This window comes from Gopherus flavomarginatus, chromosome 24 (assembly GCF_025201925.1).
Source record: "Gopherus flavomarginatus isolate rGopFla2 chromosome 24, rGopFla2.mat.asm, whole genome shotgun sequence".
Lineage (NCBI taxonomy): Eukaryota > Metazoa > Chordata > Testudines > Testudinidae > Gopherus > Gopherus flavomarginatus.
In genome coordinates this window covers 172,248-748,963 of record NC_066640.1, presented here as the reverse complement: position 1 = coordinate 748,963, position 576,716 = coordinate 172,248, and the positions used below count along the sequence as shown (strand labels likewise).

General features: G+C 47.6%; 7 protein-coding genes, 1 long non-coding RNA gene and 1 pseudogene across 16 annotated transcripts; 3 read left to right on the top strand and 6 right to left on the bottom strand.

Annotated features, from left to right (window-relative positions):
- Positions 1-33,490: 33,490 nt before the first annotated feature.
- On the top strand, positions 33,491-37,853 carry RPL36 (ribosomal protein L36). 2 transcript variants are annotated; one of them, XM_050933848.1, is made up of 4 exons: positions 33,491-33,597; positions 34,394-34,488; positions 36,306-36,440; positions 37,722-37,853. In XM_050933848.1, exons 2-4 carry the CDS (start codon positions 34,396-34,398, stop codon positions 37,809-37,811), a joined length of 318 nt encoding a protein of 105 aa, XP_050789805.1. In that variant the 5' UTR covers positions 33,491-33,597; positions 34,394-34,395; the 3' UTR covers positions 37,812-37,853. The 2 variants fall into 2 exon arrangements, with proteins under 2 accessions (XP_050789805.1, XP_050789806.1); XM_050933849.1 differs by lacking the exon at positions 33,491-33,597 and adding an exon at positions 33,621-33,640.
- Positions 37,854-39,012: 1,159 nt separating this feature from the next.
- Positions 39,013-85,717, bottom strand: LONP1 (lon peptidase 1, mitochondrial). Of its 2 annotated transcripts, none has more exons than XM_050933711.1 (18): positions 85,525-85,717; positions 76,902-76,990; positions 68,551-68,670; positions 67,235-67,469; positions 65,833-65,894; positions 64,867-64,996; positions 63,921-64,004; positions 62,748-62,968; positions 56,896-57,034; positions 54,083-54,261; positions 50,074-50,161; positions 48,948-49,070; positions 48,137-48,253; positions 47,686-47,826; positions 46,467-46,632; positions 45,514-45,722; positions 40,859-41,023; positions 39,013-39,388 (listed from the first exon to the last, which is right to left on the bottom strand). In XM_050933711.1, the coding sequence occupies exons 1-18, from the start codon at positions 85,627-85,629 to the stop codon at positions 39,224-39,226; spliced, it is 2,538 nt and encodes an 845-aa protein (XP_050789668.1). In that variant the 5' UTR covers positions 85,630-85,717; the 3' UTR covers positions 39,013-39,223. The 2 variants fall into 2 exon arrangements, with proteins under 2 accessions (XP_050789668.1, XP_050789669.1); XM_050933712.1 differs by lacking the exon at positions 85,525-85,717 and adding an exon at positions 75,564-76,234.
- A 23,733-nt stretch (positions 85,718-109,450) lies between these two features.
- LOC127040023 (excitatory amino acid transporter 1-like) lies at positions 109,451-367,352 on the bottom strand. 4 transcript variants are annotated; one of them, XM_050933758.1, is made up of 12 exons: positions 367,177-367,352; positions 194,804-194,975; positions 166,442-166,551; positions 156,853-157,113; positions 154,431-154,568; positions 151,764-151,968; positions 143,047-143,089; positions 141,316-141,659; positions 119,074-119,307; positions 116,504-116,698; positions 114,168-114,302; positions 109,454-110,807 (listed from the first exon to the last, which is right to left on the bottom strand). In XM_050933758.1, the coding sequence occupies exons 4-12, from the start codon at positions 157,067-157,069 to the stop codon at positions 110,612-110,614; spliced, it is 1,707 nt and encodes a 568-aa protein (XP_050789715.1). In that variant the 5' UTR covers positions 157,070-157,113; positions 166,442-166,551; positions 194,804-194,975; positions 367,177-367,352; the 3' UTR covers positions 109,454-110,611. The 4 variants fall into 4 exon arrangements, with proteins under 4 accessions (XP_050789716.1, XP_050789715.1, XP_050789713.1 ...); XM_050933756.1 differs by lacking the exon at positions 367,177-367,352 and having other exon boundaries at positions 194,804-195,017; XM_050933757.1 differs by lacking the exons at positions 166,442-166,551; positions 367,177-367,352 and having other exon boundaries at positions 194,804-195,017.
- On the top strand, positions 288,720-520,994 carry RANBP3 (RAN binding protein 3). Of its 4 annotated transcripts, none has more exons than XM_050933753.1 (18): positions 288,720-288,811; positions 320,823-320,878; positions 349,642-349,842; positions 371,687-371,723; positions 371,818-371,904; positions 387,027-387,098; positions 415,701-415,766; positions 418,176-418,268; positions 419,856-419,965; positions 461,278-461,397; positions 469,748-469,851; positions 473,151-473,229; positions 474,220-474,322; positions 475,478-475,587; positions 477,417-477,537; positions 481,808-481,950; positions 513,096-513,279; positions 518,416-520,994. In XM_050933753.1, exons 1-18 carry the CDS (start codon positions 288,790-288,792, stop codon positions 518,457-518,459), a joined length of 1,752 nt encoding a protein of 583 aa, XP_050789710.1. In that variant the 5' UTR covers positions 288,720-288,789; the 3' UTR covers positions 518,460-520,994. The 4 variants fall into 4 exon arrangements, with proteins under 4 accessions (XP_050789710.1, XP_050789709.1, XP_050789712.1 ...); XM_050933752.1 differs by having other exon boundaries at positions 288,721-288,811; positions 475,463-475,587; XM_050933755.1 differs by lacking the exon at positions 349,642-349,842 and having other exon boundaries at positions 288,721-288,811; positions 475,463-475,587.
- On the bottom strand, positions 468,694-468,790 carry LOC127040412 (uncharacterized; annotated as a pseudogene).
- A 5,717-nt stretch (positions 520,995-526,711) lies between the features above and the next one.
- Positions 526,712-534,691, bottom strand: CAPS (calcyphosine). Its single transcript, XM_050933835.1, has 5 exons — positions 534,614-534,691; positions 533,958-534,093; positions 531,160-531,337; positions 530,316-530,525; positions 526,712-526,813 (listed from the first exon to the last, which is right to left on the bottom strand). The coding sequence occupies exons 2-5, from the start codon at positions 534,062-534,064 to the stop codon at positions 526,712-526,714; spliced, it is 597 nt and encodes a 198-aa protein (XP_050789792.1). The 5' UTR covers positions 534,065-534,093; positions 534,614-534,691.
- Positions 534,692-556,820: 22,129 nt separating this feature from the next.
- Positions 556,821-561,557, bottom strand: VMAC (vimentin type intermediate filament associated coiled-coil protein). The gene is made up of 2 exons (XM_050933838.1): positions 561,126-561,557; positions 556,821-557,541 (listed from the first exon to the last, which is right to left on the bottom strand). Exons 1-2 carry the CDS (start codon positions 561,314-561,316, stop codon positions 557,184-557,186), a joined length of 549 nt encoding a protein of 182 aa, XP_050789795.1. The 5' UTR covers positions 561,317-561,557; the 3' UTR covers positions 556,821-557,183.
- Positions 561,558-563,563: 2,006 nt separating this feature from the next.
- Positions 563,564-565,656, bottom strand: LOC127040091 (uncharacterized). Its single transcript, XR_007771358.1, has 2 exons — positions 564,584-565,656; positions 563,564-564,407 (listed from the first exon to the last, which is right to left on the bottom strand). It is a non-coding gene; the product is annotated as an uncharacterized LOC127040091 (long non-coding RNA).
- A 367-nt stretch (positions 565,657-566,023) lies between these two features.
- On the top strand, positions 566,024-575,407 carry NDUFA11 (NADH:ubiquinone oxidoreductase subunit A11). Its single transcript, XM_050933841.1, has 4 exons — positions 566,024-566,175; positions 568,852-568,944; positions 573,713-573,835; positions 575,220-575,407. Exons 1-4 carry the CDS (start codon positions 566,094-566,096, stop codon positions 575,330-575,332), a joined length of 411 nt encoding a protein of 136 aa, XP_050789798.1. The 5' UTR covers positions 566,024-566,093; the 3' UTR covers positions 575,333-575,407.
- The last annotated feature ends 1,309 nt before the right edge of the window (positions 575,408-576,716 follow it).

The window sequence follows — 576,716 nt, the reverse complement described above, 5'->3', positions numbered from 1 at the left end:
GCAGTGTTATTATTCCAGGTATATGGGCCTGCACTGCACCAAATGCCCTGTCCATTTTATTTGCAATTTCCTTTATTGCCACTTGTACAACAGTTCTTAGAAACAACGGTTTAACTGCCTGATATAATTAAAATTCTGCCATAGTCTGAACTCTACCATCACTATTACTCCCTCACGAGCAGAACCCTGCACGGTACAACATTTGTATCTGCATCTGATCTGTGGTCCACAAACATGGTCCATGGAGATCCGCAGATTTTCAGGGCTCTGTTCAGAGTACCAGCCCAGTAGGGCAGCAGATAGAGTTAAGAACTGGTTAGGCCCACAGCACGTAGTGAGGGATACACATAGTTGGACTCGTCATGCTGATACTACTTCCCTGCTGCCTTGATACCCTCTGTTGACTGCATCATTTCACTCCTAGAGATCAAGCTGGGAAAAAGTGAGTTTAAAATATGAGATAGCCACTAATTATTATATCTTGGTTTGAAGACTCAAGACCCAGTCTTCCTCCATCAGTGTAAGAGAGTCACTGGAAAAATCTGTTATCTACAGACCGTGGGGTTTTCCTTGCAATGAACACAAGCATTGTGTTTTATAAAGTAAAAATAGATGGTGTCTGCATCCTAAAAATCCACCAGATTAGCTGGCCACTGTTTTGACATTCTCACCAGAGGCCAGAAATGGAATGGGCCATGGGATGTGAACTCCTCTCAGTCCTAGAGGTGGTCTCTCTGGAGCTGGGATGAGGCACATTTGCAGAGGCGAGATGGATGGATGTGACTTGCACTGCCTCTTTTTCTCAAAACCTGCTCTGTGGCTAAATAAAGAGCATCTCTGGGGCCATCTGTCACCAGTATGAAATTCACCAAAACAAATTAAAAAGAAAAGGTGGGTATGGGAAAACATGCCAGGCCTCCTGCAGAAAGGAAGCCTGTTTCTGCCAATGACCTGGTGAGCTTGCTTGAGAACAGATTTATTGAAAAAAATATTACCCAGCCTTCTGGAAGGCTTCTGCCAAGATTGGAGAGCCTGTGAGACCAAAGCTTCCCCCACTGGTGTCAGTGGGAAAGTGCCATTTACTTCAGTGGGAGCAGAGTTATGCCTGTTATTTGGCAGGGAACTGGCTGCTCCATAAGCAGCCTCAGGGAGTTTGACTTGTTTACCCCTAGCTTTGTGACAGGACTCTGAGGTTCAGCCTTCACTGCGAAGTGGGTTTGTTCTTACAGCAAGGTAGTGAACTCAGGACAAGCCCAGCTAGTCTTTACCTTGATGTAGCTAGTTGAGGTAACCCCATGGGGGAGGTATAAGGTTGATCTCGAGTAGCTACATCAAGGTAAAAAGTAGCTGGGCCTTGTCTCCACCAGGATCTCTTGAGTTACTGTGATGCAAAAACACAGAGAAGACATAGTCTAAGGCCCGTTATAACAGCTTATTCCACCATAGCTCTTCCAGGCATTTCCTCATGTAGACAAGCCCTAAGTGCAGGATCAGTAACAGACAATTGTTTGTTTATTCATGCCTCTTCCTTGACGTGGAGGGCTCCATTATCTGGCAGAGTCTTTGGAAGAGGCTCATTACATGGCTTATCCCAGCTTGTTCTCATATGCAGCATAAGCGTCTTTGGGGAGGGTTTTTGTCATCCGTTGTCATCGGTGAAAGTGCTGGAGGTCCCCCCCTCTCCCACATAGGAGACATTGTTTAGTTCTGCATCGCTTGGCAGGCTAGTTTGGGGAGACAGCGGTGCCAAGGCAGCCTGCGTAGAATGCTCTAGCCCAGCACAATGCAGTGCATGTGGCCCATCCCTGGGTGACCTAGGACAGGTTAAACTCTCACTGGGCCAGGAGGAGGAGCCTATTTGGCCTGGTGGGAGCTGCTGGTAGCTGTGGCTTGTTCAGCAGCTGTGAGGAAGAACTGAGAGCTGGGCACCCTGAAGGGGACACCAGTACACAGAAGGAAGCAGGAAGCAAGGAATGGAGGGGAGCTGCTCTCCATTTTCTCCTGACCCAGGTGGATCCTGAAAGAGATGTGGCCTTGGGATGGAATTCCTGAGGGCTAAAAAGGACCATATTGTGTGGTACAAGCCACTAGAAATACAGCAAGACAGTTCCTGTGTATGGATACATAAATGTGGCGATGGAAGCTGCCCTACAACTGTGTCATTTTCCCCCAACTCTGAGATTCTATCTCATCCTTCTCCCCCTGCCAGTTGTCTGCCTTCAAGTGCCTGTGAGCCCAAGTGGAGATGGCTGGTGCCAAGTTACCTGTGTCATTGAAGGGGAGGGATAACTGGCTTTGAGTTATATTTTCTCTTAACCCTGGTGATGATAGGTTACCCATGAGGCTGACAAACTAAAAGGGCTGGAGGAGAGCCAGGCAAAACACAGGCATTCCTGCAGCAGCTGACAATACAGCAATAACAACGAGTGAACACACAGCAGGCCACTAGTGTTATACAGACAAAACTATACGGGATCTTTTCAGGGGGCAAGATAAAGATGCCACATTTATTATGACAACAATTTGATTTATGACCAATAACTAATATCTTAATCCTTATACACACACATTATACCTAATACCTATACACACACACACACACACACACACACACACACACATTCACACACACACATCCATCAGATGTTCTGCAGCTGCTGCATAGTTACCAGTCCTGGACACAGCTTGATTTCATGGCTTGAGTTTGCAGTTTGGGTTTGTAGCTTGTGGCGGTAACTGGCCAGGAAAGCTGGGCGCAAGGATGAGCTGGGTCTCTCTTGGGCCTGCACCGATGCCCTTCCATGTTGGCAGCAGAATGTTACCCTCCAAAGTCTCCAATCTCACCCATCCTTTTTGTAGGCTTTAGTTTGAATCCAGAGTCTATAGGTCTTGCTGTGTCAGGCTGCCTCTGGGTTTGCTGATTGATCACCCGTCAATTGCAGGTGTGACTTTCAGCCTGGGACCTGGCTTTGATCTTCCTTCTATTCTACCTTTTCTTTTTAGGGCGGACTCTTCTTACTTTGTTAGAGCTCTTGTCTGCATCTTCAGCGGGTGGGGTTTGAACTCTGTTTCATCAGGACAAGCTGGGGCTGGAGATTGATTCCATCATCCATACATACCTCAGTCACACATCTAAACTAAACTAATAAGAGTACCGCAGGATTTGCAAAAATGAAGGTTGGAGGAAGCTTTTACAAAATGGAGTGAGTGTTTTAAAATGGGGTTTGAATTACTATAGGACAAACAGTGAACAGAAGTTACAATATAGACAAGCGTAGTGTCTGGCAAACATAAACAGAAGTTACAATGCAGGCAAGTGTAATAAATGGTGAATAGAAGTTACAGTAGTGAAACAGTGCAAGTCTCAGTGATTTAAGCAGGAATTGGACTGATAGTGAAACTTACCAAGGCAGCTAACTGAACAGCTATGGCTCTTAACAAGCATTTTTATTGTCAATTAGCCAGTTATTGGGGTAATCAGTTTTATCAATGAACATTGTTTCATTCATAAAACTTTACTTATGAAGTTACATTAATAAAGTGAACAATTAAAAACAGTTTCATTCCGAACACACAACAGGCCACCAGGACCTGTTGAAACAGATGTTGCTGCCCTGGATCGTGCTCATCAGCTAATCAAGCTGTGACTAGATAAGAGTCTGGAGGCCTTTCTGGTAACCTTTGGAAGTGTAGCTTCAGCTTCACAGTGGCCCAAAGCAATGGACTCCCTCGATCTTGAATGGTGAAGCACAAACAGGTTGCAGTGGACTACAGCCAGCTGGACGTGGCCATCACTGAGGGGTGACCAGTGGCTCTTCCAGTGGGACGTTCCCCTGGGGGTAGCCCCAGACTCTTGCACAATGATTGCCCAGGCTCTGCTGAGAGAGAGTGAAACCAGAGATCAGCTACAATGTAAACAGATCCATCCAACTGGCCATGAGATTGGGTCTTTGGGCATCACACCAAATGGGGGAGATCAATGTAGTGCAGCTCCTAGAAAACGACATGGTGGCTGAAGTCATCCCCAAGATTGATGGCACTGGGACCACGCTTCCCCAAGGGGAAAACTCCATCCTTGTGGAAGCTGCAGGGAGACTGGGGTACTAGCAGTCAAGCAAGTCAGTAGGTGGGTGTGTTGTACCCAGAGGTACCCCCACAAGACACTTCACCCAGGGCTAGAAACACAGACTGAATGGTGCTCCCCTCTAGAGACCTCTGGTTTTTCTTCTCTTGTAGGTGATGAGGCATATTAGCTGCAAGTGCCCTGGGTGAAGTGTGGCTTTACCCAGTCCCATGCCTCACAGAGCAGCAGGGCTCTGAAGTACCCGCTCCTTCTTTGACCAAGGGGCAGAAGCTGAAGAACTGGTGGATGTGGGGCGTAGCCAAACCCTGGTGTGGCAGCAGGCCACATCGAGCCTCAGCCCTCGTCCAGACTAACCCGCGGCATCGGCGGGTTAAAATCGATTGCTCGGGGATCGATATATCGCGTCTAGTCTGGACGCGGTGTATCGATCCCCGAGCGCGCTTACATCAATTCCGGAACTCCATCAATCCGAACGGAGTTCCGGAATCGACGCGGAGAGCCGCGGACATCGATGCCGCGCCGTCCAGACTGGTGAGTACCTCGATTTTAGAAATTCGACTTCAGCTACGTTATTCACGTAGCTGAAGTTGCGTATCTAAAATCGATTTTAATTCCTAGTCTGGACGTGGCCTCAGACTTGCGGCTGTAATGCATCTGTGGCGGTGTAAGGACTTACCCCATGACTTGAGTGAAACTGTCAGAACAGATAGTTGGCCGGATTTTAAAGGTATTTAGGTGCCTAAAAATGTAGACTGGTGCCTAAATACCTCTAAACACCCGGTCTTGTGTGCTTAGCAGTTGGGGTTGCAGAGATGCGCCCATGCCCAGTGGCTCAATACCCCAAAGTTGCTTAGAGAGGCCCCCCCATATTTAATCATTGGAACAGTTTACCAAGGATAAATCCTGGGGGATTCTCCATCACTGACAATTCTCAAATCAAGACTGGATGTTTTTCTAAAAGCTCTGCTCTAGAATCAGGGATGGGTCTCTGGCCTGTGTGATACAGGAGACCAGACTGATCACAATGGGCCCTTCCATTCTTAGAATCCATGGCACTATGATGGGTTTCTCTGTTGCAGGGGTGGCGAGTTGTATGGGCCTGTGGTGTCTGTTTTCCAGGAATATTCAGGGTCCGGAGGCCCAGCTCCACCAATGTTCAGGCCTGGTTCTCCCCCCCGGCCCTGCCTGAAATCTCCACATGCCTCCCCCAGAGTGTTTTCTGGCCCCACCTGCTACCCCACCTGCTGCCCCACCTGCTGAGGGGCAGCAGCAGGGGAGGAGGTGCACAAGTGATGGAAGCCCTCCCCCTCCCCAGCACTCACCACAGGGGAGGGGAGGGGGCTTCCTTGACCTAAGAGGAACCCTAGGAGCACACTGGTGCGAGGTGACTGTGCTGCCGGGGTGGGGAGAGGGCTGGAGGGACTCCTCTCTGACCCCAGCCCTGGGGCAGCCTGCCTGCACTCCAATTCATCCCCAGCCCTGCCCGACCCCAGAGCCTGCCCCCCAGCTGGAGCCCTCACTTCCCCGCACCCCAACCCTCTGCCCCAGCCCTGAGCCTCTTCAATGCCCAAACCCCTCATCCCCAGTCCCACTGCACAGCCCTCACCCCTGCACTCCCTCCCATCCCCAAATTCCCTCCCAGAGCCTGCACCCCCTCCCCCTTCTTCACCCCCGCCCCCAGCCCAGAGCCTGCCCCCAAACTCCCTCCGGAGCCTGCACCCCTCACCCCCTCCTGCACCCCCACCCCTTGGCCCAGTCCAGAGCCTACACGCAAACTCCATTCCTGAGCCTGCACTCCTCACCCCCTCCTGCACCCCCACCCCCTGCCCTAGCCCAGACCCTGCAACCAGCACCCAAACTCCATCTCAGAGCCTGCACCCCAGACCCCCTTCCCCACCCAAACTCCCTCCCAGAGCCCAACCTCTCAGCATCCAAACTCCCTCCCAGAGCCTGCACCCCTCCTGCACCTCAATCCCCTGCCCCAGCCCAGGGCCTGCACCTCAGACCTCCTCCCCCCATCTAAACTCCCTCCCAAAGCCTTAGGCAGGTGGGTGGCAGAGTTTGGGGGGGGGGGCACCACCAACATTTCTACAAACCTGTCACCCCTCGGGGGAGGGTCTGCCCCCGAGTGAGTGCCCCATCTTACAATCAATTCTGAGCTATTGCCCCATGCCAGCAGCCTGCCAGGCAGGGGCAGTACAAGTACAATTGCTGGTATCAAGGCCTTACCATCGAGAGATGTGAGGCTGACCAAAGTCCATGCGTGCACTGCTCATTTCAGGGGAAAAGAGAACCCAAATCAGGTTAATGGCCCTGTTTTTCTGGCCAAGACTACAGGAAGTGGCTGACTGCTGTGTGGTTTGTCACACCATGGACAGCTTGTACCTCCCCATACTGGGGGCACAATCTAAAGAGGAGGACACATGACAGCCCCACATGTCTCCTCTGCCCAGCGACCCCCCCCTGCCCAGTGCTCAGTCTAGAGCCCCCACGCTTTCCCCACCCCACCTTACCCGGGGTGGGCGTTTTTGTCCCTCTACGCCTTCCCCCCACTCTCCCTGGCAGCCAGGCCTGGGCGGGGAGCAGGACAAACCTGCTTCTCACTGCTCAAGCCGGCCACGCCAGGTCGCTGCTCTGTGCAGCACAGAGGCTGCCTGAGAGAGCCTAGCTGAGGAGACGGCGGCACCCCACTCCCTGCCCGGCCTCAGCTGCTGAGGACAGGGGCCAAGCATGCCAGGAGGTGGGGGCGCTCCAGCTGGCTTGGCCCCTGTCTCCAGGAGCCTGGCCCAGGCCACTGGTGGGCTGCTGCTGCCTTCCCATCCTGGTCCTCTCAGGCAGCTGCTGCGCTGCACAGAGCAGCGAGGCAACGGCCAGACGTGAGAAGCTGCTGGTCTTTCCCCTTCTGCTTCCCGCCCAGCCCAGCTGCCAGGGACAGGAGCCAAGCATGCCGAGGGCAGGTGCAATGGGAGGACAGAACCCCTCTCCCTCCTCCCAGCAGGACAATCCACATGCCTCCCTTATGCATTGCCTCTGGGCCATACCTTCCCTGCATTCTCTCATCTGGCATGGCACAATGTGTGACAGTAGCTAGACCTATTCCCCTCCTGATGTTCAGCTAATCCACCTAGCTTCCAACCCTTTCCCTGCCAAGGTGTCAGACCTCCAGCTCACTCACAGAAGTTCTGTGCCTCCCAGGGTATCCACATTCCAAAATAAACATAAAGAAACAAACTCCTCCACCCATTCTGGGCTCAGTCTTCAGCACATTCTGCTCCCCTCCCAGGCCTGGCAGAGCACCAGGAAAGCAAATCCTTCCATCTCACCCGGGCTCACTCAGTCACTGGCAGCCAATCATCTCATAGCCAAAGCCAGAAGGGACACTATGATCCCATCATCTGACCTCCTGAGTAACGCAGGCTAGAGAATATTTCACAGGTAACTGCTTTTGAACTAGAACAGATTTTTTTATTATTTTTTTAAATCCAGTCTTGATTTTAAAATTGCCAGTGATGAAAAACTCACCACAGCCCTGGGTGAGCTGCTCACAGGGTTAACGGCCCTCACTGTTAAAAATGTACACCTCATTTCTAGTCTGCTAGATTGTAGAGACATTATCAGAAGTTTGTTCTCCTTGCCCTGCATCTTGGCGGGGATTAGACTAGATGGTCCTTGGGGTTCTATGATTCTATGTACTGTAACCCTTCTGCAAGATGGAGCCAGCAGTGAACAGGCCCAGGTTCAGTATCTAGGGTTCCTTTTCAAAAAAACAACACAAAACCGGCTCAAGCCCCCACCCAGTAACCTGGGAAAATTACACACCACCTCTGAGAGGCAATACTTCCCCATCGCAGGCACAGAGTCTGAATGTAGAAAATAAACTTTTAATGAAAGGAGGGAAGTCATCCAACTTTAGTTAGGGAAAATGCTGCAAGTGGGATTCATAATCATAACACTGTGAGCAGGTGCCCCACCCCACAGAGCGTGAGGCGGAGCCTTCTGCCCCATGTTTCCGAGTCCTACAACCAAAAGTTCATTTTCGGTGCTCCCTCTGCTCCCTCACCAGATCCCACTCACAGTGATTGTCCTTGGTCAATGAAGATCCAAGGTTCAGAGTTCACCTCCCACCTGGGGAAGAAGCCACCTTCCTTTGAGGATGAAGACTGATAGGTTGGACATAGAGTGATTGCTTTGTGAAAAGCGTTTACTCCCAGGGGAAGGGTGTGTTTTTGTCTTTTATAATTTTCCTGTGTGAATTTGTTTGAGTGTATGGTGATTGTCTGGTTTCACCCGCACAGTTGTTGTTGGGCCATTTTGTGCACTGGATGAGATACATCACACATTGTGATAGGCATGTGTAGGACCCAGGGATCTGGAAAGGTGTGTTGTGGAGGGGTGCTGATCATTGTGGCAGTGGAGATACGTTTGCAAGTTTTGCATCTGTTGTTCTGGTACAGTCTGGTGCTGCTTTGAGTTGTATATCCAGGTATAGCAAAGCAAGCACCCCGATCCAGAGAGAATAGGGTGACCAGATGTCCCGATTTTACAGAGACAGTTCCAATTTTGGGGTCTTTTTCTTATATAGACTCCTACTGCCCCCCACCCCATGTCCCGATTTTTCACACTTGCGGAAAGAGTGAAATGGGTTAAAACCAGCTCTGGGAAAGGGCTGCCCCGAGGAGCCAATCAGGGGAAGGCAGTGTCACAGAATGTGGGGGCGTCAGGGTCCTGCACCCTTCTCCCTGTGATTCACTGTGACTCTTAGCCAGCCAGTAAAACAGGTTTGTTAGATGGCAGGAACACAGTCCCAAGCAGGGCTTGTAGGTACAACCAAGACCCCTCAGTCAAGTCCTTCTGGGGGGTTGGGGAACAGGGAGCTTAGACCCCAGGTTTGGGGCTCCCTCTGTTTCACCACCCAGCCCAAAACTGAAAGCCAAACCCCCCTCTAGCCATCTCTCTCCCTCTTCCTCCAGCTCCTCCCCTCCCTTTGTCCAGTTTCCCAGGGCAAAGGTGTCATCTGGCCCCACCCCCCTCCTCATTCAGGTTACAGGCTCAGGTAACCCTCAAGTAAAATCATCCCCTGCTATCCCATTCCCATGCAGTCCCAGTAAAACTAGAGGACATTCCCAGGTCAATCTGCCCCGCTCCCTACTGCATCACAGGCAGGTAGCAGCCAATCCGGGCCCGGGAGGACTGGTATAAAAAGGGCTGTGAGCTAGGAGCAGGCAGTCTCACTCCAGCCTTGGGGGGAAGGATGGGGCTGCCTGGGAGCACAGGGTACCTTTGATAGAGCAGTGCTGGGGAAGGGGAAGGCTGAGCTGTGGAGCTCAGGCCTGGTGACCTTCTATGCTGAGGCCTGACAGGAAGGCCTAAGGAGGTACTAGGGCTGCAGGGAAAGGCAGCAGGTCCAACCCCCTAGCCAATGATGAGTGGCCACTTCAGACTGCAGTTTGCCCCTGAGGGACAGGGCTAGATGAAGACTGGCAGTGGGTCACTGAGGTGAGGTGGGCTTGGGGGAGTGGGGTTCCCTGGGTGAGGGGCAGCACCCCAAGGTAAGGGGCACCATAGTCTGGGAGGGACCTGGGGGAGATAAAGGGACTGCAGAAGAATAGGTAACAGGGGGTGAGACACTGGCCCATAGAGGGTGCTCCAGGGCTGAGAGAGCTAATTTGTGGATGACCAGCAGGAGGTGCCATGCTGGTGAGTCCGTGATCTACTACACATGGTGGAGAATGTGGGCATACGTGGTGTTCCCTCCAACCCCCTGATACACCAAGGCTAAGAGAGCTAATTTGTGGATGACCAGCAGGAGGTGCCGTGCTGGTGAGTCCGTGATCTACTACACATGGTGGAGAATGTGGGCATACGCGGTGTTCCTGCCCCCCCGCCCCGATACAAGGGGAAGAGAGAGGACTGGGTGGATTGTGCTGCATAGAAAGAATTAAGAGACCAAGGGTGGAGAAGATGGACTTTTACTGGAGGGCCTGTGTGGCCCAGATTGCTGAGCAGCAATGGGGACTGTTCTGGCTGCTGTGGGGGTGGGCACATGGACCTCATGAGGCACGAAGGGCAAGAAGACCTGTTTTGCGTGTGAGTGACTGGGATACTTTAGAAGGAAGTGCCTCTACCGGGTTGGGGCACAGAGGCCCCACCCAGAGAAGGAAAGAACTGGGAGCATGCCCCCTGTGAGGGAAATGGGGGGGAGGTTTTTTGGGCCTGTGGGAAACTGGGGCACAGAAAGAAGGAGTGCCCTCAGGGGACTTGCAGGGCTCAGGCTAGCCCTGAAGGAAGGGCTAAGCCAGGGACAGACTGGGGGAGGGCTGTGGCAAAGGGAAGGCACAGGAGGTGCTTCCACTGCCACAACAAAGGCAATTTGAAAAGGCACTGCCGCCAGAGAAGGAGGGGGAGGCCAGAGAACTGGGCTTGATCTGAGACTGCCCCGAATGAGGGGGTGGTGAGGATCAAGCCCCTAAAAGGGAGACTATCTGGGCCAGAGAGGCCCCAGATAGATAAGGGAATCCATGCAGTGGTGAGACAGGCTATGGTAGAGACTCAAGCAGAGAGGGAAACCCATGCGGGAACTGAGAGGGCTACGGTGGGGACCCAAACAGTGGAAGAAGGGAGCAGGCTGCTCCAGATAGTGGAGAGTCTGTGGCAGGAGAGGGATTCCCTGTGGGCCCAGCTGCAGGAGAGCCTGGGGAGATAAGAATGCTCATGGAGGAGGGAATCCCTAAGTGGGAGGGTGTGTAGAGAAAACGGGCTGGAATAGGCCAGAAAGGCTGTACAGACTGGCAGCCTGTCAGCAAAGGCCTGTGGAGAGCCCATTATGGCAAAGAAAGAGGCAGCCAATCAGGGCCAGGCTGGACCGTATATAAAGGCTGCCTAGCAAAGGAGAGGGTAGTCTATCCCTGACTAGCAAGGGAGAAGGACTGGCTCCTGAGGTAAGGAGGTAACACCTTGGATAGAGCAGTGCTGCACAGGCTTGGGGGAGCAGAGAAAGGGCTCCCACCTGTGACCTGCCAAGCTGTGGCCCCTGACTAGATGGGCTGAGAAGGTGCAAGGGGCCAAAGGAGAAGTGGCCCAGGGAAGATAGGTGGACAAGGGGAGAGAAGGAGGGCAGAGAGAGGCTGCTGCTAGAGAGTCCCTGGGTCAGGACCCAGAGTAGCGGGAGGCCTGGGTCCCCCTCCCCCTTGCACTGTGCCTGGCCATGGAGGAATGAGGCCGATATAGATTGCAACTTGCCCTGAGGTGAGGGGCTAGATTTTGGGTTGAGGTTGGCCACTGAGGCAGGTGCAGACAAGGGACTTCTGTTACCCATCAGAGGGGGAGAGAACCAAGTGGGGCACAGCTGGAGGGCTTTACCCAGAAGAGGATGCTGCAAGCCAGGGAGCAATGCGGGTCCCAGACAGCAGGCAATAGGCAGGACACCACCTGCTAAGGGTGCTCCAGAGCTAGGACCGAGCTAATTCCTGGAGCAACCAGCAGGAAGCACCATGGAGATAAGTCTGCACCCCATCACACCAGGTCTGTGGGGAGCTTGGAGACAGGGGTTCTGGAAGGCCAGATGTGGGGGTTCAGGACAGCTTTCTTCTGGGATGGGGTCCCCATCGAGTATGGGTTGTAGTTGTTTGATACCCTGTATCCAGTGGTGGGGGAGGTTATTTCTGGTTCAACCTGCTTTAGCCAAACAAGTTATTAGGCTCAGTACAGGGGCAAGGGGGTGAAATTTAATAGCATGTGATATGCAGGAGGTCAGACTAGATCAAATGATCTCTCTTCTGGCCTTATGAAACAAAAATACCCTCATCTCTACCACTGCCCCACTGCAGTTTACAGGTCTCAGGAAGCAGTGGGGCAAGCCACTTGTATCGAGAAGGAATACTTCACTCTGCACTTGTCTGTGTCCTTCATAGCGAAGATGAGATGGGGCAAATCTTCCCCACTTCATCAAAATTATTTGCAGCCTGTGGCCAGAGGCAGATTAAGATTTATTGGGAGCCGGGGCACACAGAACATTTGGGGGTTCCCCACACCATCCCTTACCAGGGCACCCTGCTCCTCCCCTGCTTCCCCCTGAGGCTCTGCACCCCAGCCAGACCAGAAGCCAGAGCCAGGCCATGGTAAGAGCTGTTCTTGGAGCCCAGTGGCTTCTGCCAAGGCTCAGGGGGAGCACCCAGGTTTGGGAATTCAGCCCTGCAGCTTCTGCCAGGAAGGGGGTTCAGTTCTCCTGTTGCTCTGCCTCCTCCATCCCTGGGCTGCTTCTCTCTTCTTAGCTCTGCCCACTCTGGCTCTGGCATCTCCAGCTCTCATGGATGATGGGGCCCCTGGGCTCCTGATTCCCTTATTGGCCTGCCTGCCCTGTCAATCCAGCTGACTTGGAGCGTTGCTCTCTCCCCATTAGCCCTGGGGACTGTCAGCCTCAGGATCCTGACTCTTCTTTGGCCTTTCTCCTGGTAATGGGCAAGGGCCAACCAACCCACCCCTCCTGCCAACTAAGTTTCAATAAGGGGCCAACAGATGCTTTGCACAAGCACAACATAACTCAGACTCAGGAAAACACCCAGCCGTATTTATAAACGTACAGCGAGCACCACACACTTCCTAGCAGTACTCAATGCTCCGAGCCCAGAGAACAGCCCAGCACAGAACACTATTGTGGCTGATGGTTAAAATGTCTTTCAAAGCCTCCCTCAACCACAGAGCTCCACACGGGGCTCTTGTAATGGTTCTTGTGTCTGGCTGTTCAAACTCAGCACACAGCTGCCCTGCTGGCAACTTTTCCCCACAGATGTTCTGCAGGACACAACAGGCAGTTAGAACCATTGGGATATTTTTCTCACTGAGATCCAGTCTGGTGAGTAAACACCACCAGTGCGTCTTCAATTTACAAACAGCACATTTCACTGTCCTTCTGAACCTGCTGGGCCAACAGCTGAATCCTCCGTTGGTGCTGCTGTTCATGAGTCAGGGGAGCAAGGGGAGGCTGGGTCACCCAGAATCACTATTGACATTTTCACTCTGTCAGCTGTAATTCACCAGTTGGGAAAGAACGTCCCTGCTTGCAGCTTTCTGAGCAGTCCTGTGCTCTTAAAGATGTATCATGCCTCTGACCAGCCCACGCTGATATTGGTGATCCACCAATGCTTGCACAACTGTGGAAAAGTCACCCTTTCCATTGATGTTCTGTGGCGAGGTGGGCTTGTGCCAAAACGGGTGTGTTTGGTGTCTATCGAGCTACAACGGTTTGGGACCCCTGTCGGTGCACATCCATCCGCCATGTCCTGCTCATTGCCTAGAGTCACAGTGCTGTGTAGTAAGAGAGGGTTAGTGGCCTTGCACACTTGCATGACAACAGCCCCCTGTGGCATTTCCAATTGTGAAATGATTTCCTACTGACCAGTAGCCACTCACTTCTCCACTGTCAGTGCAGATTTCACCCGGGTGTCCTTACACTGGCGGGCTGGGGTGAGCTCAGGACATAGATCCAGGAACGTGGCCGTGCGCATCTGAAAGTTCTGTAGCTCCTGCTCATCATCCCAAACCTGCACTACATTGCAATACAACCAGTCAGTGCCCATTTCTGAGGCCCAGAAGCAATGCTCCATTATCTGTAGCTGCTCCGTGAACATCAACAACCTTGAATTGGTTTTCACTATGTCCCTCAGCAAACTGTCCTCCAAGAAATCCTCATGTCTTGTTATGTTAATTTAAATCAGTTGTGCCCCCTTTACCAGTAATGGAATCTGTCCCTGCCCCATCACTGCACAGCCAAGGCTTCCTCAGCAGTAGGGCTTGGGCTGAAGGAGGAGCTGAGAGAGAAACGAGGGCTGGGATTGGAGCTATCACTGGGGGCAGAGCGGGAATGAGGGGCAGAACCTGGATGGGCCAGAGCAGGGCATGGAGTGGAGCTGCAGCTGGTCTGGGGGCGGAGCAGGGGGCAGAGTGGGACTGGGGGTGGAGTGGGGATGGGGAAGGAGGGGGAATGAGGGTGGAGCCGGGCTGGTGGTGGAGCAGGTGTGGAATGGAGCTGGAGCTGGGGCTAGGGAAGGAGAGGGAATGAGGGTGGAGCCCAGTTGAGGCTGGAACAGGGGGTGATGTGGGGCTGGGGGTGGAGCAGGGGGAGGAGCTGGAGCTGGTGGCAGAGAGGGAATGAGGGCAGTGTCTCAAATAGGTTTGTGATCAGTGCAGTCCCCAGTGCTTCTCTGCACAACAGGTGCAATCCCCTTTGTATTAGAAAATTGTTCATCTATAATTTTTAGAAAATGTTTTACCATTGCATACATGAGACCTCTAAGAGATATGGAACAGATATGCCTTGAATGATTAATAACTACTGATTCCTTCTGGCCTTTACAATTAGAAATGCCATCCGTCTCTGTTTATCCCCAAATAGGATGCACCTTGGAAGTAAAGACAATGGTTCACGTCACGTGAGATGCTTTGTTTAAAGACCCACAGATCAGCCAAGGTCAGCAGTTCCACTCCCCAAGAATATAAACCAAACTGGTTAAATGAGGGTATTGTTAATCACCTAGGCAAGACTCTCTCATAATCTGCATAAGAATTAAACCTCTTTGTCCCTCCCAACCTAACTAAAAAGAACTCCAAGTTACCAGGGAAGGGTCACACACCCCTTTCCTGTGCAAAGTGGCCCCTTGCACGTTGCGTGGATCAAGACATGGATGGGGAAGCTGCAAGAAATTTCAGGCCTTAAAACTGGAGGTCAAATTGGGCAAACTGCCTGTTACCCCAAGAAATCCAAGCCATGTGCTTTCACCCCAAATTATACATTGTTTTCCTTGTAAATCAAGTATACTGGGGAAATCTGTCTTTCACCCCAAAGTAGAAGTTGCATATTCTTTTGCCTTATGAGTCAGATCTACATCCTTATCTGTGTGGGTAACATCTCTTGTAAGTCCTAAATAATGTGAAATGCTGATGTACACTCAAAGAATGTGCCTTGTTGTAACCACTTGGTCATGGAACCTTATGCACAGCAGGGGTACAGGATATGGTGCTTACAAGGGGACCAGCAGCTGGGCCACCACTATTACGGAGGAGCCTGGAGCTGGACTGATATTAGATCAGTGGGACTCTTTAAAAAAAAATTTTCTTAAGGCAGACGTACGTGTGTGTGTGTGTATGTGTGCATGTGTATGTACGTGTGTGTGAACCCGTGTGTGTGGGTAGGTAGGGTTGTAGTTATTCATTCCATCCCCCTAGTGTTGTGCTGGCAAATTGTGACGAAGTGGAGGGTTTTTTGAGGGAGGGGAACTCAGTATCCCTGGGTGTTACTGGTTTAACGAGGTGAGGGGAAAGGGAGTTTGTTGTTACAGAGGACTGGAGAGGGAACTCGGGACCCCGGTCGATGGCCTGGAGGATGGAGACCCCAGCTACTTGTGACCTGGTGACCCAGAGACCCAGCTCAGGAGACACAGCCGGTTCTGGCCAGCGGAAGGACAATGGGCTGCGAAGAGAGGACCCCGGTGACCTGACCAGCCGGTTCCAGCCAGAGGAGGGCTGAGAAGAGAGGAGACCCAGGTCACCCTGTTTACCTGGAAAGGAGACAATGGACAGAGGCAGGGCTTGGGGGCCAGGGATATTGGAGGCCCAGTTGGGAAGCAGGAGGGGTCTGGGCTGGAGAGGGGGAGCAGGCAGAGCCCACCTGGCTGCAGGGAGACTGAGATATGCTGTGCTGAGGGAGGCCAGGCCTGAGGCCCTGAGAGTTTCCTGTGCTGTGTTCAACTCTCAATAAACCCTCCTGTTTTATGCTGGCTGAGAGTCACTCCGGTCTAGAGAACAGGGTTGCCCAAGGCGAGAAACAGGCGTGCTAAGGCTCAGAGAGAGGTGCGGCTCCAGGAGGTGGAGGGGCCTGACCCCAAGAGAGAGTGGACCCCCGAGAAGGGATGTCGCACTGAAAGGGGCACCCCCCACAGACCACATGGGGCCACGAGTGAGCACGATCTGTGAGTCCGTGACACAAATACACAGCTCTGATCTACTTTATGTTGGCAGCTGCTGGGAGCACGGGGTGTGTGTCCAGGGCTCTTGTAGAGGATGTACTGGCTATGTGTGTACTTCGGATGCTCAGACAGAGACTTGTGGGGGAGATCTCTCAGAGGCTGTTTGGGAGAGAGGTCTCTCTGAGGTGTGTGTGGGATTTCTGAGGAGAGGGCGTTCAGGGGGTCCTTCAGAAGGGGGATGGGGTCTGTGAGAGGGGCATGTGCGTGTGCTGGAGGATCTCTGAGGACTGGAGGTATAGCATCCATACAGGGCCGACACTTCCATTTAGGCGACCTAGATGGTTGCCTAGGGTGCCAGGATTTGGGAGGGCGGCATTTTGCGGCCCTCAAGGGGGTCCTTCTGAGCTCCGGGTCTTCAGCGGCAATTCTGTGGTGGATCCTTCACTCGCTCCGGGACCCGCCACTGAAGTGCCCCGAAGACCAGGAGCGCGGAAGGACCCCCCCGCCACCGAATTGCCGCCAACTGGGAGCGTGGAAGGACTCCCGCCTAGGGCGCCAAAAACCCTGGCGCCACTCCTGCATCCATAATTCGGGTTACCATATTTCAAGTTCCCAAAAAGAGGACACTGCTGGGAGCTGGAGCACAGTTGGGGGTGCAGGAGGGAATACTCATTGGGGATGGGGGCCACTGTCGCTCTCTGCTATGGTGGCAGGGCGGCTGGTGTAAACTCAGGACACAGCGATAGCTGTTAGCACCCCTCCCTGTGGGACTTCCTCCTAGGGCTGGGAGCCAAGGCCTAGGTAGGCAGGATCTGCCAGCTGTGACTGCAGGGGAATGGACCAGTCAGCTGTGAATGCAGGAGAGGGACAAATCAGGAAGTGGACAAGTCAGGGCTCTTTCTGAGCTACAGCATCTGCTCTGCAATAACCCAGGACATTTCCTGTTTGAAAAATCTGCCAGGACAGAAGCTCAAAAAAGAGCTGATGTCCTGGAAAACCAGGATGTGTGGTAACCTGACAGAAGGCCAGATTTGTACTTATTGGTGCCCTGTCCCTTTAAGGATTGCAACTCTGCTGAAGAAATCAAAGCGGACACAGCTGGTAAACAGGAGAGTTTGGGGTGCTTTGGAGAGACTCTGAAGGAGGGCTTGTGCAAGCTGTACATGTGTTTATGGGGATACTATGTGTAATATGGCCCCAATTTTAAAACCTGCCCCGGTCCAGGAGTCAAGAGGCAGATCCAGAACTGAATCTCCATCTCTGCTGACCTGCCTCCCTCTAACCTGTGAGTGCAAAGTGAAATGACGAACAGGACATGCAGCACCAGCCAGGCAAAACTGTTTGTTTGATTTTTAAAACTATTTCAGCTTTAATGACCTCAGACCCTACTTAGTTGTGAATTGATCACACTGTTTGTGCCTTCAAACCACTAGTAAGACAAAGACAGCATATTATGTTTCAATAATATTCATTTTTTTTATACTGGCAGGGTCCATTGAAAGTACACGAAGGCAGTGCTAATGAAAGGCTCAAGGCAACCTGGCTCTCTTTTCTGTCTGGTTACACAGGGCAGGCAATAGGGAAAAGCCAGTTCTCACTGTCCCTGAGTAGCAGTGGTGTAGTGGTAAAGAAAAGAAGTGGGTACACTAATCTAAACTAAACTCCATATTCCCCACACAAGACATGGGTAAACTCCATTTACCTGTGTTTACTGTCAACTGCGCCACTTCTGAGTAGCCACAAAGCTGTGCCCCTCCCTTGTTCAATAACATCACCCCCTCTCCCATCTCACTCTGCACTTGGTCTCCTGACCCCACGTCTGTGTTTCCTTTATGTTGTGTAGCAATAGGGGGTATCCTGTTGTGGAATTCCTCCATAGCCCTTGTGGAGTTTCCCTGCCCTGATGGCCCCACATTGCAGCCCGTGGGATGCTCTTGGGAACCATCAGTGGATCACTATGGACCTTGAGTCCCTGCCAATATGGAGAATGAAAGACCAGGACAAGGACTCATACTCAGGGCAGGCATTTGGTCCATAGGCGGCAGGTTATATGGGCTCGAGGTGCTCAGGCTCCAGGAATATTCAGGACTGGGGGCCCTGCTCCAGCAATATTTGGAGCTGGGTCTCTTCCCCAGCCCTGCCTGGATCGGGTCCTGGCCCCGGCCCCTGCGGGTCTCCCGCCACTGCCCTGCCCCGCCGCGTCCCTGCCTGGAGCGGGTCCCGGTCTCTGCCTTCCACCCCTCCCCCTGCGTCCCCCCTCTGCCGCGTCCCTGCCTGCTCGTGCTGCCAGAGAACGGCTCCTGGCAGAACTGCTGTCTGCTGCCCCAGGGTCCTAGCGCCTGCCGTCCACTAATGGCAAGGCAGGCTGCCCTTACCCTGCTCTTCTGCCCTAGCCCCGAGCCTCTCCAACGTCCCAAACCCCTCATCCCCAGCCAGAGCCCTCATCCCTCTGCACCCTAATCCTCATCCCCAGCCAGAGCCCTCATCCCTCTGCACTCTAATCCTCATCCCCAGCCAGAGCCCTCATCCCCCTGCACCCTAATCCTCATCCCCAGCCAGAGCCCTCATCCCCCTGCACCCTAATCCTCTGCCCCAGCCCTGAGCCCCCGCCGCAGCATGAACCCCCCATCCTCAGCGCCAACCCTCATTCCCCTGCAGCCTGATCCTCTGCCCCAGCGTGCACCACCTTCCCCTTCCTACACCCCCACCCCCAGCCGAGCCTGCACCCAAACTCCGTCCCAAAGCCTGCACCCCTCACCCCCTCCGGCACACCCACCCCCTGCCCCAGCCCAGAGCCTACATCCAGCACCCAAACTCCCTCCCAGAGCCTGCACCCCTCACCCCTTCCTACACCCCCACCACCAGCCCAGAGCCTGCACCCCTCCCTACACCTCCACCACCAGCCCAGAGCCTGCACCCAAACTCTGTCCCAAAGCCTGAAGCCTTCACCCCCTCCTGCACACCCACCCCCTGCCCCAGCCCAGAGCCTGCACCCAGCACCCAAACTCCTTCCCAAAACCAGCACCCCTCCTGCACCCTAATCCCCAGCCCAGGACCTGCACCCCAGACCTCCCCCCTGAAACCCCGCCCAGAGCCTTAGGCAGGTGGAGGCGGAGTTTGAGGGGGGAGAGTTGGAGGGGCGGGTTCTGGGCACCACCAAAATTTCTACAAACTTATCTCCCATGATTTGGTCCCATGGGTCAGCGCTACCTCTATGCTAAGGGAGGTGTGGGAGACTTGCCCCATCACAGGGAGGGCTAAATGTGCTACTATGCCACTGGAAAAGCCAGGTCAGAGCAGGTGGATGTCACCCCTTTTCGGTGTGACGCAAGAAGCCATGTGATAAGCAATGAGCCTTGTCCAGCAGGGTAATTCCAGGAAAACTGTTCTGCCCAGTTCAGCGGCCAAACATGGCTCCCAGCACTGTGGTAAGGCTGTTTAAATCATTCCCTTCCTTAGGGCTGCCCTGTAAGTGCCCTGCACCATGTGTCATCGTTTGCACAGATACTTGTGAATGCCCTTTCTGGGGCGTAGGACGAGCAATTCATTCCTGTTTATGTTGTGAGGCTCAGCGACGACTACAACGCTGAATGTCGCAGACGTGCCCCTGAGGACATGAATTGTTCCATGCTGAATGCAGGCTTTGGGTGACAGCAGTAAATAAGTCAGGGGCCACACATTGAATGATGAGGACAAAAATGAATATTGAACAGCTGCTTCCTTCCCTGAACACCGGCCATCCTTGTGTACTGTGGAAAATAGTCTGTGATTGTAAAATTAAAGAGTGTATTAAAGTGGAGCCAAATTAAGGTAACACAGGCACTCGCAAGCTGGGCATTGCTCACTGTGGCTGCAATCTTTCTAACATTTCCTTCAACTTCTATCTTCTGTATGGGATACTCCTCCTGATTGCCCTTCTGCAACAGAACTATTTACACTGAAATCCTGCCCTCTAGTGGAGAACAGGAGCATACGTGCTTGGCTCCTCGGCCATCAAAGGCCAGACATTGCAGGGCTGCCAGAATACAAAGAACCCAGACAACTTCCTTAGGGCACATAGGCCACCTCTGGATCCCAGGAGAGTGCTCCCGGGTGTTCACTTCCTAGTGCACAGTGCAGCTGGAAATGTACACAAACCCTCTGGCCCAATTGACAATTTTTAAAATTGTCACCCTGGGGAAGGTGTAAACTTCAGGATCTGGACAGATATGGTCAGTGGCATGAGTGGTCAGTGAGGGCCCTGGGGATGGGTGTTCAGTTGAGGCCCAGGGGTGCATGGTCAATGAGGGCTCTGGAGCATGTGAGGGGAACAACCATGTAAAAATAGGGGGAGCCAAATACTAGCAAATGACTGAGGAGGGAGGGATCCTTCCTCTGGAAACCCTTGAGATTACTGCTGCAGGTCCAGGCTTGAGGCACTTCAGAAGAAAGGCCAGTCTGCTCCACCTGGGGAGCTGAACGTTAGGCTCCTAGGGGGAGATCTTCCAAGACACAAATGGCAGATGAGGCCTAACTCCCTGTGCAAGTGAACTGGGCCTAGCTGCCATTTGTGCCATAGAAAATCTACCCTCAGGTCCATATTTAGCCACCTAACTCAGTAGCTGATTTGCGGTAGTGCTGAGCTCCCACAGTGTCTCAGGAGGTCAGTGGCCGAAGGAGCTGAGGGTACATCACTCCTCTGAAAATGAAGCTTATCTGGGTGCCTACTGGCTGTAGGTGGTGACTTGAGGTTCCTGAGTCTGAACACGCTGGCCAGAGATGTAGGCCTGGTTTCTAGATGTACCAAGCACTCATGACTGCTGCTCCGTTCAGTGATGCTGTGGAAATCGGATGCATCACGTGCTGGAAGTCAGCATTTTCCTATGGGAGTCTCTGCTGGAAGAACTTGCCCAAAGCAGGTTACAAGCTATTTGAACACCCAAACACCCCTCCTCCCACAGCTTCCTAAATCCGGGCCTTAAGAGTATCTTCCGTCAGCAACAAGGAGGAAGGGTGGGCAAGGAAACGGAGGGGGCTGCCAGCTGCGTCACTGGCAGAGGGGCAGAAGGAACAGGATAGGAAGTGAGAGCCCAAACACAGGCCAGGCAGAGGGAGTTGGTTCACTAGCCAGAGGAGCCAGGGGAGGGAAGTGCTGTCATCTCAGGCCAAGGAGATAGCACAGACCTGCCAAGTGTCAGACCTCTTGCATGGCACTGATGCATCTGGGGCCTATCACACATCCCTGCACAACTTGTGAGGTATCAGGACTTGGGGAGAGAGACCAAGAGCTTCCCTCCCCTTGAACAATGTGTCACCTTAGGGGAAGGTGCACTGAGGGCGGTTGCTTAAGTGGGGGAGGTGTTTGGCATGGCCCTGCTAGGCAGGCCTCAATCAGCTCCTGCCACCCCAACCCCAGTCAGAGAAAATGGATTGGGGCTGGGTAAATAGGCTAGGTTTGCCTAATGACTGACTGCACCTGCCAGCCTCATTAGGCAGGAGCTATTAGGCTGGGAGGAAGGGAGTGAAAAGAGGGGTGGAGACCAGGAGGGAAGGGAGGCCAAGGGACAGGTAGGAGCCTGCTACTCTGTTGTTGACAAGGCCTGTGTTAGGCCAAGCCATTGTAAATAGCCTGTATTTAGTAGGAAACAGGCAGTGGGAAACAGACACAAATAAAGAGCAAAGGAGTTACACCTGCTTGAAGTGTCCCTGAGTCTGTGAGAAGCAGGGAAAAGGGGCTGGATATTCAGGGGTGCAATGGGCACCCTGTTACAGAAGGGCAACCTAGTGACAGATGATGTGGAAAAAGCTGAAGTACTCAATGACTTTTTTTGCCTCTGTCCTCACAAACAAGGTCAGCTCCTAGACTGCTGCATTTGGCAGCACAGTATAGGGAGGAGGTGAGCAGCCCTCAGTGGTGAAAGACCAGGTTAAGGACTATTTAGAAAAGCTTGACATGCACAAGCCCATGGGGCTGGATGCACTGCATGCGAGGGTGCTGAGGGAGTTGGCTGATGTGACTGCAGAGCCCTTGGCCATTATCTTTGAAAACTCCTGGCGATCAGGGGAGGTCCAGGATGATTGGAAAAAAGCTAATGTAGTGCCCATCTTTAAAAGAGGGAAGAAGGAGAATCCAGGGAACTACAGACGGGTCAGCCTCACCTCAGTCCCTGGAAAAATCATGGAGCAGGTCCTCAAGGAATCAATTTTGAAGCACTTGGAGGAGGGGAAGGTGATCAGGAACAGTCAGCATGGATTCACCCAGGGGAAGTCATGCCTCATTGTAACAGAGCCCTTCTGACTCCTCCACAAAACTCAGTCGGAGACTACTCAAAGTGTATGCACCAGTGCTCTTTTATTTTTGTGTATATTTTGTATATATTTTCGGTCGCCCACCTAGCTGCTCACCATTTTTGTCCGGCAGGGGAGCCGGTGGGTCTGTGCCTTGCCCGGCCGCCTGGGGCCTCAGGTGTAGTTACCCAGCCCAGGGCGGTCTGACTGTCCCTGCCTGGAGGTTCCCACTCCAGGCATTCCCTGGGCCCCTCCCACATCTCGTCCTCGGGTCTCTTTCCTTGGGTTCTACAATGGGATGCTCCCTTGGTCCCTCACCCTCTCCTGCTTTCCCCTCTTCACTCTGGCTTTGTTGTCTAGAGATTTTCTCTGTTGTCCCCTGGGGACTTAGGTCCTTCCCCTCACTGGGGTTGGGGGGCGTAGGGGCTTCCCTTCCTTTCAGGGGATCTCTGTCCTTTTTCTGCTGGTGCATCCCCTGCTATGGCCGATTTTCCCCTTTAGGAAGAGGCCCCAATCTGTTCCTAGTATCACCCCTACCCATTGCCAAGCAACTGGCTCCCAGCCTCCAGGGGCACCTGAGCCACCAGGCAGGGCCTCCAATCCCCATGGATGCACTTAAGCATCATTCTTGCTCTGGGGATCAACCACTGAGGCTTCACCACCCTCCTTTGAATGAGGGAGTGGGCCGAGGCCGTGTCCACTAAGCCCTCTGGGGCTTCCTCCCAACCCGCACAGGGATGATGGCCAGTCCTTGCCCCTGCTTCCTCCCTCCACCATTCGTGCAGCCACAGAATTTGGCTAGCCCACACTCCATTTCTGCGCAATCTAGGCTTTTGTGTCCTGGCTGCCCATGTCACCAGCAGACCAATTGGCCCGAGCAACCAGGGGCTCCCTTAGCCTCCTCCTTCTTTTTCTCTAGGTTCCTTTGAGGGTGGGGGGGGTCTCAGAATTTCTTCCCCGAGTCCAGGTCCCGGCCTGTCCACCCATCCCTTCGAGGAAAGTCCGCCTCGGTGTATTCGTCGGTCAGTTTAATCACGGCCTCCACTGTACTCGGCTGGTGCCGCCGGACTCAGACTCACATGTTTTCTGGGAAGCCTTGCACAAATTGCTCCAGAATCCCCTGGTCCCTAATCTCTCCTATCGTCTGAGTGTCTGACCTTAACCACCGCGTGGCCCGGTCTGTAAATTTTTGGGCAAAAGCTCGGGGCGAAACTTTTGCCTGTTCTTCTCCACAGACAGTCCCATCCAGTCCAGGACAGCTGCCTTCACCACCTTGTAATCTTCGGCCTGTTCATTACTCAGGGCCATGTAGGCTGCCTATGCCTCTCTGTCCAGATAGGGGACCAGTCTTAGGGCCCAGGTTGCCTTGTCTCATCTGGTGTCCATGGCTACCCATTCAAAAGTGCACAAGAAGGCATCGGGGTCGTTGTCAGGGCCCACTTTACAGAGTCCCAGCCCTGGCACACGGCTGCCAACACCTCCCGGGGGACTCACCCATCGGTGCAGGAGCTGCTGCTGTACACTGACCTGCTCCCGGATGAATTCCTGGAAGGTCTGTCTCTCCGACTGGTGGGACTGCTGGAAGGCCTGCAGGGTCTTCTGCAGCTCCTCCTACTGCTTAGCAAGCCACTGCACGGTGCCCTACATTCTTGAGTTGCCACTCCCTGGTGGTGGCTTCAGAACCTGGATGAGCTCCCACCAACAATCCACACAAAGATGGACTACAAGCCGTCAGGAACAGTATCCCCGATAATGTCACGGCACATCCAGTGGCTGAGCTTTGTGACTTTGTCCTTGCCAACAACTATTTCAGATTTGGGGACAATTTATACCTTCAAGTCAGTGGCACTGCTATGGGTACCCGCATGGCCCCATAGTATGCCAACATTTTTATGGCTGACTTAGAACAACACTTCTAAGGGAGGGAGGAATAGCACAGTGGTTTGAGCATTGGCCTGCTAAACCCAGGGTTGTGAGTTCAGTCCTTGAGGGGGCCATTTAGGGAACTGGTGTAAAAATCTGTCTGGGGATTGTCCTGCTTTGAGCAGGGGGTTGGACTAGATGATCTTCTGAGGTCCTTTCCAACCGTAATCTTCTATGATTCCTCCGCTTTCGTCCTCTAGCACCCCTACTCTACTTGCGCTACACTGATGACATCTCCATCATCTGGACTGATGGGAAGGAGGTCCTTGAGGAACTCCACCAGGATTTCAACAATTTCCACCCCACCATCAACCTCAGCCTGGACCAGTCCACATAAGAGATCCACTTCCTGGACACTACAGTACAAATAAGCGATGGTCACATAAACACCACTCTATATCAAAAACCTACTGACCACTATACTTACCTACATGCGTCCAGCTTTCATCCAGGATACATCATATAATCTACTGACTACAGCCAAGCCCTAAGATACAACCGCATTTGCTCCAATCCCTCAGACAGAGACAAACACCTGCAGGATCTCTATCAAGCATTCTAAAACTACAATACTCTGTCCACATATCTAGTTAAGGGATACCATCATAAGCTCTAATCACATCAGCCACACCATCAGGGACTCATTCACCTGCACATCTACCAATGAGATATGTGCCAGCAATGCCCTTCTCCCATGTATAGTGGCCAAACCAGACAGTATCTATGCAAAAGAATAAATGGACACAAATCAGAGCACTTCAGTCTCTCTGGACACTCAATAACAAGACTTAAAAGTGGCCATTCTTCAACAAAAAAAACTTCAAAAACAGACTTAAATGAGAAACTGCAGAACTTTGCAAACTTGACACCATAAAATTAAGCCAGAATGAAAACTGGGAGTGGCTGGGTCACTACAAAAAATAGTATCAGAGGGGTAGCTGTGTTAGTGGATCCGACAAAGTGGGTATTCACCCACGAAAGCTCATGCTCCAATATGTTTGTTAGTCTATAAGGTGCCACAGGACACTGCTGATTTTACAAAAAATAGTTTTCCCTCTGTTGATACTCACACCTTCTTGTCAATTGTTGGGAATGGGCCATGTCCACCCTAACTGAACTGGCCTCGTTAGCACTGACCCCTCCTCCCCCCCCACTTGCAGACGTCAGCCTGGGCTGTCTCCAGTCAGACTCTGGGACAGGAACACAGGGCATTTCCCTTAACAAGCAGTGTTCCTTTCCCAGTTACATTGTGTAAGATTCTCCCAGCTACTCCAGTGAGTAGGACCAGCCTGCTCAGTTAGGGCTCAATCCTGTGAGATGCTAAGGTCGTCCAAACCGACTGTGAACAAAGAAAGTAGAGGAAATCGGCACCTTCCAGGATAAGGTCCATAGGAGCATTTGAACCTGTCAGGGCCTGGTCCTCTGCTCCAGCTCCTTGGGACACAAATGCCTAGGCTGGCTGCTGCCGTGTCTGCTTATTTTGGGATCTGGTTAGATGAAAGTTGACACACTCCTCCCTGATAGTCCCAACAGTTCTACTCCTTTCCCCACTGCCCCAGCAGTCTCATGGGGGTGGGGGTGGGGGGGCGGCATCAGCAAGGAAGGCAGTGATCCCACTTGTCTGGTGCTCCCGGGGCTGGATATTCTCTGTGGCCTTGCAACAGTCAGGCTCCAGATGGCTCAAACTCCAGTGTTGCCAACAATGTTAGAAACACCAGGCTCTGGCTCCTCTTTTCTCTCGAGCCAAGCATCTTTCAAGCCCAGCTGAATGTTTGGCCTCTAGATGAAGTGACTGCAGTGGGAGAACTAGCAGGAATGTGTGTGTCCCGCTCTGCCCAGCTGCCCAGGGTTCAACTCCCTGTCTGCAGCTGGCCTTCAGGCAGGGGACTGAAATCCATTCTAACATAAAAGCCTAGAGAACGTTCGAGTCCCAGTATTTCCTGTAGGTGTCGGCTTCTTGAGGGTGTCCCCAAAACTGAGGTCAATTGGGGCCCGGACCATCTGGCACAGATCGTTGCAAGCCAGCCTCTTCCTAGCCACCTCAGCAGTGGTCAGGCACCATCCCAGGGGAAAGCGGCGGAGGCAGGTCGAATGAGCGAAGCAATTCAGCCATCTCAGCCTCATGGAGACTGTCTTAATGCCAGGTGTTCCCTGAGGTTCCCATGGGATATTGCAGGATGTGGGCACCCCAGGCCCATCATTGAGGCTGACCGGCCCTTGGGCGACGCAGGAAGTGCTCGCTGAAGCTGGCCGAGCAGCTCCCATGCTGGGATTGGAGGGACACAGTTTGGCTTTCCACACGGCTTTTCTCTGGGCACACGAGGGGCTGCTGGTGGCCCTGAGGCTAAGTTGGCATGAAGGAGGCTTTTCATCCTGACCCAGGCAATGAAAGGTTGCAGACTGGCTCCCTCAGATGGGGCAGGTCTTCATGAGCTGTGCCACCTAGTCACTCCAAAAGATCAGCTGTTGGTGCTGCTGCCCAGCTTCCCAGAGATTCTTGCTCTTGCACAGGGCCATCCTGTAGCGCTCCAGGCTAACCGAGTGACTGATGCTGCCGATGTAGCAGATGATGTGCTTTGTCTGCTTGTGCAGCTCCATGCCCATGAAGGACTTTCTCAGCCATCTCTAAAACACTGGACATGGGCCTGCTAGCTCCCACTGCTGGTCCTGAATCCTGAGGGGCATGCCTGCTAGGCCCATGTTGCCGGGTGCAGAGGGCAGGCTGGAGGGCTCAGGCTGTGGGTCTTGCAGGCCTGTGAAGCAGTGCAGGCCAGGGTGCTTCTGCTGCAAGCACTGCCATGCCCTGGGGCACAGGGGCTGCCACCGGCCGTGCTGCCAGTAGGCCACCTCCTCCCTGCAGGGCACCCACTGCTGTGTGGTCCCTGGGCTTCCTGCGGGCTGGCACAGGGACCCAGCCTCCCTGTTGGGCCTCTCCACAGCGGTTCCTGTAAGGCAGGAGTGGGCAGGGGCGACCTGGGGGAGGGGGGGGCCTGCTGCCCAGGGGGCACAGGGAGATGCGGTCTGGCATGAAGCCAGCCATGGGCAGGGGACACCACTCACAAACTGGGCCTGGCCTCCTCTGGAGCCTGTTCTGCAGCTGCTCTACCTCTTGAGGGCTCCACTCTTGGCTGCTCAATGCTGGTGGTCAGTAAGCTGGGCAGAATGCTGTGCTAGCCCTGCACGCTGTGTGGACACCGCAGGGTCCTGGACGTGCCCCTGTGCTACATGGGGAGATCTTGTGTCCAGGCCACGCAGCCCTTGGCAGCCCCAGGGGAGGGCAGGGTGAAGCTCACTCTGGGCCTGAGCTGCACAGAGGAGCCTCCTGGCCCAGGATGAACGACTTGCTTTCCCAGGCTCCAGAGCCTGAGCACCCGCCCCAGCCCAGCATCAAACTCGCTAGCCAGCAGTTTGCACCAACTCCAGCAGAGAGTATGCCAGGGCTGCCACAGGCTGTGGTACCTCAGGCTGCTTCCCATGACTTCTGGCAGTGAAGCAGGGCCTACCAAGGGCTTAGATCCCTAGGGAGTCTTGGCTTGCTAGAGCAGAGCGCTGCATGGGAGGTGCTGCAGCACCGGCCGTGGACAGGTGGAGGTCCCTCCAGCTCGGGGAGCAATCCTTCCCCTCTTCCCCTTCAGCCTTCCTCCTGCAGCAGGCTCTGGTGCCTCTCCTAGGTTGACCCCCGCCCCAGCAGAGTCACCCACAGTGCACAAGGCACAGGCCATGCTGGAAGACTCAGACCTGCCCTGAAGAGCTGAAGTGCGTGCACTGATCCCAGTGCTAGTGTAGTAATGGCTTTGACTGTCCGCTGTTTGGAGCGGGGACTGGCTTTTATTACGTATATGTACACCACCTCGTACAATGGGACCTCAACTGGGGGTGCTAGGTCCTACCGCAGTTCACATCAATACATTTTCAACCCCAGGTGCTATGCTAATACAAATCCCAGTCTGACAGGCACACACCTAACCTGAGAGACTGGAGGTCTTAGCTGAACCCATGTTCCTCTTCTTTCTCCAGTCTTTTTCTGCTCTTCATTACCTGCACCCATGATGCTGCATCTAGACTGAGGCCCTAAGAGGGCAATCAGAGCCATGTGAGAAGATCCTGGGCCCAGCTCCATCTAACGCCCAAATTTAGGCTTTGCTGTGACCAGACTCCTGCTCAGCTGTCCCCCCCCCCACACCCCTGTAAGCACTTAAACATTCAGGGTCAAGCACCCCCCCGGGGACTTAGGAATTCAGTGCCTCTGCTCTCCTCACTTTGATGCAAGGGAAGACTGGGATAATGTGGCCCCCCCAGGTGTGAGGGCTCCCTGCTGTTTGGTGTCTGTTTCAGTTGGGCCCCCCCAGACATAAAAGGATATTTGAAAGGCTAAGTCTCTCCTAGAAAGCACGAACCTTCAGGGCTCTTTTGTGATTTCTTATTTTTTATAGCCTGTCTTCCACTGTCACCTAAAGGGGTGATGCCCTCTGTCATGTTCCTGTACCATATATGAATGGGCTGCAGAACTCTCATACACACCCACTGCATTCATCATCAGCAAGGCTACAATTGTGTCACAGAGGTCACGGTGTCCCTAGCCTCTGTTAGAGGGTGGAGATGGATGGCAGGAGAGAGATCACTTGATCATTACCTGTTAGCTTCACTCCCTCTGGGGCACCTGGCACTGGCCACTGGCAGTAGACAGGATACTGGGCTGGATGGACCTTTGGTCTGACCCGGTACGGCCATTCTTATGTTCTTGTTCTTAATCTGTGACTTCCAGAGACCTCTGTGACATTTTCTGCCACGGGGCTGGAGCTCCCAGCCAGCTCCCACACAGTGCCCAGCCCGACCCTGATGGAGGAACTCCGCAGCTCCCAGCTGCAGCAGGTGGCAGGGGACTCCCCTGCAACTGCCCAGCTACAGCAGGCAGTGGGTCCCTGCAGCTTTGAGACACTACATTGGGTGAGGGGACCCTGTAGCAGCCGAGCTGCCACAGATGGCAGGGAAGTTCCCAGAGCTGCTCAGCCACTGCATGGGGTAGTTGGGGGCCAGCGCTCCCGCTCACTGCAGCAGTGGGGGACCCTGGGGCCCTGGCAGCACTGGGTGCTGAACCCACCTCCCCATTTTGTCAGGGATGTTTTTAGTGAAAGTCTGGGACAGGTGGAGGAACTTCTGTGAATTTTTGTTTATTGCCTGTAACCTGTCCATGTTTTTACTAAAACTATCCATGACAAAAATCTTACCCCTAATCATCAGCTCCTTTAATGCTCTGACAGGTATAGCTGAGGTTAGCTTAACTAAGGTATGTATCAAGTATCAGGGGGTAGCTGTGTTAGTCTGTAACCACAAAAACAACAAGAGTCCGGTGCCACCTTAAAGACTAACAGATTTATTTGGGCATAAGCTTTCGTGGGTAAAAAACCCACTTCTTCAGATATGTATGTTACAGACAGTGCCACCTACTGGCTGAACAGTACAATAAATTTAGCATTGCATTACATCACCTATAAATTCTACGTTCCTACCACTTACAATATTTACACTATCACTATCTTTGAAATTCAATATGTAACGGTCTGTTGACTGTCTCTGAATCATACTGGTTTCTAATTACATGACCTGAAGATGTAACAACTTGTTCATTTGGCTGTCCATTAGTTGCAACGACTGGCTGTAGCTGGTTTGGAATCCCTGAGTCATCTTCTTGTTCTGCACCTACCCTCTGTAGAGTTTGCTCTCTTGATTATTCTTTCTGAGGAAAACACTGTAAATGTCAATGGTTTCTGTTGAACTCTCCACTGTCAGCCTGTTACATACATATGATTTGGGGGCTGAATTCTTAGTCTTTAGGAGTTTATCCATCCTTTTTCGCCATCCAATTTGACATGAACATGGTTTCCAAGTTCTAGACCTGGCAGTTGTCTGAGTCATGTCTGTTGTAAAAATGTTCATAAAATCTTTTTGCCTTTGTATCTGATTTAGCTACTCTCTTCATGTCTGGCCACCTTGGAGATAGATTTTTTTTTCCAAAGTTGGAACAGTAGTTTTGCGTTGTCTCCCCAACAGGAGGAGTGCTGGACTGTATCTAGTCACTGCTACTGGTGTTGATCTGTAGCTCAGAAGAGCAAGGAATGGATCTTGCTGCTGTAGGTTTTTCTTGACTGTCTGTACAGCTCTTTCAGCCTATCACTAGCGGATAATGGTGGCTCCTAGTGTCCCTGTAAGCAGAATCAGGATGAACTCTACCCTGACATCTGGTGGTGAATAATGGGAAGTGTGGAAAGAATTTCAGAAAGTGTGGAATCTCTGGTATTTGCATGGGCATGCCCAGCATAGCCCAAGGCAGCCTGGGATGGTTATTTTGACAGCTCTAGGATCCCCAATTTCTTTGTTATTGGGGTAGGATAAATAAAATGTTGCCACCCGATTATGTGAATGAGGAACTACGAGACTGCTTTATGACAGAGATGTCTCAATATAAATTAAGTGACACTTTCTAGACAAGGGACATGGGTTCTAAAACCCAGTGCAGGGAGAGAGGTTGGAGACTGGTTTGTGTACCTGATTGTATGGGTGTCTTTTGAGGGCCTGGAACACCAATTGCACATTCTTCTCTCTCCACTGTTGAAAAGCAGAGCTAATTTTGATTCCATTAGGAGTCCATCAAAAGGCTGCTGAATTGAATTCATGTTGGACCAATGGTGCACCAGCACCAGGACTCCCCTACTATGGGCTGAACTCGCTAAAAGTTGAAATCACTAAAGGGCTGGAATTACTGAGCTGAGAGCACTGAGTGCTGTGCTAACTAGTGGGGGAACCTGAAGAACTATCACTAAGCAGCTGGCTGAGTGGAGCAGTTTGCAGCATGTTGGAGCAGCCCATAGAACAATGAGCGGAGTGGAGCGGTTTGCGGGGACGGCTGGAGTGGCTCATGGGTCAGCTGGAGGAGCTGCACAGCTGCTGAGGTGGAGCTGGTCGTGATGAAGGCTGCAGCAGAACTCGAGCTGGTCGTGGTGAAGGCTGCAGCAGAACTCCACGGAAAGGTGGAGCAGTTGGCCTTGGCCCACGTAAGGTGCCCCTTACCACTCTGTGTGGGCCCCCCCCATTTCCACCCAGGCTGAGGGGGGGTAAAACTCTGCAGATAAACTTTTGAGCTCTGGGGTGGCACTGACCAGAGACTTTTGGGTTGTTGGACTTTGGGGTGATTGGACTTAAGACCCTAAGGGGGAAAGGACATTGCCAAACATACTTGGAGGTGAGATTTTTGCTTAGAGTTTGTGTTATAATCCTGTTTGTTGTGTTTCTCCAATGTGATGCTGCATTGTTTCCCTCCTTTATTAAAAGAATTTTGCTACACTCAGACTCCGTGCTTGCGAGAGGGGAAGTATTGCCTCCTAGAGGTGCCCAGGGGGTGGTATGTAAGTGTCCCAGGTCACTGGGTGGGGGCTCAAGCCGATTATGCATTGTGTTATTGAAATGAAACCCCTGGATACTGAACCTGGCCCTTGTTGCTGCCAACTCAGAGGGGCAGAAGGGTTACATCCCTACGCCTCTGACTGTCAGATGCTGGGACTGGACAACAGGGAATGGATCACTTGATAATTGCCCTGTTCTGTTCATTCCCCCTGAAGCATCTGGTACTGGTGCCTGTTGGAAGACAGGATATTGGACTTGGACCACCTGTCTGACCTAATATGGCCATTCTTATGTAATATGATCAAATCATATTTTGTTCAGAATGACTTAAATTCTGCTGCAGTGAATTGTGGTCTGTTGTCCATCACTAATTATTCTGGAATACAGAAGTGAGCAAAAGTGCATTCCAGTTTACTCATAACATTGTGACATGTTATGTCTTTCAAGTATATTATTTCTGTGTACCTGGAAAAAAAGCTCACGATGACCAGGTAATGATGTCTTCTGAATCTGCATAAATCTGCAGCTAGTCTCTTCCAAGGTCGCTCCGGTAGGGGTGTTGGTAAACTGTATGGTTCAGCATTGTTCATCTTGAACACTGCATGCAGTTCTGGTTGCCCCATCTCAAAAAAGATATATTAGAATTGGAAAAGGTAAAGGCAAAGAAAATGATTAGGGATCTAGAACAGCTTCCTTATGAGGAGAGATTAAAAAGACCGGGTGTTGAGTTTAGAAAAGTAATGACTAAGGAGGGATATGAGAGAGGAGGGGGTGCTGTAGTTTTATGCAGAAGAATGCACTCACTGCAGGGGCAGCAGAAGCTTCCTAAAAGCGTGGGGGGGGCCTGCCCCCACACCACCCCTTCCTTCGAGGCCTTGCCCCCGCATCACTGTTCTCCCTGAGGCCCCGCCCCCACACTGTCCCTTCTCCCCGAGGCCCCACCCTCATGCTGCCCCTTCCCTGAGGCCCTGCTCCTGGACCGCCTCTTCCCCATGAAACCCCACCCCCCCCTTGCTCTTTTTGGCTTCTCACCCACTCATGGCTGACCTCCCCATTCTGGTGCCCCTAGCTCACTGGAGTGCTTGTTTGTACCCATCAATTGTTATTTAGAGAGACAGGGATTTTCTAGAGGTTCAGTTCAGCGTCCTCCTTGCTAGAAGGCAGTTGTCTGTAGTTTTCCTGTTCCTGGTTAACACGAAGTAAAGGAGTTCATGGCTGCCACTGTCCAGGAGTGATTACACGTGTTCCTCACCACACAAACACAACTGCTGTGGAGAAGGGGACGAGGGAAGTGTTGTGTACCCACTCACACAACACAGAAACAAGTCCCCAGCTGACAGGACTCGGCAGCGCAGTCTGGCTTCGTGCGGCGCAGGGCCATGCTGCAGGACCCCGCTGGCGTGTTCTGAACTCAGGCCCTTCCGGAGCACCGCTCCTCGACGGCTCCTGGCCACCCGCGCTCTGGGGTCCCTGGCCTGTGACTGCCCGGGGCTGGCAGCGGCGCAGAGGAAGGGGAGCCTGCGGGCAGCCGGGCCATGGGTCAGACCCCGCGCGGGGGGAGCCTGCCCAGGGCCTGGCCCCCGCGCTCCGGGAGTGGGGCCAAGGCCACCGCACGGGCCTGGGACCGCGGGGGGGGGCAGGAACCTCTGCAAGGCAAAGACCCGAAATCTGCCCCCCCCCGGCTCGGGCCGCCGGCCCGGCTCTCGCCCAGCCCCGTGAGCGCTGCGGCGCGCGGCTGCGGGGACAGAACCCGCCGCGCTGCCACCCGGGCCCGGCGCCTCCGGCCGCTCGCAGCTCGACTCTATGGTCACCCAGCGGGGTAGAGAGCCCATTGGCAGCCCGCCCCCCGCGCTGTCGCCCTCTCCTCAGCAGAGGAGGACCGGAAGGAGCGGTCGCTATCCCAGAGTTCCGCGCGGCCTCACTCCTTCTCCTTCCGGTGTGGCGCCGCTCGGCTGCGGGCAGGTGAAGTTGGTGCCAGGCGGCCGGGAGAATCCGCGTCCATCCTGTGCGGGGAGGCGCCGGGGGGTCCCTGGGTGGGAGGGTCGAGGGGTGGGGAGCCAGAGGTGCTGGCTGGGGCCGCGGAAAGGGGGGCGGCTCGGGGAGGGCTGGTGTGGGGGCAGCTGGAGGGGGGCGGCTGGGGGGGGCTCGGGGGAGGGGGAGCTGGAGGGGGCTCGGGGGAGGGGGAGCTGGGGGGAAGCTTGAGGGGTGGCTCGGGGGAGGAGGCTCAGGAGGGGAAGCTGGAGGGGGTGGCTCAGGGGAGGGGGTGGCTCAGGGGAGGGGGGGCTCGGGGGGGAAGCTGGAGGGGGCAGCTCGGGGCAGGGGAGCTGGAGGGGGTGGCTCAGGGGAGGGGGGGCTCGGGGGGGAAGCTGGAGGGGGCAGCTCGGGGCAGGGGAGCTGGAGGGGGTGGCTCGGGGAGGGGGACTCGGGGGAGCTGGAGGAGGGGGGCTCGGGGAAGCTGGAGGGGGCAGCTCGGGGAGGGGAGCTGGAGGGGGTGGCTCGGGGGAGGAGGGGCTGGGGGGAAGCTTGAGGGGTGGCTCGGGGGGGAGCTGGAGGAGGGGGGCTCAGGAAAGCTGGAGGGGGCAGCTCGAGGGAGGGGAGCTGGAGGGGGCTCGGGGGGGAAGCTGGAGGGGGGTGGTTAGGAGGGGGAAGTTGGAGGCAGGGCAGAGCTGGGGAAGTTGGGCCGGGGATCCGGAGATTGGCTGGGGCCGGGGAGCTGTGCCGGGTACCGCCAGGGCTGACTCTGCCATTCTCCCCACAGACATGGCGATCCGCTACCCCATGGCCGTGGGGCTCAGTAAGGGCCACAAGGTGACGAAGAACGTGTCGAAGCCCCGGCAGTGCCGCCGTAGAGGGGTGAGTGAGTGGCGGGCAGGCATCTTGGAGCCTGTGGCCTGACCTAGCACTACTGCGTCCGCGGACTGTCTGAGCTGCCTGGGATGCTGTGCCCACGGCTAGCCACGTGCCTGACTGCTAGAGCTGAGCTGGGCAGTACTGAACCCTTTGGAGGTAGCTGGGCCAGGCTTCCAGGGGAGCAATGGCTGGCTGGGACCATGGCCCGTGCGTGGGAAGTACAGGCTGGCCTTAGACTTTCTGCAGGCTGATGTTTGGTGGGGAGCTATGCCAGGGCCAGGAAACCCTAGACAGTGGCTTGAAGCTGTTGAGACAGGCAGGAAGTTACTATTTGCCTTGAGCAGTTGCTGCACAGACCCATGCAGGTTTAATACACGGAAGGCCTGACTCAGTTGGCAATGCAGAGCTCTACTGGCTAAGTCCTGGTAAGTTCTGCTGATCACTGTCCTCGTAGCAGAGCCCCCACTGGTGCACAGCTTTAGAATGGGAGGGTTTCTGTGAATTCTGAAATGTATGGCGTGAAATGAGCATTTTAACAAGTCAGTGCACATTCTTTGCCATTCCATCGTGGGTTATTTGTCTGGTGTTTAAGGTATGCTAAGCACATGACAAAACAAATGGAGGCAAGATATCTGCCCTGCTCTTTTCCATAAAACAGTAGATGGGAGGAGAGCATAGTGAGATAGGATGTAATATAGAATCGTAGGACTGGAACGGTCTATAAAATCATGACTGATGTGGAGAAAGTAAATAAGGAAGTGTTATTCCAGAAAGAACTAGGTAAGTTCATTGAGGATAGGTCCATCAATGGCTATTAGCCAGGATGGGCAGGGATAGTGTCCCCAGCCTCTGTCTGCCAGAAGCTGGGAATGGGTGACAGGGGATGGATCACTTGATGATTCCCTGCTCTGTTCATTCCCTCTGAAGGATCTGGCACTGGCCACTGTCAGAAGACAGGATATTGGGCTAGATGTACCATTGGTCTGACTCAGTGTGGCCCTTTTTATGTTCTCATGGGGCCTTAGCAGCCACCTCTGTCCTGCTTTTCTTAGCCAGGGGAAGGGGACATTAACAAACTCTGGATTTAAGTGTAAATTGTGTATCTGGGTTAACCTGTGATTTATTTTTTTGTATTCTTGTCGCACATACAATGCATGAGGCACTGTCCATGCAGGACTGCCTAGTTACACAGACCTTTGCTTACATACATGACATCCTTCTCAAACCTTATGTCTTACTCTTGATTTGTTCCTACATCTGGCTCTGTTCTAGTTTGCCAGATGTATCTGAAATGTCATCTTGTTGCAGCTGTAACAAATGGGAAATGAACAATTTTCCAAGGAGATCCTGTTTTCCTTTAGAAGCTGGAATATCCTAGCTTGAATGTGCAGTATCTGTGGAGGGAGGACTAGCCAGCTGGCTCTGTGTGCGGCAGATGACTGACATTCAAGTGGCAGTTTCTTGGGTTGGTAAAGTTCAGGTATTTACCATGTCAGGCAAGAATACACAGTGCAGAGCCCAGGGGCTTACAAGTGACATGGAAATTACAGAGTAAAACCTGGGCAGTCTCCTGGGGTCTGCCTAGAGCGTCTGGTAAACAGTTAAGTCCTTCTTTCCAAACTGAGTGCAAGTCTTGCTGGGTGTGTGAAGGATGCTTCAGGTGTGTCACCAGTACCAGAATCACTGCAGTTCTGGCTCTTCAACAGATTCCAGTTGCATGCAACATATGGCCCAATCACTAACTTAGCAAGGCTTTAGGCAAAGAACATTTTCCCTAGCCTTTTACACACTGCTCACACTGAATCATTGTTTCTCTGCAGCGCCTGACCAAACACACTAAGTTTGTGCGAGACATGATCAGAGAGGTCTGTGGCTTTGCCCCCTATGAGAAACGTGCTATGGAATTGCTGAAAGTTTCCAAGGACAAACGTGCTCTGAAGTTCATAAAGAAAAGGGTAAGTGAATTTAACATCTTTGGGTGTCTACACTTAAGAGTTTTTGCGCTGTCAGTTTCACTGGTGAAAGTAAAGCACTGATTTGTGTACTCATTCAGTTCCTCAGGTGTCTGACGTGTTTACACTACCAGCACTTCACCCCTGATGAGAGCTGCGGTGTAGTGCAGCTCCCTTGATAGGTCTTGTGGGAGGGTGGGGTGAGCGGAAGGCATTCTGGGTCCCTGCACAGTGCCTCATGCTGCCTTGCTTCATGTCTCAGGAGCCCCATTACTTCCTTTTTTCTTTTCTGGCATTTTTTTAAAACCCTCCCGTTGTCTGGCTGCTTTCCCTGCCACATCTACAAGCAAAGGGAGCTTCACACTTCCTGGGGCTTACAGGGGGAGGGGCGGATGTCCCTTTACCGGGCGTCAGAGCAGCGGAGATGCTGGCCAGAGTGGTTGCTTTTGGAAATGGGATATTCTACGGAGGCCAAAAGGTGTTTACGGTGGTAGAAAGTGTCACTTTCAAAACAGCGCAAAAACAACAGTGGTAAGAGCTGTATGCCTCTTGTGAAGGTGGTTTTCTTTTTGCAGTGAAACTGAGTTTCATTGCAAAAAGTCATTAACAAGTGGAGACGCTCCTGTGATTTTAGTGAAAAAAGGGACCTTTTGGGCTTTAAGTGGTAAGTGTAGACATAGCCTTACTTCAGAGGGAGTCCAGCTTTGCTAGTTCCTCTCCCCCCTCACCAGGTCAGAGGATCTCACCCATGAGGGCAGGGGACTGGACTCGATGACCTCTCGAGGTCCCTTCCAGTCCTAGAGTCTGAGTCTATAGCAGAGTGGGCTCTGCCCTTATTCAGTGCTTTGAGCAATCAGGAGCCTGGTGGAGGCATGGTATAGGAGAGCAGTAACAGCCATGCCTCTCCTAAGTCTAGCTCAGTGGTAGAGAGACCGTAGAGGCTCTCCCTTGAAGCAGAGGCCCTGAAGGGTGATCCAGAACTTGCTTTGCAAAGCTGATGGGAATGAGACTGAGCTGGATTCATCCAGCTAATCCAGTGACTTGGACCAGCAGGAAGTAAAACTCAAAATTGCTCTGAGCATGCAACAGCTACTGGCATTTGGGTGGGGAGAGGAGCCGGCTGGGGTTGTTCCATCAAACAGAAGGAGCCCCTGTTCTTCAAGCTGCGAACATGCATTTGCTTTGTCTCCCAAAACAGCCTGGCCCATGTTAGGCAGAATAAGAGAGACAGCATTTCATGCTGATGCTGTAACGGCTCACTGTGCTGTTTTCTTTCATACACAGGTTGGTACTCACATTCGGGCCAAGCGAAAACGTGAAGAGCTCAGCAATGTTCTGGCAGCCATGAGGAAGGCTGCTGCCAAGAAGGATTAAGCTGCAAAAGCTCTTGTAATTCATTAAAGTGTGTTCAGAGAATCCAGCAGTGTGGTGGTGTTACTAGCAACTTGACAACTGGAGACCACTTGCTGGGGGGAATGGACAATGCCAAAATACCTTCAGGAGTAACAAGGGGTTAAACTGGGCCTGTCTCTTGCTTTGGATTAATGTTAATTTTACATTTGAGAGACAAGGTGGGTGAGGTAACATCTTTTATTAGACTAATTTTTTGGATCTAGACCTGAAGAAGAGGTGTGAAGGCTTGTCTCTCACCGAGAGAAGTCGGTCCAATAAAATATTACCTCACACACCTTTTCTCTCTGCTGGGACCAACATGGCTAGAACAACAGTGTAAACTGTTACATTTGTCTGGTTGAAGAACCAGTGTCATTATCCTAGACAGGTGAGTGGCGTATTAGAGTGAGGAAGGGGTAGTGAGGTTGTATGTTCAATGCTTCTCAACCTTGTAGGATTTAATGCTCCTTAATTAAAGGGGCAGGCTTGTCAAACTGACCTTAGGGGGAGGGCTGAATTACTCCTAACCCCCATGCTCCCCTTGAAATATTAAGAGTTGTACTAGCAAGAGTCAGCTGCGAGTCTCATCCATCTGCTGCGGAACTCTTGAAGAAGTAGATGGATGTGAGCCACTTAACCAGGCTTGGAAAACAGCCCCAGAGACAGGAGTGCAGTGGCCTGTCCTCCTTCAAGACAAGGAACTCCTGCTGCGTCCCAGCTGCCTTTGTGTAGGGCAAGCTGGGACCTATGTTCCCCAGCCCTTTAATTAAGAATGACAGCTATAAGTCTCAGTAGGTTTTGGGGAGGGCTCTTCCCGTAGAAAGCAGGAGCTAAGGTTGGCTGCATTAAAGAATCACTTCCGCTCTAGGGCACAGGTGGTTAGCGTAAAGGACTCATCTGCATCAAGCTAAAAAAAGGGCTGCAGCTACCACCTAGAATGAAGTGAAAAGCAAAGCCAGGATCTAGCCCTGTTACTCTTTACAGAGCTTTCTCTAAGCTGCCATAACCCCTTGACTATGTACATGCCTATTTCAGTGGGGAATAAACTGCTACCGTTATTCCTAGCTTCATAGGGAAACTTGGGATTCAGACTGATGTATAAGTGATTAAAAACCATCTTCAGTAGATGAGGCAGGACAGGCTAGCTCCATGGCTAGTGCAATGAAAGTCCCAGACCCACATCTTACTAGAAATATTTTAATCAGGTCATAATTCAAATCTGTTTGTAAACAAGTGGGAAATGCCTCACACTAACCAAGGCAGTACTAAATTAAGCCATAATTCATTTCAGTGGCTGCGCAGCAGCAATATTTATGCTCCAGACCATCTTGCTTTTAGGGTAACGTAGAGCAGTCAAGGACAGACCCCTTTTCAGTACGAACGGTTCATGTCAGTCATCCTCCTGGGGTATCAAGTTCTGGAAACACTATGTCAAATATTTTGTTGTAGTGCTCAACAAAATGCACTTCTAGTCCCTCTGTAATGAAGTCAGCAAGGTCATAGTAATCCTTCTTGTTCTCTGATGGGAGAATTATACAGGTAACACCAGCTCGCTTGGCCTAGGAAGGAAAGAACACAGTTATAGGAAGTGTATTTAGCAAAGGAAAATCTGTAACATGTCTTTGGCTAGAAGAAGTAGGTCCCCTTAATTTCGCATAGTCCTGGATTTTACAGATTAAGTCCTCTATCTTAATCTTTGTCACTATCCAAAAATTTTCCTCCACATTAAGAGATGCCAGGGACAATTGAAATGGACAGTATCTAAGGCTGCCGTGTTTGGTCTTAGCCAGGAAACTCTTTAGCAGACCTGAAGTAAAAAAAAAAAATTTTTTTTTTGCTTGGGTAGTTTAAACAAGGTCTACCTAGTCTGCAGGATTTTAAAACCTTGCTCTAAACAAGGTCAGGTTGTACAGTTTAGAAACAATGCACTGGTTGGCAAAGGCTAAGCAGGCTACACTTTGCCCACTATCAGCAGAAGTTACCAATGCTTCCTTCAGAGATGCAAACCTACAATTGGCCCCTCAATCTTCCAGAAGCCATTCAAGCTAGATAATCTTCCATTACCAGCCTCCCTCTACCTTCCTATTCCTGGGCAAAAACCATATGCTGCCACCATGCAAGATTGGGTAGGCAAACTACAGCCCATAGGATCACCACTCCCCACGGTGCCATGGGCCCCACGTCCCTTGTGGGTGGGACCCGAGGGCTCTGCACTGCCCTTGCCTGCAGGCACCACCCCCCACAGCTCCCATTGGCTGGGAACGGAACCGCGACCAACGCAAGCTTCAGGGGAGGTACCCACAGGCAAGGGAAGTGCACAGAGTCTTCTGCCCCTGTTCCCCAGGGGCACGGGGCCAGAGCAGGCAGAGAGCCTGCCGCATGCTGTTGCCCCATAAACAGCTCTGGGCCAGAGCCTGCACCCTGAACCCCCGCCACACCCCCTCCTGCACCTCAACCTCCTGGCCACAGCCCCATCACACCCCCTTGCCCTGAGCCCGTTCCTGCACACCACACCCCCTCCCACACCCTGCACTCTCTTGCACCCCAACCCTACATTCATGGCCCTGCACACAATTTCCCCACCCAGATGTGGCCCTTGGGCCAAAAAATTTACCCACCTCTGTGCTAGATAACAGCACAGGGACAGTGCTGGTGCCAATAAAAGCTGACCTTGTGGCCACAGGCAAGATCTCCGTGCTCACACTGCCTGTTTGCAGTGTTGTTGGAGCCATGATAGTCCCAGCCTATTAGAGAGACAAGGTGGGTGAGGGAATATCGTTTACTGGGCCAACTTCTTTTGAGGAAAGAGACAGCCCTGAAGAAGAGCTCAGTGTAGCTCGAAAGCTTGTCTCTTTCCCCGATAGAAGTTAGTCCCATAAAAGGTTTTCCCTCCCCCACCTTGTCTCCACTGTTAACACCCAGGAGTAAGTGGTCCAGCACTACAGTGCCACCAATCATAGCAAGCACTCTAGGGCCATCCGCATTGTCATGCACCAGCAGATGATCATACACAAGGGGAAAGTGCTTACAGCAATAGTCTTCTCCTTGATTCCACCAACAGGAAGAATCTTTCCAGTTAATGACACCTCTCCAGTCATGGCCATGTTTTGCCTCACTGGACGATTCATGGCCAATGACAGTAAGGCCGTTACTATGGTACATCCTGCACTTGGTCCGTCCTTTGGAGTTGCTCCCTGGAGAGAGAAAAAGCCACATTGTGACAGTCATTCAAACCAAATCAGAGCTTGTGTGAAATACTGACTACCATCATGATGCTACACAGATCTGCAGCAGAGCCCACTCCCACACCTGTCATCGCCAGCTTAGTATGGCCAGGGGAATAGAAGCCCAGTTCCAGACTTCAGCAGGTCTTCAAATTTGCTGTCTGATGTTGCAACATTTGATTTATTGAAAGGATGTTTGGCTGAAATGTCACTGGTTGAATCTTGGATGCAGCCCTGCTCAAACATCACAACTGTCGACACAGCTCTAATATCAGCTTCAGTTCTCTCAGCCTGTGCTTTTCTACCTGTGGTCAACGGACCCGGGGGGACGTCTTAGATTTCTAAAGGGATCCTCCACCTCCATTTGAAATTTAGAGGTCCACAAATTAAAAAAGGTTGAAAACCTCTGTGCTAAGCCATAGGACACTAGGATTAAAGATACCACAGATTCTGGGTGCACTTACAGGTGAAGAGTAATCTAGAAACTCAAAGAGATGTAAGCACCTCCTGAAGCACTTTCTTGTATCCTACATGACATGCCTAAACACCTGTTTTCCCACTCACCCTGCTCAGGAGGTGGGGATAGGCCAGGTCAGGGGCTTTACAACCTGTGTGACTACTTACCAGAGAGGGAATAAAGAAGAGCCTTGAGATTGCAAGGCTAGTCCTCAATAGCATTTAGCAGAGGTACAGTGCCAGGAGAGAGAAAGTTACTGTAACTCTGGTTCTTCCAAATGTGTATTCCAGGTAGGCGTGCGTGTATGCCAGTGACTTTTGCCTAGCAGTACCTGTAGAGGGGCAGCACTCGCACCTCATGTCTAGTCCCTCCTTTATGGAGTTGCCCCGACCCCCACGTTCCTTCACATCAGGGAAGACTCCAGTGCAGAAGGGATGGAGAGTGGATTATGGAATACACATCTGCAACATCTCTCAAAGAACCACAGTTACAGTAAGTAACCGTTGCTGCTTTGAGGAGATGCAGACACGTGTTCCAAGTAGGTGACTCATGAGAAGTTCCCTTGTAGAGGTGGGGCTCGGTGTCTATCAGAGTAACGATCGCAGGACCACTCTTCCACAGTAGCATCCTCTCTGGAAGATGCAGTGATAGCATACTGGTCCGTAAAACGTACCTATGGATGACCATGTGGCTGCCCTGTAAATGTATATGGAAATATCATTAAGGAAGGCTACTGACGTTGCCTGTGCTCTCGTCGAATGGGCCCATATCTGCTGAGGAGACGTTTCCAATGCTATCTCATACGCAGTCCTGATACAAGATGTTATCCCTCTAGAGAGATGGTCTGTGCAGAGAACACATATCCCTTCATGTGGTCTGCATAGGATATGCACAGGTGAGGTGAAGCATGAAACAGTTCAGTCCTGTTCAGATAAAAGGCTAGACACCATCTAACATATGGAGGCACAGCTCCGCTGTCGAGGAATGTGGCTTAGGAAAGAAAACAGGCAAACATACAGCCTCGTTCAGATGAAACTGGGAGACCACTTTGGGTGCGGCCAAAGCATTACCTTACCTCTGGAGAACTGTGTGTAAGGAGGCCACACCATAAGGGCCTGGCAAGGGTGGGCTATCAAGAATGTAGTTTTCTGAGATGAGAGTCAGTGGACAGGAAGCAGGAGGCTCAAATGGAGACCCCATCAGAGCTGTTAAAATCATGTCCAGGCCCCACAAGGGGACAGGCTCTCGGACCAGAGGATGCAGGTGAAGAAATCCTTTCAGAAATTTCATTACCATAGCATTGGAGAACACTGATTTCCCTTGGATAGGGGGATGAAACGCTGATATTGCTGCCAAGTTCCAACGCTGATTTCTGAAGGTGCAGCAGATACTCTAAGATGTCCTGGATGGAAGTCCCTATCGGACAGATTCTGAATCACACCAAAAACCTCTTCCACTTCACTAAATAGGCCGTCCTAGTGAAAGACTTCCTGCTGTTAAGTAGGACCTGTTGGATAGCCTCTGAACTATGCTCTTCCTCCTCGTTCAGCCACACCAGAAGGTGAACAGAGCTGATCACCAGATGTACCTGTGGTCTGTGTGAGGTCATCGGGATGGAGAGGAAGTGGCAAGGAGGCTGGACTGACAGAGCAAGGAGATCTGAGAACCAGCACTGTCTCAGTCATGCCGGGACAACTGGGATGAGTCTGGCTTGATCTGCCTTAAGCTTGGCGATGACCTGGGGAATGTCTGGAACAGGAATACAGCATTCGACTGTCAACTACAGTGGGAGGTGTTGGAGAGGGAGCCTGGGCTGAGTCCCAGCCCAAGAGCAGAACAGGCAACACTTCCAGTTTTCCCTTGCCGCAAATAGGTCTATTGTGGGGGTGCCCCACACTGTGAAAATAATCTGAAGGATACAAACTTTCAGGGGCCATTTGTGGTTCAAGGAGAAGATCCTTCTGAGATGGTTCTGCACCCCTGGTAAGTGGACAGCTACTGGGGTGATGTCTTCTTCAATGCAGAACTGCCACAGGTTGATTGCCTCTAGGCAGAGTGACCGGGAGTGGGCTCCCCTTGTTCACATAGTACACCATGGTGGTATTGTCAGTGAGTATGTGAACCACTGAATGCCTGATATGGTCCTGGAAGGCACAACATATGCTGTGGATGGCCTGGAGCTCTAACACATTGATATGGAGTGAAGCTTCCTTTACCAGACACAGGCCCTGCACCCTCAACAAGTCCAAATGTGCCGCCAAACCCAGAAAGGAAGAGTTGGTAACCTCCAACTTGATTGGCACACTTGATTGGGACTCCTTGGCACACACTGGGTGGGTGGGGACTCCCACCAACGCAAGGAATCCAGAACTGGTGGAGGAAGGCGAATCTACCTTTACAGAGAATGCGGGGCAGAGGGGTAAACTGTTCTGAGTCACATCTGAAGAAGGAGAAAGGGCAAACTGGACCACCTGGGTGCAAGTGGACATGTGACCCAACAGGCTCAGACACACGTGGACTGTCATACGGCGGGCTGAGACTGCAGAAGAGGTACGCCTGTTGAATTGCCTGCAAGTGGTCAGTTGGCAGGTTGGGGGTAGGGGGTGGGGCTGGGTTGCTTCAAGGCTAGAAGAAGGGGTTCAGGAAAGATTTCTCTCACGATGCAGTCCCCATCAAGTATGGGCTGTAACTGATGACATTCTGTATGGGTTAAAGTGGGAGTGGCAAGTGGTGAGCAGTCAGTGGGGTTTTTTTCCTGTACTGAAGCAAGTTCTCTCAGGTATTTGAGTGTCCTTGTGTGACACTCTCCTCCGAATAATCAGACCCATGAGCCACTGTGTTCTCTCTCTGACTTAGCAAGACAGCTTTACTGGAGCCTTGACTGTGAGACAGCTCCCAGCCACAACAGTCTGTCTGCCTCACCAGCCAGCTCCTCAAGACTGCCAGCACAAATCTTGCCTTGCACTCAGCAAACCGCAGTCCCCGAGTTCATCAGACCCATCTCTCTGCAGTGTCTAGTCCCTCTCACTGGATACTCACAGGTGTTAAGTTCACTGCCTCCAAAGAGACAGTGCACACCTTGTCCCTGGGTTAAATCTGGCAGTTTGCAAGCAGAATTCAGGGTCTGAGGATAGCACAAGTATCTGCTCTCTCAAGCACGGTCCATTACCATAGTATCTGTGCGCCTCATGCTATCTTCACCGCCTGCCTCGGAGGTAGAAAGTGCTATTATCCCCACTGTGCAGACTGGGAGCGAGACACAGGGTAACACTAAGGGCACATTTACACAGCCTGTGGCCTGGGTCACCAGTCTCTGCCCAGGACGGCTTGTGCAAACACACTAAAACCAGCTGAGTAGAAGGCACTCTGAGGTTCTAGGTCAGGCTGGAACTGGGGCTCTGCAGCCGATCCCCTTGTCTGCACTCTGGTCTGTGCTGCAACATCTACACAGACAGTTCCAGGCCAGCTAGCATGAGTCCCACAAGCCTGAGTCCGTCACCCAGGCAGGGAGGCTCACTGCTACGGGAAGTGTACACATACCTGGTGTGAGTTAGAGGCCTGTGAAGATGGAAGTTTTACCAATGTGACCTTTCCCAGCTCACTTTCCCAGGGACTCTGACGGAGCAGGGAACTGAACCCAGGTCTTCTAGTTTTCAGGCTACTGTTTATTCAAAGGGCAAGTCATTTCACCTCTGTGCCTGGCTTTCCCCCATCTACCCAACGGGGCAATACTGCCCCCAAAAGTGATCCGGGCTAAAGAGCAGTGTGAATAGTATCACCTCACCATGTGCTTGCTGAGGAAAGGAGCTGACAGCAAAGCTCATGTGAATATCTTCAGGAGTTGCCAGGGAAAATGCCGTCTTTTAATTTACTCAGGTATTGCTGCTGAAAGCAGGTTTTCTACCCAGTGCATGCAACTGGGCTAAAATAGTCTCTACCTCTACGTGCCAGCTCTAGCTGTCTAGATCCTTATACAGCCCCTATGGACCCAGGGTCTCTTTACCTCTGGCACGTGCAAATGGATGTGGGAGGTCACCAGAAAGTCAATGGTGGGTTCCTTCTGCATCAGGAAAGCTCGTGCAAATGTGTAAGCTATTTTGGCACTCTCTTTCATCACATCTCCCAGTTGTCCTGTTATTTCAAGGGACCCATCCTTGTTTTCCTTGTCTTTGGGTCGCCGCAGGGATGTTTCAATAAATAGCGTGGAACCTCCTATGAGAAATGAATACAGGAATCTTTAGAAGATCCAATAAGAACCAGACTAGAAGCAGCTTGTGCCAATCACTCCATATTCATTTTGGTGAATATCTTCCCCTGCACATAACCAAGCGCTCTGGGTTATCAGGAGCCCCTCTGACAGAACACTGCTGTACAGCAGCAGTCTTTAGATGAGGCAAGAGGGCCACCCCATGCTTCTTGCACTCAAAGAAGGAAGCAAGGTCTCTGGTGAGACACAGTCCATACGCCATAGTGCACAATGTTTGTGTACCTAGGTCGCACATCGTGCTGCTGGAAGATAACGGGTTCATGCATGCATGCTACAAAAATCTTGACATTCAGAATTAGTCCCTCCCACAACATGAAGCCTTGGAGAAGCAGCACACTGGCTTGAAGCCAAGAGGGGTCGGATATGAGGGAAGAAATGAGTATCCGCTTTCAGCAGAGAACAAGTCAGGAGCTAAAGTAGCCACAGGAGGAAGTTTCAGTAATGCTAATAAGGCTTCCCCACTGGACCAAGGGGGGACATATTACTTCCTCTCCCGCACAGCTGCTTTCAGAAAAAAGGCATGGAAACTTCAGAGGAGCAGTAATTCAGCTCCCCAGCTGCTGCTCACCATTCAGCACCAGTAACTCTAACTGGCGAAAAGGAAGTGAGTTTCTCCTGGAAGCATGACCACCCATGACAAATGCCCACCTTGCTAATCCCCCAATGACTTTGCTGCAGCTGCATCTTACCCATAGCTGTCCAGGCCAGGCCCATCACCACTCCAGGAGGAGTGAGGTCATACATCCGATCCACAGTGAAGATGGGCTTGCCAACAAAGTCCTGCAAGTTTTCAGGGGTTACCTCAACTGTTTCCGCTTCTCCACTGACAATCTTATAGGCAGATTTCCTTAATACCTGTTGTCATAAACAGATAAGTAAGAGTTAATAGAACAGAAGTACTTCATATCTCTTTTGCCTGTAAAGGGTTAACAAGATTAGTGAGTCGGGCTGTCACCTGACCAGAGGACCAATCAGGGGACAGGATACTTTCAAATCTTGAGGGATGGAAGTTTGTGTGTGTGCTGTTAGTGTTTGGTGGTTGTTCACTCTGGGGGCTCAGAGGGACCAGATGTGCAACCAGGTTTCTCTCCAATCTCTCTGATACAGGCTCTTATAAGTTCAAAAATAGTAAGTACTAGGTGATAAGGTGAGTTAGGCTTATGTTTGTTTTCTTTATTTGCAAATGTGTATTTGGCTGGAAGGATTTTAATTTGTACTTGTATACTTAGGCTGGGAGGGTATTCCCAGTGTCTATAGCTGAAAGACCCTGTAACATATTCCATCTTAAATTTACAAAGATAGTTTTTACTGTTTTTCTTCCTTTAATTAAAAGCTTTTCTTGTTTAAGAACCTGATCGTTTTTTTATTCTGGTGAGACCCCAGGGGACTGGGTCTGGATCCACCAGGGAATTGGTGGGGAGAAAGCAGGGAAGGGGGAGAGAAAGGTTAATTTTCTCTCTGTGTTAGGATTACTTTCTCTCTCAGGGAGAGGCTGGGAGGGGGGAAGGTGGATTTTCATCTCTGTCTTAAGATTCAAGGAGTTTGAATCACAGTGATCTTCCAGGGTAACCCAGGGAAGGGAAGCCTGGGAGAGGCAACGGTGAGGGAAAGGGTTTACTTTCCTTGTGTTAAGATCCAGAGGGTCTGGGTCTTGGGGGTCCCCGGGCAAGGTTTTGGGGGAACCAGAGTGTACCTGGCACTGGAATTCCTGGTTGGTGGCAGTACTACAAGTACTAAGCTGGTAATTGAGCTTAGAGGAATTCATGCTGGTACCCCATCTTTTGGACGCTAAGGTTCAGAGTGGGGAATTATACCATGACACCTGTGCAAGAGAGTGATTAGTTACTGCAGAAAGCTGCCAAGGCAGAAAGCACACAGAGGACAACTTGACATTCACAGCACCCTCACCTTCTCCACCTGCTTCTGCAGGTTCCTCACTCCACTCTCCCTGCAGTACTGCTTGATGAGAACAGTCAGCACATCTGATGAGATCTTGGTCTTGTTTTCATCCAAACCACTCAGGACACGTGCTTGAGGGACCAAGTACCTCTGAAAGAAATCAGCCACCATGTGTTCCTGTTAGTCCCCACAAATGAATGCTTGGTCATCCCATTTCACCCAACTTCATTCTGCTCAATGAATACTTTCTAGACATGCCTAAGACTTGTCTTGACTGGAAATCCAGTATTCTCCAGTTGGGAGTACAGGTCTGTTTTGGACCTGTTCTACATGGCAGTGTTCCCTTGAACACTGTACTCAAGGTGACTGGTTGTGCAGAGCAGACGCTTAGGCTTTTTGTCATTTGATGCAGTCTGTGCAGAGCAGCACCTAACGGTTCATTAATGAGATAGCTTCTCACCTCTGCAATTGCAAGTTTCTCTTGTGCGACATATCCTGACACATTGATCATTTCCATTCTGTCCCGCAGCGGCTCTGGGATGGTGTCTGTCACATTGGCAGTACAAATAAAGAGCACCTGGATATGACAAGATAAGCCTGGTTAGGTGTTTCTCGTGGGCACGCTGCTTCACTTCACTCTATCCTCGAGTTCTAGCCCCCTACTGTTGGGAAGTCAGATTCCAGAGCAAGCTGTTCTCTGCCCCCAAGTCAATTAATCACACAGCACGCAGTGGGAAGTCAGAACGCTCTGATGGGAGCATGGAGAAGCGGCATTTGCCACTGTAACGAGAGAACAGGGACCCCGGCAGCAGCATGTGGAAGAAACCAAGATGAACATCCACTCTGAAAGTCTCCCTTGCAGCAGTTCGGAAAGCAATTATACAGGCAGGGCACTGGCATCCTGTCCCTGACAGCAAGCCCCGCTTTGGCCAGTTAGAAGTGGAAGAGGAGGCCCCGTGCTCACTAACTGGCAGATGATGCTGTGACAGCAGTGTACAGCTGGCTCCCAGTCCAAGGCTCAGGCACCCACAGGACTGGGAGGTACCTAGTTAGATAGAACATTTTCAGTACGGTGTGTACAGGTTTGGACCCACAATCAACTCCAGTCAAAAAGACTTATGTGGAACCCCTGTGTCTCAGTTACATCTCCCTTGGCCCAGAGAGTGTATTCTATCCTACCACCTTGTTCACTGAATCCTCAGCAGTTTTAATGGCTGGGGCATCTCAATATATTTGTAAACTTCCATTTTAAACATCCAAGTGAACGATACCTTTGATAAATCTACAGGAACATCAAGGTAATGATCCAAGAAGTTAGAGTTCTGTTCTGGGTCCAGCAGCTCTAGAAGGGCTGAGGATGGGTCACCTTGAAAGCCTCGCCCAATTTTATCCACCTACAAGTGACAGAAGAACTTAAGAAAATGTAGTAGCATGAAAAGCTTCATACCATGATTCATTTTTACTGCAAAGATTTGAGTGCATTTGTTCATGACGAGCAGCTGTTCCAAACCCTTGCTCCACCAGACTGTGCTTCTTCACAAAGACCACCTTACTCAGGTGCACCCAGGTGGCAGCACCCTGTCCCCATGGCCTCTAGGAACTAGCATGCTTGGCAAGAAATGGGGTGGTTGTTAGTACTCACAGGAAAAAAGTTGTACAGAAGTGACCCACGGGGACTTCTAAAATGTCAGGGGGAACAAAAATGTGTGGTAGCAGCACATCAAGAGTGGCCACTTACAGTAGTCCCAATTCTTTCTTTGAAAGTGGTGTCTGCTCTGATGGACTAATGCAACATCACACTGCCAAATGCAAGACTTGTCATCAACTCCATTTGAAACTGCGTTAGGGTCTGTGAGGGTTTATCTTGACTATTATACTGCAACTTTATACACTGTTTGCCTTCTTGAAACATTTTTTAATGCTAGTGGAAAGTGTTGGGTTGACAACCAGGAGACCTATAACTGCCTGTGAATCAGGATCAGCACAGATGCTGACAAGGTAAGCTTCTTACCCCTCATGCCACTGCTTTAAATCCAACCTAGAAGAATTTCCTCCCCACCTCCCTAGGGCCAGAAGAAAAATTGGAGTTTTGTGCCCATTCACTCCCTTCACCACCTATGCTGAGTCTGCCATTGACAGTGTGTGTATGTGGGTGCTGGCTAATTACACTGGGTGTTCAAAGGCTCAGAGAGCAGTAGCAAGCCAGACTTTGATCTGAAAGGCCTTAACACAGCAATCTTAATTGACATGTGTATGATAGGAGACTAAACATTTGGGTTAACTGTCTCAGTGCCGTAGGAGCCCAAACCCCACTGAAAGTCAACGGGACTTTGGAGATTTGGAAAAAAGTTACCCTGTAGCCTGGGGAAGAGCTAGGAGAAAGATCAGATACATCACCTCATCTATCAGGATCAGGGGGTTTTCTGTCTTGGTCTTTTTTAGGCACTGGATTATTTTCCCTGGCATTGCTCCAACATACGTCCTCCTGTTTTATGAGAGACCATATTCAGGGGAGAGAGATAGGGTCGTGCACATATCAGACAACATATCATACAGGTGAGGGAATAATGTGCTTAAGAGGTAGCGCTTCATTTTTTTACCCCTGTCAAGAATATTCTCAATGACTGCTCAATAGCATCCCCATCAAAAACCCATCTTGCCTAGTTCCAAAAGTGGTCACGGCTAGATACATGTTTGGAGAAATTGCCTGGACTGCAGTTTTACTTCTTCAGTTTGTTTTGTATTTTGGGACAACTGGTTTTCATTCCATTGTATTTTGTGGAGAATCTCAAGGCATTTTTTATACCTGGAGCAGAGAGGGCAGAGCAGTGGATTTCTTTATACCCTGAGTTGGGGGATCAACCTACACCCCACACAGTGAGCTGGCCCTTTATGAGAGTTTGGGCTCAGTGTCACATGGCTCCAGTTTGCCTCCCAGAGAGCATGTGACTGAGAGACAGACTTGCTGGGAATTAGACAGCGCAGCCTGTTCTCACTATGAGCACTACTGTCTTGGGATGCTCTCCAGGGACCATGCTCTGGGGAAGGCAGGATCAGTGAAGGCTTCCTGGCTGCATGTATACACAGACAGGGAAGAAGACACCATAGGAAGTGGCCCTGGGAAGCAGTGGACCAGAACGGTTTTGAGTTTGAGGATGGTGGCCCATGGTTGAGGTTAAGATTCTGTCACAGTTATTTTTAGTAAAAGTCAGGGACAGGTTGCAGGCAGTAAACACAAATTCACAGAAGCCCCTGACCTGCTCCTGACTCTTACGAAAAATACCAGGGGGTGGAGGATGGGACGGGACACACTAACATCAGTGTGCTGCCAGGGGCTAACTGCCTCTAGCTGCTCCAGCCTTGCTGCCACTTCTGTGGCAGGGGCTTACTGCCACTGTTCTAAACCCAGGGGGGCTGACCCAACCCCGACCACTCCTTCACCCTGGGGCCGCTGCTTTGGTGGCCCTGGGGCTGACAGCTACTCCAGCCCTGCCACTGTCAAACAAGTCCCAGAAAATCCCAGAATCCATGACTTCCGTGACAGAATCATACCCTTACCCATGGTAGAGGGTCCAAAGCCAGAGGGCTCACAGTGGAGAGGGGGTACAAATCCACTGAGAGAAGCGGGGCAGAAACCCCTGCAACAAAGGGAAGAAGAACTATTTAGAGCTAAGCAGTGCGCTCAGGTCCAGATGCAGCTAGAGTGCTCAGGAGGGGGCAAGAGATCATTTTGTTTAGCTGGGACTTTTGTTTTAATCCTCAAAGGACTGGATGTCTCAATCGGATTACAGGGCTAAATCACATTAGAATAACTGGCACTCTCAGCAAGACGGAGCTAGTATCCATGAAGAAGCAGAGGCTTCAAATGAGGGGTAACTGAGGCATCAGTGCTGGATGGAAGGAACCACTCGTGCACAGCAGGATTAAGAACCTTTGAAATATGTTTACTTCTTTCTCCCTCTGTATCTTGTGGCAGGGAGTTTCACAAGTAAATTTTACTCTGCAGGAGTTGCCCTTTGGTTTGCTATTTTAAAAATGTTGCCCTCAGTTCCGTATTACAGGAGAAGGGGAACACATGCCGGGCTGGTGCACTCACTTATTGGGTTATTTGGAATCTTCTTGTTCTTGTCCTCCCCAAGCTGACTCGTCCTCATCTTAAAATCATTCCTTAGACAGGAGCCCTGAGCATACCAACACCAACACATCCAAATGGCATCACTCACCTCACCATCATTCAGTGGTGTCAGCAGTTAGGTTGGGGAGCTTTCTAGCTCCACTGCAAATAGGGCTGAGGTCTCTGAGGTTTCATTTTAGATGCATTTCTAAATAGGTTAGCATGTTTAAAAATTTAAATTCCTGGATTTGGATACACTTATGAAATGGAGATGGCTTTGTGTGGTATGTTCAAATATCACTTACTAAGAAATAGTACTGAAGGCACGTGCGTACGTTATTAATACTATATGGCTAGTGTCTAAGCACTGTTAGCCAATACACACATATTACGCACAGGTATTATGTGCATGGTATTAATATATATTTTATATATTATAGGTTTTGGGAAGTTACATTAACTGAATGTTCCCACAATCCTTTTCACCCACGGCAAGTATCCCGTAACACTTTGCAAAGCTCAAGTCAGCTTTGGCATTGGAAGATAGGAAGCCTGTCAAAGCCAAGATACATGAATGCTGCATCCTAGCACTGGTTGGACTGTATCTCTATACCCAACTGGATTGGAGTGTAGAGTTCAAAACCAAGATAAGAGAAGTACATAACAAAACAACAAGTTAAGGAATTATTATGAACTGGTGAGTTGGATTTTAGTGGCTGGTATAAATACTGCTAATTGAAATGTGTATCTATGAAGCAGGGTAGGTGAGGAAATCTCTTACTGGTCCAACCTCTATTGGTGAGAGATACAAGGTTTCAGAAGTTGGTCCAATAAAAGATATTACCTCACCCGTATATCCTTGAAGCACACCTTCTGTGGAAAAGTGAACACACTGCAAGAATTTGCTTCCCAAGAGAGGGTCTATGTGTCTCCATTTTGAATTGTTCTGCTTTGTCTTTACGCAATACATTTGGCTACGTTTCGTTACTTGGTCTTGAACATTTTTAAGAATGAACTGCAAATGTAGTCAAAGAATCGGCTACATCCTTTAATCAACAGCACTTACATAGAGTAACTGGAAAAGTATTTGGGGCAAAGTTAAAGAACAGCCAGAGAGGAGCAGATAGCATGATGTACTTTTTTAAAAGAAAAATCTTTTTTCATTGATGTTTGTTTATTTTAAAATCCTACCGAGGTCATCACTTTAATCACTTTCCAAAGACAAATCATCTGCTATATCCATAGGATCCCTCTCTTGACTATGGGCAGGGGTGGTGAGTTGTATGGGCCCGTGGTGTCTTTGCTCCAGCAATATTCAGGGCCCAGGGTCCTGGCTCCACGAATGTTCGGGGCCAGGTCTCTCCCCTGGCCCCGCCGGCCACCCCTGCATGCCTTCCCCGAGCATCCCTGCCTGTGCCCTGGGCGTTCTGCTCTGCTGGCTCCCAGCATCAACTGCAGCCGCAGGGTCCTAGCACTCTCCAACCATTAGTGCCAGGTCAGGCTGACCCTGACCCTGCCCTTCTGCCTTGGACAGATGGACCCTTCCCTCTTCTGGCGGTAACCTCCACCAACACAGGTCCCCCACCCACAGTCACTGTTTCTGCCCCACGCTGGGCAAGGGGCAGCTCCATCCCCCACCCCCAGTGAGGGGCAGCAACAGGGGAGGAGGCGCACATATGATGGCAACCCTCTCGGCACCCACCACAAGGGAGGCGAAGGGGCTTCCTGGACCTGAGAGGGGTCCTAGGAGCATGTACAGTGACAGTGGTGCGAGGTGAGTGTGCTGCTGGGGGAGGGAGGGGGGCCCCTTCCCTGGAGCTCGCTGCTGCCAGTGTGGGGAGGGCTGGAGGGAGTCCTCCTCTCTGGCCCCAACCGGGGGCAGTCTGCACCTCAAGCTCCTCATCCTTGGCCCCGCCCCATCCTAGAGCCTGCACCCCCAGCCAGTCCTCACTCCCCCGCACCCCAACCCTCTGCCCCAGCCCTGAGCCCACTCTTCCACCGTGAACCCTCATCGCCAGCCACACCCCCACAGCCTAACTCTCTGCCTGAGCCCCTCCTACACCCCACCCCAGAGCCCTCACATTTTTACATTATTTTAAAAATAAATATTGGCTTACAAGGCAGGTGTGGGGAGGAGGGACTTGGACCCATTCTTGGCACCACCAAAAATTATACAAACCTGTTGCCCCTGACTATGGGAATTTAAATTACATGCACATTTCATCATCAACTAGGTCACTGTAAAGGTTGATAAAAACTCACTGGGGTGAGAAATTCTTGAGTTAAACTGACCTGTGCCCTTTGATTTCTGCCACATCAGTCATTCCTCCAACACTGAAGCGGAAATACTCTCGGTTTAAGGCTCTAGCGATGGAGCGGGCAATGCTGGTCTTGCCAACCCCTGGAGGGCCATAAAAACAAAGAATCTTCCCTTGGGTTGATCCTCGCAGTTGGCTGACTGCTATGAATTCCTGATGAACAGAAAATGCATTACAGGCAAGTACTGGGCAGCCCCACATTCAACCAGGACAAAAAGAACATCACAGTTACCGTGAGGAAGTTTTTCAGTAATGCGGGGCTGGAGGACTTTACCTGATACCATTTATGCCCAAGGAGATAGATAAGAAATAGCTCCTCAGATTAACCTTGAAGGAGAGGGCTGGTAAAGATCCTATGGCACATCCTCTCCTGGCTGGGGGCAAGGAGCTGACAGCTATATATGGAGCCCCGTCATTCCACTGTCTGCTGGGATGGAGCCACTTATCCCCTACGGCTTAGGGAGTGGGATTCTATGCCTCCCTCCTACCCTCACTGGTTCTTACCTGCCTCTCCCAGTCAGTGTGCACTCCGCTCCTACTGTTCAGTGTTCCTGAACTACTCCCCATTGTTAGAGAGAGAGAGAGAAAAATGTCTTGCCTCTGCTACAAAATGAAACTGGACCAATACTTGCACGTTTCACTCTGCAGGACATAGCTCTTTTCAGTTTCACTCAGTTGCAGAAGCATGGTTCTCTGGTTCTAGCAAGTTGCTGTAACAGATGGTGGCTGCACAGAGTGTGGGCCTGTGTGTCCACAACACACTGGAGCAGCATGCCTCCAAGCGGTTTGAGGTCATCTGAGCATAGGGTACCCCAGATAGTTAAGGTATATACCATCCTTGCCCTACAATCTGAACTCTGTCCTCTGAATGAAACCTCAACTGCCCTGGCAGACGTGGTAACATTATTCTTTCCGATGAGGAGGAGCACTGTGAGGATGCAGTACAAGAAATGGTCAGACTGTGTCCTCACAAAGGCAAAAGTCTCATTTAGGGCAGGCTTAGCCCTCGTCCAGACTAACCCGCGGCATCGGCGGGTTAAAATCGATTGCTCGGGGATCGATATATCGCGTCTAGTCTGGACGCGGTGTATCGATCCCCGAGCGCGCTTACATCGATTCCGGAACTCCATCAATCCGAACGGAGTTCCGGAATCGACGCGGAGAGCCGCGGACATCGATGCCGCGCCGTCCAGACTGGTGAGTACCTCGATTTTAGAAATTCGACTTCAGCTACGTTATTCTCGTAGCTGAAGTTGCGTATCTAAAATCGATTTTAATTCCTAGTCTGGACGTGGCCTTAGAGAACACCAGCTGGCTGCTCCCTGCTTATGCCCAGCCACTTCAACCTGCTCTGCACAGCCCACCCCACAGTTACCCTTTGTCCCAGAGGGAGTCCTTAAGAAAAGTGTTCACCCATGCCCTTCAGTGCTGTGTCATGCATGTTACCAGTGTGCTACCATGGCAAAAATAGCCACTGTGTTCCTCTGCTTGCACAACCCACATAACTCAGTGCAGAAACAACGTGTCTGCTGTGTCTGGGTGCGGATGCACCTATCCTCATATCACAGTGTGAGCTGTGGCTACCTGATGCAAGTGGCCCCTGTGCCAATCAATACAGCCACCCTAATACTGTGCAGTGCAGTTGGAGTGCATGCAGACGAATGACAATGCCATTCTGTGGGACACAGCACAACACAAAAAATGGTACGTTTACATAGTTTTCTCTCATGTCTGCTTATTATAGGGCAGCCTTGCAGCAACATACTTGCAATATATCCACAGTAGCTTTTTCCAGCTGCAGGAGGTAGCTAAGGTGGAAGGGCAGCCTGGTGTGCACCTTAAGCTCTGTTTCTCCTGGATTTTAGAGGGTTAAATATAGATGCACTCTACATTCTGGAAAGGCATGAGGCATGGCTGGTAAACCTGACCTCTGCATTAATGATGTTTCTGGGCAGTGAATAAATGTTAATCAGGAAACTATTTCCCTACAGTGTTTTCTCATTTGCTCAGCCCCACCCAGTGGCAAAATGGTACACAGCGGTTTGAAATCAGAACAACAATCTTTTAGGTCAGTGGTTCTCAATCTTTTCCAGTTGCCGCCACCGCTGCTCCCCACCCCCCTTATCAGTAACGGAATCTGTCCACGCCCCCCTTCCATTACTGCACAGCCAAGGCTTCCTTAGCAGCGGAGCCTGGGCTGAAGGCTGAGCTGGGGATGGAACTGGGGATGTGGGAGGAGCTGGTCTGGGTGTGGAGAGAGGATGAGGGCAGAGCCGGAGTGAAGCTGCGACTGGGGTCGGAGCTGGTTTGGGGACAGAGACGGAGTGAGGGTGGAGTTGGGCCTGGAGATGGAGTAGGACTAGGGCCTGAATGAGGTTGGAAGCAGAGCTTGTCTGGGGGCACAGCAGGGCTGGAAGTGTGGCACTCCTTTCCCACTCCCTATGAGGACTGGCTCCGGCCTGGCCACATGCCCCCCTGAATATTCCTCTGCGCCCCTCCCCCCAAGGGAATGTGCCCCACACATTGAGAGCCACTGTTTTAGATGTCAATGACAATTCAACAGAGGGGGAACAAAAATCTTGGGCTCTAGTTTGAGATCACTGAACAGTCATAAGCAAACTACCCTTGCTACCCTTAAACAGACAGAGCCACTAAAATATGCCGCTACCCACCCTACACCAGCAAGGCTCATGCATCTCCCCCATTAGACACATGAGGAAACAAACTGTACAGAGAGCCATGAGCCAAGCTGCACAATGCCACCTAGAATGGCATACGCTGCCTTACCAGAATTCGCTTCTTGACGTCATCCATTCCATAGTGATCCTCCTCCAGAACTGCCTGAGCTCTGGTTAGCTCCAGGTTCTCCTCGCTGCATTTACCCCATGGGATGGACGTCAGCCAATCCAAGTAGTTCCGGGTAACACTGGCAGCAGCACACAATCAAAACAGTCAATATTGCAAAAACCCAACACACCAGTGAAAGAGAGAGTTTCATTAAGATGAGTGGGATATAAACTGTACTCATGGGGGGCGTATAGGAAGTGTCTTCTCTTTGTCACCTGAAATTCTGTTCTGTTCAGTTTGGCTGAAACAAACTGTTAAAAACTGCCCCCCTCTTCTGTCTGCATCGTGCAGGGAGATTTTGGCAGCCTCCCCCAATAACGACGGCACATGAACATTCTGAGGTTGGGCCACTGGAGCAGCAGCAGATGGCACTGTACCAGCTGCCAAGGCAGATTCAGAGGGAATGGGGAAAAGTTTCCAGGCTGGCTTCTCCTGACCAAGCACCCGTAGCTACTGGGGAGCAGAGAGAAAGTCACAGCACCTCCCCCCACTGCTCCCCTCACCCCGGCTCCTGTCTCCCATGGCCCACCTCACTCCCTCTGGGATAAGAGCCTCCTCCTGCTGCCAGTTAATGCAGTCAGTCCTGTAGCTCAAGTGGTAGCTGTCTGTGCTTCTGCATGGACTGACGATTTACAGTTCAAACCTGGCTGACAATGCATGATGGGGGGTGAGAGCTGTTACAGTGGTAAGTAAGTTTGGGTTCTTCCCCCCCCCACCCAAGAATACACACACAGAAAATTATAAAATATGTTTAAAAATACATTATTTAGATGGCAAAGGCAAGTTCTCAAAAGTTAGGAAACCAGATTTACTCTGGCCCCTGCAACATTAAATCTGAGCCCTTGTGGTATGCCCCATACAGTTTAACTACATGGTATCATACTATTTTTTTTCCATAGGACCCCTGCCTCATTCAGCAAGTCGGACAGAATCACAAGAGGCAGAATTAAAGTTGCACAAGCAAACGTGAGTCTGCCATTTCCTAATTTTAAGGTGCTTGATTCTGCAACCTGAAGAACATTCATTGAACAGTTGTAACAGTTTCTATATTAATGTTCCATATGTTTTCTTACAGGTGGGATGGGCAGCACCACCTATTAAGTTTGCCTGACCCTTCCCATTAAAAGACGCTTTACCCTTGCTTATAATGTTGCAAACCTTAACCTTTCAGACTGAAGTTTTACATGTTGGGTATCTGTCTCAGGCTGAATTTTTCAACCAACAGGTTCAGCCATTTCTGAGAACACACATTGTTTCATCTATGTGAAGAATTTTAGCAACCTCTTCTTTTAAAAGCTCTAGTACCCACATGCTCTGAAGCAGGGACTTGAGGCAGACAAGATTGGATGAGGAGTTACGATTGGTGAGGGAGGACTGGGACTAGCTGGGCAAGGAGATTAGGACTGAACCAGCAAGGTGGGGAAAGGAAATGTGGTGGGGACGGTAAGGGAGACAGATCTAATGAGGAACTGGAATACAAGGGTAGAACTGTAATTCGCTGGGCAAAGAGACTGTGAGAAAGATTTGGAAGGTTCAAGGGAGAAGAGATGAGACACTGAGTTTGGAGGAGGCACCTGAGACCAAGATTGGGAGCCAATGGGAAATAGGTGACTGGAGGCCAGGGTGAGGGACAGAGATCGGCTGAGAAACTGATGGGGGATTGGGACTGGCTAGGCAAGGAGACAGAGTGGAAGAAGACTAGGTCTTGCTGGGCAAGGAAACTGGAACCACGATGAGAAGACAGGAGTGGGGAAGAGATAGGACTGGACAGAAGGGTTCACACTTTTAAGGGCAACTGGCAGCAGCAAAGTCTATGCCCACTAGGGCATACGCTACTCCAGAGCCTGGAACGGAATGCACGGTTTCTGAATCTTGTCATTCCCCTGCTGACAGCAAACATCTGTGAAACTAATGATCAAAGTGCATCTCTTTCCCCTCTAGAGCTGGTCCACACAGAGGATACCAGCTTACTACTGCTATCAGTTGCTCCATCAGCACAAGTGGAAGAGGTCTGTGTGGCAGATCTGATGGTTCCAACCCTGCTGATGACCCATGTGGATTATCAGTATAATGCTACAAGATGGAATTTGCTTTTTTAGTTTACTTTTTTTAAAACTAGGAAACTGCACACAAACAGAACTACATGAAAAGAACATTATTAAGGTTGTAAAGTCAAGCGCAGTGCTCACAGTCCAGATACCAAGATACTGGGGCTGGAAATCTAAGATGCGTTTCCAGCATGGCAAGGCAGAGAATTCTTTCTATGCCAGCAAAAATATTTAGTATATTTTAGATACAAAGAGATGTTCTGGCATTCACTGTGTGACAACTACACAAAATGCTGCTTTGCATTAATGCAGCCCTGGTCACAGTGAAATCCCAAAAGCTTGGGTACAGGTTGATCTATGCTAGTGTTTTCCAAATGATGGCTCCTGACTCTCCTAACTGGCCCCTGGACCCCTGCTGAACGTTGCCCCTACACTGAAACCTGAAATGGCACCCCAGGGAGCAGAGGAAGAGTGTATATTTGTGTGCATGCACATGAACACACACTGTTTGTATAAAATGGTGAGTCTCCAAAGAGACCAAATATAGTTGATGGGTCCCCTTTAGTAAAAAGTGTGGAATCACTGCTCTATGCTCCTGAAAGCCCACATCAATGAGTAACAGATTATGTTGCAAGAGTGATTCAGCCCTTTGCAATTCCCATCCTGCCCAAGCATTTTCAATCAATTAACAAGAGTTATGTTGCTGATCCACGGTCATGTGACAGATTAGCCTCTTGTTTCTCATGAAATCTAGAGCCCTCTTTTGAGAGCCAAAGCCGAGCTGCTTAGGGAGTGAGCAAGAGAGCACTGTGTGAGCCTTGTACTGAGGACTAGGGGAGGGGACTACATAACCCTTGCTCACCCCATTAGGTTGTAAGAAATGGATTTCTAGAACTCCCAAAGGAAACAGTTGAAAGTAAATCGACACAGTGAAAACAGAAATCAACAGAACAATTATTTACAGGAACTACAGTAAGTCCACAGGGGAGAGCCAAGTTACCCTTTCATTTCTGGATACTGATTCTACACCAGGGGTCCACAACCTTTCAGAAGAGCTGTGCCGAGTCTTCATTTATTCACTCTGATTTAAGGTTTTGCGTGCCGGTAATACATTTTAACATTTTTAGAAGGTCTAAGTCTATAATATATAACTAAACTATTGTTGTATGTAAAGTTAATAAGGTTTCAAAATGTTTACAAAGCTTCATTTAAAATTAAATTAAAATGCAGAGCCCTCTGGACCGGTAGCCATGACCCAGGCAGTGTAAGTGCCACTGAAAATCAGCTCGCATGCCGCCTTCAGCACCTGTGCCATAGGTTGCCTACCCCTGTTCTACACAATGCGAAGAGAACAATACTATGGAGCAAAGAGAGCAATCCCCACACTGTAGGTCAGTGTTTCCCAAGCGAGGTGTCCTAACCAACCAAAGGGTTGTGGGAAGGGTCTACCACTACCATCACGAGCCCATCTCAGACCCACACCACCCATACGAACATAAGAACAGCCATACTGGGTCAGACCAAAGATCCATCTTCCGACAGTGGCCAATACCCAGATCCATCTTCCGACAGGTGCCCCAGAGGGAATGAATAGATCAGGTACTCATCAAGTGATCCATCCCGTCGCCCATTCCCAGCTTCTGGCAAACAGAGGCTAGGGGACACCATCCCTGTCCATCCTGGCTAATAGTCATTGATGGACCTGTCCTCCATGAACTTATCTAGTTCTTTTTTGAACCCTGTTATAGTCTTGGCCTTCACAACATCCTCTGGCAAACAGTTCCACAGGTTGACTGCGTTGTGTGAAAAAATACTTCCTTTTGTTTGTTTTAAATCTGCTTTCTACTAACTTCATTTGGTGACCCCTAGTTCTTGAGTTATGAGAAGGTGTAAATAACACTTCCTTATTTACTTTCTCTACACCAGTCATGATTTTATAGACCTCTATCACATCCTCCTTAGTCATCTCTTTTCAATTGAAAAGTCCCAGTCTTATTAATCTCTCCTCACATGGCAGCTGTTCCATACCCCTAACCATTTTTGCTGGCTTTTTATGAACCTTTTCCAATTCCAATATATCTTTTTTGAGATGGCATGACTCCATCTGCATGCAGTATTCCAGATGTGGGCATACCATGGATTTATATAGAGGCAATATGATATTTTCTGTCATATTACCTATCTCTTTCTTAATGATTCCCAACATTCTGTTCACTTTTTTGACTGTCACTGCACATTGAGTGGATGTTTTCAGAGAGCTATCTATCCACAGTGACTCCAAGATCTTTTCCTTGAGTGGTAACAGCTAATTTATGCCCCATCTTTTATATGTATAGTTGGGATTACGTCTTCCAATGGCCATTACTTTGCATTTATCAACACTGAATTTCATCTGCCATTTTGTTGCCCAGTCACCCAGTTTTGTGAGATCCTTTTATATTCTTAAGTATCTTGAGTAATTTTGTATCATCTGCTAATTTTGCCACCTCACTGTTTAGCCCTTTTTCCAGATCATTTATGAATATATTGAATATGACTGGTCCCAGTACAGACCCCTGGGGGACACCCCTATTTACCTCTCTCCATTCTGAAAACTGACCATTTATTCCTATCCTTTGTTTCCTATCTTTTAACCAGTTACCAGTCCATAAGAGGATCTTCCCTATTATCCCATGACATCTTACATTGTTTAAGAGCCTTTGGCGAAGGACCTTGTCAAAGGGTTTCTGAAAATCTAATTACACTATATCTACTGGGTCCCCCTTGACCATGTGTGCATTTGACCCCCTCAAAGAATTCTAGTAGATTGGTGAGGCATGATTTCCCTTTACAAAAAACATGTTGACTCTTCCTCAACAAATTATGTTCATCTATATGTCTGACAAATCTGTTCTTTGCTATAGTTTTCCTGCCCTACACATGCCCCAGAAATGATCTTGAGTACAGTGCTCTGAGTGGACCCCCCCCCCAGGGTGTTTCACAGAGCTCTGCCCTCACTGGGAAGCCCTGACTGGCCTGCAGTGCTCTCAGTCACCACAGCTCTGGGTTTAAGGAGGATTCTCCCATGCACCTGGGGCAGCGGTGCCAATCCAGGTGAGCAGGGCACCTGAAGGGGGTGAGGAATCCCTTCCATGTGCCACCACCCCTCTGCAGGCAGGAGCCATGGACAGCCACAGACCCCAGAAACAGCTGCTGATCAGCCAGTACCCGCTGGCGGCTGGGATGTCAAGAAGGGCAAGGGGAGTCAGGCCCCTTCATGACTCTGGAGGTAGCAGGGGGAAGCTCATTGAAACATGGAGCAGAGTGCGATTAGGGGAGGGGCAGCTGCCAGGTATGGTTAGGGGTGCCCGATGCTGCCAGGTGACTTGGGGTGAGTATAGGGCTGGGGGAATTACTGGATGGTATAGCAAATAATCACAACAAACGCTTCCAAAATGCATTTTTTGAAGGTTAAAATCTAAAAAGCTGTCTAAGAGCTGTCCGAAGTGGCTGCTGGACTCCCACTGAAAGGTGTCCCCTCCCCACCACCGAAATGGCATCCCTAGGAGCAGAGGAGAAGGAAGTGGGGGAGAGGTGCACGCACACACACTCTATTGGTGAGTCACAATAAGAGACAAAAGGCAGTTGGAGGATCCCTTTGTAAGAACGTTGGGAACCACTGCTCTAGGTGCCCTGTGGCACTGCACACATTTCGAACACAGCTCTAATTAATCCTCATTGCACAGAGCACTTGTGGGCACTCACTTGAATTCTGAAGAGTGATTGTCCAGCAAACCAAGTTTGTTCAGCTCTTCATCAATCACTTCCATGACATGTTTTGGCACTACCAGATCCTTGAGCCGCTCTCGGAATTTCTCCTCTATGGCATCTTTGTCCTCCTTCTCTAGGCCCAGCTCTTTTTTGATAATCTTCAGTTGCTCTTGGAGAAGATACTTGCGATGAGTCTGCTTGATCTTCTCCTCAACCTAGACACGAGTACAGTAACTTTAACCTGTTACAACTAACCCCCTTGCTCCCCGACCCAACATCATATGCCTCCAACCACTTTCCAGAGAGATCTGAATGAACTGGGAATTCCCCAGCAAGAGAAGATGCACATACCCCTTGGAAAGCACTTGCAGTGTAGCTCTACTCTAAGGCTCTAAGAAGTGACCAAGGGTAGCATTGTGGAGTCTCACATTTATTGCATTTCAATTATTTCTTTGTCACATGCGCTCAAGTTTACAAACAAAGGTGGCTCCAGCAACTTAACAAGGCATCATCTATTTCCCAGCTCTTGGAACTAGAACCGAGGCCCTTTCAAAGCTCCAATATCTAGATCACATCCCTTTCGTACCCTTCGTGCATGTTTTGTAAAAGTCAGTCACATATAACTCACTTTAACAGGAAATGGCACACATACTGGCTTTGTTGCTCAGGTATTAAATATAAGATTTTTTTTTTAACACAATAACTGAAGTCACATTGCTTTAATGTCATTTAATTTTTAAAAAAGAGCATTAGGAATCATTAGGATTCCTCCCTTGAGTGTATATTATTATAAAAAACAATGGTATTGTTTTCAGTGTGTGTACACAATTCTTCATTGAAATTGAAGCCATAGAACATTTACATGTGCAATATGAGGTTTTTGTAAATTAAAAGTGACGTATACCTATCAAACGGATACATAAAGTACCACACTTCCTTCAATTTCTGTCCACTTTCTCCTAATCTACAATGCATACCCAAGTCATTAATGCAAATTAGTGAGGTTTCTACTTCACAAGACTAAATACAGATGACATTGTTCAGCTGAGAGACATGAGATGCCGCCACATAACTGCTATTACCTTAGTGTTCATTTATATTGCAGCAATGAGTGCAGTATAAGAACTTGTAAGACAGGGTATGTGCCCTGTTCCTTTAGAGCCTCACCTCCCGGCCAAGACGCTGCTGGAGTTTACTCAGCTCATATTCTTTCTTCAGGAGAGAGAGGGCCTTATAAAGCCGTTTGGGAATCTGAAAAAAAAACACAACCCAGCAACAAACTATGTCTTCAGATTTATCACAGGCCTGTCAGCACTTGGCGAGAAAGGTTACTGCCTAATGACAAAGGCACAAACGGAGGCTGATGAGCTGTCACAATGTTCTTCCATGAACCTACAACTCTCCAGTATCCACAGTTCTGCTGAGACTGGTGCAAAATAACTTCTCCACTCACAGGCTGAAGACAAGCATGTACAGAAGCACATCCAATGACTTCAACACATAAGGGACAACGTAGCATGATCAGTCTGGACAGCCAACATCTAGCAATGTGGAACTGATGGGAAAACTCAGTTGTTTACCATCAAACAAGCCACCTCTCACCAATTCTCCTGTCATTCAAATGCAGGAAAGACGATAAAGATTTGGTTTAACTCTCAAAGGATAACTCAGGCTGATAACAAGGGATGCATTTTCAAGGAAGAGACAGAGCTAATGCCCTCCTGCAGTGCTCTACCCCTCCCGCAAGGATACAATGTGATAAAAAGGACTAGCTCCTTAACGCTTTAACACTTGGCAAAGGAGCTGCATTTTTGTGAGACCACTGGATTATTCCAGTCTACGATCCATTTTAAACAGATTTTGTTTCTTTTACCTAATACAATAAGTGTCATGAGATGCCCACTTCCCATTACCATTTCAATTTAGCTCACAATGGAAATCATACACACACACAGATTTAATTGTCCATTGAAATCAACCCATAACCAAATGCAGAGCTAATGTGGCCTCAGTATAGAGGACACTAGAGAAGTCATGACAAGTAATGATGTATCTGCTTTGAAAGAGGCAGCTATATGAGGTGATTTATCAGTTAAAAGTTTCTTCATCTTACATTGGTTTCTTCCAGGATATCCTGCAGCTCGTGCGACTCTGCCCCTGTTAACGCTGCACCCATGTCACTCAGATAGATTGGATTATCTACCACTCGTTGCCCTGCTTGCATCATCTGAAGCACAGACTCTCTGAAAGGTCAATTGGAAACAAGAATCAAAATGTCTAATAAAAAGTAAATGGTTTCTTTGATTTAATATTCTAAGAATACAGTACTCTCCCATTTTCCCACATGGCCCAGGGAGCAGCTGAAACTTTTGGATAATTGGGCCTTTGGCTAACAGGCAAGCTATTTTAATGCTTCAGATGCAACACAGGGCTACATGGGGACACTATGGATTCAGATAACTAGGGTTTTCAGATAATTGGAATTATACCATATAAGAAATTCCTCAATACAGCCAACAAGACAAGTGCGACGAAACAGCAGTTCAGCATTTCAGAGTGAAATAACGTCATTTTTCAGTCCAGCTCAACCAGCGCTCATGGGGTGACTAAAGCGAGGAATTATTGGTGGCTAACCCCAGCCTTAACGCAGGCAAGATCTATGGAAGTGTCCCCCACCCAGCTCTGTAGCACCTCTGCATCTCAGGAATCCTAAGCCTAGCTTGGCAGCTGCGGCAAGCTTTTGTTGTAACATGTCTTAGGTTAAGACTCACGTCAGGTGACTAAGCTACATTTGAATCCAGGTCACCAGTTAAGCTTAGTGTTTTTAGCCCATGCATTCGTGAGCCTACCCTCCTAGACATTTAAGTTTCATATCATTCCCTTTATTATCATCTTGTTCATTAAATCTACTTCCATCCTGAAGCTAAATCCTAGGTAGGAAACTCTCCAGTTACTGCTGTCCTTTGATTAGGCTACAGCACACAGACATTTACTGAGTCTAGAAAGAATGGCTTCAAAGTACTGAACATGCCTGAAAACTGCTGAAAGCCAGAGGTAGAACAGGACAGGGTAAAAGTACCTGTAGAGAGGGTTCAAGGCAATGATGTCCCGGATTGTTTTGACAATTTCTGCAGTAAGCGCCTATTAAACAAAGCAACAGAGTCTGAAACCCACAAGTCTTGAGTGAAAATGCAAGCACAGAATTGCTTCTTCCTCCCATGTCAGGGCCCAGAAACACCAGTAAGATGGGCAAAAGACCCTGCTGCATGTGTCCATTTAACTCTGGTTGTTGTTAAGGAAGCTTGCCCTCCTCCATTTCTCACTGTTCTGGGAGGGAGGGAGGGCCTGGAGACTGGGCTCTTGCATGGCAGCTTGGCAGCTCTAGCTTGGCAGTTGTGGCAAGCTTTTGTTGTCACATGTCTTAGGCCAGTGGTCCCCAACGCGGTGCCCACAGGCGCCATGGCACCTGCCGGGGCATTTATGTGCGCCCACCTAGTGCCCAGCAGGGGAGAGAAGCCGTGGCCCAGCACCTGCTGGGGAGAGAGAACTCCAGGGCTGCAGGCTTCATTCTATGTTAAAGAAAGAATAATAAACCAACTGCTGGTCCAAATATATTTTACTTTTTTAAAATAAATAAGCTGAAAACTGTTTATGATATTTATTTTGTAAAAACTCCTTAATTTTTCTTACAGGTAGATAAAAAGAGCAAATTCACATGGTAAGATGAAAGAGTAATTGCCAAATAATTTAATTAATAACTTTTGCATGTAAAATTATCCTTTTTATCTTATGGATTCATATATTATGTAATATTAAAGATGTTTTTCGTATTATTTATTGTACAAATACAAAATAAGTCTTGAAAAATTGCTGGCGCCCGCCACACTCTTCTGAAAACATGAATGTGCTACTGGCCACAAAAAGGTTGGGGACCACTGTCCTAGGCTAAGATCCATGTCAGGTGACCAAGCTACATTTGAACCCAGGTCACCAGTTAAGCTTAGTGTTTTTAGCCCATGCACTCGTAAGCCTACCCTCCTAGACATTTAAGTTTCACATCATGCCCTTTATTATCATCTTGTTCATTAAACCGACACTCTCAAGTTGGCCCTTCAGACATCACCCTTGAAAGAAGTTACAATCATGCTTTAGCCAAGCTAGTTAAAATAAATGCCCAACAGGATACAAGCTATTACATGAGATGCATGCACAGCACAATCCATTCTTACAGTGATGTTAATTAGGGGCCAGGCATCCTGAGCAATAGAGCTGTTGCACTGAGAAGGGTCATTGTAATGGGATTAACATGCAGACACGAATATTAGGACTATGAAAAGCAGGCACCTTCCATGGGGTGAGATTAAACGAATGGACAGTATAACAGACCTGTAAACAGCACGTGCAGGACATCCCCAATAGCTCAGGCACAGATCTGGATACACACACTTGCTGCACTAGGCTTGTGTGATTTCTTCACTTACCTTAACTTCTTCTGTGATCTGAAAATCTTCATGGACAACATTGTCCACTTCTACCATGAGCACTTCTTCTGGCGAGGCAGCCACAGGTTCTAGCACCAGCTCCACAGTTTGGTCCTTTGGTCCCTCCTCTTCTTCAGCCTCTCTCTTGGAGCGCTTCAGCTTCCTTCTTGCTTTCTGTTTGTTCTCAGACTCTGATTCCTCAGGCTCAACCTCTAGTTGCTTGTTTATACGAATTCTGAAGACCAAGAGAAGAGAAGTGTAGCCAGCACTGCAAGTCTAACATTGGTGTATGTGACCACCCTACTAGAACGGGGAGGGGCAGAGTTACTTGTAGTCTCTGGATTAAATATTATGCTTAGGTGTCACCCTTTCTAAGGTCTCTATCAGAAACACTGAGGATTGATTTAGCATAACGAAGAATCAGGCAGCTGTAAACCCCCATGGGATTTGCAAACCAAATACTAAAAAGAATAAACTGAAGCATGAAAGACAGAAACTGGCTGCTGAGTTAGCTCCTTTGTATTTCTGCCCTACATCAAAGTGTAACTAGATTTTAACATTTTGTTTTGAAGAACCAACCCTTTAAAGAAAACACATGCTTTATCAGTAAGCAAAACAACTGAATTTGAATCTGTGACCCTTGGCTCCCTCATCACATCCTGGTCTAAGTATAAGGATGGACACACTTAGACTGAAATCTTTTCATTTGAGGGACCATCTCTGCTATATGTCTTTGCAGAGCTCAGCACAATGGAGCGAGTGCCTTCACAATGCAAATTAGTAAACAAGTAACTTTAGATCTGAAAGACCCAAAGGCTTTTCCAACCTGGTTGTCTATTTTACTAAGCTCTTCTGAGCAGGAGCTTGTCTAGCATTTCTCTCAAGTGCCACACATACTTATAGCACTAAAACAATAACAGCTGTTATACGAGTGGGATTATCCCCCTGGATTAGTCAGGCCATTACCCTTGCCAGAGATTATCACCCAGACTGTGCTTCCTCAGACACTAACCCTATCTGTTAGATCAGAAACTTCCAAACCCGGAGTGGGAGATCTTCTGGAGATGTGTACCCCCATTCTATCAGGAATAGAGTGGGGCAAAGTGCAGCACAGATTGTAAATATAAGATTTCAATTTTGAGCGAACACTTAGCTGACAATAGCAAGCCCCCCAAAGAGACCTCAGATAGCACCCCATGACCCTCTTTTCCTCATTACAAGTACAGTAACATATGTGCAGTGGCGAGAGCTGAAGGATGTGCCTGCCCACCAAGAATGGCAGACACATGCCTGGGCTCTGTAGCAGATGCAGTTACCTTCGGTGCCCCATGACAATCATGCGCAGCTTGTCTCCAAGGTCCTGCATTTCATGGATCTGGACAAAAGTTCCTGTCTGGTAGATTTCATTCAGGTTTTCCACCACGTCAGATTCATTGCTGATAAAATTTAAAGGTAAACATTACATAAATGTGAGACAGACAAGGTAGGTGAGGTCATATTTTTTGGACCAATTTCTGTTGGTGGTAGGTACAAGCTCTGGAGCTACAAAGAGCTCTTCAGGTGTGGGGAAGGAAGCAGTGTGCTGAGTTAAATACATGTTGGAACAGACAAGCTGAAGGGGTAACATGTTAGATTGTTACGCATAAAGGGTTTGAGTGGGCAATTAAGGGTAACAGAGTGTGGCATGTTGCAAACAGCTGTAATGAGCCATAAAACCCTGTTAAATCCATGGCTTTTGGTTCTAGCAAAATTATGAATTTAGGTTCCCAGGCTCATCTTTTTTTTTTAATAATAGGAGATATACCTATCTCCTAGAACTGGAAGGGACCTTGAAAGGGCATTGAATCCAGCCCCCTCTAACAGGACCAAGTACTGATTTTTGCCCCCTCAAGGACTGAACTCACAACCCTGGGTTTAGCAGGCCAATGCTCAAATCACTGAGCTATCCCTTCCCCCATCTTTTGGGGATGTTGCGCAGGTTTCCCTTGAGGACAAGTATTGAAAAATCAGATATGGGGTGATTGCTTTGTGAACACCATTTGCCCAAAGGTGATACGGTGTTTTTGACAACTCCCTCCCTGAACCCAGCCCCCAGCCCCTATGTATTCTGTTGTGGGGGGGGGAGAGGGGGTGGGTTTTTTTGGGGGGGGGGTGTCCCCTAACCTAAAGCATCAGAGATGGCCACATATGGAGATGGGACACTGGATGGGGAGGGCCAGGCCTTTGAGGTGGCACTGAGCATTCTCTCTCTCAGATGCTGGCTGGCTGGCTGATGCTCACATGCTCAGGTCTCACTGATTGCCATATGCCTCAGAACAAATAGGCAGTTTTTCACTTTCTTCTGAGGCATGGAGCACAGGCCACACTTGCTGGCATTATCTAGGTACATCTCACTTAAGCGCTGCCATTGCAGAGATCTTGGACTCTGGGGCACCTCGGTCCTGACTATTCTTGGCTAGTGGCATGCAACAGCTTAGTCTTCTGTGGGATGTAACATTTGCATCTAATTTTAGATACAGGTTTAGTGTGTGGGTGCTGGTGGCCTGTGAAATACATGAGGTCAGACAAGAGGATCCAGTAGTCCTTCCAGGCCTCAACCTCTACTGCTATCTTTACTCTGGTGCACACACTTGTGTATTTACCTATTCATATGCTCAGGCATATATCCCCCTATGCTGTGCTGGACACAGGTAAAAGCTATGACACTGCACCCCACATTCTTCATAGTGATATTATGACATGATTGTAGCATAATTATTTCATGCAAGGTAAGTTATTGAGGTGTTATTGGACAAGTAATCTGCTGAATATGATTATCCTATTTGTTATGTATGTATCATTTTTGTATCTGAAGTTATAAATACTGACTATGTATCTGTACTTCAAATATAGTTACACCTGGGTAACACCCACTAGACAAGATGCTTTCAGTCTAGATAGTGGGTGGAAAAGAGCCTATTCAGGACAATGGGCCATTAGAAAGAACAGTAGGGCCTTAGGAGAAGCTTATCTCCCACCTGGTAAGCCTGAGAACGCTACAGATGTCTACGAGTGTTGGCTGCAATGACTCTACAGAGACATATGACCAGGCCACATGACTCTGCACTCTATTTCGGGGTGTCTATTTTTCCCCACACACTGGTCTAGGAATTGATTTTGGAACAAAGGGTTCCTGCCATACACTAAAGCTATATAAGGCAGGGAGTGACATCATCTAGACTTCTTCACTCCCCACACACAAAGACTTCTGGAAACATCTGAGGAACAAAGACCGAACTGGAGATTTCTAGCCCGTGTATGAAACACCTGGGGATTCCAAGCCGTAAAGCAAGTGTAGCTTTTGCCTTAAGAATCTACACATGTGCCTGTACCATCAGTTAGGGTGAGAATCTGCTAATTCATATCCAGTCTATTTAGTATATTAAGCTTAGTTTGCATTTTTTATTTGCTAGGTAATCCACTTTGATCTGCTTGCTATCACTTATAATCTATCTTTTGTAGTTAATAAACTTCTTTTTGTTTTAAACCAGTGAGCTTTGACTAGAGTGCTTGAGGAAAATATCTGCTTTGTTACCACAAGGGTGCATTGCTTTCTTCACATTCAGGGAGAGGTGGATCGGGTATTAAACCCATATACTGGCCAGATTTAATCAGAGCAGGACAGTACTACTCCGGGGTCCCAGGCTGGGAAGCTGATGGTTAGAGAACCTGCATGAAACTGCAGCTGGGTGTCCCTACCTGTGTGAATGCTGATAAAAGTGAAAGCTGGAGGGCTTTGCAGCTTGTCACAGGCTGGTGGGCCAGGGGGCTCAGTGGTACCCCAGTTCCAGGTGATACCCTGGGGAGAACCTATCACACAAGCATACTTGCGTCCACTCTGCCACCTTTTTGCTACATACCTTTAGCATTAGAATTTCAGGAGTGGTAACCCAGAGTTATGTGCATCACAAGAAAACTCTCCCTGCAGTGTGTTATTGGTCCTGTCCGCTACTTTCACACATTTGTTGATGTCAGTGCCCACCTACCCTTTTCTCCTGGCCAACTCAGAAGAAGACATGGAGCAAGTGACTGACAATAGATTTCTGCTCCTGCTCCTTTTTTCAGGACAAACATGTGCATTGCAGCATGCACCTGGTAAGAATCTTAGATGAATGTACTCAATCCTCTCACACATACCAAAGATAGGTGACCGGGAAGGTGACTGATGCACTGTCACCCTGTGAGGCAAAGAAGCAAGAAATTGCCAGTGTTGTGACTGTAAGTCCATGGGTGGACTACCGCCTCTGGACCAGAACCACCAGCGAAGTGTGGTGGGATCATATTGTCTTGAAAACTTGGGATCATGACCAGTGGCTGCAGAACTTCAGCATGAGGAAGCAGATGTTCATGGAGCCATGTGAGAGCTGGCCCCAATCCTACAGTGGCAGAACTCTTTGATCCAGAGAGCCATACTGAAGCAGAAGCAAGTGCCAGCTTCCAGAGAGCAATAGTCAATGCTGGATAGCTACCAGTCAAACACAAAACACTTCAGAGTAGGGAAGTCCACTGTCAGGCTTGTGGTAGTGCAGATTTGGGTAGCTATCAACACTCTCAAACCCATGGCCAGAAGTTATAGCTGGGGTCCAGAGAATGGGGTTTCTGAACAGCATGGAGGCCATCAACTGTACTCAAATCCCCAAACTTTGTCCACTGAAAGGAGTGAGAGATTGTCAGTTGAAAAGATTACTATTCCGGCATTCTTCAAGGCTTAGTAGATCACCAAGGCAGGTTTGTGAACACTAATGTCAGACATACAGGAAAGGTTCATGATGCCAAGGTGTTGAGGAGACTGGGATTGCACTTGAAGGGGTACGAAGGGACTTTATTTCCCAGAAATGACATGGGTCTATATAGTGTCTTCATGCCCAGAGTTATTTGGGGGACCCTGCATACTGCTCCTACACTGACTAATGAAACCCTACCCTAACCAATCCAGTTGAATTCAACTTCAAACTAAGCAGCCACAGGATGATAGAGTGCACCTTTGGGCGGCTGAAGACTTCTTAGCTATACCTACATAACCAATTGGATACCAATGTTGTCAGTGCCATCTGCATTATGTGGCCAGCTGTGCGCTTCTTAACATTTCTGAGAATAAAGGAGAGTACTTTAGGACAGAGTGCACAGGACAGGACTGGTGTGCAAAGCCTTTACAGACAGCATGATCCAGTCAATGTTCGTGCTGGTGCTGGATCACAGGAGGCCAGGGAAATCCAGGATGCAATTCATGCCTATATCTTGGAACAGCAGGCAGACAGGGGGTGAGTCACCTCAGCCTGGTCCCAAACTAAGCACCAGGTGCAGTAAAAAAGGCAACCAGGAACATTCCCATTCACCCGTGTTTCAATTACCAGTTTAGTTCCCCTCCTGCTGATGGTCATTAGCCTGTCATTTAGATAACGACTTGTTATGGATAGTTGGGCAGGGCACCTCCACAGTTATAAGATCTGCTTTGTTACTGTTCTGTGATGGGGGTCTGCCAGTTAAATTGCATTCTTAGTTTTTTCATTTTGTGTTAATGGTCACAACTGTTAGCCAAACCAGAGGTTTTTTTTGTTCATTTTATTTTTTTTAAAGGGGGGGAGAGGGGATTACTCAATGCTTGTAGGACCTGGAGAATTGCTGAAGGCAGCGTTGGGAAGGGCTTTTACAACTGGCATCTGTGAGGTGTGCAGGGATAAGGGCACTTACAGGCTGTTAACTAATCAGTAACCCCATGGTTCAGAGTGGTCATAGTTCTGGTGGGTGAGAGCTGAGGGGCCATTTTAGCACTGTTCTGTAAGCAGTGGCAGTTACTCCACTTTGCTTTTCCTGTTCTGTTTTGTCAAACCCATAGGAAACTTTATCCACTCTTTCCTCCTCCTTCCCCAGTTAATAAAGTTACGTTATTTCTGTGCACATTGCACTTTCCAACTGTCTCTGGCTTATTACATTATAGTCTCATACCTGGATAGAGAGGAGGGGACAAGTTTGGAGGGAGAGAGAGGACCTGGCAGTTTTTTGCCCTGGGGAGTTATGTAACTCAAGGTACGAAATGGTAGGGCCCAAGCCAAAAGGGGGTGGAGGGAGACAAATGTTACCCTTCCATCACAGCCTGAATGAAGGGTCCACACATATGTAAAGGAAAACAACATTTATTGAAACTAGTACATGTAGCATAACTCTGAACAGTTTTTCAAAAGGAACTATGAAAGACAGCAGAATGGATCAGACTCCCAAGAACATTAAACTTCAAAGCATATGATATGGTGTCTTTGGCTTTGATCTCCCCACTCCTGCAGACAAGCGGGACAAATAGGAACAACTCCTGCACAAGGTTTAAAAGCCAATATATGCTGGCCTTCAGGCACAGTCTTGGGCTTATAGTTTGCTTCCTGCATGGTCACAATGCTCCCCCGGGAAGGGTTTTGGTGCAGCATGCTGTCCCTGAAGTCCTTCAGCCTCCCCCTTGTCATTGGGGGGGAAAGGGGAGGCTGTTTGGATCCTCTGCCTGAGCAACACCTTGGCCTGCAGGAGAAGTAGCAGCTGGGAGATGAGAAGGAAGGGGCCAATTCCTGGACCCCGGCAGTGGCTATTGCGGTAGGTGGGACCTAAATCCTTTCCACACTATTTGTGCCAGGAACTGCAACAGGACATGCTCCTGGTCCCTTCAGGAAAGCTCCTGCTCCTGGTATTTCTGACTCTGGAAAGAGTGTTCCTGCTGCTCAACACCCTGTTCCTTCTTTTCCCTCAGTTAAACTGCTCCTGGCTTCTTCTGTTGATGACAATGAGCAGTGCTCTTCATCTGCCCCTACTGTGCCTGAGCTGCTGCTGCTCCTGGCCCCCAGGAGGAATGGGTTCATGCTCCTCAGCCGAAGAACCTGCCAAGTCAATCAAAAGACCAGCGTTCTATCATTTTCTTTCCTTTTGAAGTGTGAAACCCCCTCTACATAATACAACTTTGCTGTTGAAGGTCACAATATAGATACCGTTCAGCATTTCAGGAAGGATTGTTTCATTACTTTTCTTTCTCAGACAACTTTTACAGCCCCCTAGAAAAGAGCACCCGCTGAAAGCGGTAGGTAGCATGAAATAGGAGTTTTTAAAAATTTACTGTCTTTAAATGTGTGATTGGGATGGTGGATGCATTTATTTCAGAATGAATGTTAACCATTTCAAGGTCTTCTTTCAAGGCTGGTCATCATTTGGATGAAACAGGTTTGACTGTAACCAGACTGAAAAAGGGAGGTGCCTTTCCAGTTCCATGGTGGAGACCTAGCAATCTATGCCAGAGAGATGTTTGTGCTGCTTCTCAACTCTCTACGTGTCACTGAATGGAAGGGATGGTGAGCTGGAAAGGTCGGCCAAGCACATTTGCGCTGCCACTGAACTTTAAGAACCAGCCAGAGTTTCTGCCACACCAGAAATGTGCAGATGTAAGCTTACGAGACTTGGAAGGAAATCAGAATGGAAACAGACTATATTCTAAGATAGCTGATGGAGCCTGTGTGGAGGGGAAGAAGAAAACCACTGCAAATGCCTAGCCACCACCAACTGAGCCCCTGGGCCCCTTTGTTCAGCGAAGAGCAAAGACAGGAATAGGGAAAGGGGGAAAAAAAAAAAACAAAAAGAAAGAAGCCACCACAGCAACTGTACTTTGTTCCATGAACATTCCAGTCAAGACCACAAGTCACTCTCCTCCCCACTGCAAAGGGACACAGTATTGTGTCTTTGCAGCCACCACACTGGAACCCCCACTGCCCCCCTTCCTCCGGCTTGCGAAGCCCGGCTCCAAGCAAGGAGACCCCAGACACCAGGACAGATTACCGTTGTCCCATTCCTCGGAGAAGCAATGGTTCCCCTTCCTTCTCCTTCTTGTACTTAACTCACCATCCCTGATACTAAACACCCTGCTCCACCCCCGGTATGGTTCCTGTTTGTAGAGGGAGGGATGTTACTCTAAGGGAAGTCTGAGATCTTGAAAGACAAAACAGTTGCAACTTTGAAGAACCTTTATTCTTGTACAAATGCCCTGTCCTCCACCTTGACCTTTTTACCCTCACCCTTGCTGTCAGCCAGTTGGCTGATGAACTCTTGGACCCAGGGGCAATACAATAGTTTGCTGACAATCTGTTCAATAACTTTTGCCATAAACTTTATGGTGATTCATGGTAATTCAATAAAATGTTGAATGCCTTGGTCAGGGACCATTTGAGTAGGGGAAGGGAGGGAAGGGAGTAGTCTTCCAGTCCTGCATAGCCCTGGAGAAAGAGGGAGGGGATATTGGCGGGGTGGGTGGGATTTAACTTACCAGCCTTGGGTTCTGGTTCCTAGTGAGCCTTGGGGTCCTCCTCTGGCTCATCCAGATGGGCTTGCTCAGCTGGTTCCTCAGGCAGAGGTGCAGGATAAATTGCTCCTCTTCCTCTGGGTCTACTGAGGCTGCCACCTCCACAATCCTCATTGCCTCCTCACCCTGGGTTTAGATGCGGACACCCATGCACCTGTATCCAGTTGCCAGTGTAGACGTGGCTATCAGATGATGAGGCCCACAGGGTTCAGAGTCACCTCAGGCTCTGTACTGGGGCCCTGGAAAGCACTAGGTCCAACTCCTTGAAGATGGGGCATGTTGGAGAACTCCTTCTGGAGTGACTGCTGGAGTCTTTTGCCTTTCAGTTCCACAGCCTGACATATTTTACCTGTTCCTGGCACTGAGCCAGTTTGGTGAATACCCACCTGCACCAGCCTCTCTGAACCTTCCTGATAAAGATGGATGTTCTTGGTGCTGTGGGAGAAGCTGTGGACAGTGAATTCTGACCACACATTGAGTGGGTGTGCTCAGCTGACCATGTGGTAACTCTTAGAGCAGATTCCATGTTCGCTTATAGTGGTGAAAAAGAGTTCAGTGGGAAAAAAAACTGTTCTGTAGTGGTCAGCACAGCTCACTACTGGTGATAAAGGTGGGGGATCAGGACCATTATAGATCTAGGTAAAGGTCAAGCAGGAAAGGGTCAGTGCATTGTGGGAATGGGAATGGAGGACTAGGATCCGATACACACCCCTTACCCCTACAAATTGACATGGGTACTGGGCTGTGCCACAGCTCATGGTGTGCTCATACTCATCACGCTAGTATTCTTGCCCCATGCACACCTCAAAAGCCGTTTCTCTTTAGTTTAGATGTGGCTGGCAGGGGGTTCTGACACAACCATGCATATAAAGCCCTGTCCAGTCTAGGACATTCAGGATCTGACTCTGAGATATTCAGTCTGGAAAATGTGGTACTGGGGAACACTGACTCCTTAGACTCCTTGTCCCTAGAGTCTGATACTAATTGTTTTGTTCACGCCATTGTGCATATGGTCTCCACTCAAAGTTCTAATGAATACTTGGAACCTCTTACTGTTGATCAACGGTTAAGGCCTTTTCTACAGAAGGAAAGAGCCAAGACCCACAATTCTCTCCTAGCAGTAGCAACGGTGGAAGATGTAGCAGTGGTAAACAAAGGTAACAGACAAGGTTCAGCCCTTTTTACCACCATGCTACATCTTCCACCATAGTAACCACTGAGAGAATTAAGGGACTCCGCTTTCCTAGTGCACTCTCAGCATAATCATTAGTATATTTACATATAGAAAGAGATAACACTTACTTGTCATCTTTCTTCAAAAAGACACCAGCATAAGGCTGGGCAAGGCGAACTTTTCTCCTCAGCAGCTCCACTAGCTTCTTATTTTTCACCTAGGATAGCAATGAATTTTAAGGAAAAATTCAGAGTAGGCTTCCCAGAAGCTTTCAGCTCCTGTCACACAGGAAGGATGGGCTTGTGGTTACAGACCAGGACTGAGTTAGGAAATCTAATCTGGGCTACCTTCCCAACTCTGGTACAGACCTCCTGGGACTTTCAGCAAGCCACTCCAGTCCTTTCTGACCCACCAAAGTCACACACACAGCTGTGAAACATGGCTGTTGGGTAACACTGTGGTAAACTAGTTTTTCTTGCCTGTACTGACATCCTAAACAAGCAAGAAAAGCATGTTAGAGAACCTTGGGAGGCTTCTAAACTAACATGGTTACAACATGGGTTCCAGTTTCCTGTAAAACAGGGAATCAAGAGTAAGAGTAAGTGGTCAATATTCCCCATGACTAAAGATGAACAGTGGGTTCTACATAGCTCCATACTAGGTCCAGGCTTGTTTAACATCTACTGAAAATCTGGAAAACAGGGGATGAGCAGCAAGGCAGCAAAATTTGCAGATGCACAGAATTATTGAAGTTAGATCATCAGAAAGACTTAACTAAGCTGGGTGACTGGGCATCACAATGGTAGATGAAATGGCAAGTGCAAAGTAACTCACTGAGCTTTCTTAGGACCCAGTCCAAGGCTGTGGAACGAACTCCCTCAGGAACTATTGGCCATCAAAAACCTCTCCCAGTGCACTTCTTTGACCTGCCTTCTCTAACACATACATAGCAGCATGTACACATGCAAATTTTAAAATCAACATACTTCCTTCACACACTTCTCCCTCTGGGAAGAGGATGAGAACAAACATGTGACATGTTAATTACATTGCTTAACACATTACTGAATGGTGCTCAAATACTACACTGATAAGCACAGTACAAGAACCTATAGAGAACAGAACAGACACCTTCAAGGCAAATTTGTTCAGTTGGCTATTTGGAACAAATCTGCCTGTTTGCCTTCTCTATACAACACACAACTTTAACATTCACTGCAGAACAAGTGCTACTTTTAGGTATATATCCATATAGGTATATTTTCATATATATCTCATAGAACTGGAAAGGACCCTAAAGGCTATTGAGTCCAGCCCCCTGCCTTCACTAGCAGGACCAAGTACTGATTCTGCCCCAGATCCCTAAGTGGCCCCCTCAAGGATTGAACTCACAACCCTGGGTTTAGCAGGCCAATGCTCAAGCCACTGAGCTATCCCTGCCCCTCAAATCTTGCCCTATAGTGCTCCTGAATTTGAAGTGTTGTGCAAATGCTACAATGAGCAACAAACTCTTGGTTATTTAAGGCAGCCCCTGTTTTGACTTGCTGCTGCTATTTCTGTTAATCACTTAGTATACTGTCCTGCTATTGATGCCAGTGTAGGAAGTTTGTGGGACTAAAGGGTTACAAAACCAACAAGAAAAATAAAAACCAGTCTACAGAGAGCTTGAGTTTCAGAAAGATCAAGGCCAAAATCCCATCCTTGCCTGTAAAGGACATTGAGCTGTTTAAGTGAAATATAGCCATGGAAAGGGAAGCTTCAACCACCCTCCATGCTATTTCACTCCAGATTTGTTCAGAATGGCAAACGTATAGTTTACAGCAGGTGCAGTCAATAGGGAGGCCAAATCCAGACCAGACACTTTTTAATGGACTGCATGGACTGAAGGAGAGCAGAAGCAGGCAGAAAGAATGTTGCACAGGCATCCTAAATATTGGCATTTAACTTTTAAGTACTTGAATTTGCAATGTAAATAGCTTTCTTCTAACAGTTATGATTCGGGCTCCATGTCTGTCAGAGATTGCAGAATTCACAGATTCCATGACTCTCTCTGACTTCTGCGGCAGGAGCAGCTGCAGCTTAGTGGTCCCTGCAGCAGCCACAGTGGTGGCTGGATCAGCAGCAGGGGGACCAGAGCAGGTGCTGCTCAGCGGCCCTTGATGGTGCTGCCCACCCCAAGCAGCAGCCCCAGGGTTTCCCCCCACAGCAGCGACAGTGCTCCCCTGCCGGGGCAGTGGCTTCCCCCGCAATCTGAGCAGCAGTGCTCCCTCCAGGTTCCCCCCAGGAATGGCAGCTCCACCCTCCAGCTAAGATTTAGTCAGGGGTATTTATAGTACAAGTCATGGATAGGTCACAGGCCGTGAATTTTTATTTATTGCCCATGACTTGTCCATGACTTATTAAAAATATCCATGTCTAAATTGTAGCCTTAATTATGACACTTTTGTTTTTTTGACAAGACCCCCTTATTCAGTGAAAAGATGGAACATGCCTTGGGAATTAAAATCAACTCTGTATAATGACTGAGGCTGTTCATGGGATCTCAGTCTCATTTGCTCTAGAAGTTGAAAGGTTTATACTAGGGCTGTTAATTAATTGGAGGTAACTCATGTGATCACGATTAATTTTTTTGAGTTAATTGCATGGTTAAACAATAGAATACCAACTGAAATTTATTAAATATTTCTAATTTTTTCTACATTTTCAAATATGTTGTACTGTTGTACACTTTGATTTCTATTACAGTGCTCATTTTATATTATTTTTATTACAAATATTTGCACTGTAAACAAAAGAAAGTATTTTTCAATTCACCTCATACAAGTACTGTAGTGCAATCTCTACCATGAAAGTGTAATTTACAAATGTAGAATTTTTTTTGTTACATAATAGCACTCAATGTAAAACTTTACAGCCTAGGAGTCCATTTAGTCCTACTTCTTACTCAGTCAATTGCTAAGACAAAATAAGTTTGTTTACATTTATGGGAGATACTGCTGACTGGTTCTTATTTACAAAGTCACCTGAAAGTGAGAACACGCATTTGCATGGCACTGTTGTAGCCAGCATCGCAAGATATTTACATGCTAGATATGCTAAACTTTCATATGGCCCTTCATGCTTCGTCCACCATTCCAGAGGACATGATTCCATGCTGATGATGCTCATTAAAAAAAAAAATGCATTAATTAAATTTGTGACTGAACTCTTTAAGGGAGAACTGTTCTGTTTTACCTACATTCTGCCATATATTTTATGTTATAGCCGTCTTGGATAATGACCCAGCACATGTTCATTTTAAGAACACTTTCACAGTAGATTGACAAAATGCAAAGAAGGTACCAATGTGAGATTTAAGGAAACATACAGCACCAGACTCAAGGGTTAAGAATCTGAAGCGTCTTCTAAAATCTAAGAGATGAGGTGTGGAGCATGCTTTCAGATGTCTTAAGAGAGCAACACACTGATGCGGACAATACAGAACCCAAACCACCAAAAGAGAAAAATCAACCTTCTGCTAGTGGCATCTGACCCAGATGATGAAAGTGAATATGCGTCAGTCTGCTCTGGATCATTATCGAGCAGAACCTGTCACCAGCATGGATACATGTCTTCTGGAATGGCTGAAGCATGAAGGAACATATGAATCTTTAGCACATCTGGCATGTAAATATCTTGCTATGCTAGCTACAACAGTGCCATGCAAATGCCTATTCTCACTTTCAGGTGACACTGTAACCAAGACATGGGCAGCATTATCTCCTGCAAATTGTAACCAAACTTGTTTATCTGAGGGATTGGCTGAAGTGAGTGGACTGATAGGCCCTAAAATTTTAGATTTTATTTTTGAATGCAGGTTTTTTTGTACATAATTCTACATTTGTAAGTTCAACTTTCATTATAAAGAGATTGCACTACTTGAAATATATGATTTCTTTTTTTTTTTTTTACGGTGTAAATATTTGTAATAAAAAATATGAAGTGAGCACTGTACACTTTGTATTCTGTGTTGCAACTGAAATCAATACATTTGAAAATGTAGGAAACATCCAAAAATGTGAATAATATTCTATTATTGTTCAGTTGCGTGATGTGCAATTGGTTTTTTAGTAATTGCGCAATCAATCACGCAATTATTTTTTTTAATCACTTTACAGCTCTAGTTTATACAGAACAAAGCAAGGGACTACATAAAGAGAAAGGATGGTCCAGCAGTTAAGCAGGTGAATGTCACACAAGAGAACTCAACTTTATCCCTGTCACAGAATTCTTATGTGATGTAGACTCATAGACTCATAGGTCAGAAGGGACCAATCTGGTCATCTAGTCTGACCTCCTGCACAAGGCAGGCCACAGAACCCTACCCATCCAATGTGTTTAAGTCACTTAAGTCAAACTTTTCACTGGTCACTAACTGTGTTCTTCATTTTCTGGGTGCCCAACCTGTGACGCCAGGGGCCAGTTTTGCAGAAGCACTGAGCACACAATTGCAACAGAAGTTGTTTAGACCTGTGGCTGCTCAGTGCTTCTGACAGTAAGGTAGTGTGGTCAGCACACAGCTGGGAATCAGTAGGCCCCTATTCCAGCTCTGTCACTGACATTGTGTGGTCTCAGGCATCTGTTGCAGTTTCCCAGCTGTAAAATGGGAATATAATACTAATGTGTCTCCAGTGCCAAGTAAGAGTATTTGTAAGGCACCCAGCTACTACAGTGATGAGCACCTCAGAAGAGACAATGAGGAAATGAATTACATTTTCAGAGTAGGGTTCGACTTGTGGCAGTAAATAGTTTGAAGCTACACACACTGAATGTTGAGATGAGAACAGAAGGAATACTTAACAGATGCCTCATCCCCAAAGCACCATCCATCCAGTGCACTGAATGAATGAGGTGGGAGAATATGGAACCTAGTATAGCAACATATAATTAAAGGCTACCATTAATGTATACACAGAGGCTTATCAGATCTTGATTTTTTTTTAAATAATTTTGAGAAATAAGACAAGACTTTTTTTCTATTTCTATCTATGTCAATATTCACAGCTACACAAATTATGGGTTAAGTGTTTATACACAAATTTTCATAGCTGTGGGAAATTATGGACGAATCAGACAATCAGGGAGTCAGAAAATTATTTAATGATAGTAGACACTGAACTTTTTAACCATTAAAACACAAACTGTCATGATGCATTAAAATATACAAAGTAAACATCCTTAAGTCAAATTAGTAAGTTCTCAAGCAACAATTTTACTGCTTTTTCTATCTGTAAATTTCTATCATCATCATCACCCATGTAATTAGTTTCTCATAGATTTGAGTTTATGTATGGTGAAATAGACGTTTACCAACACTTATTAATAAAAATCTAATCCTTCCAAGCCTATCTGCATACAGGGGGGCAGAATGAATGTTGCACAAGAAACTCAAATTTTGGCATTACCTAATATTTGAGTGTTTGACTTTGAAACCCAAACATTTTAATATAGTATTTATGAACATAATTATGATAAATAACCACACAGGAATTAAAAGTTACATTGCTCTCACTTTTGATATTTTCACTCTAAGATCAGCGACAATAAAACTGTCAATACAGCACTACTAGGTGCTAAGAATAAATATTTACATATTCCAAATGCTTAATATCCACAAAATAAAGTTCATCCATCCTCCTGACTCATACGGCATATTCAGTTTCAGATTTAGATGTGCTGTTAAATACCTGCAAATTGTATGATAAGGGTTCCAAACCATACAGCTGTACAACAAAGCAGGACATATTCCAAAGTGAACATGGCCAGGCATATAACTAAAAAGGTCACTATCAAGCTCAGCATGCCCCAAAATGTGACACACTCTGAGGTTTCTTTGGTGTTTTGACTGAAAGATGCTACCATAAAAAGTATGTAATAAACTATGGAAATAAGACTCATCACTGCCACTTTAAGGACATCAGGAATACATCATGTTCACATATATCTGAACACAGGCAACCAAGGCTGAATCAAGGACACAATCACTATGGTAATAAAAACACTGACATTCAAGGGCAACCTAAAATTTACTTGGTAAGTCTAGCTGCAGTGCAATCTCCGACTACCACAAGTTAGTTTTACATAGTGGTAAACAAGATGAACAGCTGGAACTGGGAAGAGATAAAAAACTCTTAACTATGCAAGGTCTCTGTGTCTGGGTCCAAGAGGCTAAGCAAAGCTCTCTCTGGACTCCTGTTTTTGTGCCCTGCCTAGTCACATGGTCTCTGCATACCCCTCTCCTTCCTATCTACCAAGACAAAGGTGAGAGGTGATGTCAGTAAAACAACTGGCCTCCAGTAGTAATAATACTTTAACCTTCTTGTGACTTACTCAAGACCACATTATAGCTCTGCCACAGACTTGCTAACAGAATCCAAGAATCCTGGCTCCCTGTCCCCACTAACGCGTCCAGCTTGGACTTGTCTACAGACAAAAGTTGTTCTGCTTTAACTATATATAGTATAGCAAATAAGCTATGCCAGCCTCTATGACGACCCATTACCCCAGTATAACTACAAACATACTAGGAGTTTGTACCAGTATAAGAATCACACCCCTGACAAAACAGCGAAGAGTCCTGTGGCACCTTATAGACTAACAGACATTTTGGAGCATGAGCTTTCGTGGGTGAATACCCACTTCGTCGGATGCATGTAGTGGAAATTTCCAGGGGCAGGTATATATATGCAGGCAAGCTAGAGATAATGAGGTAGTTCAATCAGGGAGGATGAGGCCCTGTTCTAGCAGTTGAGGTGTGAAAACCAAGGGAGGAGAAACTGGTTCTGTAATTGGCAAGCCATTCACAGTCTTTGTTTAATCCTGAGGTCTGCTATAGTTAAAACTCAACAAAAACAGGAGTCCAGAGAGACCTGGCATATGATGGCGTATATTACATTGGTGGACGTGCAGGTGAATGAACCGATGATGGTGTGGCTGATCTGGTTAGGTCCTGTGATGGTGTTGCTGGTGTAGATATGTGGGCAGAGCTGGCATCGAGGTTTGTTGCATGGATTGGTTCCTGAGCTAGAGTTCCTATGGTGCGGTGTGCAGTTACTGGTGAGAATATGTTTCAGGTTGGCAGGTTGCCTGTGGGCGAGGACTGGCCTGCCACCCAAGGCCTGTGAAGGTGTGGGATCATTGTCCAGGATGGGTTGTAGGTCCCTGACGATGCGTTGGAGAGGTTTTAGCTGGGAACTGTATGTGATGGCCAGTATGTGTTGGTTTCTTTCTTGGGTTTGTCTTGCAGTAGGAGACTTCTGGGTACACGTCTGGCTCTGTTGATCTGTTTCATTATTTCCTCATGTGGGTATTGTAGTTTTGAGAATGCTTGGTGGAGATTTTGTAGGTGTTGGTCGTATGGAGTGGAAATCCATCAACCTCATGAAGAAACTTCTCCAACGCATCATATATACACCAGCAACACCATCACAGGACCTAACCAGATCAGCCACACCATCACCGGTTCATTCACCTGCACGTCCACCAATGTAATATACTCCATCATATGCCAACAATGCCCCTCTGCTATGTACATCGGCCAAACTGGACAGTTGCTACGGAAAAGGAAAAACGGACACAAATCAGATATTAGGAATGGCAATATACAAAAACCTGTAGGAGAACACTTCAACCTCCCTGGCCACACTATAGCAGACCTTAAGGTGGCCATCCTGCAGCAAAAAAACTTCAGGACCAGACTTCAAAGAGAAACTGCTGAGCTTCAGTTCATCTGCAAATTTGACACCATCAGCTCAGGATTAAACAAAGACTGTGAATGGCTTGTCAATTACAGAACCAGTTTCTCCTCCCTTGGTTTTCACACCTCAACTGCTAGAACAGAGCCTCAATCTCCCTGATTGAACTAACCTCATTATCTCTAGCTTGCTTGCATATATATACACACCTGCCCCTGGAAATTTCCACTACATGCATCTGACGAAGTGGGTATTCACCCACGAAAGCTCATGCTCCAAAACGTCTGTTAGTCCATAAGGTGCCACAGGATTCTTTGCTGCTTTTACAGATCCAGACTAACAGGGCTACCCCTCTGATACTTGACACCCCTGACAGTTACTCTACTACCAAATCTGTGCACAGATCAGGGAGCAGCATCGACTGCAATAGGTGGAACTCCTAGAGAGGCACGCTCATCTTCTGCATGACTGGATGCAGCTAGGGCTGGGTTTTAATATTACTTTGCCAGTCAACATCTCTCTCTTCTAGGCTGGCAGAGAGCTCCTCTCCCTCAGTGTGGGTCTAGAAGCTTTAGCTCAGGTTGCAGGGGCACAGGCTTCAGGGCCAGACAGTCTCTGTCCTCCCAGAGCTGGCAGGATGTAAAGGAAGTGGGAGGGTCTGTGGCCCCGCAACACGACCCCTTTATCTCGATGCATTAGGCAAAGAGAGGAGCTAGGGCCAGCCCACGGGGAGGGGGGTGTCTGTGTCTAAGCCGGGAAAGAGGAGCAGAGCCCGGCCCTGGGAAAGGAGAAAGGGTCGCGACTACTGTGATGAACTGGAGAACGGGGCTGCAGACGGTGAGCTCCCCGGCAGGGCACACGGAATGGCGTCCCGGCCCCAAGGCACGCAGTGGGCGCCCTGCGGGAGAAGCGGGTAGGGATAAGGGATGTGGGGAAGCCGGCCTGGCCAATCGGGCGGCAGGGAGCGTGGCGGCTGCCGGCCCGGAGGGGGGAATCCCGGGCTGCCCGGCCCCGTTACCTCGAGGATCTTGATGAAGCGCGGGAAGACGGGGTTGCGCGTCACGGCGATGAGCGGCACGTTGGGGAAGCGCTCAGGGATGAGCAGCGGGGTCAGCGCCGTCATGGCCGGGGGGCCCCCGGCGGGATCGGCTCCACTAGCGCCCCCATCCTCGGCTCCGCCGCTCTCGAGCCCGTCCCCAGCGCCCAGGCTGCCCGGGCCGCGCAGGTGCCGCCGGGGGCCGGCGCTGAGAGCGGCCAGGGGCGCTGGGGGTGGGGCCGGGCCCCGCGGAGCCCACAGCGCCCACGGGGAGGCGGAGGAGCAAGCCGCGTACACCCGCCGACGAGCCGGACCGAGCGGGGCGAGGCCCCCGGCCAGCCCCGGCCGCCAGCAGCGCCACAGCCGGAGGTAGCGGGCCGCCGCCATTCCGCCGGCCTGCGCTCGCTGCGACGCCCCCGCCTCGTCTCCCGGCGGTCGCACACATATGACGAATGTGCACAGCGACCACAGGGCATCCCTGCGCGTGCGCGGAAATGCCAACGCGGGTGATGGCGTCAGTGCGCAAGCGCAGGGAGGTAGGCGGCGTGCGCGTGTGGTGCGATGGTCCCGTGCCCGTCACATGATCCGTCCGCTGTCGCACAGTCACAGCTTTGGGCCAAGAGAGGGCGGGGCACCGCATGGGCGTCAGTCCCTGGCGCGCGCTCAGGCCTCGGCCCAACGTCTTCGGGTGACGCCTCGGCCTGGCCCCGCCCCCTAGCAGCCCGGCCCCGCCCCGCCCCGCCCCCAGGCTGGTAGAAGGGCGGGGTTGGAGGGGCCTGGGCGGGGCCTAGTCCAGCGCCCTGCTCAGAGCAGGCCCAGTGCTGATGTTGGGGGGTTTCTCCTAGAGGCGCCTGTTACTCCCCACCCCCATCCTGACTGTTCACACTTGCTGTGCGCTCGCCCAGCTGACTCATCCCGGCCAGGGCTCTGTGCCGCCTGACGTAACCCTCCAAGGGAGGAGCTCCCACCACCTCGCTGGGGAACCCATCCCCCTGCTTCCCCACCCTGCTAGTGAAACGGTGTTTGCTAATGTCCACCCCAGAGCTCCCCCTCCTCATCTCCGCTGAGCAGCCACATCTCTCCTCTGCCTGCTGCCCAGTGCTTCCCCACCCTGCTAGTGAAACGGTGTTTGCTAATGTCCACCCCAGAGCTCCCCCTCCTCCGCTGAGCCACATCTCCTCTCCTCTGCCTGCCGCCCAGTGCTTCCCCACCCTCCTAATGAAACGGTGTTTGCTAATATCCAACCCAGAGCTCCCCCTCCTCCGCTGAGCAGCCACATCTCCTCTCCTCTGCCTCCTGCCCAGTGCTTCCCCACCCTCCTAGTGAAACGGTGTTTGCTAATATCCAACCCAGAGCTCCCCCCTCCTCCGCTGAGCAGCCACATCTCCTCTCCTCTGCCTGCCGCCCAGTGCTTCCCCACCCTCCTAGTGAAACGGTGTTTGCTAATCTCCACCCCAGAGCTCCCCCCTCCTCCGCTGAGCAGCCACATCTCCTCTCCTCTGCCTCCTGCCCAGTGCTTCCCCACCCTCCTAGTGAAACGGTGTTTGCTAATCTCCACCCCAGAGCTCCCCCCTCCTCCGCTGAGCAGCCACATCTCCTCTCCTCTGCCTCCTGCCCAGTGCTTCCCCACCCTGCTAGTGAAACAGTGTTTGCTAATATCCACCCCAGAGCTCCCCCACCTCATCTCCGCTGAGCAGCCACATCTCCTCTCCTCTGCCTGCCGCCCAGTGCTTCACCACCCTCCTAGTGAAACGGTGTTTGCTAATATCCACCCCAGAGCTCCCCCTCCTCCACTGAGCAGCCACATCTCCTCTCCTCTGCCTGTCGCCCAGTGCTTGCCGCTGCCAAAGAGCTGTGGCTGTTAAGGTTAGGCAGGGAGAGGGAGGGGCAGGTGGGGATTTGGGGAAGGAATTGGAATGGGGGCTAGTTGGGGCGGGACTTTGGGGAAGGGGTTGAATTGGGGGTGGGAAGGATGGGGCAGGGGTGGAGCCGGGGCAGGGGCAGGGCCAGGGACGGAGGGGGGTCGAGCACCCTCCAGTGCCAATAGAAGTCAGCGCCTGTGCTCTACGGAACTAGGAAGCTCTATGAAGGCTGCTATCAAATCTCCCCTCACTCTTCTCTTCTGTAGGTTAAATAATCCAGTTCCCTCAGCCTCCCCTTGTAAATATGTGCCCCAGCCACCTAATCATTTTTGTTCCCCTCCACTGGACTCTCTCCAATTTGAGGGAGGGGGTCCAAAACTGAACATAACATAACACTCCAAATGTGGCCCCACCAGTGCCAAATAGCACCCTGAGGTCCTGCTCTACCCAGGCTCACCATCCATAGCACCTCAGGGACCCCCGAGGAAACCAGTTCTGACCTGCCCAGCAACCCCATAAGGCCCTTAGGCCCTGCTTTGCCAGCACCCCCGCCCCGCCCCATAGTGCCCTCAGGCACGTCCAAGCCCCACCTCCATAGTGCCCTTCGGCCCCTTCCAGTCCCACCACTATAGCACCCTCAGGCCATGCCCTGCTGAAACCCCCTATAATGCCCTCAGGACCCTCCCAGACTCACCCTCATGGTGCTCTCAGGCCCCGCCTGACCCAGTTTTGCAATACCAACAAGAACATGGAAATCAACATAAGTGGTCACAGGAGGAATGCTACTCTGCACTACCAATGTTGTTTTGCAGTGAAACAGAAGGCACTGGTTGCACCTGTGTTCACTGTACCTGCATCCTCTCTCTCTATTCATTCAGCAGCTTCCCCTCTCTCTGCATTTGGTGCAGCCTAGTCTTCCACTCTAAGGTGTGTGTGGGGTGGGGGGTTGAACTGGGGTGGGAAAGATGTTGGGGGTGAGCCTGACATACACCTAAAGATAGATCACAGTCCCAACCTGCAGCCTCTTGCTGTTGAAGATGCACCACAGACCGGACTCCCAAGTCTCCTAGTATTAGCCCCCCCAGTCACTGCTCAGAAACTTCGTTTATACAGGATTGAATTTCCGTGGCAATGCCTCATCCCCTTCCAGAGTGTCACATGCACACATTTAAACCTCTACAAATAGGAAATAAAGAGATACGGTCAAACAAACTGGAAATCAGGAACTCCAGATCTAAGGTACACACCTTCTCTGCACCACAACCTGAACTGTGGCCATGAAGCTGTCAATAGCCTCTAAATATGGTTCAGTGAGAGCTGCTTCAAAATGAGCAAACATGAAGAATGACTGACAGCACCTCTGTGCCTTCCAGCTGCCCATACTGTGTTAGGGTAGCTCTGTTGACTGGTGTGTGTCTTACTTATGGCAGGTTGCCCCAGCTCACAGTATGCTATGAGAAGAGGAGAAGAAGGATTAGGAGGCCCTCATTTCTGCACTGACCTATGTGAGTTGGTCAAGCAGAGAAGCAGGGGGGATTTGTAGCAGGCTGGCAGCAGACATAACAGTGCAAGGGATGTCCCAATTAGAATCCTTAGAGCAGTGATCTCCAACCTTTTTATGCTCAAGATCACTTTATGAATTTAAGGGCAACCCAGGATCTACCCTGCCCCTTCCCGAGGCCCTGCCCCTTCTCCAAAACCCTGCCCCACTCTCTCCATTCCCACACCCCGTCACTCACTCACCTTCACCCTCACTCACTTTCACCTGGCTGGGGTAGAGGGTTGGGGTTCGGGAGGGGGTGCAGGCTCTGGGAGGGGGCTCCAGGCTGGGTCAGGGGGTTGGGGTGGAAGAGAGGATATTGAGTGCTGGCTCTGGGAGGAGGCTCTGGGCTAGGGCAGAGTGTTGGGATGCAGGAAGGTGTACAGCATGCTGGCTCTGGTAGAGGGTCAGGGCTGGGGGAGGGGCTTGGGTGCAGGAGGGGATGAGGGGTGTCAGGACTGGGGTTGAGGTGCAGGAGGGGATTGGGCAGGAGGGGATATGGGGTGCTGGCTCCGGGAAGGGGCTTAGTGCTGGGGTTTGGGATGCGGCCTCTCACCGGACAGCATTTACTGCTAAGGTAGGCTCCCTGCCTACCCCGACCCCAAGCCGCTCCTGGAAGGGGACAATGCGCCCCTGTGGCCTCTAGGGGTGGGATGGGCATCACATGGCTCCGTGCGCTGCCCCTATCTGCAAGCACTGCCCCCGCAGCTCCCATTGGCCACAGCTCCCCGTTCCTGGCCAATGGAAGCTGAGGGGGTGGTGCTTGCAGGCAGGAGCAGCACGCAATGGGAAACCTCTGCCCCCCGCCCGTAGGGCTGTGCTGGCTGCTTCCGAGAGCGGCGTATGGGAGGGGCAGGCAGGGAGCCTGTCTTAGCAGCAGCCCTGCTGTGCGACTGGAGATCATGATCAACCAGTTGGTGACCATTGCCTTAAAGCAACAGACAAGGGGTGGTAACATCTGGTCAGTGGGGGGAGGGGGGGGATGCAGAGTAGTTGAAGTAGCTGAGTTTAGGCGGGAGCAGCCAGCTGGTGTTCAGGAGCCTGCCCTAAATGAAACTTTTGCCTTTGTGAGGACTCAGTCTCTTCCTGTGCCCATGTTCTGTGTCTGCAGTGTGCCGTCTCATCAGAAGGGTAGAGTGGCACAAAGTCTGGCAGGGGCAGGGGCACTGAGTTGTATGGGCCCATGGTGCCTGGGCTCCAGCAATATTCAGGGCCCAGGGGTCTGGTTCCACCAATATTCTGGGCCAGGTCTCTCCCTCAGCCCCACCTGCCGCCCCTGCATGCCTCCCCTGAGCATCCCTGCCTGTGCCCTGCTGCTCTCTGCTTTGCCGGCTCCCAGCATCAACTGCCGCTGCAGGGTCCTAGCACCCCCCAACCACTAGTGCCAGGGCAGGCTGACCCTGCCCCTGCCCCTGCCCTTCTGCCTTGGACAGATGGACCCTTCCCTTTTCCGGCGGTACCCTCTGTGACGGTGCACCCCATAAGGCTTCATGGATATATAAGATATAACTGGAATATGTTTTATGCTACATATGCCATGTAACATAGCTCTGTAAAGGTTATTATCTACTGAATCTATTAATCCTATCTGTATGCATGTATCATTTTTGTATTCAAAGTTATGAATATTGGCTGGGCACCGGCTTGATTTTTAATTAGCCTTTGTAAAGCATTTGGTCAGCTTCTTGGGGAAGGAATGTGCAAATTAAGTGCCCAATCAAGAAGCACTTAAAGCATAATGGATCTTGGGTGGCTCCAATCCACATAAGAAGTCTACATGAGGACTGTGGCAGGGCTAGGTAAACCCCTGGAATGCCCTGCTAAAATGTTGGCTAAGCCCTGCTTTCTGGTAGGGAAGCCAGGTGCAGGGGCCCGGGCAGCCAGCAGAGAGCCCAGCTGCAGGCCCTAACGAGGGTCAGCTCACAGCAATGACTTGAGCTAAGTAGAGACAGCTGGGCTGAGGAAGGGAAGGGCTATAAAAGACCTGGACAAAGCTCAGTCAGGAGCTAGCCTGGGAGGGGGTAGGAGGCCTATATCTTTGTCTCCTCACCAAAGGCAAGGCATGGTATCTCACAAGCCAGGAGACCCTGGGAAGGATTTGCCTGGGGATAGCTGTTGTACTGTAAATAAAAAACACAAGTGTGAAGCACTGAAGAATGTGGGAGGACTCTTTATTTAACTAGCCAACACAGGGCAGAGACCTGGTGTGGATCTTGTGACAAGGATGTTCGAGGGAGCAGGTAAGCAATGGCTGCTGCCTGTAAAAACAGTCATGCGTGGACATGGGACTTGCCCATGTGACTCCAAAACTCCATCTTGGAGCTGAGTATTAGGGAGTAGCCACGTTAGTCTGCATCCACAAAAACAACAAGGAGTCTGGTGGCACCTTAAAGACTAACAGATTTATTTGGGCATAAGCTTTTATGGGTAAAAAACCTTGCTGCTTCTTCAGATGCATCTGGTTGTCTATCCACAAAAGCTTATGCCCAAATAAATCTGTTAGTCTTTAAGGTGCATCTTGGAGCTGGACTTTGCATAGGGGAAAGGAAGAGAGAATCTATTTAAATCCCTGGGAGGCCTCTCCATTTTGCCTTCAGGTGTCTTAAGGATTCCTGAAAGAAACTGGAACAAAGGACAATAACTACGGGGGGGGGGTGAGTGATTGCTGGATCCAGACTAGAAGGAGACTAGTCTGTAAAAGGAAGCTTACTGGAACTGGAGTGGTGTTATCTATATTCAGTTTTCTTAGTTAGAGGCTGGCATGTTCTATTTTATTTTACCTGATGGTTCACTTTGTTCTGTCTGCTGCTTCTTGGAACCACTTAAATCTTACTTTCTGTATTTAATAAAATCACTTTTTACTTATAAATTAACCTAGAGTATGTATTAATATTGGAGGTGGGGGGGAACAACTGTGCCTATCCCTCCAGCAGTGTTATAGAAGGCGAACAATTTGAGTTTACATTTTACCCTGTATAAGCCTTATACAAGGTAAAATGGATTTAATTGGGTTTAGACCCCATTGGGAGTTGGGCATCTCAGTGTTAAAGGCCGGAACACTTCTGTAAGTTGCTTTCAGTTAAGTTTGCACCTTTGGGGCAGGTGGTTCAGAGCCTGGGACTGTGCTGGAGCAGCTGGGAGTGTCTGGCTCAACAAGACAGAGTGCTGGGGTCCCAGGCTGGCAGGGAAAGCAGGGGTAGAAGTAGTCTTGGCACATCAGTTGGCAGTTCCCAAGGGGGTTTCTGTGATCCAACCCATCACACCCTGCACCAACACAGGGCCCCCTCACCTGCAGTCACCACTCCTGCCCCATGCTGGGCATGAGGCAGCCCCACCCTCAGTGAGGGACAGCAGCAGGGGAGGAGGTGCACACATGATGGCAGTGCCCCCAGCACCCACCACAAGGGAGGCAAAGGGGCTTCCTGGACCTGAGGGGTCCTAGGCACACATGCAGTGTCAGTGGTGTGAGGTGAATGTGCTGCTGGGGGCGAGGAGGGGGCTGAACAGAGTGGAATAATCACTTCCCTTGATCTGCTGGAAATGCTCCTACTAAGGCGATATGCTGATGGTCTTCTTGATGACAAAGGCACACTGGTGACTCATATCCAGCTTCTCGTCCACTGTAATCCCCAGCTACTTTTCTGCAGAACTGCTGCTTAGCCCTTCGGTCCCCATCCTGTAGCGGTGCATGGGATTCTTCCTTCCTAAGTACAGGGATCTGCACTTGTCCTTGTTGAACCTCATCAGATTTCTTTTGGCCCAATCCTCCCATTTGTCTAGGTCACTCTGGACCCTCTCCCTACCCTCCAGCATATCTACCTCTCCCCACAGCTTAGTGTCATCTGCGAACTTGCTGAGAGTGCAATGCATCCCATCATTCAGGTCATTAATAAAGATGTTGAACAAAACCAGCCCCAGGACCGATGCCTGGGGCACTCTGCTTGATACCAGCTGCCAACTAGACATGGAGCTGTTGATCACTACCTGCTGAGCCCGACAATCTAGCCAGCTTTCTATCCACCTTATAGTCCATCCATCCAATCCATGCTTTTTTAACTTGCTGGCAAGAATACTGTGGAAGACAGTATCAAAATATTTGCTAAAGTCAAGGTATATCACATCCACTGCTTTCCCCATGTCCACAGAGCCAGTTATCTCATCATAGAAGGTAATTAGGTTAGTCGGGCACCTAACCTTGGTGAATCCATGCTGACTGTTCCTGATCATCTTCCTTTCCTCCAAGTGCTTCAAAATGGATTCCTTGACAACCTGCTCCATGATTTTGCCAGGGACTGAGGTGAGGCTCAGCAGTCTGCAGTTCCCTGGATTCTCCTCCTTCCCTTTTTTGAAGATGGGCACTATATTTGCCTTTTTCCAATCGTCTGGGACCTCCCCCAATCACCACAAGTTTTCAAAGATAGTGGCCAATGGCTCTGCAATCACATCAGCCAACTCCCTCAGCACTCTCAGATGCGTTACATCTGAACCCATGGACTTGTGCATGTCCAGCTTTTCTAAATAGACCTTAACCTGTTCTTTCACCATGGATGGCTGCTCACCTCCTCACCATACTGTATTGCCCAGTGCAGCAGTCTGGGAGCTGACCCTTGTCTGTAAAGACAAGGCAAAGAAAGCATTGTATACTTTAGCTTTTTCCACATCATCTGTCACTAGGTTGCCTCCCCCATTCGGTAAGGGTCCCACACTTTCCCTGACCACCTTCTTGTTGCTAACATACCTGTAAAACCCTTCTTGTCACCCTTCACATCCCTTGCTGCTGCAACTCCAATTGTGCTTTGGGTTTCCTGATTACACCCCTGCATGCTCTAGCAATATTTTTATACTCCTCCCTAGTCATTTGTCCAAATTTCCACTTCTTGTAAGCTTCCTTTTTGAGTTTAAGCTCATTGAAGAGTTCAGCATTAAGCCAAGCTGGTCACCTGCCATATTTGCTATTCTTTCTGCACTTCGGGATGGTTTGTTCCTGCGCCCTCAATAAGGCTTCTTTAAAATACAGCCAGCTCTCCTGGACTCCTTGCCCCCTCATATTAGCCTCCCAGGGGATCCTGCCCATCAGTTCCCTAAGGGAGTCTAAGTCTGCTTTTCTGAAGTCCAGGGTCCGTATTTTGCTACTCTCCTTTCTTTCTGTTGTCAAGATCTTGAACTCAACTATCTCATGGTCACTGCTGCTCAGGTTGCCACCCACTTCTACTGCCCCTACCAATTCGTCCCAGTTTGTAAGCAGCAGGTAAAGAGGAGCATGACCCCTGGTTGGTTCCTCCAGCACTTGTACCAGGAAGTTGTCCCCAACAATCTCCAAAAACTTCCTGGATTGTCTGTGCACTGCTGTATTCCTCTCCCAGCAGCTGTCAGGGTGATTGAAGTCCCCATTAAACCAGAGCCTGTGAGCTAGAAACTTCAGTTACTTGTCCGAAGAAAGCCTCGTCTACCTCAGCCTTCTGGTCTGGTGGTCTATAGCACATGCTCACCACAACATCGCTCGTTACTCTCACCTCTAAACTTAACCTAAAGACTCTCAATGGCTTTTCTCCAGTTTCATAGTGGAGCTCTGAGCAGTCATACTGCTCTCTTACATACAGTGCAACTCCTCCACCTTTCCTCCTCTGCCTGTCCTTCCTGAACAATTATACCCATCCATGACAGTGCGCCAGTTATGTGAGCTACCCCACCAAGTCTCTGTTATTCTGATCACATCATAGTTCCTTGACTGTGCCAGGACTTCCAATTCTTCCTGCTTGTTTCCCAGGCTTCTTGTGTTTGTGTACAGGCACCTACGATAACTAGCCAGTATGACTTAGGAGGCTTCCTGTCTTGCACCTTCCTCCCCATGCACAAGATGTTCTCACACCATGTGCATAGGGAGACTAATTTGAATGTTAAAGTAAGCTATTTATTGGGAGGCCGTATCTAAGGAACTCCTTGACCAAACAACCTTAAACTTCTACCGCTAGTTCCTCCCTTGGCTCTGATGAGGCGTACAGTCAATCTGAGTATACATGTGGATGCCAGAACACTGAAATAACAGCTCTTAAAACTTCCCAAAGGAATAGTAGTGCACACAGCAGCAGGCATTCTCAGCACCTATCTGCCAAGGGCAAGAATTGAACTCGCCATCCTTGAGTATTGCTCAAGGTCAAGGGGTTGAGCCTTTTGCCCTGAGTGCTCCGATAATGCTGAGAGCAATCAATCTCTGTGCACATTTTCCATTGCATGTGTGTAAATCACTCCCTGCTGCATGTTGGCCAGATGCTAGTTTGTAGTGCTAACTTTAAGTGTTTTATTGCTCCCTTGGAAGGGCAGCGGGCGCTAGGCATGAGCTCAGGTCAAATCCCATTGAGAGCAGTTTGGGGAGGCCAAGTACTAGAGCTGGAGAATGCAGGTATATGCAAGAAAACATTCTAAGAACTGGAGAATGTAATGGTCATATTTTAGGGGCACTTTATCTTTAAAATTGCTCAAATGACCTTATCTTGGACCAGTAACTTCCCCCATGCCCTGCTGAGGCGTGGTTATCAATTGGTGTGAGCATGTGGATTTTACTGCACTGGAAAAGTCAGCTGTTAAACAGTAAGTTAGTCTCAGCCTGAACTCTAGTGGTGCTACCACCCAGTGATACTCAACACAAGGGATTGATGTTACACTACGAAATGATGTTGATTTTATAGAAATCGATTATATACAGTCGATTGTGTATGTTTCCACTAAGCGCATTAAGTCGGCAGAGTGCGTCCTCACTACTGTGGCTAGCAGTGACTCATGAAGCAGTGCACCGTGGGTAGCTATCTCACAGTTCCCGCAGTCTCCGCTGGAATTCTAGGTTAAGCTCCCAATGCCTGATGGAGCAAAAACACTGTCGTGGGTGGTTTTGGGTACATGTTGTCACTCTCCCCTCCCTCCCTCCGTGAAAGCAACTGCAGACAATCATTTCATGCCTTTTTTCCTGGGTTACCTGTGCAGACGCCATAGCACAGCAAGCACGGAGCCTGCTCAGTTCACCGCTGCTATTGCGAGCATTGTAAACACCTTGCGCATTATACTGCAGTATGTGCAGAACCTGGCTAAGAGACAGCAGCACGAGGTTGACTGTGATGAGGACATGGACACAGACGTTCCTGAAAGCACAGGCTGTGGCAATTGGGACATCATGGCGGCAGTGGGCCTGGTTGATACAGTGGAACACCGATTCTGGGCCCAGCAAACAAGCACAGACTGGTGGGACCACATAATGTTGCAGGTATGGGATGATTCCTAGTGGCTACAAAACTTTTGCATGCGTAACACCACTTTCCTGGAATTCTGTGAGTTGCTTTCCCCAACCCAGAAGCACAGGAATACCAAGATGAGAGCTGCCCTGACTGTTGAGAAGCGAGTTCCAATAGCCTTGTGGAAGCTTGCAGCACCTGACTGCTACTAGTCAGTGAGAAATCAGTTTGGAGTGGGCAAATCTACTGTGGCAACTGCTGTGATCCAAGTAGCCAATGCAATCACTGATGTTCTGCTATCAAGGGTAGTGATTCTGGGAAATGTGCAGGTCATAGTGGATGGCTTTGCTGCAATGGGTTTCCCTAGTTGTGGTGGGGTGATAGACGGAACGCATATCCCTATCTTGGCACCAGATCACCTTGCCAACCAGTACATAAACTGCTCGGGGTACTTCTCAATGGTGCTGCAAGCACTGGTGGATCACAAGGCACATTTCACCAACATCAACGTGGGATGGCCGGGAAAGGTGCATGATGCTCGCATCTTTAGGAACTCTGGGCTGTTTGAGCAGCTGCAAGAAGGGGCTTACTTCCCAGAACAGAAAATTACTGCTGGGGATGTTGAAATGCCTGTAGTTATCTTTGGAGACCCAGCCTACCCCTTGCTTCGATGGCTCATGAAGTCTTACACAGGCAGCCTGGACAGTAGTAAGGACCAGTTCAACTATAGGCTGAGCAAGTGCAGAATGGTGGCAGAATGTGCCTTTGGATGTTTAAAAGCACGCTGGCACTATTTGCTGACTAGGGTAGACCTCAGCGCAACCAATATTCCCATTGTTATTACTGCTTGCTGTGTGTTCTGTAATCTCTGTGAGAGTAAGGGGGAGACGTTTATGGCGGGGTGGGAGGTTGAGGCAAATCTCCTGGCTGCCAATTTTGAGCAGTGGTAGCAACACAATTTACTGCATTCCCATCCCTATGCAGAGTTTGCCAAAATATGTTACGGTCCCCAGAGATGCCTCTCAATGGTGCTCGCAGCTTAGAATGGGCTGGGTCAGGTAGGTTAGCGACATGGAACCCCTTCCTGCTGCTGGTGTCCTGTTCTGCAGAATCACAGCATTTGCTCTATCTCTATAGAAAGGCTCTAGCTGTCACAGCTGCAAAGCAAACCTTCAGCACACGAACTGAATGTGGCATCTGCCTGAGTCTGCAAGGGAGCCTGCACCAGGAGATGTTATGAGGAACTGCCCCTGGCATTAGCTTAGATGCCCAACGATGATACTTTAGTCTTGGATTTTTCAAACAAACCTAAGGGAGTTAGATACTGAAGTGTCAATGGAAATTAGGTGCCTAACTCCTTTAGCCCTTTTGAAAATCCAACCCCTCCATGCCAGCATTGTTGTTTGTTTTATTGCTGCTCAAAGCATTTCAGGAGAAGGCTGATCACAGATCAGTGCAATGGTTTGTAGTAAATTGTATTTATAACTGCACGTCTGTTCAGATTGTCCTGTCAGGAATGCAGGGAAAGGAGCCCCACAGCCCTGTTTATCCATTGGCAACCTGCTGTAGCTGTAAGCTTCCTGAGCTGGCTGTGTGATCTCTGCCAGCAGGCAGCAAGGATCAATAGTGCTGCTCATGCACAGTGAAGGTTGGCGGGAGGGCTGATTTGGTGTCCTGGCTGGTGCAGAGAGAAGGGCAGGTTTGATTAAGGAGAGGTGAGGTACTTCTGGATTCCCAGTGCCTGTTGCTGTCCCCACAAGGATAGCATGAAGGATGTGTGGCTGTGCTGTGTGGGAAGTGTCACCTGAACTCTGCATTTCCTCATTTGCTAATCTTTGTGTTTATTCTTTTCTTGTAATGCCAATATTCTTTTGGGGCCTGAACTACAAATTTCCTGGTGCTCCAACACTTGACTTTGGGGAATTAAACTCTCCCATTGTGGAAGGGCACGAGGAGCACAGCGCAATTATAATTCTTGATGAGGCCTCCCAGGAAATGATTGTGGCCAATAAGCAGGAGTTCCAGTGCCAACAACTGGAGAGGCCAGTAAGTGACAGTCAGAGTGACAACAGGGGAATAGACACTATGCACCCCAGGGGAGTGCCCTGTAACCCCCATATTCCTCATTTGTATATCATTGTGATATTGCATATAAAGCAGGCCGTGTGAGGTATCAGGGGACAGGTTGTGATGTGCCAAAAGTCATTTTTCTATCTAAATATGTATCTTATTAATGCATATGAAGTAACGAGACTGCGTTGTATGGTTGTCACTAAAGTATGCTGTGGGTTTGGGAAGCACCCAGATACTAGGTCCCCAAAGACAATAACCAGGGGGATAACCAATGCCTGGGCAGGTGTCAAAAAACCCTCAACAGCCATTGTCCAGCAAGGGAACTACAATGCAATGACTCACTTTCACAAGGCCAAACCCGGGGAATTGCTCAGCCTGGTGAGTGACTCAGCAATGCCCACCAGACTTGTGCTCTCCAAGCCCATGGACTGAGAGTATAAAACAGAACCCGGGCCCCAACAAGGATGCTCAGAATACCGACGATTTCAATAGAGAAAACTGACTCAGGTTTAAAGGAGAAACCTGTATATTAAGGACTGTAAGCTCCAGTGGGGTGAGAACATTGCTTGATCTAAATACTGTTTAGATTCATAGACGGTTACGGTTTAGACTGTGAGCTTATATTTTATTTTATTAACCACTCTGACTTTTTGCCTATCACTTAAAATCTATCTGTTGTAATCAATAAACTTGTTTTACTGTTTAGCTTTACCAGTGAGTTTGCCCGAAGTGCTTGGTAGATCTGCTCAAGTTTACAAAGGCTGGTATATATCCACTTTCCACTGATGAAGTGGTGAACTAATTAATAAACTTGCATTGCTCAAGAAAGGGTCTTGAGCAGTGCAAGGTGGTACATTCCTGAGGTACAAGGCTGGGAGCTAGGGGGATTTGGCTGGTCCTCTCTCTGTGTGATACTCGAGTGGCTCTGGGAGCATTCATGCATCTAGCTGGGTGTGGGGCTCCACATGTGGTTGTGCTGAGTGATAACAGCGCCAGTTTGCTGCTTCTTACTAGCAAAGCTTGTGAGAGACAGCCCAGGCTGGAGAGTTAAGGGGGCAAAGCAGTCCCACAGTCCCATGTCACAAGTCTAATAAGAGACTATTAGGAAAACAAGCAGGAAGGAAACAGAATGGTTCAAGATAAGCCATCTTTCAGCAAACATGGTGGTTGTTAGGAGACAAGGGCATTATGGGAAAAGGCCTGGGAACCAGATCCAAAAGACGATAGTTTAAAAAGGGACTCTCAGGAGAGGGGTTACCGCTCCAGGGGCAGTTGCCTGAAGAAGCTAGGCCTGCCTAGCACACCATGAGGGGGATGCTGGGCTTCAGTAAGAGAGAGATTTGTGTAGACCTTTTATTTTAAAAAAATCCTTTTTCTGGATTGAGTTATTTCTGCTGTTAAAGTAACACTACTCCAGTCTAAGCAGGTTACCTGGTCACTATATACATCACTGGCCCCAGATGTCTGCGGGTGTCCAAACTGAGTCAGACCTGGTGGATAAGCACCTTTGATGCACAGGGTGCTGCAGCCCTAGGCCAGCTCAAAGAGTGGGGGAACGGTGGAATTCCACCCCGGGAGAGATGAGGGCCTGAGGCCTGACACCGGGGTGGGGGTGCATTTGAAGGGACCAGTAAGTGGGCCTGTAACTGTGATAGGGTCACATTAGTAAATTTTTCAGCAATTTGCTGACACACATAAAGGCAGCAGAGTTGCAAAGTCTACCCCCATGGTCCTCCTGAGCTGAGGAAACTAGGAATGTACAGGAGCATGTCATCTTACATTATCAAAGAAAAGGTAAGTTCCTAGTTCTTTTTCTTGCAAAGAGCCTTGAAAATGTAAACCTATGTACACCTATCGCTAGGGCTTGCAATTTTGGGCACCTGAGAGTCAAGGTTCCCAGTCTAAAGCTTTTCTCTGCAATCAGGAGGATTAGAAGCTTACTTTTTCTTTTAAATGAAAACTGAGATTCTGACAATCATATGGCTCCAGGAGCTGGGCCTTTAAGAAAAACACCAGCTATATCTCAAAACTTACAATTAAATTGTGAGAGTTTGCAATGCTGACTCTTGCAATAGGAGGCTGAGCCACACACACACACACACACACACTTTTCATGCAAAATGAGTCAGTTAAATTTGAGGCACAGGCCAACGAATTGTCTCCCTGACCTGCCTTGAAATCTGAATGATCAGGATGGACAGGAGTCTTTTAGGTTTTGAGGTGAACAGAGAGTTGAGCCATTGGTTCACAGGCCCACCTCAAAATGCTCTGACTCTATATTATGGTACTGGGACATGTCTTTTCATAGGGGAGGGTGGACACTAAACAGGTACTCCCTCCGAACACTTTCATCCTCCATCCAGTAAGTGGAGCTAAGCACAAGCTATTTCTTGGACAAGGTTTGTAGAGATGGAAAGAATATACTTGGCACCTGAGTGCAAGGAAGACAGTTTGTAACTACTTGTAATGAGGAATTTAGCAAGGTCTAGAGGTCAGGTGAAAGCTTCAGGGGAGAGGCTTGCTGGTGAGGATTTACATCTAGCGCAGGTCCCCACGACATGGACAAGTGAACACCATGAGCTGTAATGAATGATGCCAGAGGCATTGTCTCTAATTTCAGACACTGAAGCTTGTCAGATCATGCTTCCAAGGCAGGACTCATGGAAAATGTTTCCTTTTATTTTTCAAATACACAAAATCTCCACCATTAAAATCTCTGAAACTCAAAGCATGAAGAAGCAGCCCTCAAGCATAAACACAGCCAACTTGTGAGCACACTATGAACACACTATCAAGCAATGGTTTTCAGTTGTCAATTTCTTCCATCCCTATGTGCAGCCATGGACAGACAGGCCATTGTTCCAGAAGTGGATCCACTGGGCAAAATTTTGGCGCCTGGAACAAACTGCCCATTTTACACTTTTTGGCTCCTGTGTGTAAACTTGCTTTCACCACTTCAAAATGTTGCCTTTGTCCTGGAAATTCTGTGTTTCTCCATTTTAACAAGATGTGTTTTGGCTAAGCAGTTCTTTACATATTTAAAGCAGTGAACAAACTCCTTGTTCAAGCCTACACATCACACACCCAATAGTTAGAAACAAGACTGCACTGCAGTCACATGGATGCAGACACATGACTTGTTTAAAATACAAAAACAATTGGAAGGTCCTTATAGGAAGAAGCATCACTTAGTTAACAGAGACAGACCCTCAGGTACCTCTTGACAATAGAATTTTAAACACAAACACTTTCAATATCAAATTTTCAAGGACTGGGGCAAAGCTAAATCTTCGGGTTTGGAAGGTGTTGTTCAAAATCCTATGGTTTGTTAGCTGGAGAGCCTTAGTCTAGCCCACTCAGTGTAACAAAAACAAACACAACAGGAGTGTGGGATGTAACTAGGCATCCCTATTCCCAGTAAAGAATGTTCCACCCTCTCCATATGTTGCAAAATCCTAGAGATGCCACCCGCTGACATGACATAAACAGAATATATGTACGGTGCTCCTTCCTAGCAAGGCTGGTCTTGGGCATCCAAGTGTCAATACGACTTCCAGAAAGTGTCTTTTTAAGGAGGGAGTTGCTTGGTTAATTGAGTCGAGCACCAGAATGGAGTGTGCAGTCTTACAGAAAGGGAGCTCTGTATTTCCAGCCTAGAGTCATAAAGGTGCTTAGGTGCCTAAGGCTGGGTGTAGGTGCCTATATCCCAGTTTTAGGCACCATTGCGATTCACAAAACTCCCACTGAACTAACTCTGTAGATGCCTAAATTCACTCAGTGTCTAAGTTTTTGCAGTAAAAAGTTCCCTTGGTGCCTGTGTTTGTTCTTCAAGTCATGTGCACTGCTGCCTCCTTCTAGGTGCTGTGACAAAGTTCCTCCTCTACCTTGGTGGGTCCTGCACTTATTGGCAGATTTGCTCACCTCAGTGATCTTCCCCACAGTCGGGTCAACTCCTCCTGTCTCTGATTAGGAGTTGGGAGGTTTGGGGGGAACCCCGAGCCCGCCCTGTACTCCGGGTTCCAGCCCAGGGCCCTGTGGATTGCAGCTGTCTATAGTGCCTCTTGTAACAGCTGCATGACGGCTACAAGTCCCTGGGCTACTTCCCCATGGCCTCCTCCAAACACCTTCTTTATCCTCACCACAGGACCTTCCTCCTGGTGTCTGATAACACTTGTACTCCTCAGTCCTCCAGTAGCACAGCCTCTCACTCTTAGCTCCTTGTGCCTCTTGCTCCCAGCTCCTCACACGCACTTCCTCTCTTCTGGCTCCCCCATCCCCAACTGGAGTGAGCTCCTTTTTAAACCCAGGTGCCCTGATTAGCCTGCCTTGACTGGCTGCAAGTGTTCTAATCAGCCTGTCTGCCTTAATTGGTTCTAGCAGGTTCCTGATTACTCTAGTGCAGCCCCTGCTCTGGTCACTCAGGGAACAGAAAACTACTCATCCAGTGACCAGGATATTTGCCCTCTACCAGACTCCTGTACCCCACTGGCCTGGGTCTGTCACAGTGCCCAGGCACCTACCTACTGCCTAACCCTCCGAGTGATTCACAAACTAAGGCAGACCGGCATTTGCCCACCTAACTCACATGTGGGGCCCAATCTGATCAGCATCACAACACATAAATATCTTTGTAAATCTGCACCTCCCTTCATTCTGGAAATAGCAGCAAAAAAATGTAAGCGAGCAAGTGAGAGAGAAAGATGTACACACCTTTCCGACAATCTTTTACCCTTTGGATAGTGTAAACATAAAGACCTACAATCTCAACCATGTAATTAGCTGGGAAGCTGAAGAAAAATGCCAGGGTTGGGGCAAGAAGGTATCAAGGTAAAAAGATCTTTCTTCAGCTTGAGTTTTGAAATCCCCCCCGGTGAGCCAGGTTTACACTAGCTGACTGCAGGCCACCGCGCAGCTGCTGTTCCTTCCCGAGTCTCCTTCACAAAGGAGGCAACTGCAAGAGGCAAGGCTTTAGGCACACTGCTCTGTGGGAGCCTTGCCTGTCAGGCTGTATCAATGCAATGGGGTGCAGGTCTCACTCAGCACAAGACACATTTAAGTACCTGCTAACAACAACTGAGCATTTACTGCGGGTTCTGCCAGGAGGCCTGCCCTGTGGATGCCATCGTGGAGGGCCCCAACTTCGAGTTCTCCACCGAGACGCACGAGGAGCTGCTGTGCAACAAGGAGAAACTGCTCAACAACGGGGACAAGTGGGAGGCCGAGATCGCGGCCAACATCAAGGCCGACTACCTGTACTGGTGATGGCTGGGCCCCCTACGCTGCCCAGCCTGCTTCCTAGACCCTCCCTCCTCCAATAAAGGGCCTACATCCAGGTCAAAACAAAAAACAAAAACAACAACAACAACTGGGCAGATGAGATCCATAGCAGGTTTTACCTTTTGCCTCTGAAGCAACACTATCTTTGGGAAAATGAGAAGAATTTACTTTTTTATATGCTCTGAATAAAAGGACCTTCTTATTAAGAAAGCACATGCAGTGCCTTGGTTACCCTCATCACCTCCTGGAAGCCATCCTCAGCAGAGTACATTACTCCCTGTACTACAGATGTGAGAAATATTAGGGGTAGGAAAAAGCTGCCTGGCCCCAACTTCCTGCCCGCTCAGAGCCGCATGGTAAGGGAGTGGGGCTGCGAGCTCCAGTGGGGCCTGAGCTCCCTCCACTCGGCCTGGGGCTCGCAGCCCCACCCCATTACCACCCGGCTCTGAGCGGGGAGGAGCGCAGGCCCCGCTGGAGCCACGCTGCAGCGCTGTTCTGGGACGCTCCTGGATGGCTGAGGCTCCGGGAGAGGGGCGGAGGTGGGGTCGGGAGCCTTAGCCATTCTTGAGGGGGCCCCTGCAGAGCCCGGGGCAAATTGCCCCACTTGCCCCCCCCCCCCCCCCGGGCGGCCCTGGTTAAAAGTCCCATTGGCGGTGCTTTCCGGCTGAGATAGGCTAGTCTCTACCTGTTCTGACGCTGCGCTCCAGAGGCGGCCAGCCGGGCTGGGAGGGCACGGGGCTCTGTGCACTGCCTCCCCCCCAAGCATCGCCTCCAAACTCCCATTGGCCGGGAACCGACCAATGGGAACTGGGGGGGTGCCTGTGGGCGAGAGCTGTGCAGAGCTGCTTGTGCATTGGATCTGCTGCTGGCCACTTCTGGGGTGCTGTGCAGTCTGGGGTGCCAGGCCAGGCAGGAAGCCTGCCTTAGCACCCCCTCTGCACTGCTGACCGGGAGCCGCCCAAGGTAAGCCTGTGCCCCAATCTCCTGCTCCAGCCTGAGCCCCCTCATACCTGAAGCCCCTTCCTGCACCCAACCCCCTCATCCCTGGCCCTACCCCAGAGCCTGCACCCCCAGCCTAGAGCCTGGAACCCTTCCCACACCCCAACTCCCTGTCCCAGCCGAGCCCCCTCCTGCACCTCAAACCCCTTGTCCTGGCCCCACCCCACAGCCCTCACCCTCACACTCCAACCCACTGCCCCAGCCTGAGCCCCTCTCACACCTCAAACCCTCCATCCCCAGTTCTGTTGGGTCATGGGCATGAACAATTTTCTTCAACTGGGTCGCCAGAAAAAAAGTTTGAAAATCACTGACAACCCCCTGCACAAAGCAGGCCAACCCCAACTAAATCATCCCAGCCAGGCTTTGTCAAGCCAGGCCATAAAAACCTCGAAGGAGTGTCATAACTATAAAGGGAAGGGTAACAACCCTCCTATATACAATTCTATAAAATCCCTCCTGACACCAAAATCCTTTTACCTGTAAAGGGTTAAGAAGCTCAGGTAACCTGGCTGACACCTGACCCAAAGGACTAATAAGGGGACAAGAGACCTTTAAATCTTGGGGGGGGGGGGGGAGCAGAGGGAAGGCTTTTGTTGGGACTAAGAGGGACCGGACATCAATCCATGTTCTCCAAATCTTTCTGCACAAGTCTCTCATATTTCAACCTTGTTAGTAACAGCCAGGCAAGGCGTGTTAGTTTTAGCTTTGTTTTCTCAACTTGTAAATGTTCCTTTGCTAGAGGGAGGTTTACCCCTGTTTTGCTGTAACTTCGAAACTAAGGCTAGAGGGGGTTCCTCTGGGCTCTTCGAATCTGATCACCCTGTAAAGTTATTTCCATCCTGATTTCACAGAGATGAACTTTAACTTTTCTTTTAATAAAATTCTTCTTTTAAGAACCTAATTGATTTGTCACTGTTTTAAGATCCAAGGGTTTTGGATCTGTGTTCACCAGGACTACTTGGTGAGGGTATACTCTCAAGCCTGCCCAGGAAAAGGGGTGTAAGGACTTTGGGGGGGAGGAATTAGTCTCAAATCTGCCCAGGAAAGGGGGGGTTAGGGACTTGGGAAATATTTGGGGGAAGGCAGAGTTCCAAGTGGCTCTCCCCTAAGATTTGGACCACGCTTGGTGGTGGCAGCTTACAGTTAACCTAAGCTGGTAAATAAGCTTAGGGGGTCTTTCATGCAGGTCCCCACATCTGTACCCTAAAGTTCAGAGTGGGGAAGGAACCATGACTGATGGAGATTCCAATTCTGATAGCTGTCTGCCTTTCCATAGTTAAGGCTGCAGCTAAGTTTCTGTGTGAAATTGAATTTTACTCCTCTCTAAAATGAGTGATTGTTACATAGCACTTTCTATCTGCACTTCTCAAGTGCTTTACCCAGGTGGGTCAAAATCAGAATCATTTTTCAAATGGGAAGACTGAGACAAAGGGGAAGGTGACGTGTCCAAGGACATGCAGCAGGTCAGTTGCAGATCTAGTTTGGTACTCTGTCCTCAACCCACATGCATGATCAATCTACCCTCTGGGTGGGGACATTATGAAGGGGATGTTACTGTAACTCCTACTTTCCTCACTCCCTGGGCTTGTCAGACTGTGGCTTTGTTAGAGCCTGGGGTGTGTTACATTCTAGTTTCCTTAGCTTAGGTCTTTACTGTATTAAATGGCAGTTCCACTAGGAGATGGCTCAGCTAGGGGTGTTCACGCTACCACACTGTGTAAATAGTAAAGGTGTGTAATGCACCGGATTCTCGGACACAGTTTTTCTGAGCTCTCCTTATTTAGGCACTGATTTAAAAGATGGAGAAGAAGCCCTACAGCCTGCACTGTGCCAGTCTATCACTGTCACGAGGGACCGGTCTGCAGTGGGAATCCCTCCAGCAGGACATGAATCAAGTTACTGGCAAGGGAGCAGCAGCCTGCTTTCAAATGATAGAATTGTGCAGATATTTCACTTACAAAAATAAATCAGAAAAATAAGACCCAACTGTCTGAAGCTGTCAATGCTTCCAAGCTTTGCCCAAGGTGCTGATTGCCCAGCTCCCATGAAAGGCAGTGTGCTGGCTCTGCAGACCAGGGGGCTACAAATCCTGTCAGCCCCCTCCTCACCACACATCCCCTTACTCCTGGCCAGGTAAGGGGAAAGACCCTCAACCAGAAGTGGCCAGGCTTTGTTTAGGAGGGGGAGCTGCATGGCAGCAGGGAGCTGGAGAGAAGCCCAGGGAACTGTGGAATGCTGCGCGTGGAACAGGCTGTGACTGCCGGACGACACAGGTGGGTGCAGGTCTGTGTGGGACGTATGTGGGAGCGGCAGTGGCTGGGCAGGGAGCTAGCGTAGAGAGGCCTCAGTGAGAGACACTAACTGAGCCTGGCCTGGAAACCTGCAAGCTCCAGTTTGCTGGAGAAGAGACTGGACTGGAGAGGGCACCCTAAGCAGTGGGTGGCCAGGGACCCCAACAGGAACCTCTATTACACACCTTGAACTGTAACTGCTTAAGCCTCTGTACCTAGGGTATCTGCATCCCTAGTAAAACTACCCCTTCACTCAGCCATGTGTCTGAGTGGTTATTGGGACCCACAGTCTGGAAGCAGGGCCTGCAGCTGACCCAGTCTCCGGCAACCTCATGAGTGCAGCTGGCCTGTAGTAGGCTGCCTGTCTGTCTACACCGCTGGATTGGTGGGAGAAGTTAGTAGACTGGCTCTTATGCCCAGCAGAAGCAGCAGCAGTTCAGCAGCTACTCAAAGCATTCGCCTACAGCTGCAACAGCTCTTGTGCCTGCTATTCCCAGCCTTGTCTCGCTCCAGGTACTGAAGCTCTGACCCTGGGCTGCGATTCCTCCCTACCAACCATTAGGCCCTAATCCTGCTCCCATCACTAAGCCCAACCACCCACGCTCTGGTCTCTGACAGCCCAATATAAACAATAGGAGAATTAGAGCTGAGGCAGAGAGTGCAGAACCCACAATGGCCAATATCTCTCTAACAGAGCTAGCCAGAGTCCTACAGACCGTGCCGGCTCAGGGTGCTGCCCTGCAGGCACAGAATGCAGTCCTTCAAGCTCCAGCCACGCTGCCTTCAGCTCTGACCCCTGTTCCCTGTGAGTCTAAGCTCCCCCATCTGATAAATTCAATGGCCATCACAATAAATTTCATGAGTTCCTTAATCAATGTTGGCTCCTATTTCTGATACGCTCAGAGATATGGGTTGGACTAGGTGACCTCCTGAGGTCTCTTCCAACCCTATGATTCTATGAACCCCGCTGACCAACCTGGAGTGGGACAGATTATCAGCCTGTTTACTGGGGAGGACCTAGCTTGGCATCTCCAATCCTGAAGCCATTCTGGGACAATATAAGGACTTCATTCAAGCTATGGCAGTGATCTTCGAGTGTGCAGCTGAAACTGCACTTCAGGTGTTAGCAGGGATGCTAGAGTGCCAACGCTTGGCAGCAAACAATGAGTGGAATGAGGCTGACCAGAATTATCATTTCCAGCCTGGCCTAAAACAATGCTATTAAAGATGATCTGACATGGGTGGGATCACCATCCCACCATGGGTTAGTCGACCTATGCATCAAGATCAACGGACTGCCTGACCAAATTCTGCCAAGGAAAAATATAGTCCTCCCAGCGTCCACCAGTCCTGCTGGCTCCAGCCCCCTCCTCCAGTCCTTTCTCCAGTGCCCAAACCCATCAAATTGATCAGGTCTGGCCCTGCCTCTCCAGTGTGGAGAACAACTGAGTTCCATAAAGACACAGTGGAATTCTTGGGATATATCGTCTCGCACGAGAGACTCACCATGGACCCATGTCAGGTGGCAGCAATAGCCAACTGGGCTGTGCCCAAGCAGGTAACAGCATGCTGCAATTCCCCGGGTTCGCCAGTTTCTACAGGCAATTTATTAAAGGATTCTCTAGCCTGGCGGCATGATTAATGGTGCTCATGTAAAAGGGAGCCCCGGTTTGCCTGGTGCAGAGGCTCAGTCGGCCTTTGATCCACAGAAGTTCACCTCAGCACTCATCCTGATTCACCCAGATTCCATTAAACCATTTACAATGGAGGCCTACACCTCAAACTTTGCCATAGGTCAACATGCCCCCCACCTCTATCCCACCCTTGTGCCTTTTATTCTCAGAAGCTAATCCTGGCAGAAAAAAGCTATGATAGTCAGGACAAGGAGCTACTGGCTATCAAGGCAACTTTCAAGGAGTGGCACAACCTCCTAGAAGGAGCCTGATTTCCCATCCAAGTCCTGATGGGCCACAAGAACCCGGAGTACCTACAGACTGCTAGATGCTTTAACCAATGTCAATCAATTCTTTGTCTGTGTTCGTGTGCCCACCTCTAGCAGCTTTTCAGATGAACAGAAGTCATTCAACCCTTTCCTGGTTCTGCCAGCCTGGCCCATATTCACAGGTAACGATATTTTGTCCCAAACTAAAGCAGAGCCACCCAGAGGATTCTGGGGGCCTGGAGTCTTCGGTGGCGGGAGGCCCCCCACTTCAGTGGTAATTCGGTGGCAGGGGGTCCTTCCACTCTGGGACCCTCCGCCGAACTGCCCCGAAGACCCGCAGTGGGAACCCCCACCGCCGAATTACCGCCAAAGTGGGACCCATCGCCAAAGTGCAGCCAGATCTTCGGCGGTAATTTGGCGGTGGGGCGCCCCCACAGCGGGTGTTCGGGGCACTTCGGCAGCAGGTCCCGGAATGGAAGGACCCCCCCGCCATCGAACTGCCGCCGAAGACCCAGCTGCACTTTGGCAGTGGGTCTTACTTTGGCAGTAATTTGGTGGCGTGGGGTCCTTCCACCCCGGAGCGGAAGGACCCTCCACCGGTGAAGACCGGGAGTGGAAGACGCTCTGGAGGCCCGGGCCTGTAAGAGTTTTCCGGGGCCCCCAGAGTGAGTGAAGGACCCCGCTCCAGGGGCCCGAAAAACTCTCGTGGGGGCCCCTGTGGGGCCCAGGGCCTGGGGCAAAGTGCCTCACTTGCCCCCACCAGGAGGCCCTGAACTAAAGAGTAAAAGAAAAGTCAGAATGTCCATACTGTCCACAGTCTCCCAGCCCCGTGAAAGCCATGCAGCCCCGAGAGCTGCCTGTAACATAGTAGCCAGGATACTGCATGAGACAGGCCCTCAGGAACCCTAGGATGCTGAGATGTCACTGCTACTATTCTGATATAAATCTAATTGCCACTTGAGAAGTTGAGGAGTTCTTCTGGGGGCTCCTCACTGATTCCTTGTGTGCCCCTTGCTAACATAAACCGGGTTCCCAGTGGTGATCCTCAGACCCGTGGAGCCTGACCAGCTGTTTGACTCTGCATCTCTGCAAGAGGACAAGCCATTAAGAATTTTGTGACAATGCTTCTGTGCAGCCAGAGTGACAATCAAATCACTGATCTAGCTCCAGTTACTGGTTGGGTAGTGCTTTAGCTGAGAACCAGGGGAGTTGCTAGGCCAACTCTACCTTTGATTGTAACATACTCAGGCCCGATTCCTGGATCACACTAGAAACTAGAAAGCCAGGACTTCATAAGAAAAATGCTGCTCTATAGTGATAGGGACGTACCATGGAAGCAACCAGATCCTAGTTGGTTACTGCAAAATACCAACTAATTCTGGGAGCCAGTTGCTGCCTATTGTCTTGGTTCTTAACCCTTCACATGCCAAGCGTACAAAGAAAGGCAGATAAAAATGTGAAGAAAGACGCTAATGAAACACATGGTGCCTCAGACAATGTCTAGAAATGGGAGACAGAGGCTGCTCCAGCTTTCTGCCTCAACATGCAGAGGAGAAACAGTTACTAATCTAAATACTATCATCCTCCCACTCCTAGTCTAGTCCAGGGTGGGGCCACAAAGCCAGGATCTCTCAGTCCTGCTTCTCTAATAGGAGGGTCACAATGAACATCCAACTCTCTAGGTGAGGAAAGGGTTAAGTCTTTGTTTTCTCTGTAGCTTAGGTTTAAAAGAGGCTGTGTGGGGAAATGAGGGGGAGGAGAGTTTGCTTCTGCTTGGCTCTTTCTCTATCCCCCGCTGCTGAGAGGTTTGTCTTCCAGTCCTGACCTTTTTAAAGGCTCAATATGAACCCTGCTCCCTGGCGTCACATGATTGTCTCGCTGCTGCGGTGCTTGTGGGTGTTCGCCTGGTAGATCAGGTGGTAGGGCTTCTCATTCTCCTCAATCACAGAATTCCCAAGCTCACTGTCCTGTGCATCCAGCTCATGCCGAGACAGGTGCTCCACAATCCCGGCTCCCAGGGAGTCCCCTAGCACATTGGTGGTGGTTCTCAGACGGTCCCTGGAAAACAGCAGAGAAGAGTGACCAGGAAAAACAGAATGAGTCTTTCAGGGAAATGTCATCACTGTTTGGTACTAGAGCAGGGTGAAAAATCTCTGAATTTCAACAAAAAAAGGGACACATTTTCCACAAACATTTTCAGGGAAAAGTTCCCCTTTTTTCAAGCAGCTCTAGTGCCTGGTGCTTTAGACAAAGGATCAAAAAGAATTTTGTGCTGAAAATCTTCCTAAGGCAGATCTAGGCAACTGCAAAATGGCCCCCTTGACTTGGGATACCTGACGTTCAATTTGACTCAGAGAAGAGATTTTAAACTGATTCCTTCTTATTCAGCTGATCCGCTCCCTCCTCTCACTTACGCCCGACACTTCCCTGGAATGTCAATAGGACCAGTATAGTTCCACTGGTTTCAAAGGAATTGCTCTCAGTTTACAACTGGTGAGAGACGAAAATCAGGCTCTGTGTATCGCTCTCAGTTTTGCTGCCTTTAGTGTCTCAAATAAATTGTTTTCATTTGGCAGAGCCAGCTGGGCTGAGAGAGAGTGAACTCTACTCTGGCATTGACAGGACTTCCCATCACTTCACACTTGTGCAACCCTGCTCCCAGCTGTGGGGCTGCACAGCTCTCCTGGAGGGGTAATTTGGCCTGCAGAACCTTTTCTACTGGTGATGGTGCATTGGAGCCTGACTCACAGGGCCCAGGGCTGGCAACTGGCTTTGGATTTGGACTCACTGAAAGACAAACAAGGACACCCCCTAGCCAAGCTGTTTCTGAGCAGAACTGTGCCTTAAAACGAGCCTGAACAAAACCAACCAAACAAACTGCCCCCACCAAGAGTTTGACATAATCTGATTAAAAATCATTTCCCACCAAATGGCTCTGGTTTCTTTGCTGGGCGCTGTTATGTCATCATTCTACTACTTATTTACACACCCACAAAAAGGTCATTGTGAAATAGTCAAGGTGGCCACGCACAAAACTCACCTGACACAAAACCACGGAGTGAGGAATGAAGCCACTGACCGGTGCACTCCCTCTACACCCACTGGCAGACCTATGACTGCCACATCTACCCAGAATCTTAATGCTGCCTTCAGGGACAGCAACCGCCTACCCCACGTGCACTGTTGCCAGTAGGCCCTGCTTCTTCACCTTGAGCTTCCAGAGCTCACCAGAGTGTACAAAGGTTTACTCCTCCAGCTCGGCTGACTGTGGGAGGCACATCTACGCGGAAGTCACTTGTCCCTGAACTTGCTCTGCTCACTTGTAATTCTTATGACCCCAAACAAACCCCCTTCTTGGCCTCTGTGTTGGTGACGATCAGATTGTCCCTGCTAATGCTGGTGGGTACCTGTGTGTGCTTTACGATTACACATTGTGTATAATGCTCAGCTATCCTAGCATCAGTTCGGGAATGAAAACTGACAAGCAGAGGCCCAACTGGCAGATCGAGCCTGTGTCATGTTCTGACTTGACTACACTTTGCTATAGAGACGACGCTCTGTATGTTACACATGTTGAAAAATGTGGGGGTACAAGGCTGGAATCTTTTTGGGGACATTTAAGGCTGTGCCATGTGGCGTATGGTAATTGTGGTAGTGAAAAGGTGTGTGTCTGTGGATGGAGTAGAGGGCACATACTGCTAGGTGCTTTAACTTTTCATTTCCTTGCCTTTGTGGTTTATCAGGTAACTTGCATGTGTGGCAGGTGGAACTGCTTCCCAACAGAGGGGTTTGTGTGCAAATTGCCTCGGATTTGGAATGTTTAAGCATCTGCATGACATGAGTGGGCCCAGCACTGTGTGAGGGCAGGGGTTTAGAGGGGACAGGGAAGGGTGCTGGGCCTGTGCATATAGGAAGGGGGGATGGAGCTTTGCTGGGGGATGACCCCCGAACTGTGCTATCACAGCTCTGAGTGCCCGCTACAGACACCCTAGCACCAGCGTACACCCTCTCTTGCTCTAACCCATCCCTGTGAAGCCGTGAGCAGAAAACACTGTAGTATCAGTTAACTGACGAAGTTACTAAAGGGTCCCAAGGAAAGGAACAGAGGCTGGCTGCTGCAGCATGACCTCTGGCCAGGAGGGGGTGCTCACACACGGTGCAATCATTTAAATACAAAAGCCAACATCATTTCACCAGCTCCCTATTTTCCTTCGCCTTCCTCAGCCAACTCCAGGCCTGAGACCCTTAGCCAGCCTCCATCCCCTGCTCTGTGTTGCAGCGGTGCACTTTCTGGCACTCACCCACTGTCATCTGCCTGCAGCCCTGGTCAATTTCCTTCTTACCAACACAGTCTTGGACTTGGGAGCTGCTTGTTCAGTCTATTCATTTGTTAATTTTTAATGCTCACAGTTGTCTATATCACAACGAATGCAGAATACACAAATATTGCTGCTGTCTGCCATGGCCATATGCCAGCCCCGGCGGAACCTTCCCAAAAGTAGGGGAGCAGGAGCCCTGCTCCTACCATGGTCCTGCTCCCGGCCAAGCCAGAACTCAGAGCAGGCCAGGAGTTGCAGATCCTCCACCCTGCCCAGGGTGAGGGGGCCAAGAACAGCCTCTGGCCCATGTTCCTGCCTTGTGGGCCTCCGCCCACAGCAAGTGGAGGGTTTGTGGCTCCTCACCGCTGCCCGCACGGCTCTTACCCTGACCCGGCTCCTGCCAGGGGCTGGGGCCTCGGAGCTGCAGCCCAGCCATTGGCCAGGCAGCTATGAGGAGCTGCGGACCCTCCAACGGCCCTGGGCAGGGGGCCCAGGAATGGGGACATGGGCCTGGGGCTTCTCTTGGCTCCCCCCACCCTGGGTTCCAGCTGCCAGCCTGGCCTGGGGGAGGGAGGCCCTCGGGGGGGAAGAACAGGGGCAGGGTTGGAGGCAGGGGTGGGGCTAACCTGTCCACTTTCAAAAAGTGGGAGGGCCATGGCCCCCTGGTCCTCCCTATTCCGACACCACACTCCTGTCTCTGAGGGGCCCTTTGCCTCCTTGAGACACAATCCCTCCCCATGCTCCCTGGGTGCAGTACTGCCCCAACGCAAGCCTATGCCTTTTGGGGACAACCTGGCCCTGAAGCTCTAGGAAGTCTTTAGGACTTGGCCAGTTTAGAGCAAGTGGAGCCTACTCTGCTCAGTGACCTGGCTGCTCTGAGCATGGTCACTGGTGCCTGGAGTCTCTGGGATATGTGCTGAGGAGCCCTGGCTGGACCTCACATGTACAGGAGTAGACTGTAAGCCTAGTGATACAGGTGGTCCTAGAGACTTCACTGCGCTGCTCGGAACAAGGGCTGAGTACAGCAAACTCCCGTGCGCAGCAGGGAGGAACAGGCTCTGCAGCTGGAGCAGTGCTTGCCACTGTGCAGGGAACTTACAGAAACCAGTCCACCGCAATGATTAGTGTGATGTCCTCAGTTGGCAGCCCCACTGATGTCAGCACAATCATCATGGTCACCAGGCCTGCCTGGGGGATGCCTGCCGCTCCAATGCTGGCTGCAGTGGCAGTGATGCTGGGGAGACAGGAAAGCACAGTGATCAACAGGAGAAAGAAAAGTGGAGGCCACGCCCTGCAAAGGGGCAGGTCTGCATTTAATCAGTGCCCACTTCTGCTCCCACTGAACCACCGAGATCTTTGTCTGTGGCATCAATGGAGCAGGTTCAAGCCCCAGATTTGGTTCCACACTTATTTTCCTTTTATTCTATTTTTTAATTGCACACACACACAAAAACTATATTAAAATGTTAAGGTTGCAAAGTCACACACTGCAAAGGTAGGAAATGGCAGATCTTTGGTGGCCTGCGCAAGCCTAGCGCTGCCCTCTTGTGTCTAGGCATTACGGTACATTCCTTAATTCCATAACCACACACTACGTTTCCACAGGATTGCACCTCATTCAGTGCAAAGGATGGACAATGCTCAGTGAAGGAGGCAGCTTGTCCAGTACTCCTCAGTCAGTGTGTAGCCCCTGCCTTATTTACTGCCACCATCCAAACCCTGCACTGCATGTGTGGTGAGGAGTCTGTAAGTACTTCTGTGGGAAGAAAATATATAATACTAGAGGGCTCTTCAACCTAGTGGACAAAGGTAGAAAATAATCCAGTGGCTGGAAGTTGCAGCTAGATACATTCAAACTGGAAATAAGGAACAATTTTTAATAATGAGAACAACTTACCAAGGAACAACTTACTTACCAAGGAACATAGTAGATTAGCTGTTACTTGCAGTCTTTAATCCAGACTGGATATCTTTCTAAATTAAAAGATCTGCTCTAGTTCTCCCAGAAGCTATGGCGAGAGTTATGGAGGAGGTCAGAACTGATGATCAGAATGGACCTCTCTGACTTTCTGTCTGTGAATCTATAAGGTTAACAAGCTCTCGGCTATCAGAAATCCTCTCACGGGGTATGAACACACAGACTGTGATCAAGGCACCTCAATAAGCTAAGTATATTGAGCTTCTTCATGCTCTCACTGCAAGGCAGGTTCTCCAGACCTTGAATCATTCTTGTGACTCTGCTCTGAGCCCTCTCTAATTTTTCAACATCCTTTTTGAGGCATGGAGGCCAGAACTGGACACAGTATCCAGTAAAGGTTTCATTCAGAACATAAGAACGGCCATACTGGGTCAGACCTAAAGTAGGGTGGATGACGCACAAGGGTGCCCAGCCCCAGAGTGCTAGGAGGGCAGGTGGGCAGCCCCCCAGCCCTGGCTGGAGCACAGGGAGACTGGAGGAGCCGCACACTGCGTGGCACTGAACAGGAGAGGAGAGGGCCTGGGGAGGGCAGAGCATCGGCAGGTCCACGCCTGGCTGTTTGGGGAGGCACAGCCTCCCCAGCCTATGGGGTGCATGGGCTGGATGAAATTAAGCAACGGGCCGGATCCGGCCCACAGGCCATAGGTTCCCCACCCGTTCTATGGCATGGGGCAACCACATGGTACAGAGTTCAAACTCCACAAAGTGCAGGACTGTTCAGATCCTGGTGCTATTTCATCCCTTTCTACAAACAAGAGCCATAGCACAATCCACCCCAGTCCCTGGCGTGGGGTAAAGAACTCTCCTGTAAACGTTGAGAGAGGCAGGAGTTCTCCTATGCGCCGATCTAGTCCAGCGCCGGTGCACAGAGCCAGAGTCACCCAAAGAGGCAGGTAGTGCGAGTAATAAATTTAGTGTATCACAAAGGTGCTCAAATCCCATCAGCCGCAGTTTCAACAGCTCTCTCGCCTCGATCACTAAGCAGGTGCCTGCCATCCCCATGGGCAGTGACTGGTCAGGCATGCAGCACAGTGCACACTTGCAGTGGCCATGAACCTAGGCTGCTTCCTGCATCCATACTCTGGTCTACTGTGTCCCAGCAGCAGCATGTACCCTCCCCTGCACTCACCCATTTCAAAGGGAGATTTCAGGGCTCTGAGGGATGGGGCAGCAAGCTCCTCCCCTCTGCTCATCTCCAGACAATCAGGGCACTTCACTACTATAGGGACTGCATTAGGAACATGGTGGAGATGGACAGAATGGGGAAAGAGATGAGGTGGGTGGGGTCTCTGTGGTGGGGCCCTCTCTAGACTGAATTTGTTGTTTCCCCCTTGTCTCAGTTCCTTTTGGAAGCAGAACAGGTGCCTGATCCCTTTGGGGTCAGCCGTCAAGCCCTGCCTGGGAGTCCCCCAGTGCCAGACTCCCTCTCAGCAGCACAGGTTCTCGGGTCCAGTCACCTGATTGTGATGATTTGCCCGAAGTCAAGCTCGTAGTTGTTGACTTGTGCAATGAAGATGGCTGCTAGGGCCTCGTATAGAGCTGTACCATCCATGTTAATGGTCGCGCCTACGGGCAGAACGAACCTGGTGATGCGTCTGTCCACCCCGTTGTTTTCTTCCAAGCACCTGAACGTAATGGGGAGCGTGGCCGAGCTGAAAGGAAACCCCAAACACCATGAAAGAGCCACACCAAACCTCTGCACTAGGGAGTGGGCCCTGGCTGGAGGCGTTTTGTGACCCCCACTCCCTCAGGAATAGGCCCTGAAGGCTACTGGAGCCTATGCTGGGGGAAGGACCAAGGACTTGGCCCTGGTATGGTGCCTCCAAGAACCTCTGTATTGTAGAGTGAGGCACAAAAGTGGAAAGGGACTTGTTCAAGGTGACATGCAGAGTTAAGCTCAGAGCCAAGAGCAGAACCCAGACTTCTTGACTCCCAGAGCTCTAACCACTAAACCATGCTGCCTTCCTCTAGGAAATAGCAAAGGCCATGCACTCCAGCATGCTTGGCCCTTCCTTGGTTTGTTATTATCCCAGAGCCCTGCTTTCTTGCCCTGTAAGGTGTAGAGGAGGAGGTCAGAAGTGGCTGCTGGGATGGGGTGCAGGCTGAGTGGGTCCCTTGATGGTATAGTGCACTTTGCAGCTGCCTGAAAGTGTCAGGACTCCCAGCCCTGCTGCTGGCTGAGAGTGACAGTGTCAGGCCAGGAGCAGGCCTAGTAGCGGGTTCCACAGAAAGCTGTTTGTTCTGCAGGAGGGTGGCACCATCCTGAGCTTCTGTGTACCAGTCTTAGACAATGGTCTTGAGGACCTTCTCCCCAATCACTGAGAAAGACTAGACAGCCTTGTCTGAGTGTATATATGTGAGGGTGTGAGAGCACATGTGAGAGCGTGTGCGTGAGTGTGTGTATGAGAGCATGTGTGAGTGCATGAGTGTGTGTGTGAATGTATGTGAGTGTGTATGCCTGAGAACACATGCGAGTGTGCGAGAGTGAGAACATGTGTGAGTGCATGTGTGTGTGAGAGCATGTGTGAATGCATGTGTGAGTGCGTATGAGTATGTATGAGTGTGAGTGCATGCATGTGAGCATGTGTGTGAGCGTGAGTGCACGTGTGATTGCGTGAAAGCGAGTGAGAGTGCGTGAGCATGTGTGTGAGTGCATGTGTGTGACAGCATGTACGTGAGGCCACATGTATGTGAGCATCTGTGTGTTATTGCATGTCTGTGTGTGTGTGAGCACATGTAAGTGTGTGCCCGAGTGTGTGTGTGTGAGTGGCATGCTGAGCAGTCTCCCCTAGGCCAGGCCAGTGCTATGTGAGTTTGGGCCCAGAGCTCAGGTGTGCAGTCCAGGGCCAGCAGCTAAGTCGTCACCACTCTCCTTCCCAGACAGGTATGTAAGCCCCCTTAGAGGGCTGGGACATTCACTAATGCACGTAGATGGAGGCAGCCTGCTCTCATGATCACAGCCCCAATCCAAGGCCCAAGGAAGGCCATGGGACTTTGCTGGGCTTGGGACTGGGTTCTAGGGCAAGAAGCTGGGACTCCCACACCATGGCCTGGTGGCGGCAAGAGTTCAGCACCCACTGAGAATAATGGGAGCTTCTGAGCATGTGTCCCATGAGGTCTAATGAGCTCCCCAGCCCTCCCTCATGGGTAGGGTTGCCAACTTTCTAATTGCACAAAACCGAACACTCTTGCCATGCGCCTGCCCTGCCCCTCCCCCGAGGGCCTGCCCATTCTGAGGCACTGCCTCCCACTCAATCCAGCCCCCCTTCCTCCATTGCTCACTCTCCCCCACCCTCACTCACTTTCACTGGGCTGTGGCAAGGAGTTGGACTGTGGGAGGAGGTATGGGCTCTGGGCTGGGGGTGTGGGCTCCAGGGTGGGGCCAGAAATGATGGGCCCAGGGTGTGGGAGGGGGCTCTGGGCTGGGTAGGGGGTTGGGGTGCAGGAGGGGGTGTGGGGTGCAGACTCCAGGAGGGAGGGTGTGGGAGAGGGTTCCGAGCTGGGGCAGAGGGTTCGGGCTCCAGCGGGGCAGCACTTACTTCAGATGGCTCCCAGTCAGTGGCGCAGTGGGGCTAAGGCAGGCTCCCTGCCTGCCATGGCTCCATGCTGCTCCCAGAAGCGGCCGGCATATCTGGCCCCTACGTGGAAATGAAGCCAGGCGGCTCTGCACAGTATGCGCTGCCCGCATCCACAGGTGCCACCCCTGCAGCTCCCATCGGTGTGGTTCCTGGCCAACAGGAGCTGCGGAGCTGGTGCTCGGGGCAAGGGAAGTGCATGGAGCTTCCCTTATCACCCCTGTGCCTAGGGGGTGCAGGGACATGCCAGCTGCTTCCGGGAGCTGCGCGGAGCCTGTCTTAGCCCTGCTGTGCCATTGACCAGAGTTTTAACAGCCCAGGCTGCAATGCTGACCGGAGCCACCAGGGTCCCTTTTCGACCAGGAATTCCGGTTGAAAACTGGATGCCTGGCAACCCTACCCACGGGCTACAGTGCCCCTGCCCAGCACAGTCTGCCTGGGAAGCAGCATACCTTGAGGAGGTGCCCAGTGCTGTGATGAGGGCCTGCAGAAGACCTGCGATGAACACCCATGGGTTCTTGTGGGTGACGATGAAGTACAGCAGCGGCAGGACACACAGGGAGTGTATGAGCAGCCCCACGATGACGGTGAGCGTGTACATTCCCAGCTGGCCCCCCATCACTGCTAAGTCGTCCATCTCCAGAATCTTGCCAGCGATTAAGAATAGGATCCCGACTGGGGCATACCTGTCACAGGACACAGGGACTAGGGCTTAGAACTCCAGACTCGCACATAATTGCTTCAGCTCCCCCGCACTGGACAGAGTTACAGGAGGTTGGGGCATCCAAAGACACAGGCCACTCATGGAGTTGCCAGATAGGGCTATGGCTGCCCCCTCCTCGAAGCTGCAGGGAGAGCAGAGAGTTGCCTGTGGATCCAAATGACCAAGCAATGTCTGTTTGTCAGTGGCCTCAGTTCCCTGCAGACTCCACAGGCTGGGGCACTGGGTGGCATTGCTGCTCCACTGAAATCCAGCCCTCCCTGATGGCATGGGCCTCTGTATGACAGGCTCCTCAAATCCTTTTCTGTCCTCTCCCAGCCAGGCCCCTCCACCCTGAAGGTAGCATTAACTCGGGGGGAGATGCAGGCAGGCACATCATGGAAACACTGGCTATGGAGATATTTTCATGTAAACACTTCTTGAAATATCAGTGGGACTTAGAGGAGCAAATGTTGCTAGTGATGCTGAACTCGGGTCCAAGCAGAGAAGTAAAAGGAGGGACTGGTCAGGAAACATTTTGTCTGCATTATGTTTGCATCAGCCTTTACATCCTCTCCTGTGTTGGGACCTGCCCTCTCTACTCCTCCATTCCCGTCTCACCCCACAGTGCTTCCTAGCTAGGGCTCCCAGCCCCGATCCCATCCCACGAGCACAGAGCTCCCAGGTCTCATCCCATTCTGGCAGCGCAGGGCTCCCATCTTATGAGCGCAGGTCTCCTGGCTCCCATCCCATCCCGCAAGCGCTGGGCTCTCGGATCCAATCCTGTGAGTGCAGGACGCCCAGCTCCCATCCCATCCCGTGGGCACAGGGCTTCTGGCTCCAATCCCATCCCACAAACGCAGGGCTCCCAGCTCTGATCCCATTCCATGAGCGCAGGGCTCCCAGTTCCCATCCCATCCCACAGGAGCAGGATTCCTGACTCCCATCTGAACCCTTGAGCACAGGGCTCCTGGCTCCCATCCCACAGGTGTGGGGCTCCCGGTTTCCATCCCATCCCATGGGTGCAGGATTCCTGACTCCCATCTGAACCCTTGAGCATGGGGCTCCTGGCTCCCATCCCGCGGGCGCGGGGCTCCCGGTTCCCATCCCATCCCGTGGGTGCAGGATTCCTGACTCCCATCTGAACCCTTGAGTGCGGGGCTCCTGGCTCCCATCCCGCGGGCGTGGGGCTCCCCGTTCCCATCTCATCCCATGGGTGCAGGATTCCTGACTCCCATCTGAACCCTTGAGCGCGGGTCTCCCGGCTCCCATCTCGCGGGTGCAGGGCTCCCGGTTTCCATCCCATCCCGTGGGTGCAGGATTCCTGACTCCCATCTGAACCCTTGAGCGCGGGTCTCCCGGCTCCCATCCCGCGGGGGCAGGGCTCCCGGTTCCCATCCCATCCCATGGGTGCAGGATTCCTGACTCCCATCTGAACCCTTGAGCGCGGGGCTCCTGGCTCCCATCCCGCGGGTGCAGGGCTCCCGGTTTCCATCCCATCCCGTGGGTGCAGGATTCCTGACTCCCATCTGAACCCTTGAGCACGGGGCTCCTGGCTCCCATCCCGCGGGTGCGGGGCTCCCGGTTTCCATCCCATCCCGTGGGTGCAGGATTCCTGACTCCCATCTGAATCCTTGAGCACGGGGCTCCTGGCTCCCATCCCGTGGGTGCAGAACTCCCGGTTCCCATCCCATCCCGCGGGTGCAGGACTCCTGGCTCTGATGCATCCTGTGAATGCAGGACTGCCTGCCAGTGGGAGGCGCCTTAGTCCTGAGATGGAGGAGATCACAGGAAGGTGAAGTTAGGGAAAGATATTAGATAAAAGAGAACCATGGTTCTATTGACACACCCTTCACATTCTCAGGGTCCCTCTCAGGACTCCTGGCTCCCATTCAGAGCTCAGACTGTGGCTTTCAGGCTTACACTTATGGCTCACATCCATGGCTCAGCGCTCACCCCAGGGACTTCCATTCAAGCGTTCACAGTCAGGAGGCTCAGGGCTCACACTCAGCCATGTGGGAAGTTTGTAAAAGTTCAGGTATCTTGCTTTCCTCTGCCTCTCTGGCATCAGCGTGAAAGCACCTTCCTAGCAGGAGGCAGCAGTTAGGACTCCCTGGAGGAAGCCTGTCCTTGGGAGATTTTGACCTGATTTGGATTATGTGCCATAGTGTTAGGGGCTTGCCTGCCCCAATGCCCCTTGGCAGCTCCCTTCGCCATAGCTCTCCCCAACTCACCCTGGCCCTTGCGTAGTAGAAATCTCCTGCAACTCAGGTTGCAGTCATTGAATGTGCTCTTTCTTTCAGCTGGGCATGCATGAAAACAAAGCATTTCGAAGCCAAATTACTTTGCTGTCCGTGATCAGAGGAGGGAGTTATTGGCTCTAGCCCTGCATGAGACAGGAACAGGAAGAATGGGCTCCTCACAAGTTGCATGCACTAGCCTGACTTGGTGCGTTCCTGTTTAAGGAGGTGGCTCAGTTTGCAGGTGCTGCAAGCAGCCTTCCCTTCTGAATCACTGTGATGGTCCCAATGCAGTGGACAAGTGGCCATTTCCCAGCAAACACCATCAGACAAAATAGTCTCAGCAGAGAGACCAGGCCTGCCAGTCCAGCACATTCCATTAATCCATGGGAAAGGGAAAACCCCACCACCCACCTGTGAAAGGAAACACTGTGCTCTTAATGCTTCCATGCAAAGCCGTCACAGCACTGAACAGATGGTCAAACTGAGCCACACAGAGGTTATGTGATTTGCCCAGCATCACAGAGTGACCTGGTTGCTGAGAGGAAGATAAGAACCAGTCCTGACTCCAGAGCTGGCTTATAGCAACATTTTTGGTGGGTCCATGAGTTTGGGGTCCTGAATTTTGTAGAACAGTCCTGCCTCCTTCAATCTCCATTCTTCAACAGTCTGAGGGTCCCTTCCCCACAAAATACCCACCAGCCAAGGTGCCCTGAGCTAGGAGCCAGGAGTGCCAGGAGTTCAAGGCTCAGAATCTCCAGTCAATGCTGTTACCTATTGACAGCTTCCAAGGCCAGAAGAGACCATTGTGATCATCTAGTCTGATTTCATGTAGAGCACAGGCCAGAGAACAGCCCCAGGAGAACTCCTAGAGCAGACCCCTTAGAAAAAACCCAATCTTGATTTTAAAATTGTTTATGATAGAGAATCCACCACGCCCCATAGTAAATTGTTCCAATGGTTAACTACTCTCACCATTAAAAATGTGTGCCCTATTTTCAATCTGAATGGGGATATCTTCAATGTTCAGCCATTGGATAGTGTTAGACCTTGTGTGCTCAACTAACCATTATCAAATATTTGTTCCCTGTGTAGGTATTTAGAGTGTAATCAAGTTGCCCCGTAACCTTTTCTTTGTTATAATAGACTGAGCTCTTTGAGTCTATCACTACAAGGCAGGTTTTCTTATCCATTAATCATTCTAATGACACAGGATTCCAGCAGCAGTCACACCTGGGCCAATACAGAGGTAAAATAACCTCTCTACTCCTACTCAAGATTTCTGTTGCTTATGCACCTAAGGATTGCATTAGATCTTTGGAGCACAGTGTCACACTGGGAGCTCATGTTCAGCTGACTGTCCACCTCTACCATGACCCCCAACCCTTGTTCAGAGTCACTGCTTCCCAGGATAGTGTTCTCCATCCTGGAAGAATGGCCTCCATTCTTTGTTTCCAGATGTACACATACACATTTTGCTGTATTAAAAGTATATTTTGCTTGCATCCAGCTTCCCAAGCAATCCAGATCTGACCTCTTCAGCATTTACCACTCCCCCAATTTTTGCGTCATTTGCAAACTTTATCATCGATGATTTTATATCTTCTTTCAAGTTATTGATAAGAATGTTAAGTAGCGTAGGGCCAAGAACTGATCCCTGTGGACCCCCACTAGAAATGCACCTAATCGATGATTCCTCATTTACAATGACATTTTGAGACCCATCAGTTTTTAATCCATTTAATGTGTACTGTGTTCATTTTACAACTATCTCAATTTTTAATAAAAATGTCCTTTGTTAACCAATATGGCCTCTTCCTTGATTGGGGGATTGTGCCTTTTGGGGCAACTACGGCTATGTTTACACTAGCACTTTTGTCAGTAAAACTTTGAGTCGGGGTATGAAAAAACACCCCCTGACAGACATAAGTTTCACAGACAAAAGCGCCAGTGTGGGCAGTGCTATATTGGCGGGAGACACTCTCCTGCTGACAGAGCTACTGCTGTTCGTTGGGGTGGTTTAATTATGCCAGTGGGAGAGCAGCCACATGGGAGACCTTACAGCGGTGGCGCTGCAGTGTTAGGGCTCTGCCCCTGTAAGGTCTGTAGTACAGACATAGCCTGGTAAAGTGGCCTTAATTCACAGACATTCACTTTGTTCTGATTCAATCCTTCCTCCCATCTGACTTGGCTCATAATTGTTTTCAGCTTTGTGAAACTGGCCCTTTTAAAGCACCAACTATTGATATCACTGGTCTGAACTCCATTCTGTTTGCACATTATAAATGTGGTAAGTCATGATCACTTGTGCCTAAGCTACCATTCATTTTTAGTTCTGTGCTCAGTTCCTCTTTAGCTGTCAAGACAAAGTCTAATATAGACTTCCCCCATGTTGGATGCATCACTTTTTGAGTTCACAGCCCTTTTCACTGAGCAAGGCTTCAGACCCTTGCCTTAGGGAGACCAGTATCATCCCCCGATTTTACAGCTAACAGGACTCCTGGCAATTAGGAACAGATGCCAGATGTCTAATATCCAGATCCCAGATTCAGTTACTCATCCTTTCAATTAGAGTCTGCTGAACCTATGCACTTGGCTCTCTTGGCTGTAACAACTGCTCTAACCACTCCTGTTCCAGGCTCAGAAACAGAACCCAGGAGTCCTGATACCCAACATTCTACTGCTGTGTGGCAAGCAATGTATTGTCCACTGATAAAACGTGTGTAACACACCTCTCTATTGGCTGATCCTTGTGGAGGATAACTGCCTACTACTGCTACCAGCAACACTTTTAGCTCAAGGGGCGAATATACATTAAGTGCTCCAGAACTTCACTAATGCAGAGTTAAAGTTGCCCAGTGATGCTTCCTGCCCTTCCAAAATGTGGACAGTGGCTAAACCTAAACCTCTGAAAATCACAAAATACAAAGTTAAGATACATGCCAACCGTGCAAATGCAACCTTAACTGTGGCCACTGCCAGAGCTGGTAACAGTCACTGGCAATGGGTTAAAGGTTAACAAACTACCAAGGGAAGTGGTGGACTCTTCACCTCTTGATCTCCTCAAATCCAGACTGGACACCGTTCTGGAGGGTGCCATAGTCAATCACAAATTATTAGTCTCAGTACAGGAGTATCTGGATAAAAAGGCCAGGGCATTGACACAGGGTGATCTAGATTGCTTGGGAAGCTGGGCACAGGCAAACAATACACACTTTTTAAGTACCTACACGGGAACAGAAATTTGATACCAGAGGGCTCTGCACTCTAGCAGAGAAAGGTCTAACATGACCCAATGGCTGGAAGCTGAAGCCAGATAAATTCAGACTAGCAATAAGGCACACATCTTTAATAGTGAGGGTAATTAACTGTTGGAACAAATTAACGAGGGTTGTGGCATGTATCTTAACTTTGTATTTCCTAGTTTTCAGAGGTTTCTGTTTAGTCTCTCTCCACAATCTAGAAGGACATAGGGCACTGCTGGCCAATTGTAACACTGCATTAAGGTTTTTGAGCATTTAATTTCTTTGCTTTTAAAAAAAGACAGTTACTCTTCTTTTATAGCTGTTGTTCTTCGAGATGTGTTGCTCATATCCATTCCAGTTAGGTGTGCGTGCGCCACGTGCACGTTCATTGGAAGATTTTTACCCTAGCAACACTCGGTGGGTCGGCTGAGGTGCCCCCTGGAGTGGCGCCGCCATGGCACCAGATATATGCTCCTGCCAACCCATCGCCCCCTCAGTTCCTTCTTGCCGGCTACTCCGACAGAGGGGAAGGAGGGCGGGTTTGGAATGGATATGAGCAACACATCTCGAAGAACAACAGTTACAAAGGTGAGGAACCGTCTTTTCTTCTTCAACTGCTTGCTCATATCGATTCCAATTAGGTGATTCCCAAGCCTTACCTAGGCGGTGGGGTCAGAGTGAGATGTCGCGGAGTGAAGGATCGCTGAACCAAATGCTGCATCCTCTCTGGACTGCTGTACTAATGCATAGTGGGAAGCAAAGGTGTGCATGGATGACCAAGTCGTTGCCCTACAGATCTCCTGGATGGGTACATGGGCCAGAAAGGCGGCGGACGAAGCTTGAGCCCAAGTGGAATGGGCAGTGAGATGGCTAGTGGAAACGTGAGCCAAGTCATAGCATGCATGGATGCATGACGTGACCCAAGATGAAATTCGCTGCAAGGAGACCGGTAGGCCCTTCATCCAGTCTGCCACTGCTATGAACAGCTGGAGCATCTTTCTAAAAGGCTTTGTTCGCTCGATGTAAAAGGTGAGAGCCCTACGAACATCTAGAGAACGCAGCTGCTGCTCTCGTCACGAAGCGTGCGGCTTTGGAAAGAAGACCGGGAGGAAGATGTCCTGGTTGACGTGAAAGGCAGATACCACCTTAGGAAGGAAGGCGGGGTGTGGTCGCAGCTGTACCTTATCCTTATGAAATACCGTATACGGTGAGTCCACTGTGAGGGCCCGAAGTTCCGACACACGCCTTGTCGATGTAATAGCGATGAGCAAAGCTGTCTTCCAGGAGAGGTACAGAAGTGAGCAGGTAGCCGTCGGCTCAAAGGGGGCACCCATGAGCCTGGATAGGACCAGACTGAGGTCCCACGTAGGGACTGGATGACGAACTTGCAGGTACAAACGCTCCAAACCCTTGAAGAACCTGCTGACCATAGGATTAGAGAAGACTGAGCACCCGTTCTCGCCGGGGTGGAAGGCTGAAATTGCTGCTAGGTGTAACTTGATGGATGAGACCACTAGGCCGTGCTGCTTCAGGGACCAGAGATATTCTAGGATAGTTGGAACTGGCACCTGCAGGGGGACAGCATAATTCTGGGCACATTAGCAGGAAAAGTGCTTCCATTTGGCCTGGTATGTGGATCTAGTGGAGGGCTTCCTGCTACCCAAGAGTACTTGCTGCACTGAGCGGAAGCAATGCAGCTCGGACCAAGTTAACCATGCCACATCCATGCTGTGAGATGGAAGGACTGTAGGTCTGGATGGCGTAGTCTGCCGTGTTCCTGAGTTATCAGGTCTGGCCACAGTGGTAGAGGAATTGGTTTGGTCACCGACAGGTCGAGGAGTGTGGTGTGTGGGCCACGCTGGAGCAATCAGGATTAAGCGGGCTTTGTCCCTGCATAGCTTGAGAAGGACCTTGTGGACCAGTAGGAAAGGAGGAAAGGCATAGAGCAAGTGGTCTTTCCAAGTTATCAGGATTGTGTCCAACAGGGAGCCCGGGCAGCGTCCCTGGAGAGAGCAGAACACCTGGCACTTCCGATTGTCACGAGAGGTGAAGGGGTCTATGTGGGGAAACCCCCACTTCTGGAAAACAGAATGGAAAACATCCAGGTGAATCAACCACTCGTAAGCTAGGAAGGACCTACTGAGGTGATCTACCAAGGTGTTCTGGACTCCTGGGAGAAACAACGCCACTAGGTCGATTGGGTGGGCTATGCAAAATTCCCAGAGATGTATGGCTTCCTGACAAAGGAGGGAGAACTGCGATCCACCTTGCTTGTTGATGTAAAACATGGTCGTTGTGTTGTCTATAAAGACTGTGACACAATGGCCCTGCAGGTGTTCACGGAATACCTGACACATGAGCCATACTGCTCTCAGTTCCCTTATGTTGATGTGTAGGGTTATATCCTGTGCAGATCAAAGACCTTGTGTGCGAAGTCCTGCAAGGCGAGCACCCCAGCCCAGAGATGACATGTCCGTGGTCAGGGCTAGCGAAGGCTGTGGGGCATGGAATGGCATCCCCCTGCACACCAGGATGGGGTTCAGCCACCAACCCAGAGAGGCTAAGATCTCCGTTGGCACACTGAGAATTGTGTCCAAGCTGTCTCGGCCAGGATGGTACACTGACAAGAGCCAGGTCTGAAGTGGACGAAGGCGTAATCTGGCATGTCTGGTCATGAAAGTGCATGAGGCCATGTGGCCCAGAAGACCAAGGCACGTGCGTGCAGTGAAGGTCGGGAAGCTTCTGAGGCCCTGAATAATGGCCATCATGGCCTGAAAGTGGGCCTGCAGTACGCACGCCCTGGCGAGACTGAAGTCTATTCTCTGTGTAGGTTCCAGAGTGGACATTTCGGTGCTGAGCAGCAGGCTGAGTTGTTCGAACTATCCCATGACGAAACGAACATGAGACTGCACCTGTGTCTCGGAGGAACCTCAAATGAGCCAGTCGTCGAGGTATGGAAAGACTTCTATCCGATGTCGGCGAAGTGAGGCCGCTACAACAGTCATACGTTTTGTGAAGACTCTTGGCGCTGTGGACAGGCCAAAGGGAAGAACAGTAAATTGGAAGTGATGCTGGCTGACCACAAAGCGAAGGAATCTCCTGTGTGACAGGTAAATCACTATGTAGAAGTACGCGTCCTTCATCTCGAGGGTGGCGTACCAGTCTCCCGGATCCAGGGAAGGGATAATGGTTCCCAGGGATACCATGCGGAACTTCAACTTTACCATGAATTTGTTGAGCCTGCGTAGGTCCAGGATGGGTCGTAGACCCCCCCTTTGCCTTGGGGATTAGGAAGTAACGGGAGTAAAATCCCCTGCCCCTCAGGTCCTTTGGGACCTCTTCTATCGCTACGATGGCCAGGAGCGCCTGTACCTCCTGTAAGAGGATTTGCTCATGAGAGAGGTCCCTGAAGAGGGACGGGGAAGGAGGTTGGGGAGGGGGGTTGAAACAAACTGAAGATGGTATCCAGTTTCCACCGTGTGTAGGACCCAAGGATCTGAGGTTATGCAGGACTATGCAGGGAGGAAATAGGAGAGACGGTTGCAGAAAGGCGGAAAAGGATCCGGCAAGGAGACTGGTGCGCCATCCTTGAGCGCACCTTCAAAAGTTTTGTTTGGACCCCGCTGATGGCTTTGGGGCTTTGATTCTGGCCTGCTTGAGGACGAGACTGTCTCCTGCTATTACCTTGGCCACACCTTCTGGTGAAGCCTTGCCGTGGCCAAGGGTTAGGGTAGGTGCGCTGAGGCTGGAGCCAGAAGGGTCTGCGTTGCATCACTGGGGTATGCATGCCCGGTGTGCGCATGATGGCCCAGTTGTCCTTCAGGCTCTGAAGCCTGGGTTCCATTTTTTCAGAGAACAGCCCTTGGCCATCAAAGGGCAGGTCTTGGATAGTCTGTTGCAGCTCTGGTGGAAGGTCAGATACTTGCAGCCATGAGATGCGGCGCATGGCCATGCACGAGGCTAGAGTTCTAGCTGCCGAGTCCACTGCATCTAAAGACACCTGCAGGGATGCCCTCACCACTTTCTTCCCTTCCTCGAGCAAGGCCGCAAACTCTTGCCTGGACTCCTGGGGGACCAACTCTTTGAATTTTCCCATCGAGGTCCAGATGTTATAGTTATAACAGCTCAGGAGAGCTTGCTGGTTAGCTATTCTGAGCTGTAGACCACCAGCTGAATAAATCTTGCGCCGAATAAATCCATGCGCCTAGCGTCCTTGGACTTAGGAGCAGGCGCTTGCTGGCCATGTCACTCTCTCTCGTTCACCGACTGCACCATAAGGGAGCAAGGGTGAGGGTGAACATAGAGATATTCGTAGCCCCTGGAGGGCACCATATATTTCCTCTCCACCCCGTCCTAATGAAAGGCAGGGCGATCACATGTGGGTGCATCTGCTGATAAAATGTCAACCACTGGATCTTCCACTTCCATCACCTTCTCCACCTGCAGGTTCATGTTTTGTGCCACCCTGCGCAGCAGATCTTGGTGAGTCCGAAGATCTATAGGCGGTGGCCCAGAAGAGGACATGACCGCCACTGCTTCATCAAGCGAGGAGGAAGAGGAAACCCCGAGGACCAGTGGATCCTGGGGAAGTTCTGGTTGTGGAGAGTCCTGGTGTCCAAGGTCCACTAAAGTGATGGCCTGGGCTTGGTCTAGCGGAATAACAGCTGCATCCGAGTCTACTGGGGGAGGGCAGCTTACAGTGACCTCAGGCATCCGATGGTCCGAATGAGCTGACTGAGAGGCACCTGAGGGGGTGCCTTGAGCTTGGTGGTAAGCCCAAGGCATCCAGAAGGACCATTGTGGTGGTCCCTGATCAGGGTCTTGACCTTCAAATTAGCCTTGACTAGCACCCTTGGAGTCATGGCCCTGGGTGTGGTAGCCACTCCCCGCCTGGGGGGATGACGAATTCGGTTGTAAAGGCCAAGGAGGGGCCAAACGCCCATGCGACATTGCACCATCCCGCTCTGTCAGTTCACGCCTTGGAGCTGGAGACCGGAGCCAGGATCTTCGGTGGTACCGCGATCAGGATGGGGACCGACGGTCATAACAGTACCGGGAGGCCAATCCAGATCTCAGTGAGGATCTACGGTGTCGGGATCGGCTGCGAGGCAACCAGCGCCGGGACTGGTGCCTGGACCCGGATCGGTACAGAGCATACCGGGAGGGAGACCTGAGTGAAGTGGAGCGGCCCCGCAAGTACAACCGGCACCGAGATGGAGATCGGTGCCAGGACTGCAAGTGGTGCAGGGTCCGGGACCGTTGGTGGGATTGGGACCGCGACCTGGACCAGGACCGAGATCGGTGCCTGGCTGTCACATTCAGTGAGGAAGGTTGTGTCAAGGCAGGTTTGCCTATAGTTTGGATAGCCCGCACCAGCGGTGCCGGGGGCTGAGGCGGTCTGAGCTCCATCAGCACGCTTAGGTCGCGAGCAGTGAAGAAGGTCTCCGGAGTGGGCAGTAGGCCGAGCTCAATCATGGTGTGCACTGGGGAGCTTGTGTGCACCGGACTCAACGGCCCTTGTGAAGCCGGAATTGACGGTGCCAAAGTTGGCAGTGCTGGAGCTGGAGTCTTAGTGGGATGGTCCGGTCTGGGATGTTACTCCAATGGTGGCACAGGCAGTGCCGGAGCAGCAGGTAGTTTGTGCTGCTTCTTAAGCCGCAGAGACAGCGAACGATGCCGCGACTGCACCAGTTGGTGGAGACTGCCGGCGCCGAGATTCTTTGCTGGTGCCGGGTCGTTCCGGTGCCGAAGGAGCACTTCGGACTGATGGTGTCTGTTCTGTGCACAGTACCAAAGGCACCGGGCTAAGTGCCGCTTCCATTAGGAGCTGTTTCAAACAAAAGTCCCACTCTTTCATTGTTCGAGGCTTGAAAGCCTTACAGATGTGACACTTGTCTGGTTGATGGGATTCTCCCAGGCACTTCAAGCAGGAGCCATGGGGGTCTCCCATTGGCGTTGGCTTGAGGCACGCCGAGCAAGGTTTGAAGCCCGGTGACCTGGGCATGGGCTCTGGTACCGGGGAGGAGGGAAGGGGATGAACCCTGCACCCTCCAAGTACTATCTACAATATATATACAACTTACTATTAACGAAACTATAACTGCTAAAACTATTAAAACTATTAACAACTACTATCTACAGAACAACGAGTAAAGCTAGGGAGGTGGAGATCAGCTATGCTGCGCTCTGCAGTTCCAACGACTGTCACAGGCGGTAAGAAGGAACTGAAGGGGCACTGAGTCGGCAGGGGCCTATATCCAGCACCATGGCGGTGCCACTCCAGGGGGAGCCTCAGTCAACCCTCCAAGTGTTGCTAGGGTAAAAATCTTCCGACGAATGTGCACGTGGCGCACACACACCTAATTGGAATCGATATGAGCAAGCACTCGAAGAATATTCTCTCTGCACCCCCATGTACTCCCACCCTCTTCACTGTCTCTGACTCCTTGGCAATGATTATCCTGGCCACTGAATATGCTGCTCCATATTAGTCCCTTCACGGCCCCTGTATCACCTCCTGTCTCTGCCTCTCCAGCACACCCTGCTTTGCCCTCCTTCGCAAAAAGAGGCAGGTGTCAGCACAGGACCCACATTGAGGAGCTGTGGGTGCAGGAGTAAGGATGCAGCAGCAGTGCAGGGACTAGCATGGAGTCAGTGGGGACTTTTTTTGAAGAGGTGGATAAATTTAGGGGGGAATGGATGAGAGAGTTTTGGGAGACTGACAAAACCTACCCAGCATCCCTTTCTGCACAGCTCTGACTCCCTCCTTTTCTCCCCACACTTCCACGCACTGTTCTAATACCCTGACAACTCCAAAACCCCACATTCCCTGCAATTGTTCAGACTCCCCCGCACTGCTCTGATGCCGCTCCATATCCAACATTCTCTGCACTATGCCCATTGCAATCTGACATCCCCTGCTGCTCTGAGCCCACCCACTGCTCCGGACACTACCCACCAGCGCCACTCTCCTTCTCCCCACTTCATGCCCTGGTAAGCTTGGAGGGCCTATGAGAAAGGAGGAAAGAAGCTGGGGGGGTAGGGGAGGTTGAGAGGAGTGCATGAACCAGCTGGAGGCAGAAGATTGGAGATGCAGAGTCCCTGCCCCAAATCTGATCTTAGTGTTTGGGGAAGAGGCTCAGCACATCAACCTGCAGCACAGATGGCTGAGAGGCGTGAAGTGGCCCATTCATCCAAAGAAACGTTCTTGGAGACTAGCTGGAGCAGCCAGGAGGACATTAAGCTAGCAACACGGATACTAAGAAGGCAAATGTGGTACAAACTCAAATGCAGTACGCTGGGAATAAATTGAACTGATGTGGCAAAGAATGAGAAGAGAAGAAATTTTTCAGTTGTTTTAATGCCAAAGCTAAGAGTCTGGGTACCAAGCAAGAGGAACTGGAAATTCTCATTGATAGAGAAGAAATTCGATCTGATTGGTATTATTGAAACTTGGCGGGACAATTCACATGACTGGAATGTTAAAATCACTGCTTATAACCTGTTTAGGAAGATCTCAGTGGGCAGAAGATGCCATTACCCGTGTTAGAGGTATCGACAGCTCAGACCCAAGGATCTTGTATGCCTATGGATCAAAGTGCTATTAGCAAAGCCCAGACCACTGAATCAGAGAACAGCATGAGTTACTTCTGTCCGTAATGTGTGTTCAGAAAAATTGTGTTGTTATGAGAGACTTCAATCTGGGAGACATACACTGGAGGTTGCATTCAGCCAGCAGTAAAACATTGTTAGAGTTCTAAAAAATATAGATAATTTTCTAACACAAAAGGTATTGCATCAAACATGAAGGAATGCTATACTGGATACAGATTAATTAATCACAGGGCTGGGAGCTGGTGATTGTCTAATGACCAGTGATCATGACCCGGTTACATTCAATACAGGTAAACAGAGGACAGGCCCAGCCAGTAATATACATACTTCAAAGGGCCTAATTCCCCAACACTGAGGAAAATGTCTGAGCAAAATTGACTGTGAGGAAAAATGTAGACAGAACAATGTGGATTACAATGGTGAGTTCTCCAAGAAGTGTTAATTAGATGCCCCAAAGCCACAATTCCACACGAAAGAGGACAACTTTGGCCAAAAGGCCCAGAGCCGCCCAGAGGATTCAGGGGACCTGGGGTCTTCGGTGGCAGGGGGACCCCGCTTCAGCGGTAATTAATCGGCGGGGGGTCCTTCTGCTCCAGGACCTGCCACCAAAGTGCCCCGAAGACCCGCAGCGGAGGCCTCCGCCACCAAAATGCCGCTGAAGACCCAGCACTTCGGCGGTGGGTCCTGGGGTGGAAGGACCCCCCGCCAAGGGTCTTCGGGGCACTTCAGCGGCGGGTCCCGGGGCAGAAGTACCCCCCGCCATGGGTCTTTGAGGCACTTCGGTGGCAGGTCCCAGGGTGGAAGGACCCCCTACCGCGGGTCTTCGGGGCAAGTCGGCGGCGGGTCCCGGGGCGGAAGGACCCCCCGCCGCCGAATTGCCACTGAAGAAGCTCCGGGGGTCTGGGCCCCATAAGAGTTTTCCGGGGATCCCGGAGCGAGTGAAGGATCCCACTCCGGGAGCCCCAAAAAACTCTCGTGGGGGCCCCTGCGGGATCTGGGGCAAATTGCCCCACTTGCCCCCCCTCGGACGGCACTAAAAAGGCCATCCATGGTTCAGTGGGGAAGTGAAGACAGCAATTAGAAACAGAAAAGCATAATAGAACAACTGGAAAAAAGGAGAATAGATAAATACAACAAAGAGTACAAAATTAATAAGGAAATGTAGCGAGGCGCCCTGGCTCCCCGCTGCGCCTGAGAAGGATGAGCCAGAACAGGTGCCGAGGTGGGCGGAGCCACCGCTGCCAGTCCCCGCCCCCAGAAGTTAAGAGTCGGGACAGGAAGTATAAAGGCCTGGCCCCAGCGCTCAGTTAGGCGCAGGCCGCCGGAGGGGACAGATGCTGGTGCTTGAGCTCCCACCGGGCCCAGCCTGCCCTGAGCTCGGTATCCAGAGGAGCTGCCTGAGCTTCCCCGCGCCCGGTACCCAGAGGAGCGGCCTGAGCTTCCCCGCGCCCGGTACCCGGAGGAGCGGCCTGAGCTTCCCCGCGCCCGGTACCCAGAGGAGCTGCCTGAGCTTCCCTACGCCCGGTACCCAGAGGAGCGGCCTGAGCTCCCCTGCGCCCGGTACCCAGAGGAGCTGCCTGAGCTCCCCCGCGCCCGGTACCCAGAGGAGCGGCCTGAGCTTCCCCGCGCCCGGTACCCGGAGGAGCTGCCTGAGCTTCCCCACGCCCGGTACCCAGAGGAGCTGCCTGAGCTTCCCCGCGCCCGGTACCCAGAGGAGCGGCCTGAGCTCCCCCGCGCCCGGTACCCAGAGGAGCTGCCTGAGCTTCCCCGCGTCCGGTATCCAGAGGAGTCGCCTGAGCTTCCCTGCGCCCGGTACCCACAGGAGCTGCCTGAGCTCCCCCGCGCCCGGTACCCGGAGGAGCTGCCTGAGCTCCCCCGCGCCCGGTACCCAGAGGAGCTGCCTGAGCTCCCCTATGCCCGGTACCCAGAGGAGCTGCCTGAGCTCCCCTATGCCCGGTACCCAGAGGAGCTGCTTGAGCTTCCCTACGCCCGGTATCCGGAGGAGCTGCCTGAGCTTCCCTACGCCCGGTACCCGGAGGAGCTGCCTGAGCTCCCCCGCGCCCGGTACCCAGAGGAGCTGCCTGAGCTTCCCCGCGCCCGGTACCCGGAGGAGCTGCCTGAGCTTCCCCGCGCCCGGTACCCACAGGAGCTGCCTGAGCTCCCCTGCGCCCGGTACCCGGAGGAGCTGCCTGAGCTCCCCCGCGCCCGGTACCCAGAGGAGCTGCCTGAGCTTCCCCGCGCCCGGTACCCAGAGGAGCTGCCTGAGCTTCCCCGCGCCCGGTACCCACAGGAGCTGCCTGAGCTCCCCCGCGCCCGGTACCCGGAGGAGCTGCCTGAGCTCCCCCGCGCCCGGTACCCGGAGGAGATGCCTGAGCTCCCCCGCGCCCGGTACCCAGAGGAACTGCCTGAGCTCCCCTATGCCCGGTACCCAGAGGAGCTGCCTGAGCTCCCCTATGCCCGGTACCCAGAGGAGCTGCCTGAGCTTCCCTACGCCCGGTATCCGGAGGAGCTGCTTGAGCTTCCCTACGCCCGGTATCCGGAGGAGCTGCCTGAGCTTCCCTACGCCCGGTACCCGGAGGAGCTGCCTGAGCTCCCCCGCGCCCGGTACCCAGAGGAGCTGCCTGAGCTTCCCCGCGCCCGGTATCCAGAGGAGCTGCCTGAGCTTCCCCGCGCCCGGTATCCAGAGGAGCTGCCTGAGCTTCCCCGCGCCCGGTACCCGGAGGAGCTGCCTGAGCTTCCCCGCGCCCGGTACCCGGAGGAGCTGCCTGAGCTTCCCCGCGCCCGGTATCCGGAGGAGCTGCCTGAGCTTCCCCGCGCCCGGTACCCAGAGGAGCTGCCTGAGCTTCCCCGCGCCCGGTACCCGGAGGAGCTGCCTGAGCTTCCCCGCGCCCGGTACCCGGAGGAGCTGCCTGAGCTCCCCCGCGCCCGGTACCCGGAGGAGCTGCCTGAGCTCCCCCGCGCCCGGTACCCAGAGGAGCTGCCTGAGCTTCCCCGCGCCCGGTACCCAGAGGAGCGGCCTGAGCTTCCCTGCGCCCGGTACCCGGAGGAGCTGCCTGAGCTTCCCCGCGCCCGGTATCCGGAGGAGCTGCCTGAGCTTCCCCGCGCCCGGTACCCACAGGAGCTGCCTGAGCTCCCCTGCGCCCGGTACCCAGAGGAGCTGCCTGAGCTTCCCCCCGCCCGGTACCCGGAGGAGCTGCCTGAGCTTCCCCGCGCCCGGTACCCACAGGAGCTGCCTGAGCTCCCCTGCGCCCGGTACCCAGAGGAGCTGCCTGAGCTTCCCCCCGCCCGGTACCCAGAGGAGCTGCCTGAGCTCCCCTGCGCCCGGTATCCAGAGGAGCTGCCTGAGCTCCCCTATGCCCGGTACCCAGAGGAGCTGCCTGAGCTCCCCTGCGCCCGGTATCCAGAGGAGCTGCCTGAGCTTCCCTGCGCCCGGTATCCAGAGGAGCTGCCTGAGCTTCCCCACGCCCGGTACCCAGAGGAGCTGCCTGAGCTCCCCTGCGCCCGGTATCCAGAGGAGCTGCCTGAGCTTCCCCGCGCCCGGTACCCAGAGGAGCTGCCTGAGCTTCCCTGCGCCCGGTATCCAGAGGAGCTGCCTGAGCTTCCCCGCGCCCGGTACCCAGAGGAGCTGCCTGAGCTTCCCTGCGCCCGGTATCCAGAGGAGTGGCCTGAGCTCTCCTATGGCCGGTATCCAGAGGAGCTGCCTGAGCTCCCCTGTGGCCGGTATCCAGAGGAGCTGCCTGAGCTTCCCCGCGCCCGGTACCCGGAGGAGCTGCCTGAGCTTCCCCCCGCCCGGTACCCGGAGGAGCTGCCTGAGCTTCCCTGCGCCCGGTACCCGGAGGAGCTGCCTGAGCTTCCCCCCGCCCGGTACCCGGAGGAGCTGCCTGAGCTTCCCTGCGCCCGGTATCCAGAGGAGCTGCCTGAGCTTCCCCGCGCCCGGTATCCGGAGGAGCTGCCTGAGCTTCCCCGCGCCCGGTACCCGGAGGAGCTGCCTGAGCTTCCCCGCGCCCGGTACCCAGAGGAGCTGCCTGAGCTTCCCCGCGCCCGGTACCCAGAGGAGCCGCCTGAGCTTCCCCGCGCCCGGTACCCAGAGGAGCGGCCTGAGCTTCCCTGCGCCCGGTATCCAGAGGAACCCATGGTCTAGGACCCACCAGACGAACCCGGCGAGAGACAGGTACCTAGAGAGGGGGAGACTGGAAGTGGCCCGGGGGAAGCCGACCCCAGTCTGGCTCCAGGGGACCCTGAACCCATGTCAGTGTGTTGCGGCCAGGATCCCCACTGACTGCAGCGAATCTTTGCCGCTGCCAGGGCCCCAGGCCAGGACGCCGTGGAGTGGGAGGGCCTGCGTCTCCCCTGCCACCCTTCCAAGGGTGGCAGACTCCCCCTCCCCCTGGCCTGAGGAAGCCTTCTGTACTTTTTAACTCGCTGTTCAGCCCCTGCCTGAGGGTCTGACCCTTACCGATGTTTGTTGCCCCGCTCTGCTCCAGGGCCGGGCTTAGAGACTCTGTATTTGCTCAGCCCTGCTGAAAGGCCTGAGCCCGAACTGTTTGTTGCCTCACCCTGCCCCAGGGCCGGGCTTAGAGACTCTGCTTCAGGGCCGGCCTTACAGACTCTGTGTCCGCCCAGCCCCTGTTGAAGGGCCGGGACTCTGATTTGCTTAGAAACTGTTTGTTTGCTCAGCCCCGCTGAAGGGTCTGAGCCCTGGACAGATTGCTGCTGTGTAGCGAGGCGCCCTGGCTCCCCGCCGCGCCTGAGAGGGACGAGCCCCAGCATTGGACCCTTACAGGAAAGTAAAGACATCAGGATAAAATCCATGGCTGGCAGGGCTAAGGACAATCACGGGGGTCACTGGACAATCGAGGTGCTAAAGGAGCACTGAAGAAAGATAAGGCCATTGCGGAGACGCTAAATGAATTCTTTGTATCGGTCTTCACTGTGAAGATGGTAGGGAGATTCCCACACCTGAGCCATTCTTATTAGGTGACATATCTGAGGAACTGTGGCAGATTGCGGTGTCAGTAGAGAAGGTTTTGGATCAAATTGTTAAATTAACCAGTAATAAGTTACCAGGTCCAGATGGTATTCACCCAAGAGTTCTGAAGGAACTCAAATGTGAAATTGCAGAACTCTAGTATGTAATCTATTGCTTAAATTAGCCTCTACCAGATGTCTGGAGGGTAGCTAATGTGACGCATTTTTTGAAAACGCTCCAGGGGTGCTCCTGACAAATACAGGTTGGTAAACCTAACTTCAGTACCAGGCAAATTAGTTGAAACTACAGTAAAGAACGGAATTATCAGACACATAAAATAACACAATTTGTTGAGCAAGAGTCAACATGGAACCAACAAGGAACCAATTCCTGTAACAAACCTCGTTGCCTACTCTGTCCCCATATCCACTCTAGCGACACCATCAAAGGACCCAACCACATCAGCCACACCATCAAGGGCTCATTCACCTACACGTCTACTAATGTTATATAGGCCATCATATGCCAGCAATGCCCTTGTACCATGTACATTGGCCAAAACGGACAGTCTCTATGTAAAAGAATAAATCAACACAAATTGGACATCAGGAATGGTAACAAAGAAAAGCCAGTAGGAGAACACTTCAATCTCCCTGGACATTCTATAACAGATTTAAAAGTAGCTATACTTGAACAAAAACACTTCAGAAACAGACTTCAAAGAGAAACTGAAGAACTACAATTCATTTGCAAATTTAACATCATTAATTTGGGCTTGAATAGGGACTGGTAGTGGCTGGCTCATTACAAAAGCAGCTTTGCCTCTCTTGGAATTGACACCTCCTCATTTATTATTGCAAGTGGACTACATCCACCCTGATCAAATTGGCCTTGTAAAAACTGGTTCTCCACTAGTGAGGGAACTCCTTTCTCTTCATGTGTCATTATATAATGCCTGCATCTGTAATCTTCACTCTATGCATCTGAAGAAGTGAGGTTTTTTACCCACCAAATAAATCTGTTAGACTTTAAGGTGCCACTGGACTCCTTGTTGTTTTTGTGGATACAGACTAACACAGCTACCCCCAATACTTGACAACATGGTTTTTGTAAAAGGAAATTGTGCCTCATCAATCTCTGAGAATTGTTTGAGGGAGTCAACAAGCATGTGGACAAGGGTGATCCAGTGCACAGAGTGCACTTTGACTTTCAGAAAGCCTTTGACAAGGTCCCTCCCCAAAGTTCTTAAACAGAGTAAGCTGTCATGGAGTAAGAAGGAAAGTTCTCTCATGGATCAATAACTGGTTAAAAGATAGGAAACAAAGGATAGGAATATATGGTTTTCAGAACGAAGAGGTAAATAGCAGTGTGCCCCAGGAATCTGTACTGGGACCAGAGTTGTTCAACATATTCATAATTGATCTGGAAAAGCGGGTAAACAGGTAAGTGGCAAAATTTGCAGACAATACAAAATTACTCAAAATAGTTAAGCCCAAAGGTGACTGTGAAGCGTTACAAAGGGATCTCACAAAACTGGGTGATTGGGTAACAAAATGGCAGATAAAATCAATGTTGATAAATGCAAAGTGATGCACACTGGAAAATCTAATCCCAACTATACATATAAAATTATGAGGTCTAAATTAGCTGTTACCACTCAAGAAAGAGATCTTGGAGTCATTGTGAATAGTTCTCTGAAAACATTCACTCAATATGCAGTGGCAGTCAAAAAATCTAACAGAATGTTAGGAACTACGAGGAAAGGGATAGATAAAAAAGTCAGAAAATATCACATTGCCACTATACAAATCCATGATAGGCCATCACCTTGAATGCAGTTCTGGTTGCCCCATTTCAAAAAAGATATATTGGAATTGGAAAAGATACACAGAAGGGCAATAAAAATGATTAAAGGCTGGAACAACTTCCATATGAGGAGGGATTAAAATTACTGGAACTGTTCAGCTTGGAAATGAGACCACTAAGGAGGGATACAGTAGGAGTCTAAAAAAATCATGACTGGTGTAGTGAAAGTGGATAAGGAAGCTTTATTTATCCCTTCACATAACACAAGAACCTCATGCTCTGAGTGTCCCTAAGCCTCTGACTGCCAGAAGCTGGGACTGGACAACAGGGGATGGATCACTCAATAAGGCCCTGTTCTGTTCCTTCCCTTTGAAGCATCTGGCATTGGCCACAGTCAGAAGACGAGATCCAGGGCTAGATGGACTATTGGTCTGACTCAGTATTGCTGTTCTTATGTTAAGAAGAAATTTAAATATATTAGGTAAAAAATCACTCCAAGTAATGGTATAGGCCCATTACTAGATGGACATGGTAAACATGTTAATAATGATACACAAAGGCAGAAGGATTCAGTACGGAAGCTTGCTGTGAATGGGCGTGCAGCAGATGGATAGTAGGGGGAGTGAGATTGAGCTACTGAGAATTGGTGGGGGGATGGATGAGAGAGGGGCAGCTGGCAACAGGCTGGGAAAGGGTGTCCCAGCAGTTCCTACTGGCATTACTACAACAGTTCCTTGGCAGCTGGTGCCCAGTGCCCTGTGCTCCTCCCATCTCTCACCCTACTCTGACAGCTGGCACATATGTTCCTGCCCCTCTCTGGGCCAAGTGTCCCCACCAGGACCCACAGTGGCTGGAAGGCAGACACAGGACTGGTGTTCCTACCTGCTCCTTGTGGCTGATCTGATCTCATAGAATGTTCCAGCCCCTCCTCCCAATCCCACTGTCATTTCCATGAGATATTGTGGGGGAAAACACTAGAAGGGACATACATACATACATACATACATAAGCCCCTCCCCCAAAATATTTCCCTTGAGGGAGCTCTAGTCCCCTACACCCATTGCTCTGCTGCTCCGGTTCAATAAGTATTTCTATTCTGTATTTGGAAAGAGGCAGGATGATGTACTCATATCACACAGGGATGATGAAGTGCTTTCAACCTGATTAGTAAATTAGGAGGATGTTAATATCTACCAGAGATAAATATTTTTAAATTAGCAGGCTCAGTTAACTTGAACCCAAGAGTGCTTAAAGAGCTGGCTGAGGATATTTCTGGCCTGCTGATGTTACTGATGGAAGAGTGCTAATGCTCTGCCAATATTCAAAAAAGGCAAGTGGGATGACCTGGGTAACTACTGGCCAGTTAGCCTTACATGAAGGCAAAATAATGGAAAAACTGATACAGGATTCAATCAACAAAGAATCCAAGAATAGGAATACAATTAATTCCAGTCAACATAGTTTTATGGAAAATACATCTTGTCAAATAAAACTGATTTCATTCTCTGAAGTGATTACAAGGTTGGTTGATAAAAATAACTGCATAGATATAATATACTTAAACTTTGGTAAGACATTTGAGTTAGTATCACATGATATTCTAATTAAAAATTAGCACTATACGATCTGAACAGAGCACATGTTCAATTGATTAAAAACTGGTTAATGGGCAGATCTCAAAAAGTAATTGTCAGTGGGGATTCACTGAATGGGATGTTTCTAGTGGGGTTCCACAGGGTTTGGTACTTGGCCCAATACCATTCAACATTAACTAAAGCTCCTGGAAAACAGCTGGGAGGAAATCTCTGTGTGTGCCACACTCGCAGCCTGGCCCTTTAGGTAATGGCTTAGCGACCCCCCACTCCAGCTCTCTAGTCCTCCAAGGAGCCCTCAAGCAGCATTAAGGAGGTCATGTCCTGGCATCCCTGATATATCTATGATAAAAACAACAAACAAAATCCAACACACGCTTGTGAATGAAAATCCCATCCAGGCTTCTCCCTCCAGCACTAAGGAGCAAAATGGGGCCCATACACATTTGTTTTTCCCCATGCATGTCACCTTTAAAATTACCCCCATCTCTCATCAGGTCTCCTTGCCCCACCCACCCTGCTCCTCACCAGATGATAATGGCCACCAGCCTCATGATGGCTTCGTTGAGGCAGTTGAAGAACTCCTGCAGGGCCCGTCCCTTCTGCTTCATGCTGCCAATCACCAGGCCAAAACACACGGAGAACACCACCAGGCCCAGCGCATTCACCCCGTTGGCTGAGCCGGGGATGGGGATGGTTTCCTCAAAGCTCAGCACTTCCTGCAGGCTCCTAAGGGTGCGTGTGACGTTCTCCAGGGTGCCGGTGACATTCTCGGGCATGGAAGCCTGTGAGTTGGCAGTGGTCCCTGCTGTGACATTGCTGCTGTGAAGGATGGTTCTGGTGAAGACCCTGGTGCTGTACTGCGTCTTGTACTGAAATGATACACTATTATCAGCTGTGCCCACAAGCCTCTGTACGATAACCCTGCACTTCTCCACAGCTGCTGAGCAGCATAAAGGGCCTGAGCCTGAACTCCCAGTGACTTGGCTGACAACTGTTTGGGCCTGTCTAATTACCTAGCTCAATGCAAGGATTCATAGACGTTTAGATCATAGAGTGTAAGGCTATAAGGGACTATTAGATCATCAGGCCTGACCTCCTGTATAGCACAGGTCCTTACATTTCACTCAGTTTCCCCTGTTGAGCCCAATAACTCGGGTTTAGCCAATGCAAAATTTCCAGAAAGATTCCGGTCTGGATCTGAAGACATAAAGAGATGAGAATCTACCTTTTCCCTGGGTAGCTGATCAAACTCTTTAAGTCTCTCACTGTCAGGCATTTTCTCCAAGCCTCAAATGATTTGCGAGGATTTTTTCTGCATCCTCTCAATTTTTAAAACATCCTTTTAAAAATGTGGATCCCAGACCTGGACACAGCATTCCAGGGCCAGTCTCACCACTGCTGTTTACACAGGTAGAAATATCTCCCAATTCTTATTCACTGCACCCCTCTTTATCCATCCAAGGGTCGCATTAGCTCTTCCTGCCACAGCATTACACCGGGAGCTTGTGTTCCGTGGCTTGTCCACTATGACCCCTAGACCCTTTCCAGAGTCACTGGATACAAGATCCGGCTCCCCATTCTGTAGGCATGGCCTGCAGTCCCTGTTCCTAGATGTCTGACTTTGCATTTGGCTGTATTAAAACACATACTGTTTGAATGGGACCAGCTTACCAAATGACCCAGATGCTGTGCTACCTGCGCTCAGGGAAAGAAGTTTCTTCTACAGCTCAGCAGGGGATGGTGCAATGGCTAGGACTGTGAGTGGGGAATCTCATTTCGTTTCATTTTACATCCAACTGACACCGTTGGGCCAGATAGTTGGGCTCCTGTTATGGGCCTTTTATACTGCTCCTGAATGCACAGGTACTATAAAGCCCTGAGGGACCTCCCCTTGTTCACAGACAGCACAGGGCTGGCATATAAGGCCCCACACTGCTCCCTGGCAGATCCCTGAGAGGAGCAAGCCAAGAGCAAGAAGGGTGGTGGCCAGATCAGTCTGTGCTCCAGCAATTCCGGCTGCTGACCAATCTATAGGCGACTGGGCAAGGATGCCTGGGAGCTGCTCTAATTTATACTGGGGGCTGCAGTGCTTGTTGGAGCAGTGCACTCTGGGAGGTGCAAAGGTGGCCTAAACCCATCCCTGGGGCTGCATCTCCAGAAAGGGGCAGTTCAGAGTGCAGACTGTTCTGCACAGGCATAAAGGACAATCAGAGTGGTGGGCAGAAAGAAGCAGGCACGGGGAACCGGTGTCCGTACCTGTTTGAAGCAGGCTTCTATTAGGTTCGGCGGGAACATGTTCCTGCAGCAAATAAAAACAGGAGGTTATGCTGCCATCTGGCTGAGAGCCAGGTGAGCAGGCCCATTGCCTTATACTCATGGTTAAGCGCTGTCTCTAGTTGGGATAGTCAAGGTTAGTAAAAGCTCAATGCCAATAGCACTAAGTCTTCTTTCAGGTTATTCTGCGCCCTTCCAGATGATGCCAAGCAAGAAAGCGCTCTAGTCCCAAAAATAAAACAATGTAAAACTTTAGAGCCTACAAGTCCACTCAGTCCTACTTCTTGAAACATTTAAACGTGGCTGTGCTCCCAAGTGGCAGCTCGTGGCCCTGGTACGCTGGTCTGTGTGAGCTAGGTTTTATGCAGCTATGGATAGGGTCCTAGGATCATCAAAGTTAGAGAAGGAAAAGACCAAACCATCCTCTCCATCTCCATTCTCTGGCATAGTCCAATTTTAAGTGTCCCAAGCTATGCAGTTTCCATTGCTTCCTGCAAGATGAGTTCCCCTGCTTGATACATCTCATTGTCCACCTCCAATATTCAGCGCAAATGGTGCCTTTCTCTATCTCATCAATCACTTACAAGCTCCTTGCTTCTCAGTGGCTCCCACTCTCCCCTGGCAGGCAGACAGAGCTACAGGCAGTTCAGGGAGTCTCATCAATTTTGTTTAGAAAAAGTTGACACAGAATGTCATTTCAATTTTTTTAAACGAAAATTCTGGACTCCTCCTGCTCCATGGAAAATGTCAGAATTGTGAGTTTTCATTCTAATGTGGAACAATTTTTTTAAAAATTTTGAATTTCCTGTGGAATTGGAATTTGGGGGTTCCAACCAGCCCACTTGAACTCCCTCCATTTCATCACTGCCTTTCTGATAGCAGGATGCACCAAAGTGAAGGCAACATTCCAGGCGCATCACACCAGAGTCATCGAGAAAGGCACTACGATTTCCATGCACAGAGACATGATGCCATTGTATCATACAGCATCAAACTGCACTGGGCTTTTTGTAGCCATGTCTTAGTGCAAATTCATGTCTAATTCACTGTCAGCTCTAAGCCTATTAGCTAGTTTCTTGTGTGTCTGTGCCTTGTATAACCATTTACACCAGGGCAAAGTGAGTGTGAAGTGAGTGTAAATTGCTACCACATCAGAATAGTAGGACTTCACTGCTGCTACAAATTGTTCTGCTTAGCTTCTGAGACTAGGGCAGGAAGCAATGGGTTTAAACTGCAGCAAGGGCGGTTTAGGTTGGACATTAGGAAAATCTTCCTGTCAGGGTGGTTAAGCACTGGAATAAATTGCCTAGGGAGGTTGTGGAATCTCCATCATTGGAGATTTTTAAGAGCAGGTTGGACAACACCTGTTAGGGATGGTCTAGATCAGTAGTTCTCAAAACTTTTATACTGGTGACCCCTTTCACATAGCAAGCCTCTGAGTGCGACCCCCTCTAGAAATTAAAAACATTTTTTTATATATTTAACACCATTATAAATGCTGGATGCAAAGCTGGGGTTGAGGTGCAGGCTGACAGCTCACGACCCCCATATAATAACCTCGCGTCCCCGAGGGGTGCCAACCCTCAGTTTGAGAACCCCTGGTCTAGATAATACTCAGTCCTGCCATGAGTGCAGGGGACTGGACTAGAAGACCTCTTGGGGTCCTTTCCAGTCCTACGTTTCTACCTTGCATTGGTGTAAAGACTGCACAAGTTACAGGGCAGGGGAGAGTAAGGCCCTAGTTTTTCTCAGCAGCTCCTGCTTCCCAAGTGTCCCTGTGTCTGTGGCAGAAAAGGGGCTGCCTCAGATTATTTTTCCCCAGGCGTATTTCAGAGAGATCTAGTTGCTGACCCTATTTTCAATCTCCCCTTTGCATTGTTTCTCTCACCTCTACTATTTGCAGCTCCTCCCGGTGAGGATCTCTTAGCCTCAGGGTATTTTGTGAGAAGCTCCTTATTCTCTTCCCAAGCATGATTAAAGAGATTCAGTATGACTGGACGAGGAGAACGAGGGACATATCTGTATTATTTTTATGAATACAATATGCACCTCAGTTTACCTGCTTGATATTATTCTATCTGCCTACAAAGCATTAAATCAAAGGCTGTTGCAAGGGTAGGTTCCTGGGTTAGTGTTTCTGTGGTGTGGTGTGTGGTTGCTGGTGAGTATTTGCTTCAGGTTGGGGGGCTATCTGTAAGCAAGGACAGGTCTGTCTCCCAAGACCTGTGAGGAACCTATCCTTGCAACAAAGCCCAATGCCAACTCTGTCCGCATATCTATTCAAATGACATCATTAAAGGACCTAATCCCATCAGCCATGCCATCAGGGGCTCGTTCCCCTGCACGTCTGCCAAGTACGTTGGCCAAACCGGACAGTCTCTATGCAAAAGAATAAACAGACACAAATCTGACAACAGGAATCATAATATTTAAAAACCAGTAGGAGAATACTTCAACCTCTCTGGCCACTCAGTAACAGACATAAAGGTGGCAATTTTGCAACAGAAAAGCTTCAAAAACAGACTCCAATGAGAAACTGCTGAACTTGAATTAATATGCAAATTAGACACTATCAACTTAGGCATGAATAGAGACTGAGAAAGGCTGAGCCATTACACACATTGACTCTATTTTCCCATTTTAAGTATTCTCACATCTCTTGTCAAACTGTCTGTAATGGGACATCTCGATTATCACTACAAACGTTTTTTTCTCTTAATTAATTAGCTTCTTAGAGTTGGTAGGACAACTCCCACCTTTTCATGTTCTCTGTATTGCATATATATGTATATGTTCCATTCTATGCATCCGATGAAGTGGGCTGTAGCCCATGAAAGCTTATGCTCAAATAAATTTGTTAGTCTCTAAGGTGCTGTAAGTACTCCTGTTCTTTTTGCGGATACAGGCTAACATGGCTGCTACTCTGAAATCTAGGAAAAGACAGGTAATATAATGGGGGATTAAACTATTAGAAATATAAGCAGTTGGGTTTGTGATGAGCAGGAGAACCGCCTGGTGAATTGCCTCAAGGGTGTGAAAGCTGCAGATCTCTCGACACCTAGACAGACTTATGTGCAGTGCTGGGGAGATGCCAGTGGTCGCTGTACATGTAGGTACCATTGACATAGAGAAAGGCAGGAGAGAGGTCCTGGAGGCCAAATTTAAGCTGCTAGGTAAGAGACTGAAGTCCAGGACCTCCATGGGAGCATTCTCTGAAATGCTTCCAGTTCCACATACAGGGCCATCTAGACGGACAGAATTTCAAAGTCTCAATGTGTGGAGCAGATGATGGTGTTGAAAGAATGGATTTAGTTTTATTAGGAACTGGGGGGAAAGGCAGAGCCTATTTGGGAAAGGCAGAGCCTATTCAGGAAAGCTGGGTTCCACCTAAACAAATTAAAAAGGTCATAAATAGTTTCTAAACTAAGGACTGGGGAAAGCTGACAGGCGAGGCGGCCACAATTCAGACAGGCACATCCCTTAGGGAAGGATTTATTAAATGGGATACTTCATAACCTAGTAAAGAGGAGAGGACAGAAGTTGATAAAGTCAGGTAGGAACCAAAGAGAAACAGTCAAATGAAACAGAAGATATCAGAGGGGTAGCTATGTTAGTCTGGATCTGTAAAAAGTGACAAAGAGTCCTGTGGCACCTTATAGACTAACAGATGTTAGTATAAGCTTTCTTGCATCACATGAAGGCAGACAACTAAATATTGTCAGATTTTATAAGGGTTTGTATACAAATGCAAAAGTCTAAATAGTAAGATGGGTGAACTAGAGTGCCTGGTATTAAAAGAGGATATTGACATGATAGGTATCACAGAAACTTGGTGGAATGATAATCAATGGGACATGTTAATACCAGGGTACAAAATATATAGGAGTGATAGAGTAGGTTCCACTGGTAGGGGAGTGGCACCATATGTGAAAGAAAGCATAGAGTCAAATATAATAAAAATCTTAAATGACTCCAAATGTACCATAGAATCTCTATGGATAGAAATTCTGTGCCTCAGTAGTAAGAGTATTGCAGTAGGAATATACTATCAACCACCTGACCAGGATGGTGACAGTGACTGTGAACACTTAGGGGGCTTAGAGAGGCTACAAAAACAGAAAACACAATAATAATGGGGAATATCAACTATCCCCATATTGACTGGGAACATGTCACCTCAGGCTGGGATGCAGAAATAACATTTCCAGACATTATTAATGACTGCTTCTTGGAGAGGCTTGTTGTGGAACCCACAAGGGGAGAAGCAATTCTTGATTTAGTCCTAAGTGGAGCACAGGATCTGGTCCAAAAGGTGATTATTACTGAACCACTCAGTAATAGCAATCAAAATGTAATCAAATTTAACATCTTAGTAGGGGGGAAAACACCAAAGAAACATACCACAGTAGCATTTAACCTCAAAAAGGGGAACTACATAAAAATGAGGAGGCTAGTTAAATGGAAATTAAAAGCAACAGTCACAACAGTGAAATACCTGCAAGCTGCATGGAAACTTTTTAAAAATATCATAATAGAGGCTCAAACTAAATGTATACCCTCAAATTAAAAAAAAAAAAGTAAGAAGACCAAAAAAATGCCAACACAGACAAATAACAGAGAAAAAGAAGTGGTTAGAGACAAACAGACATCTTTTAAAATAAATGGTGAGTTTTTCCCAGTGGAGAGTCTGTATTGGAACTAATCCTGCTCAACATATTCATAAATGGTCTGAAAAAAGGGGTAAACAGTAAGATGGCAAAGTTTGCCAACAATACAAAATTATAATACAAAACTGACTGCAAAGCATTACAAAGGGATCTCACTAAACTGGTGACTGTGCAACAAAATGGCAGCTGAAATTCAATGTGGATAAATGCAAAGTGATGCACATTGGAAAACATAATCCCAACTATACATATAAAATAGAGCTGTCAAGTGATTAAAAAAATGAATCATGATTACTTGCGTGATTAATCACACTGTTAATAATAGAATACCATTTATTTAAATATTTTTGGATGTTTTCTACATTTTCAAATATATTGATTTCAATTACAACACAGAATACAAAGTGTACAGTGCTCCCTTTATATTTATTTTTTATTACAAATATTTGTGCTGTAAAAAACAAAAGAAATAGTATTTTTCAATTCCCCTCATACTGTACTGTGGTGTAATCTATTTATCATGAAAGTTGAATTTACAAAGGTAGAATTATTTACAAAAAATAACTGCATTCAAAAATAAAAGAATGCAAAACTTTAGCGGCTACAAGTCCACTCAGCCTTACTTCTTGTTCAGCCAGTCACTCAGACAAACAAATTTGTTTACATTTTCAGGAGATAATGCTGCCTGCTTCTTGTTTACAATGTTACCCAAAAGTGAGATCAGGCCTTCTCATGGCACTGTTGTAGACAGCGTTGCAAGATATTTACGTGCCAGATGAGCTAAAGATTCATATGTCCCTTGATGCTGCAACTACCATGCCAGAGGACATGTATCCATGCTGATGACGGGTTCTGCTCGATAACAATCCAAAGCAGAGCAGACCGACACATGTTCACTTTCATCCTCTAACTCAGATGCCACCTCAGGAAGTTGATTTTCTTTTTCGATGGTTCATGTTTTGTAGTTCCTGCATCAGAGTGTTGCTCTTTTAAGACTTCTGAAAACATGCTCCACACCTCGTCCCTCTCAGATTTTGGACAGCACTTCAGATTCTTAAATCTTGGGTCAAGTGCTATAGCTATCTTTAGAAATCTCACATTGGTACTTTCTTTGTGTTGTGTCAAATCTGCAGTGAAAGTGTTTTTTAAAAAGAACGACGTGCTGGGTCATCATCCAAGACTGCTATAATATTAAATATATGGCAGAATGTGGGTAAAACAGAGCAGGAGACATACTATTCTCCCCCAAGGAGTTCAGTCAAAATTTAATTAACCCATTATTTTTTAAACGAGCATCATCAGCAAGGAAACATGTCCTCTGTCATGGTAGCTGAAGCATGAAGGGGCACATGAATGTTTAGCATATCTGGCACGTCAATACCTTGCAATGCCGGCTACAAAAGTGCCATGCGAATGCCTGTTCTCACTTTCAGGTGACATTGTAAATAACAAGCTGGCAGTATTATCTCCCATAAATGTAAACAAACTTGTCTGACTTAGTGATTGGCTGAATAAGAAGTAGGACTGAGTGGACTTGTTGGGGATTGGTCCTGCTTTGAGCAGGGGGTTGGACTAGATGACCTCCTGAGGTCCCTTCCAGCCCTAATATTCTATGATTCTGATTCTATGACTTGTAGGCTCTAAAGTTTTATACTGTTTTGTTTCTGAGTGCAGTTACGTAACAAAAATAATCTACATTTGTAAGTTGCGCTTTCACAATAAAGAGATTGCATTATGGTACTTATATGAGGTGAATTGAAAAATACTATTTCTTTTGTTTATCATTTTTACTGAGCAAATATTTGTAATAAAAATTATAATATAATGTGAACACTGTACACTTTGCATTCTGTATTATAATTTAAATCAAGATATTTGAAAATGTAGAAAAACATCCAAAAATAGTTAATAAATTTCCATTGGTATTCTATTGTTTAACAGTGCAATTAAAACTGCAATTAATCATGATTAATTTTTTAAATCACAATTAATTTTTTTGAGTTAATCGCGTGAGTGAACTGCAATTAATCAACAGCCCTATTATAAAATGATGGGGTCTAAATTAACTATTACCACACAAGAAAGAGATCTTGGAGTCACTGTGGATAGTTCTCTGAAAACATCTGCTCAGTGTGCACTGGCAGTCAAAATATCTAATAGAATGTTAGGAACCACTATATACAAAATTACAGGGTCTAAATTAGCTGTTACCTCTCAAGAAAGAGATCTTGGAGTCACTGTGGATAGTTCTCTGAACACATCTGCTCAAGGTACATAATATTAGGAACCATTAAGAAAGAGAGAGGATAAGATAGAAAATATCACAATGCCACTACATAAATCCATGGTATTTGAATATTGCATGCAGTCTTAGTGGCCCCACCTCAAAAAAGATATATTAGAATTGGAAAAAGTTCAGAGAAGAGCAACTAAAATGATTGGGGGAACGGAATGGCTTAAACAGATTTAAAAGACTTGAATTGTTCGGCTTAGAAAAGAAACAACTAACGGGGGATATGATAGAGGTCTATAAAATAACACAACAGACAATCTGTGGGACTTGTTGGGGATGTTGTGAAAGTTAAATGTATAACTTGGTTCAAAAAGGAATTCATAAGGATAGGTCCATTAATGGCTGTTAGTTAAGATGGCCAAGAATGCAACCCCATGCTCTGGGTGCCCCCATATATCTGACTCCAGAAGCTGGCACTGGACAACAGGGATGGATCACTTGATAAATTGCCCTGTTCTGTTCATTCCCTCTGAAGCATCTGGCACCAGCCACTGCTGGAAGACAGAAGTCTGGGCTAGATGAACCATAGTCTGACTCAGTGTGGCCGTTCTTATGTTCTTACTGTATGTGAGCTGTAGCCTATGCTAAGGCTACGTCTACACTCCACAGCTTCTAGTGACATGGCTGTGCTGCTAAAAGGCGTGCTGTGTAGACGCTGTTCTCTCCTGCCAACAAAAAACTTCCTCCCCCAAGAAGCGGTTAACCAAACTTTTGTCTTTCAGGAGGGTGCTTTTTAACACCTCTGGATGACAAAAGTTTGTCTTTCACTTGCCAGTGTAGACAAAGTTTAGGTAAGGCATGGGCATAAATTAAGGCAGTAATCCAATGACCCTACAAGCCTCAAGGCCTACAAGACAATAGTTTAGCTAAACTAATCAAGAGATAAGGTCCCAAAAGCCTTAACATAAACAGCTGACCAGCAGTAACCCTAGATCATGAGATATCACACCATAGAATGCTGTAATGACCCAACTGCTGATAGATGACCACATGATGCCTGTTGATATCAGTTTTAGATATTTTTAAGTTAGGAACATCAGCAGATGTCTGACCACCAGAAGGTCATGGTAACTAATTGATGTATATGTTAATGAACTTGAGGTAAAAGGCCTATTAACTTATGGGAGAAGGGCACCTCAGCATTACTAGGTGAGGAAATACAGATAAGAAAAGGGGCTGAAACCCCTACTGAACATGCATTAGGCATAGGGGCATCAGCATAACCCATTATAAAAATTGTATCTCAGCCTGCCTGCCTGCCTTGGGAGATGCCAGGATGATGGCCACTGGTGATGATGGTGCTGGTGAGTATGATGAGGAGGAGGAAGACTAACACTTCAGGTTTTTCTGCAACAGATGGTGTGAATATATTGTTGTTCAGATGCTTGTTTTATGTTATCCACTGGTGATCAGCTGTTCAGCAGGGTGCAGGAGGAGCTGGGGGGAAGGGGAGGAGCAGAGCAGAAAGAGGCAAGGGCAGAGGCGCAGAATGGGGTGGGAAGAGGCAGGGTGGGAGGCAGAATGGGACGGGTGGGGTGCAGTGGGGGCAGGGTTTGGGGTGGAGCAGAGGAGGTCGAGCGCCCCTGGGAAACTCTGAAAGACAACGCCTCAGTCTCCTTTCAGAGGTTATTCAGAGCATATTCTCCAAGGGCAGTGCAGGGGTTTGAATGGCTTTCAGTGCAGGATGGCAACCTTATCACAGGGGCATGTTCTTACTGCACACCAACTTGTTTACTCACCTGACCAGGTCCATGAAGGCATCAGTTGTTTGCACCTGCTCAATCTTGCCCTCCCGGTGCAGTTTGTCTTTGGACCCTTTGCCTGGATGGATGATGATCACCATGAGGATGCCGATGAAGACCGCTATGATGGTTGTCATCATGTAGTAGACTACGGCCCGCAGCCCCATCTTCCCAGAGGCTTTGCCATCCAGTGAGGCCATGCCTGGGCAGCCACACACAGAACAAGGCAAGAACATCTATCTCTTCAATCAGTGGTGGGGCTGGAGGGAGAGTTTGGGGGTGCAGGGGACTGTGGGGTGCAGGAAGTAGACTTTGGGGGCTCTAAGGCAATGTGGGGTGTGGAAGAAGGCTGTGGGGGTGCAAGGGAATATGGATTGAAGAAGGGAATAGCACACTGAGGAGGAATCAGGGAGATGTGGGGTTGAGAGGCAGGGTTTGGGGTGCAGGGGGATGTGGAGGTGGGAGGCAGGTTTGGGGTGCAGGGAGAAGTGGGAGTGGAATGCGGGGTTACAAGGAGATATGGAGGGGTCAGAGACAGGGTTTTGGATGCAGGGAGATGTGTGGGTGGAAGGCAGGGTTGCAGGGAGATGTAGGCGGGTTGGGGGCAGGGTTTGGGGTGCAGGAAGATGTGCGAGTGGGAGGCAGGGTTTGGGGTGCAGGAGGATGTGGGGGTGGGAGGCAGGTTTGAGGTGCAGGGATATGTGGGGGTGGAAGGCAGGGTTGCAGGGAGATGTAGGCGGGTTGGGGGCAGGGTTTGGGGTGCAGGAAGATGTGCGAGTGGGAGGCAGGGTTTGGGGTGCAGGATGTGGGGGTGGGAGGCAGGTTTGGGGTGCAGGGATATGTGGGGGTGGAAGGCAGAGTTCTGCACTTACGACGGAAGAATCCCATTCACTGTTACAGACTAGGGACCGAATGGCTAGGCAGCAGTTCTGCAGAAAAGGACCTTGGAGTTACAGTGGACGAGAAGCTGGATATGAGTCAACAGTGTGCCCTTGTTGCCAAGAAGGCTAACAGCATTTTGGGCTGTATAAGTAGGGGCATTGTCAGCAGATCGAGGGATGTGATCATTCCCCTCTATTCAGCATTGGTGAGGTCTCATCTGGAGTACTGTGTCCAGTTTTGGGCCCCACACTACAAGGAGGATGTGGAAAAATTCGAAAGAGTCCAGTGGAGGGCAACAAAAATCATTAGGGGGCTGGAGCACGACTTCTGAGGAGAGGCTGAGGGAACTGGGATTGTTTAGTCTGCAGAAGAGAAGAATGAGGGGGGATTTGATAGCTGTTTTCAACTACCTGAAAGGGGATTCCAAAGAGGATGGATCTAGACTATTTTCAGTGGTCCCTGATGACAGAACAAGAAGTAAAGGTCTCAAGTTGCAGCGGGGGAGGTTTAGGTTGGATATTAGGAAAAACTTTTTCACTAGTAGGGTGGTGAAGCAGTGGAATGGGTTCCCTAGGGAGGTGGTGGAATCTCCTTCCTTAGAGATTTTTAAGGTCAGGCTTGACAAAGCCCTGGCTGGGATGATTTAGTTGGGGTTGGTCCTACTTTGAGCAGGGGATTGGACTACATGACCTCCTGAGGTCTCTTCCAACCCTGATATTCTATGATTCTATAAGGCAGGGTTGCATGGAGATATGGGGGTCAGAGGCAGTGTTTGGGGTGGGAGGCAGGTTTGGGGTGCAGGGAGATGTGGGGATGGAAGGCAGGGTTTGGAGTGCAGGGATTGTGGGGACAGGCAGAAGGGTTTAGTGTGCAGGAAGATGTGGGTGCAAAAGGGCAGGGAGACTGAGTGGGAGGAGGGAATGTGAGTTGCAGGAGACAGACTTTGTTGGGTGCAGGAGGTGTGAGAGGCAGATTTTGGAGGCTGCAGAGGAACATGGGGTGTGGGAGGCAGGCTTTGGGTGTGTAGGGAAATGTGGGGGCAGAAAGCAAACTTTGCGGGGCATACGAGGCAGACTGAAGAGAAGCATGAGGAGACTGTAGGGAGTGCAAAGAAATGGGGTGACAGAGAAAAGGAGGAGGTAGGGTAAAGGAGAAGGGAGTGAAAGATGGGGGCTGGTCAAGGTGGGAGGAGGTCTGGAGACAGGAGCCTTTGAGAGCCCTTGAGGGGATGTGAATTATGAGGCAGAGCAGGTGGGCAGGGAGGATAGGGAACCAGGACAGTGATGGGGAGCGGGCTGGAGGGTGCTGGAATGGCTGCTGTGTTAGCGAAGGGGAAAGGGAGCCCCCTCCAAGCAGCCATTGGGCAACCTACAGTTTTGCCTGGCTATCTCAGGTGCACTGTGACCCTGCAATGCTCACACCCGCTTTGGGGGTGGGCACCTCCTCCTAACGTCTGAAGGCAAATGAATACCTCCAGCCCCTCCCCGCCCCCCAGTGCATCTTTAAGTCTCAGGATTGCAGCACTGGGGGCTGGCAGGACCATCATGCTTCCCCCTCACCCTTCCCAGACAGGCAAAAGACTTCCTGCTCCCCTGACCTCCACACCAAGGCAGCCAGGGGACAGATGAGTCAATCCCACTTGCCATAATCCCAGACAAGGCCTGGACAAGGTCAGTCAGGGACCTGCAGCGCGAGCTGGGTCACTGGCTGGCAGTGCTTTTGCAGGGTGCTGCATGGCCTGTAGGATGCAGACAGCTGCAAGCACCAGGAAAGGTCCCTCACCTGTGACCAGGCTGGAGACAATGAGGGGAAGAACCAGCATCTGGAGCATCCGCATCAGCAGCTCTCCTGGGAAGGAGAAATACTTGATCTGGCGATAGGTCATCTTGTAGGGTCGGAGGGCAAAGGCCAAAATGATCCCTGAGAAATAAGGGATAAGAAGGGAAACAGGATGGTGTCTGCCCCAGCAGCATCTCCAAATCCTGCTAGAGTGACAGCACCTGCAGTGTGGGCCCTGGGTCCTGTCCTGCTGCCTTCCTCATGCACACCAGCCCAACGGCGGGCCCTGCTGCCCCCTTGACCCCAGGCCTTTGGCAGGCACTGGGCCCTCCCCTACTGCCCTAGGACTGCCAATTTTGATTGGAGATATTCCTGGAGGTTTCATTACGTGACCTAATCTTTAATTAAAGATTGATCTTTAATTCCTGGACATGCCAGGACAATTCCGGAGTGTTGGCTGGCATTCCTGTGCTCCCTGCCCCTGCAGACATGCAATGTGCACAGGGCCTATGGTGGGCACTGGGCCCTCCCCTCCTAACCGCTGTCCCCCTCCCCACTTCCAGTGTGCACAAGGCAGGCTATGGGTCCTCCCTCCTAGACTCATCCCCCACCATGCACATAGGGCCTATGGTGGGCTCTGGGCCCTCTTCCACTGTCCTTCCCCTCCTGCAATGGGCACAGGGCCAATTGGTCCCTCAGACATCCCGGCTTTTGCAGAGATGCCAAAATACTGTTAGTACCACGAGCGGTGCAAGCCCTTTGGAGACATGACGGTGGAACCGGGTCCCTAGGAACAATAAGCATGGCAGCCTGATGCTGCTCGGGTGCCAAACCTGGTGATTCTTTCCCAGGAGAGTTATAAACAAATAACAGAATGTCCCATCCCTGTGGGAGCTGAGCCCTCCAAACTGCTTCTCAAGCTTGAAGGGTTCCCCCCAGTTTCCTTCCCATTTCCTCAGCTGAGCTGCCTTTGAGTACAGCTCTTTACAGCAGCCAGAGGGGTCGCGCTACAGCTGTAAGAGGCGCCTGCTCCTCTGCTTTCTATACTTTGCTAGCCCCATCGTTGGCCCAGCTCCTCCTGTGCACCGTGCACTGAGAGCTCAGAGCCACCTCGCTGGGTTCAGATCTCTGGGATGCCACCACGTCTAAATTAAAGGCTGAGGTGAGATGCTGACTTGGGAGGGAATGAATCTGTGCAATCAAAGGGTTAAACACAGCCCCCTGTGAGAGGCCTGTCCTTTAGCCATTGCCTCAGTGAGCACGAATGTGCCAGGCATGGAGAATGGCCCTTTCCCCGGGATAACGATTCCTGAGACTCCCTTATTACAGAGGATGTTGCTCATGTAAATGGTGAGCTCCCCGTCTGGTAAACAGGAGCCACACCATGAGAGTACACCAGCCAGCCTTCAGCAAGAGGGGGAACAGCACTGCTCTAAACTTCCCTGCTGCACTCCTGGGTTGTATTTCTAGCCATGCAGCTCACCCATGCAAACACTTCAAGGCTAGAAGAGTCCATCTGACTGCCTGCATTGCACAGGCCAGAGACTTCACCCCATGATTCTGCAGCGAGCCAATTGAAATGGCTGAGCTAGAGTGGATCTTTTAGAAAAAGACGTCCAGCTTTGATTTAAAGAATCCAAGTGATGGAGATTCTACCACTCCTTTGGCTGGTCTAAAGTGAGTTACAGGATGGCTCCCTGCCTCAGTTTCCCCTCTGGGCAGTGGGGATAAGAAGACTCACCCTGTTGGGGCTGGGAGGCTTCCTGAGGGACTGACTGTCTGTAAAGCTCTCAGAGAACCTTGTGCAGCAGAGGTTTAGTGTCACTTTCTGCAGTTCTCTTCTGAGGCTGGCTGTTATGAGCCACCGCGTGCTGGAACCATGATGCTTTGCACACAGGCAGTGCCTTGTGCCTGAGGCTCTCATATCATCCTCACTTTCCCAGGTGCAGCAAACCCCCTTAGTGGAGGCACAGCTTATAGCAGCAGAGGGCTTTTAGCTAGTAAAGCTATACAGTGCCCCAAGGCAAATGAGCTAAAGATGACCTTTTTCTGGAATAACTGCAACTACATGAGCAGTTTCTGCCTCTATAAACTGTTGTAAAGAATCACCCCTGCACAACAGCCTTATACCAGCAAACATTCCTAGTGCAGAGCCAGCCAGCTCTGTGAGGCGAAGCCTGGCTCTGCGTTCCAGGTGGGAACAGTGGACAGTACAATAAGGCCCTGATCCTTCACAGGCATCTGTAGATGCTCTTGCAATGCAATGCCTGATAATGGAGGCACTGAGAGATGAAGGGACTTGCCCAAGGGCACAGAGTGTGTTTGTGGCAGAACCCTGACCCCGGCACGCTTTTTTAATCAACCTTTGTGTTAACTTAATGAATCTCCTCAGGCACCACAGCACTGCCCTGCACAGGCTCCCTACCCAGTAGGACAGCAGTGATGGTGAAGAGGACAAAGGCATTTCTCCTGAGGAAGCCCTTGGCACTGTCTTTGGTGATGCTGTGCATCCGCTTCTTGGCCCGTGCTGCCCGCTCCTGCACTGCTTGTTGGAAGCGCTGCACCCGGCTGTTGGACCTGAGACGCTTGGCTGACTCCTCATTCAGGAAGAGGCTGTTCACATGGCCCCGCTGGTCACTCATAATCAGATCGAGCCCCTGGTCCAGAAAACACAGTTCTTGGGAAACTAGAAGGGGAGAAGCAAAGTGGAGAAAGAGTCAGAAGGCAGCATGAAATCTCCCTAATCTTGACAGTGCCCCCCAGCCCTCGAGATATAACTACTCAGGCTGTTTGGGAGGCTGTTCTGGAAAGCCCCTCAGAGCAGAATCAGAAACAGGACATTGCATTTGAGGAGCTGCCAGGGGTCAGAATTACTTCGATTCCGACTCTAGTTTAAAAGCTACAATGCTATCATTTCGCCCAAGCAGCAGGGGAACAGGAGCCGCTCTGCAGGGAATGCAGGCACTGGCTTGGGCATGGCTGAGACCAGATGGACATTCTCACTCCTTTTCAAGAGAATTTGTGGGCTGGACAATGATGAGAGTTCTCCTTCTCCATCCAGATGATATTTTTTTAAAATATACAAATGATTCCATAGAAGCCCAAGGAGCAAACCAAACTTCCCAAACTGGTGCTGCAAAAACAATGTTGCATAAGGGAAAATAGCCCCTATGTTTTTCATGGACACAGAGGAAAGAAACAAAAGCCCTCTGTAGCTTTCACCGAGTGGGAAAGTTGTGATTTTTTTCTCTGTTATTTGTAAATTTTATTTCAATTGCACAGCTTTCAAACAGCACGTCTGAAACGTCTTCATTGCTTCTTCCTCCCCCAAAACAAGCTGAAAGAATTCTTCCTGGTTTATTTTCACTGGCACACCTGGAGTCCTTTCTTGTGTTTACAGATCTGAAGGTCAAAAGCACCTCTTTCTCTACAGAGAGGCAAATAATGGGCCTAATTCTACTCTCAGTTACACCAGCGAAAATGTGGAGCAAATCCAGAACAGTCAATGGAGTAAACTTTGATTTACACCAGTGTGACTGAGAGTGCAAGCTCATCCTTTGACTTTACAAAGTTGCATGATTCCCTGAAGGCAACAGTGCGTGAGTTAGTGAGAGTTTGTGTGTTGTGGGACTGGGAATGAGTGTGTGCTTTTTTAATTTAAATTTGTATTGTTTTGTGAGTATGTGTCTGTGTGTGAATTTGTGTTTGACAGCGTGTGTGTGTGAATATGTGTATATGAGTATGTGTGATTGCAAAGCGTGTATGTGTGAGTGTGCACACACAATTACACTATTATCCCTGAAAAGAGTCTGATGGCTCATAGAATCATAGAATATCAGGGTTGGAAGGGACCTCAGGAGATAATCTAATCCAACCCTCTGCTCAAAGCAGGACCAATCCCCAGACAGATTTTTACACCAGTTCCCTAAATGGCTCCCTCAAGGATTGAACTCACAACCCTGGGTTTAGATGGAAAAGGTGAAATTTTATCTACGCCCATAATGGCAAATTCACCTCAAATGAGAGATTTTCTGTTATCATGTGGGTCAGTTGCTGGCCTCTTCCACAACCCAGCCTCTCATTCCCCCTCATCGGTGCTGCTGTTGTGTGAGGTTACTTGGGAAAATTGGACCAATTGCACTTTTTAATTAGTCCTCAGTCAGAGTCATTTTAAAGCTCTTCTGGCTCCCCAAATGCAAGCTCCTTCTTGTAATGCTGGGAAGCGCTGAGTCCCAGATCAGATGTTATAGGCAAGGCTACAGTTGCTCAACATTCCCCATTATAAGACTCTGTTTTCAGTTGCATATACCTTGGTCAAACTTGAATCATTTGTACCTCAGGCTGAATTTTTGGGAAAATGTCAGCCAAAACACTGCCACCATTTCAAAGAACACGGTTAATGAAAATATGTTGTTTTCTCCATGTTAAAAAATTCTGGAGACCTTTTCTTTAAGAAGTCTAAGGCCTCAATGCTTTGGAGATAATAGATAGATAATAAGACAGAAAATATCATATTGCTTCTATATAAATGGTACACCCAGATCTTTTGAATACTGCATGCAGCTGTGGTCGCTCCATCTCAAAAGAGATATATTGGAATTGGAAAAGGTTCAGAAAAGGGCAACAAAAATGAGGAGGGATATGGAACGGCTGCCATATGAGGACAGATTAATAAGACTGGGACTTTTCAGCTGGGAAAAAAGATGACTAAGGGGGGGGGGATATGATAGAGGTCTATAAAATCATGACTGGTAAATAAGTAAATAAATAAGGCAGTGTTATTTACTCCTTCTCATAACACAAGAACTAGGGGTCACCAAATGAAATTAATAGGCAGCAGGTTTAAAACAAACAAGAGGAAATATTTCTTCACACAACACAGAGCCAACCTGTGGAACTCCTTGCCAGGGGATGTTGTGAAGTCCAAGACTATAACGATTCAAAAAAGAACTAGATAAGTTTTTGGAGGATAGGTCCATCAATGGCTATTAGCCAGGATTGGCTGGGATGGTGTCCCTAGCCTCTGTTTGCCAGAAGCTGGGAATGGGTGACAGGGGACAGATCATTTGATGATTACCTGATCTGTTCATTCCCTCTGGGGCACCTGGCATTGGCCACTGTCAGAAGACAGGATACTGGGCTGGATGGACCTTTGGTCTGATCCAGTACAGTCGTTCTTACGGAGTAGGGACTTAACATTTGGCACAAGGATGCCATTGGTCAGGAACGTGCCTTTTGCCATCCCCATGAAAATCTGTCAAAATTTTTGCCAAGTTACAAGCCTTTGAAAAATTTCAGTTCAAACATGCTCAGTAGAGGCTGGCTAGAGCTTTGCAGTTAAATCCCCTGAAGATTTCATCCACACAGAACATGCTCCAGACTGAGGCTGAATGGGACTTTTCCTGCAATTGCGGCTCTTGGTTGCTGTGGGCTGGGGTTGGTTCCTGATCTGTGCACAGGAATTGAAAGCAGGGAACCTATTTCTCCTGTGCTCTCAATGATCCCCTTGCTGGGCCCAGGCAACATGGATGAGGAAGCTACCTGATTCAAATGCAGCGGGGATAAGAGCTGGACCTCTGGGGCAAGGGATAGTGAAGGGGGTGGGCTGAGGCAAAGAGCTTGTGGGTGGGGGGAAAGTGGGACTGCAGGCTGCTGGAGAGGAGAGGAAAATTAGGACTAGGAGTTGGGGGGAGACTGGGACTGGCTAGACAAGGAGACTGGGACTACGAACCAGTGGGGGCAGAAGCAGGGTGAGGTGAGACAGATCTGATGAAGAATCAGGGTGCGAGGGGAGAACTGCGTCCAGCTGGGCAAAGAGATGGGGACAAAAAGTTGGGGTGGGGGACGAAATTGAGATTGGACAGGTAGCTCAGAGAGGGAGACTGGAACTGGGAGCCACTGGGGATGGGAAATGTAGACAGGATGGGGAGTGACTACAGGCCAGGAGACAGAAAGAGACAGATCAGAGGAAGAGCTGAGAGGCAGAAACTGGGACTGTATGGGAAAGGAAATTGGGACTGGGATGAGAAGCCTGAGGAGTGGAGAGTGGGGACTGGAATGGGACCGAGATGAGCAGCCAGGGTGGGAAAGTGAGAGAACTAGGACAAGGACAGGTCAGAGGGAATGGGGCAGAAGGGGTCAAGCTTAGGGGGGAAGGGGAAAAAGAGTCTGTGCCCACAAAAGCACATGTCCCTCCAGAGCCTGGAATGGAACCCTAGATCCCTGAGTCTCACTGTCCTCCACTGCCAGCAAATCGCTGTGAAACCCACTGGCAAAGGGTCCCATCCCCCTTGAGTGCTGGGCCATATAGAGGATGACAACCTACCACTGCTACCAGTTACTCATTTAGCTCAAGTCACAGAGGTCTGTGTGTGGATCTAAAGGTTCAAACCCTGCTAATGACCCATGTGGTCATAAGACTATAGCCCACTCTACCTTGAATGATCCCTTACAATATGTGCTAACTACTTACGCTAAACAATCTGTTCCACATTGCATTTTGCTGTGACTCTGGGCGTAACTTTCCTAGACCTGAAGAAGAGCTCTGGGTGGCTTGAAAGCTTGTCCAGAAGCTGGTCCAATAAAAGATATTAGTTCACTCACCTTGTCTCACTAGTATTCTGGGACCGCCACAGCTACATCTACACTGCATATAACTTCACTATACTAGATCCAAGCAAAATTTCTCACCACATGTTTCAGCAGATTATGAACCAAACTCTCAGGTCAGAACCCCTCCCACAGAGTCCAACAAATGCTTCCTTTGTCTCATCAGGGTGAATATGATGGGCAGTGAAAGAGAGGGAGGTGGCTTGGGGTGTTTGTCTCTCCTTTTTATAGCTTCCTCTCCTGAAAAACATTTCCAGATGGGCACTAGGAGGCAAAGGCCTGGTCTACACCAGTGTTTTTCAATCCATGGGTTGTGACCCAGTACTGGGTTGTGGCATGTCAGGCACTGGGTCACCTTGCTCTGGTCAGCACCGCCAACCAGGCCATTAAAAGTCCCGTTGGCAGTGCTGCCCAGCTAATGCAGGCTAGTGTCTACCTGTTCCAACTCCACGCTGTGCCCCGGAAGTGGCCAGGAGTGGGTCCGGCTTCTAGGCAGGGGGGCCACGGGGCTCCGCATGTTGCTCCCACCCCAAGCACTGCCTCCACATTCCCATTGGCCAGGAACCAGCGAATGGGAGCTGGAGGGTGATGCCTACAGGCGAGAGGTGTGTGCCTCCACCTAGGAGTGGGACCTGCTGCTGGCTGCTTCCGGCGCACAGCTTGGTCTGTGGTACCAGGACAGGCGGGAAGCCTGCCTCTGTACCCCAGCTGCGATGCTGACCGGGAGCCACCAGAGATAAGCCTACACCCCAACCTCACACCCAAAACCCCTTCCCCAGCCTCAGCCCCTACAAATCCGGAACCCTTTCCTGCACCTCAAACCCCTCATCCCCAGCACCACCCCAGAGCCTACACCCCCAGCCCAGAACCCTGACCTCCTCCTGCACCCCAATCCACTGCCCCAGCCCTGAGCCCCCCAACCCCTCAATGCAGAACCCCTTCCTGCCCCTCAAATCCCTCACCCCTAGCCCCACTCCTGCACCCCAACCCTCTGCCCCAGTACTGAGCCCCTCCCACATCCCAAATCCCTCATCCCCAGCTCCGTTGGGTCATGGGCATCAATAATTTTCTTCAACTGGGTTCCCAGAAAAAAAGTTTGAAAACCACTGATCTACACCACGGTTAGGTCAGCACACAGCAGCTTACCTGGACCTAGCTCTGGAATTGGCTTCACTTAAATTTGGCTCCCGCTGACGTGCCTCACTACGCTTACTTAATAACACCACCTCCTCAAGCAGCGTAAAGTCAGGGTCAATGTAATTAGTTAATGCAGTGTCAATGTAGACACTGCGTTAGTGCGTTACTGACATCAAGAGTTACTGGTTTCCAGGAGCTGTCCCTCAATGCCCCACGTGACCACTCTGGTCACTGCTGTGAACTCTGCTGCCCAGGGGTCAGGTGGACAGGAAGCCGTCCCTCCCCTTTAAAGCTCTGTGAATTTTTGAAGTTTTTTTTCCTGGTTGCCTGGCTTGGTGAGCACACCTAGCAGCACTCCATTGTTGAGTGTAATTGCCCAGCTGACCATGCCGGCTGCACACTCCTGCCCAGAGTACACAGGATCTCCTGGGGCAGTGGGGAGAAGAGGCTGTGCAGGCACAGCTCCAATCTTGCCATAGAAATATGAATATCTATAAGCAGATTGCTCAGGGCATGCAGGAGAAGGGCTACCACAGGACCAGCAGAATAGCCATGGGAAAGCCAAGTAGCTGCGACAGACGTACTGGGCAGCCAGGGAGGCCAACAATCGCTCTGGCAGCCCTCCCTAGAAGCCTTCAGGAGAGGATTGCAGAGTGTCTACCTCTGTTTGTTGTGCAACTACCTCGTCTCATATGAGTCAACCAATGAAAAGTTGACACCGTCATTTCACTAGCTTGGGGATGGGCCGAGTGCCATCTTTAAACCAGAGCTATTGTTGCACTCCCTTGCCTTGTGGCATCGCTGGCGAAGACTGCTGCTGCTCCTTGTCATACATATCCCTTTGTCTGTCACCCCTGCACAAGCTACTCACAGATGTCCATATTTCTATGGCTGGTCTGTATCAGTGCTTGCGCAGTTGCTTCTCCCACAGGCCTGAGAGATCCAATACTTCTTGTCTACTGCAGGCAGAAACATGTCTAGCACGTGGAGCCAGCATAGTTGGTTGGGCAGTTGCACACAACAAGGATGAGCTGCTAGGTGAGTTTGCCAAGGTGGGCAATCAGGAAAAGGCATTTCAAAATACACAAGAGGGTTTTAAAAGAGTGGGGCGGGGTGGAGGTGGCTTCCAGACTCTGTGAGCTCTGAGCAGTGGAGTTTACTATTGTGACCACAGTGGTCACTGATGTAGGGAGTGGGACAGCTGCTGGAGGACTGTTAGGGTCAACCCAGATCAAGCAATGTCTACACTTGCATTGCATCAACCTCAGTAAGTCAGGCATGGCTCATCGCTGCTCAGGAAGGTGGTTTTAACTGCGTGGCAGTATGTGACGTTATTGACATGAACTGGCACTGTATAGATCATTGTCTGGTAGTGGCACCTAATCTTGTATAAAGGGGGTCAAATAGGATGTCTAAGACAAGGTTATGGTTGGCTAGTTATGGTTATGCTCTCTGTATGTGTGTATCATTTTTGTAGTTGAAGTTATAAATATTGGCTCTATACTGTCTGTATTTCAAATTTATGCTATGCTTCTGGGTGACACCCCAGACAAGTTGGTGTCAGCTCCGCCTAGCTGGCTTGATGGCCCATTAAGGACCATCAGCTATACAACTGATACGCCTGTAATTCAGCAAAGTATGCAGGGACTTGCCCATGTGACTCCAGACTCCATTTTGCTGTAATTTTCCACAGTAAGGACAAAGAGGTTCTTACACCTGGAAAAGACTATAAAAGGCTGATGCCTCATCTCCATCTGGTCTTCAATCCTGCTTCTTACCTCCGGAGAGACTTTGTTACAAACGGAAGCTCTACACAAAGGACTGATGACCCATCCCAGCTGTGGATGTTCTCCAGAGACTTAATTTGAACCTGCAGTTTACTCTATCTCTGCTACAAGCCTGAACCAAGAACTGTGCCATTACTGTATGTAACTGATTCCATTTAACCAATTCCAGCTCTCATCTATATTTTTTTCCTTTAATGAATAAACCTTTAGGGCTTGTCTACATCAGAAAGTTGCAGCGCTGGTGAGGGAGTTACAGCGCTGCAACTTAGGAGGTGTACACAGCTGCAGGGCACCACCAGCGCTGCAACTCCCTGTTTGCAGCGCTGGCCGTACTCCCGTTTTGTCTCGGGTGTAGAGGATCCAGCGCTGGTGATCCAGCGCTGGTAATCAAATATAGACACTTACCAGCGCTTTTCTTGACCTCCGTGGAATAAGCAGGTATCCCAGCATACCTGAGGAAGCCTCTGGTAATCAAGCTGGTCTCCTTCCCCGGTTTGCTCTCGCGTTCCCCGAACCCCGAGCAAGCAGGTCTCCTTCCCTGAGGTTTGCTGGGTGGTTCCGGGAACGCGAGAGCAAACCGGGAAAGGAGACCAGCTTCGCCGCGGTTTGCTCTCGCGTTCCCCGAACCCCGAGCAAGCAGGTCTCCTACCCTGAGGTTTGCTGGGTGGTTCCGGGAACGCGAGAGCAAACCGGGAAAGGAGACCAGCTTCGCCGCGGTTTGCTCTCGCGTTTCCCGGAACCACCCTGCAAACCGCAGGGAAGGAGACTTGCTTGTTCGGGGAACGCGAGAGCAAACCGCGGCGAAGCTGGTCTCCTTTCCCGGGTTTGCTCTCGCGTTCCCCGAACCACCCAGCAAACCGCAGGGAAGGAGACCTGCTTGTTCGGGGGTTCGGGGAACGAGAGAGCAAACCGGGAAAGGAGACCAGCTTCGCCGCGGTTTGCTCTCGCGTTCCCCGAACCTCCCTTGAAGCCGCCCAACAGCGCTGCAGTGTGGCCACATCTAACACCACTTGCAGCGCTGGTTGCTGTAAGTGTGGCCACTCTGCAGCGCTGGCCCTATACAGCTGTACTAATACAGCTGTAACAACCAGCGCTGCAAAATTTTAGATGTAGACATGGCCTCAGATTCTAAAGGACTGGCAACAGTGTGATGTGTGGGTAAAATCTGATTTGTAGATTGACCTGGGTCTGGGGCTTGGTCCTCTGGGATCGAGAGAAACTCTTTTCTTTAACTGGGGTATTGGTTTTCATAACCATTTGTCCCCATAACAAGTGGCACTGGAGATACTGGGAAACTGGAGTGTCTAAGGGAATTGCTTGCGTGACTTATGGTTAGCCAGTGGGGTAAAACCAAAGTTTTCTCTGTTGGGCTGGTTTGGTTTGCCTTGGTGTGTAGAAACCCCAGCCTTGGGCTGTAACTGCCCTGCTTTAAGCAATTTGTCCTGAATTGGCACTCTCAGTTGCATCCTGCCAGAACCAGCATCGTTACACTGTAACAGGGCGCTTATTTTAGCCAGAGACAAATCTGAGCATTGACCCATGCACACAAGATAGTTCTTGTGCCATTTGATTGAACTCCCAATCAGGGTAAATTTGTAGGCCCAATTATTATACCACCACCCTTGCAGAAACTTTCAACCCCAGGGAAGCCAGCCATAAAAGGATCACTCCCCCCTTTCACTCCCACCCACAGCCAGAATCCCAACTGTTCACACCTCTTCACAGCAAGCAGAACAGATTGTGGAGACTGATGTATCAGCTCCCACCACTTCTACATTCAGGTTGATTAGTGCTGAGTGCTGCCTGCCAAGAGGCTGGGCAGTGCTGGTAGCCAAGAGAATTGATTGACATTTGGGGCTGCGCTTTGGGTGAGCTGTTCTCACTTGCATTAGGGATGAAAGAGAGTGTCTGAGTCCCTGCCTGATTAAAGAACAATGATGTTCTGTACGGTTGGCCCTGCTCTATTGCCTCTGGGTTTGCTCCAGGGGAAGCCCATCACATACCATAGGCCATTGCTGGACTGTATAATAAAAGCCTAGCTGAATGAGACTTGGCTGATGCAAGCCCTGACCTGGTCTGAGCAGAGAGGTGGTATATTGGATACAGATAGGATTACTTAGGTCACCAGCTCCTTGAGCAGTGTGGATAGATCCTGGTGTCACAGCTCAGGGCAACGGCACCAGAAATCCCCCTCTACTGTCCAGCAAGGCCACGCAGTCATTGGCTCTCCTGTCTTCATCTCTCTCTCTTCTGACCAGGGTATTTCCAGCATGCACAGCCCCCTGACCACGCTGTGAAAGACAGGCAGTCTAGGCAGGCTTCTTTTGCCTTCTCTTTAAAGACAGTATGCAGTGTAATTGCCACAGGACAAAGGTACTACCCAGCTCTTCCTAAGCAAGCATATTTTATTTTCAAGGTAAAAGCATCACAGAAAATGTATAAAAACAGTAAAAGAACTGACACACATGCTAATAAACTTACCAGAGATCCCCACCCCTCAGCCTCAGCCTGGGCTCTGGCTGGTAAAAGTCCTTCCAGCCCCACCTAGAGGTATTCCTGTTGTTTCAAGTTCCTATGTCACCCCTTTGGCCCTGAAAAGGAACACCCATGAGTAAGAGAGTCACTCATTACTCCGGCTGGCTCTTTGACAAGCGTGAATAGATAATCAACCAGTCTTTGTTCAAAGTGCAGTTTTAAAAGGATGAATTTGAGGTGGATCATTTGCATACCCCTCACCCTCAAGTATTGTCTGGGAAATCCACTTCCCACATACTGTTCCAAAACATCCTTTGAAGTTCCTAATATCTCCTAAAGAGTGCATCAATCCTGCCTTCCCCTTAAAGTAGTTCTATACACTCCCACAAGAGTAAACAAACATTTGCATTTCAATACAATGGACTCCCACAATACTTAAACTTAATTCCATAAGGTTTAGCCAGGATATTGTCGTCTCTCTCACACCTGGGTCATAGAACAATAGCTCATTTCCTGTAATAAGTATTACAATGTAACAGAATGGCTAGTGTCTTTATACCCTCTGTTGGATGGGACCAGACCTGCTCACTTGTGCACCATAGGCCCTATGCTGCTCACAGCTAGCAGAGATTCTCTCTTAGCTGAAGTGGCAGGGGGCTGAGCTTTTGGAACAGAAGGGCCTAGATTTTATCTGCACTGTCACCATGTGGTGTCCCGTAGCTGCTGTGTTTAGAACAGCCATGATACAAAATCTGTGCTAACTCCATTTTGTAATAGTTATTTGAACCACCACTGGAGGGCATTTGGGGCACACATGAAGCTACACTGCAACCTCCTAAGGATTCTGGCTCAAACCTGCCTCCAGCCTTTGCTTTGGGCCTTACAGAGGCAGAGTATTTTGCAGTAACTTTGTCAGTATCTAAACCTACAATGCAAAATTCATCCTCAGGGTAACTCTGCTGACCTCTAGCCATCAGGAAAGGCCTAGTGTACGTAACAGTGAAGAAATCAGATGCTATAGAAAGTACTCCTAAAATCCTATTGCCTGTAGGCTTTCAGCACCATCCCAGAGGATGCCTAGGGAGGAACATAATTCTCTGGTTCTGTAGGCAGGTGTTACAGTGTGACTGGCTCCCTTAAGAGGGAGTAGGGTCCAGTGCACCTGGGACTGATTAACTTCCCGGTTCCCAATAGGAACAGGGCTTAAGACAGGGCACCTGGGCCTTATAGATGGTGATGTGACAGATTTCTGTTACCAATCTGCCTGAGGCACCATGTGATCAGGCTGAGGCCACAGGATCGGCAGGGGAGGGGATGAAGGAGCATACCAAGTTTTAAAGCTTTATTAATAAAATAACAGCAGTGAGTATCGGCACTGCTCTCATTACTCAAAGGAAGCAAGAAAGCGTTAGTATCCCAGCCCTAACCCACTTTCATACTCACACGCCCGACCCAAGGCTGGCCAAGCCTGGGTGTAATGTAAGAAGAAGAGGGGGAGGGGTGGACGGGAATTCTTGCCCCGTGCACAGGTTGTCCAGGGTCCGCTGCGATCTCCGCCTTGCTTTGGCTCTTGGGAGGGTTTTAAGTCCTGGGTTCCTTAGGGGATGTTTTCGTCTAGGGCCTTCTGTTCCTGGTGCTCTTTGTACCGGTCCAAACCGGCTCGCTGTGGTCTCCTCAGCTTCCCAAAACACCCCAGCTCCAGAGGCTTTGTTTTCCTTCCTGTTGGCCTTCGCCATTTCATTCGCTCTCACTGCTATCTCCGCAGCCCTGCTCAACTTCATTGTCTTCTCACAGCTAGGCAGCTGCAGATTTTTCTGCAGACCGGAGCCAGCATCTTATCTTCACACGAAGCTAGCTGAAGTGTTGAGTTAACCCGTTCTCTGCTCTTTTTCTCCTTCCACCTCTTGGTCTCTCATTCCCTGCAAGGGAATCTTCCATTCCACCTTTGACCTCCCTCCCTCCCCCACTCCACCCCACCAAATGCCTTGCAGTGCTTACAACCGCGTTAGCAACATACAATGCTGATCTGCCTCCTCATGGAACCCCCTGAGGGAGGAAGTCCTTGGGCCTGTGACAGTGAGAGAGGGAGACAGTGGCTGAGTTAGTAGGGGAAAGGGATAGAGCAGAGCTGCCTGAGAAGGCAAAATTCAGAAGAGGGAGCAATAGGAGCAGCAGAAGGTAGCTGGCACCATTGGGAAAAACAAAAACTGAAGAAAAGTGTTGGTGAAGCCTGGGCAGAGCTGAGGAACCCTGCTGAATTGTAGGAGCTTATGCAGGGGCCCCTAGGACCCAGAGGAAGAACCTGCCTGGTTCAAGGCAGCTGAGCCTGAGGAAAGAGGGTTGATGCTAGCAGGTGGATCCAGAAGCAGGGATAGGACTTTTGGGCAGGGAGCCTAGGGGAGTGGAACATCACAAGAAGCCCCCTTGCAGTAAAGGCTGCAGGCAGCTGAGCCCAGAACCAGGAGTTGGTCTTGGAAATATGCTCCTACTCAGGGGCAGAGAGGCCTTGGGTGTGGAATGCTGTGGGGAAGCTCTCTTACAGGAGACCAGACTTGGGTTGAGGGAAGGGAGCCTGTTCATGTGGCTACCCAGGGAGGCTTGTGCTGTCAACCGCAGGAACCTGTGGTGTCAGTGGGAAAGGGGCCTGGAAGGTCAGGGCTGTGGGAATGGATCGGTCTCTGTCCAGCAGGCTGTGTGGGGAGAAGGGCTCCATTGCACCTGCCAGCGCTCACCCCTGGGTGCTTGAGCAGGTTAACTCCAAACAAGAAATTCTCAGTGATGTGTCAGAGAATCAGGTACAGTCATGGGGAGATGATTCAGACCTATCTCCTTTCATAGAGTGTCTGTGCCAAAAGCTGTTACTCCAGCTGTCAGTGACCCCACTCCTCCTTGTAATCAGGCACAGACTCACCCAGTGGCACCCCCTGCTGGTCGTCTCAGGAATTAGCTCACCAGTCATCAGAGCACCCCTGCAGGCCAAGTATACCACCTGTTGCTGGCCCCCACATGCCTCCCAGATCCTGATGCCCTTGTCTTGGTGCTGCTCTCCTGGCAGTACCCCACTCTCTGGGTTTCCCCACCCAGGGGAACCCCCACCCCCTATCCCCACATCACCTCAGTCGTGGCTACTGCCAGTCACTGTCTAGCCCCTGCGCCCTGGGGCGGGCTGCAGTCTATCAGTCAATCATCACAGGCAACAAGGGGTTTGGACTGGTTGCCTTTACCCACCCTCAGGCTGCCCCTCTTCAACCCCAATACCTATGTGTGCCTAGGACCAGGCCCTACAGCCTGGGGAGTTGCTGGCCTAGGGCTTCCCAGCCCCGCCTCACTCTAGGTCCCCAGGTGAGTTCCTCAGCAGCCAGGCCTGTCTCTCCAGTCAGAGTGAGACTGCTCAGCTCCTGGCTGCCCTAGCTTTCTTATAAGGCCTAGTTCCTCAGTTTGGGGCATGGTTTGGCTCCCTGCCACCGCCCCAGCCCTCTGCAGGGCTTTTCGAACCCCTTCAGGCCTGGAGCGGGTGTTCACCCCACTACACCCCTTCTAGGGAAGAGCCAGGGAGGAAATACCGTAACTCTGCTCCAAAGGCTGCAGACTGAATCCTGCTCACTGTATGCACTCCAAAGGAACCAAACTAAAGGGACCCAACTGCTCTTTCCCCTGGTCTCAGCACAGCCACAGGCTGACTGATACTGCAGAAATAACTTCACTACTGCTGCATTTCGACACTACCTATTGTCCCTTTCCCAGATGCAACCACTTCATTGTCTTGGCATTTATTGTAAGTCCAAGTGAACTACACCAGTGTTCCAAGGTAGCAAAGAATATCATCATTAATTCAAATGTTTCCACACATCATATGATGTCTTCTGCATAACCTAAATCACCAGTAAATCACCAGCAACCCACCTGTTCCACAGTGCTAAAAGTTCTCTAACCCATGGGAAAAACCACAGAGGATGTTTTTCAAAGTGCTATAAAATCCACATGTATAATCAAATTATCTTGAAAGTTGATATGCCTCACTGGGGTGTGGGGAAGGGTTAGTGCTGCAAATTTGGGATTACTGGGTCAAGATACTCTTGAGATACAGCACCTAGGACCAGTAAAATTTGCTGATGTTTGTAACTTTTTGTGCACATCTCCGTGGCTCAAACTATGGCATTGCACCAGCCTAAGATTATCCAATCAGATTTGAAATCAGCTTGTGTCTGGCACCCAAGTCCACAGCAGAGAAGCAATATTGGAAAAAGTTATTAGCCAGTCTGTCCACCTCAGTAAATTGGCAAGCATCTCAGAAAGGGACCTATGTCTGTGTCACAAGTCAGGCTGTGTGCGCTGTGGTCACAGCTGTGTACAGGCAGGTCAGAATGTGCTATTATCCCTTGGCAGCTTAGGGACCAGGCAGTAGACCTCAACTTGAGCCTTCAGGGAGTGAGAGTTCAACTCCTCCCGCCTGCAGATTGCTGAGAATGTCAGGTGTATACTGTACTATTCTCTACTACGGCTCAGTTGAGAACTTTGCCCCAAATGCAGGCAGTGTTATGGAGAAGTGTATGACTTCCGTAGTTCAGGGAGAGTGGAGCTCGCTGTTGAACAGCTGATTTTTCCATGTGCTGTAAAAGCCACGTGCAGTTAGAGCTTGTCCTGAAAATAGGTGTAATAAGGTTGGGACTCACCACCAGCACCTCCTGCTGGTTGTCTCCAGGAATTAGCTCAGTCCAGTGGAGCGCCCTCTCCAGGTGGTGTCCTGCCTGTCATCTTGCCCTTGGTTGGTATCTGAGCCCGTGTCGCTCTCTAGTTCATGGCGTCCTTTTCCGGTCAACTGCCCTCCGGCAGTGCCCCATAGTCCATCCACACCCACTTCCGGGGGGCGGAGGGGGGTGATCAGCAGTCCTTCTACACTCCAGCCACCATATCCAACCACATCCCCAAAGTCTAATCCCTCTTGACAGGGAACTAGCATAGTCTGTGATGGCAGCTCCCTACAGCCAATGGCTGGGTGTACTGTGGGGTGAGGTGGAAAGGGGGAACCCAGGCCTGCCCTCTACTCTAGGTCCCAGCCCAGTGACCCTCTGGCAGCAGCCTCACTGTCCTCCTTCTCTCCCATCATCTGTCCACTTCCCTAGGCCGCTTTGCCTACAGCCCCTTGCACCCGCTAGGCCCTTCCCTTCAGGTCCTGCAAGCTATGGGCTAGAGCTCCCTTCTGCTAGCCACAGTGCTAGTTTCCCAGCTCTGGAGACTAACCTTCCCCTATCAAATGGCAGGGACAGACTAACTGCTCCCTTCCTGGGCAGCCTTTATATAGGGCCAAGCTGAGCTCTTACTGGCTGTCTCCAATCTTGGGTCCCAATAAGCCCTTCTCTAATTGGCTGCCTGTCTCCACAGACGCACTGGCCAGCTGCAGCCCACACTCTCAGGGAGTGGGGCAGTAGCCCCACTACAATAGGTATACAACAGGAATAATGATAAATGTTCTGGTACACATGTGAGGTCATTTGAAGCAGGGATTCCTGGGAAACATCCCACCCCCTCCAAAAAACAGCTGCTTTTAAAATTTTTGGTGTCTTATAACTTTTTTTAAGCAGAACTACAGAAATATAATAAAATAATAAATAAGGCCTCCCTCCTTGTAAAGTGTACGTCACTGCCCTGCCCCGACCTCATCTATTTAGCAGCACCAAGAAGCAATTTAGAAATATTTCCAAAGTTATAACACAGCAAGAGCTTTTACAGCCAGTTCTCATCTCTGGAAGCTCTTGTTTTTTCAGAAAATCCTCAGTAAGTGACAACTTGAGTAACGTACTCACTTGATGGCTTAGGGGAATAAATGTTGCCCAGTGGCTCATGAGTCTGAGAATTATGGGTTTTATGTTAACCTGGGAGAAACTTTTTCAGCAAATAGAGTTCACTGAAAAATACATTTGACATGAACTGACTACTGTGACAAGGCACCTTCTCGGTTTTCCCAGCCTCTGCTGCTTTTAGCCCTGGTGAGACAGGCTTGGGTAATGTGGCCTCCTTGGGACGCAGAGGAAGTCTGTTCCTTTTCTCCACCAGTACTTTTTAGAGTATTTTTCTCCCTTGTGGGAGAGAATATTGCCTCTCCTCCTGATGAGGCTTACTGTCTTGCTACTCCTAACCTCCTGGCAGCAGGACTTCTTCTCTTCTCCCAGGGGAGGGTTTAAAAAGGTCTCAGGTAGCCCTTAGTTGGGATTAGCCAATCCTAACTAACCTCAGGTAGCTCCCTCTCAGCTGATTCTAACTGATACCTTTAACCCCTTCTCAGCTGAACCTGATTGACCCATAGTTCCCCCCCAGCTGATAGGGAGGAGGGCATTTTAACCCTCTGAGACTGATTTCTACCCCTCCCTTGCAGCTGTCTGTCCTGAGTTTATCACACTACACGTCACACAAAATATTTTGTGGGACTAAGCTGGTTAGAAGAGGAGGTGCCTTCCTTTTAACCTTTAGCCTAGTGGTTAGGGCACTCACGTGCATTCAATTCCCTCCCTCCAACTCCTACTGTGGAGATAGAATTTGAACACAGACCTGCCCCACCCCTCAGATGTATGTCACAGATGAGTGCCCAAATAACTGGGCTAGGGAATATTCTGCAGCACCCTCTCAATCTCTCCTGTGGAAGCTGTTCCACTGTGTATAAATAATTAAATTGTCCTTGGAGAAGGGACCTGAGTCATCCACACCCTCAGTGAGTGGGCCACCACGAGGCTATAGCATTATTCTAACTTGCTGTCTCTCAAGCCCAATGACTATTCCTTGTCACTCACAGTTGTCATTCATAATGACTGTTCACTCCATGAAGTGCCACTACGTATGATAACGAATAGTCATTCAGCTGGAGAGACCAAGCATATGTCTAAGGCCATGTCTACACTACAGACTTTTGTCGACGCAAGTTACGCTGACACCCAGCTACCACTGTAATTAAACCACCATTACATGCCCACACTATGTTCCTTGTGTCAGCGGAGTACATCCACAATAGCACCTGCTAGGGTGACCAGATGAGAGATGTGAAATATCGGGACATGGGGCAGGGGTGTGTGTGTGCTGGCAGAGCAACAACAACAACAAAAAACAAAAACAAGAGACAGCGGCAAAGGAAAAAACAAAAGCAAAAACAACCAAGAGCTGCCGGCACATAGGAAAAATTGGTGGGGGCTGAGCACCCACGAGCAGCTCCACGCCCCGCCCCCCCGCACCAGCTCGCCTTTGCTCTGCCTCCACCTTCCCTGAGCTGGCTGCCACGTCCTGCTTCTCCCTCCAGCACTTGCGCTGCCATACAGCTGATTAGCACAAGCCTGGGAGGGAGGGGTGAGGAGGAGGAATGCAGCGTGCTTAGGGAAGAGGCGGGGCCAGAGCAGGGATTTGAGGAGGGATCCAACTGGGCAGTGAGGGGGCAGGGATTTCGCAAGGGATCCAAGGGGGAGGGAGGGGCAGAGTCAGGGTGGGGCCAGGGAGGAGTTGGGGTGGCAGGGCGCAAGCCCCCTCTGCCTGTGCGGAGGGCAAAATATCGGGACAATTCAAACATCAGTGGGGACGCAGGACAAACAAGTAAATATCGGGACAGTCCCGATAAAATTGGGACATCTGGTCACCCTACGTATTGCATTGATACAGAGAGCCGTGCACTGTGGGTAGCTACCCCACTGTGCAACTGGCCACAGGATGCTTTGAGAAGGGTTTGCAATGCCACTTGGGGGCAGGTACAGTGTCACATAATGAAGGTTTCTCAATTCCATCATTCCATGGGAATCCTACTAGATTGTCAGCTGGTTTTCAACTGCCCTGGTAACCTGCAAGCCAGCCAGCTCTGTCCAAAAGCATGGATCCTGCACTGCTGTTCAGCATTGTGCTGTGCATTATGAACACAAAGCTATAAGAGGAGCCCAACGGGAGGCTATTCGGCTGAGGGATCCCTTGAAGGAGCATATTAACATTGAGCCACAGTAATGTGTGTTGCTGTAGCGTGCTGAGCTTGGCATTGTCTGTTTGCACCATGCTAGGAACCGTGTAATGATTGCTGTGTGTGCCCAAAAAGTAACACATTGTAAATCACGTTTTAAAGTAGCACTCAGTAATATGACCAACTGATATTGCTGAACACTAACACAAGAAGCCTACAGAAGTGTGTGTGTGGCGGGGGAAGTGTGTGATAGTGTGTGTGCGTGCGTCAGCATGCTGTCTCTAAGTTCAGACAGCAGCCGGAAGCAACCAATCCTGAGACAGAAGCTGGTGCACAGACAGTGGGTGTCCACCTGTCCTCCCACCCCAGCTCAGCAGAGACAAGTACACCGGTGGGGGGAGGTGGACAGCTCAACATCAGCCCCCGCCCTCCCTCCCTCACTCTGCACAGCACCAATCTCTTCCCCCAGGAGCAGCCTGCCTGCCGCTGTGATGGTAGTGCAGGGAGGGCAGGATTCCATATTAATGTGATGATTTTGTGATTCCCTCCAAGTTCTCCCACAGCCTCCTCTCCCCACAGACCAAGGAGATCCACCCTCTCCCATGCAGTCCAGGCAGGAGTGTGTTTGCTGCTCTAGCCGGCATGCTCAGCTTGACAATAGCCATGCGAGTGCACGTCTGTGTAGCTGGATGCAGGGCAGCAGAGTTCAAACCAGCGAGCTGAGTGGTCACAGTGGGCATTGTGGGATACCTCCTAGAGGCCAGTTATGGTGATGTAATGAATGCAGTGTCTACACTGATGCTTTGGCTATCTAAGGGCTGGTCCACACTACGGGGGGGGAAATCGATCTTAGATACGCAACTTCAGCTACGTGAATAATGTAGCTGAAGTCAAATATCTAAGATCGGATTACTCACCCGTCCACACCGCGCGGGATCGATGTTCGTGGCTCTCCCTGTCGATTCCGGAACTCCGTTGGGGTTGATGGAGTTCCGGAATCGATATAAGTGCGCTCGGGGATCGATATATCACGTCTAGATTAGATGCGATATATCGATCCCCGAGCAATCGATTTTAACCCGCCGATACGGCGGGTAGTCTGGACGTGGCCTAACTTTGCCACAAAAAGCTCTACGTCTCTCATTGTGGTAGTTTTGTCAGCATACCAGGGGAGTTAAATTGGCGGGAGAAGCATGGTAGTGTGTACACCTCCACTGTTCTGTCATTGAAAGCTGCCTTTTGCTGACAAAACTGTGTAGTGTAGACAAGACCTAAGGCTAGGTCGACGAAAGGCAGCTTATGTCGACCTGTATCACTATGTACACTACAGTCTTGCTCCCACCGATGTAAGTGCCCTGTTACACCAACATAACTCCACTTCCATGAGAGGCTTAGACCTTATGTCAGTGTAGTTAGGGAAACAGTGTCTGCGCAGACAGTGTCCCTTACATTGGCTGTTATTCTTGTCAATTTCACAGCTTCTGCGGTGCTTATAAGTCCACCAAACATAGGTTGACTTAAGACTGTAGTGTAGACATTCCCTAAGAATGACTAAGCCAGATGGTTAGGAGACTCGTCTATGATTCTGGAGACAAGTTCAAGTCCTGCTCCGATGACTAGTTAATTAGTTATAAAGAGTGGAATAGCTTCAACAGGAGAGATTGAGAGCTGCTGCTCCTCCCACTCCCATCATCATCATCGTCATGTTTCCATCATGCCTTTGGTGTTTAGAGCGGCGATGAAGCTCCTCCACTTCTGTCTGTTTCTAGCAAGTCTTTCAATGGCTCCCCAGAGGTGCCCTGGGTTTTTCGGCTTGGCTTCTACAGCTCTTTGCCCTGTTATTTTTGGGTGGCCTCGTTCTTGCTTGCCTTCAGGTGTCCATCTTATTGCTATTCTGGTGATGGAATTAGTTTCCATCAGAAGCACATGGTCAATCCCTCTCCAACGCCTTCTGGCAATGATGGTGCTCATATCCTCTTGGCTCCATTGTGTCAATAGATCTTGGTTTGAGATTGTTCTGGGCCAAAAGATACAGAGGATTTTTCTGAGGCAGGTTGTATGGAATGAAGACAGTTTGGACATGTCATACTTCCTCATTCCCCAGCATTCTGCACTATAAGGTAATGTTGAAAGTAGGCAGCTCTGATAAATCTTGAGTTTGGGTTTGGTGATGTATTTTGATGCTTTCTAGACTGTATTTAAGCTTCTTAAGATTGATTTTGTTCCGGATGTCCTGGTTTGTTCCACCATCCTGGCTGATGCTGCTGCCCAAGTATATGAATGTTTCTACACTGGTGAGAACATAATCCTCTATCCGAACTGGTGATGGGGAGGCAATATTAAATGTCATGATATTGGTCTTATTGCGGTTGATTTTCAGTCCAGTTTGCTGGCTGAATGTATTGAGTCAAGTTGTTTTTTCCTTTATATGGTGTTGGGTATGTGATAGGAGAGCGAGATCATCTGTGAAATCCAGGTCTTCAAGGGATAAGAAGAGTGTCCATTTAATGCCTCCTGGCATATCTTCTGTTGTATGCTGCATTACCCAGTCGATGGCAATGCTGAAGAGGACTGCAGACATGACACATCCCTGACATACTCCTGTTTTGACTTCAAAACTGAGCTCACTAAGATCAACACTGCATGTAAAGTTGGAATGGAAGCTTTTGATTATGTTGATTACATGGAGAGGGATTCCATGTGCCCGCAGAATGTGCTATAGGCTGGTCCTGTGAATGCTATCAAAAACCTTCTCAAAATCTATTAAGTTTATTGAGAGGTGCCGTTGCCATTCTAAGCACTGTTCTATTATCTTTCGTAGAGTGAAGATTTGATCTGTGCTTCCAAGGCCCTTCTGAAAACCGGCTTCCTCTTTTCTGAGAACGCTATCAACTGCCTCTGAAATACACTGGACTATGAACTTACACAATATACCTCTACCTCGATATAATGCTGTCCTTGGGAGCCAAAAAAAATCTTACCACGTTATAGGTGAAACGACGTTATATTGAACTTGCTTTAATCCATCAGAGTGTGCAACTCTGCCCCCCAGAGCACTGCTTTACCACGGGGGGAGGGATAGCTCAGTGGTTTGAGCATTGGCCTGCTAAACCCAGGGTTGTGAGTTCAATCCTTGAGGGAGTCATTTAAGGATTTGGGGATTGGTCCTGCTTTGAGCAGGGGGTTGGACTAGATGATCTCTTGAGGTCCCTTCCAACCCTAATATTCTATGATTTGATATCCAAATTTGTGTTACATCAGGTCGTGTTATATCGGGGTAGAGGTGTACGTTGCTTGGCACAGAAAAAAGTGTGATACCACGCCAGTTATTACAAACATGGAGAGTTCCTTTCTTTGGTATCTTCACTACAACACCATCGGTCCTCAGCTTTTCCCTTTCCCAGACTGAGGTAAATAGAAACAGAATTGAACCTGGCAGGTTCAATAGAGGGGCCAGAATAGATGCTGCTAACTCAGGATTTAGCTTGAACAATTCCACATTCAAGTTATCCTTGCCAGGAGCTTTCCCATTTTTAAAGGATTTGATGGCTTGAATGATTTCTTCCTCAGTTGGCCTGTCTGTGTTGATATTAAGATCTTCTTCTGTCTCCTGGATGTTTGCTTTCTCTTTAGATGGCTTCCTGTCCTCTGGTGTCCCTGCCTTCTCAGGGCAGGACAGCTTGCTGGCTCTATCCCAGAGTCTATATTGGTGGCGGCTTTTTGCTCCTGACAGGTTCAATCATACCGGATTGGTCTTTTGTGGAGCATGAAAGATGGTCTCTTTCACCAACAGAAGTTAATACAATAAAAAATATGACCCCATCCTCCTTATCTGTCATATCCTGGGGCCAACATGGTTACAACTAACCTGAAAACAACTTAGAACTGAAAAATCAGTTACTTGCTCAGCTCTGGTCCTGTGTACACTTGTGCTCTCAACCAGCCTTTTTCTTGGTGTCTCCTTCTGTGAGTGAGTTCTGGGTGACATTTTAAGGGGAGTTCAGCACCCTACAAACATACCCCAAAGTCTCTCCCCATCTATTTGAGTCCCACCTGGGATGGCTCGGTGGCAACACTGCATGTGGAATATGAAGCCTGCATGGTGCCAGCTTCCCGAACTCCTGCCAGGCATCACTAGGCAGGACAGAGCAGGTTTGCACTGAGAATTGGAAACAGGTATGCTCAGTGCACACTACAGATGCCCATGCTGAGTTTAGGGTTGGGAGCGGAGAATGGGCATGTTCAGTGTATGCCACAGACTCTGAGACCAGAGACAGTGACTAAACAGGCTCTGTGTATGCTATAGGCATAAGATCAAGACGGTGGGAGGAGCATATTCATTGAGGTGTTGTGACAGGCTGTACTGATCTCCATGGGGTGTTCTCATTCAGGTGCGAACATCCCATTGAGATGAATGGGACACCTCCCACCTCTGCAATCTTCCAGTGTTGCAGAGGGTTGTGCAGAGCCCCTTCTGCTTACACTAGCCTCAAAGGAAGAGTGAGGTCTGGGGTCTCCCTGCCCCTTACCACTCCCAACTGGTGGATGTGCTCCTCAAAGCCCATCAATTACCACCTTCCTTCCCTCCTGTCCTGCTGGGCGCAGGAAGGGGCTAGGACAGCAAAGCTGTCAGTGGGTGAGGTGTGCACAGGAACACACCTTTCATTCCCCACCACAGCTGCCTCCCATGCCACATCACTAACAGTACTTCACCAAAAAGCAAAGGAAACTCACCAACAAAAGCCATTCTTAACACAGAATTCAGCTTGCCTAGTACTGCCTTGAACTCTTCCACAATGCAGGGGGCTAAACTTAACCCTATGGAAACCAGGCAAAAGATTCTCCCACACTTTGCCCCCACACAACCTTAACTCTGTCCTCTTTGGCTGATGCCCCTACTTGTCCCTGTCAGAGATCATAGCCCCAGGGCCATAAGCAGGGCAGCAGCCCAGGGTGCAAAGCCGCTCAAAGTGCAAAGCTACAGGGGCAGAAAAATGGGGGGCAGAAGAGCTCGTTGGGGCCAGCCAGGGGTGATGATTGGAGGGCATGCAGGGGCGTTGCCCCCATCTGTATACGGGTCCCAGCCTCCAGAGCCTGCCAGAGTCACTCCTCCCTCAGCAGCAATGCACACACAATCTGACATCCATAGCCAAGTCCGCTCAGTGCACAGTGGAAGGGGAGGGCAGCCAGGTCTCCAGAGGCTCTCTCCCCGCCATCTCGGCACTCCTGTTCCCCTGCATGCCTGCGCACCATGGAGCGGGGCCAGGTGAACTCCTGGGTAGCTGGGGGGGGGGGGAGAGGGGGTGGTGCATCCAAAGGCGAGTGAAACTTCCCCACAAGGGCTTGGTGGCTAGAAACTCCCTGGGAACTCCAGGCAGCTCACAGGGGAGCAGCTGCTGCAGCCAGGGGCCAGGAGCAAGGGGAAAGCCCAGCCCCATGCTGCCCTGGAAACTCCAGGCAGAACACCAGGGGCTCACAGCAGAGCTGCAGCACCAGGGGCAAGGGAAAAGCCTGGCCCCAAACTGTCCTGAGCCAGGTACCAGCTCCAGGAGCCACGTGGCTGTCCTGAGCGGGCAGACCATTGCCCAGAAGCTGAAGGGGAAGCCCCTGGCTGATAAGATGTGGCTGGACACTTTGGGGGACTACATAAGGCAATACTGGGTACTGTTCCCCTGCATGCCCACGCACCATGGAACAGTCCCTGCTGCCATACCAGCTGGGGGCTCACAAAATTTTCTCCTTCATCCTCTGGGGCCCCTTGAGTTTTTGTTTCTGTTTAGATGTTCTGTTTAGAAATTTAGCTAGATTTAACAAAACAAAACAATACCAAATACCCAAACCTGAAATGAAATTGTTTTGGTTCTGGTCACTAACCCCTTAAAATCACTTATTTGCCCATGTCTACTGCTATAGAACTTCGTTGATATTTGACAATGATAGTTAAACATTTTCTGTTTTCCCCTAAATTTTCCATTTTTGTGTTCCTCTGAGTTCCAGGCTGTGGCTGGAACCATAACCAAAATAACAAAATGATAGTGGGAAACAGACTGTTCTGGTATTTCTGACCAGGCAGGAAGCACCACAAATCTCATTGTTATGACATTTCTAGTATGATTCTGCAGAACAAAGAGATTTGAATTAATCTCTGAACTGAACTTCTGAACTAGCTAAGGTTTGTCCCTCACAAGGTGTTTCCAGCAGTGGTTTTCCAGCTCTTTTGTTAGGTGGACAACTTCAGACAAAACAGACCCCCTCCTCTCCTAAATGTTCAATCCCCCCAGGATGTGCTTCCTCAAATGCTTCATTCTGAGGTTCAGCAGAAAAAGGACAGTGGATCAGATTTGAGACTGGCTGGTTTAGGGTAATTCTAGCAGACTACAGCTAAGAGTTATCATAGAATCATAGACGATTAGGGTTGGAAGAGACCTCAGGAGGTATCTAGTCCAATCCCCTGCTCAAAGCAGGACCAACCCCAACTAAATCATCCCAGCCAGGGCCTTGATAACCTCTAAGAATGGAGATTTCACCACCTTCCTAGGTAACCCGTTCCAGTGCTTCACCACCCTCCTAGTGAAATAGTTTTTCCAAATATTCAACCTAGACCTCCCCCACTGCAACTTGAGACCATTGCTCCTTGTTCTGTCATCTGACACCACTGAGAACAGCCGAACTCCATCCTCTTTGGAACCCCCCTTCAGGTAGCTGAAGGCTGCTTTCAAATCCCCCCTCACTTGTCTTGTCTACAGACTAAATAAGCCCAGTTCCCTCAGCCTCTCCTCATAAGTCATGTGCCCCAGCCCCCTGCTCATTTTTGTTGCCCTCAGCTGGATTCTCTCCAATTTGTCCACATCCTTTCTGTAGCGGGGGGAGGACCAAAACTAGTCACAGTAAAGATGTAGCCTCACCAGTGTCAAACAGAGGGGAATAATCACTTCCCTCAATCTGCTGGCAATGCTCCTACTAATGCAGCCCAATATGCCATTAGCCTTCTTGGCAACAAGGGCACACTGCTGACTCATATCCAGCTTTTCGTCCACCATAATCCCCAGGTCCTTTTCTGTAGAACTGCTGCTTAGCTCGTCAGTCCCCAGCCTATAGCGATGCATGGGGTTCTTCCTTCCTAAGTGCAGGACTCTGCACTGTCTTTGTTGAACCTCATCAGATTTCTTTTGGCCCAAACCTCCCATTTGTCTAGGTCACTCTGGACCCTCTCCCTACCCTCCAGCCTATCTACCTCTCCCCCAGCTTAGTGTCATTCATGAACTTGCTGAGGGTGAAATCTATTCCATCATCCAGCTCATTCATGAAGATGTTGAACAAAACCGGCCCCAAGACCAACCCTGGTCCTGTTTGATGCCGCTTGCCAACTACCGCTTGATACCACTTGCCAACTAGACATTGAGCCATTGGTCACTACCCGTTCTAGCAAACTTTCTATCCCCTTATAGTCCATTCATCCCATCCATACTTCTTTAACTTGCTGACAAGAATACTGTGGGAGACTGTATCAAAAGCGTTGCTAAAGTCAAGGTATATCACGTCCACCATTTTCCCCATATCCACAGAGCCAGTTATCTCATCACAGAAGGGAATTAGGCTGGCTAGGCATGACTTGCCCTTGATGAATCCATGTTGACTGTTCCTGATCACCTTCCTCTCCTCCAAGTGCTTCAAAATGGATTCCTTAAGGACCTGCCCCATGATTTTTCCAGGGACTGAGGTGAGGCTGACTGGTGAAACTGAAAGCTAAGGAAAATTTGGGGTGAATGGAGAGGCCTATTACAATGCTGAATAGAATTCAAAAAGGCAGTGAGAAGAGCCCTGCCTCACATGAAACTGGATTAGACACAGTACACAAGAATGCACTGGAACCAAAGGTGAAAGTACAGCGTACCGGTAAGAGGTGGCTGCCGGTACCGGCCCATACACAACTGCCATTAAATTGCTGCCATGGCAGCACTTTAACATCACTGACCCTTTTGTCACCAACCAAGGCCACTGACGGGGTGGAGAGGGGGCAAAAAGGGGCAGCTGCCCCGGGGCCCTGTGGTTCTGCCTTGCTCCTGGCTTGTGCTACCACCTCCACTGCTGGCTATGTTGCACTTCAGACCTGCCAGCATGTAACACTAGTACTGAGAACCTGGACAAAAGGCCTCAAATGGGCCTTTCAGGTGAGAACATCCCATTTACAAACCCACCTGTCCCTGTCACCCCATAACTGATAGATCCTAACTAATGTTTGTCTCACTGTGTGAATTAAACCCAATTACAAAAAAGGGAACTGGAAAACCCAGTTCTACCATACAGGCCCCCTAGTCATGAGAACGGGGTGAAGCCTGAGTTTTCAGATTACAGCATAAACCTCTATCACTTCAGTGACATGGGTAACAGCTTCCCGGGCCTATTGCCTTAGGATCAGGCACTGGAGGGGAACCTGAAAGACATTCTGACAGTGGGTGACACAGTAAAAACTGGAGAGTGGTGCTCCTGGGTTCTATCACGGGGGCTGGGAGCGGAATGTGGTGCGGTGGTTAGAGCCAGACTAACTAAACATACATGTGGCATACCCAATGGGAAAGGCAGAGCAGCCAAGTAGCTAAAACTTAGCCTGGTCTTAATGGAGACCTGGATTCTGTTCCCAGGCACGTTTCAGTAACAATGTCCAGTTAACTGTGTGAATCTATTTGTAAAGTGGGGAAGGATAGGTTGGGTACTCAAAGGGGTACATACGCACTGGGCCTAAAAGGGCTCAAGGACAATAGTGGGCCAATCCCCGCCTTCCTAGGCCTGCAGAGTACACTCTGGCTGGAGGAGCAGCTTCAAGACCCCAGAAGTTCAGGTTAAAGGGGAGGCACATGAGCTGGAGGAAAGATTAGCCCTTCCCTAGAACAAAACCAGATGGAAAGTTGAGCTGAGATGGACCCCCAGGGCTGGGGACGCCCCTGGCAGTGCCTTCCACAGCACCCTTTGGAGACCCTGGCTCAGTTTTGAACTCTGAAGTTCCTGATTGTTTTGACTGCAGGGGACTGCACCCCAAACTGAAGGCGAGAACAGCAGGAAGTGGCCCAGGGTAGCAGACTAGGAGTTTTGTTGTAGAGGACTCTGCTGGTAGAGCTCCCCAATAGGACCTGGCCTGGGATCAGGTGGAGAGAGAGGCTCCAGGTCCCCTCACCACAGCTGGTTGAGACCAAGGCCCCAAAACAGACGGAGGCTATGGTTCCTGCAGCCTAGGGGCAGGAGCCAGACATTTCTGCCTCCTTTCATCTGGAAGAAAAAAAACTGGGTGCACTAAGCACTAGGCCACGTAGCCCTTTGAGGACTCTACTCCAGGGTATGAGATTCTGGTCAATAATAATGGTGGGGAAGAGAGTGGAAACACAAAGAGCAGTCAATAGAGGTGAGGCCTGAACACACAGCCTCCTGATTCCCAGCTCTGCACTTTCCTTAGTCTACAGAGTATTTGAGGGAGCAGCCTTCCCCCACCTGTGGAATATTGCCTGCCCTTGCAGCCTGTGGAACAGAACTGGATTCTGTTAAAATGTGGAATCCCTTGCAAAAGCTGGTTCACTTGAGAGGTGGGCTGCAGTCATATCCCTTAAAAATGCAATTAAATAGTTGTGAGAGCTTCTATCCCCAGAGGGTAGGTAAAATGCACATGCTCTCCCCTGTCTACGCATACTAAACTAGGCTCTGCTACTCCTGATAATCTCTTCCCACATAATAGCAGTACTCCCAGACTCAGTGATTTTGGAACTGAAAGACCCATTTGTGTAAGCAAAACCAGGAGGGAGGCCATCAGAATGCAAGTTCTCAGTTTGGAGCATGAGTTCTAAGCATTGCTTGGTTTTGGTTTATTGCTGTTGGTCCCGGAAGCAGAATAGATTCCTAGTTTCCAAGACCAAAAGAGACCATTGTGATCATCTAGCCTGCACCCCTGGATAAGCAGGCTTGGCAGGACTGGATTTTAATTGACAGATGTCAGTAAACATCTATTTCTGCTGACACACTGAAATCGACAAAAAATATATTGCTCAGTAACAGTCAACAGGAGTGCAGCCTCCCCCCACACCTTGGGTCTGCAGGGATCCCATGTCCCTGGCACCACAGCTGCAGCCCCATTGTCACAGACCCGCTCCCTCGCTCTGACCTCTGGGGATGCAGAGGGCTCCCTTTGCTGCTGCAGGGCCAGTGACACCTGATCCCTGCAGGCACATGGTCCAGAGACGGCTGCACTGGCCCAGCAGAGCAGAGACTCCGGGCCAGGACTGGGAGGAGAAGGAAGAGCTCCCACACTGCTGAATGGCTCTGTCTCAGGCAGCAGCCATTCAGCAGCAAGCGGCCTCCCCCACCGCAGGGACGACTCCTCCTCATGCCCACAGCTGCAGGGTCTCTGCTCTGTCCTGCCAGGACTACAGCCTTCCCTACACCCTTGCGACTGCAGGGATCCAGTGTCACTGGCCCTGTGGCCAGGCACGCAGCCCTTTGCAGCTCCGCTGGTCATGACCCTGTTCACTTACCAGTCAGAGGTGTGGAAGCCATCCCGAAGCAGGAGCTGTTCAGCAGCAGGATGGCTTCCCCTGTGAACAAGCCCATCTGGGGGCTCTGCTCTGCAGTCTCCTCTGCACCTTGCGCCCAAGTGTCTTGGGCCCCTGCCCTATCAGGGAGCCCCCTGCAGCGCTGCTCTTAGTGCTGGGAACCCCCTGCAGTCCTGCTGTCAGCACTGCCCTAAACCCAACCCCACCTCCTTAATTTCCAGCCACTGTACAAATAAAAATAGTTAAACGTTGTTATTTTTTAAAAGTTTTTCAATCCATATTAATTGTCAAACTCAGAAACAACTGGAACTCTCCCTAGCCCACATGTAACACAAGCCCGAAAACTTCCCCAGGCTCATTCAGAGAGTAGATCTTTTTGGGAAAAAAACAACGATAATGACTTTGAGGCACAAATTCCAAGTGTCTGCACAGCAAGGAAATCTCCGAAGTTTCACACCTCCTCAGATGGTGCCAGGTTCTGCCAACCCCACTGGAGAGGAACCTGTTCTGGAGCTACACAGCCCAGGGCTCCTAGCACAAGAAATTCCCTGAGAAGTCAGTGAAGACTCAGAAATAAGTCCATTTGCAAACACTGAAATGCCTGGTAAGACTCTAACATACCTGCTGTTACGTGAGGGTCCAGCAATTCCTCTCTCACCCAAAATTCTGGTTGCAATGAGCAGGCTTTGGAGTGGCCTGGGTCTCCCACAGATCAGGGGTGGGAGCTGAGCCACGATGCAAGGATAACACTATAAATACCATGAGAGGCATGAACACATTCACAGGCCTGGAAGGGTCTGAAGGGCCAAGTGCTTTACAGATGATGCAAGGGACCAGGCCTGTTATGTAACCCATTTCACAAACTGGGGTTTCGTTTCACTGAGCTGGCCTATTTCCCATCATCTTAAAATGACTCCAGCTGTAACACATGACTGACTAAAGACATCTCGGAGTGAAGCCTACAGTGCCTACACTTGTGCATTCTATGAGTTCTATGGTAAAAGATAAAAAAACAAAATCTCTCTGGGCAGCCCCGTGTAAGATCCTGCAGCTTTTGGGGCAGTTGGTGTTAACCTCAGGAACCGGATTTTCATAGGTGAGTTTACAGGGACCTGATTCTTTAAAAAAGGACCAAACAAGTTTCTCCACTGGCTGGAGTGCAGAGTTGTTGGGGACCCTGTGCACTCTGCTCCTTGAGAGAGATGGTCAGCAGGGTTTGCACAATCCAAACTCAGAACTTGAAATTCCGTTTTAAAACGCCTTGGCAGAGCAAGTCAGGTATTGCTGACGCAGTGCAAGGTGGGAGGGTCACTGCTGGAGAAGCAAGGGTGCTTTTGAGGATAAGGCACTGGATACAAGTTAGGAGAATTGGATTCAATTTGCAGCTCTGCTAGGCTTCCTGCACTACCTTGGGCAAATCACTAGCCATAATGATAATCCCCTGTGCCTTAGTCTCTGATCTGTAAAATGGGATTATCAAAGCTTCCTTTAGCTGTCTCTTCAGGGCGAGGACTGTCTCTTCCCCTGTGTTGGTACCATGCTCAGCACAGCGGAACCGTGATCTTCGCTGGGGACTCTCTGCACTGTCATGATACAGAGAAAGAAAGATGGATTCTGAGCAGAGCTCAGCATGGCTGGAAGAAGAGAGATTTTAGCCAAACCTGTGCAATCTGTTTTGTGCACTGCTGCCCAAATCCACACTCACTGTCCAGCTTCTAGCTATAAATGTGCAGTGAGGATTCCTCCTCCCTGCCTGGGGAAGATGGTCATGGAGACCAGTCCACCAAGAGAGGGGGATTGGTGGAGAAGGTGAGAAAGAAGCAGAGTTTAGATTGATAGATGAAACAGTTTGGCTAAAAGATGATGCCCCTTCCCTAGGTGATCAGATGTCCTGTTTTTAAAGGGACAGTCCTGTATTAAGGCCTCCTGCAGATATCCTGACTTTTTCTTAAAAAAGGGCAAATTGTCTCATATTTTCTGTCTCCACCCCATCAGTACTGGCAGGTACTGCTGCTGGCTGGATCCCTGCTTCTCAGCCGCCCTGCCACCAGCAGTGAGTGGGGGGGTCCGGTGGCCAACGATGAGGGTGGGTATACAAAGCTGGTGGCAGGGCGAAGAGGCAGCACGTAGGGCCAGCCGCTCCCACTGCTGGTCTGTCAGTGCAGCCTCCGCTGCATGCTGGCTCTTGGCCAGCACGCCCCCCATTCCATTTCCAGCTGGCACTGGCTGCGAGCTGTGGTGGTTGGTGAGTGCAGGCAGGCCCCAGGTGTTGGCTGGTTATGTGTCGCCTCTGCTGTTCACGTGTCACCCCTGCTGCCACCCATCAGCCCTTTACATGCTTCCCCTCTCACTGTCCTCTCCCTGCTTTGTCCCTTCACCCTCCCCAGCCATGCTGCTCTTCCATATCCCCACCGGTGGGGCGCATTCCACTGCAATGCTGTGCAGAGAACCAGCCCCTGGTCGGAGCACTCAGCTCACCAATAGCCTGGCCAGCAGGCTCCTTCTTTCCCCCACTGTCTCTGGCTGGGCCTCTTGGAAAGCCCAAGACCCTCCAGCTTGAGGTGCTGGCCAGGAAGAGCCAAGCCCTGCACGTGCCAAAGCCCCGCACAGCACTGACTTGGGGAAACTTCTCTGCCTCTCAGCTAAGCTCCAGAGTGGCAGAGGATGGGGGGGAGCAATTTCCAGCCTGTTCATGCTCCGAACCTGCAGGCTCCACAGCAGCCCGCAGGGCAGGGACTTAGCATCCTCTTCCCCCCTCAAAACACACACACACCCCAGGTCCTGCTCCAGGGAGCACGGGGCTGCTCTGGGCCCTAAGCACCCTCCCTTGCTGAGCCACCTCTCTGGCCAGGTTTGCTGAAGCCCCTGCAGTCAGGTTCCCTGGGCCCTGGTGCACAATGCATCCTTAGGGCTTGACCCCTTCCTGCCTGCACTGTAGCCGGAGACAGCTGGTTATGTGGGTGGCTAATGGCAGCCTGGAGGTGTTAACAACCTTTTGACACTGTGCGGGCAGGAAGGGACAAGCTGCTTCCAGCCACACAGGAGCGGTGGGGTGAGCGTGGGGAAGAAATGAGCTCTGCAAAGACACAGGCCAACTCATCCCTTCCCTCTCCCCTACTCCCCTGCAGCTGGAAACAGCTCCCATCCCTTCCCTCCCCCAAAGTACCGAAAGGCTGCTGTTGGCCACATCCTGGTGTGAACCTTGGCAGAAATCTGGGGAGGGGGGGCATGTGACCCTGCATGCCCCCTCTGTGTTGCCTCAAGAAGACGCGGTGCCAGGTATCAGGAGAGGCAGGTCTGTCCCAACCAGGCATGCAGGGTGGAGAGCAGGAAGGATCAGGTCGGTCATCACCCCCTCAGGTGAGAGAGGTGTACGGGAATGTGTGTGTGTGTGTGTGTGTGATCCCACCCCCTGTGTGGGGTCAGGGAGAGTGTTACCCCACCCCCTGTGAACGCTAAAGTCTTAAAGATACAAAGGTAAATAAAAAGTATTTCTTTTTAACAGGGGCTCAGTGACCTTGATGTTAATTTGAACATTTGTATGATTGATTGCATTGAACTTCTTTGAATACAAGTAATTTTACCAGGTGTCCCGTATTCAGCATAGGGAAATATGGTCGCCCTACCCTTCCCCAGCCCTCAAACCTTGGCCCAACTTTCAAGCCAAACTTTGTGAGAATCCGTGTTCCCAGCTTCTATGCATGGTCTGCAGTCACCTTGCAGAGGCACTATGGGACAGCTGTCCAGATTTTCCCAGCATGCTCTGACACACATACAGTTAGCAGGGTGGTAGGTTCAGGTGCACAAATACAATGACACATGGCTGTGTTGTGGTCCATGCTCCTTTTCTCTCCTGCTCTTTAATTTTGTGCAGCACTTAGATACCGCAGTGATGGGCAAGCAGAGAAAAAAAACAGTTGCTGTGTGCACACAACATTTGTTGTCCTGGGACAGAAGAGAGAGTGCCTCAGCCTGATTACTCCACAGCTGTCCTAGTGGCAATGGGGCAGCCAGCAAAGAAAATCCCGAGTGGCCCAAGCTACGTCACCTTAAAAAGAGAGGTTGCTCACGGGTGAGCAAAATCCTAGACCAACCAACACAACTGCCCTCTGACAAAGGGTTCACTGCCTGTAACTATAACTGTTGCCAGGCCTGACAAACTCATTACACGTAACACATTGCTGTCATAATATTTACCCAAATAGTATCTTGCAAGGTATTATATAAAAACTGGGAACATGCTGTTTATGAATATCATTGCATAATATATGTACAGGTTGTGTATAAAGAATTATTTATGTATGAGGAAAATAAGTTACTGAAATGTGTTTAGACCAAGCAGAATCCAAGTAGAACTGATGAACAAGTCTGTCCTAGACGAAGGAATATTCTTTTGTTTGTTTGCCTCTGTCTCTGTTATAAATTAAGCAAGGTGTTGCCAAGGAGAATGAAAGTAAATTTACACCTAAGGTAAACAAAGCGACTAAAGCAATTGAAAAAGCAGATTGTCCAGAGGGTGAAGACAACAGCATGGCATCAGCTTCTTGGAGCACAAGCAGCAGGGGAAAATATCCTTATCTGAGGATACACTTCAAAAGAATCTATTTGAAAAGTTTACTGAACTATAAAAAGAAGGGGAGAGAACCCCTTAGTCATCCATCACCCAAGGGACAAAAGAGGCCAGCGCTCTTGGAATCTGTGAAAGGCAGATCCTTCACCATGTGGGCTGAAGACGCTGAGAACGGACTACAGGCAAGAAACTGTCTGCGACCGGGATTGTAATCTTAAATTTTAGACTCTACAAAGCGTTTGTACTTCTGTTTTATCTGTATTCATTTTTCTCTCTATTACTCTATCTTAGTGTTACTTAAATCCATCCTCTTTTTTAATAAACGTATTCTTACTTTGACTGTAAACCATCTCAGTGCTGTACATCGAAGTGAGGTGTGCGTCCTCAGCTAAGCTAACAGGCTGGAGTGCACACTGTCCCTTTGGAGGCAGTGCTACTTAAACTGGACACTAGGAATTTTAGACTTGAAATTAGACGAAGGTTTCTAACCGTTAGAGGAGTGAAGTTCTGGAACAGCCTTCCAAGGGGAGTAGTGGGGGCAAAAGACATATCTGGCTTTAAGACTAAGCTTGATAAGTTTATGGAAGGGATGGTATGATGGGAGAGCTTAATTTTGGCAACTGATCTTTGATTATCGGCAGATAAGTATGCCCAGTGGTTGGTGATTGGATGTTGGATGGGATGGGATCTGAGTTACTGCAGAGAATTCTTTCCTGAGTGCTGGCTGGTGAGTCTTGCCCACATGCTCAGGGTTTAGCTGATCGCCATATTTGGGGTCGGGAAGGAATTTTCCTCCGGGGCAGATTGGCAGAGCCCCTGGAGGTTTTTCGCCTTCCTCTGCAGCAAGGGGCATGGGTCACTTGCTGGTGGATTCTCTGCAGCTTGAGGTCTTCAAACCACAATTTAAAGACTTCAATAACTCAGACATAGGTTAGGAGTTTGTTATAGAAGTGGATGGGTAGGGTTCTGTGGCCTGCTTTGTGCAGGAGGTCAGACTAGATGATCATATTGGTCCCTTCTGACCCTAAAGTCTATGAGTCTACTTGGTATTTCCTGTGAGTGTCCAGGGAGAGGGACTGGACACTGCACAGAGACGTCCTATGGCACTGAATGTTACTTGCAAGGGAAGGAGTTTGCTGGTGATGCAGACAGATGGGTGTGACAGGGAGTGGACATATACTGTAAGCTCTGGCAAAGCTCTCTTGCTGATGCAGAGAGGTAATACAGTAGCTTACGGTTCTGGGTGCCCTTAGGAGAGCATCACAATCCCAGGGGGGCTTTTCCCCCTTTTAAGGCCCTGTGAGAGATGAAATTTGAATGTGAGGGATCAGTTTCTCCCTGTGATGAGCTCATAGGGGTGACTCAGTGAATGCCACACTCCATTTCTCCATGTGTGTAACTCACCAGTGGGGTACTTGCTGGAGGAGGCTTTGTGCTGCACAATCACCAATACCAAACACAGCAGCAATACTTTATGTGCCAAGCCCCAAGCAAGGCTGTGGCACAAGGACAAAGAGGTACCAGGCAGAGAGGGGATCAGCTACCAAGCAACATAAGCAAAAGGGGGCAGCAATTCAATCAATCAATAAAAACCTTTGGAGCCTCAGCCAATAAATCCCTGTCCATGGCCTTGTCCAAATGGAAGCAGAGGACAGACACACAACTGGCCCAGTTGATCATTCTTGCCAGGCAGGGACACAATTCAAGAGTGGATTGCTGAGTGCTTTGCCCTACGTGTTACATATTGAACTAAGTGCTTGTATTGCATCTTTTGGCATATCATAGGCCAGAGGAAAGCCCAGAGACTTTCCCCTCACCGACACCCTGGAATAAGAGAGAAGGGCTTGTTGCACTCATTATAATGAAACCATCAATGATTATGATACATAGCTGATTGACAACACTTTGCATTTACATCTCAAAGCACTTTCCAAGGGCTGGTGAGTATCACTATTTCCATTGTACAGGGGGAAAAGGAGGCACTAAGAGAGGAAGTGTCTCGAGCAAGGTCAGCCAGGGAGTCGACAGTAATGCCAGAATCAGAACCCAGGAATCCTGGCCTTCCAGTGCTTTGGGCAGCATGGGCACTCCAGACTTTGTCAAATTCTCCCACCAATGCTTGAGCACTGGGGTGGGAGCACTAGGGCAAAGCAGATCACCTCTCATTGCTTCGAGCAGGTCTATACAATGGTTAAAAGCCTGGTGGCTAATGTACCCTCATCCTCCCATTATTACTCACACCAATAGGGGTGCACCTGAACTAGAGCAACAGGGGAAGAATCCTGAGCATAGACAGGGCATTACTCGAATCAGCAGACCACCCAGCCTCTTCCCAAGACTTGCCAAAGCCAGTCCAATTTGAAACACTCATTGCAAAAGCTCCTTCAAGATATTCAGAGCGGGTTGGATTCAATGAAAGAAACAGCTCAGCATCCTGAAGCAGCAATCCTTTAATCTAACGTGTGTAACTCTAGCAGGGAAACCTGTGCTCTCATGCCTGCTGGAAGAAACTCCCCTCTGCACCACCCTACCTCATTTGCCACCAAAGAGCTCAGCCCTCGGAACAGGTCCCAGAGCCGAGTCCACTGAGCCCACCTCAGCGACACACAGCCCTTCCCAGACTCCTCTCCTCTCCGCTCCCTCTGCCTCAGCTTTCCTTGGAGCTAGGAAGTAGCCAGAGACCTTGGGAATAATCAGCACATTTGAGACCACTTCTCCCATCTCCAGAAAACGTTGCTATTGTGTTCCACACAAAACCTGCATATTCTGTGGGGGCAGCCATGAAACCTCTCCCAGGCAGCAGCAATGAGGCACCCTAAAGGAGGGGGAGCACAGGAGACTAGTGGGGTTAGCATACATTAGGCAGATAATGACTGACAAGGGAAAGGGAGATACTCCCCAGCATGGAGCAGGGGGTTACAGAGAGAATGTGTTTTGGCTGCTTCCCTGGGGAGGGAATTTAACTCCTCTGGGGACATGGGAGATCTCCAGAACCGAGGGCACAAGGCAGAATAGAAGAGAGTTCTCCAGCACTGAGAGGCAGGAGGCAGAAGGGAGGAGAGGGCTCCAGCGCCGAGAGGCAGGGGACAGAAGGGAGGAGAGGTCTCCAGTGCCAGAGGCAGAGGACAGAAGGGAGGAGAGGTCTCCAGCACTGGGTGGCAGGGGGCAGAAGAGAAGGGAGGTCTCCAGCGCCAGGGGCAGAGGACAGAAGGGAGGAGAGGTCTCCAGTACTGGGAGGCAGGGGGCAGAAGGGAGGAGAGGTCTCCAGCACCAGGGACAGAGGACAGAAGGGAGGAGAGGTCTCCAGCACTGGGCGGCAGGGGGCAGAAGGGAAGGGAGGTCTCCAGTGCCAGGGGCAGAGGACAGAAGGGAGAGGAGGTCTCCAGCACCAGGGGCAGAGGACAGAAGGGAGGAGAGGTCTCCAGCACTGGGAGGCAGGGGGCAGAAGGGAGGAGAGGTCTCCAGCACCAGGGGCAGAGGACAGAAGGGAGGAGAGGTCTCCAGCACTGGGAGGCAGGGGGCAGAAGGGAGGAGAGGTCGCCAGCGCCAGAGGCAGAGGACAGAAGGGAGGAGAGGTCTCCAGCACTGGGAGGCAGGGGGCAGAAGGGAGGGGAGGTCTCCAGTGCCAGGGGCAGAGGACAGAAGGGAGGAGAGGTCTCCAGCACTGGGAGGCAGGGGGCAGAAGGGAGGAGAGGTCTCCAGCACTGGGAGGCAGGGGGCAGAAGGGAGGGGAGGTCTCCAGTGCCAGGGGCAGAGGACAGAAGAGAGGAGAGGTTTCCAGCGCCGGGAGGCAGGGAGCAGAAGGGAGGAGAGGGCTCCAGCGCCGAGAGGCAGGGGGCAGAAGGGAGGAGAGGTCTCCAGTGCCAGGGGCAGAGGACAGAAGGGAGGAGAGGTCTCCAGTGCCAGGGGCAGAGGACAGAAGGGAGGAGAGGTCTCCAGCACTGGGAGGCAGGGGGCAGAAGGGAGGAGAGGTCTCCAGTGCCAGGAGCAGAGGACAGAAGGGAGGAGAGGTCTCCAGCACTGGGCGGCAGGGGGCAGAAGGGAAGGGAGGTCTCCAGTGCCAGGGGCAGAGGACAGAAGGGAGAGGAGGTCTCCAGCGCCAGGGGCAGAGGACAGAAGGGAGGAGAGGTCTCCAGTGCCAGGGGCAGAGGACAGAAGGGAGGAGAGGTCTCCAGCACTTGGAGGCAGGGGGCAGAAGGGAGGGGAGGTCTCCAGCGCCAGGGGCAGAGGACAGAAGGGAGGAGAGGTCTGCAGCACTGGGAGGCAGGAGGCAGAAGGGAGGAGAGGTCTCCAGCGCCACAGGGAGAAGGCAGAAGGAAAGAAGGGGCAAAGGCAACTGGCCTAGCTAGATAGTTACCCTTGGAGCTCTGATAAGTTGCTTGGGAACTGGTGTGAGCAGCAAATGATTCCTGCAGTTTGGCACTAACTCAGCCCTCTTGGGAGTCTCAGGACAGAGACTGAGGGGTGCTGCTGCACTGTGCCTGAGCCACTGCCCACCCACTCTTGCCCTGAGGGGCTCCGTGGGGCCAGGTTTGAGGCTCACAGGGAAGAGCACTGCCTCTGCTGTGTGATGTTTGGAGCAGCCCCTTTCTGAAGTACAATGATGGGGGAGCTCAGCTGCCTCTGAGCTGGGCATGAACCTACTCAGCAGGCGTGTCCTGTCTGTGAAGGTCTAGGAAATGCCTCCTTTCCTTTGTTTGCATTTTCTTCTCCACACCAAACAAAATTGCCTCTTCTGATTGCCTCTAAGAGAGTACTATACAGCCATCCCCACCTAGGCCTCCCACAACACGTACGGCATGGGCAGCAATGGTTACCCCATAAGCAGGGGAGCTGGGGCACAGAGAGGGTAAGGAACATGCCCAAGGTCACTCAATCAGGCAGTGGCAGAACTGGGAAGAGAACCCACAGGGAACTGGATGGATCAGGGAGCTAAGTTCCAATCCAGACCACTTTGTAATGACTGAACATTGGTCCGCTCTGATCCAGGGTCTGAGTCCAGTTGCCTGAAGGCAGACATCTACAAAGAAAATAATCTCCCACCTCAGACTGACACCCCCTAATAGAATCTGCTTCACCCCAGTCTCTAGCCCCACAAAATACAACCCAGTAACATAAGTCCTCCACAGAGCCAGGGCAGAGTGCTTTCCCAGGCACTCCCTTCAGGTTAGCCCCCCTCTACAAAGCACACAGAGTGAAATTCCCTCACACACACACACCTGGAAAAACCCTCGCCTGCTATTACTGCATCCCCACATCCCCACGGTATCTGCCAGGCCCCTGCAGCTTTCCCCTGGCACATGGGGAAAATCACAGCTTTCACGGGCAAAACAACTCACCTGAAGCAGGTATCAGAAGGGCAGCAGGACTCTGGTCTGAAAACGTGCCTGTGCTCTTGGGAGTTATTGCAAGTCCATTTATTCTTTTCTTCTTCCTCCCGCACAAAGGAAGAAGGCAAAATGTTCTTCTTTGGAAGGTCCAGCGCTAGCACAGAACTCTCAGCAGCCTCCTCTGAAAGCAGAAAGAATGACTGTATTATTCCTAAGATACATGGGGAGGGGGGGATAGCAGGGAGGAGGAGACTGCACGGATATGAACTGATTGTGGGGGAGCTGGGGACTCATGGCACCTGTCACCAAGATGCTGCATGGATTCCACACTGCAATTAACACTGCCAATGCTGGAGTGAATTCCTCTGCCTCCACACACAAACTGCAGAAAAGAGTTAGTGACAGTGAAGGCAGCGGGGCAAGAACAGTGCAAGGCATTCCCAGGAGGCACCAGCTTCCATCCCACCACCCCATTTCTTCATTCTGCTGCTTTCTAGTAGGCTGCCTGGCATTCAGAAATCGGATCCGAAAGTTGGCGAGTTACCAGAAGAGGATCCCAGATTTTCTTTTCTCATCAGCCTAATCTATGCAAACAGGATCTCCAAAGGCCAGATCCACCTGCACAGCTTAGCCCAAAGACTGTAAATATGCATTTTCTGCACTTGTCCTAACATATAGGATCTACAGAAGTATGTGTATCAGCTGTCAAGTATCAGAGGGGTAGCCATGTTAGTCTGGATCTGTAAAAGCAGCAAAGAATCTTTTGGCACCTTATAGACTAACAGATGTTTTGGAGCATGAGCTTTCGTGGGTGAATACCCACTTTGTTGGATGCATGTAGTGGAAAATTCCAGGGGCAGGTATATATATGTAGGCAAGCTAGAGATAATGAGGTAGTTCAATCAGGGAGGATGAGGCCCTGTTCTAGCAGTTGAGGTGTGAAAACCAAGGGAGGAAAAACTGGTTCTGTAATTGGCAAGCCATTCACAGTCTTTGTTTAATCCTGAGCTGATGGTGTCAAATTTGCAGATGAACTGAAGCTCAGCAGTTTCTCTTTGAAGTCTGGTCCTGAAGTTTTTTTGCTGCAGGATGGCCACCTTAAGGTCTGCTATAGTGTGGCCTGGGAGGTTGAAGTGTTCTCCTACAAGTTTTTGTATATTGCCATTCCTAATATCTGATTTGTGTCCGTTTATCCTTTTCCATAGCGACTGTCCAGTTTGGCCGATGTACATAGCAGAGGGGCATTGCTGGCATATGATGGCGTATATTACATTGGTGGACGTGCAGGTGAATGAACCGGTGATGGTGTGGCTGATCTGGTTAGGTCCTGTGATGGTGTTGCTGGTGTAGATATGTGGGCAGAGTTGGCATCGAGGTTTGTTGCATGGATTGGTTCCTGGGCTAGAGTTACTATGGTGCGGTGTGCAGTTACTGATGAGAATATGTTGCAGGTTGCCTGTGGGTGAGGACTGGCCTGCCACCCAAGGCCTGTGAAAGTGTGGGATCATTGTCTAGGATGGGTTGTAGATCCCTGATGATGCGTTGGAGAGGTTTTAGCTGGGGACTGTATGTGATGGCCAGTGGAGTCCTGTTGGTTTCTTTCTTGGGTTTGTCTTGCAGTAGGAGGCTTCTGGGTACACTTCTGGCTCTGCTGATCTGTTTCCTTATTTCCTCGTGTGGGTATTGTAGTTTTGAGAATGCTTGGTGGAGATTTTGTAGGTTTTGGTCTCTGTCTGAGGGGTTAGAGCAGATGCGGTTGTATCAGCTGTGTCACTAGCCAGATGCCATTCATTTTTGTGCAAAGGAAATATATCATCAATACATTTTAGCTGTGGGCCAAACTCTGCCTTTAGGGAAATGGGCACAGCTCCGGCTGGCTTTCATCACTGCTTTCTTAAACAGAGATTCCTGGAGCTCCCTTTCCCATGGCAGCTGGGTACTCTAAACACTGAGAGAAAAGCACTACCTCAATCATACAGTTTAGGGAACAAAAGAAAGCACTTCCCAGCCAATCACAGCTCCTGCGAAGGGGCACAGGGAGAGCCGTAGCTCCTAGACACCAGTTTCAGGGCTTCATGTCTGCAGTGTGCTGCAGGAGTGCACGTGATCACATGTCCCCCTAGAAGCTGGCCCAAGTGGAGATAAGAGCTTGAATGCTGGTGGAGTTCTCCTGTAGTTCAGGGGCTTGTGCTGAATGCTCTGGGTTCAACAACCAGCTAAGTAGTTACAAAAGCACATCCTAGGTGGGAGATGAACTCCAGTGGATGATTTTACTCGTCTGGCTGGGAGGAGATAAAACACTAGCTTAGTGTGTGTGTCCATGGCCTAGCCTCCCACCATTTGCCTGCCAGCAAGCACCAAATCTGCCTCACACAAGCTGAGACCTTGCCAGGTCCATGTGATCTCCCCGAGTTACTAAGACTCTAATCTGTGCTCAGTGGGAAGGAGAAAGCTGAGCTGACCAGCCACACTGCAGCAGCAGACACCACTCAGCCCCCCTGCAGCTTTGTGTAAACACTGAGCAGGAGGAGAGCCCCTCAGAGACACCTCCTGGGATGCCTCCAGAAAGCCTGAGCAATTGTCCAGCACTGCCCGCTCAGAGGCTTGAGTCTCACTGACAAAGCTCCTTTGATCTCTCTGCGATCTTGAGGTGGAGGTACTGACGGACTCATTCTGTCATCCTTCTTCCTCTCTCCCTGTGCCACGGACACAGCTCCCTGCTCCAGACATGCCGCCCAAATTACACTTCACATTGCCTCCCAACAGAGGCATCTGGTCTCACACAATGAAAATAAACCTGCTGCTGGCTCTCGAGCTCCCAGAGCTGCCAACATCACCTGAATCAGGCACAAGGGAGTGGCAGGCAGCACCACAACCAATCTGCTCCTATGGGTGGGAGCAATTCTGCTGGACACAGCAACACTGGGTGCAAGCCCAGGTCCTTCAGATCTGAATAACTCTTAAAGCCATCTCTCTACAGAGCAATCCATCATGTTACTGGCCCAGACAATGTCCAGAACATACGTTAACCTGTATAAAACCTTGAACATTTCCGAGCTATAAGAGCTCCCCAGAACTGCCGCCCCACTCTTAATCTCTGAATTTTCTAACTTCCCTCTAGGTGAGGAAGCCAGCTTTGTTCCCTGATGCCTTTATAAGGCTCTCTGGAAGCTCAGGAATCATCCTATTGTCTACGCTGGCTGCCATAGAGCTAAAGTTCCTGGAAGCGGTTAAGAACAAAAGAGCTTTACAGCTGTTTACAGTCTGCTCCCAACTCTTGCAGCTCCGCATTATGACAGTGACTATAATCAAATCTCATGCTTCAAGAATACCCCAGTGCACAACTGGCCAGATGTATTCCAGGCTTTTTTTTCCACTTTCCTCTGAAGCATCAGCTGGAAACAAGACAGTATGGGGTGGTGCCAGGCTCTCAGGCGGTACAAAGAATCTTCTTGCTAGGTGCGAGCTTGTCTGTCTTGCTCATGTGCTCAGGGTCAGACTGACTGCCACTCATGGAGTAGAGAAGGAATTCTCCCCCAGGTCACACAGGCAAAAAAACCCAGAGTCCCTGCCATTCTCTGCAGCTTGGGACACGGACACCTGCTGGGATCGTGTGGCCATGTCTCACCTAGACACTTGGGCAATGGTGACACATCAGTCTTCGGACTGAGATGTTTTGTTTTACTAAGATCACTGGCCACAATATGTGATGTCTATGAAACTCCTGGACTTGTTGACAAAGGAATAATGGACACAGCAGAACCTAAATTGCCACCAGGCTTCTGCTGGCATCTCAGTACCTGGGAGAGCTGCCTAGGGCCTAGATGGATGCTGCAGAGTAGAGGTGGGATTGAGATCTGAAAGGCCTGGCTGCACTTCTGTAAACCCTCCAGTTTCCTTTTCTCTCCTAAGGCCTGTTCTTGTTACTGAATGAATTGCTGTACCTGTGGTGAATAGCTAGAGGGGAGGAGTTTCCCCTCCATGCTGCCAGTCCCCTCCACTGAGCAAAAGCAGCAAGATCCGGCATCAAACAAAAAAAGTGCCATGCGATCGAGTAGCTTGCATCCTGGACAGGCTGCTCTCCAGCGCTATGTAACCAGGCTGAACAGCTAGCATGTGGCGGTTGAGGCTGCTTTCGCCCATCTGAAACAGACCAGGTGCCCAGAAAACATACACTCCTGGTGCGAAGCAGGGCAGACCAACTTTCAGTCTGTACTGCGCTTCCTGAGCACGTGTTGCGATACATGGATGAGACTGAGCAATCGTTCTTGCTGAGGGACGAGAGAGCAGGCGGAAGGAAGCGTGCCTGGAGCCAACTAGCCCACTCCTTGGTTCTTAGAGGAACCTGCACACCCACCTCCTGAGGGCAACAGGAGAAAGGGGGGGGACAAACAAAACACAGAAGCTTAGTAGAAAGGAGATCAGACAAGCAGTCCAGGGGCTGGGAGGTCACTTTTTGCATAGCAGTTTATGTTTCTTTTCTCTGTTACCTCTGCTGCAATCAGTGCTCTAGCCCAGTGGTTCTCAACCAGGGGTACACATACCCTTAGGGGTATGCGGAGGTCTTCCAGTGGGTACATCAACTCATCTAGAGATTTGCCTAGTTTTACAACAGCACTAGCGAAGTCAGTACAAACTAAAATATCATACAATGACTTGTTTATACTGCTCTTTATACTATACACTGAAAAGTAAGAACAAGATTTATATTCCAATTTATGTATTTTATAATTATATGGTAACAATGAGAAAGTAAGCAAATTTTCAGTAATAGTGTGCTGTGACACTTCTGAATTTTTATGTCTGATTTTGTAAGCAAGTTTTTAAATGAGGTGAAACTTGGGGAAAGCAAGACAAATCAGACTCCTGAAAGGGGCACAGTAATCTGGAAAGGTTGAGAGCCACTTGTCTAGCTCACAGGGCTGACTCCTTGCTTCAGCAGCTGGCTTGGGAATAAATAATTCAGAAGCCAAGAAGGAGAAAACAAAAAACCCTCATGAGGGGACATAACTGATCTTCTGTAGCTGTTATGCCTCACAGGTCCCATGACTCACAGTGGAGCAGTTCTGACTCTATCCAGCAGGGGGCAGAGGGAACATGCACACTAGGCAGTACCTGACAGTGTCTACTTGACTGGATATGTATATTATTAGTAATTAAACATTTAACTAACATAGGATAATTGTCTTTTGCCACCATCCATCACTCAATCTAAATTTAAATCTCAGTTTAGCCCTTTACAACCTACTCTATTTCCCCCCTTCACACTAAAAATACTGGCTGGTGTCTGTCTCCCACCTGCCTAGTGATCGACATTTGACAAATTTCACTTACAGCGCCCTTCCTCACACCAGCCTTGCCCTGTGATACCCAGACTCAGATATTACTGAGGCTTGTGCCTGGGTCTATCTCAAGACACCTTCAAGTTACAAAATAGGTGCCTGGTCTCTTTAAACTGAATCCAAGCTGCTAGTAATAATAGCAGGCCTGGATTGTGTAGTTCACTGGGTGCCAGCTGTGTGGTGCCTTCCAGTGAATAGCAGGTCTGCTTTTGTCACTTCCCATCTGGGCTACAGTAACCTCAGGTACCTGGAATGCAACCACAAGCCCTCAGGAAACTCCACTTCGTGTAGAATGTGGCAGTGTCTCTCCTCAGCAACACAAGGTATCGTGAACACATCAGATCTGATCTCCACTCTCCAGGCTGGCTCCCCTTTGGACGCCATGTCAAATTCAAGGCCTTGCGACTCATGTGGAAGGCACTCAACAGGGGAGTTGGCTGGGAATTTTTCAGGGAATTTTTTGTTGTTGAAAAATGCTGATTTGTCTGAAACTCTTCCAGGAAATGTATCAGTTTTGGCAAAACAGGTGCCAGGAAGGTTTCTCAGAGGTCCAGGATAGAATTTCTGGAGGGAGGTGGAGAAGAGAAAGACAGACACACCATCAGCCAACAACTTTTTGGTATCACATGGGTGGGCAAATTCACATCTTTTTTTTGAAAGGTCCATGCATACACATGACAAAAATATGTGGTGGACCTTTCTGCATTGTAGGAAAACCATACACGTGAAGGTAGGTCATGGGTTAAAAATGGGTATGGACCATACTTTGACTAAAAATCTTCACCCAATTTTAGGTAATTTCTTTCTCATTAAAAGTGACATTTTAATGAAATTAAACAGCCTCATTTGCATAACTGTTGCCATGACAACCAACAATGGGGAGGGTCATGCTTCACGTGAAAAAATATTTTGATTCTGCAGGCATTAACATAATTATTTTCAACTTCAAAGCAACTTTTAGGTTGTTGTTGTATACAGTAAGGTACTGTGACCTAAGATTTATTTTTTTCCTCAGTTTGCTTCAGATTTGACTGGGATGCAGTTGTGATTCCTGAATGAACAATAGAATCCAGTTCAGAGGTTCCCAAAAAAGCATCCACAAATAGAACAAAGGTCTAAAAACACGTGTGGTATGTGATGTGGAGGCTCCTTACACAGACTCGACCAAACCAAGAGACCTAGAAAGAAAGAATCTTCTAAGAGCCACAGAGATCAAAAAATGTGCTGCCACTATGCAATATAAAGACACCAATGAAATACCTAACATATTTTATCACCTAAATTGTAGAAAGATCTTCACACACAAGAAAACATGGTAACAGCTTAAAAAACAAGCAGAATCTTCTAGCTGTAATAAAGAAATGGCCATGAATCATGCAAATCAATAAGCAGCAAAGAATCCTGTGGATCCACAAACCCGGAAATCCTGGACGCCCCATCATCTCGGGCCCACATTGGCACTCTCACTGAAGGACTGTCTGGATATGTGGACTCTCTACTCAGACCCCATGCCACCAGCACTCCCAGTTTTCACCATGACACCACTGATTTCCTGAGGAAACTACAATGCATTGGTGACCTTCCAGAAAACACCATCCTAGCCACCATGGATATAGAGGCTCTCTACACGAACATCCCACACACAGATGGAATACAAGCTGTCAGGAACAGTATCCCTGATGATGCCACAGCACAACTGCCTGCTGAGCTCTGTGCCTTTATCCTCACACACAACTATTTCAAATTTGAGGACAATATATATCTCCAGATCAGTGGCACTGCTATGGGCACCCACATGGCCCCACAATATGCCAATATTTTTATGGCTGACCTGGAACAACGCTTCCTCAGCTCTCGTCCACTCATGCCCCTTCTCTACCTATGCTACACTGATGACATTTTCATCATCTGGACCCATGGGAAGGAGTCTCTGGAAAAATTCCACCACGATTTCAACAGCTTCCACCCCACCATCAACCTCAGCCTGGACCAATCTACACGGGAGGTCCACTTCCTAGACACCACGGTGCAAATAAGTGATGGTCACATTAACACCACCCTATACCGAAAACCTACCAACTGCTATGCCTACATTCATGCCTCCAGCTTCCATCCCGGGCACATCACACGATCCACTGTCTACAGCCAAGCACTGAGGTACAACCGCATCTGCTCTAACCCCTCAGACAGAGACCAACACCTACAAAATCTCCACCAAGCATTCTCAAAACTACAATACCCACACGAGGAAATAAGGAAACAGATGAACAGAGCCAGATGTGTACCCAGAAGCCTCCGACTGCAAGACAAACCCAAGAAAGAAACCAACAGGACTCCACTGGCCATCACATACAGTCCCCAGCTAAAATCTCTCCAACGCATCATCAGGGATCTACAACCCATCCTGGACAATGATCCCACACTTTCACAGGCCTTGGGTGGCAGGCCAGTCCTCGCCCACAGACAACCTGCCAACCTGAAACATATTCTCACCAGTAACTGCACACCGCACCATAGGAACTCTAGCTCAGGAACCAGTCCATGCAACAAACCTCGATTTCAACTCTGCCCACATATCTACACCAGCAACACCATCACAGGACCTAACCAGATCAGCCACACCATCACCGGTTCATTCACCTGCACGTCCACCAATGTAATATACGCCATCCTATGCCAGCAATGCCCCTCTGCTATGTACATCGGCCAAACTGGACAGTCGCTATGGAAAAGGATAAACGGACACAAATCAGATATTAGGAATGGCAATATACAAAAACCTGTAGGAGAACACTTCAACCTCCCAGGCCACACTATTGCAGACCTTAAGGTGGCCATCATGCAGCAAAAAACTTCAGGACCAGACTTCAAAGAGAAACTGCTGAGCTTCAGTTCATCTTCAAATTTGACACCATCAGCTCAGGATTAAACAAAGACCATGAATGGCTTGCCAATTACAAAACCAGTTTCTCCTCCCTTGGTTTTCACACCTCAACTGCTAGAACAGGGCCTCATCCTCCCTGACTGAACTACCTCATTATCTCTAGCTTGCCTGCATATATATACCTGCCCCTGGAAATTTCCACTACATGCATCTGACGAAGTGGGTATTCACCCACGAGAGCTCATGCTCCAAAACATCTGTTAGTCTATAAGGTGCCACAGGATTCTTTGCTGCTTTTACAGATCCAGACTAACACGGCTACCCCTCTGATGCAAATCAATAAGGAGAATAAGAGCATCATCCACCACAGTGTATGAAAAAGTCCATATACTTTGTAACAAAGTATCCAAATATGTGAAAGGGACCAAGTCCTGAGGGCCATTGTGTCAAGCAGCAGATCTCAGGTCAGATAGGAATGTACAGAAAAGAGCAGAAGAGAAGATGGACAGCAAGATATTAACTGTTAGACCAATGGAGCTAGTAACAGCAGAGACACAGATCTTGTTATCGAGCCTACACAAGACCAACAGAAAAGCACAAGTGTCATTGAGGTGATGACAATAGCATATGATAGGCTATTCAGTTATATCTGCACTAATTTGTTTTCAAAGCTTCCTGTTGTAGCAATGGTGAATATCACACAGGCACTGGCGGCCAATATGAGCTCTCTTGATATTGAAAAAAATCAAGCCATAAAGAAAAACATTTGGAAAAAACTGGAAGCAGAATTCAAAAGTGTTGTTTACCCCTTCCCATACCACAAGAACCAGGGGTTACCAAATGAAATTAATAGGCAGCAGGTTTAAAACAAACACAAGGAAGTACTTCTCCACACAATGCACAGTCTGCCTGTGGAAGTCATTGTCAGTGGATGTTGTGAAGGCCAAAAGTGTAACTGGGTTAAAGAAGAATTAGATAAGGTTGTGGAGGATATGTCCATCAATGGCTATTAGCCAAACTGGTCGGGGCACAACCCCATGCTTTGGGTGTTCCTAAACCTCTGACTGTCAGGTGCTTTGACTGGACAACAGGGGATGGATCACACAATAATTGCCCTGTTCTGTTCATTCCCTCTCAAGCATCTGGCACTGGCCACTGTCAGAAGACAGGATATTCGGCTAGATGGATCTTTGGTCTGCCCCAAAATGGCCATTCTTAAAATAGCACTTCCGTTATCGAAATAACCAGTTAGGCAAAAGTTTTATGTCTCACAGGCCATTTGGATAAACAGGAGTGCACTCTTACTGTAAGAATATCATATATGACTTGATCAGAGAGGTAAGATTACTGCATAGTTGTATTTGGCTATTAGACTTTCCCGAATGAATTTGTCTCGCCAGTAGGGAAAACAGAGCAAAAACGCAATTCAATGGCCCTAGATAAGCAACCTCTCAACACACACTTGGGGGCAAATCCAAGACAATAGCACAGCTATTAGCCATGAAAACAACAAGGAGTCCGGTGGCACCTTAAAGACTAACAGATTTATTTGGGTGTAAGCTTTCGTGGGTAAAAAACCACTTCTTCAGACGGTTTTTTACCCACAAAAGCTTATATATAAATCTGTTAGTCTTTAAGGTGCCACCGGATTCCTTGTTGTTTTTGTGGATACAGACTAACACGGCTACCCCTTGATACTATTAGCCATGAAGATGCTATTCCAGGGCTCCAGCCATTAGTCATACAGCTGTTTGCCAAGGCTGGGAACCTAGAGACCAAAGGGACACAAGCCTGCTAAAAGGACTCTTGAGGTGGAGTGTGAGTGAGAACAGACTGAGATATGGAGTCGAGACAGTTTGCAGGAGCATCTGACAGCAGCTGGGGCCTCCCCAGCAACCAGGGAATGGGAAACCTCAGGGACAGACAGGCATATGGATAGTCTAGTCGCAGTATTAAGATCTGTTCTCTCTGAAATACTTTGATTCTAAGTAAAACAATATTCTGCTTTAAGGAGGCTGTCTGGTCACTGCCTACCATTGTCATTGCTCAAGAGGAACTGAAATATAAGGGCTGAACCTAGGCCTGATGAGGAAATCATGGTTAGCAGCGGGGAAGAACTGTGTGATCCCACCGCCAGACAAGTGCTGGCTTGAGGCCAGAGACCTGAAAGATGGGTGCATTTGAAAAGACAAGGAAGGGTCAGCGGTGACAGGTTCATCCATCTTGGCTAGGTTTTTCACACTCAAAGTCTCATGAGCCACCTGATCTCAGCACAACTGGGATTTCCATGGCACATGTACCAAACCACAGATCTGCTCCCCTTTCCTCATGCACCTCCAGGAATCAGTCCCACTCCATGCCATGCATCTGTGTCCTCTTCCATTAGCTCTTCCACCTTGGCAGGAGTCAGTGGGCTGGAGATGGGACACTAGGAATATGAGTATCAGAGGGGTAGCGGTGTTAGTCCGGATCTGTAAAAGCAGCAAAGAGTCTTGTGGCACCTTATAGACTAACAGACGTTTTGGAGCATGAGCTTTCGTGGGTGAATACCCACTTCGTCAGATGCATGCATCCGACGAAGTGGGTATTCACCCACGAAAGCTCATGCTCCAAAACGTCTGTTAGTCTATAAGGTGCCACAAGACTCTTTGCTGCTTTTAGGAGTATGAGAAGTCTCAGACCCAGTTCTGCCCTGAGTCTAAGTGCTGGGGGAGTCTCCATGTCTGAAACCTGGAATTCGAGACATTAGCATCATCCTGGTGTTTACTCATTGCAGTTTGTGTACCCTGCATGCCCCGGGACTCACTCCCATAACCATCCAAGCGCTGAGTGGAGATAGACAGGCTGGGGGAGCTTTAACTCTTCATGCACTTTGTGAATGGTCAATTTAAATGAAACTTGGCAGCCTTCCACACACTGGGGCTGGGCAACTCCACCTGACATGGCTGCTCCTCCATGCCTTGCGGTGGTGGCTGCTTCCACATTAACATCTTCTTCACTGTCACTTGGCTGCTCTCTTCTCGGGGATGGGATGTGAGAGCTCATTGGTCTGGACGAAGACACAGAATCCAGCTCCAATCCATCCCATGTTCGGGATCAGTGCTGCCATTGGGGAGCTCTTTGGGGACCAATTTGAAATGAGTTAGTGGGTCTCAGTCCAGTTCCTAGTGGGACAGGTGTCAACTCACAAACACCTCCTCAATAGAAAGGGCCAGGACCGAATGAGCTATGGAGCCTGAACACCCCTGCTCACTCTGGTGAGTCACTGGAGGGCCGGATGGCAGGGGAACTGGACAGTGGAGGGAAAGTTAGCACTGTTAGCAGAGGACTCCTTTCTCTGCATCAGTCTATGCCAAAGGGAGACAGGCCGCATGGTTGGGAGAGAAGGTCAGTGGGCACATCTGACACAATTTACAGGGCTGAGGCAGCGCGGGGTACCAGCCTGGGCTGTTCTCAAGGTCCCCTTCCCAAGTGCTTCCAGCTCAATGCAAGCTCACTCTGAGAAAAGCAGTGCAATTTTCCAGCTAGCTGGGCAGATTCTGAGTCTGACACACACCTGGCTCCCTAGCATGGCTGCTTACTGGTGCTCCGAGAGCTCCAGGGCATAAGCTGTGAGATTCCTATGGGGTTGCTTCTAACTTCTTCTAGGTCAGGAGCAATCACTGAAAGTAGATCAGAGAGCTCACAGCGGAGGTGGCCTGATAGCACTAGTACTGCGAACAGACCTCCCCTTTGGCTCAGTTTCTCTAATGAGCTAGAAGCCAGTTTGAGCTGCTCCTCTTGACAGCACACAGCCATCATCATTCAGAGCTGCTCTAAGTCCATGTGACTGTTCAGAGCCTCGTGGGCAAGCCTGGGCTCAGCATGTCCTCCTCTGCCCCAACGGGACCAGAGGGACTAGAATCTAGAGTCTAGGCATTTGGGGTACAACAGATCAGAAGCCAGCTTTGTCATCTTCCATAAGAGGGTCTCGGCAGGGAAACCCCCTACTAGGGAAACTGTTCCTGAAGCTCTAGATTTGCCAAGAAAGATTCAGGCTTCATCGTATCCAACCCATCAAGGTTTGGGGTTTCATTTGGGTCAAAGGTTCTGGGCTTGGGCATGTCCTGAGGTCTGATCTACGCTACCAGGCAAGCCAGATTGTAACACACTCATCTCACCAGTAACAACAAACACAATAGAGTTATGACCACACAGCAGCTTTTTTCACCACCTGGCCATGTGTGAACCACAAAGCAATGTTTGTGCAGCTACCACATTGCCTGAGTGTATCAGTGTCAACTGGGCAAACCCAGGCAGCTATCCCACAGTGCCTGGGCGAGGAGAACAACACCCAAAATGCCTCCACAGAGCAGCACCACTACTATGTGCTCTAGGATGTCTTCATCGTCCTGCTGTGCAGAGACTGAGGACAGACCAAACGGGTGACACAGACACGGGTGGGGGGGAGGGTCTGACTTATACAGACGTGCCCGGGAAATAGGGTACAATTAGCAGTGGAAAAGACCAAACAATCCCATAAAATCACTGAAACCAAGACTGCTTGTTTGTTCCCTTTTGTGCCTGCAATTGTCTGCTGGCCTTGGCATGGGGAACATTAACCCACAGCCAGACTTTGGCAGCCCTTCTCTTCTTGTGGAAGATGCTGGTTTTCAATCTGGGCAACGTACCAGGGCCAGCACATATTTTTCTGGTGAGCTGCCAGATCTCAATGATTTTGACTTTGCTCCTGACCTGGCACAGCATGAGAAGCCGGACCATTATCCATGGATACAGACACAGTCAGAGTTGCTTGCTGGTGAAGTCCAGCCACAGTTAATTGGCTGTTGGGTAATGAGAGGTGACAGCTGCTGCAGACAATGGGAATTGCTCTGCAGGACAGTAGCAGAAAGGACTGCTAAGGTGGCTGGCATGGAGGAGTGGATGGCAACGTCAAACTGCTGATAGTGCCAAAGGGGAAGAAAGAGACTATCCCAGGCAGCAAAGTAACAGCAACTGATATTTCTACAGCTGGAGAGTAATTATATAAGGTTTGCAGAGTGATGCAGAGAGTGGAAGTGCCATACAAGTGTCTGAGATCCAAATATGTAAGGATTTGACTTATTTACTCTTTAAGAAATTTGCCATTTGCCTTTTGCTGTGTGCTACAGGCCATGGTGGGCACCTCTGTGCACAGGAGGAAAATGGCCAAGGTACAAACAGATCATAAAACTTTGGAAGTCACATTACACACACCATTGTGCAAAGCACTGCTTAGACTTCAGAAAATGATCATGAGACTGCAAAAGCACTCGTTAAGTGTGAAACAGATCCCCAGTAGGGAGCCTCTTCTGGCAGAGCTCCTACAACTAGTGAAGTGGAGGCACTGCAGAAAGACGAGTCTGAAGTAAATATGACAAGTACTACCCACGACTGAAGCAAATTTTCACAAATTCACACCAGAAAAACAAACTAACTCACCTTTACAGTAGTTTGAGTGCATAAATTCTAAGTGAATGGCCAATGAAAAAAGGCCAGGGACTTCCAAGGGTAAAAACTGCTGCACAAAATGGGACTCTGCACAAACGGCATTGTGTCATAAAGTCACACAGCATGAGGCTGGAAATGCTAATCATAATGCACAATGCACTTCTGAGTACAAACACCGACATGTTCTATTCAAGCCAAGCATGGATTGAAAATCTGCAATAAATACAGGAAGCAGAATGCAAGAGGATCAAGGAAACCTCATGTGAGTCTTGACACTGGAACAAGGTTTGTGCAGATCAATCTGACATTATAACTGAATTCTGTGTCCAGGTCTAGTGTTTGCAATTCAAAGAGGACAATGAAAAATTGGTGAAGATTCAGAGTACAGCGTCAACAACTATTCAAGGATTGGAAAACATGCCTTACAGAGAGGCTTAGTCTATTCAGTTTATTGAAGAATAGAATAGAGGTGACTTGATCACAATCTATAAGTACCTACGTGGGGAGAAGATTTCTGATAGTAGAGCTCTATAATCTTGTAAAAGCAAAACAAGAATTGGTGGAAGTCAGTTGAAGCTAAATAAATTCAAACCAGAAATAAGGTACAAAATTTTAACAGTGAGGATAACTAACCATTGGTACAACCTACCGAAGAATGAGATTAATTCTCTGTAACTTGAAATCTTTAAATCCAGTTTGGATGTCTCTTTCTAAAAGATATCCTCCAGTTCAACACAAGTTATTGGGCTTGATGCAAGAATCAGTGGGTGCAATTTTATTGTCTACGTTATGCAGGAGGCCAGACAAGATATCACAAAGGTTACTTCCGTCCTTAAAATTTATGAATGAAATAGGAAAGAGTACCTCTGATTATTTTATTTCTACTCAATTTAAAAACAAAATTCTGCTGTTACACAACACATCAAGTAGCAACACACCAACACATTGCAACCTTTGCTCACCATGGGACTCCAGATTAGTTAGTAACAGATATAGTCCACAATTCATGAGAGGCCCACTTCAGCAATTCCCTTTGAATCTGGCCATGCGTGAATGATGCCATCAAGATAACATATCCAATTAGATCATGTCAATGAGTTGGCAGAAGAGTCAGAACAAGCAGCAAAGGACTTGATTTTCCTTGGATAAATTAAGTTATCCTTACCTAGGATTATCAGAATATTCAAACACACTTCAAAATCCTTTATTCATAGATTCATAGACTTAAGGTCAGAAGAGACCATTATGGTCATCTAGTCTGACCTCCTGCACAATGCAGGCCACAGAATCTCACCCACCCAGTCCTGTAACAAGCCCCTAACCTATCTCTGAGTTATTGAAGTCCTCAAATCATGGTTTAAAGACCTCAAGGTGCAGAGAATCCTCCAGCAAGTGACCCGTGCCCCATGCTGCAGAGGAAGGCGAGAAACCTCCAGGGCCTCTGCCAATCTGCCCTGGAGGAAAATTCCTTCCCAACCCCTTAGAAAAAAACAACAACAAGGAGTCCTTGTGGCACCTTAGAGACTAACAAACTTATTTGGGCATAAGGTTTTGTGGGCTAGAACCCACTTCATCAGCATTTTTAGAGGTGATTCTGTCAATTACAGGTGGGTAAGGCTAACTTCAGTACCAGGCAAACTGATTGAAATAGTAAAGGACAGATTTATCAGATATATAAAGAGATCTGATATGTTAGGGGGAAGTGTCAACATAGCCTTTATAAAGGGAAATCATGCTTCACCAGTGTATTATGAGGAGAGGCTGAGGGAACTGAGATTGTTTAGTCTGCAGAAGAGAAAGGTGGTTGGCCTCAGAGTTCTCCCAGGCCCGGGACAAACTAGACAAGGTCCCCGTGGTACCGACATGGGTGATTGCCACACTTCAGTGGTAGTCCTGCCTGGACAATATGCTCCAGGGAATTCCCGTCTGGGACCCCACTCCATCATTAGACCTAGTATCCGATGCGTCAGACCTGGGCTGGGGAGCCCACTTAGGGAATTCTCAGTCCCAAAGGATGTGGTTGGCCGAGGAACTGTCCCTTCACATAAACGTCAGGGAGCTCAGGGCGATACGATTAGCATGCGCGGCATTCAGCTCGCAGCTGCGCAGTAAGGTGGTCAGAGTACTCACAGACAAAACCACCATGATGTTTTACATTGGCCCTCTGCCTGGAAGCCCTCAACCTCTGGGATTTTTGTATTGCCCACGACAGCTCCCTAAAGGCCTTCCACCTGCTGCGCATCAGCAACACACAGGCCGATGGCCTGAGCAGGGTTTTCTCCTCCCAACACAAGTGGTTGCTTCATTCGGAGGTCACTCACCAGCTCTTCTGAGCGTGGGGCTCTACCCAAGTAGACTTGTTTGCGACCAGGCAGAACCAGGTTCTCTTCCGAGGGGGAGTGGAGAAGAACGTGATCTCCGACACCTTCCTCCTGTCATGGTCGGGCCAACTTCTTTACGCTTTTCCCGTTTCCCGTCATTGCCAAGGTCCTGGAGAAAGTAAAAACGGACAAAACACATGTCCTCCTAATCGCTCCAGCTTGATCCCGGCAGCATTGGTACGGGACCCTCTTAGGCTTACTCGTGGCCCCTCCCCAGCTGTTGCCACTCTGCCAGGCCCTCTTCTCCCAGGACCAGGGCCGCCTCCTCCACCCCAATCTGGATACTCTCCATCTGAGAGCCTGGCTGATCAATGGCTAAATGCGGAGGAGAGAGAGTGTTCGGAGTGGGTCAGGTGCGTTGTCCTCGAAAGTAGGAAGCCATCCACGTGCCGGACCTACCTGGCAAAATGGTCCAGGTTCTCCAGGTGGGCGGGCAAGCGGGGTGTTTCCTTGAGTACCTTCTTTCCCTTAGAACTCAAGGCCTGGTCCCTTCCTCTGTCAGGGTGTACCTGGCAGCTATTTTGGTGTTCTATCCACTGGTCCAGGGCTGCTCAATTTTCTTCCATGCCATCACTGGGCGTTTCCTCAAAGGGCTAGACTGGTCCTTTCCTTATGCTAGAACGTCTGGCTCTCAATGGGATCTAAATTTGGTGCTGTCCCAACTCACGGGGACCCCGTTTGAACCCCTGGCCACATGCTTGTGTTCCCACCTTTCCTGGAAGGTAGCTTTACTTGTGGCCATCACGTCAGGGTCTTGGACGTTAGGGTCCTGACCTGCGACCCCCCCTTTTACAATCTTTCACAAAGATAAGGTTCAGCTCCACCCGCACCCTGCATTCCTTCCCAAAGTGGTCTCCGCCTTTCACATAAACCAGGATATCTTCTACCTGTCCTCTGCCCTAAGCCACACGCTTCTAACGAGGAGTGCCACCTCCATACTCTCGATGTGCGCAGGATGCTTGCCTTTTATCTGGAGTGGACTAAGCCGTTCTGTAGGTCTTCGCAACTCTTTGTTGCCTTGGCAGAGCGCATGAAGGGCCAACTGATCTCCACCCAGAGACTGTCTCAGTGGATCACATCGTGCATCTGGACATTCAACGACCTACCAGGGGGTTCTTGCACCACTTATCGTAAGGGCTCACTCAACAAGGGCTCAGGTCTTGTCGGCTGCCTTTCTGGCCCACGTCCCTATCCAGGACATCTGTAGGGCCGCTACCTGGTCCTCAGTACACATGTTCACGTTGCACTATGCGATCGTCTCCTACGCCAGGGATGACACTGTTTTTGATAGGGCTGTGCTCCAGCCAGGGGATCCATAAACTCCTAGTCACCTCCATCACACATAGCTTGTAATCAATTAATGTAGAATACACATGAGCAAGCACTCGAAGAAGACAAGACAGTTACCTGTTCTGTAACTGGGCGTTCCTCGAGATGTGTTGCTCATGTCTATCCACATCCCACCTTCCTTCCCCACTGTCAGAGGCAAGAAGGAACTGAGGCTGGGGGGAGCGCGTGTCTTCTCTTACAGCGCCGTAGTGGCTCCACTCCAGGGGTTGCAACAGCGCTCCCCCTACAGGTACTGCTGAGGGAAAAACTTCTGTCACCAATGCACGTGGCGAGCATGCACATCTACTGTGGTATAGACATGAGCAACACATCTCGAAGAACGCCAGTTACGGAACAGGTAACTGTCCTTTTTCAAGATGAGACTGGATAGTCATCTGTCTTGGATGGTTTAGACACAACCAATCCTGCATCTTGGCAGGGGGTTAGACTAGATGATCCTTGCAGTCTCTTCTAACCTTGTGATTCTATTATCCTTTTTAGGAGTTGGATTAGGACTTATTGACTAAACCAATCGTAAATGCACGCATTGTAAAGCAGTGACAAAAATGCTGGAAGTCCCTGGTTTCTCTTGATTATTTGTGCCACTATGGCCATCAGAATATCTATACTCGGTCAGGCAAATGGTCCATCTAGCTCAGTATCTTGTCAAAATACAACATGGTTTTACAAAAGGTAGATCGTGCCAAACCAAAGGACAAAGGAAATGCAGTGGATCTAATTTACCTTGATTTCAGTAAGGCATTTGACACGGTTCCACATGGGAAATTATTAGTTAAATTGGAAAAGATGGAGATGAATATGAAAATTGAAAGGTGAATAAGGAACTGGTTAAAGGGGAGACTACAACGGGTCATACTGGAAGGTGAACTGTCAGGCTAGAAGGATGTTACTAGTGGAGTTCCTCAGGGATCAGTTTTGGGACCAATCTTATTTAATCTTTTTATTACTGACCTTGGCACAAAAAGCGGGAATGTGCTAATAAAGTTTGCAGATGACTCAAAGCTGGGGGGTATTGCTAACACGGAGAAGGACCGGGATATCATACAGGAAGATCTGGATGACCTTGTAAACTGGAGTAATGGTGATAGGATGAAATTTAATAGTGAAAAGTGCAAGATCATGCATTTAAGGATTAATAACAAGAATTTTAGTTATAAATTGGGGACGCATCAGTTGGAAGTAACAGAGGAGGAGAAGGACCTCTGAGTATTAGTTGATCACAGGATGACCATGAGCCGCCAATGTGATATGGCCGTTAAAAAAGCTAATGCGGTTTTAGGATGCATCAGGTGAGGTATTTCCAGCAAAGATAAGGTGTTAGTACCATTATATAAGGCACTGGTGAAACCTCATCTGGAATACTGTGTGCAGTTCTGGTCTCCCATGTTTAAGAAGGATGAATTCAAACTGGAACAGGTACAGAGACGGGCTACTAGGATGATCCGAGGAAAGGAAAACCTGTTTTATGAAAGGAGACTCAAAGAGTTTGGCTTGTTTAGCCTAACCAAAAGAAAGTTGAGGGGGGATATGATTGCTCTTTATAAATATATCAGAGGGATTAATATTAGGGAGGGAGAGGAATTATTCAAGCTTAGTACCAATGTGGACACAAGAACAAATGGATATAAACTGGACACTAGGAAGTTTAGACCTGAAATTAGACGAAGGTTTCTAACCATTAGAGGAGTGAAGTTCTGGAACAGCCTTCCAAGGGGAGTAGTGGGGGCAAAAGACATATCTGGCTTTAAGACTAAGCTTGATAAGTTTATGGAGGGGATGGTATGATGGGATAGCCTGATTTTGGCAATTAATTTGGCAATTGATCTTTGATTATCAGCAGGTGAGTATGCCCAGTGGTCTGTGATGGAATGTTAGATAGGTTGGGATCTGAGTTACTACAGAGAATTCTTTCCGGGGTGCTGGCTGGTGAGTCTTGCCCACATGCTCAGGGTTTAGCTGATTGCCATATTTGGGGTCGGAAAGGAATTTTCCTCCGGGGCAGATTGGCAGAGGCTATGGAGGTTTCTCGCCTTCTTCTGCAGCATGGGGCACGGGTCACTTGCTGGAGGATTCTCTGCAGCCTGAGGTCTTCAAACCACAATTTGAGGACTTCAATAACTCAGACGTAGGTCGGGGGTTGTTACAGGAGTGGATGGGTGAGATTCTGTGGCCTGCATTGTGCAGGAGGTCAGACTAGATGATCATAATGGTGCCCTCTGACCTTAAAGTCTATAAGAGCCACAAGAATGGTTAAAGGATTAGAACACATGCCTGGTAGTGATAGTCTCAGAGAGCTCAATCTATTTAGCTTAACAAAAAGAAGATTAAGGGGTGAGTTGATTACAGTCTTTGAGTACTTAGATTGGGAACAAACATTTGATAATGGGTCTTCAATCTAGCAGAGAAAGGTCGAACAAAGTAGTTTTCAACGTGTTGTCTGCAAACCCCTAGGGGTCCACAGACTGTCTAAGATTTCCAAAGGAGTTCTCACCTCCATTTGAAATTTTTTAGGGGCTCCACAATGAAAAAAAAGGTTGAAAACCACTAGTCTAACAAAATCCAATGGCTGGAAGTTAAAGTGAGTAATTTACCAAGGATCATGGTGGATTCTCCATCAACACTGAATGTTTTCACAGATTATTCTGGGGCAGTTCTCTGGCCTGTGTTATACAGGAGGTCAGACTAGATGACCACAATGGTCCCTTCTGGTTTTGGAGTCTATAATACCCAGTGCCAACAGCACTGACTCAGTAATACACCGTAGGGACCACAGCATTGCTTCAAAAGCTGAGCAGTTTTCATGCGTCTTCACAATAAGATACAGCATTATCTAATTTTTGAAGATGGTACTGGGGCTGACAACAGCTGGGCTCTGCCACTGACTCACTGTGTATCCTTTACCCTGTCACCTTACCGCTCTGTGCCTCCATTGCCCCTCTTGTACAGTGGGGGTAACTTTGCAAGCCAAATCCCAGGGTGCAGCGGGCATGTTAGGTGGTGACTGTGGCAGCCAGCCCCACGGGGCATGGTAAGATTTAATGAAGGAATTACTTTGAAATCCATGCTGAGAGGTGTTTGAGACAGGGAGAGAGTTTGTATTAGCAGAGAGACCTCTGGGATTTGTGTGGGTGGGGGCTTCAGCAGTGAGCGCTCAACAAGCTTCTTTGTGCTGCCTGTATCTAAGGGTCTGTCCCCCTAGAATTCCATGTGTCAAAGGGAGTTTGTCCTGGGTAAGGACAGCAGGGCCAGCCCCTCTGCACCCTGCTGTTCCCATGCTCTGAGGTGGCTCTGTGTGGGCTAACTGCAGCTGCCTCTCTCTTGTGGGGTCTTTAACAGGGAATGGAAAGCCTCTTTAGCTGCCAAAGCCAGAGTCTAGGACTCTCCTTCCTTGCCACCTCATGACAACACAAGCACGTAAGCAAGGAGGGAATCTGCACCAACACTGCAGGACTGCTCCTCCTATGCCAGCAGTTCTCAACCAGGGACCTGCCGTCCCCTGGGGATCCGAGAGCTGCTTTCAGGAGGTTTGCAAAGCAGCACTGGTGTTAGATGTCCCTGCGGCCTGCTGCTTCCCGCAACTCCCATTGGCCGGGAACAGCGAACCGTGGTCACTGGGAACTGCAAGGGGCCGTGCATGCGGACAGTCAACATCAGCAAAATGTCTTGCGGCCTGCAATCAGATTACCCTGACATGCTGCATATGGCACGGGGGCTGCAGGTTACCCACCACTGATATAGGATGATTGGCTGGAAGGAGGGGGCTGCAGGACGGGGGAGAGAACAGCCAGAGCCCACCTGGATGCAGGAGAGACCTAGATGTACTGTGCTGAGGGATGCTAGGTCTGAGGGCCTGGAGAGCTTCCTGTGCTGGGTTCAGATGCTCAATAAACACTTCTGTTTTACACTGGCTGAGAGTCACTCCAGTCTAGAGATCAGGGTTGCATCATTACCTCTGGGAGTGGAGGCCCCGGGGGTCCAGAGCGAGTGAACTCCCTGAGGAGGCCCATGGCGAGAGACAGGCGTGCTGAGGGCTCAGAGAGGTGCAGTTCCAGGAGGCAGAGGGGCCTACGGTTTAACACCTGAGAGAGTGGACCCCCAAAAAGGGCTGTCGCACTGAAGGGGGTTTCTGCCAGGGACCGTACGGAGCCGGTAGAGAACATGAGTCCTGTGAGTCCGTGACAACATGGTAGCAGAGCATGGTTGGTGGATGCACCCTGTAGACCAGAGGTGGCCAACCTGTGGCTCAGATACTGCTCCCTGTACAGGCACTGACTTCAGGGCTGGTGCTACAGGCGCCAACTTTCCAATGTGCCAGGGGGTGCTTGCTGCTCAACCCCTGTCCCCACTCCATCCAGTGCCCTCGCTCCCCACCCTCCAAGCCTCCTGCATATCACGAAACAGCTGATCAGGAGGTGCTGATCGGAGAGGTGGGAAGGTGCTGATCTGAGGGGCTGCCAGTGGGTGGGAGAGCTGATGCGGGGCTGCTGACATATTACTGTGGCTCTTTGGCAATGTACATTGATAAATTCTGGCTCCTTCTTAGGCTGGCCACCCCTGCTGTAGACGGTTGGCTGCGAGTGAAGGCGCTTGGCAGTGAGTGGCTGCCAGCAATAAAATAAGGGAACTGAAGGAACCCATGAGGAAATGGCCTAGAACCAGCTCCCTAAAAGTGACCTTGCACGTCTGTGCAGGGAGAGAGAGCTAAGAGTTAGAAGGCTCACCCAGGAGCTGCCGATTGTGTGGCTGGTAGAGAGTGACCAATTCGAGGAGCAAGTTCCAGATCCCGGGGGGGCGAGATGCCTGGAAAGCCTGGGAGTAGCAGGGGGACAGTTGGGGTAGTGGCAGAGGGTCCACCGGACTGACCCAGTTCCCCAGCCAGGAGGGGGCTTCCCAACCTGCGTTCCCCATAGTGGATGTGAAGAGATGGGAACTGGTGCTGAGAGTGAAGGAGCTGGAGCCTGGGGAGTGGAGGCTAGCTGACTGCTCAGAACAGTGAAAACATGAGCTGGAGTTGGAGGAGAGCTGGACCAAGAGGATCTGCTGTGGGGTAAGTGGGGAAGGACCCCAAGATTCCAATTTGGCAGGAAGCCTAGATTCCAAAGTGTGCCCCAGTGTAATGGAGGAGGGATATGGATGCCAACCTCACTGCCTGGGAGAAGGCTGGTGATTTGAACCAGGTTGACCCCGCGGACAGGCACAGCTGTCTCACCCCGCTGCTTTGTCCCAAGGCTATAGGGGTGTTCAGCCAAATGGACAGTGCAGAGACTAGGGCCTATGAACATTCAAACAGGCTTTGCCGCTCAAGTTTGAATGAACCCCTGAAGCAGATAGGAAAAGATTCCAGGGTGTACGAGAAACCCTGGGCATCACATACAAGAAGGTCACCACCTTGCTGAGTGAATCTCACTTGCCCTCAGAAGCCCAAAGCCTTGCAATCTTGAGGTTATGGACCTAGATAGGGTGGAGGAGAGAGACCCACACTGGGGACTCGGAAGGGGAGTCACCTAGCGACCTCTCAGAGTGAGACTTGGTGCATCTGTGTGTGCGGGCAGGGGAAGGAAAAGAAGAAAGTGAATCTCTCTCCTAAACCAGGAGCCGACCTCCTGCTGGAATAACTTCCCCTCTCTGACCAGCTAACCCCTGCCTGCCAGCTGAGATCAGAGGGGCTGCGTTCGTAACCGCAGCTGGGCACCAGCCAGCCTGGGCTCACTAATCTAGCTCTCCCTGGGGGGGAGGGGAGGAGTTAACTTTTTACAATCACTGAGAAAACAGTCTGGGCTCTGGAAGAGAGGTCGGTGATATGTTGGTGTTAGGGGTGATCCAGCCTCCCCAAACAAAATGAGTTGATCAAACTCACTATTGGAAGCTCAATGTCTGCCCCATGCCCAGGACTGACAAAATCCTAGATAAGGTGTGTGTGTGGGGGGGTTACCTCACTACTGTTAATCTCACCAGGGGCTACTGGAAGGTACCTTTGGACCCAGTTGCCAGGTTGAAATCTGCTCCCATCAGCCCTATAGGGCTCTGAGTTCCTGGTCCTACCTTTCAGCCTCAAGGGGGCACCTGCCACCCCCAGTGCCTGGGGGAACATTTAATGAGAGGGGTGGAGGACTGTGCCTGGCTACATTCATAATATCTGTGTCTTCAGCCTGACCTAGGAGAACCATGTGTCCCAGTGAAGAGAGGGCTGGGATGCCTCCAGGATGCAGGACAGATGATAGAGGCCAGAAAGGGTAAGATGAGGATGGCAGAGGTGTCGTACCTGGGCCACAAGGTGGAATGCGCCAGCCTAAAGCCAGAGCCAGCCAAGAGTGAAGGTAACCAGAGATTGGTCCATTCCTCAAACCAAGAAACAGACCCAAGCCTCTAATGGGATGTGAGGGTACTGCTGAAGGTTTGTATCCTACTTTAGCTCCCATTACGAAGATTGGTAAGTTGGACAAACCATACAAGATGGTCTGGACCGAGCAGTGCCAGGGGGGCGCGCTGCACACTGAAGGAGGCTCTAACCCAGGGGCTGGTAAACTCAGACTTGGACAAACCCTTTGTGGTGTTCACCGAGGCCTCAGACACAGGGCTGGGTGCAGCACTGATGCAGGCCAATGCAAAGGGGGAGAGACACTCCATCGTGTACCTGAACGGGGAAGCTGCTCCTCCAGGAGCAGAACTACACAGCCATAGACAAGGAAAGCCTGGCTCTGTTCTCTTAAAAAGCTGCAGCTGTATCTATTTGAGCAGCACTTTATGGTATACACTGACCACTTGCCCTAACGTGGCTGCACCGGATTAAAGGGACTAATGCCAAACCCCTAAGGCGGAGTCTGATCCACCAGGATTATCATATGGGGTGGTCCATGTTAAGAGGACCACAAATGTTATAGCTGATGCTCTGTCACAGAGAGAGGGTCCCAAACTTCCCCAGGTCACTGGTTGGAGTGACCGTGCTCAGTTCAGACTCGAAGGAGGGAGGGATGTGAAAAAGTTGAGGATTTTTGTAGTGTTTTACATGAATAGTGTGTGCGCGCCTCAGTTTCCCTGTGCGCCACATGTTTAACAAGGTGGTGGGAGAGGGGCTGTTGTTGCAGAGGACCAGGTGTGACCTCGCCTAGCAGCCGGGACCCCCAGACAACAGCCTGGAGATGGGGAACCCTAACAATTGGTGACCCGATGACTAAGAAGCCCACCTCAGCTTGGCAGCCAGCTGGTTCTGGCCAGTGGGAGGAAAAAGGGCTGAGGAGAGAGGATCCCGGTGACCTGACCAACCAGTTCCAGCCAGTGGGAACAAAGGACAGAGGGCCCCAGCGACCTGTTTACCTGGGACAGAAGACAAAGGACAGGGAAGGAGCTGCTGGAGAAGATGATATCGGAAGATCGGCTGGAAGAAGGGGGCTGCTGGACTGAGGGGAGAGAACAGCCAGTGCTCACCTGGATGCAGAAGAAACCTAGATGTACTGTGTTGAAGGATGCTAGGCCTGAGAACCCGGAGAGCTTCCTGTGCTGGGTTCAGATGCTCAATCAACACTTCTATTTTACATTGGCTGAGAGTCACTCCGGTCTAGAGATCAGGGTTGCATTATTCTCTCTAGGAGTGGAGGCCCCGGGGGTCCAGAGTGAGTGAACTCCCTGAGGGGGCCCACGGCGAGGGACAGGAGTTCTGAGGGCTCAGACAGATGCCATTCCAGGAGGCAGAGGGGCCTACGACTTAACCCCGAGAGAGAGTAGACCCCCGAGAAGGGCTGTCCCACTGAAGGGGTTTCCTCTCAAGGACTGTGGGTACCTGAGAGAGAGCACAAGTCCTATGAGTCCATGACGGGGGGGGGAAGGCACTCAGAAAGAAAAAGGTTGAGAACTCATGCTCTAGGCTGATAATGGGGGAGAAAGAATGGGTGCATGCAGACTGGGAAGTGCAGCCTCCCACCCCCACCTCAACTCAGAGCCTGTGAACTCCACATGGATGGAGCTTCACAGATAAGGGAGTATCGGGGGCAGCCATTCTCCACTGGACTGGGCAGATTTCCAGTGGGGCATCTCCAGGGCAATTAATGCTGCAAGAAGCAATGCTAACTCCCTCTACAACCATGAGGAAGGAAGCACTGCACAGCCTCAGGCCTCCTGAGAGATGGGACTGGGGGAGCAACACTCAAAGCAGGGCAGGGGAACACCACCCAGCAGTGAGCTCTCCCTGGATGAACACCTTGGAGGAAAGGCTGCAGTAAAACCCTATGGGGGTTTTCCCCACTCTTGGGCTTTGGCACCAAAAGGAAATCAGGGGCCTAAGCATGGTGACAGGTTTCAGAGGTGTTGGTCTGTATCAGCAAGAGCAATGAGGAGTTCTTGTGGCACCTTAGAGACTAACAAACTTATTTGGGCAGAACTCTGAGCTCAGGTCTTGGCAGGTATGTAAAGGAGGAAGTGAATTTCAAACACAGAGTCTAACAATGTGCTTGTATGTCCTGCAGCTCTGCTGACTCTAGAAATGTGCCAGGTGGTCTCAACTACCAGCCCACAGCTTCAGCAGGGCTTGGATAGTTAAGCTGGGTTCTCCTTCTCACTCATCTTCAGCAATGAAGATCTGGAAAGCAAGTTCTTCATTTCTTTGCTACCTCACTGCCCGCTGATCTAATCCTTCTTTATAGCCTCCCTTTCTACTTGCTGGTAGCACCGCTGGTACAGTAACCCCCACTGCACCCTGGCAGGATGCACAGTCAGTGAGGGTGGGATTTGGCCAGCACTTAGGCTATGTCTACAGTACAGCTTATGTGGGCATAATTTACATTGCTCAGGGGTGTGAATAAACCATGCCACTGAGCAACATAAGTTACACTGACCTAAGCACTGGTGTGGGCGGTGCTATGTCTGGCAGAGAACTCTCTGGCAGAGGTGGCTTTATTAGACCAACGGGAGCGCTCTCTCCCGTCAGCATAGTGTGTCTTCATCAGAAGCACTGGAGCACTGCCATGGTAGCACTTCTAGTAAATACAAGCCCTTATGGTTCATCTACACCTGAAATGAAGGTATAATTTCCACCTCAGGTAGATGTACATGTCTCTGATCAAGCAAAAGAACTAAAAATAGCAGAGTAGCCATGGCAGTGGGCTAGGCTAGCTGCACAAGTACATATGTAGGGTCTTGGATGGGACTGTAGGCAAGCAACTAGCTGGAAATTACGCCTCCCATTGCAAGATAGATATACCTTTAGTTACTGAACATGAATCGAGAGCAGGCAAGAACCTAGCTTGACTGCTAGAGCCCAGGCTGAACTTGCAGCTCAAGAAAGCATCTTTTTATTTATAAATCAAGTAGCCATGGTTACTGAGACACAACGGACATGATGCCCACAACACCATTTTGCTCAGTAGAACTGCACATAATCCCACCTACGCATATAAAACAATAGGGTCCAAATTAGTTGTTACCACTCAAGAAAGAGATCTTGGAGTCATTATGGATAGTTCTCTGAAAACATCCACTGAATGTGCAGCGGCAATCAAAAGAGCTAAAAGAATGTTAGGAATTATTAAGAAAGGATAGATAATATAACAGAAAATATCATATTGCCTCTAGATAAATCCATGTGTCATAAATAGATGGTTAAGGGTTAATGTCTCTTTTACCTGTAAAGGGTTAAGAAGCTCAGTGAACCTGGCTGACTCCTGATCAGAGGACCAATAGGGGGACAAGATACTTTCAAATCTTGGTGGATGGAAGTCTTTGTTTGTGCTTTTTGTTTGGTTTGTTGTTCGCTCTCGGGACTGAGAGGAACGGGACATCATTCAGGTTCTCCAATCTTTCTGAATCAGTCTTTCATGTTTTAAAATAGTAAGTAATAGCCAGGCAAGGCGGATTAGTCTTATGTTTGTTTTCTCAACTGGTAAATGTGTCTTTTTGCTGGAAGGATTTTTACCTCTGTTTGCTGTAACTTTGAATCTCACGCTGGGGCGTGGGGGGAGTCCTGATTTTACAGAGATAATTTTTACCTTTTCTTTCTTTAATTAAAAGCCTTCTTTTTAAGAACCTGATTGATTTTTCCTTGTTTTAGAATCCAAGGGATTGAGTCTAAACTCACCAGGGATTGGTGGGGGGAAAAGGAGGGGGGATGGTTAATTCTTCTTTGTTTTAAGATCCAAGGAGTTTGGATCTGTGTAAGCCTCTCAAGGCAACCCAGGGAAGGGAGAGTCTGGGGGGGAAAGGTGGGGGATGGTTAATTTCTCCTTGTTTTAAGACCCAAGGGGTTTGGGTCTTGGGTTCCCCAGGGAAGGTTTTGGGGGAACAGAAGTGTGCCAGACACAGACTTCTGGCTGGTGGCAGCGTACCAGATTTAAGCTAGTAATTAAGCTTAAAAGTGTTCAGGCAGGTCCCCACTTTTTGTACCCTAAAGTTCAAAGTGGGGGAAGAAACCTTGACACCATGGTACGCCCACATCTTGAATACTGCATGCAGATGTGATTGCCCCATCTCAAAAAAGATACAGGAATTGGAAAAGGTTCAGGAAAGGGCATTGAACAGCTTCTACATGAGAAGAGATTAATAAAACTGGGATTTTTCACCTTGGAAAAGAGACAACTAAGGGGGGAATATGATAGAAGTCTATGAAATCATGATTGGTGTGGAGAAAGTAAATAAGGCAGTGTTATTTTCTCCTTCTCATAACACAAGAACTAGGGGTCACCCAATGAAATTAATAGGCAGCAGATTTAAAACAAACAAAAGGAAGTATTTCTTCACACAATGCACAGTCAACCTGTGGAACTCTTTGCCAGAGGACGTTGTAAAGGCCAAGACTATAACAAGGTTCTAAAAAGAACTAGGTAAGTTCATGGAGGATAGGTCATCAATGGCTATTAGCCAGGATGGGCAGGGATGGTGTCCCCCGCCTCTGTTTGCCAGAAGCTGGGAATGGGTGACAGGATGGATCACTTGATGATTCCCTGTTATGTTCATTCCCTCTGAAGCACTTGGCATTGGCCACTGTCGGAGGACAGGATACTGGGCTAAATGGACCTTTGGACGTTCTTATGCACTTTGGGACTGATGCTCCATTACCCTGCACCTTCAGGTGCAGATTTATCTAAACTGGACCTTTTCACCTAAGCAGAGCCCTAAGGTAAAGCAACTATTTTTAGCCTGGAACAATGGTGGTGTCCACACCACCATTCACAATTGTGCTTGCTACTGGCATTAATTGGCAATCCAGGAAGTTGAGGTAAAAAGGCTAGCATGGTCATGCTCTCATTTACTTCAGTGCAAAGTGGGAGGAAATGCTGCCATTCTGATTCAGCAGCGCTTTGTCACGATCCTGCACTCACTTTTTGCTGGTGTCAATGACAACCTACAGAGCATGGCAATGGGAAATCAGGTTCCTGAATTTTGTTAGTGATTTTACAGTGAATGCCCATGAATTCTGATTATTTGCAATAGGTAGTGTAGCGAGGCGGTGTGGCTCCCCTCCTCCCCAGGGAGGGTTGAGCCCCATCAATCACCCCCCAGCGCGGAACTGCTGGGAGGAAGTCCCGCCCCTCAAAGGGTCAGGCGGCGACCCAGAAGGATAAAAGCCGGGCCTCAGCCCTCAGTCAGGGCCCGGCTGCTGGCAGGAGCGGATGTGCCTGCTGACCCTCCTCACCGGGAAGCCGCTGAGGCCCGAGGCCGGTGGGAGCTGCCCCACAGTCGGTATGTTGAGGAGCTGCCCCGCAGTCACTACAACAAGGAGCCGCCGGAGCTGCCCTGCAGTCATTACAACAAGAAGCCGCCAGAGCTGCCCCGTCCCCATTACAGCCCCGAGGAGCCGCCAGACCAGACCTGGTCCGCCGTCCCGGAGGTATTCCCGGACCTACCGCCCTGCCTGGACTGGGAGGAGCCCATGGTACTGGATGCCACAACAGACCAGGTAGGAACCAGGGGGGAGGCTGGAAGTAGCCCGGGGGCAGCTGACTATAGTCCGGCTGCAGAAGGCCCTGCACCTATGTAAGTGTGTTTCGGTCAGGACCCCTCCCCCACTGACTGCCACTAGCAGCATCAGCCGCTATTAGGGCCCCGGGCTGGAACGCAGAGGTGTGGGTGGGCTTGCGTTTCCCCTGCCACCCGCTTACGGGTGGCAGACTACCCCCCCCCCCCCCCCCCCCCCCCCGTTGCCACTGCTCTGCCCTGCTCCAAAGGCCAGAGCTAACTGTTACTGTATTTGGTGCCCCGCCCAAACCAAGGGCTGGGCCCCCTTTGACTTTGCCACTGATCTGCCCTGCTCCACAGGGCCAGAGCTAACTGTTGTTGTGTTTGTTGGTGCCCCACCCGAACCAAGGGCTGGGCCCCTAGTATTTAACTGTGTAGCTGTTTGGTCTCGCACACAGGGTCCGAACCGTTGGAGCGGACTGCAATCCCGAGGGCAGAGGCCCTCGGACAACGAGACGACACCGGTGTGGCTCCCCTCCTCCCCAGGGAGGGTTGAGCTCCGGCACCCCCTCGTCCACAGTAGGGAGAACTACTGGATAGAACACTGGACTGGGATTTAAGAGACCAGTGTTCTGTTCCTGGCTTTGGGCTACTGGATGACCTTGGCTGTTAGTTCACTGCTCTGTGCCTCAGTTTTCCCATCTGTACAAGGGGATAACACTGATCTCTTTTGCATAGCATTTTGAGGTCTACTGGTGAACAACACTACAGAAGAGCTAGTGATTATGATTATTTCAGATCTTAACTGGATTTTATAAATTATTGTTGTTTTAAAAGGCTCCAATTCACATGTAAGGGTGACTAGTCAGAGCAGGTATCAGAGGGGTAGCCGTGTTAGTCTGGATCTGTAAAAGCAGCAAAGAATCCTGTGGCACCTTATAGACTAACAGATGTTTTGGAGCATGAGCTTTCGTCAGTGAATACCCACTTTGTCGGATGCGTCAGAGAGCAGGGAGGAATTCCTTTTCCCTTTTGTGCTTCTTTACAATTAATAAAAGCCTGAAAACTTTGTCAAAAACAAAAAATATACCTGCTTATTGTTTACATGAGGAATTCAGGTCTTGTCCACCCTGAAATTCTGCCTGGCTCCTGGAGAATAAGGGAACTGGCAATTGCAACTGAAATAATTACATCAGTGCAATACATATTGTTAGCAATCTGGGTGCAAACCTGTATGACTACACTTCACACTGGATTAAGCACTCCTATTTTTATTTACCATGAGCCTGTAAAAAACTGACAAAAGTTACATTGAAATGGGATCTGAAATAAGCCTGTGCACACAGACCTACACCAAATTTCAGTTACAGGTTGTGCAATAAGCAGCCCCAATAAAAGTTGTGCAACTGAGAGGGAAGAAGGGAGGTTTTTTTACCCACAAAAGCTTATGCCCAAATAAATCTGTTAGTCTTTAAGGTGCCAGCGGACTTCTTGTTTTCGTGGATATAGACTAACAACCCCCCTGACACTTGAGAGGGAAGGGAGTTTTTGTCAGACACCTTGGTTTTGACTGGGTTTGTTAACACCTATTTAACTCCAGTGCCTACTAGGAAACTTTAGTTAAACGAGTCAGCCCCCTCCGTTAGAATGAGAGAGCTCAGGACAAAAGCCCTGGAGGCCCCCAACGGGAGCCGGTTTCCTCCACAGCCTGCGATGAGCCCTCCATTTCTGGTCCCCCGCACGCGGGGCTCCCTGTGAGCAGCCGGGATCCCCGCACGCGGTGCCCCCCGGACCTTTCCTTGCAGGAGGAGCTCTCCGGGGCCCGCGCACCCTGCAGCCAGCTTGGCAGCTGTTCAAAGGTTTATTTTGGGCTGGCGCCTCCAGCCAGGGGCTAGGTTGGGCACAGGTGCGGCCGCCGCTAGATCGTGGCACAGCGCGAGCATTTGCCTGACCCGCTCCGAGCAGCGGCCGAGCCCGAGGCTGGCTCCGCTCTGCGGGAGATACCAGCCCCGAGCTGTCGCTGTGCAGAGCCGGGATCCCGCCCGGGCTGCAGCACGGGGGGGCCGCGGGATTCAGCCCCGCGCTGCTGCGCGACGGCGCCCAGCGTTTTGGCGGGAAGGGAGGCGCCGGCCCGGAGCCTGTTCCCGGCCTGCCCCCACCGCCCGCTCCCCGGGCCCGGCCGCTGTCTGCTCCGTTCCAGCGGCCGCGGAGCTCCGGTCGGCCCCGCCAACCAGCCCGTCCCGGCCCAGCGGCCGCGGTACTTACAGAGCGCGGGTCCCGCCGGCCCAGGGAAGCAGCGAGCGCGGAACCAGGCCCCCGCCCCGCGCTGCCATTGGCCGGGCCCCGCTGCCCGCAGGCGCTTAACCCCTGCGCGGCCGGAGTGGCGTGGCCCGGGCAAGGGCGCGCGGGCGGGAGGCTCCCGGCAGGGCCAGGGGCTGAAGCCTGCGCGCCCTGCAGCTGCTTCGCTTGTGAGCCGTGCCCAGGGACCCAGTGTACACACTGGTGTGCCGCACATCGCATTGCCTCACCCGCTCGCCCACCAGCCCCTGTGGAGGCAGCCGCTCTTCCACCCGGGTCTCCCTGCCCGCTGGGGCCATGGGTGGGTGAGCACGGCTGTGTATCTGGCATGGTTCGCCCCCGTACCCAGGCCTGCCCCTTCTGCGGTGTGAGGGGGAGCCTGGCACACGCGCCAGGCTGCAGCCCCTAGTCCGGCTCCTCCAGAACCTCTTGTTGAGGCTCTGGCTGCACTTTTCCCCACACCTGTTCATTTTTGCACACCCTATCCGTGGCCCCTCATCAACCTCCTCCTGGCTCTGGCCAAAACTACCATCTATAATAGCAGGAGGAGGCTGTTGAGGGGGGTGCTCTGCGACTGCGCGGCCTGTTTCCGTTCCTCCCTGGTCTCACATCTCCGGGCAGAGTTCTACTGGGCGGCGTCCACTGGCTCCCTTGACACCTTTGAGGAGCAGTGGGTGCTGTCCGGGGTTCTCTGCTCAGTGTCCCCATCCGGTACCCTTATTTCGAACCTTTGACCGTCACTCCACTCCCTGTTTTCTCATTAGTTGTCCCATGCAATCAGTTGGTTCCTGAGTCCAGTGGTCCCTCCCGCTAGGCTTGCGCCTGCCCACCTCCCATGTTTCTAAGAAGGCCAGTGGTGGCCAGGCTGAGGAGCAGAGTCTAGGAGTGGCAGAGCTCTGCGCTCCTGGGTCAGGCTTGCCCTGCTAGTTCTGTCACCACCTCGGCAGCTGGAAAGAGCCGTGCAGGGAGACGAGGGGCTGTGGTTAGGAGGGGAACCAGGCCTGGCTGGAGAGACTCAACCTAGCGCAGGGGTTGGCAGCCTTTCAGCAGTGGTGTGCCGAGTCTTCATTTATTCACTCTAATTTAAGGTTTCGCGTGCCAGTAATACATTTTAAGAAGGTCTCTTTCTATAAGTCTATAATATATAACTAAACTATTGTTGTATGTAAGGTAAATAATGTTTTAAAATGTTTAAGAAACTTAATTTAAAATTAAATTAAAATGCAGAGTTCTCAGACTGGTGGCCAGGACCCGGGCAGCGTGAGCGTTGCTGAAAATCTGTTCGCATGCTGCTTTCGGCACATATGCCATAGGTTGCCTACCCCTGCCCTAGCGTGTCCCTGCACTGGTGTCCCCATTAGGGTGAAATAAAAACTGCCTGACCTTTACCTTGAAACTCCAGCAGCCTTCATGCTCCAAGCCCTTCCTTTGACACTGGAGGAAGTTTGGGGCCATTATTTTTGTTTCTTGCACATCCTGGATTTGTCTTCAAGTGAAAATACCAAAACACCATTGGAGCCTCCTTTCCTACAGCATAGGGGGCCCAAGATCAACCAGCAGGAATAGGAATAGCAAGAGAAAGTGATATGTTCCATCTCCATATGTCCCTTCACACTGGCAATCAGGCACGACCCTTCAGCATTCAGTCCAGAGGAAGGATCATTTCTGGACCCACCACAGAGCCTGCACCCCCAGCCAGAGTCCTCACCCCCTCCTGCACCCAACCCCCAATTTTGTGAGCATTCATGGCACGCCATACAACTTTCATACCCAGATGTGGCCCTTGGGCCAAAAAGTTTTCCCACCCCTACCCTAAGGGTATGTATACACTGTAATTAGACACAAGCCTCAGGTTCACAGCACTTGGGCTAAGGGGCTGTTTTACCACAGTGTAGAATTTCAGGCTTGGGCTGTAGCCTGAGCCATAGATGCCAACTTCCTCTCTGCCCCATGGGTTCTTGACCCCCACCCCTGCCCTAACCTTGTCCTGCCCCGATTCCACCCCCTTCCCCCAAGACCCCACTCCTGCCCCGTCTCTTTACCACCTCCTCTCCAGAGCACACCACATCACCACTCCTCCCCCTCTCCCCCGGAAAGTCCTAAGCACCACCAAACAACTGTTAGGCAGCGGCTGGGAAGCACTGGGAGGGGGAGGAGCAGGGACACGGTGTGCTCAGGGGAGGAGGAAGTGGGGTGGGGGTGGGGGAGCTTGGCTGCTGGTGGATGCGGAGCACCCACTAATTTTTCCCCATGGGTGCTCCAGCCCTGCAGCACCCCTGGATTCAGTGCCTAAGGCCTGAGCTCTGGGACCTTCCTACCTTACAGGGTCCTAGAGCCCAGACTGTAGCCTGAGCCTGAATTTCTACGCTGCAATTAAACAACCCCTTAGCCTGAGTCAGCAAGCACAGGCCAGCCGCAGGTTTTTAATTGCTGTGTAGGCATACCCTTAGAGGTAAGGTTCAGTTAGACTTTGTAGTAGAGGCACCACTATCATGTTCCAGAGACAGTGCATGGCGAGTGTGAGGAACCCCTGCTCAGCTGCTCTGCCAAATCTCTCTTCCTGGGAGTGGCTGGGGTTTCCTGCTGGAGATAGGTGCCACAGTGATTCACATTTCTTTTAATCATGCACCAGATGGGCCTGAGCTGCAAGATTTGAATCTAGGTTCCAGTCCAGATTACCGCACCTCCCTGCCCCTAGGAATGTCTGGATTTGGTTTTCAAGCTTAGGCCCATAACTAATGGTAGCATCTGCTCCAAAGGCTAGTTGGCTGCAGCTCCCTAGTCCAGCAAGGCTTGGGGGACCTATTGGCATGGAATTTCTTTTTCCCCTGGGCAAAACCCCCTGGGGCTACTTGAGGTTGATAGTGTTCCAGCAAAGCTGTGAGTCAATCCTCAGGTGCTGCTCTTTTTAACCATTCATCCACTTTTATAAATGTGCATCTATAGAGCGATGTCACTGTACTTCTACAGCTCAGCTAAAATGCCGTCCTGCACTGGCTGTAGAATTGCCATTAGATAATATGCAAATAGGTTTGAGTGTGAGCTAACATGCTTTCCTTCTGACACACGATCAAACCCTACAGCAGCACTTTTGGGATAAGGGCATAATAAGCCTGCAGTACATCCTGCATAGCATTTCCTGGTCCAGCAAACACCACACAGTCCCACATGTCAGTAGAAGTTAAATCCAGGTGTAGTCTCCAGCCCAGTGAATTGTGACAGTGTCCTTAGGAAACATCTGTCTAGGGCCAGCTGACTAGAACATCACAGGTGACGCACCCACAACCCAGTACAACAAGGGAACACCACATCTCAAAGACAAGCCCCAGAGGCTGCTCCTGGTGTAGCACCAGAGAAGAGAAGGAAAGGAATGTAGCAGGGTGGCCACATGCCTTCAGGTATATTGTGAGGCACAAGGCTCTGGACCCAGGGATGACACCTACCAGCGGAGTCCTCCACAGCCTCCATTTGCAGAGTGGATTTTGGCTTGCCTGAGATCTCAGCTTTCCTCTTATCCACCTATTTTATTGAACTGGTGCATGAGTGTGTGCCCCACTATCCTTTGCTAGCTGGAGTCAGAATGGTAAGATGGTAAACTGCTTTTCAGAGGCTATTTGCAAAGAACTTACATTTTAGCCCTGCTTTGTGGAGCTGGTACATTCAGAGTAGTAGGGCATCAATGCTGGCAGTGTGACAGTGATGGCAATCTGAATGGCCATAGCCAAGTGACTATGGATTTGTTATGGATTCATAGATTCCAGCAACAGAAGATTTCAGAGTTGCAGCCATGTTAGTCTTCGTCTAACAACAGAAGGGACCATCCTGACCTCCTGCGTAACAGAGCCGAGAAATTCTCTAAAATTATTTTTAAAATCTCCAATCTTGACTTAAAAATTGTCAGTGGTGGAGAATCCACCACAACTCTTGGTAAGTTGTTCCAGTGGTTAAATTACCATCACCATTAAAAATGTACATCTTATTTCAAGTCGGAGTTTGTCTAGGTTCAATTTTCAGCCAATGGATCATGTTAGATCTTCCTTTGCTAGAGTGAAGAGCCCATTATTAAATATTTGTTCCTCATGTAGGTACTTATAGACTAATCAAGTCACCGCTTAACATTCTCTTTGTTAAGCTGAATAGATCACTATAAGGCATGTTTTCTAATGCTTAATGGCAGTTCTCTGACCCCTCTCTAATTTATCAACATCCTTCTTGAATTGTTAACACCAGATCTAGAGACCATCAGGGCCGGCTCAAGGTTTTTTGCCGCCCCAAGATTTTGGCTGCCCCGTCCCAGCCCTGGGCTCCCCTCCCCTCCCCTCCCCTCCCCCCCGCTGTCCCAGTGCTGGGCCTCCCCCTTCTCCCCCCCCCCCGGTGCCCCCCCCACATACCTCCTGCCACCCCAGCCCTGGGCTCTTCCTTACACACACACACACACACACACACACACACACACACACCCCTTCACCCTCCTTCCGCCACAGCCCTGGGTCACTAGTAACTCGCTCCCAGGGCTGGTCATTCAGCAGGAATTTTGGATGTGCACAAAACAAACAGGATTAGTTCCCATATGGTTACAGAGCTGCAATAAAGTGGAACAATTTTCAGCTTGTGTGACTGGAGAATATCTGGATGCATATTATAAGACTGTCCTCCATAAATGAGGAAAATTTGAGGTGCCTTTATTATTCTTTTGTTCCACTCTTTCTTTCTATGGGGAATTTGCCAATGCAATATCATTGTCTTCCTTTTAAACAAACAAACAAAAAGGAAATGGCTGTTGAAAATAGCAATTCCAGTCCTAATAACCACTGGGAAGCATTTCTTGCTCAATTTTATCCTACTATTTCTACAGCAAGTTACAGTGGATCAGTATATTTGATTTGGGAGAAATGAAGTAACAGTTGTCCAAACTCAGCTTGAGTACTCCTGAATTTTGAGGTGTTCAAATCTGGAAGGCAGGTGCTGTGGGGGTGCAGGGAGAAGGGGGCCTGTGCGCTCCGCGGGGGAGCACAGCAGCATGTATGTAGCAGCGTGTCTGGAGCTGCATGGAGCCAGACATGCTGGTCTGAGTGGCACAGTAAGGGGGCTGGGAGGTTGGAGAAGGGGTAGGGGTTCCAGGGGGGCAGTCAAGGGACAGGGAGGGTTGGATGGGGCAGAGGTTCAGGGGGCAGGGAGAAGGGGGGTTGGATGGGGCGGAGGTTCGGGGGGGGCAGTCGGGACAGGCAGCGGTTGGATAAGCATGGGAGTCCCAGGGGTTTGTCAGGGGACAGGTAGGGGGTGGGGTCTTGGGGGCAGTTGGGGACAAGGAGAAGGGAGGCTTGATAGGGGGTGGGGTCCTGGGGGGCAGTTAGGGGCAGGGGTCCTGGGAGGCGATGATCAGGGGACAGAGGGGCAGTTGGATGGAGTGGATGGTGGCGGGTGGGGGGGCCTTCCCTCCCTCTGGAGTGTCCTGTTTTTTGAATGTTACAATATGGTCTCCCTGCCATTCACAGCACGCTGCCACATGAGGTCCCCCTCCTTCCTTTCCAGTTGGTAGTGGACAAGGGAATGCTGGGAAATGTAGTTCTTTCCCTGATCCAGGGCTGGCTCTATAGGCAGGGAGCTAACCAAGGAACTACAGCCCCCAGAGCCCCCTGTTGGTTCTCAGCTCCCATGCTGCCCCTGCAAATGGGCTGCCCCAAGCAGGTGCTTGTTTTGCTGGTGCCTAAAGCCGCCCCTGGAGACCATATTCCAGCAGTGGTCACACCAGTGCCAAATACAGAGATGAAATAAGCTCCCTACTCCTATTCAAGATTCCCCTGCTAATGCGTAGAAGGATCACATTAATTCTTTTGACCACAGCATCACACCAGGAGGTTATCCAACACAATCCCCAAATCTTTCAGAGTTACTGCTTCTCAGAATATAGTACCCCATCCTGTAAGTATGCCCTACATTCTTTGTTCCTAGATGTATACATTTAGCCATATTAAAATGCATATTGTTTGCTTGAGCCTAGTTTAACCAAGTGATCCAGATTGCTCTTGATAAGTGAGCTGTCTTCTTCATTATTTACCATTTCTCCAATTATTGTGGTATCTGCAAACTGTCAGTGATGATTTTTGGTTTTCTTCCAGGTAATTGAAAAAAAAATCCATTTAATATGTGGCATGTTAATTTTATATCATTCTAGTCGTTTAATCAAAATATTGTGCAGTACCAAGGAAAATGCCTTGCAGGAGTCAAAATATACTACATCAACACTATTACCTTTTATGCCATTAGATAATTCTAAAATCTTGTAGGAATTGAATGCTGTGTTGACTTTGACTTTGCAGAACACTGCCAGTCACTAATGGGCAAGGCAATTCCCTCAAAACAGTGGGGCTGGAGCTGACAGTTTGTTTGAACCTACAGGACTGCTCTAAGACCCAGTTTTCAATCTCTCATCACTTCCTAAAGCTTTTTCCTTTCAGGCAGAAGTTTTATAATAATAATTATTAATAGAGATATCCTATCTCCTAGAACTGGAAGAGACCTTGAAAAGTCATTAAGTCCAGCTCCCTGCCTTCACTAGCAGGACCAAGTACTGATTTTTGCCCTAGATCCCTATGTGGCCCTCTTAAGGATTAAACTCACAAGCCTGGGTTTAGCAGGCCAATGCTCAAACCACTGAGCTATCTCTCCCCCACAGCCTTGATCTGTGTCTGTCATAAACAGATAGTTAAGGGTTAATGTCTCCTTTACCTGTAAAGGGTTAACAAACAGGGACCCAAACACCTGACCAGAGAACCAATCAGGAAACAAGATACTTTCAAATATAGGTGGAGGGAAGCCTTTGTTTGTGGGTTTGGGGTTTCTGCGTTGTTCTCTCTGGGCCCTGGACGGGACTAGAGATGCAACCAGGTTTCTGCCAATCTCCCTGCTACAGTCTCTTATCTATTCAGAATAGTGAGTAAGTACAAAGGCGGTTATAGTCTTTTAACTTGTTTTTCTTTATTTGCAGATGTGTACTTGCTGGAAGTAGCTTAAATTGTGTTTCTGCTGGAGAAAGCTTCTTTCTATTGTCTATAAGCTATAAAAACCCTGTATATTTACCATCTTGATTACAGAGACAAGTTTTATGTTTTTCCTTCTTTATTAAAGTTTTCCTCTTTTTTTTTAGAATCTAATTGATTTTTTGGTTATCTTTTGTAAGACTCCAGGGAATGGAGTCTGCAATCACCAGGGAATTGGTGGGAGAAAGGAAAGGGAAGAGGGAAGAAAAACCTGCTCTCTGCGTTTATCTCTGTCTCTCTCTCCGGGGAAGAAGGGAGGGGGAAGGTAACATTCCTCTCGGGGTGGGTCTCCTAGTGTACCCAGGGCGGGAAAGAGCTGAGAGGAAGAAAGGAGGGGGAAGGGAAATGGTTTATTCCCCTTTGTTTTGAGACTCAAGGAATCTGGGTCTTGGGGGTCCCCAGGGAAGGGTTTGGGGGGACTAGAGGGTATCAGGCCCTGAAATTCCTGATTGGTGGCAGCGCTGCAGAATCTAAGCTGGTAATTAAGCTTAGAGGACTTTAGGCTAGTACCCATATCCTGGACGCTAAGGTCCAGAGTTGGGAATTATACTATGACAGTGTCCAATGGTGAAATTTCGTTGAAAGTTAGACAAAAATATAAAAAAGTTTCTTCCAACTTTATTAGCCCTATAGCAGAAACAGCTAAGGGCAAAATTTGGGGTTCTTCCCTGGAAATAGCCCTCAGTAGAAGGCAGTACCTTTTAAGTGTTACAGTGAAATAGAGTAGGTTGTGCTGGTCAGGGAAATGGCACTATTTGTGAAAGAAAACAGTCAAATAAAGTAAGAATATCAGATGAGTCCAACTGTACCATAGGCTTCCTATGGACAGCAATTCCATGCTTGAATATTGAAGAGTGTAGAATTAGGACTATACTTTCTACCACCTGACTAGGATGGGGATGGTGACTGCGAAATGCTCAGGGAGATTGGAGAGGCTACAAAGGCAAAAGACACAATAATAATGGGGGATTTAAACTATCCTGATATTGACTGGGTATGTGTCACCTCAGGAAGGGATGCAGAGGTAAAATTTCGACACACTATAAATGGCAGCTTCTTGGAGCAACTTGTACTGAAAACCACAAGGGGAGAGGAAATTCTTGATTCAGTCCCAATTGGAGCACAGAATCTGGTCCAAGAACTGAATATAACTGAACTGCTCGGTAGTGACGACCCTTGGGGGGTGGGGGGAGGAAAGAGAATGCCAAAGGAACCCACCATGGCAGCATTTAAATTCAAATAGGGGAACTACACAAAAAAATGAAGTTAAAGGGAAATTAAAAGAAACACTCGCAAGAGTGAAATTCCTGCAAGCCACATACAGATTATTTAAAAAACACAATAATAGAAGCTCAAACTAAATGTATACCTTAATTTTTAAAAGAAAAACAGTCAAAGGACCCTAAATAATGCCAATATGGCTAAACAGCAGAGCAAAAGAGACAGAGGCAAAGGGACATCCTTTAAATTTGGAAGGTAAATCCTACTGAGGAAAAAAAGAGTATAAACTCTGGCAAGTCAAGTGTAAAAGTATAAGAGCAACTAGCTAAAGACACAAAAGCCTAACAACAAAAGTTTAAGTACATCAGAAGCAGGAAGCCTTCCTAACAGTCAGTGGGAGAAGCTAAATTAATATTTTGCATCAGTCTTCACTGCAAAAGAAGTGGGGGAGCAGGGTCGTCCTTACCTCCGCCCCATCCAACCCCCCTTCTCCCTGCCCCCTGAACCTCTGCCCCATCCAACCCCCCCTTCTCAAATTTTCCTCATTTATGGAGGACAGTCTTATAATATGCATCCAGATATCCTCCAGTCACACAAGCTGAAAATTGTTCCACTTTACTGCAGTTCTGTAACCATATGGGAACCAATCCTGGCTGTTCTGTGCACATCCAAAATTACTGCTGAATGACCTGCCCTGGGAGCGAGTTACTAGTGACCCAGGGCTGCGGTGGAAGGAGGTATGCGGGGGGGGCACTGGTGGGGGGCGGGAGGCCCAGCACTGGGGCAGCTGGGGGAGGGGAGGGGAGGAGAGCCCAGGGCTGGGACGGGGCAGCCAAAATTTTTTTTGCTTGGGGCGGCAAAAAACCTTGAGCCGCCCCTGCCCCTCTGCCATGTACATTGGCCAAACCGGACAGACTCTACGCAAAAGAATAAATGGACACAAATCTGACATCAGAAATCATAATATTTAAAAACCAGTAGGAGAACACTTCAAGCTCTCTGGCCATTCAGTAACAGATATAAAGGTGGTAATTTTGCAACAGAGAAAGGTTTAAAGCCAGACTCCAACTAGAAACTGCTGAACTTGAATTAATATGCAAACTAGATACAATCAAATTAGGCTTAAATAGAGACTGAGAATGGCTTAGCCATTCCACACATTGAATCTATTTTCCCATGTTAAGTATCCTTACACTTTCTTGCCAAACTGTCTTAAATGAGCTATCTTGATTATCACTACAAAAGTTTTTTTTCTCCTGCTGACAATAGCGCATCTTAATTAATTATTCTCTTAGAGTTGGTTGGGTAACTCCCACCTTTTCATGTTCTCTCTCTCTCTCTCTCTCTCTCTTTCTTTTTATATATATCCTCACTATAAGTTCCATTCTATGCAGCCGATGAAGTGGGCCCATGAAAGCTTATGCTCAAATCCATTTGTTAGTCTAAGGTGCCACAAGTACTCCTGTTATTTTTGCAGATACAGACTAACACGGCTGCTACTCTGAAACATGCCAATTTAGTGACTGTTTGGAAATTTGAATTTAAATTGAAACATTAATACACACTTTAAAAGCATATACAGTGTATGATAAAATACATGTATCTGAAAGTATAATAGATTTGAAATGTATGAACATAGACTAGTTTCTTTATACAGCTGTTGTTTTTTATGACACTGTATTATTTGCCAAGGTTGTTATCTCACATTGTTGCAATTTTGAGAGGTCATTATGTTGGGGAGTTTCTGTACTAAACATTTTTATTATTATAATTATTTTTTATGTAAGAATGATCATACTGGGTCAGACCAATGGTCCGTATAGCCCAGTAGTCTGTCTTCCAACAGTGGTCAAGGCCAGGTGCTTCAGAGGGAATGAACAGAACAGGTAATCATCAAGTGATCCATCCCCTGTTTCCCATTCCCAGCTTCTGGCAAACAGGCTAGGGACACTCAGAGCATGGTGTTGCATCTCTCCCCATCCTGGCTAATGCCACTGATGGACCTATTCTCCAGGAATTTATCTAGTTCTTTTTTTAATCCTGTTATAGTTTTGGTCTTCACAGCATCCCCTGGCAAAGAGTTCAACGGGTTCACTTTGTTGTGTGAAGAAATACTTACTTTTTTTTTTAAACCTGCTGCCTATTAATTTCATTGGGTGAATGCTAGTTCTTGTGTTATGTGAAGGATTAAACAACAACATTTCCTTATTCACTTTCTTCACACCAGGCAAGATTTTATAGACCTCTATCATATCCCCCCTTAGTCATCTCTTTTCTAAGCTGAAAATTCCCAGTCATTTTAATTTCTCCTCCTATTTCATACCCCTAATCATTTTAGTTGCCCATCTCTGAACCTTTTCCATTTCCAATATGTCTTTTTTGGGATGGGGTGACTAGATCTGTACACAGTATTCAAAGTGTACACGTGCCATGGATTTATGTAGAGGCAATATGATATTTTCTGTCTTATTATCTAACCCCTTTCTTTAAAAAAGCAAAGGTTTCAGAGTAGCAGCCATGTTAGTCTGTATCCGCAAAAAGTTCAGGAGTACTTGTGGCACCTTAGAGACTAACAAATTTATTTGTGCATAAGCTTTCATGGGCTACATCCAATGAAGTGGGATGAAGCCCACAAAAGCTTATGCTCAAATAAATTTGTTAGTCTCTAAGGTGCCACAAGTACTCCTGTGCTTTTTTTAAAAAGCAAACAACGTTGGAAATCATTTACTGCCGCTGCACGTTGAGTGGATGTTTTCAGAGAACTATCCACAATGACTCCAAGATCTCTTTCTTGAGTGTTAACAGCTAATTCAGACTCCTTCATTTTGTATGTATAGTTGAGATTGTTTTCCAATGTGCATTACTTTGCATTTATCGACATTCAGAAGGGTAGCCACGTTAGTCTGGATCTGTAAAAACAGCGAAGAGTCCTGTGGCACCTTATAGACTAACAGACGTTTTGGAGCATGAGCTTTCGTGGGTGAATACCCACTTCGTCAGATGCATGTAGTGGAAATTTCCAGGGGCAGGTATATATATGGAAGCCAGAAGCAGGCTAGAGATAATGAGGTTAGTTCAGTCAGGGAGGATGAGGCCCTCTTCTAGCAGTTGAGGTATGAAATCCAAGGGAGGAGAAATTCGACACCATCAGCTCAGGATTAAACAAAGACTCTGAATGGCTTGCCAGCTACAAAAGCAGTTTCTCCTCCCTTGATTTTCACACCTCAACTGCTAGAAGAGGGCCGCATCCTCCCTGATTGAACTAACCTCGTTATCTCTAGCCTGCTTCTGGCTTGCATATATATACACCTGCCCCTGGAAATTTCCACTACGTGCATCCGGTGACGTGGGTATTCACCCATGAAAGCTCATGCTCCAATGCATCTGTTAGTCTATACGGTGCCATAGGACTCTTTGCTGCTTTTATCAACATTGAATTTCATCTGCCATTTTTGTTGCTCAATCACCCCGTTCTGTGAGATCCCTTTGTAACTCTTCACAGTCTGCCTGGGACTTAACTATCTTGAATAGTTTTGTATCATCTGCAAATTTTGCCACCTCACTGTTTACCCATTTTTCCAGATAATTTATGAGTATGTTGAACAGTACTGGTCCCAGTACCAGCCCCTCAGGGATACCACTACTTATCTCTCTCCATTCTGAGAACTGATTATTAATTCCTACCCTTTGTTTCTCATCTTTTAACCAGTTATTGACCAATGAGAGGACCTTCCCTCTTATCCCATGATGGCTTACTTTTCAAAAGTCAATTTAAATTAAATACATTTTTTAAAAATAATTATACTTTAGAAATCTAGACCTGTTATATGTTTTGGTGTAACTTGCATTATCCTTATGTTAAATTTGCATTATCCTAACAAAACATTTACTTTATTCACATCTTTTATATATCTCATTGGTCCTGACACTGCGCTCTGTAAATTCAAACACCCCCCCTAATTCCTGGGGAAACCACTGTCCTGGTGCCCTGCGCAGCTGCGTACTGCTCCAGCCCCTGCTCTGCCTCTTCCCCATGACTGCCCCAGCCCTGCCCCCACACTCCTGAGGACTGCTGCAGGGGGCGGGCTTGCACTCACTGCATGGTAAGTGGAGTGACCCGGCCCCAGCCTGCTCTGCTCCCCTGGCTCCGAGCTGCGCTGCTGGTGAGTGCTGGGGGGCGGTTTCCCCCGTCTTCTGAGGTTGGGAGCCAGGGGAGCAGAGCTGAGTGGGCTGGAGAGCAGTTTCTCACCTTGACCCCAGCCCTCTCCCTGCAGAGGCCTGTGGCCAGCCCCCCACGCCCAAGGCCTGGGGCCCCACATAGCCCCCTGATGGGGGGCTGTGTAGGGCACCAAAATGACTAGGAACAGCCCTGTGTGGGAGATCCTCACACCAGAGCCATTCTTTTTAGGGAACAAATCAGAACTGTCCCAGATTGAGTTGTCAGTAGGAGGTGGTTCTGGGACAAATGGATAAATTAAACAGAAATAAGTCTCCAGGACCAGATGGGATTCACCTGAGTTCTGAAGGAACTGAAATATGAAGATGCAGACCTACTAAGTGTGGTATGCAAACTATTGCTAAAAATCAGCCTCTGTACCAGATGACTGAGTGGAAAGTATAACTTGGATTTTTAGGGCTGGTCTACACTGGGGGGGAATTGATCTAAGATATGCAACTTCAGCTCTGCAAATAGCGTAGCTGAAGTCAAAGAACTTAGTTCGACTTACCTGGCTGTCCTCATGGCGGTGAGTCGACTGCCGTGGTTCCGCCATCAACACTGTTTACTGCTCCTGCCGAGGTGGAGTACGGGCATCAATCCCTGATAGATCCATTACTATCTGCCGATCTGGCAGCTAGTACAGACGTACCCTTAGAAAAAAACAACAACAAGGAGTCCTTGTGGCACCTTAGAGACTAACAAATTTATTTGGGCATACGCTTTTGTGGGCTAGAACCCACTTCATCAGCATTTTTAGAGGTGATCCTGTCAATTACAGGTGGGTAAGGCTAACTTCAGTACCAGGCAAACTGATTGAAATAGTAAAGGACAGATTTATCAGATATATGAAGAGATATGTAAAAGCAGCAAAGAGTCCTGTGGCACCTTATAGACTAACGAGACATTTTGGAGCATGAGCTTTCGTGGGTGAATACGAAATCACCCACGAAAGCTCATGCTCCAAAACGTCTGTTAGTCTATAAGGTGCCACAGGACTCTGCTGCTTTTACAGATCTAGACTAACACGGCTACCCCTTTGATACATAAAGAGATATGATATGTTAGGGGGAAGTGTCAACATGGCCTTTATAAAGGGAAATCATGCTTCAGTGTATTATGAGGAGAGGCTGAGGGAACTGAGATTGTTTAGTCTGCAGAAGAGAAGAATGCGGCGGGATTTGATAGCTGCCTTCAACTACCCGAAGGGGCGTTCCAAAGAGGATGGATCTAGACTGTTCTCAGTGGTCCCTAATGACAGAACAAGGAGTAATGGTCTCAAGTTGCAGTGGGGGAGGTTTAGGTTGGATATTAGGAAAAACTTTTTCACTAGGAGGGTGGTGAAGCAGTGGAATGGGTTACCTAGGGAGGTGGTGGAATCTCCTTCCTTAGAGGTTTAAGGTCAGGCTTGACAAAGCCCTGGCTGGGATGATTTAGTTGGGAATTGGTCCTGCTTTGAGCCGGGGGTTGGACTAGATGACCTCTTGAGGTCCCTTCTCTTCCTGGTATTCTATGATCAGAATTCTTTGGGAGTGTCAATAAGCATTTGGACAAGGATGATCCAGTAGATATAGTGTACATGGGCTTTCAGAAAACCTTTGACAAAGTCCCTCATCAAAGGCTCTTAAGCAAAGTAAGCAGTCATGGGATAAAAGGGAAGGTCCTCTGATGGATCAGTAACTGGTTAAAAGACAGGTAACAAAGGGTAGGAATAAATGGCCAGTTTTCACAATGGTGAGGGGTAAATAGCAAGGTCCCCCAAGCATCTGTATGGTACCTGTGCTGTTCAACGTATTCATATATGATCTGGAAAAGGGGGTGAATAATAAGCTGGCTGGCGAGTCTTGCCTACATGCTCAGGGTTTAGCTGATCGCCATATTTGGGGTCGGGAAGGAATTTTCCTCCAGGGCAGATTGGCAGAGGCCCTGGAGGTTTTTCGCCTTCCTCTGCAGCGTGGGGCATGGGTCACTTGTTGGTGGATTCTCTGCAGCTTGAGGTCTTCAAACCACAATTTGAAGACCAATAACTCAGACATAGGTTAGGGGTTTGTTATAGAAGTGGATGGGTAGGGTTCTGTGGCCTGCTTTGTGCAGGAGGTCAGACTAGATGATCATATTGGTCCCTTCTGACCCTAAAGTCTATGAGTCTATAAGGTAGCCAAATTTTCAAATGATACAAAAGTTACTCAAGATAGTTTAGTCCAAAACAGACTACAAAGAAACAAAGGTATCTCACAAAAATGAGTGACGGGAACAAAATGGCAGATAAAATTCAGTGTTGTTAATTGTAAAGTAATGGACATTGGAAAAAAATAATCCCAATTATACATACAAGATAATGGGATCTAAATTAGCTTTTACTACTCCAGAAAGTAGTAGTAATTGTGGATAGTTCTTTGAAAACATCGGCTCAGTGTGAAGTGGCAGTCAAAAAAGCTAACAGATTGTTAGGAACCATTAGGAAAGAGATAGATAATAAGACAATATATCATAATGCTACTTGACAGACCCAAACCAATGGGGTACAGGAGTCTGGTCACTGGATAAGTAGTTTTCTGTTCCCTGAGTGACCAGAACAGGGGCTGCACTAGAGTAATCAGGAACCTGCTAGAACCAATTAAGGCAGACAGGCTGATTAGAACACCTGCAGCCAATCAAGGCAGGCTAATCAGGGCACCTGGGTTTAAAAAGGAGCTCACTCCAGGCAGGTGAGGGGGAGCCAGAGGAGAGGAAGTGTATGTGAGCAGCTGGGAGCAAGAGGCACAAGGAGCTGAGAGTGAGAGGGTGTGCTGCTGGAGGACTACAGAGTACAAGTGTTATCAGACACCAGGAGGAAGGTCCTGTGGTGAGGATAAAGAAGGTGTTTGGAGGAGGCCATGGGGAAGTAGCCAAGGAAGTTGTAGCTGTCATGCAGCTGTTACAGGAGGCACTATAGACAGCTGCAATCCACAGGGCCCTGGGCTGGAACCTGGAGTAGAGGGTGGGCCTGGGTTCCCCCCAAACTTCCCAACCCCTGATCAGATACAGGAGAAGTTGACCCAGAGTGTGAGGAAGATCACTGAGGTGAGCAAATCTGCCACTAAGTGCAGGACCCACCAAGGTAGAGGAGGAACTTTGTCACATACTATATAAATCCATGGGGCACCCACATCTTGAATACTGCATGCAGTTCTGGTTGCCCTATCTCAGAAAATATATTAGAATTTGAAAAAGTCAGAGAATGACAACAAAAATTAGGTGTATGGAACAACTCCCATACTGAGAGATTAAAAAGACTAGGACTGTTCTGCTTAGAAAAGAGGTGCATACGAGGGGATATGAAAGAGGTCTATAAAATCACAAATGGTGTGGAGAAAGTGAATAGGAAAGTGTTAATGTTCATTTCACATAACACAACCACCAGGGCTTACCCAGTGAAAATAATATGTAGTAGGTTTAAAAAACAAAGGAAAGTTCTTCTTCACAGAATGTACAGTCAACCTGTGGAACTCATTGCTGGGGATTTTGTGAAGGCCAAAAGCATGACTGGGTAAAAAAAAAGAGAAGTTCATAGTGGATAGGTCCATCAATGGCAATTAGCCAAGATTGTCAGGGATGCAACCCCACACTCACATGTCCCTAAACTTCTGATTGCCAGGAACTGGGACTGGACAACAGGGGATGGAGCTCTCAAAATTGCTCTATTCTGTTAATTTCCTCTGAAGCATCTGGCACCGGCCAGGATACTGAGCTAGACTGACCATTGATCTGACCCAGCATGGCTGTTCTTATATTCTTACGATAATTAGTTGTGATTTGACTGAGCCTTTAAGACTTGTCTGCTGTACTTACACAGTATATTTTACACAGGGTTTTTAAAACTAAAACTCCCAACTGTCACTATCAAGGAAGGTTTCACTGAGATTCCAGGGATCATATTTTCTTAACACAGTTTTTTTGTGAAGAATTAATGAGCCTTTTCCAAAAATCCTCTCTCCCCTAAGTTTTTCCATGAGCTCTCTTTGAAGACGCCACTTCCCAGAGCAGTGTCCCTGCTGGCCCGGGCTCTTATACTGTAAACTGATGCTCAGACCTCATGGCTCTGCTCTGTTTGATCGGGGCTTTATGCTTATCACCAGATTTTCATTATGATCATTTAGACAGTCTACATAGCACAAGCCATGTGTGACGGTCCATGCCCCTAGGGTCAGGGGCACATGGCCTATCCATCACAGTCTATGAAGCAGCCCTTCAGTGCAAGACAGTGCAGCCTAGCAGCCAGAGTCTACAGCGCCACCCTTGGGTGCAGGGCCGTGTGGCCTAACGGTCAGAGTTTACAAAGCATTGGGGTGGGGCAGCCCCGATAAGGGGGCCCAGGCCCATCCAACTCCACTGGGCCCCAACCCAGGGCCCAAACAGTGGCATAGCACAGGGGTCCCCAACGCAGTGCCTGCAGGCACCATGGCATCTAAGTGTGCCCACATACTGGCCGATAGACAAGCATCTGCCAAAATGCTACTGACAAGCAGCAGCATCCAGAGGCATCACCACTGAAATGTCACCAATTTTCAGCAACATTTTGGTGGTAATGCCTCTGGATGATACTGGATTGTCAGCAGCATCTCCTATTGACGTTGCCACTTGTCAGAAGCATTTCCTCCATGGCTCGTCATCTAGCCCCCACCAGACAAAAAAGGTTGGGGACCATTGGCATAGTAGCTTGCCACTGACTCACCAGGGGGTCCTACCAAAACACACTGAGTTTCCCTGGGTGGGAGGTACCACTCTATCACCCTCCCTGGGTCACTTCTTCCCAGAGTCTGTGTTGGGGTTTCCCATGAGATGTCACATCCTCTATGCTTAGCAGGGCCAGTCACCAGGGTGCACGCAGGCTGTGGACAGCTTTGATTCCCAGTGCAGTCAGCAGCTGTGGCTGACCCTCCACATGGACTTCCCAGGCAGATCCTTCCTCTGCGTGCTGCCTCCAGCCCAGAATTACCTGGTCTCCCTCCCTTTACACTACTAGAGCACTTGGAGCATGCCCAGTCTTGCCAGGGAGGCAGGACTTCTGCTGTCAATACCACCCTGTCTGGGCTAGTGCGGGGTAAGCAGACCCTGTCACACCATGGAACTTCAGCCAGCAAGTCGAGCAGTGGAGGGAATTCTTTTCCCCTATTATGTAAATGACATGATCAAACCCAGTACCTAGTGGTGGAACATGAGCAGATCTCTTAGAAAGATAAATCCAGTCTTGATTTAAAGACTAAGTGAGAATGTATTTACCACTTCTTGCTAAGCAGTTTGAGATAATTGATAAAGAAATAGAATAGCTTTGGGCCCATAACAGATTCCCGTGTGGGACCCCACTAGAAATACCTAATTATGCTTCCCTATTCATGATTACTTTTTAAGAGCTATCAGTTATCCTGTTTTTAATCCTTTTAATATGCACCATGTTGATTTTCTATAGTGCTAGTTTTTTTTAATGAAAATGTCATGCAGTACTAAGTCAAATGCTTTACAAGAAACCTAAGTTTATTATTATTTTATCAACCACACTTGTTATCTTGGCAAAGAATGATAATACATTCATTTGAGAAGATATGTTTCCATGAACAAATTGATTGGTATTAATCAGTAGTGTAGCCAAGGATAAATGTGGATAAAGCAGTTTACCCCACTTTTCATTTGGGGACTATGGAATTTGCTTAAGGTTCCTTTACCCACTTTTTTTAAGCACACCAGCACTGGTATTATTTATAATACCAACTGTCATAAACAAATAGTTAAGGGTTAATAGAACAGAAGTACTTCATGTCTCTTTTGCCTGTAAAGGGTTAACAAGTTCAGTGAGCCTGGCTGTCACCTGACCAGAGGACCAATCAGGGGACAGGATACTTTCAAATCTTGAGGGAGGGAAGTTTGTGAGTGTGCTGTTAGTGTTTGGTGGTTGTTCTCTCTTGGTTCTGAGAGTGACCAGACGTGCAACCAGGTTTCTCTCCAATCTCTTTGATACAGTCTCTTATATATCCAGAATAGTAAGTACTAGGTGATAAGGTGAGTTAGACTTATGTTTGTTTTCTTTATTTGCAAATTTGTATTTTGCTGGAAGGATTTTAATTTGTACTTGTATACTTAGGCTGGGAGGGTATTCCCAGTGTCTATAGCTGAAAGACCCTGTAACATATTCCATCTTAAATTTACAAAGATAATTTTTACTGTTTTTCTTTCTTTAATTAAAAGCTTTTCTTGTTTAAGAACCTGATTTGTTTTTTTATTCTAGTGAGACCCCAGGGGACTGGGTCTGGATCCACCAGGGAATTGGTGGGGAGAAAGGAGGGAAGGGGGAGGGAGAGGTTAATTTTCTCTGTGTCAGGATTACTGTCTCTCTCAGGGAGAGTCTGGGAGGGGGAGAGAGAAGGAGGGGGGAAGGTGAATTTTCCTCTCTCTGTTTTAAGATTCAAGGCGTTTGAATAACAGTGATCTTCCAGGGTAACCCAGGGAGGGGAAGCCTGGGAGAGGCAACGGTGAGAGAAAGGGTTTACTTTCCTTGTGTTAAGATCCAGAGGGACTGGGTCTTGGGGGTCCCCGGGCAAGGTTTTGGGGGGACCAGAGTGTACCAGGCACTGGAATTCCTGGTTGGTGGCAGCGCTACAAGTACTAAGCTGGTAATTGAGCTTAGAGGAATTCGTGCTGGTACTCCATCTTTTGGACGCTAAGGTTCAGAGTGGGGATTTATACCATGACACCAACCTTTAGTCTTTATTGATAGAATGTTCTATCCGTCTTTCCATGATTTTGCCCAGAATCAAAGTAAGGCTAATCATTGGAGTCATCCTATTTATCTTTTACAAATATTGGTACAACATTGTTTTTTCCTAGTCCTGTGGAACTATTAAAAGATATTAATGATCCTCATCAACTCTTTTAAAACTCTTGAGTTCAAGTTATCCAGAGCAGTTGATTTAAAATTAATTAATTAACTCAACTAGGAGAGACCTTTTGCCTTCAGATGCACATGTAGTTCCTAACTAGGGACAACACTTCACTAAAATTCCAAGTCTGACCAGCACTCAACTTTGAGGGTTCAAAATGTGGCTCCAATTCCAAGTGTTATGGCTTAGCTCCATCTCTACATCTGATTAACACTAATTAAAATCACAGGGGAATTTAGGAAAGAAGAGACCAATCCAAATTGGTATCTGGCCAGCATACCCAGAGCTAACAATTCTACTCTTGTGAAAAGTACCCTAAGATTTTGGTTAATAGTAAACGATCAGACCTCAGATTTATATCTGGTTGGGAAGGTGGTGCTTCCAGCCGCAAAGCACCCTGCAGCATTGTGCTGGGGTATTGAGTTCAGTACTTACTCACGCCCTAATGAACCACCTGTATGCCTTGCTTCAGCCCTATGCATGGCTAAACATATGAATCAAAGTAAGCTGTAGACCAAAGTAGGCATAGTTAGAATAGTAGCTCTAACCATGTGAATACATTCCTAAGTGGCTAGTACAGGAACACATAGACCCCTTGTAAGAGAAGGATGGAATGACAGGATAATGGTAAATTTTCAGAATGGAGAGGAGTAACTAGTGGTGTTCCCCAAGGGTCAGTCCTAAATGATCTGGAGAAAGGGGTAAAAAAGTGAGGTGGCAAAGTTTGCAGATGATACTAAACTGCTCAAGATAGTTAAGACCAAAGCAGATTGTGAAGAACTTCAAAAAGATTTCACAAAACTAAGAGATTGGGCAACAAATGGCACATAGAACAGGAGTACTTGTGGCACCTTAGAGACTAACAAATTTATTTCAGAATAAGCTTTTGTGGGCTACAGCTCACTTCTTCGGATGCATAGAATGGAACACACAGACAGGAGATATTTATACATACAGAGAACATGAAAAGGTGGAAGTATGCATACCAACTGGAAGACTCTAATCAATTGAGATGAGCTATCATCAGCAGGAGGAAAAAAAAACCTTTGAAGTGATAATAGATGACCCATAGAAGGTGTGAGGAGAACTTAACATAGGGAAATAGATTCAATTAGTGTAATGACCCAGCCATTCCCAGTCTCTGTTTAAACCTAAGTTAATTGTATCTAATTTGCATATTAATTCAAGTTCAGCAGTCTCTCTTTGGAGTCTGTTTTTGAAGTTTTTTTGTTGCAACATTGCTGAATGAAATTTAATGTGGATAAATCTAAAGTAATGCACATTAGAAAAAATAACCCCAACTATACATACAATCTGATGGGAACTAATTTAGCTACAACTAATTAGGAAAGAGATCTTGTAGTCATCGTGGATAGTTCTCTGAAGACATTCAGTGTGCAGCAGCAGTCAAAAAGGCAAACAATGTTAGGAATCATTAAAAAAGGGATAGAGAATAAGACGGAGAATATCTTACTGCCCTTATATAAATCAATGGTATTCTCACATCTTGAATACTGCGTATAGATGTGGTCTCATCTCAAAATGATATGCTGGCATTAGAAAAGGTTCAGAGAAGGGCAGCTAAAATGATTAGGGGTTTGGAATGGGTCCCATATGAGGAGAGATTAAAGAGGCTAGGACTTTTCAGCTTGGAAAAGAGGAGACTAAGGAGGGATATGATAGAGGTATATAAAATCATGAGTGGTGTAGAGAAAGTGAATATGGAAAAGTTATTTACTTGTTCCCATAATATAAGAACTAGGGGTCACCAAATGAAATTAAGGGGCAGCAGATTTAAAACAAATAAAAGGAAGTTCTTCTCCACACAGCGCACAGTCAACCTGTGGAACTCCTTGCCTGAGGAGGTTGTGAAGGCTTGGACTATAACAGGGTTTAAAAGAGAACTGGATAACTTCATGGAGGTTAAGTCCATGAATGGTTATTAGCCAGGCTGGGTAAGGAATGGTGTCCCTGGCCTCTGTTTGTCAGAGGGTGGAGATGGATGGCAGGAGAGAGATCACTTGATCATTGCCTGTTAGGTCCACTCCCTCTGGGGCACCTGGCATTGGCCGCTGTCGGTAGACAGGATACTGGGCTGGATGGACATTTGGTCTGACCCAATATGGCCAGTCTTATGTTCTTATGCTAATGAATGAGGAGGTTATTTGAACTAGCAGGTACAAGGTGAAAGAATGGTAACTAATATCTGCAATGTAGTGTGTAACTTATTACCTGGACTGGTGCAAGGATATTTCGCACCCTAGGCGAAACTTCCACCTTGCACCCCGACCCTCTCCGGCCTGGGGATCCAGGGCCATCCCTAGCTATTTTGGTGCCCTATGCAGCCCCCCCCATGGGAAGGCTTTGTGGGGCCCCAGGCCTCCACAGAGGAGAGGAGGGGCTGGCCCCAGGCCTCCGCAGGGTAGCTGAGTGGAGCCCTGACTCAGACCTCCGTGGGGGGGGGTGACCCGAGACCTTTGGGGGGGGCTCCTGCAGGGAGGAGTGGGGGGAGGGCTGACCCCAGGCCTCTGTGGGAGGTGGAGGGGGACAGACCACTTCCTGCAGGAAGTGCAGTGACCTGGCCCCAGCTTGCTCCACTCCCCTGGCTCCCAGCCATGCTGCCGGCGAGTGCAGGGGGGCGGTTCCCCCCTCCCCCGAAGCCTGGGAGCCAGGGGAGCAAAGCAGGCTGTGGCCGGGTCACTCCACTTCCTGCAGGAAGTAGCCAGCCCCCTTCATCCCCCACAGAGGCCTGGGGTCAGCCCTCCCCCAGCTCCTCCCTGCAGAGGCCTGGGGCCCCAGCCTGCTCCACTCCCCTGGCTCCCAGCCGTGCTGCCGGCGAGTGCAGGGGGGCGGTTTCCCCCCTGCCCCCAAGCCTGGGAGCCAGGGGAGCAAAGCAGGCTGTGGCCGGGTCACTCCACTTCCTGCAGGAAGTAGCCAGCCCCCTCCATTCCCCACGGAGGCCTGGGGTCAGCCCTCCCCCAGCTCCTCCCTGCAGAGGCCTGGGGCCCCAGCCTGCTCTGCTCCCCTGGCTCCCAGGCTTGGGGGGAAGAGGGAGGAGGGAACCACCCCCCAGCACTTGCTGGTGGTGCGGCTGGGAGCCAGGGGAGCGAAGCAGGTTGGGGCCAGGTCACTCCACTTACCATGCGGTGAGTGCAGGGTCGGGCCTGACTGCAGTCTTCAGGGGAGTGGGGGTGGGCTTGGGGCAGAGCAGGGGGTGGGAAGAAGCAGGGGTGGGGCAGAGCAGAGGTGGGCATGGGGAAGAGGCGGGGAGCCCCCCCTGCAGCAACTCCCAGCCCTACGGCGTCCCCCCGAGGCAGCTTCCCGCCCCAGCTCACCTCCGCTCCGCCTTCTTCCCTGAGCACGCCGGTGCTGGTCCACTTCTCCCACCTCCCAGGCTTGCCACACCAAACAGCTGATTGGCGCAGCAAGCCTGGGAGGGGAGGAGAATTAGAGCAGGGGCGGCATGCTCAGGGGAGACGGCAGAGTGGAGGTGAGCTGGGGTGGGGAGCAGTTCCTGTGCATGCCCTGCCCCCCATTACTTGCTGTGGGCAGCCCTCCCTACACCTCCCTGCCCCAGCTCATCTCCACTCCACCACCTCCTCTGAGTGTGCTTTTTGGTGCCCCCAACCACTTGGCACCCTAGGCGGCTGCCTAGTTCAACTAGCAGTTGCACTGGCCCTTCCAGCAAGAGCCAGTACGCTGCGCCGGACTGCACTGGCTTCCACAGCGGGGATTTAAAGGGCTCACTACTGCGGGGAGCCCAGAGCCCTTTAAATCCCCCCCCACACACACACAGGTCCAGCAGCTGAGCTGGGGCTGGGATTTAAAGGGCTCAGAGCTCCCCGCAGCCCTTTAAATCCTGGCCCCAGCCCAGCTGCCGGAGCTGCGGGGGGGATTTAAAGGGCTCAGGGCTCCGCGGCGGCCAGAGCCCTGGGCCCTTTAATTTGCCCCAGAGGCTCCCAGCCACCTCTGCAGCTGGGAGCCCTGGGATGATTTAAAGGCGCTGGGGCTCCCAGCCACAGCCGATACCCCAGGGCCTTTAAATCTTGAGAGGCCCCACCTCTTTTGGATGAGGCCACGCCCCCTCAGGACTCCGGCAGTACCAGTAAGTCCTGTACGTTACTTTCACCCCTGCCCATGGGTGATATAGTGTTTTTGTCTTTCATCATTTTTCTGTGAGATTTCATTTGAGAGCATAGTGATTGTCTCATTTCACCCACATCTCTGTTTTGAGGGCATTAGTGCACTGGATGAGGTACACCACATGTTGTGATAGGCATGTGTAGGACTCATGGATCTTGAAAGGTGTATTCTGGGGGCATTTACCATCATAGCAGTGGAGATATGTCTTGCAGGCTTTGCATCTGTTATGTCAGGGGCTGGTGCTGGTGCTGCTTTGAGTTCCTTTGGTCACCTTTCTTTGTCCTACTGCTGTAGAGGTGTTAACTGTCCACTTCTTGAATGGGCTCTTGCGATATGTGTTAACCCCTTTTATTTAGCTCTGACACTCTGAGTACCTTTCACAGATCTGAAGAAGAGTTTTGTGTAGCTTGAAAGTTTCTCTCTCCCCAGCAGAAGTTGGTTCAATACAAGATATTCCCTCACCCACCTTGTCTGTTTAATATTCTGGAACCAACACAGTTACAACAACACTGCAAACAAGTATTATTATTGTTACTAGGACACTGACAATCACCATATTATTCAAAAGCTTTCAAGGGTTGATCGCCTCAGAACTACAAACTCTGATTAATAAAAAGCTTGACAAATGTGTGTTTCTAAAGAGCTTCTCTGTGGAAAATGATATAATTTGTCAAAGTCACAATAACTTCTAGGTTGTGTCCTTCTAGAAATGCTGACCTCCTAACAGAATAGTTCTAATCAGAAACTGGAGCATTAATAGGATCTTAATAGCATGTTCCCAAAATAGACTCTCGACACCAGGGACATGCCATTCTTGTGGCACAGAGCTGTCTTTTGTAATTAATTTCTGGAAGTCATAGGGAAGGTGCCTTGGTATGAAGGTAGGTGGAGGTCACTTTTTATGAAAATCATACACTTCAAGGACCGCATATACCCTGCTCTAAAAAGAGTAACTCAGTTTATACCAATGGAATTATGCTAGATTTACACCAGGGTAAATCAGATCAGAGCCTGGCCTCAGACAGAAAGTGTTGCTGGGACAGAAAGTGATAGTGTCCCTCTAATCTGAATGATGCCAATGACATTTAGGCTATAACTAGAGCATGATTAGATAACAGTCTGACCTGCTGTTTTCAGAGCAAACTTTAGGAGGTAAATTTCTTTCTCAGGCCCAAACCTGGAATTGCAACGAACAGTGTCCTGGCACAATGTCCCTGTAGCTACTAAGTGCTGCTAAGGAAAAAATATGATTCAAATGCTATGCTCCTAATTAGGTCACATCGTACATTAGAATATTATCACACATTTATTACAGGTGGCACAGACAGCAAAGCCTATGCTTAAGGTGACCCAACAGTTTCCATGAGAAGACCTTGTTTTGAGTTGTTTATAATTTTGCCAAACTTTAACCATTTGTGCTGAAGTTTTCCATGCTGTGTGTCTGCCTCTGGCTGTGAGGGTTTATTTAGAAAATTTTAGCAAAAATGGTGCAGCCATTTCAGAGAATGAGAACAAGGGAAAACGTTGCTTTGCCCATGTTACAAAAAAGTTGTGTTTTTTTTTGTTTGTTTTTTATTTTTTTTTAGAGGAGCTCTAGAGCAGTGGTGGGCAACCTGCGGCCCATAGGCCACGTGTGAACCATCAGGGTAATCTGATTGCGGATCATGAGATGTTTTGCTGATGTTGACGGCAGTTCGCTGTTCCCAGCCAATGGGAGCTGTGGCCCCAAGTCCTTCTATTGTTTTTCCCCTTCGACTTTCTTCCCAAGGGATCTTACCTACCAACTTGCTCAGTTTGTTTGCTAAAGTCTGCCTTCTTGAAATCCACAGTCTTTATTTTTCTGTTCTCCCTCTTACCATTCCTTAGAATCATAAACTCTACCATTTCATGGTCGCTTTCACCCAAGCTGTCTTCCACTTTCTCAACCGGTTCCTCCCTATTTGTCAAAATCAAATCTAGAACAGCCTCTCCCTTAGTAGCTGTCTTCACCTTCTGAAATAAAAAATTGCACTCAATACATTCCAAGAATTTATTGGATAATCTGTGCCCTGATGTTTTATTTTCCCAACAGATGTCTGGGTAGTTGACGTTCCCCATCACCACCGGATCCTGTGCTTTGGATGATTTTGTTAGCTGTTTAAAAAAAGCCTCATCCACCTCTTCTTCCTGGTTTGGTGGTCTGCAGTAGACCCCTACCATGATCTCACCCTTGTTTTTATCCCTTTTATACTTATCCAGAGACTTTCAACAAGTCTGTCTCCTATTTCCATCTCAGTTATAGGCCGGGGTAGAAATTTTTAACATATAAGGCAAAGACTCCCCCCTTTTTCCCCTGCCTGTCTTCCCTACACAAGCTGTACCCTTATATACCAATATTTCAGTCATGCGTATTATCCTACCAAGTCTCTGTGGTGCCAACTATGTTATAGGTGTGTTTATTTACTATCATTTTGAGTTCTTCCTGCTTATTCCCCATGCGTCTCACATTAGTATACAGACATCTAAGATACTGATTTGATTCCACCACCTCCCAGTTCTGTCTTGTCTTTCCTTTATCCCTGCTATAATAGCCCATGCTCCCCCCAAATTCCAAACCTTCTCCCAGGTCTCTATGTTCTTGACTTACCTGTGGGCTTTGGTCACCTGTCCCCTTTGAACCTAACTTAAAGCCCTCCTCACTAGGTTAAGTCAGTCTGTATCCAAATATCCTCTTTCCCTTCTTTCATAGATGGACCCCATCTCTACTGAGCAGTCCTTCTTCCTAGAACAGCATCCCATGGTCAAGGAAGCCGAAGCCCTCCTGGTGACACCATCTTTGCAGCCAGGCATTCACCTCCAGCATACGTCTGTCTCTGTCTGGGCCCTTACTCTTGACCAGAAGGATCAAAGAGAACACCACCTGTGCTCCGAACTCCTTCACCAATACTCCCAGAGCCTTGTAGTCACTTCTGATCTGCTGAGCGTCATACCTCACAGTATCATTAGTGCCCACATGGATGAGCAGCAGAGAGTAGTAATCAGAGGGCCGGATGATCCTCAACAATTCCTCCATAACGTCTCAGATATGGGCCCCTGGCAGACAGCATACCTCTTGGAATGCCATGTCAGGGTGACAGATGGGTGCCTCTGTCCCCTTCAGAAGAGTCACCAACCACCAGTACCCTAAGTTTCCTCCTGGGAATGGTGACTATGATCCTCCCAGCCTTGGGGGTACATAGCTTCTCCTCCTCCTCCTTTGGGCGTGATTCCTCATCACTCGTTGCTTCTGATCCACTTGAGCAATTTCATCCACTAGATTGGTTGTCTTAGCAAGAATAGTAACTGTAGGCCCATATTTTAGTTTGAAGCACAGGGTGAGGAAGGGGATGCTAAATGCTCCAAGATCAGACCCAGGAAGATCAAAGCTGTGTAAACTTCTTGCCCTGGTGACAGTATGCTAAGTGAGAGGAGGCATCCTCCCCCAGAGTCCTGACTGGAGTAGTTCCAGAGCATCACCCAGTGATTCCATGACAACTGGTGGCAGAGGTAGAATAAACTGCACCCCGTGGACAGAGCATCCTGCAGTAAGTGATTGGGGAGCAATAAAACAAAGGAGGATAAGCGAGAAACAGGTGTGCTGAAGGCTCAGAGAGGTGCGGTTCCAAGAGGTGAAGGAGCCTACGACTTAACCCCGAGAAAGAGTGGACCCCTGAGAAGGGCTGTTGCACTGATGAAGAGGTTCTTCCCAGGGACTATGGGGAGCTGTGAGAGCACAGACCTGTGAGTCCATGACAACTTGGGAACAGTGAAGAGATGGCCTATAACCACCTCCTTAAGAAGGACATTGTAGAGCTGTGCAGAGAGAGAGGGCTGTGCATTGGAAAGCTCATCAAGGCACAGCTAATTGCTCAGTTTGAAGAGGATGATAGCTCTAAGGAGCCGGTTCCTGGCCCAGCTCAGGCTGCAAGAGAGGCTGGGAGCAGCCAGGGAGCTCCAGGGCTCACACTAGTTTCTGACCCAACTGGGGCCATGTCAGAGGCTGAGATCAGCCGAGCGTCCTCAAGACTGCCGTCCCCAACCAGCAGGGGGTCTCCACTGGGTTCTCTGTCAGTGGATCTGAGATGGATGGAATTGGAGCTGAGATCAAAGGAGTCAGAGGACCCTGAGAGACAGGGAAGGCATGAAGCAGACCAGCAGGAGAGACAGCGACAGCATGAACTGGCAATGGTTGAGCTGAGAGGCAGAGGGACCTGTCCGGTGGTGAGTGGGGATGGACCCTGGGATGCCAATTCTGCAGGGAACCTTGACACTAAATTGCTGCCCTAGGTTAAGGAAGGGGGAGATATAGATGCCTGTCTCGCTGCCTTTGGGAAGGCTGGTAATTGGAACCAGGCTGACCCTGAGGAAAGGCTCCAGTGTCTAGCCCCCTTCCTGGGTCCCAAGGCCACAGAGCTGTTTAGCCAGATGGGCTGGGTGGCAGACTGGCTCTCACTCCTGGCCCTGACCTATCTGTCTGTGTGGACTCTCCTGGGCTCAGGTACCTCAGACTCCAAGTCGGAGCAGAAAGTGATGGTCAGTGGGGAGATACTGCTGGGGTGGCGAGACCCTGGGACAGAGAGAACTGTTGTCAGGCCCCAGGTGGTGCTGCCTCACCAGATGCGGCAGGGCTATATGACCTGGGTGAAGGGACCCAGGATGAAGCCCCTCGCCCTGCCTATGGCCCAGATCCCTGTGCAGACACAGCAGGGGTCGGGCAGGCTGGTAGCTGGGGTTCACCAAGATATCGGCTGTGAGGTCCTGTTGAGGTGACTGTGTGTCTCTTTGGGACAGGATCTGGGCCCTGCTCCTGTAATGGCTGAGGATTTGAATTTGAATCCAGAGAACTAATCGGCTGAGACTGAAGCAATCGGTGAAAATGCAAATGACCTGGCTGGCATGAGGGAGGAGCTGCTAAGCGCAGGTTCCCTGCCTGTCTGTAACCAGAGCCCTGGAACTGAGTGGGACAGAGATGCTCTCCTTCCCCCTGCACACAGCGGAGGAGGCTCATGCTGGCTCTGCTGCTGTGACCAAAGCAACAGGCTTGCTGCCTGCCCTCACTGGGACAGCAGGGGCAAAGCTGAGCCCAGGGGGATCGGAGAACCCAACTGAGTGTGGGGAACCACAGCCAGGGTGGGACAGCTGCCAACGAGGGCTGCCTTCTCCAGAGCTGCAAAAGGCCCGGGACAAGGGTAAAGCAGCCTTGAGACACCTGCCTGTCATAGAGGAGCCATTTCAGAAGTGGCCATGGACATAGCGGGGCCCCTCAGCAAGGTGACCCAGGCAGGGAAAAAAATACATTCTGGTGGGGGTAGATTTTGGTGTCCATTATCCAGAGGCAATGGCTCCGCCCTCTATCAAGGCAGACATTGTGGTGGATGTACTGCTGACCATTTTAAGTGGAGTGGGATTCCCCAAGCAGCACCGTCCCTTACCATTTGGGTGCCCTATGCAGCTCCCAAGGCCTCTGCACCCTCAGGGTCTGGGAGGAAGGTGCTGTGGGGGGCACTTTTGGGGGCCCCACAGGCCCAGAGTGGCCCAGGGGATTAGCAGGGGCCCAGAAGCAGCCCGCTCTGCTTCCCTTGCCCCAGGCCCAGCCGTGTCACTTGGGGAAGGAGGCTTGTGGGAAGGGATCCCTCCCCCCACACTCACCAGCAGTGGCAGGAAGCAGAGCAGCCTGGTCCCAGCCCACTCTACTCTGTCAGCTCCCAGCCACAGCGCTCCGCTTCCCACCACCGGTGAGTGTGGGAGGGGTCCTTTCCCCCAACCTCCCTGCACTCACCGACGGCAGGAAGCGGAGCAATGTGGCTAGGAGCTGGCGGAGTGGAGTGGGCTGGGGCCACAGGCGCCAACTTTCCTTGGTGCTGGTAGTCGCTTATGCCCCCCCGCCCCAGCTCAGACCCAGCCCCACCCTGACTCTGCCCACTCCCTTCCCCTTTTGGACCCCTGTGGGGCTGTACAAATCCCTGGTTCTACCTTTCAGCCTTAAGGAGGCACCGGTCACCTGCCAGCACCAGGTGGATCAGCTACTGAGAGGGATGGAGAATTTTACCCTAGCATACTGTAACCTGGCCCTCGCCGGCCTAGGCCCCAAGAACACCCAGAGACCAAATGAGGTGCAGCATCTGTGTCCGTTTATTGTTGGTGTCCTTTCCCACCACCTACTATTTACAGAGACCAACACTCTTGGAGACTACTAGCTTCCCAACCAGCAGGGCTCTAGAGCCCACGCTCCTCCCTTTCCTGTCTCCCCCTGCCTTTCTGTCTCTTAGGCAGCTTTATAGGGCAGGCTGGCTACCCAGGCCTGCAAGTGGATCCCCTCTGGTAATTAGGGCATGGCCCCTCAGCCAGCCCAACTAACCCTTTCCCTCTGGAACAGGGCTAACAGGGGCCTGGCTTGTTTCTCCTAGCCATCACCCTGTTACATGTACCTTGATGATATTTGTGTCGTTAGCCAGACTGGGAGGACCATGTGTCTGAGTTGAAGAGGGGGCTGGTTTGCCTCCAGACAGGGGCGGCTACAGGCACCAGCACACCAAGCACGTGCCCGGGGCAGCAAACCACGGGGGGCATGCCACCGAATCCACGGGACTGGGGACCTCCCGCAGGCAAGCCGCGGAAGGCAGCCTGACTGTCGTGCTTAGGGCGGCTCTAGGTATTTTACTACCCCTGCCTCCAGGATGCAGGTCTGACTGTAAAAGCTGGGACATGCAAGGTGGGGATGGCAGAGGTGTCATACCTAGGCCACAAAGTGGGTTGCTGCTGTCTAAAGCCAGAGCTGGCCAAGGTGGGGGTGATCAGAGATTGGCCTGCTCCCCAGACTAGGAATCGGGCCCAGGCCTATATGGGGGCACTATCGGAGGTTTGCTCTAAGTCAGCTCCCCTCACTGAGCTATGTGAGAAGAGGAAACAAGACAAGCTGGTCTGGACTGAGCACACAAAGAGCCCTCTGGCACTGCCGAAGGACGATCTCATCAAAGGCCTGGTGCTGGGAAACCCAGACTTTGACAAGCCCTTTATGGTGTTCACCGATGCCCCAGACACAGGGCTTGGCATGGTGCTGATGCACACTGATGCAAAGGGGGAGACACATCCCAACATGTACCTGAGCAGGAAGGTGCTGCCCTGGGAGCAGAGCTATGTGGCCATAGAGAGGGAATGCCTGGCCCTGGGATGGGCTCTTAAAAGGCTGCAGCTGTATCTATTTGGGTGCCACTCCCTTGTGTACACTGACCACTTGCCTTGCTGTGGCTGCACCAGATGCAAGGGGCCAATGCTAAGCTCCCGAGGTGGAGTCTGTTCCTCCAGGAGTATGAGATGGGGGTAGTCCATGTTAAGGGGAGTGCAAATATTATAGTTGATGCTTTGTCCCAGAGAGGGGGGGCCAGAACTTCCCCAGGCCACTGGCTAAAGTGACCCCCACTCAGTTGGGTCTCAAAGGGGGGAGATAGGTAACGAAGTGGGGATTTTCCCTTGTTATTTTGTATGTGAGCCTATGTGATACTGTTGAGCCTATGTGAGTCTTACTGTTTGTAAGTACTTGACTGTATGTGAGTCTTACCCAGGGACTCCGTGACACCTCCAAGAACATAAGGGGATTTTATGGGTTGCTGTATGCCTAATGGCAGCTAATTCTCAACAGGAGCCCTTATCTGGTGTCTCTGCTTTGACCACAGTTTCAGTGGCCTGGGTTCTTAGCTAATGACTGGTGATGCCTGTCAAAGTTAGAATCAGGACTCACAATTTGTCAGACCACTCTGTTTATTAGCGCAGCGCTCCGCCAATAACATTCAGAATATGTGAGTGCCATGCAAGGCCCAAACAGTCTTATTTATACAGATAAAAGAGCGGGAATTAGACAAAGGGACAAAGAAAGCAAAACAGGAAAATTCACCTGGGGCACAGCATGCATATCCTATTTCCTTATTAACTGTTATCGATCTAAGGCTAATACTTCACCAATTGCCCTTAAACGGTGCAATTGTTCTATGTTAATGTCTGTATTCCTGACACCTGGATTGCAGCATTCCAACAGTTTTGCTTAAAGGTACAGACAGCATTTCTTTAATCCTTTCTATTCTTACTATATAATTCATTCTACTTTCACAATCCCTCCTTTTGGTCAAGCGCACGCCATGACCAACCCTTACTGAGTTCCACAAATTAACCGTTCCTTATCTCTTAGTTCATCAGCGATATTCAAAATCATCATATTAGCACTCTGTTTTGGGGCAGTCATCTGGGTGACACAATTCTGGATACAACAGATTAACTGAAAGCATACAAAAATCACTAAGATTCCAAACAGGATAGTTAGGGCTCCCTGAAACAACCAGTTTCCTATGCCAGAGAAATTGAACAGGTTACTTAGCCACTTCCATAAAGAACTCGACTCTTCATGGGGAAGATATGTGATTTGTTCTAAATGGCTATAGCGATCTATTACCTCATTGGTATTGTATAAACATACAACATTGTTTTCCAGTGAGAGCACAGGTCCCTCCTTTGGCCGCCAGCACTATGTCCAATGCCTGACGGTTCTGGAGAGCCACCTGTCCGATCGCCCCTGTTTCTTTGGCCAGGGCTCTTAAACTTTCTCTGGTTTTATTTGCCATTATTTAACTACTTAGGAGCCTTTTTTTTGCCTGGTGTATTGCTCCCCCAAGTGGGATAAAGGAACTGCCAATAGCCTCTTCCAGGTGTCATGACTGTTCCATATTGTGTTAAACGGACATGGTCCTCCAGTGAGGTCTGGGGAATTGAGTGGGATAGCCAGGACAGGAACACCAGTTTGAGAGTGGGCTGGGATGTGGCTGCAGACCCAGCATTTAGAAATAATAAGGGTCTGAGCTATCCACACTTGCTGCTGGATAAAAGAATTGTCATTGTGGACTCCCCAGACCTTAAGATACCAGCAGCCGAAGAACAGGCACCACCAGAGGCACATGTTGGAGGCAGGGCCCTTCTGGTTCTGACAGCCTCAACTGAGGGAACTGCAGTCACAGTTTTATGTCCACCAGGCAGCAGGCGCTAAGCTCACTACTGCTTCTTCTTGGGCCTTGCTTTATGTAGTCATCTGCTTCTGGCAACCCTTACGAGAGCGTAGATTGTAAGTTATTGCAGGCTGTTCCTCTACGTCTTCTTCTGGAGTCAAAAAAAATTGACTCTGTGTGGTCCTGAGGTGGTGGTTGGTTCACTGGGGGTGGTGCATTCTTACACTGCGAAGCATGTATCCACTCTGAGATGCCAGACAGTTTAACAGCTGTCCCTTGACTCTGGCTGTAACAATGGCCTTCACACCTTGTCTTTTCCTGATGCATACATTCCTCATTCACACAAACAGATTGAGAATACAAACAGTAGTATTTTATATAGAACAAAAAAAAGCATTGCAAATTAAACCTTGCTAAGTTTTACAATTGATAACTAAGACAATTTACATTGAGACCCAGGCCTTCAATGTTTCTCTAATTTACTTAACACAGACACAATAGAGAATCCTGTCTCTTACTACCTAAATCTTAAAACAAAGAGTTAGAGAGGGCCCAATTTGTCATGCATATGGGAAAACAGAATCTTATAGTCCCAGAGGGTCATTTCTTTCTGGTATTTAAAAAAAGGTGGCTAGCAGGATGAAATCAAATTATACTGTAATTCTTATGGGACATTATAAAATCCTGCTCCTACATATCCCCCTTTTGACACTAAGATTATTAATCGCCAGTGTCACTTCTTATTTAGTCCATGTAATAGAAAATACTGGGAGATGATTTGGGCCTGTGGCTTTAGCTTTACATACATTTGTTTTATCCACCAGCACATTTTAAACATTTCAATTAAACACATATAATTTAAAACCAAAAACAATTAGGGGTAGTAACATTAGTATGCCAGTAGTTGTGGGAGACCATCCAGAAAATATGTTTTACCAATGGTAAGCTGTTATGCTTTTCTGCAGTGGCAATTCTTAACATGTCCCCATTTGCATGTATAATATGAATAGTCCAGTTTTCCACATATTTTTTTTTTTTTTTTAGGAACCATGTTACCTTTTTACCTTTTAACAGATGATTGGTAACTGTTTGCCGTTCAGTGCCAAGATTGATAGAGAACTCAACTAAATCAGTGCTTACAGTAATCTGAGGGCTTGTCTACATCAGAAAGTTGCAGCGCTGGTGAGGGAGTTACAGCGCTGCAACTTAGGAGGTGTACACATCTGCAGGGCACCACCAGCGCTGCAACTCCCTGTTTGCAGCGCTGGCCGTACTCCCGTTTTGTCTCGGGTGTAGAGGATCCAGCGCTGGTAATCAAGTATAGTCACTTACCAGCGCTTTTCTTGACCTCCGTGGAATAAGCAGGTATCCCAGCATACCTGAGGAAGCCTCTGGTAATCAAGCTGGTCTCCTTCCCCGGCTTGCTCTCGCGTTCCCCGAACCCCGAGCAAGCAGGTATCCTTCCCTGAGGTTTGCTGGGTGGTTCCGGGAAGGCGAGAGCAAACCGGGGAAGGAAACCAGCTTCGCCGCGGTTTGCTCTCGCGTTCCGCGAACCACCCTGCAAACCGCAGGGAAGGAGACCTGCTTGCTCGGGGGTTTGGCGAACGCGAGAGCAAACCGGGGAAGGAGACCAGCTTCGCCGCGGTTTGCTCTCGCGTTCCGCGAACCACCCTGCAAACCGCAGGGAAGGAGACCTGCTTGCTCGGGGGTTCGGCGAACGCGAGAGCAAACCGGGGAAGGAGACCAGCTTCGCCGCGGTTTGCTCTCGCGTTCCGCGAACCACCCTGCAAACCGCAGGGAAGGAGACCTGCTTGCTCGGGGGTTCGGCGAACGCGAGAGCAAACCGCGGCGAAGCTGGTCTCCTTCCCCGGTTTGCTCTCGCCTTCCCCAAAACCCCTTGAAGCCGCCCAACAGCGCTGCAGTGTGGCCACATCTAACACCACTTGCAGCGCTGGTTGCTGTAAGTGTGGCCACTCTGCAGCGCTGGCCCTATACAGCTGTACTAATACAGCTGTAACAACCAGTGCTGCAAAATTTTAGATGTAGACATGGCCTGAGACTCTTTTGGTGTTGGTGTTGTTGTGGCAAATAGTAAATGTGATTATTGGTAAACACAGTACTTACATTACATTTACATTTGTCTTCTGGTGGGTTGCTAACACTTTTTAAACACTTTTCCCCAAGAATTAACACATACACATAGTCCATTATACAGTACTTTGGATTATCTGAAAGACACAAAGAACATTTTTCTACCCCTTTTGGGGTGGCATTGATTATTGCTTAAAGATTCCATTCTTTTACAAATACCCTTCCTGACTGCAGGCAAAACAGAGGAATTACCCACTTATTTTCTTGTGGTTTTTTTGTTCTATAGGCAGGCCAGGTTTTAATGGGTTCTACTTTTTAAGGGTTATGCAAAAATTATTCCACTGTTTAGTTATTAAATTCATGAGGTGGTGTACCTCAAGTTTTGCCTCTTATATAGCAGACCAAGTTTGTAATGTTTTTCCTGCTGTGTTAAGCTTTAAGTTTATTTACAGGTAATAGCTGGGAAGCATCAGTACCATATTACTTTAAAGGATTTTTTCAAAAATCATACACACTGCAAGTTGTTACAGGGGTACTTACTAACATTAAAGTTATTTTAATGTTTAATATTAACTAACATTAGCATCAAATTTATAAAAGGTATCTTGTTATACCATGCCTTTTATGTAGGCAGTTTGTGTGCTGACCAGGTATGTTCTTTATTTGCAGCTTCTTTTGTGCTTTCTTTATCAGTTAGGTAATTTGCATCAACACAGGCTAGGCTTTTGGATTCAAAGCCATCAGCAGAGCTCAGAGACTCTGTCTTAACACACAGGGATCTGAAAAAGAAAACACAGCCTATTGCGGCTCTTTTTGGAGCTCTAATAGGATTTTAATTCAGCAGCATGTTTCATTTGAATTTTTTTTTTTTTTTTTTTACATCCCTTTCTACAATATACGCTGCACATGTCCTATGGAAAATGCACATTCTTTCTATACTATAACTTTTCAAAAACATTAGCCATATTAATTTTTACATAAGGTATAACTGTTTCTTTTGTTCTTACAGAGTTTTCATGTACCCTTATCAAAGTGACAGTCTGATTACACAGAGCCATTTTAAGGCTCAGTGTTTTTAATATTGCTTCTTTTTGTTTTGTGCACCTCACCTCTGCTGTTGCTTCAGAGGGTCACTGTTAATTTCTTATTCTTTCACTACAGCTCTTATCTGCTATTGTTACAAAAAAACAAAACAAACAAACAGACTCCAGAATCTTTACCTATTCTCCTGATTTTGACTGCCCTATTGCAGCCATGACTTGGTCTTTATTTAAAAACATTTTAATTTTTGTAAAGAATCAAGTTATCCCTTAAGGGTTAAATGCTAAATCCCAAAGCCAAACAACACTAATTACCTGTGTCTTGCAAAAAGGTCTGTCAGTTTTGCAACTTTGAATTAAAGAGTCAAATGAATTTTTAGTGGCATTAAAAACAAAAACAAAATAAATTTATCTTACACCTACAAAACAGTAGTTTTACAAACCAGATGTGCTGGTTTAGATTCTTAGAACTTTACATATTTTCACAGACATAGATACATACACATTTTCTTTTCCTTAACATTCCTTTACATTGTTTTGTTTTTACATAGCTGTGTGTGTATATATATATATATATATATGGATTATTTACAGGCACTCTTCTGGAAAAGGGCCCATTTCCCTTCAGAATGGCTGCAAAGAAACCAAGAATTCTCTCTCTTTAACATGGTCCTTTTTAACATTTTCACAAAGTTTAACTGCTTAATTCTCTCCAGCCTCTGTAGAGTTAACTTTTCACTCTCTTTACTTAAATCACTTGTTTTTGTCCCAAAATGACACCTTTATCACCTCAGATTTCACCATTTTAGGTATTGTTCCAGGGGTTCATGCCTGCACTTACTGCTTTTCTTACTTCTAACACTATTCCCTTAGGGCTTTCAACCTGTTTTTCAGTTTCTTTATCTGTTGCTTGCCTGCTTTTCTGGGCCCGATCCTGCTTTTTTTTTTTTTTTTCCTCCAATGAACCGTTTGTGAGTGCTATTGTGGTCACTTCACAATTTTGAAAGAAATGTTCAAGGAAAGGGACCAGGAAGGGTGAGGGCTAGTTGAGGAGCTCCCCCCCGCCCCCAGCCTTGCTGAATTGGTAGTGGGACACTATAAAGAATCAGTTCTTCTTCGAGTGATTGCTCACATCCATTCCAGTTAGGTGTGCGCGCCGTGCGTGCACGCTCGTCGGAAACTTTTTACCCTAGCAACTCCAGTGGGCCGGCAGGTCGCCCCCTAGAGTGGCGCCGCCATGACGCTCGATATATACCCCTGCCAGCCCACCCGCTCCTCAGTTCCTTCTTACCGCCGTGTCGGTCGTTGGAACTGTGGAGCGCGGCATTGCTGTCCTCCACGTCCCTAGCTCTCCTTGTTACTACCGTTGTTACTACCGTTGTTAGTTAGTGGTTAAGTATAGTTAGTTAATTAGTTTGTAGTGTAAATAATTTTGTACATAGTTGTTAGCCGGTCTGGGCTGTAGCCCTTCCCAGCACCCGGCACCGGGCTCATGCCTGGTTCGCCGGGCTTTAAGCAATGTGCGGCCTGTAAAAAGCCTATGCCAACCAGCGACCCTCATGACGCGTGTCTAAAGTGCCTGGGGGAATCGCACAGGTCGGACAAGTGCCGCATTTGCAAGGCTTTTAAGCCCAGAACAAAGAAGGAGAGAGACCAGAGACTCAGGACTCTCCTAATGGAAGCGGCACTTGACCCGGCGGCTTCGCAGGCCGTGATCTCGGCGCCGGCACCGGATCGCACCGGCACTGGAAAGACTCCCCGGCACCGACCTTCCCCGGCACCGGGTGCAGAAACAAGACCATCGAAGTCTGCAACTCCAGCCAGGCAGACTCGAATGGAGCGCCTGGCATCGACATCTGCCGCGGCGCTACCGGCACCGTCGACTCCGGGCCCGGTGGGTCCGTCGAGTCCGGTACCGCCGAGCTCCCCCATAAGATCTGGGGTTGAGCTATTGGTCCCATCCACTCCAGAGACCTTCGCCTCGGCACGGGACCTCATTGCCCTGACTGAGTCAACTCAGCCGCCACCCCCGGTACCTCCGGTGCGGGTAGCATCTAGGGGCAAGCCCATGATGACGGCGCCGTCTCGGGACTCACGCTCACGATCGAGGTCCCGACGCCACGGTCGCTCGAGATCCCGCCGCCGCTCGCAGTCCCGGCACCTCTCCCCTCGGTGGTACCGGTCGTACTCGTGGCACCGATCGACCTCCAGACGGTCACGGTCTGGTTCCAGCCGCCGATACCGGCACCGTGACTCTAGGAGCCAGTCTCGCCGTCGTTCAGCGCACCGGTCGACCTCCCGGCACCGAGCTGGTGGCAGGTCCCGGTCCCGGTCGACCTCCCGGCACCGTGTCGGTGGCAGGTCCCGGTCCCGATCCCAGCACCGAAGCAGCGGCCGGTACCGGTCCAGATCCCGGCACCGAGACAGAACTCGGTCCCGATCCCGAGACAGGACTCGGTCCCGATCCCGGCGCCGGTATGACTCCCGGTACCGATCCCCGGCACCAAGAACATCTTCGGTGCCGGACCGCGGAGACTCTTATCAGCCGCGGTCGGCCCCGCCATGGCTTTCCAGACAGCCGTCGGTGTCATCACAAGCGGACAGCGTATATGCGCTGGGCACCGACAGACAAGCGGCTCTATTCCAGGACCCTCCACAACAGGACCAGGGTCCGCAGCAGTGGGGGCTTTGGACACCCTGGGCGTACCATCAAGCCCAGGGCCCCCAACAGCTTCCTCCTAGGCCTGCAACGGCGGAGCACAGGGTGCCAAAGGCGTCGTTGTCTCGCCCCCCTCCCTCCCCGGATGGAGAGGAAGGATCGAAGCAGCAAGACCCTGGTCTTGCTCCTGAGCCAGAGGCGAGGGCTGAGGCGGACCCCCCGCTGGACACTTTCTTGCCAGGGTTCTCCTCATCCTCCTCTCCCGACGAAGCGGTGGCTGGCACTTCCTCCAATAGCCCTTCTCCGCTAGATCTCAGGGCACACCAGGACCTCCTTAGGCGAGTAGCACAGAATCTGAGCCTGCAAGCCGAGGAGGTCTCTGAGATCGAGGACCCCGTCGTCAGCATCCTCTCCTCCGATGCTCCCACCAGGGTCGCCCTACCCTTCATTAGGACGATCCAGGCCAACGCCAATACAATCTGGCAGTCACTGGCCTCCATCCCCCCTACGGCGAGGGGCGTCGAAAGGAAGTACATGGCCCCCTCCAAGGGCTATGAGTACCTCCACGTTCACCCGACACCATGTTCCCTGGTGGTGCAGTCGGTGAACGAGAGGGAGCGCCACGGACAGGAAGCCCCAGCCCCCAAATCCAAGGAGGCCAGGCGTATGGACCTCCTCGGCCGCAAGGTCTATTCGGCTGGGGCCCTTCAGCTCAGGGTTTCAAATCAGCAAGCCCTTCTTAGCCGCTACGCTTTTAACTCATGGGTGGCAGCGGACAAGTTTAAAGAGCTGCTGCCACAAGAGGCTCGTCAAGAATTCGCGGCGATTCTTGACGAGGGCAAGAAGGTTGCACGAACCTCGTTACAGGCCTCTTTGGACGCTGCAGACTCGGCTGCCCGTACCCTCGCCTCGGGGGTAACGATGCGCCGCATCTCCTGGCTTCAGGTTTCTGGCCTTCCACCGGAGCTCCAATACACCATCCAGGACCTCCCGTTCGAAGGCCAGGGCCTGTTCTCAGAAAAGACAGACCCCAGACTGAAAAGTCTTAAAGACAGTCGGGTCATTATGCGCTCCCTCGGGATGCACACGCCGGGGACGCAGCGCAGACCCTTCCGGCCGCAACAGCAGCAGCAGCGTAGGCCATACCCCCAGTTCCGCCAGCGGCAGGACCTTAATAGGCGCCGCGGCAGGAATGGAAGGCGTAGACAGTCGGGGAACCAAGGGGGGCAGAATCAAAGCTCCTCCAAGCCCCCGCCTGGGCCCAAACCTTCGTTTTGAAGGTGCGCCCGAGGGCGCAGTACCAGTTTCCCCCACGGATCCTTCCCCCCCCCCGTTTTCCAACCGCCTTTCGTTTTTCCTCCAGGCGTGGACCCAAATAACATCCGATCGCTGGGTCTTATGCACGGTGCAGACGGGATACCGCCTGCAGTTTGTATCATCTCCTCCCTCCCGCCCCCCTTCCTTGTCCCTCTTCAGGGACCCCTCTCACGAGCAATTCCTTCGGCAGGAGGTACAGACGCTCCTCGACAAAGGAGCTATAGAAGCGGTTCCGGAAAACGAGAAAGGCAAGGGGTTTTATTCCCGCTACTTTCTGATCCCCAAGGCCAAGGGAGGCCTCAGGCCCATCCTCGACCTGCGAGAGCTCAACAAGTACCTAGCGAAGTTGAAGTTCCGCATGGTATCCCTGGGGACCATTATTCCATCCCTGGATCCAGGAGACTGGTATGCCGCCCTCGACATGCAGGACGCCTATTTTCATATTGCCATATGGCCACACCACAGACGATTCCTTCGATTCGTGGTAGGCCGCCTTCACTACCAATTTGCAGTCCTCCCATTTGGCCTTTCTACGGCTCCGAGGGTATTCACAAAATGCATGGCCGTCGTTGTGGCACATCTTCGGCGCAGTCGTATCCACGTGTTCCCTTACCTAGACGATTGGTTAATTCGGGGCACGTCGGAGCTACAGGTTTGCAGCCACGTCCGCAGGATCACCGGCCTGTTTGCTACCTTGGGCCTCATGATCAACGTGGACAAGTCCACCTTGCTCCCCTCGCAGAGGGTGGAGTTCATTGGGGCCGTCCTGGACTCCACCGTGGCCAGGGCCCTTCTGCCGTTGCCAAGGTTCCAGGCGTTGTCGGCGATCGTTCAGCGCTTGCGGGCAGCCCCCTTGATATCGATACGGACATGTCTAACCCTGTTAGGCCACATGGCAGCATGCACATTTGTGACCGGTTACGCTCGGCTCCGCATGAGGCCCCTCCAGTCGTGGCTCATCGCACATTACCGGCCGGCAAGGCAACCACTAGACATGCTGATCACTATCCCCTAGGGGGTGTTGGATTCTCTCAGCTGGTGGCTAGACCAGTCCGTAGTGTGTGCGGGGCTCCCATTCCACCCACCCCAGCCCTCGGTGTCCCTAACGACGGATGCCTCAGATCTCGGCTGGGGGGCCCACCTGGGAACCCTGAGAACACAGGGCCTGTGGTCCTCACAGGAGGTGAAGCTGCACATCAACATGTGGGAGTTGAGAGCGGTCCGCCTTGCTTGTCAAACGTTCTATCACCAGCTTCAGGGCCGTTGTGTCGCGGTATTTACCGACAACACGACGACCATGTACTATATCAACAAGCAGGGTGGCACCAGATCCTCTCCCCTGTGTCACAAGGCGATGCGACTCTGGGACTTTTGTATAGCCCACTCCATTCACCTCACGGCTTCCTTCCTCCCCGGAGTGCGGAACACGCTGGCGGACTGCCTGAGCAGATCCTTCCTCTCACACGAGTGGTCCCTTCGCCCAGACGTCGCCCTCTCGATCTTCCAGAGGTGGGGTTGTCCCCTTGTGGACCTCTTCGCGTCCGGGGGGAACAGGAAATGCCAGGCGTTCTGCTCTTTTCAGGGCCGGGAACCCGGGTCTATAGCGGACGCCTTCCTTATTCCGTGGACGACCCACTTGTTCTATGCGTTCCCCCCGTTCCCACTGGTCCACAGGGTCCTTCTGAAGGTGCGCAGGGACAGGGCCCGCGTGATCATGGTAGCCCCGGCGTGGCCCAGACAGCATTGGTACCCCATGTTGCTGGACCTGGCCATAGCCGACCCAGTTCCCCTGCCCCTTCACCCGGACCTGATCACCCAGGAACACGGAACTCTCTGTCACCCGGACCTCCAGTCGCTGTACCTAGCAGCGTGGCTCCTGCGTGGCTGACCAGCTCTGAGTTGCGCTGCTCCACCCCGGTACGGGAGGTACTCTTGGGCAGCAGAAAGCCTTCCACTAGAGCGACGTACTCGGCCAAGTGGAAGCGTTTCTCCTGTTGGTGCGTGGAGAAAGGTCTCCGCCCGATGGAAGTTTCGGTGGCCAATATTTTGGACTATATTTGGTCCCTCAAACAACAGGGCCTGGCGATATCGTCCCTGCGGGTCCACCTGGCGGCTATCTCCACCTTTCACCCGGGTGGGGATGGCCGCTCCGTTTTTTCTCACCCGACGGTGACTAGGTTCCTGAAGGGGCTGGAACGTCTATACCCTAACGTCCGACTCCCTGTCCCGACCTGGGATCTTAACCTGGTGTTGTCTCGGCTCATGGGCCCCCCCTTCGAGCCGTTAGCTACTTGCTCCCTACTCTATCTTTCTTGGAAGACTGCCTTTCTAGTAGCTATCACCTCAGCTAGACGGGTGTCGGAACTCCGGGCTCTCACGGTAGACCCCCCGTATACAGTCTTCCATAAAGATAAGGTGCAGCTGAGGCCACACCCTGCCTTTCTCCCCAAGGTGGTCTCAGCCTTCCACGTCAACCAAGAGATATTCCTCCCGGTTTTTTTTCCCGAAACCTCACTCTTCAGGCAGGGAGCAACAGCTCCACTCGCTTGATGTCCGTAGGGCTCTCGCGTTCTATGTGGAGAGGACCAAACCGTTCCGCAAATCCCCCCCAGCTTTTCGTGGCAGTAGCGGACCGCATGAAGGGGCTTCCCATTTCTTCGCAGAGGTTGTCCTCATGGGTAACTTCCTGTATCAGGACCTGCTATGAGCTGGCCCATGTTCCTACGGGCCGTGTGACTGCGCATTCTACCAGGGCGCAGGCGTCGCTGGCTTTCCTCGCCCGTGTGCCCATCCAGGAAATCTGTCGGGCAGCGACCTGGTCATCGGTCCACACCTTTGCTTCCCACTACACCCTGGTCCAGCAGTCAAGAGAGGACGCGGCCTTCGGATCTGCAGTGCTCCATGCCACGACTTCTCACTCCGACCCCACCGCCTAGGTAAGGCTTGGGATTCACCTAACTGGAATGGATGTGAGCAATCACTCGAAGAAGAAAAGACGGTTACTCACCTTTGTAACTGTTGTTCTTCGAGATGTGTTGCTCACATCCATTCCACACCCGCCCTCCTTCCCCACTGTCGGAGTAGCCGGCAAGAAGGAACTGAGGAGCGGGTGGGCCGGCAGGGGTATATATCGAGCGCCATGGCGGCGCCACTCTAGGGGGCGACCTGCTGGCCCACTGGAATTGCTAGGGTAAAAAGTTTCCGACGAGCGTGCACGCACGGCGCGCACACCTAACTGGAATGGATGTGAGCAACACATCTCGAAGAACAACAGTTACAAAGGTGAGTAACCGTCTTTTTCTGAGGCAGACAACAAAGGGGAACAGAACAAGGGACTTTTTGTCCTTTTTACAATGAGATGGGAGTATGAAGGGGTTTGGATCGATCCGGGGTTTGGAGAACGGGGTAAAGGGGAGCACTCGGTCTAGTGGTGGGAGAGGAGGCTTTTAATAAAGCTTTTAACTTATTATTTGAATAATTGAGAGAGGCCAGTTTTGATTTTGTCCACCTATGATTTGCCTCTTGCCACCACTGCATGAAACAATTAACCTCTCCTTTAGCAAATTTAGTTTTAGGTTGGCCGAGTTTGTCTTTTAAGACGTCCACTCAGTCTTTGTTCCAAGATTTTAACAGTGGCCACTGAGTTTTGGGATCCCCCTGAGTTAGCCTAGACCATTTTCCCAGAAATTTACAGGAGTCTGGACCCTTTTTACAGGAGTCTGGACCCATCCTAAATACATAAAATGAGCCGGCGTTCATTTAGGGAACTGTCCCGACTTAGACGTCTGGTTACCAGTACAGGAGGACTTTCACACACCAATCACACAAGAAGGAAATTCAGGTTCGTCAGAGCGATGCCTGCTGCAACACACAAAAGGAGCCCACAGGCTACTGCCTCAATTGCCCTTGCTTTCACACTAAGGCTTTTACCCAAGGTGTGGTGCGGCTGCAATTGTGCAGATTTCACTCACTCAGACCGCGGGGACAGGAACCCCTTGGTCGGCCGATCCCCAGACAGAGACGGCACCCAGACTCAAACACTCCACAAGAGGACAGATAGACACAGAGACAGGACAGTCCTCAGTCCGGACAAAACACAGAAATAATTACCTGACCAGATTCCTGATGTCAGATCCCGGGATCCCTACCAGAACAGAGTGGGAACCAACAGGTTCGATGGCGTAGACCTCACTGTAGCTGTGCGCCTTTCCGCTCTAGTGGAGGACCGCTTGGGCCAAATGCCCAGGTGCCGGCTGCCACGGTCATCCTACAAAAACAGTCAGGAATCACACAGCCCCAGTGAAGACGGTTGCCATCTCGGTGGAACCTCCAAATTGTCAAAGTTAGAATCAGGACTCACAATTTGTCAGACCACTCTGTTTATTAGCGCAGCGCTCTGCCAATAACATTCAGAATATGTGAGTGCCATGCAAGGCCCAAACAGTCTTATTTATACAGATAAAAGAGCGGGAATTAGACAAAGGGACAAAGAAAGCAAAACAGGAAAATTCACCTGGGGCACAGCATGCATATCCTATTTCCTTACTAACTGTTATCGATTTAAGGCTAATACTTCACCAATTGCCCTTAAACGGTGCAATTGTTCTGTGTTAATGTCTGTATTCCTGACACCTGGATTGCAGCATTCCAACAGTTTTGCTTAAAGGTACAGACAGCATTTCTTTAATCCTTTCTATTCTTACTATATAATTCATTCTACTTTCACATGCCTCCACCTGACCGTTTAAGGTGTCAGGAACCCACCTTACCTCTCTATATGGTTTCAGTTATCCCCAGCCCCGTACTTACCCCTATGACTAGCCTGATGCCTTGTACATATACTCTTCTGATACCTCTGTAATGGGTGAACCAACGATCAAGGTACACTTTCTTTACACGGGGAAATACAGAGGAAGCATATAAAGGGAAGGGGAAGATGGATTTGGAATGGAGACATCAGTAACACCATACAACCAGCAAGTAAAACAACTCCCAGGATGGATTTCCCTGGATTCATGAGTCCACTTTAGCCCACACCAGTGGGCTCTGAAATGTGGGGAAACCATGTATCTTGATGAGGCATCAGAGACCTGAAGGTACTTGAGTGCAGTGAGATGATGAGGGCACAAAATCACGAAGGAGGCAGCAGTGAGAAAGTTCCCACAGCATAGGGGGCCTCCTCAGCATTTCCAAGACCAGTTGTTCTCTCCTACAGCAGTTTGGCAAACTACTTTCAGGGCAAAATAGGCAACACTCCAGTCTGAGGAAGACAGTCAGGGGAATGGTCTGGGCTCTGGCCTTGTCACAGCTGGGTTTTGGGTAGCCAGACCTAGTAGTCTGAGTCAGAGTCTCCAGTCACAAGACAGAAATCAGCTGGGTAAGGGTATCAAGAGGTCAGAGTCAGGAGACAGACTGGAAGTCAGAACCACAAATAAGATGCTGGGAGTCACGCTGGATCAGGATGTCAGGAACTCAAGCCACAGAAGCAGGAAGCACACAGTCCAGAAGAGCGTGGAGCCTAGTTGTTGAGACAACTTCCTGTTCCTGGTGCTGGCTTCCAGCAGGCCAATCAGCTGTTCCAGGATTCCACCAAAAGGAGTACAGAAATGGAGCCTGACACTTGGCCTGGGATTCTTGGGTCCCACATGAGTAAGCATCAGCAGGCTGTGAGATGGATGGTTGGTGCATGGCTGCTCCTGTTAATCCTGTAGACCCATATTTGAGACCTGTGGGTCACGACATCACTCCCCTCCTCTAGCAGCACCCTCTGGGCAATGTGGGGTCAGGTTGCTCAGGCTGGCTCCTATGGAAGTCCCAAATCAGGGAGGGAGCATGAACATTTTCCTCTGGCTCCCAAGTGTGTTTTTTTGGGACATAAACTTCCCAATAGATCAGGTACTATAATTTTCCATTCGATCTTAGAGTTGAGGACTTCATGAACAATGTATTACTGGTGGGGGTGGTGATTGGGTTCTGCAGGAAAATTTGAGCCTTCTTGGGTCTGGGTGACTGGTTTCTGGCCATGCTTGTGGCAGTGTTCTGACAGGAAGGTAACTTTCTAGTCTTGCAAGTAAATGAGGAGGTCATGAAGGCTCAGCCAGGAGATGCCAAGGATCAGGGGGAAATGCAGGGAATGGATCACACCGAATTTTATTATTTCTGTGTTCCTGAATAACGGTCTCCAGAGAGACAGTCTCCTCCACAGCTGGACCTGAGGACAGCAGGGAGCAACAAATAGTTTTGATTGTGTTGGGTAGGTCCTTGCATATCTAGGGGATGTGTAGGGCCAGAGTTATAGATGCATCCATGAAATTGTCCGCTGTTCCTGAATCAATGAGGGCCTGCTGGAGGGGAATCTGTCAGGGGGTCCCCAGGATGCGCTGCTGGACAGATACCTGAAAATGGGAAGCCCGTGGATGGGGCTCAGGATGTGTCTCAGTGAGGAACAGGGTATGGGGAATTTGTCTTCTCTCAAGGTCCAGGCCAAGTCCCTACACCAGGCCTGGGTTGGCTTGTTCCTCCATGTTCTTCAGCATTCATGTTGGGCAGGCTGAGATGGAGTGGTCAGGGTAAGAGGCGCAAGGTAAAACGTTTGGGGACCACTGCTCTAGAGGGTAAAGGTGAACACATTTCTCAGAGAGGATTGACATTTCCTCTGCAAAATTACACACACAATTACACACTCAGATTTAGAGCAAGTAGGCAGATGAAACGTTCAGTTCACCTTACCAAACCTCTTCTGTTGCCATCAGTACATATGCCTATCTCACCATTGTGCTGAATATGGTTGGGTATGTGGGTTGAAAATAGACCTTTGGACTTTTTGTGTGCCTGGTGTAGCACTCATAGCTAGCATTTGAAAGCAAATCTATGGGAGAAGCCACTTTTCTCTATTGGAATGAAAAAATCTCAAACAATTGATACATAAGAAATAGTACACCAGTACGAACCAAAAAACAGATCAGCAAACCCATTTCATGTTTCATGGGGTGCAAACTTTGGAACCTCTTACTTTTGTCTTCCACATTATAGTGTCTTTGCTGGGAGCACTCATTATAATTTGAGTTACAAAACAATATCTGTTCCAGCATCCTACAAGATACATACTAGGAACTTTCCAAACATTCACTTTAGGGCTAAAATTCATAAGTTTGGTCAAAGGTGACTGGAAAACAATTGAGCAAACTCCCTTTGTGAGAGTGAGGGCCGTTAAAAAAGCTAATGCGGTTTTAGGATGCATCAGGCGAGGTATTTCCAGCAAAGATAAGGAGGCGTTAGTACCATTATATAAGGCTCTGGTGAGACCCCACCTGGAATACTGTGTGCAGTTCTGGTCTCCCATGTTTAAGAAGGATGAATTCAAACTGGAACAGGTTCAGGGACGGGCTACTAGGATGATCTGAGGAATGGAAAACTTGTCATATGAAAAGAGACTCAAAGAGCTTGTTTTGTTTAGTCTAGCCAAAAGAAGGCTGAGGGGGGATATGCTTGCTCTTTATAAATATATCAGAGGGATTAATATTAGGGAAGGAGAGGAATTATTTAAGCTTAGTACCAATGTAGACACAAGAACGAATGGGTATAAACTGGACACTAGGAAGTTTAGACTTGAAATTAGACGAAGGTTTCTAACCATTAGAGGAGTGAAGTTCTGGAACAGCCTTCCAAGGGGAGTAGTGAGGGCAAAAGACATATCTGGCTTTAAGACTAAGCTTGATAAATTTATGGAAGGGATGGTATGATGGGATAGCTTAATTTTGACAATTGATCTTTGATTATCAGCAGATAAGTATGCCCAGTGGTCGGTGATGGGATGTTGGATGGGATGGGATCTGAGTTACTGCAGAGAATTCTTTCCTGGGTGCTGGCTAGTGAGTCTTGCCCACATGCTCAGGGTTTAGCTGATCGCCATATTTGGGGTCGGGAAGGAATTTTTCTCTGGGGCAGATTGGCAGAGGCCCTGGAGGTTTTTCGCCTTCCTCTGCAGCGTGGGGCATGGGTCACTTGTTGGTGGATTCTCTGCAGCTTGAGGTCTTCAAACCACAATTTGAAGACTTCAATAACTCAGACATAGGTTAGGGGTTTGTTATAGAAGTGGATGGGTAGGGTTCTGTGGCCTGCTTTGTGCAGGAGGTCAGACTAGATGATCAAATTGGTCCCTTCTGACCCTAAAGTCTATGAGTCTATAAGTCTAACTCAGAAAAATAGCTGAATTCAGACACATCAAGATGTGTGTGTGACTAGGCCCTAGTGAACAGGGAGATCCTTTGCTAAGTTTGAAACTGAGAGAGATTTTTTGTTAAATATCAAAGGTCTCAGTGTTTGAAGATTTGGAACTGAGCATGCTCAGAAAAAAATTACACTTAGCTAGATACTTAGAAGAGACAATTGACAGGTTCATGTGGGTAGCTAATTTTCCAGCCACACTGTGCATGGCCTTTGCTGCTAGCATAGCCAAAAATAATAGTAAGTAATGCTTAGAATTAAGGTTGCCTCATACTTGCTATTATAAAAACCTGTTTTAAGCTGCTTATAAACTTGTCAAACTTCAACTATTCTGCTTAAAATTGTGCATGCTTGATATGTGCCCCTTGCTGAATTGTTCTGTACCTGCCCCTTGCTGAATTGTTCTGGACATCTCCAACAAAAATGGCTCAGCCATTTCCAAGAGCTAGCTTACAGAAAAATATAGTTCTGCCTATGTTTTAAAACATCTTACAGCTGTTTCCCTGGGATGCTCTAGAGCAGTGGTCCCCAATGCGGTGCCCGCAGGCGCCATGGCGCCCGCCGGGGCATTTATGTGCACCCACCTAATGCCCAGCAGGGGAGAGAAGTTGGGGACCCGCGCCGGCTGGGGACAGAGAACTCCAGGGCTGCAGGCACCGGTGTTCTCTGTCCCTGTCAGGCACCGGGTCGCGGCTTCTCTCCGGCGTAAGCCTGCCGTGGACCAAGAACACCGGCGTCTGCAGCCCCAGAGAAGCCAGAGAGAAGCCGTGGCCCTGCGCCTGACAGGGACAGAGAATGCCAGCGCCCTGTGCCTGCAGCCCTGGAGTTCTGTCCCCAGCAGGCGCCGGACTACAGCTTTGAAGCCGGAGAGAAGCTGCGGCCCCGTGCCTGCTATTGACAGAGAACTCCGGGGCTGCAGGCTTCATTCTATGTTAAAGTAAGAATAATAACACTGGTCTACAATTTTTGAGAAGTCGTCTGCTTCAGAGATAAATTGTGATATTTATTATGTATTTTGATGTGCTGAATTCAAATATGACAATTAAAACAACTGATTAGCTACTGTTTCTAAGATATTTAAGTTTTTACATTTTATGTCTATGTATATTGTGTAGATAGTAGAGTTTTAATCATAAATTGTAAACTTAAGTCTTTTCATGTGTTTATGGTTGCTTTCCATGATAATATTTCACCTGTCCTGTTTATGTAACACTTTAAAAATCAGCAAAAGGGTTATGTAAATAAAATTTATTATGAAACAAAAGGCAAAAAACTATTATGTACATCGTTTAGTCCTGTTCAGTGTCTACTCGGCGCTTCTTGGCTTGTCTCTTGTATTCATTAAATGGAGCATCTCTTGTCACTGTCCAGCAATAGTTTGCAAGCATTGATGGGCTCCATTTGCCCTGATAGCCTGCCAGGAGATTCCACTGCTGTAGTCTGGAGCCCAACAGCTCTGCCTTACTCTTGGGTAGTTCCAAATCCCTGACAAGGTCATTCAGTTCACCTTGTGTTATGAGGTGTGGTTCAGAGGAGGAGGATGGGAGAAAATGTGGGTCCTGTGGCATTGATGGTTCAGGACCAGAAGTTTCATCCTCTTCCTCTTCCTCATCTGACTCAAGTGAGTCTAAGAACCAGCAGTCCTTCTCCGTGGGGTACTGGGAGTATAGCTGATGGAATGTTTGGATAATGCACAGTCCACTTTTTCTTCTTTGACACACTTTTCCCAACTGGAGGCACCATGCAGAAGTAACAATTGCTGGTATGATCTGTTGGCTCTCTCCAAATCATTGGCACTGCAAAAGGCATAGATTTCCTTTTCCTGTTCAACCACTGGCCAAGATTTGTTGCACAAATGTTACAGCATATGTGTGGGGCCCACCTCTTGTCCTGATATCCAATTTTGCAGCCAAAATAAAGGTGATAGGCTTTCTTAACCAGAGTGGTTATACTGCGCTTTTGTGATGCAAAAGTCACTTCACCACAAACATAGCAGAAGTTATCTGCACTGTTCACACAAGTACGAGGCATCTCTGCTCACTTTGGCTAAACAGAAATGTGTCCCTTTGCAAAATCAAACACTGACAAATAAGAGAGCACGACACTGTATGATTTCTAGAGCTGATATAGGGCAATTTGTTCAGCAGAGTGATGTAAGCTTCGCTATGATTGCTTCATCCATGACTTCTTGGAATAACATGATGCAATTCATATCAGATATGACGCAATACCAGCTTCAGATTGCATCATTCATTGTTTTGCCTAAAAAGCAAGTACTGTCCAAACCCAGTCATAGATTTATTCCTAGATCCAGTCAAAGATGTATTTTAGTTATTTCTGATTTAAACTGAGATCCCTTCCCTTTATAACTCACTTATCCTCCGCCATTCCCAAGTCAAGGGTCGTATATACTGACCCAATAGCATATCTTGAAAACTAGAGCCAATCAACAATTTTAAGCATCATTTTCGTTCTCAATGACCCAGAATTAGTAAAGTTGGACTACATTTATTTCAGAAGCATTTTGGCTGTAGAGCAGTGTAAACGTTGAACTGCTGGTCCAAATATATTTTACTTTTTTAAAATAAAATGAAAACTGTTTGATATTTATTTTGTAAAAACTCCTTAATTTGTCTTACAGGTAGATAAAAAAGAGCAAATTCACATGGTAAGATGAAAGAGTAATAGTCGAATAATTTAATACCTTTTACATCTAAAATTACCCTTTTTATCTTACAGATTCATATATTATGTAATATTAAATATGTTTTTCGTATTATTTAATGTACAAATACAAAATAAGTCTTGAAAAATTGTTGGTGCTGGCCATACTCTTCTGAAAACATGAATGTGCTACTGGCCACAAAAAGGTTGAGGACCACTGCTGTAGAGTAGTGGTTTTCAACCTTTTCTCATTTGTGGGCCCTTACACAATTTTGAATGGAGGTGCGGACCCCTTTGGAAATCTTAGGCATAGTCTGCAGCCTCTGGGGGTCTGCAGACCACAAGTCGAAAACTACTGTTGCCGAGACTTCATGCTTTAGAGCACAGATTTGACGTTTGGCAGGGGGATTGCTGTGGTGCATGGACACTGCTGAAGGTCTGAATTCTCACCCCAGACCTGAGTACATTTGTTGCCTTGGTGCCCTGCCTCCGGCTGAATGTTCAGCCTCCAGTATTTTCAAAAAGTAGCTGCAACAGTAGTTGATGGTACCAGCTGCTATAGGCCAATAGCCCTCTACTCTTCTGGAAACCAAGCACCAACCAGAAAACTGTCATCTAAGTGGTGATCACTATTCATTGGAAGACCTAAAACAGACCCAAGAAACATACAAAAGGCATCAGAAATAGAAAGGATGGGCTGGGCTTTACCTGTCCTTTAAATCAGCTTCTGTACCCAATGACTGGAAGACAGCTAATGTAACGCCAATATTTAAAAAAGGCTCTAGAGGTGATCCCGGCAATTGCAGACTGGTAAGTCTAACGTCAGTACCAGGCAAATTAATTGAAACAATAGTAAAGAATAAAAGTGTCAGACACATAGAAGAACATAAATTGTTGGGAAAAAGTCAACATGGTTTCTATAAAGGGTAATTATGTCTTACTAATCTATTGGAGTTCCTTGAAGGGGTCAAGAAACATGTGGACAAGGGGGATCCAGTGGACATAGTGTACTTAGATCTCCAGAAAGCCTTTGACAAGGTCCCTCACCAAAGGTTCTTACGTAAATTAAATTAAATTGTCATAGATTGAGAACTGGTTAAAAGACAGGGAACAAAGGGTAGGAATAAATGGTAAATTCTCAGAATGGAGAGGGGCAGCTAGTGGTGTTCCCCAAGGGTCAGTCCTAGGACCAATCCTGTTCAACTTATTCATAAATGATCTGGAGAAAGGGGTAAACGGTGAGGTGGCAAAGTTTGCAGATGATACTAAACTGCTCAAGATAGTTAAGATCAAAGCAGATTGAGAAGAATGTGATAGACCCAGGCCAGTTGGGAACAGCAGAGTAGTTTTTTGTTTGTTTGTTTTTTAAACTAATGAAATAACAGGAACAGGAGTGAGGTCACAGGGCTAAACAAAGGGAAACTGATGGGGTCACTAAGCAGAGAACCCCGGACAGCGCCCACTGCCCCTCGGAGGCGTCAAGGGAGCCAGGGGACACCGCCCAGAGCAGGGGCAGCTCTAGGTATTTTGCCGCCCCAAGCACGGCAGTCAGGTTGCCTTCGGTGGCTTGCCTGTGGGAGGTCCCCGGTCCCATGGATTCAGCGGCACACCTTGAGGAGGCCCGCTGAAGCCGCGGGACCAGCGGACCCTCCGCAGGCATGCCGCCCAAGGCAACCTGCCTGCCGCCCTCGTGGCAACCTGCAGAGCGCCCCCCATGGCTTACCGCCCCAGGCATGTGCTTGGTGTGCTGGTGCCTGGAGCCGCCCCTAGCCCAGAGGAACTCTTCCCCAATGCATGAACGGACAGAGGAGCAGAAATAGGCCCCACAGTCGCAGGAAATCCCATTGGCCAGCCTCCTCTCTCTAGTTTTGTAGATGGCCATTTTGGCCAGAGCTAGTAAGAGGTTGACAAGGAGTTCCCATGACTTTGTGGGGCCACGGATGGGGAGTGCATAAATGAACAGGTGAGGGGAAAAGTGCAACCAAAAATGTAATAATATATCCAAGAGGAGCCGGAATAGGGGCTGCAACCTGGCACACTCTAGATAAATGTGTTCCAGAAGGGGCAGGTGTCCAGGACGGATGTAAACTGCGCCAAGTACACGCCCATGCTCACGGCCCTGTGAAGGAGCTGCCAGCTGATATCCCCAGCGGGCCTTGGAACCAGGGTGGAGCATAGGCTGGCCCACCAGGGCTACTCACCCTCAAGAGGTGGCAGGAGGTCTCACCACTTTGTGTCGGGGCGGGACATGAGGGTGAGGAAGTGAAGGGTGCAGCATGAACATGTACAGATGTTTCCTTGGCGTGGTCTGGAACCAAACTGGCTGCAAATCACACAGCTGGCTCACGGTGAAAGGGCTGGGGGGGACCGGTTGGGTACACAGGGCAGGGGTCCGATGAAAATGTCCGGAGGGCCAGGAGTGGTTGGTGGGCGGCGTGTGCCCTCTCACAGGACTCGGTCAAGGTAGTCCAAAGCAGCGGGCAGCAAAGCGGCCTTCACCTCCTGAAGTACATGCTGGGGAGTATGATGTCAGGGGATCCAGCCAATCTCCCTGGTTGTAGTCTGGGAGGTCTCTGACTCTGGTGACTTCTGCCAGGACCAACCTCTGGCACACTACAGGGGACTCTGCCACCTGCACACGGAGCTGGGAGTTGTGTTGCAGGGGCTCCGAGAGGAGATCATCCCCCACGGCGGCTGCCACAGACCTTGTTGCTGAAAACAGCTTCCAGGTCCAGAGGAGGTCTTGGTAGAAGACCGGCAGCCCAGAGAGGTCTCGCGGAAGACCTCTTGGATGGAGATAAAGGAGCTGTTGGTTGTATTGGAGCCCTCAGAAGCGGCGCAGGAAGGTGTGTGCCAGTACTCTCCACGCCAGACTACCTGCACCATACAGGAGCCTCTGCAGGACCTGGAGGCAGAAGACATGGACATGAAAGTCCTGCCGTCCTTCTTCCAGAGGCAGGTGGAGGACCCCTGCAGAGACCCAGTGCACTCCTGGCCAAAAGAACTCCAGAACCCCTTCCGGAGGTTGGCCAGGAAATCCGGGGCCGGGACCAGGGTGTTGAGCCAGTACCAGAGCATGGGCAGGACTAGTTGATTGAGCACTAGTGCCCTCCCCTGCACAAGCTTGGCTTGATCCCCATGCGGTCCTGCTCCTCGAGGGTGCAGTTGAAGTCTCCAGCCAGGACCAGGCACTCACAAGGATCCAAAGTAACAAGGAAAGCAGACGCCTGCCGAAAAAAGGATGCTCTCACTGGGCCGGATGCTGGGGCATAGACATTGACAAGATTCAATGTTAGCCCCTCCATCCGAACCCGGAGGTACAGCAGGCAACCCGGCACGACCTCAGTAAACTGCAGCACCTCGGGCTGTAGGTGTGGGGAGAACAGGGTCACCACCCCGCCCTGACGGGCTGAAAGGTGGCTAAAGTAGACCTTGTCCCCTCACTCCAGCCGCCAGCTCGCTTCGGCGGCTGGGTCTGTGTGGGTCTCCTGCAGGAAAATAACTGAGTAACCCCCCTCCCGAAGGAAGGAGAGCACCTGGCACCTGTGGAGACCCGACCTACAGCTGTGGGTGTTTAAAATGGCAAAGATGGATGGCAGCATAAAGAGGGCTGGGGATGATCCTCGCGGTCTGGGGTGCTAGCAGCGCCCATTGGACCTCGCAGCAAACCGTGACCAACCCCGAAAGCCAGCAGGGCGTCATGGAAGCCGCGGGACCGCTGGTAAGCCGCAGCATCCCGCTTCCCAGTCCCTTTGCCCTCCCCCATAATGGCCCTCATGGTCTGGAGAACAAGATGGAAATCGCCCCAGCGCTGAAGAGTGAGATACACTCTGTTCGTGGAGCCACAAGTGTCCTCCAAGAAAGAGCGCATCTCACTCCTCTGCGTGACAGGGACTGGGGTCACGGACCCTAGGGTGTCTCCCAATTGGACCCCCCTGCCAGCCCTGTGGCCTATAGAGACAGGCATGCAGGGATCAAAGCCCCGCTGTGGCGCCCGTCCGTCCGGCACCGTGCCACCTGATGCAACACTCAGCCCCAAAGACAATGGCAGAGGGAGAACTGCAGCCCCAGATGGTCCGGAAGAAGGAAAAACAAAAACCGCCTCCCGGGGGCCTGTGTAAAAAGAAAAGGAGGCAACCTTGGGGGCGGCAGCAACAAAAGGAGGGAGGGAAGAGAGGTTAAGGACAGGAACAAGGGCTGGAACAGGGACAGGGACAGGACACAAATCTAGGATGGGAGTGGGGTCGGGGAAGGGAACGGGGACAAAATCTAGGGCCCGAGCGGCGGAGCCACCAGAGCACGGTGCCTCTTGACCCGAGATGGCAATTAAAGGGACAGCAAGGGAATGGGGTGCCTCCACAGTGCTAGGCTCAGGTGCCCTACTAAATGAGGCACCCCTAATTATAGCGCTGAGGGGAGGCGGAAACTGCGGTCCCATCTCATGGGGTAGGGCACCCATGGACTCAGAGCCTGGCCACTCAGTGTCGTCCACCACCACAATGGGCACGGCGCCGTCAGCCAGATTACCAGTCACGGCCAGGCAGGTGGTCAGGGCCTGGGGCATTGCAGAGGCCAAAACGGGGCAACCATCTGAGATGGAGGGAAGGGGAGAAGTGGGGGCACCAGATATCAATTGTCCATACCAGGGCCCTCCAACGGGGGGCCTCCACTCCTTCAGTGGTTGGGGTCAAGCCCAGAGCCTCGATCGCAGCAAAAATAGAAGCAAAGTCCCCGCCCACCGCTACAGATTCCCCCTCAACAGCAGCCAGGGCAGTAGCCATTGCGGCACCTACAAGGGGCACAGATGGCAACGGGGCAGTGGGGGCACTGTCTGGAACCCCCTCAGGGAGGGAGTCCATAGGAGAGATGGTACTACCCACCTCCGCAGCTGCAGCGACCTCGGCCGACTCCAAACAATGAACAGCAGCAGGGGAGTCAACGGAACACCCAGCACCAGCAACCCCCTTCATAGTTTTACAGGGGGTCCCTTCCTGCTCGCCAACAAGGGGGGGTGCTGGACCCGTGCTCCCCACTTGCAGTGTCTCCCCCACACAAGCTCCCTGACCGCTGCACATGTCCTCAGGGAGATCGTAGTCCATCACTCCCTGGTGGATGTCTGGCGCGATCACCACCCGGACGATGACTCTACGTTCACTTTTGTCCAGGTGGCGGAACAACAGTCGAGCCACTCCCGGTTGAATCACATTTATTTCTCTCGATGTCATCTCTTGCAGGCCCACTCCTCCAGCGTTCAGCTGGCCCCTTTCTTGGACCACCATTTGGTGGCCGTGATGGCCTCTCTTTCTTCGGAGAGGATGGAGCCGGCCTATTAGCACTTCAATAACAGCCTGCTGGAGGATGTGGGATTTGTGGCATCCTTCCAGGAGTTTTGGCTGGCCTGGTGGGAAAAGAGGCAGGACTGGCTTTAGGCCAATTCCACCAATTCCCCGGAATTGGGCCTCGCATCTAAGAGGGCCCCGCGCCCAGTGAGAATCTCTTCCCTGGCTGGAGGTGCCTTTTTAATTTTTACTCACCTGGCGGCGCTCCAGGTCTTCAGCAGCACTTTGGTGGTGGGTCCTTCGCTTGTTCTGGGTCTTCAGCAGCACTTTGGCGGCGGGTCCTTCAGTGCCACCAAAGATCTGCAGCGAGTGAAGGACCTGCAGCCGAAGTGCCGCCGAAGACTCGGAGCACCGCCCAGTGAGTACAAGCCCCATGTATTTTTTTTTCCTTTTTTTTTCCTTCCCTGCCGGGGCCCCGTCGAAACTGTTCGAATTGGGCCCCGCACTTCCTAAAGCCAGCCCTGAAAAGAGGCGTGCCTTTCCCTCAGTGCGGCGGTGGTGGGATGTGGGGAAGGTGCACACCCGGCTCTTCTGCTGTAGCCACACCTAGGGCACCAGCCGGTGGTGGGATGTGGTGATAGAGCAGCTGGAGCGGGAGGTATTGGAGCTGGAGAGGCATCTGGCCATCAGCCCCGGCGATCCGCCCCTCTGTGGAGCGTACTGAGAGAAACGGGAGGAGCTCTGAGCCCTTGACAATCTTGACAATCATCGGGCCCGGGGTGCTTTTGTACGATCCCACATCCATCCTGGGGGCGATGGATCGCAGTTCCCGCTTCTTCTACGCCCTGGACAGCTCCCTGCTCATGGATCCAGTGGAGATGCGTGAGAGGGCCAGGGCCTTCTACGCTGGCCTTTTCTCCTCGGATCCAACCGATGCCGATGCCTGTGGAGCACTTTGGGACAGACTCCCGATGGGCAGCACGGGCGACTGAGACCCAGGGGCGGCTCCGGCACACCGTTTGACTGGATGGACCACAGGTATCTCCTGGGCACTCTGCGGACTTTTGGCTTCGGACCCCAGTTTGTGGGGTTTCTCCAGGTGCTGTATGCCTCTGCAGAATGTTTGGTCAAGCTCAATTGGACCCTGACCGCACCTGTCAGCTTCGGGCGAGGGGTGCATCAAGGCTGCCCGCTGTCGGGTCAGCTGTACACTCTGGCCATTGAGCCCTTCCTTTGTCTCCTTCACAAGAGGTTAACGGGGTTGGTGCTCCATGAGCCAGAGGTGCGGCTGGTTCTGGCAGCATACGCCGCCGACGTGCTCCTTGTGGTCCAGGACCTGGACGACCTGGTGCGGGTGGAGGCTTGTCAAGCTGTTTGTTCAGTGGCCTCCTCCTCCCGGGTCAACTGGGTCAAGAGCTCTGGCCTGGTGGTCGGGGCCGGGTGGCAGGCGAGCCCCCTCCCACCCACACTTCAAGCCATTTGGTGGGGCACTGGTCCACTGCTCAATCTTGGCATTTGTTTCTCGGCCATGCATCCGTCTCCGCCGGAGAACTGGCACGGTTTAGAGAGCAGGGTGACTGGGCGGTTGCAGAGCTGGACGGGACTGCTCCGGTGCCCCTTCCTATGGGGGAGAGTGCTGGTGCTTAACCAACTGGTCCTGTCCATGCTCTGGCATCAACTCAACACCCTGTGCCCGCCCCCAGTGCTCCTGGCCAATCTCCAGAGGTTGGTTCTGGGTTTTTTTTTGGCCGAGACTGCACTGGGTCTCTGCGGGGGTTCTCCATCTCCCCTTGGAGGAGGGTGGACAGGGCATGATATGCATGCACACACAGGTCCGTGTCTTCCGCCTCCAAGCTCTGCAGAGACTCCTTTATAGTGCATGTGGCTCGGCGTGGAGCATATTGGCGCACGCCTTCCTCCGCCACCTGCGAGGGCTCCAATACGACCGGCAGCTCTTTTTTTTCCATCCGAGAGGTCTTCCGCGAGATCTCTCCGAGCTGCTGGTCTTCTACCGGGACCTTCTCCGGACCTGGAGGCTGGTTTCAGCAACCAGGTCCTTTGTGGCCACCGAGGGGATAGATCTCCTCATGGAGCCCCTGTTACACAATCTCCATCTTCATGTCCAGGTGGCAGAGTCCTCCTTGGTGTGCCGGAGGTTGGTCCTGGCAGGAGTCACCAAGATCGGAGACCTCCTGGATTATGACTTAGGGAGTTGAGTGGATCCCCAGGTGCTCGGTCGGTGCATGGGGCTCTTCACCCTTACGACCCCCCAGCATGTACTCCAGGAGGTGGAGGCAGCCCTGCCTCCCACGGCTTGGTTCTTCATCCGTTCACGTGAGCCCTGTCTGCCCCTCACTCCAGGCCCTCTGGACCTTTCCATCGGCCCCCTGCCCTGTGAGCCTTCCTGGCCTCCCCCCCCCATACCTTTTAGCCGGCTGCATGTCATGCAGCCAGTTCATTTCCAAATCGCGCCAAGGGACCATCTGCACGTGCTTGTGCTGCACAAGCTTAATTATCCCACCCTCGTGTCTCGCCCAGGCACCAAGTGATGGGACCTTCTACCAGCAGCGGTGGGTGGGGAACCCCGGTGGGCCAGTTTCTATTCCACCTTAGTCCCACGGCCCGCCGGGGATATCAGCTGGTGGCTCCTGCATGGAGCTGTGAGCATGGGCATGTACTTGGCATGGTTTACCACTGTCCCTGACGCCTGTCCCTTATGTGGCATGAGGGAGACCCTGGCACACACGTACCTTCAGTGTGCCAGGCTGCAGCCCCTTTTCCGGCTCCTCCAGAACCTCTTACTGAGGTTCTGGCCGCACTTTCCCCCACATTTATTTCTCTATGCACACTCAATCCGAGGCCCCACGAAGTCGTGGGACCACCTCGTCAACCTCCTCTTAGCTATGGCCAAGGTGGCCATTCGTAACACCAGGAAGGGGAGGTTGCCGGGGGGGCTGCGATTGTGGGGCCGTTTTTCATTCTTTCATCCGTTCACATATCTGGGCAGAGTTTCTCTGGGCAGCGTCTGCCGTCTCTTTTGATGTCTTTGAGGAGCAGTGGGCGCTGTCTGGGGTTCTCTGCATGGTGTCCCCTTCCGGTTCCTTAGTTTTGGCCCTTTGACTACCACGCCTGTTCTTATTGTCTCCTTTTTTGTCCCCCAAATTCAGTTGGGTTCCAGGTTTCGTGGCCCCTCCCTAGGCTGGAGGAGGGGCTTTCAGCAGTGGGCTAGCGCTCGCCCACGTCCCAGTACTCAAAAGGACTACCCTCATATTCTTCTGGCCTGAGTCCGTCACACTTCATAAATGATTTGGATAATGGTATAGAGAGTATCCTTTTAACATTTGCAGAGGATGCCAAGCTGGGAGGGGTTGCAAGTGCTTTGGAGGCCAGGATTAGATTTCAAAATAAGTTTGACAAACTGGAGAAATGGTCTGAATTAAATAGGATGAAATTCAAAAAGGACAAATGCAAAGTACTACACTTAGCAGGCATAATCAATTGCACAAATACAAAATGGGAAAGGATTGCCTAGGAAGGAGTACTGCAGAAAAGGATCTGGGGGTTATAGTTGATCACTAACTAAATTTGGATCAACAATGTAATACTGTTGCAAAAAAAAAAAGTGAACATCATTCGGGGATGTATTGGCAAGAGCCTTGTAAGCAAGACATGAGAAGTAATTCTTCCTTTCTAGTCAGCACAGAAAAGGCCTCAGCTGGACTACTGCGTCCAGTTCTAGGCACCACAGTTCGGGAAAGATGTGGACAAATTGGAGAAAGTCCAGAGGAGAGCAACAAAAATGATTAAAGATCTGGAAAACATGACCTAAAAGGAAAGATTGAAAAAACTTGGGTTTCTTTAGTCAAAGTACGCAGAGAGGAGGGTAATAAATTGTTCTCCTCAACCACTGAGGACAGGACAAAAAGTAATGGGATTAAATTGCAGCAAAGGAATTTAGGTTAGCCATGAGGAAAAACTTCATAACGGCAAGGAAGCACTAGAACAAGTGACCTAGGAAGGTTATGGAATCTCAGTCATAGAATGTTTTTAAAAACAGGTTAGACAAAAATCTGTTAGGAATGGTATAAGTAGGATTTAGTCCTGCCTCTGTGCAGGGAATTGCACTATCATGACCTTCCAGTCCTACATTTCTATGATTCTTTGATAATGGTTGAGTGTGGGGCAGGATGTGGGTGGTGGATGTGCGAGAACATGGTGGAAACAGGTGGGACATGGGACTGGGTGCAGGCAATGGATGTGAGGGAATGAGATGATGATGGGCTGAGTGTGGGGCATGGATGGTGGATGGTCCTGGGGCCGGTTTTGGTCAATATCTTCATGAATGATCTGGAGGATGGCATAGACTGCACTCTCAGCAAGTCTGCAGATGACACTAAACTAGGAGGAGTTTTAACTACGCTGGAGGGTAGGGATAGGATACAGAGGGACCTAGACAAATAAGAGGGTTGGACCAAAAGAAACCTGATGAGATTCAACAAGGACAAGTGCAGAGTCCTGCACTCAGGATGGAAGAATCCCATGCACTGCTATAGAATAAGGACAGAGTGGCTAGGCAGCAATTCTACAGAAAAGGACGTGGGGTTACAGTGGATGAGAAGCTGGATATGAGTCAACAGTGTGCCCTTGTTGCCAGGGAAGCTAATGGCATTTTGGGCTGTATAAGTAGGGGCACTGCCAGCAGATTGAGGAATGTTATCATTCTCCTCTATTCGACATTAGTGAGGCCTCATCTGGAGTACTGTGTCCACACTACAAGAAGGATGTGGAAAAATTGGAAAGAGTCCAGCAGAGGGCAACAAAAATGATTAGGGGGCTGGAGCACATGGCTTCTGAGGAGAGGCTGAGGGAACTGGGATTGTTTAGTCTGCAGAAGAGAAGAATGAGGGGGGATTTGATAGCTGCTTTCAACCAGGGGCGGCTCCAGGCACCAGCACGCCAAGCACGTGCCTGGGGCGGCAAGCCACGGGAGCGCTCTGCTGGTTGCCATGAGGGCAGCAGGCAGGTTGCCTTCGGCGGCATGCCTGCGGAGGGTCCGCTGGTCCTGTGGCTTCGGCGGACCTGCCGCAGGCATGCCGCCGAATCCGCAGGACAGGGGACCTCCCGCAGGCAAGCCGCCAAAGGCAGCCTGCCTGTCGTGCTTGGGGCGGTAAAATACCTAGAGCCGTCCCTGCTTTTAACTATCTGAAAGGGGGTTCTAAAGAGGATGGATCTAGGCTGTTCTCAGTGGTACCAGGTGACAGAACAAGTAGTAATGTGGAGCATGTGGCTGCAGGGAGATGAGGGGGACAGGGGCAGTGGATGTAGAAGAACATGGCAGGGAGGGAGCAAAGGGGGACAGGGGAAGTGGATGTGAGCCATGTGGCTGTGGAGGAAGCTGGTGGTGGGCAATGGGGGCTGAGGAGGGTGGGGCAGTGGATGTGGGGAACATAGCGGTGAGGGACTGAGGTGGGCGGGGAGGTGGCTGTGGGGTACGTGGTGGTAGGGAGCTGAGGGAGGCTGTAGAGGAACATGGCAGTGGGGAGTTGATGGAGGCGGGGAGGTGGATTTGGAGGTGAGGGACCGAGGCAGGCAGGGAGTTGGCTGTGAGGCTCATGGCTGTGGAGGAAGGTGGTGATGAGGAGCTGAGGGAGGCGAGGTGGTGGATGTGGCGGTGAGGAACTGAGGCGGGCAGCGAGGTGGCTGTGGGGCATGTGCAGGGGCGGCTCTAGCTTTTTTGCTGCCCCAAGCATGGCAGGCAGGCTGCCTTTGGCAGCACACCTGCGGGAGGTCTGCCAGTCTTGTGGATTTGGTGGCATGCCTGTGGGAGGTCTGCCGCTCTCGCGGCTTCAGCGTACCCACTGCCGAACTGCTGACGAATCCACGGGACTGGGGGACTTCCCACAGGCACGCCATCGAAGGCTGCCTGACTGCTGCCCTGGCAGGGACCGGCAGGGTGCCCCCCCGCAGCTTGCTGCCCCAGGCATGTGCTTGGCGCACCTCAGTCCCTCACCCTGGGCACATGGCTGTGGTGGAAGGTGGCAGCGAGGACCTGAGGGAGGCGAGGTGGTGGACGTGGCTGTGGGGCACGTGGCTGAGAGGGGAAGGTGGCGGTGGGGACTGAAAGGATCAGGGGCTCTAGGGCCTTGCCCGCACCGTGGTACTGGTGTGTCTGGGTGTTACCATGGATGGAGCGCAGCCGGCCCATGCCTGAGCCCTGTGCCAAGCCCCAGCCCCCAAGCAGAGCTGCGGAGGGATATTATGCAGTTTGGGTTTATGAAACACGCGCCATGTCACTCTGGACTCCACACCTCCCTCAGACTCGCTGAGATGCCTAGAGCTGCGCGCACGCGCACTATTTTTCTAGCCGCGAACGGCGGAACGAAGAGAACAGTTGTTTTAAGCGCATGCGTACTACGCCTGTGAAGCGCCATATCCACCGGAGCATGCGCAGTGTCTCCTGCCTCGACTGGGGCGCGGGACACGCCGCGCATGCGCTCCATCGTTGTGTCTGTTGTAAGTCGGAGCCCGGGCAGCCGCGCGCTGCATTCTGGGAGTGATTGAGGAAGCAAAATGGCGGATTTAGCGAACGAAGGTAGGGGGGATGTGGCCGGGATTGCCGTTGTGCGGGGGAAGGGGGTGGGCCGTGGGCTGGAGCCGGCGTGGCATAGTCTCGGGGGGAGCTTTATGGGCCCTGTCGACGAGTTTCTCCTCCCTGCTGCCTCCCCGAGTCCCGGCTACCTGGGAGGGAGCCACTGGACAAAGGGAGCGGCTGGGCCTAAGTGGGCCGGCTGTTTCCCTGCTCCCCCGCTCACGGGGGAGCTGGCCGGCACCCGCCCAGGCGCAGGCACCTGGCCCCGGGCATGTCGGGGATCGGCTCTGGGGGAGTCGAGAGCATGGGAGTTACGGAACTCGGGGGCTGGGAGTCGGCGTGGGCACAGGCCTATTGATGTAGGGTAGCGGTTCTCAAACTTCGGTACTGGTGACCCGTTTCACATGTCAAGCGTCTGATTGTGACTGCCTTTAAATAGATTACAAAGTGTTTTAATTTATGACACCATTATAAATCATGGAGCTGACAGCTTGTGACCCCCCCCGTAATAACCTTGTGACCCCCCAAGGGATTCCCACCCCCCAGTTTGAGAATCCCTGGTGTAGGGGGTGTGGGCCAGGTGCTGTCTCCTGAGTCCTTGTCTGCCAGCCTACTGGTATGGAAGTCTCCTTGAGGTGAGTGTTATTTATTACTGCCCCAGGAGCAAAGCTATTCTTTTTTATTTTAATTTATTTAATTTAATTTGCTGCTAAACCCCCCGATGTGGAATGGTAACTACATCCCTTTGTAAAGAGTCTACCTTGCTTGGTAGGTATAAACCATGTGTACATTCAGAAAGCGAACAAAACATACATGTATGTTTCCATTAGCCACCTAGTTTAGTTCATGGTGAAAAGTTACATAGCAGTGTAAAAGAAACCTGTGAGACCTGCCACTTGTTAATTATCATTTGAACCCAAAAATGTGAAAAGAAGGAAGCTCAGTCCTCTTCTCACCTGTTTGGGGTTAGGTGCCTCCTGATATTTCACCCCTTTCTAGGCAATGTTCAGGTACCATGTTCCTATGCCACTTACCTGGCCTGTCTATATAGTAGTGCTGTAAAATCCCCATTTCAGCTGTTGTTTTCAGTGCTGTGTCCACAGTTAGTGTAGCACTTAAGAAATATGTTTTGTTAGGGTTAGGGGAAACTTAGGCATCTTTTGAATAGCCATAAATTTGTGAGGGCAAGGGAATTGGTTTTATCTCTTCCTCCTAAAGGAGTTTTAGGGAAGGATGGGGGCATGCCATCTATAGGTCTTAGGCTTTGTTTACACTGGTACTTTTCTTACTAAAACTTTTGTCGCTCTGGGGTGTGAAAAAACATCCACCTGAATGAGAGAAGTTTTCGCAGTGAAAAGTGCTGGTGTGGACAGTGCTTCGTCTGTGGAAGCAAGCTCCTAGTGACAAAGATAGACTCATAGATTCTAGGGTCAGAAGGGACCAATGTGATCATCTGGTCCGACCCTCTGCACAAAGCAGGCCACAGAACCCTACCCATCCACTTCTATAACAACCCCCTAACCTATGTCTGAGTTATTGAAGTCTTCAAATTGTGGTTTGAAGACCTCAAGCTGCAGAGAATCCACCAACAAGTGACTCATGCCCCACGCTGCAGAGGAAGGCGAAAAACCTCCAGGGCCTCTGCCAATCTGCCCCGGAGGAAAATTCCTTCCCGACCCCAAATATGGCGATCAGCTAAACCCTGAGCATGTGGGCAAGACTCACCAGCCAGCACCCAGGAAAGAATTCTCTGCAGTAACTCACATCCCATCCCATCACCGACCACTGGGCATACTTATCTGCTGATAATCAAAGATCAGTTGCCAAAATTAAGCTATCCCATCATACCATCCCTTCCATAAACTTATCAAGCTTAGTCTTAAAGCCAGATATGTCTTTTGCCCCCACTACTCCCCTTGGAAGGCTGTTCCAGAACTTCACTCCTCTAATGGTTAGAAACCTTCATCTAATTTCAAGTCTAAACTTTCTAGTGTCCAGTTTATACCCATTTGTTCTTGTGTTTACATTGGTACTAAGCTTAAATAATTCCTCTCCCTCCCTAATATTAATCCCTCTGATATATTTATAAAGAGCAAGCATATCCCCCCTCAGCCTTCTTTTGGCTAGACTAAACAAGCCAAGGTCTTTCAGTCTCCTTTCATAAGACAGGTTTTCCATTCCTTGGATCATCCTAGTAGCCCGTCTCTGAACCTGTTCCAGTTTGAATTCATCCTTCTTAAACATGGGAGACCAGAACTGCGCACAGTATTCCAGGTGGACCCTCACCAGTGCCTTATATAACGGTACTAACACCTCCTTATCTTTGCTGGAAATACCTTGCCTGATGCATCCTAAAACCGCATTAGCTTTTTTAACGGCCATATCACATTGGCGGCTCATAGTCATCCTGCGATCAACCAATACCCCAAGGTCCTTCTCCCTCTCTGTTGCTTCCAACTGATGCGTCCCCAATGTAAATCTAAAGTTCTTATTATTAATCCCTAAGTGCATGACCTTGCACTTTTCACTATTAAATCTCATCCTATTATTATTACTCCAGTTTACAAGGTCATCTAGATCTTCCTTTATGTTATCCCGGTCCTTTTCCGTGTTAGCAATACCCCCCAGATTTGTGTCATCCACAGACTTTATTAGCACATTCCCGCTTTTTGTGCCAAGGTCAGTAATAAAAAGGTTAAATAAGATTGGTCCCAAAACCGATCCTTGAGGAACTCCACTAGTATCCTCCTTCCAGCCTGACAGTTCACCCTTCAGTACGATCCGTTGTTGTCTCCCCTTTAACCAGTTCCTTATCCACCTTTCAGTTTTCATATTGATCCCCATCTTTTCCAATTTGACTAATAGTTCTGCATGTGGAACTGTGTCAAATGCCTTACTGAAATCGAGGTAAATTAGGTCTACCACATTTCCTTTGTCTAAATAATCTGTCACCTTCTCAAAGAAGGAGATCAGGTTGGTTTGGCACGATCTACCTTTAGTAAAACCATGTTGTAATTTGTCCCAATTACCATTGACCTCAATGTCCTTAACTACTTTCTCCTTCAAAATGTTTTCCAAGACCTTACATACTACAGATGTCAAACTAACAGGCCTATAGTTACTCGGATCACTCTTTCTCCCTTTCTTAAAGATAAGAACTACATTAGCAATTCTCTAGTCGTATGGTACAACCCCTGAGTTTACTGATTCATTAAAAATTCTCGCTAACGGGCTTGCAATTTCATGCGCCAGTTCCTTTAATATTCTCGGATGAAGATTGTCTGGGCCCTCCGATTTTGTCCCATTAAGCTGTTCAAGTATGGCTTCTACCTCAGATGTGGTAATATCCACCTCCATATCCTCATTCCTGTTTGTCATCCTTCCATTACCCCTAAGCTCCTCATTAACCTTATTAAAGACTGAGGCAAAGTACTTATTTAGATATTGGGCCATGCCTAGGTTATCCTTAACCTCCTTTCCATCGTCAGTGTTTAGTGGTCCCACTTCTTCTTTCTTTGTTTTCTTCTTATTTATATGGCTATAGAACCTTTTACTATTGGTTTTAATTCCCTTTACAAGGTTCAACTCTACTTGACTTTTAGCCTCTCACTTTATCCCTGCATGTTCTGACCTCACTAAGGTAGCTTTCCTTGCTAATCCCACCCTTCTTCCACTCCTTGTAGGCTTTCTGCTTTTTCTTAATCACCTCTCTGAGATGCTTGCTCATCCAGCTTGGTCTACAACTCCTGCCTATGGTTTCTTTCCCCTTTCTTGGGATGCAGGCTTGTGATAGTTTCTGCAGCTGCGACTTAAAGTAATTCCAGGCCTCCTCCGCATTTAGATCCACAAGTTCTTCAGTCCAATCCACTTCCCTGACTAATTTCCTTTATTCTTCAAAGTTAGCCCTTTTGAAATAAAAAACCCTAGTCCCAGATCTATTTTTGTTTATCCTTCCATCTAGTTTGAACTGAATTAGCTCATGATCACTCGAACCAAGGTTGTCCCCTACAACCATTTCTTCTATGAGGTCGTCACTGCTCACCAAAACCAAATCTAAAATGGCATCCCCTCTTGTTGGTTCTTCAACTACTTGGTGAAGGAATCCATCAGCTATCACATCCAGAAAAATCTGATCCCTATTATTCTTGCTAGCACTTGTCCTCCAGTCTATATCTGGAAGTTGAAGTCTCCCATGATCACACATTTCCCATTAGTGTTTACGTCATTAAAAACATTAAAGAGGTCTCTATCCATATCCAAATCAGATCCTGGCGGTCTGTAGCACACCCCAAGCACTGTCTCAGGGGAGGCTCTTGTAGCTTTCTTTCCCAGTGTGATTTTTGCCCAGACAGACTCTGTCTTGTCCATTCCATCACTTCTTATTTCTTTACAGTTAACCTCCTCATTGATGTACAATGCTACTCCACCACCTTTGCCTTTATTTCTGTCTTTCTTAAACAGCACATAGCCTTCAATACCCGTACTCCAGTCATGACTACTATTCCACCATGTTTCTGTTATCCCTATAATATCCGGTTTCACTTCCTGCACCAGTAGCTCTAGTTCCTCCATTTTGTTCCCTAGGCTCCTCGCATTCGTGTACAGACATCTTAATTTTTGCCGTTTGGCTTCACTCACATTCTTTACCCTGTTAGGCACAGACATTCTACCACCAGCATCACCTGTTAGTCTGCTATCTACACTACCCTTCCTCCTTATGCCAATTCTTCTGTCCACGGCTGTATCCCCTGTTACTTTGTTTACTTCCCTCTCAAGGTTAAATTCTGGCTTGGAGATCTCCCGGACATCTCCCAACCATCTCCCCCAAATTTCTCTTTTAAAGCTCTCTTAATCAGGTCGGCGAGTCTCCATCCTAGAAGTCTATTTCCCTCCTTACTCAGGTGCAGTCCATCCCAAGAGAACAGTCTTCTGTCCGTAAATGCTTCCCAATGGCCTTACATCCCAAAGCCCTCCTTATAGCACCACTGCCTGAGCCATCTGTTGATCGCCAAAATCTTGTTACACCTTTGTTGCCCTTCTCTGGGAACCAGCAGAATCCCACTGAAGATCACCTGAGCCTCGATTTCCTTAAGCGTCTTCCCCAGTCTGGCATAGTCTCCCTTGATACGTTCCAGAGCAGTATCATTCGTTCCCACAAGAAGGACATGTTGGAGGTGGTTTTACTTTTATAAAGAGCAGCCACACAGCACACCTTATAGTGACATGGCTGCAGTGGCAGAGCCATGCCATTGTAACGTGCGCAGTGTGCACATAGCCTTAATGTATATCTCCAAAATGGAAGATACATAGAAAATTTTAACATAACACAAACTGTGAAGCATTGTGTCAGTGTGCCCTAGGGTAAGCACTAAAATCAAAGTTGGAAACCAAGCAAAAACATACAGATAATAGAGAGAAATTTGTGCTAATGTCTTGCAATGTGCCCTTCAGAGTAATGTAAAAAAAGTTCAGGCTTCTAGGGATAGGGGTAAACTGTGTGCGTGTGTGTGTGTGTGTGTGTGTATGTGTGTTGAAGTCACTACTCTTTTGGGCATTTTAGGTAACTGAATACTATACAAATTAAAAATATAGGTTTCAATGGGTTTAATATTAGAGTTAGTAAAATGAGACAAATATAATTAGCTATCTTCAAGGTAACATTACTGTAAATAAATAGTGTAAGATACTTAATGTGGTTTGTTAAATAACCTTGATATGTGACATGTAGGACCCTCATCTAAACCTTTTCCATTTAGAATTAGGATTTACATTTGAACCCAGTTTCTGTGTCCTCATTCCAAGTTGCCTTTTTGCAGCCTTGACTCACTCCTCAAATCCTTCCTTGCTTTTACCTCTGCTTCTATCTATACACAGGATTTTGCTGATTTCCTCTGAGAGAAAACTGACAAAATGTGATGTCCTGCCCCTGTTCTGCTGTCACAGACAGAGAAGTTTCTTGTCCTTTTCTAACCCCTCCAGTTGCCTCAGTGACCATGCCCCCATCCCATCTCACTCATGCCCACTCATTTCCTCCCATACTCTTCGCCTTCAGCTTTTGCTCTATTTTCTTTCCCTCATAATACAAGCATGTTCACTGGCTTTCAGTGGGCAGTTTACAGGGCTCTGTCCTTGGTCCCTTCTCTTCTACCTCTACACTTATCTCTGGGTCATCTCATCCTCAAACACAAGTTCAACTACTGTCTCTTTGTTGATGACTTCCAGATCTATCTCTCTACTCCAGATCTCTCTCTGTTCAAAGATCTGTCTCTCTAACATCTTTTTGTGAATGTCTAGGTATCAAATCAAGCTTAACCTGACTTTAACAGAGCTCTTAGTCTCCTCCCCCGCTACTTTTCTTGATCACTGGACAACACCACCACTGTCCTACTGTCACTCAGGCCCACGAGCTTGATGTCATCTTTAATTTGGACGTCTGTCTAGGTCCTCACATCCAGGCTATATCTACATTTTGTAGGTTCTTTCTGCATAATAGCTCTAAGATAAGGCCTTCCTTATCCATCTGCACGGCTACAGGTCTCATCTTGATTACTGTAATGTCCTCTTCTCTGACTTTGACAAATGCAACCTTGTACTGCTCACATTCATTCAGAATGCTGCTGCAAAAGTCATTTTCTTATCCTTTCATGCTCTCCTTGTATCCCTCCATTGGCTGTCTTCTCTGTTGCTTTGAACAGAACTTAACCTTACTTTAAAGGCCTTTTATGGCCTAGGCATGATTAGGCATTATGCCAGCCTCCATCACCCACTCATTAAATGTTCAAACAAACACCTTTGTGCCACCTTCCATATTCTCCCTCGTGCTTGGAGGAACTCCCTGTAAAAATCCTCAAAGCTCTGTCATTAATCTCACTCAAAACTCTGCTTTCACTTTACAAAAAACTTGACAACTTTTAGGCTGCTAGTAGGCTGTGGCAACTGAGCAATTTTGCCTTGTGATTACTTTGTACTCCACTGTCTCTGTCCATCGTTTTCTGTTTTATACGTATATTGTAAGCTCTTTGGTGCAGGGACGTCTTCGTGTTCTGTATTTATACAGTGCCTAGCACAATGGGGTCGTCTTCCATGGCTACCGCTTCTAGGTACTACAATGTCTCTTTTCTGAGATGACTGGGTTAGTGCTCCCTGACACTTGTTTTGATGAATTCTCCTCTAACAAACTTTCAAAATTGATTTATATGAATATGCTTGTGACAGGAAGTTGTGTGGTTTTCCATGGTACTTATAGCTATGTCCCTTCGTTTTCAGCTTAAACCGATTTTTACCAAAAAATCCTGTTTTTACAAAAAGTATTCATTTTTCCCCCTATTTTCCGCCTACTTTTGTATCGTTCAAACATATATGTATATAATAACCTGTTTTATTAGGAAAATACAATACGTTGCATGAGATATGTATTAAGACAATACATTAGTCTGTGCGTATATGCAAAGCTTTCTGAAGTAAGACTGTGTATTAGCTTAGAACAGTGGTCTCCAACCTTTTTACGCACAAGATCTCTTTTTGAATTACAGATCAACCAAGGATCTCCTTCCCTGAGGCCCTGTCCTGCTCACTCCTTTTCCTCCTTCTCTCCATCACTTCCTCTCCCCCGCCTTCACCTGGCTGGGGCAGGGGGCTGGGTGCAAGCTCTGGGAGGGAGTTTGTGTGCAGGGGTCATATGGTCACAATGCACCTAATCTCATAGAATCCATTGGACATTTCATGAGTTTTACTTTTTATTAGTGTCATTTGTGGTTTATAGATCCAAAATCCTCAAGGGATGGTCACAAATCAGTGTAACATTCTCAACTGTGGGATGTGCATTGGCTGAGCCTGGGGCAAAGGGTTAGGGTGCAGGGTCTGGCTGGGAGGCGCTTACCACAGGCGACTCCTGGTCAGTGACGCAGTGGGGCTTGGGCAGGCTGTTTGCCTGCCCTGGCCCCATGCCGCTCCCAGAAGTGGCTGGCTGGCACATCTCTGCAGCAGGCCTCTGCCCGCAAGCGCTACCCCTGCAGCTCCCATTGTCAAGTTCCCAGCTAATGGGAGCTGCAGGAACAGTGCTGGGGGCAGGGACGGTGCATGGCGTCACTTCCCCCAGGGGCTGCAGGGACGTGCCAGCAGTCAGCCGCTGGACTTTTAGTGGCCCAGAGATCTAAATCAACTGGCAGAGGCTCCAGGATCGACTGATTGGTGATCACTGGTCCCGAAGATGCACACAATAAACATACAGAGACCACAAAAGCTCTGAAGTGCTTGCACATCTGAACGTACTGATGAATCTCATGCCTGCCATGTACACATTTCAAGCTGTTAGCAGATAACGGTTTAAAGATCTGATGCACTAAACTGGGAAGAAAATGAAAACGTATCAGAATACGTTTCAGAACACACGGAAGTATTCAAAAGTTAAAAAAAAAAACCATACAGGAGAAAAGGATGAATTTGAGTGTATACACTGTAAATGGTATGGCCCGATTATTAAATGTAAATATTTATAGGCTAATAGTTCTAAGTCTACAGTAGTAAACTGTTTGTTCAAATAAAAAGTTTCTTTTGGGGATTAGAGATGTATAATTTTCTTAAACTCAGAGGTGGCATTGTGTTCTGAGTTCTGTTTTAGTTCTGCAGCAAACCATAGTCAATTCCAGTCATCAAAGCATTAATCTACTGAATATTCCCCACTGTCCTTCTAGCCACCAAAATAAACCTCGGTATTTACCTAGAACAGTTAATAGTTTTTTCTACTGATTTTTCACCTGTTTTTGTTATCAACACCGATCAATTCCTGGGGGAAAATAAATAAAATACCCAAAAAGAGAGCCCCTCTATAGCTTAAACATGTGAAGTACTAATAAAGAGTAATTACTACTAGTATATTACCATTGTTCCTGAAAACGCTCCAGGAATCTCTCTCTAAAGGACAGAATATCTTGCACTCAGGACCTTAGAAGTTCTTTGATTAGTTTCAGGCTCTTCTCCATAATCGAAGCTGACTTCTTAGAATAAGTGGTTGCACCTTAGCTGACTCTGGATTGTTGCCTGGGTATTTACATCTTCAGCACTGGATATCTGCACCATTTGCATTCTCCAGATTCTCAAATTCATGAATTTGACCTGAGCATGGATATTGGAGAACTTGATTGTCATGCACATACACCTATCCCCCCATATAATGCGACTCAATATAACACGAACTCGGATATAACGTGGGAAAGCAACACTCCGGGGGAGGGCGGGGCTGCGCGCTCAAGTGGATCAAAGCAAGTTCGATATAACTTGGTTTCACCTATAATGCGGTAAGATTGTTTGTTTGGCTCCCAAGGACAGCGTTATATTGGGGTAGAGCTCTATAGTCAGTGCACTTGGCAGTCAAAAACTACGGATCATGATTGTAGGCAAAGAGCAGAAGTTTTTTGGTCTCTGAATAAATTAAAAAATAGAACCAACAAAAATCGGTAACACTAGCTTTCAAAACCGTGATATAGGTTTTGTGCCAAATTTGTGATAGTGATTTTATTTCAGTTGTGACTTTAAGATAGGTCAAACCATGCATTTAAAGTTGCAATCTGACTTTTTTTTTAAAATTTTTTTTATGGAAAGAGGAACTAAATCTTTTGGAATCTAAATGTGTATCTGTTGAAACAAACCACCCTCCAAATGCTCAATTGTTCTATTATTGAGACACTCGAGACTGCTAGTATTTGTAGTCCCTATAAACACCAACATTTTGTTCTTCTCATGCTGGCTTTGCACCAGGTAGTTATCAAATATGAAGTCAGATACTGAATAAGGGCTGTCAGGCAATTAAATAAATTAATCATGATTAATCGTATGACTAAAAAATGATCTAGTTCAATAGCACAATTGCTCTGTTAATAATAGAATACCACTAATTTTTAGTATTTTCAATGTTTTCTACATTTTCAAATATATTGATTTCAATTACAACAAGTGCTCATTTTATGTTTACTTTTGATTACAAATATTTGCACGGTAAAAACCGAAAGAAATAGTATTTTTCAATCCACCTAATACAAATACTGTAGTGCAATCTCTTTGTCATGGAAGCTGAACTTACAAATCTAGAACTGCGTACAATTTTGTAGCCAGTTATGTAACAAAAATCTACATTTGTAAGTTGCACTTTCATGATAAAGATTGCACTATCTTACTTGTATGAGCTGAATTAAAAATACTATTTCTTTTATCATTTTTTACAGTGCAGATATTTGTAATAAAATATAGTGAGCACTGTAAACTTTGTATTCTGTGTTGTAATTGAAATCAATATATTTGAAAATATAGAAGAAAATCCAAAAACATTTAATGAATTTCAATTGATATTCTATTATTTAACAGTGCAATTAAAACTCTAATTAATCACGATTAATTTTTTTGAGTTAACTGCGATTAATTGACAGCCCTAGGTTTTAGGAGGTAGGCTAGCATCTCACGTAAACACCAGTTCAGAGGTTGTTGGGCTTACTAGATGGAGTCTTAAAATAAAGGCTATGGTAACATTGTAACTTCCAGGGTATTTTAAAAAGAACATTTTTGAATTGTTCTTTTAAATTTTAAATTAATAGAAAGTAGTGGGGGTTGGGTAGGGGATCTTATGCTCCCTACTTAAGGCTAAAAATAGGCTTTTTTTTTTTTTTTTTTTTTTAGTTTTTGAGCCAGACATGTTACATCTGCTTCATTTGATGTATCTGTGGCTTGGGCTTAGAGTGACCAGACAGCAAATGTGAAAAATTGGGATGGGGTGGGGGGTAATCGGAGCCTATATAAGAAAAAGACCCAAAAATCGGGACTGTTCCTATAAAATTGGGACATCTGGTCACCCTACTTGGACTGAAGCTGGCTTTTACATCTTGGATCCTTAAGTATGATTTGAAATACATTTTTAAGAAAAAAGAAAAAGTGGAATGTGAAAGATCTACACTATTTCCCTATATGCTCATTGTCCATATTGATCTAGGGTGACTGGCTAATTCATGATGCAGTGAACAAGAACCCCCCGCCCCTGCGCAATGTCCCTAAATTTAAAGTTGTTGTTTAAACAGAAGCAACTATGTTAACTCAGGGTTCAGTTCAAGACAGAAGAAAAATATTTTGTCAGGAAGAAGGACTACATTATTTCTAAGCTTTTGTGAAAGCAGTACAAATGGCGATCAGATAAAGTCATCAGATAGTCCTGTGGTGACAGTTGTCTGCATTCTAACTTATTTGCACAAGTTGTTTGTTTAAAAATAAGCTGCTTTGATTAGCTTAAGTGTAGCATGAGTATTCAAGTATGTTCTCCCCAATTGACTGAGCTGACTAGCGGAAGCCATTTTTCTTGGTTCTTCTCACCCAGCAATAGCTATCCAATAATCAGAGGTGTCATTTGTGCCTGTGTAAACTGATAATTTTGGTCTATATACATTGCAGTCTAGAATAGAGAATATACATATGGTGCCTTTTGCATTGAGAGCACTCATACGTTAAAGGTGATGAATTGAGATACTAAACAGTCCCTGTACAGAAATTTAGGCCAGATTCTACAATTGATTATTTCTTCCTGTTCATTTTGGCACCACTTAAAACAAATTACTTGCACTGTAAACAGAAACTAGCTACACTTTAAAAAAAAAATTAATTTTTTTTCAGTGAAAACAACTTTTTGAATCCAGAGGAACAAGTGGTGCCAATTGTTGCCCAATATATTTTTCTGCCTACACACACACCTCCTTTCAAATATTTTTTGGTAATATCTATTGTTTTTTCACCAGTATTTTAAGAGAGCGTGAAGGAAAAGCTTTTGTCACTAACTCCTAAATTAGTTAAAATGTAACACATCCCCCTGTGTGCTATTGCCTTCTCATTAGTATGGATAAACAACTTTCACGAGTCCTAATAAGTCACCAAATATTGGTTACCTGCAACACTCTGAACAAATTGTGGGACAACAGTACTAAGATAAACAATTGTTTTCCTTCTACAGCAGAACCTCTGAGTTACAAACACCTTGGGAATAGAGCCTGTTTATAACTCTGAAATGTTCGTAACTCTGAACAGAATCTTATGGTGGTTTTTTCAATAGTTTACAACTGAACATTGACTTAGTACAGCTTTGAAACTTTATTATGCAGAACAAAAATGCTGCTTTTAACCATCTTAATTTAAATGAAACAAGCAGATAAAGTTTCTTTACCTTGTCGAATTTTTTTTTAACTTTCCCTTTATTTTTGTTAATAGTTTACATTCAGTGCAGTACTGTGATGCATAGTATTTGCGTGTTTTTTTTTTTTTAATTTTTTTAGGGGGGGAGTGTTTGTGCTACCTGATTCTGGTTTCAAATGAGGGGTGTGGTTGACTGGTCAGTTTGTAACTCTGAGGTTCTGCTGTATTTTTTATGACCCTACCAATCTACTATCGTTACCTGATCCTTGTCATTTTTGTCTTGGTCTCCTACATTCTTTCTTTCTTTCCCCCACCACATTTTTTCTCTTCTTTAAGCTTTATTCTTCCCTCTTTTCATTTGTATAGTTTTCGTCTTTCTTCCTGTCTTGTTGAATCTCATCTCTTTTCTCCCATTCATCCCTTAATTTTGAGAACAAATGCGACAGAGTAATGCATTGAGGGGAGGGATAGCTCAGTGGTTTGAGCATTGGCTTGCTAAACTCAGGGTTGTGAGTTCAGTTCTTGAGGGCGCCATGTAGGAACTTGGAGCAAAAATCAGTACTTGGTCCTGCTAGTGAAGGTAGGGGCTGGACTCAATGACCCTTTGGAGTCTCTTCCAGCTCTATGAGATGGGTATAATGCATACAGCACTGTAAAGCAGCAGCACTATAAAGCTAGAAACACTTTGGCTGCCGTAAAGAACTGACTGGGATTGTGTGGTCTCTGATGTGTTATGTGGCAGTTCAGTCAAGTAGGTGCATCTAGATTGTGTGGAAAATCTGCTACACAAGTTCTTAGAGAAACTGTCATGCGCATCATGTGTTTGTACAGATGAGAGAATATGCATTGGCTTTGCATGTAATTAGGAGGTACTGCATTCCACTCTTATATCATCTGGAATTTTAAGTCTAGGGAAAATGTATAAAAGTGACTGGTTTGATATTTAGTAAATCTTTTTTTTTTTTTTTTTGTAAACTAGAACCTTGTGATGAAGATGCCGCTTCTTTTTTGAGCAGAGGGAGCCTGGGTTCAGTTAATATTAGAATAGTTTTGTTCAAGACTTGATGTACACTGGGACATACTCTGCTCTCTTGCCTTCACCACATCTGTGCCATGGGATATACATGTGGTCAGACTTAGGAGGGTGATTCTAGTTTTCTTCCTGTCCATCTCTTGCTGGTCTTCATGTATTTGTGTGAGCTTCAAGAACAGTATAAAAGAAGGGGATACTTGAGCTGTCATGTGTGATCAAGGACATAAGGTGATTGATTAGGCTGTCAGGAGTGGAAGTTTATCTACAGCGTACATTCTCAGAATCTCTGTTTACACTAGGAAATTTACCTGTTGTTGCTGATGTTTGTCACAGCTGGTGCAGCTGAACTGGTGCTAAAAATGATTTAATTGGAGATGAGATTCAACAAGACAGGACCAAACCATGCTAACCACAACTGCAGAAAACGTGATTGTGCTTTGCTCAGAGCAATGTTCAGACAATAGTAATTGTGTACCTGAATTAAAAAAAAAATAAAATCCAAATTTCAACAGTATGATAAAGTTTAGATAAAGTACCCACAACTAACCAGTATGCTGCTTTTTGTGGCTTGGAGAATTGCAGTCCCTGAGGAAATACTGAGTTTGTGTTGGCTTTTAAAAGTGCTTCAGGCCCTTTTATGTAGGAATGATGGTGTAGATCAATGGTTCTCAAACTGGGGGTCGGGACCTCAAAGTGGGTCGTGACTCCATTTTAATAGGGTCGCCAGGGCCAGCATTAGATTAATTGGGACCCAGGACTGAAGCTGAAGCCTGAATTCCAGCCCCACCTGAGGTGGCAGGGCTTGGCCTGCAGCCCTCTTTTCCCCTACCCAGGGCGGCAGGGCTTGGGCTCTGATCCCCAGGGATCATGTAGTAACTTCATTCCACCGTGACTCTCCTTCTGACAATGAAGTTTGAGAACCCCGGTGTAGATTTTTGAGAGCAGACGTATTGACAGCCAAGCCAACCGATACTAAATCTGTCTCATCCTTCAGAGTGTCGCAAAGAAACTTGGCCTGTCTGGATTCAAGTGCTACCAAAAACCTTAGAGGTTCTTGATTTCAAGGCTTTGAAGAATGCAAAGCCTATGAAGGAATTAAAGGAAGTGCTTCAGTAGGCTTGACTGTTCTGTAGATTCAGATATTCCAAGGTCAGAAGAGACCACTGTGATAATCTAGTCTGACCTCTACCTGTACAGGCCATAGAACTTACCTTTAGAAAAACATCCACTCTTGATTTAAAAATTCAGTGATGGAGAATCCACCACAACTTTTGGTAAATTGTTCCAGTGGTTACTTACCATCACTGTTAAAAAATTATGCCTTATTTCCATTCTGAATTTGTCTAGTTTCAAATTCCAGCCATTGGATCATGTTAGACCTTTCTCTGCTAGAGTGAAGAGCCCACTATTAACTATTTGCTCCCCATGTTGGTGTTTCACAGACCATAATCAAGTCACCCCTTGGCCTTTGTTTGATAACAGGGAAGGTGCTTGTGCATCCGTAACTGGTTAAAAGACAGGAAACAAAGAGTAAGGATAAATCTCTTTTCACAATGTAGAGAAGTAAACAGTAGGATACCCCAAGGTTCTGTACTGGGACCTGTGCTGTTCAACATGTTCATAAATAATCTGAGAAAAAGGGGTAAAGTTTACAAATGCTACAAAATTATTTAAAATCATAAGTCTAAAGCTGACTGTGAAGAATTCCAGGAGGATCTCTGAAAACTGGGTGATTGAGCAACAAAATGGCAGATGAAATTCAGTGTTGAGAAATGCAAAGTATGCTCATCTGAAAAAATAATCCCAACTACAGTGATGGGTTCTAAATCAGCTGTTACCACTGTAAAAAGAGATCAGGTTGAGCTGATAATCACTCCCCCCACTCCCATTTTTTTCAGTCACTACTTCCCAGGATAGAGTCCCATGTCATGTAATTATGGCCTATATTCTGTATTTCTATACATTTACATTTAGCTGTTTGCTTGCACACAGTTTACCAAGTGATCCAGATCATACTGTATCAGTGACTGGTCCTCTTTGTTGTTCATCACTTCCCCAGTTTGTGTGTCAACTTCAGACCTTATCCGTGATAACTTTGTTTTCTTCCAAGTTCATTAATAAAAATGTTAATAGTGCAGGGCCAAGAACTGATCCCTCAGAGACCACCCTAGAAACACACCTATTCTGTGAATATTCCCCATTAATACATTTTGAGACTTGTTGGTTAGCCAGCCTTTAATTGATTAAATGTGTGCCATGTTAGTTATCTTTCTAGTTTTTAATCAAAATATGATGTGGTACCAAGTTAAATGCCTTACAGATGTCTGTCGTATTACATCAATTCTGTTACCTTTGTCAACCAAACTTGTAATTTCATTAAAAAAATCAGATTAATTTGACAGGATGTATTTTTCCATTACGCCATGTTGATTTCATTCTTTATTAATCAAGTCCTATTTCAGCCACTTCATTATTATGCTCAGAATCCATGTCAGACTGACAGCCTTACAGTATAGTCCACTGACTATTCCAGAGGTGGCCGAACTTACTGACCATCTGCCAAGGCTGATTCCCAGCTCTGGCACTTCGAGTGCAGAAGGTGGGGGCCTGCAAGGATTCTAAAAATTAATACTTGCCACTCCAGGCTTGTATTAAACTCCCAAGGTTACAGCTACTTTCTAACGTTGGATTGGTAGATGATGCCACCACCCAAGTGCAGAACTCCTTTGGGAACCCAGGAAGGTGCACTTAGGAATATCTTCCTGTGAGGTACCCTCAAGCTGTCCTTCGTACCTCTTCCCCAGGGAAAAGCTGAGAGAGTGAGAAAAAAGAAATAGACTGTTGCCACCAGCTAATTAAACAACATGTGCACAACCTCTTAGAGAGACAAATCTAATTTTGTTTTTAAAAAAGGTAAATTTTATTAATTAAAAGAAAGAAAATACATCTGGGAACTTAAGCATCTGCTACATTTAAAAAAACCCAACAACTGCAAGGATTAAGGATCAAGAATAGCTTTCTTGAGGTCCAGTGTAAAAGTTATAAGCAAAACAAAAATCATCTGGGGTTAACACAGAGTTGTTCACAAGCCATAAAGTAATAAAAAGAAAGAACCTAATTGTGTCTTCCTAGACATTTCCTGATCTACTTACACATCTGGGGTTTTAATGAGTAGTTTCTAGGTATGACACTGATGGGTTTTCATACCTGGCCCAAGCTCTTCCAGCATAGCTGCTCTGTCCCTTCTCTCCAGGAGAAGAACCACAGACTGACGAAAGGGGAGTCGTTTTTCAATTTTAAAAAGTTCTAGCCTTGCCATTGTCTCTTTTGGCCAGGTGTCCACTCATTTCCTTTTACCTATGCATAGCAGTGAGACTTTAGAGCAATTAGAGAACAACTACTAAAAGGGATTTTATAGCTACTTGCTGGCTGGGTGTTCATACAAGGGAGCTACTGCTCCCCCCGGCCCATTTATCACACCATCTGAACCAAACAAACTTTTTTGAAGATTGTTGTGAGCTGGGACATGACTGCCAGGGTTCGGGACTTCAGCCCTGCAGGGCACAGCTGCTGGGGTTTGAGGCTTCTGTCCTGCAATGAGGGGGGATTAGGGGCTTCAGGTGTGCGGGAGGCACATGCTGGAGCTTGAGGCTTTTGTCCTGCTCCTGCTGAAGCCATGAGACTCAGCATGTGTCCCCCATGGGGCTGAAGCCCAAGACACGCCCCCCCCCCGGGCAGAAGCAGAGGCTTTTTGGGGGGGGTCACATTCCCTCCCCCCCCCCAGATTTTTGCATGGTGCCGCGGGGCCCCTGGTCTGTGCAGCAGTTGTTGGAGTGGACAAGCTGGGAGCTGCAGCCATGGCGAGAGAGAGCGGCAAACACTTGAACTGCAGGGAAAGGCTGCTGAGGGTGAGAGAGCAGGGCATGACTCAAGCTTTTTTTGGGGGGGAGGGGGAGAGCAAACCTTTAAATTGTCCCCCCCTGCTCTCAGTAGGCACCAGTCATCTCTGGCAGAAGCCCCTAGCCCCACCACCCTGCTGCAGAGCAGAAGCCCCAAGCTCCTCCCTCTCCCATTTGGTAGGTAGAGAGTGGTTGGAGTGAGTGGGGCTCTGTGAACTGCACTTTAACTGTAAAAGAGGTACATGTAGCTCACAAGCTGCGGTTTGGCCACCCTAGACTAGACTATATATCCCCTGCAACAGACTGCCTGTCTAAGCAGGCCTGCTTTGCTTTTTCTCAGAGATGGTACATGATATAGTTATTACACGGTTCTTTTTAAGCAAGCACATTTATTCTTAACGTAAAAGCACTACAGAGAGAGAGAGAGAGAGTATATTAAAACAATAAAAGAACCTATATACGTTCCCAGAGATCATCCTAACTCCAGCAAGGGCTCTGGCTGGTGAGCAGTCCTTCAAACGCCATGCAGGAATTTTTGTGCGCTCACAAGTTCATAACAACTTCCACTCAAAACAAGCACACTCATTGCTCTGGGTGTCACTCTTGTATCTTTTGTTCTTTGAAGCCACCTTGAATGAATACTAAGCCAGACAATGATTGCCCCCTCTGGGCTAGGCTTCAAAAGGCTGAGTTCTTGTATAACTGGACGAGATTCCCTAGAGATTTTTCTGGGAAACCCACTTAATTTGAAAAGTTCAGTCTTGTTTTAGCCAATTGTTTAAAAATTTTCTTTGATGCTCCCAACATTTCCCAAGGCCTGTTGTATGCATCCCACAATAACACACAAACATGCATTTTTAATATAATAAGCTCCTAAAATACTTAAACTTAATTCAGTAACATTTGTCCAGGATATTGTTGTATCTGTCACAATAAGTAGTTACACATGGAAAAGAGATCTGATTATGAGGGCTTTTCAACTTTGCTGACCAAAGGCATAATAAGATCGAATGGCTGGAAGCTGAAGTTAGGCTGGACAAATTCAACCTTGAAGTAAGTTGCAATTTCTTAGTGGTAAGGGTAAATAAACATTGGAGTAATTTACCAGGGGAGGGAGTGTATTCTCCATCACTTGGAGTCTTTAAAATTAGATTAGTTGTGCTTTAATCCATTTGCTGGGAGAATCTGGCCTTGGAGTCTATGGGTCCTCCTGTTCATCCCATTCCTACACAGACCATGGAAATAGAATGGGTTTACTTGCGCAGTATTGCCCTCTGTGCTCATAACGCTTGCAGCTGTGCATTAAGATAATGACAGTCATCAAATCTCATGCTTCTGGGCTTCAGCCACTTGCCTGAAAGGATCAGGAAGAAATTTGTTTCCTGATATACAAATGTCTAGATGTGTTGTGGTTGGTGGGGTTTTTTTTTTTTTTTTTTTTTTGGTCTTCCTCTCAACCATCAGAGATTCTCCACAGATGGAGATGGGACACCAGACTGGGTAGACCAGTGCACTTCAATGGTATAAAAAGAATCCTTTCTAGAAGTCAGGCTGTGTGTGTTGCTCACATACTCATAGGGGCATACTCACTGCCAGATTTGGGGTTGAGGAGGAATTTTCTCCAGTTATGTTGCCAGGGATCTTTTTTTTTTCTCCTTTTTAATTTTTTTTTAATTTTTTTCCCCTTTCTCTGTAACGTGATATGGTTTGCCTGCTGGGATCAGCTGATAATATCTCAACTAATAAGTTCCCTGCCACTGCAGGGTCCGCTGGTATTGATTACACCTTGATTTCTTCTGTTCCCTCCTTGTGACTGTTTTTTCATTCCTTGGGGACTGAAATCTTTAGGCTTAATAAGGGGTATCTGGATGAAATATAATGCCTTGTGATATAGTAGAACCTCAGAGTTACGAGAACTTAGGGTGTGGAGTTTTTCGTAACTCTGAACAAAATGTGATAGTGGTTCTTTTAGAAGTTTACAGCTGAACATTAACTTAATACAGCTTTAAAACTTTACTATGCGGAAGAAAAATGCTGCTTCTAACATCTTAATTTAAATGAAACAAGCACCAAAGTTTCCTTACTTTGTCAAATCCTTTTTAAACTTCTCCTTTATTTTTTTTAGTAGTTTGTTTAACACAGTACTATACTGTATTTAGTTTTTTTTTTTGTTTTTATTTTTGGTCTTTGCTGCTGCCTGATTGCATGCTTCGGGTTCCAGATGAGGTGTGTAGTTTACTGGTCAGTTGGTAACTCTGGTGTTCACAATTCTGAGGTGCTGCTGTATACAGGAGATCAAACTAGATATCTGATGGTCCCTTTTGGCCTTAAACTCTACTATGAAGGTGTGATACTACACCCCATATTGGTCATAATAATGATATTATATGATTGTCATAATTATGATGCATTTTGTACAACATGGGTCTTGTAAGGAGTCTCTTGAAAAGTTATAATGTGCTGCATATGATTATCCTATTTGTATGCATGTATCATTTTTGTATCTGAAGTTATAAACATTGAGTATAGACCTGTATTTCAAATGGGTTACTCTGGAAAACGCCCACAGCCAGCCTTTCAAGTACAACAGTGAAGAAGCCAGACCATGCTAATGGCTCATCAGCAAAGACAGTGGGCTGTGAAATAGCTTAGCCTTCCTGTGAATGTTTCTGCCAGCCTGTAAGTAAGGGCTGCTATGATTCTCAAGGGCATGTGACCAGACCACATGACTCTGAACTCCATTCTGGGTACCTGTATTTTTCCACAAGCTGGTCTGGGAAGCAAGTTTTGAAGCAAAGGGTTCCTGCCATATGGAAAAGCTATATAAGGCAGGGAGTGACACCATCTGTTCTTCACTTCCCCACAACTGAACACCTGAAAGAAGTTCCAAAAGAAATGGATTTGGAATTGTGGTGGGGAGCCCAAGCTGCAAAGCAAGTGCAGCTTGTGCCTTGAGAATGCAAGCCTGCTTGTATCATCAGTCAGGGTGAGAAATTGCTAATTCATATCCAATCTTTCTAGTATTTTAGGCTTAGTTTGTGGTTTTGTTTATTTACTAGGTAATCTGCTTTGAAATACAAACTATTTTTTTGTAGTTAATCTTGTTTTTTTGGTTTATCTACGTCAGCGTGCCTTTAATTGAAGTGTCTGGGGGGAAATCTTAGCTTGGATAACGCAAGTTTGTTGCATACTCCTCTCCACATTGAGGGAGGGGAAACTGGGAAATAAATTCATACTGATCGGGGTTTCGGCCAGGGCAAGATGGTACAGCTCTGGGGTCTTAGGCTGGGGAGTTGGGGATTATTTTAGCTGTAGCTTCTCTATTGTTGGTTCATGCAGTGACTGGGTCAGCCTGCATGCAACTGCAGCTGGGTGTGTCCCTGCCTGTGTGAATGCTGGTTGCAGTGTATTTGAAGACTATCAGTTTTCCCTCCTCGGTCTGCTTTTTTCAAGACTAATCATGTCCAGTTTTTTAACCTTTCCTTATAGGTTAGGTTTTCTAAACCTTTTATCATTTTTGTTGCTCTCCTTTAGACTTTCGCCAGTTTGTCCACACCTTTTCTGAATGTGACACCCTGAATTGAACACAGTACTTTAGTTAAAGACTAGTGTGGAGTAGAATGTGGCCCTGTGGCTTACATATGACACTTCTGCTAATGCACCCCAGAATATTAGCCTTTTTTTGCAAGTGCATCACATTGTTGATTCATAATCAATTTGTGATGCATTATAATCCCAGATCCTTTTCAGCAGTACAACCACCTAACCAGTTGTTCCCAATTTTCTAGCTGTGCATTTCATTGTTTCCTCCTAACTGAAGTACTTTGCACTTATCTTTATTGAATTTCATTTTGATTTCAGACCAACTCTCAAATTTATCAAGATCATTTTGAATTCTAATCCTGCTCTCTAAAATGCTTGCAACCCTGCCGAGCTTGGTGTCACCTGCAAATTATATAAGCATACTATCCATTCCATTATCCAAATCATTTAATGAAAATATTGAATAGTGCGGACCCAGGTGCCACAGATATACCTTCCCAGTTTGACAGTGAACCACTGATAACTACTCTGAATACGGTCTTTCAACCAGTTGTGCCCCCACTTTATAGTAATTTAATCTAGACCTCGTTTCTTAAGTTTTGCTTACGAGAGTTGGATAGTGTCAAAAGCCTTTCTAAAATCCAAGTTGTATTATATATACTGCTTCTCTCAATTCACTAGGCCAGTAACCCTGTCAAAGAAGGAAATTAGGTTGGATTGGCATGAATTGTTCTTGACAAATCCATGCTGGCTATTCGTTATAGCTCTCGGTGTTTACAAATTAATTGTTTAGGACTACATTTATTAGAAATACTTAAACTGTAAACAGAATGTAGGCGTTAGCAAACATGTGACAAAGCATATTTCTTCATTTTTAATCAGGCTGAGTAGAAATAATAAAAAATTAAAATGGATTTTTCACTTCACAGAAGAATGCAGTGTTTGAAACATAGGTGGGAATGTGTGTCTTGTGGTATGTGCGCTATGTTTTATCATAATGAATTTGGGCTGACTATTACTCATGAATTATGCAGTCTGCTGTAGATCTGTGCCAATATAATTAATAGAAGGTGCACATTTAGCTCCTTTGGTAATGCCAACCGACTACCTCTCCCCCAATCTCTCTCACTCTGGTCTGAACCATGTTAATTTTGATGAAAATGGGAAAATTGTAAAAACCTGACTTCCACTAAAATTAAGCTTTTCTGGTCTTCCTATTTTCCCCAGAATCTATATGGTTCTGAACTGAGTTAAGGGGGTGGTGTTGTCTAGTGTGGGTGAGGGTTGGCTGGGCTTAAAGCTCGACCTACGTAAGTAGTAGTATTTGACCCTCTAATTGGTAATATCCTTCATTTGTAAAGCCAGGTTGTCCGACTACCCATGAGTGTGGTCTCAGAAGGGGAGAGTTTTTTCCCAAATTTTATTTATATGTATATAAAATATATTAGGGCTGTGGACTAATTGCATGATTAACTGAAAAAAAAAAAAGAATCATGATTAATTGTACTGTTAAATGATAAAATACCAATTGAAATTTATTAAATATTTGTGGATGTTTTTCTACATATTCAAATATATTGATTTCTTTTACAACACAATACAAAGTGTACAGTGCTCACTTTGTTTTTTATTACAAATATTTGCACTGTAAAAATGATCAGCAAAAGAAATAGTATTTTTCAAGTCACTTCATACAAGTACTGTAGTGCAAGCTCTTTATCGTGAAAGTGTAATTCACAAATTTAGATTTTTTTTTTTTGGTTGCATCACTGCACTTAAAGACAAAACAACATAAAACTTTAGAGCCTACACCTGCATTCAGTTCTACTTCAGCCATTCACTCAGACAAACAAGTTTGTTTACATTTACCGGAGATACTGCTGCCTGCTTCTTGTTTACAATGTCATCTGAAAGTGCGAACAGGTGTTTGTTTACATGGCACTTTTGTTGCTGGCATTGAAAGGTGTTTACGTGCCAGTAAAGCTAAATATTCATACGCCCCTTCATGCTTCGGCCACCATTCTAGAGGACATGCTTCCATGCTGATGATGCTCGTTTAAAAAAAAAATTGATTAAATTTTGTGACTGAACTCGGTGGGAGAGGATTGTATATCCTCCCGCTATGTTTTACCCACATTCTTCCATGTATTTCATGTTATAGTGGTATAAGATGATGATGCAGCTTATGTTCATTTTAAGAACACTTTTATAGGAGATTTGATAAAATGCAAAGAAGGTATCAATGTGAGATTTCTGAAAATAGCCGAAGCACTCGACCCAAAGTTTAAGAATCTGAAATGCTGTCCAAAATCTGAGAGGGACGACATGTGGTGCATGCTTTCAGAAGTCTTAAAAGAGCAACACTGCAATGCAAAAACTAGAGAACCCGAACCACCAAAAAATAAAATCAACCTTCTGCTGGTGGCATCTGACTCAAGATGGGAGGGATAGCTCAGTGGTTTGAGCATTGGCCTGCTAAACCCAGGGTTGTGAGTTCAGTCCTTGAGGGGGCCACTTAGGGAGCTGGGGCAAAAATCAGTGCTTGGTCCTGCTAGTGAAGGCAGTGGGCTGGACTCGATGACCTTCCAAGGTCCTTTCCAGTTCCAAGAGATTAGGATATCTCCATTAATTAGATGATGTATATGGACATGCTTATCAAGCAGAACCTGTTGTCAGCATGGACACATGTCCTCTGGAATGGTGGTTGAAGCATGAAGGAACATATGAATCTTTAGCACATCTGGCATGTAAGTGTCTTGCAATGACGGCTACGACAGTGCCATGTGAATGCCTTTTCTCTCTTTCAGGTGATATTGTAAACAAGAAGCAGGCAGCATTAACTTGGAGGCGGTAGGCTCTAAAGTTTTACATTTACATTTTTGAATGCAGTTATTTTTGTACATAATTATACATTGGCAAGTTCAACTTTCATGATAAAGAGATTGTACACAGTACTTAAGTGAATTGAAAAGTTATTTACTTGTTCCCATTATATAAGAACTAGGGGCCATCAAATGAAATTAATGGACAGCAGGTTTAAAACAAATAAAAGGAAGTTCTTCCCACAGCACACAGTCAACCTGTGGAACTCTTTGCCTGAGGAGGTTGTGAAGGCTAATACTATAACCGTGTTTAAAAGAGAACTAGATAAATTTATGGAGGTTAATCCATTAATGGCTATTAGCCAGGCTCGGTAAGGAACAGTGTCCCTAGCCTGTGTTTGTCAGAGGATGGAGATGGATCGCAGGAGAGAGATCACTTGATCATTACCTGTTAGGTTCACTCCCTCTGGGGCACCTGGCACCGACCACTGTTGGCAAACAGGATACTGGGCCGGATGGACCTTTAGTCTGACCCAGTATGGCCCTTCTTATGTTCCTATGAAAAATACTTTTTCTTTTTTTTTTTTTTTTGCAGTGCAAATATTTGTAATCAAAAGAAATATAAAGGGAGCAGTGTACACTTTGTATTCTGTGTTGTAATTGAAATCAATATTTGAAAATGTAGAAAACATCCAAAAATAATAAAAATAAATGGTATTCTATTATTATATAACAGTGCGATAAATAGTACGATTAATTTTTTTAATCGCTTGACAGCTTACAAACCCACCCACCCACAGCCCCCTCTCAAAACTCTTAAAATAGCTTTCCTTGTAATAAAAGATCACAATTGAAACTTCTGATCTTGTAGCCTACCAGTACTAAACGCTGTTGCTGTGTGTCCCATGGGACACGGAATGTTCCTGACTTTCTAATGGTATAAAGCTCCTGCTTCTAGCCTTGATGGCTAAAGAGATACGGGAGGTTGTACCTGTCACTCTTCCAGGATGGAATGTTACCTAGTCTCAGCACAGCAGTACAGATTTATAGCTTCCAAGCCCAGAAGGGACCATTCTGAACATCTAGTCTGACTTCCTGTATAACTCTGTGAAGTGACCCTGTAGCTAGAGAAACCCAGAATCACGTGCTAGTGTGTTCTTAGTAGAGTTCCTCTGGTACAGAGTTATGCAGCCAGGGGCAGTGAGAGGTTTAGGGATTTCAATCACTGATCTAAAACTCGATTTAGGTCAGCATGCGGAAAACCTTGATTTAAATAATCAATTTTCATCTTTTTTTTGCGTTTGTATTTAGTTATTTTCCTACTGAAAAAGGTTGATTCTTATTGTTTGGTAACCATTAAAACATGTTACTTTGTAAATAAAACAGCCTTTACACTGAATTTGGTACTTATGCTAGGTAACTAGGAAAATATGCTATATGTACAGATTTATTTAAACAATTATACAGCTTAACTTTTATTCACATTCTTAATTTATACATTTTGTTACTAAATGGTGAGTGACGCCTTTCTATTTAGTGGATTCAATTTTTTTACTTGTGATTTGTGTCAAGCTCTATTTGGATGGAAACAGGAATTCAATTAAAATGCAGAAAAAGGGCATTTTAAAATTCTATTTTGATTAGTTAAATAAAATCACCTTCAATGTGCTGGATACAAACTCCCCCTCCCCCGTTATTAATACATCTTTGGTATTTAAAACTAACTGATTTATTAAACAAAGACGGTATCTGTAGTTAGTGAATTGATCTGATTTTGTTTCTGGTCACCATTTCCTTCAAGACTCTAAAATTGGTAGATCTCATCCGCACACCTAGTTCTTATTCATAAAATGGAAGAGGAAAACAAGCTTTCCTGCTTTTTCAACTCAATCACTTTCTGAGCTTTGAATGAACTAGTCACTGAACTAGTTGAATAAACTGAATTGAAGAAAATATTCTCTTTGCACCTGTAGAAGAGGCTACTGCTATCAAGTTGGTTCAGCACTTCAATAAACTCTGGTTCCATCCAGTGGCTTAGCTAGTGGCTTCTGCCAGTTCAGTGGCTTGACTTCTTGTAAATCTTTAGCAGTAAACATATGTACTGCTTTAATATTGTTGTAATTTAATTGACTTTAATAGATCATCTAAATTTTAGTCTTTAATCTTAATTTCAGGTTACATTTTAAATACATTTCTTTTTTAAAATTATTTAATTTAAATAAAAAAGCTAATTTAAATATAAAAAAACAATTAAAATATCATAGATTTTTATCCATCCTGAAACACATTAAAAAGGGGCTAAAAAGTCCTATTGTGACTGTCCACAGAAAAGATTAGTGTCCCATCAGCATCCTTCATATAATTCCTTCCCTTTCCTCCTTGATTCATAGCAAGGAAGGCCCTGCTTCCCCAAAGGAGAAATTCCCAAAATTATTAGGAGGTCGATATTGTTTAATGAAGTGCAGTGCCCAGTAAACTACTTGGTCCTCTGATGTTCCCCTGTTTCCTCCTCAGAATTCCTAAGTCATTTAGAAGCATAAGTGTCATTGAAAGTCGGGCTTGTGTGTTTAAATTGCTTAGGCTTAATCTAGAAAAGGTTTGGTGATATGGATGCATAGGTATAACTATACTGGCAAAACTTCCTAGTATAGTGCTTTTTCTAGTTTTGGTTATGCCAGTTCCCTGAGAGAAATAAGCTATATATATTCCTGAGGGAATTTTGGGCCAAAATTTTCTGTGCAAAAAAAAAAATTATGCACACATTTTAAAATTCTGCCAGTTTTATTTGTCAGCAAATAAATGTGGCTCCAGCATGGTTGACAGAGTCAGGTTCAGGAGATTCAGTCTTCTCCAGGAAACTGCCTATCTAGGAAATGTAAATAAAGTGGCAAATTTTTGCAGGTGATGACAAAATTATTTAGGATAGTCAATACTAGAGAAAATTGTGGGGAATTTCAGAGGAACTTAAAGCTATGGGAATGGACAACACAATTCCCAAATAATTAATTATTGGCAAGTATGAGGTCATATACCTTGGCAGGGATAATTTGAACTACAAATACAGATTGCTGAATTCTATGTGTGCGAATACCATCCAGTAATAAGATCTCAGTACCATTGTGAATGGTTCTGCTGAGCATTGAGGTGTTCTCATGGAGATCCAAAAAAGCAAGAGGGTAGAATAACTGCAACAGTAGAGCCTCCCCTTACATTGGCAAGGAGACCATGAGATTGACAAGGGAACAGGGAATTCTCACTTATTCACAGTAGATGTGTGTGCGTGTGAGAGAGAGAGAGTGAGAAAAGATGCTTCATATTTGTCGGGTACCTTTTAGATAGAGACCCTGAAAGATGGATGCCTACGAAGCAGGGTCTAGGGACAGCATTCTGATAGACATTCCAACACCCTCCCCTTTTACCAAGAGCTTCTGTGGGGCTTGATTTCTTTAGGTGTTGCCCCTTGATATTGAGACTCTCCACTTTAGTTTAGTACTCTGAATATAGGGTGCCTGGTAAATTTTTCAGAATGTACATGTGAGGGATTGGGTAGGTGGAGGTAAGTGAACTGATGATGAGTGATGAGAGGGAGAAATTTGTGGGATAAACACACACACAAAAAAGAAGGTCGCGGAGAAGCATGAGAGACAGCAAACAAGCAGAATGTACATTGGAGAGAAGGCCAGAGTGTGGAAGAAATGCACTAATGAAAGCAGGGAAAAGATGATGTAGGCATTGAGAGAAACAATAGTGAAATTAGGAAAAGCGATGGTAAGAATGTGATTTAGTGAGTTACACTTAAAAATTATTAGAAAGTTGATATTGTTTAATGAAGTACAGTGCCCAGTAAACTACTTGGTCCTCTGAAATTTCAAAACATATAGCAGCACAGGTATTTTTCATGGTGACTACTAGGAGCTCAGAAAGTTTTAAGTTCACTCTAAATCATTGACAATGTATCCAGAGTTAAACATTAGAACGCCAAAGGTTACTGTCGTATATTTGACAAGAGATGATAAAATGTGGAATTGTTTGACTGCAGTTATCAAAAGGCCTGGCGGGGGGTGTCTTGGGTTGGGATTTTCAAACTCTCCTAAACATAAGAATGTCTGAACTACAGTGGTCCCCAAACTGTGGAGTGGGGCCCGAACTAGGTCTGAGTGGGGAGGACGTACCCTCCAGTTCTGCTCCAGTCCTGGCTACAGCTGTGGCCTCTGCTCTGCTCCCAGCCCACACATGCAGCCCTGCTTCCAGCTTGTGGTCCCGGCCCCTGCTCTCTGTGCCTGGCCTGGCTGTGGTTCTGCTCCCTGTCCAGGAGGGCCTGAGCACATTCCATTACTGGTGGTGGTGGTGAGGGAGATAAAAAGTTTGGGCACCACTGACATTTTGAATCTCCCCAATGGCCCATCTAGCCTAGTATCCTGTCTTCTGACATTGGCCAATGCCAAATGCCTCCAGAGGGAATGAACAGAATAGGACACTGATCAAGTCATCCATCCCATGTTTTCCAGTCCCAGCTTCAGGCAGTCAGAGGCTTAGACTTCCAGAGCATGGGACTGCATGTCTGACCATCTTAGCTAATAGCCATTGATGGACCTATTCTCCACAGCCCTCACTCTGTTGCTGTACTTCTACCTGCATTATATTTACTCTTGCAGAGTGTCTCTTTTTTGTGAGGGTAAGAGGGTGTTATTGGCCTGAGTTTAGATAATGTTTGGTGTATCTGGCTCTCATGCTCCCTCTCTAAACTTCCTTGTTTGTTGCTCCTGTTCACTAGCTCCTCTGGTCCTGTACGAGCTGCCTTAAGAGTGTCCTCCCAATTCTTCCTGAGTAGCCCTGCCCCTTGTTAGGGGATCCTAAAGGGATTAAGAATCAAAGGATGTCAGGCTAAAGCATGGTTACAAAGCTTTGCCTAGCTGGTTGCTATGCTGAACTTACAGCCCCCTAAACAGTCCATGCTATAAATTTTAACGAAGAAGGCACATGGCAAGCAGCAGGCATGCAACAGCCTAACAGACAGCAAACTCACGCCCAAGGTCACGTAGTTGTCGTCTTCCGCCTGGAGAACTCCCTCGCAACACTCCCCCATTTCCTATTCAAAATTCCTAAGTCGTTTAGAAGCATAAGTGTCATTGAAAGTCGGGCTTGTGTGTGTAAGTTCCCTGAGAGAAATAAGCTATATATACTCCTGAGGGAATTTTGGGCCAAAAATTTCTGTGCAAAAAATAAAAATAAAAAATTTATGCACACATTTTAAAATTCTACCAGTTTTATTTGTCAGCACATAAATGTGGCTCCAGCATGGTAGTGGGGCGCACGGACCACTGGCTGCATTGAGGTGGGAGATCACCCTGAAGCCCCCATTTCTCCCCGTACAGGAACTTGGCAGTGATGCTGCACCTGACCTTGACACAGTGCAAGGGCTGGTCCTGCCACAGAAACACCTCGGTGCCCTGCTCCTCTGTGCCAGGCACACCTGGTGTGGCTCCTGCTGGGCTGAACCTGTGCAGCCAAGTGTAGAGGGGCTTAGTGTGGGGGGTCCTGGTGTGGGCTGAAAGGTTTCTGCGTGGGGCAGTCTGGGTGCGGGCGGCTCAGTGGGAGATCTGGATGCACAGGGGCTCATTGTGTGATTCGGGGTGCAGGGGCAATGAACTCTGCATGGGATCCAGGTAATGTTGTTTGGGTTCAATGGGGGAGCAGGGGGATCTGGGTGTGGGGGCTTGGTGGGAGGGTCCAGGTGCTGGGGGGAGTGGGACTTGATGGGTGGAGGTTGGGGCTCAGTGGGGTGGGCATCTGGGGGGCTTGTCGGAGGGGTCCAGGTGTAAGAGGGTAGGGCTTATCAGAGTGAGAGTTCGATGGGCTTGCTTAAAGGGAGAGCCCTAGCTACTGCCGAGGAGATGCTGCATGCTGGACTCCCAATTCCCCTACCCCCTTTTCTTCTTTGTCCTCCTCTGCTCACTCCCACATTCCCCTTTCCCTGCCCTATTCCACCTCCCTTCTTTCCCTCACGCCTTTACCCAGCCCCACCGTGAGCACTCAGGGTTCCACAGAAAATAGGAAGGCTCCCAGCACACAGAAGGGAAGCACAACTGGCAATAGGACTGAAGAAGCTGCGTTCAGCTGTAGAGTCAGCTGAGGGCTTGTCTACATCAGAAAGTTGCAGCGCTGGTGAGGGAGTTACAGCGCTGCAACTTAGGAGGTGTACACATCTGCAGGGCACCACCAGCGCTGCAACTCCCTGTTTGCAGCGCTGGCCGTACTCCCGTTTTGTCTCGGGTGTAGAGGATCCAGCGCTGGTGATCCAGCGCTGGTAATCAAATATAGACACTTACCAGCGCTTTTCTTGACCTCCGTGGAATAAGCAGGTATCCCAGCATACCTGAGGAAGCCTCTGGTAATCAAGCTGGTCTCCTTCCCCGGTTTGCTCTCGCGTTCCCCGAACCCCGAGCAAGCAGGTCTCCTTCCCTGAGGTTTGCTGGGTGGTTCCGGGAACGCGAGAGCAAACCGGGAAAGGAGACCAGCTTCGCCGCGGTTTGCTCTCGCGTTCCCCGAACCCCGAGCAAGCAGGTCTCCTTCCCTGCGGTTTGCTGGGTGGTTCCGGGAACGCGAGAGCAAACCGGGAAAGGAGACCAGCTTCGCCGCGGTTTGCTCTCGCGTTCCCCGAACCCCGAGCAAGCAGGTCTCCTTCCCTGCGGTTTGCTGGGTGGTTCCGGGAACGCGAGAGCAAACCCGGGAAAGGAGACCAGCTTCGCCGCGGTTTGCTCTTGCGTTCCCCGAACAAGCAGGTCTCCTTCCCTGCGGTTTGCAGGGTGGTTCCGGGAACGCGAGAGCAAACCGCGGCGAAGCTGGTCTCCTTTCCCGGTTTGCTCTCGCGTTCCCGGAACCACCCAGCAAACCGCAGGGAAGGAGACCTGCTTGCTCGGGGTTCGGGGAACGCGAGAGCAAACCGGGAAAGGAGACCAGCTTCGCCGCGGTTTGCTCTCGCGTTCCCCGAACCCCCCTTGAAGCCGCCCAACAGCGCTGCAGTGTGGCCACATCTAACACCACTTGCAGCGCTGGTTGCTGTAAGTGTGGCCACTCTGCAGCGCTGGCCCTATACAGCTGTACTAATACAGCTGTAACAACCAGCGCTGCAAAATTTTAGATGTAGACATGGCCTGAGACACACTCCTTCAGCTGAGCAGATCTGAGTAGATTGCCTGAGCAGATTGCCTGAGACACACTCCTTCAGCTGAGCAGATCTGCTTTTGTAGAAATGAGGGCAGTGGCATGTAAGCCTGTGTGTGCTCCCACGCCTCGCTTTTGTTTGGAGGGTAGTCCCCCACAAAAACTCCACACATGGTCGCCCCTCCCCCCTGCGTGGCTTTCCATGGCTTCCCTCCATTTTCTGCAGGGAAACGCAGAAATACTGTTGGAGGGAGGGCATTTTCTGCAGGCGTGCAGTCCCCAGGATCCCCCCAGGAGTAAATATAGAAAAAGCACTCCTATGCCAGTATAACTACAGCTACACTAGGGCTTTTACTGACATTGAAATGTAAAAAAACAAACAAACCCAAAACCAAAAAAATTGCATCCCTGTAGACCTGTGCTTAGGCACTCTTGCAAATCCCGCCTTAGTTATAACTAGCGTAACTAATACTTGAACTGGGACACATACGGCAAATTTCTGCAATATCTTTGAAAAACCTTACTGAATTAGTGTCTGGAGTCCATTTTATTAAATACAGAAGTAATGATTCCTGGGAGATGATGTGAACTTCAGAGGACTGTCTGAGCAATGGGCCAGACAAGAATGGGTGTATGGACAAACAATGTTAAATAGTTTGCCTAGGGAATCTCTATGGGAAGGTGAGAGCAAATTCCCAACTCTAGTTATGCAAAAGCCCTTCTTTTTGTAGCTACACCCCAAGGAGGGAACTATTTTCTACTGATAATCTGTTTGTGAAATCTCAAGATTGAAGACCCAGGTTGTAAAAGGAAACATTAACATTAACGTGGTTGTGTTTATTCTGAGCTAAGGCTGTTTATGAACTTGTAACCACCCAAAACCCTATTGTTAGCAGAGCTCTTGCTGAAGTTTGGAGATGATCTCTGATAAGCTTATTAGTATGTGTTTAGATTTTTTTACTGTCTTTAAAATATTTTCACTATAATGCTTTCACTATAAGAATAAATGTGCTAGCTTATAAAGAGCTATTTGGTAACTCATAACTGCTGGCAATTACATTATTCCTAACCTTTGAAGAGAAAATAGAGCACAGTTGTTGACAGTTTTGGCAGTCGGATTGCTAGGAATATCAGTGTAGGCAGGGAACTGTGCATCCTGGAGAAAACCCAGTTATAAGTGGGAGGGATGCGGGCCTCTACTGAAGATAGGTGACAGCTGAGGAGCCTGGTGTGTGTGCCCTAATGGGACTACAGAGAGGGTATACAGGTGGAATTGCCCTGAATTGTGAGGTGAACATTTTCAGAATTCATTCTTTTTCTATGAAAAGAATCACAGAACATAACTTTGTAATATTTAATGCTGTTGGAAAAAACAATTTCTTTTTTTGCAGAAAAGCCTGCCATTGCTCCACCCGTCTTTGTGTTTCAGAAGGATAAAGCACAGAAGGTAAGGAGCTATCATTGTGTATGTTTTCATGTTATGGCATACTGTCATCCTAATATTTCAGTGACAGCAGTAATTTTGTATATGGTGTTACTCTTCTGAAGTTTAGGAGAGATTGTTGCCTACTGATTGTTGTCATTAGGGTTTGAAATTCAAGGAAAAAATTTGGGAAGATGCATATTATAGGTTAGTGGGAGGAAAACAGGAGAGACAGAAGATGTGGGAAATCTAGAGCAATTTCAAAGGAGTATCCAGAACAAAGACAGATGGGGGAAAAAGGGGCAGGCTAACCTTATCATTACGTAGAAATAGAAATGAAAGCAAGAAAAGAGAACAACAAAATAAAAAGAAAAGGAAAGTTAAAAGGAAAAAAACATGGTTCAGGTTAGTGCTAAAATGTTACGTATTACATATAACTACTGACTGATTTATTGGTTAATTGCTCATTATTAAATTTAAGTTTGGGAAAATTGAAAAATGTTGTTGTCTGCTGTGTAACTCAGTGACCTCAGAGCACTTTGTATTTTAAATGCAGTTTACAGTCCTTTAACTTGGAAAGAGAGACTGACCCAGTTTTTCGAATGAATTCTATGATACATTAAGCTTAGTTCAAACAGAAAACCTTCCAGTGTTTTAGTTAATTGCTACTAAAGTATTTTGTCAAGATGTGAAGCCTACCATCAGATGTCTGTTTTGAATCCACTGCAGGTCAATAGTGAATGAAAGATGTTACCAAATTATATGCGAAATGTTAAGTCTCAGTCCTCTTCCAACATAAATGATACTCCCCATGGAAGTTAAGCAAAGATATCATGGAGATTTACTCCTAAAGGTGCTTTATCCAGTTCAGTGTTGAAGCATGTTGGCACAGGATTTAGTGGGAGAAGCTTGCATTTCTCTGCTGCCAGTACAGTATTTGTTCTGTAAATAGAGAGAGAGAGAAACCTCCTGTCACCCTTGCTGACAACTTGGTACTATTTAAAGTGGTTCCAATTTAAAATCTGCCACAATTCAAATTTAAAAATCTGTCTTTTCTTCAAATCTACTGTTTTCAAGTTTCACGTTCTCTAATCAAATAAACATTAATTCTTCCCAAAAGTTAGTTCTTGTAGCTATCTGTCATTTTATGTGTAATCTATAAAAATTCCTAGAATATTAAGACATGAATAGTGAACTAAATCTTAAAAGAGAGATAATTTTCCTTAGGTTTGTGATAAAACCTCACAATTCTTATCTGCTCAAGAAACATGAGTCAATCCTTAACTCCACTAGTTAGGTATAAATTAAATGCTTATGATAGATTTGTAGCCAAAGTAGGTAATACTAAAGTTAAACTCCAGCTATTTCTTCCAGTGCTAGGTAGCTCAATTATATTTAACCTCCTAATAAATATTATTTTTAGAAGTACCTGTCACTTGTGTGATACCTCCAGAATAATGAATGGTTTTGGGAGGGGAGGGTTGGTGTTAGTGACTCCTCTCATTTTACTTCCCAGCAGTAAAATCATTACACCTATGTAACGGCATAGTAAGTGCTAATGGACAGATTAGTATATGCAAAAAGTTGAGGACTTATTGTTTTAAGGCAACTTGTACAAGTTATTAAATATTAGTGTAGGTATTATACATATAAAATGTTAAATGACCAAAATATATACAAGATAACTTAACTTTAAAACAGCCATGAAAGTCTCCAGACTTTGTTGGAAACTAAGGGTCGAATCCTGCTTATGCTATTCCTTTTGCTGAAGTCTGTGGAACTGCATACATATGTAACAAAAGCATAACTTGGCCCCATGTTATCAGAAAACTCAAGATGGCAACTTTGAATTTCTTTGTAACTGTTATATGGTGTAATATGCTTATTGAGATAATCTGGTTTACCAATTAAGCAGTCATCTTATTCAACAGAAGATGCCCAAGATTCACAAAGGCAGCATTTTAACTGACACCCAACGTCGCAGTTTTAGTTAAAACAGCATTGTCGTCGAGTAGCAGTTGACAGCATTTGCCATTAACTACCATTGGACTTAGTTTACTTCCCAAAGAAACACCCCGGCTAATGGATTCCCTGATTACATGTCATACCCAGCAATTCTTAATTAAGACTACTCAGGAAGAATTCCTATTAAAATTGATGGGAATTTTGTCTGTGTGCATGTCTTTTGAGGGTGGGGAGGGGCAGAAGTGTGTGGCCTTTTTGTGTACTGTAAATAATTTTTAAAAAATTGGCACAATGAACAGTTTAAGATAAAGGAAAGTAATAATTTATACTCTAGCAAAATGTGTTTGGCTAGTGGAAGTTTAAACTTCAGTTAGCTTTGCAGTTAGGGTTGTCAGCCCTCCAGAATTGTTCTGGAATCTCCAGGAATTAAAGCTCAATCTTTAATTGAAGATTGTCATATGATGAAACCTCCAGGAATATGTTCAACTGAAATTGGCAACCCTATTTGTAGTCCTGCTCAAGTTGACCCTTTCAGGCACTATACAGAGTGCTTCTTTTCTTCAGCAGGCTATCCAGCAACCGTCAATGGGAGGAGAAAAGTAGCTTATCAAGGTGTGCCCCCATATGAGAATCTAACACATCTGGGCCATCTCTGATCATTAATAGATACTTAGAATTATGGAGAATTCAGGAACTACTCCAATTTACTGCAGAAAATGAAACTTTGACTTTACAAGGCCTCCTGTTGTTGTAGCAGGATTCTGTATCTTCAGAGACTTTTCTGGAGATAGTACTCTCAATTATTAACCTATAGGTAGGTTTGGCTGGATTTTATTTTAATCGGTAGATGTTGGTAAATATGGATTTCAGCTGACATGCCAAAATCAATGAAAAAATATTGCTCAGTAACATTGCTCAGGAACCCACTTGGGGTTCAAAAAAGAACTATATAAGTTCATGGAGGATAGATCAATCAATGGCTATTAGCCAGGATGGGCAGGGATGGTGTCCCTAGGCTCTGTTTGCCAGAAGCTGGGAATAGGTGACAGGGTTGGCAGATGTTGGCTGCATGTGTGTTCTCTCTGCATGCTGTACTGACTCTGGCCAGATACCCTGTACAGCAGACGCTGATCAAAGTGCCCAATAACCACTGACTTGGTTTGTAGCAAAAGAACTTGGTCAGGTTTATTGTTGATGAAGCATGATATTGGTGCCTTATACTTGTTACAGGTACACTCAGTGCATGTATGTGTGCGACAATGGATGCAGCTCAGTTAGTGATGGGACTTTCCACTATCCCCTCGGCTGTCCGCAGACGCTCTCTCTGAGACTCCATTTTATACATGAATACAAATAAGTTATGTACTGCCCCTCTGATGTAGTTAGTTGACACCCTCTGGCAGAGCCAGTTTCTACCTATCACCTTGTGCATCTCTATCCATCACATTGTCATCCTGACCTTATCTTTAGGATGGGTCAGCATGTTCCTGTTACCTTTAGGGAATGTGTTGGTATCCAGATGTTCTGGTACCACCCTTCTGGAATGTGTTTGTGTGAATGATCTGTGCCTAGCACCTCTCAGGAATGTGTTTTTGCAATATCAGCCCTGTTCTTGCCTGATTCCATGAGCAGGGCTTGCCTCTAGCTCACAGCCTGATTTTGCTGAATATCAGCAAAGGTTTGACTGCTACTTTAGCTCAGGCCTCTGATACAAGGGCTTATGTTTCAGGCCCTCTTCCTACTATGTTCCCCCACTTTCTGTCTTTTTATGGGGAGGATGTTTACCCATCATCCTGGAAAAGCATAATGCATGGACTGAAGATGACCCAGTGGGCTAAACGCTGTTATGTGGTCACCTTACTTTACCATCCATACATTCATGCCCTATCTGTCCTGTAGTCTGCACATTCCATTGTATGACTGATGGACAGATTTTATTTTCCAATTAATTGTAGTCCCTTATGGTGAGCCTGGGAATGTTAGGCCTGGAGCTTTGATTGAGGAATGTAGTTTTATGATTGAGCCTTAGAGACACTCCCAAATAATTAATATATATGAATAATATGGATATAGCATATATATTTGTAGTTTGCATAGGGGTGTGTGTGTGTACATATAACAACACTTTATATTCGAGCATAATAATAGTTTTCCAATCTAGTATTGTGGTTTGGCCCTTGTGGTACTGCAGAGAGCAGCACATCCTATTAGGGCATTTACAGTTACCACCTGTATTATTATTGGTAGTAGGCTGAGCGGTTTGAAATACTGGGATAGGTATTATTACAGTGCGTTTTATAGTGCTATGTATATGAGAAGTACAAGAAATGTTGAGAAATGACATTACAAATGAGGCTTTTACCTATAAATATTTGTAGTTAGTTACTTACTGCCCAGTACTCATGTTATAGATTACCCTTACTGCTGATTGTCACTCTCAGATAAGCTTGCTGGGTAGGAAACAGAAATGGCTAATTTCTCTGCATTGCTCTGTGATACACCTTTTGTTGATGTAAAACCAGTTGTTCCTTATGGATGCTGTCTTCCAGATGACCTCCTGAATGGACAGTAATCAGTTTATCAAATATTGCTGTGCCCGGATTTAGTATTGGTACCCAGACGCTGAACAAGAGTGTTTTGACCCCAAAGTGTTACTGGTACTACCAGGGAATTTGTTTACCCCATTTGTAGTTACTGTGTAACTTAATTTCTTTACCAATTTGTTTTTCTTGTCTTTGTGGTGTTTGCTGCCATTTGTTTGTTTGTTAAACAGTTTCGCAATGTTATGTACATTGTAAATGTTGTACAGTGATAATGCAACAGTATGGCGATAGTATAACAGTATAGCAATAATACAGTTGCTTTTACACAGTCAAATTCAAATTGCATGACAGTTGTTTCTAGCTGATTACCAACTTAATTGTCTATATATGGTAGACTGAGGTGTAATTGACCAGTCTCTTATTTATAAAGCACTTCATTTTTCTTTTCTTGATGCTTGGTGGTTTCTTCGCTGTACACTGATATCTTCTGATGTCTGTCGTCTGTAGGATGTAATCTTAAACAGCTTAAGGCTATGGCTACACTTGCAGAGTTTTTGCGCTGTCAGTGATAGTGATGGTGAAAGAAAAGCACTGGTTTGTTTACTCACTTTCACAGGCATCAGCGTTTACATTTGTGGCTCTTCCATCCTACTGAGGGCAGCTATCTCACAGTGCAGCTCTCTCCACTTTGACGATAGGCCTTGTGGGAAGGGGGTGGTGGTGGTCATGGGGCGCCCTGGGTCCTTGCACACCCTCTTCTACCCAAATACTGATCAGCTCCAGTAGCTCAGCACTGCTCCAAGCAGGGGATCGTTTACTCAGTGGAGCAGCCATTGTCACCTGGCCAGATGACAAGTGAGCACTTGACAAAAAAACAGGAAGGGGAGTTTCAAAGTTCCCTTGGCGTTACAGGGGGAGGAGTGGATGTCTGTTTACCTGGTGTCAGAGCAGCAGAGCTGCTCGCCAGAGGGGTCGCCTAGGCACTGTGGAATATCCTCCGGAGGCTTAAAGCTCTGTGAACAGGAAGAACGTACCTTCACTTGCACATCACCACAGAAGCATCGCTGGTAAGAGCTGTACACCTCTTGTGGAGGTGGTTTTCTGTTTGCGGTGAAACTCAAGTTTCACCGCAAAAAGTCATTGATAAAGGTAGATGCTCCCATGGCTTTTCCGCAAAAAGGGACTTTTCCCACTTTAAATGGCAAGTATAGACATGCCCTAAGTTGGTTTACATTTCTCTTGTTTTCAGAAACCCAAACTTAATACACAGATAGCTTAGTATGTTTACAATGTAATAGGGACCAAGTTTTTTAAGACACAAGCTATACTTTTGCAATTGTTGTGTAGACATTCATTTTTACTTAAGGTGCATTACTAATATTTTATATTAAATATAATACTCCACTGCTAAAACAGATGCTCGCAATCTTCTATAAGGTGTATTGCTTTTCCCTGCTGAGCACTCTGTGTTAGCAGAAGAGTTAACATAATATTTACGACACTTTTAGAGTTAATTTGGATGTGATACCAATTTCACTTTTAACTGCTTAGAAGCACAGACGTTAACAACCACTGCTTCCCTTTAACATAACTTAGGAGAATAAAAATTAAACCAAAATGAATTTTAAATACAGGTCTATGAAAATACTTTGAGGGTATTGAACTTTCATGACACTTGATTGTGTTTGGGAGATAAAGTTGGAAACCTGTTGAAAAGGTGGAAAGCTGTTAAATTGTTTGGTTGGCTTTATGCATAAATTGTTTTTAAACATTTTTGCTCTAACATTCTTATAACTATATTTAGAAGTGCAAACAATTTTATAAAAACTCAAACAAGAAATTGACACTTTGTTAATATTACTTTTACCTTAATGTTGCTGAGACCTTTTTGAACTTTGAAGAAAAAATGGTATTAATTATATTATGATGATTATACCCCAACCATAATATTAAAACAGTGTGGTACCACTTGTATTAAAAAATGGTATAAAATTGACTTTTGTTACAACAAAATAAAAACAAAACAAAACAAAAAGTCAGGTGACACACTGTACAACACAGGACAACGTACATGACATACAGGACAATTAAAAACAAATAGTGCCAGAATTCTGTTTTTAACTCTATAAAATAAGACACACAAAAAATAAACACAAGGGTTAAACATTTAAATAAACAAGTTGCTACCTTTTTATTTAACACTTTTTTATTAAAAATTGATAATTTATATTTGCCAAATTTGTTGTATTAATTTAACTTAAGGCATTTTTTTATTACTTTATATTCAGCTTTATTTTAAAACTCTGGTATATGGAAATAAGGAAAGCCCATGTTTCAAATATTAGTCAGTGGTTAGGATTAGAAGCAGAGTCTGCATTTCTTGTGCTTGGCAGCCATATCTTTAAGAAAGATAGGAGTAATTCCAGCGGTTGCATTCCTGAAGGGTTAAAAAATTAACTTACTGGATTTATTTAAAGTTTTTACCTTGTTTTCTTCTGTTTTCGATCGCTTTATCTTTTGGAGGTTTCTGTAAAAGCTTTAACTTTTAAAACAGAATGCAGAAGGGGGGGAGAACAACCTAGGAAGGTAGGGAGACCTGAGCCAAGAGAGAGTAACTCTATTAAGGTATCTTAAAGTACAGGAGAAGCAGCAGCAGCAAACTTAGCAAACTGATAAAGGATATAAAGGAAAATTTAACAGGTATGTAATAATATTTGAGAAAAGAAGTTATATTTTTAGCTCTGAGCGCGGAGTGTGTTTCAGTGGGTCAAAACAGTGGGGAACCCACACCCCAGGTTTTTATCCTGGCTCTGAGAGTGGAGGTAGTTACCTCCTCTGGTAAAACCTGAATTTGTTTCCCCAGTGCATGTTGCTTTTGCGTGCATGCGAGGTGGATTGCAGGAGTGCCTTTACATGCTGTAGCTAACTATTTTTGGGCAACCCCATATGTTAATGCATCAATTTTAGGTGTTAACCAACTTAGTTTTTTTTAGTTTGAAGTAAGGCTGTTGATTAATTGCAGTTAACTCATGCGATTTAACTCAAAAAAAGTAAACACGATTAATCACACTGTTAAACAATAGAATACCAGTTGAAATTTATTAAATATTTTAGGATGTTTTTCTACATTTTCAATTATATCGTTTTCAGTTACAACACAGAATACAAAGTGTATAGCTCTCACTTTATATGATTTTTTATTACAAATATTTGCACTGTAAAAATGATAAAAGAAATACTATTTTACAATTCACCTCATACAAGTATTGTAGTACAATCTCTTTATCATGAAAGTGCAACTTACAAAGGTAGTTTTTTTGTTACATAACTGCACTCAAAAACAAAACAATGTAAAACTTCAGAGCCTACCTGTCCACTCAGTCCTACTTCTTGTTCAGCCAAGTGCTAAAAAAACAAGTTTGTTTACATTTACAGGAGATAATGCTGCCCATTTCGTAATTACAATGTCACCTGAAAGTGAGAACAGACGTTCACATGGCACTGTTGTAACTGGCATCTATTTAAGTGCCAAATGCACTAAAGATTCATATGCCTCTTCGTGCTTCGGCCGTCATTCCAGAGGACCTGCTTCCATGCTGATGACATTTGTTTAAAAAAAAAAAAAAAGCGTTAATTAAATTTGTGACTGAACTCCTTGGGGGAGAAATATATGTCTCCTGTTCTGTTTTACCTGCATTCTCCCATATATTTCATGTTATAGCAGTCTCAGATGATGATCCAGCACATGTTGTTCATTTTAAGAACACTTTTGCTGCTAATTTGACACAATGCAAAGAAGATACCAATGTGAAATTTCTAAAGATAGCTATAACACTCGACCCAAAGTTTAAGAATGTGAAGTGCCTTCCAAAATCTCAGAGGGATGAGGTGTGGAGCATGTTTCAGAAGACTGAAAAGAGCAACACTCTGATGCAGAAACTACAGAACACAAACCACCAAAAAATTAAAATCAGCCTTCTGCTGGTGTCATCTGACTCAGATGATTAAAATCAACATGCATCAGTTCGCACTACTTTGAATTGTTATCGAGCAGAACCCATCATCAGCATGGACGTGTGTCCTCTGGAATGGTGGTTGAAGCATCAAGGGACATATGAAGCTTTAGAATATCTGGCATGAAAATGTTTTGCGATGCTGGCTAAAACATTGCCATGCGAATGCCTGTTCTCTCTTTCAGGTGACATTGTAAACAAGAAGCAGGCAGCATTAACTTCTGCAAAGGCAAACAAACTTTTTTGAGCTATTGGCTGAAGTAGGCTGATTGGACGTGTAGACTGTAAAGTTTTACGTTGTTTTATTTTTGAATTCAGGTTCTGTCCCTCTCCCTCCCTCCATAATTCTACCTTTGTAAATTCAACTTTCATGATAAAGAGATTGCACTACAGTATTTGTTTTAGGTGAATTGAAAAATACTTTCTTTTGTTTTTTACAGTGCAAATATTTGTAATAAAAAATAAATATAAAACGAGCACTGTATACTTTGTATTCTGTGTTGTAATTGAAATCAATGTGTTTGGAAATGTAGAAATCTGAAAATATTTAAACGGTATTCTATTTTGTTTAATCACACAATTAATTGCGATTAATTTGATTAATCACTTGACAGCCCTAGTTTGAAGTTTTTTTTATTCACTTCCCTTGGATCAAGTCACAGCTCCTGTCTCCTAATGAGCTTTGTGAACTGTTCCATTTTCTCCTTCATCTGATTTACCGGTTCAGTGAAAGTATTTGCAACTTCTCCCACCTGTGCACTTACTTCTCCTATTCTGACAGGCACCAGTCTAGGTCTGGGTTTGAGTTTTACCAGAACCTGGCTTTCATCATATGGTGGTGGTTGCAATGCAGTGGCCCCTGTTTCATTTTTTAAATTTTGCTAAGGCCACCTTTTTCCATTTCTGTCCCAATTCTTCAGGCACAGAGTAGCTACTTGAAGCCTGCTGTTGACCACAAATAATTATAACAGGAAATGGCATTTTTTTTTTTTTTTTTTTTTTTTTGGGGTAGGCTTTTCACAGCTGTCTTCAGTGTTTTATTCTGTTCCTGTGCTTGCTGTTTCTGGACTGCTTGCAACCCTGCTATGAGTACGTTCAGTGCATGTGTGCCCGTGACAATGAACACAGCTCAGTTAATGGCAGAACTTTCCACTATCCCCTCAGCTGGCCAAAGACGGTCCCTCTGAGACTCCTGAGTTAACGCACTGCCCTCTGACATAGTTAGATGAAAACTGGCTCTGTCAGAGAGTGTCAGCTATCACCTTGTACATCTATCTCTTTGCATCTCCTGACCTTATCTTTAGGATGGGTCAGCCTTTTCCTGTTATCTTTAGGGAATGTGTTGGTATTGGGGTGTTTGGTACCACTCTTCTGGAATGTGTTTGTGTGACTGCTCTGTGCCTCGCACCTCTTAGGAATGTGTTTTTGCAATATAAGCCCTGTTCTTGCCAGATTCTGTGAGGAGGAACTGCCTCTAGCTCACAGCCTGATTTTGCTTTATATCAGCAAAGGTTTGACCACTACTTTAGCTCAGGCCTCTGATATGCTTCAGGCCCTTATGCTTCAGGCCCTGTTCCTACTATACCTCTATGCATCCTTGTGCCTGCAGGGGTTGGTTGTCACTGGCCCGCAGCTGCGCAGGGGAACCCTCTACAACTTCACTCTCGTGGCCCTGCTCGCTCACTGACTAGCCATGAGTGTGGGAGCCACCCCTGGACAGGAACTGTTCAGCAGCACCCTACAGCATGGGACTCACCTTTCTCCTGGCCGGCAGGGTCTCTGCTCTCTCAATTTCTAGCAGATATAAAAATAGTTAAAAATAAAAGATCTTAAGTGAAGGTCACTCTTTGAAATTAGAAAAAAATTGAGTCAAATTCTGCCTACCCTGCTTGTCGGAGCCACTATTTCCAGAAATGCTCACTTGAGGCCTGTTCCTGTGAGGTTCTGAAGACCCATAATTCCCAGTGAAGTTAATAGGTGTTGAATGTGGCAAGCAGATTGCAGAATCAAACCTTTAATGTGGTAGTAGGCTATGGAGACCAGTTTTTAAAATGGACACTTGGATTTAGTGAAACATCAGAACATGCACATCTACTTATGTAGGTGCTCCAGCACAATTCAGTGCATTTTTCTATCAAACTTGCCTTAAATAAAATATGGTAACCTAAAGGTGATTCAGGACAATGTCTTCCCTCCCCTCACCCCCTTTGAATAGTAAGACCTGCGGATATTTTCTTTGGCTGCTTAGCAGATTTACAAGATTAACTTAGCTGGTGCTATTTTCAGTAAAGCTTTCAGCTGAAGTGGAAGTAGAGCCTGAGGAAAGCAGGCTGGTAGAAGTCCCAGCACACTTACTCCTTCCAGAGCCTTATAGAAAGGGAGACTTCCTTCTCACAAAGAGGCTGTCCCTTGAGCTCCACAGTTGTCTTCTCCTCCAGACCAATTAAAAATAATGCTCATCATGATGCCTGTTAGATCTAGTTTCCAGATGACTGCACTAAAAATGCTACTGGCATCTGTTATCTGATATAGAAGGCAGTTAAATTGTCAAGTATTTTCTTTTTGAGACACAAAACTGTCAATTATTTTTTCATCCTTTTGGGCCTGATTTTTATTTACCCAATTCTGGGGAAAAGGAGATTTAGTGCAAATAAAGAGGCCCTTTGTAATTTTGCAAATGTGGTGTTCTTAAAGAGAATGTAGTGGTAGGTGCTGGATTAATGATTCTGGAGTTCGAATACCTCTTCTTTATTCATCTTGTATAGTTATTGAGCTTTATCCTTATTATCTGATATACATAAGCTATTTCTTTAGCATTTGTATGCTTTAGCTGAAATTATAATAGTTCGAGTTAGTGAGCAATGTGAAAAATTTATCAAAAATCTACTAGCTAGAGGATTTGCTGTATTAGAGGCTGAAAAGCAATTTAAAAAAAATGGTGCAGAGGAGGGGAGACAACAGTGGGGCTCAAGGGACAGCATCATTGTGAGAAGCCAGTCCCTTTTTCCTTAAGGCTCTGGAAGGAGTGAGTGTGCTGGGATTTCTACCAGCCCACTTTCCTGAGACTCTACTTCTGGGATCCATTTGTTCATGTAAGATTATGGCTGGTAGGAGATTTCTGTCTATATAGCACCTAGAAGGGGAAGGCATTTGTGCTCTCTTTTGTGCATACACTCTTCTCCCCCGCCCCCCTCTTTTCAGAGACCCTTGATTCTTAGGGCCAAAGTTGTGAGGTCCACAACTCTACTGCTTTCAAGCTGTGTGATGGCTGCAAGGAAAGGAGTTTTTGCATCTCTTACCTCTCTTCCTGTCTGCTGACTGGTATGTGTGATGTTTGAATGAGTTGGGAGAGGGGGAGGGCCTCCATTATTCTGTCTGTCCTTTAGCCCTTGCTTTTGGGGTCTTCCCTCCAATAATTTTCTGCAGTTGCTCATAAGTTTTCCAAGAAGGAGCAGAATGAAATGGGTATGATTTTGCTAGGTTTACTGCCCAGAGCATTTTGAATAGCAGCATCCAAATTGACCACAAATGTCTTGTTAATTTCACTCTTTTAATGCTTGGCAAAGTTATGAATAGTCTTGGCAGAATTAGATTTTTTATTTTTTTAATAAGTTTTACTGATTATTTTAAAGCATTTTTTATCAATTTAAAATTTCATATATCTGAAATTATGGGGGCATCAGACAATGGGGATGTCAGACAGTAATTATTTAAAGACAGTAGATGTAGCAATTAAAAAAATTAAAGCTTTATGACCATTAAAACATAAATTGTCAGTGTCACTTCAAATATTCAAAGTAAATATCCTTAAATCTTAATGTCTCAAATAGCATTTTTTCATTTTTTCCCTATCTGTAGACTTTGATTATTATTGATGGAAATATTTTTTCCTTCATTTTCTGGATGTATGGCAAAATAAATTGCTGACACTCGCTGATAAAAATCTAATCTTTCCAAGCCTAGCTATGAATGGAAGGAGCTGCCTGTACACTCAAGAACTGACATTGTATCGGTTTCTATAGACTCATAAATGTTAAGGTCAGAAAAGACCACTGTTATAATCTAATCTGTCTGTCTACATAACACATGGCATATTGGGCTGTCACTAATAATTCTTGCATCAAGTCCAATAACTTCTGGCTGAACTAGAGCATATTTTTCAGAAAGACACTCACTCTTGATTTGGGAACTTCAAGTGATAGAAAATCCACCACATCTTTAAGCAGGTTGTTCCAATGGTTAGTTGCTCTTCTGTTGTTAAAATTTACCTTATTGTAGTGTGAATTTGTCTAGCCTCATCTTCCAGCCACTGAATCTTGTTATGCCTTTTTGTGCTAGATTAAAGAGACTTCTGATATCAGAAGTCTTCTCACCATGTAGTACTTACTGACCATGATCAAGTCACTCTTAATCTTCTCTTGGATGAATTAAATAAACCAAGCTTCTTGTCAACTGTTTGAAATGGGCCATCCTGATTATCACTACAAAAGTTTTTTTCCTCCTGCTGATAATAGCTCACCTTAATTGATTGATCTCATTAGAGTTGGTATGGCAACCCCCATTTTTTCATGGTGTGTGTGTGTGTGTGTGTGTCTATATATCTATATCTATATATCTTCCTATTGTGTTTTCCACTGCGTGCATTTGATGAAGTGGGTTTTAGCCCATGAAAGCTTATGCACAATAAATGTGTTAGTCTCTAAGGTGCCATAAGTAGTTCTCGTTCCTTTTGCTCATACAAACACGGCTACCACTCTGAAACCTGAGGTTCTTTTCTTCCAGACATCATATCGCTTTTGTAACTCTTTTCCTAACCCTCTCCAATTTGTCTTCATTTTTAAATAGTGGACACCAGAACTGGACCCAGTAATCCAATCATGGTATCACTGATGCTGTATTAAGTGATATCGTCATTCCCTTATTCTTGCTCAATATTTCCTTGCCTAAATATCCAAAGATCATGTTGGCTCTTAGTCACTATATTGCGCTGGAAATTTCATTGAGTCGGTTATCCATCATGACCCCTAAATCATTTTCAGAGCAATTAATTTCTAGGAGAGTTCCCTATTCTATAAATGTGGCCTGTGTTCTGTTTCTTTTATTGTGTACTACTAAATAGAGTAGCATCCAAAAGACCCAGTTGGAGAAGTGGGTCCATTGTGGTGGGTGCTACACAAACACAGAAGGGCAATTCCTGCCCTGATGTCTTGCAGATTAAAGACACACACAAACAAAAGACATAGTGGATGTAAATGCATGCAGGCAAATGAATGTTGACCAGCAATGTTACGTGGCATGTAGTTTAAAAATAAAATAACTGGGGTTAGAGATAGGGAGTAGGAAAAGGAAAGAAGGGAAAGAGGCGAATCGCATATCACTTGCCAAACCATGATTAGCAGGATGGCCGTTGAAGGTATCATTGCAGTGGTGAACCCTAAGGAGGGATTTGAAAGAGGATAAATAATGGCTGTTCGAATTTTAGTAGGAAGTTTTTTCTGTACATGCGAAAAAGAGGTGTCTAAGGGAGAAACTGACTGGTAAGTAGCAAAGACTGGGAATAGTAGCAGAGCAAAGGGAGAGGGTTGACTTCTCAGTAGGTTACTAGGTAAGCTAAGATTGGCACAGATATGAAGGACTTTAAGAGTAAAGACAAACTTTTATTTGTGGAGGCAAAGGGGGAGTCAGTGCTGGGACTCAGAGTGGGAGAGGAGGTTAATGTGGTTAGAGTGACATGGCAGGAAGATAATTTATAACTCAGAGAGCAAGACTACAATAATCAAGTCTGGAAAAGAAGAGGCTGTGGTAGTCAGGCTGTGAAGTGGTGAGGGTTTGAATGGCAGTTTTGTGTGTGTGGATGGAAGGGGAAGACTGGATTTTAGAGAACTTTTTTTGTTTTGTTGTTTTTAAGTAGCAGGGTTTAGAAATGGCCTTGATTTGGTGGTCCAGTGAGAGGAGTGCTGAAAAGATGACAGCCATATTACAATCCTGGGTGATTGGACGTATGATGATATGTTGGGGGAGGGGGGAATTGGGGAGAATTTCGAAGCAGAAAGATCAAAAGAGCTTGGTTTTGGCCTTGTTGTTCATGATGCAGGGGTGGCTCCAGGCCCCAGCACGCCAAGCTCATGCTTGGGGTGGCAAGCCGCGGGGGGCGCTCTGCCAGCGCCGTGAGGGCGGCAGGCAGGCTGCTTCCAGTGGCTTGCCTGCAGAGGGTCCGCTGGTCCTGTGGCTTCGGTGGACCTCCCGCAGGCGTGCCTGCAGAGGGTCCGCTGGTCTGTGGCTTCGGAGGACCTCCTGCAGGCATGCCTGTGGGAGGTCTGCTGAAGCCATGGAACCAGTGGTCCCTCCGCAGGCAAACTGCTGGAGGCAGCCTGCCTGCTGTGCTTGGGGCGGCAAAATCCCTAGAGCCGCCCTTGTCATGATGAATGGACATCCACGATGGTGTTGGGAAGACCGGCCAACATACTGGATTCGATAACTCAACAATAGAAAAGTAGATATGTGGGCCATCAGCATAAAGAGGGTTATGAAAACCAGGCGTGCAGGTAAGAGCACTTAAAGGTAGAAGAGAATGCAGTGAAGGACAGAGCCTTGAGGGACATCTAAGGAAAGAGAAGAGGGGAGGGACTTACCCACCAAATATGAGTCTCAGAAGAGCGATCACAGAGGTAGGAGAATAGAAGACAGAACCATGGTAGCTAATGCAGAACAACATTTCAGTAGTAGGCAATGGTTGGCAGTGTGCCTTATCTCCTCTCCCTCTCCTCCCTCCCTCCCTCCCCGGGCAAGGAGAATAAAGATGGAGCACAGACTTTGAATTTGGCCAGAGGGCATTTCAGACTTGAGTGAGAACAGTTTCATTGAGATGGTTGAGGGCAGAAGCCAGATCAGCGAGGACCGATTAATGGAATTAGATGGGAACTCCAGATGGCACTTGCATACTGCACATTCATTTACTTTGGAGAGGAAGGATAGAACTGATTTGGGGCAGTAATTTGAACTGCACACAATAATTCAGTGGTGTTCTCCCCCTCCAATGCTATATTCAGAGATATTGCCTCCATAGTTCTACTTGAAATTCCCCCCTTAATATATGCAAGCCCCATTTTGTCTTTGCTCTTACATTGCACTGGGAACTTATGTTCAGTTGGCTATCCTCCATGCCCCCGAATTCTTTTTAGAGAGCTTGCTTTCTAAGATACAGTTCCCTATTCTATAAATTGTCCCATTTCTTTGTTCTTAGATGTATTACTTTGCATTTGGCCTTATTAAAATGCTTGTAGGATTCTTCCAGCTTACCACGTGATTCAGATAGTTCTGTATAAGTGGCCTGATTTTGTCAACATTTGCCACTCCACCAGTCTTTGTGCCATCTGCAACCTTTATCAGCAATGGTTATAGAATTTCTTCTAGCTCACTGATAAAAAGTATAGAGTAGCATTAGGAAACAAACAGGTTCATGCAGTTCTCCATAGAACCATATCCATTTTATGATAATTCACCATTAGCAGTTATATTTTGAAATCAGCCAGTATTGAACCAAACCTGTAGTCTTATCAAAAAATGGTAGTTTGCTTGACAAGACCATTTTCCATAAAACAGTGGCGATGGGTATTAATTATGTTACCATCCTTTAGTTCTTTGTCTCATATCAGCTGTTCTGTTCTTTTGTCCAGGATTGAGGTCCGGCTAATGCCACTAGTTTTATACTAGTTACAGCATTAGCTTTTTTGCAGTCCTCTTCAACTTTCCCAGTATTACAAGATTTATTAAAAATCTATTAAGTATCTGGAGCTGCTGATTTAAAAATATTTAACTTTTTTAGATGCTGTGTAACTTAGTCATTTGCAGTGTTGTAACAGTGTTGGTCCCAGGATATTAGAGAGAGAAGGTGGGTGAGGTAATATCTTTTATTGGACCATCTTCTGTTGGTGAGAGAGACAAGCTTTTGAGCTACACAGAGCTCTTCTTCAGGTCTTTGTCATTCTTAGTCATTATTTGTTTACTGGAATACAAAATACTTAATAATATAACATGTATGCATAACCCTTCATGTATACAGACCAGCAATATTTAACACTCTCTTTTTTTTTTTTCATCATTGACAATTCTGTGATTTTTGTCTAGTGATTGACCCATACTGCTGTTGGGACTACTTTTTGTTTCTGATATTTAAAAAAACAAAAACACACACTTCTTCTTTGAGTGATTGCTCAGGTGTATTCCACAGTAAGTGTGTGTGCTCGCCACGTGCACCGGTGCCAGAAGTTTTCCCCTTAGCAGTACCCGTAGTGGGGGGCCCCACTGCGACACCTGGAGCGACGCCTCTATATTGCGCTATAAGGGGAGTTGCGTACACCCTCAGTTCCTTCTTGCCGCCAGTGAAGGTAGTCGGAACTTCTATTCCAGCTTTGCTGTATTATCTTCCTTAGTAGTACGATCTTCGACCGTTACTAGTTTTCTCCTGTGAGTAGCCTGGCTTGGGGCATGCCCCAAGCTCCAGGCTTCAAGTCGTGCGACTCTTGTCGCAATTCTATGCCCAGAAGCGATCCACACTCAGAGTGTCTTCGTTGTCTGGGTGAGACTCATATAAGTGAGTGCTGTAAAATTTGTAAGTCCTTTAAACCCTGGACTAAACGTGAGTATGAGATTCGACTCCACACTCTACTTATGGAGTCTGCTCTGGCACTGGCACGCCAAGCCGGCACCTAGTACTGTGTTCTCGGTACGAAGCGAGGCCCCATTCACCAGTCGGCACCGCTCCCCTGCTAAGAAGCAAGGCAAGACCCAGCGGTGCCGAGACAAGGACAGGGGTGAGACTGGACCGAAGTTGGGCAGCTCACGATCCCCCTCAGGACCCAGACCTCCAACTCGTATGGAGCGGAGTAGTCTGGTCCCATTGGCATGTACCTCCCCGACTATGTGGGTTCCGTCGACGCCGGTGGCAGCTCAGGCAGTACGCGACATCCTTGTCATGCCGGTACCAAGCGGGCCGCCTGAGCTGGGGCCCTGGTCCCGAGGGAAACCGCCTTTGGGCACCCACAAACCCTCATCGGCCAGATTGGAGTAGAGGTCTTTGCTCGATCCGTGGGACCTTCCCATAGCCCACGTCCCGTTTCTACTCCATTGTCAGGGTCACCTGGAAGTGAGTCGCAGAGTCCTCCTTGGCTCACTGGAGTCGCAGGCGCCGGGACAGAAAGCGTCGATGCTCCTCGTCCAACTGCAGTGATAGCAGGCCGCCGCACCATCGGCACTGCCGATCATACCACGGCGTACAACGTGTTTAGAGTGCATCCCGACAGTGACCGGCACCGACGCATTGTAGCAGCGGTCGCCGACGGGACTCCAGAGATAGCAGCACCTGTGACGTATATGTATCATGGTCCTCGAGGTCTAAATCACGGAGTCGGACCTGGGATGCTCGGCACTGATTGAGTCGATCCCACGGCATTGTGCAATCCTCGGTCACTTCAGCCTCAGCTCCCAGCCGCCCTTCCCCAGGCCGCACTGTCCCTCAGGAATGCATAACCTTGGTTGGGCCTCAGCTGGCGCAGTGGCAAGGTGCACTGTGGCCCCAGGCACCTGCACCACGGGAGCCCCGCTCCGTGGCTGGGGCATCCCAAGCACCCTTGGCGTCCCTGCCTCAGCACCGAGACCAGTCCTTGGGCACCGAACCACCAGCACCACGCCCGGATGCAGAGTGCGACCTACCGGCACCGCCCGATGCTCTAGGGACAGTACCGGTCATCCCGTCGGTACCGGACAACTCCATAGCGGCACTGCCTCCTCCAACTCAGAAGGACTTCAAAGCTCACCAAGAGGTTCTCCAGCATGTGGCCACCACCCTCTAGCTCCAGGCAGAGGAAATGGAGGAATCGGCAGACAATTTGTTTAATGTCCTCTCATCCTCGGCACCGGGTCGCGTGGCTCTACTGCTTCACCAAGGGGTGGCCTATATTTCGTTTGCTTTATACCAAACCCTGGCCTCTCTGCAGCCCATCTCTAAGAAGGCAGAGAGGAAGTACTTTGTGCTACAAAGGGCCATGAGTATCTCTACACTCACCCTTCCTCGAACTCACTGGTGGTGGAATTGGTTAACCGCCGAGAAAGACACGGCCAGTTTGCGCCCACCCCCAAAGATAAAGATGCGAGGAGACTGGACACCTTTGAAAAAAGGTTTATTCCTCGGCGAGTTTCCAGCTCAGGGTTGCAAACCATCAAGTGCTCCTGAATAGATACGATTTTAACTTGTGGGGGTCTCTGCCTAAATTCAAGCTCTCCCTCTCAGAGAGGGACAGGAAGGAATTCAGGGCTCTCGTCAATGAGGGTGCGGCAGTGGCTAAGGTAGCACTACAGGTGGCCTCGGGTGTGGCTGACACAGTGGCACGTTCCATGACCTCGGCTGTCTCCATGTGTCGGGCATCGTGGCTCTCGCTGTCGGGGCTGTCCATGGAATCCAAGTCCCTGATGCAGAACCTGCCATTTGACGACAAGGCATTGTTCGCAGAACAAACAGATACTCGTCTGCACGAGATGAAAGACTCCCGCACTACCCTGCAGACTCTCGGGCCTGTATATCCCACCAGCCACAGAAAAACCCAGGCTGCAGCCTTTGGCTCCCCCTGTAAGGGGCAGATACGAGCCTCCGCCAAAAAGGCCTAGAGACCAGAAGCGCAGGTCACAGCGCCAGTCCGGTTCGGCCCCTCGCCCTGATCCTTCCAAGGGCAAGAGGCAAGGGAAAAGGCATTTTTGACTCTTTGCGGGGGGCCAGCAAACCAGGGAAACCCCCCTGTCAATAAAGTTGGTTTTTGGCAACCGTTTATCAGCCTTAAGAGTGCATTGGTCCCATATAACGTTGGACTGGTGGGTCCTCAGTACCATCTCCGAGGGGTACAGGCTGCAGTTCGATGTGCCCCCACCACATCATCCTCCACGGGGTGTTCCTGGGGACCCAGAACACGCCCTCCTCCTAAATCAGGAGGTGACTCACCTCCTTGACCTAGGCGCGGTGGAGAGGATACCTCGGGAATTCCAGGGCAAAGGTTTTTTCTCCTGGTATTTCCTGGTCCCGAAGGCGAAAGGCAGGCTCAGGCCCATCCTCGAACTCCGGAATCTCAACGAGTTTCTGGTTTGATGCAAATTCTGTATGGTGTCCCTGGTCTCTATTATCCTGTCCCTGGACCCTGAGCATTGGTTCGCATCCCTGAACCTTCAGGATGCGTATTTCCATATCCACATCTTCGAGGGTCACAGGCGTTTCCTCCGCTTCCTGGTGGGGACAGACCATTACCAGTTGATGGTCCTCCCCTTTGGTCTTTCCACGTACTCCAGGGTTTTTACCAAATGCACGGCGGTGGTGGCAGTCCACCTCAGGAGGAACGGGCTGCAGATCTTTCCCTAACTAGACGACTGGCTGCTCAAGGGCAAGTCTTGGTCCCAGTACAGATGGAGTTCCTGCTACATACATGCGTGACTCTAGGCCTAGTGGTGAACAAGGAAAAGTCCACGTTAGTCCCGGTTCAGCGCATACACTTTATAGGGGTGCTTTAGACTCCCTGGTAGCCACGGCTATCCTCCCCCGGGACAGGTTCGAGATGCTCAAAGGTCTCATCACATCAGTCACGGCTTTTCTGATGACAACGGCACAGGTGTGCCTTCAAATGTTAGGCCATATGGCAGCGTGCACCTCCGTGGTGTGGCATGCCAGGCTCAGAATGAGGCCCCTCCAACTGTGGCTGGCCTCTCACTATTCCCAGGCCAGGGACGCCCTGGACAAGGTCGTCACGTTGCCACCAAATGTAGTAGCCGACCCACAATGGTGGTCCCTCCCGAGCAACATGCTTCAGGGAATCCCCTTCCGAAAACTCCCTCCCTCTCTAGATTTGGTGTTGGATACCTCAGACCTGGGATGGGGAGCCCACTTGGGAAGCTTCAAGACGCAGGGCGCATGGTCGCCCTCGGAAGTGTGCTTGCACGTAAATGTGAGGGAGCTCAGGGTGGTATGCCTGGCATATGTAGCCTTCAGCCAGCACCTAGCAGGGCAGGTGGTCAGGGTCCTCATGGACAATATGACTGCGATATATTATATCAACAGACAAGGGGACACACGTTCTGTGGCCTTGTGCCAGGAAGCCCAGCTCGAGTGGGAATTTTGTATAGCCCACAACATCCATCTCAGGGCTTTTCACCTAGGCAGACGCAATACACTTGCAGATTACCTAAGCAGGACTTTCTCTCAACAACACGAATGGTCTCTGAAAAGGGAGGTGGCCAGGCAGCTTTTCCTACAGTGGGGCACTCCCTGGGTAGATCTATTCACCACCACCCAGAATTGCCTATGCCCACGATTCTGCTCCAGGGTGGGAGAGGGCAAAGGGGCGATATTGGACGCGTTCCTAATCCCATGGTTGGGCCACCTGTTCTACACCTTCCCGCCCTTCCCCCTGATAGGCAGGGTCCTACAAAAGGTGAAGGCAGACGGGGCTCGGATTATCCTCAAAGCTCCGGATTGGGCCTGTCAGCATTTGTTTGGGACCCTCCTGCAGATTTTAGTGACTCCCCCCTCCGTCCCCCCCCATACAGGCTGCCTCTCCAACCAGACCTCCTCTCCCAGGAAGGAGGCTGTCTCCTCCACTCCAACCTGGCCGCTCTCCACTTGACAGCGTGGCTGCTCCGTGGCTGAATTAGGATGAGGGAAGGTGTTCGGAGGATGTTAGGCAAGTCCTGCTCGAGAGCAGGAAACCATCCACACGTTGAACCTACCTGGCCAAATGGTATCAATTCGCCACGTGGGCAAGGGAGAGAGGTTCTTCTCCCTCCTCCCGTCTATCCAGCTTATCCTCGATTACCTCCTGTCCCTTAGGACCCAAGGGCTGGCTCCCTCCTCGGTCAGGGTGCACCTGGCGTCCACTCGGTGTTCTCACATCACATGACCTCCCGGTTTCTCAAGGGGCTGGATCGGGCATTCCCTTACGCTAGACCCCCGGTCCCACTCTGGGACCTGAACTTGGTGCTCTCCCGCCTCTCAGGGCCTCCATTTGAGCCCTTGGCCACGTGTTCTTGGTCCCAGTTATCGTATGAGGTGGCGTTTCTGGTAGCTATCACCTCAGCCCACCGGGTCTCGGAGCTTAGGGCCCTGACCTCCGAGCCCCCGTATACAGTCTTCCATAGAGATGAGGTCCAGCTCCGCCTGCACCCAGCTTTTTTGCCGAAGATAGTCTTGGCTTTTCACATGGATCAGGACATCTTCCTCCCAGTCCTCTGGCCTAAGTCCCATGCCTCTAATGAGGAATGTTGCCCGCACATGCTAGATGTGCCTAGAGCGCTGGCCTTTTACTTAGACTGAACCAGGCCATTCCGTAAATCCCCCCCAGCTTTTCATTGCTTCTGCCAAGCATGAAGAGGCGACCGGTATCCACCCAGCAGATCTCCCCCTGGATCACCTCGTGCATATGCACTGGTTACGACCTGGCAGGGGTTCCCCCGCCTCCTATAATGAAGGCCCACTCGACGAGAGCTCAGGCCTTGTCCGCTGCCTACGTGACTCATGTCCCTATTCAGGACATCTGCAGGGATGCTACATGGTTCTCTGTTCATACTATCTCACCGCACTGTGTGATCATCTCCTAAACGCAGGATTATGCTGGGTTTGGTAGGCAGTGGTCTGCCCCGGTAACTCTTAAACTCCTACCCGCCTCCATCAGGTATAGCTTGGAATCACCTACTGTGGAATACACATGAGCAACCACTCAAAGAATAAAGGACAGTTACTTGTTTCCGTAACGGGCGTTCTTCGAGATGTGTTGCTTAGGTGTATTCCACATCCCGCCCTCCTTCCTGTCTGTTGGAGTTGTCTGGCAAGAAGGAACTGAGGATGGGGGGAGCGCACAGCTTCCCTTATAGTGGGATATAGAGGCCCCATTCCAGGGATTGTAGCGGGGCTCCCCCACTACAGGTACTGCTAAGGGAAAAACTTCCGGCACCAGTGCCCGTGGTGAGCACGCACACCTACTGTGGAATACAGCTGAGCAACACATATCGAAGAACATCAGTTACGGAAACAGGTAACTCTCCTTTTTTTTATTAATGATACTACTGACCAGGGATTTTTCACTGATATCTTCAATCTTCCCTTTTATTAATTGTCTGCATTTCTGTTACTGTGAATCTACTGATGTTACCTTTTATGTTGTGGTAGTCCCTAAAGGCCACAATCTAGTAAGGCCAAGTTATACTAGGAACTGAACAGATGTAGTAAATGAGCATCTGTGCCTCAAAGAGCTTAGTCTGAAAAACAAGAAAAAACAAGTAGTTGAGACAGATGGTCTTTGGGGTATGCAGGGGAGACAAGGTTATAATAGATGTATGCAGTTGTTAGCCAGTTAGTAGCAGTGATCACAACTTGTCACCTGCCTATCCTTTATCAGGTAGTAATTTTATGTATGCATTCCCTCCGAGGTGAGTTTTGAAGAGGAATTTGAAGGAGGAAAGGTGATGGCTTCACAGATTTTGATTGGGAGCTTTTCCTAAGGGTGCCTGAGAAAAAAGCATGAAAGTGCTTGTTGAAGAAATAGGTGATGGAAGTTGACATCATCATTAGAACAGAAAAGGTGGGGTTCAGCCTGATGAGAGGAAATTTGTGGAGGAGTTTGAAAGTAAGGATGAGAAATTTTGTACTTGATGCAGTTGAAGTGGTGAAGCCCTTGGAGAGATGTCAAGAGTGGACGTTGATATAGGTGGAGACTAAGAGCCAGGAAGATGATCGTAGTAGCAGCACTTCAAATAGATCTAAGAAGTTGAGATTGCAGTAGTGAAGGGGGCATAGAAGAAAGTTCAGGTCTTGGGGATCTTCAGGAAGAAACATTAAGATGTAAACATGGCCTGGATGTGGGGATCACTGGAGAGGTTCAAATCAAAGATGAAGCCAAAACTATGGCCTACAAGTAAGATGGTGGTGATGTCCACCATGACTGATAAAGGTGTGTGGGGGGGAGGGGTTTGAGGGAAAAGTCAGACCATTTTAAGTTTCAGGTGAGGGCTAGGCACCATAAGGAGATTTACTTTGGATGGAGGGAGATTTGCATACAGATATCAGTCAGTGCCATGGTATGTGGCCAGTCAAAGAACTATGATGTGATTGGGATAACAGACTTGGTGGGGTAGCACTGTCATGGATGGGTATAAACTGTTCAGGAATGACAGGCAAGGGAGGAAAGATGGAGGAGTTGCACTGTATATAAGAGAGCAGTATGACTGCTCAGAGCTCCAGTATGAAACTGGAGAAAAGCTGGTTGAGAGTCTTTGGGTTCAGTTTAGAAGCGGGAGCAACAGGGGTGATGACATGGTGGGCATATGCTATAGACTTCCAGACCAGGCGTTTGAGGTAGAGGAGGCTTTCTTCAGACAATTCACTGAAGTTTCCAGAACACAGACCCTGGTTCTAATGGGGACTTCAGTCACAATGACATCTGCTGGGAGAGCAATACAGCAGTGCACAGACAATCCAGGAAGTTTTTGGAGAGTGTTGGGAACAAATTTCTAGTGCAGCTACTGGAGGAACCAACCAGGGGCCGTTCTTCTCTTGACCTGCTGCTTACAAACAGGGAAGAATTGGTAGGGGAAATAGAAGTGGGTGACAACCTGGGCTGCAGTGTCCATGAGATGGTTGAGTTCAGGATCCTCACAAAAGGAAGAAAGAAGACTAGCAAAATACGGACTCTGGACTTCAGAAAAGCACACTTTGACTCCCTTAGAGAACTCATGGGCAGAATCCCCTGGGAGGCTAATATGGGGGAGAAAGGAGTCCAGGAAAGCTGGCTGTATTTTAAAGAAGCCTTATTGAGGGCACAGGAACAAACCATCCCGATGTGCAGAAAGAATAGCAAATATGGCAGACAACCAGCTTGGCTTAACAGTGAAATCTTCCATGATCTTAAACACAAAAAGGAAGCTTCAACAAGTGGAAACTTGGACAGATGACTAGGGAGGAGTATAAAAATATTGCTTGAGCATTCAGGGGAGTAATCAGGAAGGCCAAAACACAACTGGAGTTGCAGATAGCAAGGGATGTGAAGGGTTTACAGGTATGTTAGCAACAAGAGAAAGGTCAGGGAAAGTGTGGGACCCTTACTGAATGGGGGAGGCAACCTAGTGACAGATGATCTGGAAAAAGTTTAAGTACTCAATGCTCTTTTTTGGCTCAGTCTTCACAGTCAAGGTCAGCTACCACACTTCTGCACTTGGCAACACAGAATGGGGAGGTGGTGAGCAGCCCTCTGTCATAAACAGATAGTTAAGGGTTAATGTCTCTTTTACCTGTAAAGGGTTACAAGCAGTGAACCTGGACCACCTGACCAGAGGACCAATCAGAAGAGGAGATACTTTCAAATCTCGGTGGAGGGAAGTCTTTGTTTTGTGTTGTTTGTCTGTTGTTCTCTCTGGGTTCTGAGAGTAACCAGACGTACCTACAGGCGCTCTAATTTTCTATTCAAATAGTGAGTATAAGTACAAAGGCGGTTTAGTCTTTTTGATTTTTTTCTTTATTTGCAAATGTGTATTTTGCTGGAATGATTTTAATGTATATTTGTGCTGGGGGGAAGGCTCCTCTCTAGTGTCTATAAGCGGAAAGACCCTGTAACATTTACCATCTAAATTACAGTGACAACTTTTACTTTTTTTCTTTCTTTTATTAAAAGTTTTCTGTTTAAGACCTGATTGATTTTTCCCCTTGTTGAGGCTCAAGGGAATTGAGTCTGTACTCACCAGGGAATTGGTGGGAGACATGGAGAGAGAAGGGAGGGGGGGGAAGGTGGAATCCCTCTATTTTAGATTCACGGAGCTTGAATCTGTATTACCTCTTGGGGAGGGGAAAAGAGGAGGGGGAAAGGTTCATTCCTCTCTGTTTTAAAATTCAAGGAGTTTGAATCACAGTGATCTTCCAGGGTAACCCAGGGAGCAAAAGCCTGGGAGAGGCAACGGTGGGGGAAAGGGTTTACTTTCCTTGTGTAAGATCCAGGGGGTCTGAGTCTTGGGGTTTTGGAGGGACCAGAGTTTACCAGGCACTGCAAGTCGTGGTTGGTGGCAGCACTGCAAGATCTAAGCTGGTAATTAAGCTTAGGGGGATTCATGCTGGTACCCCATCTTTTGGACGCTAAGGTTCGGAGTGGGGGTTATACCATGACACACTCAGTGATGGAAGAACAGGTTAGGACTATTTAGAAAAGCTGGACATGTACAAGTCCCTGGGTCCAGATCTAATGCAGCTGAGGGAGTTGGCTGATGTGATTACAGAGCCATTGGCCATTATCTTAGAAAATGTGTGGTGATTGGCAGAGGACAGTTGGAAAAAGGCAAATATAGTGACCATCTTTAAAAAAGGGAAGAAGGAGAACCCAAGGAACTACAGACTGCCTGGGGACCTACTGGCTAAGCAGCAGTTCTGCAGAAAAGGACCTGAGGATTACAGTGGATGAGAAGCTGGATATGAGTCAACACTGTGCCCTTGTTGCCAAGAAGGCTAACGGCATATTGAGCTGCATTAGTAGGAGCATTGCCAGCAGATTGAGGCAAGTGATTATTCCCCTCTATTTGGCATTGGACTGGAGTATTGTGTCCAGTTTTGGACCCCCCCCACTACAGAAAGGATGTGGACAAATTGGAGAGAGTCCAGCGGAGGGCAACAAAAAGTATTGGGTCTGGGGCACGTGACTTATGAGGAGAGGCTGAGGGAACTGGACTTATTTTGGCTGCAGAAGAGAAGAGTGAGGGGGTATTTGATAAGCAGCCTTCAAGTACCTGAAGGAAGGTTCCAAAGAGGATGGAGCTCGGCTGTTCTCAGTGGTGGCAGATGACAGAACAAGGAGTAATGGTCTCAAGTTGCAGTGGGGGAGGTCTAGGTTGGCAATTACGAAACACTGTTTCACTAGGAGTGTGGTGAAGCACTGGAATGGGTTACTTAGGGAGGTGGTGGAACCTCCATCCTTAGAGGTTTTTGAGGCCCGGCTTGATAAAGCTCTGACTGGGATGATTTAGTTGGGGTTGGTCGTGCTTTGAGCAGGGGGTTGGACTAGATGACCTCCTGAGATCTCTTCCAACCCTAACCTTCTATGATTCAGTGTGGATGAGGTCACTCAGAGATAGGGTATAGAGCAGTGGTCCCCAACCTTTTTGTGGCCAGTAGCACATTCATGTTTTCAGAAGAGTGTGGCGGGAGCCAACAATTACTCACGTACAAGGCCGGCTCTAGGCACCAGTGGAGCAAGCACGTGCCTGGGGCAGTACATGCTACGAGGCGGCTTTCTGTCCGTTCTGCAGAGTCGGAACTTTTCTTTTTATTTGTTTTTTTGTTTTTGTTTTGGCGCCAGTTGTGGGCAGTGCAGAGAGAAGCCAGGAGGACAGAGAACACTGATGCCCGCAGCCTGCAGCCCTGGAATACTCTGTCCCCAGCAGGTGTGGAGCCCCGGCGTCTCTCCCCTGCTGGGCACTAGGTGGGCTCCGTGCCTGCTGGAGACCGAGAACACCGGCGCCCGCAGCCTGCAGCTCTGGAGAAGCCGGAGAGAAGCCATAGCCCCGTGCCTGCCAGAGACCGAGAACACCAGTGCCTGCAGCCCCCGAGTTCTCTGTCCCCGGCAGGCGTGGTTCTGTGGCTTCTCTCCCTGGCTGGGCACTAGGCCGGCGCACATAAATGCCCAGGCGGGTGCGATGGCGCCCACGAGCACCGCGTTGGGGACCACTGCTAGGAACAGTAGGAGAGAGGAGCTGAGGCATTACTATTAGCTTCCTTTATTTTCCACTTGTTGTTTACATTTGGAATGTTTATTTTAGAACTGTAAGGGCTAAACATAATGGCCTTTTCAAACCCTGAGGGTGTGGGTGTGGGTGGGGAGGGGATAGGTAAGGGCGGCAAAATGCTGTAATTCCTGACATTTTTGGGTGTGAATAAAGTGCTTCTGCACTTCTTTCTTCCTAATTTCCTTGACTATTTCAAATTGGTGTTTGGGTTTGGCAGTCTTTGTGTATTTAAAATAAAGCTTTGATTTTGAAAACTTAAACACCCCAGTATCCTGACCATTCCTGAGCAAAACCTTATCTTTCAGATGAGATGTAAAATCAAAGTTTTCTCCTCTTACGGATCGTTAACAATCCAATTCACTTTTCACAAAAGTAGAGATGTAATTTGTGTATTTACATTGTGCTTGCCTTCAATAACCCTATTGTTTCAATTGTCATAGCATTCTTGACTTAATGTAATGTTCCTCTGTGCTATCAAACATTTTTTGTGTTTCACTTGGAAGGTGACTGTATTTCAGTGGTGGATGAAATGATCATATATTTATGTATCATCTGATGTTTGTGAAGGGCTTTGAATTCTAAAGGATGTAAGGTGTTGTTTAAATATAACATAGTAATGGTGGTAGTTTCTTATTAGATACACTTGGTCTAGAACAAGAGTTTATCAACCTCTTCTCTTCTGTTGACTGCTTTGTAAGAGAGATCCAGCCGTGGATATATCTAACCTAAAAAATCTCAAATCTTTGCTTTGTTTGGGAAATTTTGTTGCTCTGTAGATGGAGAGCTGTGACACAGGAAAATTAAGTGATTTGACCAAGGTCATTCAGGGAATCAGTGACAGAGGTGGGAAATGAACCCAGATTTCCTTACTATAAGATCCTTTTCCCTCTAGTAATGATGTAACGTAATTTAATGTAAATTCAAAAATATACACAAAGGAGAGACTATCTGCCACTGTGTTTTTCAGAGAATGCATTGATACATGAACACACAAGTTTTGTGAATATTAATATATTACATTTAAAAACCAACAAATACTACTCTTAAACTGCATGGCCTGTAACAGTGGAATAATCCATTATTTCCAGCAATTGTCTGTTTGCTAATTGTTTCTCTGAGTTATTCCCACTGGGCAGGTAGAAGCTGTCAATCAAGGCTCAACAAAGGGAGAAACTAAACCCCAATAACCCTATGGTTGGGGATGTTGGGGCAGGCAGAAAAGCAGTTTTGGTTAGGGGGCACTAATAGCTTTGGCTGCCTTTTTAAAGTTTGTGCTCCATCTGATGCTTATTTGATGGAGGACTAATTCAGTTACAGGTTCTTACCTGTTTTATGCTATCTTTCACTGGAGCAACGTCTTCTGCCAGATCACAAAAATTTTGAAGGTAAAAAAGGATTAGTAAATCCTGTCACTTGGACAACTACTCCATCATGTTGCAGCCTTGCATTGAAGGGACGTTGTCTTTTTTGCTCCCAGTCCCCTGCAGAGCAAAAAGGGTTGTCGGATTCAGGCGAGGACCCACAGGGAGAGGCTGAGTGCCCCCACGGTGGTATGGGTCACACAGAATCAGCTGGTGAGCGCGACTTTGAGCTTCCTGCTCCCGCTGTTGCCTCAGTCAGTACTCTGATTCCTGCTTCTGAAGCCCAGCTTGCTCCTATTCAACAAGAACTGGCAGGGGTAAGTGCGAACCTACCAAGTACTTCTGCTGCTGAGGGGATTTAATTTTTTTAAAATTCTGTCCATTTCCCTAACGGGGTTAAGTGATTGCTGTTAACTTGAGGTAATAAGTCTCATTGTTAATAGTTTTCCCAGCTCCTGTATTACTACTTCCAGAGCCAGTAGTTCAGTTGGTAGAAATAGACGTTCTTCTATAATGGGACCCTTTTAACAGGGAGAGTTTTAAGAGACCTGTCCTTCATCAAAATTTTCTTCAAAGAGTAGAAAGAGATGCAGTGATTCCAGGAGCAAGAATTCTCACAAGCCAGAAGGGGAGGTGGGGTGGTGGTGGTGGTGGTAGGGAGGGAGTTCACAATAATCTAAAAAGCAATGGAAGTAGCTATTGTCCAGTTCATCTTTGAAAGAAGAAGAGGATTTTTCTGACTCTAGGTCATAATTTTCCAATACAGCAAAGGAAGAAGAGCTAAAGAGCTCTTGTTCCCCTGGATTCAAACAGGAGCATGTCATTCCTTCATTTTAGAGGATGTAATTTAGAAGCTGAAAAAGAATTTCCTAATGCAGGCAGAAAAGTGAAACTGTAGATTTGGAAAAAAACTTTTTAAATTCAGTTCCCAAAGGTAGGTAAAGTTGTGACTTTGTTGGCTGAAGACTGTGATCCTTGCAGAGAAGGAGATACTATTTTCAGAAAGATCAAATGGACAGACTGGTGTTACTATGTGTTCTGTCAAAGCTGTTTCAGTATAGTGCTTGGAGACAAAGGACCAATCTGGACAAAACTTGAAAGTCCTTAATAAGAGAGAGTCTCTGTAAAGCCTTTTTATGAGATGCATCTGTGAAAATGCAGAGGGCTGTATGTTCAAATACAGTCGCTAAATATTATTGGCTGAGACAATTGAAAGCTGATACCCAAATGAAATAGTTGCTAGTTTCCTCTAAATTGGCCAGGAAAAGATTCTTTGGACAGCCCTTCAAAAAAGTGAAGCCTAGAGAAAAGAAAATAGAGATTGACAGATAATAATGCTTTCTTAGAATTCAAGTTCTTTATGAAATCTAAGTAGTCCTATTGTCAGGCTAGTTAACCAGAGTTTGAATAGATTCTAGACATGCAAGAACAGTCTATGGAGCCAGCATCTGGAAGAGAGATCATACAGGAGCTGGGTTTCCAAGCGGACTCTGATGGCTAATTGTCCTTTGTGACTATCATCAGAGCTTTCAAAGAACCCTCAGGAGGATGGAAGCTATTTACTCACTTCTGTGGGGGAGAATGACATTCAGCAATGGCCAATAATAGAACCTACTTCCAGAAGTCAATCAGGTACTCTCAGGATTCCTCTTGATTACTAGAACAAGATACAGTTAATCTCTTACCTCAAAATATACTACAGAGCTCCTAGCTTTTTTCTGTGCATCTTCTGAGTGCTGATATCACTAAATTCCTGGTTCCATCATAGGCTTTCAGAACATAATTCATCATTCATGTCCCCAGGAAGGCTGGTGAAGTAAGGCTAATTGTAGATCTGGAGGAATTGTAAGTAATGTTGATCTGGCAGTACACCTAGCACTACTGTTACCTGTAGAGACAGACAGACATGGGCTAGGTTCCCTGTTTGTCAAGTTTACCCTTGGTATCATGGGGATGGAGGGCTTTGAGAGCTGGTTATAGTTCCTTGATTTTCTGCTAGTCATCTGGCCCAGGTTAGCGTGCACCAGAGGCTGCTCTAATCTGCACCAGCTTGCAACGGTGCCCAAGGGATAATCTGCTAGCTGAATTTAGCTGGAAGACAGTGTGCTCAGGTCTCTCCTTCCCACCCTCTGCACCTGAGGCTGCAAGGCATGTGGCATGGTAACTAGCTATATAAGCTCAACTCCTGTTAGGAGAATGTATCTAAGGGCTAATCTACACTGGCAACACTAAAGCACTGCTGTGGCAGCGCTTTAACATGGCTTGTGTAGTCAAGCAGAGCACTGGGAGAGCTCTCTCCCAGCGCACTGAAAAACCTGCCTTCACGAGGAGTGTAGCTCCCAGCCCCAAGAGGCTGCCAGCTTTTTTGGCGCCCTAGGTGGCGGAAGGCCCTGCCCCCAAAATGGCGCCCCCGACAGAGGCAGCGGAAGGCCCTGCCCCCAAAATACCGCCGATGACCGGGGTGACTGAAGATGCAGTCACCGCCCCCCAAATGTTAGTGCTGTAGGCGGCCGCCTAGGTCGCCTAATGGGTTGCGCCGACCCTGCCCAGCGCTGTTGCACTGTTTACACTGGCGCATTACAGCGCTGAAATTTGCTGCGCTCGGAGGTGTTTTTTTCACACTCCTGAGTGAGAAAGTTGCCGCAGTGTAAAGTGCCAGTGTAGACAAGCCCTAAATTCTGCTTGTTTTGCCATGACCCTTTAACAATGATGTATGTAAACAAATATGGAATTTAAGGACACTATGGACAAATGAAGAAGTGACAGTGTTTATGTGCATTGAAGAGAATCTGCTCTCTTCAGGCCATGCATTTTACAGGAGAAAGACACTCAGGTGAATTGACTGAGCAGAAAGATGATACAGAACGAATAGCATCTGTGTAGGGAAACATTAATGAATACCATTTTATTTGATTTACCACAAGTGACCACTAAAATGAAGTCATCCAAGGTTCTCTTCTTCATCAGGGAAGAAATTGAAGTGCTTTGTGTAGATGCCATTTTATATGACTGGCTGCTGCATCTCCTTGTCCTCTAATTTCATGTATTGGTATGGAGAGACTTTTGAGTCACCATGATGGGTCCTTGCTAACAGAGAAGGCCATGGTCCTCAGTATTGTTTGTTTATGTGCTACTATAAATGCTCATTGTGCTTTGCAAAACACAGAATAGGACACAGCCCCCAAAAAGCATAGTCCAACTTTTTGGTCTTAAAACAAATCCTCTCAACCACTTATCAGTGGTAAATGGGAAGCCCCAGTTCTCTTCAGTTTTTGCGGAATTTCAGGTTACTGTGTACAAGGGGTGACAGAACTTTTATTCTTATGAAGATAACATTCCAGGTGTTAAATGAATGTATATTAATGTTGTGTTGTCTACCTGACTCTGTAAACATGTGACTGCCCACTGCCCCTGCAGCTGCTTCTGTTTACTAACCAGCAACAAAGTAAAATTAAGATTCTGGGCAGCAATGAGACTGTCAATAAACTTGTCAATATAATGCTTCCATTTGAGAAAGCATTTGGGCAGAAGGTTGGGGGAGAGGCTAAAGTAGTGGAGAGATGCAGCAGCCAGGATGCTGTGAAGTAGGACAGGAAAGCTCCTCACAGCAGGAAGGGGTGGAGTTTCATTTTTTTTCAGACTTTTGCTAACTGAAGGCTAATGGAACAGATGAAGCCTTTAAGCACTGTCCAGTTTCAAAGATGACAAGGCATTCAGATGTACTGTCTGAGTACTTTGAGAACTTTATTCTGGTCCCCATGTGGTCTTCAATTCTGTAGGTGTAGAATTTGCTGTGGAATTCACCCTTTGCTACAGAATTGCTGTCAAGTATCTAAGGTTTAAATTAAAAGGCTTGTTTCTGGCCCTCACCTTTGTGAATGTAACTGTGTAAACCAATGAAATGGTGTCTTCTGAGTTTGTAGGTAGCCTAAGACAGTAGCTGTGAATTTTGCTAGTCATATCACTAGAGTGAAAGCTCTAAAATCTGAAGACTGCAATTGAAATGTCAACATTGATAACTATACTATCCCTATCCCACTTGCCAAACACTACAGCGTCTCCTTACAGCTTCTGCAATGCAGCTATCTTGTCAGTACAGAAATCTTAGATACTGAAAACTTGAATGTGTGGAGAATGTAAAATAGACTTTGCCATCAAAATAAGCAACATTAGGACACTACTGCATAGATTTTATTTATCATACTTAATTTTAAAACACTCATTCTCTAATTTAAATGAAACTGAGACAGAATTGAGTTTCAGCCTGCCATATATCAGAGGGGTAGCCGTGTTAGTCTGGATCTGTAAAAGCAGCAAAGAATCCTGTGGCACCTTATAGACTAATAGCCTGCCATAGAGTACATGGACTATATACAATTACCTGGCTATTGAAGTGAGATTCCTCAGTACCTTGACCACCTCAATCATATCATGCTGTATTTGACAAAAGGAGGAAATTGACTTCTCAAGTGTATTCTAAATATTAGATTAGATTCAGGCACTATTTTGGGGAGAGAGAGAACCTGATCCTAGGAATAGTCTTCAAGAACTATAAGAATGACTCAAAGTCTGGAAAACTCACCTTCTGGTGAGAGACTTAAGAAGCTCAATGTTTAATTTATTCAAGAGAAGGTTAAGAGGTGACTTGATGATGGTCTGCATGAGGAAGCTATTTCTGATCATCAGAGGGCTCTTCAATTTAGCAGGAAAAAAAGGTCCAGTTGTTGGAGGCTGAAAGTAGACAAATTTACACTGGAAATAAGATGTTAATTACCATTTGTTGTTGAAAGTATATCATTGAATTGATTTATCTAGGAACATGGTGGGTTCTCCATCATTTAGTCTTTAAGACTGGATGTCTTTCTTAAAAGAAAAGTTTTGGGCTTGATGCAGAAATTAGAGTGAGGTTCTATGGCCTGTGTTATGCAGGAAATCAGGTTAGATGATCATAATGGTCCCTTCTGGCTTTACGCCATGGAAGACTGATTCCTGAGTTGTAGAAATTCAGTGAGTCTAACTATTGGCACACTTAGAGCAGAAACTTTAGTAATGATGATGCCTTAAATTACCTTTAAATAAATATTTAGGTTAATGTTGCAAAGTCAAGCACTCAGAAGATGAGAAATGCCAGAACTGACGTAGTCTGTGCAATCTTAGTTTGTCCTCCTTTTGCCTTTGCATTTTGATAGTCTCTGATTACGTGATATACTGTCTCATTTCCCTCCCTGATCTCTGTCTGACCCAGCTGGTTACAAGTTCTCCTCCCTAGGCTTCTGACCCAGTCTGGGTCCTCCTTGACCCAGTCTCTTTGCCCAGCAAGTCCTGGTTCTCCCTAACCTCTCCAACTGGTTCCCTTTGGTCTTCCCCGTCCATTTTCTTCAGTGGCTCCCAGACCTAGTTTCTTTGCCAAGCCATTCCTAGTTGCTGCCACCTGCTAGCATTCAGTCCCACTCTCTATTCCTGCAGGCTCCTTGTCCCAGTCTGTTCCCCAGTCCTCCTCTGTACTGCCTTAGGTCCATCTGTTGTCCCCTCTGCATTCAAATCACATCTTCCTCCTCCATGCTAACTGGGTGTCAGCAGGAGAGACATGGAGAGCACAGGAGAAACTGGTTCCCTGCTTTGTGTTCTGTTGTCTGGTCTGGCCCCAGCCCAGAGCAGTCATTGCAGGGAAAGTCCAGCTTTGCCTCTATAGCCTAGTGCTGGAGGATGCTCACTCATTTTGTGAGGATGGTTAGGGTTAGGGGGTCTATTGCAGGCACAAATGCCAACTCAGTACTAAGAGCTGTGAAAGGCTCAGACGTGCTCATTGAGGACAGACTCAGTGATTTTTAGCTGTTAAGCTCTAACAAGTCTCTACTGAGCATGTGCAAGCTGGGATTTTTGAAAAATTTGGGTGAATTTTTATAGAGGGTGACGAAAGGTACATTGTTGACACGCAGCTTATCAATTTCAAGTCCTTGCTCCAAAGCATGGGGGCCCTAAAGTTTTCCAAAGAAAGGGGGTGATCAGAAATTTAGCAGCGGAAAAGTATTTTTCTCTAGCTTTGTTCTTGGAAATGGCTAACCGTTTTGCCTGAAATTTTGCAGAACAATTCAGGATGAGGCAGACACCCAGCACTGGAAATTTCAGCCCAAATAGTTAGCTTGGCAAAGTTATAGGCAACTTAAAAAAGGGTCTTATAATGGGAAGTGTCATGCAACGTTAAGCAGTGCTTCCAGCACTGCCCATAATAAGATTCCAAAATGCATAAGCAGGTTCTTTTTCAGGGTCATTTCATCTACCATGATTGTTGGAAGTTTTTTACCTAGCATCGCTTGGTGGGTTGGCTGAGGCGCCCCCTGGAGTGCCCGGATATATGTCCCTGCCTACCCAGTGCCCTCTCAGTTCCTTCTTACTGCCCATGACAGTCGTTGGAACTGTGGAGTGCGGCATAGCTGATCTCCACCTCCTTAGCTCTTTACTTGTACTGTAGATAGTTGTTTAGTGTAGTTGTTAATAGTTATTATCAGTTATAGTGTAGTTAATAGTAAGTTTTGTACATAGTGTAGATAGTACTTGGAGGAAACAGGGTTTATCCCCTTCCCTCCTCCCCGGTACCAGGACCCATGCCCAGGTCTCCGAGTTTCAAGCCTTGCTCGCCCTGTCTCAAGCTGATGCCTGTGGGAGACCCCCACGACACCTGCTTGAAGTGCCTGGGGGAATCCCATCAACCAGATAAGTGTCACATTTGTAAGGCTTTCAAGCCTTGAACAAAAAACGAGCATGACTTTCGTTTAATACAGCTCCTCCTGGAAGCGGCACTTAACCCGGTGCCTTCAATACCGCGCGCAGACCAGACGCCCTCGGTCCGAAGAGCGCCTCTGGCACTGGAACGACCTGGCACCAGCAAAGACTCTCGGCACCGGACGACTCCGGCACCAGTACAGGCGCGACACCTCTTGCTGTTTCCGTGGCCCAAGAAGCAGCGCAAACCACCTGCTGCTCCTGTTCAGTTGCAGGTGCCGCCTGTGCCCCCATTGGAGCAACAACCTGGGCCAGAAAGCCCCTTGAAGGCTCCAAGTCCGGCACCATTGAGTCCAGCGCCGCAAGGCTGTCCACTCCAGAGACCTTCTCCACCACTCGCGACCTGATTGTGCTGACTGAGCCTGGACCGTCTCGCCCTTTGGCACCACCGGTGTGGACTGTTCCATCCATATGGAAACCCGCCTTCATGCGACCTTCCTCACAGAGTGAGACAACTCGGCACCGATCTCGGTCCTGGTCCAGGTCATGGGCCTGATCCCGCTGATGGTCCTGGATTTGGCACCGCTCGCAGTCCCGGCACCGATCCCCATCTTGGCGCCGGTGGTACTTGTGTCGCCGCTCTGCCTCACATAGGTCTCCCTCTCGGTATGATCGGTACCGATTCAGCTCTTGGCACTGGTCCTGGCACCAATTGTCTCGCAGCCGATTCCGGCACCACGTGGGCCGTAGGTCATCATCGAGATCTAGATCGGCCTCCTGACACCGTTGTGACCATCGGTCCCAATCCAGATCGTGGTGCTGCCCGAGATCCTGGCACCGGTCTCCAGCTCCCAGGCGCGGAGTGACAGAGTGGGATGGTGCAATGCTGCATGTGCGTTTGGCCCCGCCTTGGCCTTCACGACCAAATTCAACGTTGTCCCAAGCAGGGAGTGGCTACTGCATCCAGGGCCATGACGCTGATGGTGCTAGCCAGAGGCAAGATGAAAGACAGGATTCTGACCAGGTATCTCCACAGTGGTCCTTCTGGACTCCTTGGGCATACCACCAAGCCCAAGGTGTCCCCTTAGGTGCTTCTCGATCTGCCCATTTGGAGCCTCAGATGTACAAGACCACTGTGAGCTGCCCTCCCTCGGTAGTCTCGGAGGCGACTGCCCTGCCATCAGATCAGGCCCATGCCACTAGCGTGGGTGGACGTAGGGCAACTGGACCTTCCTCAACCAGACCTTCCCCAGGATCTGCTAGTTCCAGGGTTGTCGTCCTCACCCTCACCTGATGAGACCGTAGCAGGCACGTCGTCCTCTGGCCCATCATCTATAGATCTTCGTGCATATCAGGAATTGCTTCGTAGAGTGGCACAGAACATGAGCCTCCAGGTGGGAGGAGATGCTGGAAGTTGAAGATCCGGTGATGGACATTTTATCAGCCGATGCCCCTACATGTGTAGCTCTACCTTTCATTCGAACCATCCAGGTTAATGCCAATACGATCTAGCAATCCCCAGGGTCTATCACTCCCACGGCCAGAGGGGTGGAGAGGAAATACATGGTGCCCTCTAAGGACTATAAATATTTGTATGTTCACCCCCAACCTTGCTCCCTCATGGTACAGTTTGTGAACGAGAGGGAGAGACACTGCCAGCAAGCGCCCGCCCCTAAGTCCAAGGACGCTAGGTGCCTGGGTTTATTCGAGTGCAGGATTTATTCAGCTCGTGGCCTGCAGCTCAGAATAGCTAACCAGCAGGCCCTCCTGAGCCGTTATAACACCTGGAGCTTGATGGGGAAGTTTGAGGAATTGGTTCCCCAGGAGTCCAGGGAGGAATTTGGAGCCTTGCTAGAAGAGGGCAAGAAAGTGGCGAGGACATCCCTGCAGGTGTCTTTAGATGCAGCGGACTCGGCGGCTAGGACTCTAGCCTCGGGCGTGGCTGTGCGCCTCATTTCATGGCTACAAGTGTCTAGTCTTCCACCAGAGTGCCAGCAGACTATTCAAAATCTGCCCTTTGATGGCCAGGGGCTATTCTCAGATAAAACTGATCCCAGACTTCAGAGTCTGAAGGACAACAGGGCCATAGTGCGCTCATTGGGCATGCATACCCTGGTGACTCAACGTAGGCCCTTCCAGCCCCAACTGCAGCGCACCTATCCTAACCCTCGATTGTGGCAAGACTTCGCTAGAAGGTGTGGCCATGGTAATAGGAGGAGACAATCTGGTCCTCAGTCAGGTCAGAATCAGGGCCCCCCAAAACCATCAGTGGGGCCCAAGCAAAACTTTTGAAGGTGCGCCTGAGGACAGAGCACCAGTCTCCTTGCAGGATCCTTTCGCGCCTTTCTCCAACCACCTCTTGTATTTCCTCCCTGCGTGGTCCTGTATAATATCAGTTCGCTGGGTCCTACACATGGTGGAAACTGGATACCATCTTCAGTTTGTCTCCCCCGCCACCCTCCCTCCCCATCCCTCTTCAGGGACCCCTCTCACGAGCAACTCCTCTTACAGGAGATATAGGTGCTCCTGGCCATCGGAGCGATAGAAGAGGTCCCAAAGGATTTGAGGGGCAGAGGTTTTTACTCCCATTACTTCCTAATCCCCAAGGCAAAGGGGAGACTACGGCCCATTCTGGACCTGCGCAGACTCAACAAATTCATGGTAAAGTTGAAGGTCCGCATGGTATCCCTGGGGACCATTATGCCTTCCCTGGATCATGGAGACTGGTACGCCACCCTCGATATGAAGGACGCGTACTTCCACATAGCAATTTACCCACCGCACAGGCAATTCCTTCACTTTGTGGTCAACCAGCAGCATTTCCAATTTACCATCCTTCCCTTCGGCCTGTCCACAGCACCAAGGGTCTTCACAAAGTGTATGACTGTCGTAGCGGCCTCGCTCCGCCGACATCAGATACAAGTGTTCCCGTACCTCGACAACTGGCTCATTCGGGGTTGTTCTGAGCTACAGGTGCGGTCTCATGTTCCAGTTGCCTGAACAAGCTCATGACAAAGTGGTCTGCTGCTCAACACCGAAAAGTCCACTTTGGAGCCAACCCAGAGCATAGACTTCATTGGGACGATCCTGGACTTGAATCTCACCAGGGCGTGCTTACTGCAGACCCGCTTCCAGTCCATGATGACCATTATTCATGGCCTCCAAAGCTTCCCGACCTCGACAGCATGCATGTGCTTGGGTCTTCTGGGCTACATGGCCTCGTGCACTTTCGTGACCAGACATGCCAGACTACCCCTCCGTCCACTTCAGACCTGGCTCTCGTCGGTGTACTGTCCAGGCCGAGACAGTTTGGATACAATACTCATGGTGCCAACGGAGGTCTTATCCTCTCTGGGTTGGTGGCTAAACCCCAGCTTGGTTTGCGGGGGAATGCCATTCCAAGCTCCACAGCCCTCTCTAGTCCTGACCATGGACGCATCATCTCTGGGCTGTGGGGCACACCTTGCGGGCCGTCGGACGCAGGGTCTTTGGTCCGCACAAGAAATAACCCTACACGTCAACATAAGGGAACTGAGAGCAGTATGCCTGGCGTGTCAGGTATTGCGCAAACACCTTCAGGGCTGTTGTGTCACAATCTTCACAGACAACACAACGGCCATGTTTTACATCAACAAGCAAGGTGGAGCGCGGTTCTCCCTCCTCTGTCAGGAAGCCATACATCTCTGGGAATTTTGCATAGCCCACTCATTCGACCTGATGACGTCGTTTCTCCCAGGAGTCCAGAACACCTTGACAGATTGCCTCAGCAGGTCCTTCCTAACTCACGAGTGGTTGATTCACCCGGACGTTATCCATTCTGTTTTCCGGAAGTGGGGGTTTCCCCACATAGATCTCTTCGCCTCTCGAGAATCTGAAGCGCCAGGTGTTCTGCTCTCTCCAGGGGTGCTGCCTGGGCTCCCTGTCAGACGGCTTCCTGATAACGTGGAAAGACCACCTGCTCTATGCCTTTCCTGCGTTCCCATTGGTCCACAAGGTCCTTCTCAAGTTACGCAGAGACAAGGCCCACCTACTATCCTAGAGTATCTCTGGTCTCTGAAGCAGCACGGCCTAGTGGTCTCATCCATCAAGGTACACCTAGCAGCAATTTCAGCCTTCCACCCTGGTGAGAACGGGCGCTCAGTCTTCTCTAATCCTATGGTCAGCAGGTTTCTCAAGGGTTTGGAGCGTTTGTGCCCTCAAGTTCGTCATCGGGCCCCTACGTGGGACCTCGGTCTGGTCCTATCCAGGCTCATGGGTGCCCCCTTTGAGCCGAAGACCACCTGCTCACTTCTGTACCTTTCTGGAAGACAGCTTTCCTCATCGCTATTACATCGGCGAGGCGCGTGTCGGAACTTTGGGCCCTCACAGCGGACCCACCGTATATGGTGTTCCATAATGACAAGGTACAACTGCGACCACACCCAACCTTCCTTCCTAAGGTGGTGTCTGTCTTCCATGTCAACCAAGTCATCTTCCTCCCGGTCTTCTTTCCAAAGCCGCACGCTTCGCGATGAGAGCAACAGCTACATTCCCTAGATGTTCGTAGGGCTCTCGCCTTCTACATCAAATGAACAAAACCTTTTAGACAGACGTCCAAGCTGTTCATAGCTGTGGCAGACCAGATGAAGGGCCTCCCGGTCTCCTCGCAGCGAATCTCTTCTTGGATTATATATCATGCATCTGTGCATGCTATGAATTGGCTCGTGTCCCAACTAACCACCTCACTGCCCATTCTGCTTAGGCTCAAGCTTTGTCCGTTGCTTTTCTGGCTCATGTACCCATCCAGGAGATCTGTAGGGCAGTAACTTGGTCATCCATACACACCTTTGCTTCCCACTATGCCATAGTGCAACAGTCCAGAGATGATGCGGCATTTGTTTCAGCGGTCCTTCACTCCACGACATCTTACTTGGTAAGGCTTGGGAGTCACCTAATTGGAATCGATATGAGCAAGCAGTCGAAGAAGAAAAGACGGTTACTCACCTTTGTAACTGTTGTTTTTCGAGATGTGTTGCTCATATCCATTCCAAACCCGTCCTTCTTCTGCACTGTCGGAGTAACCAGCAAGAAGGAACTGAGGAGGCGCTGGGTTGGCAGGGGCATGTATCTGGCGCCATAAGGGTGCTACTCCAGGGGGCGCCTCAGCTGACCCACCAAGTGTTGCTAGGGTAAAAATCTTCCGACTATCGTGCATGCAGCGCGTGCACACCTAATTGGAATGGATATGAGCAATGCATCTCGAAGAACAACAGTTACAAAGGTGAGTAACCGTCTTTTCCTCCAGCTAGAGGAAAATTTTTAAGCAGGCTGAATTTAATTACCCAAGTTGAATTTTTTCTTATGCTCATCTTTTTTTCTCTCCCTTGTATGATTTTGTTGCCCTGCTAATTACATCTTAGCTGTTAGGGTTAGTGGAAATTGCTGATACCTAACATAGGTTTGCTAAGATAAATTACAGCGTGGAAAGTTTTTCAGTCTGGAATTATTGGTAGTTGGTGCTTTCCTGTCTGAACCCTTATTGACAGCTCTGAACTCTCTCTGGATTCTGGTGCGGGGGAGAAACTCAGGCATTCATATCAGTCGGCATGCTAAGTAGGAAAAAAAATTAGCAAATGAGAGATTTTCCTTTTTTCTGTTATTTGCAACCACTGTCTTTTTAAATGATATTGGCAGCGTCAGCAGCCACTAGCGAATTTGGCATGCATACTTTTTATGTTGACTTAATCTGCAAAGGTTTTGGTCTAAGATATGTAGAATTCATTCTGAGGCAGTGGATATATAGCACTTCCCTCTGCATAGATGTCTGAGTAGGGCCCTACCAAATTCACGGTCCATTTTGATCAATTTCATGGCCAGAGGGTTTTTTAATTGATCAGCTTCACATTTTCAGATGTTTACATCTGAAATTTCACAGTGTTGTAACAGTTGGGGCTCCCAACTCAAAAGGTACCCAGAAGTGGGTCTGATTCCTCCCACCTGACCCCGAGCGGCCATGCAGAGGAAGGGCAAGTCCTGTCCCTCCCAGCCCGGCAGGGACTTGCAGCTAGGGGCCCTGGCTGGGGCACTCCCAGCCGCATGAGAGAGATCAGAATTTCATGGAGAAGGGCATATTTCAGGGTCCATTACATGTTTTTCAGAGCCGTGAAATTGGTAGGGCCCTACTGATGAGGCTTCCTAGTATTCATACACTTCACCGACAGAATGTAGCAGTTGAGCACTGTTTTATTGATGATTACTTGGGATAACCTGCGTAACTCACAAACGACAAGGACTTCAATGTGTAATGTGGTCATTCAAGCCAATAAAATGTTTAGACCACACCACATTGTGTTTTCTGATCTCCTGTGTGTCTGAACAGCCCTTCAAACTACAATATGTATTATTATATCCCTGGAACAGTAACTTTGTACGGAAATTATCATGGAGCCTTTGAAGTCAGTGGAAGGATTCCCATTGATTTAAAGGGACTCTATCAACCTGCTTATGTGTTACAGGTTTGCGATTACATGATTGTAAAAACGTATGTTAAACATTCTCTCCTCTTGCAGTATTAAAGATTCCCACTAAAGGGGAACTCTTTAAATCACTGATGATAAAGGGAAAATATAAAAAGGGTCACGTGCACATACACTTGAAGAGCATCTCCTTATTTCCATCTAATTTCTTTCAGCTACAGATTTAGCAGTAGGTTCAAATTACAGCATAGCAGATTTGGATTAAATCTCAGGAAAAACTTCCTAACTGTAAGAACAGTAGGAAACGGAACAGACGCCTCGGAAGGTTGTAGAAGCTCCTTCACTGGAGGTTCTTCTTTTCCACAGTAAGTGTGCATGCTCGCCACGTGCACTGGTGCCGGAAGTTTTTCCCTCAGCAGTACCCATATGAGGAGCGCTGCTGCGACTTCTGGAGTGACGCCACTATGCTTCCTACCCCCTCAGTTCCTTCTTGCCACCAGCAATGATTCATTGGAACTACTTGCTCCAGCTTTGCTGCAGCTCATCCCAAATCTCGTCTTGTTCAGTAGTACCTGTTTCAGTTAGTCCGTTAAAAGTTCTAGTTTAGCTAGTTAGAGTTTGGGCTGGAGCATGCCCCGGGCCCCGGGGTTTAAACTGTACGAGTCTTGTAGGCGTTCGATGCCCAGAAGTGACCCGCACACGGAGTGTCTCTGCTGCCTGGCCAAATCCCATATCGGCAACCGCTGTAAAATCTGCAGGTCCTTCAAACCCAGGAAGAAAAAAAGAGAGACGTTAGACTTCAGGCCCTTCTGATGGAGTTGGCACTGGCTCCCACCCCGGTGCGCTGAGCAGAATCAGTACCGGGCACTTAGTCGTCGGCGCGCGGCGATCCCCCGGCACCTTCCAGTGGCCGGCACTGCTCCTTGTCGAAAAAGCAAAGGAAGGCTTCGTCATCTCAGAAGCGTCTAGAGAAGGCACGGAGAGAGGCTAGACCCACGTTGGGCAGCTCTGGTTCCCCCCTGGGCTCTAGACTCAGGTCGAGTGGAGCAGCCTGGTTCCATCAACTCAGACCTCTCTGGCTGAAGTCCGGATGCCTTCGACACCGGAGGCCCTGCGGGAGGCCAAAGGTATTGTGATTCTGCAGGTGCCTGGGGCACTGCTGGCATGCGGACCCCACTCAAGAGGGAAGCCGCCCCTGGGATCTCGGCAGCCGACGCCAACTCGACGCAGATCCCAGTCAGGGGACCGCTCTTGGGCTTGTTCGTCACCTAGTGTCCTGTCAGGGCACAGCCCCCAGCCTCTGCTCCCGTCGCCCTCCTGGCTGTCTCGTAGAGTGCCTTTGGAGCTCCACGCCGAATACAGGGTATCAGCAGGACAGGCACCAACGCCATAGGCACTCCCACTCTAGGAAGAGCTACAGGAGCCACTCTCGACACAGCTGCTGTCGCCAGTCACGTTCTGACTTTTGCGCGTCGAGGCACCGAGCTTGCGACTCCCGGTGCAGATCGCCAGCTCCACATCGTCATGGATCCAGGCCTCAAAGTGTCTCAGCTAGTAGCAGCTCAAGGCGGCACCGTTCCTTGACGCTGGAGCCCAGATACCGTGGCGGACAACGTGCTCAGCACCACCGCGCCTACCGTTTGCACAGCACCAACAGGTCATTGGCAACCCCGACCTCGTCCCGCACGCAGTGCCCTATGACCCAGCTGGGCCACCTCGACCAGCTGGTGCCGCTGGCGTCGCACCAGGGCCAATGGCAGGGGCCCCCGTAGCAGGGCCAGTGGTGCCAGTGGATCCCCTGGCCCCCCTTGCACGTCCAGCAAGGCCCTCGGTCGATAGTGGGAACATCGGAGGCTCCGTTACCTATCCAGACCTCCGAGGAATACATCGGCGTGTCATGGCTCCTTGGCACCACAAGAGGAGTCCGACAAAGGGGAGGATCCTGTGGCACCGGCCAGTGTGCAGAGCCCAGAACCGGCCCCCTTCCCCCGCACTGGAGGACAAGATCGCAGCTCTGCCCCCCTCCTCCGTACCACAGGAGGACTTCAGGACCCATCAGGAGCTGTTAAAGCGAGTAGCGTCCAATCTCCACCTCCAGGCTGAGGAGATGGAGGGACCCTCGGACTCGCTGTTCAATGTACTCTAGTCCTTGGCACCGGGCAGAGTGGCCCTCCCGCTCCGTGAAGGGGTAGCCAACATCTCTAATGCCCTCTGGCAAACACCAGCCTCTCTTGCCCTGATATCGAAACAGGCAGAGCGCAAATACTTCGTGCCCACGAAGGGGCATGAATATCTCTGTACCTGACCCCCACCTCCCTAGTGGTAGAGTCTGTGAACCACAGGCAGAGACAAGGCCAACCAGGTCCTGCACCCAAAAATAAAGACTCCAAAAGGCTGGACTTGTTTGGCAGGAAGCTTTATGCGTCCACCAGCTTCCAGCTCAGGGTGGCCAACCACTAGGCCCTCCTCAGTCATTATGAGTTTAACTTGTGGGGATCACTGTCGAAATTCTGATCCTCCCTTCTGAAGTGTGAAAAGAAGGATTTTAAGGTGCTGGTGGAGAAGGGTGCCACTGCTGCAAAAGCTGCTCTGCAAATGGTGTCGGATGCTGCTGACATGGCTGCTCGGTCCATGGCCTTGGCTGTGTCCATGCACAGGGCATCGTGGCTACTGCTGTCCGGGCTCTCTGGAGAGGCGCAGCCTGTGATGCAGGATCTTCCCTTTGTTCCGCTAACAGGTCCTTGCCGTCAACCACCATGAGGCTCCATGGCATGAAGAACTCACGTACCACCCTTCAAACCCATGGGCTCTATGTTCCGCTCAAGGAAAAGGCCAAGTCACAAGCCTCCATTCCTGCGCCTCAGCCTAGATATGAGCCTGCCTATAAGAGGTCCAAAACTCAGAAAAGGCGACCTCAAAGGCAGCCTTGCTCTGCCCCGCAGTCTGGGCCCTCCAGGGGCAAGCAGCAGGGCAAGAAGCGGTTTTGACTGGCTGTTGGAGAGTACCCCAGTGACTCCCGAAAAGACCCTCCCACCAATGAAGTTGGGTTTCAGCAACCACTTGTCTGCATTCCTTACAGAATGGTCCTGAATAACATTGGACCGATGGGTCCTCAGCACCATTTCCCAGGGTTATATGCTACAGTGTCTCACCCCTGCCCTCCCTCCCCCTTCCCTCAGTCGGCAGGGGGGACCCTGCTGCAGCAGGAAGTGAGTCGGCTCCTCAGCTTGGGAGCCCTGGAGGAGGTTCCGTGGGAATTCCATGGGAAAGGGTTCTACTCCCATTACTTCCTGATCCCCAAGGTGAAAGGGGGACTCAGGCCCATTCTGGATCTGCGAAGCCTTAGTCGGTTCATGGCAGAATGCCGGTTCTGCATGGTCTCCCTGGCATGTATCATACCCTCCCTGGACCCTGATGGTTGGTATGTGACCCTGGACCTCCAGAATGCTTACTTCCATATCCACATATTTGAGGGGCACAGACACTTCCTTCATTTCCTAGTGGGACAGGATCACTACCAGTTTACAGTCCTTCCCTTTGGCCTGTCCACTGCACTCAGGGTATTCACAAAGTGTATGGCGGTAGTGGCGGCCTACCGCAGACGTTGAGGGGAACAAATATTCCCCTACCTCGACGACTGGCTGCTCAAAGGCAGGTTCAGATCCATGTTGACCTGTTCTTGGCTACGTGTGTCAAACAGGGTCTTCTAGTAAATGAGGCCAAGTTGACATTGGTCCCAGTGCAGCACATAGAATTCATAGGCACTCTCCTGGATGCCTCCAAGGCCGCAGCCTCCCTTCCCAGGGACAGGTTCCTGACCCTGAAGGGGCTTAGCCTTGCTCACAGAGTTTCCCGTTACCACAGCCAGGGCATTCTTACAGTTCCTGGGCCACATAGTGGTGTGCACATATGTGGTCTGCCACACTAGGGTTCGGATGAGGCCCTTCCAACTTTGGTTGGCCTCAGAGTTCTCCCAGGCCCGGGACAAACTAGACAAGGTCCCTGTGGTACCGGCATGGGTGATCGCCACACTTCAATGGTGGTCCTGCCTGGACAATATGCTCCAGGGAATTCCCATCTGGGACCCCACACCATCATTAGACCTAGTATCCGATGCGTCAGACCTGGGATGGGGAGCCCACTTAGGGAACTCTCAGACCCAAGGGATGTGGTTGGCCGAGGAACTGTCCCTTCACATAAATGTCAGGGAGCTCAGGGCGATACGATTAGCATGCGTGGCGTTCAGCTCGCAGCTGCGCAGTAAGGTGGTCAGAGTACTCACAGACAACACCGCCATGATGTTTTACATTGGCCCTCTACCTGGAAGCCCTCAACCTCTGGGAGTTTTGTATCGCCCACGACAGCTCCCTAAAGGCCTTCCACCTGCTGAGCATCAACAGCACACAGGCCAATGGCCTGAACAGGGTTTTCTCCTCCCAACACAAGTGGTTGCTTCATTCGGAGGTCACTCACCAGCTCTTCTGAGCGTGGGGCTCTACCCAAGTAGACTTGTTTGCGACCAGGCAGAAGCACCGTTGCCACAGGTTCTGTTCCGAGGGGGAGTGGGGAAGAACGTGATCTGCGACACCTTCCTCCTGTCATGGTCGGGTCAACTTCTTTACGCTTTTCCCCTGTTTCCCGTCATTGCCAAGGTCCTGGAGAAAGTAAAAACGGACAAAACACGTATCCTCCTAATCGCTCCAGCTTGGTCCATCTAGCTCAGTATCCTGTCTGGTGCCAGATGCTTCAGAGGGAATGAACAGAACAGGGCAATTATTGAGTGTTCCATCCCAATATCCAGTCCAGCTTTTGTCAGTCAGAGGTTTAGGGACACCCAGAACACAGGGCTGCTTCCCTGGCCATCTTGTCTGAGTCGTTGATGGACCTATCCTCCATGAACTTACCTAAATTATTTTTTGAACCCAGTTACACTTTTGACCCTTACAACATCCATTAGCAGTATGTTCTACAGGTTGACAGTGTGTTGTGTAAAGAAGTGCTTCCTTACGTTTGTTATAAAGCTGCTGCTTATTAATTTCATTGGGTGACTCCTGGTTCTTGTGTTATGTGAAGGGGTAAATAATGCTTCCCTATCCACTTTCTCCACACCAGTCATGATTTTATAGACCTTTATCATATCCTCCCCCTTTAGTCCTCTCTTTTCTAAGATGGACTGCCCTAGTCCTTTCAATCTCTCCTTGTATGGAAGCTGTTCCTTACCCTTGATCTTTTTTTTTGCCAATCGCTATACTTTTTTCAATTCTAGTTGCTATGTTTTGAGATGGGCTGATCAGAACTGCATGAAGTATTCAAGGTGTGAGTGTACGATGGATTTATATAGTGGTATTACATTTTCTGTCTTATCGTTTCCTAATGGTTTCTAACCTAACATTTTTTTTTTTTTTGCTTTTATAACTGCTGGTGCATATTGAGTAGATGTTTTCAGAGAACTATCCACGATGACTCAAAGATCTTTTATGAGTGGAAACAATGAATGTAGATCCCATCATTTTGTATGTATAGTTGGGATCATGTTTTCCAACATGCATTACTTTGCATTTATCAACACTGAGTTTCATCAGCCATTGTGTTGCCTAGTCAGCCAGTTTAATGAGACCCTTTTGTAACTCTTTGCAGTCAGATTTGATTGTAACTATGTTAAGTAATTTTGTATCATCTGCAAACTTTGCCATCTCACTGTTTATCCCTTTTTCCAGATCATTTATGGACATGTTGAACAGCACTGGTCCCAGTACACGTCCGTGGGGGATTCCACTATTTACCTCTCTCCGTTGTGAAAACTGACTGTTTATTCCTATGCTTTGTTTCCTAAGAGGACCTTCCCTCTTATAGACTCTAGGACTGGAAGGGACCTTGAGAGGTCATCGAGTCCAGTCTCCTACCCTCTTATCCCATGATTGCTTAGACTGCTTAGATTGCTTAAATGCCTTTGGTGAGGGACCTTGTAAAAGGCTTTCTGAAAATCTAAGTGCATTGTGTCTACTGAGGGCTGGTCTACACTAAGGGAGGGGCTCGATCTAAAATACGCAACTTCAGCTACATGAATAGCGTAGCTGAAGTCGAAGTATCTTAGATCGAGTTACCTACCATCCTCACGGCGCGGGATCGACGTCCGCGGCGCCACCTGTCAACTCCGCTACCGCCGTTCGCGTTGGTGGAGTTCCGGAGTCGACAGGAGTGTGTTCGGGGATCGATATATCGTGTCTAGATGAGAAGCGATATATCGATCCTCGAGAAATCGATTGCTACCTGCCGATACGGCTGGTAGTGAAGACGTACCCTGAATCACTCTTTTCCACATGTTTGATCCCCTCAATGAATTCTAAAGATCGGCAAGGCGTGATTTCCCTGTACAAAAGCGAGGCTGACAGTTCCTCAACATACTGTGTTCATTTATATGTCTGATAATTCTGTTCTTTACTATAGTTTCAATAATTTGCCTGGCACTGAAGTTAGGCACGCTAGCCTGTAATTGCCAGGATTGCCTTTACACCAATTTTTTTTTAAAAAAGGCTCTAACATTAGCTAGTTGTCTGGGACAGAAGCTCATTTAAGCAACAGGTTACATACCAGAGTTAGTAGTTTTGCAACTTCGTATTTTAGTTCCTTCAGAACTCTTAGGTTCATACTACCTGGTCCTGCTGACTTACTATTTCAGGTTTTTTCCCCAAAATCTCGTCTATTGATGCCTCAGTCTGGGACAGTTCCTCAGATTTGTTACCTAAAAAGAATGGCTTAGGTGTGGAATTCTTTCTCATCCTATGCAGTGAAGACTGATGTAAAGAATTCATTTAGCTTCTCCCCAGTGTTCTTGTTGTCTTTGAGTGCTCCTTTAGTACCTCAATCATCGAATGGCCCCACTGATAGTTTGGCAGGCTTCCTGCTTCTGGTGTACTTAAAAAATAAAAAAAAATTTTTTTGCTCTTTTTTTTTTTTTTGTCTGTTGCTAGCCGTTCATCAAATTGTTATTTTGTGGCCTACCTAGTTATACTTTTACACTTGACTTGCCAGAGTTTGTTCCTTTTTAATATCCTCAGTAGGATCTGACTTCCAATTTTTAAAGATGTCTTTTTGTCCCCATCTCCCTCTTTAACTCTGCTAGTGATTGTCGTCTTTTTTTTTTTTTTTTTTAATTTGGAGTATACATATAGCTTGAACCTTTGTTATAGTGTTTTAAAAAAGTGTCTGTGCAGCTGGCATGCATTTCACTCTTGTGACTTTTAAGTTCCCTATAACTAGCTTCTTCATTTTTATGTAGTTGTCCTTTGTGAAGTTAAATGCAACTGTAATGGGCTTCTTTGGTATTTTCCCCCTACAAGGATATGAACTTTAATTACATTATGATCGCTGTTACCAAGCAGATCAGCTATATGCACTTCTTGGACCAGATTCTGTGTACTACTTTGTGACTACATCAAGAATTTCCTCTCCCTTTGTGGGTTCCAAGCCTAGTCGATCCAAGAGGCAGTCATGAAATTGCATAGTCCTCTTTCATCCTCTCCATGGGAAAACAGGTTATTTTCAACCATGATTGATGATATCAACTTGCAACCATTACTTTGGTCATGTTATCTTGTGATAGCATGGTTCATAGAATTAAATATCACTATCAGAAGGCTGATAAATATGGAAGTGTGTATATTCAGAAATAATTACCTTGCATTCTTTCCTGAAACTTAAAGAATAGAGAGTTCTCAAATTTTACTTAAGGACAGCTATGAAGTAGATAATATCTAGTCATTGTCAGTAGTGCAGATTTTTTTTTTAAAGTGTATTGATTTTTATTAAATGTAAGGGATACTTGCCCTTGGAAGCTAAGATTTTGTCATGAGTGTTTTTAGTAAAATTCAGGGGCAGGTCACGGGCAATAAAGAAAAATTCACAGAAGCCGTGACCAATCTGTGACAAAATGGGGATCTGCAGGTCCCCACACTGCCTGCAGTGGGGCAGGAGCTCTGGGGTCCCCCACCTGGGTTGTGTATTGGAGCTCCAGAGTTCCCCGCAGTCCATGGCTGGGAGCAGTGAGGTACTCCTGCCTGCCTGCAGGTCCAGGGGTGCCCTGCTGCCTGCAGGGGCCAGGAGCTCTGGGGGCCCCCACAGCAGCTGGCAGCTGTAGGGTATCCCCACTACCTGTGACAGCTTGGAGCTCCAGGGACTGCAAGAGACGGCAGGGGTATCCTGCAGCTCCTGGCCTCCATGTGCGGCTGTGGATCCTGCAGCTCCCAAGCCCCACAGGCTGAAGTCACAGAGGTCTCTGGAAGTCATGGATTCTGTGACTTCCATGACCTCCGTGACTAAATTGTCGCCTTAATCACGGTTTCTTATACTGGTTTCAGTTTTTGATCCACTGCCAGTGAAGACAACTGTGTAGCGCTGCATCTTGTAAAATTCTTTGAACACTTAAAAAAAACTAATTTTGCTTTCTGTTGAGTGGTCTGTTTGTTCATATTTAAGGAATTTGTGCACTAGTGGTTTAGAATAAACTCCCAAGGAGTTTACACATTTACTGTGAAGTTAGAATTTTTTGGGTTTAAACAACAAAAACTTATTTTAATTTCCTGAGCCAGTCAGACACGCAAACATTCATCAGTTGTGGGCTTTCATAATATAGAAATACTAGAATTGCTTGAGTTAACGTTTTCATAGCTTATATCAGGTACTGTAACACTTGGGAATGTACTTTCAGATACAGCCAGTTACAAAAGATATGCAAAAAATAATGTTTCCGTTCATCTTAAACACTGCACATTTGTGTTTTTTGCTTACATCCTGTTAAGTTGGAGTCTGTCTGATGTCCAGTATGTTTGAACATAATATACTCTGTTTCTACAGTTTGAATACCAACCTGTGATTGCAGAAAGTCTCCAAACCAACAGTTAAGGCATATGGGATTATCTAGAGAATGGGGTATTTTTTTCTATCAATCTATGATATAAAATCTTAATTTTTCTTGTGATTGCAGAGGTCAGCAGATGCATCAAGCCCAGAAGATGGAGAAGGTAAGGAAGGAAGTGTTTTAGTTATTTTGGATTGCTAGTTGCTGTCTAATTAGAATTTTGTCTGTTTTATCTCTTAAATCCTTTATCTCTACAGAATCTGACCGTGAGGATGGGAGTTACTGTCCTCCTATAAAACGTGAAAGAACTTCATCTTTAACACAGTTCCCTCCTTCACAGACAGGTAAAGGGTTTTCTAATTCTTTTACAGCAAGAAAATAAGGGAGAAGATGTACTTCCTTGGTTTCTATCTAATTCTCCAGTCCTGCCATCATCTTCTATGCTATGGGCAGACTACCTAACGTGGAGGGCGAGCAGATCCTCTTTCCTTGATATTGTGCTGCTTTTTCCTCTGCCTTCCCTCATGAACCTAAGTCTCATCCTCGTCACTGCCACAACTGAAGCAAGACAGTGAGGAATGTGGGCTTAAATCAGTAAACAAAGCAGGGATATTAAACAACTTTCTTTACTCATAGATTAAGACCAGGAAAGATTTTTGTGATCATCTAGTCCAACCTCTTGCATAACACAGACCATAAAATTTCACTCAGTAATCCCTGCATCAAACCCATAAGTTCCGGTTCAGCTAGACAGAATCATTTAGAAAGACATGCAATTTTGATTCAAAGAAAGTGCAGCTTATTTCTAGTCTAAATTTGCTTAGCTTAAGCTTCCAATCATTGGATCTTGTTCTATCTTTGTTAGATACAGTACAAACTATATCTATTGAAACCTTTTCTGTTGTTCATAGACTTATCAAGCCAACCCATAACTAGTCTTAGATAAAATAAATAGTGACCTTTTTTAGTTTCTCACTGTAAAGCAAGTTTCCAGGCCTTGGATCATTATTTCTGACACTCAGGCCTGTAATTGGGGCGTCATCTTTGACTCAACCCTCAACTCTCAAGCCACGCTTCCAGCAGTGTCCGAGTCTTGTTGCTTCTACCTAGCTTAAGTTTCCAAGATTCAGCCTTTTCTTTCTGTCCAGACCATCAAGGTTCTTGTTCAGGCATTTTCATTGCCTTGACTTACTAATCTTTTTTCTGACCATGAAACCAGCCGCATCATTCTATTCAAGTCTATTCAAAATGCTGCTGCTGGGTTCACCTTCCTGGTACATCACCTCCCTCTGTGCCTCTCCACCTCCACCACTGCTTCAGACAGAATCCTTGCTTTTTAAGACTCTTCACTATTTAGTCCCACCCTTTCCTTCAGATCTATTCACTTATCAAGCTGTTGACTTTGCCATTACTGGCATGATGAAGATGATCTTCATCACTTGCCTGTCTACTGCTTTCTCCAGCATCTACCAACTCTCTTACAGTGTTTCCATACATGGGGGAAGGGGGAGCGAGTACACTCCCCAACACAAACGGTGAAGCTGCCTAATTTTCCCTCAAGTTGCTCCTTAACTTGTCTACTTCTGTGATGCTTCCAAATCGCTGCCAGCTAGCATTGGCTAAGCAATAGATGAGCTGAGACTTCAGGGTTTTTGCTAATTTCTTGTTCTTGTTACTCCACCTAGTTTGTATTCTCCACTGTCATGTCCTGTCTCACATCGAGCCTGTAAGTTCTTTATTTTCCGTCTGTACAGTACTTGCATGATGGGGCTCTGATCTTTGATTGGGGTTCCTAGGTTTTACTGTAGTACAGGTAATTAACAATCATGTTCTTGGTTCCCTGAAAGCCTTGGTAATAGCTGGTTAGTTTCATACAGTGTAAGGCTAGAAGGGACCATTAGACAACCTAGTCTGGCCTTCACTAGATCATAGATCATTAAAATTCACCCAGTTGCTCCTATTCTTAGCCTTAAACTTCATTTAGTCTAAAATATCCAGGACTCAGATTAAATAGTGAAGAGAACAAGAGAGACCAAGGTTTTCACCAATGCTTGAGGTCCCTGCAATGGCCAGATGATGATGTCCAGATGATCCTAGCAGGTGAACTATGCCTCATGTTTCGGAGGAAGTTGAAACCCTCTGGGGTCCCTGCCAGTCTGAACTGAGAGCAATTTTTTTCCCAACCCCAAATCTGGGCATCAGTATGGCCCTGAGCATGGCACGCCAGCTATTCTTCTAAGAAAGAGGAAAGTGTGAACATAAGCATATAAGAGTGGCAGTACTGGGTCAGGCCAAAGGTCCATCCAGCCCAGTATCCTGTCTACTGACAGTGGCCAAAGCCAGGTGCCCCAGAAGGAGTGAACCTAACAGGTAATATCAAGTGATCTCTCTCCTGCAATCCATCACCACCCTCTGACAAACAGAGGCTAGGGACACCATTCCTTACCCAGCCTGGCTAATAGCCATTGATGGACTTAACCTCCATGAAGTTATTCAGTTCTCTTTTAAACCCTGTTATAGTTCTAGCCTTCACAACCTCCTCAAGCAAGGAGTTCCACAAGTTGACTGTGCACTGTGTGAAGAACTTCCTTTTATTTATTTTAAACCTGCTGCCCATTAATTTCATTTGGTGGCCCCTAGTTCTCATATTATGGAAACAAGTAAATAACTTTTCCTTATTCACTTTCTTCACACCACTCATGATTTTATATACCTCTATTATATCCCCCCTTAGTCTCCTCTTTTCCAAGCTGAAAAGTCCTAGCCTCTTTAATCTCTTCTCATATGGGACTCGTTCCAACCCCCTAATCATTTTAGTTGCCTTTCTCTGAACCTTTTCTAGTGCCAGAATATCTTTTTTGAGGTGTGGTCTCATCTGTACATGGTATTCAAGATGTGGGCATGCCATCGATTTATATAAGGGCAATAAGATATTCTCCGTCTTACTCTCTCTTCCCTTTTTAATGATTCCTAACATCCTGTTTGCTTTTTTGACTGCCACTTCACAGTGCATGGTTGTCTTCATAGAAATATCCCCAATGACTCCCAAGATCTTTTTCCTGAGTAGTAGTAGCTAAATTAGCCCCCATCATATTGTATGTATAGTTGGGATTATTTTTTCCAATGTGTATTACTTTACATTTATTCACATTAAATTTCATTTGCCAGTTTGTTGTGCAGTCGCTTAGTTTTGTGAGATCTTTTTGAAGTTCTTCACAGTCTTCTTTGGTCTTAACTATCTGGAGCAGTTTAGTATCATCTGCAAACTTTGCCACCTCACAGTTGACCCCTTTCTCCAGATCATTTATGAATATGTTGAATAAGATTGGTCCTAGGACTGACCCTTGGGGGACACCACTAGTTACCCCTGTCCGTTCTGAAAATTTACCCTTTGTTCCCTGTCTTTTAACCAGTTTGCAATCCATGAAAGGATCTTCCCTCTTATCCCATGACAACTTAATTTATGTAAGAGCCTTTGGTGAGGACCTTGTCAAAGGCTTTCTGGAAATCTAAGTACACTATGTCCACTGGATCCCCCTTGTCCACATGTTTGTTGACCCCTTCAAAGAACTCTTTCTAGATTAGTAAGACATGATTTCCCTTTACAGAAACCATGTTGACTTTTGCCCAACAATTTATGTTCTTCTATATGTCTGACAATTTTATTCTTTACCATTGTTTCAACTAATTTTCCTGGTGCTGATGTTAGACTTAGCAGTCTGTAGTTGCTGGGATCACCACTGGAGCCCTTTTTAAATATTGGCGTTACATTAAGTATCTTCCAGTCATTGGGTGCAGAAGCCAATTTAAGGGACAGGTTACAAACCGTAGTTAGTAGTTCTGCAATTTCACATTTGAGTTCTTAAAAGCATGAAAGCACTGATCCATCCCATCAGTGTCTCCTCTCAAGTTGTGGACAGTCTTCAGTGTTTCAGCAAGAAGTGTGTACGTGTGGGAGTGGGGGACAGAAGAACTATTCTGCTGACTCAGATTTGAGCCCCTGTGAAGGCAAGATTAGGTTAAATCTTTGCTGTGCTTTGTCTGAGCACCTTTCTGCTGATAACCTTCATCACAGTGCCCATTAAATGGAAGTACATTTGAGGATGGAAGCTTGGCACTAGACCCATGGTCACTGGCGTGAGACACAATAGTCTCTTGGGCACATGGAGCATCAATTCACAAGGAGTCATCACTGGTCAGTCCTGCGACATGTCAAATTTATAATGCGTTCACTCTTAGATGATTCACCCAGGGTGGCTGGTAATGAAGAGACACTGCTTGAAGGCATTGCCTCATTGAGTTTGTCATTTATTTGAAATCCTACTAAAATGGAGTAACAGCAGCTCCCCGCCCCCCAATTTGTTTAGGGAGAACCTATGCCCTGTGAGACATTTTGGTATTTAGCCTTTGTAGGATTTCTTATTCATATGGTGGGGATTCTAACCTGGCCCTTGCAGTTGCCCTTTAAGGTAGCGACTGTTCTTAATGTTTTCATTATTTTGGGAATGTCAGCCGCTTGGCTAGTTCATTCTCCTCTCTCCAAAGATTAGGGCTTTGGAGCGGAGCCCGGAGCTGGAGCATGGAGCAGCGGAGCTACAGGTTTTTGCCTGGAACTGGAGCAGAGCCAGGGCACAGCTCCAAAACCCTGTCAAAGATACTCCAGAATAAACTAGGACATCAGCTTTATCAGCATTGTGACTGGCACCTAACTGGAGGTCTCAGTGTCTGCTATTGTTAGTTGTTGGAGGATAGTAATTTCTTGGCTTTCGCTGACTGGATGTGTTCACGTTTCTCTATCGGAAGGGTTGACTAAGATCTATCTTTTGAGAGGTGTCAGCATATCATTCTGCATCACAAGATCCAGCTGGTCTTTAGTCATGCAACTGTATCGCACATGGCTCAGCAAGATGAGATGCACGTGATCCCAAGCACTACAAGTTTGGCAGACACCGATTGTTTTACTCGTTGAGCATCAGTTTTAACTGTACTCAGAGTACATGATCAGGCGACAGCAAATGTTTTTTGTATGACATTGTCAGTGGTGAATTCAGATACACTGATATACTTATGTCAAGATACCGTATATTGTAGTAATCAGAATAATGATATTAGGACTTTCCTGCCTGATGCTCACCAGTATCACATCTTCTCCAAGGCTGGACCTCCAGATCCCACAAGTCATGAGAAATTACAGATTATACCTGGGATGGAGAGCTCTAACAGAGGAGGTTCTTGGCCCAGAGTACTTGCTGCTTATTTGCACAATGGGCATTTTGTTAGTGCTTTGAAGATAGGGAGTGTGCTGAATTCCTCAAAGATGGAGTTAATTTGAATGGCTCACCAGATCTCCGGTACTACTTATTGCTAGCATTCAGAGAAGTCTGGGGAAGCCAACTTTGATATGTTTGCCATCAGTGCTCTTCACATTAAAAACTCTCTAACAGAATCAGGTTGCGAGGTCTCCATGTTTCAGCAGTCCCTGGTTGACCCAGATGTGGTGATAGGATATGATTCCAGCAGCCCCATGCTAATCCTGATAGGGATTTAGACTCAACCTGGCTTGTACCAAGATTAGTCTCTCAGCCGGGGTCTTGCATTCCATCCCAGTCAAGTAGCCTACTGCCAGGTAACAGGGTCCAGGACTTGAAACACCCCATGCCTGGTGAGGTAGGGTGAAAAGGTTTAGTTGATTATAGCAATGGTTTGTGAATCTGCTTTGAGCCTCTGTTATCTAGTGAGCCTGGGGTTTGTTGCATGGGCAGTTATTTTCTGGGTAATATTGATTTTAGACTTCACAAGAGGCAAGCATTAGGTCTTCATAATTGGACCAGCCTGGTGCCAAATATTTTCTAAGATAAGGTGGGGTATTTAAATTTCATAAATACTTCCTTTAAGCATTGTCTGCCTGGAAAATTTACCAGTATAACCATACCAGTGTAATTCTAGCACTGTAGCTGTGCTGATATAGCATAACCCCCTGTGTGGACACACTTTTTTGGGATGTGGAGTGCTTTTATTTGGTTTAGCTTTATCTCTTTGGAAGTAATTTAAGCTAAGTTTCGACTCTTTTTAAGACAGTTGACTGTTATGTTATCAAAAAAATTGTTCTTTGAGTAGTTGTCCCTATGGGTGCTCCCCTCCAGCTGTGTGTGCACACCCGTGTGCTTTCGATCAGAGTTTTTTGGTAGCAGTGTCCAGGTGGTCCATCCCTGTGCTGCAGTGAAAGAGTATATATGGGAGTATAGACATATGCAACCACTCCAGTTCCTTTCTAACTGTGTGTGGCTAGAGATGGAGTGTCGTGCTGTCTGTTAGCTTTGAGTTCCTCTAGCTTGCTTGTCTTAATTTTTTATTCTCTATTATTGTATTAATTCCCTGCACAAGTTGGGTGCTTTTCGGTGGTTCTCCCGTTTTTGTTTTTGTAGTTGGGGCCTGCTTTCACCCCCCTGAGACCTTGATATCTCTTTGTCTGTGGCCTATTTTAGGGGAGTGGGTAGGGTGAATATGCCCAAAACTCCAGGCTTCAAACCCTGCCAGACCTTTAATAAGTCTTTTTCCCTCAGTGACGGACATTCCAGCTACCTCTGCTGTCTCAGATTGTCTCGCATTCCATCTGAGTGCAAGGTCTGCACTGGCTTTAAGAGCAGATCTAGGAAGCTGAAAGAAGACAGGCTTAAGTTACTCCTCATGGAACATTCCTTGAGATCCTCAGGGCCCAAGTACTCCATTCTCACTCCTCACACCTGATACATTGGCCTCAGACAATTTGGGTGCCCCATCAATTTCTGTGGTTCCAGCTTCAATAAGCAGAGACCTGTGGGCAGTTTCAGAGACCCTAACATCTTTTAAAAAAAAACAAACAAACCAACCATCTCTGCCCCACCAAGGTTCTCCAGGAGAGAGCCTAAGAAGAGGGAGAAGTTGCCGCAGAAGTTGGATAGCAAGGAGACCTAATGTCCTGGTATGCATATTACGAGGCTCCTATCCCCTCTGGTGCTGACCTCTCCTCCATACCAGCAAAAAATGATCTCCAGTATTTCACTCACCCAGTAAGCAGCCCAGCTTAGCACTGATGCTGGTCTTCCAGACACAGAAACTCCTTGAAGAAGCCAGCTTCATCTGTGACTCTGACCCCCACTTCTGTGGGCCATGCACATAAGGAACATACAGATTGACCAGCGTTACCATCCCCAGTATCTTCAGCTGCATTTTAACCAGCCACTCAGTGCCCTGCTTTGCCAGTGCTGACTAGATTCCTTGTGCAAGAGAGCTTTCAAGTGTCTGAAGAACCTGATTGCCCTCTGCCGACAGGTACCAAGAGGGATCTTCTGCTAGTACAGTCTCACACTCCGATGACATGGCTACTGGGAACTATGCCTCTAGCCTCTTTCCCCACGCTTGCACATTGTAGAAACTGGATAATCCCTTCTGGGACTTGGAGATCTCTGTCCAAGATTCCACTACCTTTCCACTTGACACTCTTTTCCCCGCCCCTCCTGAGATGGCTTTGTCAGGTTTAGACATCTCTCAGAATCAGGATAATGAAGGCACAGTGGTCAGGTTGGATTCCAGGAGATGATGGGAATGACAGCCAAGGTGGTGAAGCTCCTTCCATCCTCTTCTGACACAGACACTGTTGCGGTACCCAGCTTTCCCTCCCCACCCCCACCAAGGTTTTGTTTTTGAGGACCTTGAAAGGGAACTCTCATTAATTTGTGAACAAATTAGGCCTGATTTCCAACCAAATTTTGGTTCATTGATTTCTGGTTTCACGCTTGTTTACTAGGCATGACTTTAACAGTCCTTGAATTTTAGTAGTAGGCCTTTTTGTTTAGACTAATTTAATCTTTTTGTCTTCATTTTTCACCTTTTCCCACCAACATATGTTGTTTTGACATTTTATGAACTTTCACTTTTCACACTTGTTCACAGTTAGAGAAAATTTGTAGGCCCAGTTGTTACAACAGCATCCATAGGAACAATTGCTCAAAGGAGAAGGCTAAGTTATTTATTTTTATGGCAATTAGAGTTCTTTGAGATGTTTGTCACTATGGATGCCCCACTACCTGCCCTCCTTCCCCTATACTTCAGAGTCCTTGCCTCTGGCTGGATTTTTCTTGTTTGAGAAGAAACTGGCGTGGCATCAATTCCATCCTTCCCAATGTGCCCTCAGATTAGAGCATAAGAATGTAGAGGGTGCAGGTACGGACCAAAAATCTCTATTTGAAAGTACGTGGGTGTATGCACAACCGGGGTAGAGCACTTAGAGGGACAAAATCTCTCTAAGAACTCCAGTTATTGTATAAATAAGTAACCTCTCCTTTCATAGAGGTCTAATTTCATCTCTTCATGGTATGAGCTGTTAGAGAGCTTATTCCTTCACTCTCACACTTCCCTGGTCCTTCTCGCATGAACAGAGAGCAACAATACCTGAAGTCCGAAGGTGCAAACAGTTTGATGTTTATTGGGGTGAACTTCCATCAAGCTTAAATCCAAGTTCCTTTTCCTTATTTTCGAATCCCAACTTACTTTGTTTGCCCCTAATTTATATAGTAATATTCTCAGCTATACCTTAACCAATCATTCTACTGAAATTTACCTAACCAATCCTAACGTATTGTAGCTAACCAATTATATCTCACCACCTTAATTAGTTTACACCAAGCAAAATTAATTATACAGCAGACAGAAACAATTACAGAACCAGACAGAGACCGTGCAAATAAACATACAAAACAATACAGAAGTGAGGATTTCGCAACTGTATCTATACAGACATAAGGGTTTTACAGCTACATCTATACAGACATAAGGGTTCTCCAGCTATGTCTATTGATAAGTGAGTTCTTACCAGACAGAAAACTATCAAACTAAATTTTCTTTTACATGTTTTAGGCTCTTCCCTTTCTCTGGAGATGATCATAGATTCATAGATTATTAGGATTGGAAGGGACCTCCAGAGATCATTGATAGATTGAATCACCTTCCTAACAGCCCCAGATTGCCTTATTTTAGTATGACTAGTTTGGAATGTGAGGATGTGACCATACATTTCCCAGTTTATGGTTGCTTAGCTGAAGAACCAGGCCTCAGACTGTCACAGTAAGAGAAGGCCGTTACACAGACAGTGATTTTTGATTCTTTCTTTTATATCTCCATAACTAGCTAAGTGATAAGAATACACCTAAATTCTTCAAGTATAGGCCTTTGCAGACAGGCCTGAATATCTATATCCTAACCCGAGCCATTGTGTGTGGTACAGGGAGACTCCTCCTAGTCATAGAGCCTGCTCATTGCATGCACTATCCAGAGTAGAGAATCTTTTGGCCACGTCTATGCTGCTCCAAGCACAGAGATGACCATGTGCTTTTATGTGTGTTCAAGCCACATCAGCTTGGCCTCATTTTCTAGGATAAGTTCCTTATCATAGTGTCAGTACAGTGGTGATTACTCTTCATTTGAGAGGATTCATTTTCTTCCACCATGTGGTGGTTTTGTATCTTTCAGGATGTCTTAGTTTTCAGAAGCCCGACACTAAAAATGCATGCCTTGTGGGAGTGTATCTTAGCAATTGCCTTGCGATTGGTGTAGCTGTATGCACTTTTACATAGACATGAGTGAGAGATCTCTTGAGCTACCTACTTGCCAAGGCTTTGTCTAGACTAGAATAAAAGATGTAATGTTAAAGGATGTTTTCTACAATGTGCTAACAATTTTGAAAAGTAGAATAGCTGAGGCATGCTGCATTTAACACATACTAAGCTGCTAGAGTTGAAGCTTAGGCCATGGCTACACTGACAAGTGTACAGCTCTGGGAGTTACAGCTGTCTTCATACAGCTGTGTAGAGAAAGCGCTGCAGCGTGGCCACACTGATAGCTACCAGCGCTGCAGTGTGGCCACATTTGCAGCGCTGTTGGGAGTGGTGAATTGTGGGCAGCTATCCCACAGAGCACCTCATCCCATTTTGGCGCCGTGGATTGTGGGAAGTGGACGGAAGTGTGCGGGTCATTCCGCTTCCTGTCCCAACGCCCCGTGGTGCATCGCTTCACATCCCAGCAGTCACTATTTTTCCGTCCACGTTTGGCGCCATTGTGAGTCTTCCAACGGTTTCTGTGCAGCGCGATTTCTGTGGGAAATGGAACCCGAGCTGCTGAGGACTTTGCTGATGAGTGTCGCCAGCACATCACGTTTGGCAGTTGAGCTGTTCCTTCAGCTCCAAAGTGACAGTGAGGAGTCCGATGATATCAGGTCGCCTGACGCGTATGACACTACATTCCTTGTGGCAGTAACGGATGTGCTCAGCACTGTGGAACGCCGCTTTTGGGCTCGGCAAACAAGCACTGAGTGGTGGGATCACGTCGTCCTGCAAGTCTGGGATGATGAGCAGTGGCTGCAGAACTTTCGGATGAGAAAAGCCACTTTCATGGGACTGTGTGCTGAGCTCGCCCCCACCCTGCGTCGCAAGGACACGAGATTGAGAGCTGCCCTGTCAGTGGAGAAGCGGGTGGCTATTGCAATCTGGAAGCTGGCAACTCCAGACAGCTACCGGTATCGGTGAGGAACCAGTTTGGAGTGGGAAAGTCGACCATTGGAATCGTGTTGATGCAAGTTTGCAGGGCCATTAATTGCATCCTGCTAAGAAGAACCGTGACTCTGGGGAATGTGCAGGACATTGTGGATGGCTTTGCACAAATGAGTTTCCCTAACTGGAGGCGCGATGGATGGGACGCATATTCCTATTCTGGCACCACCCCACCTGGCATCCGAGTACATTCATCGGAAGAGGTATTTCTCTATGGTTCTTCAGGCGCTTGTGGATCACCGTGGGCGTTTCATTGACATTAACACAGGCTGGCCTGGAAAGGTGCATGATGCATGCATCTTTCGGAACAGTGCCCTGTTCAGGAAGCTGCAGGCCGGGACTTTTTTCCCAGACCGCAAGATCACAGTAGAGGACGTCGAAATGCCCATTGTGATCCTTGGAGACCCCGCTTACCCGTTAATGCCTTGTCTCATGAAACCGTATACAGGGAAGCTTGACAGGAGCAAGGACCAGTTCAACTACAGGCTGAGCCGGTGCAGAATGACTGTGGAGTGTGCTTTTAGCCGTTTAAAAGGGCGCTGGAGATCTCTGTACGGGAAGCTAGACTTGGGGGAAAGCAGCATCCCCGCAGTTATATCAGTGTGCTGTACCCTCCATAATATTTGTGAAGGGAAGGGTGAAACATTCAGTAAGGAATGGACCTTCAAGGTTCAACGCCTGGAGGCTGAATTTGCACAGCCAGAGAGCAGGTCTACTAGGGAGGCCCAGCACAGGGCTGCAAGGATTAGGGATGCCTTGAGGGAGGAATTTGAGGCTGAAAACCAACATTAATGTTTGGTGCCTTGCACGGGAGTGAAGTGCAGTAGTTACAATGTTAGTAGGAATCTGTTTTTCCTAAAATGATTTGCAGTGCCTGTTTCTTTCCTGGGCTACGTTATCTTTCACTTTCTGCAATAATAAAGACTGTTTTCAAAGCCAAGAATTGATTAATTGAAAAGAAAATAACTTTCTTGACAGACACACAACATTTTGGGAACCGGCAGGGGGGTGGGGTGGTGAACTGTACAGTCACAGGTTTGAATATGTCTTGTCTGAAGTGCTGTGCAATGACTGCTGCACTTCAGGATGAAAATACTGCATGGTGTTGGGGGTTGAGTGCAGAGGGTAAGGGTCGTAGTTCTCAGGGCTGGTTGGTGAACGTACAGGTGTTGGGGGCAGCTGGTGGTGATAAGAACCTGGATGCTGTGGAAGGGGGTTTGGAGCTGACATTGGGGCACAAGGGAAGGAGCTTTGGGACGGGCGGGAGGGAGGGCGCGGCATGGTAGTGCTCTGCCTGCATGGCTACGAGTGACTGGATACAGTCCGTTTGGCGCGCCAGGATGCTTATCAGCTGTTTTGTGCTTTGCTTCTTAGCTGCTGCATTTCTCTGGTGGAGCCTGCTTTCCCTTTCTCTCCAGTCCTGCAGTTTTTTACTCTCTCTGGCAGACTGATCCATAACTGCTTTCAGCATGTCATCTTTGCTTTTTCGTGGCTTCTTCCTGAGTTTTTGTAGCCTCTGGCCAATGGATGATATGAGCAGTCCAGTAGTCAAGGACACTGATCGAAAGACAAAAATGGAAACAGTTAACACAGGCTGCATTGTTTATAATCGCACCCAGACATTATTCCCACACAGTGAAGGAGTTTACAGTCTTCACTTTAGCATACTTTTCCCATACCAAACAGAGCGCACCTAACCCACAGGAGGCAGAAAATGGTGAGTAAGGGGGAATGATTGCTTCAGGGATGTGCAGGGGTTTCTGTGCATTGGGGAAAGCAAACTGCTGCTGGGGGCATCTACACTGAACAGTCTCCCAACATTTTCCACAGGAATTAATCCTGGAAGCTATCTCGCTGCTGCGGGTCACCTGGGAAGGGGGGTCTGCAGGGGTTTCTGTGCATTGGGGAAAGCAAACTGCTGCAAGGGGCATCTACACTGAACAGTCTCCCAACATTTTCCGCAGGAGTTAATCCTGGAAGATATCTCGCTGCTGCGGGTCACCTGGGAAGAGCGGGAGGGTCTTCTGCAGCAGTGCGGATTCCGCCCTGGCCCCGATGCAGCTTGCCTGTGTGCAGCAATGGTCCCCCTACCCCTCACGGTATAGTGGCGCGGACGCGTTAGGCTGACTGGGACAAGGACCACAGTGGCTTTCCCTATGAACTTGCGCAAGCGCATTGCCCACGCTCTGGCTGAAACTTTTGAAGAGATTACCGAGACCGATTATCGAGACGTGATAGACCACATCAATGGGCTATTCCACATCTAGGCGTGCATGCATGCAGCCTTTAACCCTCCCTCCTCTCCCGAAACATTTCCATCCTGAAAATAAAAGCTGCTTACCGGGAACCCGCTCCTCTTCTTGTCCTTCACCAACAAGTTCCAGCTGCTGCGACTGGCTACCTTCCTCCTGGATTGAGAAGCACTCCTGGCTGCATGCCTCCTGGGACTCCGGGGTGTCTCCCCCCACCCCAGTACCCTCACTATCGGTTTCCTCTCCCCCCCGCCCTCCCCCCCCGAAGTGTCCATCGTGGTCGTCAGATTGGCAGTGGGGTCACCCCCAAGTATTGCGTCCAACTCCTTGTAAAAACGGCAGGTCGTGGGGGCAGCACCTGAGTGACAGTTTCCCTCACGGGCTTTGCAATAGGCACTCCGCAGCTCCTTTACTTTAACCCTGTACTGCACTGGGTCCCGGTCATGGCCCCTTTCCAGCATGGCCCTTGAGATCTGCCCATAGGTATCGTAATTCCTACGGCTGGAGAGCAGCTGTGACTGCACAGCTTCCTCCTCCCAAACACTGATGAGGTCCAGCAACTCGCCATTGCTCCATGCTGGGGCTTTTTTGGCGCGTCGAGGCATGGTCACCTGGAAAGATTCACTGATTGATTGCACTCCACACCTGGCTGAGCAAACAGGAAGGGGATTTTTAAAATTCCCAGGGCATTTAAAGGGTGGGTCACCTGAGGCCAGGGCAGTAGAGTGCGAACTGATGAGCAGAGTGGCTAAACAGGCATTCTGGGATGCCTCCGAATACCTTGGAGGCCATTTACAGCGCTTTTGGTGGCCACACTTGCGGAGCAGTGCTGCATCACCAGTGCTGCAATACTTATACCCCAGGCAGAGCAGGAGTACAGCCAATGCTGCAGCCAGGGAGATGCAGCGCTGTATGTGCCTTGCAAGTGTGGACGGTGAGTAAGTTGCAGCACTATAAACCCACCACCAGTGCTGCAACTCTCCAGTGTAGCCAAGGCCTTAGGCTCTTTCAGGCTTTAACTTGACCAGTTTAGCACATGTTAAATTATTCACTGTCTTGTCTACACTAGACTTTTCAAAAGTGTTGATTCAAACATGTTAGAATATTAAGCAAACATACATTCCAGTCCTAGTCTAGATGGGACCTGACAGAGGAAGTCCTGTATGCGGTGTCTTTTAAAGAAGTAGATATTACTCTTCTGTTGCCAGCTTTGGCATTTCCTAACTTTTGAGTGCTTGGCTTTTAACATCTTTTCCAGTTTGAAATTCACATGTTGATATATTCATAGGTTTTAAGGCCGGAAGTGACTGTTGCGATCAGTCAAATCAGTCCTCCCAGAACACAAGCCAGCGAACTTCCATTAAGTAATTTTTGTTTGAACTAGAGCATATCTTTTAGAAAAAACCTTCAATCTTGACTTAAAAATTCAGTGATGGAGAATCCACCACAACCCTTGGTAAATTGTTCCAGTGGTTAATTATGCTCACTGTTAAATATACACCTTATTTCCAGTCTGAATTTTTGTAGCTTCCACTTCCAGCCGTTGGCTCTTGTTAGACCCTTCTCTGTTAGGTCAAAGAGCCCATTATCAAATATTTGTTCCCCATGTAAATACATATAGATTGAAATTAAGTCACCTTTTAGTCTTCTCTTTGTTAAGCCAAATAGATTGAGCTCCTGGAGTCTATTACTGTAAGACATGTTTTTCAATCCTTTAATCATTCTTGTGGCTCATCTCTGAACCTTCTCCAATTTATCAACATCCTTCTTAAATTATGGACACCAGAACTGTACACGGTATTCCAGCAACACCAGAGGAAATACTGAGGTAAAATAACCTCTCTACTTCTGCTTGAGATTCCCATTTATGCGTCCAAGGATTGCATTAGCCATTTTGGCCACAGTGTTGGACTGGGAGCTCCTGTTCAGCTGATTACCTACCATGACCCCCAAATCTTTTTCAGAGTCACTGCTTCCCAGGATTGAGGCCCCCATCGTGTAAGTATGGTCTACATTCTTTGTTCCTTGGTGTATACATTGACATTTAGCTGTATTAAAACACATATTGTTTGCACCCAGTAGACCAAGTGATCCAGATTGCTCTGTATCAGTTACCTGTCCTCTTCATTATTTACCATTCACCCAATCTTTATGTCATCTGCAAACTTTATCAGTGATGATTTTATATTTTCTTCTAGGTCATTGATAAAAATGTTAAGCAGTGTAGGCCCAGGAACCGATCATTGCAGGACCCTACTAGAAACACACTCACTCAAGGAGTTTCTTAATCTGTTTAATGTATGCTTTGTTAGTTTTATGTTGTTCTAGTTTTTTAATCAAAATGTCGTGCAGTACTAAGTCAAATGCCTTTATAGAAGTCTAAATATACATCAACACTGTTATCTTTATCAACCAAATCTGTAATACCATCAAAAATATTGTTAGTCTGTTTTCCGTTAAATTTAATGTTGATTGGCATTAATTATGTGTTACCCTTGTTTAATTCTTTATTTGAGTTCAATATCCGCTGATCCATTATTATACTGAAGGGTGGGACTTTACAATGAGGGAAACTAACTGTTGTGTCTGTACATGTGGGTTTTTTCTTAGTAACTTTTTTCTTGACTACAGTAACAAAGAACAATGTCTTTATGCCATCAAGCTTCTGTGAACCTTCTGCAGGAAATTCTGATTCAGAACCAGGTGAGCTTCCTAATCTCTTTGCCTTTTTCAGCAAGCTGTTATGGCTTGTGCTTGTGATCTAGAGCGGGCTAATGAATATTTTAAAACTAAGCCCTTAGATGAAAGAATGTAAATTAGCTGTTAAAGCTCATCTCCCCTCATAAGTAGATTGTTCTTATGAGTCATTATAGATGGTTTGTTTTCTGGGGTTTGCGGATATAAACTGTTTATTTACAGTTCCCACTTTCCACTTCACCTGAAGTTCAGATGGATTGCAATATGTCATTTTCCAGTATGTCATTGTTTTGTACAATGGAAGGTGGTAAGATTCAGGTTTTGTATCTGTTACCTTACTAGCTTTAATAGCCTGTTGTCATATCAGCTGTATACGGTTGCAAATATAACATAACCCACAAATCATACGGATATTTCATTACTGAAAAAAATTTAATTTAGCCTTATGTGAATTTTTAAAATGTCTTTAGAAGATGGTTTTAATTTCACTTTTTTCTTTTCAGTGGATCAGACCGTTACCACAGCCCCAGTTCTTTCCTCCTTTTGGAACAAGGGACTTTGCCCACTTCTGCAATAACTTACAGCATGTGCTATCTTTAGCACTTCCCCAACTGTAGAGTGGAAGTGTGTACACATGCACCCAAACAGTCTTTGTGGTCCAGCGCCATTTGAAATCACTCCCAATGAAGATTCTTAAACAAACACTACATCAAGATAAGAGTTAAAATTGTGGTTACAGATTAGTAATTTTGACTAAAGGTTGTATTTATTCCTTAACTAAGACCTATAAACTCAGAAATTCAGAGTTAATGTTACGCTTGTAAGACTACATTTTAAGGTATGGCACATGTAAAATCTTAACTCTGTCCTTTAGTGACACTATTAAATAACCATAAAATTATGCAAAAGAACAGGAGTGCTTGCGGCACCTTAGAGACTAACAAATTTATCTGATCATAAGCTTTCGTGGGCTACAGCCCCACTTCATCAGATGCATGTAGTGGAAAATACAGTAGGAAGACACACACACACACACACACACACACACACACACACACACACACACACACAACATGAAACAATGGGTGTTACCATACACGCTCTAACGAGAGTGATCAGTTAAGGTGAGCTATTATCAGCAGGAGAGAGAAAGAACTGTTTGTAGTGGTAATGAAAATGGCCCATTTCCAGCAATTGACAAGGAGATGTAAGGAACTGGGGGGAGAAGGGAGGGGAGAGAAGCATGGGGAAATAGTTCTACTTGGTGTAATGGCCCATCCACTCCCAGTCTTTATTCAAGCCTAGTTTGATGGTGTCCCATTTGCAAATTAATTCCAATTCAGCAGTCTCTCATTGAAGTCTGTTTTTGAAGATTTTTGTTGTAATATTGCGACTTTTAGATCTGTAATCGAGTGGCCAGGGAGATTGAAGTGTTCTCCAACTGGTTTTTGGATGTTATAATTCTTGACATCTGATTTGTGTCCATTTATTCTTTTACGTAGAGACTGTCCGGTTTGGCCAATGTACATGGGAGAAGGACATTGCTGGCACATGATGGCATATATCACATTGGTAGATGTGCAGGTGAATGAGCCCCTGATGATGTGGCTGATGTGATTAGGTCCTATGATGGTACTCCTGAATAGATATGTGGACAGAGTTGGCAATGGGCTTTGTTGCAAGGATAGGTTCCTGGGTTAGTGTTTTTGTTGTGTGGTGTGTGGTTGCTGGTGAGTATTTGCTTCAGGTTTGGGAGTTGTCTGTAAGCAAGGACTGGCCTGTCTCCCAAGATCTGTGAGAGTGATGGATCATCCTTCAGGATAGGTTGTAGATCCTTGATGATGCACTGGAGAGATTTTAGTTGGGGGCTGAAGGTGATGGCTAGTTGTGTTCTGTTACTTTCTTTGTGGGGCCTGTCCTTTTGTAGGTGACTTCTGGGTACTCTTCTGGCTCTGTCAATTGGTTTCTTCACTTCAGCAGGTGTGTATTGTAGTTGTAAGAATGCTTGATAGAGATCTTGTAGGTGTTTGTCTCTGTCTGAGGAGTTGGTGCAAATGCGATTGTATCATTGAGCTTGGCTGTAGACAATGGATCGTATGGTGTGGTCTGGATGAAAGCTGGAAGCATGTAGGTAAGTATAACGGTCAGTAGGTTTCCGGTATAGGGTAGTGTTTATGTGGCCATCATTTATTAGTACTATAGTGTCCAGGAAGTGGATCTCTTGTGTGGACTGGTCCAGGCTGAGGTTGATGGTGGAATGGAAATTGTTGAAATCATGATGGAATTCCTCAAGGGCTTCTTTTTCATGGGTCCAAATGATGAAGATGTCATCAATGTAGCGCAAGTAGAGTAGGGGTGTTAGGAGACGAGAGCTGAGGAAGCGTTGTTCTAAGTCAGCCATAAAAATATTGGCGTACTGTGGGGCCATGTGGGTACCCATAGCAGTGTCGCTGATTGAAGGTACACATTGTCCCCAAATGTTAAATAGTTATGGGTGAGGACAAAGTTACAAAGTTCATCCACCAGGTTTGCTGTGACATTATCGGGGATACTGTTCCTTACAGCTTGTAGTCCATCTTTGTGTGGAATGTTGGTGTAGAGGGCTTCTACATCCATAGTGGCTTGGATGGTGTTTTCAGGAAGATCACTAATGGATTGTAGTTTCCTCAGGAAGTCAGTGGTGTCTCGAAGATAGCTAGGAGTGCTGGTAGCGTAGGGCGTGAGGAGGGAGTCTACATAGCCAGACAATCCAGCTGTCAGGGTGCCAATGCCTGAGATGATGGGATGTCCAGGATTTCCAGGTTTATGGATCTTGGGTAGCAGATTGAACACCCCTATTCGGGGTTCTAGGGATGTGACTGTGTGGATTTGCTCTTGTGCTTTTTCAGGGAGTTTCTTGAGTAGATGGTGTAGTTTCTTTTGGTAACCATCAGTGGGATCAGAGGGTAATGGCTTATAGAATGTGGTGTTGGAGAGCTACCTAGCAGCCTCTTGTCCATATTCCGACCTATTTATGATGACAGCACCACTTCCTTTTTCAACCTCTTTTATTATGATGTCAGAGTTGTTTCTGAGGCTCTGGATGGCACTGTGTTCTGCACGGCTAAGGTTATGGGACAGGTGATGCTGTTTTTCAACATTTTCAGCCCGTGCACATCGGCGGAAGCACTCTATGTAGAAGTGCAGTCTGTTGTTTTGACCTTCAGGGGGAGTCCATCCAGAATCCTTCTTTTTGTAGTGTTGGTAGGAAGGTTTCTGTGGGTTAGTAAGTTGTTCAGAGGTGTTTTGGAAATATTCCTTGAGTTGGAGACTTCGAAAATAGAATTCTAGGTCACCACAGAATTGTATCTTGTTAGTGGGGGGGGAGGGGTAGAAGGAGAGGCCCCAAGATAGGACAGATTCTTCTGCTGGGCTAAGAGTATAACTGGATAGATTAACAATATTTCTGGGTTGGTTAAAGGAGCCACTGTTGTGGCCCCTTGTGGCATGTAGTAGTTTAGATAGTTTTGTGTCCTTTTTCTTTTGTAGAGAAGCAAAGTATGTGTTGTAGATGGCTTGTCTAGTTTTTGTAAAGTCCAGCCACAAGGAAGTTTTTGTGGAAGGTTGTTTTTTTGAGAGTATTCAGTTTTGAGAGTTCATTCGTAATCTTTCCCTGTTTACTGTGTAGGATGTTGATCAGGTGGTTCCGCAGTTTCTTTGAGAGTGTATGGCACAATCTCTTAGCATAGTCTGTGTGGTATGTAGATAGCAGTGGATTTTTTACTTTCAGTCCTTTTGGTATGATGTTCATCTGTTTGCATTTGGAAAGGAAGATGTCGTCTGTCTGTATCTACGCGAGTTTTTTCATGAAGTTGATGGATTTCCACTCCATACAGCTAAATTCAGTGCCTTGCATAATGACAGGTTTTTGCGGATACAGACTAACATGGCTGCTACTCTGAAACCTCTCCTTATAGTGTGTATGGTAACACCCATTGTTTCATGTTCCGTGTGTGTGTGTGTGTGTGTGTGTGTATCTTCCAACAGTATTTTCCACTACATGCATCCGATGAAGTGGGGCTGTAGCCCACGAAAGCTTATGCTCAAATAACTTTGTTAGTCTCTAAGGTGCCACAAGTACTCCTGTTCTTTTTGCGGATACAGACTAACACAGCTGCTACTCAAACATAAAATTATGATAAATGCTTAAGTGATCATGGTCCTAGTTTATCTATAGCTGATATTGAATTAGATTTTGTTTTCCACCTTCATGGTGTCACTACGGGACATTCTTCAAATTTAGCCTATACAGAAGATTTCAGTGAGTTTTAACTATATAAGAAATTTGTAGAGATAGTGTTACTCTGTTACTGAAACCATTCGAGGTGAGACAAGGGCCTGAGGTGCTAAATTTCTTAAAGAAGCCATTTTAATATAATTAATTTTGATTAATCAACTAATAAAAATACTTGCAAATTCTTAGTAAACTTATTCTGTACTCACAGTAAGTATTGGAGAAGATCAGTGTATTCTTCATTCATAACAAAGATGTTGAATCGGTGCTTTAAGTACAAAACTGAATCTTAATGGTGGAGCCCTCACCGCCTGCTCCATAGTAAAGAGCAGAATGAAACTCCTTAACCCAACTCAAAAACATAAGGCGACTTCTACAACCTCCATAATACCCCACTGCCTCATTAGCCTTATTGCTATGTTACTGTTTCTGTTTACTTTCCTTCGCATTTGTCATACACATTTTGCAGAATGGTGAAGTGCAAAATCACAACAAATTGATTGTGGTAAACATCCATGCTGCCTTATCCCCAACCCTCCTTTTGCCCTTCTGCCCCTCAGAACACATGCATTTTTATAATTTTCTGTTTGAGGAGAGCTAGATTCTTCTTTCAGTTAAGTATCAGAGGGGTAGCCGTGTTAGTCTGGGTCTGTAAAAAGCGACAGAGTCCTGTGGCACGTCATAGACTAACAGACGTATTGGAGCATAAACTTTTGTTGGTGAATACATCTGATGAAGTGGGTATTCACCCACGAAAGCTTATGCTCCAATACGTCTGTTAGTCTATGAGGTGCCACAGGACTCTGTCGCTTCTTTCAGTTAATCTATTAAAAATTCTACTTGTGGTGACCAGCAAAGGTTCTTGCCATGTCTGTTGTCAGGCACTGCGGGTCTGGAACTAGTTGTCTAGTGGGAGATTTACACACTGTGCTGCAGTCAGATGAAACTGCAACTGATGCCACACCACCAGATGTTCGACCCGCTGATTAGCAGCAGACTTCTGATTGGACACCACTTTGTATAAAGCTTCCTGTTCCTGTCCCACCCCTTGTTCTCGTGAGTTGTTGCTCGAACTGTTGCTGCCTAGAACTAGGACGTCAACTCCCTGCCTCTTTGCTTGGCTCCTACTCCTTGTTCCTGTCTCCTGCTATCTAGCCTTGCTCCTTGTTCCTTTTACCATACCTAGTTCCACACTCTTGCTTCCACGTCCTGCTCCTAGTGCCTGTTTTCTTGCCCTGACCCCTGCTGCTGACTCCTCCTTTGACCCTAGATGTGACTTTTGACTCCATTTCTGACTTAATTCTTGACATGGCTCTAAATTTGACCCTTGGTGTGGCTTTGGACTCTGACTCTGGGTTTGATCTTCGGCATGACTCCCAGTTGTAACCCTGACTCCACCCCTTGTTCTGATCGTTAAGTCAGACTATTCTGTTAGAGACTCTGACACTTGCTCAAATCCTCTTGATCTTCTCCAGGATTCGCTGCTGAATCCTTGGACTAAGTATGGACACCTCCAGGGCGCTTGCCCCACTGTTGCCCCAGGGGCCTGTGAGTCTGCAGGAGTAGACTGCACCTCTCTATAGGATGAAAACCTGAAACTGAGGGACTAAGTGCTACAGCTACAGATGAGAAACTGCTCCGTGCTGGAGCAAGCTACAGCACTTGGAGCGACTGTGGGTACCGACTTGTCTGCCCTTACTATGCCAACTTGGTTGACCAGCCCCAGAGTCCCTCTGCTGGCAGTATATAATAATGCCTACAATAAGTTTCATGGGTTCCTTACCTAGTGCAGACTTCTGTTTATGCTCCAGCGCAAAGAGTATGTAATAATCAAGTAAACTGGATCTAATACTGAGCCTGCTTACTGGGATAGCTCTGGCATAAGTGTCTCCCCTTCTAGAGCAGGATCGTTCAATGTTGACCAATTGGGACTTCTCTGTAGAAGCATTTGCTACTGTTTTTCAATGACCCTCACAAACCCTGCATTGCAGACTCTCCTGTATGAAAGCTTTGTCAAACTCTGGAGTCATAGAATCATTGAATTTTAGGTTTGGAAGAGACCTTATGAAGTCATCTAGTCCAATCATCTGCTCAAAGCAGGACCAACACCAACTAAATTATCCCAGCCAAGGCTTTGTAAAGCTGGGCCTTAAAAACCTCTAAGGATGGAGATTCCACCACCTCCCTAGGTAACCTATTCCAGTGCTTTACCACCCTCCTAATGAAATAGTGTTTCCTAATATCCACCCTAGACTGCCCCCACTGCAACTTGAGACCATTGCTTCTTGTTCTGTCATCTGCCACCACTGAGAACAGACTAGCTCCATCCTCTTTGGAACCCCCTTTCAGGTAGTTGAAGGCTGCTATCAAATCCTCCCTCACTCTTCTCTTCTGCAGACTCAGTAATCCCAGTTCCCTCAGCCTCACCTCGTAAGTCATGTGTCCCAGCCCTCTACTCATTTTCGTTGCCGGACTGCCGGACTCTCTCCAATTTGTCCACATCTCTTCTGTAGTGGGAGGATCAAAACTGGACTCAGTACTTCAGCTGTGGCCTCACCAGTCTCAAATAGAAGGGAATAATACTTCACTCGATCTGCTCACAGTGCTCCTATTAATACAGCCCAATATGCCATCGGCCTTCTTGGCAACGAGGACACACTGCTGACTCCCATCCAGCTTCTCGTCCTCTGTAATCCCCAGGTCCTTTTCTGCAAAACTGCTGCTTAGCCAGTCGGTCCCCAGCCTGTAGCGTCGCCTGAGATTCTTTCTTCGTAAGCATAGGAGTCAGCCCCTTTTGTCGCCCAGTTCTGATGCTTGGCCATAGATGCTGCCTGGAATATGACCGCACTTCTCCAGCAGTTTTGGCATTGTCTTTGCGAAGATACTGCAGCTAGAACGTAAAAGGGTCCCACCTACCTGCTGCACTTACCTAAGGCTCAGTCCTCAAGCCCAAGCAAGCTCTGCCTCGTTTGAGTCCATTCACACTAACACAGTACAGTCCCACCTATTATCCAGTGAGTGAGAGCATAGAAAACAGGAGACCGTCTGCTTCTATTGTGGAGTAGCAGGTCATGTGGTATCCACTGTTAAGTGCTGTGGAATGTCGTTGCTGCTGCAGAATTGTTACTGTTTTGGAGCGCCAATATCAGCTGCACTAGCAGATAGTGCCACATGTTAGTTCAGAAGACCTTGATGTTACTCATAAAAAATGACCACAGGATTGGTTCAGTGGCGAAGGCACTCGGCCAGGTTTTCTGTTGCCGAAGCATGGTATTAGCGCCTTGACTATGGTTACAGGTGCACTAACACGTGCATGCCCACGACAATGATACCCACTCAGTTAATGCACCAGATGTTTCCCCCTTGGCTGGACAAAGCTGTCCCTCCTATTACTTCTGCTTTTATACATAGTTACAAACAAGTTATGTATTACAGTCCTGACATCTTTAGTTACCACCCATATCCTTATACCTGCTAGTTCAAACAAAATGTCTCTATCCATTATCCTGTCATCCTGTCCTTATCTTACTCGGAGTCACTGGGTTTATGATGTTACTTGAGAGCTCTAGGTGTTCCTGTAGCATCCTGTCAGGTCAGGAATGCGCTTACTTGCTGTTAGCTAATACCTGGTTCATTACTATTTTGCCAAGGCCAGACCTACTCCGGTTCACAGCCTTGGTTCACACTGTTAGTTATGCCTATGCCTTTATCAAGTCCTAGATCCATGTGCCCTGTCAAAACCCCTGCTAACCTGATGATAGGGAAAAGAATACCTCCACACCCAGTCAGAGTCCCCAGCCTCCGTACCATGAGGGAGAAACCCTGATACTGTTAAACCAGGAATTCTTTATATCCAGTTCTACATATTCCCCTGCACCTATGGATCCTTCAGATCAAGCAGGCCTTCCCCATGGTATGGGCCTTGATATGGATTTTTCCATGGCCCAGGTCCTTGATCTTCCAGTAAAACCCAAGGTTATCCTGGATCTTGTAGAAACAGTAGATGGGTCACCTTTGGGGTCTGGCCCAGGTATACAGGAAAGCACATAACTGAAAGTGGTGATTGAGGAACACTGGGAAGCCCTTTCTGGAGTAACGTCCCTACGGGTGCTCCACTTCAAGTTTACATGAGCCGTGTGTGCTTTTGATTTGGAGATTTTGGGTAGTGGTGCCTATTTGGTCTGTGCATGCACTCTACCCTGCCTTGTGCTCTGCATCATGGCTATATGGAGCTGTGCAGGTGAACTGCCCTCAGTTCTTTTTAAACCACCACTGCCTGAGACTGAGCTGTAGCAATGTCAGAGTTGAGTTTACCTCAGCTATATTTTTTCTCTTTTCTACTAATTAGTATTAGTAGTTGGTGTTAGCTTTTATATTAATTATTGTAATTCTATAAAGTTAAAACACACACACAGTTATAGTTTTTAGTATAAGGATCATTGTCCTTTCTCCATTTTTCCCCCTCCGCTCAGCAGAACTTTAATGCTTGGAAGGCATGCTTGGTTCTCCCAGTCTTACACACTACCTTTTGTGCTGGTAGGCAAGCCTGGTGAGTGGTGAGCATTCCTGGTTCCCTCATTGCCTTGAGGAGTCTCATGTTCCCTAAAAGTGTAATTTCTGCTTGCCATTAAAATCAAGAGCCTGAAAGAATTGGGAGCTTAAGCTCTGTCTCCTCATGATGGAGAGTTTGCTCCGACCTGCTTGTGACCCCAGGGGCCCCTCCCCATGCAGTTATCTCTGAGCAAGTCAACTGCCTCGGCCTCCTTGGTGCAGCACTTCCCTAGAGCATTGAAGAGGAAATCTCTGGAATCCTTTCAAAAGAACTCTAGGATGCAGTCTTCTAGCCCCGTTGGTAGTGAATCTACCTCAAAGGGACAGTCTCTGGTTCCGGCAACCACTTTGGCTTATACTGTTGTCCCTTTTCAGGCACCTGTCTCAAGAGCACCTTCTATGACAGGAAATACAACTTCTCCTGAACTTGAGTGGTATAGAATCACTTCCTATGCAACACAGAGGGAAGGGTTTTTATTCCAAGTACTTTTCAACTTCCAAAAAAGAACAGTGGATGGACACCCATTCTAGATCTAAGATTACTCAACAGCTTTGTAAGTATTCAGAAGTTAAAGATGGTAACTCTTGCAGCATTAATTCCATCACTGGATTAAGGGGATTGGTTCTCAATCTACAAGATGCTTACTTTCTTATAGCGATTCACCCCTTTCACAGAAGATTCATATGCTTCAGTTTGAGTCAAGAACATTTTCAGTACAGGTGCTCCCATTTGGTCTCTCCTTTGTGCCCAGAGTATTCTCAAAAGTTCTCCTTAGTGGTGGCTGCTTCTCTGTGCAGACAAGAAATTCTGATATTCTCATATCTCAGTGATTGGCTGCTCAAGGGATGATTCTACAGCAAAGCCCAGCTTGCCATTCAGAGGGCTATAGACCTATTTCTCTGACTGGGATTACTATTAAACATACAGAAGTCCACCTTAACTCTAGTGCAAAGTTTGGAGTTCATAGGAGCTTACCTTGATACCAGCCAAGGCATACCTCCCTTTGCATGTGTTCACAACCCTAGTCAGTTTAGTCACTACAGTTCAGATCCGTGCCTAAATACCCATGGGAAATTGTCTCCAGCCATTGGGCCATAGAGCAGCTGGTAGTTTTATAAAGACATGGAAGACTTCACATACGTTGCCTCCTAGGGCGGCTAAGAAATGTTTATTTGCTGAACAGACAGAGTTTGAGTAAACTAGTCTTGACACCTGTGGGTGTGAAAAGATCTCTGAGCTGGTTGAAGGACCCCTCACATCATCTGCACAGGGGGATACCCTTTGCTCAACCTTCTCTAATGTTACTACTAAAGATAGATGCATGCCTACTGGGATGGGGAACCATCTAGGAACTCTCACTTCTTAAGGCAGGTAGTCACCTCTTGAGACCACTTTTCACACAAACTTCCTGGAACTCATGGCAGTCAGGAATGCCTGTTTCCATTTTCTGCTGCTAATCATGGACTGCTGCTAAGCATGAGGATCACAATGGACATGTAATGCATGTTTTGTATCAACTGTCAGAGCTGCGTGGTTGCTCTCCCTCTGCTCCAAAGCAGTAAGACTGAAATTGGCGCATTCAAAATCATATCAGCATCTCAACAACTTAGCTTTCGGGCATGCAAAACATCATCACAGACATGCTGAGTAGGTGCTTCACACAGGATCACGAATCAGAGAGATCCCTTTACTCTGCCATGTATTTTGATGTTGGGGCTTCCCAGAAATAGATCTATTTGCCATGGCCAAAAACAAGAAATGCTTCCAGTTCTGCTCAAGAGGAGGAGTGGGTCACTGCTCCTTGGGAGATGCCTTTCTCCTTCGTAGGCACTAAGGTCTTCTGTATGCATTCCCTCCAACTCCTCTGATCTTCAGGAAGCTGATCAAAATAAGAAAGGACAAGGACAGGGTTCCTTTGGTGGTCCCCACCTGTCCAAAACAGACATGGTTCCCTTACCTCATCCAGCTCACTGTTTGTCAGCTGATCACCTTACAGTCTGTCCCTCATCTTCTCTCTCAGGATGGTGGTCAAAGTCTTCATCCCAGCCTTGGGGTTCTTCAAGAAACAGCCTGTTCTGAAGAAGTAAAACGAGTATTACATAGAAAGCAGTCCACTTGTAATAATTACCTGCAGAAGTGGATGAGATTCAGCCACTGATGTGACCTAAGACATCTTTCACCTGTGTCCACTCTGCTTTCAGATATACTTGATTGCATCCTAGAACTGCAAAAGACAGTGTTGTCTCTGAGTGCCATTAAAGTGCACTTGGCACCTATTATAGCCTTTTGTTTTTCATTTTTTTTTTATAGTGGAACCAACCGAATCTGAAGGGCATAACACAATACTGACTATCATGGACCAACTCACCAAAATGGCCCATTTTGTACCATGCATGTGTCTTCTGACTACCGCATGCCTTCTAATTACACACGTGTTCTACCTCCATGGCTTTCCCAACCATCTTACAATGGACTGTGGCTCCCAGTTTATATCCAAGTTTTATATTCCACTCCTAGATGTCAAGTCCCGTGCATCCACCCATCACCCCCAGTTGGAAAGCTGGTCACAATGTGTCAACCAGAAGTTCAGACAGTTTGAACCTGTACTGCTTCTGAGCGACTGTCAAAATAACTGGACTGCATTACTTCTGCTTGCTGAATTCACTTATAACAATGCAAAACATGTCTCAATCTGATCCAGTGCCTAGCGTGGTTTTTTAATCCACGCTTCTACTCCTCCACTCCCCGACCCACAACAGTTCCTTTTGCCTTCAGTCTTGTACAGGCCATTCATGAAACTCAAGCCAAGCTAAAAGAGCACTTGGAAGCAGCAAAGATGGCTTACAGACACCATGCTGACAAACACTGCCAAGAAGCCCTGCCTGTAGAAGTAGGCCAGAAAGTGTGGCTGTCCACAGAATACCTGAACGCCAGCCGACCTTTGCATAAATTGGCTAAGATGATCAATATGCAGGGCCTTTCTTTGTGATTCGGTAGGTCAATCTGGTGGCATTTGAATTACAGTTCCTTAGATCTTGGAAGATCTATCCAGTATTCCATGTCTCCCTCCTGAATTCTTTCCTTGACCATCCTTTCCCCTGCTGGTGTGCAACTCCCTCCACTTCAGGTTCAATTTTGAGACCATGAAAAGTATGTAACACCCTGGATTTGCAAATGCCTGTACTATCTGATCTGGGACGGTTATGGGCCTGAAGAATGCTCTTGGGAGCCAGCTCATCACATGCATGCCTCTGCAAAAGTACAGGCCTTCCACAGGGACCATCCTGCGAAAGGGCAGTGGTGTCAGATTCCACAGGTCTTGAATCCAGGCCTGCAGGGTTGGTAAAGCTTTTACATAGTTTCTGCACAACTGCACTGCAGGGTCAGATGTGGGAAATACAGCCACTGCCACCTATAGGCCGTGCTGGAGCCCTAGGCATAACTAACAGTATGCACCAAAGGCTGTGAACTAGAGTAGGCCTGGCCTTGGCAGAATAGAACACACTAGGTATTAGTTAACCAATTAAGCACATTTTAAACCTGAGAGGATAGTACAAAAACAGAAGTTTTAAAGTAACTGCATAAACACATTTTTAGGAGATGGTTGAGAGAGACACAAACCCCTTGTAAAATAAAAAGGAAATTATGGGAGAATGGATGAGTGTTGTGTTTAAACTAGCAGGTGCAGAATAATAATGAAAAGCATATAAAATACATAGGTGTAGTTTCACTTGTATTTTGGGTGGAGGAGGGGGGCAGGTGCAAGAGGCTTAATATGTATAGGTCTAACTTCTAGATTAACCAATTTGTTAGCAGAAGTTAAATTACAGTGTACTTTAAATAATGAATGTAAACTGTTTGTGATTGCATCACCCTTATTTTTTTATTTTAACTGTTTGCCATGTTTACCCATTACCACTTAAAAATAAACATTAGAATAAAAACAAATTCTTGAATGAACAGAACTGAGCACTTTCATGTAACTCTGAATCATGGCTCCCTGATTTTAGAGATAAATAAACATTGTCTTAAAGATTAAATACAGCATTTTTATATTATGTATAGTCTTTTCCCTTTTGGTTAGCTGTTTTCAGATTTAGATAGGTCCATTAAATTGTTTTACTCTAACTTAAAATTTGTAAAGGTCACAATTTTCCATAGGTGTTTTGCATCTTCCTATAGAATCTAATAGAAAATATTATCCCTGCGGTAGGTTTTTAGAGTAATTTCTCAAGGTGCTTGATCTAATTCCTATTGAAGTCCATAGGAATCTTTGGCAAGGTCTACTCTACACACTTACTGCAGTATAACTACGTCACTAAGGGGTGTGAAAAATCTACATCTCTGAGCAACATAGGTATACTGACCCTAACTCCCTGTGTATATGGCGCTGTGTTGGCGGGAGAGCTTCTCTCCCCCATCGGTTTAAAGCATCCTTCCCAGACGCGCTATAGCAGTGCAGCTGAGCACTCACCTTGGTTGGGAAGCAGCTCAGCTGCCTGGTTCTTATTGAAAATTGTCCCAAGCTCAGCTTGCAGGCTGCTGCTCTCCTGCCCTCCCTTTACACAGTCCATATGGAGAAACTGACCGGCAGATGCAGAGTGACCCCCGCATCCCATAAAGGATGGGGGGGGGTGAGAAGCAGTGCCAGCTGCTCTGTGCCTGCCAGTCCGTTTCCCCTTGTGGGCTGTGCTGAGAGTCATCTGGAGCTGCTCTCTTGCTCTCCTCTTACATGGATCATGGAGGGAGGAACTGTCCAGCAGGCACCGAGCTCCTGATGTCACTGCTCCCCTCCCCCTGAACATTTCTCCTCTAGGAGGAAGCAGGCCCAATTACAAGGGAGAAATCTGAGGGCCCCTCACATGTTGCCTCTGTGTTAATATGTAACTTATTTGTATCATTGTATTAAAGAATAAGTCATAGAAGGGACATAGCTGCACTTGTTTAGGGGACAGCATCCTGGTATGTTGATTAAACAACATGCTACTGTGTCGCGGACATAAATGTTGGTGTACCTGTAGCTCCTATGGGGAACTAGTACCATGCTTTGTCAACCATAAACCTGTCCAAATGCCTTTGCCACCAAACAAAGCCTGTGGTCTTTCTTTATAAGTAACGTCGAGGTCTGCTAAATCAGCAAGCTGCACTCTGCTGGTGTAGCTAAAACCAGAGCGTCAAGTGCACTAGCAGCATTAACAACACTGTAGCACCAGCAACTTTCCACAGCAGGAGGTTACACTCACTGATTAACAAGTGTTAATTGGACACCACCAGGTATAAAGCTTCCTGTTCCTGTCCCACCCATTCTCTGAGCAACTAGTTGCTTGACCTGTTGTTGTCTAGACCCCTGAGATCAAGGCACTGCCTCTTCGTGTGGTTCCTACTTCTTGTTCCTGGCTCCTGCTGCCTCACTCTGCTCCTTATTCCTGGTTCTTTGACGCTTGGCATGACTTCGGATTCCAACTCTGTCTTAATCCTTGGCATGGCTTTTTACTCTGGTTTTGATTTTTGGTGTGACTCCCAACTGCAGCCATGACTCCAGTGCTAAGTTAGACCACTCCATTATGGTCCCTGACATCCAACAGCTGATTGTTCTGCCTTCATAATTTTGCCTGCTCCTGGCAGCATGAGGATACCACCTTTCTCTGGGGTCTGATTGTGCTGTCCCTCTACCAGCTCCTTTTTTTTTAATTGTTGCCTTTTGACTTTGCTGAAGAGAGATCTTTTCAATTTAATTGAACATATCTGTTGCTCCTTTCCTTTCCACGTTATGAAACACAACTGTCCCTTTTAAGAAGCCTTTCTAGAGAAGGGAACAGTGCATCCTGTCTTGAGGCCACTGCTCTGAGAGCTGAACAGAGTCTTTGTGTATGTAAATTCCGTGCTTTATGCATCGTGAGTTTATTTTAGTAGTTTAGTTTAGGGAAGATTTGCCTTGAGCAACTCTTTTTGTTTAGAAAAAAGATTTGTTCAGTGAAATCGCTTTAAATGGGTAAAACTTATAATTCTAAAACGTGTGTAATATTCTAAGAGAGTGCAGTTGGCCTGCTGGCTATTAGGTGTGGGTTTTTTCCTCCTCCTATGGTAGTGACTACAAATAACCGCCAGAGGCTACTTGGACCATTGATGTGTCCCAGAGTGACCTTTACTGAGTTAATAGATAAATGCTGTTGTGTTCAGAATCTGAGCGATGGGAATATTTTGCTGAGCTTGTGATGGATAAAGCATTTTGATAGAAGCAGGTATCTGTACCTCTATATAAATAATGTTTCCTCTCTCATTCCTCTCCTTTGACTTTTACATTAGTCACTTACCCTAGAAGTGGTGAAGGAAAATAAATGTCGTCTTTTGGGTTTTTACCTTTTTTTTTTCTTGCAACTATTTTGTATGTAATGAATTAATACAAATCCTGGTGTTCCTTAGCTCTCGGTTTCAAGTCTTAAGTTGGCTTGTGATGAGGAAGGTAGGGAGGTTAATGTAATGAGTAAATGGAAGTTCTTGGAGACAGAGAATTTTCCATGGTAGATTGAACATCAGGTCTCCTAAGTGTATTGTCCAGCCTCCAGTATCTGTTGCTTCAAAGTTAAGTAACCCCCTCATTCCCTGGTGTATCTCCTAACCTATTGTGCAGTGTTCCAGGTTAGTCAATGTGAGAGATTTTCTTGACACCCCACAAGCAGTTAATTTATGCCCCGAAATGTGAAACTTGATTACCTTTATTTTAATGTAGGTACAGCTTGATGCCATAGACAAATAGAAACCAAGTGTTCTGTAGAATTCTGATTCAACATAAACATTGCTTTCCATCACCAAAGGGGTAATTGTCTTCATAGTGTTGGAAATGTGTTAGTCTTTTGTGCTTCTAATGCTTGTTGGATTACTTCATTTTCTAGTTCCATTTCTGAGCCCTCAAAAAGGATCTTTTCCTTCTCATGTAGTAGTGTTTTAGCAAACTTTGTCTTAGCAAAGTGGGGCTGCAGAAACCAAAGACTATTCACAGCAAAATGTCCTGTACAGGCTACTTGTACAAATATTGTTGCTTCTGTGCTGGAGGCGTGGCTAAGGATAGGCCTTCTGTAATAGGAAAGCTTGACACATCTGAATAGATAAGTGGTGGGGGTTCTGTTCACTATGATAGTGAGCAAACATTGTCCCATATTGTGGGGATGGGGAGAGAGTGGACTGCGTGGTGGGCTCTCTCTTTGACCGTACAACAAGTAAGGCCTGGTCTATACCAGAAAACTAGATTGGTTTAACTATATCAATCAGGTGTGTGAAAAATCTACACCACTGAGCAGCGTAATTAGAAGTATGTCTACACTACAGGATTATTCCAATTTTACAGAAACTGGTTTTTTGAAACAGATTTTATAAAGTTAAGTGCACGTGGCCACACTAAGCACATTAATTTGGCGGTGTGCGTCCGTGTACTAAGGCTAGGGTCGAATTCCGGAGTGTTGCACTGTGGATAGCTATCCCATAGTTCTCGCAGTCTCCCCCACCCATTGGAATTCTGTGCCTGGTGGGGCAAAAAAAGATTCACTGGTGGTTCTGGGTACAGCCTCACCCCTCCCTCCGTGAAAGAAGAGGCAGACAACCGTTTTGCGCCTTTTTTCCTGGGTGAACTGTGCAGACACCATACCACGGCAAGCATGGACCCTGCTCAGCTCAAGACAGCAATCATGGACGTTGTAAACATCTCGTGCATTCTTGTGCAGTCTATGCTGAACTAAGACCTGCAAAACCAGGCGAGGAGGCGGCAGCTATGGCAGAGCGGCAACGAGAGTGGTGAGGACATGGGCACAGAATTCTCTTAAACCGCGGGCTCTGGCTCGTTGGAGATCATGCTGGTAATGGGGCTGGTTCTAGCCATTGAACACTGATTTTGGGCCTGGGAAACAAGCACAGACTGGTGGGACCTCATAGTGTTGCAGGTGTTGGGCCGATTCCCAGTGGCTGCAAAACTTTCACATGTGTAAGGACACTTGCAAGGAACTTTGTGACTTGCTTTCCCTTGCCCTGAAAAGCCAGAATACCAAGATGAGAGCAGCCCTCATAGCTGAGAAGCGAGTGGCGATAGCTCTCTGGAAGCTTGCAACGTCAGACAGCTACCAGTTAATCGGGAATCAATTTGGAGTGGGCAAATCTACAATGGGGGCTGCTGTGATTCAAGTAGCCAAAGCAATCACTAAGCTGCTGCTACGACAGGTAGTGACTCTGGGAAATGTGCAGGTCATAGTGGATGGCTTTGCTGCAATGGGATTCCCTAACTGTGGTGGGGCGATAGATGGAACCCATATCCCTGTCTTAGCACTGGAGCACCAGGGCACCCAGTACATAATCCACAAGGGGTACTTTTCAATGGTGCTGCAAGCACTGGTGGATCACAAGGGATGTTTCACCAACATCAACGTGGGATGGCCGGGAAGGGTTCATGATGCTCGCGTCTTCAGGAACGCTACTCTGTTTAAACGGCTGCAGCAAGGGGATTACTTCCCAGACCAGAAAATAACAGTTAGGTGTGTTGAAATGCCTGTAGTTATCCTGGGGGACCCAGCCTACCCCTTGATGCCATGGCTCATGAAGCCATACACAGGCAGTCTGGACAGTAGTCAAGAGCTGTTCAGCTACAGGCTGAGCAAGTGCAGAATGGTGGTAGAATGTGCATTTGGATGTTTAAAGGGATGCTGGCGCACATTACTGACTCGCTCAGACCTCAGCCAAACCAATATCCCCATTGTTATTGCTGCTTGCTGTGTGCTCCACAATCTCTGAGAGAGTAAGGGAGAGACATTTATGGCGGGATGGGAGGCTGAGGCAAATCGCCTGGCTGCTAATTACGCGCAGCCAGACACCAGGGCGATTAGAAGAGCACACGAGGAAGCGGTGCGCATCAGAGAAGCTTTGAAAACCAGTTTCATCACTGGCTGGGGTACGGTGTGACTATTGTGTTTTTCTTCTTGATGAAAATCCACCCCCTTGATTGACTCATTCCCTGTAAGCAATCCGCTCTCCCCCTTCGGTTAAAGCTTGTTTTCTAAGGAAATAAAGTCACTATCATTTAAAAATCATGCTTTCTTTATTAATAGATTATAAAAAAGGGAGAGAACTGATAGGGTAGCCTGGATGGGGTTTGGGAGGGGGATGGGGGGAAGGAAAAGGCCGCTAAAAAAATTTCAAAATAATGAAAGCCTTTTGTTTGGGCTGTCCACTGGGGTGGAGTGGGCGGGTGCACGGAGCGTCCCCCCACATATTCTTACATGTCTGGTGAATGAGGAGGCTAAGGAACATGGTGAGGGAGGAGGGTGGTTATACAGGGGCTGCAGCAGCACTCTGTGATCCTGATGCCGTTCCTGAAACTCCACCAGATGCCAGAGCATGTCAGTTTGATCACGCAGCAGCCCCAGCGTTGCATCATGCCTCCTCTGATCTTCCTGCCGCCACCTCTCATCTCGAGCGTCCCTCCTCTTCTCACGTTCGTCCTGCCTGTCCTCACGTTCATCCCGCCTGTCCTCATGGTCACTGGCATATTTCCTGTACTTTGATACCATGTCCTTCCACTCATTCAGATGAGCTCTTTCACTGCGGGTCACTTCCATGATTTCCGAGAACATTTCATCTCGCATCTTTTTATTCCGCCACCTTATCTGAGATAGCCTTCAGGACAGAGGAGGGAGGCTTGAAAAATTTGCAGCTGCAGGAGGGAGGGAAAAAAGGGAGAGAAGTATTTAAAAAGATACATTTTGCAGAACAATGGTTAAACTCTTTCATGGTGAACAACACTATTCACGTTACATTGCACATGTGATTTCAGTACAAGGTCGCATTTTACATCTTAATATTGAGTGCCTGCAGCTTTGGTGTTAGAAATCACAGACGCAGGCCTGGGCAACAGAATTTGGCTTGCATGCAGTCATGGTAAGGCATTGTCTTTCGGTTTCTGCAGCCTTCATATATCCAGCGCCCTCCTTTCCCAAATACCAAGCAAAGCACGTTGAGTGCTGCGTCTTTCCTGTTAACGTGCAGCAGCAGAAACCAACCCTCTCCCCCAATCCAGTTCTCTGGGATGATCACTTTACCCCTCCCCTCACCGTGTGGCTGGTATCAGGGAAGATCCCTGCTAGCCAAACGTGATAACACTCAGCGCCAATCACCCCGTCCCCTTCCCCCTGCTTGGCTAACTGCAGGGAAGGATTTTTTTTCAGCCACAGGCAAACAGCCCAGTAGGAATGGCCACCTCTGTCCCCTTAATTAAATACCTGTATTTCAACCAGGTTACCGTGAACGATATCACTCTCCTGAGGATAACACAGTGAGATAAAGAACAGATGTTGCTTGAATGCCAGCAAACACGGGACCATACGCTGCTAGGCTTTGTCATGCAATGATACCAGATTACTTGCTACATGCATGGCGTGGTCAAATGTCCTACCATGGAGGACGGAATAAGGCTGCGCTGCCCAGAAACCTTCTGCAAAGGTTTTTAGAGTACCTGCAGGAGAGCTTCATGGAGATTTCTCAGGAGGATTTCCGCTCCATCCCCAGACATGTTAACAGACTTTTCCAGTAACTGTACTGGCCGCGAATGCATTCCAAGTCCTCAGGGCAAATTAATTATGAAAAAACACTTGCTTTTAAAACATGTTTTATATTTACAAGGTACACTCACCAGAGATCCCTTCCATGGCTTCATTGTCTGGGATACTTGCTTAGGAGGGCTGGGAGGGTAATTCCGTCAGGCTGAGAAAAAGGTCCTGGCTGTTGGGGAGAACGGTGTGCTGTGTGCTCTCTGCAAGCTCGTCCTCCTCTTCTTCCTCATCTTCCCCATCCGCAGAATCCTCAGGCATGGCTGAGATTACCGCTGCCTCGGAATCCACAGTCAGGGATGAGGTAGTGGGGGCGGATCCCCTTAAAATTGCATGCAGCTCAGCATAGAAGCAATATGTTTGCGGCCCTGCCCCGGACCTTCCGTTTGCTTCTTTGGTTTTCTAGTAGGCTTATCTGAGCTCCTTAACTTTCACACGGCACTGTGCTGAGTCCCTGGTGCGGCCTCTCTCCATCATGGCGTTGGAGATTTTTTCAAATGTTTTTTCATTTCGTCTTTTGGAACGGATTTCTGTTAGCACGCAATCATCTCCCCATATAGCGATCAGATCCAGTACCTCCCGTACGGTCCATGCTGGAGCTCTTTTTCGATTCTCAGACTGCATGATTACCTGTGCCGATCAGCTCTCCATGCTGAGCAGACAGGAAATGAAATTCAAAAGTTCGTGGGGCTTTTCCTGTCCACCTAGCCAGTGCATCCGAGTTCAGATTGCTGTCCAGAGTGGTCACAATGGTGCACTGTGGGATAGCGCCCGGAGGCCAATACTGTCAATTTGCGGCCACACTAACCCTAATCTGACATGGCAATACCGATTTTAGCGCTACTCCCCTCTAGGAGGATTACAGTTACCAGTATTAAGATCCTTTTATATCGATATAAAGGGCTTCGTTGTGTGGACGGGTGCAGGATTAACTCGGTTTAACGCTGCTAAATTCGGTATAAACTCGTAGTGTAGACCAGGCCTAAGACAACCTAAGTCTCCATGTATACTGCATTAGGTCAATGGAAGAATTCTTCCATTGACCTAGCTACCGCCTCTCGAGGAGTTGGATTACCTATGCTGATGGCCGAATCCCTCCTATTGGCATGAGTGGTGTCTACACTGAAATGCTACAGTGGAGGAGCTGCAGCAGCACAACTGTGCTACTGTAGCTTTTTATGTGCAGGCAAGTCCTAAATCTCATCTCCCAGAATTCTATGTGTGTTTTTTTTGTTTTCTTCCCTCCCCCAATTCCTCATTACTGGTCTGTCCTCTTAAACTATTTCTATAATCCTCTGTTAAGTCTGGTTCAGTAAAGGCATCTAAACCCAATATAATAAAGGACCTCAGATATCCCTTCCTTCTTCTTGGAGTGATTGCTCATATGCATTCCAGTTAGGTGTGTGCGCGCCACGTGCACGTTCGTCGGAGAAACTTTTACCCTAGCAACACTCGGCGGGTCAGCTGGGCGCCCCCTGGAGTGGCGCCGCTATGGCGCCTAATATATACCCCGGCTGACCTGGCCACCCTTCAGTTCCTTCTTACCGTCCATGTTGGTCGTTGGAACAGTGGAGTGCAGCTTCGCTGACCTCCACCTTCCCTAGCTACTCGTAGTCTCTTCTAGTTATATTCGTAGTATAGTTTACTGTTATTGTGTGTATATATATAGTTCATTAGAGTTAGTAGTCGTTCATAGTTATAGCTGTTCATTAGTAAGTGTTGTGGGGTTCGAGGGATAGCCCCTTCCCCGCACCCGGTGCCGGAGGTCATGCCTGGCTCACCGGGTTTCAAGCAGTGTTCGGCCTGTCATAGGCCGATGCCGACAGGAGATCCCCACAACTCCTGTTTGAAGTGCCTAGGGGAATCGCACTTATCGGCTAAGTGCCCAATTTACAAAGCTTTTAAGCCAAGGACAAAAAAGAAGTGGGACATTAGATTGAAGCAGCTCCTGATGGAAGCGACCCTGACTCCGTCGCCCTCGGCACCGAGCACAAGCCAGTCGGTGAGCAAAGGCACCCCTACGGCACCGGGCGTCACCGGTACGCCTAAGGATTCCCAGCACCGGCCACCGCTGGCACCGAAATTGACCCCACACCGCTCCTTCTCCCCGAGATCGAAGACGGCGAAGGGTCAGACGACAACGCCAGTGTTGCAGCCAGAGACTGCACCTAAGGCTGACTGCCCAGCACCGATAACTGCTGCGGCACAGCCAAAACCGGTGCCGTCGACTCCAGCTCCACGAGGGCAGCTGAGTCCGGCACCCAACAGCTCCCCAGCACTGGCCGTGGTAGAGCTCACCTTACCATCAACTCCGGAAACTTTCTCCGCAGAGAGGGACTTGATTGCCATCACTGAAGCGGCACTGTCCCTACCCCCGGCACCACCGGTGCGGGTATTGCAGTCCCTGGGCAAGCCGACCCTGACCAGACTGCCGTCGATCAGCGTAGGGGACTGGCACCGATCAAGATCACGGTCCCGCTGCCGCTCTGAGTTGAGATGTCGCTCCCAATCTCGACGTCGCTCTCGGTCTCGGCACCGGTCCTCGCCACGGCGCCGGTCAGTCTCTCGATCACCAACATACTACTCGCGGTACCGCTGCAGCTCCCGGCACCGTACCAGGCACCATGCCTCCCGGAGCAGATCAGGGCGTAGAGACTCAAGATCGCGGTCGACCTCCCAGCACCGGGCCGGTCGCAGGTCCCGGTCTCGCTCTCGGTACCGCTGTGAGTACCGGCACCGGTCACCATGATCAAGAGGTGCAAGATCGGTCGGGACTTTGGCTCCAGGGTTTTCAGCTCCACCTTGGCCGTCCAGGCACATGTCCGTGTCCTCCCAAGCGGACAACTACTACGACCAGGACCAGGATACAGAGGTACCGGTGGGGGTGTTCCAGGACTCTCGGCCGCAGGACATGGGACCTCAGCAGTGGTCCTTCTGGACACCCTGGGCATACCACCAAGCCCAGGGTGCTCCTCTGGTCCAGACCGCTCTGCTGCCTCAGAACATTGGGCACCAGAGGCCACCATTTCTCGCCCCCCCCGCGGTTGAGTCGGAAGAGCAAGTCACACATCCTCCGGACTCCCCGGGGCATCTGGAGCAGGAACCATCCCAGGAGCAGGAGGCCGTCCAAGACCCCCTCATTCCCGGGGTATCCTCCTCTTCCTCACTGGATGAGGCTGTGGCAGGGACCTCATCATCAGGGCCCCCGCCGATAGACCTCAGGGCCCACCAGGACCTCCTGCGCAGAGTGGCCCTCAACATCAACCTTCCAGTGGAGGAGGTCCCGGAAGTCAAGGACCCCGTGGTGAGCATCCTCACTGCTGATGCTCCCACCCGGGTCGCGCTGCCGTTCATTAAGACCATCCAGGCCACTGCTGACACCCTCTGGCAGTCTCCAGCCTCCATTCCACTGACGGCAAAGGGAGTTGAGAGAAAGTACATGGTACCCTCTCGGGGGTACGAGTACTTGTACGTCCATCCTCCTCCCTCCTCCTTAGTTGTCCAGTCGGTCAACGAAAGGGAACGACATGGCCAGCAGGCACCGGCCCCGAAGTCCAAAGAGGCCGGACGAATGGATCCCCTGGGTCGTAAGGTGTACTCAGCGGGGGCCCTACAGCTCCGTGTGGCCAACCAACAGGCTCTACTGAGCCGCTATAACTATAACACTTGGGCTGAAGTGGGTAGGTTCTCCGAGTTGCTACCCCCGGACTCACGCCAGGAGTTCAATGCGTTCCTGGAGGAGGGCAAGAAAGTGGCCAGGACTTCTCTCCAGGCTTCCCTGGACGTGGCTGACTCGGCAGCCAGAACCTTGGCCTCGGGGATTACCATGAGGCGCATCTCCTGGCTCCAGGTCTCTAACCTGCCTCCAGAACTGCAGTACACCATCCAGGACTTACCCTTTGATGGCAAGGGTTTGTTCTCGGAGAAGACCGATCCCAAACTGCAGAGCCTGAAGGATAACAGAGTCATCATGCGCTCACTGGGGATGCATACCCCCATAACCCAGTGTAGACCCTTCAGGCCCCAAACTCACCACCCGTATTTTCCACCTCGCCAGAGGCAGGACCTCAATAGAAGGCGCGGGCAGGGAGGCCGCAGACGCCAGTCCGGTTCCCAAGGAGGCCAAAACCAGGGACCCTCTAAGGCACCACTGGGCCCCAAGGCCAACTTTTGAAGGTGCACCCGGGGACGGCGTACCAGCCTCAGAACAGGATCCTCTCCCTCCCTTCTCCAACCGCCTCTCCCACTTCCTCCCGGCGTGGTCCCAATTAACATCAGACCTTTTGGGTTCTGCGCACAGTGAAGCAGGGATACCGTCTCCAATTTGCTTCATCACCACCTCCCGCCCCCCTTCCCGGTCCCTCTTCAGGGACCCCTCTCACGAGCAAGCCCTCCTATGGGAGGTCCAATCTCTCCTCGCTGCTGGAGCTGTAGAGGAGGTACCTTTAGACGAGAGAGGAAAGGGGTTTTACTCTCACTATTTTCTGATCCCCAAGTCCAAGGGAGGCCTCAGACCTATCCTAGACCTGCGTGGACTCAACAAATGGATGCTCAAGTTGAAGTTCCACATGGTCTCCCTGGGAACGATTATCCCGTCCCTGGATCTTGGAGACTGGTATGTCGCCCTCGACATGAAGGACGCATACTTCCACATTGCCATCTTTCCACCACACAGGAAGTACCTTCGCTTTATGGCCAACCACCAGCACTTCCAATTCACAGTCCTCCCTTTCAGCCTCTCCACGGCCTCGAGGGTGTTTACGAAGTGCACGGCCGTCGTCGCCGCCCACCTCCACCGGCAACAGATACATGTGTTCCCGTATCTGGACGACTGGCTCCTCAAAGGGTCCTCTCAGTCTCAGGTACGGCAGCACATCAATGTAGTTACGGACCTTTTCTCCTGGTTGGGACTACTTCTCAACACCGAGAAGTCCACCCTGGTCCCCACGCAGAGGCTGGGCTTCATAGGGGCAACGCTGGACTCCACTCAAGACAGGACCTACTTGCCTCAGCCCCGCTTCTAAGCGATCGTATCGATCATACAAAGCTTATAGGCCTCCCCGATCACCTCAGCTTGCACCTGTCTCGGACTCCTGGGGCATATGGCCGCATGTACTTATGTGACAAAGTATGCCAGGCTCCGCATGAGACCCTTCCAAACGTGGCTCCATTCGGTCTTCCGCCCGGGCAGGGACCCTATAGACACCCTGGTGACAGTTCCCCCCAGCCCCCTCCGCTCCCTCGATTGGTGGCTAACTCCATCCCTGGTATGCGTGGGGATGCCGTTCCATCAGCCGCCATAGATGACCTTAACGACGGATGCATCATCCCTCGGTTGGGGGGCCCACCTAGGTCACCTGCGTACCCAGGGCCTTTGGTCGTCCCAGGAGCTGACACTCCATATAAACGTCCGCGAGTTGAGGGCAGTCCGCCTTGCCTGCCAGGCCTTTCAACAACATCTGCATGGCCGTTGTGTTTCGGTGTTCACGGACAACACAACGGCCGTGTACTACATCAACAAGCAAGGAGGGACCCGCTCATCTCCCCTGTATCAGGAGGCCATTCGACTCTGGGACTTTTGTATAGCCCAGTCGATAGATCTAGTGGCGTCCTTCCTTCCGGGGGTCCGGAACGCTTTGGCGGATCGGCTCAGCCGGTCCTTTCTATGTCACGAGTGGTCAGTAAGACCAGACATCATCCATTCACTCTTCTGGAGGTGGGGATTTCCCTGCATAGACCTGTTCACCTCCCGCTCGAACAGGAAGTGCCAGGAGTTCTGCTCTTTTCAGGGTCTCTCCCCGGGATCGATCACGGACGCATTCCTCCTGTCGTGGAGGCACCACCTGTTGTATGCCTTCCCTCCGTTTTCCCTCGTTCACAAGGTCCTGTTGAAGCTCCGCAGGGACAAAGCGCATCTGATCCTGATCACACCTGCGTGGCCCAGACAGCACTGGTTCACCACCCTGCTAGATCTGTCCGTAGACACTCCAGTTCCCCATCCCTTCCTTCCGGACCTGATCACACAAGACCACGGCAGGCTTCATCACCCAGACCTGCGAGCTCTCCACCTCACGGCGTGGCTCCTGCATGGCTAAACGCGGCAGAGTTGAGCTGTTCCGCACCGGTTCAGCATGTTCTTCTCAGCAGCAGGAAGCCTTCCACCCGCTTCACGTTCTTGGCAAAGTGGAAACGCTTCTCTTGCTGGTGCGCAACTCAGGGCGTTACTCCTTCGGATGCCTCAATCCCCACGATCCTAGACTATCTCTGGTACCTTAAGCAGCAGGGCCTAGCGACATCCTCTCTGAAGGTGCACTTAGCGGCCATATCCACTTTCCAGCCAGGCGAGGGCGACCACTCTGTATTCTCCCACCCCTTGGTCTCTCGGTTCATTAAGGGCCTAGAGCGCCTCTATCCCCCCTTACGTCGCTCTCCCCCTACTTGGGATCCTAACTTGGTCCTAACCAGGCTCATGCTCCCGCCATTTGAGCCACTAGCGACTTGCTTGCTCCTGTACCTATCGTGGAAAACAGTGTTCCTGGTGGCCACTACATCGGCCAGGCGGGTCTCCGAACTAAGAGCTCTCACGGTGGACCCCCCATACACTGTTTTCCATAAAGACAAGGTACAGCTGCTCCCTCATCCGGCGTTCCTCCCTAAGGTTGTGTCTGCCTTCCACACCAACCAGGACATCTTCCTCCTGTTCTTCTTTCCAAAGCCCCACTCTTCTTGGCGGGAGGAGCAGCTACACTCCTTAGATGTACGCAGAGCACTCGCCTTCTACATTGAGCTTACGAAACCATTCCGAAAGTCTCCCCAACTGTTTGTGGCGGTCGCGGAACAGATGAAAGGCTTGCCAGTCTCTTCCCAGAGGATCTCCTCCTGGGTGACTGCATGCATTCGCACATGCTATGACCTAGCTCATGTCCCTTTGGGCCACCTCACAGCGCTCTCTACTAGAGCTCAAGCGTCATCAGCCGCCTTCCTGGCACGCGTGCCTATCCAGGAGATATGCCGTGCAGCAACCTGGTCATCGGTCCACACCTTCACCTCGCACTACGCGCTGGTACAGCAATCTAGAGATGATGCGCCTTTGGCGCAGCGGTTCTGCATACCGCCACATTTCACTCCGACCCCTCTGCCTAGGTAAGGCTTGGGAATCACCTAACTGGAATGCATATGAGCAATCACTCGAAGAAGAAAAGACGGTTACTCACCTTTGTAACTGTTGTTGTTCTTCGAGCTGTGTTGCTCATATCCATTCCAAACCCACCCTCCTTCCCCACTGTCGGAGTAGCCGGCAAGAAGGAACTGAAGGGTGGCCGGGTCGGCTGGGGTATATATTAAGCGCTATAGCGGCGCCACTCCAGGGGGCGCCCAGCCGACCTGCCGAGTGTTGCTAGGATAAAAGTTTCTCCGACGAACGTGAAACGCGGCGCGCACACACCTAACTGGAATGGATATGAGGAACACATCTCGAAGAACAACAGTTACAAAGGTGAGTAACCGTCTTTTTTTTCCCCACTCAGGGAGACCAAGTAGATATACACTGCTTGCTTGCATCTCTTTCAAGTATATACCGTCAACAGTATAATATCTTACGTTCTTTAATGGTAGCTGCTGTTGGATTTTGCCATGCTTTCAGTTTTACTTTTTAGTGTGATCACTCTACTTGGTTAAAGCAACTATTTGTTTCTTAATAAGTATCCATTTTTATTTTTTGTGCCCGGGAACTCATGATTTTACAACACAACGAAAAATCTGATTATATTTTCCTTAAAAAAATAAAATTTAAAATGTATATCTGGCAACAACTCATAATTTGTCCCTCTTGATTTAATTTTACTGTCTTGTTCAGTGGAAGCTAAGACTGTGTTTCTTATTGAGGAAAACAAGATAGCCTCCTCCAATTTGGGAAGAAAACCCATTTTGCAGCATTAAATATATGGACATAGACCTGTCTCATAGAACTGGAAGGGACCCTGAAAGGTCATTGATTCCAGCCCCTACCTTCACTAGCAGGACCAAGTACTGATTTTGCCCCAGATCCCTAGGTGACCCCTATCATAAACCTAGTCCCAGATTTGGACCTTAGCGTCCAAAATATGGGGGTTAGCATGAAAACCTCCAAGCTTAGTTACCAGCTTGGACCTGGTAAAGCTGCCACCACCCAAAAAATTAGAGTGTTTTGGGGCACTCTGGTCCCCCCAAAAACCTTCCCTGGGACCCCAAGACCCAAATCCCTTGAGTCTCACAACAAAGGGAAATAAACCTTTTCCCTTCCCCCCTCCAGGTGTTCCTGGAGAGAGAGACAGAAGCAAGCTCCGTGAATCTAAACAGAGGGACTCCACCCTCCCCGTTCCCAGTCCTGGAAAACAGAATTACTTTCCTCTTCACCCAGAGGGAATGCAAAGTCAGGCTAGTAAATCTAACACACACAGATTTCCCCCTGACTTCTTTCTCCCACCAATTCCCTGGTGAGCTGCAGACTCAATTCCCTGGAGTTCCCCACTAAAGAAAAACTCTAACAGGTCTTAAAAGAAAGCTTTATATAAAAAGAAAAAAAATACATAAAAATGGTCTCTCTGTATTAAGGTGACAAATACAGGGTCAATTGCTTAAAAGAATATTGAATAAACAGCCTTATTCAAAAAGAATACAATTCAAAGCACTCCAGCAACTATAGACATGTAAATACAAAACAACAAACCATCTTTGTACTCACAACTTGGAAACAGAAGATTAGAAAACAGGAAATAGAAAAATTCACTCCTCATAGCCGAGAGAGTACAGGCAGAAGACCAAAGAACAAAGGACTCACACACAAAAAACCCTCGACCCAGATTTGAAAAAAAATCCTGTTTCCTGATTGGTCCTCTGGTCAGGTGTTTCAGATACTTCTTTCCAGGTGAAAGAGACGTTAACCCTTAGCTATCTGTTTATGACAACTCCTCTCAATGATTGAACTCACAACCCTGGGTTTTAGCAGGCCAGTGCTCAGACCACTGAGCTTTATTCCCTCCCTTCTTTTTATATTAGGCACTTCTGCTGCTGATGGGCATTACATTGGGAAAAGTGTGAGCTCTTTGTGGCTTGTGTCTGCTGTGAAAGTGCTTAATTCTTTGCATTCTGCTCGATCCCCTGTTTTTGCTACATGCCTCTGAGAACCTACGTTCTTATATTTTGTATTGTACTTCTAGAGGAAAAGAGCAGTGGATTCCGTCTGAAACCACCAACACTTATCCATGGCCAGGCACCCAGCGCAGGTAGGTTTAATATTTTCTGAGGCAGAGGAAAAGCACATTAAATGAAGATCTCGTTTTATTCAGAGGTTTCTTCAAACTAATCTCCAAATTGGAAGGATTCTAGTTCCTGTTTAAAAAATGGTCTTCTATTGCGTGAACACTGGGGTTAAGAAAATTGCTTTGTATATGTAAGTATGTGACAGAGGGAGCAGTGCTGTTACAATTACCATGGGAGTTTAAGGAAGTAAAATTGTTGCTTTGTGTTAGTGGAAGCCATGATTTGTAACTTAAACTGTTTCATTCTCAGTACAAATGGGAGTTTGTAAAATATTACCAAAGTTTATTGCTTTCTCATGTTTTGTTTTGCTCTCTTCTAGTGCTCAAAAGCCAGTTTATACAAATCAAAATTAGAGCATGTGTACAAAGATGGAGGTAGTCAGTATATCTAGCAGTCTCCTTAGCCATCCAAATTCAAGACATCTATTTGGAAACTTTTTGAAAAACGACTCTTTCAGTGCAAGTAAAATATTAATGTTAAAGGTGACAATTTTTTCATAACATTTTAATGGACCAAGTGTTCCTTTTTTTACTTCTTAGGAGAAACCTTAACTCAGTGGTCCCCAACCTTTTTGTGGCCAGTAGCACATTCATGTTTTCAGAAGAATGTGGCGGGCACCAACAATTTTTCAAGACTTATTTTGTATTTGTACATTAAATAATACAAAAAAATAATCTTTAATATCACATAACATATGAACCCATAAGATAAAAAGGGTAATTTTACATGTAAAAGGTATTAATTAAATTATTCGGCAGTTACTCTTTCATCTTACCATGTGAATTTGCTGTTTATCTACCTGTAAGAAAAATTGAGTTTTTACAAAATAAATATCATAAACAGTTTTCATCTTATTTATTTTAAAAAACTAAAATATATTTGGACCAGCAGTTCAACATTTATTATTCTTACTTTAACATAGAATGAAGCCTGCAGACCCAGAGGTCTCTGTCCCCGGTAGGGGTGGGGCCGCGGCTTCTCTCTGGCTTCGAAGCCGTAGCCCGGCACCTGCCGGGGACAGAGAACACCGGTGCCTGCAGCCCTGGAGAGAAGCCTCGGCCCTGCGCCTGCCATTGACAGAGGACTCTGGGGCTGCAGGCGCTGGCGTTCTCTGTCCCTGGCAGGCGTAGGGCTACGGCTTCTCCGGGGCTGCAGGTGCTGGAGTTCTCGGTCCCTGTCAGGCACTGGGCTGCGGCTTCTCTCCAGCGTAAGCCTGCCGGGGACCAAGAACACCGGCGCCTGCAGCCCCGGAGAAGCCAGAGAGAAGCCGTGGCCTTGCGCCTGCCAGGGACAGAGAATGCCAGCGCCCTGTGCCTGCAGCCCTGGAGTTCTCTGTCCCCAGCAGGCCCCGGTCCCCACCTTCTCTCCCATGCTGGGCACTAGATGGGCCCCGCGCCTGTCGGGGAAAGAGAACACTGGCGCCCACAACCCCGGAGTTCTCTGTGTCAGGCAGGCGCAGGGCAGTGGTTTTTCTCCGGCTTAAGCCGTGGCCCCACACCTGCTGGGGATCGAGAACACCGGTGCCTGCAGCCTGCAACCCCGGAGAAGCCGGAGAGAAGCTGAACCCCCACGCCTGCCAGGCACAGAGAACACTGGCACCTGCAGCCCTGGAGTTCTCTGTCCCTGGCAGGTGCTGGGCCACGGCTTCTCTCCCCTGCTGGGCACTAGGCAGGCGCAATGGCGCTTGCAGGCACTGCATTGGGGACCACTTCCCTAACTGATCAGTGATTTCCATAGACTTCTGGAGTTGATCCAGTTGGCAGGAGTGAGGTAGGAGTTTCCTAATAGACTTTTGTAAAGTCCAGATGTGAATGGAAGAACTGTAGCATATTGTGTTGTTTTATAGAATTCCAAAAAGATCAGTTTGGCCTCAAGAGCTGGTCAGGATTAAATGGAACAATATGCTAGATTAGTGTTTTCAGTAAGTTTCAGTTTACAGGCCGTGAAAAGTGTTTCACCCTCCACAACCTGTAAGAGAATTTAAAGGGAAGGATAAGACCTAGTGTGTGGAGCTGGGCATGGCTTTCATAAATACAGCTGGGAATGCATGTTCTCTGCACGTCAGTGTTAATTGAATTTTCTGGCTTTTATTCTGTCTTAATATTCTTTTAATGTAGATTTTAGTGGGAAAATGCAGAATGCATTAAGGAACTGTTTAAAGACTAAGAACAAAACAGTAATCTTACCCTTTCTGAATTAATTTGAGGGGGCAAGAAAATGTATTTTCCAGGGGACAAGTATGATATAATTTGAACTTTGTGCCACTTCAATCTTGCATATTCTCAGAAACACTGAAGGAGAAGATTGAGTAGATGTTGATTTTTGCAGCTGATGTACTTGAGGGTCCTGGAAAAGTTTGCTTTCATGTTTAGGTCTCCCAAGCCAGAAACCTAAGGAACAGCAACGAAGTGTACTACGCCCTGCAGTTTTACAAGCACCTCAGCCTAAGGCTTTTTCACAAATGGGTAAATCACATTCCTCTATTGCTCTATAATATTCCAGGCATTTTGATCATGTATGCATAGTGATGTTGGGAAAGAGAACCAAAATGGCAACAGACCTGTAACTCTGAGGTTAATTTTGTTTCTCCTCAAAGTGACCTTTTTCTTTAATGTCTTCCAAATGTCACTCAGGGCTTGTCTACATCACAAAGTTGCAACGCTGGTGAGGGGGTTACAGCGCTGCAACTTAGGAGGTGTACACATCTGCAGGGCATCACCAGCGCTGCAACTCCCTGTTTGCAGCGCTGGCGGTACTCCCGTTTTGTCTCGGGTGTAGAGGATCCAGCGCTGGTGATCCAGCGCTGGTAATCAAGTGTAGACACTTACCAGCGCTTTTCTTGACCTCCGTGGAATAAGCAGGTATCCCAGCATACCTGAGGAAGCCTCTGGTAATCAAGCTGGTCTCCTTCCCCGGTTTGCTCTCGCGTTCCCCGAGCAAGCAGGTCTCCTTCCCTGCGGTTTGCAGGGTGGTTCGGGGAACGCGAGAGCAAACCGCGGCGAAGCTGGTCTCCTTCCCCGGTTTGCTCTCGCGTTCCCCGAACCCCCGAGCAAGCAGGTCTCCTTCCCTGCAGTTTGCTGGATGGTTCGGGGAATGCGAGAGCAAACCGCGGCGAAGCTGGTCTCCTTCCCTGGTTTGCTCTCGCGTTCCCCGAACCCCCGAGCAAGCAGGTCTCCTTCCCTGCGGTTTGCAGGGGGGTTCGGGGAACGCGAGAGCAAACCGCGGCAAAGCTGGTCTCCTTCCCCGGTTTGCTCTCGCGTTCCCCGAACCCCCCTGCAAACCCCCCAATGGCGCTGCAGTGTGGCCACATCTAACACCACTTGCAGCGCTGGTTGCTGTAAGTGTGGCCACTCTGCAGCGCTGGTCCTATACAGCTGTACTAATACAGCTGTAACAACCAGCGCTGCAAAATTGTAGATGTAGACATACGATCAGTTTCAAAGGAACCTAGAAGTCATTAAGGTGAAATACAACTGTCACATAAGAAACAACACACAATGAGATACGCAGTGTTTGTTTAATAAATGCATCTGGGTGAACTGTGATGCATTGTCTGTCTCCAGAATCTGAGTAGTATGTTTGTCTCTGGAGTCTGTTGGTGTAAAATATAATTAACTTTATGAGTAAAACACATTAAGTAATTGAGTCATGTAATTGCATGATTTGAGGCCTTAGTAAAGCAGTTTCCTCATTTTATAAGACTTGAAGTATACATACATTATGAAACTGATTTTATAAAATGCTAAGAGAGTACAGGTTGAATTTAAATATGTAGAATGTTCACACTAAACATTTTAGTATTGTACACTAAATGTTCACACTAAACATTTTATAAACACATTTTTAATGGTTCCAAATCGATTTTTTTTAGCCTTCTGGGAATATAGGAGATGAATGATGTTGGACTCTTAATGCTACTGACTTCTAAAGCTTCTTAGGGGATCTAGTGAATTGGAAATTTACCAACTGCAATTTTCTATATTATTTTGAAAAGCTGAATATCCTTTTGGATGGCCCTCTAAATCTTCAGCATATAACATTTCTCATTACAGTTCCCAGCAGTGGGACCAATGGTGTAAACATCCCACCAGACTCTGCAGTGGCAGCCACATCAGAATCATTAAGTAACACAACACAGAAAGCTTCTGATGCTGAAGACCAGGTGAGTGTGACAGTGATTTGGATGATCAGTTGCAGTTCTGTAAATTCTCATTTGAATGTTGTTTTAGAATATTTAGAATATCAGGGTTGGAAGGAACCTCAGGAGGTCATCAAGTTCAACCTCCTGCTCAAAGCAGGACCCATCCCCAGATAGATTTTTGCCCTAGATCCCTAAATGGCCCCCTGAAGGATTGAACTCCCAAATCCTGGGTTCAGCAGGCCATTGCTCAAACCTGAGCTCAAACCTGAGCTATCCCTCCGCTCATATTTCTAATGAGTGCAATACAAATTGGTGCTAGTTATAGAATACTTGTTTAAACAAATATTCTCTAAATAGCACCGATTTGTATTGCATTCATTAGAAATACAATTGTATCAGTGATAGTAGTCACTAATTTATTTTAAATATCTCCTCATACATCAATCAAGTATTGTACAGAAGGTTTACTGAATCTAAGCATTCTTAATTAAGAAGGTACCCTTTGGCATAATCAATGGATTTTTTTCCCCCCTCAGAGATGCTAATAGAACAGTGCATTTCTCACAGATGACTTCTGTCCTTAATAGCTGCTTGGTTGGATTCACTGTCCAGATGTCTCTGTTCCTAACATAGAATGGGGAGGGTCTCTCTCTTAAGAGGGTCCTCTCCATTGGTGTCTGCTGCAACCCCAACACACCACCAGCTGCATCCCACTGATCTGATAAAGTTTGCTGACAGAAGCCTAAATGTGACTTGATTTAGTGAGGTTTACTCGGCTGGGTCTCCTGTATGAACTATAGATTTGCCAGCCTGATAGGGAGAGGGCCACCTTCTCAGAGTTGGACAATATACTTCTCGTACTGCTTTGCCTGCGGATGTCTCCCTTTCTTTGCCCTTTGTGCAAGTTAGGGAGCAAGAGGGGTAGGAGGCTTTAATGTAAATGTCACATGAGAAGCAAAGCTTCTCTATCAAAGAGGCACTGCTGCCTGTGGCAACTGTTGTGCAGCTCACCAGAGGATCCTGAGTCCAGTGGACCTTACAAGGTCAGTCTGACTGCATCTTCTGCTGGCCAAATTTATCAGGGTAGTGGGAAGCTGGGGAAGAGGGAAAAGGGCGCAGAGAGAGCTTGAATAAAAGCCTGGCTATGGATTTGTTAGGGACACAACTAGAGAGCCTGAGAAATAAGATTCTTTACTGTACAGCTTCCTTCATCAGCCCTACTACCTAAACCAATGCCTCAGCTTTTCTCTCCACTCCAGTTTCCTGTCCCATACACATTTAAAGTGTTTTTATAGATGCTTATATTTTAAATGCTTAAACACATTTATTAAATGTTTGAATGTAGAATGTTGCTCAGAGTCATAGAAGATTAAGGTTGGAAGAGACCTCAGGAGGTCATCTAGTCCAACCCCCTGCTCAAAGCAGGACCAACCCCAACTAAATCATCCCAGCCAAGGCTTTGTCAAGCTAGGCCTTAGAAGTTTTTGAGGATGAAGATTCCACCACCTCCCTAGAGAACCCATTCCAGCGCTTCACCACCCTCCAAGTGAGAGAGTTTTTCCTAATATCCAACCTCGACCTCCCCCACTGCAACTTGAGACCATTGCTCCTTGTTCTATGATCTGCCACCATTGAGAACAGCTGAGCTCAATCCTCTGTGGAACACCGCTTCAGGTAGTTAAAGGCTGCTATCAAATCCCCCCTCACTCTTCTCTTCTGCAGACTAAATGAGCCCAGTTCCCTCAACCTCTCCTCGTAAGTCATGTGCCCCAGCCCTCTAATTACTTTTGTTGCCCTCCACTGGACTCTCTCCAATTTGTCCACATCCTTTCTGTAGTGAGGGACCCAAAACTGGATGCAGTACCCCAGAAGTGGCCTCACCCCAGTGCTGAATAATCACTTCTCTTGAACTGCTGGCAATAGTCCTACTAATGGAGCCCAATATGCCATTAGCCGTCTTGGCAACAAGGGCACAGTGTTGACTTATATCCAGCTTCTCATCCACTGTAATTCCCAGGTGCTTTTTTGTAGAACTGCCGCTTAGCCAGGTTGTCCCCAGCCTGTTGCAGTGCATGGAATTCTTCCATCCTAAGTGCAGGACTCTGCACTTGTCCTTGTTGAACCTCATCAGATTTTTTTTGGTCCAGTCCTCCAATTTGTCTAGGTCATTCTGGATCCTATTCCTACCCTCCAGCATATCTACCTTCCCCCCCAGCTTAGAGTCATCTGTGAACTTGCTGAGGGTGCAATCCATCCCATCATCCAAGATCATTAATGAAGATGTTGAACAAAACTGGCCCCAGGACAGACCCCTTGGGCACTCAGCTTAATACTGGCTGCCAGCTGTTGATCACTATCCTTTGAGCCGACGATCTAGCCAGCTTTCTATCCACCATATAGTCCAGTCATCCAATCCATACTTTTTTAACTTGCTGGGAAGAATACTGTGGAACTACGGGGATGCGGGAGAAGTAGGGGATGGAGAGAGGTGAAGGGCACGGAAGGAGTCAGGGGAAGGGACTTGACAATGGATACAGGACCCAGAGGACAACAGATCTACTGCAGTTAAACCATAGTAACCACAAAAAGTTGTTTATGGAGGAGACATGCAGATGATGAGGGGGCATGAGGGTCACGGCAGGAGTTTGGAGGCATATGAATAGAAATCATGGAAGAATTCAGAGGAGGAGGGAAGTCTGGGGACTACAGGTGCAGATGTGAGTGCTCAGGCTCTTGTTTTTTGTGTCCTCTGCACATTCCCACTCTTAGGATGTGACCATGGGTACAAGTTGGATGGTAGAATCTTCTGGTAGCAGCACCTCTTAGTGTGCTCATGTGTTCCTCCTTCCTCTCCCTTCAATGTTCCAACATGTTCCCAGGGCATGGCTCTAAAAGGTGGCATAGTGCCAGCTGCCACCTCTGTTCCTTCCAGATGAATCATAGAATATCAGGGTTGGAAGGGACCTCTGGAGGTCATCTAGTCCAACCCCCTGCTCAAAGCAAAACCAATTCCCAACTAAATCATCCCAGCCAGGTCAAGCCTGACATTAAAAACCTCTAAGGAAGGAGATTCCACCACCTCCCTAGGTAACCCATTCCAGTGCTTCACCACCCTCCTAGTGAAAAAGATTTTCCTAATATCCAACTTAAACCTCCCCCACTGCAACTTGAGACCATTACTCCTTGTTCTGTCATCAGGGACCACTGAGTACAGTCTAGATCCATCCTCTTTGGAACCCCCTTTCAGGTAGTTGAAGGCAGCTATCAAATCCCCCCTCATTCTTCTCTTCTGCAAACTAAACAATCCCAGTTCCCTCAGCCTCTCCTTATAAGTTATGTGCTCCAGCCCCCTAATCATTTTTGTTGCCCTCCACTGGACTCTTTCCAATTTTTCCACATCCTTGTAGTGTGGGGCCCAAAACTGGACACAGTACTCCAGATGAGGCCTCACCAATGTCGTATAGTGGGGAATGATCATGTCCCTCGATCTGCTGGCAATGCCCCTACTTATACAGCCCAAAATGCCATTAGCCTTCTTGGCAACAAGGGCACACTGTTGACTCATATCCAGCTTCTCGTCCACTGTAACCCCTAGGTCCTTTTCTTCAGAACTGCTTTCTAGGCATTTGGTCCCTAGTCTGTAGCAGTGCCTGGGATTCTTCCGTCCGAAATGCAGGACTCTGCATTTGTCCTTGTTGAACCTCATCAGTTTTCTTTCGGCCCAATCCTCTAATTTGTCTATGTCCCTCTGTATCCTATCGCTACCCTCCGGCGTATCTACCACTCCTCCCAGTTTAGTGTCATCTGCAAACTTGCTGAGAGTGCAGTCCATGCCATCCTCCAGATCATTAATGACGATATTAAACAAAACCGGCCCCAGGACTGACCCTTAGGGCACTCTGCTTGAAATCGACTGCCAACTAGAGGCAGTTGATCACTACCCGTTGAGCCTGACGATCTAGCTAGTTTTCTGTCCACCTTATAGTCCATTCATCCAGCCCATACTACTTTAACTTGCTGGTAAGAATACTGTGGGAGACCGTATCAAAAGCTTTACTAAAGTCAAGGAATAACACATGCACTGCTTTCCCCTCATCCACAGACCCAGTTATCTTTTCGTAGAAGGCAATTAGGTTAGTCAGGCATGACTTGCCCTTGATGAATCCATGCTGACTGTTCCTGATCACTTTCCTCTCCTCTAAGTGCTTCAGAATTGATTCCTTGAGGACCTGCTCCATAATTTTTCCAGGGACTGATGTGAGGCTGACTGGCCTGTAGTTCCCCGGATCCTCTTCCTTCCCTTTTTTAAAGATGGGCACTACATTAGCCTTTTTCCAGTCATCCAGGACCTCCCCCAATCTCCAGGAGTTTTCAAAGATAATGGCCAATGGCTCTGCAGTCACATCCGCCAACTCCTTTAGCACCCTCGGATGCAGCGCATCCGGCCCCATGGACTTGTGCTCGTCCAGTTTTTCTAAATAGTCTCCAGCAACTTCTTTCTCCACAGAGGGCTGGTCACCTTTTCCCCATACTGTGCTGCCCAGTGCAGCGGTCTGGGAGCTGACCTTGTTTGTGAAAACAGAGGCAAAAAAAATAATTGAGTACCTTCACTTTTTCCACATCCTCTGTCACTAGGTTGCCTCCCTCATTCAGTAAGGGACCTACACTATCCTTGACTTTCTTCTTGTTGCCAACATACCTGAAGAAACCCTTCTTGTTACTCTTAACATCTCTTGCTAGCTGCAACTCCAAGTGTGATTTGGCCTTCCTGATTTCACTCCTGCATGCCTGAGCAATATTTTTATACTCCTCCCTGGTCATTTGTCCAGTCTTCCACTTCTTGTAAGTAGATTTTTTGCGTTTATATCAGCAAGGATTTCACTGTTAAGCCAAGCTGGTTGCCTGCCATATTTACTATTCTTTCTACACATTGGGTTTTTTTTCCTGTAACCTCAATAAGGATTCTTTAAAATACAGCCAGCTCTCCTGAACTCCTTTCCCCCTCATGTTATTTTCCCAGGAGATCCTGCCCATGAGTTCCCTGTGGGAGTCAAAGTCTGCTTTTCTGATGTCCGGGGTTTGTATTCTGCTGCTCTTCTTTCTTTCTTGTGTCAGGATCCTGAACTCGACCATCTCATGGTCACTGCCTCCCAGGTTCCCATCCACTTTTGCTTCCCCTACTAATTCTTCCCAGTTTGTGAGCAGCAGGTCTAGAAGAGCTCTGCCCCTAGTTGGTTCCTCGAACACTTGCACCAGGAAATTGTCTCCTACACTTTCCAAAAACTTCCTGGATTGTCTGTGCACTGCTGTATTGTCCTCCCAGCAGATATCAGGGTGATTAAAGTCTCCCATGAGAACCAGGGCCTGTGATCTAGTAACTTCTACTAGTTGCCAAAAGAAAGCCTTGTTCACCTCATCCCCCTGGTCTGGTGGTCTGTTGCTGACTCCCACCACGACATCACCCTTGTTGCTCACACTTCTAAACTTAATCCAGAGACTCTCAGGTTTTTCTGCAGTTTTATACCAGAGCTCTGAGCAGTCATACTGCTCTATTACATACAGTGCAACTCCCCTACCTTTTCTTCCATGCCTGTCCTTCCTGAACAGTTTATATCCATCCATGACAGTACTCCAGTCATATGAGTTATCCCACCAAGTCTCTGTTATTCCAATAACATCATAGTTCCTTGACTGTGCCAGGACTTTCAGTTCTCCCTGCTTGTATCCCAGGCCTCTTGCATTTGTGTATAGGCACTTAAGATAACTCGCTGATTGTCCCACTTTCTCAGTCTAAGACAGGAGTCCTCCCCTCTTGCACTCTTCTGCTCGTGCTTCCTCCCGGTATCCCATTTCCCCACTTACCTCAGGGCTTTGATCTCCTTCCCCCGGTGAACCTAGTTTAAAGCCCTCCTCACTAGGTTAGCCAGCCTGCTTGTGAAGATGTTCGTCCCTCTCTTCGTTAGGTGGAGCCTGTCTCTGCCTAGCACTCCTCCTTCTTGGAACACCATCCCATACTCAAAGAATCCAAAGTCTTCTCTCCGACACCACCTGCGTAGCCATTCGTTGACTTCCACAATTCGACAATCTCTACCCAGGCCTTTTCCCTGCACAAGGAGGGTGGACGAGAACACCATTTGCACCTCAAACTCCTTTATCCTTCTTCCCAGAGCCACATAGTCTGCAGTGGTCTGCTCAAGGTCACTCTTGGCAGTATCATTCGTGCCCATGCGGAGAAGCAGGAAGGGATAGCGATCCGAGGACTTGATGAGTCTCAGCAGTCTCTCCGTCACATCGTGAATCATAGCTCCTGGGCGGCAGATAGATGACTCAGTCTCTCTGAAGAGGGAGTCCCTAACCACCAGCACTCTCCTCCTTCTCTTGGGAACGGCGATCGTAGAATCCTCATCCCTAGGACAGTGCATCTCATGCCTTCCAATCGGTGGAGTTTCCTGCTCCCTTCCCTGAGATGTATCATCTAGTCCACTCTCCGCATTAGTACTTGTGGAGAGAACATGAAAAAGGTTGCTCCTCTGTATCTGCATTGCTGGTACATGGATGCTCCTCTTTCTTCTTCTGGAGATCACATGCTGCCAAATTTCTTCACCATCCCTCAATCCCCTCTGCGCAGCCTGCACCGATTCTTAAGAACGTCGTGCTCATAGAAGCATATCCTGACGTCTGTCCAGGAAATCTTCATTTTCTCATATGCAACACTGGGTCGATACTTGTTTCTCCAGATCTCGAACCTTCTCTTCCAATATGGAGACCAGCTTGCACTTTGTATAGTCAAAGTTGCTTCTGTCCTGTGGAAGAAAGATAAAAATGGCACAACCTGTGCAGGTTACAACAGCTGAACACTCACCTTCCATAATTTCTTCCAAGAGCTTCTTCAGCTGTTGCAACAACTCACAGAAGCCCACGAGATGAAAGCCTCAGTGGGCTCTCGCCAGGCGAACTCCATCTGTTAGCCTCCGCTGTTCGCCGCTCAGCTGGTTCACTGCTGACTGCCTTTTTATAACAGTCAGGCCCACTCAAGGCCTGAATGTGTCATCTCTGCATCGCTTGGATCCATAGCTTTAAACGAAGTGCCTTTCTATGCCTTGTTAGGCTAGTTAATGGTTATAGCTCATTGTTTTAGTGTTAGGATTTCAAAGTAAGTTTTAGAGAAGTTTTAAAATATTTCCAGAGAGCACAGTAGTGCAATTGATGACGAAGCTGAAGATTTAGAAGTTTTCAAAGATGTGTATTACATCCCTCAGTTTTCCTGGGGTCAGACACATGTCAGGTGCCTTAAATGCCATGGGAACAGACATTCTCCTTCACATTGTGCTATTTGTAGCATGTTCAGTCATTGGACCCATAAGGAGAGGCAAAATAGACTTCAGGCCCTCCTACTACAAAAAGACCTTGTCTGCCAAGCCTCTGGGATCGGAATCTTTGAAGAGATCTGAAGGAAAAGATAGGAGATCCAAATGGACTCAGAGTACTTACGGATCCAAGAAGACAACGGTGGTAAAAGCTTCGGCCTTGGCATCAATCTCCTGTTCGGAGTCAGCTGAGCTTTTGATGGCAAAGTCCTCCAATCCAGCTTAGAGATACTTAAACCCTCTATCTGAGCCAGATCCGGCTAAGGATCCCAAGGCACCAAGTAGCATGCAAACAGGACCAACCTCAACTAAATCATCCCAGCCAGGGCTTTGTCATGCTGGGCTTTAAAAACCTCTAAGGATGGAAATTCCACCACCTCCCAAGGTAACCCATTTCAGTGCTGCTTCACCCTCCTAGTGAAAAAGTTTTTCCTAATATCCAACCTAAACGTCCCCCACTGCAACTTGAGACCATTACTCCTTGTTCTGTCATCTGCTACCACTGAGACCAGTCCAGATCCATCCTCTTTGGAACCCCCTTTCAGGTTGTTTAAATCAGCTATCAAATCCCCCCCACACACACACACACCAAATTCTTCTCTTCTGCACACTGTTACACATCTGTGAAATTTGCTATTTATGCCGTGACCAACCTGCAAAAATTGTGGTGTTTGTTTCTCTGTGATTTTAGTAGACCTCTAGTTATATTCCCTATTGTTTCATTATTGGATCTGGGATTGGATTTGCACTGTGAAAAGGATCTGGAAATGTTTTCAGAAGTTCAACTTCTTCCCTTGAGCCATGGTTTTCTTTTTCTAATGAGTACTCTGAGAGCCTGTGTATCAAGCAGAGATTATGTCAGATTGAGGCAATTGGCAGGATTGGCACATGCCATCATGGATGCCTTGGCCATACTGGCCAACTCCCACCTATTCTTACTGTGCTTGAAGGACACTGTCATTGAGCCTCCAGTATTACATCTTTTCATCCTGACTGATGTTTTACATGGGACCTTGCCTAGTATTTCTCTGAGCTGGTTGAAATCCATCTTTCTGAAGTCCAGTGTCCTTGTTTTGTGGTTCTCATGTCCTCCTTTCCATAGGATCTTGATTTCTATCAGATCATGATCACTTCCTCCTAAATTCTTGACCACCTTCACGTTCATGACCAATTCATCCCTGTTGGTCAAAACCAGATCCAAAAATTGTTCCTCGCCCGTGCTAAGAATTTGCAGGACATATTATGTTTTGTTATAATAGTCTTCCCACAGATATCAGGGAAGTTAAAATCTCCCATTAATGCTAGCTCATGTGTGTTAGCTAATCTTGTTACCTGCTTGTAGAATGACTCATCTGTGTCGTCTTCCTCATTATAATAGACCCCCCACCATAACATCGCTGCTGTTCTTTTCCTTTTTAATCCTCATCCTCTGAGTAGGTCTGTTGCACACTTCCTCTTGGACCTCAGAGCAAGTGGACATGTTCTTGACATACAGTGCAACACCTCCTCCTTTTTTCCCCACACCCATCCTGTCAGAAGAAATTCTCTCTCTCCAATCATGGGAGTTGGCCCACCAAGTCTGCATAATGCTAATTAAGTCATATTTTCATATACCATGAGTTCCAGTTAATCCTACTTGTTCCCGATACTCCTTGCATTTGTATACAGGTGTCAAGGATATTTTGCAGACTGCCCTGTGTTTTTTCTTCTCCCTTTTTAATGCAATTTGATTTTTAGCTCCCTTCCCCTTTTCATCATTACACATTTACTTTTAAAAGGGGAAAAAAGAGGAGCTGGGGAATTATAAGCCCGTCAGCCTGACTTTGATACCTGGGAAGCTATTAGAGCAGGGGTGGGCAAACTTTTTGGCCCGAGGGCCACGTCTGGATATGGAAATTATATGGCGGGCCATGAATGCTCACAGAATTGGGGCTGGGGTATGAGAGGGAGTGAGGGCTCTGGGATAGGGCCAGAAATGAGGAGTAAGGAGGTGGATAGGGGCGGTGCAGTGGACATATTATACCTGGAGTTCAGCAAGGCTGTTGACAGTCCCACATGACATTCTGATAAGTAAGTTGGAAAAATGCAGGCTCAACAAAATTACTGTTACACAAATATATAATTGGTTAAATAACTGCAAACAATCGGTAACTATTAATGAAGTGATGTTGGGAGGGAGGTCTCAAGTGGGGTTCCACAGGGGTCTGTTCTGGGTTTGGTGGTGTTAATTACCTGAATGTAGGAATAGAGAGCATATTGATGAAATTTGCAGATGAGACAAAGTTAGGGGGAGGTTGCCAACACTTTGGAAGATAGACCGAAATTTAGAGGCATCTTGATAGATCAGAGAACTGGACTATAGACAACACAGTGAAATTCAGCAAAAACAATGTAAGCTGTTACACTTAGGGAAGAAAAAAACAAATACATTCATACAAAATGGGGGATAACTGGCTTTGCAGCAGGACTGCTGAGAAGGATCTGGGAGTTGTGGTGGATCACAACCCCAACATGAGTCAACAGTGTGCTGTTGCCAAAAAAAAAAAAAAAAAAAAGGGCAAATGCAATTTTAGGTTGCATTAACAGAGGGATATCATGAAAGCCATGCGAGGTGATTGTACCGCTCTACTTCGCGCTGCTTAGGCCTCAGGTGGAGTACTGTGTCCAGTTTTGGTCACCAATGTATAGAAAGGATGTAGAGAAACTGGAGAGGATCCAGAGGTGAGCGACAAATATGATCAAAGGGGTGGAATGCAGCCATAAGAGCAAATGACGAAGGAACAGGGTATGTTTAGTTTGGAAGAGTGGAGATTGAGTGAACAGGATAGCAATTGTAGCAGAAAGTGAAAGCCTGAGACATGGAAGGCTGGTATAAGAGACTAAGTAGGAGGCCTGAATTAAATTAATCAGACCCAGAGAGTAGTACCAGAACATCCCGATACCAAGTATATAACTGGTATAAATGTTCCCCCAAAATAACAGGGACATACTGACCCCTCCTAAAGATAAAGTCAGGATGACAGTGTGATGGATAGAGATGTTTTGTTCAAACAAACATGTACAAGGTAAAGGGTGGTAACTAACCACTTCAGAGGGGCAATACATAACTTGCTTATATCGTGTATAAAAGAGGGGTCACAGAGGGTGTGTCTTTGTCCAGCCAAGGGGTGAATGGAAAGTCTTGCCATTCACTGATCTGAGTCCATTGCAACAAGCATACATGTGTTAGTGTACCTGTAACCATTGAGCCAGGACATTAGAACTGTGCTTCGTTGACAATAAGACTGGCTGAGTGCCTTCATTACAGAACTGAGTCTGTGGTCTTATTGGGCAGTTGGATTGGAGCCTATTTTACAAACTAGCTGGCCAGAGCCAGTGCAGCTCGCAGAGAGAAAACACACGCAGTGAACAACTGACCACAATAGTCTTCAAATACCTGAAACACTGCCATAAAAAAGATGGACAAAAGTTGTTCTCTCTTGGCACAGAGGGCAAGACAAGAGGCAATGGTTTCAGACTACAGCATAGCAGATTTAGATTAAATCTCAGGAAAAACTGCTTAACTGTAGGAACCATAGGAGAATGGAACAGACTGTCTAGGGAGGTTATGGAAGCTCCTTCACTGGAGGCTTTCAAAAGGAGGCTGGATAGCCATCTGTCTTGGATGGTTTAGACACAACAAATACTGTCGCTTTGCAGGAGGTTAGACTAGATGACCCTGGCAGTCCCTTCTAATCCTAGGATTCTATAATTTTGGATGACAGGAAACCTGAATATATGGATCTGATACAGTCTGATCCTGAACACTTTCCTGCCTAGGTACAGGATATATATTTTTGAATTTCAACAACAGGAGCTTGAATTGGAGGGTGATTCTTCCCTGGATGAGAATTTGGGTTTTGCTTTGGCATTATCTCCCTCTGAGAATGTTATTCAGTTCCATGAACTAGTGGATAGAGTGGTGACAGAGTTTTAAAACAGCCATCAGTATCTTTGGAAGCCGCTGACCTATTTTTCACTACAAGGAGTGATTTGTCTCTGCCAATACTAAGAGGACTTTGGCAACGAGCTATAGCAGAATGATCGAATCCATCCTCATGTCATCCAGTTTCAAAGAAGGCTAAGAAATTATAGCAGATTCCATATGAAGGGTTTTCTTGCTTTCATGTTCACCGTCCACCTAATTCACTTGTTGTGGCAGCAGCAGTCTAGAGATCTAAGTCAGGTTACGTACACTCCCCTCTGTATGAAAGTGAAGGGAAAAAATTTCTTTCTACGGAGTCCAACTTTTTCTTCAGCTTCTTTAAATATGAGAGTGGCCAATTACCAAACAGTGATTTCCAGATATTTATTTAATCTTTGAGAGACTTTTCACTTTCCAGCAAAAATCTTCCAGAACATCAACAAAAATTAATGCAGTTATAAAAGGTCATAATGTTGCAAAACACACACACACATACCTACCTACCTTTTGGTGTTTCAGACACTGCTTCCAGATTGATAGCTTTCTGTAGATGTGCATGTTTAAGATGTTTGTTTATTTATTTATTCATTTAAGTGATCTCTTCAGGGCTAAAACTGATAAAGTTTTAGAAGAAGAAAGACATGGTCTACCTCTAGATCTTTGGATCTGCTACATTTTCTTGCTTTTACGTTCCTATGCTATATGCAGTGCTATCCACCACCTTCTTCGTATTATGCCCAAAGACAGCAGTCCTCGTAGCAGCGACATCAGTAACACAGGAATAGATCCTGTGACACCTCAGATGAGGCCAAAGAGTTCTTCAGTTACATCTTCATTGCATAATGGTCAGACTACAGGTTTGACATGAAGCTTGAAACCTGTGAGCCTGTCTTAGAGAGTTCTACCTATATTTTTGGAGACAGTCTATCTCATTTCTGTGATGTGAGAGTTTTCCATACCTTTAGACACAGTAAAGGAAGTTATACCACCCAATTCAAATCCCTTCTTCCGTACAACCTCACCTCTCTTTTCAGGAACGCTTTTTATGAGAGGGTACTAGGGACAGAAATACAAACTGTATTACAAGCAGGAGCAATAGAAGAGTTTCCAATAAATTCCAGGAGCGTAGATGTAAAAACCTGTTTTCCAATCCTAAAGGACAGGGTCTGTGATTTTTAGATGTCAGGAATCTAAACAGAGATATATCAAGAGTTTCAATTTAGAATGCTAATTCTTGCATAAATTATCTCCTCCCTTTCTTCTTTAGATTAGTTCACTGCTATCTTGAAAGTGCTTACTTACATATCTCTGTAAGACCTTCTAATGAAAATATCTTCATTTCCCCCTCAGTTGAGACCACTTTCAGTACAGAATCCTGCCATTCAGCTCCTCCACTGTGCCCAGAGATTTTATGAAAATGCATATCTGCGGTAGCAGAGTATCTGAGGAGATGATGTGTGTGCATGCTCATCTGTCTGTAATTAAATGATTGGCTCCTAAAACCTTCATTCAAAGAGGAATTGAGAAATATTCAGTTCGCTTACTGCCTGTTCAAGAATCTTGGCCTTCTGATAAACAAAAAGAAGTCTCTTCTGTCTCCATCACAGAGTATCATCTGCATTGGTGCAATCCTCGATTCCAGAGAGGGTTCATGAGGTTGTGCTTCAGTATTCAGGGCATACTTCTGGAGCCCTCTTAAAAAGTGATTTACTTGACTTTACTATGTCTTTTGACCTCAGCAACATATTATGTGATGCATATGCAGAAAGAGGTCACTTCTACGCTCGGTATCAGGAAACTTTAACCAGAGTGTGGATAGCATGTTCAAGATAATCACTGTTCTGAAATTTTTTTAAATGTCTCTTAACAGGTTGACCGAGGCCAGAGAATATTCTCAAAGTACTTTTATTCATCCCCGCACCTCCTAATGTAATGTTTTGGAAGTGTCTGATGAAACTAGGTTAGGGGGGCAACAGTTTACTAATTTGAGGCCTTAAGAGTCGCCAGGAATCCGTTTTACATATAAATGTGTTAGGTCTGAGAGCTATCTTTCTAGGACTCAAGTTGTACCTCCCACAAATGTAGAACTCAGTAGTCCAAGTTGCTATGGACAATATGTCATCCATGTATCAAGTGAACAGACAGAGAGGAGCTTGTTTTTTCTCCTCTTTGCAAAGAGGCAGTAAAACTGTGTGATTGGTATATGATACTCAGTTGCCTTACATGTAGTGGGAGCTTGTAGTGAGGTTGCAGGTTCGCTGAGCAGGGATTCCACGTAGATGCACAAGTGGTGAGTAAAAGATTTGGTGGCTAACGACACTTTCAGCCTTTGTGGCTTCTAGACATTTGTCTTTTTGCCACCAGGTTCGATACCAAGTGTCCTTATTTAAGAGTAGGTTCACAGTCAGTGACAGGTGCATTCCTTAGTGGGCCATAGTTGTACTGTCTGAGTTTTCCCCCTTCCCACTAATGTTAAAGGTAGTAAAGAAGATAAAACAGGACTCAACCAAAATTGCTCCAGTATGTCCAAGACAACAATGTATATCGACTTACTTCTCCTGTCCAAAGGGAATTATAAGATGTTACTGGTGACAGTGGACCTATTGTCCAGAAGGGACGAGAGAGTCTTTCATCCAGCTTCCAGTCGTTGCTAATGGCTTGGTCTGCGGTACTTTAACTGATTTAGAAAAGTCTTGTTCTGTTGAGGTGCAATGTGTCTTTAATTCTAGGAAACCATCTAATAGAAAATGTTATGACCTTGAAATGAAAGAAGTTTGTTTTATGGATGTCTGATAAAAGCATTGATCCGGTCTCAGCTCCTAATTAGTATATTATAGAATATACTATACAATATATTTTGTTAAACCTGAAAATTATTGGTGTAGCTACCTCCTTGCTTAAAATTGATCAGCGGTAACAGCTTTTCATATGCATATTGATGATAAATCCGTTTTCTCACACAACTCAGTTGAAGGGTTTATTGAGTTTGGATCTGCCAGTGCAAAACCCAGTTTTTCTATGGTATTTAAACTCAAGTTGTTTTAGTATTATGTCCCCTTAGTTTGAACCTCTCTCAAGGTGTTCTTTATTTCACCTGTCCGTAAAGACAGTTTTTATAATAGCAGTCACATCTGCTAGAAGGATTAGTGAAATATATGCTTTGATGACTGATCCTCGTGTGGTTTTTCATGAAGACTTCACCTCAATTTCTTCATGAAGTAATTTAAGATTTTCAAGTTAATTATATTTAATATTAATTATATTAATTTACCAGTGTTCTTTCCTGGATCCCATGCTCATAACGGTGAGCCCACACTGCATGTTTTAAATGCAAAAAGAGTTGTATTGTATTACCTGGACAGAACTAAAGACTTTAGGGGTTCTCCTAAATTATTTCCTATGCTGAGCATGGTAAGGGCCAGGTTGTTTCTGCCCAGTTCTAGCCTGAGTCTAGATGGCTCACAGTGTGTAGAGGAGAGTTATAAGATTTTGTCACTTCCCTCCTCCTGGTTTTAGGCTATGTCTGTACTACAAGTGCTACAGTGGTACTGCTGTGGTGCTATGACTATGCTTCCTACATTGACAGACGGGCTTTTTCCATCAATGTAGTTAATCCACCTCTGAGAGGTGGTAGCTAATTCTTTTGATCTAGTTGCAGCTACACTGGGGATGAAGTTGACCTAGCTACGGCACTCCACGTGAAATTTTTCATAGCCGTGAGCAATGTAGCTAGGTCAGTTTCATTTTTAAGTGTAAACCAGGCCTAGAATTCACTCTGCAAGGACAGTTGAAATATTTAAAGCTGACACTTGAGGTTCACTTCATACTTAACAGGGTTAAAATTGCAGCCAGATCTGATGGCAGAGCGATACTTTAATCCTTGTTTAATTTCGACTTCCTTTCCCTCCCTCTATTCTTGAATACTGCTTGCCAAGCTATCCCAAGAGTGGGAATATGCACATAACCAGAATTCTTCAATATGGACTCTACTATCGGAGGGGTAGCCATGTTAGTTTGGATCTGTAAAAAGCAACAGAGTCCTGTAACAGACTAACAGATGTATTGGAGGATAAGCTTTCGTGGGTGAATATGTACTTTGTCAAACGCATGTAATGGAAATTTCCAGAGGCAGGTATAAATATGCAGGCAAGAGTCAGTCTAATGACGTTAGTTCAATCAGAGAGAATGAGGCCCTCTTCCAGTAGTTGAGGTGTGAATAACAAGAGAGGAGAAACTGCTTTTGTAGTTGGCTAGCCATTCACAGTCTTTGTTTAATCCTGAGCTGATGGTGTCAATATGGACTCTGTGTATGAATACACAGAGTCTCTACAGGTATGAATCATAGACTGTCAGGGTTGGAAGGGACCTCAGGAGGTTTTCTAATCCAATCCCCTGCTCAAAGCAGGACCAATTCCAACTAAATATCCCAAACAGGGCTTTATAAAGCCTGACCTCAAAAACCTCTAAGGAAAGAGATTCCACCACCTCCCAAGGTAACCCATTCCAGTGCTTCACCACTGTTGTTAGGAAAAGTTTTTCCTAATAACTAACCTAAATCTCCCCCACTGCAACTTGAGTCCATTACTCCTTGTTCTGTATGTTAGCAACAAGAAGGTGGTCACAGACAAGGTCAGCTCCCAGACTGCTGCACTGGGCAGCACAGTATGGGGAGGAGGTGAGCAGTCATCAGTGGTGAAAGCACAGATGAAGGACTATTTAGAAAAGCTGGACATACACAAGTCCATGGGTCCAGATCTAATGCATCCAAGGGTGCTGAGGGAATTGGCTGATGTGATTGCAAAGCCATTATCTTTGAAAATTCGTGGCAATCAGGGAAGGTCTCGGACAATTGGAAAAAGGCAAATATAGTGCCCATATTTTAAAAAGGGAAGAATGAGAACCCAGGGAATTACAGCCTCACTTCAGTCCCAGGCAAAATCATGGAGGAAGTCCTCAAGGAATCCATTTTGAAGCACTTGGAGGAAAAGAAGGTGATCAGGAACAGTCAGCACTGATTCACCAATGACAAGTCATGCCTGACCAACCTGACTGCCTTCTATGATGAGATAATTGGCTCTGTGGGTATGGGGAAAGCAGTGGATGTGATATATCTTGACTTTAGCAAAGCTTTTGATGCGGTCTCCCACAGTATTCTTGCTAGCAAGTTAAAGTAGTACAGATTGGATGAATGGACTATAACGTGGATAGAAAGCTGGATAGATTGTTGGGCTCAACGGGTAGCGATCAACATCTTGATGTCTAGTTGGCAGCCTGTATCAAGTGAAGTGCCCTAGGGGTCTGTCCTGGGCTGGTTTTGTTCAACATCTTTATTAACGATCTGGATGATGGGATGAGTTGCACCTTCAGCAAATTCGCAGATGACACTAAGCTGAGGAGGGGAGGTAGATATGCTGGAGGGTAGGGATAGGGTCCAGAGTGACCTGGACAAATTGGAGGATTGGGCCAAAAGAAATCTGATGAGGTTCAACAAGGACAAGTGCAGAGTCCTGCACTAAGGAAGGAAGAATCCCATGCACCCCTACAGGCTGAGGACCGACTGGCTAAGCGGCAGTTCTTCAGAAAAGGACCTGGGGACGAGAAGCTTTATAGGAGTCAGCAGTGTGCTCTTGTTGCCAAGAAGGCCAACAGCATATTGGGCTGTATTAGTAGCAGCATTGCCAGCTGATCAAGGAAAGTGATTATTCCCCTCTATTCAGCACTGATGAGGCCACACTTGGAGTATTGTATCTAGTTTTGTTCCCCCCACAAGAGAGAGGATGTGGGCAAATTGGAGGGAGTCCAGCAAAAATTATCAGGAGGCCAGGGTACATGACTTACGAGGAGAGGCTTAGGCAACTGGGGTTATTTAGTCTGAAGAAGAGAAGAGTGAGGGGGGATTTGATAGAAGCTTTCAACTACCTGAAGAGGGTTTTCAATGAGGATGGAGCTCGGTGGTTCTCAGTGGTGGCAGATGACAGAACAAGGAGCAATGGTCTCAAGTTGTAGTGGGGGAGGTCTAGGTTGGATATTAGGAAACATTATTTCGCTACGAGGGTGGTGAAGCAGTGGAATGGGTTACCTAGGGAGGTAGTGGAATCTCCATCCTTAAAAGTTTTTAAGGCCTGGCTTGACAAAGCCCTGGATGGGATGATTAATTGGTGTTGGTCTTACTTTGAGCAAGGAATTGGACTAGAGGACCTGAGGTCTCTTCCAACCCTAATATTCTATGATTCTATACTCTATGCCCACTTTTCCGGAATCCTAATTAAGTAATTTGTCTGTTGTGACAAAGCTCCAAGTCTGTATTGGTGGGTCCCGTGCTTCCTGGCGGATTCAATGGCCTCAGAAGCTCACTAAGGCCCTCAGTATGACCTCCCTATCCCAGTATGGCAGCAAAGGTTACAGCTTATTGAGCTATTTTCATCACCGGCCGGTATGGGAGATGGGAAGGTAGAATACCCACAGTCTCTGTTGCTCCTTAGAGCTCCATAGGCACCATTTGGTCTCCTGCCTGAACCAAAGTCTGTTTTCCCTCTCAAAGGGATCTCTGTAGATCATGCAGGGAGGAAAGGGAGAACCCGGGCCGAGTTCCAGCCCAGGGATCCTAATGATAGCCGTTATTAGCGGCTTCCAGCTCCAGCCCAGGGACCCTAATGATAGCAGCTATTAGTGGCTTCCCTCCTCCACTGACACTGCTTTGATTCCCTGGGCCACTTCCCTGTGCTCTCCTTTCCCAAGTGTCACCCTTACCTCAGGGCTCAGTGATGCTTCCTCTTCTCCAGCTCCTTTCACCTAGGCTCCTCTTGAGAGAACTGGAAAGGAGAGCTTTTAAAGCAGTATAAGTGGGACCTTAATTGGTCTCAGCTGTCTCCATTAGCCTATCAGCCTTAACTGACTCTCTCAGTTAATTGAGGTCAGGTGCCAGCATTAGCCTAACGACCTTAACTGGTTAAATTGGCCTCAGATGTCTTGATTGGCCTGGAGTAGCCCTCGTTTGGCTATCCAGGGAAGAGGGACCTGCTCATTCTGAGGCTAATATACCTGCCTTCCACTACCCTCTTATATCCTTCTGGCCTGAGTCTGTCACACTATGTAACAGTACCTCCATGGGTCACAACTGAGAATATGGAATTCAGGACAAACTGCTGAGAAGTAGGGCACAAACATGCCAAAAACTAGTGGTTATTCTCACATAAAATATACCAAACCAGCCACAAAAGTAAACTTCTATTTCACTGCACTGGCTAACAGGAATTCAGAAAAGCAGTCTCCTTAGGTATTCCAGTCTTTGTATCACCACCAAAAACACTAGACTTAATGATGAGTGGTTATTTAAAACCAATTTCATCAAACAAAAGGGTTCTTCTGATCCCAAAGGACCAGCCACATACCCAGGTCAATATAGAACTCATATCTTATCCAATAATCATGCTGTTGCCAGTCCTTTAGTGTCTAAATTCTAAAGGTTTATTTATAAAAAAGAAAGAAAGGCGAGAGTTAAAATTGGGTAAGGGAATCAAATACATACAACAATTGCAAGGTTCTTAGCTCAGGCTTGTAGCAGTGATGGAATAAACTGCTGGCTTATGTCTGTGGTTGCTTCCAAATCATTGGAAGGTCCTCAGTCCCTTGGTTAGAATGCTTCCATTAGTATTAATCCATAGTCCAGAGGTTTGAGCAGGAAAGAGACCAAATGGAGATGTTTCCAGGGCCTTTTATAACTTCTGCCAAGTAAAGGGAATCCCATTGTTCTCACTGTGGAAAATGACAGGGAACAGGATGATGTTTGGAGTCACGTGGGCAAGTCACATGTCCATGCATGATTGTGCTTAGTCACAGCAGAAGCTATTACTTATGCTCCAGATGGAACATTCACAGGAAAGTCCATTAAGTGTAGATAGGTGTCCCCCATGACCCGTTGTGAGTTAAGTGTTACTTGATGAGCCATTTAACTTGAGTAGTCCCTTCAAGATGTGCAGGCTAAATATGTTGTGGGTGCTATCCAGAAACACTTTAGAAATACAGGTATACAGCCAATACTCATACCTTCAGATACAAAAATGATACATGTATACAAATAGCATAATCATATTCAGCGAATCATAGCTTTTCTACTGACACCTTACTTGACACATTTTGTATGAGTTTTGTTGCACTTATATAACAGCGGTAGCAGCAGTTATCTGTATGATCATGTATCAATCAGATAACATCACAGTCTAGACTCTGCATTAGTGGTGGAAGGAACTGAGATAGCGGCCAACACCATGCTCCTTTTTATAGCCATGGCCCTCAGAGCATGTTTGAATGCTATGGGAATGGGTAGAAAGGATGCCTGAGTGCGCTAACAGGTACTGCTACCAGAAGGTTCCACCATCCAAGCTTTACCTAAGAATGTGGAATATGCAGAATCCATCTGGAAGAACTCTGGTTACACGTAAGTAACCTTCATTTTTAGAGAGGGCTGCAGAGGGCAGAGACGAAAATAGAAGTATTGGAGAAAGAGCGGGGCGAGGGTCCTCTTCATTTTAGATTTATATGCATACATACAGCCACCCACAGTACGTGCATCTAGTTCCTTAGAATCCACTAGTGCGCACACAACCGGAACGCTCTACTCATGTTTCAGTAGTATTAACATTACACTTCAAAAATGTATCTGTGTTAATATCTTAATGTTGCTAAGGTCAGAGTTAAGGTTGTGTGGGTGAGCAAGACTGCGAGGAATGAGGTGTTGCATTGCAAGTAGTTTATTTTTGGAAGTGTGCTTTTCTGGGGCTACTGATATGTGGGGTACTGAGGCCTATGAGCTGAGCTTGATGTTGCCTTAACTGGTGATTCCTTGATTTTTAGTCATTGAATTGATAGGAAATGCACTTGAACAACTTTAAATGTAAGTTGTAAGTTTTTGTGTGGGGAATCTATCAAATGAAGTGATTTTTGAATATCACAGGTTATAGAAAGGTGTTAGATGCTTTTTTATTTTGTTTTAAAATGTCATTTGTTCTATCAAGTTTTAGAGTGCATGTATGTAAATTATATTACACATTGTATAAATTAAATGTATGAAAGTAACATTTCTTATCTTGAAAAAGAAAGTTGAAAAACTCTGTGCTTTTCTCTGTCAACTTCCCTTTGTCCTCCCCTTCTTGCAAATCTTAAATCAGTCACCAACAGCTGCCGATGTATTGGTTTTAGAAAGTATGACTCAAAGTCGGAGGTTAAAAGGCACCACTCACTCTTATGATTGCCTTGTCTGACCATAAGTGACCAGGCCATTTAAATGGCCTTTTCTCTCTCTCTGTCTCTCTTTTTTTTTTCCTCTAAGAACCACTCTTCATGTAGACAGTGGAATCTAAGTGTCACCCACACAATTTGGGGCTCTCATACCCCTTCCCAGGGCCCGATGGCTTTCTGCAAATTAACGGGACCATGTCCCATGAAGAAGCTTTTATCACACAGTAAATATTCTTAAACATGTACAATCAATAGAATACACACGCCAAGCAACTAATGCTCATCACTCCCAATAAAGCAGACGGATGTCTCCCACTGGCCAGTCATGACCTGATCTCATTAGGACTCCAGCTTCTACACACACAATCCTAGCAGTTTTGGGCTTGAGCTGTATTCTGTAGTTAAGTTCCAATGAGCTTGTTTTTGACCCACATTATATAGTTAAAATGAGGATTTCTTATCCATGCATTAACAAATTATTTTACTTAAAATGTAACTATGCAAAAAAACATTAATCCAGGGGTAGGCAACCTGTGGCATGAGTGCCAAAGGCAGCACATGAGCTGATTTTCAGTGGCACTCACACTACCTGGGTCCTGGCCACCGATCCGGGGGGCTCTGCATTTTAATTTAATTTTAAATGAAGCCTCTTAAACATTTTGAACCCTTATTTACTTTACATACAACAATAGTTTAGTTATAAATGATAGACTAAAGAGACCTTCTAAAAAGGTTAAAATGTATTACTGGCACGCGAAACCTTAAATTAGAGTGAATAAACGAAGACTCGGCACACCACTTCTGAAAGGTTGCAACCCATGCCCTAACCAATCATTTTCACTATATACAGAGGTTCACAAGCCTAAGACCACCTACTCATTAACTTTTGTATTTTTCAAAGTTAGTAAAGGTCTTCTCAAGGTCTGCTCATCTGTATGCTTCATTAGCAGGATACACTTGCAACAGCAAAACCTCATACTTTTTATTATCAGGATGAAGCTGCAGAAAGTCAAGGTTAGCTTGTCCATTCTCTTCCCATTCTCCTGACTTTGTGAATATATATCTGTCCCTGTTAGTAATGTTGCAGCTGATACTTTTCTATCTGTCTGCCTACATCAAGCTGAATTCTCCTTACCCTATAGTTTTGTTTCCACTGTGTGCTGGCTGTGCATACAAGGTGGCTGTGAGTTATGTCAAGTCCAGGTCTCTCGTTACACTTCTCCCTTAGATGATGCTTTTACCAAAGCCGCCATCAACATCACGGGAGTCCAGTACTCAGATTTTCCAAGCTTGGGCTTGCTTTTTGGGTAGGACCAGTAATGGCATTAGTTGACTTTGTGTACAAGTCTCTCGTACCTTCTGGACACTGGTTCTTACCCAGCAAGCCTATTCTTACTAATAAAGCCAGTTGGTTCCTAGTGATCACCATGACTGGATGTATGGCCACATTTAAGGTCCTCATTGCTGTGGGACACCATCCCAGCAAAGACTCCCACCATTCATGTTCCAGATTTTTACTAATGCTCTCAGTTGCTCGTTTAATCTCATGGGTAGACTGATGGACAGTCACCATTGACTCTCTGAGCTTCCTGTTTTGTGGCACATAAATAAGAGGGAGAGTGTGAAGGGGGGGCTAGATACATTTAATATTCTTTAAACTTAAAGCCAAAAACAGCCCCTGATTAAAAACAAAACTAAGGAATGAGCTGCAGGAGTAAAAAGAGAATGCAGGCAGAAGTCCAGCAACAGCGTTGGAGTTATCCAGTTTATTGTATCCAATGCAGCATGTATGATTATTTGCCCTATGGGCAGGTGGCATATGTGTGCATTTGGTGCAAGGAGCTCCTGGCCCTCAGAGACCGGATATAGGCTTTGGAGACCAGAGTGGCTGAACTGGAGGAGCTAAGGGAAACAGAGGTACATAGATGAGACTTCCGAAATATAGTAGAACAGTCCCACCCCCAGTCTGACAGCCTCTGTGCTGTTGAGGAGGATGAAAGTCTCAGGGAAGGAGAACATCCAACTGGAGCAGAGGGAAATGATCCCATAGTTGGGACCTCCCTTCCAGATGATGTCATGGTATCCTCTCACACTGAGGATACCTCTCCGGGGGAGGGAACTCCAGTTATTGGGAAGAGACAGGTAATAGTTATGGGGGATTTGATTATTAGAAACAGCTGGGTTTGCAATTACCAGGAGAACCACATGATGACTTGCCTGTCTGGTGCTAAGGGTTGCGGATCTCTCGAGACATCTGAATAGACTTATATAGTGTTGGGGAGGAGCCGGTGGTCGTGGTATATGTAGGTATCAATGACAGAGGAAAGAAAAGGAGAGAGGTCATGGAGGCCAAATTTAGGCTGCTAGATAAGAGAGTGAAATCCAGGACCTCCATGGTAGCATTCTCTGACATGCTTCCAGTTCAACGCACAGGGCCAGTTAGACAGGCAGAACTGCAGAGTCTCAATGCGAGGATGAGACAATGGTGTAGGGGTTTAGATTTATTAGGAACTAGGGAAACTAATGTGGATAGTGTGCACAATGCAGGCCACAGAATCTCACCCATCCACTCCTGTAACAAACCCATAACCTATGTCTGAGTTATTGAAGTCCTTAAATCGTGGTTTAAAGACCTCAAAGTGCAGAGAATCCTCCAGCAAGTGCCCCATGCTGCAGAGGAAGGCGAAAAACCTCCAGGGCCTCTGCGAATCTGCCCTGGAGGAAAATTCCTTCCCGACTCCAAATATGGCGATCAGCTAAACCCTGAGCATGTGGGCAAGACTCACCAGCCTGCACTCAGGAAAGAATTCTCTGTAGTAACTCAGATCCCATCCCATCACAGACCACTGGGCATATTTACCTGCTAATAATCAAAGATCAATTAATTGCCAAAATTAGGCTATCCCATCATACCATCCCCTCATAAATTTATCAAGCTTAGTTTTGAAGCCAGATATGTCTCTTGCCCCCATTACTCCCCTTGGAAGGCTGTTCCAGAACTTTACTCCTCTAATGGTTGGAAACCTTCGTCTAATTTCAAGTCTAAACTTCCTAGTGTCCAGTTTATATCCATTTGTTCTTGTGTCCACATTGGTACTAAGCTTAAATAATTCCTCTCCTTCCCTGATATTTATCCCTCTGATATATTTATAAAGAGCAATCATGTCCCCCCTCAACCTTCTTTCAGTTAGGCTGAACAAGCCAAGCTTTTTGAGTCTCCTTTCATAAGACAGGTTTTCCATTCCTCGGATCATCCTAGTAGCCCTTCTCTGTACCTGTTCTAGTTTGAATTCATCCTTTTTAGACATGAGAGACCAGAACTGCACACAGTATTCCAGGTGGGGTCTCACCAGAGCCTTATATAATGGTACTAACACCTCCTTATCTTTGCTGGAAATACCTCATCTGATGCATCCTAAAACCGCATTAGCTTTTTTAACGGCCATATCACATTGGTGGCTTAAGTCATCCTGTGATCAACCAATACGCCAAGGTCCTTCTCCTCCTCTGTTACTTCCAACTGCCGATTTATAACCAAACTTCTTGTTGTTAATCCCTAAATGCATGACCTTGCACTTTTCACTATTAAATTTCATCCTATTACTATTACTCCAGTTTACAAGGTCATCCAGATTTCCTATATGATATCCTGGTCCTTCTCTGTGTTGGCAATACCTCCCAGCTTTGTGTCATCTGCAAACTTTATTAGCCGATTCCCACTTTTATTTAATCTTTTTATTGTTGACCTTGGCACAAAGATTGGTCCCAAAACCGATCTCTGAGGAACTCCACTAGTAACCTCCTTCCAGCCTGACAGTTCACCTTTCAATATGACCCGTTGTAGTCTCCCCTTTAACCAGTTCCTAATCCACCTTTCAATTTTCATATTGATCCCCATCTTTTCCAATTTAACTAATTCCCCATGTGGAACCGTATCAAATGCCTTAAGGAAATCGAGGTAAATTAGATCCACCGCGTTTCCTTTGTCTAAAAAATCTGTTGCCCTCTGAAGGAGGAGATCAGGTTGGTTTGGCACGATCCACCTTTTGTAAAACCATGTTATATTTTGTCCCAATTACCGTTGACCTCAATGTCCTTAATTACTTTCTCCTTCAAAATTTTTTCCAAGACCTTGCATACTACAGATGTCAAACTAACAGGCCTATAGTTACTCGGATCACTTTTTTTTCCTTTCTTAAAAATAGGGACTATGTTAGCAATTCTCCAGTCATACGGTACAACCCCGAGTTTACTGATTCATTGAAAATTCTTGCTAATGGGTTGCAATTTCATGTGCCAGTTCCTTTAATATTCTTGGATGAAGATTATCTGGGCCCTCCAATTTTGTCCCATTAAGCTGTTCGAGTTTGGCTTCTACCTTGGATGTGGTAATATCTACCTTCATATCCTCATTCCCATTTGTCATCCTACCATTATCCCTAAGCTCCTCATTAAAGACTGAGACAAAGTATTTGTTTAGATATTGGGCCGTGCCTAGATTGTCCTCAACCTCCACTCCATCCTCAGTGTTTAGTGGTCCCACTTCTGCTTTCTTTGTTTTCTTCTTATTTATATGGCTATAGAACCTTTTACTATTGATTTTATTTCCCTTTGCAAGGTCCGGCTCTACATGGCTTTTGGCCTTTCTCACTTTATCCCTTCATGCTCCTCCTACCTCTCTAGCTGCATGACCCTCTGCAGTAACTCACCCATGGGTCTCCCATTCCATATCTCTCTGGGTTCCCCTGCCTCTATTCTCAACCCGTCTCTTCCACCCTCAGTCACGTAACCTCTTCCTTGCATCTGACATCCATATCTCCCTCTTGGTCCTCAGTTGCCCGAGCTTGCTCCCCATCCTCTACGTCTACCATTCCATCATACATTTGCTCCTTTTCTGCCCAATTTCCCTTGGTGGTCTAAGGATCCATTGATAGTGAAGGTTACTGTCTGGACCTGTTCCATTCTCCTGTCCTTATGCTTTTTTCCTGTTTCACCCTGTGTCTCTTGGAAAATTATGGCAGCACTAAAAATTTCTTGCCTTAAGGTCTCATAGTCCCTAGTTACATCCACAGATCCCCAAATGACTTTCATTTTAGGATTTAAACCAGGGGTCGGCAACCTTTCAGAAGTGGTGTGCCGAGTCTTCATTTATTCACTCTAATTTAAGGTTTCGCGTTCAGTAATACATTTTAATGTTTTTAGAAGGTCTCTTTCTAAAAGTCTATAATATATAACTAAACTATTGTTGTATGTAAAATAAATTAAATAAGATTTTTTTAAATGTTTAAGAAGCTTCATTTAAAATTAAATTTAAAATGCAGAGTCCTCCGGACTGGTGGCCAGGACCCAGGCAGTGTGAGTGCCACTGAAAATCAGCTCATGTGCCGCCTTTGGCACACGTGCCATAGGTTGCCTACCCCTGATTTAAACTATCCACCACTGCAGTCTTAAAACCCGGAGTGTCAAAAGTGGGGCTATCATCAGCTTCTTGTACTATCCCAGCATCTATAGCCAGGACCTCTTTCTTAGTAAGGTACAATTCTGGGGATTCACTGGGGCCCTGGTCCGTCAGGTGGAACAGTTTATGTAACTGCCTTGCTAACATAACCACCTTCCTTAATTCACTCAATTCCATTTCCCTACATCCACATCCAAATTCTCTATGACATTCTTTATTACAGCCCAATCAGAAGCATTAGTACAAGTTTGGCCTCCCGTACGGCTGTCCTCTCAAAGGCCAGAAGGTATGCCTCTACATCATCCTCCTGCATCATTTTCTTCAGCCAGTGGGTGGCCCGTATGATCTGCATCCCATCATGGCTGCAGTTCAGCTCTGTAAGGGTCTTTACCTGGTTTACCAGTTCCCGCAACTTAGCTCGGTCTTGAGAAGCCTGGTCCATCAGCAGGCGATTAGTCTCTTGCTGCAGCCGCACTGCCTCCTGTTGGGCGGCCGCCTGGACACAGGTAGCCTCCTGCTTGGCCGCCGTAGCTTGTATCAATGCCGGTACTAAGTCATCCATTGTGGTGAAAAAACAAAACAAAAACCCTCTCTTTTTTTTTTAATCACCCTCCTCCTTCTGCCGTGCTGAGCACACCAAATGCCACTGCTCACACCAGTTGTGACAAAGTTCCTCCTCTACCATGGTGGGTCCTGCGCTTATTGGCAGATTTGCTCACCTCAGTGATCTTCCCCACAGTCTGGATCAAATCCTCCTGTGTCTGATCAGGAGTTGGGAGATTTGGAGGGAACTCGGGCCCGCCCTCTACTCCGGGTTCCAGCTCAGGGCCCTGTGGATTGCAGCTGTCTATAGTGCTTCCTGTAACAGCTGCATCACAGTTATAACTCCCTGGGCTACTTCCCTATGGCCTCCTCCAAACACCTTCTTTATCCTCGCCACAGGACCTTCCTCTTGGTGTCTGATAACGCTTGTGCTCCTTAGTCCTCCAGTAGCACACCCTCTCACTCTCAGCTCCTTGCTCCTCTTGCTCCCAGCTCCTCACACACACTTCCTCTCCTCTGGCTCCCCCTCGCCTGACTGGAGTGAGCTCCTTTTTAAACCCAGGTGCCCTGATTAGCCTGCCTTGATTGGCTGCAAGTGTTCTAATCAGCCTGTCTGCCTTAATTGGTTCTAGCAGGTTCCTCATTACTCTAGTGCAGCCCCTGCTCTGGTCACTCAGGGAACAGAAAACTACTTATCCAATGACCAGTATATTTGCCCTCTACCAGACTCCTGTACCCCACTGGTCTGGGTCTGTCACAATATATAATATTTTAACACCAACCTCAAAAGATTGTCGGCTTTCCATAATGCCCCCCTTACCGCCACCACTATAGCATCTTTCTTTGGTTTCAACTTCATATACACTTCAATCCCTCTACAAGAAGATTCAGGTGCCTCTTTTCCCTGGAATGCATCCTGTCCCCATGGGCACGGACCTCGTTCTACCCATTTAGCAAGGAGGCTGGGCTTCTCATCTTGCCCCCATCCCTAGGGGTCTCCTTCCTTGGTGTCTGGGGATGGTCATTTTGCCACTAGGTTGCTAACTTTGGTAAGGCAGAAGTACATCAATGTTGTATCCTACTGTGATTTACTGTGTTAGGCTCGATTGATTTGGTCCAAACGGCCTTAGGGTGCCCACATCTCCACCAATTCAATCACCCTCACAATTTGGGGCCTCCACCCCCAGTTCCCAGGGCCCAGTTACCTTCTATAGGTTAACGGTACCTTGGCCCAGTGAAGGAGCCTTTATCACACAATAAACGTTCTTAAACATGTACAAGTATTTATTAACAATTAACAATCAATCAGCAGAATTTGCATGCCAAGCATCTAATGCTCACCACTCCCAATAAAGCAGATGGACATCTCCCACTGGCCAGTCAGGTCCTGATCTTTTCCAGGGCTCCAGTTCTACACAGTCTAGTCGTGCTGGGGTTAAAAATCCTAGCAGCTTTGGTCTTGACTCAACAAGCTTATTTTCTGACCCTCATTATATAGTTAAGAGGATTTCTCTTAACCAATTAATTTTCTTAAAACGTAGCTATGCAAAAAACCACCAACCAATCATTTTCACTATAGAGAGGTTCACATGCCTAAGACCACCAACTCATTAGCTACTGTATTTTTCAAAGCTAGTAAAAACTTCTCAAAGTCTACTTATCTTTATGCTCCGTTAGTGGGATACACTTGCATCAGCGAAACCTCATACTTTTTATTATCAGTAAGAAACTGCAAAAATTCAAGGTTAGTTTGTCCATTCTCTTCCAGTGCTCATGACTTCGTGAATATATATCTGTCCCTGTTTGTAATGCTGCAGCTGATACTTTTTTCTTTGCCTGCCTCCATCAAGGTCTAATTCTTCTGACCCTGTAGTTTTGTTTTCAACTTATGGTGGCTGAGCATTCAAGATGGCTCTAAGTCCATGCACAAGCTGGCTGAGAGTCATGTCAATTCCAGGCCTCTTGTTACATGAGTAAATATATGGTGCCATGTTAAGTATGGAAGCAGCACTACTAGATCACTGTTACTGAGACTATTTACTCCAAACTCAGTTTTCAGGAATCTGAATATTTAAGCAGAAAGATTTTAAGTCTAAATTATTTGATTTTTTGTATCTATTTTTCAGTGTTTAAGTAGCACTTATAGTTTATTTTATTTTTTTTAATATCAAACACAAATCTCCCTTGCTGCAAACTAAGCAGATTATTTCTTGTCCTAGCCTTGGTGGACATGGAGAACAATTGATCATTGTCCCCTTTATAACTATCTTTTACATAGTTGAAGACTGTTCTCAAATCCCTGGTCAGTTTTCTTTTCTCTACACTAAACATGCCCAGTTTCTCAACTTTTCCTCAAAGGTCATGTTTTCTAAATTCTACTTTGTTTCCTGTCTCAGTTTTTGATCCATTACCATACTTTGTCTCACACCCCATGACTATTTAACTTCTTTAGTTCTTGTGAGAGGCCTTGTCAAAGGCCTTTATGAAAGTCTAAATAAATTAGAGACAAGATGGGAGAAGCGCCTTTTATTGGACCAAATTCTGTTGGTGAAAGAGACAAACTTTTGTGTTTACTTAGAGCTCTTCTTCAGGTCTGGGAAAGGTACTCGGTGTCACAGCTAAATGCATGGTGGAACAGATAAAGAGTTAACACCATTGCACAAAATAATTCAAGGTCAAGTGGGCAGTTAACACCTCTACATCCATAGAACAAAGGAGGGTTAGTAAGTTACAGATTGTTGTAATGACCCATAAATCCAGTGTCTTTATTAAGTCCATGATTTTTGGTGTCTAACAGAGTTATGAATTTCAGTTTCCAGGCTCTCTGTCAGTTCAAGAGTCTGTCTCTTTCACCAACAGAAGTTGGTCCAATAAAAAGTATTACCCTCAACCACCTTATCTCTCTAATATCTTGGGACCAGCACAGCTACAACACTGCAAACATAAATAAATTATGTCAGCTGCTTCTCCTTTATCCACAAATCTTGGAATATGTGGAAATCCCAGAGGACTGGGAGACAGCTAATGTGCTAATATTTTTTTTAAAAGGATAAATGGGATGACCTAAGTAATGACAACCCCTTTAATTGGACATTGATCCTCCGGGCAAAATAATGGAATAGTTTTTGAGACTTAATAGGGAACTACAGAAGAGTAATAAAATGAATTCCTATTGATATGGTTTTATGGCAAATAGGTCACATCAAAGAGACTTGATATCAGGGGAAGAAAATCTAAAATAATTGCTTGTAAAGTCTTCAGAGATAAAAAAAAAAACTGGTGGCATGATAAATGACAGCTTAATTGCACAAAGTGATCTGGATGGCTTGTTAAAGTGCATGTAATCAAAACTGTTTTAGTGAGTTCACAGGCAAGATCATAATCTAAGAACAAAGAATGTAGGTTGTACTTACAGGATGGGTGGTCTGTATTTTGGAAAGTAATGATTCTAAGGGTATGGCTACACTTACATTTGTACAGCGGTGGGAGTTACAGCTGTCTTCGTACAGCTGTGTAGGGACAGCTACCAGCGCTGCAGTGTGGCCACATTTGCAGCATTTGCAGCGCTGTTGGGAGTGGTGCATTGTGGGCAGCTATCCCACAGAGCACTTCATCCCATTTTGGCGTTGTGGGAAGGGAACGGAAGGGTGCAGGTCATTCTGCTTCCTGTCCCAACGCCCCGTGGTGAATCGCTATGCATCCCAGCAGTTTGGCACCATTGAGAGTCTACAGCGCGATTTCTGTTAGAAATGGAGCCCAAGCTGCTGAGGACTTTGCTGATGAATGTTGCCAGCACATCACGTTTGGCAGTTGAGCTATTCCTTCAGCTCCAAAGTGACAGTGATATTGATTCGCCTGACGCGCGTGATGCTAAATTGCTTGTGGCAGTAACGGATGTGCTCAGCACTGTGGAACGCCGCCTTTGGGCTCGGGAAACAAGCACTGAGTGGTGGGATCACGTCGTCCTGCAAGTCTGGGATGACGAGCAGTGGCTGCAGAACTTTTGGATGAGAAAAGCCACTTCCATGGGACTGTGTGCTGAGCTCGTCCCCACCCTGCGTCGCAAGGACACGAGATTGAGAGCTGCCCTGTCAGTGGAGAAGCGGGTGGCTATTCCAGTCTGGAAGCTGGCAACTCCAGACAGCTACCAGTATCGGTGGGTAACCAGTTTGGAGTGGCAAAGTCGACCGTTGGAATAGTGTTGATGCAAGTTTGCAAGGCCATTAATCGCATCCTGCTAAGAAGAACCGTGACTCTGGGGAACATGCAGGACATGGTGGATGGCTTTGCACAAATGCGTTTCCCTAACTGTGGAGGGGCGATAGATGGGACGCATATTCCTATTCTGGCACCACCCCACCTGGCATCCGAGTACATAAATCGGAAGGGGTATTTCTCTGTGGTTCTCCAAGCGCTTGTGGATCACCGTGGGTGTTTCACTGACATTTACACAGGCTGGCCTGGAAAGGTGCATGATGCACGAATCTTTTGAAACAGTGCCCTGTTCAGGAAGCTGCAGGCCGGGACTTTTTTCCCAGACCGCAAGATCACAGTAGGGGATGTCGAAATGCCCATTGTGATCCTTGGAGACCCCACTTACCCATTAATGCCATGGCTCATGAAACCATATACAGGGAAGCTTGACAGGAGCAAGGACCAGTTCAACTACAGGCTGAGCTGGTGCAGAATGACTGTGGAGTGTGCTTTAGGCCATTTAAAGGGACGCTGGAGGTGTCTTTATGGGAAGCTAGACTTGGGGGAAAGCAGCATCCCCGCGGTTATATCCGTGTGCTGTACCCTCCATAATATTTGTGAAGGGAAGAGTGAAACATTCAGTGAGGAATGGACCTCCAAGATTCAACGCCTGGAGGCTGAATTTGCACAGCCAGAGAGCAGGGCTACTAGAGAGGCCCAGCACAGGGCTACAAGGATTAGGGATGCAAGGATTAAGGGAGCTGAAAGCCAACAGTAATGTTTGGTGCCTTGCATGGGAGTGAAGTGCAGTGGTTACAATAATTTGCAGTGCCTGTTTTTCCCTTGGGGTACAGTATTTTTCACTTTCTGCAATAATAAAAAATGTTTTAAAAGCCAAGAAATCATTTATTCAAAATACAGTACATAAAAGGGCAGGGGGATAGGGTGCTGAAGTGTACATTCAGAGGTTTGAATGTGTCCTGCCTGGATTGCTGTGCAATGCCTGCTGCACTTCAGGATTAATATGCTGCATGGTGATGGGGGTTGAGTGCATAGGGTAAGGGTCGTAGTTATCAGGGCTTGTAGGTGAACGTACAAGTGTTGGGGGCAGCTGGTGGTGGTAAGAACCGGGATGCTGGAGAAGGGGGTTTTGAGCAAACACTGGGGCACAAGGGAGAGAGGTTTGGGAGCAGGAGCGAGTTAGCACGGTAGTGATCTGCCTGCCTGGCTACGAGTGACTGCATACAGTCTGTGTGGCGTGCCAGGAGGCTTGTCAGCTGCTTTGTGCTTTTCTTGGTAGCCAATTCCTTTCTCCTGCTTTGTGTTTCCCTCCACTGATGCATTTTCTCTCTCCAGTCCTGCAGCCTCTTATTCTCTCTGGCATACTGATTCATAACTGCTTTCACCAAATTTTCTTTGCTTTTCCTTGGTTTCCGCCTCAAGTTCTGTAGTCTTTCAGCAGGCTGTGATAGGGCCGGAGGATTCAAGGACACTTAAAAAAAACAGAAATAGAAACATTTAATACAGAGGCTGCATTGTTTATAATCACAGTGAAGGAGTTTGTAGACTATTTGTAGCATCATTTACACATAGCAAACATATCACAGAGAGGCCACGGCAGCGAAGACATGGTGAGTAATGGGGTGAGCGTTTGTGCCGTGACTCACCTGGGAAGGGGAGCTGCTTGAGTCAGGGCTCACTGGGGTTTCTATGCATTGGGGAAAGCAGAGAGCAGCTGAGGGGGACCTGCACTGAACACTATCCCTACATTTTCAACAGGATTTTCTACTGCCAGATATATTGCTGCTGCGGATTACCTGGGAAGAGCGGGAGGGTCTTCTACAGCAATGTGGATTCCGCCCTGGTCCCTATGCAGCTTGCCTGTGTGCAGCAATGGTCCCCCCACCCCTCACGGCATAGTGGCTCAGACGCATTAGCCTGACCGGGACAAGGACCACGGTGGCTCTCCCTATAAACTTGCGCAAGCGCATTGCCCACGCTCTGGCTGAAACTTTTGAAGAGATTACAGAGGCTGATTACTGAGACATGATAGACCACATCAATGGGCTATTCCACATCTAGGTGTGCATGCATGCAGCCATAACCCCCCCCCCCCCAAAAAACATTTCCATCCTTAAAATAAAAGCTGTTTACCGGGAACCCGCTCCTCTGCTGCTTCTTCACCAACAAGTTCCAGCTGCTGCAACTGGCTAGCTTCCTCCTGGTTTGAGAAGAGCTCCTGGCTGCATGCCTCCTGGGACTCCGGGGTGTCTCCCTCCATCCCAGTAGCCTCACTCTTGGTTTCCTCTACACCCTCCCCCACTTCTCCCTGCTCTGAACTCTCCATTGTGGTCCTCGGATTGGCAGTGGGGTCACACCCAAGTATCGCATCCAGGTCCTTGTAAAAAGGGCAGGTTGTGGGGGGCAGCTCCTGAGCGTCGGTTTCCCTCGCGGGCTTTGCAGTAGGCACTCCGCAGCTCCTTTACTTTAACCCTGCACTGCAACGCGTCCTGTTCATGGCCCCTTTGCAGCATGGACTTTGATATCTGGCCATAGGTATCATCATTTCTACGGCTGGAGCGCAGCTGTGACTGCACAGCTTCCTCCCCCCAAACACTGATGAGGTCCTGCAGCTTGAAAGTGTTCCATGCTGGGGCTCGTTTGGGGTGTGGAGGCATGGTCAGTGATTGATTGATTGCACTCCACACCTGGCTGAGCAAACAGGAAGGGGATTTTTAAAATTCCCGGGGCATTTAAAGGGCGGGGTCACCTGAGCCCAGGGCAGTGGAGTGCGAAACGATGAGCAGAGTGGCTGAAAAGATATGCTGGGATACCTCCTAATACCCTGGAGGCCAATAACAGAACTTTTGGTGGCCCCACTTGATGAGCAGCGCTGCATCACCAGCACTGGAATCGCTACACCCCAAGCAGACCAGGTGTACAGCCAGCGCTGCAGCCAGGGAGTTGCAGCGCTGGCTGTGCTTTGCAAGTGTGGATACAGAGTGAGTTGCAGCGCTGTAACCCCATCACCAGCGCTGCAACTCTCCAGTGTAGCCAAGCCCTAAGAAAGAATTTGGGGGTTATGATAGATAATCAACTGAACATGAGCTATCAGTTTATAAGCCAGGGAATGTTGAGTAGATGTGAGGAGGTGATATTACCTCTGTATATGACATTAGTGAGACCATTACTGGATCCTGTGTCCAGTTCTGGTATGCACACTTCAAAAAATATTTAAAAATTGAAAGAGTTCAGAAGAGCTATGAGAATCATTTGAGGTCTTGAAAACCTTTTATAGTGAGAGACTGAAGAATCTGCCTGTTTGTTTTATCTAGGAGGTGACTTGATCACAATCTATAAGTATTCACAGGGGGAGATTTCTGATAGCAAGGGGTTCTTTTAAAAAAAAAAAAAAAAAAAAAAAAAAAGACCAAAGGCATAGGAATGTTTAATAAGATGTACATTTTTAATATCACCACATTTTTAAGGACCAAAACTTGTGGTGGATTCTCCTTCTTTTGAAATTTTTGAATCTATGTTGTGGATATCTTCTGAAAAGATTCTCTAGCCCAACCACAATTTACTGTGGTTGTTCCCAGAGTTTTTGGGTGAAATTCTATGACCCCTCTTATTCAGGAGGTCATTCTAGATTGTCATAATGATTGAATCCATTCTGAAATTAAAATGTATTAATCCATATTTCTTTTCTTTACATTTGACCAAGATGACCTTGCACAATATTATTGGGGGATTTGCACACATTCATTTACTGTGCATGTTATAACAAAGTGTAAAACCCACCTCTTTGGTGTTTACAGCTATTTCTGTCTCTAGCTAGACACCCAGCTTTCTTCCGTGTGTTGGAAGATATATTTTAGTGGCACATATGTGGTGACATTGCCTCCTAGTGCAATCACATTGCTCTTTTATAAGCCTCTTGACAGAAGAGCATGTACTGAGAAACTGTTACCAGAATTTTCAGGTTGCAAAGATATGCACTGAGATGTTAAAAATGCCAGAATAAAGGTTGTCAGTGCAACCTTAATTTGGCCCTCCGTGCATATACATAGTATGACAAAGTTCCTCCTCTGCCTTGGTGGGTTCTGTGCTTTCTGATGAATTCGCTCGCCTCAGAGGTTTTCGGCAGTCTTCAGTTTGGCTCCTTTTGTTAGTGGCACAAACCTGCCGTTCACTCAGCTTACCTCATCACTGGCCAGCATGGGGAAGAGGAGGAGAACAATCCCCTGCAGTCTCTGCTGGCCCACCGAATGGGTCAGGGGACAGGCCAGAGACCTTCCCCTCTGATGGGACCCACAGTCCAGATCAATTCCTCTTATATCAAATGGGGGTATGGAGGGAACCCTGGCCTACCTTCTACTCCAGGTTCCAGCCCAGGGCCCTGTGGATTGCAGCTGTCTTTAGTGTCTCCCGTAACAGCTGTGTGATAGCTACAACTCCCTGGGCTACTTCCCCGTGGCCTCCTTCCAACACTTCTTTGTACTCACCACCAGACCTTCCTCCTGATGTCTGATAATGCTTGTACTTCTCAGTCCTCCAGCAGTACGTCTACTCACTCTCAGCTTTTTGCATGCCTCTTGCTCCCGGCTCCTCACACACCCCTCACTGACTGCAGTGAGGTCCTTTTTAAGCTAGGTGCCCTGATTAGCCTGTCTGTCTTAATGGATTCTAACAGCTTCTTAATTGGCTCCAGGTGTTCTAATTAGCCTGCCTGCCTTAATTGGTTCCAGCAAGTTCCTGATTGTTCTGAAACTGCCCGTTACCTTACCCAGGGAAAAGGTACCTGCTTCATCTGAGGCTTATGTATCTGCCTTCCGTCACTGTGGCTTTTAGCTCATGTGGTAGAGGCTCATGCACTAAGTTCCAGAGGTCTCAGGTTCAATCCCGCTTGCTGACAACCAGGGTCTGTCAGCATTACATTATCATACTAAAACATCATTTGGGGGGAGGGATAGCTCAGTGGTTTGAGCGTTGGCCTGCTGAACCGAGGGTTGTGAGTTCAGTCCTTGAGGGGGCCACTTAGGGATCTGGGGCAAAAATCAGTACTTGCTCCTGCTAGCGAGGGCAGGGGGCTGGACTCAATGACCTTTTAAGACCCCTTCCAGTTCTAGGAGATGGTTATATCTCCAATTATATCACACTCCTGTAGTGATGGCGACGACGCATTCAAACATCTGCCCTATCAACTTTAGTTGGTACCTCCTGTCTACCATGGTGACCACAGGTAACGGGGAATCAGGGTTCGATTCCGTAGAGAGAGCCTGAGAAACAGCTACCACATCCAAGGAAGGCAGCAGGCGCACAAATTACCCACTCCTGACCCAGGGAGGTAGTAATGAAAAATAAAAATACAGGACTCTTTTGAAGCCCTGTAATTGGAATGAGTACACTTTAAATCACTCTCCTGTAGCCATCTGGCCTGACCCTGTCACAATAGATAATCTTATCCAACATCATGCACAAAATCTGTAGTAGAGCCAGGAATAAACCAGCTCTCCTGGGTCTCAGTTCAGCACCTTAAATATAAGAGAATATCCTATTTCTTCTTGACACTTTGTGCCTCATTCAGTGTCCATCATGTATCCTTAACGTAGGGAGTCTGTAGAACAAATAGTGTGTAAAATGTAATTAGAACTGTATTCTAAACTGCTTTATGGTATTGTGCCCAAACACTGCTTTTCAATGGGGGATTCAGCTTCCTTTGTAGGAACAGAACCGACTCCTGAAACTTTCACCAGTCCACAGAAGTGGTCCATAGTCATGCAAATAGTCCCATTGTCTTCAATGGGATTGATCAAATGATTAAGGAGTTACAGGATTAGATTCCAAGTTTGTAAATTGTTCTGGATAAAACTGCCAATGCCTGAGCTGTCAGATCAGAAGGAGCTTCATTCGAATAAAGGTGGTCAGATGTGTGGTAAATCTTAGCTCCATTGCTAAGATGAGGAACATATTTTCAGTGAAGTTCTGAGGCAGCTGGTTTAAGGCCGTCACTTATATCTTCACTCATAGTTCTCTCACCCACACAGCTGGAAAATGAGGCATTTGTTTTCTTTGTTTTGCTGCTCCAGTTCCAGTTAACGCAATGCATGTTAGACTTTGTTTAAGTTTGTTAGCATATGTATTGTGCTGTTAAAGCCATTTAAAGAATTAATGCCCTCCCTAGCTGCGTTCTGCTCCTTTAAGGAGCAGAGCGCAGCCCCTCCCCTTGTGGGGGGGAGCAGGCTAGCCCCAAGTCTTTCTGGTACCTGCTAAAAAGCTCTTGCCGGTACTGTGAACTGGCAGGTACCACCGTACTTGCAATTCTGCTTGCCACAGAATTGTGCTCCAGAATCTGACCTTCCATTTAAAAAAAAAAAAAATCATGCTTGGCTGGGGAAATGTCCTCTGTTCATGTTTTCAAGGATAACAGATGCAGTGAGTCTGCTGGAAACAATAGCTCTGAAAGGTGTGAGCTGCCCCATTCATCTCAGTCAGGACCCTGTGGATTCCAATTTCATAGTTGTAGAATTTGACATTTTCCCAAGGTGCTATAGTATTTTGCCATGGACTTCACTAACTTTTCATTTTCTCTCTGCCCTGTTACCCTGCAGCTACTCATTGCTGTCCAGCTTTCCCCAGAGGGGGAGCTGATTGTATTCCAGTGCCTGCTTCCTGCACTGTTCCATGGAGCCACGCAGCAGGGGGTCAAGAACATAGAGTTGAAAATGTGGCCTGCAGCCAGGATAGCGAGCTAGCAGCCTGGAAAGTAGTGTAGTGGCAAAGGCTGAGAGAAGTGGGGCAGGAAATGAGCCATTGAAACCAACTGAATGTGCCTTTCATTGACTCCCAAGGGAGGAGGAAGTTTCTGAGTTGCGTCACCTAAACAGTGGAAGTGGCTTAATCATTTTCACTGAAGCTTTGAAAAAAAAATATGTCCAGAGCAGAGAGCAGACATGGAAAATTTCAGCCTGATGGCTTAAAGTTTGATAAACATAACTGAAAGCAGGGGCTTATAATGGGAAATTTTAAGCAGCCTTAAGAGGGGGAGCTTGCAATGTGTGCGTGTGTGTGTGTTAACAGGCATCATAATTCCCCCACCCCTTGTCCCCTATGTTTTTGGCCACTAAATGGCATCTAAAGAAAAATAGCCTGCAAGTAAGTGGAACCTTGCAATTATTCTCTTTAGAAATGATCTTTGTGAATGTATTTGGAACATTGCAGTTATAAAGAAACTGTAATGCATATGAGTCTAATAGGTGTCTAGTTGTCTCCATTCTGTGAAGTATTTCCTCTTCAATCCTTACATTATCAGTGGTCCTCTAGATGAACTATTCTATCTGGTCCAGTCATTATTTGTATTGGGGTCCCATTGTTCATGGAGGATAGATCCATCAGTGTCTATTAGCCCAATGCTCTAGGTCTCTGGATACCTAGCTGGGACTGGATAACAGGGGATGGATCATTTGATATACTGCCCTGTTTTGTTCCTCTGAAGCATCTGGGACCAGCCTCTGTTGGGAGACAGAATCCTGGACTAAGATTGACCATTGGTCTGATGCAGTATGGCTGTTCTAAAGTTCTTACATTAATTGCTGATTTATTGTGGGTTTTTCCTATCACTATAATATGTATTTTTTATCCATAAACAAATTTTATAGTAACATTGACGTGTTTGTAGAATCATAGGAGATTAGGGTTCAAAGAGCTCTCAGGAGATCATCTAGTCAGGGCCGCCTGGGGGCGGGAAAGTGGGGCAATTTGCCCTGGGCTCTGCAGGGGCCCCCAGGAGAATGGCTGAGGCTCCCTCCCTGGCCCTGGCCTGACCCCACCTCCACCCCTCTCCTGGAGCCTCAGTGCATCCAGGAGCTTCCCTGGACAGCGCTGCAGCGTTCCTCCAGCGGGGCCTGAGCTGCTCCTCACTCAGAGCTGCATGGTAACGGGGGTGGGGTTGTGAGCTCCAGGCTGAGCAGTGGGGAGCTCAGGCCCCACTGGAGCTCGCGGCCCTGCTCCCTTACCATGTGGCTCTGAGCGGGGAGGAGCTCAGGCCCCACTGGAGCTCGCGGCCCTGCTCCCTTACCATGTGGCTCTGAGCGGGGAGGAGCTCAGGCCCCGCCGAAGCCATGCTGCACGCTGTTCAGGGACACTCCTGGAGGCAGCACGCTGAGGCTCCGGGTGAGGGGGGAGCCGGGGGTAAGGGGCCGGGGGGTTGACTAAGGGGCAGGGAGTCCCAGGGACCGTCAGGGCACAGGGAGGGGGCAGAGGTTGGGGAGTTTGGATCGTGGGCCTTCCAGGGGTCTGTCAGGACTCAGCAGGAGGATGGCTAGGGGTTGGGGCAGTCAGGGGACAGGGAGCAGGGGCGGGGTCCCAGGGTGGTGGTTGCAGGGTTCTCTGGGGGACGGTGAGGGGACAAGGAGCAGGATGGGCTGAGGATTCTGAGGGGGCGGGCAGTCGAGGGGCAGGAAGTGGATGGGGGTCGGATGGGGGTAAGGCCAGGCTGTTTGGGAGGCACAGCCTTCCCTACCCTAAAGCTCATTCAGCAGTTTGAGACTTGCAGAAGAGTGAAGCTGTTGGCTTTTCCATTAGGGCTACCCTCCCTTTCACTTCTCAAATGCTAAATTATAGTCTATATTTAATTTCAGTGCCATAGGGAGATTCATGTCAGGGAGGGTAGCTTCATTTAAAATTAGCCACTGGGGGAGAGGTCACATGAGAAGAGCAATATCCTACACCACCTACATCCTTCCCAATCCTACCAAGGGAGAACCCCCCCCCCCCCCCCCCCCCCCGCATTCCCTGAGGCTTCAGAGGAGTTAATTCAGTGGTTCTCAAACTTTTGTACCGGTGATCCCTTCCACATAGCAAACCTCTGAGTGTGACCCCCCCACCTCTTCAATATATAAAAAAGTGTTTTTAATTTATATCACTATTATAAATGCTGGAGGCAAAGCGGGGTTTGAGGTGGAGGCTGACAGCTCGCGACCCCCAGTAATAACCTTGTGACCCCCTAAGGGGTCACGACCCCCAGTTTGAGAACCCCTGGGTTAATTTAATTTTAGCACCCTGTGTCCATTCACATGCATGTGCTATTTTGAGCATTTCAGTTTTCACAAAATAGGCTCATCCCAGATTCTGGAACAAACTCAAATGCTCAGTTCATGGAGTATGTACATAAGCTATACTAAAGGCAAACCCACAGTAACCATCTTCAGTTTGTGAGGGACCCCATGGAGCCAGTCTCCAGGAAACAGATAACTGCATGGAGGTTAAGTCCATTAATAGCTATTAGCCAGGATGGTTAAGAAATGGTGTCCTTAGCCTCTGTTTGTCAGAGGGTGGAGATGGATGGCAGGAGAGAGATCACTTGATCATTACCTGTTAGGTTCACTCCCTCTGGGGCACTTGGCATTGGCCACTGTTGGTAGACAGGATACTGGGCTGGATGGACCTTTGGTTTGACCCAGTATGGCTGTTCTTATGTTCTAGCCTAAATGAACCCAAAGTTTTGGAGGCAGATATGAGTCAAGGAAGCCGGCAGAGTATCAGAAACCTGGAAAAATCTCTGACTGGATGGGCTCAGGCGTTTGGTCACAAGCTGAGGTGGTTCAAAAGTTTTGGATTTTTTTTAAGCAAAATTTGTTATTGTTTCTTTAAATAATCAGACACAGCAAGCAGCAAATATTTGGCCACACACTTCTGAAACCTCAAACCATGTTCAGGTTTTGGCAGACTAATTTCATCTTTTCAATTAAAAAAACCACAACGAATTTTGAAGAAAAACAGACATAGTCCGTGATTTTTTTTCTGCTTTTTAAAAACCCCTAGTTTTCGATCCAAAAAAAGTTTTGATGGAAAATATTTGTCCAATCCTTTTAATGAGCTTTAGTGCCTTTTAGCACTAGCTGATGCTGAGAACCAGTGATACCTTGTAAAGGTGACTTGAAAAGAAGTTTTCTCAAAACTGGGTTTGTGCCAAGATGCGGAAGGTTTATTTTTCCCAGGGCTGGTGGGGGGTGGGGGGGGGGACCAAGTGGGGCAATTTGCCCGAGGCCCCACAGGGACCCCCACGAGAATATAGTATTGTATAGTATTGCAATTTTTTTTACGGAAGGGGCCCCCGAACTTCCTTTGCCCCAGGCCCCCTGAATCCTCTGGGCGGCTCTGCATCTGGTCCAACCCCCTGCTCAAAGCAGGACCAACCTGAACTAAATCATCCCAGCCAGGGCTTTGTGAAGCCAGGCCTTAAAAACCTTGAAGGATGGAGATTCCACCACCTCCCTAAGTAACCCATTCCAGTGCTTCCCCACCCTCCTAATGAAACAGTTTTTCCTAATATCCAACCAAGACCTCCCCTACTGCAACTTGAGACCATTACTCCTTGTTCTGTCATCTGCCACCACTGAGAACAGCCGAGCTCCATCCTCTTTGGAGCCGCCCCCCCCCCCCCCCGTTCCTAGTGCATAGCATTAATAAAAATTATTGGAAAGGAAAAAGTATAGTTTTTAATAAAAATGTTATTCAACAAACTGATCTAATTTCTCTAGGCTTAATTTTTCTCCTTTTTTTCCTTTAGGTGAGAGAATGTCAGAAAAATGAATCTAGCAATACTTCAGAGGATGAAAACGGCGAGAAGTTAGAGCACAATGCTCAGCAAGCATTTGTATTTGGGCAAAACTTAAGAGACAGAGTTAAGGTATATATTTAATCCGAAAAACAAAGATTATGTGATTGAATTTAAATGAATGTTGCTACTCCAGGTGAAAACTTTAAAGTGAAAACATCCAGTATAAAAAGCTGATTTCTGAGTCCTGGGAACAAAGTGATGGCTTGGGCTTAAAATGCCCAGAGTTTGTTCTCTTTTTGTGTGTGTGATGGAGTTTGTTTTAGAAAACTCCTGTAATTCTAGTTTGTTGTTCTTTGAGTGCTAGCTCACGTTGATTCCAAGTAGGTGTGTGTGCACCACATGCACAGTCTCCAGAAGATTTTCCGATAGCGGTATACATCGGTCGGCTCTGGAGCCCCCTGGCCTCTTAGGTTCCTTCTTAGCAACTGTAATGGTTGGCTGGAATGTTGTTTCTCTCTTGCATCTGCAAGTGTTACCATAGTGGACTTACTGTTTTCTCCCTGCACATAGTTATAGTTATACTAGTTTGTTAGTCAACCTGGATATATATATATTATATATTTAGTTTAATGTAGTACTTTAGTGTAGTTAGGACCTGCTTCGGTCACCCCCTTCTTTCCTGTCCTGGGACTGGGGCATGCCTCAGTGTCCAGAGTTTAAACCGTGCACATCTTGCCGTAAGCCTGTGCCCAAGAGCAACCCTCACACTTCTTGCTTGAAGTGTCCAGGAGGATCCTATCAAAAGGAGCACTGCAAGATCTGCAGGGGATTTCGTCCCAGAGGTGAAAAGGAGAGGGATCAGAGTCTGAAGTTCCTCCTGATGGAGACAGCCCTTCATCCCCACTCGGAGCCAAGTTCAGCTGAACTGGCACCCAGCATGTCTGCAGTGGTGTGGAATTGCACTGGCATTGACAAGGGAGACCTCAGCACTGAAAAAGAACTATGTCTGTAGACTCTCGGGACCAGCAGGACTGGCACATAGAGGCTCTGCTCACGGCAGTGCACGGCACTGCTGCCAGTCACCGGTGCCATGCAAGAAGCAAAAGAAATATGATGGGGAGCACTCATACATGCCAAGGCCAGCACCGCAAAAGGACTGGAGTGGAGTGTGACCCACACCAGGCCACTCACTGTACCCAGCATGGCACCAATGACTCCAGCTCCAGTGAGAGATCAGTCAAGACTGGTGCCGATGGACTCCCCTCCTCAGGATAGCTGCGAAGAGACACACTGGAGCTGCTCTCCATGTCTGAAACTTTTGAGGCAGCTAGGGAACTAATAGCCTTCACAGTATCACTGTCTCCCACCAGGTGAGAGTGTACAGTGGGCCCAAAAGTGCCGGCACTGCAAAGACTCCTGGAACCATCCTGAAGGAAGCCAGCTATGGTGCTTCACTGGTCTCCTTCGCCCCAGCACCGCTCCCCAGTACCATCCGGGAGCAAGCTAGCTATGATGCTGCACCAGTCTTTACCCCGGCACTGTCAGGAACCACTCCCCCTTGGTTGCCACAAAGAGAGTCTTCCGCATCGGACTCTGAGCCGGAATCCTACATTTCTAGGAGGAGCTGGCACAGGTCGGAGCATAGGCATTCAAGGACTGACATGGGTCAGTCTTTCCCTCCTATGCCCTGGCCCATGCAGTGGCAGTTACCAGCGCAATGGCCCTTTTGGAAACCATGGTGTTCCACCAAGCCCAGTGGTCGCATTTAAGGCGATCATTGTCCCTTGCCTCAGAGAGCAGAGCCTTCCCTTTGCTCCCTTTGGTGCAGGACCAACCTTATGGTACCAAATTGGATGCCATACTTGAGGAACCAGTACCACATGACCCCTTTTGAATGGAGGGACAGGAGCAAGAGCCTGTTCCTTTCACTAGACAAAGCTGTGACAGGGACATCCTCTACACCCATCCTTGATGACAGCAAGATCCACTGACAACTTTTGAGGAGAATGGCCCAGAACCTGGGGCTCCAAGTTGAAGATATTTCCGAGGCCTCAGAACCTATGGTGGACATCCTAGCCCCCTCAAGCCCATTCCAGGTTGACCTACCACTTATTAAGATTGTCCAAGACACAGCTAAAAATTGCAGACCCCAGTCCCTTTTTGGTCCCTACTGCAAAGAGGATGGAGCGAAAGTATTTCATCCTATCTAAGGGGTTTGAATATCTATATTCCTACCCACTACCAGGCTCCGTAGAGGTGGCAGCAGCAAATGAATGTATCAAGGCCCACAAGAGCCCTTACCGAAGGCCAAGGATGCTAAGAAGTTGGACCTCTTCTGTAGAAAAGTATATTCTACTGGGAGGCTTCAGATTTCCAACCGTCAAGTGATCCTCGGCAGATATAGCCCCAACTCTTGGGGAGCAATGTCAAAGTTTATGGAGTTTCTGCCAACGAAATGCAGGGCAGGTTTCTTGGCCTTGTGGAAGAGGGAAAATTGGTTGCCAAGGCCTCATTACAGGCAGCCCTGGATGTGTCCGATTCAGTGACTCATACCACGTCTTCGACTGTAGCCATGAGGCAGAGCTCTTGACTTCAGGCCTCGGGACTCCCCGTATGAGGTCCAGCAGACCATATAGGACATCCCTTTCAGGGGATTATCCCTCTTTTCCAAGAAGACAGACTTTGAGGCTCCACAGCTTAAAAGACTCCAGGGCCACCCTCAAGTCACTGGGGCTTCATACTCTGGCTCCACAAAGGAAACACTTTAGGCCTTAAACTCCTTCCTCACTTCTATCAATCTCAGCATAAGCAGGATTACATCAGAAAGAGAGGCAAAAACCATACGAGGAGGCAGCTCCTCCTTCATCTACTCAGGGTCCCAGACCTGCAAAACATCCAGAACTTTTGAGGGTGTGCCTGAGGGCGATGCACCAGTTCAGGAACTGGATCTTTCTCCCCTGTGTTTCTTGGACCATTTATCCCACTTCTGTCCTTCATGGGCCCAGATTGTGTCAGACTGCTGGGTGCTACGCACGATGGGACTGGGATATTCTGTTCAGTTCAGTTCTCCACCTCCATCCCATTCTCCCTCTTCAGGGACCCTTCTCAAGACCATCTTCTACCACAAGAGGTGCAAATGCTCCTAAGAGTGGGAGCAGTAGAGAAGGTCCTTCAGGAACTAGGGGGCAGAGGTTTCTACTCCAGCTATTTCATAATCCCAAAAGCCAGCAGTGGTCTCAGACCTATACTGGACCTGCAAAATCTTAACAGATTCATGAAGAAGTTGAGGCTCCGCATGATCTCCTTGGGATCCATTATCCCTTCCCTGGATCTGGGGGACTGGTATGCCACCCTCGATTCGAAGGACGCGTACTTCCATATATCAATCATCCCCAATCACAGAAGATTCCTCTGGGTTGTAGTGAACCATATCCATTACCAGTTCAGTTCTCCCCTTTGACTTGTTAATGGCCACTTGCATGTTCACCGAGTGCATGGCAGTCATCGCAGCTTTCCTGGGGAAGCGAGGGGTTCAGGAGTTTCCATACCTCAACGACTGGCTGATCAAGAGCCGCAGCAGGGCTCAGGTAGAGGTACACACACACCTAATAAAGTCAGTTTTTGACAGGTTAGGCCTGCTGGTAAATGCACAAAAGTCAACCCTCACTCTCACTCTGAGTTCATAGGGGAAGTTCTAGATTCAAGACAAGCCAGAGCATTCCTACTAGAGTCTTCTTTCCAGGCTTTATGCTCCATCATAGAGGACCCCGGATGATACCCCACCACCAGGCCATGGAACTGCCTGAACCTTCTGGGGCACATGGCTGCCTGTACATATGTAGTATAGCATGCAAGGCTGCAGCTCAGGCCTCTCCGGTCCTGGCTGGTTTCAGTGTATCACCCAAGCCAAAACTGCTTGGACAAGGTAGTCGCACTTCCCCCACTGGCCACCAAGACTCTCCTGTGGTTGCTCAATCCTCAGATGGTCTGGACAGAAGTGCCCTTCTCCAGACCTCAACCCTTACTGTCTCTGTTTACAGATCCTTCAGTGATGGGGTGGGGAGTGCATCTAGGGACTCAAGGCCTCTGGTCCCAAGCAGAGCTCTCACTTCACATCAACAGCAGAGAGCTAAGAGCAGTACGCCTGGCCACCCAGACCTTCCAAGCCCATTTGGAAGGAAAGTGTGTATTGGTTATGACGGACAATACAAGCCCTCAAGCTGTGCGACTTCTGCATAACATACTTGATACACCTAGAGGCATCTTACCTTCTGGGATCCCTTCTGGTTAGGTACAATGGAGGGTAGGGATAGGATACAGAGGGACCTAGACAAATTAGAGGATTGGGCTAAAAGAAACCTGATGAGATTCATCAAGGACAAGTACAGAGTTCTGCACTTAGGATGGAAGAATCCCATGCACTGCTACAGACTTGGGACCAAATAACTAGGCAGCAGTTCTGCAGAAAAGGACCTAGGGGTTACAGTGGACAAGAAGCTGGATATGAGTTGACAGTGTGCCCTTGTTGCCAAGAAGGCTAATGGCATTTTGGGCTGTGTAAGTAGGAGCATTTCCAGCAGATTGAAGGACGTGATCATTCCCCTCTGTTCGACATTGGTGAGGCCTCATCTGGAGTACCCCCACACTACAGGAAGGATGTTGAAAAATTGAGAAGAGTCCAGCGGAGGGCAACAAAAATGATTAGAGGGCTGGAGCACATGACTTCTGAGGAGAGGCTGAGGGAACTGGGATTGTTTAGTCTGCAGAAGAGAAGAATGAGGGGGGATTTGATAACTGCTTTCAGCTACCTGAAAGGGGATTCCTAAGAGGATGGATCTAGACTGTTCTCAGTGGTAGCAGATGACAGAACAAGGAGTAAAGGTCTCAAGTTGCCATGGGGGAGGTTTAGGTTGGATATTATGAAAATCTTTTTCACTAGGAGGGTGGTGAAGCACTGGAACGGTTCTCTAGGGAGGTGGTGGAATCTCCTTCCTTAGAGGTTTTTAAGGTCAGGCTTGACAAAGCCCTGACTGGGATGATTTTGTTGGGAATTGATCCTGCATTGAGCAGGGGGTTGGATTAGATAACCTCCTGAGGTCCCTTCCAACCCTGATATTCTATGATCCCATGATCCCAGAAAAAGTTGCCGGACCATCTCAGGAGGTCTTTCCACAACCACAAGTGGTCCATTCGCCCAGACATCCTGAACAGCACCTTCCAGTGATGGGGATTCCCCATATAAACTTGTTTGCAACAAGACATAACCGGAGTGTCTGCAGTTCTGTTCCTTCCTGAATCACAGTTCAGGCTTGATTGCAGACGCAGTCCTCCTTCCCCAGAAGGACTGTCTGTTCTATGCATTTCCACCCAACCCACTCATTCACAAAGTTGTCCTGAAGGTCAGAAGGGAAGGGTAGTCTTGATATTGATAGTGCCAGCCTGACCCCATCAGCACTGATGTACCACACTCCTAGACCTGTCGGTGGAGACCCTAATCATCCTGCCCCTTGTCCCAGACTTGTCATGCAGGACCATAACCACCTTCAGATCTTAATCTCAAGTGCCTCCATCTCATGGCATGGAAGCTCCATGGCTAAACCCTTTGGAATTGGCTTACTCAGGACCTGTTAGAGAGGTCCTTCTTGGTAGCAGGAAACCATCCACTAGGGCCACGTACATAGCTAAGTGGAAAAGATTCTCAGTTTGGTCAATGCAAAGGGACACTCCACCTAAGCAGTCATCAGTACCCATCATCTTAGACTATCTGTTACACCTCAAGCAGCAAGGCCTGTCATAGAATCATAGGGTTGGAAGGGACCTCAGGAGGTCATCTAGTCCAACCCCCTGCTCAAAGCAGAAACTAATCCCCCACCTCCCTAGAGATTCCACCACCTCCCTAGAGAGCCCATTCCAGTGCTTCACCACCCTCTTGTGAATGTCCTCAAAAAATGTTCATCTGGCTGTGATTTCAACGTTCCAACCAGGGGTTGCTGGCCAATCAGTTTTTGCTTACTCAATTGTCATCCATTTTCTTAAAGGACTAGATAGGTTACACCCTCAAGTGCAACAACCGATCCCTGCATGGGATCTGAACCTGGTGCTGTCTAGACTAATGGAGCCCCCATTTGAGCCCCTGCCAACGTGTTCACTGGTTTTTCTTTCCTGGAAAGCAGCATTCCTGGTGGCTGTAACCAGCCAGGAGGCTATCTGAACTTAAGGCCCTGACATCTGAGCCTGTTCTGTAAGGACAAGGTCCATCTGCGACCTCACCCAGTCTTCCACCCTAAGGTAGTCTCTTAATTCCACTCAAACCAGGACGTTCTTGTTCCAGTCTTCTACCCAAAAGCCAGCAGCCGAGAGCAAAAGCTCCGTTCTCTCGATGTTAGATGGGCGTTGACTTTTTATATGGAAAGGACAAAACCATTTTGAAAGACAACTCAGCTTTTCTTGGCAATTGCAGACAGAATGAAGGGAATGTCATCGTGGATCATGTCCTGTATCCGAGTGTGCTACAGATTGACGAAGATACCTCCCCCCACACTGACAGCACACTCCACAAGGGTGCAGGCATCTTTGGTAGCTTTCTGGCGCAGATCCCGATCCAGATCGAGGACATCTGTAGAGCTGCAGCATGTTCTTCAATCCACACCTTTGCTGCACACTATTCGATTACACAGCAAGCCAGGGACAATGCTTCATTTGGTAGAGTGGTGGTACAATCTGCGACACAGTGAACACTGACCCCTCCTCCTAGGAACTGCTTGGGAATCATCTACTTGGAATTGACACGAGCAAACACTCGAAGAAAAAATGGTTACCTACCTTTTTGTAACTGTTGTTCTTCGAGATGTGTTGTTCATGTCCATTCCAAGACCCACCCACCTACCCCTCTGTTGAAGTCAGCTGGCAAGAAGGCGCTGAAGTGGCGGGGGGTCAGCAGGGCCCTATATATGGCGCCTCTCCGCGGGGCTCCAGAGCCAACTGATGGATACAACTAGGGGAAAAACCTTTTGGCTACTGTGCATGTGATGCGCGCACGTCTCCTTGGAATCTACGTGAGACACACATCTTGAAGAAGAAGAGTTACAAAAAGATTCCTAGGTAGGTAACCATTTATTCTAACTCCTGGATAAGCGGAACAGTATTAAGCATATAAACTAGGTGTGTGTATGTATGTGTGTGTGTGTGTGTGTGTATATATATATATATATATATATATATATATATATATATATATATATATATATATATATATTAGAACTGGAAGGGACCTTGAAAGGTCATTGAGTCCAGTCCCCTGCCTTTACTAGCAGGACCAAGTACTGTCCCTGACAGGTTTTTTGCCCCAGATCCCTAAATATCCCCCTCAAGGATTGAACTCACAACCCTGGGTTTAGCAGGCCAGTGCTCAAACCACAGAGTCAAACCACTTCCCCCCTTTTCATGAATTTGTGTGTCATCCTTGTGTAGGGGCCATGCTAATCTTCTCGTTCCAATTTTAGTATATGTGCTGCCGAAACAAGTATTAATTTCATTTCATATTAGCTTCCTATTTCAGCTTTCAACCTATCATGTAAAAACTTTATTTTCTAAAGCAGCCACCTAAAGTGTATTTGCGATTCCTACATTTGTGCATAACTGTGGAAATTAGCACAACAGAATGATAACCGTGTGCTTCAGCTTTGATTTATATGTGCAAATGGAGGATTTGTACACAGAGTACAGTTAGTTGGCCACTTTGCAAAAATTATTTTTCGTGAGTCTACTTTTTGAAGTCCTTTCGTGTAAAAAGTAAAAACACCCACTACTGTTATACAAATAAACTCTGGGATATTCAGTGCTGTTTGATGTTTCTTCTGAATGGTGGGTTGGGAATGATCTGGTCCCCTTCCCACTGAGCCTCCAGAAGTCCCTCCACGCCAATCCATGGAGCACAGGTTCTGAGTGTGTTGCAGAGGCAAGGAGAGAGGACCTGGGGCAAAGCAGGCTCATACCTAAACATGGGCTAATTGAATTAAAGTAACAAGAGGCATCAACACCCTAAAGAGAGGGGTTTTATGCAAGCATATGGGGTAGGTGAGGCCAGTGGGAGTATATGGCTCCTACACGACCTGACAAGAGGCAGATTGGCCAGAACTACAGTGGGATCAGCACAGCCCAAAAAGTACATAACTGTGATAAACTTAATAATGAAAGAGGAAAGGTTTTTGATTATAGACAAATACAGTTTTAAAAGCATTTGCAATGCTGCTTGAAGGTGTCGCTCATTCTTAATTTAGGTATATATGAATGCACTACACTGGCATTCCTATAGGAATGCAGCTTGCAACAAGGAGAAATTTGTTGTAATGGTTAATACACTGTGGTGTTACTGTTAAGAGCGTATATGAGCAAAGGTACATATTTTGTGAGACAGTAAGGTCTGATGATCTTCGTTTTGATATTGTTAATTGTGTATAAATGTCTATCTCTTTTGTAGTTGGGAAATGAAAGTGATGAAACAGCTGATGTACAGAATGCTGGGCTTCCAAGCTTGGAAACGCCATCGGCAACAAACTACTTTCTGCAGTACATCAGTTCCAAGTAAGACTGCAAATAAATTCAGAGCAACTTATTTTACTGTAATATATGTAGATCATTAATATTAGCATTGCTGTCTCACAGAGGCAGGGTTCTGTTTGAACTGGGTTGGTACCCAACACTTTTTTGGGGCTGCTACCTTGTTCGTCAGATTCCTAGCTTTTTGTTTTCTGAAGAATGCAGTATATTAGTTCTTACGGTTGCAAAGGATAGCTTCAGGAGGTGAGGAGTGTGACAAACACAGCCTGCCTGAATTTGCAGAGAGCTTGAAATGAAGCTGACACCAGGTATTGCCAAGATCCTCTTCCACTGAAGGGATCACATGTATTCAGAAAGCTGTTCAGGCTTCATGGATCCGATTACCTTATGACAACGACCAGATCACTTTCATCCCTTAAGTTTAACCATTAACTCCAAAAGAATGCATGACCCAAGGCCTATGAAGCTAGTTGATAAGAAACCCAAGTTAACTGGTAGTTTTTCTAAATGAAGACGGAATTAGAAGAAAGGAATTAGACAAATTCAGGTTAGAAATAAGGTGCAATTTTTTCTCAGTAACTAACCATTGGAACAACTTACCTAGAGATACTGTGGATTCTCCATCACTTGAAGTCTTCAGTATTGGATGTCTTTCTGAAAGAGCTGCTCTAGCTCAACTAGAAGTTACGGGTTTAATGCTGGAACCACTGGATGAACTCTCTGGCCTGTTTTATTCCGGGGATCAGGCTAGATGATCATATGGTCCCTTCTGGCTTTAAAATCTGTAAATAACTCTGAAATGTGTGAAATGCCACATTCCTTTTAATGGGATGTTGATTTAAATGCTCAGTAATAATTTAAATGTCATCATTGCTCATTATTTCACTGCTGATCAAAACAGGCAAAAATGGAGAGGGGTGATCTTATATTTAGGATCAGCACAATCTGCAAATGTATGACCTCTCAATTTGATGCCACCAGTGGATGGTGCTTGATAATACCATCGCTTTCCACACGCTCCAGTTCTGCCTGTGGAGCAAAAGGCCCAAAGGGAAGGAGCAGAACAGATGATTCCCATACTCCTGACAAAGTAGCGGGGGTGCTCTGGTGGTGGATATGGGTCCCAGCTGCTTCCTGGCTACTGCTGGTTCCTCTACTGGAGATTGTCTGCAGACTGAAACAAACATCACTGTGATGTTTTCAAGTTTTTCTTTGTAACCATGAAAACTCCGTAGTAGCCATGAAGAAACATAATTAGATTCTGATGCTGTCACATGACTGGTAAGAGGACCTGCCTTGGCCTTAATGTGGTCCTGCCTATGTATGTATCTGAACCCACTGAGGGTCTGTTATACACCTGTGATCTAGATTGGGCATCTGCTGAGAGTGATGTCTCAAGTTGGCACAACTGAGTTTGTGTGTGAGTATGGAGCTTTAGAATTCAACTCCTTCTCCCAGACTGAGGGCAGAGCAAAGACTTAGTATTTCAGACTTGGAACACACAGTGATGGTTGCATGAATGATTTTTCTTCAAAGGCTTTATGGTCTCAGTTTGTGTGTATGTTACATCAGTCTGCTTTTAACAGAGAACAGCTTGTGTCTCATGGTGTCTGCATGTATGTTGTGTATTTACAGTTCTTTTAGTATCTGTGGATCCCACTATCGGAGCATATGTTTTTCATGCGTATGAAATTAGATTTTTTTGAACATTGTTGATCGCTGCTGCACATGCGCCTTCTGCCCTCTCATGCAAGAATAAAGATTCCTGTCATTGCAATCTATATTACTCAAGATAAAATAAAACCTGGCTACACTAGTGCAGACTTGCCTGGGATCATTAGGCCATTTGTTGGCATGCACATATGTGATGCTGCCTTTCAGACTTCAGCTGCAGCCCTTCAATTCTGGCTCAGGTCAGTCAGCTGGAATTAGTGCTCTTGACTGTAGGAGGTGGCTGAACAGCATCTTTAGGGCCCTACCAAATTCACGGCCATGAAAAATGCGTCACCAATGTGAAACCTAGTCTCCGCCTGTGAAATCTGGTCTTTTGTGTGGTTTTACCACATACGGTACAGATTTCATGAGAGAGACCAGCGTTTCTCAAATTGGGGGTCCTGACCCAAAAGGGAGTTGGGGGATGGGGGGAATCACAAGGATATTTTAGGGGGGTCGTGGTATTGCCACCTTTGCTTTTGCACTGCCTTCAGAGTTGGGTAGCTGGAGAGTGGCAGCTGTTGGCCAAGTGCCCATCTCTCAAGGCAGTGTCCCACCAGCAGCAGAGCAGAAGTAAGGGTGACAATACCATATGCCAGGCCAGGCCAGGCCATTCTTACTACTTTGCTGCTGCAGGCAGCAGCTCTGCCTTCAGAGCTGGATTCCTGGCCAGCAGCCACCACTCTCCAGCTGCCCAGCTCTGAAGGCAGTGCTTCCACCAGCAGCAGTGCAGAAGTAAGGGTAGCAGTACTGTGCCCCCTACAATAATCTTGCAGCCTCCAACAACTTCTTTTTGGGTCGGGACCCCTGAAATTTCACAGTGCTGTAATTGTAGATTTAAATATTTGAAATCATTAAATTTACTACTTTAAAAATCCTGTGACCATGAAATTGACCAAAATGGACCGTGAATTTAGTAGAGCCCTAAGCATCTTGCTAGCCCTTTTGATACTGGATAGACTTTTAGGATACACTAGGTCAGTGTTCCCCAACCTTTTTCGTCTGATGGGCATCAGACCAGCCACGGAGGACCGTGGTGGTGTACGAGCACCCGCCGAAATGCCGCTGACAAGCCGCAATGCCAATAGGCGTCGTTGCCGAAATGTCGTCGACAAGCTGCAACGTCAATAGGCGTCGCCGCTGAAATGACACTGACAAGCAGCAGCATCCAGAGGCCGCGGCGGCAACGCCTCTGAATGACACTGCTCGTCGGCTGCATTTCGGCAGCTGCTCGTCTGCCAGCCAGTACACAGGCTCACTTAGACGCCCCAGCATCACGTTGGGGACCCCTGCACCAGTTAATGGTCAGATTTCTCAGAGTGTAATTTAAATATAGGTATTTCGAAGCTAGTACTCAGAAAAAAATCTCCATAATGCTAAAATGCTTTTTTATTCTAGGAGACAGTGCTTGGGGACATTAAGTCCCATAACCAGTTATTGTTGTGTTCCTTGCTGTTGCATCCTAGTTAATCAAACACACACTTGTTTCATAGTTTTATTTAACAGACAATTGCAGTTCAAACCAGTGATAATTTCTCCCTTGTTGTTGAAATTGTAATGATTATGGAAACATCTGTTTGCGCTATATTAATGAAAACATTTGTCTCCAGTTTAGAGAACTCAACAAACAATGCAGATGCTTCCAGCAACAAATTTGTATTTGGACAGAACATGAGTGAGAGAGTCTTGGTGAGTGTTAATTGTTTATTAAATGTAATATTTCTTTGCTTATTTTCCATGTGATATGAATGCCTCATGCACGTCTGGTCAGCAGTGTCTCTTGGGACTGCATGTGAGTCTTGAGTGTCTTTGTGGCTCCCACCCAAGGACATGATGAGTGTGTCCCCCCAACTGCCACTTGATTCCTTCTTACCACCCATGGCAGTGAGCCAGAACACAGCCCGTTTGTGCCACTTGCTATAGCAAGCTTCTCCCCTGAAACCTTTTCCCTTGTGAATGACTGTTGTCAGTCTAACTTAGTGAACTTTTCTCATAGTTAATAGTTCAGGGTAGCTGTCTACCACCTTGGCAGTTTTTTCTCAGTCTCGCATTTGACTGAATAGTTGGCACCAAGGCTGGCTGTTTTCCAACTTGTTAATGAGGCAGAGACTTTGGATTTTAAGCCCCCTGGAGCAGCCTTATGTCAGTCACTGATGGCCACACAAGGTGCCTGATCTCTGAGAGACATGTCAGAGACACCTTGCACCAGCACTCCCCCTCAGAGCTGAGGAGGGAGAAGACGAGTCACATAAGTCTCCCTTGCAAGGGATATTGGTCCAATCCATATAGCATCAGTCTATCTGGTGGAGAAGCCAGCTAGCTTGATGCCAAAAACACACTGCATGATTCAACACCCTGAGTTTGAACCCCGGCACCATAGAATTAACAACTGCTGGTGTAGTGTGGTGTCACTGATAGCAAGGAGTCCATTATTTCTTTTCTAGTGCTATACACCTCCATCCTGCCATGCTAGCCCCCCTCCTTTCCGCATCATCAGGTCAGTCAGAGTAGTCAGGAGTAATGCTACAATTTCTACTAAGGAAATATGTACTCCAGGGAGTACCAGATACTAGTACCTTTATAAAATTACTAAAGGTACAGGACTGCCTCAAGAATCACATTAGCACTCTTGTTTTCACAAATCCATAAGTTCGTGTATTCTGCCTCTTTTCCTTACAGAGCCCACCAAAATCAAATGAGGCTGGTACAGAAAGTAGCAAGGAAAATGCTGCTACAGAATCTGGCTCTGAATCTTCTTCACAGGAAGCTACTCCAGAGAAAGGTGAATAGTGGGATTTTTTTTTAGAACTAATTCTTAGAAACAGTATTCTGTTACTGCTTTGTGTTATGCCTAATCCTTGTTAAGTGCTTGCAGTTGTGGTTTTATTACCATATGAAAATATAAAACCTCCCCTTGCCTTTATTGTCCCTTCTAGCCAACATTTTTTTTAAAAAGTGGAGGGGGAAATTCCTTGGTCCCCTCAAGGTTTGGAGAGAAGGGGAGTGTTGTGTGTTAACAGCCCATCCAGGCTGCTCTAGCCCTGCCAGGGGTACTCTTGTTCATCACATGTGGATCAGGAGTATCTCCAGCAGTGTGCAAGTGGCAGGAATTTGGAGGGCATATAGTCAGACCAGTTTTATTACAGAAGATGGGTGGCAAAGGGTTATTTTTATTCTGTTCTATAGTTGCTGGATGTAACGTAAACTGAATCTAAGTATGTAGAGTTTATGCTATGGTGATTAGGTGCTCCAGAAATGTTTAAAAAAATGATTTTAGATATTACCTCATCAAAACCAAAACAATTTACTGAAATTAGGGGTTTGCTTTTACCCTATGAGGGAGTAGGTTTTTTATGAAAAATGGAGGTGATGTGGGAGTTGTAGAAATTTCCCAGTTTTAGTTGCCAGTGAGCAGCCAGTCCAAGACTATAAAATAAAGAGCAGCATTTTCAAATGCAGGCATATCTGTTACCTGTAGCAATGGAGATATTAACATTACACCTGTAGAGATGAGCATAAGTATTTGTTTTGCACAGATTTTGCAAAATCCTCTTCTTAGAGAGACTCAGATAATTTATGGACCAGATCTTCAGAGTTACCCGTATCTGTGTTTGGGAATTTTTCCCCGTCTCAGTTCTGATTTTAAGAAACGAAGAGGAACCATTCCTGAAAAGACAGACAGAACTGCTTTCTTCAGACTTCATATCCATTTCTAGATCCTGATAAAAGCACAATTGTTGGCCACTGAGAACCTGGCAGGATAACAGTTGCACAAGACAGTCATGCTCCAGAGGAAAAGCATATTAACTGGTAGCTTATTCAAGTAAATGGCAGGCTCTGTGTAGGTGCACATGGCCGTCCATCTGTATGATGTGAATTTATGTGACTAGTGCCCAAAATAAACTTGAAAAATGTTGTTCAGCTAATAATATTTCAGAATCACTGGCAGAGTCTGCAGCAGCCTATACTAAAGCAACAGCAAAGAAGTGTTTACTGGAGAAGGTAGAGGTGATCACTGGGGAAGAAGCAGAGAGCAATGTGTTACAGGTAAGAAATTGGTCACACAGTTGAGCTTCAGTCTTGTTGGGATTCATTTCCAGCTTATTTATTCTATAATGATTGCTTGCCACTATTTCACGTTCTTGCAATTCAGCTTCATTGCACCATCCTATATGCTTTCCTATGTTCTATAACTGAGGCAAGTGTTTTTGTTAAAATTGTTACTGCTCTTTATCTTAAACAGGACACAATTTAATGAACTATGGTTAGATTTCAGGATTCAGATAATCAAAATAAAAAGTCCTTCACAAATCAGTGCTGTTTCCCTACCTGAGACTGTGGAATGAACCTCCCACAGGATCTAAGAACCAACCACAAACTACACTACTTTATGGTCTAAGAGCAAGGTACTCTTGCTCTTCAACTTGCCTTTCCTAATCAGACACAGTCCATGGCATATATACATTTTAAAAAACGAAATACATAATTAAAAAAGGTACAACATACTATATGTGGCGGGTTCGGTCACAGAAACCCCCTTGGGACTGTCACCTGATGTGCTGAGACTACCTTGAGCCTGTTTTCTCTGCAGTTTGGACCTCCAGAACCCTGCTTTTCAAGCCAGACATGCCAGTCTGCCCGAACACAGACCCAGGGTCTGAACCATGTGCCCCAAAGCTGCAGACTTAACTGAAAACAGCTTAAGGAAGTGCTCCTGTCTCTAGCACCCAGACACCCAACTCCCAATGGGATCCAAACCCCAAATGAATCTGTTTTACTCTGTATAAAGCTTATACAGTGCAAACTCATAAATTGTCCACCCTCTATAACACTGATAAAGAGATATGCACAGCTGTTTGCTCCCCCAGGTATTAATTACTTACTCTGGGTTAATTAATAAGCAAAAGTGATTTTATTAAATATAAAAGATAGGATTTAAGTGGTTTCACATAATAACAGACAAAACAGAGTAAGTTACCAAGCAAAATAAAACAAAACACGCAAGTCTAAGCCTAATATATTAAGAAACTGATTACAGATGAAATCTCACCCCCAGGGATGTTCCAATAAGCTTCTTTCACAGACTGGACTCCTTCCTGGTCTGAGTTTAATCCTTTCCCCGGTACAGTTCTTGTTAGCTCCAGCTCAGGTCGTAACAAAGGGGTTTTTCATGACTGGAACCCTCTTCGTTCTGTTCCACCCCCCTTATATAGCTGTGGCACAAGGTGGGAATCTTTTGTGTCTCTGGGTCCTCACTTCTCCTCCTGAATGGAGAAGCACCAAGTTTAAGATAGATTTCGGTACCAGGTGACATGGTCACTTGTCCTGTGAGACCCCGAGCATTCATTCTTCCTGGCCTGAATCACAGGAAGGCATGCAAGTAAACAAAATCATTTACAACCAATTGTCCTAGTTGATGGGAGCCATCAAGATTCCAAACCATCATTAGTGACCCACACTTCGCATAATTACAGTCGGACCTCAGAGTTATATTTCATATTTCTAGTTTCAGATGCAAGAATGATACATTTATACAAATAGGATGACCACACTCAGTAGATTATAAACTTTATAATGAATACCTTACAAGAGACCTTTTGCATGAAGCATATTCCAGTTACATTACATTCACGCTTATTAGCCTATTTTCATAAAATCATATGGAGTTCAATGTCATAGTATATTTTGAGGGCTTTAGTTTTCAGGGTATCAATCCAGCACATTTTAGAAGCCTGAAATTTCACGGTAGCGAATACTTTTGAAATCAATGAAATGTAGATCGGGAGATTTTTGGTTCAGTAATCATGATGTACTCTGTAATTATAGTTAACCATTGCATTAAAGAACATCAGCAAGGAGGCATCTCTCTTTTGCAGATACAATGCAAGTTGTTTGTGTTTGATAAGAACTCTCAGTCTTGGGTGGAAAGAGGGAGAGGACTTCTGAGACTCAATGACATGGCATCAACAGACGATGGAACCTTACAATCTCGACTAGGTAAGATGAGCTGTGGGAAGTGAGTTATTGGGATGATGTTCTGTGTTACTACTACAAAATGTTTCCTTGGTAGCTGGGGGCATCCACTTTGGATTACTGTGTCTAAATATAGCAGTTTAAAAAAAAAAAAAAAAAAAAAAAAAAAAAAAAAAGTAAAGTTTGAAGTTCATGTCAGTGTCCCAGGATGGCCCTGCTGGTACACTTTAGTGTGTAGATTAGAGCTTGTCTGAAAATACCACTTCATTCTCTGCAAAGCAGTTGAGTTTGATGGAACCCTCTCAGCTTATCTGCCGTGGAACTCCACCATGCAGTCTGCCCCAAGACTGAACAATGCAGGTTTCTTGGATCCATGGCTTTGCGGCAGCCGTGCCGTGCAGTCTGCCTCCAGAGGACTTCAGACTACGAGGGTCTGTGGCTCTGGGACAGCCCTGCCATACCTGGCTTTCCAGACTTCCTGCTGGGGAGTCTAGGTACCAGAAAGCCCTGAGGAGTCTCAGGACTTCCAGACTTACTGCTGCGGAAACCCAAACTGGGAGCCTCGAAATCCTGGGATTGGCTCCCAAGGTCTGTATCTCTAGGGCTGCCCAACCATGTGGACTACTCCAGGGCTTCAGATTCCCGGGTCAGCTGGCTCCCTGGGGTGCCAAGCAGGCCGGGAAGCCTTGAGGTCACCAGCCCTGGGCAGCCTGCCTGGCAGGGTTGCCCAGAGGTGCAGATCCTGAGAGCCCTGGCAGCTGCTGAGTGAAACTGAGAATGTCAGTTTGACTCAATGAGACAAGGTATGTGGCTTCTCTCACCAACGAAAGTTGGCCCAGTAAAAGATATTCCCTCATCCACCTTGTCTCTTTATTATCTAGGAACTGACATGTCTATAACATAGCATTCAGTTTCACTCACTGTCTGCTGGTTCCAGGGAGAAAGCTGCATTTCTGAAACGTCGTGTGTTGGTGTTTCTGAAACACATTTTTGGGAATTTCCAGTTTGCTTTCAAGCCAGAAATCCTGAATTTTGGACAGATTTAGTGTAGATTTCCTAAAGTGAAGAGGTGATCTCTTTGCAGATTTGGGGCAGTGATTGCCAAGCTGCTGGTTATCCCACTGCAGGTAACAAATTCCTAAAAGCATAAAGAACATAGTTATTTCTGTTGAATGTTTGTCCTTTAAAATCAAGCAGTCTTCAGCAATTGGAAGATTGGTGGCTAGAAGTTCTTATATCCTGTATATCTAACCACTTAACCACATATTTACATCTGTAGAAAAACATGTCTCTATAACTTTGTCTCCCAATATCAACCTTCTCCCAGGTTTTCCTGTGGTTGCTAACGTGTAAACTAAAAGTACAGCTTGATTTAGGGTAGAAAATATCATTCCTGCTTCTGTGGCATTGCAACGTAAATAGCTGAATAGGAAATTAAATATACTATATGACAATAAGCATCATGGTTTAAGAAATCAAGACCTCTCTGGTAGGTGCTGCCATTTTTTTTTGGTTTATGCAGCTGCATATTTTGTGGTGGTGTATAATGTAGCTGCTTAAAGTTGTTGACATCTGTGTATAAGGCTGTGGCTGTTTCTTACACAGCTAACTGTGGATTAAGTCATATATAGTGTACTTTTCTCTTTCTTGATATAATAAAGGTGCATTAGTGACTAGTTTGAGCAGAGCTGCTTGTTTAACGATTGAAAAATAAATATAAGTGCTCTAAAATCTACATTTGTAGTCATATTGTTTTGAAAATTGCTGTGTCTCATTGAGCCCTGGGGTAGCAATTAGCTGTTCAAATTTGGGTAACTTAGTTAAGTGGATCCTGAGATACAACACCTGGAGTGGGGGACTGAGACTCATCAAGAACATTTTCCAGTTTTTATATAACTTTTTTGCACCCGTCTGTGGCTCAAACTATGGCACTGATCTGCACCATCCTGAGATTACTTGATCAGATTGGACCTTTTTTCCTCTTCCCTGTGGCCCTACAGTCTGATGAAGAGTATGGAGAGGCCACTGAGGAGGGCAGAGCTGATAAATGAGTTGATAGCAAGCTGTGCCCAAGAAACCACCTCAATGCATGTCCGTCACTCATGCCCTTCTCACTACTACCCTTTTCTTTCTTTTTTTAAAGGGAATTCATTGCCAACAAATGTTGTTAGCACAGGCTGAAGGTTGCCAAACACTGCCTTGTACCCTTCCAGAACTTGAATAGAGTCACAAAGTCCAAAAGAGGCTATTAGGTCATCTAGTTTGACCTCCTGTATACCACAGCCCATTACATTTCACCCAGTCACCCCAAAGGATGGCTAAACTTAAACCTTTGAAAACCAGAAAATACAGAGTTAAGGTAACATCTCCTACACCACAACCCTCCACTCCACAACTTTAACCCTGTCCTATTCAGGGCCGCCCAGCGGGTAGGGGGGGCAAGTGGGACAATTTGCCCCGGGCCCCACATGGGCCCCCACAAGCGTTTTTCGGGGGTCCTGGAGCGGAGTCCTTCACTTGCTCCAGGGGCCCCGGAAAACTCTTGTGGGACCCAGGCTCCTAGAGCTCCTTCTCTGCAGGGGTCTTTGGGGCAATTCGGCGGCAGCTCCCGGAGCAGAAGGACCCCCCACCGCCGAATTACCACCAAAGCGGGGGCTCCCTGCCACCGAGAACCCCAGGCCCCCTGAATCCTCTGGGCAGCCCTGGTCCTATTCAAACAATGCCACAGCTTGTCCCTGTCAGAGATCATGGGACTGTGTTCTTCCTGAGTATGCAAAGGAGAGGAGAAAGTAATGGTGGGAGGTGAGAACTCTTAGGCCTTGTCTTGACTAGGATAAATATAAAATTTAGGTTAGGCTTAGTGAAGAGGAGCTAACTAAGCCTGACCTACATTTGACTGCTTTACTTACTCAGGATAAACCTCAGACTTTCCAGATATTAACAGCTGTTCACCCTTGTCCCCTTCAGCTATCTGTCACTTAGCCTTTTGGAGCTCTGAGGTGGACCACGAGATTGCTAGAATTTTCAAGAACAGTAGTGCTGCAGAGGACAGTGGGGTGTGTGAATGCCAATGTGCATGTGAGGTTCTGATAGGCACTGTGAATATGCAAGTATGTGTCAGAGGGGATGAAGCACTCTTATGTTCCCCTATCTTCTCGACATGCCTAGTGAAATGTCTGCCTCTGGAGGGGACAGTGGTAGCCATTCCAGCAGCTCCCCAACGTTGTAGATATTTGTCTCCTTCATACATTTTTAGAATCAAGAAGGGCCATTGTGATCATGATCCTGTACTTGGACGTCCTGCATAGCAGAGCCCAGAAATTAGTTTACCCTGATTCCTCTAACTGCAGCTGCACCGCTCTCAGTTGGCAGGGTGAGGTCTGGCAATTTCCTGCAACTAATGCTTGGATCAACACAGCTCCCTCTAGCACAGTGAGGGGGCAACAAGTACATCAGAAGCCTTGATGGTACAGAATTGGGTTGGACCCACCCAACACAACACATAAGTGCCCGATTTTGTTAGAGATGGATCAGGTTTAGCTCCAGTGCCTATTGCCAGCTACAAGAGGTAGAGTGATGGAATTACAGCTGTATAGAGGTGTGGTGTGGGAGACATTACCTTATCTCTCCTGATTTTAAGAGATTTTAATTTAGTCACTGTTCACGTTCTAGAAAGACACAAGGCATTGCTAGATAACTTTTACTGCATTAACAAAGTTCTTTGGCAGTAAAAGCAACGAGGAGTCCAGTGGCACCTTAAAGACTAACACAGATTTATTTGGGCATAAGCTTTCTTGAGTAAAAAGCCCACTTCTTCAGATGCATAGATACAGACTAACAGGGCTACCCCTCTGATTCTTTGGCAGTGAATATAATATAACGATTTTATGAATTCCTCACCGTGTCTTATGCATCGATAAACACACAGTCTTTAAAGATTAGTAAATATATGCTAGGGAATGATCCTATGCTTTCTGGAAGCTGGAGTTTTCCATCTCTAGTCTGTAATATATAAATAGAGACTTTGGGGCTGACTCTGGTCCCCTCGCTGGCTCCTCTGCATTCCTTCAGCAATGTAATGAAGCTACTCAGGTCTGATTCTTCTAGTTTTGCTTTCTCAGTGTTTTTCCCCTTTGCTACTTGTCTTGAAGAGACATGCAAGCTGTGTATAAACAGAACTCTCCTTTTAAAAAATATATGATCTGAAAGTGACAATAGGGTTCTTACTTGGAGTCTTCTGCGATGTCCAAATGTCCAGTGTCTCCTGCTAATTTACTTTGTACGTTGGTTCTAGTAATGCGGACTCAGGGGAGTCTCAGGTTAATCCTGAACACCAAGCTCTGGGCTCAGATGCAGATTGACAAAGCCAGTGAAAAGAGTATCCGTATCACAGCCATGGATACAGAGGACCAGGGAGTCAAAGTTTTTCTGATATCGGTGAGTGTTCTTCGTTTACTCTCTAATTTTCCTTCCAAAAAGAGTTGTTCTTTGAGTATTGTTCGTATGGTTGCTCTACTTCAGCTGTGCGTGCACCCCATGCGCCTTCAATCAGAGATTTTCATTAGCAGTGTCCATTCAGCCCACACATGCACCCATTATGTTTCCTTGTGCCTTGCACTTTTAGGTAAACCACCTCCTGACTGCCTCGGCCTGCGATGGAGCTTTAACATACCCACATTGAGTGTGGGCCTTGGCTAAAGTTTTTTTCTTATACTTGCTAGTTTGGTTTAGCTCTCTCCTAGTTTGTTGGTTAGATTAGTTTAATTTAATAGTTGAGAGGATAGGTTTTTTTCCTTCTCTCCTCCCTCTGGGGAGGCTCACTTTCCTTGGGAGGGCATTCCCAGCTTGCCAGGGTTCAAACACTGCCCCATTTAGAGTAAGTTGAGGCTACAAACGATGGAACATTTCCTTTGCCCGACTCCAGAGCCAGGTCAGGAGAATCTCATTCTCTTTCCCCCCCGTGTGTCTCTCTCTCTCTCACACACACACACTCACACACCCCTCTCTCTCTCTCTGGGCAGATCCCAACTCCCCTTTGGCCTTGGCTCAGCAGTCCCCCAGAAATGGGAAGACTCCAGAGACCTCCTCAAAAGATCCCAGGAAGAGGAGCTCTGACTTCCTTCAGAAGAAGCCTACTCCAAAAAAATGTTGGTCTCCCTGTAGGTCAAAGGTCTCAGAAACTTCAACCTCTCAACCTAATACTGTAGAGATATCAGCGGGGCAGGAAAATCCTGGTGCTTTTCGAAGAACAAACATGGCTCCGGGAGTGCTTTGTACTGTCTAGTCACAATAAAGGAGAGACACTTCTCCAAACCAGTACCATTGGACCTGGTGCTAAGCTGGTATCTTCCCCAAAGGGTTCCTCGGCATCATAGAAGCCTAAATATCTGACTCCATCAATGCCCACCTTGGAATGCTCTAAATCTCTGCTACCGTCTACCTCTATAAACAACCTTGGTTGCTACCTCCTCTCCTGTATGGTCCCCCACAATGGTCATCCTGGGCAGCATACCAACAACAGTTGTTAAAGGTGTTGAGCCCCACCGTCTGGGACTATAGGGACATAACCTCCTCCACTACAGCCCATTCCTCAGCAGGAGGAGATGATCGAGGAGGAGGAGGCCAGGGCTAGCTCTCAAACTACCATCTACTCATCATCATCACCACATGCAGCAGGAATGTCTCCCCCACTGTCTGTGGTGACAATTTCCGGCAAATCCAGGACCTCATGAAATGAGTATTATGTTCTTACCAACAACTACAAGTGTTTATTCTCCCATTCCCCACCTGATTCTCTGGTGGTTGATGCAGGGCTGAGCAGGGAAAACAATACCACATCAGGTTGACAGTGTATGATAAAGACCAGAAGTGCCTGAACCTTTCTGGACTAAAGTCCTACTCATCTGTTGTTCTACAGTTCCAGATCACTAATTACCAAATCATGGCAAAATATAATTACTATACCAGATGTTTGTTCTTATTGAGCACCTTCCACTGGAGCAAAGAGAGCAATTTCAAGCCGTCATTGCCGAGGGACAGTTGCTTGCCAAGACATCCCTTAAAACATCCCTAAATCTGGCATACACTGGGGTCTATTCTGTGTCTACAGCAATAGCTAGGTGTAAAGCATTCTGGCTCCAACTGTTCAGGTTCCCTAGATAGGTATAGAGCATTACAGAGGACCTCCCTTTTGATGGTCTGAAGATGTTTTCAGAGAAAACAGAAAAATCCCTGCACACTTTATAAGACTCCAGGGCCACTTTCTGATCTCTGGGAATTTACGCACCGATGAACAAAAGAAAATCTCGTAGATCACAAACCTTCCAGATACCCTGTCCGATCCAATTCTCTGGGTTCCAAAGACACACTGAACCCTTCCCCTTTTACTTCTCTCCCCTCCCCTCTCCCGCACCCCCTTCCGCCCCGCGGAAGAAAAACAGGTTCCAGAGGAAGATCTAGCTGTCCCAAGTACACAACAAGGTAGTCATTGAGACATCAGTTTTGACCATTTGGTTGAGGGCTCAAATCTTCCCCATTCTTTAGTTCACTAGCTGCAACATTTTGCCCCCCCCTCCCATTTTGGAGACTGACTTTCCCATTTTCAGCATGTAGGGAAACAGATTACTACAGACATGAGTCTTGGAGATTGTTAACATCAGGCAGCACCATTCACTTTAACTCCCTCCCTCCTTTCCACCCCCTTCCATCTTCAGGGACCCCTCTTACAAGCTCTTGCTGAGACTGAAAACAAACTCATTTCTTCATTTAGGAGTGTCCCTTTTCTACACAAGGGAAAAGTTTTCCACTCAAAATACTTCCTTGTACCAAAGAAAAATAGAGGATAGAGACCAATTTTAGATTTAAGGCTCCTAAACAAATCTATAAAGTTTCAGAAGTTCAGGATGCTGACTCTGGGAGCTAGAATTCCTTCATTAAATTCAAGGGATTGGCTTTTCACCCTCAACCTACAAGACTCATATTTCCATATAGTGAGACATCCATCTCACAGAAGATATTGTTATAGGTCAGGATCATTTTCAATACCAGGTGATCCCTTTCAGACTCTCCTTGGTGCCGAGTGTTTTTTCAAAGGTTCTAATGGTAATTGAGGCAATTATAGTGTTCCTGTACCTTGGCAATGGCTGTTCAAGGGTCGGTGCTGTGAGCCTTGCAGAAGGCCCTTTTTCTGTTCATGAAACTAGGTCTCTGGCTCAATGTCAAGAAATCCATGTTGACCCTTGTAGAGAAAATACAGTTCTTGTTGCATCCTTGGATTTGTTGGTAGCCAGGACCTACCTTCCCATGGACAGATTGCTAACACTGTCAGATCTTGTCAGGACTGTTCAAGAGAGCCCTCAAACCTCAGTGAGAAACTGCCTCCAGGTCCTAGGACATGTGGCAGCTTGGATTGTGGTAACAGATCATTCAAGGTGATGCCTTTGTTGCTTCCAGGGGTAGCTCAGAGCAATCTACTCACCAAACAGACACAACTAAGACACATAGGTTTCGGTTCCCCACCAGGTGAAAGATTCCCTAGACTGGTAGAAAGATTATCACAACATCGATGCAGGAGTTCCCTTTCTGTGACCAATCTCAGTGGTCACTGTAACAATAGAAGCATCTCTGTTGGGATGGGGAGCACATCTCAACACTCAAACAATCCAGGGCAAATGGTCATCTCAAGAAAGCATTCTCTACATCAACTTGTTGGAACTTAGGCTGGTCAGAAATGCCTGCCTTCACTTTCTGCCTCTTATTAGGGACAAGTTAATCAGGGTCATGACTGTCAGTGTGGCCTGTATGTTTTCTGTCAAGGAGGATTAAGATCCCCTCTCTGTGTCTCGAAGTATTAAAGCTGCAGAACTGGTATATAATCCATCAAATACATATTTCGGCAGTGTACTTCTTTGGTATTCAAAATACCAGGCCGATGCTTTTAGCAGACGCTTTTCCCAGGACTGCAAATGGAAGTTGGGACACTCTTACCCTCCAGGGCATATTTCAAAGTTGAAGATTTCCAGAAGTGGACCTCTTCACCGCCTTCATCAACAAAGTTTTGTATGTTCTGTTCACGACAGGGTCTAGGCCAGGGGTAGGCAACCTATGGCACGGGTGCCAAAGGCGGCATGCGAGCTGATTTTCAGTGGCACTCACACTGCCCAAGTCCTGGCCACCAGTCCAGGGAGCTCTGCATTTTAATTTAATTTTAAATGAAGTTTCTTAAACATTTAAAAAACCTTATTTACTTTACATGCAACAATAGTTTAGTTATATATTATAGACTTATAGAAAGAGACCTTCTAAAAATGTTAAAATGCATTACTGGCACGCAAAACCTTAAATTAGAGTGAATAAATGAAGATTCCGCACACCACTTCTGAAAGGTTACCGACCCCTGGTCTAGGCCAAAGTTCCCTGAGGGATGCCTTCCTCCTGCCTGAGATGAAGGGACTGTTCTGTGTGTTTTCCCCCCAGCATGTATGATACTGAAGGTGGTGAATAAAATCCAGCAGGACAAGCATAGTATCTTAACTATTTCACTTGTCCCCCTCTCCAGCAATCAAACTTCCAATCATCCCTCATCTCTTCTTCCCAGACTCTGGTCAATTACTTCATCCCAACCTAAGAGTTCTCTGCCTCAAGATGTAGCTCCTTGATGGTTTGCGAGGTTAGAGTCTACCTGTTCTGCAGAGGTACACCAGGTGTTATTAAACAGTAGGAAAGAATCTACCTGAAATACTTACCTTCAAAAGTGGAAAAGATTTAGCCATTGGTGTGAACTTCAAGGACTCGCACATGACTCTTCCTCAGTCTCAGTTATCTTGGTTACCTGCTGCAACTGAAGAAAACAGCATTATCATCTAACTTGGTCAAGGTTTACTTGTTTGCCATAGCAGCCTTTCATTTCCCTGGTGGAAGGGTTCTCAGTGCTTGCTCACCCAACAAATGTAAGGTTCATCAAAGGATTGAAGAACCTTTTCCCTCAAGTGAAAGTCTTCACTCCAGTTTAGGATAGCTCTTACATGTCTCACAAGACCTCCCTTTGAACTAATGGCAACCAGCTTCTTACTGAACTTGTCTGAAGATTGCCTTTTTGATGGCTATCACATGGCCCAAAGAGTCGGAAGTTGGAGACTTAATCCAGACCCTCCTTGCATGGTTTTCTGAAAGGACAATTTTCATTATGTCCACACACTAAATTACTACCTAAGATGTCACTGTCATGGTATAATTCCCCACTCTGAGCCTTAGCGTCCAAAGATGGGGTACTAGCATGAATTTCTCTAAGCTCAATTACCAGCTTAGTACTTGTAGCGCTGCCACCAACCAGGAATTCCAGTGCCTGGTACACTCTAGTCCCCCCAAAACTTTACCCGGGGACCCCCAAGACCCAGACCCTCTGGATCTTAACACAAGGAAAGTAAACCCTTTCCCTCACCGTTGCCTGTCCCAGACTTCCCCTCCCTAGGTTACTGTGGAAGATCACTGTGATTCAAATGCCTTGAATCTTAAAACAGACAGGAAAATTTACCTTCCCCTCTCCTCCTCTCTCCCCCTCCCAGATTCTCCCTGAGAGAGAAAGTAATCCTAACACAGAGAGAGATTAACCTCTCTCCCCCCCTTCCCTCCTTTCTCCCCACCAATTCCCTGGTGGATCCAGACCCAGTCCCCTGGGGTCTCACCAGAATAAAAAAACAATCAGGTTCTTAAACAAGAAAAGCTTTTAATTAAAGAAAATTTTTACTGTTTCTTCTATCTTCGTAAATTTAAGATGGAATATGTTACAGGGTCTTTCAGTTATAGACACTGGGAATACCCTCCCAGCTTAAGTATACAAGTACAAATTAAAGTCCTTGCAGCCAAATACAAATTTGAACTCCTTCCAGCCAAGTACACATTTGCAAATAAAGAAAACAAACATAAGCCTAACTCGCTTTATCTACCTAGTACTTACTATTTTGAATCTATAAGAACCTGTATCAGGGAGATTGGAGAGAAACCTGGTTGCACGTCTGGTCACTCTCAGAACCCAGAGAGAACAACCACGAAAATCTAATAGCACACACACAAACTTCCCTCCCTCAAGATTTGAAAGTATCCTGTCCCCTTATTGGTCCTCTGGTCAGATGACAGCCAGGCTCACTGATATTGTTAACCCTTTATAGGCAAAAGAGATGTGAAGTACTTCTGTTCTATTAACCCTTACTATCTGTTTATGACAGTCACCCAAGTTTCATCTTATTCTGACCATTAACTCCCCAAAAAACCACATAATTACAGACAGGAGGCTTCCTTCCATACCTTATATGTCAGACGATCATTGGCCATCTATCTAGATAGGACTAAATCATTTTAGAGGTTTCCTAGTCCATTTGTTTCCATTGCAGACAGATTGACAGAATCCACAGTCTCCACTCAGAGGCTATCAAGATGGATCTTGGAGTGTATTATTGCATGTTTTGGGGCAGCCAGCATTCAGCCTTCTTCTCAAGTGATAGCCCACTCTACACGGTTGCAGTCAACATCTATGGCATTACTTAAATATGTTCCAGTAACTGAGATATATACCTTCTGTAAGCACTTTGCCTTTGCCCATGCCTCCAGATCCAAAGCAGCAGTTGGCAGTGCAGTTGTTTTCAGTTCTGGACACAAATCTGAAGCTCTCTCATCTCTAGGAGGACACTGCTTGGGAGTCACCTGAAGTGGAGCACCCATAGGGACACTACTCAAAGAAGAAGTTGCTCACCCCATGCAATATCTATAGTTCTTTGAGATACTTCCCTGTGGGTGCTCCACTACCCTCTATCCCCTCTGCTTTCACATTCCCTCTGAGAGACTTTGCATTTTGAGAAGGAACTGAGGGTGGATTGCCTATGCAGCCCTGTGTAGCCTCAGTGCACAGCACAAGGATGCATCGGATGCATGCACAGACGCTGCTAACAAAAATCTCTGATCGAAGGTGCTTGGGGTGCTCACACACCTGAAGTGAAGCCTCCATAGTGGATACATCTTGAAGAACTACATTTACTGCAGAAGTGAGTAACTTCTCCTTTTCTTAAATCGCTACCCTCTCTCCCCTTTCCTCCATAAAAAGGACACTGACAGCCCCTTTCATTGTCAAAGGCATTATTTATGGGAGAGGAAAAAAGAGGTAAAAGCATACTTATTTGACTGAAGTCCTGTGCATTGTAAGGCTGCTTTGCTAAGCAGGATTGTCCAAAGAGTAGACCTTGGAATCCTGAAATGTGATTCATGATTGTACTTACTGTAAATGCCGTGTCAGGCCAAAGCTGGTCATTTCTAGTGATTGATGGGGGAAGGTACAAGCCAAGCAAATACTATGGCTTGGGGCACTTTGAGTACATAAATTGTATTTTATCAAAGTTCTTGTAGAATGGAAAGTGTCATTGGACTTAATGCCCTTATGCACAGAGTTGGTTCTTGGGCATAACTTTACACTTGCTCTCTAGAGAGCGACTGCCAGTGTATGAGGACCCAGTGTCATAAGAACTGAGGCAGATAGTTCAAGTTCATTGGGGCATGAAAGATTAGATTTAAGCATTCCAAAGGCTGTTGGAACAGAACATTTTGTACTCTGTTTTCGTTTCCTTGCCACATAATCAGAGCATACTTTTGGAAAAGCCAAGGTATCTGGCTTATTAAATTAGTGATATAAGTGAAATAAGGGGGTGAGTAGTTTTCTGAAAACTGCTGTTTATATGCTTTCTTGCTGATATATCCATAAGAGCTCTGAAGGAGGAACAAGATGTCTGAATTGCTAGCAAAAATATACAATCGCTCATTAAAATGAGCTGCTATATTAGAGTGTTAGAGGGTAGCAAATGCTGTACCTTAATTTAAGAAAGGCACAAGGGTGCTCCAGGCAATTAGAGACCAGTGAAACTTGCTTCTGTACCTCATAAATTCATTGAAATGATCATTAAAATTCTCCTTTGAGTGTCTTTTGCATATTCACACTTTTGGGACTTGTGCTGACCGGCAGCAGGATGGTAGACCTTCTAGTATTAGTGCTCCCTTAACCTCCCTGTTTAGTGCTTGAGCACGTTTTGAGGGCATGAGTATAAAGGGGACATCGCACTGTTGCTTCTGCAGTTCCTTCCAATGACAGCAGCAACAGGACATGACCCTCTGGATCTCAGATCCACTGATAGATAGTGCCTTTATCTGTTAATAGTTTTTAAATATAGTAGTCTCTGGCTAGTTAGTTTTAGGATAAATTAGGCTAGATTTAGACTAGACCATACATGTAAGGAATAATGTTATTGTTTTGGTATGGCTGATCCCAGCGTGAAGAAACAAGGATTTAAGTGGTGCCCATCTTGCCCTGTAGTCTTCCCTGCATCTAATTCACAAGTTTGGTATCTAAAGTGTTTGGGGGAGAGCCATTCCCCAGCATATTGAGCTATCTGTAGCACTTTCACACCTTGGGTCTGAAAGAGAGACGCAAAAGACTTCAGGCCCTTTTATTATAAGAGGTCTTTCTGTCAAGCCTCTGGGATCTGAGAACTCTAAAGGATCTGAAAATAAGGAGAGGCAGCCTGAATCAGCTCAGACTACATCCAGATCCAGTAAAATTGCAACAACGAAAGCTTCCGTCTTGACACCAAGCTCCAGTTCCAAATTCTCAAATCGGTCTATTCCTAAACTTTCGGATCCAGCTCCAAAATTAGTACATTTTTCTTTGGAACCAGTCTCAGACAGACATCCGAGTAACTTATCAGAACTGGCTACCTCAGTTCAGAGGCAAATGGAAGCTAAATTAAGACATACCTCTTGCAGTTCATCAGACTGTTCACGTATGGATCCAAGACCAAAAGACAGTAGACCTATAGATCATTCTAGAGATACAGATCAAAAGGAAAGTTCACTGGATCTGCACACATCAGCTCAGCAGCACACTAATGTCATGGTGTGGATTCACTCAGACCCACATCTACTAACAGATCCAACCATTTCTTGGGATTCTTGTGATACATAGATGAAACAGACATGGAGAATCTCTAGGTCCTGTTCCACCACCTATGATTCCAACTGGAATGTTAAAAGATTTGTCACCACTCTACATGACCTAGTTTCCTACTGCAGTCATTTGAGGAGGCCCATGCTCAAACCACTGAGCTATCCCTCCCCCATGTTTTTTAATAATTGGAGATATACCAATCTCCTAGAACTGGAAGGGACCTTGAAAGGTCATCGAGTCCAGCCCCCTGCCTTCACTAGCAGGACCAAGCTTCAGTATTGAGTGGGGGATTGACTTCGCTATGAGATGTAGAGCCTGTTCCCACAAGTATGCCTATAACCTGACCATTTTCAGATCAGAATTTTCCTCCTTGGCACCCTGGGTTCCAAACAAGGGATATTAGATAGGATTGGGATGACTAGCAGAATTGGCCGTGGGTTCCTTGCTCATATTGGCCAACCCTTTACTTACTGTTATCACTCCAGGAAGCAAGAATCTTCTGTGCCAATACATCTTTTACCAGAACTGAAGGGTCCAGATCTCACACGAGAGAATGTTCGCAGTGTTGCCCACAGGAGGCATTATTTGAGGAGGAGCATCAGAGAACATCTCCCGTACAAGAATTTCAGCAGTAAAATATGGAGCTGGACTGTGGCTCATCTTCTGATGAAAATGGAGATGCAGCTACAGCATTGTCTTTCTCTGAGAACGTAACTCAATTTCATGAGCTAGTGGGTAGAATGGCATTAACTTTAAAATTACCATCAATAGCTTTGGAAGAAGCCACACATCCAATTTTTGATATTTTGGGTTCTACTGCAAAGAGTAAGATTTCATTTCCCGTATTGTGAGGTCTCCGGTAACCAGCAAAATTTCTTTTGTCCCATTTGAATCAATTTTTAAAAAGGCTGATAAACTATATCGGGTCCCACAGGAAAGATTCTCCTGTTTTCATGTGCACCCTCAACCTAATTCTCTTGTGGTAGCAGCATCAGTTCAAAGATCCAGGTCAGGTCTTCAGCACTCAACTCCTTGTGATGAAGAAGGAAAAAAGTTGGACTCTCTAGGAAGAAAATAATTTTGTCAGCTTCTTTAAACATGCATGTGGCCAACTGTCAAGCAGTAATGGCCAAATACCAATTTCACTTGTGGGAGAGGAATCAAGAGTGTCCCAGAAAATCAGAGAAGATTAACAGTAGCTCTCATAAAGATCAGCCAGAATGTTGCAAAATGTGCCATTTGGTCAGGGGTAGTCAATTATTTTTTTTCAAGATTCAGATTTCTTGATCAAAGTATAGACAAAGGTCCCAACTCCAGAAAAACATTTTTTCACACTGCAATAACAATAATAAGTAAATAATAAGATTTTGCTGTCTGCTTAAAAAAGTCTGGCAGTCCAGATTTGGCCTGCGATCTGCCTATTGACTACCCCTGCTTTAGGGCATCATTTGACATTTCTGACACTGCACCAAGATCTGTGGCATCAATTATATCTCTCGACAGATATGCACGGCTACGATCTTCATCTTTCCCTATGGAAACTAAGACAAAAATTGAGGATTTACCTTTTTGAAAGTAATACATCCGACGAAGTGGGTTTTCACCCACGAAAGCTCATGCTTCAATACGTCTGTTAGTCTGTAAGGTGCCATAGGACTCTTTGCTGCTTTTACAGATCCAGACTAACACGGCTATCCCTGTGATACTTTTTTGAAGGAGATGGATTCTTTAGTGCAGAAACTGATGAAGTGCAATGAAGAGCCCGTGCTCCAATAGAAGATCTTCTGGGTTACTACTTCCTTTTCATAGAAAGACATCTGCATCTGTGTTCAGATACCATAAATATTCCTTTCCATCGTCTTCCTCCTCCTCTTATACCCATAAGAGGCAACCGTATTATCAGCAGCAACAGACGTCCTCTGAAATGCAGGAGAGGAAAATACCCTCCAAGCCTAGGATGAGGATGAAGAACTCAATTGTATCTTCCTAATGTCAGACCTCGGGTTTGATGTGATAAACAAAAGCGTCATACCTGTTTCAGTCAATACTACCCACATTCTTGGAAATACTCATTTCTACAAACCGTGGACAAATATTTGTCTTGGACAGATGGATTTTAGATACAGTAAAAAAAAAAAAAAGTGTATACCTTCCAATTCAAATTCTTTCCTCCATGCAAACTTCCCTTGCACCCTTTTTAGGGACCCTTCTCACAAGCACTTGCAGGGGCTATAGAAGAAGTTCTGTTAGAATAAAGGAACATTTGATTTTTTACTCCTAGTATTTTCTAATCCCAAAAAAGAATGAAGGTCTCAAACAAATTCTAAACTTCAGAACTTTAAACAAGGTCATCAGGAAGTTTCAGGTCAGGATGGTAACTGATTATTCCCTCCTTGTCCACTTTGGATTGGTTCGCTGCTCTTGATCTCAAAGACTCATATTTCAGTGAGACCCTTGCATCGAAAATATCTGTTTTTTCTGTTGGTTCAGACCGTTTCCAGTAAAGATTCCTACCCTTTGGCCTTTCTACAGCACCCAGAGTCTTTACCAAATGCCTGGCTCCAGTAGCAGCACACCTGAGAAGACAGGAAATTTCCATCTTTCATTACATAGATGATTTTCTTCTGAAGGTTCCCTCCAAAGAAGAATTACAGAAAGCCATTTGGGTCACTCATTCTTTGTTCAGAATGCTACAACTTCTCATGAATGAAGAAGAGTCTCTTCTGATGCTGTCACAAAAGATTTTGTCCACTGGTGTGATTCTTGACTCAATATAGGTAAGAGCTGTCCATCTGAAGGAGCAAATTAACGCAAGTATGTACGGACAAAATTAGAAAAGCCAAGGCACAAAACGAGATCCAACTAGCTAGGGACATAAAAGGAAATAAGAAAACATTCTACAAATACATTAGAAGCAAGAGGAAGACCAAGCACAGAGTAGGCCCGTTACTCAGTGAAGCAGGAAAGACAATAACAGAAAATGTGGAAATGGCAGAGGTGCTTATTGATGTCTTTGTTTCTGTTTTAACCAAGAAGGTTGGTGGGGATTGGATGTCTAAAATAGTGAATGCCAGTGAAAATGAGGTCGGATCAGAGTCTAAAATAGGGAAAGAACAAGTAAAAAATTACTTAGACAAGTTAGATGTCTTCATATCATCAGAGCCTGATGAAATGCATCCTAGAATACTCAAGGAATTGACTGAGGAGCTATCTGAGCCATTAGCAATTATCTTTGATGGGCGATATTCCAGAAGTCTGGAAAAGAGCAAACATAGTGTCCATCTATAAAAAGGAAAATAAGACAACCCGAGGAATTACAGACCAGTTAGCTTAACTTCTGTACCTGGAAAGATAATGGAGCAAATAATTAAGCAATCAGTTTGCAAACACCTAGAAGATAATGTGATAAATAATTCAGCATGGATTTGTCAAGAACAAATTGTGTCAAACCAACCTGATAGCTTTTTTTGACAGGGTAACAAACCTTGTGGATACGGGGGAAGCAGTAGATGTGATATATCTTGACTTTAGTAAGGCTTTTGATACTGTCTTGCATGACCTTCTCATAAACAAACTAGGGAAATACAACCTAGATGGAGCTACTATAAGGTGGGTGCATTCCTGATTGGAAAATCATTTCCAGAGAGTGGTTCACAGTCATGCTGGAAGGGCATAACGAGTGGGGTCCCGCAGGGATCGGTTCTGGGTCCGGTTCTGTTCATATCTTCATCAATGAGTTAGATAATGGCATAGAGAGTACACTTATAAAGTTTGTTGGGAGGGTTGCAAGTGCTTTGGAAGATAAGATTAAAATTCAAAATGGTCTGGACAAACTGAAGAAATGGTCTGAAGTAAATAGGATGAAATTCAATAAGGACAAATGCAGAGTACTCCACTTAAGAGAGAATAATCAGCTGCACACATACAAAATGAGAAATGACTGCCTAGGAAGGATGTATTAGCATGGGTATTGTAAGCAAGACATGAGAAGTAATTCTCTCTCTCTACACTGCACTGATTAGGCCTGAACTGACGTATTGTGTCCAGTTCTGGGCGCCACATTTCAGGAAAGATGTGGACAAACTGGAGAAAGTCTAGAGAAGAGCAACAAAAATGATGAAAGGTCTAGAAAACATGACCTGTGAGGGAAGATCAAAAAAACTGGGTTTGTTTAGTCTGCAGAAGAGAAGACTGAGAGGGGACATAAGTTTTCAAGTACCTAAAAGGTTATTACAAGGAGAAGGAGAAAAATTGTTGTTCTTAACCTCTGATAGGACAAGAAGCAATGGACTTAAATTGCAGCAAGGGTGGTTTAGGTTAGACATCAGGAAAAACTTCCTAACTGTCAGAGTGGTTAAGCACTGGAATAAATGGCCTAGGGAGGTTGTGAAATCTCCATCACTGGGGATTTCTGAGAGCAGGTCGATCAAACACCTGTCAGGGATGGTCTAGATAGTACTTAGTCCTGCCTTGAGTGCATGGCACTGGACTAGATGACCTCTTGAGGACCCTTCCAGTTCTGTGATTCTGTGAAATTAAAAACAACCATATGCAGACTGCTTCAATACCCTCCTCAAAATATAGTTTATTTATTAACTCTGAGTCTGATAGCATTTACGACCTATGTGACTCCATGTGTCAGGCTCTGAATGAGACCATTTTGGCACTGGGCACTAAGGAATTTCAGACCCAATATGGACAGTTTGCAAAATGTATTCGCTGTTCTGAGGAAGCTCATCTTTCTCTCAGATGGTGGCTGTAACCTCAAAATATCCTCAAGGAAGTTTTGTTCAGCCCACATTTTCCTTCTTTAATTATAACCACAGATGCATCAAAGAGAGGGTGAGGCGCACATCTTTGTAGTCTGTACGTTCAAGCTCTTTAGAACAACGCAGAATCCCTGTTGCACTTAAATGTATTGGAACTGAGGCAATCCAACTAGCTCTGAGCATTTCTCTCACAAGTATGAAATGCAGTAATTCAAGTGGCCATGGACAGTGTATTGGCAGTCTATATGTAAACAAATAAGGAAGAACTCTGTTATCAACTTTTTGCAAAGAGGCAGTAGAACTTTGGGATTGATGTATCCTGCACTATGTATACCCAGTTGCCGTACCTGTAGCAGGTCCATACAGTGTGATCACAGATAGGCCAAGCAGAGATTATTTTAAGATGCTCAAATTGCCTTTAAAAGATTGGTGATTCAGGTTATTTTCAATCTTTGGGGATTTCTGGACATAGATCTGTTTGCAACCAGATTCAAACCACACACAAAGTGTCCCCATTTCCACTCAAAAGCAGGCTCAGTCTGTCATTGGCAGATGCATTTCTTCTACACTGGGGAACGGTCTGATATGCGTTTCCTCTTCTTTTCCCCCCACATTCCCACTGTCCTAAAAGAGATAAGACAATATTCAGCCAGGGTGATTCTTACTGCTCCGGTGTAGCTGAAGCAGCAGTGGTGCATCAAGTGATGCCATTTATTCAAAGGCATTTGCAAAATCCTTTTGTTAGCAATGGATCTGCTATCGCAGCAGGGGGAAAGGTCTTCAGAGTTAGAAAGATCATGCGCATCTGAGGTGCAGAGAGTTAATGCCAGAAAACTACCAGATAGAAAAAATTATGAGTTTGAGGGGAAAAGTTTTGTTTGATGGACAACTGGGAAAGGTGCTGACCCAGTTCCAGCAGAACCTATTTCTAATAGCATATCTGTTACACTTAAAAATAAATGGATTATCTCTGCCGTCCATTAAGTATATTACTAGCAGCATGCCCTCCCTCATGTTAATGATAAATCTGTGTTGTTGTTGTTTTTTTGCATATGCATCTCCCAGTGCAGGGTCAAGTTAGCTCTTAGATCATACCCTAAATGTCTTCCTAAAGTTGTGTCTTGAGTTTCACGTAAATCAAACCATAATTGACCAGCATTCTTTCCAAAGCCTCGTTCATCGAAAGGGGAGGCGAGGTTATATTTGTTGGATGCCAGCATGTACTATTATACTACTTAGATAGAGAACAAAGAGTTCTTCTTCGAGTGGTTATTCATGTCCATTCAAAGTAAGTGTACGTGCGCCTCGTGCACGCCAGCCAGATTTTCCCCTAGCAGCGTCCGTAGAGTCGGCTCAGGCGCCCCCTGGAGTGGCGCCGCCATGGCGCCCTATAAAGGGGCCCGCCGACCCTCCACCCCCCTCAGTTCCTTGTTACCGCCGGTGACAGCTAGCTAGAACTTCTCTTGCATAGCAATCTGGCAGTGTCCTATCCGTTTAGTCCGTATTTTCAGTTATATTATGGTTAGTAGATAGTTCTTTGTATATAGTTTTCGTAGTTAGGGGGTCCCCCCACACACACTCTTCGTCTCCCGCTGGGGCATGCCCAGGTCCCCCGGGTTCAAACTCTGCGAGGACTGCGGGAAATTCATGCCCAAGAGTGATCCGCACTCTGCGTGCTTGAGATGCCTCGGAGAGAGCCACCAAAAGGACCGGTGCTCTATCTGTAGAGGCTTCCGCCCCCAAACTCTCAAGGACGGGGCTCAGAGACTTAGAGTCCTCCTGATGGAGGCGGCCTTGCAACCACCCTTGGACCCAGAACTGGCTGAGGCGGGCCCCAGCACGTCGTCCTCAGTGCGGAGTGCCCCGACAGTGGCATCAGGACTTAAGGCCCAGCCCAGGTCGTCCAAGACCTGGCACCGGGCGGAGTCAGGTCATAGGAAGTTGGCCTCGGTGCGGCACCGCTCACCTTTGCTGGTGCCCGCCAAGAAAAATAAGCCGGTGAGGGATCGGTCTCCCCACCAGGACCCAAGGCGGCCCCCGCCCCCGGGGCTAAGCGGACAGACTGCGTTACAGCCCCTGGCGGTTCCATCGACTCCTGCACTGCAGAGAGGGCGATCGAGTCCAACCAGCCTAATTCTCTGGGCCTTAGCGTAGACATATGCCCCCCGTCAACGCTGGAGGTGTTCAAGGCGGCCTCAGACTTGATAGGTCTCCCGGCACCGGCCTCCCCACATCGTCGGGAGTTGCCTACTGTGGTCCGCCCACCAGTACAATCTAGAGGCAAGCCGGCCATGCTATTGCCTCCCTCCCCGCGTCGAGCTGCGAAGGCAGCACTGGGCCAGAGGAGAGGCTCCCTGTCGCCTTGGCACCACTCACCTCTGGCACTGGGTGCCGCTCCCCCCCAGGTCCTCATACTCAGAGGCAGACGCCTATCGCTCCAGCAGGTCGTGGAGCAGGAGATCGGTGTCGGGGGCGAGCCACCAACGTTACCTGCAGTACAGGCAACAGTGCAGGGCCATCCAGGGTGGCCCTCCCGCTGATAAAGACGATAGCGGATACGTCCCGCACCCTATGGCAAACACCAGCCTCATTGGCTCCTACTGCCAAGAGGACGGAGCAGCGCTACTTCGTCCCCTCTAAAGGGCACGAGCACCTGTACACCCACCCTTCTCCCAACTCCCTGGTAGTAGGTGCGGCCAACCAGCGGGAGTGTCAAGGGTTTCAAGGGTCAACGCCAAAGAGCAGGGATGCAAAAAGGCTTGAGCTCTTTGGCAGGAAGGTGTACTCCACAGGGGGACTCCAACTCCGCATTGCCAATCAACAGGCAATAATAAGCCGATATGGCCACAACACGTGTTGTCGAAGTTTGTGGAGCTCCTTCCCCAGGACTCGAGATCAGAGTTTTTTGGCCCTAGTGAAGGAGGGCAAACTGATCTCTCGAGTCTCCCTCCAGGCCGCCTTGGATGCGGTGGACTCAGCCTCACGCACCTTGGCCACGGGCCTGGTCATGCGGCGGGGCGCCTGGCTCCAGGTCTCAGGCCTGCCCTATGAGGTCCAGCAGACAATTCAAGACCTCCCCTTCGAAGGGAAGATGCCATTTTCAGAGAAAACGGACAAATGTCTCCATAGTTTGAAGGACTCGAGGGCCACGCTTCGCTCACTGGGCATGCATACCCCTGCTACCCAGTGCAGACAATTTAGGCCACAGGCCCGCCAGGAGGTGGGGTGCAGGTGGGGTAGAAAAGGCAGGAGACGTCACCAGCGTCACCCCTCCAGCCAGGCGTCTGGCCAATCGAGACCATCATCTGGGCCTGGGCCCCCTATTTGATGGTACGGTTGAGGGCGACCTACCAATCGAGACTCTGGATCCTCCTACTCCTACCTTTGGGTCACATCTGTCCCACTTCTACCGTGTCTGGTCCCGAATTACGTCGGACAAATGGGTGCTCCACATGGTAGAGAGGGGATATTCTATCCAGTTCTCCTCCCTCCTGCCGCACCAACCCCCTTCCCTGTCCCTCTTCAGGGACCCTTTTCACGAGCAACTTCTGGTTCAAGAAGTGAAATCCCTCATGGAGGCAGAGGCAGTGGAGGAAATCCCGCGGGAGTGCAGGGCCAAAGGCTTCTACTCCCGGTACTTCCTCATACCGAAGGCAAAAAGGGGCCTGAGACCCATCCTAGACTTGCGGTGGCTGAACAAGTTTGTGAGGAAACTCACGTTCCACATGGTCTCCCTGTCCTCGATCATTCCTTCCCTGGATCCAGGAGATTGGTATGCCACCCTCCACTTAAAGGACGCCTACTTCCACATCGCCATAATTTCACGGCACCGCTGGTACCTCAGGTTCGTCGTGTCCGGCATCCATCTGCAGTTCACGGTGCTCCGGTTTGGCCTGTCAGCTGCTCCCAGGGTCTTCACGAAGTGCATGGCGGTCGTGGCGCAGGCACAGCATCCAGGTATTCCCCTACCTGGACAATTGGCTCATAAAGGGCCGCTCCAAGGAGCAGGTAGAGACCCAAGTGCTGTTCATCAGGCGGACCTTTCTCAATCTGGGCTTCCTCTTGAACGATGCCAAATCCACCGTCTCCAACGCAACACACAGAGTTCATAGGAGCGGTTCTGGACTCCACACATGCCAAAGCGTATCTGCGGAGTCCAGGTTCCGTGCAATTTCCGAGCTCATCCTCGGACTGCACCACGTGAGTTTGCCTCTGGCTGTTGGGCCACATGGCGGCATGCACCTATGTGGTGGTCCACACCAGACTCTGGCTTCGCCCACTGCAGTCCTGGTTGACGACAGTCTATCGCCCGGTCAGGGACCCCCTGGACTCCATGGTATCCGTTCCCCGCTTAGTGCTGCGCTCGCTTCAGTGGTGGCTCAACCCGTAGGAAGTCTGCATGGGCGTTCCCTTTGCTGCCCCGCAGCCCTCCCTCTCCCTGGTGACAGACGCCTCGGATCGAGGTTGGCGAGCGCACCTGGGATGCCTCAGGACGCAGGGCTTGTGGATGCCGGAGGCCCTCCAGTTGCATATCAGTGTCAGGGAACTGAGAGCGGTCCATCTGGCTTGTTTGACCTTCCCGTCTCACCTGGCTGGCAAGTATGTTTCAGTCCTTTCGGACAACATGGCGGCAGTCTTTTATATCAACAGACGGGGGTGCACGCTCCTCTCCCCTCTGCAGGGAAGCCCTCGCGCTGTGGGATTTCTGCATCCACAATGCCACTCACCTGATGGCGTTCTATTTTCCAGGGGAGCAGAACGGCTTGGCAGACACCCTCAGCCGCTCGTTCCAGGGCCACGAGTGGTCCCTCCGATGGGACGTGCTGCGCTCAATTTTCCAGCTCTGGGGCTTTCCCTGGTTAGACCTGTTTGCCTCAAGGGAAAACCGGAAGTGCCAACGGTTTTGCTCCCTTCTGGGCCACAGTTGGGGGTCTCTGTCGGACACTTTCCTTCAGCCATGGGAAGACGGCCTGCTCTATGCCTTTCCTCCAATTCCCCTGATACACAGGGTGCTTTTAAAAATTCTCAGGGATTGCGCCAGGGTAATCTTGATAGCTCCAGCGTGGCCGCACCAGCATTGGTACACATCACTGCTGCACATGTCCGTTCAGGCACCCCTGATGCTGTCCCTACTCCTGGACCTGATCACGCAGGACTGGGGCTCCTTCTGCCATCCGAACCTCGAGTCCGTTCACCTTACAGCTTGGATGCTCCATGGCTGAACCTGGTGGAGTTGCAGTGTTCCCAGCAGGTCAGGCAGGTGCTGCTGGGTAGCAGGAAACCGTCGACTAGGGCCACCTACCTGGCCAAGTGGAAGCACTTCTCCATCTGGTCGGGTCAGCGGGGTCACGACCCGCTAGGGCTTCCAATTCCCATTGTCCTTAACTACTTGCTTCACCTAAGACAACTGGGCCTCTCCCTTTCCTCCATTCATGTACATTTGACGGCCATATCCGCCTTTCATCCGGGAGAAGGGGGTACCGCAGTGTTTGCGAACCTACTGGTTGGGCCTTTCCTCAAGGGTATAGACAGGCTCTTCCAGCATGTGCGTCAGCCGACCCCCGCTTGGGACCTGAACCTGGTCCTCTCTGTCCTCTTGGGGCCTCCCTTTGAGCCTCTGGCCTCGTGCTCCCTGCTGTACCTGTCATACAAGACTGCCTTCCTGGTGGCCATCACCTCGGCCTGACGGGTGTCGGAGCTTCAGGCGTTAACGTCTGAGCCCCCGTACACAGCCTTCTACAAGGACAAGGTCCAACTTAGACCTCATGTGGCTTTCCTACCCAAGGTCGTTTCACAATTCCATATGGGCCAAGATATCTTTCTCCCGGTGTTTTACTAGAAACCACACGCCTCCAGCGAAGAGCGGAGGCTACACTCCCTGGATGTCCTTGGCTTTTTACGTGGAGCGTACCAAGCCGTTCAGATGCTCGACCCAGCTCTTCGTCGCAGTGGCAGAGAGGATGAAGGGGCTCCCGGTCTTCTCTCAGCGAATCTCTTCGTGGATCGTGACCTATATCCGGGAATGCTACCGTATAGCAAAGACTCCTGTCCCTCCGGTCACGGCCCATTCCATCAGGGCACAGGCCTCCTTGGCGGCATTCCTGGCTCAGGTTCCGACTCAGGAGATATGTAGAGTGGCCACGTGGTCCTCCATCCACACGTTCTCATCTCACTATGCCATCACACACCAGCTACATCTACAGCTTTTAATAAACACATTCTCGTAATCGAGATATGCAAAGCCGCTACGTGGGCGTCCATTCTCTTTCAAGAAGAATTATGCTTAGGATATGGCATCCTAGTCAGATGTCCAGTTTGGTAATCCTTGTTTAATTAGAACTCTGCCTCCCGTCATCCAATTTACTATACTGCTTGTGAAACTATATGAAGAGTGGGAATATGCAGAGGACACTCGAAGAAAGGAAGGTAACTTACTTGCATCCGGAGTTGTTCAAGATAGGCTCTGCATATTCACACTCTCCGCCCACTTTGCCTAACCCTGCAGAGTCCAAATTAAAATATCTGCATTCGTCATTGGTGGTAGAAGAAACTGAGGCAGCAACAGCATCAAGCCCTCAGAAAACGCTCAAGTGCTAGGCAGGATGGCAGAGGACCATGGATGCCTAACCAGTACTGCTACCAGTCAGCATGAGTCCTAAAAGTGTGAATATGCAGAATCCAGCTCAAAGAACTCTGGCTACAAGTAACCAACCTTTTATTTATAATTTTATGAAACACCTAAAAAGCACAGGAGTACTTGTGGCACCTTAGAGACTAACAAATTTATTTGAGCATAAGCTTTCGTGAGCTACAGCTCACTTCTTCGGATGCATAGAATGGAACACACAGACAGGAGATATTTATACATACAGAGAACATGAAAAGGTGGAAGTATGCATACCAACAGGAAAAGTCTAATCAATTGAGATGAGCTATCATCAGCAGGAGAAAAAATCTTTTGAAGTGATAATTGAGATGACCCACAGAAGGTGTGAGGAGAACTTAACATAGAGAAATAGATTCAATTAGTGTAATGACCCAACCATTCCCAGTCTCTGTTTAAACCTAAGTTAATTGTATCTAATTTGCATATTAATTCAAGTTCAGCAGTCTCTCTTTGGAGTCTGTTTTTGAAGTTTTTTTGTTGCAAAATTGCCACCTTCAAGTCTGTCACTGAGTGGTTAGAGAGGTTGAGGTGTTCTCCCACTGGTTTTTGAATGTTATGATTCCTGATGTCAGATTTGTGTCCGTTTATTCTTTTGCGAAGAGACTGTCTGGTTTGGCCAATGTACATGGCAGAGGGGCATTGCTGGCACATAATGGCATATATCACGTTGGTAGATGTGCAGGTGCAAGAGCCCCTGATGGCGTGGCTGATGTGATTAGGTCCTATGATGGTATCACTTGAATAGATATGTGGACAGAGCTGGCATCGGGCTTTGTTGCAAGGATAGGTTCCTGGGTTAGTGTTTATGTTGTATGGTGTGCGGTTACTGGTGAGTATTTGCTTCGGGTTGGGAGGCTGTCTGTAAGCGAGGACTGGCCTGTCTCCCAAGATCTGTGAGAGTGAGGGATCATCTTTAAGGATAGGTTGTAGTTCTTTGATGTGCTGGAGAGGTTTTAGTTGGGGGCTGTAGGTGATGGCTAGTGGCATTCTGTTATTTTCTTTGTTGGGCCTATCCTGTAGTAGGTGGCTTCTGAGTACCCTTCTGGCTCTGTCAATCTTGCATACTTCCACCTTTTCATGTTCTCTGTATGTATAAATATCTCCTGTCTGTGTGTTCTATTCTATGCATCCGAAGAAGTGAGCTGTAGCTCACGAAAACTTATGCTGAAATAAATTTGTTAGTCTCTAAGGTGCCACGAGTACTCCTGTTCTTTTTGCGGATACAGACTAACACGGCTGCTATTCTGAAATAAAACACCTAGAAGATCATGTTATATGACCAACAAAATAAAATGGTTCCTTGCTAATATATTAAAAATTCTTTGAACTTGTGAATAAGGTGGATAGAGGAGAAATGGTTGATAAAATTTAGGCTTTCAAAGGTTCTTTGCCAGAGTTCCTCTCAGGAGGCTACTAAAGAATCTAAGTTGTTAAGGCATAAGTAGCAAAGCGTTGTCATGGATAAAAAACTGTCTAAGGGACAGAGGGTGGGGGAAAAAACAGGAATAAATGGTCAACTTTCATCATGGCAGGTTAGCAGCACCATGGCCCGCATACCATAGTAGAACTGGTGGTGTTTGATGTAAGTGATCTAGAAAAGGTGGTGAGCAGTGAAGTGACAATTTGTAGATGACAAAATTACTCGGCAAAAAGAACAAGGAGTACTTGTGGCACCTTTAGAGACTAACAAATTTATTTGAGCATAAGCTTTTGTGGGCTAAAGCCCACTTCATCAGATGCATGGAGTGGAAAATATAGTAGGAAGATACATACATGTGCACAAGCGCACACACACACCATGAAAAAATGGGTGTTGCCATTCTAACTCTAATGAGACTAATCAAATAAGTTGGGCTATTAGCAGGAGGAAAAGAAGTGTAGTAATAATCAGGATGGCCCATTTCAAACAGTTGAAAAAAAGGTGTGAGTAACAGTAGAGGGAAAATTAGCATGGGGAAATAGTTTAGTTTGTGTAATGATTCATCCACTCCCAGTCTTTATTCAAGCCTAATTTAATGGTGTCCATTTTGCAAATTAATTCCAGTTCTGCAGTTTCTCCAACTGGGTTTTGAATGTTATAATTCTTGATGTCTGATTTGTGTCCATTTATTCTTTTGCGTAGACACTGTCCAGTTTGGCCAATGTACATGGCAGAAGGGCATTGCTGGCACATGATGGCATCATATCACATTGGTAGATGTGCAGGTGAAGGCCATCAAGAATTATAACATTCAAAAACCGGTCAGAGAACACTTCAGCCTCTCTGGTCTCTCTATTACAGACCTAAAAGTCACAATTATTCAACAAAAAAACTTCAAAAACAAACTCCAACGAGAAACTGCAGAACTGAAATTAATTTGCAAAATGAACACCATTAAATTAAGCTTGAATAAAGACTGGGAGTGGATGAATCATTACACAAACTAAACTATTTCCCCATGCTAATTTTCCCTCTACTGTTACTCACACCTTTTTGTCAACTGTTTGAAATGGGCCATCCTGATTATCACTACAAAAGTGTTTTTTTTCTCCTGCTAATAGCCCACTTTATTCAATTAGTCTCATTAGAGTTGGTATGGCAACACCCATTTTTTCATGTTCTCTGTGTGTAATGTGGCAAATTGCCGGTACTGTTATGCTGGGTCTCGCACTCTCTTCTTTGGGGAAGGATCAGGGCACCATTGCTTGCCTCTGAACTGGTATTTTAATTACCCCACTAGTGTCCTTGAGGAGAGGAGTGGAGAGGGAGGGACCTGGGCCCACCCTTTGCTCCAGGTCCCAACCCAGGGGCCCTGAGGTTTGTGGTGAACCACTTGAACTAGCGGTTCCTTCCCCTGGGCTACTTCCCTCTCCTGCCCTTCAGCTTGTGAAGGGGCTTCTTGTCCTCCTTCTACACAAGCCAGGTGCCCCTTACCTAGGGTTTCTTTTGGATTTCTCAGCCCACCGCAGCACTCCTCCAAACTTTCCTTTTGTCTCTCTTCAAAACTGTTCTCTTCTCCAACTCCTTCAAACTGCTCTCTGCTCCAGCTCCCACACTGTCTGGCTGAAGCAGGGGGGTTTTATCACATGACTGACTGCTGGTGCTCTAATTGGCTTCAGGTGCTCTAGTTAATCTATAGCAAACCTTCCTCCCCTTGCAGGGAATAAGACTCCCTGCTAACACTCTCCTGCTGCCCTCTGGCCATGCTGTATCACAGTAAATATATGTCTTCCTACTGTATTTTCCACTCCATACATCTGATGGAGTGGGCTTTAGTCCACGAAAGCTTATGCTCATATCGGATAAAAATGTAGTTCTCACTTTCTGGTTGGGTGCAGCAAAGTCAGATACTTTATTTCTCAAGCAGTTGCATAGAGAGAGTGCACTAGGCAGGTCTCTCTACAGGTAAACAGTTACAGCAAGCATTTATACTTTTTGTTACGTACAATAATAAGCAACAGCTGCATTTTGTTTATACATAAGTCATCTTGATATCTTATTTTTCTCACTTCTATTTAGACTCTAGTCTGCATTCCACCTTATCGACACAAGGTCGCAACAGCTTCTCACACAGTTCTTTCCCACTCGCCTCACACAATCCTCACTTCTACAAATCTCACATTATTAGGGGGAGGGATAGCTCAGTGGTTTGAGCATTGGCCTGCTAACCTCAGGGTTGTGAGTTCAATCCTTGAGGGGGCCATTTAGGGATCTGGGGCAAAAATCTATCTGGGGATTGGTCCTGCTTTGAGTAGGGGGTTAGACTAGATGACCTCCTGACGTCCCTTCCAACCCTGGCATTCTGTGATTAGGGTTACAGCTAGCCTGACTCTTGCTCACAGAGGTGACTGTTTGCGTTGAAATCCTCTTCAAATCCCTATCAGTTCTTGCTGTACTTCCACACTCAAATAAATATGTTAGTCTCTAAGGTGCCACAAGTACTCCTCATTCTTTTTGCTGATACAGACTAACATGGCTACCACTCTGAAACCTGTCACCAAAAATTACTTAGGTTACTCAAGGCCAGAGAAGACTGTGAGGAAGTTATTAATTATTATTTGTATTACTATAGCACTTAGGAGCCCCAGTCATTTACCAGGAATCCATTGTGCTAAGAGCTGTACAGAAACAACACAAAAACATGATTCCCGTCCCAAAGAGCTTAAGTCTAAGTATTAAGTTGAGACAACGCATGGAGACAGGTGGGGGAGTACAAGGAAACAATGAGACTATATTGGTCAGCATGATAAGCAGTTGTCTCTGCACACCCGCAGCCCAACAATTGCACTGGTGTACAATTTTTGAGAAGTCGTCTGCTTCAGAGATAAAATGTGATATTTATTATGTATTTTGATGTGCTGAATTCAAATATGACAATTAAAACAACTGATTGGCTACTGTTTCTAAGATATTTAAGTTTGTACATTTTATGTCTATGTATATTGTGTAGATAGTAGAGTTTTAATCATAAATTGTAAACTTAGGTTTTTTCATGTGTTTATGGTTGCCTTACACAATAATATTTCACCTGTCCTGTTTATGTAACACTTTAAAAATCAGCAAAAGGGTTATATAAATAAAATTTATTATGAAACAAAAGGCAAAAAACTATTCTGTACATAGTTTAGTCCTATTCAGTGTCTACTCTGCGCTTCTTGGCTTGTCTCTTGTATTCATTAAATGGAGCATCTCTTGTCACTGTCCAGCAATAGTCTGCAAGCATTCATGGACTCCATTTGCCCTGATAGCCTGCCAGGAGATTCCACTGCTGTAGTCTGGAGCCCAACAGCTCTGCCTTACTCTTGGGTAGTTCCAAATCCCTGACAAGGTCATTCAGTTCACCTTGTGTTATGAGGTGTGGTTCAGAGGAGGAGGATGGGAGAAAATGTGGGTCCTGTGACATTGATGGTTCAGGACCAGAAGTTTCATCCTCTTCCTCTTCCGACTCAAGTGAGAATGATTCTGGTGCATCAGGAACCGGCAGTCCTTCTCCATGGGGTACTGGGCATACAGCTGATGGAATGTTTGGATAATGCACAGTCCACTTTTTCTTCTTTGACACACCTTTCCCAACTGGAGGCACCATGCAGAAGTAACAATTGCTGGTATGATCTGTTGGCTCTCTCCAAATCATTGGCACTGCAAAAGGCATAGATTTCTTTTTCCTGTTCAACCACTGGCAAAGATTTGTTGCACAAGTGTTGCAGCATATGTGTGGGGCCCACCTCTTGTCCTGATCTCCAATTTTGCAGCCAAAATAAAGGTGATAGGCTTTCTTAACCATAGGGGTTATACTGTGCTTTTGTGATGCAAAAGTCACTTCACCACAAACATAGCAGAAGTTGTCTGCACTGTTCACACAAGTACGAGGCATCTCTGCTCACTTTGGCTAAACAGAAATGTGTCCCTTTGCAAAATCAAACACTGACAAATAAGAGACCATGACACTGTGTGATTTCCAGAGCTGATATAGGGCACTTTGTTCAGCAGAGTGATGTAAGCTTCGTTATGATTGCATCATCCATGACTTCTTGGAATAACATGATGCAATTCATATCAGGTATGATGCAATACTAGCTTCAGATTGCATCATTCATCGTTTTGCCTAAAAAGCAAGTACTGTCCAAACCCAGTCATAGATTTATTCCTAGATCCAGTCAAAGATGTATTTTAGTCATTTCTGGTTTAAATTGAGATCCCTTCCCTTTATAACTCACGTATCCTCCGCCATTCCCAAGTCAAGGGTCGTATATACTGACCCAATAGCATATCTTGAAAACTAGAGCCAATCAACAATTTTAAGCATCATTTTCATTCCCAGTGACCCAGAATTAGTAAAGTTGGACTACATTTATTTCAGAAGCGTTTTGGCTGTAGAGCAGTGTTGTCAAGCTTTTTGTAGGCTTCATGGCAAGCTTTTTGTAGGCTTCATGGCAAAGTGTTTTGAGGAGAGTTTTGAAGGATGATAATGAGGGACAGCATGGGAGAAAGCACCAAGGAAGTTAGTGAGCATCACAATGGCCGATTAAATTCATTGTCAATAAATGCAAAGTAATGCACAATGGAGTGAATAATTTGAACTATTTGTACACCTTACAGGGTTCTAAATTAATTTCGTCAGTTCAAGAAAAAGAGCTGGGCATCATTATGGAGCGCTCAGTGGAAACTTCTGCCCAAAGAAATGTGAGAATAACAAAATGGACAGATAAAAATAGAACTCCTCACCTGAAATAAGATGTCCAGTACTGATCAGTCTGTCTCAGTAGGAGAATTTGGGGGGAGAGTTCAGAGATGGCCTGTAAGAATAATTAGGGCCCTGTGTTCCCTTTAAGCTGAGCGGTCACGTGGCTGCCCAGGAGTGAGTCAAGTGCTGTGCATTTGATTAGCACAGCTGTGCAGATTCAGCGACATGTTCAGGTGCGCCCCACTTCCTTCACCCCTCCCCCCCAGCTGCTCTGTGGCCATGTTGCTCCTTCCTCTTCCTTGGAGACCCTGGCCAGCTGCTCCTGGGACCCTCCTGCTTGCAGTGCAGAGCAGGGGAGGGGGACTCTGATGTCAGGGTGTCTGCCTCCCTTCTGCCTATGTACCTCATCTCTCCAGAGCAGGAGAGGGGATACAGGGCTCAGGAGCAGGAGAGCTTCTGGTAGCTGCTGTGGTTTGAACAGCAAGCTTTCTGGTGAGTGCCTTAAAGACATGGTGCATGGTCTCTCATAGACTTTCCCAGCAGCCAATGCACACACTCTGTCTCTCTCTCACACACATACACACACACTCTCACTCACTCACTCTGTCTTACCAGGTTCAATTATCGCTGGGATTCATGGTCTGTTACTGTCCAGTTTTTAAGGTCCCAGCCACTTTCAGCTTTTTTACGCACATGACTTTATAACTTATACCCTTGCGACAGCAGGGCTTTCAGCTGCCAGTATGGATAATATCCACTGAATAGTTAGTTTTGAAAAGGCCAAAACTTCCCTTGTTTTGGGACATAAGGCAGCCATTAATTCTTGGGAGTGTGCAAGAAAGTCAGATCGCATACTGGGCTTCGTGAATCACAGGACTGATCTAGTGTGGCAATTCTGTTATTAAATGTGTTTTGTTAGAGATTTAAGGTTTTTTAGAGATACACAATAAAATAATCACAGTCAAGTCATTTTAGTAACAAATACGTGTGCTAGATGTATGACTGAAAATCCAGATAGATGGTTTGGGGTTCTTTAAAGGGTGAAGACTTCCGTTTGTAATGAAAGTGTAAGCGTAAATTTAGGCAAAAAAATCTGCGTATTTGGTATGCGGCTGGGTGGCTCTGAGACTCCCCTCTGTGCCCTTTCTTTGTTGCCGATTCCTCTTGCATACCTTCTTGGGATGAGGGAGGTGCATGCAGCTTCTTCTGAAGTCAACCAAAATCATTCCTTCAGTCAGCCATGGGGGTGGTTAGAGAGAATCACTGAGTGCATTCTTCCCTTCGGGAACTAAATGTGTCCAGCCCTTGACCACCAACACTGTGATTCCACTGCCATTTAATCTCTGACCTGGTCTGAAAACACTCATCTGGATACCAGACCTACTGACTCTGAAATCAACAGTGTAAAATTGCAAAGCAGTGAAGTTACATAAGAACATAAGAAGGGCCATACTGGGTCAGACCAAAGGTCCATCCAGTCCAGTATCCTGTCTGCCGACAGTGGCCAATGCCAGGTGCCCCAGAAGGAGTGAACCTAACAGGAAATGATCAAGTGATCTCTCTCCTGCCCTCCATCACCAGCATGACAAACAGAAGCTAGGGACACCATTCCTTACCAGTCCTGGCTAATAGCCATTAATAGACTTAACCTTCATGAATGTATCTAGTTCTCTTTTAAACCTGGTTATAGTCCTAGCCTTCACAACCTCCTCAGGCAAGGAGTTCCACAGATTGACTGTGTGCTGTGTGAAGAAGAACTTCCTTTTAATTGTTTTAAACCTGCTGCCCGTTAATTTTGTTTGTCCCCTAGTTCTCATATTATGGAAACAAGTAAATAACTTTTCCTTATTCACTTTCTTCACACCACTCACGATTTTATATACCTCTATTATATCCCCCCTTAGTCTCCTCTTTTCCAAGCTGAAAAGTCCTAGCCTCTTTAATCTCTCCTCATATGGGACCCGTTCCAAACCCCTGATCACTTTAGTTGCCCTTCTCTGAACTTTTTCTAATGCCAGTATATCTTTTTTGAGATGAGGAGACCACATCTGTACGCAGTATTCAAGATCTGGGCATACCGTGGATTTATATAAGGGCAATAAGATATTCTCAGTCTTATTCTCTATCCCCTTTTTAATGATTCCTAACATCCTGTTTGCTTTTTTGACTGCTGCTGCACACTGCATGGATGTCTTCAGAGAACTATCCACGATGACTCCAAGACCTCTTTCCTGAGTAGTTGTAGCTAAATTAGCCCCCATCATATTGTATGTATAGTTGGGGTTATTTTTTCCAATGTGCATTACTTTACATTTATTCACATTAAATTTCATTTGCCATTTTGTGGCCCAGTCACTTAGTTTTGTGAGATCTTTTTGAAGTTCTTCACAGTCTTTGCTCTTAACTATCTTGAGCAGTTTAGTATCATCTGCAAACTTTGCCACCTCACAGTTTACCCCTTTCTCCAGATCATTTATGAATAAGTTGAATAGGATTGGTCCTAGGACTGACTCTTAGGGGTAACTAGTGGTGTTCCCCCTCCATTCTGAAAATTTACCATTTCTTCCTACCCTTTGTTCCCTGTCTTTTAACCAGTTCTCAATCCATGAAAGGATCTTCCCTCTTATCCCATGACAACTTAATTTATGTAAGAGCCTTTGGTGAGGGACCTTGTCAAGACTTTCTGGAAATCTAAGTACACTATGTCCACTAGATCACCCTTGTCCACATATTTGTTGACCCCTTCAAAGAACTGTAATAAATTAGTAAGACATGATTTCCCGTTACAGAAACCATGTTGACTTTTACTCAACAATTTATGTTCTTCTATGTGTCTGACAATTTTATTCTTTACTATTGTTTCAGCTGATTTGCCTGGTACTGACGTTAGACCAGGGCCAGCTTTAGGAACTGCAAGGTCCAATTTGAATACCCAGTGGCAGTCCAGTTCTTCAGTGGCAGGGGGTCCTTCACTCGCTCCTGGTCTTCCGCGGCGCTGAAGGACCCCCTGCCGCCGAAATGCCGCCAAAGACCTGGACCGCTGCCGGATGAGTAAAAAAACTTAAAAAGGCACCTAAGGCGCGGAGCCCGATTCCAGGGAATCGGCCTAAAGCCGGCCCTGCGTTAGATTTACCAGTCTGTAATTGCCGGGATCACCTCTAGAGTCCTTTTTAAATACAGGCTTTACATTAGCTATCTTCCAGTCATTGGGCACAGAAACTGATATTTTAAAGGACAGGTTACAAACCATAGTTAATAGTTCTGCAATTTCACATTTGACTTCTTTCAGAACTCTTGGGTGAATGCCATCTGGTCCCAGTGACTTGTTACTGTTAAGTTTATCAATTAATTCCAAAACCACCTCTAATGACACTGCAATCTGCAACAATTCCTCAGATTTGTCACCTGCAAAGGACAGCTCAGGTTTGGGAATCTCCCTCACATCCTCAGACGTGAAGACTGAAGCAAAGAATTCATTTAGTTTCTCCGCAATGACTTTATCTTTAAGTGGTCCTTTTTTATCTCGATCGTCCAGGGGCCCCACTGGTTGTTTAGCAGGCGTCCTGCTTCTGATGTACTTAAAAAAAAATTTTGTTATTATTACCTTTTGAGTTTTTAACTAGCTCTTCAATCTCCTTTTTGGCTTTTCTTATTACATTTTTACACTTAATTTGGCAGTGTTATGCGCCTTTCTATTTACCTTACTAGGATTTGACTTCCACTTTTAAAAAGATGCCTTTTTCTCTCTCACTGCTTCTTTTACATGGTTGTTAAGCCACGGTGGCTCTTCTTTAGTTCTTTTACTGTGTTATTTAATTTGGGGTATACATTTAGGTTGGGCCTCTATTATGGTGTCTTTGAAAAGTATCCTTGCAGCTTGCACGGATTTCACTCTAGTCACTGTACCTTTTAATTTCTGTTTAACTAACCTCCTCATTTTTGCATAATTCCCCTTTCTGAAATGAAATGCCACAGTGTTGGGCTGCTGAGGTGTCCTTCCCACCACAGGGAGGTTATATATTGTTCACTATTTCCAAGCAGTCCTTGTTACCTCTTAGACCAGATCCTGCCCTCCACTCAGGACTAAATTGAGAATTGCCTCTTCCCTTGTGGGTCCCTGTACCAGATGCACCAAGTAACAGTCATTTAAAGTATCAAGAAATTTTGTCTCTGCATGTTGTCCTCAGGTGACATGTACCCAGTCAATATGGGGATAATTGAAATCCTCCACTATTACTGAGTTCTTTATTTTGATAGCCTCTCTAATCTCCCTTAGCATTTCATCATCGCTGTCACTGTCCTGGTCAGGTGGTCGATGTTAGATCCCTACTGTTATATTCTTATTAGAGCATGGAATTACTATCCATAGAGATTCTGTGGACCATGTGGATTCATTTAAGATTTTTACTTCATTTGATTCTGCATTTTCTTTCACATATAGTGCTCCTCCCTCTCCCCCACCACTACCGCATGACCTGTTCTGTCCTTCCGATATATTTTGTACTCCAGAATGATTGTGTCCCATTGATTGTCCTCGCTCCACTAGGTTTCTGTGATACCTGTTATATCAATATCCTCCTTTATCACAAGGCACTCTAGTTCACCCATCTTATTATTTAGACTTCTAGCATTTGTGTACAAGCACTTTAAAAACTTGTCACTGTTTGTCTGCCCTTTTCTGATGTGTCAGATTCTTTTTTATATGAATGTTTCTCATCTGATCTGGCCCATACTTTATCCTCTTCCATCCGCTCTTCCTGACTAAAACCTAGAGAATCTCTATCAATGGACTCTCCTCTAAGAGAAGTCTCTGTCCTATCCACGTGCTCCTCTGCAGCAATCGGCTTTCCCCCATCTCTTCGTTTAAAAACTACTCTGCAGCCTTTTTACTGTTAAGTGAAGTTTGGTAGGAATGTTTTGCTCTGTATAAGAGGTTGCATAGAATAAAACATTTGTAAACTTTTAAAATCTTGTTTGTTTGGTATGTTAAAAATCCCTAGGCAAGCTCTAAAGATACAGGACAGCTGTATGCTGCATTACACCATCGGATCTTGGCTCTACGGTGCAGAGTGGAACAAGAGCAGGAAGCGAAGATTACAGCCCCTGAGCCAGAGGTAACACAATCAAATGAAGAAGATAGTGATGATGATGATGTCATTGCTCCTTCAGGATCAGCTGGAAGTGGTAAGCAAGAAAATGTGCTAAACTTTCTAGTTTCCCTTACTGTTCTCCCCTTGTTCTTAAACAAAGAAAACTGCTGGACTCTTCCATTAGTGCCTAACTCTCTTAGTTACATTCAGGGCCGGCTCCAGGTACCAACTGAAGAAGCTGGTGCTTGGAGTGGCATTCCGGCCGCTATCGGGGCGGCACGTTGGGGTCTTCGGAAATTCGGTGGCGAGTCCCTCTTAGAGGGAAGGACCTGATGCTGAATTACCGTCGAAGAGTGAAGTGGCGCACTTGCACTGCCGCTCCTTTTTTTTTTTTTTTCCTTCCCCCTTCACCACTTGGGGACGCAGAAAACCTGGAGCCGGCCCTGGTTACATTCGTGAGTGTTTGTGGTATAGGGTCCATGACATGGACTAAGCTGTGCTCACAGCCAACTCTTCCAGTCACGTAGTAGAAATCGCCTCACATTTGTGTCATCCCTCTAAATGGATATTGAAAAGTTCCCTGCATGGCTTGGCACAGAGGGTCCCCAGTGGGGCTGTGGCCTAATTACAGGATATTAATTAGTTCAGCATTGCCCACTCTCATTAGTTTAATTGTTTTTTGGGGGTGTTAAGTGTTGTCATGAGTTTGATTTCTGCCTTCAACCTAGTGAAATGTTGTCCATGCCCAAAAAGTCCAGAGAAGAGCAACAACAATTATTACAGGTCTAGAAAACATGACCTATGAGGGAAGACTGAAAAAACTGGATTTGTTTAGTCTGCAGAAGTGAAGACTGAGAGGGAACATAACACTTTTCAAGTACATAAAAGGTTGTTACAGAGAGGAGGGAGAAAATTTATTCTCGTTAACCTCTGAGGAGAGGACAAGAAGCAATGGGCTTAAATTGCAGCAAGGGCATTTTAGGTTGGACATTAGGAAAAACCTCCTAACTGTCAGAGTGGTTAAGCACTGGAATAAATTACCTAGGGGGGTTGTGGAATCTCCATCATTGAAGGTTTTTAAGAGCAGGTTGGACAACACCTGTCAGGGATGGTCTAGATAATACTTAACCCTGCAACAAGTGCAGGGACTGGACTAGATTGGTGGTTTTCAAACTTTTTTTCTGGTGCCAGCTGAAGAAAATTGTTGATGCTTGCGACCTAATGCAGCTGGGGCAGGCTGGTTTGGGGTGTGGGAGGGGCTCAGGCCTGGGGCATAGGGTTGGGGTACAGGGGTGAGGGCTGCGGGATGGGGCCGGGGATGATAGGTTTGGAGCAGAGGGTTGGGCTGCAGGAGGGGGTCAGTGCTCTGAGCTGGGGGCTGCAAGCTCTGGGCTGGGGCTAGCGATGAGTGATTCGGGGTGCAGGGGGGGTCTCAGGGCTGAGGCAGGGGGTTGGCACTGGCAAATGGGCGTGTGGAGCCAGTACTCGGGGCGGGGGCAGCGCACAGAGCCCTGTGGACCCCCCTACCCCACCCATTCCCCGCCTCAGAGCCAGACCTGCTGTGGCCACTTCCAGGGCACAGCACAGTGTCAGAACACGTATGTACTAGTCTGTCTTAGCCAGGCAGCATCACCAACAGGACTTTAAATGGCCCGGTCAGTCGTGCTGACCAGAGCCACTGTGACCCAGTGCCTTACGTTCTGCGACCCAGTACTGGGTCGCGACCCGCAGTTTGAAAACCACTGGACTAGATTTCCTCTTAAGGTACCTTCCAGTCCTATGATTCTATGAAAATGATGACCACCTCCCATTGTTTCCAGTGGGCTGAATCCAGGCTGACCTTAGGGAAAATGGTGGCCCTTTAGTCACCTTGTGAGGACCAGTCAGGAAACAGAAAAATACAGAGAAGTGGGTAATGGGACTGTGGGGCAGCTGGGAGTGTGGCTGTATTGGGAAATAGGCAGAAGTCAGAGGAGATGGGGGTAGGGAGACTAAAGGGTGGGGAGCAACAAGAGGAGGGGCCATTTCAGGACTCCTTGATGGGAGCTAGCTATGTTCTGTCTTCCTATAGCTGGAAACCTCCCTTCCTTTTGCTGCTGCGAGTCCTGCAGCTGGTCTCATGGTAGAAAATAGCAAGGATGATTTGCAGCAGAGGCTGGGTTTGGAGCAGCAGCTCTGTGCTGGCAGAATGCAAGGCTCAACGTTTTAGATGTCTATACACAAATGCAATGAGTATGGGGAACAAAAAGGAAGAATTGGCAGCCATTAGAATATAAGCTAAATTATGAATTAATTGGCATCACAGAGATTTGGTTGGATAAATCTCATGACTGACATTGGTATACAGGGGAATAGCTTACAGGGGAAGCAGTAGATGTGGTATATATTGCCTTTAGTAAGGCGTTTGATACTGTCTCGCATGACCTTCTTATAAACAAACTAGGGAAATGCAACCTAGATGGAGCTACTATAAGGTGGGTACATAACTGGTTGGAAAATCGTTCCCAGAGAGTAATCATCAGTGATTCACAGTCATGCTGGAAGGGCATAATGAGTGGGGTCCCACAGGGATCAGTTCTGGATCCGGTTCTGTTCAATATCTTCATCAGTGATTTAGATAATGGCATAGAGAGTATGCTTATAAAGTTTGCAGGCGATACCAAGGTGGGGAAGGATTGCAAGTGCTTTGGAAGATAGGATTAAAATTCAAAATGGTCTGTACAAACTGAAGAAATGATCTGAAGTAAATTGGATGAAATTCAATAAGGACAAATGCAAAGTACTCCAGTTAGGAACACACACAAAGTGGGAAATGACTGCCAAGAAAGGTGTACTGCGGAAAGAGATTTGGGGGTCACAGTGGATCACAAACTAAACATGAGTCAACAGTGTAACGCTGTTGCAAAAAAAGCAAACATTCTGGGATGTATTAGCAGGAGTGTTGTGAGCAGGACACGAGTAATTCTTCCGCTCTACTCCGTGCTGATTAAGCCTCACTGGAGGGAGTATTGTTTCTGGTTCTGGGCACCACATTTTAGGAAAGATGTGGACATATTGGAGAAAGTCCAAAGAAGAGCAACAAAAATGATTAAAGGCCTAGAAAACATGACCTGTGAGGGAATATCGAAAAAATTGGGTTTGTTTAGTTTGCAGAAGAGAAGACTGAGAGGGGACATCACTGTTTTCAAGTACATAAAAGGTTGTTACAAGGAGAAGGGAGAAAAATTGTTCTTCTTAACCTCTGAGGATAGGACAAGAAGCTATGGTCTTAAATTGCAGCAGGGAGGTGGTTTAGGTTAGACATTAGGAGAAACTTCCTAACTGTCAGAGTGGTTAAGCACTGGAATAAATTGCCAAGGGGGCTTGTGGAATCTCCATCATTGGAGGTTTTTAAGAGCAGGTTAAGACAAACACCTGTCAGGAATGGTCTAGATAATACTTAGTCCTGCCTTGAGTGCAAGGAACTGGACTAGATGATCTCTCGAGGTCCCTCCCAGTTCTATGATTCTATGATTCTTCAGGAAAGCTGGGAAAAAAGGGAAGAGGTGGATTGCATTGTACATCAAGAATAAATATACACACCACACACTTATCCGGAGATCCAAAAGGAGGTGTGAGGCATACAGTTGAAAGGTTGAGTAAATATAAAACTGGGAGGGAAATAGGATGACATCAAGGTTGGGGTCTACTGTAGACCACCAAATCAGGAGGAGGAAGTGAGTGAAACATTTCTAAAACAAATAACAGAAATAGCCAAAACACAGGACCTGGTAGTAATGGGGGACTTTACTTTTTCAACGGATGTAGTTAATTCAGCAAAACGCAAAATGTCCAAAAGTTCTTAGAATGTATCAGGGACAATGTTTCGTTTCAGAAAGTGGAGGAAGTAACGAGGGGGAAAAACATTTTAGTCTCAATTCTGACCAATAGGGAGGAATTGGTTGCGAATCTGAAGGTGGAAGGCAATTTGAGTGGAAGTGATCACGAAATGATAGATTGCATAATTCTAAGAAAAGGAAGGAGTGATAACAGAATAAGGACAACTGACTTTAAAAAATGCAGACTTTGACAACCTAAGAGAACTGGTAGGATGCAGTCCCAAAGGAAGAAAACCTTAGATATAAAGGCATTCAGGAGAACTGGCAGTCTCTAAAGGAGACAATATTAAAGGCAAAACTTCTAATTATTGCGATGCAAAGGAAATATAGGAAGAGGCCAATATGGCTCTATCAGGAGCTCTTTAATGACCCCAAAATCAAAAGGAAATTCTATAAAAACGTGGAAATATGGACAAATTGTCAAGAGGAGTTAAAAAAAAAAAAAAACACCACAAGCATATAGCGACAAAATTGGAAAGGCTAAGGCACAAAAAGCTAAGACACACCGAGCATTAGCTGAAACAATCTCAGAATCATTAGAATTCAAGAAGAATTCATGGAGGACAGGTGAAGAGTAAACATAGTACCCATGTTTAAAAAGAGGATCAAAGAGGACCTGGGGAATTAGATTAGTCAGCCTAACTTTGCTGTCTGTAAAGATACTGTAAGAAATTATTAAACAATCAATGTGTAAGCACCTAGAGGATAATGGAATTATAAGGGAATAGCTGGCATGGAGATGTCAAGAACAAATCGTGCCGAACAAACCTAATTTCCTTCTTTGATAGGGTTATTGCCCTAGTGGATGGAGGGAAGCAGTAGACCTGATACATCTCAATTTTACTAAGGCTTTTGATACAGTCCCACGTGATGTTCTCATAAGCAAACTAGGGTGAGGGAAGCTTCTCTTTTGGTGCTTCTGGGTGGCCCAGCAAGAACAGGTGCGATATGTGTAATTTTGCAGGGACTGGGTGTGGGGGCTTGATCTGGGAAATGAGGGAATGGGAGAAGCAGAGATTTTTGACCCTTGTCTCTCACCTTGAAATCCTAAGATTGAGACTCCCCCATAAGCTTCTAAGAGCTGGGTACTCTAGGTCCGTGTTTCTCAACCTTTATGATACCAAGGAGGCTTGCTGGCTTCATAAACTGTGTCAGGGAAATCTCAGGGACTGGTGCCAGTCCACAGACTAGTCATTGAGAAACACTGGTCTAGTTTATAGGCTGGCGAGAGAGGCACGGAGCACCGATAGCCAGCTGGGATCTTCATTCCATAGTTTGCATCAGAAAATAGCAAAGTAAGTTATACAAATAAAATAAATATTTCTTGTAACCATGCTCTATTTTTGTTTCAGGTCCTAATGATGAAGGAGATGGGCAAAATATTAGCAGCACATAGCAGCTGTGAGCCCATCTGCCTGCAGGGCTGCTGCAAACACCATCTTGCAGGCACCTCTGTGGATACCCCAGGCCAGCGATTGTTCCAGGCAGTGCTGAAGGCTCCAGGACTTAGGAACTGTGCATCCCTGTTCTGTTTGTTTGGGTTTTTTGGCCTGGATCAGTAGATTCCACAAAAAAGCAGACTTGGAAACTGCCTGAATGTGGTTTGGGACATGAAAGCTCATCATATTGATGAGCAGAAAAATAACATTTCCCCTTTTCCTTGTAATTGAAATGGCACATTATGACTTGTCACAGCTTTTCATTGGGACCTTTTGACTGTTTCTTCAGTAGCTCATGTTTTGCAGGCCTCTGAGATAGAACTTTCCAGCACGGTTCCAACTTGAATTCTAGTTCCTTAACCCTTGCTTCTCCCTTTTCAGTTCCTGCTGCCTGCAGAGAAACTGTGCTCTTCTCTGTTCGTGCACTCACTGATTACCCTTCTGGCTTCGTTCTCTTTGGATTGCAGAGAAGGCAGCATTTTTTTTTATCTTAATCCCAATGTAATTTGTGGATACCATTGTCCTTTGTCGGTCAGTCTGTACACGGAGGTTACAAAAAAAGGTGTCTTGACAGGAAAGCCTTGTACTGAGTTAATAAGAAACTTTAAAATTCACTGGACATTTTGCTAACCCTTTTCTTCTTCCCTCCCACTTCCAATATTATTATTTGGGGGTTTATATTGTGCTGATACTTTTTTTATTTTAGATCTGAATAAGATGCTCTTGTGTGTTGAGAAAGTGAAACTATTGTTTTGTACTGTTCTTTTCTGTTACTATTTAAGGGAGAGCTAAGCCACTATAAATAATAGGTGTTGCATACAATTTTTCATAGTAAACTTATGTTCTTGTGGCTGTGATTAGAGCTTAAAGATGGCGAATAGATCACACACCTTCAGAACAGCTGAAACACAGCTGTCTGCCTTGGGAAGAATGAGGTGGGCTCACTGGTGAGTTGGGTAAGCCATTACAACTGATCTATATACAAAACAGCTGTTCTCATTAAAGTTGTCTACATTGCAGTTAGACACCTGCACTGGCCCCTGCTAGCTGATGGGAGCTCCCGGGGCTCGGGCTGGTGGGCTGTGTCATTGCAGTATAGACGTCTGGAGTCGGGCTGCAGCACGAGCTCTGTGACTCTCCCAACTCGCAGGGTCCCAGGACTCAAGCTCCAGCCCAAGCCTGGCGACTCTACACTGCAGTGACGTAACCCCCCAGCCCGAGCCTTGGGAGCCCAAGTCAGCTGGCAGAGGCCAGCTGCAGGTTTTATTTGCAGGGTAAACATACCCTCAGTAACTTGAGTCTCAGTTCAGCAAAGATCTTAAGCATTGTGCCTAACTTTAAGCACATGAGCAATCGCATTCACATCAAGGGAATTACTCTTATGCCTAAAATTAGCGCAAATGTTTGAGCACTTGCTGAACTGGGGGCCTTAATGAGCAAATCATTTTCTAAACCTCCCTTTCCCTTTCTTGCCTCCTTAGGTTTTTCAGTGTGAAGATTCTTGCTAGCTTTGATTAACTTGTGCTGAAGAATGATGAATCCTGTTTTGCCAAATAAAGGCAAAAAAGTATTTTTCTGTGTAATTTTGAAGGGTTCCTTGTGTAACCACAGTTCATTTTGCTTTTGTCATTTTCTAACCTTTCAGCCTCTTGCATCAAACTCACAGTGACTGTGTTTTAGTAACGAATTGATACATCTCATTCCTGTCCAGGAAAGATGGAATACATAGCCAGCGAAGAAAAGTGTGTAGCCCACTTTCCTATAAATAGCCCCATTTTATTTTATTTTCTCTTATAATTGCATACTCTGTAGACATTTTTGCATTTATATTGGGGAGAACTAAAATGCATCTTCAAAAAAAAAAGAAAGAGGAAGAAGAAATATTTAGTGCAGGAAACCTTGAAAATGGAAACCCAAGAGTTCTTGTAGCACAAAAGCAGCTGGGGAAACCATTCAGATTGATTAAGCAGCCCTTCTAGCTTTTATATTAATGAAAACCCACACCTTTTATAGTCAGGAGTCCAAAGTGTATTTAGCTTGTTCTCTTTGTATTTTTCCTGTTGTCAGTAGCTAACTGTTGCCAAGGGTTTTAGTTGCTTGTTTTCCTCACTTAGCCCATTGAAGGAGCTCCTGATGTTACTCTTTCTGGGGTGGAAAGGGCTTGGGATTAGCTGTGCCACTACATTTGTGACCTCTCTGGATTGTCTGCTCATGCTCTGTGGGTATTGTTATTTCTCCATAGAGGGAGTTGTATCGTTTGCCATGCACAAGCCGATTGACACTCTCTTTTCATGCTCCTCACTAGTAGAAATCTGGCAGATTTTTAATCCTCCGCTAGTATTTATCTGCCCCTACACACTTTTGGGAATTCTTTGGTTTGCATTAAGTGATCTGCATTTCTTTTGGACCTTTTCTACATGGATATTCAAATGAATTTAAAATACTCTCTTAAAATAAACTTTCAAAGTAAAGCTTCTGATTTCCAGCATAAAGATTATTACCGAAGTTAATAAAGTGTCTTTATTGCAGGGCCTAACTGTGGAATATTAGATGTTATTTCCTGCTTCCAAACTCCACTCTTTTTGGAGGGGTGTGTGTGCAGGGCCTCACTTTCGGGCATTTCACAATAGTGTTACATTGACAAATGTATTAACATCCAGGAGAATGGAATAAGCATGCTTTTATTCATGGGGTGCAGTAGTATTAAACAGTTACCTACAGAGTTTTCTTTAAATCTGGCAGCTGTTTACTGGTAAAACTTGGGTTTCAGCTAGAAGCCTTGCATATATGTTTATAGTATAATAACAATTAAATATTTCATCTTAGTCCAAAATATTATGCTCTATAAACCATTCACAGAATTGGCCAGAAGTTAATTTCAAGCCCTGTCCAGAAAGATGTAGTTAGGCCAGATCTAAACGTTATTACACTTTCTGCTTTAAGCCTTAGTAAACTAGTGACAAGTAAAACCAGATAATGCCCATGTGTTTTGAAAGATTTATGTAAGATTGTCATATCAATTGTATTTGGGAATTACATTAAAACTTTTAACAAAAACAAAAAATCAATAACCCAAGCCCGGTGTGTGTTCTGTGTTGGAAAGAAGGAAATGCAAAAGGCTTTTTGTTTCCTGTATCTTTGTTGCTGTGATCTTTAGCTGTATTATTGTGTGTGTTGGTGATAGTGTTTTATCAGCATTTACTAAGGTGAGTTGTTTGGGGCTGCCAAGTAACCTGGCCATAAATTTTCCAAACCACAGTGTATGTATTTTTCTAGACCAAAAATACATTAAGATGGAGTTAAATTTGAGAATACATATCTGTAATATAGGGGAGAATGTTACAGGGATATTGTAATTATGACCCAACCAAGCTTTGTAAAACCAGGAAATTCAGAGTTAAGGGTACACTTACAAGCCAAACATGACATGGTATGGAAATGCATGGTTAGTGCATTGAACAACCATAACTCTGCCCTGTAGTGACACCATCCAATAATGATACACTTTTGATACACTTCCTTTTCAGTACCTTAACCTGCTTAGATTTCTTTTTAGTTTAACTTTACTTTCAACTTCAACTCCATCTGACAAGAGTCTTAGGCTAGGAATTCTTTTTTTTTTAATTAAAATTTTCACACTTACATAGTAAACAAGAACCCAAAAGAGAATGTTACTATGTGATATTTCAAGTGATTTGAAAACACGTAATATCAGCCTTAAATAACTTTTTCATTTTAAATTTAGAGGTCTAGATTCACTAGTATGCTGAGTAGCACAAAGCAACCAGGATGCACTGGCCAGTTAAGATGGGCTTGTAGTGACTTTTCATTCCCCAAAGCAGCATAAAGCAGACAATGTATACCCTAATTTTCATCTACCTCTTAACCTCTAGATCTGATGAAACAAGTTTTCTGGTTTGGGGTTTTTTTTTTAAGAAGTATTTAGGATTAATGGCATTTTCGTAACTGAAAGCTTATCTGTCATTTTAAGTGTTTGAAGATTATTCTTAGTAAATTTGCCCTCTTTCAGAATAACTGTTATTTCCAAATAAATGAAGCCATGCTGCCCTCGGGGAAGATAGTAATCCACTTTGCTGTCAGAAGCAGGGATGGAAGTGGATGAAGGTAATGGACATCTTTGAGGCCACAGGCTACCTTTAGCAGCCCCATTGAGAACAGTTAGAGATGGTCCTTTTGAAAGATGGCAGCTCTTCATGAAATAAAAGTGAAACTTTCAGTTAAGAAGAATAATGGCAAAAATGGCTTTTAATCATTAGTAATAAAAACTAAATGTAGCCTGTGCATAAGACTTCAGTGATATTTAGCTTTTTAAGGGACGTTTGAAGAGTCAGCATTTTTCTATTAAATCATTGGGTACCTAGCTGAACAGCAAAAATGTCAGATCTATTTTCAGCATGATAAAATAAACTAGAGGACTCTTGACTGGGTTAAAAAAAGAACTAGATAAGTTCATGGAGGATATGTCCATCAATGGCTATTAGCCAGGATGGGCAGGGATGGTGTCCCTAACCTCTGTTCACCAGAAGCTGGGAATGGGCAACAAGGGATGGATCACTTGATGATTACCAAGTATCAGAGGGGTAGCCGTGTTAGTCTGGATCTGTAAAAGCAGCAAAGAGTCCTGTGGCAGCTTATAGAGTAACAGATGTATTGGAGCATGAGCTTTCATGGTGAATACCCACTTCATCGGACGCATGATGATTGATGCTTACCTGTTCTGTTCATTCCCTTTGGGGCACCTGGCAGTGGCCACTGTCAGAGGACAGGATACTGGGCTAGATGGACCTTTGGTCTGACCCGGTATGGCCATTCTTATGACTGTTCCAAACAGTCCTTGTTGGACTGGTAAAGCATGGTCCTAATAGCCCTTTATCATTTAAGAAAATAGGCATAGGAATATTTTTTAAATTGGTAGTAAGAGACCATAAACACCTCTTTGAAAGAGTGCCCAAAGGGCAGGGTTTTTTTCCATTTTTAAGATTCCTTCTCTGGAGGTTATCTGTCTCACTATAATTTTTACTGATTATTTCACTGTTAAATTAGAATTACTCTAAACATCCATAGAATTGGAATATTGACTCTTTGATGAGGGAAGGGGGATTTAATCCTTGGGTTTGTTCTTGGTTCTAGCACTGAATCAGTAGGTGACCTTTGGTAAGTCTGGCACTTTGTTTCCCCATCTGTACAACCCCTAGCAAGTTGGTGTAAGACTAATTTTTGTTAAAAGCCTACATAACCCTCAGGGGTTCTATATAATCCCACTACGGAAGAGGGGGAGAAATGGCCATCCAGATCTGTGGGTTAGCGGCCAACTAATTTCATGAATCTCAGAAAAAGTCAGCAAAATATTCCCCTTCTGTGGACACTGGCGGGTTAGTGCTGCTCACCCAAGTGAGAGAAGAGGGTGTGGTTACCCTGAAATGGGACAGATTCCCAGTGTTTGTACAGGCCTTCAGTCATGCTCAGAGAATGAGTCTTTCTTATTGAGGCTGCTGGAAAAATATAGCAAAATAGGTTTATTCCTCCCCTCCAAAAAAAATGTTTTTGTGAAGAAGGGGTGGGAACCCAGCTTAGATAGAAAACTTCCACCTGGCTCCCCTTCCAGCAAACCAGCCAGTCTGTCATTGCTTTAGTATCCCCCCATCCATCAAACAGTGCTGGGACAACATGTACCTTTCTCCTTGTTGATAAATCATATAGTCAATTGCTTGAGCACACTTCTGTTCCTTATTTAGTTATGAAATATACTCGAGACCAAATAACCTATCTCTGTCAGGTTTATTAATATGGTGCAGGAAAAAGGTCCTATATTATACCAGTCTCCGAAGAGCAGTCCTGTGCAACAGTGTTACATTCACATTATGTAGGTGTGCTCCCCAAAGTTACACCTCTAGAACCACTGTAGCTTCTGGTAAAACAAGCATATGTCATTTAGAACTGAATTTAATTAATCAACTTTCTGTCTTTGTTTCTGGTACCATGGTGTCCGCCTTTATTGTGTGTTCTGAACACATGCATTCCAGGTAGTAAGAGGGATGAAGGCACTTCCTAGGTTTGTGTGGGCAGCTTCTTTCCTGTTGTCATGAGGAAATAATTGTATGTCCTGATGCTGTCAGTTTTCCTATTTACACAAGCCAAAATTATTCCATCTGATGTAAGAGGTTAGAGAATACGTGGCATAAGTGTACAGCATTATAACAAAGGTACAGGCCCATTTGGGCTATAGAACTACTAGACTAAAGCTTAAATGTCTGGAGTACATACATTGCAGGTAGTATTGCCAACACAATGTATATGCTTCGTGTGTGTGTGCGCGTGCATGCGCGCACCAAGTGAGTTAATGGGTAAGGTGACGGGATGATGCTCAAGAACACAATAGTTTCTGGGTTTTGTAGGTCCAGTAAAGCATATGGTACAGGCCATATGGCTTCCTGTATGTATGCTGCGCTTTGCATTAGGTCTGAACAGCAACGCGGTCAGTCTGCGAATGTGATTTCCCTGCACTGGGCTTCTGTATCACCTGATGAAAATGAGGGGAAATTGCCCCTGCTTGCCTGTTCCTGTAGGAGGGTCAGTCTCCATCCGCAGCACTCACCTTAGAGAACAGGCTAAACAAAATAAGCTTTGTCTTAAGTTTTTCATGTGATATTATGTGTATTATAATAGCACCTACAGGGCACAGCTGAGGTCACGGCCTGACTGCACTGGGCACTGCACATCCATGTGGTAACAGCCAGTCCCTGCACTAGTCTGCAGTCTAAATAGACAAGACAGGCAAAGGGTGGGGGAAGGGAAGGATTATTTTATTTCAGGTTTTTATGTAGTTGAAATTCCAGGCTGTGCTGGGGGAGGTGGGAAGGGGGGTCAATGTGGACTCTAGTCCATTTGTTTCTGGTTCTTCAGGCAGTTTGCACAACTGTATACAGCAAAGACTCCAATGTAAACCAGCTGCATGGATTTAGTCTGTCAGGGACATGTCTGTTCTGCCTTGGCTCAGACACTAGGCTACAGGCCAGCTGATAAGCTATGCAAAAAAAAAATAGCTGGCTGTGTGCCAGGATCAGCATTTCAACGGTGCTATGCAACGGAGCCCAGTTCTACCCCAGAGGGGAGTGACCCACCTTCTAACTAAACCTTGAATGTGCTGAGGGACTCTGCAGTAGAGCTGGAAGAAATTTTATTTAGCATATATAATTTTTGCCAGAAAATGAATTTTTGGAGACTCTGAAACTGAATTTGGTTCAAATAGTTTTGTCCCCAAAAAAACAAACCCTGAAAAATTGGTTCTCTTTTTGAAACTTTTTTTTTAAAATTGGCCAAATTTGAAAACAAAACCACAAAGATTGACAATACCCCAAATCAGCCAAATTGAAATGAAAAACTCAAGGGGAGGGGGGAGGATTGTTGACCAGATTTTTTTTTTCAATTTCAATCACAAAAATTTGAAAAAATACTGGATTTTTTCCTCCAGTTCAGCCCCTAAACTAAAGGAGCTGTTCTTTGCCCAGCTGGAGCTAGAGGCCACATCTGGGGTATTGTGTCCAGTTTTGGGCTCCCCATTACAGAAGGGATGTGGAAAAATTGGAGAGACTCTAGCAGAGGGCAACAAAAATTATTAGGAGGCTGAGGGAACTGGGTTTATTTAGTCTGCAGAAGAGAAGAGGGAGGAGGGATTTGATAGCTGCCTTCAACTACTTGAAGGGGGGTTACAAAGAGAATGGAGCTTGGCTGTTCAGTGGTGGCAGGTAGAACAAGGAGCAATGGTCTCAAGTTGCAGTGGGGGAGGTCGAGGTTGGATATTAAGAAAAACTATTTCACTGGGAATGGGTTCCCTGGGGAGGTGGTGGAATCTCTTTCCTTAGCGGTTTTTAAGACCTGGCTTGACACAACCCTGGCTGGGATGATTTAGTTGGGAATTGGTTCTGCTTTGAGCAGGGGGTTGGACTAGATGACCTCCTGAGGTCTCTCCAACACTAATCTATGATTCTCTATTCTGCAGGCAAGTATCAAGATTTCACAGCCTCTGAAAAGGCCTGGTAACTCAAAGCTGGGCCTTGTGGTGGCAAGCGATTTGATCACTACGAAAAACAGCATTTTGCTATGAAATGTTGAATAGGATATTTGGAAACTGCCCTAATCTGGTTCTAATATAGCATCTTCCAGGACTGCACTGGATTCCCCACATGTGCTACAGCTTCCAGGCTCTCTTCATCATAGCCACGAAGTAGTCATCGCTGTCAATGGATGCGCTCACCCCACTGTAGTAGTTCAGGAACTCCTCGCCTGTGACCTGTTAGAGAGTGAAAGTGGCATCTTTGAGAGGGGCTCAGAACAGGCCTCAGAGCTGGAGGCTCATTTCACTATTAAGAAAGGGGCTTCTGTTTTGCTCATCCTGGTGTAACACAGGAAGGAGCACCATGTGTCCTTGTAGGAAAGCTACCATGGGAGCCAAGGGGGTTGGCATGCAGGGGCCTGATCCACTGCAATTTATTTACTTTAATTTCTTTCATAAGGGATCTGGGCTAGTTGTTTGGTTCTGCCTGCTGCAGCAGGGGGCGCAGGTCACCTGGTTAAAGCTATCAGTTTCCTGCCATTGTGGGGCCCTCAGACACTGGTGCACTTTGGTCCCTCCTGTTCTGTGGCACACAATAGCTTTGTCTCCAGAAGGCTGTGACACTATGGTCTAATTCTGGTCATTAGGCTTGGTGTAGGGATGCCTGGGTGGTGGTCGGTGCTGTACACAGCTCCGACCATATGATCGCGTGGTCCCTTCTGGAGTTACCTTTACTGACAGAGTTTGTCTATGCTGCAGCTGGGAGTGTGTTCCCAGCACAGGTTGACAGATCCAAGCTAGGGCCTTGGGCCAGCCGTCCGTACATCTGCTGGGGTTGGGCAGGCTTGTAATTGGACTGCTAGCCTGAGCGCTAACCCCCGCTGCAGTCACACTGCTTTTTTCAGTGTGCTGCTCAAGCTAGCCAACTGGGAGGGTGGGATGTGGCTTGCTGGGGGACCCTTCACATGTCACTTTGTTTTGATCTGCCCCACCAGTAAAATAAAGATGAAGTTGTATAAATTCTGACTATTGTGTGTTCGTGCTAAGATGTGGGAGCAGAGATAAAAGCACAAAGCAGGCGGAAGCCTAAGCAACATATCTCTCACAAGGAAGTGAAAATGTAGATGTTTGAGAGGGCCTGTTTCCTGCAGGGCGTCAGGCCACCAGCCAGTTCCTATAGCCAGGGCCATCCCTACCCATACACAAAGAATGCAGCTCCAACCCCTGCTCCACCCCTTCCCCAAAGCCCCAGCCCTGCCCGCACTCCCCTGAGGATTGCAATAGGGTGAGATCCGTCCCCCCTCCAAGTCCTAAGGCTGGGAGCCAAGGGAGCAGAGAGGAGTGGGCTAGGCCAAGTCGCTCCACTTCCCGCTGCCCCGTGAGTGCGGGGTCAGGCCTACCCTGCACTCACTAGGCAGCAGGAAGTGGAGCGACCCAGCCCCAACCCATTCTGTGCCCTGGCACATGCTGTGGGGTGGTTCCCCCTACCCCCTATGCCAGCTCCCCCCATCTCCACAGAGGCCTGGGGCCCCACACAGCCTCCCGGGGGTGAGGGAGGGGGCAGAGCTGTGTAGGGCACCAAAATGGCTAGGGACTGCCCTGGCTGTAGCAATGCACCCAGAGTCTGCTGTTGCTAGTGACTGTATTGAATAGTGAGTCAGGGAAAATAAAGGTTAAATCTAAGTCATAGGAATATATTGCAATCACTATTGGAAGAAAACTTTTAGGAAATAAAGTGCAGCAGGGAGAAAAAAACCATGACTTTAATGTCATGAGTACAGCTAGTCAGACAAAACTTTAATCATAATAAAGAAGTAGGACTGCTACTTCACTGTTAATGTTACCACTGCGGTAATGTAACATTAGATCACGATTTTAGCATTACTTTGTTCTGCAGTGGGGCAATTTAGAACCATTAGCAGAACTTCCACGTATACTTCTCATGCCTAGAGCTGGCCAAAAATCATTTCTGGTTTGCACTCAGTCTTGACATTTTTACATTTGTTTTCACAACTCTAAGGTTGGCCCACCCCAAAATGTGGCATTGGGTGACAGCTGCAGCCCTGTAACTCCCCCCAATGCACTGGCAGTAGGAACTGAGAATATTGCCACACTTCACCCAACCTGCCCTTTTCCTTGTGCCCAGCACATCTTCCACTGTGCATGCCTATTCCTACAGCCCTGGGCTGGGCTTCAGCAGCACCCATCTCCTGCTGCTGGGTGGCAAAAGCAGAGGGAGTGTCACCTGAATGCTGCATTACCTGGCCCGCTCTGGGGGAAGACTGAGCAGGCAGTGCCCATATACCAAACTCCTTCGCTTCTGAATTTTCCTTGATTTTTATGAAATGGGAATTGTGACAGAGGCACAACTGAGCAGTAAGCAGGGAATCCTGGACAGCACTTAGCCCCTCAGCTGCCTGCTCGAGGCTCCAGTCTGGGGTACAAGGAGCCCTGTGCCCCTTATGGCAGGAGCAGATGTGTGTTAGTGTCTGGACCCCACAGCACCTATGTGCAGAAGGGTGATGCAGAGGATACTTGAACTCCTGGTCAGCGGAGCTGCAGATCAACACCGCTCTTGATAATCCAGTGTCTGAGCAGGGGGGATTCACTAAGTTCTTCCCATGCTGAGCTCTATTTCCCAACCTCAGTGCCTGAGCAGACTCGTTCTCACCCCTGAAACCAGGGTGAGGGGCTGTGTGCCTGGTTCTGGAACACAGAACAGCAAAAGCAGGTTCATGAGGGGAGGGAAACCTCTGGAGCAGGCACCCCCTGCTGCACACCATACAGGCTATTCCAGACCCTGTTGGAGCACAGCTCATTTCTGGGCATTTAAGGAATCCTTAGAAATGTAAAAGCCGGCAAAGCAATGGCCAGGCCATTAGGTCTGCTTGTGTTTATTAGAGTATTGTTTTAGTTAAATGCGTGTCTTTGGGAAAGAGAAAAGTTTTATTCTGGAATCCTCTTGACTGATTAGCCCCAAATTTGCAGCACACAATGTCTGTTGCATTCTATGATACAGCTCAAGCCTATCTCCCTACAGTGCATGGTTCTGGAGTACTTTGAACAAGTATCACCTTCCCCTCCCCACCCTCCTGCTATATCTCAAGAAACCCCTAGCCACATGACCCCAAATTTATCTCTCAAACTATTTCAGATCTTTGGCTGTCATAGCAAATTTCAAGCTGATCTGATTGTACCTGTGAACTGTAGAGCACTGAAAAATTGACTGGAAACTAACATGCTGTCCCTATCCTGCTTGTGTAGCAGACTCTTGGATTACTTCAGCCTCAGGCACCACTTCAGGAAGAAACAAACAATGTAAAGTGTCATGTAGTGCACCCTGCAGCTGCTGGAGCTGTCCATAGATGTCAGTTCTAGGTGCAGCCTGTCCATAAAACTAACTGCCCCATTTAGGGAAAATCTGCTCCCCCTTATTCCTGCATTACAGTAATGGGGGTGTCACTGGGTGCACGTCTAACTGAAGCTGCCCGGAGGAGGGGGTGGAGTGACCAGGTTTGCCTGACACCACCCCCCCCCCCCCCCATTTACTGCTTCGTTGTGAATGATCAGATTATAAACTCTCTGTTGCCAGGGGAAGAGGCTGGGCTTCTGGCCAGTTGACTGCAGCTGAGCAGCACAGGGAATGATTACAGAGCAGCTGGGTCTTGGCCTCTCCTGAAATAGGCAGTTCAGGCCATACACAACTCAGCCCCTTGGCCAGGTACTACCATCCCCTTACCTTCCCATCCTTGTCATTGGGCGAGTCAAAGCTGTCCAGGAATGCTCGGAACACCTGCTCCTCTGTCCATTCCCCGCTCTGGTACTTGGGGTGAGTTCTGCCGTCATACACCCCATGGAGATCCTCCACGCTCACCACGCCAGCGCCAGTCTTGTCCAGTTTGTGAAATGCATCAGCTATAATCTGCTTCCTGGCAGCTGACATGGGTGGCTGCAAAGACAAGCTTTGTTAGTGGGGCAGTTTGTTGCCTTTCAGCTTCTGGGCACATACACCGCTTGTCTGAGAGCGCAGTTGTGTGCCCCCTTGTGCCTGTGACAATGACAACTCCTGACCAGAGACTGGCAGTGACCCTTACTGGAGCAGCAGGGAGTGGAATTTTCTCCTTAGCAGCAGGGGTTGATTGCCCTAGAAACTGCCTGTTGCCTACAGCATGTGGAACCCTAGAAAACTCTTGTGGGGGTGGGAGGACCTGTGAAACCAGTGTCATCTCTGCCCCATACTTTGCCCATCTTAAGACACCTGTGGACAGAGCTACAGGAACTCAGCACTGCTGACAAACTGGCCCCAGGGCTCCCAAAATAAAGCACTTGACCGCCTCCCGCAAGCCCTAAAGAACACCCTCCTTCCATCCACTGCATCTGCTAGCAGGGTGCTCAGCCCTGCCTGCAACCCTTCTTACTCACCGAGAGTCACTGCAAACACAGTGCTCGGCTTCTCCTGTGGCCCCGAAGAAGGATACATTTGCCTTCAGCTGGGGTCCCTGGTTCAGCCAGCAGTGTCATTAACCCACAACATGGCAAGTTCTCTCCCCATCCCATCCAGTGCCACTGCAGTCCCAGCTTACCCTCAGGACTTCCAGGAACTCATCAAAATCCATCGTGCCACTGCTGTTCTTGTCACAGAGGCTGAAGATTTGCTGTGCCTCCCTGCTTCCCAGCATGATGCCAGCTGAGCTCAGGCCTTTCACAAACTCTGCTAGGTCCAAGGACCTGCTCTTATCATCATCCATGATGTGGAAAACTCTGCAGCGAGGGCATGGAGTGTGGAGAAGGAGAGCGAGTTGTGCAGTGCCAACATCACATGCTCAAACTGCAGCAGTTGGGCCCCAACAATTATGAGCCATTTTTATGATAGTGAATTTTGGTTGATTTTTTTTGCCTTCTATTTTCTGAGCCTTTATGGCATGCTCATGTCAGATTTTCTGGCATTTCATGGTTATAAACTCATATTTACTTTTAAAAGAAAGCTGAGATTTGCATCAGGAGCTGGAGCTTTAAGTAGAACATCAATGCACACAAGTCTTGCAAACAAAATCAAAATCGTTAGAGTTGACATCAGAGGCAGCAGCAGAGGGTGGGGAGATGGGTCAGGGAGAAAGTGGCTGGTTGCAGGGAGAGGGGTGAGGAGTATTCATTTTTGTTTAATGAAATTGGCGGGTCCTGGGAGGGAACATTTTACTTTTCTGATATTGGGCTGGGGTTCCCTCCCTCATGGCATGTGATTGTCACACTTTTACTCATGAGTAGGGCTGCAGCTAGGGAGCAAGGCTGCACCTTCATTTCCTCCTGGCTACTAGGGGTTCTTGGGAAGGCAGCTAGGGCTCAGGAACCAGCACTGCTGCTTCTTGGCCATGAGCAGCACATTTCAGCTGCACTCCCTGGAGCCAGGCCTGAGGAGTTATGGCACTGGGGAGGGGACTATTGTCAAGACAAACGGTGGCGGTGGGGGCGTAGGGAGGCGAGACGATAGTCAAGACAGAGGAGATAAGGAGTATGTGAGCCTCAAGAAGAATCATGCCACCCAGCCAGCCACATGATCAATGTACTGCTAGGTTAGTAGAATGTAACAGCCATCTACAAATTACAGTGAGGGTTTGGAAAATCTGAAACCTAGAAGCCATAGGGGAAAATACCTTTTTAAATCCACAACTTCCTCTCTGAGCTGCTGCAATTTAAGAGAATACACAGGGCACAACTTGAAAAATAAAAATTACTCAATTTTTTTTATTTAACATGGCTAAAAAAGTAATTTTTTGGCAACACTTGCTTTTATAAAACAGGGCCTTCCAATGAAATTAATAGCAGCTGGGTTTGTTTTGTTTTGTTTTGTTGTAAGGAAGTACTGATTCACATAACACAGTCAACCTGTGGTACTCTTTGCCAGGGGATGTTGTGAAGGCCCAAACTGTAACTGAACTGAAAAAAGAACTAGATAAGTTCATGGAGGGTAGGTCCATCTATGGATGTTAACCAAGATAGTCAGGGATGCAAAAGTACTGATTCACATAACACAGTCAACCTGTGGTACTCTTTGCCAGGGGATGTTGTGAAGGCCCAAACTGTAACTGAACTGAAAAAAGAACTAGATAAGTTCATGGAGGGTAGGTCCATCTATGGATGTTAACCAAGATAGTCAGGGATGCAACCCCATGCTGTGGGTGTCCCTAGCCTCTGACTGCCAGAAGCTGGGACTGGACAACAGGGGATGGATCATGTGCTAAGTGCCCTGGTCTGTTCATTTCCTCTGAAACATCTGGCACTGGCTACTCTTGGAAGACAGGATACTGGGCTAGCTGGACCCAGTGTTACTGCTCTGACCCAGTAGGGCCATTCTTATGAGTGGGAAAGGGAGAGGATGAATAGAAGAGGCATCTTATGGCTGATGCAGTGGGCTCAGGACTCCTGGGTTCCATTCCCAGCTCTGCCACTCACAATGTGCTCTAGAAAAGTTGCATCACCTCTCAGGCTCAGTTTCCTAGTAGTACAATGGGGCTAATCCTGCTAACCTGCCTCCCAGGCACCATCTGCTCCTTGGCAGGAGAATTCACCACTCTTTGCTTGGTACCGGGGAACGCAGGATGGACTGGAAAAGGCTGCAACATCTCACATTACCATCCCCACAAATGGCACCTGGGAGGGGGCTGCTCTGGCTCCAGCCTTCTTTATATATCAGACAGTAATTGAAAAAGGTGCAGAGCCTTGTCCCTGCCCCCCTACCCCCATCCCCAGGTCAGGACCTACAGCCCTCTGGGATGCAATGGAGCAGAAACATAATGGCTCATGGCAAACGTCTCTTCATAACTGAAAGCACAGGGGAGGGGGGGGGGGAAGGTGGGAGGCAGAGGTCAGTTGTCCAGCAAGGAGATCAGGCTTAACTTTCTCCTCTTGCTATAAGTAACCTGGGCCTCCCATTCATTAGAGCGGTGCATCTCAAACTTCATGGCACCGTGACCCCCTTTCTGACAACAAAAATTACAACATGACCTCGGGGGGGAAGGGGGGGTGGCACCAAAGTCTGAGCCCCACCGCACTAGGTGGAGGAGGGGAGGGGCCAAAGCTGCTGTCCTGGGCAGTGGGGCATATAACCTTAGCTCTGGGCAGTGGGGCTTGGGCTTGGACCTTGAATCCCAGCAAGTTGAACAGCAGCCTTGGCAATCCCATTAAAATGGGGCTGTGTCCCACGTTTGGTCCCAACCCACAGTCTGAGAACCCCTGCATCAGAGGTTTAACAGTCACTAAGGCAGTGATCACCCTGTGCCAATGGCTCAAGGCACGGCTTTCATGTAATGCCCGCCCTGAAGCCACTGGGCTGGCACACTTCCTGGGAGCAGATTTTTCCCCATAAAAGGACGTGTCTCCATACCTGGCCAGCCCCTTAATGCCAGCTGAGCCTCTTGCCAAGCACTGTGCCCTGAGCTTTTCTATGGGACGCATGTGTGTCTCCATTCCTTGGTCCTCTGGGTTAGCCATGGGGGGGCAGACCAGCCAGCTGTCTGATTCTGGAAAGCAAAGCAAGACACTACATGTGATTCTGGGCACTTGTCCCCATGCACATACCCCCCCCTCCCCCACCCGAGATGCCCTGCTGCTCCTACAGCAGCATAGGCCCATTCCACAAACCCCGGGGCACCAGTGAAGCGCCTCCACAAGGGGCTGACCCTGGAGTGAAAAACGGCCAACTAGTCGTGTTCCTTCCAACTGTCATGTCCCTTAAGCGGTGTGCTGAGAGCCAGGCTGTCATAGCACAGCTCAGCTCAGAGCCTCACCACTTTCCACACTGTGTAAAAACAAGCAGATCTCTCTTCTTTGAGCTCAGCTGTCCAAGTGCAGGTGCTGGGTTACAGCTCCTCCCAACCAGCAGATGACACAACACCAACTTGCCAAGGCCCCCGCAGATAAGCATCTAGCATCTCTCAGGCCTGGTCTACACTGGGGGGATCAATCTAAGATACACAACTTCAGCTATGAGACTAGCGGAGCTGAAGTCGACGTATCTTAGATCGAATTAAAATTACTTACTGTGTCCTTGCAGCGCGGGATCGACAGCTGCGGCTCCCCTGTCAACGTTGCTTCCGCCTCGCACAGTGCTGGAGCTCAGCAGTCGACGGGAGAGCGATCGGGGATCGATTTAGCAGATCTATACTACAGACGATAAATCAATCCCCAATAGATCAATGGCTCTCTGATCCGGTGGGCAGTGTAGGTACCCCTAGGGTGTGAGTGCACTGCAATGCTCAGCACCCAAGTCTCACCGGCCAGGAGGCTGGACTGGCATAGCCCTTCTCATAGTTCCTTTCGAGCCTCTGTCCCAAACCAGACCCGGTCATCAGTTCAGTATGAGGGGCATCATCCTTCGCCTGCTGCCTGCCACTGTGACTGGCACTTGGACAGGCGTGGGCAATGGCCCAGAAGCAGCTCAATTAAAAGCTGGGCAGCTGCTAGTTCTTGGAGTCTGTGTGTGAGTGAGCACTGTTGTAGATGCATGAATACCCCCTGCATGAGGGCAGCCGTCCCCTTCAGTTCCTTCCAACTGTCCATGACAGGAAGACGACCCATCCTTCCACCCATCCCAAACCTGCCAGGCCCCAGCCCTCAGGCAGCCTCCTCTCCATCCAACCACCCACCCAAACCTACCTCACCCCTTCCCACCCCTCAGGCAGCCTCCTCTCCATCCAACCACCCACCCAAACCTACCTCGCCCCTTCCCACCCCTCACACAGCCTCCTCTCCATTAAACAACCCGCCCAAACCTACCTTGCCCCTGCCCAGCCCTCACGCAGCCACGACTCCATCCAACCACCCGTCCCAAACCTACCAAGTCCCTGTCCACCCCTCATGCAGCCTCCTCTCCATCCCACCTCCCCCAAAACCTGCCCGGCCCCTGCCCAGACCTCACACAGAGTACACTCCACCCAAACCTACCTCGCCCCTGCCCACCCCTCACGCAGCCCCCTCTCCATCCAACAACCGCCTAAACCTACCTCATCCCTGCCCAGCCCTCACACAGCCTCCACACCAACCAAGCACCCACCCAAACCTAACTCGCCCCTGCCCAGCCCTCACGCAGCCTCCACTCCAGCCAACAACCCACCCAAAACCTGCCTGTCCCCTCCCTAGCCCCTACAGCCTCCACTCCAAGCACCCACCCAAATCTACCTTGCCCCTGCCCACCCCTCACACAGCCTCCTCTCCATCCAACAACCCGCCCAAACCTACTTTACCCCTGCCCACCCCTCACACAGCCACCACTCCATCCAACCACCTGTCCCAAAACTACCAAGCCCCTGTCCACCCTTCACGCAGCCTCCTCTCCATCCAACCACCCGTCCCAAAACCTGCCTGGCCCCTGCCCAGATCTCACAGAGTCCACTCCAGCCAACCACCCTCCCAAACCTGCCTTGCCCTTGCCTTCACACAGTCTCCACTTCATTCAACCCCACCCCCCCACCCCCCGGGCCAAGTCTGCCTGTCTGAGGTTAGAGTTGGGGTACATCTCCAGTAAGTTTATTAGCATGTGGGTAGGTTCTTGAGTGTTTTAAAATATGTTTTCTGAGATACTTTCACCTTAAGAATGAATGCACTTGCTTAGAAATAGCTGTGTGGTAACCTATAACTGTGGGCAATTACACTCTTTATAGCCGCTGGAGAGAAAACAAAGTGCAATTGCTGGCCATTTAGGCTGTTGGTTTGCTGGGAATATTCCAGTGTAGGCAAGGAACTGTGTAGCCTGGAACCATCCCAGACAGGAGGGAGAGAGATGTGGGTCTCTGTGCAAGAGTGGAGCCAGGCGACAACAGTGGACCATGGAGGGGGAATGCCTGGAAAAGCAGGTGCCCTGAACACACACAGCTCATACAGAGTAATCTGGATTACTTGGTAAACTGAACACAAGCAAACATGCATTTGTACACTGCCAAATCCTGCAGGATGGAGAACTGTAGCCTGAAAAGCAGTGACTCTGAAAACCACATCAGGGGTCATTGTACCTAAACAACTGACCAGAAGTTCCCAGGGCCAAAAGGGCTAACACCATCCCTAGATGTATTAATGGGGGTATCAAGCAAGCGTAGGGAGATAGTGTTGCTGTGGGAGCGACTCACCTGCAGTCTCTTGTGGGCTGATCATATCACACAGAGATGAAAAGGCTCTCAGAAAAACAACAGTGATGTAACAGCAAGTCAAAATGCTGCCAGCCTGTGTGTCATGGTAACAAGCTCCTTCCCGATGCGATGATACAGAGGAAGGGCACACTGGAAGGCATAAGCACACACAGCAATATAATGGGGATCACCTGTAGGAAATCCCAGCCACAAAAGCCGTGGGAGACATTTTTCAAAGGTACATGTGAGAGTTGGGTGCCTAACTACTCACTGGGCCTGGGACAATTTCCCCTGGGAGATTTGAAATCTGCCATTTCCCCCTCACTTTACTCATACCTAAGCAAAGCCCAGATTTTGAAATGCAGCTAAAAGATACAAACAAACTGTCTGGGGGTAGATGTACACTATAGCGTGTGTAATCCCCAGCTCTGGGTGCGCTAGTGCTCTAAAAGTAGCAGTACAGCCAGGGAGAGAAGCATGGGCTAGCTGCCAGAATACACTCCACTGCGAGATCCTTGGAACATACTGGAGTGACTAGCCTGAGCCCCCTCCTGTAGCCACACTTCTATTTCTAGCACACTAGCTTGAGCAGAACCAGCATGTGTCCATTTCCCTAAGCTGGGAATTTCATCTCCCAGCTGCAAGTGTAGCCACACTGCTAGCATCGCAGCTGCATCGCAGCACTGTCCAGCCCAGCAGCCAGGCCTCCTGAGAGCTGAATCAGCAGAATGCCAATCGAGTCCATACCCACAGGGCAGCGCCATTTTCCTATATTGTCAGGTACAGAGAGTCCACTGTGACTGATCCGACCTGCCTGCCATGTCCCAGATCCCTTCAGGAGCTGCGGTGGAGCCTGGGCTCTGCAGGGAGAAATATGGGAAGGAGTGGCTGTGTCAGCATCACAGGCATCTAACGTCAAACCCAGCCCCATGTGGCTGAGCCACAACGCAGTCAGCCTGGAGCGGGTCATGTTAGCAGCTGTGTCCTGACAGCCAGCCTGGGCCCTGCCAGACTGAATGACCACAGCTCGCTGACAGGGACTGGAAAGGGTTTCAGTGTTATTGTTTCCAAGGTAAAGCCAGGAGTTCTCCCACTTCATAAAATCATAGACTATCAGGATTGGAAGGGACCTCAGGAGGTCATCTAGTCAACCCCCTGCCCAAAGCAGGATCAACTTCAATTAAATTATCCCAGCCAGGGTTTTGTCAAGCCAGGCCTTTTTAAAAACCCATTAAGGATGGAAATTCCACCACCTCCCAAGGTAACTCATTCCAGTGCTTCACAACCCTCCTAGTGAAATAGTGCTTCCTAATAGCCAACCTAGACCTCCCCCACTGCAACTTGAGACCATTGCTCCTTGTTCTGTCATCTGCCACCACTGAGAACAGCCGAGTTCCATCCTCTTTGGAACCCTGCTTTAGGTAGTTGAAGGCTGCAATCAAATCCCCCCTCACTCTTCTCATCTGCAGACTAAATTAGCCCAGTCATGGCATTACCCCAGTCTCCTCGTAAGTCATGTGCCCCAGCCCTCTAATCATCTTCGCTGCCCTCCACTGGACTCTCTCCAATTTGTCCATGTTCCTTCTGTAGTTGGGGGAGAGAGGGAGAAGAGACCAAAACTGGACGCAATACTCCAGGTGTGGCCTCACCAGTACCGAATAGAGGGGAATAATCACTTCCCTCGATCTGCTGGCAACGCTCCTACTAATGCAGCCCACTATGCCGTTAGCCTTCTTGGCAACAAGGGCAAACTGCTGACTCATATCCAGCTTCTCATCCACTGTAATCCCCAGGTCCTTTATTGCAGAACTGCTGCTTAGCTAGTTGATCTCCAGCTTATAGCAGTGCATGAAATTCTTCCTTCCTAAGTGCAGGACTCTGCACTTGTCCTTGTTGAACCTCATCAGATTTCTTTCGGCCCAATCCTCCAATCTGTCTAGGTCACTCTGGACCCTCTTCCTACCTTCCAGCATATCTACCTCTCTCCTACCCAGCTTAGTGTCATCTGCGAACTTGCTGAGGGTACAATCCATCCCATCATCTAGATCATTAATGAAGATGTTGAACAAAACTGGCCCCAGGACCGACCCCTGGGGCACCCCGCTTGATACCGGCCAACTAAACATTGCGACCCCTTCCAACAGCAAAAAATACTGCATGATCCCGGGGGGCAGCGCCGAGCCTGAGCCCGCCGGAGCTCCGCTGCCCTCGGGGATGGGGGGGGGAAGTTGAAGCTCAAGGGCTTCAGCCCAAGGCAGGGGGCCTGCAACCCAAGTCCTGCCACCCAGGCCTGAAGTCCTCGGGCTTTGGCTTTGGCCACGGGCCCCAGCAAGTCTAAGCCAGCCCTGGTGGCCCCATTCAAAGGGAGTCATGACCCATTTTTGGGTCCCCACCCACAGTTTGAAAACTGCTGCCTTGGGGGAAGCAAAGTAGCGAACAGTGGGGCATTTAAGGCCAGAATTCGAGACTGTAGTGTTGAGGCTTCAAGCTTCACACTGGCAGATGCTTGAGCAGTCACCTGTAATTAATGTGTCATTGTTCTCGTTGTTACAATGATCTACCAGCTAGTCTCTGCCTGGTACCTTGCAGCCCAACCCGAAGGCAGCATTGGGGGTCCCACCTCCCCACAGCTCAATCACCCAGTTGTTCCAGGCACCATTAGATCCACTCAGAGCATTTTGCCTTTACCTTGATTCCCTTTAAAAACCTTTTCTTCCCTGGATCCAAGTGCAGCGGCTGCAAATCCTGTGTGCTTGTTAAGCAAGGGAGGGCAGGGCCACACTTGTCTCTATAGCAACGCTTGGAAGCTGCGTCTCAGCCATGTGGCTGTTGCTAGGGTGCTACAGTGGGCAGTGCCCTCAGGGCTGGAAGGTGGGGTGGAGCAAGGCGGGTACGTGAGCTGAGGCTGGCAGAAATATGTTGCATCCCATCCTGGAAATGTGGAGCTGGGAGCCTGGGGTGTGGCAGAGGGAGATTTACAGAAGCCTCTAGTGAACATTTAGTCCCCAAAGACATGTGCCACTGCATTCTTGTTATACCAATTATATTATACCAGTAAAAACCAGCAGAATCTTATTAAAGGGGACAAGGCAAAGATGCCACATTTATTATGATAACAATTTATGACTAATAACTAATATCTTAATTCTTATACACACACATTATACCTAATACCTATACACACACACACACACACTCATCAGGTGTTCTGCAGCTGCTGCATAGTTACCAGTCCTGAAGATAGCTTAAGTTCATGGCTTGATTTTGCAGCTTGGGTTCGTAGCTTGTGGCAGCTAACTAGCCAGGAAAGCCGGGCACAAGGACAAGCTTGATCTCTGTTGGGCAGGCACTGATGTCCTTCCATGTTGGCAGCAGAATGTTACCCAGAGTCTCTCATCTCAACCTTCTTTTTTTATAGGCTTTTAGTTTGGATTCAAAGTCTATAGGTCTTGCTGTGTCACGCTGCCTCTGGGTTTAGATTGATCACCCATCAATTGCAGGCGTGACTTTCAGCCTTGAACCTGGCTTTGATCTTCCTTCTGTTGTTCTTTTGTCCTTTTCTTTTTAGGGTGGATGCTTCTTACTTTGTTTAGGGCTGTTGTCTAGGTCTTCAGCCGTTGGTATTTGAACTTTATCTCATCAGGACAGGCTGGGGCTGGAGGCTGATTCTGTCATTCATACATACCTCATTCACACATCTAAACTAAAGTAATAAGATTACAGCAGGGTTTGCAAAAATGAAGGTTGGAGGAAGCTTTTACAAAATGGAGTGAGTGTTTTAAAATGGGGTTTGAATTACAATATGGAACAAAAGTTACAGTGTAGGCAAGTGTAGTGAATGGTGAACAGAAGTTACATTAATAAAGTGAACAACTGAAAACAATTTCATTTATCAGTTCTACATTCTGTCCTGGGCCAGGCAAGAGCAATAGAGGCCCAGCCCCTTTCGCTGCCCCACAGCCTGCCTGACTTTCTGGAAATCTAAGTACACTATGTCCACTGGATCCCCCTTGCTCACATGTCTGTTGACCCCTTCAAAGAACTCTAATAGATTAGTAAGACACGATTTCCCTTTACAGAAACCATGCTGACTATTGCTCAACAGTTTATGTTTTTCTATGTGTCTGACAATTTTATTCTTAACTATTGTTTCGACTAATTTGCCCGGTATCGATGTTAGACTTACCGTCTGTAATTGCCGGGATCACCTCTAGAGCCCTTTTTAAATATTGGTGTTACATTAGCTAACTTCCAGTCACTGGGTACCAAAGCCGATTTAAAGGACAGGTTACAAACCTTAGTTAATAGTTCCGCAACTTCACATTTGAGTTCTTTCAGAACGCTTGGGTGAATGCCATCTGGTCCCGGTGACTTGTTAATGTTGAGTTTATCAATTAATTCCAAAACCTCCTCTAGTGACATTTCAATCTGTGACAGTTCCTCAGATTTGTCACCTACAAAAGCCAGTTCAGGTTTGGGAATCTCCCTAACATCCTCAGCTGTGAAGACTGAAGCGAAGAATCCATTTAGTTTCTCCGCAATGACTAAGAAAAACAGAGATGTTCCAGTTTAGCATCAAATAAACATTTTACAAAACTTAACTTTACCATCTCTCTCATCTATGTATTTGTTTAGAATACAAAACCTCATAAAATAACCAAACCAATAAGCAAAATATATTTACTGGGCTTCATCCATCCATCACTGATGCTGGTGAATTTTCCTTTTCAGCTGTCTTTCCTTTTCCTTTCGAGCTTGTTTACCCTCTGGTCTAAGGATCTCAGGTTTTGACCGTACTATGGAGCAGACAACATTATTATTATAAAATACATGAAACTGTCTTGTCAACTTAAAAAAATAAAATACTCATTAGGGTGTTTTTCTATTTAAGAAGTCATAGTTTTAAAACAAAATAATACATTTCAGGCTGTTCAACAAACACAGGTTTTGGTTTATTTCTACCATTAATGTTTCTCTAAAACCTAGACATTTTTTAATATAGGCGCATGTTTACACCATGCAAAGTGTGCAATACTTTTTAAATCCCCCACCATAACTATGTCTTGCATAGACCAGCTAAATCACCAACAATGATTTAAACACTAATTTTAAAATAACACATTTTAAAAACACATCACATTTTGAAGGAGTAAAAACCAAACTGTTTTGAAACAAAATACTGTAAAAGCCCACAGACTTATCTCTAGCATAGGCCCCCTGAATCTCACACACAAAAAGCCCCAGCAGTTTTAAAACACACCAAAACAGTTTGCAACCAAATACTTTAAAAAAAACCCACACTTATCTCTAGCATAGGCCTCCTGAATCACCAAAAACAATTTAAACATCAAAACTAATTTTAAAACAACCCATTTTAAAAGCACACAGCATATTTTGCAGGGTAAATAAAACCCTGTTAGTTTGAAACAAACTAAAACAACTGTTTGCAACCATATCCTTTAAAAAAAACCCACACCTATGTCTTGCACAGACCCCCTAGCTCACAATTTAAACATTTAAACTAATTAAAAAACATTTTAAAAACACAAACCCACGCTTTAAAAAGCCAATTGCAGAAGGTTACCTTCCACTACAGTGTAAAGGGATGCTAGCACATGGTTATTCTGTTTTCCCCCATGTGTATCTGTTTGCTGTCCAGCTGTGTATCGGTTTGCTGTCCAGCTGTGTATCGGTTTGCTGTCCAGCAGGTATTCTGTTCAAGATAGAGACTGTCCTCTTTCAACAGAAACTAAAAAAAACAGAGGTTTGTATACCATCCTAACTCTCTGTTTCAGAGTCTGTAGTTAACAGGTTGATTCAATCACTGCTTGTTTTTTAGATTTATGGAACCCCGTGTTGGTTCCTAACCCCATTACACTCCCATGCTCGACCATCACTTCTTAATTGTTCATTTACCTGAGTGTGACTATGCGGTTCTGGTGGGACCCAACTGAGAGTGCCAATTCAGGACAAATCGCTTAAAACAGGGCAGTTACAGCCCAAGGCTGGGTTTTTCCACCTCTAAGGCAAACCAAACCAGCCAGACAAAGAGGACTTTAGTCTTACCCTACTGGTTAACCACAAGTCACACAAGCAAGTCCCTTAGACACTCCAGTTTCCCAGTATCAACACCAGTGCCACTTGTCATGGGGACAAATGGTTATGAAAACCAACACCCCAACAAAAGACAAAGGTTCTCTTTATCCCAAAGAATCAAGCCCCAGACCCAGGTCAATATACAAATCAGATCTTATCCACAAATCACGCTGTTGCCAATCCTTTAGAATCTAAAATCTAAAGGTTTATTCATAAAAGGAAAAAGATAGAGATGAGAGCTAGAATTGGTTAAATGGAATCAATTACATACAGTAATGGCACAGTTCTTGGTTCAGGCTTGTAATAGTGATGGAATAAACTGCAGGTTTAGATCAAGTCTCTGGAACATCCCCAGTTGGAATGGGTCATTCAGTCCTTTGTTCAGAGCTTCAGTTTGTAGCAAAGTCCCTCCAGAGGTAAGAAGCAGGATTGAAGACCAGATGGAGATGAGGCATCAGCCTTTTACACTTTTATCCAGGTGCAAGAACCTCTTTGTCCTTAATGTGGAAAGTTACAGCAAAATGGAGTCTGGAGTCACATGGGCAAATCCCTGCATACTTTGCTGAGGCCATGGCTACACTGGCACTTTACAGCGCTGCAACTTTCACGCTTAGGGGTGTGAAAAAACATCTCCCTGAGCGCTGCAATATACAGCGCTGTAAAGCCTCGGTGTAATCAGTGCTGGGAGCGCGGCTCCCAGCGCTGCACGCTACACCCGTAAGGGATGTGGTTTACATGCAGTGCTGGGAGAGCTCCTCCCAGCGCTGGCGCTCTGACTACACTCACTTCAAAGCGCTGCCGCGGCAGCGCTCCTGCAGCACTGCCGCGGCAGCGCTTTGAAATTTCAAGTGTAGCCATACCCTGAGTTACAAGGTGTATCTGCCTCCTCTCAATGGGTCAGTTGTATAGCTGATGGTCCTTAATGGGCCATCAAGCCAACTTGTCTGGGATGTCTCCCAGAAGCAGGGCTGGTGCAAGGAAGTTTCATGCCCTAGGAGAAACTGTCACCTTGCGCCCCCCACCCCCCAAGCCCTGCAGCAGCTCCGCCCTGAGGTGCCCCCAACCCCTTTGCAGTTCCCCCCCAGCCCTGAGGCCTCCCCCACCTGCGGCAGCTCCCCCCCCAGGGAGCCGTCCAGCACCTCTCCACCCCAGCCAGGGGCGGCTCTAGGCATTTTGCCGCCCCAAGCACAGCAGGCAGGCTGCCTTCGGGGACTTGCCTGCAGGAGGTCCGCTGGTCCCGCGGCTTCAGCGGACCTCCCGCAGGCAAGCCACTGAAGGCAACCTGCCTGCCGCCCTCACGGCGCTGGCAGAGCGCCCCCTGCGGCTTGCCGTCCCAAGCACCGCTTGGCATGCTGGGGTCTGGAACTGCCCCTGGCCCCAGCTCACCTGTGCTCCAGAAGCCCTGCTGTCGCGCCCATCGCCGGGCTCGTGCCACGTGCGCTAAGCAGAACTGCGGAGCTCTGCCCAGCCGCCAGCGCCCCCGCCGGCAATGAAAAGAATCGCATGGGATGGAGCGACCGCTGCGCTGGGTGGGAGAGGGAGTCTGAGCCGCCGGCAGGAAGTCCAGGGGTTCCCCAGGTCAGTGCACCGCCGGCAGCCCGAACCCCTGGGCTGGCTGCCGGCAGCAGTGCGCTGACCCAGGGGAACCCCTGGGCTGCCAGCCGGCGGCTCAGACTCCCTCTCCCTCCCAGCGCAGCGGCCCCTGAAAGGCTTTAAACAAAAAAATGGGGGCACCACTTTTTGGCGCCCTAGACAGCCGTCTAATTGGCCTAAATGGTAGCACCAGCCCTGCCCAAAAGCATAGCATAAGTTTGAAGTACAGACAGTATAGAGCCAATATTCATAACTTCAACTACAAAATGACAGATGCATATAGACAGCATAATTATAACCAGCAACCCATAACCTGGTCTTAGACACCTTATATGACCCCCCCCTTTACATAAGATTTGGTGCCACTACAGGACCTTGGTTGCAACCATGTTCTATATGGTCCCAGATTATATCAATAACGTCACACTGAGCAATGTCTTTTCCGTTCACCTTCTCTGCCGGTGACTCCCACGAGCCCTGATCGCCTTCCTCCTCTAGGGGGGTGGATGACGAGAGGCTGTCTTGCTCATTGTTCTGCCTCACGAGTAGTTGGGCTTCAGGGTCAGGTCCCTCCATATACATCAACAGCTGGGCCAAACTCCCCAGGCCGCACCCTCCTCCTCTTCGGAACTGTCGCTGATGTAGTGCTTTCTCCGTGGGTAAAGGCCCTCGGAGCTAAAACAAAGTCCAAAGTTCTCACGGGTGTGGTGAAGGAGTTTATGTTTCCTCTCAGCATTTCCATGATTTCTAAAACACACGTTCTTGGAATGAAATGGCCTCTTCCATGTGGTGCTGGGACTTCCAGGGGAGGTGCTGTGCTCTGATTTGTAGAGGGTGGTAGGAGGAGCTCTTAGTGGGGTCACATGACCCTCTTCTGGGCAGGTCACCTTGTCCCAGAACTCCCCCCAAGTTGGTCAAATCTGCTCTCAGGGAGGTCCTCTCTGGCTGAAATCCATCCAGATTGATAGAGGGCAGTGGGAGGAGTTCTTAGAGGGGTCACATGACCCACTTCTGGCTGGATCACCCAGCCCCAGGGCATCCTGATTGGCCAAATCTCCTCTAAGGGCAGTCCTACAGGGGGCAAAACCCATCCTCATTGGTAGAAGGCAGTGGGAGGAGTTCTTAGAGGGATCACATAACACCATTTGCTTCTGCTCATGTGCCTGTCTTGACTGCAGAAGTAATTCCCCCCAGAAGGTAGGTCTTAGGGTCACAAGTGGACGGGTCCCCTTATACTACTCATGCACCTGTGGTTTTAAATGTTTTTCACTGAAATATGGCTAAGTTTGATTACTGTGTAAATGCAAATGTATTCTTATGGTGTACTTCTTTGTTAATTAATATACTACATCTTGTCAGGAATGTGCACAAGACTCAAGGACTGGGCAAAAGACTATTTCACAGTCTGGTATCTTTGAAAAGAGGGGACCCCAAAATCTACATTAAATTGCTTAAAGTTCAAAATGATATAAATCTGGAATATCCACACACACACACACACACAAACTATTTTGACCACCAGGCAGCAGAAACTCTCTAAAACTATAATGCATGGTATTGAGGGCCTGGCTACTAAAGAAACAGTACACTATTAACAATGTGCACAATATTGCTAAACTGTTTATACAAAAGTAAAAAACAACAAATTAATTGCAGCAAACAATATAAAGGCAAGGAAAAACCAAATTGATAAAGAAATTATTTGTATTGCTTATGAGTTACATAGTAATTACCATAACCAACTTATCAGAGAACATTAAAAAAAGAAAATTGACTGACATTATTAATAAACAGTTAACTAGCATTGCCCTCAGTGTATAACAAAAATGGGTAAATTGGCAATGTGTCAAATTGTGTAGACAATTTTCCTGTTAGCACCAGTCATAATTTGGGGTCAGTAACACAGCATCCTAACTGAGGCTCATGTTATTCAGAACAATCTTGCTCAATGTCTGGCTCTCAACACTGACTCCTGACAGCAATATTTAATAAATAAATTACTATCCATGCAGCAGGTTATCCGGAAGAGAGCATCTACAAGAAACAACAGGATCTACATCAACTACTGGTGTATCATGCAACAATGCAAACTTGAAAAGCATCACACACGGCTTGTGTCATAAACAGATAGCTAAGGGTTAATGTCTCTTACACCTGGAAAGAAGTAATCTGAAACACCTGACCAGAGGACCAATCAGGAAACCAGACTTTTTCAGATCTGGGTGGAGGGAAGTTTGTGTGTGAGTCCTTTGTTCTTGGGTCTTCTGCCTGTACTCTCTCGGCTATGAGGAGTGATTTTTTCTGTCTCCTGCCTTTCTAATCTTCTGTTTCTCAGTTGTAAGTACAAAGGATCAGATAGTGATTTATATGTTTTTTTGTATTTACATGTCTATAGTTGCTGGAGTGCTTTGAATTGTATTCTTTTTGAATAAGGCTGTTTATTCATATTTCTTTTAAGCAATTGACCTTGTATTTGTCACCTTAATACAGAGAGACCATTTTTATGTATTTTTTCTTTCTTTTTATATAAAGCTTTCTTTTAAGACCTGTTGGAGTTTTTCTTTAGTGGGGAACTCCAGGGAATTGAGTCTGCTCACCAGGGAACTGGTGGGAGGAAGAAGTCAGGGGGAAATCTGTGTGTGTTAGATTTACTAGCCTGACTTTGCATTCCCTCTGGGTGAAGAGGGAAGTGCGTGAGTTTCCAGGACTGGAAATAGAGAGGGTGGACTCCCCATGTTTAGATTCACGGAGTTTGCTTCTGTGTATCTCTCCAGGAACACCTGGAGTGGGGAAGGGAAAAGGTTTATTTCCCTTTGTTGTGAGACTCAAGGGATTTGGGTCTTGGGGTCCCCAGGGAAGGTTTTTTGGGGGACCAGAGTGCCCCAAAACACTCTAATTTTTTGGGTGGTGGCAGCTTTACCAGGTCCAAGCTGGTAACTAAGCTTGGAGGTTTTCATGCTAACCCCCATATTTTGGACGCTAAGGTCCAAATCTGGGACTAGGTTATGATAGCTTGTTATGCCAGGAATGTTGCTGACTTTGTAACTCCAGTGCATGGCCACAATGGTCTAGGCCAGTGTTTTCCGAAGTTTGGGTCACGACCCATTACTGGGTCATGGCATGTAAAGCACTGAATCACCTTGCTCAGCACCCAGGGACCCTAACGGCTCTGGTCAGCACTGCCGACCAGGATGTTAAAAGTCCCGTTGGTGGTGCTGCCCAGCTAAGGCAGGCTAGTGCCTACTTGCTCCGACACCACGCTGCACCCCAGAAGTGACCAGCAGCAGGTCTGGCTTCTAGGCAGGGGAGCCATGGGGCTCCATGTGCTGCCCCCACTCCAAGCACCAGTTCCGTATTTGGTTCCTCTTCTGGAGCGCAACACGGTCCGCAGTGCCAGGACTGGCGGGAAGCCTGCCTCTGCACCCTGGCTGCACCACTGAGCAGGAGCCACCAGATGTAAGTCCGCACCCCAACACTGCACCCTAATCCCCTGCCCCAGCCCTGAGCTCCCACAACCCAGAACCCCTTCCCGCACCCCAACCCTCTGCCTCAGCCCTGAGCCCCTCCCGTACTCCAAACCTCTCATCCTCAGCTCCTTTGAGTCATGGGCATCAATTTTCTTCAACCTGGGACCCCTCATAAAGAAAAGAAGGGATGACAAGATAATGGATTTGAAGGTATAGTATTAAACCATGAGGGAAATCCTCAGGGGAAGGACTCTCAAAGTATCTGCAAACTCAATAGCCATGAGAAGTGGGCATTTTCTCCTTTAACAGATAAATAAATTAAGGCTCCAAAGTTAGGGCTTGCCTACATTGGCACTTTACAACACTGCAACTTTCTTGCTCAGAGGTGTGAAAAAAAAAAAACCCTGGGGGCTGCAAGTTTCAGCTATGTAACACGACAGTATAGCCAGTGCACTGTGGCAGCACTTTAACATTGCCAGTGAAGACATGCCCTTAGGTGAGCTGCACAAGCCAATGAGACACCTGGGCTCCAATTCCTAGTTGCCCACTTTAACCCCTCTGTATCACTGCCCTGCTGGTTTACTGTTGTCTGGACAGGTATGCCAGCTCTGCCAATAAGATTGTACTCTGCAGCATGTTATATGTAGAGTTGATTGTCCTGCAGCAGCAGATTTACAATCATAAAGGTGAATTGGGTGATAGATGACAATATTCATAGACTATCAGGGTTGGAAGGGACCTCCAGAGCTCATCTAGTCCAACCTCCTGCTCAAAGCAGGACCAATCCCTAAATGGCCCCCTCAAGGAGTGAACTCACAACCCTGGGTTTAGCAGGCCAATGCTCAAACCACTGAGCTATCCCTCCCCACATATTGTAACAGGGAGAGTCAATAATAATTATACATCTTGAAAGGATCACAAACAGAACACCCCAGGGGACTAGGGAGGTCAGAAAATGATAGCTAGTTGTGTTTTGCAAATGCGTTAACTTCCAAAGAACAACTAGAATTAATTACCAATGCCAGGGAAAAGGGCATGTAGACATGCGGACTCACCCGTTGCGCCATCTGCTGGTGACTTCTGGGAATTAGCTCATTCCAGCTCTGGAGCGCGCTCTGCCAGTCAGCGACCCGTCTGTCCTCTGGCCCCGTGTCCCTCCCTGGATCCAGTGCCCTTTTACCTGGGGTGCTGCCCCCTTGCAGTAACCCCTAAGTCTTAGGGTGTCCCCTCCCCAGGGAACCCCCACCCACTAGTCCCAGGATTTGTTGGCAGAGGGCTCTTTTTCTTCAGAAGACTTATTTGCTTCAAGCAGCAAAGAGCCCTGTGGCACTTTATAGACTAACAGATGTTTTGGCGCTTTCACTAGCCAATTTCACTGGGGTAGTGTATAAGCCTCCAAAACATCTGTTAGTCTATAATGTGCCACAGGACTCTTTGCTGCTTTTACAGATCCAGACTAACACAACTACCCCTCTGTTATTTGGTTCAGTGTGCAATAAGTGTCCTAGCTACTGATGAGTATTTAGAAGAACATTGCAGTAGCTGGAAACTGGACAGCTTATCATATAGTAACATGAGTTTTCTACTTCTGCTCTCCATGATCAATTTTCACAGCTGCTGAATTTTGCAAAGGTACTTGAAAGACAGAAGTATTAGCAGAAAAAAAGTTGCTGCCACATTTCCCCCTTAAATAGCCTCCAGCATGTGGACATCAAACTGATTCTACCTGTAACAGCAGCAACTGCTGTCAAATAGGGAGGACGGGAAGCAGCCCAGCAGATTGCACTCTCATTCTTTATCACGGCTGATTCTTGGCAACTCATATATAAGTGATAACATCATAGACAGCACAAGTTTTTTAAATAAATCCTAGCAACCGCAGCTTCATTACATGAACTTTGAGTTGATTTCTCTCTATCCCTAGGATACCAAATACTGTTTCTATGTGTAAGCGGGTGAATGGACCTGCTACTGTGGGGAACTTTCCTGGCTTATACACTACCCCAGTGAAATTGGCTAGTGAAAGGATCTGGGTCCTTGTTCAGAGGCCCTCCTGACCTCAAGGGCTCCCCTTCCACTGTCCTGTGTGGCAGAGTCCTTGTAACCCCAACAAGGCTGGGCCTGGGATTTCTGGGGCCTCAATCCCCAACCTTGTCAAAGTCACTTAGGACCAGGGATGGCAAGTTATATGAGCCTGCGGTGCCAAGGTTCCAGCAAATTCAGGGCCTGGGGGCCTAGTTGCACCAATGTTCAGGCCAGGTCTCTCCCCAGGCCCCACCTGCCTCCCCCGGAGTATCCCCTCCTGCGCCCTGCGCAGCTGCCCTGACACTGGCTGTGCTCCCTCACCGGCCACTGCCTGCTACAAAAGCAAGCAGTGCCGGGGGCAGGCTGAGGGAGGAGGCAAACACATGATGGCAGCTTTCCCCCAGCACTCACCACATGGAGGAGAGGGGGCTTCCTGGACCTGAGAGGGGCCTGGCCAGTAGGAGCATGTGCAGTGACAGTGCTGGGTGAGTGTGCTGCCAGGGCGAGGGAGGGCCCCCTCCCCCAGAGCTTGCTGCTGCCAGCGTGGAGAGGGCTCAGGGGACTGTAGAGTCCTCCTCTCTGGGCCCAGCCCCAGGGCAGCCTGCCTGCACCCCAAAGGCCTCATCCTCAGCCCTGCCCCTGAGCCCACACCCCCAGCCAGCGCCCTCACCCCCCCACACCCCAGCCCTCTGCCCTAGCCGAGCCCCCTCTTGCACCATGAACCCCTCTTCCCCAACCCTACCTCACAGTCCTCACCTCAACACCCCTACTGCCCCAGCCCTGACCCCCTCCCATACCACAAACCCCTCATCCCCCCACACCCAAACCCTTTGCCCTAGCCTCACACCCCTCACCCCAGAGCCCTTATCCCCCCACACCCCTCATCCCCAGCCCTCATCCCCCCATACACCCCCACATTGTGAAATATAGGAAAACTGTTAAATGCTTACGGTTTCCGGTCCATTTTTACATTAATTTAAAAAAAATCTCTCTCAGCTTACAAGACAGGAGTAGGGGAGGGGGGACGGGACACGGACCCATTCTGGACAACACCAAAAATTATACAAACCTGCCACCCCTGCTTAGGACAGGAGCTAGGGTGTACCCACTCCGGGATGCTCTCTCCGCACTGGATGCTTCCCTGACTCACTGCTCGTTACATACAGTTGAAAGGAAATACAATTTATTAAACAGCAACCAATTTAAAAAGAATAAGGAAAAAATGTGACAGGTTAAAGGAAAACACATCACCCCACTCTGTGGCATGGGGACATCACAACCAGTGTTTCTGGAATGTAAGGAAAGTTCAGTCTGTTTCTCACATGTCCCAGGCCTCCTTCTCAGGCCCTGGCTGTGCTGCAGGGTGGGCCAGACACTTTCTCTGGTGGTGGCCACATGCCTTCAGTTGCTAGGTGCCAGGACCCTTCTTCCCAGCATCAGCTCCCCCTCCCCCCATCAGGGTTATGATGCCCCTCCAAGTCTGACCTGCACGGCATCTTGCCTGGGGGTGTCTCCCTGTGCTGCGTCCACTGCCCAGGGTCCCCCCTCACTCTCCCCAGCTGCTCACTGCACCCGGGCCCGGGCTGCTCCAGCCCCAGCTCCACTCTGCCTCATCACTGCTGCTGCTCTGCCTCCAGCCCCCTGGGCTGCCTTTCTGGCCCCTCTGGCTCTGGTTGCTGCAGCTCTGCTCCCAGTACAGGTCTGCTCTGTGGGCTGCTTCTGTGTCTCTGTTCCCAGTACTGACCGGCTTCCAAGGCTGCTTTTCTGGCTTTTGTTGATCTCTGCTCCCTGAACTGCTTCTCTGGCTGCCGTGGCCTTGCTCCCCAGCTCAGCTCAGCTCTCCTCTGGCCTCCTGACTCCATTAACCTGCCCGCTCTCTCGATCAGGCTGATCTGGAGCATTGGCCTCCCCTCATTATTCCAGAGGACTGTCAGTCTCTGAGTCCTGATTTCCCATCGACCCTTCCCCTTTCTTTTGGTACTGGGAGCAGCCAACCAAAAAAAACTCCACTGAATTTTAGTAAAGGACCAACAGTTCCCTTACATATGGTTATGAAAGACTTTAACAGTCTGCACACAGCCCCACTCTTCCTTTGGCTACAAGAAAAAGTGGCACATACAATAGATGTGGACAATAAAGGGAAATTTACAACCCAGCTGTCAACCTTCATCAAGGGCTTTTTATATTAAATAATCTACCGTTTCCTACAGCTGGAAACAATAATGGCCCTAGGTACTGTCAGCAATGACTGAACTCCTGGATGTTGGTGCCAACTCTCCTTCACCACTCACACATTATATATAGTCATGTGCTGGACAGTTGGGAGTCCAGGACTGCACCTATCCATATGCAAAGGAGATCCTACTGCAGGTAACTGATGGGAGCACTGGGTTCACACCCCTTTCATAAAGGTGAATTGGGTGCTAGGTGACAATATTCATAGAATATCAGGGTTGGAAGGGACCTCCAGAGGTCATCTAGTCCAACCTCCTGCTCAAAGCAAGACCAAACCCCAGATTTTTGCCCCAGATCCCTAAATGGCCCCCTCAAGGAGGGAACTCACAACCCTGGGTTTAGCAGGTCAATGCTCAAACCACTGAGCTATCCCTCCCCACATATTGTAACAGGGAGAGTCAATAGTAATTATATATCTTGAAAGGATCATAAACAAAACATCCCAGGGAACTAGGGAGGTCAGAAAATGATAGCTGGTTGTGTTTTGCAAATGCGTAAACTTTCAAAGAACAACTAGAATTATTTATCAATGCTGGGGAAAAGGGCATGTAGACATGCGGACTCACCTGCTGGTGATTTCTGGGAATTAGCTCGTTCCAGCTCTGGAGTGCCCTCTGCTGGTCGGCGATCCTCCTGTCCTCTGGTCCCCGTGTCCCTCCCTGGATCCGGTGCCCTTTTACATGGAGTGCTGCCCCCTGGGAGTAACCCCTCAGTCTTATGGTGTCCCCTCCCTAGGGAAACCCCACCCACTATTCCCACCTCGCCTCAGTATAAGGCTACTGCCAGTCATCCTCTAGCCCCCACGCCCTGGGGCAGACTGCAGTATCAGTCTAGTCATCACTGGCAAGGAGGGTTTGGAGCTGCTGCCTTGGCCTACCCCTGGGCTGCCCTCTGCAACCCCCAGCACCTATTGGCCTTGTGCTAGGCTGCAGCCCGGGGCTTTCCAGGCTGGAGCTCCCCAGCTCCTCAGCCTGTCCCCAGCCCTGCTCCACTCAGGTACACTGCCTCTAGCTCCCAGCAGCCAGACCCTTCTCTCTCTGAATGCAGAGAGAGAGTTCTTCTGGGCCTCTGGCTCACAGCCTTTTATAGGGACCAGCCGGGCCTGACTGAGGTGTGACCCAGCTGCAGCCACTTTCCAATCAGCCCATCTTAGCTGCTCCCAGGCACAACCTTCCCCCAGGGCTGTTTTAAGCCCTTCAGGGCAGGAGCAGGATAACCTCCCCTTAGGCTGAAGGGGGGATCCTTTAGCAGTGAGTGGGCTTCCACCCGCCCACTTCCTGGAATCCAATAGGTACAGGGCATTTCAAACTAGAAGGGCCAAGTTTGAAAGGAAATCAGATGAGATGATACAAAAGTAAATAGTCTAGTGAAAACATTGGACAGATGGTCCCTGTGTGTTGCTGACCAGTTGAGTCGCTTAAAACCAAAGAGGCAAAGAAAACCTATGGAAACAACATGACTTGAATATGCCAAAATATCTTTATTTTGTATCCAGCAAGAAAAACTTAAGCGAGGACAGATGCAAATGCAACAAAAACAATAAATGCAGGCAGCTGGATGACACTGCCATGACAATCAGTAAGAAAAAAACCACAAACTTTAAATGAGTTTTTATTTAAAACAGTAACTAATTGCTTAGCCCTTCACCCACTGTAACAAACAGATGATAAATGGATGAAATGTTGACATAAGTTTACATACTTAAAGTTTAAAAAGAGGCCTGGAAAGTTAAGGAAGGCAAAAGATTTTAAAAACTCTGAATTGGACAGGAGCTGAAAGAATGTACAATATCATCCTCTTTCTCAAAGGATTTAAAGTATGTATATCTGCTTGGGATTTGGATTCTTCCTTCTTTAGAGATCTGCAGACATGGAGCTGTCTGCGGAATCAATTTCACCGTAGAGAACGAATGGATATAGAGCTTTTAAGAATATTTTGGTTCAAGGCCATGGAATGAGTTCAGCATAGTTTAAATACTTTTGCAACTTCAGCTGTGTTATTCTGTAGCCATCAGATTCAATAGTTGAGCAGAGCTTTCTGTCTGAGAGCAGATTTTTCAAAGTGCTCTAAAATCCACCAGTGTAGTCAGGTTGTTTTGAAAATGACTATGCCTCATTAAGGCCAAATGGTATAGTGCAGGGGTCAGCAACCTTTCAAAAGTGGTGTGCCGAGTCCTCATTTATTCACTCTAATTTAAGGTTTCGCGTGCCAGTCATACATTAACGTTTTTAGAAGGTCTCTTTCTACAAGTCTGTAATATATAACTAAACTATTGGTGTATGTAAAGTAAATAAGGTTTTTAAAATGTTTAAGACGCTTCATTTAAAATTAAATTAAACGCAGTGCCTCCCAGACTGGTGGCCAGGACCCGAGCAGTGTGAGAGCCACTGAAAATCAGCGTGTGCGCCGTCTTTGGCACTCGTGCCATAGGTTGCCTACCCCTGGTATAGTGACAGCTTTAATACACTAGCCACAAAGACAGAGCCTTAAGAACTTTACCAGTGTATGAGATCAGTGCCAATAAGGCAGAGACAGCACACAACTAAATGTAGTTTTATCTTTCCCATTAGGGTTTCACACTCCACAAACAGAATCATAGAATATCAGGCTTGGAAGGGACCTCAGGAGGTCATCTAGTCCAACCCCCAGCTCAAAGCAGGACCAGTCCCCAACTAGATCACCCAAGCCAGGGCTCTGTCAAGCCTGACCTTAAAAACCTCTAAGGACGGAGATTCCACCACCTCCCTAGGTAACCCATCCCAGTGCTTCAAAACCATTTTATCCAATTGCCTGACTGTTACAGTTTTAAGATTAATTTGAGCTCCCTTGGTCCTATATTTTTTCTTGCACCCTAATTGTACAATAGTAACAAACAAATAAACATACATATGCTAATTAGGGTTATAGTCTCATTTTGCTGTGGAGGGAGTTACGCATCCCAAACTGTGACAACTAGAAAAGGCAAGGAGTGTAATGAGATAGCGGCTGAAGCTTCAAAAGGCTGACTGTCCCACCATATCTTGTATCCTTTGCACCAAGGTCATGACAAGAGCACTTGCAGCTTAAACAAAGAGAAGTATTATTGCTTTGGACACATCTGAGTCAGTTGTCTTTCTTGCTATTGCACACAGCTGGGTCCTTTCTGACCCCTTCTTCTCCACTGAGAAAGAGAGACACTTTGTAAGAGAGCAAGATGTTCTTTTTCTGTTAAGTGCAAATATCTGCATCTGAATCTGACAAACTACAAAGGAATTCCTAACTCTATATAGGCAGATGCAAAATTATTTTTTATACCCAATTTCAGATGAAAAATACACTGGGATATTTTTATTGCACTGAAGATTGATTGTTTACATTGAAGGGACACCACATAGACTGGGCCAGACCTGCATAATGTAAATGTTCACAAGAAGTTGCACATTTACTTTAGACTTGTAAAGAGATAATAATCCCTTATGTTTACATAGCACCTATAATCCCAAATCACCAAGTGCTTTTATAAACTCTTCAAACAGAGGTCACTCTACCCACTACAAAAACACCACTCTCACTGTATGTAACTGTATCCATCCTGTGTCACCAGCACTGTTCCCACACATCTGATGAAGTTAAGAATTATTTATTTACTGTAAATGGCAGAGATTATATGGAGGCAGAATGTATTTACCTGAGTTAGTATTTGGCAAGAACATAATTGCCAAAACCCTGTTCTGCAAAAAATGCAAAGGAATCTTTAGTAACCAAAAGTAGTCAAGGGTTTTAGATTGATAAAAATACAGGAAATTCACTCTGGTGGTATAAATATGTTGCATATGTTTATAACAGTTTCTCAAAAAGGAATTTTAAGAGATTTTCCTTTACTCCTATTTGAAGTCAAATACCCATTCTCACATTTTGTTTCCCGCTGAAGAATTCTGAACAAGGAACATCCCATATAAAAGCAGGTCTTTATGATAGATAAGAAAGTAAAGTACTTAGCCAGCTACAGGGAATTGCATATGGAGCTGCTGTCAGTCAGAGAGTTTAAACAAGATGAATTTGGAAAAGAAAACTGGTTAGACCACAGAGAAAATCTACATGTTCCAGACAAAGGCAGAGAGGTTACAGCTGGCCACTTTGTGCAGCAGCAAAGTTTCCATGCAGTGACTGGTGCCAATCTTAAAGCCGTAAGAGGCAGAATTTTAAAAAGTTCAAAATAGATTAATTTTCTACCGAGTTTTAAATGGAAGTCAGAGTGATCAAGTCAGAAACCAACCCTTCTACCCAGAAACTTAACTTTATGCATAATATTCCTTAAAATCCCACCACCAACTGTAGTGACTATACCTCTTACTAATGAATGCGATATTTTCCCATTAATTCCTCCACTCTAATTTTAAAACAGACAAGACAATCTGGAAAGAAGGTGAATTTCAGAAAATGGATTCCCTCCATTTACATTGTTAATCTGCCTCAAACCCATACACTAGTTTCCTTCTTTCTGTGCTAACTCCACAGAGCAAAAGAAAAGATTTGGATTAATCTTAACTAACAAATCTAATCTCAAAAACAAAACATCAGGTTAGGAATTCAACATATAACAAAAACCAATGCAGCCAAACTTTCCAGAAAAGATCCTGCTCTAATCAAACACTGTCTATGGCTCTGATATACAGCAGACCTGGATGAGGAGCAGCACTTAGGCCAACAGAAGCTGAAAGTCGATGGAGATACATTTGGCCACCAGTGCTGGAAGATCTACTATGCATACAGCATTTGACTTAAGTATCCCTAACATGAAACGTTTTGTGTCACAGAGGAAAGTAAATACTGAAGGACAGGATGAATTAAAAGATCCCCATGATAAAGGAACAGCGGAAAACCCATAAGTGCCCATTTCAACAAGGGTTAGTATCCAGTCAAGTAGCCACTTTCCTGAGTCCTCAATGAAGGAGGTATAGAAAAGGCTACTTGCAAGAACTGAGGAGGTGGGGGACAGACTCCCATCTGAACCTGGTTCTTTCAGGACAAGATCAAAAATCTTGAAAATCAGAACTGGAGTATTTGTAATAAAGGTCATGTTCCACACTCGGTTCACACTGTCGTCCCAAACTGGCTTGTATCCAATTCCTGATCTTCCAGGTCATCTTCACTGAGAGAGAAGTCTTTGTTCTTTGATATCTGGTTGGTGATGCAGTTTGACTCCTGGAACTCATCATGAACTGGAGAACTGGAATCACTTTGGGTCCCTGGAAAGGTACTTAACTGTTCCCCTTCTGCCATGTAAGACAGAAGACTGTCCAGGATGGGTCGGTTTCTGCAGATTTTAGTCAGAAGATGACTCCTGTGCTTCAGCTGTACAATTAAGTCATCTTTTTTCTGGATGACATTCAACAGCTTCTGAATTGTCTCCTCAGATGAAAGCAGCTTCTGCTGCAGAGCAGTAATTTCTCTTAGAAGAAAACAGAAGAAAAACAGTCTCAAAACAAGGCTACTAAAACGTAGCCATGCACACAACTACTGTTCCTCACTTATTTGCCCTCATCCTATAAAGAGCTAAAGGGTTTTTCAGTTTAAAAAAAACAGAGGCTATATAAATTGTTGAAGAAATGATCCCAATATCATTTCAAGCTTCCTAAATCTCTCTCTTTGGGTCTGCTGTTTATGTAGTTCTAACACAGCCCTGGCAGTGCAAATAGTGATACTAACACTTTCCATTATAAGATCTTGTTTCTTATAGTTTTGTCAAATGTTAACCTTTCAGGCTGAAATTTTCCATGCTGGGTGTCCGCCCCTTGGACTGAATTTTTATGAAGGTTTCAACTAAAACAGTTCAGTCATTCTAAATAATGAGTTTAGGGAAAAATACATTGTTTTGCCCATGTTAAAATTTTCTTACAACCATTTCTTTGAGAAGCACTGTAACAGGAATACGAAATTTGGCAAGGGAGATCAACTTATGTCAGGGAGGTGTGTTTTGCTGTAACTGTAAAAATTTGCCTACATATGGGCAAGTTAAAAGCCAGTGAAAACTGTAGTTTGGACATGCTCAATAGAGGTGTGTTAGATGCTGGCAGCTAAATTCTCCACAGACTATCTGCAGTATGTGCCATCTCCATACAGCTCCTACATGCTGACTGGACTGTACCTGTCCCATCATGATATTGTGACTGAGCAGAACTTTTCCCATCCTTGCACCTCTGTTGTAGCACCAATATGGAGACACTTGCTCCTTTTGCTTTCAACTGCTAGCATTATGGGAGCAAGGAGGTGGCAGAAGCAGCCTAACTCACCCCACTGTATCTGAGGAACAGAGAAAGGACACAGGCTGGAAGCAGAAGGGAACAGGGAGGTAAGTGGCTGTGCATGTAAGACAGGGAGAACCGAAGAAGGGAACAGAAAGGTGTGTAATCACTAGAATATACTCTCCTCTGGAACCTAGAACTGAACCCAGGATTCCAGAGTCTCAATATTTCTCTGCTGGAATACTGGGACAAGCAGATACTACCAATCCCACTAGTAAAATGGGTCTCTCTTCCATGGGCGGTGAGTTCCATACCCACATGGTGTCCAGGCACCAGCAATATTCAGAGCCCAGGGGACCAGCTCCACCAATGTTTGGGGTTGGGTCTCCCCCCTAGCCTCACCTGCCGCTCCCTTGTGCCTTTCCAAGTGTCCCCTGACCCTCCCCCCTCTTGCTGGTCCCGTATACATCCCCAGGCCCCGGTGGGAGCTGCGCATTCCTGCCTCTTCCGTGCAGCTCCATGATGCCTCCCTGCAGCAACCTAGTGCCCCCCCATCCACTACTGCCAGGGCAGACTGACTCCGAGCCTGCCCTTCCCCCTCAGACCCTTCCCTTTTCCAGCAGGACCCTCCACAAGCACAGCCCCTCCCCCCCTCCCCCCCCCCACCCCACTCACAGTCACCACTCCTGCCCCATGCTGGGCAAGGAGGCAGCACCATCCCCCATCCGGCTAAAGTCAGAGGCAATAACAGCGGAAGAGGCGCACGCAGCACCCCCCCGCACCCACCACGGGGGAGGCGAGGGAGATTCCTGGACCTGAGAGGGGCCCTAGGAGCACATGCAGTGACAGTGGTGGGGTGAGTGTGCTGCTGGGGGTGGGGAGGCGGGAAAGGGGAGCTCCTCCCCCAGAGCTCGCTGCTGCCAAAAAGGCTGGGGGAGTCCTCTCTGGCCCCTGTCCTGGAGCAGCCTGCCTGCACCCCAAACTCATCCCCAGCCCTGCCCCACCTGAGCCCACACTCCCAGCCAGTTTTCACACCCACCCACCGCACTCTCAGCCCTCTACCCAAGCCCCTCCAGCACGCCAAACCTTATCCCCAGTCCCAGCCAGAGCCCTCATCCCCCCCACACTCCAAACTCTGCCCCAGCCCTGATCCCCCTCCAACACCACAAACCCCTCACCTCCAGCCCCATACACAGCCCTCACACCCCCCTGCACCCCCACCCTCTGCCCTAGCCCTGAGCCCCTCCCACATCCCAAACATTTTATCCCTGTCCCAAGTAGAGCCCTCATTCCACCGCACCCTAACCCTCTGCCGCAGCCAGAGCCCTCATCCCCCACACCCTAACCGTCTACCCCGACCCTGAGCCCCCTCCTGCATCATGAACCCTCATCCCCACCCCACAGCCCTCACCCCACATCCCACCCTTCTGCCATAGCCCTGAGCCCCCTCCCACACCCCAAACCTCTCATCCCCAGCCCCACCCCAAACCCGGCCCCACTCCTGCATCCCCAAACTCCCTCCCAGACCTCCTCCCTCACCCAAACTCCCTCCCAGAGCCTTGGGCAGGTGGGGGGTGCAGTTTGGGCAGGGGTGGTTTCTGGGCACCACCAAAATTTCTACAAACCTGACACCTCTTCCCCTCTAATCAGTCCACACACAGGATAACAGTCTACTAATGAGACCAGACGTTCAATGAACTCAGGCAGTAGAAGTCTGCAGTTTGATCTAAAGGTCCTGACCCTGCTAGTGACACATTTGATGGTGAATATAGATCACATGAAGGTATTTCTATTGTTTCAGTTTGCTTCTAAAAACTATAAGAAAACACATTAAAAGAACACCAAGGTTTCAAAGCAAAGCATTGACTAGTTAGGAAATACCAGAATTAAGGAATACATGATCAAATACTTTTTTCCTCAGAAGCCCTGTCTTAGCATGCAGGATGAGCCATGCTCAGGAAATCACCATCATGCATACATACAAGGGGACTGAATTACAATTGCACAAGCAACCTTAGATTTGGTATTTCCTAACCTGACTTAACAACCTTTACTACAAAACAACATAGGCATAACTTTTCCCTAACACTTTTCTCAGAAATGGCATGACTGTTTTAAATGAAATTTTCCAAAACAAATTCAGCCTGAGACAGAGACCTGGTATGGAAAACTTCACCATGACTGGTTATACTTTGGCAAAGTAACAAACAACTGAAAATAGAGTCCTCTAATGAGAAGTTAAACACCTGAACCTAACAAGCTCTGTCAGCTGTTGTACACTACATCAGTCATATTCTTGTTTTGATGGGGGAGAGGCAAGAGTGCTTTTGTCAAGATGAGAAGTAAGCAATCCAGTGACATCCTTTTCACACATCGCCACCATCAGCCAAAAGCACACCTGCCCACCGATCCGCCCTACGCCTTTCTACATTTGGCCATGCTCATTTGAACGCACGTGTTACCTCGGCTCAATTCATCTCCCCCAGGGAAACGGGGCTCGCAGAAAGCCCGTGTCCCCGCGCACAAAGCCGGAACTGCGCTGGCGAAGGCTGCAAAGCGGCTGTTAGGGCCAGTTCGCGTTTCCCTGCCGCCCTCCTTCACTCTGGGCCTCCGGGCTGGTCTCACAGCGGGGCCGCCCCACTGACCGGGACGTCGCTCTGCCGGCCCAGGACGGCGCGGGTGTTACACATGCCCAGGCTCGGCCAGCGCCCGCAGCCCAGCCTTACCCCGGCCTGGACGCGCAGCCCCCGGGGCGGGACCGAGCGGCGCCAGGCGCTTCCCCCGGCGCTACCTGTCCTTGGCAGCCCCCAGCTCCCGCAGCGCCGCGCGCAGCTCGCCGTCCTTGCGGATGAGACTCTCCGCCTGCCCGTGCACCGTGCGCTCGGCCGCGCCCAGCCGCCGCTCCAGCTCCGCCACGCGCCCGTGCAGCGCCGCCAGGTGCGCGTTGGCCTCGCGGATCTGTACGGCCGGCGGCGCCGACATGTTGGCCGGGCCCGGCCAGTCCCTCCGCGGCTGTGGGCTCCCGCCCCGCCCCGCCGGCCAAGGGGTGGGGTGGGGGCGGGGCGTGGGAAGCCACGCCCCAGCCAGCCCGCTCCATCCGCCGCCTGCATCCGTGACTTGGGGGACCCCGGCTTGGGGCGGAGTGGCCCTTCGGGGGAAGGGTGATGCTCCTCTGTGCCAGGGGAGCCCTTTGGGGCAGAACAGGGCCACTGGCAAGGGGCTGCCCCCTCCCAGCACAGAGTCCCTTTTGGAAGCAGGGGGTGCTTTGAGGCAGGTGGCTGGCACCCTGGGAAAAGGGTGCTGCCTGGCTGATAGGCTAGTCCATACCTGTTCTGACACTGCCCTGTGCCCCAGAAATGGCCAGCAGCAGGTCCGGCTCCTAGGTTGGGGGAAGCACACAGGGGTCCATGCACTGCACTGGCTCTGCACTCCCATTAGCTGGGAACCAGCCAATGGGAGCTGGGGAGGTGCCTGCAAGTGAGAGCCACACGGAGCCACTTGTGTGTCTCCATCTAGGAGTCAGACCTGCTGCTGGCCGCTTCCAGAGCACAGCATAGTCTGCACTGCCAGGACAGGCAGGAAGCCTGCCATAGCACCCCCTCTGCACCGCTGACCGGGAGCCACTCGAGCCCCAATCCCACACCCCAACCCTCTGCCCAAGCCTTGGCCCCCACCTGCACCCCAATCCCCTCATCCCTGGCCTCACCCCAAAGTCTGCACCCTGTAACGTTCCGTACCTTGGGGGAATACCCTACACCCCCATGTTCATCCTTATAATATGGTTCTGTGGTATCCAATGCAAAGTTTGTCCTGTCGGGCGTCTTCGGAAGGCTCATGATGCTCTAAGCATAGTTGTTATAGTAATGTTATAGTAATTGTTGTTATAGTAATGTTTGTTATAGGGTGTAATTTCATGTATATAGTTATGAGTCTGAAAATGTGTCCTCATGGCTTAAACAAGCCCAGGCAAAATTCTCCAGGAACAGAGGGGCAGTTCACACCTCATCAGGGCATGTATGAGACAAACCCAGCCTCACAGGAACAATGGACATTGGCCTAGGCAGCAACAAAGGATCTGTTGGACTCTCCAGTGGGTCACCTCCCCCCTTCCCTTGGTCAGTCAGGGGACTACACTGACATAATGCTCACCTGACTCTGAAGGGGATGGGGAAGCAAAGCCAAGAAGGAAGGAAGAACACGATAAAAGGGAGAAACGTTTGCCATGCTCTTCCTCTCTCTTCCACCTCCATCTACAGACATCACCAGCAAGCGACTAAAGTGCTGATCAAAGGGGAGAGCCTGGCTGAAAGGCAACCAGCCCCCAACTAAAACCTCTCCAGCACATCAAAGAACTACAACCTATCCTTAAAGATGATCCCTCGCTCTCACAGATCTTGGGAGACAGGCCAGTCCTCGCTTACAGACAGCCTCCCAACCTGAAGCAAATACTCACCAGCAACCACACACCATACAACATAAACCAGCCAGCCTGTGGTGAGAAGCAGCTAAGTGTTAAGATCACCTTAGAATGTGTTTTGCTTTTATTTCATTTGACCAAATCTGACTTCTTGTGCTTTGACTTATAATCACTTAAATCTACCTTTGTAGTTAATAAATTGTTTGTTTATTCTACGTGAAGCAGTGTGTTTGGTTTGAAGCACGTCAGAGACTCCCCTTGGGATAACAAGCCTGGTACATATCAATTTCCTTGTTAAATTGACAAACACATAAGCTTGCAGCATCCAGTGGGCATAACTGGACACTGCAAGATGAAAGTTCCTAGGATAGTGTCTGGGACCAGAGATATTGGCTAGTGTTATTCGTTTGCACAATCCAAGGAGCAGCTTACATGCCACAGGCTGTGCATGAACAGCCCAGGAGTGGGGGTTCTCACAGCAGAGCAGGGGAAGGGTGGCTCCCAGAGTCAAGGATTTAAGTGACTTAGCAGATCACCGATCCGGATAACACCAGGGGAACGTCACAGACTCCCAGCCACAGACCTCCTCCCATACCCCAGCTCTGTTGAGTTGTGGGCATCAACAATTTTCTTCAACTGGGTCTCCAGAAAAGTTTGAAAATGACTGGTGCTAACTTGAAAGAGCCTTACCAATCTTTTGCCCAATTTCACCTCATTTCACTTTTGATAATACAACAATTTAGAGAGCGAAGGAGTATACTCACTGTTTGTGAATTGGTTAGAGGGCAGCCAGAAAAGCAATCTTCAAGAAGTGTGGAAAAAGCTGGATTTATATAGCTTCTGTTTTACATTAATAAATATTGCATAAAATTTCCAGTCCATTTCTATGCTAGCAGGGCACTGTAGCTGCTCTGTATTTCTTTTCCATAAAGCCCTTTCCCAGAACAAGACACAAACTTGTTGCAGGAAAGGAAATGTTTTATGGTTTGCTTGGGGCACAAAGTTTAACAAGAAGAGAGTTCCCTGACAGCAGTTTCACCATAAAAAACAAACACACACCAGGTGCTTCAGCCTGATCAGTGGCAGTATTGGACTAACGTACTGTTAGGTGTAAGAAGTAAACTGTTTAATATGTTCAATTAGTTGTTTATGAAGTAAATCACTGGCTTTAAAATAAGATCCAATATGGAGTATATGAACTATTGACCCTTGGACTCCATCTCTAAGAGTGGACTTGTTTACCATCAAGACACAGGCTCAAACCAGTCAAAACCAGTTTTTCCCGCCAAAACCAGCCCTCAGCATTCCATCTCCTCAGAACTTTTCCCGCCACAAAAGTGATGTAAGGACTTGTTCAGCGCCTGCGCAAGGCTGTCCACCCCAGCAACAGTACGGACACAATCGCGTCTTCAAAGTGCTCCAGAGCTGAAGAGTGAAGAATACCGCCGGTCCCGCAGCGAGATTGAGGAACAGGAGGCCTGTCACCACCATTCCTGCCATCCTGCATTCCTGGTGTTCATCATCCCACAGGGCCTCCTTGCCAGCAACGAAATCCAACAGTCGTCTGGACTTCCCAGTGCTCCTCCTCAAAGGCTCTAAATCAGCCGGAGAGTGGAAGGTCCTGGGCATCACCCCTGTACGTGGTATCCACTGCACCTGAACAGTAGGAAAAGGTATTGGGGCATCATTTATTGTTTTCCAGTTTCCAAGGGAGGGTTTATGGGCCTGAGCTTTAAGCTCCCAAAGCCAGTCACTGTTTCATTGTATTAATTAAGTTTGCATTTTCCCCTATTCCTCCCAGTTTTCTGTACTTTTACCCTGAATACACTTACCTTTGTTTCTGCCAAACCACCTTGTCTCCTCTTTATTTTATTTACACCACACAAGGAGGGAGGCTAAATCCACTGGTGATAGATACAGGAGGGAGTTGAGTTTGTATCTCCTGAGAAAAGGGGCTTTCCTTTCCTATTTCTCCCCCTGCCATTTCTAAAGTTTTCCTTTGAAGCACTGCCTTATTCCCCTTGACATAACAGTACAGATTCTACAGTGGGGAAGGTTGGCTTTTTCTCATGGCCCAAATGCATTCCTCAAGTTTTACAAATTTACAATAGGTATGTCTATGCTGCGCCTGGGAGCGAGTCTGCAGCTGGGGGCAACAGATTTGAGGTAGCAGGACTCATGTAATCATGCTGTGCAAGCCTGAGAGGGCCAGGGCAGGGGGGAGAACACAAGCTGCAATATCAAAACAACGCCTACTGCTATTATAGAAAGCAGGTGTCTCCAATGTGCTGCTTGCGGGTGCATTGGCGCCTGCGGGGGCATCTAAATGCGACCGCGTCCTGGCTGGCGGTGGAGCATCCGCCGAAATGCCACTGAATTTCTGCGGCGTTGCCTCTCGATGACGCCACTTGCCGCTGACAAGCGACATCGAGAGGCATTGCTGCCAAAACGCCGCAGAAATTCAGTGGCATTTCGGCAGATGCTCCACCGCCGTCACAGTCCTTTGTCTGGCGCCCACCAGACGAAAAGGTCGGGGACCACTGATATAAAGCCTCAAATCCCAACAGGTAATGCTTCCTCTCGATAGAAGTGGCTGGGCTGCACCAGGCTGTTTTGATGTTGTGGAAAGTAAACCTTGATTGTGGGAAAGCCCTGAGCTACTGGCATCTGTGATGAGACACAGTAAAAAGTCCTTTACAAAATATAAGGTCTTGTGCCCTCATAGTTCTCTCTTGGCAGAGCCTCAATTGATTTTGTAAAAGCAAACTCCTGATATGGCTCAATGTCTCACGAAAACAGACAGCGCTGGTCTCTTTTCACCCAGGAAAATGGACATAAAGAGTGATGCTCGTGACGTCTGGATCCTTCATCCTCCTGCACAGGAAATGCCTACAAGTCACCCGCGGTGAAGTACGGCAGTGGCTCCGCCAGACAGAGCATTATTCTCCCCACTTTCCAAATCCACGTCCGAACAGACCCAGCCCCTCGCTCAGTGCCGGTGTGGCTAAGACCCCTGGCGTCCACCGTGGCCAGGCTCTTCCCGCCCCTCCTCACGCCGCGGATCCCCAGCCACAAGGGCACTGGCAGCTGAGCCGGGAGGGCGCTAAACCTCGGCGCAGTAACAGACCCCGGCTCGCATCGCGGCAACGGCTCCCGCCTTTTCCGTACCCCTTGTCCGGGCCTCGCCTTGCGCATGCGCGCAGGTGGCGAACGGAAGCTCTGTCAGAGAGAGGGAATAAGAGACGCTCGCGAGAAGGAAAAGGAAGCGGCGCGAGACCCTCGCCGGCCCGGGAGTTCTCGCGGTGTTTTGTTTCCTGCCCTTGCGGAGTCGCTGTGGCTGCGATGTCCGGCTACTGGGAGATCCCGGAGGGGACCGACTGCGCCCGCAAGGCCTGGATCACCGGCCGCCTCGGGGCCGCGCTGGGTGAGGAGACTGGGTTGGCTTTGCTGCCTGCCGCTCCCGCTCGTCCCCTTCCGCCCGGCTCCCGTCCGCGCAGCCGCCGCTTGCCGGCACGGCTCGAGCCCGACTGGCCCCGAGCTCGGCCAGCGCGAGCCTCTGCTGCCGGCCGCGTCTGCGCCCGCGGCGGGTGGCTCCCGCCCCGCCTCTGGCTGCAGCGCCGCTTCTGGCCGGGGCGAAAGCGGAGCCCTCGCCGACTCCGTTTGCGAGCGGGGCTCCAGGAGCTGGGGCTTTAAGCACAGCACGAAATCTCAAGAAAAAGGCAGTTTGAAAACTCAATCCAGAAAATTACACGCAAAAATTGTAGTCATTAAAGTGGTATTAAGGGCTGAACAAGTCAAACACTTAAGGTGAATGCAAAGTCCAAAACTTAAAAGATCCTGCAATGTTAACTTGGTCACATTGCCTGTACATAGTATTTTCTATTTCCAGATTCCCTTTTAAATCTAATCTTCAAGGTATTTACTGTAAAACTTACAGACTATGCAGAGTGGCCAGAGTAACACTTAAAAGCAATATTTGCGTTTGAATGGCCTGATGTGAGTTCTTGTGTTTTTATATTAAATTCAGGAGTGCTCTGTTCGCTTGCATTAAGTAGTGTCAGTAAAAGGGCACTAATTCATTACTTTAATGGCAAAATGAAATTTTATTTCATTCTTAACATGCAACTCACATTTGCTCTGTCTCCTTGCCATGGTTTCCCCATTGACAAAATGAGATTAACATTTGCCTCATAAAAAGCGACAAAGTCCTGTGGCACCTTAGAGATTAATAGACGTATTGGAGCATGAGCTTTCGTGGGTGATGCCTGACGAAGTGGGTACTGACCCACGAAAGCTTATGCTCCAATACGTCTGTTAGTCTATAAGCTGCCACAGGACTTTTTGCTGCTTTTTACAGATCCATACTAACATGGCTACCCCTCTGATATTTGCCTCATAAGGATATTTTATTTTTAATGGGTGAAATGCTTTGTGATTCTGAGAGGAAAAGAGTGAAGTAGTATTGTGTGGGAAATAGTCAAATGCTGCATCCCTCTTTTTAATTCTCTTAATATTTATTACTTTTAATTAATGCACAAGCACTTTTCATATCTGTAGTAATTTTCTTCCTAAATAATCTCAAAGTGCTTTGTAAATTGTAAAGGGATCACTTCACTTACCTTTGCCATGTTATCACTTCAGGAGTAGACTGCGGTAGCTATTTTAGCAATGTAAAACAAAACTATAGCTAGTTTATGTCCGTGAATAAGTAGCAGCATGCAGTTAATGGGGTGTCCACACATGGAATTTTTCAAGAATGGCCTTTAAATTCATACCCTAACTGAGTCCCAGTTTACACTTAATTATGTCACACAGGGTGTGAAATTTTAAGTGATCCTAACCTCCCACTGTAGATGCAACTAGGTCAGCAAAAGAATTTTTCCATTGACCTAGCAACCACTTCTTAAGGGAGTGATTTCTGGAGGTGGATATGATCTGCCCCCCTGCTTCTTCAGAGCTCACAGCAGCCACAGAGCTTCCTGCAGCCAGGGGAGGTACGTGGAACTAGATTGCCTCCACTGCCCCTGAGCAGCTATGCAGGAGAAGAGGAGCTTGGTGAATGGTAGGGTCCCCCAGCTGGGGCACCCCAGTGTTCCCTCTCCCCTATCCCTTCAGTAGCTAGATGTCGTGGGGGAAATCTAATTTCAGTCTGTGATGTGTTCTTCAAAGCTGTGAATTTGGGAGGGCCCTAATCATAAGCGAGTGAAAGTTGAGGGGAAGTGATTTTCATTTTAGTTTTTGCTTCAGTTAACACACATTTAACTTGAATGTCAATGAAGAGTCTTTGATAAAGTGAACATCTTTAAAATGTGAGCGCTCAATTCTGGATGGTGCAGAGCAATCTGGTCCGGTCCAGCAAAGCACCTAAGCACATGCCTGATACCCTTCTGGATTGAGCCTTGAGAACTTGCAGTAAACTCTGATGCCCCCCAACAAGTCTTTCAACAAAGTCTGGAAGCTCAGACTTGATATTATCAAAATAAAAACACAAGCAACAAAAGACTTTATTCAGAATAACTACCTTCTTTCTCATCAAAACACAAAACCCCTTTACCTTTCAGGTCTTCTGTATGCATTCGAAAGAAGCAAAAAAAAGAAAAATGGTTAGAAACCCAATTTAAAATAAAATCCTTTAAATTGCCCTATAGCATCAGTATGACTCAGCCATGCATATCTTGCTTTTGGTGGAAGATCAAAGGTGTGGCTGCACCACTAGCCTAGTAAATCTTCTTGAGCTTCAGTGCAGGAGATGACAGGCCCTTAGAATGCAAAAGTAATTTTATTTTCCAGCTTTACTTTTGCACCTTCATATTGCTTGAGATACAGCACAAACAATGTGTAACATCGGGTTAGGCTGAAATCCTGTCTCGAAGACAGTGGCAGTAATCCTCTTAACTTAAATGAGGACAGGAATTCACCCGTAGTCTCTCGTGCATTACTCTGGTGATAGAAGTTGTGGAGATTTCTTGTGCACATTGTGCCATGTAGGTCAAGCACAGTAATAAACAAGCATGTCTTGTGCTCATGGAATCTGCATTCAGGTTGTGCTTCTGCATGGGCTCTGACCAGTCACTCATTAAAACTGTTTTCCCTTTTGTAGGCTTGATTGGTTCGGCATATCATATTGTATTGTTCCAGCCTGAGTCGGCCTTTAAGGCTGTGCAAACAGCAGCCACAAGCACTGTCACAATGGGTAAGGAGACCTTGCTTCTTTCAGCGACTGAGTTTCTTGTCTGAAGATGCCTTCATTCAGCTAAATGGACAGCCCATTGTTGAAATTATTGGCCTCTCAAGTAAAGTGACTAGTGAGGCAGGTGTGGTGTGGTGGTTTTGTGCTGGAGACTGAGTGCTCCTTGCTTCTGTCCCCAGGTGCCACTGACTTTATTTTGGCCATTGGGTAACTGAAACTTCACCACTCAGTCTCAGAGTTCCCATCTGTAAAATGTTTACATGCACAAACTTGTGTAGTGTGAGGCTTAATTAATTTTGGTGAAGTGCTTTGAGATCTTGGTATGAAAGGTGCTATGTAAGTTCAGGACATTACAGTTGGTGTTTCCTTTGAGCCATACGCTTTCTTCCCTACTGCTGCTCTTGAAACGTCAAATTAGTCTGGGTATTTAGTCAAATTAGTCTGGGTAAAAATTACATATTTTGATGTGGATAGTTTAATATCAGTAACTGTAAGTGATGGCTTAAGGAGCTGCTGTCTGGATTTAACACTCACTGTATTGGTATAACTTAAAACTGAAAATAACTTAGGCTATGTCTGCACTGGCAAGTGAACGACAAAACTTTTGTCTTTCAGAGGTCCCCTCTTCTCCCCTCCCCCCCCACCTCCCCCCAAAAAAAGGTAGCTTTGCCAACGACAAGCACCGAGCTCTTTGTCGGCAGGAACACTTTCCTGCTGACAACGCTAACACCACTCTTTGGGGGTGGAAGTTTTTCATTGTCAGGAAAGCTGACAAACGGCGGCTATACTGTGTCCCTTTTAGTGACACAGCTGTAGCAACGCAGCCCCTGACGCTAAAAGCTGTGTAATGTAGACATAGCCTTACTCCTTACAGTTTGGAATCTCAAATATAAAACTTGAATTTTCAATTTCTCCATGTTGAAGGTGGTTCCACAGAAATCGCAAACAGCCAGAGCTAGAGGGAAAAATTTCATGGAAGTAAATCCCATACTTTCCTACTTCTTGTTAGCACTGATAGTCACAAATATTGTCAGTACCTAAGAACTTACTGTGACCCGAAGAACTCCAGAATGCCAATTGGCTAAGTGTTTACTGTTGTTAGAAGCTGCTGTTACACAAGCTTGGCAAACTAACAATACCTAGTGCACTACGTTCATGATATTTATTCAAAAACGATGTCACGTGAAGTTTCTAATTAAAAAGCTTATGCTGTATTGATCCTCATATTTGTTGCATGATGTACGTTCTGATAACATTTAAAAAGCTATGAATATGTACTGAAAATGTTTTAAAGTCTGTCACCAACCAAAGAGGAAAAGGTTTCTTCAAGTCATAAAGTAAGATGTGTATCTCTCTATCAAATATAAATTAAACATTGTAAACCATTGCAATGGAAGCCTCCTTTACATATGGCATCAACAGAAGAGGATCACACGGAGGTAAAAACAAGCAATGTGGGTTCTACTGTCTCTGAAGACCTACAGTGAGCTTTGCAGGTATAAGCAGAAGGCATGGAGATACCTCTTTATCTTTCACCTGAGGAAGTAAATGGACCAGAAGTGGGAAGCTGCACAGAGAGCCATAGAATGACAAGCGGAGAGCAGCACAAGTAGAAGCATGCCAGAGAGCCCTGGAAGCTGTACATCGGCGAACCGTGGAGCTTGAAGAGCTGAAGTATGAAAAGAGAGCACAAACACAGGCTGCTGGAGGTGCAGGTCCAAAATCCTCAAGCAGCAAGCAGTCCTCTCCAAAAGTCAACCTGCTGGGATAAACTGTGACCTACTTACAGAGAGAGGGGTTGTATTGAAGAGTATTTCACTTCTTTTGAAAGAGTATGCGAGCTGCACAAGATTCTAGATCTCCAATCTCTTGGGCAAAGCATTGCAAATATTTAATGACATGGACAAAAGACAGGCATTAAACTTGAGTTTTAAAAAAAGCTGTGTTGCGAAGGTTCAGAATATCAAAAAGAATAAGATGAGTCATAGAGAATGAGTATAGAACGTGTAGTTTAATGAAAAAGTGGGTAAAGGGGTAGAGGCTTGTGATTTGTTTGACTTCTTTGCACAGGAACGTTTCCTGACTATATGCTTTGAAGAAATCAGAGCAGCAGTTGGAGATAAAACCGCTGCCACTATACAAGAGGCAGATGTTATTGCTGTTTCCTATGTAAAAGGCAGACTGTTCAGTGAGCACAAACCCCAGAGGAAGGGGCAGAAGCCCAGAGTAAAAACGAGTCCCTATTTTTATCTCTGATTCATAGCAACAAGGAATACAGAGCTGAGTTCCTGAACATGAACTGTGAGGAATGAAAGGTGACTGAGGGGGACGGAAGCACTTCCAGCAAAATGAGAATAACAAAATGCATCTCATGCCTTCCGGCTGATGGGGTTCTGATCCCTTCCCTCACATGACTATTCCAAACCAATCTCTGTCAGAATACTTGTGCAGAGAGCCTGAAATGTTTTTTTTTAACCTCTGTCTGCACTCTGGGTACATGGGTTCACCTCTTCTTCTGGAGGTCCTATGCTGCCAATTTTCTTCCCTATTCTGCACTGTCCTCTCTGATTCTTCAGCATGCTGTGCCTGCAGTACCAAACACTGACTTGTATCCAGAAACTCTTCTTTTTCTCTGATGCACACAGAGTTGATATTTGGGTCTCTAGTCCTTTAACCTTCCAATAGTCTCTTCCAGTATGGAGACCAGCTTGCATTTCATACAGACGAAGTCACTTCTATCCTCTGGGAGAAAGACAAACATGGCACGTCCTGTGCAGGTCACAACAGCTGATCGCTCACTATCCATGTTGTCTTCCTTTTACAAGCCTTTTCAGATGTTGTATTTACTGCTCACAGAAGCCTGAAAGGCAAAAACTCTGTGGGAACTCCCCCAGGCACGCTTCCTCTGTTTGCAGCTCACTCAGTTCATAAGTGGCTGCTGTTTTTAATAAAACTTCTGGCTCAAAGCAGTTGCCCTGACTCAAAGCCTTCCCTTCAGTCAACCATTCAAGGCCCACCTGGAACAAAGCATTCCCAAATCACACTTTTCAAACAAACCACCACACACTCAAACAGTCACACTTTTCAAGCAAACAAACACATGGTCAAACAGTCCCTGCAACTAGCGCCAGTCAAGCAAATGATCACAGCAGGCAGGCACTCGGATATTCAATCCACCAGCTTACAACACAGCCCCCCAGTGCAGCGCTCACCATAGCACCTGTTGGACACTTCTCAGGCAAACTCCCTCTGTTTGCCTCTCTGTTCGCACTAGGTGGCACCTTGCCTAAACCAGGGAGGTGCTATGGGATATTCATCAGTCTTTTCTGTTGACTCTGTTGTGCTCTGGATAAATAATGAAAGCGTGACCCAGTGACTCTTTTAAGTGTTTATTCACAGTGAAATAGTAATTTGACCAGAGAGAGAATGGGAATTAAGCTGTAGCTCAGTGGTTAGAGTACCCACCTGGAAGGTGGGAGACCCTGGGTCCAGTCCATTGCTCCAGTCGCTTTCTCATGAGTTATCCACAGTGGAGCAGCTTCAGCAGGAGAGACTGAGTGCACCTAACATGAGAATAGCCCATAAAGACCCCAGTTCAAATCCTTTCTCCCCATCAGGCAGAACCTGGTTATCCCAAAGCCCAGGGAGTGCTCTAACCACTGAGCTAAAAGTTACAAGGTGGGTGTCACCATCTCCACCTCTCCCTCCAGCTGGATTTGAATGAGAACCAGTCTGGTAAGCTGTCTCTGAACATCCACGCCTACTGTATTGGGCCCCTTAGGTGGCTGAATGCTTGTCCTTCCTTGGTTCGTGAAGCATTCTGAGGCATAGGCAGGAGTAGGTATCTGGATGCTTATGTAGTGAGGAAGCAATGCATGTACCCAGAAGCAGGATTTTTCAAGCCCTGTCATCTAGGCATCATAGCTGACTGAACCTAGTTGGGTTGCAGTCCTTCCTCAGACATTTCCTTAGAAGATTCAGTGCATATATTGGGGGAAATGCTAGCAAGAAAGAGTGCAGAATAGTGGGGTGGAGTATAATATTAGTGACTATTAAAAAACCCTTTAGGAAACTAATAATCCCTTCAGCAGTCCTCACTCCTGAAAAGGAATTTGTTGATCATTATTCATAAGGCCACCCAGTAGTATGGAGGTAGGTGCTCTGCATTACTGCATGAGATGCTGTATTTTGATTGCCAGGTCCAAGATGGCAGAAGCATGGAGGCTGGGGTTGCGTGCTCAGTCTGTTGGGATAGTTTCATGTTCTGTAATGCTCTTTTTATCAAGAACTGACATTTATAAGCTCTAATTGAAAACTCGTGCAGAGCCTTGCATTATAATGCTACTTCACAGTCTGTAGGCTGAGTTATAGACTGTGACTTGTATCATAAACACCCAGACTAGACCTAGAAGAGAGGGTACCGACTTGCCCAGGTTCTGGTGTAGTAGCATATCTGAACAAACAGGAAGTTGTGTCACAAAAATGGTTCGATTTGTTTTCTGGCAACTTTTTGCTTACATAAAACATATGGAGTGTGGATGCTGAATCCAGCTGGTTGGGCTGTCTGCTTCACCTGAGTAGAAAATGCCATTTTTCTGTGACTTACTGATTGTTCATGGCAATAAATATTTATTCCTCTGCTTCCCAAGAAGGTTCAAAACATAACTCCGGCTGTTCCTGGTGCACCAAGACTTTGGGTAGTATGTTTTCTGCACTGTAGATCTCAGTTCCTTGCTTGCTGTACTCCTTACTCCTTACCTTTTCCTTACAGCTACTTTGGGAGCAGTATTTGGATTGACCACTTGCCTCAGTGCCCACATCCGGGAGGACCCGGAGGATGCCCTGAATTATTTCATAGGCGGTTGTGCATCAGGCATTGTCTTGGGTGCAAGAAGTAAGTTGTGGTCAGCATAGAGGCTTAAATCAACAGCATGAAGTATTTTTAATGCATTTATATAAATTCTATAAAATTGTCTAATTCTTAAACCCTTGTCTACAGGAAGCTACCTCCTTCCCATGGAAATGTATTTGTATGATGCATAAGAATCTAGTCCATGGATATGATGTATTAAAATTGGATCTGCTTAGTTACCATGGTGATATGCACACCTCTCAAACATGAGTCTCTAAGAGCCTGTAGTGGGCCACTGAAATGAACCCCACCTCAATTGACAAATTGCTCACCATGGAAAATTGCAACATGCCCTCATAGATTTAGTCCTTTCAGGAAAAGGCATGTCCCAGAAGATGAGCAGAGGCCATGCCAAATTCAGAAGGGCTCCATTGGACCAGTCCAGTCTGGTCAAGGTCCAGAAAATTAAGCTGGTCTGGGCTGGTACCAAAATAAACACTGATAGATTGGGGGGCCAAAGCTAGCTTCAAATATGAACTGCAAAATAAAAATGGAGTTAACCCCATGAGCCAACTTGAGTGTACAGAATGGAGTTTAACTACTCTCAGAAATTATTTTTCTCTGAAATTCTCTTGACATCCCAGTTCATAGAGGATGTCCCAGAATATATCACTGTGACATTGGATACCAGAAATCCTGTTTCAGTCCATGATGCAACCCAGTAATGCAACCTTCAGCAAACCAAGAAAGGTTTACAGAGATTGGGGAAAGAAGGCTGCATTTGTTTTTATGCTTAATGTACTTGCAGCCTGGTTAATAGTGAAATATGTCTGTTACAGTTGTAGTTCTAATCTCAAATGTGGTGATGTAACAATTAACTATGGGGCTCCGTGCTTACTGTTTAACAAATTAGGCTGATTTTACATGTAAAGAGGTGTTCTTAATTTAGCTGCTAGCTCTGCAAATTCTCCATGTACTCTGAGAGTCGAGCTGATTTCTTGCCTCTTGCGCATCACTAACAGTTAAGCCCCTAGGGACACTTATGGAGTTTTATTGTCTTCAGTGGGTTTTCTTCAGGTATAGATAATTTGAACTTAAAAAATGTTGATCAGGAAGAAATTGAATCTGGCTCTACTTTTCTTAGCTTTGTTGGCTTCCGAGTTGATGGGAGTAAAAACCAGGAAACATTTTAGTTCCTAAAGTAAGCGATTTGGACTAGATAGGTCTATGGGATAAGAGGGCTTGATACCTCAAAAACTGCCTGAGCTAGAAACAATGGGAAACCATGTATCTTTAAGATCCAAAATTTCAACTTCCCATCAGCCCTTTGGGCTGCCTGCAGTCAAGTATCAATATCAAAAGAAAAATCCAAATGTATTAAGATATATTGTTAACTTAACATATCTTCCTTTCACTCTCTTCCCAGCTCACAGCCATGCCACTGGTTCCTCAGCATGTGTGGCGCTAGGACTTCTGGCTGCTTTTACAAAGATAGGCAAGCGAGAAGGCTGGAAGATAACAGGACCTCCCAGACTCTAAATGTGGACTGGCTCCTGTCTCGGAAATGTTTTTCAAATGTCCTGCGTAATAAATTATCCTGGAATAACACAGATACTGCTGACTCAGGGTGTCTCTCATTGACTTTGAAGTTAAATGATACTCAAGGAACATAGTTTTATCAATTAAATAGTAACTGAAGTGCAAGAAGATCTAGTAGTTAGAGCAAGGAACTAGGACTTGAATTAGAGAGTTCAGGGGCCTTTTGCTGAGACTTCTAACAATGACACACTGGAGTTAACAAACACTTAAAACATAGCACTGGGTTGGTTTAGATTCAAAGTGAAACAGGTTTATGAACAAAGTCAGAAATGGTTACCAGCAAGTTAAAGTGAAAAACGCTTTCTGGTGAGTGAGTCTTAGCAAAAGGATGGTGTTCATTCAAAGTAAGATTCTTACCATACCCCATTCCAGCAGAATCGCTGACCATCCCCAGAGTCAGGATCTCCCACAGAGTCAGTTCAGTTGAAAGGTCATGTTGGGTTCTTTGCCCCTCTCTTTTGCAGGTCCGTGAACATTTGAAAAGTATTCTTATTAAAATTCAGTGTCCCTGCTATAAGGTGCCATGGAGTCTAATGGAGAAGGTTCCATGCTGTTTTCTTCCTTGCTGGTGCTTTCTACAATGCAAATTGATCTGTCACTGAGGCCTCCAATATGCAAGGAATGGCCACTTAACTGTGATTGGCAGTTGCACCTGGATGGAGGCATCGGCCTTTCCTTTGTCTGAAAGAAACCTGTTTACTAACTGCAGATTTGTCCAGTTGAAACACATTTTATTCCCATATTTTCTTCACATTTGTACAATCTTTTGGGTATTTGTCCTGAGTACACCATGCAGGCCAATGATCAGTGTGATATTAGTTTTCCAATGATACCTCACATGATGCCTGTTAGATACAGACTATGACGTAAGAGCATTGGGGTACATTCAGCTGGTTAGGCCAGCTGAAATTCAGTACCTGATACCAATGAACCTTCTGGATTTAGGGTGCTCTTAGGATCACATTAGTCTTTGCCCTATTCTGGGAAGTCATCTACCTCTTCCCAAAACCAGTCTGTCCAGCTCCCTGGCCTACACATCTGCAATTTGGCAGATGTCAGTCTTGTGAGTTTCTGGCTTATCCGGTGAGTGTAATGGCTTCGGTGCTAGCTATGCCACTTTCTTGACAGCCCTATTTGGTGTTCTTGCAGAATGTTTTTTTCACTTGGCTCCAAGCTGTTTGGCTGAGGTTATAAACCCTCCACCTCTTGGGTGGTTGTAACATACAAGACCAGGTCAATACTCAAAAATTAAGTTAATCCAACTACATCATTCAGGGGTGTGAAAAGTCCACAACACTGAGTGATATAGTTAAACCAATGCAGC

Bases quoted from the DNA above. Each gene is read 5' to 3' on its own strand.
- CAPS (XM_050933835.1), bottom strand. From the start codon at position 534,064: ATGGCTAACCCAGAGGACCAAGGAATGGAGACACACATGCGTCCCATA. The intron at 531,338-533,957 runs GTATGGAGACAC...CCCTCGCTGCAG, and splicing joins GGCATTAAGGGGCTGGCCAG to AGTTTTCCACATCATGGATG. The intron at 526,814-530,315 runs GTAAGGGGATGG...ACTCTCTAACAG, and splicing joins CCAATGACAAGGATGGGAAG to GTCACAGGCGAGGAGTTCCT.
- LOC127040023 (XM_050933758.1), bottom strand. From the start codon at position 157,069: ATGAGTGACCAGCGGGGCCATGTGAACAGCCTCTTCCTGAATGAGGAG. The intron at 151,969-154,430 runs GTGAGGGACCTT...GTGGCTGCCCAG, and splicing joins TGTCTCCAGCCTGGTCACAG to GCATGGCCTCACTGGATGGC. The intron at 141,660-143,046 runs GTACGGACACCG...GTATCATTTCAG, and splicing joins TAGAAGCCTGCTTCAAACAG to TACAAGACGCAGTACAGCAC.
- VMAC (XM_050933838.1), bottom strand. From the start codon at position 561,316: ATGTCGGCGCCGCCGGCCGTACAGATCCGCGAGGCCAACGCGCACCTG. The intron at 557,542-561,125 runs GTAGCGCCGGGG...TTTTCTTCTAAG, and splicing joins CTGGGGGCTGCCAAGGACAG to AGAAATTACTGCTCTGCAGC.
- NDUFA11 (XM_050933841.1), top strand. From the start codon at position 566,094: ATGTCCGGCTACTGGGAGATCCCGGAGGGGACCGACTGCGCCCGCAAG. The intron at 566,176-568,851 runs GTGAGGAGACTG...TCCCTTTTGTAG, and splicing joins CCGCCTCGGGGCCGCGCTGG to GCTTGATTGGTTCGGCATAT. The intron at 568,945-573,712 runs GTAAGGAGACCT...TTTTCCTTACAG, and splicing joins CACAAGCACTGTCACAATGG to CTACTTTGGGAGCAGTATTT.
- LONP1 (XM_050933711.1), bottom strand. From the start codon at position 85,629: ATGACGGCGCTGACCCCGCTGCTCATCCCTGAGCGCTTCCCCAACGTG. The intron at 50,162-54,082 runs GTCAGTTTAACT...CTCATAAAACAG, and splicing joins GCAGAAATCAAAGGGCACAG to GAGGACGTATGTTGGAGCAA. The intron at 46,633-47,685 runs GTGAGGGTGCTG...TTATGACAACAG, and splicing joins TGCAGAAGCAGGTGGAGAAG to GTATTAAGGAAATCTGCCTA.
- RPL36 (XM_050933848.1), top strand. From the start codon at position 34,396: ATGGCGATCCGCTACCCCATGGCCGTGGGGCTCAGTAAGGGCCACAAG. The intron at 34,489-36,305 runs GTGAGTGAGTGG...GTTTCTCTGCAG, and splicing joins GGCAGTGCCGCCGTAGAGGG to CGCCTGACCAAACACACTAA. The intron at 36,441-37,721 runs GTAAGTGAATTT...TTTCATACACAG, and splicing joins TGAAGTTCATAAAGAAAAGG to GTTGGTACTCACATTCGGGC.
- RANBP3 (XM_050933752.1), top strand. From the start codon at position 288,790: ATGGCGGATTTAGCGAACGAAG. The intron at 288,812-320,822 runs GTAGGGGGGATG...CTTTTTTTGCAG, and splicing joins GGCGGATTTAGCGAACGAAG to AAAAGCCTGCCATTGCTCCA. The intron at 387,099-415,700 runs GTGAGCTTCCTA...TTGTACTTCTAG, and splicing joins AAATTCTGATTCAGAACCAG to AGGAAAAGAGCAGTGGATTC.